General features: G+C 44.6%; 7 protein-coding genes and 1 long non-coding RNA gene across 31 annotated transcripts in view; 4 read left to right on the top strand and 4 right to left on the bottom strand.

Annotated features, from left to right (window-relative positions):
• Positions 1–50,567, bottom strand: part of myo6a (myosin VIa) — an 86,715-nt gene extending 36,148 nt beyond the window's left edge. For all 10 annotated transcript variants that reach the window (XM_047388849.1, XM_047388848.1, XM_047388847.1 and 7 more), the window contains exons 1-15: positions 50,375–50,567; positions 27,995–28,129; positions 22,881–22,950; positions 22,687–22,760; positions 22,134–22,263; positions 21,742–21,847; positions 21,380–21,435; positions 21,211–21,308; positions 20,004–20,168; positions 15,350–15,430; positions 11,411–11,591; positions 10,395–10,539; positions 2,881–3,038; positions 2,609–2,700; positions 1,629–1,701 (exon numbers count right to left, since the gene is read on the bottom strand). In XM_047388849.1, coding sequence (XP_047244805.1) covers positions 1,629–1,701; positions 2,609–2,700; positions 2,881–3,038; positions 10,395–10,539; positions 11,411–11,591; positions 15,350–15,430; positions 20,004–20,168; positions 21,211–21,308; positions 21,380–21,435; positions 21,742–21,847; positions 22,134–22,263; positions 22,687–22,760; positions 22,881–22,950; positions 27,995–28,111 — 1,546 coding nt within the window. In that variant the 5' untranslated portion in view covers positions 28,112–28,129; positions 50,375–50,567. The remainder of the gene's footprint in view (positions 1–1,628; positions 1,702–2,608; positions 2,701–2,880; positions 3,039–10,394; positions 10,540–11,410; positions 11,592–15,349; positions 15,431–20,003; positions 20,169–21,210; positions 21,309–21,379; positions 21,436–21,741; positions 21,848–22,133; positions 22,264–22,686; positions 22,761–22,880; positions 22,951–27,994; positions 28,130–50,374) is intronic.
• A 2,932-nt stretch (positions 50,568–53,499) lies between these two features.
• Positions 53,500–82,086, bottom strand: senp6a (SUMO specific peptidase 6a). Of its 5 annotated transcripts, none has more exons than XM_047388228.1 (23): positions 81,933–82,085; positions 77,437–77,530; positions 75,938–75,998; positions 75,617–75,723; positions 74,146–74,301; positions 73,819–73,889; positions 72,829–72,920; positions 72,223–72,601; positions 71,900–72,141; positions 71,681–71,824; positions 66,553–66,586; positions 66,061–66,249; positions 64,013–64,206; positions 58,392–58,555; positions 58,145–58,261; positions 57,920–58,042; positions 57,755–57,847; positions 56,223–56,542; positions 56,023–56,108; positions 55,851–55,939; positions 55,697–55,765; positions 55,228–55,378; positions 53,500–54,186 (listed from the first exon to the last, which is right to left on the bottom strand). In XM_047388228.1, the coding sequence occupies exons 1-23, from the start codon at positions 81,961–81,963 to the stop codon at positions 53,965–53,967; spliced, it is 3,228 nt and encodes a 1,075-aa protein (XP_047244184.1). In that variant the 5' UTR covers positions 81,964–82,085; the 3' UTR covers positions 53,500–53,964. The 5 variants fall into 5 exon arrangements, 4 of the variants coding, with proteins under 4 accessions (XP_047244184.1, XP_047244183.1, XP_047244186.1 ...); XM_047388227.1 differs by having other exon boundaries at positions 71,897–72,141; XM_047388230.1 differs by having other exon boundaries at positions 71,897–72,141; positions 77,437–77,549; positions 81,933–82,049.
• Positions 82,087–90,138: 8,052 nt separating this feature from the next.
• LOC124882241 (filamin-A-interacting protein 1) lies at positions 90,139–136,700 on the top strand. Of its 4 annotated transcripts, none has more exons than XM_047388497.1 (6): positions 90,139–90,378; positions 119,830–120,121; positions 125,030–125,203; positions 128,150–128,328; positions 132,105–134,871; positions 136,188–136,700. In XM_047388497.1, the coding sequence occupies exons 2-6, from the start codon at positions 119,837–119,839 to the stop codon at positions 136,386–136,388; spliced, it is 3,606 nt and encodes a 1,201-aa protein (XP_047244453.1). In that variant the 5' UTR covers positions 90,139–90,378; positions 119,830–119,836; the 3' UTR covers positions 136,389–136,700. The 4 variants fall into 4 exon arrangements, with proteins under 4 accessions (XP_047244453.1, XP_047244454.1, XP_047244455.1 ...); XM_047388498.1 differs by lacking the exon at positions 136,188–136,700 and adding an exon at positions 135,666–136,172; XM_047388499.1 differs by lacking the exon at positions 136,188–136,700 and adding an exon at positions 135,036–135,637.
• Positions 136,701–137,143: 443 nt separating this feature from the next.
• Positions 137,144–144,264, top strand: LOC124882297 (cell cycle control protein 50A-like). The gene is made up of 7 exons (XM_047388603.1): positions 137,144–137,552; positions 139,954–140,073; positions 140,151–140,258; positions 140,385–140,472; positions 140,642–140,788; positions 141,031–141,237; positions 141,455–144,264. Exons 1-7 carry the CDS (start codon positions 137,304–137,306, stop codon positions 141,646–141,648), a joined length of 1,113 nt encoding a protein of 370 aa, XP_047244559.1. The 5' UTR covers positions 137,144–137,303; the 3' UTR covers positions 141,649–144,264.
• A 1,464-nt stretch (positions 144,265–145,728) lies between these two features.
• Positions 145,729–151,447, top strand: LOC124882136 (cytochrome c oxidase subunit 7A2, mitochondrial). Of its 2 annotated transcripts, none has more exons than XM_047388336.1 (4): positions 145,729–145,886; positions 146,177–146,266; positions 151,002–151,086; positions 151,186–151,447. In XM_047388336.1, the coding sequence occupies exons 1-4, from the start codon at positions 145,869–145,871 to the stop codon at positions 151,242–151,244; spliced, it is 252 nt and encodes an 83-aa protein (XP_047244292.1). In that variant the 5' UTR covers positions 145,729–145,868; the 3' UTR covers positions 151,245–151,447. The 2 variants fall into 2 exon arrangements, with proteins under 2 accessions (XP_047244292.1, XP_047244291.1); XM_047388335.1 differs by lacking the exon at positions 145,729–145,886 and adding an exon at positions 146,039–146,095.
• Positions 151,448–152,972: 1,525 nt separating this feature from the next.
• On the top strand, positions 152,973–347,912 carry col12a1b (collagen, type XII, alpha 1b). Of its 6 annotated transcripts, none has more exons than XM_047387817.1 (76): positions 152,973–153,130; positions 153,610–153,733; positions 158,505–158,621; positions 159,777–159,920; positions 160,841–160,900; positions 162,197–162,460; positions 166,075–166,239; positions 168,759–168,932; positions 170,355–170,645; positions 170,751–171,353; positions 174,974–175,252; positions 182,419–182,688; positions 183,670–183,936; positions 215,256–215,448; positions 216,638–216,762; positions 220,174–220,323; positions 221,595–221,714; positions 222,625–222,789; positions 222,859–223,005; positions 227,158–227,306; positions 230,988–231,117; positions 232,677–232,822; positions 236,861–236,990; positions 238,111–238,247; positions 240,668–240,797; positions 244,080–244,219; positions 246,528–246,660; positions 246,759–246,776; positions 247,699–247,838; positions 268,298–268,427; positions 268,684–268,832; positions 270,424–270,553; positions 270,883–271,022; positions 271,112–271,241; positions 271,330–271,469; positions 273,616–273,745; positions 275,752–275,891; positions 277,122–277,251; positions 277,544–277,683; positions 277,774–277,903; positions 279,130–279,269; positions 280,213–280,342; positions 280,427–280,566; positions 280,853–280,982; positions 282,571–282,713; positions 289,338–289,467; positions 290,411–290,553; positions 297,351–297,480; positions 301,098–301,217; positions 301,300–301,446; positions 301,549–301,665; positions 304,530–304,682; positions 308,086–308,160; positions 309,664–309,803; positions 313,640–313,763; positions 313,848–313,991; positions 315,134–315,298; positions 315,383–315,421; positions 315,517–315,655; positions 322,204–322,346; positions 323,536–323,645; positions 327,844–328,002; positions 328,860–328,937; positions 331,509–331,595; positions 335,017–335,070; positions 335,184–335,279; positions 336,599–336,652; positions 337,594–337,647; positions 337,726–337,779; positions 337,865–337,936; positions 338,020–338,055; positions 338,600–338,666; positions 338,745–338,933; positions 339,065–339,133; positions 340,914–341,084; positions 345,085–347,912. In XM_047387817.1, exons 2-76 carry the CDS (start codon positions 153,643–153,645, stop codon positions 345,093–345,095), a joined length of 10,320 nt encoding a protein of 3,439 aa, XP_047243773.1. In that variant the 5' UTR covers positions 152,973–153,130; positions 153,610–153,642; the 3' UTR covers positions 345,096–347,912. The 6 variants fall into 6 exon arrangements, with proteins under 6 accessions (XP_047243773.1, XP_047243770.1, XP_047243771.1 ...); XM_047387814.1 differs by having other exon boundaries at positions 347,319–347,912; XM_047387815.1 differs by having other exon boundaries at positions 268,684–268,823; positions 347,319–347,912.
• LOC124881905 lies at positions 217,548–220,164 on the bottom strand. The gene is made up of 3 exons (XR_007041776.1): positions 219,013–220,164; positions 218,714–218,838; positions 217,548–218,342 (listed from the first exon to the last, which is right to left on the bottom strand). It is a non-coding gene; the product is annotated as an uncharacterized LOC124881905 (long non-coding RNA).
• Positions 347,913–386,646: 38,734 nt separating the features above from the next.
• cd109 (CD109 molecule) lies at positions 386,647–439,103 on the bottom strand. 2 transcript variants are annotated; one of them, XM_047387483.1, is made up of 33 exons: positions 438,557–439,103; positions 437,595–437,797; positions 437,488–437,516; positions 437,149–437,385; positions 435,694–435,819; positions 433,709–433,748; positions 433,545–433,626; positions 433,366–433,459; positions 433,104–433,230; positions 432,718–432,827; positions 432,380–432,643; positions 427,971–428,072; positions 427,286–427,348; positions 427,016–427,189; positions 426,771–426,923; positions 425,399–425,488; positions 425,211–425,277; positions 422,164–422,278; positions 421,519–421,636; positions 421,305–421,418; positions 415,155–415,373; positions 411,137–411,278; positions 407,333–407,509; positions 406,963–407,044; positions 406,660–406,888; positions 406,334–406,505; positions 406,046–406,236; positions 402,379–402,534; positions 393,390–393,455; positions 393,168–393,304; positions 392,310–392,466; positions 392,118–392,220; positions 386,647–386,954 (listed from the first exon to the last, which is right to left on the bottom strand). In XM_047387483.1, exons 1-33 carry the CDS (start codon positions 438,661–438,663, stop codon positions 386,758–386,760), a joined length of 4,443 nt encoding a protein of 1,480 aa, XP_047243439.1. In that variant the 5' UTR covers positions 438,664–439,103; the 3' UTR covers positions 386,647–386,757. The 2 variants fall into 2 exon arrangements, with proteins under 2 accessions (XP_047243439.1, XP_047243438.1); XM_047387482.1 differs by having other exon boundaries at positions 422,164–422,281.
• Positions 439,104–440,000: the final 897 nt, after the last annotated feature.

A 440,000-nucleotide genomic window follows, 5' to 3' on the forward strand; every position in this document is an offset into this window, starting at 1 on the left:
TGGATGATGGACGATGGATGGATGGATGGATGATGGATGGATGATGGATGGATGGATGGATGATGGATGGATGATGGATGGATGATGGATGGATGATGGATGGATGGATGGATGATGGATGGATGATGGATGGATGATGGATGGATGATGGATGGATGGATGGATGATGGATGGATGGATGATGGATGGATGGATGATGGATGGATGGATGATGGATGGATGATGGATGGATGGATGGATGATGGATGGATGATGGATGGATGATGGATGGATGATGGATGGATGATGGATGGATGGATGGATGATGGATGATGGATGGATGGATGATGGATGGATGGATGATGGATGGATGGATGATGGATGGATGGATGATGGATGGATGATGGATGGATGGATGATGGATGGATGGATGATGGATGGATGGATGGATGATGGATGATGGATGGATGGATGATGGATGGATGGATGATGGATGGATGGATGATGGATGGATGGATGATGGATGGATGATGGATGGATGGATGATGGATGGATGGATGATGGATGGATGATGGATGGATGGATGGATCATGGATGGATGATGGATGGATGGATGATGGATGGATGGATGATGGATGGATGGATGGATGGATGATGGATGGATGGATGGATGAAGGGACATCAGATGTACATGTATATCAGGATTTAAACAGACCACCTCTGATGATAAATAAACCATAAAAATATCAGAATAAAATAATTTGTGTGAAACTTTAATCTCAGATTTGACTCAACATCTGGATTATGTCTGATCTACAGAGTGTTTCCAGGAGCATCAGCTGAGATGTTTCTGCTCTGTGTGAACACAGGGACCAGCTGACTCTGCTCCACTCAAACATCTAACATTGATACAGTTTCAGAGTTGGACACGCTTTCCGTCAGAACATGGGCATCCAGGAGAGATTTTCACTGGATGTGTCCACACAAACATCTCAGAAGTTCAGACGAGGCTGTCGACGATAAAACCAGTAACCAACAGGAGGAAGAGCCAGCGTTCAGGCTTCCTGCTGCTAATGTGGGAACAGATCAGGAGCTCATGAAGGAGTATTTGGCTCACTTGGAGGAAAAAGAAATGTTTTTAGTGATATCAAGAATAAAATAGAAATAATATTTAAAGGGAATGAGGAAACTGCTGTGTTGTTTCTGAGCAGGTTAGCCTGCATGAGGCCTACAGAGAAGGTCCACAGGATGTTAATCTGCTGAAAGAGGAAGAATTGATTTATTTAGAAATCCTCTTCAATAGGAGCTCCTTTCAGCAAAGCTTGAGCTCCGCAGGTCTAGGTGGTGGTGTCATTCGGACCTTAGTCTTAGAAACAGTTCTTAGAAAGGTTCCTCCTCATTTTTCTTTCTCCAAGTGAGCTGAATTCTCCATCGTAGCAGTGAGATGGAAGCTGGGATCAAACATTTATACATCACATCACTAAAGTAATAAAAGCAGAATAATTAACTGTTCGGCAGTTTGGGTTTTTAACCACGTTGATGAGTCTCCAGCTCAAACATCAGCCTGGACTCATCCAGCAGGTAACATCAGTCCCTGCAGAGAACCAAACATGGAGAAAGTCCAGCTAGAGTGAACACAATGATCATACCTATGCAGTCCTGATTGTCGACGTAGTGGACCTCGTTGACTCCGAGCCCCTCCTTGTGGTACAGCTGTTGTTCCTGCAAAGCAACCGACACGTTCCTAATGAGACATTCACAGCATGTAGAGGAACCATCTAATGAGGACGGGGGTGTCCCCTGGAGGACAAACTGGCTCCCTGACTGAGCTGTTTGTCCAGATCTTTCCCTGTTAAATCACGAACTAAAGGTTCTGGCAGCTGGCAGCAGATGTTTGGTCATCAAGAGCTTTGAGCTCCAACACCTGATCAGGAAGACTGAATCAGTTTCCTTTCAGGAGACACATCTGACCCTGAAGTGTCCTCCACTTCATTATGAGAGGACCATCAGTGCCAGAGGTCACGCCCTGAACATCATTATGGCTTTAAAATGTGTGGACAGCATCAGTAACCGTGACAACAGCTCATACTGGATATCTTAGGGCTGACAAAGTTCATTTGTGTTGAAGCCCACGTCTAAACTCCTCCTACAGCCGGAGCGAAACCCACCAAGGGTAAACCTCTGGGTCGTGGCTCAAAGAAAGGCCCGGCTGCTAACACACTGGTACCACAGTAAAAACAGAGTAACCTTTCACCTTTAGGAGCGCTTTTCTCCTATGATCCTATCCAGTGGCTTTGCCGGACTAAGTGGGTCAAAGCAAACCATCATTCCCAGTGAGCTGGTTTCTATTACCTGAAGGATCTCAGGACCTGGCTCTTCTGTTAACTGGAAGCTAGCAGCAGATGCATGAGAGCCAGTCAAAGGTATTACTGGGTCACCAGTCTGATGCTGATTTAGTGCAGAAACCCAGAATGAACCAGAGGTTTTAATGGTGATGGTGTAAAAGCCAGATGGTGAGCATTTCTGATTCAGTGGAGGGTTAGGGAAACAGTAGTCGTGACGACAGATATGGACCGTCTAGAGAAGGTGTGGGAGGAACCACTGGCTGCCTCCTGGTGACCAGACTGACCTCCTTCAGGATGCGCTCATTGAAGAACTGCTGCAGCTTCTCGTTGCAATAGTTGATGCAAAACTGCTCGAAGCTGTTGTGTTCAAAGTATTCTGGAAAACAGAAGCAGCAGATGGTGAGAAGAACGATCCACACATAAAACCAAACCAGGTGAAACTTTAACATCAGCTCTGATTTCTGGAGCTTCAGGTCATAAATAAACTTGAGACTGAAGTGAAAACATGAAACTCCTCTTCTTCAGATGTTTCTTCAGTTTCCTGAATGTGACTGACCGAAGCCGGCGATGTCCAAGACGCCGATGAAGTTGGCCGACGAGTCGAAGGGGAAACACTGGTTGACCCGGGTCACCACATGGTCAAACAGGCGGCTGTAGGTGGCCTTCGCCAGTGCGTCCCGAGCGTTGTTGGCCTGCTCCACTTTCAAGGGCACTCTGGGACAAAACACACAAAAACAGTTGAAACAAGAACTTCAAGAGGTTGTGGACCAACCAAAGACCTTAAGCATCTGAGCAACCTCAACATCTTTACATCAGCAGTAGAAACATGAACTGCACAGGTGAACTGCATACCTGCGCATACGATCAGAAATTAGAGGGTAGCAGAGCTTGGAGACATTTCTAAATCCTAGACCCTATTTTTCTGGAGCTAATTGAACATTTTATGCTGAATGTCATTAGGGAATGTACTGTACAGTGGGGAATCTGTTCTCTGGTCTGAACACCATGAAACAAGTTGGTTTCTGCTGAAGATCGGGTCCATTTGGTAGAAAAAGCAGAGCTGTCTGCAGCAGGAGCTCGATGGTACGCAGAAGTTCTGCGGCAGAAGTTCAGACACATCCTTCAGACTGTTTTACAGCAGCTTCTCTCAGTCACATTATGTAAATAAAGGCGCTGCATGTGGAAACATCTCCTCCAAAAGCTCTGCCAACATCTTCCCATCATCTCATCCTCATTCAGCTCCCCCTGCTGGCTGACTCAGTTCAACCTGAACTGGGCCACCTGCCCCTCTGTGCTGACAGGCTGGCTGTGAGATGCTAGAAACCAGGAGGAGATGCAGATTTTAGAGAAGGAGAGATCCAGTCATGAAGAAAGGCCTCTGGACTCTGCTGCGGTTCACCAAACTGACCACGAGGTATAACTGGACCGGATGAGGACGAGTAGTTCTGCTGCAGGGGCTCTAGGTTTTTCCAGTCGCTGCTTCTGGATGTTTATAAGCTTCTTGTTCGATTCTGTGGAACAACCAACATCTAGAGTCGCCAAGATCTCCTTAAAATCGGAACTTGCTTTGAACGGCATGTTAGAACTGAGTTTGTTAACACACACGATCCCAGTGGACATAGCCAGGAGTCAAAGATCTCCATGGACTACCATCTCCAGAGAAGGGGGATAAATACAACGCCTGACCTGGAGCATGAACATCTTTGAGTTGCTGCAGAAGGCCCAGCAGAGATTGCAGCTCCTGAGGTTCTTAGGAGCAAGAAGATCCCACAGAGACTGCTGGTGTCCTTTTATCGCTGTTCTGTTGAAATGAGAATGACCTACTGGATCTGTGTGAGGTCCACCAGCTGTACAGTGGCTCAGAGGAAAGAGCTCCAGGGGACGTTAACGTGACCCAGAAGATACCCTCTTCCCATACTTGAACTTCACAGTTCCAGCTGTCTCCAAAAAGCCCAGAACATCATAGACACTTGTGACCGGGTCAGGCTATGTTAGAACTGTCAGGCAGACGCTACGGACCAGCAGGTCCAACAACAGTTTCTATCCAGCAGCTGCAGCTAACCTCAGTGATAAAACATCTGGTTTTATTTGACCAGGCAGCTTCTTCACTCACTTTCATTGTACTTGTGGTGATGACAGTCAAGGATGTTCTGGTTCTGAATATCTCTGCCTCCTGACATCAACATCTGAACTCCATTTCATGTCTCTCTTGTTGGAGAAAGAAGCCTTTTAAGACACACGTGTCAACTAGAGACATCTGATCCCTGCAGGTGCTCAGCAGCAATTTCCATCATCTAATCCAGTGATGAGACCACCAACTGTGTTGAGGGCAGACCTCCTGAAGCTCCAACCTGGAATTCATTCCAGCACCAGAACTATTTGCATTCCCATCAGAACAAATGCAGCGCAGCATCTTTGAGATCCATCAGGTCTAAATGTGCTCCGCAGGATGAGTCAGATCAGGAGAACGAGGCGCCCTGCAGCAGATGGACTGATTTAAACAACGCAACGTTCTACAAGATGCTCTGAACAATCTGCCCAGCAAGTGCACTGAAGCTAACAGCTGCTGTTTCAACCAGACGTAAAGAGGTGAGGAGCAAACAGAGGTTCCAGTTCAATGTGTGGTGGTCTGATTAATTCAACCTCCTGCTCCAACACTTGACATGTTCTCCATTAGAATGTCCACACGGCCATAAAGGTGTTGAGATACGATGAGGTCATCATCATCATCATCAACAACAGAGGAGCCTCATCTGCAGTAAAGACGTCTGTGGTGGTGAAGAACGAGAGGAACATTTCTGTTCCATCTTCCAACATCCATCGACTGAACGAACCAGAACCTAGACCCAAGCAGCTGAACTGGGCTCCTGGACCTGATGTCTCTATGACCCGATCTTGTAGACGTGGGAACATCATCCAGGTTCCTTCTTTAATAATGTTACCTTTAATAAAAGTGGGTCAAGCAGAGGTTCTTTCCAGTTCTGGATATTCTGAATCAGACAGAATCCACTGGGAGTTCCTACTGAGGTCAGGTCATAGAGCCTCCAGAAGTCGTTTTAGAGGCTCGGAGTTTCATTACTAACTTTGTTAATTAGTGACATTTATTAAAACTTCTAACCAATTACGTCTTCCAGATAGACAGCTCTCAGAATCATCGGAGCAGCTCCATCATGAGGAAAGACCTTGAAGGGGAGCTGCTGCTGCTCCACATCAACAAGAGTTAAAGGTCTAATTTACTTAATCTGATGACCTTCAGACCTAGTCACCCCCAGTGGGGTCCCACTGATTCCTACAGGTTCCTAGGAGAACAATTACCAACAGCCAAATAAACTAAAGTCTGTTGCTCTCAGTTTAACCAGAGCTTCTGGTCCATGAACGTTCCCTCAGCTCGTGACCTTCACCCCGGCCTCTCTGCACCACCTGCCATGTTGATTCCTGCCTCCGGCTGCGGTGAGCTGCGCGGACGCAGCAGAGGTTGTAATACAGGTGCTCTCATTTTAAATGCCGGCCTGTCTGGACACTCACATGAACTCCCTGTGAACCTCTGCAGCCACCATACTGGCCCACCTCTCAGCGATTACAGATACCAGCACCAGGAACCAGAAACACACCTTTGACCCAGAAAGTCTGGTTTCCAACACAGACACCTCAGTTGCACCTCATTATGTGCTGCTCCCAGTTATCACAACCAGTAGTTAGGCTCAGGGTGTATTTACTTTTCACACAGGAACATGTTGGTTTGGAAAGTTAGTCTCCCTGTACTGACTAAAAACAACTGAAACAACTCTTTTCATCTGATGCTAAACTCTGATCTGAAACATTTAAGCATTTAATATTTAACAAAACAGAAGAAATGAAACAGCTCTGGACATTAATCACTAATTATTTAATCGTTCATCACTCCTGCAGACGAAGGATTAGACTAAGACTAAGGTGTTCATCTTCTTCACTGGTTCTACAGGTGGAGGTTTTCACATTACTGGCAGACTCAGTGATGTTATTACCTACATCAGAAACCTTGAATAAAGCTCACACTAAGTATCCAGGAAACAGGGCCAGAGGTCCGGTTTCTGTTAGCTTTCAGACCACCACAGGTTCCGCTACGTGGAACCAAAGAACCGACCCTCCTCATTCAAATCAGGCTGGAATGTTTCCTGTTTTTGTAGCCGAAAGGTTTCTTTGGAAAACGAAGTCCATCCTTCCTGATTCACACACATGAAAGAGGATCTAAGTGGCTTCCAGGTGCTGCTGGTCAGATTATAATACCTGATGATCCAATCAAACAGCGCTTGGTTCAGAAGGCCACTTTACAATAATCTGCTGCAGCCGGAGCGTTCTGATCCAATCTGCAGAGGTCAGGGACAATATGAGCAGCCGGCCAGTCCTCCACCCGTTTCCAAATGAGCCTCGCTTCACGTCTCTAATGTCAGCTGGAGTCAGCTGCCTCTCTGGATGCTGATAACCACCACCATCTGCACCTGCGGCAGAACCTCAGTCAGCTCCAGCAGGCCCGGCTGAGCTTTAAACAGCTAATAGATCATTATGTTCTGGATGGCAGAGGTCCTCCGCTCACTGGCCAGGTGTTTGACCTCAGTGCTGCTTACCTTCTATTCATGACCTAAAATATGGTTTTAAATCACTTTCTGTTTATGTGAATTCTTTCCATGAGACCCAGCCGCCATCTGGTTCTGACCTGGTTTTACTTGTTAAGCTGCTTCTCCAACCTCCATGAGGAAGAACCAAAGGAACACAAACATCATTCTTCATCACTTGTCTCATTGCAGCCACCAACTCCAGTGTGTTTTACTGGGATCTACTGTGATGGACCAACACAAGGTTGACGGAAAATGATCCTTGGTGTTAAACATGTTTTAACAACTCAAATCTGAAAAGTGTGGAGTACATCTGTATTCATCCCTTTTGGGTCAGAACTTTGTAGAACCACCCCCGGCCTGCAGGTCTTTATGGTTTGTTTCTAACCGCTTTGAACATCTACAAACATTGGTTCCTATTCTTCTTTGTTAAGCAGCTCAACTCAGTCAGGTTGAATGGAGAACATCCGAGAACATCAGTGTCTTGCCACAGATTCTCAGACTGAGGCCAGGACTTTGACTAGGCCACTCTAACACATTAACTTACTTCGATCTAAACCATCTCGTTGTAGCTGCGGTTGTAAGTTTAGGATGATTGGCTGCTTCTCTGATTAATGTTCTCCATAATATCAGTCTAGGTGGACCTCCATGTCTTGGTAGCTCAACAGGTGGTCCATCCTCTCTCCATGTTGATGGATTGAACAGAACTCTAGGAGATGTTCAAAGCTTGGGATGTTTTTGTAGAACCTAACCCTGCTTCAAACTGAACCAGAACTTTGAATTGATGCTGGTTGTTCTCCAATGTTCTCTGAAGACCCTCTGAGGCCACAAACAGAACATCTGCAGTTTGACTCTGCTTCAGGTACACACAACTCAACAGTTTACAGATTTTTTTGATGGTCTGTCAGATAAAATCAGTGAAGTTGTAGATGGAAAACAGGTGTGAGCTGGAAATGCTCCAGCTGCTGAAAACTGGTCAAAAGATCCATCATTTCTCTCCAGCAATAAACAATGTCTCACATTTATTAAAAACTAATCTACAGGTCCTTCTCAAAATATTAGCATATTGTGATAAAGTTCATTATTTTCCATAATGTCATGATGAAAATGTAACATTCATATATTTTAGATTTATTGCACACTAACTGAAATATTTCAGGTCTTTTATTGTCTTAATACGGATGATTTTGGCATACAGCTCATGAAAACCCAAAATTCCTATCTCACAAAATTAGCATATCATTAAAAGGGTCTCTAAACGAGCTATGAACCTAATCATCTGAATCAACGAGTTAACTCTAAACACCTGAAAAAGATTCCTGAGGCCTTTAAAACTCCCAGCCTGGTTCATCACTCAAAACCCCAATCATGGGTAAGACTGCCGACCTGACTGCTGTCCAGAAGGCCACTATTGACACCCTCAAGCAAGAGGGTAAGACACAGAAAGACATTTCTGAACAAATAGGCTGTTCCCAGAGTGCTGTATCAAGGCACCTCAGTGGGAAGTCTGTGGGAAGGAAAAAGTGTGGCAGAAAACGCTGCACAACGAGAAGAGGTGACCGGACCCTGAGGAAGATTGTGGAGAAGGGCCGATTCCAGACCTTGGGGGACCTGCGGAAGCAGTGGACTGAGTCTGGAGTAGAAACATCCAGAGCCACCGTGCACAGGTGTGTGCAGGAAATGGGCTACAGGTGCCGCATTCCCCAGGTCAAGCCACTTTTGAACCAGAAACAGCGGCAGAAGCGCCTGATCTGGGCTACAGAGAAGCAGCACTGGACTGTTGCTCAGTTGTCCAAAGTACTTTTTTCGGATGAAAGCAAATTCTGCATGTCATTCGGAAATCAAGGTGCCAGAGTCTGGAGGAAGACTGGGGAGAAGGAAATGCCAAAATGCCAGAAGTCCAGTGTCAAGTACCCACAGTCAGTGATGGTCTGGGGTGCCGTGTCAGCTGCTGGTGTTGGTCCACTGTGTTTTATCAAGGGCAGGGTCAATGCAGCTAGCTATCAGGAGATTTTGGAGCACTTCATGCTTCCATCTGCTGAAAAGCTTTATGGAGATGAAGATTTCATTTTTCAGCACGACCTGGCACCTGCTCACAGTGCCAAAACCACTGGTAAATGGTTTACTGACCATGGTATCACTGTGCTCAATTGGCCTGCCAACTCTCCTGACCTGAACCCCATAGAGAATCTGTGGGATATTGTGAAGAGAACGTTGAGAGACTCAAGACCCAACACTCTGGATGAGCTAAAGGCCGCTATCGAAGCATCCTGGGCCTCCATAAGACCTCAGCAGTGCCACAGGCTGATTGCCTCCATGCCACGCCGCATTGAAGCAGTCATTTCTGCAAAAGGATTCCCGACCAAGTATTGAGTGCATAACTGTACATGATTATTTGAAGGTTGACGTTTTTTGTATTAAAGACACTTTTCTTTTATTGGTCGGATGAAATATGCTAATTTTGTGAGATAGGAATTTTGGGTTTTCATGAGCTGTATGCCAAAATCATCCGTATTAAGACAATAAAAGACCTGAAATATTTCAGTTAGTGTGCAATGAATCTAAAATATATGAATGTTAAATTTTCATCATGACATTATGGAAAATAATGAACTTTATCACAATATGCTAATATTTTGAGAAGGACCTGTAGTATCTGCACTCAGTACTTTGTAAGGACTCGATGAACAACTGCATCAATGCAGCATGGTATGGAGGACATCAGCCTGTAACTATGAAGTGGAGTCAGTGTCTGTCCAGGATACAGTTATGGTTCTGGAAGCTCTGACTCCAACTGCAGTCTGCGACTCTGCCCCAAACTCTTGATTGAACTTTGCTTCACAATCCGCTTGATGCTGCGGTTATCTTTGCTGTGTGTGCAGAATTTTCTACCACACGTTTTCCTTCCACTCAACTTTCCATTTATAATCTTGGATACAGCACTCTGTGAACAGCCAGCTTCTTTAGCAATGACCTTAAGCTGTTTTTACTTTTTAATTTATTGTTGCTGAGAAAATATATGTATCAGTGAAAATCAAGAAATTCAAAACTATTTATTAATAGTGGATTTTTAAAATGTTATCTGCAAATCTGTGACATATAACTGGAAAGAGTTTTTTTCATCATTACATTATGGAAAATAATGAACATTATCACAATATGCTAATAGTTTGAGAAGGACCTGTAATAATGCAATAAAATTCAGTTAAAATCATCCCAGATCAGAGCAGAAGGTAACTGCTGTCCCAGTTTGTTTTCTCCAGAGCAGGATCACAACCTGGAGTCTGGTTTGGTCCAGATCTTTCTGGCTCAGCATCAGAACCAACCAGCTGATCCTCTGCTATCAGTCTCTCAGTAACGTATTACTTTGACCAACAGCCCCCCTCATATCTGCATCCATCACCTTACTGTTTAGGCTGAACCGGGCTGGAGTCACTCATATCGTCTGTGTGTGTGTGTGTTACGTAGTGCCTCTTACTTGATGGCTGTCCCTTTGGCGCCCCCTGCTGATGTGTGCATGACCCTGGTGGTGAGGCTGACTCTCAGGTCGTCCTCCTCCAGGCCCAGCAGCTCAGCACAATATTCCAGCGTCTGACTCGACTGGTTTCTGATGGTGCAGCCGCCTGCAAGGCGAAGAGAAGGGCAAAACCATCAACACAGCCCAATGTGTATACTATATATATTATAATAAATGGTATATTTCAGTTATTTGTGTTTTTATCTGGTCTGAAGTTAAATCAAGTTTTAGATGCAAAGTGGTGCTAATCTCTGCAGTTCTGCTCTGACAATAATTTAAAAGTCATTTTCTACAGTGAAGGCATTTGGTTATACGGCTGCAATAAATACGTAAATAATATCTGCAGCAGGAGGCATTATTTTAGTTCGATTACGGGTCAGAATCTGTCAAATCTCATCAGCTCCATCGGTCCAAACTGGAATCAAATCAAATTAGAGTGAAACAGTTTACAGACAAACCATTAATATCAATTACACAGAAATGAGAGCATTTTATCACCATTTGAGTCAATAAGCATGAAAATAAAATTGTTCCACTGGTTCAGGTTCACTGGCCCGAAGCACAATGTTTCAGAAAGGTCACTCCTGTGATGCTGCAGCAAGGCTCTGGTTACTGCGCTGATGCTGCAGTTACCGTGGTGATTATGGGTTACCCCTCTGTCGGGATTCTGATTGGATAAAATTCAGAAAATGCTCTTCTGCTGCTGATAAGCTAATGAAACTGAAAGCTGAAACTGATGGTGGAAGCTCAGAAACCTCCCATATACGGGGAGAAACATCTCATTAGGACACGGATGAGAAACTAGGTGGTAATTATGCTGAACTAGTGTAATCTTTCAGCGTATGGCTGCATCACATCCAACTGGATTAAAAACTACAGGATGACAGATCAATACAACCAAGCTGCTCTTTCTGCAGCTCAGTTCAGTCCCACGTCTGGACCTGAGCTCAGACTCAGGTGTTTCCTCTGCAGCTCACCTGATGTGCTTCCAGCCTCCTCAAAATCAATGTTCCCCAGGTGTAGGACTCCAGCCACCACCCGGAACAAGTCCAGCTTCTCCGTGTCGCCCAGGCCGATCTTCTTCATGGCGACGCACATCCTGTTGAAGTCGCCGTGGTCGTCCAGCAGCGGGTCCTTCAATGGGCCGGACTTTGTGTGCTGAGGAACCAGAACAGAACATCTAAACTTGCCTGTCAAACAAACTGGTTAATTTGAACTAAATGAACAAAAGTCACACAGTAGTTCATCTGACTGACTTCAGTTTAATACCCAGATTATTTCCTAATCCCATTAACCTCAGACCTGAAGAGGGCGCTGTTCTGTTTTACCTTGGTCACTTCACTCCAAACAGCAAGAGAAGAAGAGTTAAAAGCAGAATGTGCAGCAGAGGGAGGCGCAGAAATGTAGTTAAATGTCTGTTGAAAACGTTTGTAATGTGTGGAAACAATACATCTGGGCGAGTCCTAACCCTGAGCTTCACACGCCAGGGAAACAACACACATGTAGCAGCCGTGCACGGAGCGTAGGGTGTACATGCTTAAAGCAGGGGTCATGAGAGGCATGCAGTGGCCTGGACCACGCTTGCCAACTACATCCGACACATTCGATTCGGGGGCAAACTCCTTTTGGAGCAGCCATGATGCTCCGCTCCAGTTCAAACATGGGGAAGCAGGACTACCTGGATAGACCCTGAACTGAAGCTGGAGCTTTTTATCTGCTGCTCTGCAGGTCATGTGTTCTGGTAACCTGAAATTACCCAACAGAGGTTCTGTATTTGTACTTGCTAACAACATTTAAACTCAGTCCCCAGGTGGCTATAGTATAAAATCCAACAACCCAAGAGCAAATATTTATTTAAAGGAGATGCAAACCTCTGCTTCCAGCATCTCCTCAAATTTGGAGCAAGAGAGATGCTGATTAATTTGATCACAGTTTTTCAGGATTATTGATTTTCCACAGATTAAGTTTGAATAAATCAGAAACACAGCAGAGCACTGTTAGGAAACATCTCTCAGGCTTTTATTCCTAAAGGTCTGTAGATCATTGTAAACTCCCTTTGAGTTAACTGCTACGAAAATGTGATGAATGATGTCTTCAGGTAGCAGATAGCAGTAATCCTGGTCAGAGCTCTGCTTTCTCTCTGGGAGTGTGGATTGGTGCTGTCCATTTAAATCCTCCCTACCTTCACCTTTGAATCCCTGACTGCTGCGTTCAGGACTTGCAGCCTCTGTACACAGTGCACCCGGTCTACCGCTACACCATGATCCACTTTAGGACACTAGCAGCAGGTTTGGCACATAAAACCGATCACTGGTTTTATGTGCCCCCTTTCCATCTGCAGTTCAATTCCCACACCTGTTGGTACGCTGGGCCTGTACACGCCATCTCATCAACTCAACATTTCTGCACCTAAATCTAACAGTTATATAAATCAGAATCAGTCAGACCATTTCCACATTTCCCACAGCTGGTTCTGGTTCAGCTCTTGGGATACTGAATTCAGATTAGGAAGGGGTTAACTTCATTCCTGCTATTGTCTGTGTTCCTTTTAGCAGCTTTGCTAATTAATAACAGTGAGCTGCAGGAAATGAACAAAGGCGCCGTATTAGAAGCATAATTAATCACAGTCCGAAAGCAGGAAAGTCCGCTTCACATGATGAGGTTTGCTTCTTTAAATGAAAGCGGAGCATTAACTGTACTGTGCAGCTATGAGTCGAGCTGCTAATTAAAATGTTTGATTGCAAACATCTAAATGAGGAGATTACATATGCAGATCTGCTCTGCAGACACCAACAACAAGGCTGGTAAAGTATCTGAGAGATGGAATCATGTTCAGCTGGTTCTAAGCTGCTAAATATTCCTGCTTTATTTTTTTGTCCCAGCTGATTAAACTACAAGCTACAAACACATCTGGATCAGTCGGGTAATCAATCCAATGATGTCCTGAGGAACACCGACTGGATGCTACCACAGGAGATGTTTCTGTGAAATCCTGCAGGCTGCAGTACCACCTGTGTGTTTTATTATCATCACAGAGACACACAGCTCTCTGAAGGACAATAAGAGCTCTGAACTGAACTGTCTTCACACAGGTTGTCCAGTTCAGATTAGTATAGATGCCAGCCTCAGCAGGCCTCCAGCAGCCATCAGACTAACAGCAGTCAGGATGAAGAGCGATAAGAGGGACAGGGTGTAAATCTGCACAGACCTGCTGACTCAGGTCAGACAGCAGGTCTGTGCCATAATGCAGTCTGCAGAGACGAGTCTTTCTTCTATCCAACAAGTCTATCATAGAGCGCATGTTACCCTCAGACTGGATGCAGAAAGAGGAACTCAGTGTAGACGCATGAAATTCAATTTAACAACTCGAATGCATCTGAAAAATCGCTACCTGTTTGAAAGGTTCCAATTAAATCACACAAATGGTTAAACTACTCCGCCTGCTGGCAGAAATTGGTAAGGCACATGCCTTTTATTAAGTTCTGATGACTGTATGCTTTCTAAAAGAAAAGATAACATCTAGCCCAATGGTTCTGGTTCAGTTCTCAGGTTACTGAAACAAGGAACAGCTGAACCCAAAGAATCCAATACTTTCTGTCAATAAGTCTCCCTCTTGGGTGGAAAAATCCAACATATGGGACTTGTTCCTGGAAAAAAACCTCAATTATTCCTTAAGATGAAAGAATTACTTTAGTCAAAGCCCCACCTCGATCGCTCTGGTGCTGATCATCAACCAAACACTGGAGCTGGTGCAACAACATATAGACCTGGGAGTACTTAGTGATAATAAACTGAGTGTATGCACTTTTTAACTGTCTGTCCTGTTTTTCCAAAGGTGTTTTCTTGTTTGATTGAGTCCTTTCCTACCTTTTATCTGTTGACCTGGGTCACTTTCAGACAGGAATAAGAACCGTTTGCCGGCGGTCGCTAAAGAAACCGCTGCATCCTTCTTGGCAATCTTATCGACCTCCATGATATCAGAAGAAAGCTAAGATTATCATGTCTGATCCTGACCAGCGACCGCGGGCTGAGTTCAACTTTAGAAGGTCAATCTGTGAACCGGACGGACTGAGGAGATCCTTCATCACTGCTGCTGTCAGACTGATCAAGTCCAGCATGCGAGGACTGTTGTTGATCAGGTTGTTGTATGGTTTTTATGTGTGTAACTGCTGACAACAAAGGTGAACTGAACTTCAAGCCATACACCTGCCTGATTGAAGGTAGTTCCAGCCAAGTAAAACATGGTGTCATCTGCATACAGGTGTACTTCTTCTTAGGTAATGTTAATTGAAATGGAAACTAAAACAAGTATGCTTTACTGGACTTGTTTTAAATTTTTCAGATTATTAGACTTGAATCCATCTGCAGAAAGGTAAAACGTTCTACCAGAAAGATAACTTCTGAACCAGCCATAAGGACCCAAACCACAAACTGCAGAGTCAGAATTAGCTGAAAGAACCTTTACATGTCCCAACGTTTAGTTATTAGTTGGTGTTTAACAAAAGTCAGGTTCCTCTAAGAGGAAGCACTTCAGCCAGGTGTTAACTGCTAGGCCAGATGTTCAAAACAAACGGTGAAGATTTAATCATCATGAAAACCCAGAGCATATCAGATCACGCTGGTTCTGACCCGAATATGAAAAGAGTCCTGCTGGACTTAGAGGAAACCCACACAGAACACAACATTGATGTGTTCTTGTGTTTGTGGAAATCCTGGTGGATATAGAAAGTATTAAACCTCAGAGTAATTATGCTACAAGGCCATGAGACATCAACACAAATATAAAATATAAAACAGAAATAAGTCATTTTTTTATGGTATACTGGTCTCGCTACTGGATGAGCCTCGGATTATTTCTGGTTTTAGAGAAGCAAACGGCTGATTTGATCCAATCAAACGCTTCAGTCCTCCGTTACCTCTGAGCTCTTCCGATTCTGCAGGATCTGCTTGTCCGTGTCTTTGGTTGCGAAGAAGCGCGTGCATCCTCTGTTCAGGTACTGCAGGATAAGCAGAGAAAAGAAACGTGAATCTAATTACTACGACTATATCATCTCATCACAAAGATTTCTCCAATGTGGCTGATTTACGTCACATCAAATCTAGAAACATTCCTATTGTTTTATTAATGAAAGAATTTAGTTTTTTCATTGCAGAAACATAACCCCACTGAAACATTTTAGAGAAGGCCCATCTTTAGTTTGAGGACATTTTTTCCAGCAGGGAAAAGTCTCACGTGTTGAAATTATTTTTAACAGTCAGTAGTGTTGTAAATTATTGGCACCCTTAAAATCTATAGAAAGAAATGTAACCGAAGCTTTTCAACTTGTTTTAAGTTGATCGGCTCAAACTGACCCGTATTCTCCAATCAATTAACCAGCTTCAACCAGCTGGAACTGAGACAATCAGGCTGGACCGGAACCTGAATTATCTTCCCCCACACAGTGAGGAGGATGGTGAGAGAGCTTAAACATCTCCAAGGATCACAGACCTGCAGCAAAGAGTGGCATCCTGGTGTCACCAGGTCTCCATGACCACCAGTAAACACAAACAGTTTGTTGATTGCTTGTCTGGGAGGCATGCTGGGAAGGGGTCCTACCATCACAAATGTAATCTCTCTTCTTGGACCTAGACTGGGGCCTTAGGACGGTTCAGCAACAAACACTCCGAGAGGGTCTGCTGAGAGACCAAGTATGAACATGTGGAACCTCATGCCCCCTGTTTATTATATTACCATTTATTATCTGGCCAAGGCTGACAGCAGCACACAGTTACATGACGCTAGGGAAAAACACCAACACCATCATCCAGCTAGCCACACCAGCCATTCCAACACCTGGATATATTTATTTGTGAACCATTTCATTGTAGATTTGGCTTCATGTTCTGGATCATTGTCTTGTTGGAAGATAAATCTCCGTCCCAGTCTCAGGTCTCTTGCAGACTCCAACAGATTTTCTTCCAGAATGGTCCTGTATTTGGACCCATCCATCTTCCCATCAATTTTGACCATCTTCCCTGTCCCTGCTGATGAAAAGCAGGCCCAAACCATGATGCTGCCACCACCATGTTTGACAGTGGGGATGGTGTGTTCAGGGTGATGAGCTGTGTTGCTTTTACACCAAACATATCATTTTGCATTGTGACCAAACAGTTGGATTTTGGTTTCATCTGACCAGAGCACCTTCTTCCACATGTTTGGTGTGTCTCCCAGGTGGCTTGTGGCAAACTTTAAACAAGACTTTTTATGGATATCTTTGAGAAATGGCTTTCTTCTTGCCACTCTTCCATAAAGGCCAGATTTGTGCAGTGTACGACTGATTGTTGTCCTATGGACAGACTCTGCCACCTCAGCTGTAGATCTCTGCAGTTCATCCAGAGTGATCATGGGCCTCTTGGCTGCGTCTCTGATCAGTCTTCTTCTTGTTCGAGATGAAAGTTTAGAGGGACGGCCGGGTCTTGGTAGATTTGCAGTGGTCTGATATTCCTTCCATTTCAGTATGATTGCTTGCACAGAGCTCCTTGGGATGTTTAAAGCTTGGGAAATCTTTTTATATCCAAATCCAGCTTTAAACTTCTCCACAACAGTATCTCGGACCTGCCTGGTGTGTTCCTTGGTCTTCATGATGCTCTCTGTGCTTTGAACAGAACCCTGAGACTATCACAGAGCAGGTGCATTTATACGGAGACTTGATTACACACAGGTGGATTCTATTTATCATCATCAGTCATTTGGGACAACATTGGATCATTCAGAGATCCTCACTGAACTTCTGGAGTGAGTTTGCTGCACTGAAAGTAAAGAGGCTGAATAATATTGAACGCCCCACTTTTCAGTTTTTTATTTGTTAAAACGTTTGACACAAAAATATGCAGTCAGAATGTTGCACACATTAGTTCCTCTGTGGACCTGACTCAGTTTAATGCAGCCTCTTCTGCAGAACTCATGTTTTGGATCCGAGGATGGTTTAAGGTGGTGCTGGTTTATTGGACACCCTCGGTCGGGTTATGGCCCAACAGACGGACATAAACAAGCAGCTGAAGCCTCAGAGAGTATTTCCTGCTCAATGAATCTGCTGAAGTGATGGATACATGCTTGATATTCCTCTTGCTTTGCTGCCAGAGATGCAGCAAACCTGTTCTTTGTTTCATTGCATTTCTGACCTTCTCCTTCAGATTCTCAGCATTTTTCCAAACTTCTCATGTGAAGCTGCTCCTCAGCTCTGTTCTCCTTCATGTGCTCCCATTTCAGCATTGAATTCTGCTTATGGTTCCATCTTACTTCTTATTTTAATTGTTTCCAATTTTATTTTTATTCGCCAATATTGTTCTTATTCCCCATTTTATTTCATCTCCAACTGGCCTCACTTTCTACTCTTTTAACCCATGATGTCTTTTTGTTTGTGGCCTACAGCCAGTCTCAGCACAAATGGTCCTAGAAGAACTGATGAGCTGGACCCTGTCCTTATCAGGTGAGCTGCGGCCATCACAGCATCACTGATAAAGGACTCAATAACTCTGTCCTTTGAAACAGCTGAAATCTCATCGGCTTGGAAAACACCTGTTGTATACATCGTCTTTAAGGGTAGAGATCAGTCTGACCCTAATTGTTATGGCCCATCTCAATTTTGCCATGTATGCAACAAATAATAGAAAAATACGTACATAAACAACTGGCAGATTTCCATTACCAGAATAAAATCGTCTGTGCTACTCAGTCTAGCTTCAGACCGGGTCATGGCTGTATGGGTCTTAAAGTCATAGCCTCTGCTTTGCAGCAATCAGACCGTGTCATTTTTCCGCCTCTCTCTGTCAGCTGTGGTGTGCCTCATGGATCCATCTTGGACCTATCCTATTTTCAGTTTATAGAAATCAGTTATCAACAGTGGCTCTAGGCTCATCCATTCACCTTTATGCAGTCAACCCAACGCTTTACATGTTCAGTTAATCCCCAGAGGCAGCAGCAGCATCACTTCAACAGAGTTTTAACAGTTTAATTTTATTCCATGTGTATGTCACAGTGTTTTATGATTTGCTGGTACATTGTTGTAATGATGTTCTGCTGGATTTAGCCTTGTGTTTCTCCCTTCCCGCCAGGTCGTTATTGTAAATAAGAATCTGTTCTTAATAATGTACCTGGTTTATTAAAGGTTAAATTAAAAATAAATATTCTGCTTCCTGTAGCTGATTCTGTCTGATCCTCCTTCTTCTTTCCTTTTCCAGCTCTTTATTTCACATTACCTCGTTCTTTATTCCTCATCAATCCAACCTTAATTTTGGTTCATAATCCATGACTGGTGTTCTCTTCCTAAGTCCTTCCTCTGGTCTTTGACTTGTCCTGCCTTCTTCACTCATGTCTACATGTTCTTCTTCCTCATTAAGTCAAGTTGCTTCCCTTCTTTTTTTGTCATCGTAATTTTATTTAAAGACGGTCCAGATCTTTCAGCCTTCAGATGTTCTTCCTAAAGACCGAGCCTTGAATTTAAAACCTTGAGCTTCTGCAGAGCTGAAGCTGACGTGATGACCACGTTCTGAAAGGAGTTCACTCCTGGCAACACTGATTACCTCATACTATCCTGACTCAGGAGCCATTTTCAGCAGAGAGATCATCAAATATCTCAGGCTTGTGATGCAGCAGGGTCCAAAGCTGCAAATTTATGAAGGTGTTGGAGGAACAATAAGCTGCAGAGGGACTCAGCGCCAGAACCTTCCTGCTCGGGACCCACTCAGGTGACAATAGGAGGCTGAAGCGAAGCTACTGCCTGTATAAAGAGCTGGAGATCTGATTAATAAAAACTAAACCTGGTTGTTTTATTTCTCTTGGACGTTTAGAACTCATCAGAATTCTTTTATTTCTGATCCCAACTCTGAATAAACAGATTAAATCTCCCTGGCTCCTCACATTCACTGGGAAAAACGGAAGATGGACAGGTGTACTGGACAAAGAGAGAACATCAAGCAGCTTCAGTCAGGATCTGGACCTCTGCTGCCCCCTGGTGTTCAGGAGAGACAGATGAGCTGCAGGCTGGTGCAGACACAGACCACTGAGCCGGAAACGAACTAATGTGCTGCTTCTGCAACGGCTGGGTGATTTTCTCTGATTTCCTCCTGAACAGAAAGTCTGAGATGTCCTCAACATCATAGTGGTTTTATGTGGACAGGCAGACTGAGGGTAGAACAGAAGAAGCTGACGAAAGACAGCATGGAGGGACATGGACTGCAGATTTCAGGGATGGACTATAATCTGGTCTCTGATGTCAACTAAAGCATTTTTTCCCTGTGGAGGTGTACCTGGGAACAGGTTCCTGCAGAAAGAGACCTCCTTTGTTATACTGCAGGCTTTCCTCAGCATCTCACAAGAAGGTGTTAGAGATCCATGTTAGAGATCATTTAAACCCAGAATGTTCTTCTGGATAAAATGTTTGGGTTTTCAACATACGTTAATGAGAAGAGTAGTCGTCTAGCAATTTGAAAGTTGTGGGTTACATGTCTATGTGCCCCTGGGCAAGGCACTTTAGTTTAGGTTCTCTACTGATCTACATATTGTGTATGAAGATATATAAATGTTCCTACCCTGAAGGTATCCGGAGACCTGAGGTGGAATTTCTGCCGGATGTCCTCTGGCGCTCCAGCACACAGGCGGTAGAAGATGTGGTAGTTCCTCTCCTCAGAGCCTTGTGTACAGATCCGTGATTTCTCTAAGAGGTAGTGGGACACAAATCCACCGACAACTGCATTCTGAGGAAAAATAAAAACAGGACAAACATGTTCATACCGTGCATCGAGTCAGAAAGTTCTGTCTGTCCGGCACCATGAATTAGGAAGAGTCAAATACAACCTGATTTTATGAATGTGGAACCAAAAGCAGCAGAGATGGTGGAGAACTGGCTGTATATTAAGACAATTCTTAGGAAGATAACAGTAAATCCTCCTAAAGATAGAAATTACTGAGACAAGATGAAACTTGAGAAAGTGTAGAGACCCAAGCGGTGAGCCCTGAGGCACGTCTTTGTCTGCATGTTTCACTGTAACTAAAGCAGTTCATTTCAATCCAATTAAAACTCATGCCTCATGTGTGCGTGTTGACGAGGTTATTTCGTCTTGAGGAACTGGGAACCCCAAGACACATGAGGTTTCATACTCCAATGTTTTAATGAAACCAATCCTCCTCATTGGAAATCAATGCATCATTCACTTAGATGAGGTGTGTTGATGATGTCATTTCATTACCTGGGAGGCCTGTTAGAAAATGGTTGAAACTTGAACCAAAACTGGAATCTTTCCATACAACACAGAGCCTTGGGGTATCCCAGAGTAAATTCAGTCAACTGTTTAGAAAACCTGTATCTTTGGTTCATAATGTGTTCATAGCTCTATAAAACTGCACCAACATTTCTTTGTTGATGGACTAAAACTCACCTTTAAGGGTTTTCATACTTGGTTGAAAGAGCCAATAATAACCACAAATAATGTCTGAATGAGTCTAAATATTAATGAAATGTTACAATAACAGATGAAGATAAAACTAAATACAGACAAACCAACTCATTTATAGGACACATGCTGAGGATGGCTGCAGGAAGCTTGGACTTGATGCTGCTGGTTTTGTCTTTCTCAGGTAAAACGGTGTATTAATGATCTCTTTTACTGCTAAAAGTTTGTATGACGACAGAAGAGAGTTGCACTAAATACCTGCATTTATTAGACCTCATCTTTAAATCATAAAATCCTCAGTGGAAAACTCTTTTGCAGTTTATTCTAATAAAACAGAGCAGATCACCTTCTCATTGAAGTGGATCTCCACAAACTTCCCAAAGCGACTGCTGTTGTTGTTCCGGACAGTTTTAGCATTTCCAAAAGCCTCCAGCAGGGGGTTAGCTGCAGAAATCAGACAGCTGAGTTAGGAACATTCATTTATTATACCAGCTAAGAGAAGTAATAATGATTACCTTCGACTATCCTCTCGTCTATGTCCTGCCCTGTCCCGTATGATGTTGTTAAGTATCTGAAATTGTGGCCCACAACACATAAAGGAGAAATTAAGCTGTTATAACCTGAACATCACACACTGTGCTGACAATATTAGAAACAACACCGAGTCCTGATTAATCAGGAAAAAATAAAGTTATCCGGGCCTCTGAAAAAGCCAGAGGTTTCTATGGAAGATGATTTCATAGAAACCTCAGAAATCTAGCTTCGTGGTACTACAGACCTGGCTAAAGAAACCCAGTTCTTCCAACTATGGATGTGTGCACATTCATCCCAAAATGTTGGAGGCAAACTGCAGATAGGAAGCTTCATCCACACCTACCTGAGCACAAACTTAGTGTTTTCGGTCTTCCCGGCCCCGGACTCTCCTGAGACAATAATGGACTGGCTCATCTTCAGGACCTTCATGTCCCTGTACGCCTTATCAGCTGCAGAGCAACACATGGACATGAAACTGGCAGATTAATCCTCTCCTCCCAGAAACACACATCAGTTAAATCTTCCAGGTTCTGCAGGGACATTCCCAGATCTTTATGGTCCCACCAGAGCGCTGTGGGCCTGCCCTGGGTCTCCTCCCAGTGGGAGGCATCCTAATCAGATGAACCCTTCTGGACATGCAGGAGCAGTAGGTCTACTCCAAACTCCCCCAGATTAAACCTGTCTCATCTTCCGAGGAAGCTGACTCCAAAATGTTTAAGAGTAAAAAGATCTCACCGATGGCATAGACATGCGGCGGCAGCGTCCCCAGTGACCGGCCCTGGTACTGCTTGATGGTCTCAGCTGAGTAAAGCTTTGGGATGTCATAGTACGGGTTGACTGCAATCAAGATGTTGGCAACATACGTCTGAAAAGAAGAGAAAAAGAAAACTCTTTAAACTAACAGTTCACTCTGTGATTTAAACCAAATCATCTGCTAGAAGCTGCTGGATATTAAAACTGGATCAGTTCATGCTGAAAGTATTGCACAATAAATAATGTGAGGAAAGCTAAATCTTCTATCAAACCTCCACAAAAACACCAAGAACTCCTCACTGAGCACAGTTCCACCCGGCACCACTAGATGGCGGGGTGCACCCAATCTGCAGCTCCTATTTCATGAGCTAACAAAGCAAAGTTCAACTGAGTCTTGTGTGGTCAGGTGTGAAATTTATGAGGAGCAGTTTAAAGTTCATTCATGCAGGCCTGAGGTCCAGAGAAAAATCCTGCTCTGCTTCACTGTCCTTCAGGCTTCCTGTGGCTGTGCAGCATGAAGGTCAGCTTTACTCACATAGATTTTGTCCTTGCTGTAGCGGACTCGAACATTGTTGAGCAGAGTAGCTTCATTTAGGTACATCAGAGAGCCTGAGAGGCAGAGACAGGGCAGAGTTACTGCAGAGCACCAGGATCAGAGCGCCACCTAAAGAATGGAAGGCAGAACAACATCAGCATCAATAACAGATGAAGGAGCAGACTGAAACCTACAGTTATCCTCCACATGTTTGGTGACGTCATCCTCAGCAGGGAAAACCTGGTTGATGGGAGCCAGAAACGTCTGCAAGAGGAGAAACAATAGAGAAGAAATATTTCATTAAACATATTTATTGAATGAATTAAATTATTTCATTCCAGATTCCACATAAAATGTCAGGAAAACAAAATATGAAAGATATAAAATATATTCATACAACAAATGTTTTAAATGGAAACAAAGAAGATATAATGTTCATGTTGAGTTCTGTACATGTACCTATGAAACATAAATGAATCCATTTATAAGACTGAAGATGCACTCACCGGCCACTTTATTAGGAACACCTGTCCAACTGCTCGTTAATTTCTAATCAGCCAATCACATGGCAGCAACTCAATACATTTAGGCCTGTAGACATGGTCAAGATGATCTGCTGCAGTTCAAACCGAGCATCAGAATAGAGAAGAAAGGTGATTTAAGTGACTTTGAACGTAGCATGGTTGTTGGTGCCAGACAGGCTGGTCTGAGTATTTCAGAAACTGATGATCTACTGGGATTTTAACGCACTACCATCTCTAGGGTTTACAGAGAATGGTCTGAAAAAGAGAAAATATCCAGTGAGCAGCAGTTCTGTGGGTGAAAATGCCTTGTTGATGCCAGAGGTGGTGGTGTAATGGTGTGGGGGATATTTTCTTGGCTCACTTTGGGCCCCTTGGTACCAATTGAGCATCGTTTCAACACCACAGCCTACCTGAGTATTGTTGCTGACCATGTCCATCCCTTTATGACCACAGTGGACCCATCTTCTGATGGTTACTTCCAGCAGGATAACGCGCCATGTCATAAAGCATGAATCATCTCAGACTGGTTTCTTGAACATGACAATGAGTTCACTGGACTCAAATGGTCTCCAGTCACCAGATCTCAGTCCAGTAGAGCACCTTTAGGATGTGGTGGAACGGGAGATTCTCATCATGGATGCAGCCGACAAATCTGCAGCATCTGTGTGATGCTATCATGTCAATATGGACCAAACTCTCTGAGGAATGTTTCCAGTACCTTGTTGAATCTATGCCACCAAGGATTAAGGCAGTTCTGAAGGAGGTCCAACCCGGTACTAGCAAGGTGTACCTAATAAAGTGACCGGTGAGTGTATGTGCTCAGTGTGGAAGCTCTGCCTTTGCTTCTGAGGGTGAAGTCTAACTGAACATTAGGTGGGACACCTTGGGATTCTCCAGGGGGAGCTGGACAGGGTAATGGGTTAGAGGGATGTTCTTCATACACATGTTAGATGACAGAAAGATACATTTGGTGATCTTCTACTCAGTCTTTCAGAACTAGTTATCAGGTGAAACAGGATGGAGAAGCTACAGATGGACATGACAGATAGACGCAGATCTGCAATGTTCTCCGTCCATCTCCTGACCTCAGAGCAGATTTGAGCTGTCCAACAGCTGCAGATACAAATCATCTGAAATTATCTGAACCTTGAGCAGCTTCTTCTGAGTTTCTGTAGCTGGGCTGGTAGAAACAGATGAGTTCCCTGGACCATGACAGAGAGAATGACCCACTCATTCAGAACCGCTTGTTTAAAGACGCACTGGTTCTGACTGGGTAAGAGCTGCTTCCCTGTTAGCATCCAGTGTTTGAGTGCTTCAAGCTGATCTTCATCTGGTTCTAGTGAACCCCTCAGAGCTTTGCTGTGTGGCTGCAGCTGAACTTCAAGTCCCACATTCCTGAAGCTGCCGTAGTACGAGGCTTTCTGAACATACACATGACTGAAGTTTCACAGAGCCCAGTCCAACTCCTGCAGAGTCCAATTGGATCTTCAGGAGTTAGTTTGGACCCTGAGGCGATCCATTCTTTCCAGTCCCCAGTCTGAGCCCCCAGCAGTTTATCAGAACCACAAACTACCTGAGAGGAGAATTCTGCCAGAACTAAAACTGATTTGATTTTGTCAAACAGAAACAAGATGAAAAACAGCCAAAGCCCAAAGAAAAACTCTTCTACAGAAAGCCCGGAGATCGTTGACCCAGATTCCAGGGAAGGTTTGGATATGAGGAGAGCACATTCCCAGCATTCCCACTAAGCTTCATCAGATAACCTGCGAGATGAAACAGCACAATGAAGAGAGGGGACACCCATCTGGACAAAGACCCGGTACAGCATGACACTGGACCATGGACACTTGGTCAGACCCTGGCGCACACTGGCCATTGTTCTGGGTAAACTGGGAGAGAGGTCGAACGGCAGAACTGCATATAATATTCAAATCTGCTCAAATGTGTTTTAACGTGTTTCTAACGTGCTGATAGAGTCTGGTTTTTAAAGCAAGAACGTTGTTTTAAAGGGAAAACTTCTGGAACATCTCCAACATGAAGACAGCAAACTCATACATAAAGGTGGAAACACTGAACATCTGAGCTGGTCGTTGACTTAGGAGTCCTGCACATTATTCATGTCAAAGTCTTTCCAGAGTTCTCCATCCTTTACGTTCCTTTTAGAAACTAAAACACTCAAGTTCTCCATGTATTCTGGCCAACTATTCATACAGCGAGCAGGATTTACATTTGGAACCTGGAAAAAACATGACATACATAAACTGATGCTGCTTGCTACATGGCTGCAGAACACGAATGCTTCAAAGTATCCTGCAGGTTTTAACTCCAACAACAGAACCACAGTAAACTCTGGCACGGCTCCTCCCAGCGTGTCTTCCTGCTGTTACTGACTTTTAAAACGTTTACACATTTGCTCCATTTTCAGCACATTGAAAACACTGATGAAATACCATCATTACCAGGACAGATGTATGACCCGGGAATTAGACAGCACCCGCTAGGCTGTGACATTTCTGTGTTTTATTGTCCAACAGTAAACAGTTCCTGGAGGCTTCAGGACGGGGAACGCCAAGGCCTCTCCAGGGAATCTAGCTGTGGGGGTTACCGTGGTGACAACCTATCAATGACATTAAAAGGTGAGAGACGGTGAGAGACGGGATGATGAGGCTTCTCATCCAGAGGAAAAGTGAATTATGGGGGAGGGGAACCTGTTTGAAAGCCACTTTAGATAACTTGTAGGGTCCACAGGTCCATAAGAAGGAAGTTACTTCTTCTTCAGCAGAAGGAGCAGACAGAGGCGCTGAGCAGGATTAACATCACGTTTTCAGTCATTTATAAGGATTTCACCCAAAATGAACCAAGAGAGAAATAAAAACCCTTTTAGGAGTTTGATACAACGTAAAATAAATTAAACTATAACTACCTTTGTCAGAATAATCAATATTAGGGTACAATTAATATTAAAAAATAGATTCTTTAAAAATATTCATTTGTGTCAAAAATCAATACAAACAGAACAGTTTTCATCTTCCAGAGATGATTCATCACTTCACACCGCAGGTATGCAGACACGCAGTCAGCCCCGCCCCTTCCTGCAGACACGCACTCAGCCACGCCCCTTCCTGCCGACACGCACTTAGCCACGCCCCTTCCTGCAGACACGCAGTCAGCCCCGCCCCTTCCTGCAGACACGCACTTAGCCGCGCCCCTTCCTGCAGACACGCAGTCAGCCCCGCCCCTCCCTGCAGACACGCACTCAGCCACGCCCCTTCCTGCAGACACGCAGTCAGCCCCGCCCCTCCCTGCAGACACGCACTCAGCCACGCCCCTTCCTGCAGACACGCACTCAGCCACGCCCCTTCCTGCCGACACGCACTTAGCCACGCCCCTTCCTGCCGACACGCAGTCAGCCCCGCCCCTTCCTGCAGACACGCACTTAGCCGCGCCCCTTCCTGCAGACACGCACTCAGCCGCGCCCCTTCCTGCCGACACGCACTTAGCCACGCCCCTTCCTGCAGACACACAGTCAGCCCCGCTCCTTCCTGCAGACACGCACTTAGCCGCGCCCCTTCCTGCAAACACGCACTCAGCCGCGCCCCTTCCTGCAGACATGCACTTAGCCACGCCCCTTCCTGCAGACACGCAGTCAGCCCCCATCCCAATAATTGCAGAAGGAATTCAACACTACAGAGCCACACTTCTTTAACTGTGGATAGATTTACCATGAATGGCTGCTGGCTTATTTAATGCTGCAGGTATGCAGTGTTTTTAATTTGATGGTTTGATTGAATTATGTTCCTGTGAGCTTGTAGTAATTTGTGTTTTTCCTACAGTTTAAGCACAGTTACCTGCAGTCATTTTAGAATTTTGATTCTGGTTACTCCGTTGTGCTTTTGGGTTGTGTTTATTTTTCTACGTATATGTCAGGACGGACTAACCATTCTTTACATTTTTTTGTTTGTACGTCTTCTCTCTTTCGTTTTTTTGGGTCACTTCCCTAGAAATGAATATCCCATGTCACCGCTAGTCTGAAACCCGATCCTGTCTGGAGTGTTATTTTTTTGTGGTGTTTACAAGATAGCAGTGAGAGTGGGTCATATGGGTTTGCAGTGAACAGTTGTAGTGTTTCCACGCGGGTCTGTCCGCGGGTTTACATGTTATTCGGATAACAGTGAATGGATAAAGTTTAATGGGCCAACTTTTTATCTATGTGGAAATAAATCTTGTTAATTGCTTTATTTCTGAGTTGTTGATTATTTGACCTCTGACAGACATTATAGATTAGATTTTCTGAACTTCATTAGAAAGAACCTGGGCCCTCTGAAACAGGATGGTGCGTTTTCAAACATGGTGTTGGGTAATTTCCTTAACATCGGTACCAGGATATTAAGGATCATGAAAGCCAACGTCTAGGTCACGTTTGTTCTATGATCTGAGATCTGGTTCAGTAAGGAGACCAACTGTTCAGCTGGAACATGTTGGTACCATGATCCTGGCTACACGTTGCTGGCGGGTCCGGCTCGAGGGTTTGACTAGTAAAAAGCTGAGCAGGCTTCCTGTGGGGCTCGTCTTTGAAGCCATATTGTAGAACTGTTTTTGTGAAAAGAGCACAGAGTTTGGATCCTCAGGACCAGCTCAACCATGGATCGGTACCAGCCTTCAGGTCTGATCTTAGAGCCTGTTGGTGTTGTTGCTGGGCTGTCAGCTGTCTGTATGCATGTTGCTCTGTCACAGTAATGTTAGTGATTCTTACAGCTATAACATAATAAGTGTCCTCATATCACCTTTCCCTTCTGCTTGAGAAGCTCTATGGTGAGGCTGTCTGCTCCGATGTCCACGATGGTTCCTAGCTGGAATCCATCGGTCGGATGAGGCGCCCAGACTGGCTTCCCATCCTCCATCGCAGCGCTGCGATGGCTCTGGAAAGAAGAAGCACAGCAGTTAGTTGACGTTTCTCTGGTTCTTCTACAGCTGATATTAAATACTAACTGAGACTAAACCAGCAGAGTTCTTGAAAAATGTTCTCAGAACCAATCAGTGTCCTGGAGAACCAAGCTTCACAAACACTTCCCAAAAACTTCAAAGATTAAAATGATTCTAACTGAAGCTTCTGCTGCTGAAACAGTAATCTGATCTGAATATGACCTTCTAGACCCCTATGAAGACAAGATGTTTGACATTCATCATTAGATGCATTTCAGGCTACAATAGCAGCTGGGTCAGAGGTCATATGGAGATAATGAGGTACCAGATGATATTTAAGCATGTAGCAGATATCTGAAGAGAAAAGTTCTGAGCATGTTTACTCCAGTGGGTTCAACCCAAAGCTCCTGACAGAAAGGCTGAAGGATGTGCAGATTGTTCTTTTGCAGATCAGAAGATCAGGGAATGTGGAGGAATTTCCACCTAAGCTGCACAGCCAGTGTTCTCCTCAGGACTGTATTGTTGGCTTTTCTACCTCTCTAGTTATGGTCCATGTAATCTGACCTGAACACCATCTGTGCTCTGAGCTCCGATGGTTTGTGGTGTGCAGAGAACCGGTTCTGCTGATACCACCTCTGCTCCTCTATGGTGGACTTGTCTAAAATCATCAAGGGTGTATCCTGATTGAATCCTGGTTTTATTTCTAGGATTTATCTTGGTTTGTCTGCTGATTAAAAACTGGTTTTGGTTTTGTTTCATTCTGAATGTTTTCTTATTAAATCCGGGTTTTGTTCTGATCATATCCCGTTTTAAACCGGACTTTAACCTGATTTGGTCCCTAGTAAAACACTGGATTCGCTCTAGCTTTATGTTTTTATGCTACTTGTTTTATTGCCTATGAACCATCTTTGAACCTGTCAGAGTGCTGAACAAAGCCTTTCCTTCACCAGGCTGGACAACCAGACGCATCAGGAGCATTTTCAGCTGAGATCCAATCAATATCTATCAGTTCTGGCCCGATAAGTCGGGAAGCTGATCGCAGCAGATTGCAGGTCCTCCTTCACACCAGGCTTCCTGCCAACCCAGTAACCGCTCACTATGGGAACCTTCTAACTGCTCCATTAAGATTATTAAACCTTCACTGTCTGTCAGGAAAAACTGCCTCTTTCATCAGCGCTGCCTGTAACCACCAGGACGGGTTCTAATCCCTGCAGGAGGTTCTGTTGCATGACTCGCAGAGATTCGGACAGAAGCCCATTCTGGGTTGAAGGTCCTTTTTATGGTGGTTCTTTAAAGGTGAACCAGGCTAGAAGCTGGGGTGACTCTACAAGCAACGACTGGGTTGGGTTCAAATTCTACATACAGACTCAAATATATTCATACACCCCCACAGATCTGTACTTGGTCACAGTAGGGTGATCTGTCAGGAAAATGATCGCAAACACATCCCAACTGGTTTTGGAGTAGATAAAATGAGCCTACAGGAAGCTTCTGGAATTCTGGACCCAAAGGTCCAACCTCAACATGGCTGGAAATTTAAGGGCCGTGTTCCACAGAACCAGGCCGTTTAAAGAACTCTTCTAAAAGGAGTGGTCCATCCTCCAGCCAGGAGGAAGCCAGAAGCCTGTTGATGGCTGAGTGAGGATCAGCTGAACATCATGTCGATGCCGTTCAGGAGAACAAACTTTCCAGGAAATACTTTTACTTCAGAGGGTTGGACCTACAGAACAAAGCATCTCCTCAGAGTCTGGTCTTTTGACACAAAAATAATCTGAAAATTGGATAACATATACATCTTCAATATGATGTCATCCAATCAGCTTATTTTCTTTCTGAAGATACCATTGATGTGTTTCTAAAGCCAAGGCATCTACATCCAGTCATGCCCTTGATGTTCTCTCTGTTGAAGAAGTCTCCAGGCTTTCTCAACATCTTTTCTCTGAAAGTGTTCAGGTTCTGGATGGAATCTGTGTTAAACAAGAGCAGCCAGAGTCCACCATTTCCTTCATGTCAGAGTTCACCGCAGCTGCAGCTAAGAAGAACCTGCACCAACAAACGGTTCACTGCTCACCAGGAAGTTCAAACCATACCTGTTTCTGCTCCTAAAACAACTTCTATTAATCACTCGTCAGTCTACCGACCGCCTCCTTCAAGTGAAGGTTTGAGGAAAATATTCTTCCTTCCCAGCTTCGGTTTCAGCATCAGAATCTGATCCTGAATCCTGGTCTTCTTCCAGCTAAGTGTCTGTAGGATGTGGCCCAAACCTTCAGAAACGTTAAGGTCTCCTGGACCAGGATTCTTCTTGAATGCTGTGTTTTTATTTCCCGTTCTGATGCGGACTACGAGGAGCACCACGGCTTCCTGCATGTTCCCAGTATTTAAGTGTTTCCTCAGCAGCCTGGACATGTTGCCTGATAAAAGTGTAACTGGTCCTGGAAACATGGAGCATGAAGGTTGAAACAGACCATCAGCTGGGGTCACCAGTTTATTAAGGAGTGGCAGCAGCAGGAGGGCAGAGCTGGTTGGAGAGGAGAGGTGAAGCAAATGTTCCTACTAGGACTGGAGCAACGTCACCATATTCTTCATCCGTTGTGGTTCTTGAACGTGAGGAAAAGCTCAGACTGAGACCAACTCGAAGCTTTCTGAAACCTTCTCCCGTTTCCAATATTGTCCAAACCTCATTACAGAGAGGTTCACTAGTTCTGCGCACGGCGGTACCGGTGGGTAAAGCACCCGACCCACGTACGGAAGCTACGGTCCTAGACCAAGTCATCACGGGTTCCAGTCCCGGCTCGTTGACCTTTGCTGCACGTCTTCCTCTCTCTCTCCACCCCATTTCCTGTCAGTCAACCTACAAAATAAAGGCCACTAGTGCCTAAAAGATGTTGACTAGTTCTTCTATGCAGGTCCACGTCTCTGAAGACTGACAGCAGCTTTATTTCATCAGCTGTACGTCAAGTAAGCCGCCTGTTCCACAGAACCAGTCCGACATCATATGAAGTATGCCTGAAGATCACATCACGCCCTGAAGTCCCAGAAGGTTCTGCACAGAACCTGATTTAGTCTGTAGCTTGGTCTGATGGAGCAGCTTGCTACAGCTTTACAAACACCTCCCACTGGGAAACGTTATTCATTAAAACCAGAGTTGCAGAGCTGCTCTCTGCCGTCAGCTTCTGGTTAAGCCACATCAGTCATGTTGACTGCTGCATTTCCTGAGAGAACAACAGGCTCTGATCCCTGCTTTCATTCATTAAAGTTCTGAGCGTCCAGAACAGAAAAACTAAAGCTCAGCACCACACAGGACCGGCACCGCTCCAGAACCTGAGAACCCACCAAGGAGGTCTGAATGGCTGCAATGAATGAATGAATGAAATATGTATGTCTATTTTAGAGCGAGATTCCAACTTTTCTTCATCAGGCTCGGATGTGTGCTCAGCACTTTCTTTAAGAACGCTGCCCTTCATATGCAACTCTGTTCTGGATTTAAAGTGGAGAACCACCAAGCTGTACGGAAGATTTGGACCAGAACTAAAAGCCTGCCAGTCAGCGACTTTCTGGCTGGAACAACAGCGGTTTGCTGAGATTTTGACATCAGCTGAGAGAAGAGAAGGGAAGGTGGTGCATGAACCTGAACTCAAGACTCGTCACCTCCAAAGACACTGCTCTTCTCACCTCAGGTGACCAGCTGGACCATGGAATTCAGATAAAATGAACTTTTACCAGAACAAGGTCTCCTTCTCCAAACATCAGCCAAGGACCAGTGGATAAGAAAACCAACTGATCCTTGAGATGAATTCAGATGGACTGGTTGGCTTTAAACATTAATGTTGTAGCTGCAGATGATTACTGTCAGGAAAACACAGAACGTTTAGACAGAGATGTTTAACATTTATTTAATAGGAACATCAGTCAGCTGATCATTTTTATACGTTTTATCAGAACTAAGCTTACATCTCGATCATGAAACAGGATTATTAATGAGAATCTCCGTTTTCTCCTTTAATTAGGAAAGCCTGATCTCTGCAAAAAGGACATTAATTTCAGTCTTTATCTCACTCTGTAACACGAACGCAGGTTCCCTCCGAAGTTCATCAGTAAAACACATCTCAGAGTTTACATATTCAAACCTTCTCAGGCTGAATGAGCTGCTGCTGTTTGCTCTGCAGCAGGATAAGAGATGATGTCAGCCCAACACATCTTCATGGTTGAAATGGACCGCTTGGTGCTGGATTCTGACCTCAATCAGAAACCTTCCTCCACCTTCAGTGAAAGGATGCAATGTCTCATTCAAAGGAACAATCCTATCGCACATTCACAGGGGGAACGATGCTACGCCACCTACAGGGACACACGATGCTGCGCCACCTACAGGGACACACGATGCTACGCCACCTATAGGGACACACGATGCTACGCCACCTACAGGGACACACGATGCTACGCCACCTACAGGGACACACGATGCTGCGCCACCTACAGGGACACACGATGCTACGCCACCTACAGGGACACACGATGCTGCGCCACCTACAGGGACACACGATGCTGCGCCACCTACAGGGACACACGATGCTGCGCCACCTACAGGGATATGTGACTACACTTGTTTGGTTAAAATCCTTTCTACTTATTAGAAATGTTCTTCTGTAATTTATCATTCCTAGTTAATCATTTAGTTTAGGTTCAGCACTTTGTTCTCCAGGGATGATTCAACGTCACTTTATTGCTGATCTTATTTGAGTTTGTTTTTTAAGGTGGGATAATATCCAACACTGAAAGAAATAACCAAAATAAATAAAATATTTGTACAAGAAGGTCTGAGGGAAAATGTCGCATTTAATGCTAATTACAATCGCTACTGCTTCCCTTTAAATAATAATAAAATTTATATATTTTTCAATAAATCGAGCAGCCCTGTAACTGGAGGCAGTTTCTCTCCACTGCTCCTCATCCAGACAGACTCCACAACAATACTGTGTACCATCCTGATTTTATCTTGGATTTATCCTGATTTTATCCTGGATTTATCCTGATTTTATCCTGGATTTATCCTGGATTTATCCTAATTTTATCCTGGATTGGGAGACCCTACCAGGGGGCAAACAGGCTCTAGGTGACAGGTCAGACAAAGAGCGGTTCAAGAATCCCTCATGAGGACGAAAATATCGAGGCACGTGACGTCGCCCGGTACGGCAGAGCCGGAGTCCCACCCTGGAGCCAGGCCTGGGGTCGGGACTCGCCGGAGAGCGCCTGGTGGCCGGGTTGCTCCTCGCGGGACCCGGCTGGGCCAAGCCCGAACGAGAGACGCAAGGCCATCCCCAAGTGGGCCACCACCTGCAGGGGGAACCGTGAGGGACCGGTGCAAAGAGGATTGGGTGGCGGACAAAGGTGGAGACCTCAGCGGCCCGATCCCCGGATGCTTGGGCTGGCTCTAGGGACGTGGAATGTCACCTCGCTGGGGGGGAAGGAGCCTGAGCTTGTGCGGGAGGTCGAGAGATATTGACTAGAAATAGTCGGGCTCGCCTCCACGCACAGCGTGGGCTCTGGAACCCATCTCCTTGAGAGGGGTTGAACTCTATTCTACTCTGGAGTGGCCCACGGGGAGAGGCGGCGGACTGGTGTGGGTTTGCTTGTTGCCCCCCAGCTCAGCCGTCTCGGGTTGGGGTTTACCCCAGTGGATGAGAGGGTCGTATCCCTGCGCCTTCGGGTTGGGGAGAGGACTCTGACTGTCGTCTCGGCCTGCGGGCCGAGCGGTAGTGCAGAGTACCCGGCCTTCTTGGTGTCCCTGTCGGGGGTGCTGGATAGTGCCCCTCCCGGGGACTCCATTATTCTGCTGGGGGACTTCAACGCCCACGTGGGAAACGACAGTGACACCTGGAGAGGCGTGATCGGGAGGAATGGCCTCCCCGATCTGAATCCGAGTGGTGTTTTGTTATTGGACTTCTGTGCTAGTCACGGATTGTCCATAATGAACACCATGTTCAAACATAAGGGTGTCCATCGGTGCACTTGGCACCAGGACACCCTAGGCAGGAGGTCGATGATCGACTTTGTTGTCGTATCATCAGACCTTCGGCCGCATGTTTTGGACACTCGGGTGAAGAGAGGGGCTGAGCTGTCCACTAATCATCACCTGGTGGTGAGTTGGATCCGCTGGAGGAGGAGAAAGCCGGACAGACTTGGCAGGCCCAAGCGCGTAGTGAGGGTCTGCTGGGAACGTCTGGCGGAGCCCTTGGCCAGGGATGTATTCAACTCCCACCTCCGGGAGAGCTTCGACCAGATCCTGGGGGATGTTGGAGACAGAGTCCGAGTGGACCTGTTCCCCGGTGCATGTTGGACTCCGGCAGGGCTGCCCTTTGTCACCGGTCCTGTTCATAACTTTTATGGACAGGATTTCTAGGCACAGCCAAGGGCTGGAGGGGGTCTGGTTTGGGGACCAGTGGATTTCGTCTCTTCTTTTTGCAGATGACGTGGTCCTGCTGGCCCCCTCTAGCCAAGACCTACAGCATGCGCTGTGGCAGTTCGCAGCCGAGTGTGAAGCGGCTGGGATGAAGATCAGCTCCTTCAAGTCTGAGGCCATGGTTCTCGACTGGAAACGGGTGGCTTGTCCTCTTCAGGTTTGGGGGAGGTCCTGGCTCAATTGGAGGAGTTTAAGTATCTCTGGGTCTTGTTCACGAGTGAATGAAGAATGGAGCGGGAGATCGACAGACGGATCGGTGCGGCTGCTGCAGTAATGGGGGCGCTGTTCCGGTCCGTTGTGGTGAAGACAGAGCTGAACCGAAAAGCGAAGCTCTCGATTTACCGGTCGGTCTACGTTCCTACCCTCACCTATGGCCATGAACTTTGGGTCATGACCGAAAGAACGAGATCCCGGATACAAGCGGCTGAAATGAGCTTCCTCCGTAGGGTGGCCGGGCACTCCCTTAGAGATAGGGTGAGGAGCTCGGCCATCCGGGAGGAGCTCGGAGTAGAGCTGCTGCTCCTCCACATCGAGAGGAGCCAGTTGAGGTGGCTCGGGCATCTATACCGGATGTCTCCTGGATGCCATCCTCGGAGGTGTTCCAGGCACGTCCCACCGGGAGGAGGCCCAGGGGACGGCCCAGGACACGCTGGAGGGACTATGTCTCTCGGCTGGCCTGGGAACGCCTCGGGGTCCACCCGGAGGAGCTGGAGGAGATTTCTGGAGAGAGGGACGTCTGGGCGTCTCTACTGCTGCCCCCGCGACCTGGTCTCGGATAAGCGGAAGACGACGAGTACGAGTTATCCTGGATTTATCCTGATTTTATCCTGGATTTAACCTGATTTTATCCTGGTTAAAACCTAATTTTATCCTGATTTTGACTTATTCAATTCAATTCAGTTTATTTCTATAGCACCAATTCACAACACATGTTGTCTCAAGGTTCTTCACAACAGTCAGGTTCATACATTCCAATTAATCCTAACAATTGAACAGTTCAGTCAGATTCAGTTATTTATTCAAATTGGATAAAAAGTTTTTCTATCTAAGGAAACCCAGCAGATTGCATCCAGTCAGTGACTTGCAGCATTCACTCCTCCTGGATGAGCATGTAGAGACAGTGGACAGTCACTGGCGTTGACTTTGCAGCAATCCCTCATACTGAGCATGCATGTAGCGACAGTGGAGAGGAAAAACTCCCTTTTAACAGGAAGAAACCTCCAGCAGAACCAGAACCAGGCTCAGTGTGAGCGGCCATCTGCCACGACCGGCTGGGGGTTTGAGAGAACAGAGCAGAGACACAAAGAGAACAAAGAAGCACTGATCCAGGAGTACTTTCTATGGGAAGGAAAAGTAAATGTTAATGGATGTAGCTCCTTTAGTCGTTTCATATAGAAAGAAAGAACAGATAAACTCTGATCCAGTTTTCAAGGTTAGAGTCTGAAAGAGAGAACATAGAGTTAGTTACAGTAGAAGCTCAGTCAGTAGCCATGTCTAGGAGAGAGAAAGGGTTAAACACTAAAAGACAGGGCTATGTGGATCATCTGTAGAAGGTGAGCATTAAGTTGTTGCCAGCAGAAGCTAGGACGATTCCTCTCTCCAGAAAGGTGTCACAGGTAGACACAGAGCCAGGCCAGGTGTAGCTTCTAGGAAGAGAAAAGAGAGAAAAAGTTAAAAGCTGAAATACCAGCAAATAATGCAGAATTGGAGAGTAGTATGAGAATGTAGCGAAGAGGGTGAAAGTGGTCATTATGTCCTCCAGCAGCCTAAGTCTATAGCAGCATAACTACACAGATAGTTTCAGTTCAGATTATTTAGTTAAACGGCGCTTATTTACAACAATGTCGTCTCAAGGAACCTCACAAAGGGTCCCACTGATGGTCATTGTTATACTAAAAACCACAAGGATTGGGATACCTCTCTCTGTCAGACTGATTATAACCATTGGAAAAGAGAAGGGGTCATACAGGTAGCAGAAATGGAGGGTGTGTTTTCACCTCAACCATAACTGAGCCGGTTTAGGCTAAACCTGACTCCCCCTTACTCCAACCAACAGGGAGGAAGGCTCCATCCTTGAAAAACTAAGCCACTCTAACTATAAGCTTAATCAAAAAGGAAAGTTTTAAGCCTAGCCTTAAAAGTAGACAGGGTGTCTGCCTCACGGACTAAAACTGGGAGCTGGTTCCACAGGAGAGGAGCCTGATAACTAAAGGATCTGCCTCCCATTCTACTTCTAGAGACTCTAGGAACCACCAGTAAACCTGCAGTCTGAGAACAAAGTGCTCTGTTAGGAACATATGGACCAATCAGATCTCTGATGTATGATGGAGCTAGATCATTAAGGGCTTTATATGTGAGGAGGAGAATTTTAAATTATATTCTGGATTTAACAGGGAGCCAATGAAGGGAAGCTAAAATAGGAGAAATATGATCTCTCTTTTTAATTTTCATCAGAACTCTTGCTGCAGCATTTTGAATCAGCTGAAGGCTTTTAACTACATTTTGTGGACATCCTGATAGTAAAGAATTACAATAGTCCAGCCTTGAAGTAACAAATGCATGGACTAGTTTTTCAGCGTCACTCCTAGACAGGATATTTCTAATTTTGGCAATGTTCTGGAGATGAAAGAAGGAAATCCTAGAAACCTGTTTAATATGGGATTTAAATGACATGTCCTAGTCAACGTTAACACCAAGGTTTTTTACTTTATCAGAGGTCAATTTAATGCCATCCAGGTTAAGTGATTGACTAAGCAGTTTCTTTTTTAAAGACTCCGGTCCAAAGACGATAACTTCTGTCTTGTCTGAATTTAGAAGCAGAAAATTTAAAGTCATCCAAGTTTTTATATCTTCAAGACATGCTTGTAGTCTATCTAACTGGTTGGGTTCATCAGGATTTATGGATAAGTAAAGCTGAGTATCATCAGCATAACAGTGAAAATTTATCCCATGCTGCCTAATAATTTGACCTATTGGAAGCATATATATAGTAAAGAGAATTGGGCCAAGTACTGAACCCTGTGGTACTCCACAATTAACCCTGGAGTTTAAAGATGATTTATTATTTACATGAACAAACTGGAATCTGTCAGACAGATAAGATTTAAACCAGCCTAGCGCTGTTCCCCTGATCCCTACAGCATTATCTGATTTATTACGGTTTGATCCAGGCTTTCTCCTGGGTTTGTCCACATTTTTTCCAGGCTTTAATCCTCATTTCAGTTCCAAAGTTTTCTTTCCAAACTGGAATTCCAGTTTCAGGATCGTTTCAGTACAGCTTCTATTTTCCCAGGGAGGGAGTTACCATGGCAACGTAGACTCAGCCACTTCCTCTTCTTTACATTAATCTAAATTCAGATCCAGATCATCTCCCTTCAGTCCAGGTTCTGAAGAATATTCCTCATGTTTGACATAACTGGGATCTGAATCATTCAGGCATGGAATCTCACAGGATCAACGAGTGCTGGGTCAACACGGAATGGCCCATTTATAAAGAAAGAAACAAGCTGGATCAGAACCACAGAGGTCCTGAGTTAAAGCGAGAGTCTGGACCTCGGGAGCAAACATTGAACGGGTCAGGCTGAGCTGACAGGAGCAGTTAGAGAATGGTAAAGTGCCTGGAGCAAGGATTGGAAACAGTTCATCTTTAACCTGCATTAACACACCCACCATTTCTGCTACCTGTGTGACCCCTTCTCTTTTCCAATGGTTATAATCAGTCTGACAGAGAGAGGTATCCCAATCCTTGTGGTTTTTAGTAGAACAATGACCATCAGTGGGACCCTTTGTGAGGTTCCTTGAGACGACATTGTTGTAAATAAGCGCCGTTTAACTAAATAATCTGAACTGAAACTATCTGTGTAGTTATGCTGCTATAGGCTTAGGCTGCTGGAGGACATAATGACCACTTTCACCCTCTTCGCTACATTCTCACACTACTCTCCAATTTTGTATTGTTTGCTGTTATTTCAGCTTTTAACCTTTTTCTCTCTTTTCTCTTCCTAGAAGCTACACCTGGCCTGGCTCTGTGTCTACCTGTGACACCTTTCTGGAGAGGGGAATCGTCTGAGCTTCTGCTGGCAACAACTTAATGCTCACCTTCTACAGATGATCCACATAGCCCTGTCTTTCAGTGTTTAACCCTTTCTCTCTCCTAGACATGGCTACTGACTGAGCTTCTACTGTAACTAACTCTATGTTCTCTCTTTCAGACTCTAACCTTGAAAACTGGATCAGAGTTTATCTGTTCTTTCTTTCTAGGTGAAACGACTAAAGGAGCTACATCCATTAACATTTACTTTTCCTTCCCATAGAAAGTACTCCTGGATCAGTGCTTCTTTGTTCTCTTTGTGTCTCTGCTCTGTTCTCTCTAACCTCCAGTCGGTCGTGGCAGATGGCCGCTCATGCTGAGCCTGGTTCTGGTTCTGCTGGAGGTTTCTTCCTGTTAAAAGGGAGTTTTTCCTCTCCACTGTCGCTACATGCATGCTCAGTATGAGGGATTGCTGCAAAGTCAACACCAGTGACTGTCCACTGTCTCTACATGTTCATCCAGGAGGAGTGAATGCTGCAAGTCACTGACTGGATGAAATCTGCTGGGTTTCCTTAGATAGAAAAACTTTTTATCCAATTTGAATAAATAACTGAATCTGACTGAACTGTTCAATGGTTACGATTAATTGGAATGAATGTACCTGACTGTTGTGAAGAACCTTGAGACAACATGTGTTGTGAATTGGAGCTATATAAATAAACTGAATTGAATTGAATTAACCCCCAAGACTGAATAAAAAGCGGTATCCAGCAGGATCTGGGAGCATAAGTCCGGTTCTGTAAGAACTAGTTGCAGCGTCTGCTGCTTTGTGCCTTCTGAGAGGACGACACATTTCACAGGAAGTGCCGTTTGGGTCGGCCCGACAGTCATCCGTGTCAACCCACGTCCCTGCTGACAAACAGCTGATTGTTGGAGCGCGCTCGCTCTGAGCTCAGCATGGCGATCGCTCGGCCGGGTAACGTGGAGAACCGACATGCTGCAGCTTCTCATCTGGGCCGGCTGGTTCTGCTCAGAGTAAATAAATGACCAGAAAAATGCAGTTGAACACCAGTGATATCTGAGACAACCTCATCAGATTTGTTAGAGTACTGGCTGAGCTGCAGATCCATCAGAACTCCTTGGATCTCAGTCAGACAGCTGGTACCAGAAACATTTAATCATTTCTGCCCCAGTTAACTGTAAAGCTCAGTCTTTACTGCTGAACAGAGTACCAATGATCTGGGCTTGCTTTGCTCCTTGCAGACATTGAGTGGACCATGATCTTCTCTGAATACCAGAGTAAAGTCAACGTGAGACCATCAGTCAGCGGAAGCTTGGACCAAACTGGGCCAGTTTCAGCGTGAAGAAGACCAGAATCTCGGGCCGGTTTGGACTTTCACTACCTGACCCGGCTCACACTGAGTGATGAGGACATCATGTTGATGGAGACTAAAGACAACAGGGAGCAAAATGACGATTAATCACGACTGCCAGTCATTTTAATATATAAATAATATTATTGTAATAATCAGGACAACAATCCCAAACAGAGCAGCTAAAGGTTCTGTTGGATCGTCACATTTAAAGCCTCAGAACCCTCCACCCCGGCTGTATTCTCCTTTCGTGCTCAGAGTGAAGCCATAAAAAGAAAGTAAAGGAGGTCACTGTGTTTTATGCAAGGGCCGCTCCACCCAAAGCTCCATTATCACTCCACCCTTCGAGGCTGATGGAACATATTTGTGGCTGCAGCTCCAAAGCTCCTAGAGAAGAACATCTGATTGTTTCACACAGACACCAGCAGCCTGCTGCAGCTGCACCCTAACCCTGGCAACCTGTCCAACCAACCATCTGACTGCAGCCCATAACGTGACGGGTTTATCAGTCAGCTCAGCCGACCTCTAATAAAATGTTACTGAATTATAGGAAGACCATAAACAGTTCGCTTTATCCTTCTTCCTTAGTTCTCCGCAGTAATCTCACAGGTGTTTCAATGTTCTCACATTTATTCTCTCTGTAATGTTGTCCTCAGGGAACACATTCTTCTCGCGACCCGATCCGGCCCAGAGCTTCTGATTCCAGCTGAGGGCTTTCTGAAGTGCTGATCTCTTCCAAACTGCCTGAGGTCCAGTTTAAAGATTGACAGGAACATCCCTGTTTGAGTCGAAGTCTAACTGATAAAATGTGTCACAAGCAGCTGAAAGTTGTTCATTACACAGACAGACAGCTGGTTCTGTCTCAGAGCTAAATTCTGCTTCTCTTCACATCCGTCCACCTCTGATAAACCTGGAAGATGTGCGGGCTGGGTCCTACTGGTACCAGTCCAGTAATCTAAACAGACATTTTCAAAGTGCTGACCTTTTCCTGCTTTAATACTCTGAGGCAGCGTGGATCGTCCTGCAGGAACCCACGTATCTTCTACGTCCTGATGTTCCATCGGTGTTGGTGCTCCTTCCAGGGAGGGTGGATAAGGCTCCATCCGTGAAGGTTTGCAGTGATGGATTCACAGCCAATAAATTAAAACAAATACTGTCACTAAAAGGGTCATCCCAATAAATACCTGACATATAGTCAGTCTGCTTCCAGGCAGTAAGGACCAGAGTTTGGAGGTGTCGGCCCGGTACCGTTCACCATCACAGACCCACTAATGCTGTCCACTACTCCTAGTTCTACAGGAGTCTGTCTCTACTAGCTGACATATGATCAAATCTATTTGATTGTGGTGAATTATTAGGATTGGGTTAGACCGTACCTGGAGTGGAACAGAACCATCAGTGATGGACCAGAGATCAGAGTCTCTTCATCTGCGCTACACCTACGGTCAGACACTGAGAAATCTGATTTTCTTTCTGTTCATTGAATGCAGCAATGTTTTCAACCTGTAGACCAACAGTGTGTTGAGTCAACGGACCTGGAACTACTCCGCCTTCTTCACTCAGCAACAACTTCCACACTGAAGACTGTTTAAAAAGGTATGGTGCGTTCATTGATCGAGATCAAATGACCAGATCAGCCATCAAACACGGTTCTAGTCAACTAATCCAAGCCGTTTTCATGCAGGCTAAATGTTTCCAGCTGCTTGACTTTTTCATTTCAGCTGAAAAAAGAGAGAAATTATCTATGAATGCACATGATGCTGTAGTCCATTTGGATCATTTTGGTTTGGTAAATGATTGAAGCCTGGTTAAGGTTTGTGATTTTGTTGTGTTTTTGTTTCAGAAGATCTAGCAATGAGAAAAAGCTAAAAAAAAAAAAGATATACTGAGCTTCATCTAAAGGCTGAAAAACTCTTGATTTCCTTCAACTTCCAGATCATTTAAAATCAAACAGTTCAAGTTTGTTCAAATAGGCTTGTTGCTGTCAGACACAAAACCTTGTTGATCTGTATTTTACTTCCCCACAGCCTCCCTGCAGCTCTGACAGAGCACAAAGTCATGCAGATACAGGAAGGAAGAGCTCAGCAGCAGGAACCAGAGACAGCAGGAACTGCATCAGGTTCGTGCTGCCGACGTCGTCCTAGAAGATCAACACAGCACTGTGCTTGCATGAAGATGGTGAACCTCGGAGCTGCTCTATACGGAGCACCTTCACCATGGATGCTGTGCTGTTGCATAACTGATCTCATAGCAACAGAGCGTGAAGGTCCGGGAGGCTGAGCAGAGGCCAGAAATAACCCAGAGGAAGCCAAACATGACCCATGTAAAAGGATGAATACTGCAGGAATGAGCATGAAAAGCTGGACTGGACCGAAGCTCCACATCCAAGAACGTGTCACAGTGTGGATCCAACAACAACGTTTAATCAGGAAACCTAGCAACCATCTGAACCTCTCAGGCTTCTTCTACAGCAGATTTCCAAGATAAGATCATCAAAAACAGGAACTGGCAGAAAAATGTCACCAGAATTAAAATGAACATTTGGATTAATACAAGCAGGTGGAGGAGAAACACAGAAAAATCCAGAAAACTCTTGAGTCATCAGCATCAAATGTTCATGTTTAGCACCAACCTGCAGCAGAGAACCACCTGAAGGAACATTAAAGGAACTCCTCTGGGACTTTAATCATGAAGAGCAATAGAAAGTCTTCAGTAGCTTTCCCACTATGGGTTCAGTTCACAACACGGTTCCTAAAAGTGCACGGTGGGTTACAGAGTTATGGAGAAGTTCAGATATGACTGCTCCACCAAAAGCTCCTTTAGAGAGGCACCAATCCTGCCAAGATGTATGATGGACACTAAGTCCCTACTGGACGACGTGGAAGAGGGAGCTGTGGTGAGATGTTACTAAAACTGAGCTGAAAGACCCAACAACTCTCATGCTGCAAAGACCATCCTCATGGTGAAGCATGGTGATGACAGCATTATGCTGAGGGACTGCTGTTCATCATCAGGAACTGGGAAAATGGTCAGAACTACAGGAATGTTTGATGGACCAAAACACAAAGAAAAACAGGAGAAGCCCGTTTGACTCTTCCAGAGGTTTGAGACTGGGATGGATGTCGATGTTCCTGCAAGACAATTATACCAAGAAGAGACCTTAAAAGTCCAACAGAACCTGCTCAGGTGAACCGCCCCATCCAACATCCAGTTTGATCCTTCCTCTGAGGAACTGTGTGTGGAGCAGCTCAAACAAACATTAAAGCAACGTTCAAGTATTTAATAGATGTTAGAGGTGGATTATCTGGGGTCAAAGTCCTGCTCCACTGCAGCCACACAAACCTAATGAGCCATGAGACAAAACCCAACAAGCCTGCGCCATCAGAAGGGAGGAGTCAACACCTGCGTGAGGCGACAGGAAGCAGGTCTGACTCCGCCTTCCTTAATCCAACGTGACATCCTGTCAGACCTGAAGACAACACCCTGCTGAAACAACAGATCTCCACCCAGGAACTCCCCGAGACCCTGCGGGTGAAGAACCACCTGCTCAGGCAGGGATCAGGTTTCAAAGCTCAGCAGCATGTGACCTGTACCAACACAGTATCGGGCTGGGCTGGACCAGGTGCGGATCAAAGAGGCTGAAACTGAGCAGAAGGAGGCAGGTCTGCAGCCAGGTGTGAGAACTCCACCCCTGAGGGTTAGGAATGTTCTCCTCCATGCATGGAAAGGCTGAATCTGTTAAATCATCAGCTTACATCACAGGAAATGTTATAGTTTGAGTGTACAGAGAAAATTAAGCAGACAAACTTTATGTTTTCCTAATTTATTTCATTAATAAATCAGTTTATTCCTGCATATCAGACTGCAGCATGACCTCAAAACACGCTGCAGAAGATCCAGATCACACCTGGACACCAAATGTTTCCTAAAATACCCGAAAAGAAAGGTTGCAATGGAGCTGCATGCGTTTCTCTCTACAGAACAGAAGACCATGAAACCGTCTGAGGAATCTGGAGGAACTTCAGGGAGCAGATGAAGCTGAACAGCAGTGATCTCTGATCCCTCAGACAGATGTCATTAAACAGCAGCTGACAGAACCAGAGATGAACCCATCAATTGGACAGAAACCTGAATCAGACAATGTTCAAGTTCAAGCAAACCTGAGAGTTTGGAGTGAAGGAGGTTTCAGGAGATAACGGGCAGATGTTGACCTGCTGCTGCTGATCAGGTGACCAGAGGAGCTTCTTTATTCTTCTACATTAATGCCTGAAAGCTTCTTCCTCACAGCTGATAGAAGCAGAACATGGAAATAAACCACAATATGTTTCAGCCCCTCAGAGAGCAGAACCCCCCGCAGTGAGGCGGTCCACCTCACAGACGGTCGTTAAACCAGCAGCCATCGCTCTGCTCAGCGGGCCGAGATTAATTCAGCTCGCTAATTACTGAAGGGGGGGTCCAAACAGCATGGACACAGATCTGCATGAAGCCCATCAGCAGACTGATCCTGCCGCTCCAGTCTAGTTGTTACTGGGCCAGTTAGGAGGCAGAACTGGGCCAGAACACTCTCTGGTACCAAACAAAGATTTTTTATGATTGGCATTCACACTGCAGTTCTGGTGCTGATGGAAAAGACGTGTGAAATAATCTGAACCAAAGTTATTACTGCAATCTCCATGTTGGAGGGAGATGGTTTCACCTTCAAGAAATCCAGAAACAAGAGAGCTCCCTGAACTGAGAACACGGTCCAGTAGCACCGCAGAACTTTGAGAACCTTTCATAGGAGCACAACCAACTACACAGCTGAAAACAATAAAGGGAACACTCAAATAACATCCTAGATCTGAATGAATGAAATATTCTCATTGAAAACTTTGTTCTGTATAAAGTTAAATGTTCTGACAACAAAATCACACAAAAATCATCAAAAATCAAATTTATTAACCAATGGAGGCCTGGATTTGGAGTCACACACAAATTTAAAGTGTAAAAACACACTAGAGGCTGATCCAACTTTGATGTAATGTCCTTAAAACAAGTCAAAATGAGGCTCAGTATTGTGTGTGGCCTCCACGTGTCTGTATGACCTCCCTACAACACCTGGAGATGCTCCTGATGAGACGGTGGATGGTCTCCTGAGGGATCTCCTCCCAGACCTGGACTAAAGCATCCACCAACTCCTGGACAGTCTGTGGTGCAACGTGACGTTGGTGGATGGAGCGAGACATGATGTTCCAGATGTGCTCAATCAGGTTCAGGTCTGGGGAACAGGCGGGCCAGTCCATAGCTTCAATGTCTTCATCTTGCAGGAACTGCTGACACACTCCAGCCACATGAGGTCTAGCATTGTCCTGCATTAAGAGGAACCCAGGACCAACTGCACCAGCATATGGTCTCACAAGGGGTCTGAGGCTCTCATCTCGGTACCTAATGGCAGTCAGGCTACCTCTGGTGAGCACATGGAAAGAAATGCCACCCCACACCATTACTGACCCACTGCCAAACCGGTCATGCTGAAGGATGTTGCAGGCAGCAGATCTCTCTCCACGGTGTCTCCAGACTCTGTCACGTCTGTCACATGTGCTCAGTGTGAACCTGCTTTCATCTGTGAAGAGCACAGGGCACCAGTGGTGAATTTGCCAATCCTGGTGTTCTCTGGCAAATGCCAAGCGTCCTGCACGGTGTTGGGCTGTGAGGACAACCCCCATTTGTGGACGTCGGGCCCTCATACCATCCTCATGGAGTCGGTTTCTAACCGTTTGTGCAGACACATGCACATTTGTGGCCTGCTGGAGGTCATTTTGCAGGGTTCTGGCAGTGCTCCTCCTGTTCCTCCTTGCACAAAGGTGGAGATAGTGGTCCTGCTGCTGGGTTGTTGCCCTCCTACGGCCTCCTCCACGTCTCCTGGTGTACTGGTCTGTCTCCTGGTAGCACCTCCAGGTTCTGGACACTACGCTGACAGACACAGCAAACCTTCTTGCCACAGCTCGCATTGATGTGCCATCCTGGATGAGCTGCACTACTTGAGCCACTTGTGTGGGTTGTAGAGTCTGTCTCATGCTACCACGAGTGTGAAAGCACCACCAACATTCAAAAGTGACCAAAACATCAGCCAGAAAGCATCAGTACTGAGAAGTGGTCTGTGGTCCCCACCTGCAGAACCACTCCTTTATTGAATGTCTTGCTAATCGCCAAAGATTTCCTCCTGTTGTCTTTTCCATTTGAACAACAAGATGTGAAATTAATTGTCAATCAGTGTTGCTTCCTAAGTGGACAGTTTGATTTCATAGAAGTTTGATTTACTTGGAGTTATATTGTGTTGTTTAAGTGATCCCTTTATTTTTTTAAGCTGTGTATGCAGTTTAACCATTTGTAAATACTTGACACCATTTTTATTACTGCTGGGACAAAAATAAGGATTTAGAAGATCTTCTAAGATGACAAAAGTCTATCCTAAAGCATCTATGAGGTTCCAAACATGGCTCCGTTTTAAATCCAAGTTCTGTATAGAAGACAACAGAAAAGGGATTGAGAAGGTTACTGTAGAAAGAACAGGGATATGTTGTTCTCCAGTGAAAGCTGGATGAAGTAGGTGGCATGGACCAATCATCTGATCTCTGATTGTCAATGAGGACTCATGAAGCCAAGCCTGTCTGAGTAGCTGGAGCCACATCGGGACTTCTCCAGGTAGCAGCAGGAAGGAAACAAGCATGATGGAGAACTTCCCCCGACCACCAGGCTGCTGGCCAGGTGGTCCGTTATACTGCAGAGTATTATATTAGTTAATATTATTATGTTCACATGTTCTTAGTCTGTGGAGCATTTTCAGCAGCGGCGGCATTAAACACATTAAAGCTGCTTATCTTGTGGACTGTTGTTTTCAGCTGTAATTAAATATATTGATTGAAAAACAGTATATTAAATATTAAGTATATTAAATACCATACTCTGACATTTTAAATCCTGCACCTAAAAATGTATGAATAAACTAAAAGTAATAAAAACTCAACTAAAACTAAACATTTATTAAAATAATAACTAGTAAAAACAAGCAAACCTACCCTACAAACTAATTCACACTAACTGAATTAGACAAGAAAAACTCAGAAGAAAATTAAACTATAATAAACTTTCTCATTTCAAAATCAGCAGCAGGAAACAAGTTGGATTAACATGAAGTTTTTAGCTAAATTCATCTGAATTTTAAACTAGAAAATAGATTTAAAGAAATTCCTCATAATTCAAACGTCCAGAAGCATCGGGTTTAATCTCCTCGTTGTTAATCTGAACTAGAGCCGTGCTCCGATGGCTCCCATTCAAATTCCTTCCAGGATATTTCAGGAAGTTCAACACATCTGGGAAGGTTGCCTGTTTCCTCCACAGAGTCTCAGTGGGAGGGAAACAGCCCAGCCCAGCATCCTCTGGTCAGACGGGCCTGCAGTCTATGGTTCTGGATCTTCTCATGTAATCTAAGTGGATAAAGACGCCATATAAACGGCTTATCCTCAGTAAGACACTTGGACACCATGTCTGGAGTGAGCCCTACATCCCTGCAGCTAGGAAACACACAGCTGGAAAAAAGTATTTACCCCCCTCAGAGATTTCTCCTGTTCCTGCTTCTCTTGTCTTGCTTTAATGTTTCAGGTCTGGAAAGGGTTCCAGGTCCATTTCTGAGGCTTTGGGACTCCAGAGAACCAGATTCAGAACCACGTGCAGAAAACATGGAACATTGCAGAACCTTCTTAGGAGAGGCATACCTACCAAAGTTACTCCAAGAGCTCATCAACGACTCCTTCAGGAGATCCCAGAGAACCCAGAACATCTAAGGCTCTGCAGTCCTCCCTGCCTCAGTTAAGGTCAGAGGTCATGACCAGAGAAACTGGGCAAAAATGGCCTCCATGGGAGAGTTCCAAGACCAGAACCACTTCTGACCTAAAAGAACACAAAGATTTGTCTCCCATTTACCAAGAACATCTGACGATTACCAAGACTTGTGGGAAAAATGTTCAACAAGGTGGTGGTGGTATGGTGGTACGGGTCTCTTTGCTGCTTCAGGACCTGGACAGCTTGCTGTAATTGATGGAACCATGAATTCTGGTCTTTAGCTGAAGATCCTGAAGGAGAATGTCATCCATCAGTTCACAACATCTCACTTGGGTTCTGCAGCAGAACAATGATCAAAACACACCATCAAGTCCACCTCTAATTGGCCCAGAAACAAAAGATAATCTGCAGAAGCTTTTCAATGTGGCAGAAACAAGCCGTTTCGATGCATTAATCTAGTTTCTAAAGAAGAACCCTCAGTTTGTTCAAAAGATTCTCCACATGAACTGACGCCAAACATTTGTAGGAGGACACAAGCTCCATATAAGAACATTCTCAGGATAAACTACAGCGTAGAGCAGCGGGCCAATAAATGTTTAAGATTGGCCTAGTCAAAGTCTGGTTGCTGTTTCATGCTTTTAAACAGGTCGTTCATGCTGGAAAACCCTCCAATGTGTCTGAGTCAAACCAATTCTGAAAAGCAGAGCAGGTCCAAAGTTCCTCCACCGTGATGCTAGAGATGAACCAAGGCAGGAACAGTCGTCTATGGTGGCATCCTTGATTTCTAACCAGAACAGTCACATTCTCATGGTCCGAAACCAAGTAGGAAGGCACAAACCTGCAACATAATGTTATTTGTTGCATGTTACCATGGCAACAAATAAACCAGAGTCCATCGTCGTGTTCCCATTAGGCAACCACCATCTTATTCTGACCCTGACCCAGTAGCACAGTCGGCCCATCTGTCTTCCAGGTCATAAATTAGGTCGATATTTGTGATTTTCTAAATAAATATCGGTGATTGGCTTCACCTGAGCATAAACCAGTTGTAGACAAATAGTTTTGCCCACATTGTGTCATTTTATATCCAACCCAGAACCAAATGAAGAGAAAAATGTCTTCATTTGTTGCTCTTCCTTCCCCCTCCCCTCCTGCAGTAGACTCTGGGTCTGCTTCAAGAAAACACTTGAAGACAACGTTGCCTACATCTAGAAATGCTCCGAGAAAAACACAGCTCTGTTTTATCTGATCATGTTCAGAATATTTATATTCATAATTCTGCTCTTCTTCATCCTGATTTTCCTCCGTTTTATTGCCTTGAACACAGATAAACTTGGTTAAAATGCTGGGAGCATCATGAAAGTCCTGAAGATGTTTAGAAGGTCCCAGTCAACCACTTCTGACATTCAACAACCCAATAAGCATGCTGTCAAGATCTGGAACATCCCCAAACTCAGGAAGGACAGCTTAAATACAACAAGAACCATTTCCTGTTGTGACATGGTGCCATTGAGCCGTTTTCTCATGTGAAGCTCCACACATCTGCATCCTGATACCTCCTCCTCTGTCATCCAGGTGATTTCAGGATTAAGACATCCTCTAAGATATGCTGACAAGGACAAGGAGGGATGGATAAGGAAAGAGGACACAAGGAAACACATTAACTTTATGGCATTCCAGCCATAAAACAAGAAGGAAGGAGACAAAAGTCAAAGTCCACCTCAGGTATGGAGAATCAGCGGTTGGAGAGGCCTCCACCCAACAGGAAATTGAGATCATTAAGGATAATAAGGTAATGTCCAAAGAGTTAGAAATGCCACAGATTAGGAGAACAAAACAAAAGGAGAGCAGCATGAGATAATGGCTCTGAACTGAGAGCAGCTCCAACCAGGCTCGGAACAAACACAATGAGAGCTCTTATATAATCCTGCAACACAGCTTTCTGCATCCACAATACTGATCATGCTTCAGTGGTGTATCACCACGGTTCATGCACTAATAACACAGCCCGACCCATCAGTCCCAGCCTGCTATTGTCATTCTGAGCATGTCCATCGGTTATGGTTCCCAGGCTGAGCACCAGCCTGCTGTTAGACCGCAGGCCGCAGCGGAGCTCCTGTCCCTGGGATCAGACTACAGCAACACAGCCTTCCGGGTCTCGGTGTTCCCACCGCGGACCAACAGTTCAGACCCACTTCCACCCGACTACAATGAAATACATCCTCCCACAGCCACTGGCTTTAGCGGGCTGCAGCTCGACTCTAAATTAACTCATTCTTACATGAAGTTTGGTGAAAACAGCTGAACAATCAGAACAGCAGTTATGGTTTTAGAAATGTCACATTTTAAATGTAAAACAACAAAGTGAAGGTGGTTATAATCAACTGCTTAAATTAGTCCCGGTAATGTCAGGTGTTCTGCTCTCAGTTCGGTGCCGACAGCCTCACACAGCTTCTGCCACTCGAACCGGGACGCCGAGCTCAGTAGCCCTTAGTCAGCTAGCTAACAGCTCGGTCTCACTAACCAGAACCTTCCCGGTGTTGAAGCCGGTTCTTACCTGGCTCTTCTGAGCGGAACTTCCCGAGCCTCAGTTTGTGTAAAAATAATTGTAGAAACCAACTTTTAAATCTAGAGAAAGAAGAGCACAGCTTCAGCCGTCAGTCCTCAAATAGACGGTGTCCCTCCACCGGTGGTTTGGTCCACACTCTTCCCGAGCAGCAGCCTCCCACTCCCGCAGCGATCCTGGGAAACAGCCCCGTGACGTCACACGCCGCCTTTATAGCCCCGGGTGGAGCGCGACTGCCAGCAGGGGGCGCCGTTTATGAATCCAGCTTTTTATTCAAACAAAAGAAACGCACAGAAGAGGGCATAAATAACTATGATTCATTATTTTTCTAAAAAGCGCGGCGTGCAATTGTACTGAACTGAACTTTGAGTTTTCATTACGTGTGAGTTAGAATCATCTTTAATGTCATGTATAGATCAGTTTCACGTTTTGAATTTTCAGTATTTCATTTAGTAACATCTACTTGTATTTCAAATCAAATTTAAGATCATTTCCTAATCTTGCACGTTTCCTCCTGTAAAACAAGCGTTTGCACAGTGACTGATGCTGAAACTAGATGCTTCTTTTCAAAATTCAGCCAGAAACTATTCTGTTGTCTTCCTTTCTTAGAAATCTGCAAGAACAAAAAGCTGCTTGTTTTCACCAGAGTGAAGACCACGGCCAAAGATAAAACAGAATCAGAGTTTGAATGTGGAGGAGAACCAATAATTCATATAAACAGCCTCCAAATTTTGATTATATTTCATGCACACAGGGCTGTATGATTTTCCAGTTCCTTTTTGGTTGAACTCAGTTTATACGCAAATGTCACACCAATAAAAGAAAGCAGTACACGCAATTATTCCTAAAAGATAGTTAATGTAAGATTAATTTTAGCAGGAACCGTCTCCTTGCCTTTATGGTTATTCATCTGTTTATTCCCATATTTATGAGTTATTCTGTTGTCACAAATTCACTTCTAAAATTGTTGTTGCCTTACGTGTTTCACTATGGGCACCATACAGGACTCATAGAAGCTCTCAGCCTTTCTTCTCCAGTTTTTCCAACATTCAGCAGGACTGATATGAGGACACTTTGCTCCTGTCTATCCCTATTTGTCCTGCAGAACTCCAGTCTGCCTTGATGGTTTTCTTGGACAGAAATTACCTCTTTGCTGACCTTTGTGTCCAATGAACCAGCTAACAGTGAATAAGCTCTCCACTGGTGGCAACATAATTTTGTAGAAATGTCCTGAAGCCTTCTTCGCTGCAGCTGAACCTCTCAGCTTGAAGTTCTTGATGAAGTTCTTTCAGCTGAATTTGCTCCGGTCACAGCTACCAGACTGCTGGTCTGATTGATGGAGTAAGCTCATCTGGACTGTTTCACAGCTTCAGCTGAGCTCATCATATGACGGAACTGAAATGAATCTAGCTGAACCTTCTCAGGGAAAACACAGTGAACATTTTAGGCTAATGAATCAGTCGGTAGTAAACGAATTTCCGCATGATTATTCAAAATGAGGTGATCTTTGGGCACAGAAGCTGTATATTTATGTCTCAACCCTGACTGGTCAAAGATAGTCTGTCTGAACACCAGCAGGAAGTTATTTGCTGTTTTTATTTGCTTCTGAAGCCAGCAGAGAAGAAACATTATTCTCTAAAGTTTTAGATGTGAGGACATAAAACTGATTCCTCTTGTTTCACGCTAACCTCAAGCAAACAACACACTGTCTTCATTAAAAAAAGATGAAACCAAAATGGAAAAGCTTTGTCTATCCTATGATCTATCATCCTGTAGAGCCTCCTTCAGCAGCAAGAACCAACAGTAGTGGTTTCTGTCTGACTTTATTGGTCCCTCATTCTGGAGTTCAGGTCCACTGTTGCTTTATTTCTTGGAGGTTTTTGCTGAGGCCTGTAGAGTCTGAGATGGAGCTCTTGGGTTTCTGGTTATTTCTCTGAGCTTCACGCTCTGACCTTGGGCTGAAGCTGCTGGGACGTCCACTCCTGGGAAGATTGGCAGCTGTCTGAGGTGTTTTCCTCTTGGGAATAATTTTTCTCTGCAGAATGATGACCTTCTGACCCTTCCCAGGTTGATAGGAAGCAACAGTTGCTGCTCTAAGGTCATTGCTGATGTCTTTCCTTTTTGGCATGGTGTTAAGACCACTGTGCTTACCATTTATATGTATGGGGGCGTTGTACGGTGTAGCGGTAGAGCAGGCGCCCCATATACAGAGGGTTACGATCACTTAAATATTAACACGTATATAAAATAAATAAGCTTAGTTAATGTAAAAATCAATTAAAACTTGAATTCTCTGTTAAGGAGCTAATTATTTCAATCATTCATTTTTCCTGCGGTACCATCCTTCTTCAAATAGTTTTCACCATCAGGACCAGTTAGCCCCACCCACTGACTGAATAGATTCAAGACATGCTGCAACACACAACTATGACATCTTCTCCAGAAGACCACCACCGTTGGTGAGGCTGGAGGGTTGCATCTCTAAACAGGTGGTTAGCAGCACAGGAGCTCCACAGGGCACTGTACTCTCACCATTCCTTTTCCCTCTGAACTCCACAGTCTTGAAGACAGGGATGCCCTCTACAGAACCGAACAGAGGCAACTGCACTTCTTCAGGAAGCTTAGGACCTTCAGTGTTTGCAGCAAGGTGCTGCAGATCTTCTATAAGTCTGTTGTGGAGAGTGTGATCTCTTCTCCATCATCTGCTGGGGAAGCATCATCAGAGACAGGGAATTAAAAAGCCAAACAAGCTGATAAATAAGGTTCTGTTCTGGGGACTCCTCTGGAGATCATTGTGCAAAGAAGGATGCTTCATGAAATGAAGAACATGATGGGGAACCCTGAGCTTCTTTAGAAATCTCTGCTTTAGGGAGAAGACCACAATGATGGCGTACTTACTTTTTCATGCACAGCATTTTTGTTTTGGCTTCATCTCCCTCCGATCAACAATGAATTTGACCCCTAACCCCCAAACATATTAGAACCGGCTCTAATCAGTTGTTTTTCCCAGGGCTGTATGAGTTTTTCATTGGGTCAGCACCTTCAGCACCAACAGGATCAATGACGTCTTACCTTCATCAGATGTGCCGCAGACAGAAAATTGGAGGCCTTGGAGATGCTCTTGCATCTAAGTTTGTTTTTAATGTTGAAAATTCACCCACTCCACATTGCAGAGACACAACAAGCACCTAACTACTGCTAACAGCTTGTTTTCCTCCATGTGGGCGGACTCTTAACTCACAATGATCTCACTTTATTACCATTACCTTCCTCTAAACAAGGTGAAAGCTTAAAAAATAATGATGCAAGATCAAAACAGTGACTTCTGCTCACACCCTCCTGGACAGAGGAGGAGAACATGTATGAAACCATAACTTACTGGGCCACTCCATGGATGAGTTCTAAAACAGGAAATTACAAAGGCAGCATATTTACAGGTGATGTCTCACTCAGTACAAACTTCAAGTCTAATGTGTGTGGTTAACAAACGGAGGCAGCTGAGCACCACTGGAGAAATGTTGATGAAAGCCAGCAGTGAAGAATCCAGGTCAGTCCCCGATGAGATGAGGTGGACGATTCTCTCAGGGGCTGATGGACAGATTTGATCCGTGAGTCTCTTCAATCTCCGGCTCCTCGGGCGAGCTGGGTGGAGCATCCACCTGGTCCGACTCCTTCTTGTCCTGTTCTTGTTGATCTTTGATCTTCAGGATCAGCTCCTTGATCTCCTGGCGCTTCGTCTTCATCCGCTGCTGAGGAAACCACTCTGACAGGTTCATGGGGAGGTGGAAACTGGGAATGGGATCCTGCAAAGAAAGAAAAGCAGAAGCATGAAAACCCAAACATTCATCTGAGAGCTGCACATGAAACCCAATATTAAGATCCAATGTCAACATCAAACAGACTGAATCAGGAAGGGTGTTGTCTCAAAAGTTTATTTATTTCCAGGAAATTATTTTTATACACAACTTAATAAAGTATGGAAACTCTGAAAACCCTGTTGCAGACGTCACTGCATACAGTTATAACCACATGAAGAGTTTCTTCTTAGGCCTCCATTTTCTTACGATTTCCTTCCCAACTCCAGCTTGAGTGTTGAGAAAACCCAAAACCACATCCCAGCATGCAGCTTGGTCGGGAATGAGGTCATGCTACCTATGGTGGCAAAGCATCACACCATATTCAACAATGACAACCGTAGTAGCAGCACTGAACCCAGTCCTGTTTGGACAGAACCATCATTCAAACCTTTCCTGACTCAGTTATTATTTTGATCCCGGTGTGTGTGTGTGTGTGTGTGTGTGTGTGTGTGTGTCTTGAGTAAACAAAGGCAATATAAGAGGGACCATTCTGGAGAAATGGGGGAAAACAGGACAGATTCTGGAAAACTCTCATTGTTGTCATGATTTACTGACGTCCTCTGGTTCCTTGGACTAGCAGCATTCAGTCCTGCTTACTCAACAGAACTGAACAAATGGATAATAGAACCTGAAGCAGTACCATCAGTACTACAGATGGACTGAAATAGAACTTCCTGCAAACCTTCACAATAAGAGCCTTATGCATAATTAATCTGCTCTGAACTTTAAAAACATGTTAAAGTCAATATGATTTCTTACAGCCTTGGATCACATTTCTTCTTCTAGGTTTAATAAAAGGTCAAATGTGCTAATATAGATATTATTACTACTAATGATTCTGTATGATTCCCAGGTCCAAGAAGAAAACAGCAGAGAGAATAAAAGGAAAAGTCCATTTCTGTAGTGTAGGAAAAGACCTAAACCTGGATGGTTTAGGAATGAGGGAGGAAGAGCATGAAGCTCACTGCAGAGTGAGAATGTTCTCACCTCAAAAAAGCTCTCCACATACTGCAGGATGTAAACTCCACAGTCGCTGAAGTTATCCTGCTGAGGCACACGTGGGCTGGAGCCCTTCATCACGTCCTTCCCAAAACTCCGCTGAGTCGCTTTCCGCACCTCCCACTCCACTTCCAGGTACCTACACACACACACAGCCCAACACCAAGATGATCAGCTACAAAGCAGGCAAAAGTTTTCCATCTAAGCTTCTAAACATCCTGAGGAGCAGATGAGCCACTAAACACCAACTGCGTAGTCATAAAACTGTTAAAGGCCTTCAGAACATCTGGAGAACTGTTGATGGAGACCACTTTAACAGATAACCAGAAGGTCTGGACCACAGAAAGATATGAGGCTTGGATCAGGAGCTTTTGTTCCAGGGACACTCCCTGTGGTATGAAGTTTGAAGGACCGTCCATCATCTTCACCAAACTAAACCTGAGCAGCAGTCACTCACTCTCTGAGAGTCTTCACCACGCTGGACCTGGCCGGACCTCGCAAAGAGTCCATGATGAGAATACAAGGCCTGGAAGAGCAACAGGGAAACATCAGCCATCATCAAACCCAACAGCACCCCCTGCAGGTCGTAATGCACAGCTGCACCCACTCACTGTTTGCAGATGATCGGTTTGGAAGCTAAACTGGAAACATCGGAGGTGCCGGCGTCTTCAGCCAGATTCCCATCGTCGCTGCACTCGTCCTGAACACACAGAGCCAGAAATCGTCAGCGACTGGAGCGATAACCGGGTCTAGTTACAATTAATATACAGATGGACCTGGTACCTGACAGGACCTTTGGTCATCAGAAAAGGTGTAGGTGTCATCTCCGTGTCCTGAACCGTAACACACACTGATACGGTGCAGCTCGCCTTCACAGACAGAAGTTAGACAAAGAAGAGCAGAACCTGAAATCTTTCTTCCTGGTTTAACATCCAACAGCAGAAGAACATTCCTATAAATCTTAGCCTTTAAAACCTACTTACTGCTGTACTGCCTCTGAGGTTCAGCCTGGCTGGTTCCCAGCGGTTCCTGACCTCCCTCTGAGAAGGAGCAGTCTTCATGGGCGGGGTCACCGTCAGCCTCCGCAGACTCCTCTGGGACATTGGGGGACGGCTCCTCCGACGAGCAGTCCAATCCGTCTCCGTCCGGAGACAGAGGGCGGCAGTGGTCCGGGATGTTCTCCTCTGACTGCAGCTCGGCAGGTGAGCTGGAGGCTGGAGGCAGGTCAAGATACATTGGGTTGTTCTCCAACACCGGACCCTCCAGGCCCGGGAAGCATATGACCGCCAGATACCAGTGAGCTCTGGCAAAAGAAAAACAGCTTAACTTCAACTTTATTCACAGAGAAATATTTCTTATCAGGGTAATAATTTACAGCAATCTGAGGAACTGCAGGTGGACAGACTTGGAGCTGGAGTGGTGTGGAAGCTGCACTCCTGTTGAGCAGTTCAACTCTCAGGGATAAAACACAGACTGATTACGTGGGAAAAAAGCGACTTTTAGCTGCTTCCATTCACTACTGCTGTGTTTGACACAATCGCCGGGGCTTAGAGTATTCTAGTGAGAGTTCTCATGCATCGGAGGTAAATTATTTATGACAGTTTCAGACTGAGCTCACTACACAGCTTTTTAAATCTCTGGGCTGGGTGCAGGGTTGTTAGGTCTCCAAGCTGCTGCTCTGGGACAAAATTTCTCCTGACCTCCTCTTCACTGTTGAAATCAGCAAAGAAATCTTCACAGCAACTCATATTGGAGACCTTGCTCTCACGGCCATTGTGTCCTTCATTGGTGTTGAGCTCAGCGCTGCACAACTCATTTTATCACTAATCAGCAACTTTCTGCTGCCTGGTCTCACCTGTTTCTTTCTGACATGAAAATGAACAAACCTTTCGTGAACCCAAACACGATGAAACACAGAAAAGGAGGAAATATTACAGATTATGCCTGTTTTATATAAACACCAGCACCAGATAATAATCAGAATATCTGAATGCTGTTTTGGTGAATTAAACCTCCTGGCAGAAAAGGTGCAGGACCCTCCGACAGAGATGTGGAAATCTGGACCAACAACAAAACTAGATCCCATCCATGGCTGGAAGGAAGCGAACAGGCAGCACAGGAAGCATCGGTACAAACTGATCATACATCACATGATTCATCCACAGACTTGTTCATATATGAGGACTTTTTGGTTTCCATTTCAGAAAGTTCATTTGTTTCCAGCTGGTGGAGAATCACCATAGAGCTGGGTGTCGCTCTATGTTGCTGAAGGATTACAGATCAGGATCAGGGTCAAAGGGTTAAATATGGAGGACCCACCTAACAGATCAAGTTATGATGCAGCAGGGACATCCTGAAGTTCAAGATGTGAGAGACAAAATTGGTAAGGAGTCCAGATCTTTGATTCTGAATCGAGGTCAAAGTTTGGACTCATTCATTTCTCTAATCTCCAAACGAAGCCCAACATTGTTCCCTAAATCCCAGTAAGAAGGCTGAGAAACTAAAATAGACTTACGACTCGTTGATGGGAAGAAAAATGAAGTCCTTCTGGAACAGATCTACGTGCCGGGTCCACGTCTTTACCCTGTTGTGCTTTCTCTTCTGGATTCTAAGAGGTCAGATGAAGTTCAGGTTAGTAGTAAAACAAAAGAAAATGTAAAACATCCAGACCGACACTTACGGCAGGTTCGTTGTGTCCGGTCCGGTCCGGCGCTCCCTCTGGTTCAGCCTTTTGTAGAAGAATGAGCTGAAGACGTGGATTCTTTGTGCATCTTCTTTTTTTAATTTTTCCAAAACTAAATATCTAAAGGCACCAAAAAGGACCAGAAGTTAAAAGACAACTGTTTTAAGGTCTCATTTGTTTGATTGATGTCATGAAAAGCAGCCAGAAATGATAAATACTCACTTTAAATAAAAGTCTATTATGACATCGTTCAGGAATTCTCCATCATTAAGGCAGTGCAGGTCTTCATTAGTGACCGATATCCCACCTTTGGCTGGAGGCGGAGGGTACACCATGAGCCTGGAGTCAAACATCAAGATGTTAGCAAAGCTAGTGGGTCCAGAAAGCTTCAGGATAATCAAGGATAACAGGAGGTGGAGGGACAGCAGCCAGTTTAGTTAGTCCAGAAGGTGGCAGCAGAGTCACTCACTTCATGACCGGTCCGGAGAAGGTAGGCTGTAGGTCGGTCATATCGTCCTCATCAAAGAATGAGCTGGTCTGCTGGCGTGTGGCCATCCGTGTGCGTGTGGACATACCGACAGCCGATACAGGGGACAACACTGGGGAGCTGGGAGACGTTTGCTCTGGCTTCACCTGCCAAGGGTCGGAGAAAATGAACAGTGACAAAACTCTGCAGCTTCAGGACCAGTTCAGAAGGACTGGACAGGACCAGCACCACATTAAATCAGCAGCACCCTGAACAGGTTCCAGTTGGTGCTCATAGTGGAAAAAAAACCTTTCCCCATTCCAGGTTTTCAAGAATGAGAGATAACCACAAAGGAAGAACTGAGAAGACTGTCCTCCACCCTCCCTTCAGGGATCAGGGTCCCCTAGCTAGTTTGGTGGCTTTTGGTGGTTTCCATAGAGTGGCTGCAGGTATTGCAATGAAAGGTCAGGACTTGACTCGACCCCTGGTACAGAACAAGGCTGAAACAGTTCCTTTAAATGCTGGTTCTATTGCCTCCTGTTTTTGCTGCATTTGCCAATACTTCTTCTGTCTGCCAATACTTCTTCTGTCTGCCAATACTTCTTCTGTCTGCCAATACTTCTTCTGTCAGCCAGTACTTCTCTTCTGTCAGCCAGTACTTCTCTTCTGTCAGCCAGTACTTCTCTTCTGTCAGCCAGTACTTCTCTTCTGTCAGCCAGTACTTCTCTTCTGTCAGCCAGTACTTCTCTTCTGTCAGCCAGTACTTCTCTTCTGTCAGCCAGTACTTCTTCTGTCAGCCAGTACTTCTTCTGTCTGCCAGTACTTCTTCTGTCAGCCAGTACTTCTTCTGTCAGCCAGTACTTCTTCTGTCTGCCAATACTTCTTCTGTCTGCCAATACTTCTTCTGTCTGCCAATACTTCTTCTGTCTGCCAATACTTCTTCTGTCTGCCAATACTTCTTCTGTCTGCCAATACTTCTTCTGTCTGCCAATACTTCTGTCTGCCAATACTTCTTCTGTCAGCCAGTACTTCTTCTGTCAGCCAGTACTTTTCTTCTGTCAGCCAGTACTTCTTCTGTCAGCCAGTACTTCTTCTGTCTGCCAATACTTCTTCTGTCTGCCAATACTTCTTCTGTCTGCCAATACTTCTTCTGTCTGCCAATACTTCTTCTGTCTGCCAATACTTCTTCTGTCAGCCAGTACTTCTTCTGTCAGCCAGTACTTCTTCTGTCTGCCAATACTTCTTCTGTCTGCCAGTACTTCTTCTGTCAGCCAGTACTTCTTCTGTCAGCCAGTACTTCTTCTGTCAGCCAGTACTTCTTCTGTCTGCCAGTACTTCTTCTGTCTGCCAATACTTCTTCTGTCAGCCAGTACTTCTTCTGTCAGCCAGTACTTCTTCTGTCAGCCAGTACTTCTTCTGTCTGCCAGTACTTCTTCTGTCTGCCAATACTTCTTCTGTCAGCCAGTACTTCTTCTGTCAGCCAGTACTTCTTCTGTCAGCCAGTACTTCTTCTGTCTGCCAGTACTTCTTCTGTCTGCCAATACTTCTTCTGTCAGCCAGTACTTCTTCTGTCAGCCAGTACTTCTTCTGTCAGCCAGTACTTCTTCTGTCTGCCAGTACTTCTTCTGTCTGCCAATACTTCTTCTGTCAGCCAGTACTTCTTCTGTTTGCCAATACTTCTTCTGTCAGCCAATACTTCATCTGTCTGCCAATACTTTATAAGATGAGATTAAACAATATATAACAACAAACAATATATAGGTAGTGGATGCCATGTGTAGCATTAATATATCCCCGTTTAATTGACTTGCTAGTGATGTTAGTATTGATGTGATCGAGTCACTGAAACCAACTGAAATTTCATTCATAACACACAACTTACAGGGGTTAGAAAATGAAAGTGAAACATCTGTCATTTTAGTGTGGGAGGTTTCATGGCTAAATTGGACCAGCCTGGTAACCAGTCTTCATTGATTGCACATTGCACCAGTAAGAGCAGAGTGTGAAGGTTCAATTAGCAGGGTAAGAGCACAGTTTTGCTCAAAATATTGAAATGCACACAACATTATGGGTGACATACCAGAGTTCAAAAGAGGACAAATTGTTGGTGCACGTCTTGCTGGCGCATCTGTGACCAAGACAGCAAGTCTTTGTGATGTATCAAGAGCCACGGTATCCAGGGTAATGTCAGCATACCACCAAGAAGGACGAACCACATCCAACAGGATTAACTGTGGACGCAAGAGGAAGCTGTCTGAAAGGGATGTTCAGGTGCTAACCTGGATTGTATCCAAAAAACATAAAACCACGGCAGCCCAAATCACGGCAGAATTAAATGTTCACCTCAACTCTCCTGTTTCCACCAGAACTGTCCGTCAGGAGCTCCACAGGGTCAATATACACGGCCGGGCTGCTATAGCCAAACCTTTGGTCACTCATGCCAATGCCAAACGTCGGTTTCAATGGTGCAAGGAGCGTAAATGTTGGGCTGTGGACAATGTGAAACATGTATTGTTCTCTGATGAGTCCACCTTTACTGTTTTCCCCACATCCAGGAGAGTTACGGTGTGGAGAAGCCCCAAAGAAGCATATCACCCAGACTGTTGCATGCCCAGAGTGAAGCATGGGGGTGGATCAGTGATGGTTTGGGCTGCCATATCATGGCATTCCCTTGACCCAATACTTGTGCTAGATGGGCGCGTCACTGCCAAGGACTACCGAACCATTCTTGAGGACCATGTGCATCCAATGGTTCAAACATTGTATCCTGAAGGCGGTGCCGTGTATCAGGATGACAATGCACCAATACACACAGCAAGACTGGTGAAAGATTGGTTTGATGAACATGAAAGTGAAGTTGAACATCTCCCATGGCCTGCACAGTCACCAGATCTAAATATTATTGAGCCACTTTGGGGTGTTTTGGAGGAGCGAGTCAGGAAACGTTTTCCTCCACCAGTATCACGTAGTGACCTGGCCACTATCCTGCAAGAAGAATGGCTTAAAATCCCTCTGACCACTGTGCAGGACTTGTAAATGTCATTCCCAAGATGAATTGATGCTGTATTGGCCACAAAAGGAGGTCCTACACCATACTAATAAATTATTGTGGTCTAAAACCAGGTGTTTCACTTTCATTGTCCAACCCCTGTATATCATTAATTAGAGTTGAGACTGTATTTAAAACAGATATTTCAAGTGTGTTATATTAGTCATTATTGGGACATTATAAACTAACAATAATAATACATTTTATTTGTAATGCACTTTTTATTCAAGGAATCCCAGAGTGCTACAAATAAAACAAGAATAAACACACTAGAGTATAAGAAATAGTTAGGAGTTCAAAGCTTTCCTAAACAGGAACAGAATCCAGACTCTGGACTTCTCTCGGGTCTGCAGGGAGGCTTTTCCAGAGCCTGGCTGCAGCAGGGCCAAAGGCTCCGTCCCCATGGTTCTGAGCCTGGTAGAGGGGACCTGGAGGAGCTGGCCGTGGATGACCTGAGTGTGCGCTGGAGGTTTGGAGTGGAATTAGTTCTTGAAGATAAGATGGACCACAGCCGCTGATGCATTTATGGGTGAGCAGGAGAATTTTATACTGGGTCTGAAAAGGGGCTGGGAGCCAGTGGAGAGAATAAGATGGGTGTGGTATGATTGCATTTGCATAAGGACTCTTGACGCTCTCTGTTCTGGATATACTGTAATTTTTGAATGCTTTTGGAGGAGGTCCCCGTAAAACGTCCACTGCAGTAATCCAGTCTGGAGGAAACAAAGGCATGGATATGTTTATCTGCGTCAGTGGGAAAGAAGTGGCCGGATCTTGGAGATGTTGTAAAGGTGGTGGAACGAGGTCTTTGATACATTCTTTATGTGGATGTTAAAGGAGAGTTGTTGGTCAAACCAGACACCTAGGTTAGTTACTGAGGGGGAGAGAGCAATGACCTCGCTTTCAAAGTAGAGCTTGGATACTGAGGAGTTGGTGATCTGGAGAGTTGTGCCAACAAGTAGTGTCTCAGTCTTGCTACTGTTGAGCTTAAGAAAGTTACTGTTCATCCAGGCCTTAATCTCCTCAAGACAGCAACACGTGACATGGCTATGGAGGGGTTGGAAGCAGTTCTGATGTATAGTTGTGTGTCATCAGCATACCAGTGGAATGACAAATTGTGTCTGCTGATGATACAACCGAGTGGAAGCATGTAGGTGAGCAAAGCAGGAGGCCCAGGACTGATCCCTGGGGGACACCACAAGTAACAGGGAGGGGTCTGGACTTACATGATTCCAACAAACCATATTCACTTCTGTCTGAGAGGTATGATTTGAACCACGCTAAGGTCCGGTTAGTGCCACGGAGGCAGTCCAGGAGGACAGCATGGTCCACTGTGACAAAAGCAGCCGACAGTCGAGGGGACTGAGGAGAGATGGTGATCCAACATCAGCTACCATCACCAAATCATTTGTCACCCTAAGCAAAGGGGTTTCTGTGCTATGTCCTTAATGAAAACCTGACTGGAACTTTCAAATAAGTTGTTGTTCTTCAGACGGAGTTGGAGCTGGGAGGAAACAACTTTCTCCAAGACCGTGGACAACAAAGCAAGGTTGGAAATAGGCCCATAGTTCACAAGGTCATCTGGATCCAGACTAGGTTTGTAGGGTACCAGGCGGATGACGGCAGCTTTCGGCACAGTTGGAACTTGCCCAGATTGAAGGGAGAGATCAACAAACTGGGTGATGATTGGACCAACAGTGGAATACAGTGTGTTCATAATATAAGTTAGATGTACAGTTTTTCACTTGCTTCCAGCAGATGTTTTGACATAGCCTTCATTTTACCACCTTTACATCCATATGGATCTGTGCACCCAGCTGCAGAATGATGAGTTAGCAAAATTTTCACAAAAAACAACTCAATGTGAGACAAGCTCAAGTAAAATGAGCTAAAGTGTGTCAAATTAGGTCATGTTGAGCATAAACACAATGTTAGAAAAGCTCAAATATACTAAAAAAGTTTGTTAATGTAAAATAAAATGAGCTAGAATGACCCAAGACAAACCATGATAAACCGAAATAGGAAAGGCTAAAGTGAGCTAAATAAATAAAGCTAGGATAAAATAAAATCTTTATCAATGTGGTAAAATGCAGCAAGATTAAAGAAAATAAAATGAGCTATAATTAGATGGGCTACTATAGAACAAGCTAAAGTAAGGTGTGCTACAATTATCCAAAAAGTTAACACAAAGTTAAAGTAGCTAAGCTTAGATGAGCCATGGCAGAATGAGTTAGCATGTGCTAATGTTAGCCAAAACAGGCCTGGCTAAAGTGTGCTAAGAGAGGCCGATATTAACCACGTTAAATACTTACATGTTGGCTTAATTTGAGCCGTCTGCTGTTCTAATGGAAATTCTTTTGTGTTAAATTATGATGCAGCTGGAAATTAAACTAACAAGCTGCGTTCAGTCAATCAGTGTTTGGCTCCCACTTTCTGCCTGACAACCAGTCTGAAGAATCACCCGCAGCTTCATGTGTGGGTTGGAAATGTCCACAAGTTCTGTTTTCATTTGATCAGATTACTTTTTATGTTTTTCCTTCCAGTACTTAGAGCCAAGAGCTATTCCCATTAAACCCACCTTCTCAATCTTCTGGCTGGAAGCCTTGTTGTAGTTGACCAGGCGGATGTTGGCCTCCTCAAAGGTCAGCTTGGTGGGGAAGCTGCTGAGGTTGTTGTTCCTGCCGATGATGGTCAGGATGTCCTCCAGGATCATCTGCTCCTTCATCACCAGGCCGTTCTCGAAGATCAGGACGATGTACTTCTCGTCTACCTCTGATGATAACAGAGAACAAAGCCTCAAAATTATTCTGGTGACACTTTAACCTTTCACATCCATCTTTTCCTGATGTATACCTTGATCCTTCCTCCAATTTGATTGATAAAGACCTAATTAAGACACAGCGTGAGCAGCTGTCCCACATTTAAGTATACTAGTTATATATTACTTTCATCTCAGCCACATGCAAGCTGTGGGCTTACCTGCAGACCCGTTGTTATCACATCTCAAATACTTCAACCAGCAGCCCTTCTCCTAACATTCACCAACACACTCACCAGCCACTTTATTAGGAACACCTGTCCAACTGCTTGTTAACGTAACTTTCTAATCAGCCAATCACATGGCAGCAACTCAATACATTTAGGCCTGTAGACATGGTCAAGATGATCTGCTGCAGTTCAAACCGAGCATCAGAATGGAGAAGAAAGGTGATTTAAGTGACTTTGAACGTAGCATGGTTGTTGGTGCCAGACAGGCTGGTCTGAGTATTTCAGAAACTGATGATCTACTGGGATTTTAACGCTCTACCATCTCTAGGGTTTACAGAGAATGGTCCGAAAAATAGAAAATATCCAGTGAGCAGCGGTTCTGTGGGTGAAAATGCCTTGTTGATGCCAGAGGTCAGAGGAGAATGGCCAGACTGGTTGGAGCTAATAGAAAGGCAACAGTAACTCAAATAACCACTCGTTACAACCAAGGCATGCAGAAGAGCATCTCTGAACACACAACACGTTGAACCTTTAGGTGGATGGGCTACAGCAGCAGAAGACCACACCGGGTGCCACTCCTGTCAGCTAAGAACAGGAAACTGAAGCTACAATTCACACAGGCTCACCAAAGTTGGACAATAGAAGATTAGAAAAACGTTGCCTGGTCTGATGAGTCTCGATTTCTGCTGCAACATTCGGATGGTCGGGTCAGAATTTGGCATCAACAACATGAAAGCATGGATCCATCCTGTCTTGTATCAACGGTTCAGGCTGGTGGTGGTGGTGTAATGATGTGGGGGATATTTTCTTGGCCCACTTTGGGCCCCTTGGTACCAATTGAGCATCGTGTCAACACCACAGCCTACCTGAGTATTGTTGCTGACCATGTCCATCCCTTTATGACCACAGTGGACCCATCTTCTGATGGTTACTTCCAGCAGGATAACGCGCCATGTCATAAAGCATGAATCATCTCAGACTGGTTTCTTGAACATGACAATGAGTTCACTGGACTCAAATGGTCTCCAGTCACCAGATCTCAGACCAATAGATCACCTTTGGGATGTGGTGGAACGGGAGATTCTCATCATGGATGTAGCCGACAAATCTGCAGCATCTGTGTGATGCTATCATGTCAATATGGACCAAACTCTCTGAGGAATGTTTCCAGTACCTTGTTGAATCTATGCCACCAAGGATTGACTCTGCAGAAATCCCTCCTGAGCAAGCAGGTGGCGACAGTGCAGAGCAACAACTCCTTCCAATCAGACCATGATGTCTGACCCAGTTCTAGTCCAGATCAGAGAACAGCGCCACAGAGACTGAAGCATTTCCACAGGAAACAGACTCTGGTTTTACACAGCATGAAAGTTCCTGTAGGCTCAGAATGAGCCAATGAGAGGCTGAAGATCCTGGATTCTGAAATTACCGGATCAGGAACTAGGCTGATAAGCCAGAACATGTGGAGGATTAGGAAAAGATGTCGGACAAATGCAGCAGCAAACCAACGGAAAGTCCTGAAGAAGAAACTTTGCTGGACGGTTAAGATTTTTGTTGATAAAATAATACAGATGAGTCGACTAGCAGGAGGACTTAAAGTTGAATTTGGTACTGACTGGACCTGCTGTGGACACTCACGGTCTGCGGAGCAGTCATACCACTGGCCTCCCTGTTCCTGGGACATGTTGAGCTGGGAGCGCAGACGGAGACACTCGTCCACTGTCGTCTGGAAAAACAGGACGGGAAGTTTCCGGACGCTGCACCACTCGCAGCTGATCAGCTCAGACGTTTTAAGGTAGACCTTCTCGATGGTCCCGGTCTCTGCACCTGATGAGACAAACCACAAGTTTGAAGAAGCAGTACCTTAACAAAAGCTGACCTGAGAAATTCTACATCAACCTAGGTTTTATCTGCATTTTCTGGTTAAGAATCTCTGATTTCATCTAGAAGCGCCCAGAAATGCACCAATGGGATGAGCTGGCTGCTCAGCAGCACATTTCTGGACCCATTCTGTGCATTTTCCAGGTTTCAGAGGAACCAAATGGATCTCTGCTGATGAGTCCCAATGATGAAGCCCTTACTGCTGCCATACATCCAACATTTAGAGAAACCATCTTGGTTGCTGCTTACCTTCAGCTTCCACCTGGATGCTGTCCACAGAAAACTGAAAAACAACAAAAAAGATTCAATTTATCTTTTCTATTCCAGTTTTATTGTAACTGCGCAAAATATCACAAGTGTATCGTTGTTGCAAATATTTCACTGCTCACAATATGCATAAAGAAGAACTGCCTGGACTGCAATAAACGTATCATTTAGGTACCCAGCTTTAGGCTCGCTGTGCCTGGGATTTACAGGTACATCGCAAACAATTAGAATATTGTAAAAGAACATTTCAGAAAGTGAAACTCATTTATTATATAGTTTCATCACACTGAGGGAAAGATTTAATGATTCTGGCTCAGAAAATTTGAATATTAGATCAATAAGGAGGAGATTTTAAACAGAAAAGGTTCATTTCCTCAGTGCTTGGTCTGGGCTCCTTTTGCATGAATCACTGCATCAATGCCATCTGGCATGGAGGCGACCGGTCTGCGGTTCTGCTGAGGTGTTCAGGAAGCCCAGGTTGTCCATTACCGTCTTGTGGACATTGGTCCAGTCAGCAGTCTTCTCTATGTTGGTGTCCTGTACCGACCCAGACTGAGAGAACCTGAGAGAACATCTGATTACCTGATTAGGGTGAGACACCATCAGGAATATTATAATTTCCTGAAACTGGATTTTCATTTTCTGTAAGCCATAATCAACTAAATGAAAAAGTAAATGGACTGAACTTATATAGAACTTTTCCAGTCATACAGACCGCTCAAAGCGCTTTACATTAGAGCCACATTCACCCAATCACACACCGATACGCAGATCAGTAGGCAACTTGAGGTTAAGTGCCTTGCCCAGGGGCACATTGACATACAGCAGAAGGAAGCTGGAATCGAACCCACAACCTTCTGATTGCAAGACGACTACGCTTCCTACTGAGCCACAGTTGCCACTGTCCACTCTGTGTGTGACGGACCTATATGATGAGTTTCACTTCCTGAAATGAAATATTGAACTTTTTTCCATTTCCCTAGACGTACCTGTGTTCTCGACACCTTTTCTTCTCCAGTATCTGGAGTCCATGTTTGCTATAAACACTTTAACTATTCTTTATTTGTCACAAGTCATGTTGAAATCAACAGTAACCCGTATTTTCCTTATGTCCTGCAGCTCTAGTTTTACTCCAGAAGGACCAGTTTGGAGCAGCAGAACCATTACTTCAAACATGGAAGCATGTAGGAAGGACTTCCAGAAGAAACTCAGCCATGTCAGGAAAGTCATAAGAAAAGAGAAGGTTTCTGAAATGCAGTAAATGTTGTTTTTGTAATTTATTAACTGTCAGAAGAGTTTGACCAACTTCACCGTGTTTGGATTCCTGACCCTTTTCCTTTGCATCCATCCTCGTTAAATCCCAGCAGCTCCAGGCTGATCTGGACTGCAGGTTGGACCAAAGTTATTTTAAACTTTGGATCTCATTTAAAGTACAGCAGCAATCTTAAAATTGTCTTTTCTCCCTACAACCTGTTTGGATCAGAACATTCCACTGGGACCTTTCCAGTAGAAGCACATTTTTCACTGGTTTCTACTCTGAGGTATCAGGAAGGTTCTAGGGAAGAAAGCCTCTCAGACCCGCTCCTTTGTGAGTCCTGATCAGACTAACAGCCTCCTTTACACCAGACCAGGACCGCATCAGAACCCGGATGGTACATGCCACGTTCTGGAGAGCTTTTTTGGAGAATATCAGAAGGTCTCACCAGTCAGAAGGAGCCTGTAGGATTCAGTTTATAGTTTGCAGGATTGAACTGGGTTTAAAACCAGCAGCGTCATCATGTTTCAGTTTCAAACTTTTAGTTTTACCCAGAAAAGATGCAAGTTGCCTGGAGAGCATCACAGATTTCCTTCACTTGGACCAGTTCCTCAATCTTTCCAATCAAAGTTTACTTTTCAAAAGCTGAAGAAAAAATCAAAGTTTTGCATCACATAAGTAAATAAAAAGCTCTTTGATGACGCAGATAAGGTAGGTGTCCCCCTGTGTGTCCTCTCTGTCCCCCTGTGTGTCCTCTCTGTCCCCCTGTGTGTCCTCTCTGTCCCCCTGTGTGTCCCCTCTGTCCCCCTGTGTGTCCTCTCTGTCTCCCTGTGTGTCCCCTCTGTCCCCCTGTGTGTCCTCTCTGTCTCCCTGTGTGTCCCCTCTGTCTCCCTGTGTGTCCTCTCTGTCCCCCTGTGTGTCCTCTCTGTCCCCCTGTGTGTCCTCTCTGTCCCCCTGTGTGTCCTCTCTGTCTCCCTGTGTGTCCCCTCTGTCCCCCTGTGTGTCCTCTCTGTCCCCCTGTGTGTCCTCTCTGTCCCCCTGTGTGTCCCCTCTGTCCCCTGTGTGTCCTCTCTGTCCCCCTGTGTGTCCTCTCTGTCCCCCTGTGTGTCCCCTCTGTCTCCCTGTGTGTCCCCTCTGTCCCCTGTGTGTCCTCTCTGTCTCCCTGTGTGTCCTCTCTGTCTCCCTGTGTGTCCTCTCTGTCCCCCTGTGTGTCCCCTCTGTCCCCTGTGTGTCCTCTCTGTCTCCCTGTGTGTCCTCTCTGTCCCCCTGTGTGTCCTCTCTGTCCCCCTGTGTGTCCCCTCTGTCCCCCTGTGTGTCCTCTCTGTCTCCCTGTGTGTCCTCTCTGTCCCCCTGTGTGTCCTCTCTGTCCCCCTGTGTGTCCCCTCTGTCTCCCTGTGTGTCCCCTCTGTCCCCCTGTGTGTCCTCTCCGTCTCCCTGTGTGTCCTCTCCGTCCCCCTGTGTGTCCCCTCTGTCCCCTGTGTGTCCTCTCTGTCTCCCTGTGTGTCCCCTCTGTCCCCCTGTGTGTCCTCTCTGTCTCCCTGTGTGTCCCCTCTGTCCCCTGTGTGTCCTCTCTGTCTCCCTGTGTGTCCCCTCTGTCCCCTGTGTGTCCTCTCTGTCTCCCTGTGTGTCCTCTCTGTCCCCCTGTGTGTCCTCTCCGTCTCCCTGTGTGTCCTCTCCGTCTCCCTGTGTGTCCCCTCTGTCCCCTGTGTGTCCTCTCTGTCTCCCTGTGTGTCCTCTCCGTCTCCCTGTGTGTCCCCTCTGTCCCCTGTGTGTCCTCTCTGTCTCCCTGTGTGTCCCCTCCGTCTCCCTGTGTGTCCTCTCCGTCTCCCTGTGTGTCCTCTCCGTCTCCCTGTGTGTCCTCTCCGTCTTCCTGTGTGTCCTCTCCGTCTCCCTGTGTGTCCCCTCTGTCCCCTGTGTGTCCTCTCTGTCTCCCTGTGTGTCCTCTCCGTCTCCCTGTGTGTCCTCTCCGTCTCCCTGTGTGTCCCCTCTGTCCCCCTGTGTGTCCTCTCTGTCCCCCTGTGTGTCCTCTCTGTCTCCCTGTGTGTCCCCTCTGTCCCCTGTGTGTCCTCTCTGTCTCCCTGTGTGTCCCCTCAGTCCCCTGTGTGTCCTCTCCGTCTCCCTGTGTGTCCTCTCCGTCCCCCTGTGTGTCCTCTCCGTCTCCCTGTGTGTCCTCTCCGTCTCCCTGTGTGTCCTCTCCGTCTCCCTGTGTGTCCTCTCCGTCTCCCTGTGTGTCCCCTCTGTCCCCTGTGTGTCCTCTCTGTCTCCCTGTGTGTCCTCTCCGTCTCCCTGTGTGTCCCCTCTGTCCCCTGTGTGTCCTCTCTGTCTCCCTGTGTGTCCCCTCCGTCTCCCTGTGTGTCCTCTCCGTCTCCCTGTGTGTCCTCTCCGTCTCCCTGTGTGTCCTCTCCGTCTCCCTGTGTGTCCTCTCCGTCTCCCTGTGTGTCCCCTCTGTCCCCTGTGTGTCCTCTCCGTCTCCCTGTGTGTCCCCTCCGTCTCCCTGTGTGTCCCCTCCGTCTCCCTGTGTGTCCTCTCCGTCTCCCTGTGTGTCCTCTCCGTCCCCCTGTGTGTCCTCTCCGTCTCCCTGTGTGTCCTCTCCGTCCCCCTGTGTGTCCTCTCTGTCCCCCTGTGTGTCCTCTCTGTCCCCCTGTGTGTCCTCTCTGTCCCCCTGTGTGTCCTCTCTGTCCCCCTGTGTGTCCTCTCTGTCCCCCTGTGTGTCCTCTCTGTCCCCCTGTGTGTCCTCTCTGTCCCCCTGTGTGTCCTCTCTGTCCCCCTGTGTGTCCCCTCCGTCTCCCTGTGTGTCCTCTCCGTCCCCCTGTGTGTCCTCTCTGTCCCCCTGTGTGTCCTCTCCGTCTCCCTGTGTGTCCTCTCTGTCCCCCTGTGTGTCCTCTCTGTCCCCCTGTGTGTCCTCTCCGTCTCCCTGTGTGTCCTCTCCGTCTCCCTGTGTGTCCTCTCTGTCCCCCTGTGTGTCCTCTCTGTCCCCCTGTGTGTCCTCTCTGTCCCCCTGTGTGTCCTCTCTGTCTCCCTGTGTGTCCTCTCCGTCTCCCTGTGTGTCCTCTCCGTCTCCCTGTGTGTCCTCTCCGTCTCCCTGTGTGTCCTCTCCGTCCCCCTGTGTGTCCTCTCTGTCCCCCTGTGTGTCCTCTCTGTCCCCCTGTGTGTCCCCTCCGTCTCCCTGTGTGTCCTCTCCGTCTCCCTGTGTGTCCTCTCTGTCCCCCTGTGTGTCCTCTCTGTCCCCCTGTGTGTCCTCTCTGTCCCCCTGTGTGTCCCCTCCGTCTCCCTGTGTGTCCTCTCTGTCCCCCTGTGTGTCCTCTCTGTCCCCCTGTGTGTCCTCTCTGTCTCCCTGTGTGTCCCCTCCGTCTCCCTGTGTGTCCCCTCCGTCTCCCTGTGTGTCCTCTCCGTCTCCCTGTGTGTCCTCTCTGTCCCCCTGTGTGTCCTCTCTGTCCCCCTGTGTGTCCTCTCTGTCTCCCTGTGTGTCCCCTCTGTCCCTTGTTTGTCCTCTCTCCACAGAAATCATCTGAACACTGACTCAGTTGCTCATGCTGGATTGTTCAATGTGTCTCTGCATCCATTTTTACGCGTTTCTAAATAAAATCCCTTTAATGGTGATGAACCTGAACCATGTCCATAGAAGCAGTTTCTGTTAAACCAAATGAATCCAATGAATGATTGATTTCAGGTTTTAGAGCAGCGTTTTTAAAGGTTTCTACATCTAAGACCAGTTTAAGGTTCTAAGATCATCTGAGTTCCTTTCAGGCAGTTTTGGATTAAATGGTTCTGCCTTTTAAACTCAAAGAGCTACAGAACTGGATAGAAATATGAATAAACTGAGTCATCAGAATGATGGAAACAGGAAGGACTCACGATGACGGGGTTCGTCACCATCCGCCTCAGAGTTCCTATCCGAACGCTCCGACACTCCAGGATGATGCTGTCACACTTGGTAGGCGTGACTTTGGCCTTCTTTCTCTTGGGTGGAAGCTGCTCAGCAGGAGGCTGATTCCCAAACTAGGAAATAGGAAAAGAGAAGGTTTTAATTCCCAGTTGGCTCCTTGGGTATTTCCTGTTTCCACTTCCTGCTACCTGATCTTTCATCCGCGCTCTCCGTGGGATCGTGATCTTTGTGCTGACGTCTTCAAAGAATTCAGTGTTCAGGTCCTCCAGCTCGTCAGCACTCTTCACCGCAGCCTCCACTCTGCCTCCTGAGGGCGCCGGAGAGGAGTGGGCGGAGTCGGCGGGTCGAGGGGAAACGTTGTCCCATCTGTTCACGCTTCCAGTACTGCCTGTTTCTGCCTCCTCTTCCTCATCGTCACTGGACAGGACAACTGAAGAGGAGGAAGAACACAGATTAACCCACCAGGTCCACATCACGAGTACCTTCCTCCATCGTTATTCCTTTCACTCACTGGGATCGTTGAGCTCAGGCTGCTGTCCTGCTGCCCTCGTCTTCCCTTTGGTCGGTGTCCCAGCCCTGCAGTAACTGGACGTCCCGGCTAACAGGGGGATTCTGCCGTTGCTCAAAGGCAGCGGCGTCGCCCTGCTGCCGGTGATCTGTACCGGCAGGGGTTCTTTCATGGTGGCTCCAGGTCTGTAGAAGTTCTGCTGGAGGCCGTTTGGTCCGGGGGAAGGCTGGGACCTGATGGAGGGTCTGGGGCTCGGGGAGGACGAGGCGGCCTGCGAGCCCACCAGAGACTCACTGCTTCCACAGCTCAGGCACCTACTGCTGTCCTCACTCGGCTTGTTGCACTTCAGGCACACCGTGTGGTAGATGGTGGTCCGAACGGGCTACCAAAGAAAAACAGGAGAAACAGTTTTCTACATGTTGTCTCATTCTGACCACAAACCTCAGGGGATCTTCTAAGACAGACCAGGAATACAGACGTTACAACACATCTTCAGCTGGGGTCCCTATCAGAGATCTAGACTACAGCTCACCTCATTCATCTGTATTTATTGAAGCCACTAACTATGAATTGTGGGTAATGAAGTTCCAACCTCTGGGCTCCTCTCACCTCTGTTACTTTGAGCTGAGGGGAAAAACAGACGTTCTCCAGCGGTTTCCTCTTCTGCTGTACACGGCGTTTTATGTTCAGCGTTTCTTCTTCTGCAAAGTTTAAAAATCAGACACAGCAACTGATTTATCGTCATGACGACCAACCCCTGCAGAAGCTCCATCTTTACTGTTGGCACACCTTTGGTTCCCTGAGAGCCCTTCTGACTCAGTAATCTGGAGGACCAACAGCTTCACCGTCCAATCAATAAATAGGTCATTACAGAAATATTGACTTTTTATAACATAAATAAATCCATATTTAAAGAAACGAACACATTAAGTAAATCAATTGTTTACTAGAATATTACTGCATTAACTGTGAAAACATTCTCCGTGCATCATGATCTACTTGGACTGCACCTGATCAAATGGACAACATTGATTGGTCAACCTGTGCCGCAGGTCCACCTCAGACCAATGACTTAAGCGGTGTTAGCCCCACCCACTGTCTGATCCTCAACACCCTGATAGGACAAGTATGCGGTGACTCAACAGATGAGTAAATCACTAAGAATTACTGCTTAAATGCGTCTGTAAAGTTAAAAAAGGTTCAATTAAAAATCTTTTATTTACAAAAACAAAATGATTTGAACATCAATGATAATAAATGTGTGACGTTGAGCACTTTGTGTTTTGCCGTTGCATGGCTCTCTGGGATATTTGAGTTACCTAGAGCAGCGGTGGCATTTCCAGCATGCTCCTGAACTCTGACCTTCATGGGTCCAGATCTAACAGCAGTGGGACAGAAGTGAAGATTGTCCTTCGCTGTTTACAGCAGGACTGAATGAAGCGACAGTAAACAAGCTTAACTGCTAACAGCTATTAGCAGCGAGTTAGCCTCGCTGCTCTGCCTCTTCCATCTTTATGCATCATGTTTGTCTGCTTAACATGGTTTTGTGGAGCAGGTCTGAGCCCACGCTGGTTGTGATGAGGAGGCTGTAGACTTTACCTGGAGGCTCTGGACAGGTGAGGACAATGCTGTCCACTTCCACGGCTTGTTGTGTGGATGAGCAGCTGTTTCTGCGGGAGGTGAGAGCATCACAAAGCCATTCAGGTTCATGTCAGTAAACCATAAACATTGACGTTTGGATAAAACTATATTTCCAATGTTTGTTGCAAAGAAAGTAGAACTACTCATTAAGGTTAAGTCGACTCTGAAGCACAAAGTTTTAAGCTCGTCTCCAGAGTCCTCCACAGGTCCTCAGTGTGCAGAAAACTGAAACGTTTCAGTCAAAAACACAACTGTGATGAAGACTGATGAAGAAGTGCTGCTGACCTTTGAACCGGTTTCCTGATTATCGACGGGACCTGAGCGTGCTGAAAGTGCCGACCCTGTAACATGATGCCTGGAGCAAGTGCCGAAGTGAGGATTAAGTTAAAGTTGGTTCTGGTGGCCGTGGAGGAGGGTGTTGGTAGTGGGAGCGGGACCTCGCTGCAGGACAGGAAACACAGAGTCAGAATCCATTGGAGACAAAACTGCAATGAAACCTTTCCAATAAGACCACAGACTGGTTTGACTGGTTTCCTGTTTGCCTTCAGTCAGTTCAATCAGAGTGGACATTAAAGCAACGAAGCCCTGTTTATTGCTGTTCTGTAGGTTTGTTCTGATTCTTCTCTGTCAGTCTGGACCAACAGCTCCAAAACAAGACATCCTGCAGATAATAATGGGATTCTAATGAAAACCCAGTTGTATTTGGACCTCCATAGTTCAGCCATCCTTGTCATCAGAACCATCAGTTGATGGGTCACAGGAAGTTGGGACTCTACCTGACCCGCTTTTCATTCTGAACCGTTTTTTCTACAAACACAGTTTAAGTTTGAGGGTTTTTCCAGATCTTCCCACAGAATGTTCAGCTTACAGTGTGATGGTGGTTCTGACCCGGAGAAATATTCCAAACCTTTTGGATCCAAGTTCCTTTCATCTCCACATATCCAGGTTCTCCACCCAACGAGATAAAAACAGGCTGCAGGCATTAAATCCCGGCTGCGTTAAACAGAATGTGTTCCAATGAGGATCGTTTCAGATTATTATTTTTGATTTTTGAGAATAACAACATTTAAGCATTTATAAACACATCTTTTAAAAGGCCCACATTTCTGTATTAAAAAAGTTTTTATTGGTCTGATGTAAATGTTGTTTTTTCATTGGCTGGAAGCAGAAAATCCTCATAATTACCAGAAATAAGGACTTGAAAACATCAGATAGTGTTCAGTTAATCTATATAACTCATTGAGCTACTGACATAAATGGACTTTTCAACAGTGTTTTCATTTTTTGAATGGGTCTGTAGATGCTGGTGCAGTCAGACATGAAGCAGCTACACGTCAAATCAAATTCGTTTAAATTCTTCTCCATAATCAGCTTTTATTGGCAGCGCAGCAATCGGTTATAACCTCAGATATGAACTCCATGTTGCTCAGGTTAAAGGATCAATCTAGAGCTAAATCTGCTGGCAGTATGAATAATTCTGGACCTTCTTTGATCTGAACCAGTTGGACTCATTATTAAAAAGCAAATCTGTAAAATCACAGACACTGCCTTCAAATATGCAAACCTAGTTTTTTATGACTACAGTCTTGAAAGTGGTCTTGTATCGGTTTGGACCTCGACTTGTCCCCCCGTCTAGGTTCTGGTATGCTGTGGTCTCGGTCTTGGGTCAGGGGGTCATGACTACAACACCAACTGAAACATGTTCACAGCTGAAAGAAACATTGTAAAAATAAAAATGAACAGAAATGTTTCCTACCCGGATCTTCTGGGGCCCAGTCTGTTCAGAGACCTGATGTGGGTGTTGGATCGGTTTCCATACGTCCTCAGCGGATCAGAAGAACTGTAGTGCCTTAAAGGAGGAGACTGGACCAGGAAAATAAACATGCAATTAACACACAAACTAACCACAACATCAGACTCCAACTATTTATTTCAGTTGCAGACGACTCCAAGCAGCAACTCAGATACCAACACACCACCACCGACTCCCACAGCACCCGGCAGTGTGGACCAGTACATCAACAGAACTACAACCATCTGAATGTTCTCCCACGTAAAGCAGGTGGCGGGGATTTACCTTCTCCTCCGGGGAGGTCATCTGCTGCCGCTCCATCTCCTCCACGCTCACCACGCTCGCTCTGAGGAGAAGAACAGCTCAGCAGGGTTAGCCCCACCCACTGACCGGGAACGCTTCCAGAGACCAATCATCATCAGTTAATATATTTCATTAGAAAATAACAACAATATTCTAAATGACACACGTGCTCGTTCATTAAATACACGTAGTACTAGTACTAGTAGTAGTACTAGTAGTAGTAGTACTACTAGTAGTAGTACTACTACTACTAGTAGTAGTACTACTACTACTAGTAGTAGCTCTCCACTAAGTCCAGCAGGTGTTTCTTCCATGCTGCTGTTTCAGTATCAAACTGGACCTCCTTACAACTTTGGACTCAAGAACAACAACTGCGCCTCATGGTTCTGGTTCTCTTCAGCTGAAAACATCATGTCTGTCAGTACCTGCCATCAACCCAGCTGTTCTCCAGAACCACAATATTATTATATCTGTAATAATATGGAGTATATTTCTGCAGCAGCAATCAAATCATTTTTTAGTCTAAATAGAAATTAGATCAAGTTATGCTTTAATTTAGGTTAATAAAGTAAAACAGGGATATTAGTGAGCATCATAGCAGACCAAACTGGGACCAATATGGTGCCTAATGGGCTGGACTTTAGATCCAACAGAACTGCTTTGGTAGGAACATAGCTCCAAGTTTCAGCAGAAGCTCTTCCAGGCTCTGGTTCCAGCGCTGGGGATAAACTGGACCCATCAGATCTATCAGATGCAGAGTGTTCCATTAGAAAACACTGATGGTAGACTTGTGTTTGTGAACCTGGTCATTACAGAACCTGTTCTACTGAAACCCAAACAGACCGCAGAGCTGAAACCTTTGGTCGCTTATTCAGGAGGAACATGGAGGTTCTCGCTTTTAAAGGGCTCTAAATTGACTGTAGAGCTCCACAGCATCCTGCTCCTATGAATCCAGCGATGATCATGGACCATCACCACCCTGCCTGAACTTCCAGGTCTTGGTCGGGTCTGGGTGGAAACGGCTCTGGAGGTCCATCAGAATATATTCAAAGAAGGTTTTTACAATAATTACTGAGAAGGCTAGAAACAATTGTAACATTTTTAATAAAAATCGGACTAAAACTATTTTATTTTCTGTATTGTTTTATGATCTTTTCAGAGCTGCTGTCTCGTTTCCTGTTAGGAACTTCTTGGTTAAATGAACATTATTTCCAATCCAGTGTCAGGGTATGATTACTTTTGGGCTTAGCTGTATATGTTGCCTGCATTACTGCCTCACTGACGTGACACCCAGAGCGGTTCTAGGAGGCAGAACCCAGACCAGGTTGCAGACTGAGTATTAGCAGAGTACTGCAGGCTGTTTGCACACGGAGTGATTTAAATGAGCTGCAGCTCGTGGAGAAAGCCTCAGCAGAGGGATGGTCCTGCATGTGTGGAGCTAATGTGATGCAGTGCTGAAAACAGGTGCAGAAGTTGCTTACTCTTGTCTCTTCTCCGTCTCACTGTCACCAGGAAGGGAAAAGCTCCAGCTGTGTTTGAACCCTCCATCTCTCCTGGTCTCAGATCTATCCAGGGCTTAAATAATAAACCAGACCTAGATCAGTGCAGGAACAACACCAACACACATGTAGCAGATGAGCTGAACAGAACAGAACCTGCTTTAGCTGCAGAAATACGCTCATGTCAATTCAGTGAAGTATGACCAGCTTCACATCCTTCATTTCATTCATGTTGAAATATTCCCAAACACCTGAAGATGTTTGCTGATGAATTTCCTTCTGCAAACTAAGCAGACAGCAGATGTGACATGAGAGTAGCTCCACGTGTTCTGAACCTGGAGGCTGCACACAGAACCAGTCAGTCTGGGACGCACTGCCAACATGTGGACCAACCTTTATTTGATTATTACATTGTGTTTATTTGGTGAAATTTCCCAATTTCACCAAATAAACTACAAAATCTTAGAAGAAATCGTACAGCAACTAAGCTCTTCTTCCTGCTGTCTCCATGTTTTACCCACAGCTTTACTTCAGAAAGTTTTGCCTGTAATAACATCTGATTTAACACAAATAATAAACACGTCCCTTTTATCAGGTGTTTTCCTCCAGGCCGTAAAAACAGCAATTATCAAACCTTTATTGAAAAAGAACAACTTGGACAAGCTGCTACTACAGAACTACAGGCCTATATCAAACCTCCTCTTCATCAGTAAGATTATTGAAAAATCTGTGTTTCAACAGTTAAACAACTTCCTAACAACGACCAACCGCTTCGATGTCTTCCAGTCAGGCTTCCTGCTCACCACAGTACAGAGACTGCTCTTGTCAAGGTGTTCAATGACATCCGTATAAATGCAGACTGTGGAAGAACCACGGTGCTGGTATTATTGGACCTTAGTGCAGCATTCGACACTGTTGATCACTCCATTTTATTAGAGCGCCTGGAAAACTGGGTCGGCCTTTCTGGTCCAGCACTCAACTGGTTTAAATCCTACTTGAAGGACAGGGACTTTTTTGTGTCAGTAGGTAACTTTACATCAGAGACCACAAAAATCACATGTGGCGTTCCCCAAGGATCCATCTTAGGGCCCCTCCTATTCAATATCTACATGCTCCACCTAACTCAGATTTTAATAAACAACAATGTAAGTTATCATAACTATGCAGACGACACACAGCTATACGTTACGATGTCACCAGGTGACTATGAAGCAATTCAAGCGCTGGGTAAATGCTTAGAAGAAATCAATGCATGGATGGGCCTAAATGTTCTTCAGCTGAATCAAAACAAAACTAAAGTAATAATCTTTGGATCAAAGGAAGAGCGTTTAAAAGTTAGCACACAGCTTCAGTTAATACAGCTAGAAACCAGCAGTCAGGCTGGAAACCTGGGTGTAGTGATGGACTCAGACCTGAACCTTCAGAGGAACATAAAGACAGTAACAAGGTAATCCTTCTATCACCTAAAGAACATCTCCAGGATTAAAGGACTAATGTCTCAGCAGGACCTTGAAAAACTAATTCATGCGTTCATCTTTAGTAGAATTGATTACTGCAACAGTGTCTTCACAGGTCTGCCTAAAAAGTGGATCAGACAGCTGCAGTTGATCCAGAACGCTGCTGCCCGCGTCCTCACTAGAACTAAGAAAGTGGAGCACATCGGCCCGGTTCTAAAGTCCCTACACTGGCTCCCTGTAGCTCAGAGAATAGACTTTAAAATACTTCTGTTAGTCTATAAATCACTGAATGGCTTAGCACCAAAATACATTACAGACTTGTTGTCAGTGGATCAACCACCCAGACCTCTCAGGTCTTCTGGCTCAAATCTACTCTGCAGAACCAGAACCAAACAAGGTATTGCACCGACTACGCCAAAACAAATTCCTTGTATGTCCAAAAACGTACTTGGCAATAAAGCTTTTCTGATTTCTGAGAAACAGCTTTTAGTTCTTATGCTCCACTAATCTGGAATATACTCCCAGCAAACTGGAAAAGCGCTGAAACCCTAAGTTGTTTTAAATAAATATTAAAAACCTATTTGTTTAGAGCGGCCTTTGACTGGGCCATCTAAACATTATTAGTTACGTTTTCAGTCCAATTTTCCTTTCATTTTCTTGTCCATTGTTCTATTCTCTATTTTCTGTATCATTGTAATGTTTTTCCTCGTGTACAGCGCCTTGAGTGCCTTGTTGCTGAAAAGCTCTATATAAATAAACGTGACCTGTGAGTTTATTATTATTATTTTTTATATGAACTGTTTTATGGCAGCATTTCGTTCATTTAGTTTTACTGCTATGTTCATTGGATTTGTATTTAATGTTTTATTGTTTCCTCTTGTTCTGTGCAGCTAAGAAGGAACCATTAAGACATGGAATAAGAGCTCCTTGTTGTGGAAGTAAACCAACATATGCAGGATGTCCAAACCGACCTGAACCATCGGCTGGCAGCTGTCGAGCATCATTAAAGTTTCCTACAATAATCTCACTTCCTGTTTCCTACCAGCACAAACTGGGTTTCTGCAGCAGCTTGAAAGCAGCTGTGAGAAGAAAAGCTCCAGCAGCTGATTGAAGGTTGCAGCTAAGCTTTGCTTCAGTCAAGCAGGTGAAGTACTGAGCTCTGCAGAACCTCAGCGACCTCACAGTCCTGATCATGTTGATGTATCCACCTGGCAGCAGGTCACCCCCCAAACATGTTATACTGAACCTATAACGGTGGACCAAGTCAAAGCCCGTGCCAGCCCAGTTGACCCGACTCGGATCAGCAGACTCGTCACCATAGTGACCAAGGGAAAGATGTCGGTGCAACCAACTGAAGACTGCCACAGAAAGCTGACAGCATAGAGTGGGAGAACATTTTTCTCTACATGCTGTCACCGTTCTGTGGCAGTCTTCTTCATCCAGGAACAACTCTGGTCAGCAGGCTCATTTAAACCATCTCAACATTTTTGATCCTGCCTCTACACACCCAGCAGCTAACAGACATACTTCATTCCCACAATAAGCCTCAACCCTACAGGTCCAGTGACAACCAACCAGTGGACCTCTGGTTCCTCAGGGCTTCATGGAGCAGCTTCTGTTGATCTGCAACCAGCTGCAACACACCTCCTTAAACCTGCTCCTCATCTTCCAGCGGTTCTTCATGTTCACCATCGAGGCATTTCATGTGTTATTTTGTTCCAGTCTGGTTCCAGCATGCAAGCAGACAAATCCATGCTCTTAATAGTTAAATAAGGAACGGAGAAGCTGGAAGTTTCGTCCTGGTCCAAATTATAAGGATCTCCATCCCATCAATCCTCTATCGGTTCTTCTGGCCCAACAAGTCAGACCCATGAAGGTTCTGCCTTCCCACTTCCAGGACCTGCTGATGTCGGCCCAGAGCTAGATACCACAACAGACCTTCACACGTGCACCAGAGTCCATGAGAAGATGGATCCCGGATGGTTTGATGGAAAACCCAGTTCTGATCAACATTACACAAATGGTTGTAATGTTCTGATTTACTCATGTTGACTAACCCATATCAAATGTTAACAGGTTAAGCTGTTAGAGACCAACGGAGTCCAACGTTGACACTGATTTAATTCATTGTGCAGGCCGATCCTACAAACCAAGAACCAACTGCTGCATTCAGTCAGAACATCATGTTCTGGACTCAGACCTGAAGTCCTGAAATATAATGGACCTCTCTCATTTATTCTGACTCACTCGTTTAGCTGCTCCTTTATTTGAGAGGATCTGGATCTCCATTTTAAATGCTACAAGTGTCTTTATTTTGACCATGATCTTGACCTTGTAATCATGTGTTTGGACCCTTTCAGAACTTTGATTCTCTCTTAAACATCCGGAACCTGATTTTAAAGCAAACACTGAATCTAGCTTCTGTTTGCACCTTAAGTGATTTTAGGGGGGTTAACCTAAATGTATTAATAATAATAATACTGTCTATGACCTCAGGTAACATCCCTATGAAGAACATATTTGATCTGAAGCTGAGAAGAAACAATGAATCCAGCTTTTGTTTACATGTTTCCTCTCAGATCTGTAGCTGGCCTGTTAGCATGTTAGTTAGCTCTGGTTATCGGTCTGGTTATAAACTCCGACCAATCCGTGGTTGTTTATCTGTTTGTTGTTTACTTGTTTGTGCCTCCATCTATGGTGTGCCACCATGCTGAGGTGCTACCAGCCTTTCAGCCACGGGAAGGCCCGTCTTTGCTGCAGCTACATCCAGCTAACATCAGCGCTAACGTGGCTAACTGCAGCTCCAAAAACAGCTCCGATCCCGGTCAGAAACAACCGAACCCCCCCTACAGGTCCGAACATACGGCACCGCCGCTGTCCAGGCAGCCCTCCCTGCTCCCCAGCTGGACGGAGGATGAGCAGGAGAAGCAACACAGAACCAGCCGGAGTCCGGTGGCTGTGTGCGGGTAAAGCAACTGCAGCGGGCCGGTCCAGGCTCCGGAGCGGAGTGTCACAGCTTACCTTCGAGGAAAAAGCTTCTTTTGTGGGCCATGTTTATGCCATGACCCGCTTCATGTTGTGGTGATGCACATTAACGGATGGAAACCGAAGATCGGCCTTTTAAAGCTGCTCGGAACCTCAAATACACACCATGCCGGAAGTTTCAACAGCAGGGCTTCAAAATAAAAGCTTTACATATTCTAAAATGGGCTGAACAGGACCAGACAGCCAGGTAATGTAATGGGTTTTCCCCAAAGTATGAACATATTCTGGTGCCTACAGTGAACCTCAGATACATAAAACCCCAGATTATCAACAACATCTGACTCATCAGTTATTTCTCAATAAATCTCCTACAAACATTTCTATAATCTTCTAACATGGTCTCCATCAGCGGTTCTCCTTTATTTTTCTTTGGATCTTGGCTGTTTCTTCACTCAGTCTTAGTCCAATAGGAAAATCTCACAGGTTGATTGTGTTGATTAAAATACAAAACTGTCATTACTATTTACATAAATTCATGACCAAAACTTATTTAAACCAGAGAAGCAACAATATTTCCAGAAGTTGGATGCAACCACTCTATCGAACACCTGGTTGGACCCCATTTTCCATCAGAACTCCCTTAATTCCTTGTGCTACAGAGCCATCAAGGTGCTGAAATCCTTCCTTTGAGCTGAAAGCTTCACAAAGTTGTTGCAGATTCGTCCACTTTATCATATTTATCATCTGGAACCAGTCAGCCCATTCTCCTCTGACCTCTGACCTCAACAAGACATTTTCCTTCACACAGTTGCTGCTATCTGGATGTTTCCTCTCTTTCAGACCATTCTCTGTTAACCTGAGAGATGGTTCTGGTTGAAAATCCCAGCAGATCAGCAGGTTCTGGGTCTGCTCTGGAGTTTCCTTACAGTGAGGTGGTCCTAAATACGTCCAAAGGGAGGTTTCCAGGTCCATCCTGATCAGATAGACCTTGTCAGTTGTCCCCTTTCAATGTGGAGGAGCTGCAGCTCTCACTGGGCTTCCCTTCGATGATGAAGCTCTTCTCCTCATCTTAAAGGCAGAGCTTGGCCACCCTACAGAAGAATTTCATTTCAGATGCTTGGATCCAGGTTCTGAGTCATCACCGGTGAAGGTTGGATCCAAACACCTTGATTACTTCAGACCAAGGCCCACTCCATTTTTTAAGTAAATATGTTTTAATGTATTTCATTGATTCTATTTTATTTGATTATGTTCTCATTTGTGGTCTTGAACATGTTTTATAAGGAATTATGAGAAATAATTAGCAGGTTGATTATGTTTGAAATATGTAAAACTGTTTTAATTCCAGGGTTATTGTCAAGGCAGCTGTTAGAACTGCTTTGAGTCTGAAATAAAATGACTCAGATGGAATGAAAGTAGATTAAATTGTATCAAATTAAATGCAGTGGTGTCCAACAGAGCCACTGCAATATGTTCCACCAGTTTGTATCAGATCGCTTCGTATCACATTTAGTCATATCTCACCATAGTGTATTAAATTATATCATATTGCATCATATTCTATTAAACCATGTTATATTGATGTTCTAGTTTGTTTTTTCCAAACTGTCTTTTATTGAATAAGATTGTATAAAGTTGTATTTTACCACATCATATAATTATATTTAGTTTTAATTCCTTAACTTTTCAAAACGTATTATTAGTCAAATTCATATTTATATTTAAACCAGAATAAATTGACATTGGGGTCAATAAAGTGTAATAAAGTGTGGAATCATGTTAGATCTCACTATATAACTGCTCAGTGAAGACAAATGAACCACTAAATTCAGCTGCAAGTATTGGTTCAGAATATTACTCATTTTTTATGTTTTGTCCCTGATGGAGTCGCACTGGACAGCTAATTCTAGCTGGTTAGTTAGTCAGGCTACCTGCTCAGGTAGCCAGTGTGTAGTCAGCTGCCTAACATACATGTTAACTGTAGTTTTTAAAACACTGTTAACTGAGAAGCTTCTTTAGTTTCCACATCATGGCTATTGATTGTTTTCAGGAAATCTTTCCAGACAGACTAATTAGTCTTTCTCCAGAGCACAGAGAAATTGTAGCAGCCTTCTTTCAGCCAACTAACTGGCAGTGCACAACAGTTGGGGAGGGGGTAAGGTAAGGTAAGTTTATTTATACAGAGCTCGCATCCTTTTAAATTAACCTTAAAGCCTAGGAACAGTATTATGGAAAAATGTAGATGTTATGGAACTAGAACCTTAGACTATATTGAAACCTTTAACTGGGCCGTGCCTTACCTGAGAGATCGTAAACTGGACCTAAAGGTTCTCTGTCAACAGCAGCCTGTCACAAACACACAATCTGTTCCCATTTCTTTAGATGAATATATGATCAGTCCCAATGATAGCACACTCTTCCAATCTGGAATTAGGATCATGGCTTCAGCAGCATGATTCCCAGACAGCCATAGTGGAAAATATGGAGGATGCCGCATCTTCATGATTCGGCTCAAGTTATTGTTGAAATGTCTTTTTTCTGTTTCTTAAGTGAAAATGAGTTTTTTCATCCTCTGCAAGTTCAGCTTCCTCAGATCAGGAGTCCACACCACACACCAGGTCGCCATGGCCATAAGTGGAAACGCCGCAAAAACCCAAAGAAAAACTTTCCCAGGATTTCACAAACCCAAGAAAACGTTCAGGACTGTAAATTGCTACTCGCTGCTAGGAAAGACTAGCAGCCAGTCATCGCTGGTGAGCTTGCAGAGTTTGTTAACCTAATGCCAGAGAAGACAAACATCAGCAATGAGCTAGGAAGTTGGAGCTCTTGTGTTTTTGGTGATTTCTCTGAGCTTCACGCTCTGACCTTGGAATGAATCTGCTGGACGTTCACTCCTGGGAAGATTGGCAGGTGTCTGAGATGTTTTCCTCTTGGGAAGAATGATGGACGTCAGGTAGTTTGGAGATTACCTTGTAACATTTCCCAGATTGATGGACAGCAACAGTTGTTTCTCTACAGACTCTAAACTCAGGGGAAAGTTTAATGGTTATGACAGAATAGGTAGAAAAGCATTGAACCAGTGTGGCTGTTTGGAAGAGTTAAAGGAGGAAACAATATTGCAGCAGGTCCTAAGTTTGAGGGCTGGATGGTGGAGTAGCTGGTTGCACTGTTGCCTTGCAGGAATAAGGTTCTGGGTTTGAATCCCGGCTGGGGTCTTTGTCTTTGTCCTGTGTGACTCTGTGTGGACTGGTGAACTGTCCAGGATGTGCCCTGCCTCTAGCCCAGTGACTGCTGGAGATAGGCACCAGCACCAGCACCAGCAACTTTGCAAGTACGAGCGGGTACACTCTCAGATTTGGAAAGCTACATCTGAATGAAGAACAAGACAGTGAGACCAAAGTAAGGTAAGTTTATTTATATAGCTCTTTTCAGCAACGAGACACTCAAAGCGCTGTACCTACAATTACAAAGCAAATAAACACAGATACAGACACAGAAAAACAAATGACAAAATCAAACAACAGAGGTAATTTAAAAAAGTAAAATAAAATAAAGACAATAGAATGATGAACAAGAAAATGAAAGGAAAATTGGACTGAAAACACAACTAATCATGCTTAGATGGCCCAGTCAAAGGCCACTCTAAACAAATACGTTTTTAATCTTGATTCAAAGCAACTTGGGGTTTCAGTGCTTTTCCAGTTTTCTGGGAGTTTATTCCAGATTAGTGGAGCATAAGAACTAAAAGCTGCTTCTCCATGTTTGGTTCTGGTTCTGGTTCTGGTTCTGCAGAGTAGATTTGAGCATGTAGATATTGAATAGGAGGGGCCCTAAGATGGATCCTTGGGGAACGCCACATGTGATTTTTGTGGTCTCTAATCTAAAGTTACCTACTGACACAAAAAAGTCCCTGTCCTTCAAGTAGGATTTAAACCAGTTGAGTGCTGGACCAGAAAGGCCGACCCAGTTTTCCAGGCGCTCTAATAAAATGGATCAACAGTGTCGAATGCTGCACTAAGGTCCAATAATACCAGCGCCGTGGTTCTTCCACAGTCTGCATTTATACGGATGTCATTGAACACCTTGATAAGAGCAGTCTCTGTACTGTGGTGAGCAGGAAGCCTGACAGGAAGACATCGAAGCGGTTGGTCGTTGTTAGGAAGTTGTTTAACTGTTGAAACACAGATTTTTCAATAATCTTACTGATGAAGGGGAGGTTTGATATAGGCCTGTAGTTCTGTAGTAGCAGCTTGTCCAAGTTGCTCTTTTTCAATAGAGGTTTGATAATTGCTGTTTTTAGGGCCTGGAGGAAAACACCTGATAAAAGGGACGTGTTTATTATTTGTGTTAAATCAGATGTTATTACAGGCAAAGCTTTCTGAAGTAAAGCTGTGGGTAAAACATGGAGACAGCAGGAAGAAGAGCTTAGTTGCTGTACGATTTCTTCTACGTTTTTGTAGTTTATTTGGTGAAACTGGGAAGTTTTGTCAAACTCAGTTCTAGTTGGAGACAACATTGGTCCTGGAGTTGATGTGGATGTTCTGACTGCCTCTCTGATCTTTTGGATTTTTTCAGTGAAGAAGTTAACAAATTCATTGCAGGTCCTGGTAGAGTGGAGTTCAGATGCTACAGTTACAGGAGGGTTTGTTTGTTCAGTTGTAGGTTATATCTGTATAGTCTCTCTTTATAGATAATATAGTGAACCTGGAGTCCAGTCTTTCTCCACCTGCCTTCAGCTTTTCAACACACCTTTTATTCACTTCTGACTGGTGGAGCACTTCTCCATGGAGACATTTTCTTCCCAGAAACGACTTTCACTTTAATTGGAGCAATTGAATCAATGATGTCTGAGATTTTAGAATGAAAGTTATCTACCAGCTCATCTACAGTGTTACAGGGCAAAGTGGAGGTAGAAGAGTAAATCTGGTTAAAGGTTTCAGCAGCACCGTCCTTAAAGATGCCTTTTCTTATCATGTCTCTTTGACAAACTGAGTCATTGCAGATGATGCTTTCAAAAATAACAGAATAGTGGTCAGATAGAGCAACATCAGTTACAGACACCTTGGAAATGTTTAGACCCTTAGTGATGATCAAGTCCAAAATATGTCCCTGTTTGTGCGTTTGCTGTTTAACATGTTGAGTCAAACCAACATTTCTAAGAGTGTCACATAGATCTATTGGACTTCTTTCTTCAGGATTGTCCATGTGAATGTTGAAGTCTCCCACAATAATTAAACAGTCATAATCAACACATATCACAGATAAAAGTTCATTAAAATCACTGATAAAGTTTGTTTTGGACTTAGGAGGCCTGTAAATATTCAAGAACATGGTTCGGACCGGGCTCTTTACCTGGAAAGCCAAATATTCAAAAGAGTCAAATTTGCCCAGAAATACTTTTATACACTCTAATAAATCTTTAAACAAAGTGGCCCCTCCACCTTTTCTTTGCTGTCTGCTCTCACAAAGAAAATTGGAGTTCGAAGTAGAGTAGAGATGTTTGACCATAATGAGGAGCTCCATGTATGGAGAAAACAAACCTCGCAGATCAGCACAAACACCTCATACCAGCTGCCAAGGACGGTAGTGGAGGGTTGATGGTTTGGTTTGTTAAAGAGCTGCAGGACCTGGGTACCTTGTAATCACTGACTGAACCTCAAACCTCCTCTGTAAACCAAAGGATTCTAGACTGTAATGTGTGTCCATCGGTCCAACAACTACAGCTTGGTTCAAACTGGGTCTTCAACAGAACAATGGTCCCAGCAGCTATTTTATAACAGAATGACTGAAAAGTCATCAAGGAGTTGCAATGGACTAGTCAAAGTCAGACCTCAGCCTGATTGAAATGTTGGACCTTCAGAGATCTGAGCAGAAACAACAATGAACTGAAGCAACGGTTGAAAGAAGAGTGGACCAGAACTTCTCCAGAATAATGTCAGACTGTTAAAGTCAGATAGAAACCACTACTGAGGGTTTTTACTGCTGAAGGAGGTTCTACAGGACAATGGATCGCAGGGCGGGCTCACAAAGCTTTTCCATTTTCATTTAAACTTCTTTAATAAATAAAGACAGTCCGTTATTTGTGTTCTTTTTTTCTTGAGGTTAGCTTGACGCTAACACCAACAGTGAAGCTGGGTGGCGGAGGTTGATGATATGGGCGTATTTTGCTCTGGTTGTTATCAATCTAGATAAAAACTCTAGTTTAGATCTTCAAACAGACCCTGACTATAATATCTGCAAAGTTACAGCAGAATGAGTTTTTTAAACTCCATAAGATTCATTTATTAACACACAGGAACCAAAATAACTGGACAAGTTCAAATGAAATTTTACCTTTGTGTACCAACAGGTGGCGCCAGTGTTAGAGATTCCTGACAGGATGTTTCCAACAATGTTTAAGCAACATGAGGTCATGCTTCAGTCCGGTCGGGAAAACAGAGGGGGAGCCTCAGAGCTCCTGTGAGGGCATTGAAATGTTCATTCAGAAACTTTAGGTTGAGGTTTTTATTAAACACTTTTCCTCTGTGGAGTTGTTTTATTAAGTGATGTTGTTGGTTTAAATGCTGCTGTGATTTATTGTGTTAATAGTTACAGGAATTTTACTGTGTAAAATAATAAAAATATGTTTATGTAATCTGAATAAATATGAAAATCTCTGCAGATGATGATCAGCACCAAACAAAGGTCAGCCAGTCTGTCGGGTTTCCAGAGGCGGTTCGTCAACACAAACTCCCATCCTTCATCTCATGAACAGATCTGACTCTCTCTCATCAGGATTCAATTCAGTTCAATTCAGTTTTATTTATAAAGCATCAATTCACAACAGACGCCGTCTGAAGGCTCTTCACAAAGACTTTGAATGGTGCAGGGTTGATGGGGAGGTTAGAATAAACTACTGAGTGTTAGAGTTTGGACATTTTAGAATGTGAAGGGGCACTAAGTATAATAATAAACTGATAAAGTTTCTCCATCTAGAGACCACTGATGGTCATTGTTATACTAAAAACCACAAGGATTGGGATACCTCCCTCTGTCAGACTGATTATAACCAATGGAAAAGAGAAGGAGTCATACGGGTAGCAGAAATGGAGGGTGTGTTTGGACCTCAACCATAACTGAGCCAGTTTAGGCTAAACCTGACTCCCTCTTACTCCAACCAACAGGGAGGAAGGCGGAGGTAAAAATAATTGGAGAGTGTTGTTTCCTGTTGCATTGTGTGAAAGGTGGGTAACTTTAAAATGGACTAAGTCAATACAATCAAATCATATAGATTTTAAGTCAAGTTCATACATTCCAGTTAATCCTAACTATCAAACAGTCAGATTCAGTTATTTATTCAAATTGGATAAAAAGTTTTTCTATCTAAGGAAACCCAGCAGATTGCATCCAGTCAGTGACTTGCAGCATTCACTCCTCCTGGATGAACATGTAGAGACAGTGGACAGTCACTGGTGTTGACTTTGCAGCAATCCCTCATACTGAGCATGCATGTAGCGACAGTGGAGAGGAAAAACTCCCTTTTAACAGGAAGAAACCTCCAGCAGAACCAGAACCAGGCTCAGTGTGAGCGGCCATCTGCCACGACCGACTGGAGGTTAGAGAGAACAGAGCAGAGACACAAAGAGAACAAAGAAATCAGAGCAGTAATTAAATTATTTTGTTTCACAAGACATCCCTCTTCCAAACAACACTTTCCAGCACCTTCTGGGGAATTTAAGGCTTTTCCAGGCCAGAAGTGACTGAATCAAGAGCATGTGAAAAATTATTCACTCCTTCCAGATGTCCTGACCCGAGAGAAGGTTGCAGTGTTGTGGAAAACATCCTGCGTTGTTCTGTACCAAAGAAAACTCACCCATCAGTCCTCAGTGCTATAGACCTGTTGCCCTGACATCCCACGTCATGAAGGTCCTGGAGAGACTCCTGTTGGTCCACCTGAGTAAGCAACCAATGATCAGGACTCCCTTCAGTTTGCTTGTCGCTGTGGAGTTGGAGCTTTTCAGACGTGTTGAGTTTTGTCAGATAATCACACCTGAAGTTTAATCTCATTCCATAGCAGAGAGTAGATTTAAAATTAAAGCTTACCAAATAAAAGTATGAAGAGAACCAGGCTTAGAACCGGGCTGTAAGCAGGAAGAAGGAGGAGGAGGAGGAGTGGACGTGTTCCTGATACTTCAGCTGTTTGTGAAAGCCTCAGTCAGTTGGACCGCTGGCAGGCTGAGAGAACAGGTTAAATATAGAGCATAGTGTCACCACTGATGACCTCAACCAACCGGTCTGAAACCAGCTGGACATCCTGAGGTTCAGGCTGCTTCTCCTCAGTAATGACCAGGCTGAACTTCATGTTGCTGTGGTGGTACGCACCTCTAACCGTGATTGTGAAGAAGAAGAAGGATCAAAGTTTGACTACAGACTAGAAGGTTTGTGATGTTGTGAGACGGGTCAGCAGAGGACTGAGGTTTGGAGCAGACAGCTGAGAAAACAGGTGAGTGATTCTGAGATCTTCACCTGCAGGTTGGTGATGGAAGCTGCTGATATGATTCATGATGAACACAATATAACAGAGAGTGGATGAAACCTCCGATCCATCCAACGTTCTTTCATGTTCTCCATTCTGAACCAGATCTGAACCAGATGTTCTGTTTAATTGTTCTTCATCAGCAATTCTCCACATCTTGTGTCTCTTTGGACTTTAGCTGCTTTTTCACTCAGCTTTGGTGTGATCCACGGTCTGGCTATATTCAGAAGACTCAGAAACTCTGAGCTTTGAACCAATCAGGAACAAACCGCTGTTTGTCAACTCATAAACATCTCAGCAAAGAATCATTTTAAACTGGCTCTTTGTTACCAGAATATTGTTCTAGAAACACAATTTATTCCAGTTTCTTTTGTTGAATCTGGAAAAATCCCAAATATGAAACAGGGAACATCAGAAATGGGATTTTATCTCCATCCAGAGCCTGGCATTGAGTAGATGATCAGATGAAGGTTATTGTCTTTGACATAATCTAATAAACTTAAGATGCTCTCAGTCAATGCCGGCAATATGGCTTTGCACCCAGGGTGCCCTTCCATCAGTGGGCGGTATGGGTTAGGTGAGCTGAGGCTCAAACTACCTTCTGTTCCTCGTCCACATGTCCAGCCACTGAGTCGTGGTCGTCTCAGTGCGATGCAGATTGGCAGTTGACAAGAAAACACGCTGATAAATGCAGCTGGATCATGATGCGTAGTTTGGTGTCTTATTCACAGCTTCCTATTCAGTTAAAGGTCTATTTCACAGTTTATTAAGGTCTCTGGACTGCATTTCATCTCCAGCTCAAACCTTAAAACACTTTGACTAATCAAACTGATGTTATTGTAGCTAGAGAGGAATGAACAGTTTGAAATGTACAAAACCTTTCATCTATTTGTGAAAATGGTGCCTTGTTGTTTAGGGTTGGCATTAACAATCTAACATATTACTGTGTCAGGTGTTTATTCAGATTACTATTATTATTTTTATTATTATTGGGCTGTTTATTATTATAATGCTGCTTATTTTGATTATTATGTTTTTTTATTATTATAGTTAAGGTGTTTATTTAGAGTTTTTCCTTATTAACTTCAAGAGTTTTCGGATTTGCTGCTAATATTTTTCACCACACTCTCTCTGATCTTCTGGTTTAACTAATCCTAGCGAACTGATCCAGGTTGGTTATGACGCTGTAGGTTATAATCAACTTTGAATCTGTGCCTGTTTGTGGAAACAATATGACCAGTGACATCATGCATCAAGCTGCGTTTAACATGAAAACAATGATTAGAAGATCTGGCCTAGCAGATTCGCCCAAAATGACAATCTGTTTGGTTTTCATTGAGTTTTAGAGAACTGAAGGACAACCACTGTTCAGAGCTGGGCTGGGACACAAAACTGGCCTGGGCATTTTGAACAGAGACTGGCCCACCAGGTATTGATGGAAAGACAATGAAGCCTATGAATGGAAAAAAAACCTTGTGGCACGCTGTCTTATTGGTGTATATGTAGTTGGGTTATGGTCATAATGTCATTAATGTACATTAACATTATCAAGAATCAAAATTGTTGAAACGTATACTGTTTGCAGATCACACAAATAGTTTTTGTTCTGGGAAATTATTCCAACATATCCTAGAAATGATTAAAACAGAAATAAACAAATTAAAAGTATGCTTTGACAGAAATGAACCCTCATTAAACCTGAGTAAAACAAGGATTATTCTTTTTGGATGGCATAAAACAAAGCCTAATGTGGAACTAAAAAATGAAAACACACAAATTGAACAAGTAAATAAAATACTATTTCTTGGTGTAATCAGGGATAACAAAATCTGCTGGAAACCTCATGTGAATTATTTAAGAGCAAAGTTGGCAAAATGCACAGCAATTCTTGGACATATAAGCTATAGTCTGGATTGCAAATCACTGTATATACTATACTCATCAAAGTTTTTACTGTACCTGTCCTATTGTGTAGAGGTCTGGGGAAATACTTACAGAAGTGCTCTCCAGCAGAAATGCACACTTCAGAAAAAAAGCAATAAGGGTAAAACACAAAGTAGGATCCACAGAACATAAAAACCTATTATTTTTAAAATCACGTACTTTGAAATTTCTGGACTTGGTTAAATATAAAACAGTACAGATAATGACAAAAATATTCAGGAAATGTTCACAGAAAGAGATGGAGGATACAATCTAAGGGGAGATTTGAATTTAAAAAACAGAAAACAACAACAGTGAAATGTATGTTCACATCAAGCTGTGGAGTGACTTTGTGGAACAGCTTGGATAGAGAGATGAAGCACAGTATAAACATGAATATAATCAGAAAAGGTCAAATAAAATCCTAATAAATAGGCAAATTGAAGTTGAAGGATATCTGTAAATACTATGGGGCATCGCAGGATGATCTAGGTATCTATGCTGCTTTAAATTGTGCTATCTATTCTTTAAACAAAATGGATGCAATATATGTTCATTGACAGGGATATGTATGTATTATCTGAACCTTGATAAAATATATAGTTCAGAATGTATCTCATAGATGTATATAGAGACCAAAGACATGAAGGGGTGGGGATATAAAAAGTGTGAACTTCTCACACCTTTTCAAACAAATGATTTTGATCCAATAATTCTTTTCAGTTTCTTTTATGTGTGTGGGTGTGTACGTGTAAATTGTAAATACATATATATATATATACATATATATATATATATATGTATATATATATGTATATATATATATACATATATATATACATATATATACATATATATGTATATATATATACATATATATATATATACATATATATATATACATATATATATGTATATATATATATACATATATATATATATACATATATATATGTATATATATATATGTATATATGTACATTTGTTCAAAAGAAATCATTATTATTTCCAAAAAATGCCAAGAAATCATCACACCTGAGTTATTGTTTCAGGATGTAAGAAGGTGCTAACATAGTAGATATTTGAGCTCTTCTGCTCTTCTCTTCTGGAGATGAGCTGCATTCTCTGATGAGCTCAGAAGAACCCAGAATGGGAAGAAGGTAAGCTGGCTGAGGTGGTGTGATGCTTTGGTCTCAGTTCTGCTGGGAAACCTTGGGTCCAGCAGTCATGTGGATCCAGCATCATCCTCCCTGAATCTCTGGGATGTTGTGAACAAACAATCCAATCCTTGGAAGCTACATTCCTACCTTCTAAGGTTAAAGGATCTGCTGCTGACCTTCAGAGGTCCTCAGGAGAACATGAGGTGACTGATTTGGAGAGCTCCTCAGCTTGGTCAGTGCAGATTTCATTTCTAAATGTCATTTTCAGCTGGAGAGCTGCTTTTCTGACAGCTTTCTAACTACGGCCATGTCTCCTATCTGTTCTCCTGTGAACTTTTGATCTTCTCGCCCGCAGTAGAACTGAGTCTCTGCAGCTTTTTGTGGCTGTTTCTCTGGAGTCTGCTATGTTGTTGCTGAGTCTTCCAGCCCAGAGCCAACTGATAAAGACCATGAGATCATTGCTCCATTTGGCAGCGTCCGCCCTCCTGTTTGGTTTCATAACAGATGCTGTTGCCATGACAGCATAACTCAGAGTGTGTTTGTCACACGGCTGATGATAACATCCAGAAGAATCACTCTGGGAATGTGTGAAGATGAAACTCAGAGCTCAGCTCTAAATCATTGGTGTAAAAATGTGGTTTTTTGAGCAAACAATTCATACGTTTAAAGAGTCAAAAGGTTAACATCAGTGTGCAGGCTAGCTGCTACTAGTAGCAGCACAAGACAATTTCTGTGGTGGTCTGGAGGATTGTGCCAGAGAGGTCTTAAGGTCCGGTGTCTTTTGTCTCCTTTGTTCTTTCCTTTTATAACTTTTATGGAGAGAATTTGAAGGCAGAGCCGCGGGGCAGAGGGCCTCCAGTTTTCACAGAGGATTTGGACTGCTGGCGTCATCGAGCTTGGACCTTCTACATTCCAACCTTTGCCCATGGTCATGGGCTCTGGGGGAAAAAGAATGAAATTGAAAATACAAGCTGCTGAGATCCGCTGGGTGGCTGGAACTGTGGAGAACACTGCTGCAGATCAAGCTTAATGTGGAGATATTTTAACTGATTGAAAAGCTCATATCCAGCTTTCCTCCAGGAGCTGGATGTGTTGCGGAAAAGGAAAAGAAGCGATCTATCCTTCTTTGACTCCCATGGCGTCCTCCTTGCCTCCTCCTCCTCTCTCACATGTTGTGAGGGAAATGACCTCATGCTCGGTGCATTTTGAAGGCATGTGAGTCGGCTGTGGCTCAGCTAGATGTTCAGAGTGACGTCAGCTGGCAGAGTGAGAACCTGCTGAGTCTCAGCCCAAAAAGCTTCATCCCCAATGAGTGACCAGGCCTGGGAAAGTTATTTTATATCCCTGAGGAGCAGTTTTGATTCTGAAGACAACTGAGATCATTGAGGTTGTTGGAACAGGACATATTTGTCTCATCAAAGAAGATAAATATTGAAATCCATATAAAATCAGCAGCTTACTCCAAGTCCAACAGCTGTAACCCTGTGAAGGATGTCTGCAGATGTCTGTGAGCTTTTCATCATCATCTTCTGCTAAACAAAAGGTCTAAATGTACAAACCTAACTCTAAGAAAGGAGGACGATTACTTCTTACTGTCAAAAAGAAACATGGAAATAATTGAAACTGGATTCAAAGAAAGTTCAAGCTTTAGAAGAAACCATCTCTGCAGATTTGTTCAGGAAGGATCGGGTTTCTCTCAGGTTCTCCTGCAGGAAGTTTACACAGTTCTCTGCAGCAACTGGTACTTCTGACCCGTTTTCCACACCTGGTTTCACCTGAAACTGGACAGCTTTTGTGGCTTTGTATTTTTGCAGAGCCTCTTGGCTTCCCTGCCCCTCACTCAGCTGATGAGCTTTAACTGTGCCCTGTACGGAAGAAGGTAACGAGGTCCAAAGGCAGGTTCTGTGAACCCAAGTCTGAGTGCAGACGGTCAAACCTGAGTTTTAGCTTCTCACTTATAATCTGGAAGCTGTGAATCTGTCATTCATGGTTTGGTTACCATCAACAGACTGGTGTTAACTCAGAACTCAGGAATCTCAACCAAACATCTGTTGGATCAAACAGAAATCTTTGGTAACACTTTGCTCTGAACGTGGAGGAACTCGACGTGGTTTTGTTGGACCTTGGGTGTCAAATACATCAGCTTAATTAACAGATGTCATACCTGGTGGATAATATAGAGTGCTGCACTAAAATGTCTGTCTGTTAACAGTTTCTGTGTTCAATTTCTCAGTATTCTTTTCTTCTGTGGTTTTATTTTTCTTGAAATGTGTAGACTTCAATAATCCACAAATGCAGCAAGCTAGACCCTCAGCATGATGCTGCCTCCACCATGCTTCTTGTCATTGTGGCCAAACAGTTACAGCTTTTCTTATCTAACCATCTAACTTCTCTCCAGAAGCGTTTGGCTTGTTCTTGCTGGCAGCTGCAGATTTTAGTCCAGCTTAAGGGTGTTGGTTTTGGGGCTTTCTTGGCCAGCTTCCTCTCAGTGCATGGGCGTCTCTGTGGACAATGATCAGGAGCTTTGGAGCAGACAACGTCACAGTTACGCTGTTTCTGTCATGACTGGCCGAAGGTGATGAAATTCTCCTGCATGAAGCTGAAATCCCGTCTGAACAAGCTGTTTGAAGCATTTGACCCAATTGAGATCAGTCATGTTGTGTTCTTTGACCTGTAATGTTGAGCAGTTTTTGCAGAGGTCAGAACATCCTAATGTGCATCTGGAACTTTCCATTTGTAGGTAATTTTTGAGGCTCAGCAGGTTAATGGAAGTTAAAGAAGTGCAGATATATCTCCATACCTGCATATGACTTCACTGTGATCTTTCTGCAGATCTCAGATATTACTGAGACATGTTGTGGTTTAGAGTATTTTGGCTTTATTTGATGCATATGAAAGATGATTTATTTACAATGTTTCAGCAAAGACAGTTTACCTGGAACAAGCCATTTCAGTGTCATTTTCTGAGCCATGGAGTCTTTACTACGGGTGTACCGATTGATCGGTGATGGGGTGATACTTACATATGCAACCAATCTTATTCACTGATCTAATCTACCTCTGCAAAGGTCTAAAAATCAGCCATTGTCCTTTTGCTCTGCCATGAGAGAGGGCTGACTGACTAACCCGCCCACCAGGATGTTTCTGCATGTGCCCGGTTAACAATAGTCTGACCTGACAGTGTCAGACTATTGATACAAAGAGTTGATATCAGCTGAAATTGAATCAGCAGATCAGACTTCTTAAAGATCGGTGATTGGCCAAAAAGAAAAATCCCTAGTTTTTAATGCTTCATTTACAACTCCCTATATTATTATATTATTATGCATTTCTGTCCTCTTCTCTTTGACTTCAATTCATACTTATTGTTGATTAATGGAAAAATGTTGTTTAACAGTTTAACAGGTCTGATGATAAAAGTTGAACAGTATTGGAATAGATTCGGATGCTCTGTTGCTCTGGGTAACGTCACTTCCTGTTTTTGCTGTTGGTGAATTGTTTGGTGTGTGAAGCTCTCTCGTTTGATCTGATTTCTCTCTACTGTGATATCTCTTACTTGTTCTAATACATAAGCACGTTAAAACACTTACTTTCTGTTGCTGCATTTAATGTTTGGGGACTCTCCGTGTCTTACATGGTTTTTCTAGTAGTGGTAAAGGGGTCAATAGCTTAGCTTTAGCTCCACCATGGCTACCCGTTCTGCTTTTTCTCTCTCTGAGTCTCCTCCTCTCTCCTGCTCTCTGTGTGTCAGATGTTCAGTTACTCCTCTGCCTCCTTTAGTGATAATGGGACGTGTAATAAATGTAGCATTTTTGTAGCTTTGGAGGTGAGGGTGTCGGAATTGGAGGCCCGGCTCCACGCTGTTGAAAAACCAGCAGATAGCCGAGGCCCCTTAGTCAGCGCGGAGCCACCGACGGTAGCTCCCCGTAGCAGTCCTCCAGCACAGCCAGGGCCTCAGGCCGGTTGGGTGACAGTACGTAGAAAGCATAGTCCTAGATCCCAGCCCATAGGTCACCACCAACCCGTCTGCGTTTCTAACAGATTTTCCCCGCTCAGCAACACACCCGCTGAGAAACCAACTCTGGTAATTGGCAGCTCCATAGTCAGAAACGTGGCACTAGAGACACCAACCACCATAGTCAAATGTCTGCCAGGGGCCAGAATGGGCGACATCAAATCCTACCTGAAACTGCTGGCTAAGGATCAGCTTAAATACAGTAAGATTGTTATTCACGCTGGTGGTAATGACACCCGGTTACGTCAATCGGAGGTCACCAAAGTTAATGTTGCTTCGGTGTGTAAGTTTGCCAAAACAATGTCAGATTCCGTAATTTTCTCTGGTCCCCTCCCTGATCTGACCAGTGACGACATGTTTAGCTGCATGCTGTCATTCAACCACTGGTTGTCTAGGTGGTGTCCAGAAAACGATGTGGGTTACATTGAAAACTGGTGAACATTTTGGGGAAAACCTGGTCTGATCTGGAGAGATGGCATCCATACCACTTTGGATGGAGCTGCTCTTCTTTCTAGGAATCTGACCGAATTTATTAGTTCTTGTTGAAGTACCCCTTTACTGGGGCCTTCTGCGCGTTCGTTTATTCACCGTAACCTGGAGGAATTCACAACACATTAGAACAAATCACACGGAGACAGCTGTATGTCGTTCAATTACCTGGGTCCAGGGGAAGAAGAGCTCATGTAGGTAGGATACACCGAGACTTCTTCTGCTCTCTCTCACTGGGCTCATTTCTTTTATTAAAACACACACGAAAATGGGCAGCGCCCTTGTTTACAATATTTTCTACGTACACATTTTTCCGGCTGACCATATTTAGACAGGTACTGTCCACCAGCTGCATCCTGTATCTACTGATATAAGCAGGGAGTAACTCAGTCAGTTGTACTATCTCTAATTTTCACACTCCTACAGTTCTCAGTAATTTTCCACTTCACCTCTCCTGTGAGAAATACTTGTGCAGACCACACAATGTCTTATACTAACACATGTTACACATTTTATTTCCCACACTGGTTATGAACATAGTAATAATAATGACGCACACACATAATATATCTCCACAATTTCCCCCTTTTGAAGTCTCCTAAGACTTCACCACTACTTGAAGATGCTTCATAAAATATTTGAACAGTCATTACAACCTGTGGAGCAGAAGGAAATGTTTGTCATCATGCTTTTTGACCTTGCCTCTAATGCCTTTGACCCTGCCTCCAATGCCATGCCATGTGCCCAGGGACTATTGTCTGTCCGGCCTTTGTAGTCCCAAGGATGCTTACAACCTTCTAAATCTTGACAGGGAGTATTGACCCCTCTAACTGGAGGGTGTCTATCCGTGCTTTATTCCATAGTATGTCCAAATATGCCAATATAATATTCTACCATCCTTCTGCTCCCTAGACAGTAATACATATCAGACGCCCTGTCAATTAGTCTTATGGGTTAATCTTCGTCCTCCTCCTCGTTAGCATCAACCGCAAGCAAAGGCATCATATGGGAAGGAGGAGGTGCGGTTTTCCCTTCAATGGTTGTAGTAATAAAGCGAACAATCAAAGATCTTATACATGGTACACAGCAACATCCACAGGTAACCATAATAGCTACAAAAACAGCAATCAACCCTTTCCAGTGTCCAAACATGCCCGTCATCCAGTCTTCTAACGGATTGTCTAATCCTGAGTGCTCATGCAAGGTGGCGGAAAGTGTTTTTAACCCTTCTAAAGCTTTTGAGACGGAACCATCAGGTGCAGTGTTGTTGGGAATAAAAGTGCAACACATATCCCCAAACATCGAACAGACGCCCCCTTTTTCTTCTAACAACATATCTAATGCCATTCGGTTTTGCACAGCCATGGGGGAGGTTGGTGACACTTGTTCAGACAGGCCTTCTACTGCATCCCTTGTTAAGTTAGCTAGACGTAAAACATTGTAATGGATGTAGTTGATGCGGTCTACGTTTTTATTTGGGGTCACCGGAAAAAATGCTGCAATTATTGGGATATTTTCAAAACTTGCTGAGATTTGATCCGCGATTTTATGTTCATTTGGCACTCCCCGTGGTACTCCTATTGCATCAGTGTAAGTGGGGGAGCCTTGACTCAGGTCAAAGGTTCCTGCGCTCCTTTTCATGACGTGCCTTCTTCTTCTACGTGTTAACGCCCTGGTCTTATCATGAGTGGTCGTGGCAGATGTTATATTAGGTCCTATCAGGACCAGTGGTGCCTGTAGCCTGACCATGGCACACAATCCTACAGTCTCTTGTGGGATATTAGTGAGCAGTCTATGGTCTCCGCAATAATAGTAGAGTCCTGATCTTGCCCAGGGACCTATCACTGAGCCTGGCACCGTGATGTTACACCAATCACGAGGAATTTGTCCTACATTTGCCTGTGGTGTTGTGGAAGTGAAGTTAAAGCAAGTGTATGTGCCATTTCTTCGTTGAGGGGTAAATGGTCCTGTTTTAGTGTTATTGGGGATGGGAGGAAAAATGCTGGCTAGTGTGGTGCAGTTAGCTGGTGTGGCCTCCTTAGTTAGTTGTATCATACAATTGTAACCCCACGTGTCCTCTGGATACAGAGGGGCGGGATCTGTGGTAAGATGTGGTCGGGCCGAGGCACAGGCCACACAATCAGCTTTGCTTTGTTCTTTTGCTGTTTGAGCGATCCATTTAAGCCATAAGTTATCATCTGAATATCTCGTAGCCATCTGAATAATGTCTAAAGGTTGTAGGGTGGAATAATCTCTTTTGATGGTTTTACCGTGGTCAGTGGTGGTGTTTTTATTGAAATTAACTTTAATCAGTCCCTGAGGGTCAAACCCCATATACCATCCTGTGTTGAAGTGAATACCTAGAGCCAGATACTAATTCGTTCCATTGATGGGATTCTTCCAACAAACCCCGTTGTAGACCCTTTATGGGCAGTAATAAGGGGATCTTAACGCCTTCGCCTTTCCCTGGGAGCACTCCACCGGTCAGAAAGAATTTTTCAGAGTGAGCTTTTTGTTGTGTGTTCAAGGAAGATTTGGTGGGGATCCAGGTGCGTCCGCTCCATGTTATAACCGCTCCCCACGTCCCTCCGCATAGAGGAGGATTACCAGACTTTGTTACCCTATTGGTGGTGTTATCCGCGCAATAAACTGAGGTTTGTTCGTTGGCGCATAAGTAAAAGTCTACTTTTGTGAAATGAGTGAACTCGTCGCCACAATTTATGACGTTGCAGAGGTCAGTTTGGAATGTGGTTGTCGATCCTAGGGTGTAATTTAACTGAATTCCACCAAAATCTCCAAGGCACTTGTCTGTGGGAGGAGGGGAGACGCTCCACCTGGATATTTTATTTTGATGATGACTGGTACATGTTTGGAAAAGCAGTTCACAATACAAACCTAGAATCAATGTGACAATGAAAAATGATAAAACACCTATACCTCCCGTGACCCAACCCTTAAAGGCCCTGGGTCGTAGATTTTTACCTCCCATTCTTTTCAAAGGTACCTGCAAAGGAAGATAAGGATTAACAATATGGTGAAACACAAAAGACCTCTTTTTGTTTTTTAAAGTTCAGAGTGTTCAGTTCAGTTCTCGGTGGGAGAGCAGCTACGACCACCAGTGAAAGAGAGGAAAGCTCGATCACATCCGCCTCTTCTGTGTGATGTTCTGGTCTTCACTCACAGGTGTAGACTGACCTGGAGCTAAGTGGTCTCACCAGGGGATTATTCTGCCCCTATTGGTGGGACCTCTGATCTGACGGTGCACCTAAGGTGTAGACTAACCTTTAGGTGTAAATGAATGCTTTCTCACCCTAGGGGATTATTCTGCCCCTTGAATTGGGTGAGAAGGGTCTTCTGGTGTGCTGATGTTGTCCCTCAGGTTCTGCTCTGGCAGCGATCTCTGTGGTGCCTCTGCTGCTGCACACTGGCTCCAATGATACCACGTGTCTCCTTTGCCCTTGAGCCTCACCGCATGTGAGGTTCTCTCTGTGACCTGGAATGGACCCGTCCACCTGGACTCTGACCACTTCCGTTTGATGACTTTCAGAAGGATCCACTCCGCGTCTGAGGTGGTGGCTCGAGCCTCGGATGGTTGGGCAGCCACCTGTTTTGAGAATGCTGCAACCAAGCTGTGGAGAGATCTATAGTAATCACGGTGAGACATAGATTCTTCACATTCAGTTAGAAATGGCAACCTGGTATGTGGGCCTGGAAAAGGTCTTCCAGTCTGCAGTTCATGGGGTGTCAACCCATGTCTCTGGCTCACTGAGCTTCTTACTGACATCAAAGCTAAAGGTTATGCTGTGACCCAATTCATTTTGGTCTGTGCACAAATTTTAGCCAATTTGGTTTTGATTGTCTGGTTCATCCTTTCCACCTTCCCTTGAGATTGGGGATGGTACACTGTTCCAAAGAAATGTCTCAGTCCCAGGAACTTTTCAACCTCTCTAAGTTCTTCCTTTTTGAAGTGTGTGCCGTTATCTGACCTGATTTTCGCAGGAAAACCGTGCCTGGGGATGTAGTGATTAATCAGACACTTCACCACTGTTTTGCTGTCTTCCTTTTTTGCTGGCCAGGCTTCTGGCCAACCGGTGAACGCATCCACACACACCAAAAGATATCTGAACCCATTCACTCTCTCAGTCATGTCTGTGTAGTCTATGATGATTTCCTTACCTGCTACTGGGTCCACAGAGAACTTACCTGGTGCAGGCTTCAGAGTGGGTCTCACATTGAATTTTTGGCAGGTGCTACACGAGCTTATCCAATGACCCACCATCTGTTTCAGGTATGGATGCCACCAGTGCTCAAGACTCTTCATCATTTGAGCAGTTCCTGCATGTCCCGGTCCATGTGCTTCTTCCAGCGCTGCTGTGGTCAACCCTGGGGGTAGGATGGGACGTCCGTCTGGACTTCTCCATAGTTCATCCTGGTCTTTTCTTCCCCCTCTAGCCTTCCAGACTGATTTCTCTTCCGGTGAGGCCCCCTTTTGCAGTCTACTCACCTCCTCCAGAGTCGGTTCTGGTGTCCATTCAACTTCAGAGTTCATCAAGATGTGTATGGGCAGATATCCAGCTTTGGTTTTGGCTGCTTGGTCTGCAGCTTGATTTCCTTAAGTCACCCTAGTGTAGCTGTTATCATGTCCTTTGCATTTTATGACCGCTACTTCTTGGGGAAGTAGTAGGGCCTCAGCTAATCTTCTCATTTCTTGCTCATGTTTAATGGGTTTCTGTCCTGCTGTTCTAAACCCTGTTCTCATCCATTGCTTTAGTTCCACGTGCGCTGCTCCCGTGACATAAGCTGAGTCTGTGTGTTTGTCCTTCCCCTAGTTCTAGGGCTGCTATTACTGCTAGCACCTCTGCTCTCTGTGCTGATTGGGTGTCTGTCAGCCCTTCTGCCTTAAGAGTCACAAAGTTTATCCCTGTGTCTTCCACCACTGCATAGGCTGCTTTCAGACCCTCTGTGTCATGTCTAAAACAACAGCCATCTGTGTACAGGTTTCTTGCTTCTGTTAGTGGTTCTCCTTGTAGGTCTGGTCTGATTTTCTCAATTACCGCAACTTTTTCGGCGCATACGTGGGGCTCTCCTTCAGTCATTCTGTCTGCCATGTTGATCCCTTCATGGCTGTAGATGATATTTGGCGCCTCCAGCACCTTACTCAATCTCTGTTGTCTCAATGGTGAGAGTGTGAAAGTTTTGGAATTGACAAATGCCACTACTCCATGTGATGTTAGAATATGTAGTGGATGTCCCATCACCACATGTGCTGTTTTTTGAATTATTTTTGTCAACCCTGCTGCATGTCTGGTACATTCATGGTGTCTTTGTTCCATGTTGTCAAGCATCACGCTAATGTACATTAGCAATGTTCTTACTCCCCCTTTTTTCTGGAACAGCACCCCGTTCGAAGTATGTGCTGTTACAGAAACATCCAAGTGAAAGGGCAATGTGTAGTCTGGATGTGCCAAGTGAGCAGCTTGGGAAAGGCTGGTTTTAAGAGCAATAAATTCTTCCTCTGCTTCTGTTGTCCATTTTAGAGGCACCGTCAAATGGCGCATGCCTTGTTTCTTCACTAAGTCGCGGAGTGGGGCAGTCAGGTCAGTGTATCCTGGAATGTAGGACCTACTGTATCCGGTGAGTCCCAAGAAGGAAAGCATGTCCTTCACCCGCACCGGTTTTGGATGAGAAAGGACAGCAGATTGATGTGAAGGGGACATTCGTGTCCCGGGCTGGGAGATCATCCTGCCCAAGAAATACACCTGTTTCCGGCAAATTTGTAGTTTGGCTTTGCTGACCTTGTACCCAGTTTTAGCTAGGTGTGAGAGCACCACAGCCGTGGCCTCCAAGCATTCAGAAACAGTTGGTGTCGCCAAAAGAATGTCATCCACATATTGAATCAATGTGGTGTTTGGTGGAAGGGGACAGTCTTGGAGGGATTCCTTAAGGACCTGATTAAATATTCCTGGTGACAGAGCAAAACCCTGCGGCAAACGAGTGTAGCGGTACCTGTTTGACTTCTATGGGAATGCAAAAATATCTCTGCACTCCTCAGCTAGAGGCAGGCAGAAGAAGGCATTGGCCAGACCGATGCAGGTGAACCATGCATGTTCGGGGTTTAGATTGGTAAGAGCAACATAAGGATTGGGCACTGGAACTGTAGGAGTGGAAAGTGCTGCATTTACAGCTCTCAAGTCGTGGGCCATTCTCCATTTCCCAGTGCCCTTCTTTTCTACTGGTAAGATGGGTGTGTTCCAAGAAGAGCCGTCAGCTGGTTCCAGCAACCCAGCGTTCCACAGGCCTTCTATGGTGTCAGAAATTCCACTTTCGGCTGCTGGTTTGTGAGGGATGGGATTTCCAAATGGGTCGGTCAGTGTTAAGCTGGAAAGTGATGGGAGAACACTGAATGAGTCCCACGTCCGTGGGGCCCTCAGCCCAAAGTGAAGATGGCATGCTCTGAACTACAGCTGCAGCCATTGGATGATCTGTTTTTTCTCTGCCATGATGTCTTTCAAGTTGCACATGTTCCAAGGTGCCAACGTCTGTGGACATGTTGGTGATGCGGTAGGTGTTACCTGAGGGGGAATAAGATAGATTGGGTGTGGATAAAGAATGCCAGTCAGTGAGAGCTAGGGAGCGTTTTAACACTCCTCCCAGTTCGCGGGCTTCGTGAGCAGGGTGGAGCGCTAGTGAAACATGGGGTACACCATCAGACCACATTTTAAACCAGTAGTCCTGTTCTGTAGACAGCTGCACGGAGGCTACGACACCTTCAGGGGCTACATAAATGTCTGCGGTGGCGATCTCCCAGGAAGTCCCCTCCAGCTCCTCAGCAAAGCTTTCCTGATAACACTCACAGTTATTCCTGTCATAGAAGAGGGTGACATGTGGCGGGTCAGAGGCAGGGACGTAGGGTGCCAGGGTCGAGATCCAGGATTTCCACCGAAGGAAGGACGAGAGGATGCCTCCGCCCGCTGTGGTTTCTGGATGCAGGAGGGCCCAGTATATGTCAGCCATAGGGTCAGCCAGGGGTTGTATGAGATACTGTCCATGAGAGAGGCGGGAATTGTTGCCACAGGCTAGTTGAGTCCCATTGGGCAGATGCACAGACAGTCCATCAGGTCCACATAAAATGGTGGCTCCCATTTTAATCAACATGTCTCTGCCCAATAAGTTGACAGGGTGTCCGCTGACACCAAATAGCTGTGGTTCAAAGTCTGTCCCCCTATCTCGGTTTTTAGGGGTTTGGTGTAAGGTAGGACCTGTTTAGCCCCAGAAAACCCCATGACAGTGGTAGTCCTTGTGGAGAGGGTGGTAGGAGGGGCTTGTTGAATAGTTGAACATGTGGCCCCAGTGTCCACCAAAAAAGGAAGAGTTTGTCCATACACTGTCACGGACAGTAAGGGGTCCTCAGTCCCTCTGTCCGGGGGGTTCTGTGGGGGCCCTCAGTAGTGGTCTGGCCCAAAGCTGGGTTCATCCCAGGCTGGCAGCTGAAGTGAAGGTTGCTGCTGTTGACTTCCACATGGTGGACCACCCCGTCCTCGATACGGGCGTCGCCCTGGGCCTCCTCTGGGTCCATACCCACGCCCGTATGCCTCAAGGTTGTACGGACATTCTCGGCTCCAATGACCCTGCTTCTCACAGTAGTAGCAAACGTCAGCACCCCCACATCACCTTGGTGATCCTCCACGGAATCCACGGCCCCTTGGCCCGCCCCTGCCCCTGAACCGGCCTGGTTGGGCCTGATAAGGACCAGAGGTTGCAGACCTCGGTGCAATCGTGTCCTGATGGCCAGGAAAGGGAGGAGTCTGGGGACCCTGAGAAACCGCACCTACATACATCTCGGTTCAGCATCTCTGAACCAGTTTCACTGTGCCCCCTCATTAGCTGGGTTAGTTCCTGTCTGAGTTTGCCACATGGATTTGCACTGGTCCAGGTTTAGCTGCTGCTTTGCGGGTTAAATGGATTCTGGACTGTACAACTGTCTGACTGCGTATTGGGGATCCGTCCTCAGGATGACTTTGCTGCGGATCTGCTCTGTCTTCTCCATCATCCTGTGGTGTGCTGTGGCTGTTTTTCTGCAGCTCTACAGCTGGGGTAGAGGTGTAACAAGGTGTGGGTGTGAGAAAAGGATTGGGACACAAATACCTTATCTGGCCTCCAGGATCCACTCAGCAGTAAACCCACTGATCCCACCGGATCAGTCCCTGCTACTTCTAAGCCAGAGCTTGGGCCGGGTGTCCCGGGTGGCCCCCGTGCCCCAGCCTCTGAAATTAGAGAAGCTGGTTGGAAGGATTGTTGTGGGGGTGAGCGAAAGGGATTTGTTAGACTGATGCCTCCTTGTTGTTGTTGTTCTTGTCTTTCTTTTACCTCTCTGTCCTGAAAGGCTGCTTTTTCCGCATCCAGAAATGATCCATCAGATGCTGACATAGATAATCCGGAGCTTCCACTGACAGATCCAGCCCCCCTTTCTGGAATGTCCAAGCCATGCACTACAAGTGTCCCATTCTCTACTTTCAATATGGGGTACAATCCACCAGGGGGCGGTGTGGGCGCACTAGTGAGTGAGCTGTACTTGGAGGAGGGTCTATATGGTGGAGGTCCGTCTGTGCTCGTCCCCTGAGCTGATTTTGACCCCTCCTTCTTGTCTCCTCCTCTGGGTTCCTTCTGCTTCATTGTGTGTTTTCCTCCTTGATGAGTTAAAAGTATGTCTCCCCAGAAGCGTTCCTGTTTTTCACATTTATCTTTGATTGTCCGGTACTTACCTTTGGACCAAACAGTAGTTTTATTCACCTTACTTTGTGCTTCCTGTCTGTTTTTCTTCGCTGTGTTCATTTTCTTTCTAAACCAATCACCTAAATTCCACTTGTCCGTCAAATTAAGTCCATTCTCCTTCATTGCTTGTCTTACCTGTTTTTCGATCTTCTTTTTCAGTTTATCACTTTCCTCCTTACCTCTCGTTTGGAGAACCAGTGCTTGTATGTTATTCAATTGTGTGTTTAGATCTAACCATGCTGGTGTTTCCGGAAATTCCCCTTCCATGTTGTTTAAAATCCTGTGAAATTAATGTTCAATTAACGCTTCACAATATGCATATAAAATCCACTTATCACTGTCTTGTCCTTGTCAACACCGCCAGGTTACCGGACAATATAGTGCATTTAATAAACAGACATGGCGAACCCGCTCTGTGCTGGCGTCACCCAGATACACACACACATACAGTTAGTCAGTCAGCGCTTGTCACAGTCACTCCCGTTTAATATCAGCAAAAACACTTAATATTCACAATCCGCACTGCAGATGCCTATACCTAGTACTTGTCTTTTATTTTACCCCAACTAATCATCCAGCTCAGTCGCACACACACACTCCAGCTCGTACTTCCTCAATTCAACACCACTGTCTGTGACAGACACTCGCACACAGGAAATGGACCAATATGCAGAAACAATCCACTACAAAACAACTTCACCCTATATTCAATAAATGCATTTTATTTTCCCTCAAATAACCAAAAATCCAACCGCATTTTTAATTCAGAATGATTGTCCAATGATTTAACATCGACTGCACTCTCAGTCGCTTGTGTAATTCCTCCGTGTGTCCACTAGATGGGCCTCTAACCCTTCGTGAGATTTCTGGATGAACCTGTCACCTGTTAAAAAAAAATATTAAAATGGACATCAATGGGGCCTTTAACCCGGTTTAATCCTTTGTGTTTTGCCAATTCACTGGACTTTAAGCCATCTATATTCTTTGTGGTATGCCAAGTCATGGGCCTTTAACCCAGCTATATCTTATTGATTCGTCAATCAATAAGTTGAGACGCCACTCACAGCAATACAACTTTTTTTCAGCTCTAAACCAGGACTTTAACGTTTGAAGCTTTCTTCTTTTGCCGACACTGTCAGCAATCTATTTCTGACTCCATTTTAACACGTCCAGTTAACGCACAGTCTTTTACAGTTTTGCAGAGTAAAATGACATTCAGAACCAACTGACACCTGGTTAATTTAGCCTATATATAAATTTAATCGGAGAGTTTAATAAAATAGGCTCTGCCTCACCTTTTGAAGATTTATGGGCGCCCCGGTTTCAGAAGGTTCCGTCTGTCACACTCTCTTTTTGTCCACGTCGGGGGTCACCAAATTGTTGAAGTACCCCTTTAAAGGGGACTTCTGCGCGTTCGTTTATTCACCGTAACCTGGAGGAATTCACAACACATTAGAATAAATCACACGGAGACAGCTGTATGTCGTTCAATTACCTGGGTCCAGGGGAAGAAGAGCTCATGTAGGTAGGATACACCGAGACTTCTTCTGCTCTCTCTCACTGGGCTCATTTCTTTTATTAAAACACACACGAAAATGGGCAGCGCCCTTGTTTACAATATTTTCTACACATAGTCACGTACACACTTTTCCGGCTGACCATATTTAGACAGGTATTGTCCACCAGCTGCATCCCGTATCTACTGATATAAGCAGGGAGTAACTCAGTCAGTTGTACTATCTCTAATTTTCACACTCCTACAGTTCTCAGTAATTTTTCACTTCACCTCTCCTGTGAGAAATACCTGTGCAGACCACACAATGTCTTATACTAACACATGTTACACATTTTATTTCCCACACTAGTTATGAACATAGTAATAATAATGACGCACACACATAATATATCTCCACAATCTCCAAACCTCTGACAACCCAGGGTTCAGACCAGGAAGCAAGGTCGTAGTTTAACACTCCTCTCTGCAGCTTCTGTACTGCTACCCACCCATTACCCTATTAAAACAGCGTCTCGCCCACGGCCAACATTTAATAGGTTAAAAAATAATCTAAAAAGGAGGAAATCAGGAAAATCTCATAAAAATAAACACAACTCAGACCGAAAAGAAAAAGAAAACAATTAAATGTTGCTTACTGAACATAAGATCTCTCTCTTCAAAGACTTTGCTAGTTAGTGACCTGATTTGTGACAATCAGGTTGATTTATTTTACCTCACAGAAACTTGGCTGCAGCAAGAGGATTATGTTACTATAAATGAGTCAACTCCTACTGATTATTTAAATTTTCATATTCCTCGAATTACTGGGCGAGGAGGAGGAGTAGCAACCATCTTTCAGTCTGATTTATTGATTAGTCCCAGAGCAATCAATAGCTACAACTCATTTGAATATTTAATCCTTAGTTTTCCTCATCCAAATTGCAAAGCACTAAAACCTCTTCTGTTTGTTGTTTTGTACCGTCCACCAGGCCCTTACACTCAATTTTTAGATCAGTTTTCAGACCTTTTATCTGATTTAGTGTTAAATACAGATAAAGTTATTATAGTGGGGGATTTTAACATTCATGTAGACACTGAAAGTGATAGCTTAAATATAGCCTTTAATGCTATCTTAGACTCAACTGACTTTGATCAAAACATTAACAAACCTACCCACCTTTGTCTTCATTCTCTGGACCTTGTGCTGACATATGGCACTGAGTGTAAAGACATAACAATATTTTCTCATAACCCTGTCCTGTCTGACCATTTCTTAATAACCTTTGAGTTTAATTTAACCGAGTACTCCACACCTGAAAGAAAATTTCATTATAGTAGATCATTATCAGGCGATGCTGTAACAACCTTTAAAGAATCTGTTCCTCTTTTAATTTCCTCATTATCACAGAAAAACACAGTGGAGGGCAATAATTTTATTTCTGCCCCTTCACAAATTGATTCTTTTGTTCATAGTGTTTCTTCATCATTGCGTGATGCATTAGACAATGCAGCCCCCTTGAAAAAGAAGGTAATCATTAATAGGAGGCAGGCTCCTTGGTTTAATTCAGAGCTGCGTACTTTAAAGCACAATGTTAGAAAATTGGAGAGAAAATGGTGCTCTACACACCTAGAGGATTCCTACTTAATCTGGAAAGATAGCCTACTGTTGTATAAAAAGACACTTCACCAAGCTAGAACAGCTTATTTCTCATCATTAATAGAAGAGAACAAGAATAATCCTAGGTTTCTCTTTAGTACAGTTGCTAAACTTACACAGAGTCATAGCTCTGTTGAGCCATCCATTCCCTTAGCTCTCAGCAGTCATGACTTTATGGGATTCTTCTTAAATAAAATTGATTCTATTAAAAAGAAAATCTTTGACATATTCCTGAAGATGATTACTTCATCCTCAGCAAGTGAGACAACATTGGAAATAACTGTAGAACCTGATCTGTGTTTGGACTGTTTTGATCCTGTGGAGCTTCCTGAGTTATCAGAAATATTAGCTTCATCTAAACCTTCAACTTGTATGTTAGACCCAATCCCAACCAAATTATTTAAGGAAGTGTTCCCTCTGATTACCAGCCCCATTTTAGATATGATTAATCTATCCTTAGGGAATGGATCAGAACCACTGGCTTTTAAGTTAGCTGTAATTAAACATTTACTTAAGAAACCTTCGCTTGATCGAGATGATTTAATAAATTACAGACCTATATCCAATCTTCCATTATTATCTAAAATTCTTGAGAAAATAGTTGCTAATCAAATGTGTGAACATTTATACAACAATGACCTGTTTGAAGAGTTTCAGTCAGGTTTCAGAGCTCATCATAGCACTGAAACAGCTCTGCTGAAAGTCACTAATGATATTCTTATGGCCTCAGATAATGGACTTGTGTCTGTTCTGGTTCTGTTAGATCTCAGTGGTGCATTTGATCCAGTCGACCATAATATTCTTTTAGAAAGGCTGGAATATGCTGTAGGGATCAGGGGAACAGCACTAGGCTGGTTTAAATCTTATCTGTCTGACAGATTCCAGTTTGTTCATGTAAATGATAAATCATCTTTAAACTCCAGGGTTAATTGTGGAGTACCACAGGGTTCAGTACTTGGGCCAATTCTCTTTACTATATATATGCTTCCAATAGGTCAAATTATCAGGCAGCATAGGATACATTTTCACTGTTACACTGATGATACTCAGCTTTACTTATCCATAAATCCTGATGAACCCAACCAGTTAGATAGACTACAAGCATGTCTTGAAGACATAAAAACTTGGATGACTTTAAATTTTTTGCTTCTAAATTCAGACAAGACAGAAGGTGTTGTCTTTGGACCGGAGTCTTTAAAAAAGAAACTGCTTAGTCAATCACTTAACCTGGATGGCATTAAATTGACCTCTGATAATAAAGTAAAAAACCTTGGTGTTATTTTTGACCAGGACATGTCATTTAAATCCCATATTAAACAGGTTTCTAGGATCTCCTTCTTTCATCTCCAGAACATTGCCAAAATTAGAAATATCCTGTCCAGGAGTGACGCTGAAAAACTAGTCCATGCATTTGTTACTTCAAGGCTGGACTATTGTAATTCTTTACTATCAGGATGTCCACAAAATGCAGTTAAAAGCCTTCAGCTGATTCAAAATGCTGCAGCAAGAGTTCTGATGAAAATTAAAAAGAGAGATCATATTTCTCCTATTTTAGCTTCCCTTCATTGGCTCCCTGTTAAATCCAGAATAGAATTTAAAATTCTCCTCCTCACATATAAAGCCCTTAATGATCTAGCTCCATCATACATCAGAGATCTGATTGGTCCATATGTTCCTAACAGAGCACTTTGTTCTCAGACTGCAGGTTTACTGGTGGTTCCTAGAGTCTCTAGAAGTAGAATGGGAGGCAGATCCTTTAGTTATCAGGCTCCTCTCCTGTGGAACCAGCTCCCAGTTTTAGTCCGTGAGGCAGACACCCTGTCTACTTTTAAGGCTAGGCTTAAAACTTTCCTTTTTGATAAAGCTTATAGTTAGAGTGGCTTAGGTTATCAGGGAGGGAGCCTTCCTTCCTCCCTGTTGGTTGGAGTAAGGGGGAGTCAGGTTTAGCCTAAACCGGCTCAGTTATGGTTGAGGTGCAAACACACCCTCCATTTCTGCTACCTGTATGACCCCTTCTCTTTTCCAATGGTTATAATCAGTCTGACAGAGAGAGGTATCCCAATCCTTGTGGTTTTTAGTATAACAATGACCATCAGTGGGACCCTTTGTGAGGTTCCTTGAGACGACATTGTTGTAAATAAGCGCCGTTTAACTAAATAATCTGAACTGAAACTATCTGTGTAGTTATGCTGCTATAGGCTTAGGCTGCTGGAGGACATAATGACCACTTTCACCCTCTTCGCTACATTCTCACACTACTCTCCAATTTTGCATTATTTGCTGTTATTTCAGTTTTTAACTTTATGTTCTCTCTTTTCTCTTCCTAGAAGCTACACCTGGCCTGACTCTGTGTCTACCTGTGACACCTTTCTGGAGAGGGGCATCGTCTGAGCTTCTGCTGGCAACAACTTAATGCTCACCTTCTACAGATGATCCACATAGCCCTGTCTTTTAGTGTTTAACCCTTTCTCTCTCCTAGACATGGCTACTGACTGAGCTTCTACTGTGACTAACTCTATCTGCTCTCTTTCAGACTCTAACCTTGAAAACTGGATCAGAGTTTATCTGTTCTTTCTTTCTAGATGAAACGACTAAAGGAGCTACATCCATTAACATTTACTTTTCCTTCCCATAGAAAGTACTCCTGGATCAGTGCTTCTTTGTTCTCTTTGTGTCTCTGCTCTGTTCTCTCTAACCTCCAGTCGGTCGTGGCAGATGGCCGCTCACACTGAGCCTGGTTCTGGTTCTGCTGGAGGTTTCTTCCTGTTAAAAGGGAGTTTTTCCTCTCCACTGTCGCTACATGCATGCTCAGTATGAGGGATTGCTGCAAAGTCAACGCTATTGACTGTCCACTGTCTCTACATGCTCATCCAGGAGGAGTGAATGCTGCAAGTCACTGACTGGATGCAATCTGCTGGGTTTCCTTAGATAGAAAAACTTTTTATCCAATTTGAATAAATAACTGAATCTGACTGAACTGTTCAATTGTTAGGATTAATTGGAATGAATGAACCTGACTGTTGTGAAGAACCTTGAGACGACATGTGTTGTGAATTGGTGCTATAGAAATAAACTGAATTGAATTGAATCCTTAAATTTAGATAAATTAGAAAATTAAATATTAAATATTATTTTTTTTTCTGATTCTTGGATCAGTCCCACATCAATGAGCTGCCAAACACATTTTCCAGAACTTTGTAGAACCACCTTAGGTTTCAGGTCTTTGGGGTTTGGTCTCTACCAGCATTGAACATCTACAATCTCATGTTTGTTGCCCTTCTACTTTGTAAAACATCGTAAACTCAGGCAGATTAGATTGAGAACATCTGTGGACCTTTGACTAGGCCTTTGATCTAAACCATCCATTGTATGTCTGGCTGTATTCAGGGTGGTTGTCCTGCTAGAAGCTGAACATCCACCTCAGCTTCAGGTCTTCTACAGCCTGTAACAGGTTTCCATCCAGGATTGTCATGGATTTAGCTAGATCCATCTTCCCATCACCTCAGACCAGCTCCCCAGTCCCACAGCATGATGCTGCCACCTCCATATTGTACAATAGTGATGGTGTGTTCACAGTGGTATGCAGTGTTACTTTTCCTCCTCGCATGGCGTTTTGCATGTAGACCAAACAGTTTAAAGTATTGGTCTCCTCTGATCATCATGTCTTGGTATGTCTGCAGTTGGTCAATCCTCTCTCCATGTTCAGATGATGGATTGATCAAAGGTCTGGGAGAACCTAACCCTGCTTTAAACCTTTCCAGAACCTTCTCCTTGACCTGTCTGCTGGGTGTGGGTTTAATCCTGAGCCCTTCAGCAGGCTGGGGTGTTCTCTGACCCTTTCAGCAGAAATCACTGCAGCTGTTATCGTCTGTCAGGTTTTTATCTGCTGGAATTAGTAGCTGCAAATCTTCTAGGCCTTTTCCCGCAGCTGCCTGTGTTTTCCAAGCTCAGCTGGAAAGGAGTAAACTTGGATCAGTAGGTGACTCCCTGCCAGCTGAGCTCCTGCAGCTTTGTCCATTAAAATGGTGCCCTCCTGCTGTGAGTGTGGCTCGGAAAATCATGGGAATGTTTCCCAACATTTTATTTTATTTGTTTTTGTTTTAACTGTCCTGTCCGGCAGAGTAGCTCAGAACTGTTGTCTGAGTGCCAAGAAGAAGCCCAACAGATTTACTTTCACAAGCAGAGCATCACAGCTATACGCCATAATGCTCTGCTTGATATTTATAAAGAAACTTTATTAGAAACTGCTTTGGGATTATTTCAATTGTTACAAACACGGAGACAGAAACGAAAAGGAATAAATAAGAAGCAAGAAATAGAGAGAGGAGGGGCAAAAAGGAAAAAAGGAGAGAAGGAGAAAAGAATGGAGGATAGTAAAAAGGATGAAGAGAATATCACCCTGCTTGCTTCTACACCTGCAGAAACATTCATATTAAAAGCATTGTTACCAAAATGTCCACAGTACTTATGAATGCAGGATGTATTCAGTTGTGAATGCGGGTCAATATAGAACATCGGTGTATCTGGTTGTCACGGAGTGGTTTTGGGTCGGACCAAAGTGCAGACAAGAGCTTGGCAGCCGCATCTTAGTTTATTCTCAAAAGGTCAAAAATGTAACAAAACACTGCAGGTATGAATCAGAGTCAACATCCAAAAACTTACAAAACACTGCAGGTACTCATGGCAAAACGTAGCATAGGTTTCCAAGCAAAGCATAAATAAAGCATAGTCATGGTAGGGAAAGGGGTAGTGACGAACACAAGGAACCAGCAACGAACAGAGACACCAAACCAACTAATATACGGGGAAAGACAAAGGCAGGTAATCAAGGGAACTGAGAACAGGTGCGACAAGGAGGCAGGGAAGCAGAAGGAACAGGTGAAACAAATACCAAACCATAACTAAACACAGAGATACGAAAAAGAAATAAGTTCAATGATGCCTTTGCCAGTAGTGCCACCGTGGCTGTTACCAGAAGCAGTGATGGATATGGTGTTGATGGAAAAGAAAAAGGATCCAAAATGTAGATTAGATTCAAGTATAATACAAGAATATATAAACAATTACTATCATTATGTCCAGATTTACACAGATGGATCAAAAACAGATGAAAAAATAGGAGTAGCATTTATAATACCAGAATTTAAAATAAAAGTAGGAAAAAGAATTACAGATGGATTATCAGTATATTCAGGAGAATTATTAGCAATATTATTAGCAGTGCAGTGGGTGGAGGATATAAAACCATTAAAAACAATCATTTGTTCAGACTCAAGTTCAGCATTATTAAGTTTAAAACATAATCATTCAGAGGGTAGACCAGACATTTTGTTGGAAATAAAACATACTTTATTTAGAATACAAAGAATGGGATTAATATTAGTGTTTTTATGGGTACCAGAACATGTAGGAGTTGGAGGGAATGAGATGGTGGACAGGATAGCAAAGAAGGCAACACAAAACAACATTAGTTTTATAATTAATATTAGTAGGTCAGAGGCAAGAAATATAATTAAACAGAGAATCAGGAAAGAGTGGCAAAAAAGGTGGGATGAAGAAAAGAAAGGAAGATGGTTTTACAGAATCAACAAGATAGTAGGAGAAGTAAGAACTGGAAGAAGGAGCAGAAAAGAGGAAAGATTAATTACAAGATTAAGAATAGGACATAAAGGACTTAATTCTACATTGTTTAAGATAAAGAAACATAATACAGGAAAATGTGATTATTGTGGAGAGGAGGAAACAATAGAACATGTAATATTGAAGTGTCAGAAATATGAACAAGAAAGAACAATTTTAAGGAGAGAATTTGAAGGTATTAAAGAAAATTTTATTTTGAGAGATACTTTGCAAAGAAGTTTAGGTAGCAAACATATTCAAATTATAATTAGATTTTTCAAGAGCACTAAATTAATAAATAGAATTTGATTGTTGTAATAGTAAATAAGATTTAAAACCATGAAGAACCACACTCCATACCAGTAGGTGGCGGTAATGCACATCATAACGTTATTTGCCAACTGCCAAAAAATAATACAAGAAGAAGAACACAGAGATACTAAATAAGAATCCAAGGGTGAATAATAATAATAATAATAATAATAATAAGAAGAAGAAGAAGAAGAAGAAGAAGAAAGCAACAACAAAAGGAACTAAGAGTCAGAGGAACACAATACACACTAGGAGAAGGTAGAGGGAGGAAAAGAAACTAATAAACATGATACCAAAAACAAACTAGAAAACAACTAAACAAAAGTAAAACACAAAACCACAAACTAAGTCTACAAATGTGAAACCTGACACTGGTGTTAGGTTTATAAAACTGAGAATATTATTGAATATTAATATTTTATCAAGTAATATTTGGGTCTGTTAAGGGTTGTCCTGTGAATACCAGCCCAGTAAGGCGATGGTATTAGAACAGAATAGAAAGGTGTGAGACGAGCTCTGACATTATTGAACAGCATAAACTCTGCACATATATGGAATAAATTCACACAATTTCTTAAAATACAAGATTTTATTAACAAAAATAAATCAACTCAAAGTCAAACATATTTCAATCAACAAACTCTTTAATATGCTAAAACAATCCAACTAAACTACCAATCAGAATGAAAGAATAATGAAGACTAACGGACTATGAACAATATAAACAAGTTGATTAAAGATGATTGATAATTATGACCAAAAGAGTGATGCAACATTACCATGCAATGTTTATGTTTGAGAACCAAGGATTATCTTGAAGAATCTGGAAATGAAGTTAAGTTAGTCTTAGAACCAACTTAGGAAATAATCAGCAAACATTTAGACAATCATTCACAATGTAAGATCAGATAAAATATTATTTTAATAAAATAATGTTTTAAATAATGATCTGCTGAATAAAACCAACCTTCTGGATGACTAATTCTCAACTGTGTTTAATTAGCTGCCTTTATTTATTAAAATAATATTTAAAGAAATATTATTAAGGGAATATTTTGGAAAAGAGCCAAATCTTTCTGGAGAAATGGGTCTTAATGGTGTTTACTTAGTTATCAAATTTAGTAAAATGATGTTTTACATGAAGTTTCTCTTTCTGAAGATCCTGCAACGTTACACACAATACACAATAATGCTGATTGAGCTGCAGAAACCGCTTTGTGATCCATGACTTCATCTAAATGCAGTTGAACAGCGCAACAGTTGGTCATCAGAGGTAGCTAAACATTTCAGTTTCACCGAAGGTCTTTGGTTGTTCAGTTCTTTATGAATGGACCACTGTGATCAGAATGAGCAGCAACTGAAGCTAATGTCCACTCTGTCTGTGGAGTTTTCAGCTCCTCTCTCTATACCATCCATCCTGGCAGCAGCTGTCTGTCCGTTTGGTGCAGCTCAGAGTATTTTTAGGGTCTCCCTGATCATTCCCAGAGTCCATCCTGAGGAAACCCCACACAGTCACTTCATAAACCATCCAACATCTCTCGCACGCCTGAAGGTCTTTTTACTACACAGCAACACTGGCTATAAACAATTAGTTCCTGCCGCTGTCTGAGGATGCAGTCCTTCTAAATAACGACTTTATATCAATGTGGTTTTGTATTTCATGCACCTGGTAAAATCCTAGAGATGTGTTCTCCACTCTGGGTTTTAGGGAACTGTCCAGCTTAGGTTCCTCTGAATAACAGACACATGATTAGGTCTGGTATACTGGTGATGGACGCAGAACAAGCTGAAAAGATCTCAAGATACATGAGATCAAAATGTTCACAGCAACTGGTGATCTGCAGCACTTGTCCTTACAGGGTCCAACACTAAAGAGACATCCATCATCCATCCATCCATCTATCTATCCATCCATCCATCCATCATCCATCCATCCATCTATCCATCATCCATCCATCCATCCATCCATCCATCATCCATCCATCATCATTCCATCATCCATCATCCATCCATCCATCCATCCATCATCCATCCATCCATCCATCCATCATCCATCCATCCATCTATCTATCCATCCATCCATCCATCATCCATCCATCCATCTATCCATCATCCATCCATCCATCCATCCATCATCCATCCATCATCATTCCATCATCCATCATCCATCCATCCATCCATCCATCATCCATCCATCATCCATCCATCCATCTATCTATCCATCCATCCATCATCCATCCATCATTCATCCATCCATCATCCATCATCCATCCATCCATCCATCATCCATCCATCCATCCATCATCCATCCATCCATCATCCATCCATCTATCTATCCATCATCCATCCATCCATCATCCATCCATCCATCATCCATCCATCCATCATCCATCCATCCATCATCCATCCATCTATCTATCCATCCATCCATCCATCCATCCATCCATCATCCATCCATCCATCATCCATCCATCTATCTATCCATCCATCATCCATCCATCCATCCATCCATCATCCATCCATCCATCATCCATCCATCCATCATCCATCCATCTATCTATCCATCCATCATCCATCCATCCATCCATCATCCATCCATCCATCATCCATCCATCTATCTATCCATCCATCATCCATCCATCCATCATCCATCCATCCATCATCCATCCATCCATCATCCATCCATCCATCATCCATCCATCTATCTATCCATCCATCCATCCATCCATCATCCATCCATCCAACCATCCATCCATCCATCATCCATCCATCTATCTATCCATCCATCCATCCATCCATCCATCATCCATCCATCCATCCATCCATCCATCCATCCATCTTTCCATTCAGAAATAGGCTGAATGCTTGGAATTGGAACCATTCAGACTAAGAGGAGCTGGTCTGGGAACTGGTCCCAGTATAAATCTAAGAATTAAAACATTTGCATTAAAAGTAATAAAGGATTAAAGGACAGCTGATGTAAAGCTGGTGTTCAGAGTGCATCCTGTGAGCCTAACTGAGGATAGAAAACATGCTGTGGCTCATATTTCTCTACATATTGTTGTTGTGATATTCAGAGTCATGTTCCAGAGTAAATATAGACGATGGCTACATTTCTTCATCTGCAGATGCCATTCCAGCTAAAAACAGCCAGATACCATCCATGTGGAGCGGTCTTCAGTTACATCTTTAGAGCAAAGATAATAACCATTCTCAGCATTAAGCCAATAATTATTCATACCCCTGGCAGATTTATGTTGAAAGTGGTCTTTTAATGTGTCCAGAATGTTCCTGGAAGTAATATTAACATTAATTTCTGACTATAATGTAAAGTAAAACTCCTAGATTAGTTATTTCATAACTGATCCTTTTTTATATTGTTTTATGATCTTTTCAGTCTCCCGTCTCATTTCCTGCCAGAAACAAACCTCTTGGTTGAATGGAAATCATTTCTAGTCTAATTCTGCCAGACGGATGACTCATTTTGGGCTTAACTGTACATAATACTGTGAACATCAGCAGGAAAGCATACGGCATGTTAGCTCAGGTCATACAGTACTTACTGATGCAGCTGTTTTCATGTTTCTGGCGGCACTCGTTACTTTCACATCTGAACGGATCAGAACCTGAGACTTTTAATCCTTCTAACATCTCATTGTCTCTCCTCAGGTGTTTCCTGTCATCAGGATCTGGTGTTAAAATCTCTCGCTTCATCAGCTTTAGATGGAAAATAAAGTTATCATCCAGATTTGATTGAGCTGAGGTTATGTGGAGAGGTGATGAATAGTTAGTGTCTGCAGCGGATAACTCTCTTAATGTTTTAAACCAACGTTAGTTGGCGTAAAACAGAAAAGAAAGACCTGCAGGAATAAATATTTACAGATAAACTGAGCGGAAGAGCACAGACACATCTTCACTCCTGATCTGCATATCTACTAAATAAATACAGTATGGTTTTGTCTTTTCTTCCTTATAGATGAAAAATGCGATCAAGGATCTGCACCACAGCGGGTCCAGATGAAGGAAGCATTCAGCAGCACATTAAAGGCTTCTCCAAGCAGGAACAGGTGGAGGAAGAGGAGAAAGAAGCACCAGACATGATGAAGAGCAGGATGAAAGCTCAAAGAAAAGAGAGGGAGGGGAGGACAGCCATGCCTAAATCATCAAAGAAAACTACAAAATCTGTAGAAAGTTGCCAAGCAAAGACAGCTGATCTATCAAAGATGGATCTGATTCACCTGCTGGGAGTCATGGAAGGAGAGGTTCAGGTAAAATACCAGACAATGTTTTAGGCTTTAATGACAAACTGAGCTGCTTTCATTGTAGGTCAAGACTCCTCAGTTAGGTTCAGGAACCTGTCTGAGATAATTGAAGCGTCCTCATGTTGTCATGATTTGTGGCAGAGATGGATCCAAAGAAGGCAGGATCATATTGAAGAAAGCAGTTTAATGAGACAAGATCTTGGATGGATGGACCACAAAGGGAACAGAAGGGAAACTGTGGAGAGACAGGAGGACATATAAAAGCAGGAACTGAAAAGTAGTGCAGGAAACTGGCTGACTTGTACCTGCTGAGGAGGTGATTAGTGACATTAGAAGCAGGTGAGACTAATCAGCAGAAAGCAGAACAGTTAGTTTGGACCTGAGTAGAGGAGCTGAGTCAGAAATGATACCTCAGGGATCTAACGGGCCACAAATGGATCTAACTGAAGATCCAGCTAAAGACTAACCCTGAAGTAAGAAACCAGACCAAGAAATGAAGAACAGAACACAATAAATCTAAGAGGATCTAATTCTGTTGCATCAGTTAGGAGGAATGCTCCTCTTCTTCTGTAGCACGTCTTTTTCTGGGGTTCCTCAGGGATCCACTTCAGGTCTATAATTAGGGTGGAGAATATTCCTTGTTTTATAGTCTTTTAATGTTCCACTGGAACAGAACCTGTAAATCCATCTGGTAGATTCAGATTCTCCATCCTGCTCTATCAACTCTGGATTAATGGGCCTTATGCAGCTTACTGCAGTTCTGGTTCTGCTCATATGCTGTTGAAGACCATCCCTGAACAATGTTGCACTGCAGATGTTAAGGAACAACACAGTAAAAGGTACAGAGAAGGTTACAAGGCTCTTCTGCTGCTGGGTGTCAGGAGGAGATGCTGAAGGTTCTGGATGTGGTTGGGCTGTCATGGTTGACCACCAAGGACCAGGACACCACCTGGGAAGCAGAGGAACGAGTCATGTTTCCAGGTCTTTGGAAAGATGGTGGGGTAGTGTTTCTTACTGTCCTGGTTCCCTGCATGAAAAGTTCTGGGGTTTTGACAGGGAAGCTCCAGCTGCATTGTGGACTCTGAGGGAACACCTCCAGGAGTTGCTGAAGCTATAACAAATGGGAGGCCTGGGTGTTATCCAGTTCACATAAGGTTTTCAGGACATTCCAGCTAAGACTTTTGGTATTTATACCTTTTACACTTTTTAAAAATATTCAGCTGTTTATGAATTTTTTGCTCCAATTGAAATGAATGGGAAACCTCAAAAATTCTGCTAAAACTTCACTGTTTTTACCATTTAACTCCTTCTGCATACTTTCATCTAGAAACACCATTCAACTTTTAAAATACTTTCACAACTTTCTGCTATTATTGTTTCATTCAACTTTTTGATATCTTTTACAGTTTTTCTACAATTTTGATTCAAACTTTATCAAAATTTTTTCAGATTTTTAACTCTCTTCACTCTAACTATACAAATTATACATCAAAACGTAGGAAGCTCCTCACTGATGTGGGACTAACCCATCAGAACCAGATCCAAACTCCATCAGAACCAGAACCAAACTCCATCAGAACCAGACCCAAACTCCATCAGAACCAGATCCAAACTCCATCAGAACCAGACCCAAACTCCATCAGAACCAGATCCAAACTCCATCAGAACCAGACCCAAACTCCATCAGAACCAGATCCAAACTCCATCAGAACCAGAACCAAACTCCATCAGAACCAGACCCAAACTCCATCAGAACCAGATCCAAACTCCATCAGAACCAGACCCAAACTCCATCAGAACCAGATCCAAACTCCATCAGAACCAGACCCAAACTCCATCAGAACCAGACCCAAACTCCATCAGAACCAGACCCAAACTCCATCAGAACCAGAACCAAACTCCATCAGAACCAGACCCAAACTCCATCAGAACCAGATCCAAACTCCATCAGAACCAGACCCAAACTCCATCAGAACCAGATCCAAACTCCATCAGAACCAGAACCAAACTCCATCAGAACCAGATCCAAACTCCATCAGAACCAGACCCAAACTCCATCAGAACCAGATCCAAACTCCATCAGAACCAGATCCAAACTCCATCAGAACCAGACCCAAACTCCATCAGAACCAGACCCAAACTCCATCAGAACCAGATCCAAACTCCATCAGAACCAGACCCAAACTCCATCAGAACCAGATCCAAACTCCATCAGAACCAGATCCAAACTCCATCAGAACCAGAACCAAACTCCATCAGAACCAGACCCAAACTCCATCAGAACCAGATCCAAACTCCATCAGAACCAGATCCAAACTCCATCAGAACCAGACCCAAACTCCATCAGAACCAGATCCAAACTCCATCAGAACCAGACCCAACCATCAACAATCCAACTACATCAGAACCAGACCCAAACTCCATCAGAACCAGATCCAAACTCCATCAGAACCAGACCCAAACTCCATCAGAACCAGATCCAAACTCCATCAGAACCAGACCCAAACTCCATCAGAACCAGATCCAAACTCCATCAGAACCAGATCCAAACTCCATCAGAACCAGACCCAAACTCCATCAGAACCAGATCCAAACTCCATCAGAACCAGACCCAAACTCCATCAGAACCAGACCCAAACTCCATCAGAACCAGATCCAAACTCCATCAGAACCAGACCCAAACTCCATCAGAACCAGACCCAAACTCCATCAGAACCAGATCCAAACTCCATCAGAACCAGATCCAAACTCCATCAGAACCAGATCCAAACTCCATCAGAACCAGACCCAAACTCCATCAGAACCAGACCCAAACTCCATCAGAACCAGATCCAAACTCCATCAGAACCAGACCCAAACTCCATCAGAACCAGATCCAAACTCCATCAGAACCAGACCCAAACTCCATCAGAACCAGATCCAAACTCCATCAGAACCAGACCCAAACTCCATCAGAACCAGATCCAAACTCCATCAGAACCAGACCCAAACTCCATCAGAACCAGATCCAAACTCCATCAGAACCAGACCCAAACTCCATCAGAACCAGACCCAAACTCCATCAGAACCAGATCCAAACTCCATCAGAACCAGATCCAAACTCCATCAGAACCAGATCCAAACTCCATCAGAACCAGACCCAAACTCCATCAGAACCAGACCCAAACTCCATCAGAACCAGATCCAAACTCCATCAGAACCAGATCCAAACTCCATCAGAACCAGACCCAAACTCCATCAGAACCAGATCCAAACTCCATCAGAACCAGACCCAAACTCCATCAGAACCAGATCCAAACTCCATCAGAACCAGACCCAAACTCCATCAGAACCAGATCCAAACTCCATCAGAACCAGACCCAAACTCCATCAGAACCAGATCCAAACTCCATCAGAACCAGACCCAAACTCCATCAGAACCAGATCCAAACTCCATCAGAACCAGATCCAAACTCCATCAGAACCAGACCCAAACTCCATCAGAACCAGATCCAAACTCCATCAGAACCAGACCCAAACTCCATCAGAACCAGATCCAAACTCCATCAGAACCAGACCCAAACTCCATCAGAACCAGGAACAAATCTCCATCAGAACCAGGAACAAATCTTCATCAGATCCAGGAGGAACCCTCTATCATAATCAGGAACCAAAGCCCAATCAGAATCTCAGAACCAGAATGAACCCACTACTCTGTGACTTATGATGATAAGACCATCTCCATAGGTCCCAGTGGAGCATCAAGCTACTTAAACAGCTTCTACTGAGGTTCCAACACCTGAACAAGAAGGAACCATTTTAAAGGGAAAGTTCATAGACTTTTGAATATATGCTGTAGTTAGCATTAGCATTTTAGCTCATTTCAGCTTATCCATTGTTTTTTGCATATTAGATGCAGTAAATTAATATCAGCTTTCATGCTAGTGATAGCCAATATGCTAATGTTAGCATTTTAGCTTCTCTTTATCCTCTCTTCTTTCTTAGCTGAAGAACACATTTGCCTTTTTAGGCAATTTCTTGTTTGTTTTTGTGTTTCTTCAGCGTATTTGTTGTTAGTCTATTCTTTTTCTGAATTTTCTGCTATTTCTTCTTATATATTTTAGCACTGAATTCAACTTCTTAGACTATGTTTTTGCTTCAGTCTATGCTTTTTCAGCTCATCTATGGGCAGCTCTTTCCTGCTCATGTTTTTGTCAGTTCTTGTATTTCAACAACTATTTCAAGTAGTTTTGAGGTAACTTCACTTTGTTACGCTGTTTTATAGCTAATAGTCTTCCTGCTTAAACAGATCAGATGACAGTTTTTCTTTGCTATTTCTGCTATTTCTACTAATTTATCAGATTTCAGCAGATATTCGCTGTCAACCTTAGCTGCTTTCTGCCAGCTTTCAACATGAGTTTAGCATTTCTGTTTTCTTCTAATTCATTAAATGTCAGCAGATTGTCTCCAGTCAATTTCAGTTTGTTTCTGCCAGCTTTCAACAAAAAAAAATCAGCTTACAGCATTCACACTGCATTTTCGCAGGAAATGCATTTTCGTTTTAGTTACAACATGGATTTCTTTCCACATTTAACAGCAGGCTCCTTTTTAAAGGACTGACTCCATATATGGTGTTTTAACTTTTTAAACAAAATATAACTTTCTTCGCTCACCTCCATCTTACATCTGCTCTTCAGCTCAGTTTATCTAGTTGATTTGCTGGCTGCGCCACCCCTTTTGTGGCTAGAAGAGGTATTGCAAAAATACACACTTAGAAATATGAGGACAGACATATTTTTCCACCTGCCGTTCAGGGCTTCCGTATAACGTCATCCAGCTGAACGTAGAGCAAACATTGAGATCCCGGGGTCAAGAAAATCTTTTACCAGCACTTCTGTTCAGATTCTGTTTTCTGTTTTGATCATTTCTCTTCAGGCCAGAGAGGACATCATCAGGTTGCTGAAGTCAGACAGAACGAGACCAGAGACCCTGGAGGCCCATTATGGCTCCGCCGCTCCTTCCAAACCCCTGCAGGCACTGCAGAGGGACACCACTCTTCTCCATGACAACCAGAGCACTGACGACGTGTATGAGAGGCCCATGGCTGAGGTCAGAAGGTCAAACAGTCCACCTCTCTGATCAAACTGGTTCTCAGTCTAATTATTTGTGTTCTTTTGTGAAAGTTAGTTGGAGTCTGTTGGGTGGTTTTAAGTATTGCAGTTTGTCTTCATGTCCTCATGTCTCACACATATTCTCATTGTCTTATTGTAAGGATGATTAGGGCTATACAATACATGGAAAAGTTCCTTTAAGGGTCCATATTTGTTGCTTAATATGTTGCGAGCGTCAGGACTTCATTACCACAGCGAGCCTGGTTGTCGGAGTCTCACTGGAGCAGAGGCTCACAGCTGAGACAGAAGATAATGTCCCAAAGCCAACACAAAAAGCTGGGGGCTCAGTCAGGCTGGGTGAGAGAGAAAATGTGGTTTTAGTGATAATAATCTCCTGATGGCAATGTTAGCAGTATTACCATTAACACCATGCAGGCTTGGTTAGTTGAGGCAATGGAGTCTCTGTGTTCAGAGTCATGATTGATTCAGGGAAGGTTGGACTGTCCTCGTATTTAGCATCAGTGTCCTTTCATGGCTTGGTGGTTCCTAATCTAATGTTAGAGGTGTCGAGTGTAGTTGATCAGGGTTTTTGTGATGGTTGAACAGGTAGAGTTCATTTAAATTGGCTGGTTTTAGGCTCAGGCCACAGATCTTTAACAGGGTTGTTGGAGAAACCAACAGTGTCTAAGGTTCAACCATCATTCAATTTATCTAGATAATTCATTTAGAGGTAGTCCACCTTTGTTATTATATGTTATTCCCCTCAGCATGGTGCTACCCCCACCATACTCAGCAGTTGGTATCGTCTTCTTAGGTTTAAATAGCCTCACCTTCTTGCGATTGTGTTCAAACTTTTGTCTCATTTGACCATCAAAGCAGAAGACATTTGGCTTTTTCATGTGGGAAGCTGCAGATTTCAGTCCAGCTGGTGTTGACTTTAGATCATCAGCTTTTTTTGTTGGTCAGCAGCTTTTTGGTCCACAGTGATGTTAAACTGGCTTCACTAGGATAGTTCTACCAGTTGCCTCTTCATGGCATGGTTCATGGTTCCTGGGTTGTTCCTGAAGAACCTGATCAATGTCCTTTCATCTGAGGGGGACAGTTTGGGTCAGATGGTTGAAGCTACTGTTGGGATTATGATTATTGATTAGTTAATATTTATCAAGAATTATAATTTAAAATCATAATTTGAGAAAATTAATTTCTTAACCAAAATCCTCATTTATGACTCGAGACCAGAGATGTCTTCTGGTGTTGTAATTGTGGCTCAAAGCCCTTGATAATTACAATCGTTAAATACTCAGTAATAATTGATAACTATTATTAGAGATGTCACTGTTTAATCGACCGTTTCTGCTGAAACGTGCGAAACTTTGACCTTATCTTGACTGACGAATCACTCTTGCACAAAATAAACACAAAGCCTTCTCTTTATCTCTGTGAATATTTATTAAATCAACAGCCCAGATACACCTCGCTTTTCTGATTCAATAATCTTCACCTCATCAAACATGCAAAGTTCTACACAAAAGGGTAAAATATCTAACTAAACAAATAAAACAAAACAGCAGTGGGTGTGTATGGAATCAAACCAGCAGTTATGGCAGTTATGAAAAAAAATACAAGAGAAATATGGTGTTGAATGAAGCTTTGGGAGCGCCACTCCCAAAGTGTAGCTTGGTTAATGTAAGTCATAAAACCTCCCCCACCGCTGGGGGTCTGTGCACACAAAGAGTTGTAAAACTTTTGGCGGCAACTAATAAAACATGAAGCTGAAGACAAAGAAAATGATTGATTTTCACCATGAAGTTATTATAGCAGCTCGATTTCACAGCGCACCTGAGCTTGCTCTCAAGCGTTAAAACAACACAGCAAAACACACACAGCTGGGAAGCACAGCGTCCTTCAGATATCCAACAGCAGTAAAAGTTTCAATAAAATGCTGCTTGCACATACAGTTTAGAACACATTAGACTATAAGTGGCGATTCTAAATCGCACTAAAATCTACTCTATCCTGCCCACGCTATTCCTAATAAAGAACTAAAAATAAAAGGATGGCTTTTACTTTGTTGTCTCCTCTGAGCGGAGGAAGAGAGAGAGAGAAGGGTTTGAAGAGTTCCACGCGTCCACGGATAACTCAGCAAAGCAGTCAGTTTTTCGTCCTTGGTGACCTCCTTGGCAGAAAGGTGAAAAATATGACGAACCGTCACTAGTCGACTGGAACAAAAAAAACAAGGAGGAAAAATTGCGTCTCCTTGAAAACTCCGTTGGTTTTTTGGTTACGTGTTAAACTCACGTCTTCGATCGGTAAAGTTGAAACTTACAAGCCTTCTTATTCCTGTAAGCTTAATTTGCTTAGTTTTCTCGTTGGCCAACTGGGAGAATGAATGGAATCCACATGGGACTTCTTCTCCAGAGTGATGCTCCAGTTGCGAGGTAACCGCGTCTCGTTTCCAAGCTGAAAAGCAATGGTGGGCTGTGTCATACTCTGTTATATAGTTGACTGTGGCATCAGAGCTGCGACGCCCCGTCCTATCAGCCGCGGTGGCTGCTGGGATTTGTAGTAGCAGACAGTCCTGGGATACAAAATGGCCGATGATGCCGGAAGTCATACTCGTGTCCAGCAACTTTGCTCATAAAGTCATCTGAATGTCAAAGTTCTGTAACAAGATTCATAAAATCAGAGTTGAAACAGTTGAAGCTCTTTAGTTTGCTGAATAGCAGCAGGTTTCCCATGCTCTCTGACACCTGTGGGGTCTTCCAAAGTAAAAAAGTTGAATGAATGTTCAGCTTGAAGATCTGGACTAGATAGAGGCAGTTTCCCTCAGCAAGTCAACATGAGTGTGACCACAGCTGAAGGTTTAGTGTGTAGTGTTTGCAGATGGGGATCTGCAGCGTGAAATGTTGATAATGAGTGTTTTAAAGGGTTCTCCTCCCTTCAGCTGGATCGTCTGGAAGACAAGCAGAAGGAGACGTACAGACGAATGCTGGAGCAGCTCCTGCTGGCAGAGAAATGCCACCGCAGGACTGTCATGGAGCTGGACAATGAGAAACGGAAACATGTGGACTTCATGAACAAGAGCGATGACTTCACCAACCTGCTGGAACAGGAGAGGGAAAGGTGAGGGGTCGGAACATTTCCTCACAGGGTAGGGTCTGATTGTGGTGTAAAATGCTCTGTTGGATTCTGGAGTCTGACAGAAAACAGATCCAAGAATAAAATGGAGTTAAATAAAATAAAATATTCATAATCTAATCTATTTAATCATTTGCGTAGGAAGTATAAAAAGCTCTCATTTAGTTCAGAGGGTCTCAGATGTTGCTAAACACCAGGTGGAAATGATCAGACCACACAGCCCATCATTTCCTCCTCACACTTGTGCTCATGTGTTAATCAGGAGGTAGATCAGAACTATTTAAGTGGAGGGATATAGTACATAGATTTACAGGCAGCACACCTCCACTACAGCCTAATGTACAGGCACATGTTTAGATGTTCTGACCTCCAGTGATCAGAGCCTTTCTAGATGCTGTTGGCAGCATTCAGTGTTGACTCCTGGGTCTGCTGTGTCATAAAAGACAGATTATTTGGACACATGGTTAATGGGTGAATTAAGCAGGAAATCAATCAGAATCAGATTTGGACAACCAAGCTATTAGACTTCGGTTTAATGTGCTCACGGACAAGAAATATTTAAGTATTCAAATTTCATATTAATACAAAAACAGAAAACAAAGAAGTTCATTAGTTCAGAAAATCTCTTCAATATTTTCATGGAAAGAAGGCATCTTTTCAAGAAAGATTGATTTTGTCTTAATAAGTCTGGAGTGCAACAAATCAAATCCCCCCAGATGTCAACAGGACAATAATTAGACCCCCATGAACGCAATTTGATTTGATTTTGCCCAACCAAAATGACTCAATTCTACCAATTCAACTAAAAAAACCTAGAAACCATAAATTATACATCAACTAAGCTCCTCCTGCTGCTGTCTCCATATTTTACCCACAGCTTTCTTTCAGAAACTTCTGCCTGTCATAGCATCTGATTTGATTCAAATAATAAACTCATCCATGTTGTCAGGAGTTTTCCTCCAGGTATTAAAAACAGCAACTATCAAAAACCACTGTTAAAAAAAGAATAATCTGGACAAGTTGCTATTGCAGAATTTCAGGCCCATCATGAATCTCCCATTTACCAGTAATTTATTGAAGGAGCTATTTCCATAGTTAGACCTTCTTAACCATGACCAGCTGCTTTGACGTCTTCCAGTCAGGTTTTCTGCTCATCACAGAACCCAGACTGCCCTCCAGAACCACATAAAGACAATCACTAAGTCAGCCTTCTATCACCTGAAGAACATCTCCAGGATTAAAGGACTAATGTCCAGCAGGATCTGGGGAAACACATCCTTGTGTTTATCTTTAGTGGAATTGATCACTGCAACAGGTTCTTCATAGGTCTGTCCATCAGACAGCTGCAACTGATCCAGAACGCTGCTGCCTGGTCCTCACTAGAACCTAGAAGGTATAGAACATCCGCCCAGTTCTAATGTCCTTCCACTGGCTCCCTGGATTCAGAGAATACACTTTAAAATCCTTACTTTAAAAATCTATACTTTACTTTTCATTATTATGTCACTGCTATGTATTTATTTTTGTGCTTTCTTATGTTTTCCTTATGTGTAGCGCTTTGAATTCTTATTACTAAAATGTTCTATACAAACAAACTCCCCTTGCCTTCATGGCTGAAAGAAGCAGATCCTGGATCCAAGCAGCTTCCTCCGTAGGGTGGCCAGGCTCTGCCTTATAGATGAGGAGAGGAGCTCCATCATCCCCTTCAGTTCAGAGAAGAGCTGAGACATGAAACTGAGTGAAGTCTGATTTAAACCTCCTGAAATTTTCTGTCATATATAAATATTTAGGAAACTTATTTCTCTGCCATTTTCCAAAGTCCGTGGCTGAAAGGACACACTTCAATGTATTTTTAAAATTGTGTTGAACATTAGGTATTTTGGCACCTTACAACCACAGATGTCTGTGTGTTTGTTGGCATAGAGCAACACAAAGTAGCGCAGAAATGTGAAGCAGAAGGAACGTTAAACATTTTAAAAAATAAAGATCTGAATAGTGTGGCATCCACAGCTCAGGTGGGACAATCTTTAATCCACAGCAGCCACAGATTCATGAACTCCACAAATCTGACCTTTAGGGGAGAGTGAGGAGAACAAGTCCTGTTTGCTGTTTGCAACACAGGAGGCATGGCAAAGAGGTGGAGGACAGTGATCTGTTCAAATGAGACCAGTACTTTTCTCCTGCAAGCAAAATAATGTATAGAGGAAAACAATCAGTCCACATTACCCCGAACACACATGCTACATCCTTACAGTGTAACATGGTGGTGGCAGCATCATGCTGCGGGACAGGAAACTGGTCAGGGTTGATGGGAAGATGGGTGGAGCTAAATCCAGGACAATCCTGGAAGAAAACCTGTTAGAGGCTTCAGAAGACCTGAGATTGGGGTGGAGGTTTAGCTTCCAGCAGGAGAACTGAACATACAGCCAGACATGAGAATGGCCTAGTCAAAGTCCAGACCCAAATCCAAATGAGAATCAGTAGCAAGACTTGAAAACTGATGTTCACGGATGTTCTCCATCAAACTTGACTGAACTTAAGCCAACACTTGAGTCTGTAGATGTTCAAAGCTGGTAGAGTCAGACCCAAAACCTGCAGCCAGAGGAGGTTCTACAAAGTTCTGACTCAGAAGGGATGAATATGAATGCCCACCACACTTCAGATTTTTTTTTGTAAAATGTTTAAAACCATGAATCATTTTAACTCCACTGTTCAGCACTACTTTGTGTTGTTCTGTGTTCAGTTTATGTTCTTCATCTTCATCACTGGTTCCTGCTGAATCTTGAGGCACCAGGTGGCAGAACGACAACCAGGTCCCTCTTTCTTAAACTGCAGAAACAGCATGCAGAAATTACCTGAACCTCTATGGTACACAGAGGAATTTAATCCTGTTAACCTCTGTCCTGCAACTTTAAGACATGTTCCTGGTCCAAAAGACCTGAATCAGATGGCTTAATGACTTCTTCAGTCAAGTCCTACAGAGCCCTACTAATGATCCAATTATTGCAGGCCACGTCCCTCGAGGACTGGAGTTCGACATCTTTGCTCTAAGACTTTAGACATAGTTTATGCTGGAAAACGTTGCTTTCAACATAAACCTTAAACATTCATTCATCTTTCATACCGCTTATTCCATAGTGAGTTACGAGGGAGCTGGTGCCTATCTCCAGCAGCCTACGGGCGAGAGGCAGGGTTCACCCTGGACAGGTCGACAGTCCATCGCAGGGCAACACAGACACACACAGGACAAACAACCATGCACACACTCATTCACAGCTAAGGGAAATGTAGGCTGGGAGTCAAACCCAGGACCTTCTTGCTGCAAGGCAACACTGATACCAACGGCGCCACCCTGCAGCCCAGATCATAAACATACAATTTAAAAGTGAAAAGCATGAAGGAGGTGAAACATTCTGCTTTCAGTGTAAATTCTGCTATGATGGATTGTGCATTGGACACATAGTGATCTTTGGGTGAGGGAACCAACACAAAAGTCAGTAGCTTGATGATGGAACCGGGCCTGGGAGGGTCCAATAACCAAGTGTGTACCACTGGAACTGGACTGATTAAATCGTAAAGAGAGGCAGGAGAAACTAGTCTTTTAGGCTGGAGCTTGATGAATGCTGTACATGCTGAGGGATTCCCTGTTTGATTGGTTCTACCAACCTTAGGTTCCCCTTTGGAGTTCCTCTTAGGTCTTTCAAAGCAACCATCTTCAGCTTAACATCCACTAACATCTTGCATTAATTCTGTGTCCTCAGACTGAAAAGGCTGTTGGAGCAGGAGAAGGCCTACCAGACCCGTAAGGACAAAGAGCACAGCAAGAGGCTGGAGAAGGTCCAAGATGAGCTGGTGAAGCTCAAGTCCTTTACGCTGATGTTGGTGGACGAGCGACAGCTTCATGTCGAGCAGATTGACCAGCAGACCCAGAAGATCCAGGACCTCGGTCAAAAGCTGCAAGAACAAGAGAAGTGGCTGGCAGCTTCAAGTGATGCTGCAAAGAAGGACGGACACAAGGTGCTGAAGCTGGAGGCTGAGTTGGAGGTCCAGCAAGCAAAGTTTAGTCAGGAGCACAAAGACATGACTGCCAAGCTGGCCAACCAAGTATCCCAGAACCAACAGCTGAGACTGAAGCTGAATGGGCTGATGCAGAAGACTGAGGAGCTGGAGGAGAGCAATAAAGTGCTGCAGAAATCGGAGGAAGACCTGCAAGAGCTCAGGGACAAGATAAGCAAAGGAGAGTGTGGAAACTCTTCCCTTACAGCTGAGCTGGAGAATCTGCGGAAGAAAGTCCTGGAGATGGAGGGAAAGGATGAGGAGATTACCAAGACTGAGACTCAGTGCAAGGAGCTGAAGAAAAGGCTGCAGGATGAGAAAAACCATAGCAAGGAGCTGAGGCTGGAAGTGGACAAACTCCAGAAGAGAATGGTGGAGCTGGAGAAGCTGGAGGGAGCATTTAGCAGAAGCAAAACAGAATACTTCCAACTTCATAAAAATCTGGAAAAAGAGGGGAAAGTAGTGAAGGATTTGGGCAGCGAGACGGAGAGACTAAGAACTCAGTTGAAGGAGATGGAGTCCTCAGAGTCGAAGCTGGAGAAGGCAGAAATGGTCCTCAAAGAAGAACTGATGAAACTGAAATCTTTCACTGTTATACTGGTGGATGAAAGGAAAATTGTGGCTGAGAGACTGAAGCAGGAAGAACAGAAAAATGAAGATTTGAGCAGGATGCTGAAAGCAGAGCAGGGTAAGGTTACAGAAGTTACAGAGAAGCTGATTGAGGAGAGCAAAAAACTTCTCAAATTCAAGTCAGAGATGGAAATTCAAGTGGAAGGTCTAACACAGGAGAAGGAAGAAATAAAATCTAAACTTAGACGCAAGGAGGAAACGTGTGATGAACTGAATGTTAAGCTGACAGAGATGAAGATGAGAGTAGATGGACTCGAGGAGATGGACAGGGAGATGCAGAGAAAGTTGGCCAGCAGGAACCAAAACAAAAATCCAGAAGAAGACAACAAAGTTAGGGAGCTAACCACAGAAATTGATAGACTTAAAGGCAGGCTTAAGCAGCTGGAGGTGGTGGAAGGAGATTTAATGAAATCTGAGGATGAGTATGATCTGCTGGAGAAGAAGTTCAGAAATGAGCAGGACAAATCAAACACGCTTTCTAAGCTGGTGGAGGACATGAAAAGTCAGATCGCCAGAAACAAAGCTGTGGAGAGAGGTGAAGTTAAGAGTCTGGAGGCCCAGCTGAGGATCCGTTGCAAGGTGGAGGAGGCAAAGACCAGAGAGCTTCGGGCCGAAGTTCTGGCCCTCAAGGAGAAAATCCATGAACTCATGAACAAGGAGGACCAGCTCTCCCAGCTGCAGGTGGACTTCTCTCTTCTCCAGCAGAGGTTTATGGAGGAAGAGGAGAGGAAGAGAAGAATGAGTTTAGATGTGGAGAACCTTACCAAAGAACTGGAAGCCTCAAAGCGCTACAGTCGAGCCTTGAGGCCCAGTTTGAATGGGAGGAGGATGGTTGATGTCCCAGTTACCTCCACTGCGGTCCAAACAGAGGTGATGACCAATGGGTCTGCTGAGGACGAGACTGCAGCAGGTTTCATCCGGAAATCAGTTCTGGAGGAGAACCACCTAATGAACAACCTCAGACAACATGGGCTGAAAAGGCCAGCAGTTCTTGATCGATACCCTCCAGCATCAGCAGAACATGGAGGGAGAAAATCCTCAATGCCCTGGATGAACAAGAAGGAGGCCATCACACTGACCCGGACCATTCCTGAGGAGACCAAGGCATCCTCCTCGCTGCATCCACCTCAAATGTCCCCAAATCTGGGACAACCTCTACACATCCGCGTGACACCAGATCATGAGACCAGCACAGCCACCTTAGAGATCACCAGTCCGCGGTCTGAAGACTTCTTCTCCACCACCGCCATCATCCCAACCCTTGGTCTTCAGAAGCCTCGTATCACAATTGTCCCCAAACCCACAACTGTGACCTCTAAGACTAAAGGATGGGAGGTAACTGGAGATCCTGATCGAGCCAAGTCCCCGGTCACGATAACCACCATCTCCAGGACAAAGAGTCCAGAAAAGCCCAGCAGCAGAAGCCCTGGGATCCTGCAGTCACCGGTGTCCATCATTACGGTCAGCACCACCCCTGTGGCTGAGGTGTGTGCTTCATCCGACCCTCATGAGAACACCACCAGACAAACGTTAATCAAGATGACCTCTGAGAAACCACCAGAGCCGGTGAGGAAATACAACAGCAACATCTTCACAACTGAGGACAATAAAATCCACATCCACCTGGGGTCACAGTTTCAGAGGACCTCTGAGGGCTGCAGTTGTCCTGTTTTAACCCTCAGACCAACAGGAAGTGGTTTTGAATGCCAGGAAACACCATCAGGAACTGTGCTCCGCTCCCCATGCAAAGCCCTGACTGGGAAGACATCCCAGAATAAAATGACCAGCAGTATAACAATCACCCCCATCACCTCTGCAGCATCCAGGCCAACACAGTCTGTGGTGAGTATCTTTCCTTCTAAAACATCATGAAAACCTCTTTCCAGTGGAAACTATCCAATGATGTCTGATCTTCTTACCTTCCGGCTTCTTCTGAAATGTTTCAGAATTAACACATAGGACTCTGCAGGTATTAGATAGTGTCACATCCTTCTTCTCACCTTCAGGTTAAAATCAGGCAGCCTATGAGCACTGCAGAGGTTTGACTCTGGAGCGCCTAAAACATCCATGCATCCATCCATTTTCTTCCATACTGGGTCATGGGGAGCTGGTGCCTATCTCCAGCAGTGTACGGGCGAAAGGCGGGGTCCACCCTGGACAGGTTGCCAGTCCATCGCAGGGCAGCACAGAGACACACAAGACAAACAACCAGGCACCCAGTCACACCAAGAGGCAGTTTAGAGAGACCAGTTAACCTAACAGTCATGTTTTTGGACTGTGGGAGGAAGCCGGAGTACCCAGCTCCGACTGGCTCCAGTAAGTAGGAGTTTGGTTGATGACAGGTATACACCAACCAGCCATAACATTATGACCCTTCAAGTACTCTTCTAGACCTTTGAAGACCTGCTGTGGAATCTGTCCTTAAGCTGTCAGCAGCAGATCCTATAAGTCCTAAAGGTTTGGACCCCTTTGGGGTGAGATGGAGCATCAGCCTGCTGGAAGAGACTAATGTCACCTATGAAGGGGTAGCCTTGGTTGGTGCTAGGTGTGTCAATGTAACATTCATGTCATTGTTGCTTTACTTTTCTATCAGGCACTTCCTCTGACCAGAAACGCTTTCCATGTTCTGTTCTCAGGAGGTGTTTCACAAGAACATCACTGATGATACAACATCCATCACCTCCAAACTCAGAAAGCAATGGTTTCAGTAAAATAATGTATAATGGAAATGTGACAATGGTTTTATAAAATGGAATAATCATCTGTGACGTTTTTGAGACTGTAGATGTTTCAAGATGGTAGAAGTCCATTTTTGTCTTCAAACAGAACCTTACTTCAAAAGTCCTGAACCTTCCCTTTAAAGTGGCTCAGATCCTGAAACTGAAGCTTCTGCTTCCAGCAGCTCTATATAACTCTTCCTCCTGAGAGGTCACAGACCAGATTCTCTGTGATTTTCACGTCAGCTGCCAGTGGTCATAATGTTAAGCTTAACATGCATCATGTTTCTGTGGATTCTGCTGATGGGACTTCTCCTCGGAGGATACTCCAGTAATAATAACTCACCAAAACATTCCAATAGATCCACAGCATCTTTAAGGTCTCTCCCATCCAGGTCCCGTTCTGTGTCTGATGTTCTTCACGGGTTTTTATTTTTTCAGCTCGGTTCGGATGTGCAGTCAGCTCGAAGCGCAGCCACACGGATCCCTGTGTCCACAGGTGTGAAACTGAATGGGAAGACGGTTCTGGGTGTGTCTGCTGTGACAAGGTTAGAGTCTCGGGCTGAAGGCCAGGCGATGAAGATCCAGCTGAGGAAGTCGACCGTGTGCAGCTCAACTTCTGCAGCAGGAGGAAAGATCTGAAGATCTCCTGCAGCAAGAGGAATCAGAGCAGCTGTTCACGCTTACTCTTTGGACTTCATGTTATGCTGCTTGGGTTTGCTTCTTGAAATGGTTGTAGATCATACAGGAGCCTGGTTCTGTTAGGTTCTGCTGGTTTCTGTTTGCATCCTGATTAACCATGTCATGCTGCTCTCTGTTCACTTCAGACTTTTAATGTCATTGTTCATGTTTGATGCCACACGTTAATTTCACTGCTGATCATGGAGGTTTGAACCTCCTGATGCACCGTGAAATCATTATGACCAGAACAAAAATAAAAACTATTTATCTAAAGTTTGGCTTCGCTTCATTGCTTCTTTCTGAGTTTTAGCTCTGAGTTTTAACGGCATTAATCCCAAATGCTTGAAGGATTTTAAAATGCTCACATTTCCAAATTTGGAGTTATGTCACCTTTTAAACTACATGTCTCAGGTAAACTGTCCAAAAACATGTATGTGTATGTTAATGAGTCTCTCTAAACAGCCCTCAGGTGTTAGGTGTGTGTGCATGGTTGTGTGTCCCCAAGCTCTCATCCAATGACTGCTGGATGTAGGCTCCTGCTCCCAGACAGTGGATGGATGAGCCTTAGAATGATCTGTTTGCCTTCTTGCTTGGAAGAAACTTACTTTATTCTATTTTATCATTCTATTTATTATAATTTTGTGTTATTTATTTTTTTTATTCTAAATTGATCGTCTCCCCAAGAACAGCCAGACAAAAACAAACACTACCTTTATGTGGACAGAAGGGGGCAGCACCAACCCTAAAGCGGAAGGAAGAGGACGCGGACAGCTGTTGTGATTTTTAGAAAAATGCTTTAAATCGGAACTAATGACAGTTTAACGGTCAGCGATTATTTTTAAAGCCGCTCACCGGAGGAAGATACCGGACCTGACAATGATGGCCTCCAGCTACAAAGACGAAGACGGACACATCAGCGTGTCGGGATCCGGAGCTGCGGCCGGCGGCGGCTCTCTGCGCTCCAAGAAGCCTGAAAACACCGCTTTCAAGCAGCAGAGACTCCCGGCTTGGCAGCCCATCCTGACCGCAGGGACAGTCCTGCCAGCCTTCTTCATCATCGGCCTCATCTTCATCCCCATCGGCATCGGCCTCTACGTGACGTCCAACAACATCAAGGAGTTCGAGGTAGCCATGTTTATTAGAGAAACACCAGTTAATCAGTCTAATGACACCATTCTAGTCCGCTGCGGCCTCTGGACTCTCCAACCAAACTCTATTGAGAAATCTGGTATTTTAGTCACATTTCTATCGGGCGTGTTAAAACAGCTCTTACTGCACTGACCTGAACATCTACTGTGAAGACTGGTTCCGTCTGGATGATTCGGCAAGAATAAAAATTAATAATTAACATCAAGCAGCCCAATTTTTTTAAATCCTTCAACCAAATTCTCATCAGAATCCATTTTAGGGACAATTCATTCTGGTTTTTTAAAGCACCACCTTATTACAATGATTTAAACATTTATTTCAAAACCTGCTCTTGCTTTTATGGCTTCAACAAGTTCCTATTATGCTGTGTTTTTATGGACGATTTGGCTAAATAGAAATAAAATAAAAACACACGCTAAACACTCCAACCTATGGAAGCAAATTGTTACCATATTTCAAATGAAAAAGTATTTTCAGAAATACTTTTTCATTTTAAGAATGTGGCTGCATTGTTTGACTCATAAATAAAATTAGTAATCAATCATCCTATTAGCATTTTCTTCTTCATGACTTCACATTTTATTCCATAATCAAAAAGAAAACAAAGCAGACATTGCTTTTTCATTTTCGTGGTCTGTCCGTAAAGTCCTGCCCAGAACTAGAAAACGAAAAAACATTCCGAGCTGCGGGCGCAGAAGAGTGACGTCAGCAGCTGCTCTTCCTCAGCTCCCCGCTGACCGAGCAGTTTGTGGCAGTTCCGCCACAGCCTGCCACCGGAGCTGCCACCGGAGCTGCCACCGGAGCTGCCACCGGAGCTGCCACCGGAACTGCCACCGGAACTACCACCGGAACTGCCACCGGAACTGCCACCGGAGCTGCCACCGGAACTGCCACCGGAACTGCCACCGGAACTACCAGTTCTTCCTGCCACCAGAACTACCAGTTCTTCCTGCCACCAGAACTACCAGTTCTTCCTGCCACCAGAACTACCAGTTCTTCCTGCCACCAGAACTACCAGTTCTTCCTGCCACCAGAACTACCAGTTCTTCCTGCCACCAGAACTACCAGTTCTTCCTGCCACCAGAACTACCAGTTCTTCCTACCACCAGAACTACCAGTTCTTCCTGCCACCAGAACTACCAGTTCTTCCTGCCACCAGAACTACCAGTTCTTCCTGCCACCAGAACTACCAGTTCTTCCTACCACCAGAACTACCAGTTCTTCCTACCACCAGAACTACCAGTTCTTCCTGCCACCAGAACTACCAGTTCTTCCTGCCACCAGAACTACCAGTTCTTCCTGCCACCAGAACTACCAGTTCTTCCTACCACCAGAACTACCAGTTCTTCCTGCCACCAGAACTACCAGTTCTTCCTGCCACCAGAACTACCAGTTCTTCCTGCCACCAGAACTACCAGTTCTTCCTGCCACCAGAACTACCAGTTCTTCCTGCCACCAGAACTACCAGTTCTTCCTGCCACCAGAACTACCAGTTCTTCCTGCCACCAGAACTACCAGTTCTTCCTGCCACCAGAACTACCAGTTCTTCCTGCCACCAGAACTACCAGTTCTTCCTGCCACCAGAACTACCAGTTCTTCCTGCCACCAGAACTACCAGTTCTTCCTGCCACTGCCACAAATTGAGCTCGGTCCTGCTGCAATTCAACCAATTTCTCGGCACGTTTGCAATGTAATGCACTGCAGACGTGCACAGCGCCCCCTAGCGAACAAGATGGGTAGTTCGGTCAGCAGGGAGCTGAGGAAGAGCGGCTGCTGACGTCACTCTTCTGCGCCCGCAGCTCGGAATGTTTTTTCGTTTTCTAGTTCTGGGCAGGACTTTACGGACAGACCACGAAAATGAAAAAGCAATGTCTGCTTTGTTTTCTTTTTGATTATGGAATAAAATGTGCAGTCATGAAGAAGAAAATGCTAATAGGATGATTGATTACTAATTTTATTTATGGGTCAAATAATGCAGCCACATTCTTAAAATGAAAAAGTATTTCTGGAAATGTTTTTTCATTTGAAATATGGTAACAATTTGCTTCCATAAGAACCTAACTCTATTTAGAAATAGTGACATTTTATTTTGGGTATTTAATACACCTGTTATTGTTCTGACACAAGTCATGTATTAACTCTTTCTTTAAAATAATGAAAATTAAGATATACATTAAAGCCCTTCTTTGGCTGAAAAGGAGATTTTATTTTCTATATTTTTTAGGCATGATGGTAATAAAGTTTCTTTCAATAACAACAGAAAATCATACCGGTTCCATGATGCAGAGTATCAAGACATCATCAGAAAATGAGGAGACTGTATGCATGTGTTCTCTGTAAGGCCAGGATTTGACGTGAGTTCATTTGTGCCGACCAGATTGATTACACAGGAGTTGACATGTCCAGTCCGTGCTTCAACTGCTCCAAGAGCTTCAGCTGGAACAGCACCAAGCCTTGCACCTGTTCCATTCCCTTCCAGCTGGACCAGTCGTATGAAGTAAGATCCATTCAAATTAAAGTATCCTGACTGCACCTGGGTAAGGAAACCATCAGGTTTCTCTCTTAAATACACAGAGCAACGTCTTCATGTATTATGGACTCTCCAACTTCTACCAGAACCACCGGCGGTACGTCAAGTCCAGAGATGACAGCCAGCTGAATGGAAATGAGAAGTCCCTAGAGGTAAGATTTGTTTGCAAGATTAGGATGCTGGAGATCGTGTTAACAGCTGCAAACAGCAAATATTGAGGTTGTTCATTTAACAGGTGGTGCTGTTTATCTCTCGGTTTTTATCCTCATCCATCACAGGAACCCAGTAAGGAGTGTGAGCCGTATGCGAAGCACGACAACAAGCCCATCGCACCCTGTGGAGCCATCGCAAACAGCATGTTTAACGGTGAGAAACTGACCAGCAGCTGAGATGTTTGCTGGAGGAACAGGACAGCAGCCCTGCTGGAGCTCTTCTTGGCTGGACTCCTCTAGGCCAGAACGGCTTGTGGTGTTCAGACAGGAACTGGAAACATCGAGTGGGAAAGACTACTGAATTAATTTCATCTTGTTTGCAGACACGCTGGAGCTGTTTTACAACGACCCAAACGGCACAAAGATCCAGATTCCACTGACGGCAACAGGAATCGCCTGGTGGACAGATAAGCATGTGAAGTTCAGGAATCCTGGAGTAGAGAACATGAACCTTACTGCTGTTTTTCAAGGTATCATTTGGTTCTCCAGGCTGGTTCCAAGTTTAAAGTCACATTTAAACAGACTGGAAACTGGTAGCCTTACATTAGACTGTTTGCATCCAAAACTAGAAGAGATTCCTAAAGTTTAGATGAAAACTGGAGGATGTAATAAAACCTTTTACATCTGAGACAGAAATGTAAAAAACTGGTCCTACACCAGTAAGAAACCTCAATAACTGTCCTCCGAATGGTGAAATTTCCTTCCCCTTCAGGGACAACAAAGCCCGTGAACTGGCGCCGGCCCGTGTATGAGCTGGACGCTGATCCGGACAACAATGGCTTCATCAACGAGGACTTCATCGTGTGGATGAGAACTGCCGCCCTGCCGACGTTCCGCAAGCTGTACCGGATCATCCAGCGGCGAAACAACATGCTTCCCACTCTGCCCCGAGGAAACTACACCCTGGAAGTGGTTTACAGTATCCTGAAAGGGAATGTGGGTCAGCTGGTGTCCAGCTTCTTCTCAGTTTTAAAGTTTTCCTGTTAATCTGGCACTTGCTTGGTTTTTATCAAATCAAATTCAGTGCAGCCAGGTGGAGGCGTCAGAATAAAAAGAAAAGCAAAGGTTGATGCTGATTTAAAGTCTGGAACTCTTAACCTCAAGAGCAGTTTTTGTCTTTAACGAGTCGATCCCAGATTATCCAGTCCGGAGCTTCGAGGGCAGGAAGCGGATGATCCTGAGTACCATCTCCTGGATGGGAGGCAAGAACCCATTCCTGGGCATCGCCTACATCACTGTGGGTTCTGTCTGCTTCCTGCTGGGCATCGTCCTCTTCATCATCCACCACAAATACGGCAACCGCAACAACGGCGCCGACATCTCTCACTGAAAGATGGACCAGACTCCAGGCTGGACTGCAGCTTCGCTCTGCTGCAGAGAGCAGCTGTGAAACACCTGTGAGGTTCAGAATCTGACCCGCTTTATAGGATTCCTAATGAGATGCCAAAGTGAGATGGAGCCAAAAATGAAAAATAACCTGATGAGATCTACAGTCTTAGAGCAAAACATCCAGTTGGGTCTCGGAAGTAAAGTTTCTGCTCTCCAAACCTTTGTAGTTTTCTGGGTGCTTCGCTTTGATTGCAGGAACCAGGTCCACATCAGATTACCAGAGCTGAGATGTAGCCCAGAAAACGACCCTGGTAGGGAGGCAGTGAATTACCCTAAACCTTCGGACTGGAGGCAGGCAGCATGTCTGATTGGCTAAATATTCCCAACTTTAGATTCCCGTTGCAGCTCAAAGTTTCTGTAACCTTTAGCTTGTAGAACGGGTCTAGCAGTCCAACCCAGTCATTTATGCAGAATCTCAGTTTGTTTTACAGCAGCTACCTTTTGACACCTCATTAAAATCCCTTCCAGTGTTATTTTAATGTCTGACTAACAGATTGAAATAAATCCTCAGTACACCTGCAGCTGTGTGTGGAGACGGCGCTAGTGAATGCTGTCTGGATGTGGTGTTCATGTGTCCTCTGAGTGAACCCGGACGTCTGTTTCAGAACAGTCAGTAAGTTACAGCCTTTCTTTCAGTCTGGAGTGATTTTGCTTGTTATAGAGGGTAACCGCTGTGACTGAATTAACGGTTTTATTGCTGAAAATCACAGGTTTTTATTTTTACTGCAGGTGAACCGGACATTTAAAATCTGTCACAGGGACACATTTGCTTCAAGTTAAACTGTTTTGGTGTTTCAGAGATTAAGTGCTGTGAAACAAACAGGATAAGGTTTGGTTGGGCTGATGTTTTCTGCCGTTCTGAAGCTTCCTCCCCTCCTGCTGAGAGAGGGAATCGGATCCGAATGTTGTTTGCAAACATGAACGCAGATTCCTGCTGTTGAGCTGGAAGTTTTTCAGGCCGAGTGGGACGTCTCCTAGTTTTATAACGATAAACTGAAGCAGCAACACCGAGGAGGAGCGACCTGTTCGTTTCCAGAAACCACACAGCTCCTTTCAGATCTCCATGGGACCTCCTGGTTAAATGAAGGAACAATAATAATCATCTCATGTGGACCTCCCCAATAGAGCTAGAGGAGAAAGCCAAGCAATCAGATGCATAGAAGTGAGATCTTCCATTGTTCTTCAGAGAAGCACAGAGGCCAGAAACATCATTTTCCCAGCGATTAGTTACAGGTTTGGTCAGGTTTAACGGTTCTGTTGGAAAATCCCGGTCCACTTCTCATCTCTCTACATTTTCCTTGGAATTCTGGTAGTTTTTCTTTCTATAGTTGTTTTTAAATTAATTTTGAATTAAAAAACAGGAAGTGATCGGAGAGAAGGATAGGGAGAAACATCTTCAGTCTTCATCAAATGATCTTCTAGACAGAGGAACCTCTACTGGACCTCAGGTTTGACCCAGTCAGCAACATCTGATCTCTTCAGGCTTCAGACAGTCACCTTTTTAACCTGGAGCAGCTGAATTAGAAGTATTTTTTCCAATCGGTACGTGGTCCATTTCTGGTTCGTGTGGTTTTCTTGCACCAGTACATCATCAAAGCTCCTTCCTGTAATCGTTTAAAATCAGCGGTTTTCCAGACTTTCTCAAGGTCTTTCAGAGGTTTTCTGTGGGCTTCAGTCTGGTACCTGTCCATGTTCACAGGAATTGTTTTTTAACAAGTGGTTATCCCAACCACTGAAGAATTTCTAGGAAGTCTGGATCACAGGAACGGACGTGGAAAGAAATTAAGACTGGATCAGGAGTGCAGAACCCTGACATATGAGTCAGAACATTGCTCATCTATTCCTTTCCTCTCAGCTGAAGAACAGTTGGTCCCAAAAAGAGGAGAACCCGGTGTGTTTAGGCTCAGTCCATGTGAGTAACTGCAGCTTTTACTGCATTACAGAGTTTGATTTTGGACCTGTTCTGCACCCGAGCAGCTCTCTACAGGAGGAAGACGAGTGGCTGAACATCAGAACCAACTCTGACAGTGCTAAAAACAACCCTAAGATTAGAAATCTAACAGTAATTATTAATATAGATTTATCCTCTCAGCCTCCAGAGAACGGTTCCAGTCAGTTTCAAAATGAAGCAACTAAACAGAGTGTGGGTTCTGGTTCTGGTTCCTGCAGTGGATCTGAGTGTTATGTTGCTGCATGTGATTGCGGAGCTGCTTGAACCGCTGGTCTTTGTGCCTCGTTTGGTCCCTAACGTTGTTTGCTGACAGTTTTAAAGCACTTTTGAAGCAACCTTTCACGGAGAGCTGAGCTGATTGTTTATTGCAGAGTTTATGGGATGTGCAGCCAGTATCTGGAGGTTCTGATAAAACACTGTTCTTGGTGTGAATGGAAATGACAGCATGACAGAACAGTGATGCACGTTTAATTGGACTCCTGCTGCATGTTGAACTAAAACGCTTCTTTTATTTCATTTGTGTAAAGACAAGAATCTGCACTGATGACATGTTTGTTTTTGATAATATTGTTGCTTTAAATGAATAAATTCTTCATTTTTACACAACTATGACTGCTCTTCACTTCCTGTTTGGAAAATATCCGTTATCCATGTTCCGTATCAGTAGAGCTTTATTATTGTCCCTGCAGGGAAATTATCCTTGCAGCCTGGTAACACAACCAGTCAAGAAAACTCCAGGAAATCCGTCCGTCCGTCTTATTGGTGGACTGGTGTGTTTAGAGGGTTGGTTTAAGGTGGACCCAGGGTTCCTGGTTAGGCTCAGAATTGACCTTCATCCAGCCCAGCAGATCCTGTTTTAACACCTTGTCTCTGCAGCTCAGACTGAATTCAGATGAACTCCTGAACTATCGGGTCTGGAACTGAAGTAAACCAGTTCATTCAAGCCCAAAGTCTATTGGTCTGAACTGGCTGCACTGAGGCTGGTTGGGAAACCTGAAATGTGACTAAAATTCTGTGCATTTAAATATCAAACAGCAAAAATAATTTACTGCGAAAATGTAAAGACGAAAGCTTTAAACCATCTAAATTGTTGAAGAAATTAATCAAAACCTGCTGGGGAATAACGGTGCAGGACTGCATGGACATCTGGGTAGGAAGAACATTTCAATTCAATTCAAAAATACTTTATTAATCCCAAAGGGAAATTAAATGTTGTTATAGCTCATATTATGAAGGTTTCTTCAAAGAGCCGTTGTAGATGCTGATGGCTGTGGGCAGGAAGGATCTCCTGTAGAGCTCCGTCTTACAGCAGATCTGAATAAGCCTCTGACTGAAGACACTCTGTTGTTGTAGGACAGTCTGATGAAGAGGATTCTCAGGGTTCTCCATAATGTTCTTCATTTTATGAAGAATCCTTCTTTCCACAATGATCTCCAGAGGTTCCAGAGGAGTCCCCAGAACAGAACCAGCCTTTTTTATCAGCTTATTGAGCTTTTTTAAGTCCCTGGTTATTCATGTTCAAGATAAGATGATTGTTTCCACACCATGACACAAAGCGGTCCACCACCTTCCTGTACTCAGCTTCTTGTCCATCTCTGATCCACCCCACGACTGCAGAATCATCTTCTACAAATCATTTTCCACAAATATCAACAGCCCATAGAAGAAAATGTATCCACCTTCTTTTTGCAGAAGTTTAGTTTTTCTTAATTTTGAAACCTAAAAGAAATAAAATGATGGTCTTAAAAAATGACTACGTGATGCCTATCTACTGTAGGAAATTTGTTGTCATTTTTCAAAAGTCTATGTAAGATTTGCAGCTTTTATCCTAATTTTTGGAGAAACTGAATCTTGACCAAAAATCGTCTAAATGATAAAAAAAAACACTTTTTAAAGATTATTCTAATTTATAGAGTTGCATCTGTGTATTCCCGGTGAACCTAAAAGCTTTGATTTAAAACTTAACATTTAAATAGCTATTAAATGCAAAAACATTCAGGTCACTTCATAAGCACACTTTTCAATAGTTAGAACATTAATACACAGGAATCCCTCATTTTGTGACTGAGATCAGAACAGAACGTGTAGTTTGCGGAATCTCCTGCAGGGGGCAGCAGAGTTCTCAGAGTACGGCAATTATCTGAGCGAAGAAGAAGCAGAGTTCCGGTGTCCTTGTGCTTAGAATCCCGCCGACAGACGGCTCCATAAAGATGTTCAGACACATGATTGTGAGTAGATTATCCAGATTATTAATGTTCTGACTGTTAATGCTGAAAGCTCGAATATGAATCTGATTAGTTCAGTTAAACCAGTTTAACTCAGCGACTGGTTTTATCTTCAGATAGTTAGCCGGGGTCATGGTGCTTCCGGACGGGGTTTCTCTTTAAACGAATCCGCTCTCAGCCCCCAGATGTTTCTGGTTCTGATCCTAAACTCGGTCTGAGTTAACTTTAGTCCCATTTTAATCAGTATGTAATTCTGTGAATGAGTTTGACCGGTTTCTGGCGCTGTTTCCCAGGCTGTCCAGCAGATGGCGCGGCGGGGCATCTGCAGCTCTGCCCGCAGGCAGGTGGACAACAAAGTTCCCCAGAAACAGAAGATGTTCCAGGTGAATAAAATGACACCGCACCACAGAAATAATCCAAAATCCACGTTAATACATTCAGATCCACCTTCATACACATGCGATGTCACGCTGGTTCTGAAGTCAGGAAGTTAGGGTCATTGGCTGAATAAAGGTCAAACTCCTATTTATCACAGGACATTCAACACCGTTCATATTGATCTAATCTTCATCAGTCCAGCAACTGTAATTGTTTTTTCTTGTAGAATCTTTTTAGGTGATGTCAACCATGTTTTTAAATCCTGATCCTGCTGTCTGTTCCCATCCAAACACTGTGATCTGTTAAGGTGTTGCTGATCAGCAGTTCTCCTGGTCTTTCAGAGGTTGTCTTTGGACTCTGATTGATTTCCTTTTTTGTTTGAGGATCATTTAGCCACCAGGACCAATCATGGAGCCTCTTTGTGTGAAGACAAGAAATATGAAAAGTGCTGCAGGTCTGTAACTGGAGCTTTTACCAAGCCACAGCCATATGATCTTGATGCTGTACATCCATGCAGCTACCTGCAGGTTGTGGATCATTAATTATAATAAAGGACTAAATTGTATTGGTTGTTTTTAGAACCTGAACCAGCTTAGGTCAAATCTATGTAGGAGGTCATTTCAAGTGTTAACTAAAGTTCTTCCAAGATGAGAAATGCAGAAATAATCAATAAAATAATATTAAAAACAAATAAAATACTGAATAAAAGGCAGAAGATAAATGTAACTGATCCTGGGTTTAAACAGCTGGACCTTCACATCAGGATTTCACCTGCAAATCCTGATATGAAGGTCCAATTCTTCTAGAATTTAGTGGTATGTATGGCCTGGTGTCCTCAGTGCTTCTGTCCGCTGCTCATACACTCAGGAGCTTCAGCTCAGTGAGACCTGAGAGGTCTGAAGGTCCTGAATCAATCTGATTAAACTGAGCTCTGAGCTGATTTGATAGCAGGAACCGATGGATGTTGGAATAAAGACTTGCATCAGTTGAGTCTCTGTGAAATGGAGACACTGAGCTCTGAATGTTTAAAGAAAAATCTTCCTTAACTCAGAAGATGATCCACTGTTGTCCAAACATTACCTGGAGAACTTTTCTTCTGGCACTTACAATGCATGTTCTGCTAAGATATCCCAGCAGGAACCGTGCTAATTTAAGGATCTTCCAGGTCTGGAAATATTAGTTTTCTCAGACTGTATCCCTTTATCTGCACAGGAGAAATATCTGATATTCATGGAAACTTTTGTATTTATACTTCTAACATTTGCTAAAAACGGACAGAAAGCACAAAGTCTGGCATTTAAAAAATGTTAAGGAACTCGATACCGGGTCCACAGGTAAGACACTGAGGTTCAGTGACATGCTGAAACTCCATTTGATGGAGTTGAAATCATCTGGTTTGAGTCGAGTATCAGCGTTGGTGCAGTAGGTTGGTGTGATTCTCGTACTCGTCGTCTTCCGCTTATCCGGGACCGGGTCGCGGGGGCAGCAGACTCAGCAGAGACGCCCAGACGTCCCTCTCTCCAGACACCTCCTCCAGTTCCTCCAGGGGGAGCCCAAGGCGTTCCCAGGCCAGCCGAGAGACATAGTCCCTCCAGCGTGTCCTGGGCCGTCCCCGGGGCCTCCTCCCGGTGGGACGTGCCTGGAACACCTCCCGAGGAAGGCGTCCAGGAGGCATCCGATATAGATGCCCGAACCACCTCAACTGGCTCCTCTCGATGTGGAGGATCAGCGGCTCTACTCCGAGCTCCTCCCGGATGGCCGAGCTCCTCACCCTATCTCTAAGGGAGTGCCCGGCCACCCTACGGAGGAAGCTCATTTCAGCCGCTTGTATCCGGGATCTCGTACTTTAGGTCATGACCCAAAGTTCATGGTCTTAGGTGAGGGTAGGAACGTAGACCAACCGGTAAATCGAGAGCTTTGCTTTTCGGCTCAGCTCTCTCTTCACCACAACGGACCGGCACAGCGCCCCCATTACTGTGGCAGCCGCACCGATCCGTCTGTCGATCTCCCGCTCCATTCTTCCTTCACTCGTGAACAAGACCCCGAGATACTTGAACTCCTCCACTTGAGGCAGGAACTCCCCTCCAACCTGAAGAGGACAAGCCACCCTTTTCCGGTCGAGTACCATGGCCTCGGACTTGGAGGAGCTGATCTTCATCCCAGCCGCTTCACACTCGGCTGCGAACCGCCACAGCGCATGCTGTAGGTCTAGGCTAGAGGGGGCCAGCAGGACCACGTCATCTGCAAAAAGAAGAGACAAAATCCTCTGGTCCCCAAACCAGACCCCCCCCGACCCTTGGCTGCGCCTAGAAATCCTGTCCATAAAAGTTATGAACAGGACCGGTGACAAAGGGCAGAACTGCCGGAGTCCAACATGCACTGGGAACAGGTCCGACTTAGTGCCGGCAATGCGGACCAAACTCCTGCTCCGCTCGTACAGAGACCGGATGGCCCCTAATAAAGGGCCCCCGATTCCATACTCCTGGAGCACCCCCCACAGGGCATCACGAGGGACACAGTCGAATGCCTTCTCCAGGTCCACAAAACACATGTGGACCGGTTGACAAACTCCCATGAACCCTCGAGAACCCTGTAGAGGGTATAGAGCTGGTCCAGTGTTCCACGGCCGGGACGAAAACCACACTGCTCCTCCTGAAGCCGAGGTTCGACTAACGGTCGGACTCTCCTCTCCAATACCCTGGCGTAGGCCTTACCACGGAGGCTGAGGAGTGTGATCCCCCTGTAGTTGGAACACACCCTCCGGTCACCCTTCTTATGAAGGGGGACCACCACCCCAGTCTGCCAGTCCAGAGGCACTGTCCCCGACCGCCACGCAATGTTGAAGAGGCGTGTCAACCATGACAGCCCTACAACATCCAGAGACTTGAGGTACTCAGGGTGGATCTCATCCACCCCCGAAGCCTTGCCACCACGGAGCTTTTTAACCACCTCGGTGACTTCAGCCTGGGTGATGAAAGAGTCCAACCCCAAGTCCCCAGCCTCTGTTTCCACCACGGAATGCGTGATGGCAGGATTGAGGAGATTCTCGAAGTACTCCTTCCACCGCCCGATAATGTCCTCAGTCGAGGTCAGCAGCTCCCTGCCCCCACTATAAACAGTGTTGGTGAAGCACTGCTTCCCCCTCCTGAGGCGCCGGACGGTTTGCCAGAATCGCTTCGAGGCCAACCGGTACTCATTCTCCATGGCCTCACCGAACTCCTCCCAGGTCCGAGTTTTTGCCTCTGCCACAGCCCGGGCCGCAGCACGCTTGGCCTCACGGTACCCGTCAGCCGCCTCAGGAGTCCCACAAGCCAACCACAGCCGATAGGACTCCTTCTTCAGCTTAACAGCATCCCTTACTGCCGGTGTCCACCACCGGGTTCTGGGATTGCCGCCACGACAGGCACCGCAGACCTTACGGCCGCAGCTACGGGCAGCAGCATCGACAATAGATGCAGAGAACATGGTCCACTCGGACTCTATGTCTCCAACATCCCCCGGGAGCTGGTCAAAGCTCTCCTGGAGGTGGGAGTTGAATACATCCCTGGCCAAGGGCTCCGCCAGACGTTCCCAGCGGGCCCTCATTATGCGCTTGGGCCTGCCAAGTCTGTCCGGCTTTCTCCTCTTCTAGCGGATCCAACTCACCACCAGGTGATGATCAGTGGACAGCTCAGCCCCTCTTTTCACCCGAGTGTCCAAAACATGCGGCCGAAGGTCTGATGATACGACAACAAAGTCGATCATCGACCTCCTGCCTAGGGTGTCCTGGTGCCAAGTGCACTGATGGGACACCCTTATGTTTGAACATGGTGTTCGTTATGGACAATCCGTGACTAGCACAGAAGTCCAATAACAAAACACCACTCGGATTCAGATCGGGGAGGCCATTCCTCCCGATCACGCCTCTCCAGGTGTTACTGTTGTTTCCCACGTGGGCGTTGAAGTCCCCCAGCAGGATAATGGAGTCCCAGGGAGGGGCACTATCCAGCACCCCCGACAGGGACGCCAAGAAGGCCGGGTACTCTGCACTACCACTCGGCCCGTTGGCTGAAATGATAGTCAGAGACCTCTCCCCAACCCGAAGGTGCAGGGATACAACCCTCTCATCCACTGGGGTAAACCCCAACACTAGACGGCTGAGCTGGGGGGCAACAAGCAAACCCACACCAGCCCGCCGCCTCTCCCCGTGGGCCACTCCAGAGTAGAAGAGAGTCCAACCCCTCTCAAGGAGATGGGTTCCAGAGCTGTGCGTGGAGGTGAGCCCGACTATTTCTAGTCGATATCTCTCGACCTCCCGCACAAGCTCAGGCTCCTTCCTCCCCAGCGAGGTGACATTCCACGTCCCTAGAGCCAGCCTAAGCATCCGGGGATCGGGCCGCCAAGGTCTCCACCTTTGTCCGGTTGGTGTGATTCTTTATTGGAATTACCGGCCTAGGAGGAAGGAAAAATGGGATGAACCTTTAGCTGTTTTTCAGTTTGGAAACAAGGGAAATGGGTTTGTGTCTGCACAAGTTTGTCCCTGTTCCATTTATGTTTTCTGGAGATCAATGGTTCACTTGTCCTGACTCCTGGAGATGATCTGAAACAGACATTAAGCTCCACTCTCCTGGTTTCTGAGGTAATGTTGGAATATATAACCTGATTATGATGAATATACTCAACGGGATGTTTCTTTTGGAACCTGTCATGTTGGGATTTGATCTGTTTTCCCGGTCCTGAAACTGTGTGCTCATGTTGTAGGAGGATAATGGGATGCCCGTTCACCTAAAGGGAGGCAGCACTGATGCCCTGCTGTACCGCGCCACCATGGCACTCACCGTCCTGGGTGAGAAAAATGCTCTGATCTCATCTGGCAGGAAGTTTAACCTCCTGATGTTCTGTTTTGCTGCATGACTGACGTTCCATCCTACTGATCTCTCTGCAGGAGTCGGATATACTCTGTACGAGCTGGGGAAGGCGTCATTCCCTCGGAAGAAGGACTAACTTTGGTCCGACTGTTTACTTCCATGGTCACAAGCGGACCAGTTGTCCCAGTTTGTATAAAGAGATGATATTCCAGAGTCCATACCGGGCTGCGTGTTTTCTCCTGATTCTGTGCCCTTGTTTCATGTTCATGGAGTGCTAACTTATTTCTTCTACAGTCTCTGTTCACCTGAGCATCAATAAACAGAATATGCCTCTCATGACCCAGAACTGCTCCTCGTCTTTTCTCACATGAACCGACTAAGATGGAAGTCGCTGTAGATCCAAAGATATGAATATATGTGGCCCTTTAATAAAATTGAAAATACATTTCTAATTATTTTAATATTTCAATAACTTATAAAATGCACCATTAAATGTGGAAGTCATTAATTGAAAACGGTTTAAAGTAAACCTAATTCAGTGTTAAGTTAGTCATTTTTAATATTTTTTGTAAAAGTGGGCGGGACTAACACTGTTATACACAAACTGGTTGGTCTGCAGACAAACCGTGGTGCTTGCTGACCAACCAGACGTCAGGGTTTATTCAACCATCATATGGCAGCTGAAGTTCTGCCAGACATGAAATTAAATATTCAAATAGTGAAATAATTATTTTAGTGAATAAATCAGACTCTTATAACAGCTGTCAGATCAATATCAGTGCTTCAAAAACAAAGTATAACAAAACATGCTTGAAAACAATTGAATGATACTGAAAATTAAAAACTATTTAAAACGTACTATACTTAGTATTTAAATTATTGACATGTATTTATATAAATAGTGATACATTTTACTTAAACAACATTTGAAGTATTATTTGTTTGACCCTTTTGAACCTTAATGCTGCAGCGCCCTCTTGTGGACAAACAGCAAATCATCAGGAGAATCGGAGGGAATTTTGTGACCAATCAGAGCGTCACACCAGAGCGGGATTCATGCAGAACTGAACATCTGCCAAGCTGCCACCAGGGGGAGCCAAAGTCCGTACAAATGTTTTGGCGTCATTTTGACGCCTAATTAAAATGTCACAGTGTGGTTAGACACCAACAATTACGTCATACGCCATTCCTTTCAATATAGTCTGCTGAATTTGATCAAACTTGCATAACAGCTGACATTAGAGTTCATTCATACCAGCTGATGTTGGGTTTTTCTTTGTTTTCACCAGTTTGGAAGCTGGAACTCATCTCATGCTGGGGTTCAGGAATGAAGGAAAGTTCAGTGGTTAGTTTATTACCCTGAAGAGTCATCCAGGTTTCCTGGGAGCTTTAACACAGGAACTCTCAGCTGGTTTATTATGCGCTTCAACACATTAATGCCATTCTTAATACTACTTTAATCACATCTGTAGCCATTTGACTATGAATTCTAGACATGTTTTAGAAAGATGGGCACCAACATCATCAGGAGGATTTTTCTCATTGATGCCTTAAAACTGGGAAAAGATTGACTCAGGCTTTAGTTTACTGTGCTGAGGAATATTTTCCAGCGATTCCCGGAATCAAACGGGAATAAACCCCTCTGACAGTGTTCCTGACCCACTTCCCGACATGCCGTGTCGCGCCGCTGTCTCCATCTGCAGCCGAGACGCACAGATCCTCCATCAGCGGAAAGGAATGCAGAAAACTATGGAAAAGTTTCCGTGAGTCTGCCAGCCCTCTCTCAGAGGTTACGCACCACTTTCTGGCCCGGCTGTGGGAGTGGGGAGCAGCCCCCTGTTAAGTAGCAGACTGCGTGGAAACTCTTCCCATTTGGAAGGAGGAACTCCGAGAACCTACGGAGATCTTGGACTTCAGCACTGGACCACCTCACGCTCAGTTCGTCTCAAGCCTAGGGTCCACAGAGGCTTTAACTGTTTTATTCTTATTTTCCTAAATAAATTCCAACAGTTTTCCCCACAGGTAAGTCTGGATTTCTACTTTATTAATAAAGGTTTATTTTGTCGTAGCCCAACAGACATTTAGAGGCGATTTTAAATGATGTTGTATTTGTTATGTTCACTTCTATAAAGGCGCGGATTATTCTCCACCTTTTCCTGAACATTTGATTCCTTTGCAGTGAATTTATCCCATTAAGGAGAACTTGAACTGGTTTCCTAACTGATGGTTCTGCAGCAGAAGAAGAGGAGTAGAGAGGCTTTTATTGCAGCTGGTTTCTCATTGGTTTAAACAGATATTTGATTGTTTAAAGATGATAAATTGTGAATTTGAGCTTCTAATATTTTATTAAACGTTCAAAAAGGCGTTTTCTGCTGTGGAACCAGGGCTAGTGGAAAGCTTAATGTCTGAAAAGCTGTTTTCTGGGAGACATTACTCAGCTGTGAGTTTTAGGAATGAGCCTCTAACCTCCTCTGTGCATCTTCTGCTGCTTCTTCTCGCAGCTTCTCGCATGCACAGCTGAGGCAGAGGGGTTGATGATGAAGAGCAGGCTGTCTCTGGCAGCTTCGGCCCTCCTGGCCCTCCTGGGTCTGGTGCTGCTGTCCTCCTCCCAGGCCCAGGACCAAGGTAAAGCTTCTTCCCTCTCCTTCTCCTCCTCCTCACATCTGATTTCCAGCTCATCTCATCTTCTCTCTGCCTCCAACAGTAAAGTTTGAATAAAGTATGCAAAAGAAAAAGCGCGTTTGTGACTTGATTTGTTGAATTATTTTCTCCCTGCAGCCGCAGTTTGTTTGTTTTTGCAGGAATTTGAAAAATGTCCTGAAATCTGACTCCGATTTATGGATGGCAGCTTTCAGACCAGATGTTGCCTCTAAATCATGACTTTAACTTCTGCACAGTGACGTTAGTGGCTCTAAAATATATATTTAAACCCATAAATTAGGAGAATATATTATCTACATAGACTTTACTTTTTTCTTGACCACTAAAGGACAGAGCACATTTTTTCTTGTTTTTGCAGCTCTTTCTGGGTTAGATGGAATTCATTCTTTTTACAGCAGGAGGCGCTCTTGCTCAAACTAGCTTGCAATACTTTTTAGAGAAGATTTCTCCAGTTTTATGAAGCCAGGGGAAGAAGGAGAAAAGGGACCTCTTGGATTTAGGTGGCCAAGGTTCCTCCCAACATCTCTTCTCCTGACTGAATGGAAAAAGAAAAAAAATATATTGATGTTATTTTCCAGAAGAGAAAAACTGGCAGATCTGCTCAGAGTGCAATAAGAAGAGGGAAGAGCAGGAGAGGTTCTGACCTCCTAGGACCACCTCCCTCTCATTTAGTGTCCCCTCAGGGGCCCTCGCTGCCTTCCAGGGGCCACGGCACCATACTGGTGTCACAAATAGCCTGGTATAATTGGATATGCTGAGTATAGAGTTAAAGTCCAGAACAAAGATGGAGCAGGAAGAGGCAAAAACCGAGAGAACGGTGGAACATCAGAGTCGAGTGTGAACTTTCAAGGGAAAAGATGGTTGTGAGTAAGAATGTGTGGATGTGAAAATGGATTTTTCCAGTAGTTTTGGATGCGTAGACCCGTTTGGAAGCAGAAGCAGCAGCTGCAGCCCTTCAGACGGACTCACCAGGTTGGTGGCTCCTCCATCTCTGATGTCCTGTGATCTTCTTGGTCAAGCCTAGACTGGCTCTTTGAGCCCAGAGTCTTGGCTTTACAACAATATTTCACGATGTTCTTCACAAACTCTGACTGGTTGGTGGTTTAGGGGTACAGGATCATTTTTGCTCAGTAGCTAGAATGAGAGCATGCTGCTCAGATCTTCTACCATGAGACCTTCATCCTGCTCAAGCTTAAAGAAAGAAACAGATCAGATATTTTTTGTCCAAAGAAGGGTTCTGTAAAAAGCTGCTCCCTCCCTAGGGTACCAGGTCCACATGTCAAACATTGAGGTTCTTGCTTCTGAGCGTTTTCCAGGATTTGTAGATTAATAGAAACCATTATTCCTGCTTAGGGAAGGTCCGCTTCTCATATTGATAGAACCATTATATTATGGAACATTATCTCTTGTCTGCATGGATTTAGAACCTTCATTCAGATGACATAAACCTTTCAGTGAATTTCTTTAGCGAGCTAGACGTCAGTAGTTCAGCTCTGAACACCCCAACCTGAAGATCATCAATGTGAAATATTGAAATGAATAACCTGTGGTCCTCTGTGTACACAGGAACCTTCTGCTTGTTGCTCCAAGTTGTTGTAAACAACTTTCCGTGTACACATGCATGATCGTCCCTGTCAGCCGTCCCAGTCCTGCTGTCCCTCTGGTTCCTCTGGGTCGGAACTTTGGTTCTTAAACTGGTTTTTACTGAATTTACAACAGAATCAGTGACGACACTCACCGGCCACTTTAATAGGTACGCCTGGTCATCTGCCAATCACACGGCAGCAGCTCAGTGCAGGTATTCATCTAGACGTGGTGAAGATGACTTTTTGACTTTCAAACTGAGCATCAGAACAGAGAAGAAAGGACATCTGAGTGACTTTGAATGTAGCAACATTGTTGGTACCAGACGGGCCGGTCTGAGTATTTCAGAACCTGTTGATCTGCTGGGAGTTTCAACCAGAATGATCTCTCAGGTTTACAGAGAATGGTCTGAAAACATCCAGAGAGCAGCAGCTGTGTGGAGGAAAATGTCTTGTTGAGGTCAGAGGTCAGAGGAGAATGGGCCGACTGGTTCCAGATGATAATAAGGCAGAAGTAGCTCTGGTTCCAACTAAGGTCTGTAGAAAAAAACCTTCTCTGAAAGTACAACATGTGGACCTGGATCAGAAGTTCTACAGCAGCAAAAGACCATACCAGGTACTACGCCTGTCAGCTAAGATCAGACTCACCAGAACTGGACCAGAACAAGTTAGTGGACAGTTTTCTGGTTCAATGAGCCTGGATTCCAGCTGCAACATTCAGATGGTCGGGTCAGAATTTGGTGCAAACAGCACGAAATCATGGATCCATTCTGCCCTGGATCAATGGTTCAGGTGGTGCTATCATTGTGTGGGGGATATGTTCTTGGCTTGTTCTGAACTCATTGGTACCACCTGAGCCTCTTTTAACCACCACAGGTTACCTGAGTATTGATGCTGAACATCTCCACATGACTACAGTGGACCCGTCTTCTGACGTCTGCTTCCAGCAGGATAATGCTCCATGTCACAAAGCTCAGATCATCAGAAACTGGGTTCTGCAACACGACAATGAGTTCTCTGACCTCCAGTGGTCTCCACAGTCACCATATCTTCATCCAACACAGAACCTTTGAGATGAGGTAGAACAGGAGATTCTCATCTTGGATGCTCCGCTGAGAAACCTGCAGTAACTGTGTGATACCTTCACGTCAAAATGGACCGAAACCTCTGAGGAACGTTTCTGACACCTTGTTGGATCTGTAAGAGTTCTGAAGGAAAAAGGGCTCCAACCAGGTACAAGCAAGATGGACCTAGTAAACTGGCTGGTGATTGTATGTTTCTAGATGTTTAAGAACCTGTGGAGCAGACTGTGAAGAAGCGACAGCACAAAAGATGCACACGGGTCTGTGAGGACTGTGTACTCTTTTAGAAGGTTTGCAATGGAGATGATGGAAGCAATCCTTCAGCTCAATGATCCATTGTATAATCAACCCTGAACTGTTTGTGTCGTCAATTCAACATCATGGGTTGGGTTGAGGTCATGGACCTTCTGCCAGGTGTTAGTCCATGTCGTGGTTCAGTAACAGGAAGGAAGCATTTTATATCAGTGACAGAAACTGTTCAGTTCCTGAAGGAATGGTCACATTCAGATGTTTCCTGGACCACATGCAGACCACTGATGGAGATGCACATGATCTGATTCATAAGGAGGTGCTACATCTAGATATGTGCTGACTTCAGGGGTTACCAGGCAGTAACCAAAGCATCTGACAGTCAGAACAGTGAGTGAAGGTCAGCAGACACAGGAGATGTCTCACAGACTCATCACACAGCATTAAAGCCCTGGTGGAGGTTGATGGGAGTCACATTGTGGGTTTGGACGGGTCGTAGAACTGTAAGGTGTATAATTGACCCAATAGCCAGCATGGAACCGCAGGAGCAAATTACTTCATCTCCTCCCAATGACCCTACAAAGCATAGTCTGTCTCTGCTGATCTTTACTGTTTCACTGTCAGATGCTTCGGTTGCTGCCTGATCAACTTATCCTGATCTCAGCACTTACGCCCCCTGGTGGCAGTTCTAGACAGTGCAGCTGCTTTGAAATCAGGTCATTTACGTCCGTCACTGGTCTGCATGTGGAGCACATAATCAGTTTTCTGTCTGGGAATCTGCAGTCAAAGAGGCCACAAGTAACATATTATTATAACCATTTATTTTCCAATTTGATGAAATGTATAAATGCTTCAATGAATAAACTTCTGGCTCTTAAATGTTTAACAGAGGAATGAAAGCTTCATCTGATCATTTTCAGTGTTCTTCAAAGACCTGATTTAAAAGTAGGATTCAAATTAAACACAAAATCGTAAATATTGTGTTTCGCTATTGGAGAACCGATGTCTATGTTTGGGTTCAGCTGACCGTTTGCAGATTCAGGAATGAAGTTCAGGACAATCTTAATAATAAATGAATGAAATAAATGAATCAAACTATACAATAGAATAAACTGAAAGACACCTAAAACCAGTGGATTTAAAGGTTCCTCTTGTTGCTTTAAACAAAACAATTCATTTTCCTCACAGACTTGATTATAGGATCAGTCCGACTTTTCTTCAGACTCTCCCATCAGATTTAACAGGCAGAACTCTGACTGGCTTATTTCAGTTGGAAATGACCAGTTTTACCTCAGTCCCAGTTTAAAAACCTTAGAACACCTGGTTCCGGTAAAACCACACAATTTAGACTGAAGGTAGAGCAACACCACAACTGGCTGCATCTGAACATCTCAGCATCTTCAGTTTCCGTGAAACTACAAAAATCCAAAAGAACAAAATCAACCACAAATCATTTTAACATATAAATGCATTTATTTATCTTAATCAACACCAACAACTGAGCTCAACTCTGATCACATTTAGGTTTTTGGCCTCTGCTTCCATCCTGATCAGTTCCTGACCTCTCCCAGTATTCCCACCTGTTACCTGGGATGTTCCTCAGGGCAGAACATCTCTCTGGGTTTTATTGTTCTGTCTGTCGCCTCGGTCTGAGTTCTGTCGTGTCTGTTCGTCCTGTGTTGTTTTGTTCCTCCAACAGTGAACTGATCTGACTTCATCCTGGAAGTGTTGACTGTTGGGAAAAGCTTCTGTGTTCAGCATCAGAATACCTGCATGTCTTAAAGCCAGAGGACTAACTGTGTGGACGTTTTGTCTCCACAGTGGACGCTCCGACTGATTTAAGGTTTAAAATTTTAAATGAAAATACGGTTCAGATGATCTGGAGCCGTCCACTGAGCAGGATACAGGGCTACACGATACAAGTGACCTCAGGCACAGGTAGGAGCTTGTTCTGACGCACGCATCACTCAGCTACGCTGCTAGTTGCATGAGCATTTAGCTTAGTTTAGATGAGACGTGTAGATCTAACATCTGTCAGGATCTTCATCACATCATGATATGGGAAAAAGTCATCGTTAACCCCCAAAATGTTTGCAAATTCATAAAATAAAAAACATGTTACTATGAAGCTCAGGTTCGTCTGGCTTCCACTGATCATTGGTGAGAACCTTTCTGCAGCTTAATTGGTCTCCACCTGTGGTAAGCTCAGTTGGATTGGACCTGGAGCTGAACACACCTGTCTGTCTAGAACTGGCTGCTGACAGAGGATATCGGAGCAGAAACCAACCAAAAAACATGTCTGCAGACTTCTGAGACCCGATCATGTCAAATATTTAAGCTTTTGCAAGCCTCTGTGGTCTCCATTAGTTGGAACCACCAGGTAGCTCCCAGGTTCTCACTGCCAGACAAAGCCCAAGGAGGGTCTTGGCAGGAGACCAATGGTCTCTAAGGCAGAGCTCCAGTGTTTTGTTGTAGATATACGTGAGACGTCCAGAAGGTCAACCATTCTGCTTGATTCCTTGCAAGCTTGCAAACTATTAAGCCATGGGTGTACATACTTTTTTACATGTGAATTTTCCTTTTTTTCTTTTAACTGATCTGCATAACGTCACAGTAACTGTTTCACTTTGTGCTGTGTGGAGAGCTCGAATCCATGATGATTGTTAAAGAAGTGAAGCACAGAACATTTTCTGGACAGACAAGAAAAGATGAAAACTACAAATAGTTGAAATAAAAAACGACATTTCTCAAAGTATTACTGAGTGTCTTCCATCCATTGCTCCACTAGCATACAGCTGGAAACACGCTGCTTAAACCAAGATTCATCTCTTCACCTGGTTGTAGAACTTACTCTTCTACCTTAAACTAGGACAGTGTTTCTGCTGTAGTTACCAACCATTTCATGCCAGAATTGCGAGTATTAAGGAGTTAAACCATGTGCTGAGCTTTAATGTGGAAAGTCTTTTTAACTGTTGTTTCCTCAGCTCTTCCTGTGCTGCAGGTCAGCCCTTGGAGTCAGATTTGACTCTTGGAGAGATGAAGTCATGTCATAGTTTCCTAATGGCTTCCTTCTGACTTTCTATATTCCTGCAGGGGAACAGACGAGACAGTTTTCTCTGCCTGCATCTGCGACTAAGACCTCCATCTCGGACCTGAGTCCAGATGTGGATTATGAGGTTACTATAGTTGCGTATGCTGGATCCGAGGAGAGTCTGCCCATCTCAGGCCAGATCACACGTGAGTCACCTGAATGCAAAGTTGAAAACCATCTAACCGAGTACTTCTGCAGCTGGTTGCTCCTCAGCTCTAACAAACCAGCAACAAACAGTAACTGGGACATAAAGCAACAACATGATTTTAGAAGAAGGTTAATTTATGATCCCATAAACAACCAGTTAAAAAGTCTTTTTCAGTCTTGCACATGTTCAAACTTCATGTAATAAATTTCATGCAATGTGGTCAAACATTCTGGATAATAGTTAATAAACTTTAATACTTAAATTTGGTTTTGGCAAAGAAAAAAACTAAGAGAAGACAAACATTTTGAACATAAAGTTAAACACAAAATCTGACTCAAGACACCGATAAAAGAAATCCAAACGCTTTTTGGGAAACAATGTTAGGAGCAAAATGTAGCCACTGAAAAATGTATGCAGAGATGTTGGACTGACCTAAAAGTTCTTCCTCCTGGTGGACCGCTTCATAATGATGGATCCAGATTTGTGATAAAGAGAAGCAGAAATATGTTCAAGTTTATGATAATGTGTTTGGCTAGTTGTCTTCTCGCCCATGTTTCCACTGGGTTGTGCTTTAAAAGGTGGTATTGCTCTGTTGACTTTACATCACTTGTGTGAAGTAATGCAGGACATAGTTAATGGCACTGGATAAGAGCCAGTTTCTTCCTCATGTTCCAGTATTACTGAGAACTTGGACTATCGGTGCTGGTGCCAGTTTGCTGCTGAAGCTTTTCCATCTTAATAAATGTTACATCAAAACTGGAAATGTTCTGATTTTAAAGCTGTGATTATTAAAGACTGATTATAGACTACGTTTGAAACATCTTGGAGATTGTTTCTGACATGGCTTCAGAAGACATTCTAGTACCAGATGATCTGAATGTTCTTACTTTTGTAATTATTGAACTTTTTCTCCTCCAGTCGAGTCCAGCAGTAGCTCCAGAGGAGGAACCAGGAAACCCGATTCCTCAGATTCAGTCAGTAAGTCCAGATCAGCTTCTTATAAAAAGGAAAACTTCCTATTTTCCAACAGAGACACTTTAACTATAAAGCTAATTAGATGCAGAATCTGCATTAGTTAACAATCGGAAGAATTTCATCACCAGGTTAGCAGTTTGTAGAATTAGCTAACTAGCTGAGTCATGCTGTTCTAGTTTAGTTGACTACCTAGCTAACCAGAAGAATAATCTTTTTTCAACATTTATCAATGCCAGCTGAAATCTGTTAGCAGCTAACTCAGACTACTATACAAATTTAGCTTTCAGCTGGAAGTGAAGCCGTTGTACTGGTTTAGCTGACTAACTTTACTAAGTTTACACATTTCAATTAAAGCGAGCCAGCAACGGGTTTACTTTTAGCTAACTAAGGGTAGCCGTTGATCTAACTAGCTTATTACCAGAACTTAGATGAGTTAATGATAGACATTTAAAGGTTGCCAGCTAGCTAAGCTAAGTGCCTATGCTGATGTTCTGGTTACTCTTTATTTTCAGTTTATTCAGTTTATGTAGCTGTACGATGAACCAGCTCTGCTGTAGAAGAAAATACTTTTGGTTTTCATCTCATCTTTAGACTGACTTATTAAAAGGCGGTTCCTAACAAACTGGACCCAACTGTACAGCTATAATCAGGATTGGACCCAATAAAACTCAGTCATTAGGGATTGTTTTCTGCCAACAAAAGCTGCCAGCTGCAGGTGGTCAATGCTGGGGTCAAAGGTGGGGACTGAAGCTGTTGCTTGAGCCCAGTCCAGATGCCCTGATGGAGATGGAAACCATTACAGATGCTGGTTTACAACACTGCTGCTGCCTCTGTAGACCCAGTTCTGCGGAGAATGATGAACTTGGGCAGAATTTTCCTTCTTTCTACTAGAGGAAAATCATAAGGAGACCTCCAGAAAGCAGGGCAGATGTTACATTGTCTTTACCTACAACAGTATGACCTAATGTAGAGTGCGAGCCAAGCCTTGTGAAAGCCCTGTTGATTACCCTGAAACACCACCAACGCTTCCTGCTGATTCTCCTTAGAAGACTCTACTTTCTCGGCTTTGTTAGGTTAGTGACTCACAGCTACTGAAGCATTATGTTTAAATAGCTGAAAGTTTTGGACCTAATTAAATTTTGGAAAATAAAATAACTGGAAGCCAGTAAACAATGTAATCAGTTTTTATTCCAATGGTGCTGTGAGGTAACGCCCAAGGAGAGTTTAGCAGGTTGACCAGCAGAAGATATTTTCACCTGCAGAGATGATCCAAACTGAGTGCTGATGGTTTGTTCCCAGGATGTCCAGCCACTGCTGTCGCAGACGTGCTCTTTCTGGTTGATGGTTCCTGGAGCGTCGGCAGACCAAACTTTAAATACATCCGCAACTTTATCTCAGCAACTGCCGGAGCCTTTCAGATCGGCGAAGATAGAACCCGTGTGGGGGTGGTCCAGTACGGTGACGATCCACAAACTGAGTTCAACCTGAACGAACACCTGACCCGACCAGTTCTGCTGAAGGCCATTGGTTCCCTGCCCTACAAAGGAGGCAACTCCAGGACAGGTGAGACTAGAAAACTATATCTATATACATAAATATATATATATAGATATATAGATATACACTACCGGTCAAAGGTTTTAGAACTACGTTCTCTTTCACTGGTTTTCTTTATGTTCATGACTACATTTTTTATAGATTCTCACAGAAGGCATCAAAACTCTGAATGAACTCATATGGAATTATGTAGCAAATAAAAGCTTGTAAAATAACTTTAAAAATGTTTTATATTTTAGAATCCTTAAAGTAGCCGCCCTTTGCTGTAATGACTGAAATATTAACCTTTGACCTTCTCTGAATGAACATCTGGGAAGTTCTTTCAAGACTCTTTGGAAACCATTTGATGTGACCACCTCATGAAGATCACGGAGAGAACGCCCAGAGAGCAAAGCAGTCATCAGAGCAAAGGGAAGAATCTAAAATATAAAGATGTTTAGAGTTATTTCACAGTTTCTGTTTACTACATAACTCCATGTGTTCATTCATAAAATTTAAATAGTCATAAAAATAAAGAGACCCATTAAGTGAGAAAGTGTAACTAGTAGTGTAGTGTGTATACTACATATTTATATATCTATATATCTATATATATATATATATATATAGTGTTTAATACTATCTCAGACTCAATTGGCTTTGCTCAAAACATTAACAAACCTACCCACCTTTGTCTTCATTCTCTGGACCTTGTGCTGACATATGGCATTGAGTGTTAAGACATAACAATATTCTCTCATAACCCTGTCCTGTCTGACCATTTCTTAATAACCTTTGAGTTTAATTTAACCGAGTACTCCACACCTGAAAGAAAATTTCATTATAGTAGATCATTATCAGACGATGCTGTAACAACCTTTAAAGAATCTGTTCCACTTTTAATTTCCTCATTATCACTGAAAAGCACAATGGAGAGCAATAATTCTGTTTCTGCCCCTTCACAAATTGATTCTTTTGTTCATAGTGTTTCTTCATCATTGCGTGATGCATTAGACAATGCAGCCCCCTTGAAAAAGAAGGTAATCATTAATAGGAGGCTAGCTCCTTGGTTTAATTCAGAGCTGCGTACTTTAAAGCACAATGTTAGAAAATTGGAGAGAAAATGGCGCTCTACACACCTAGAGGATTCCTACTTAATCTGGAAAGATAGCCTACTGTTGTATAAAAAGACACTTCGCCAAGCTAGAACAGCTTATTTCTCATCATTAATAGAAGAGAACAAGAATAATCCTAGGTTTCTCTTTAGTACAGTTGCTAAACTTACACAGAGTCATAGCTCTGTTGAGCCATCCATTCCCTTAGCTCTCAGCAGTCATGACTTTATGGGATTCTTCTTAAATAAAATTGATTCTATTAAAAATAAAATCTTTGACATACTCCCGAAGATGATTACTTCATCCTCAGCAAGTGAGACAACATTGGAAATAACTGTAGAACCTGATTTGTGTTTGGACTGTTTTGATCCTGTGGAGCTTCCTGAGTTATCAGAAATATTAGCTTCATCTAAACCTTCAACTTGTATGTTAGACCCAATCCCAACCAAATTATTTAAGGAAGTGTTCCCTCTGATTACCAGCCCCATTTTAGATATGATTAATCTATCTTTAGTAAATGGATCAGAATCACAGGCTTTTAAGGTAGCTGTAATTAAACCTTTACTTAAGAAACCTTCGCTTGATGATTTAATAAATTACAGACCTATATCCAATCTTCCATTCTTATCTAAAATTCTTGAGAAAATAGTTTCTAATCAAATGTGTGAACATTTATACAGCAATGACCTGTTTGAAGAGTTTCAGTCAGGTTTCAGAGCTCATCATAGCACTGAAACAGCTCTGCTGAAAGTCACTAATGATATTCTTATGGCCTCAGATAATGGACTTGTGTCTGTTCTGGTTCTGTTAGATCTCAGTGCTGCATTTGATACAGTCGACCATAACATTCTTTTAGAAAGGCTGGAATATGCTGTAGGGATCAGGGGAACAGCGCTAGGCTGGTTTAAATCTTATCTGTCTGACAGATTCCAGTTTGTTCATGTAAATGATAAATCATCTTTAAACTCCAGGGTTAATTGTGGAGTACCACAGGGTTCAGTACTTGGGCCAATCCTCTTTACTATATATGCTTCCAATAGGTCAAATTATCAGGCAGCATAGGATACATTTTCACTGTTACGCTGATGATACTCAGCTTTACTTATCCATAAATCCTGATGAACCCAACCAGTTAGATAGACTACAAGCATGTCTTGAAGATATAAAAACTTGGATGACTTTAAATTTTCTGCTTCTAAATTCAGACAAGACAGAAGTTGTTGTCTTTGGACCGGAGTCTTTAAAAAAGAAACTGCTTAGTCAATAACTTAACCTGGATGGCATTAAATTGACCTCTGATAATAAAGTAAAAAACCTTGGTGTTAACTTTGACTAGGACATGTCATTTAAATCCCATATTAAACAGGTTTCTAGGATTTCCTTCTTTCATCTTCGGAACATTGCTAAAATTAGAAATATCCTGTCCAGGAGTGACGCTGAAAAACTAGTCCATGCATTTGTTACTTCAAGGCTGGACTATTGTAATTCTTTACTATCAGGATGTCCACAAAATGCAGTTAAAAGCCTTCAGCTGATTCAAAATGCTGCAGCAAGAGTTCTGATGAAAATTAAAAAGAGAGATCATATTTCTCCTATTTTAGCTTCCCTTCATTGGCTCCCTGTTAAATCCAGAATATAATTTAAAATTAATATAGATAGATATAGATATATTACAGTCACTCTTTACAGTCAGTGCATTTTAGTAGAAATGTGATTTTTAATTCCTGTGTGAAGTTTTTTTTTAAATACTTCACCCTTTACTTGTTTTGGTCCTCTCTCTCCTTGTCAGGATGTCTCACTCCACCACAGATATTTTCTGACTTTAGGTGTTAGACGCTGAGTGTCTGTGGTAACAATCTTCTCTAAAAAGCAGAGTTCATTGTACTTTTACTGCTGTCATCTGGCTCTTTTGGATCACAGAACCCGGTCATTAAAGGTCAGGCTGCTGAACTCTGCTTTCAGGAAAACCCACGAGGAAGGGGGAGCGCTGCGTAGCTCGCAGATCACTTGCACTCGGACATCTGATATTTACTCATTTTCACACTAGTTCCCATGGCATATGGGTTGAAGATCCACAGTGAGATTAAACGTGTTTTCAGCATGTTTCTTTTGTCATAAAGTAATCGTAATTAAGGTGTACCCAGGCACCGTTGAGGCCACATTAAAGATGATGGAAGAATAACAAAGGAGGTAATAAGTGTCTCTGCGTCCAGATCACTGCTCTCCTTTCATGATTATAGCAAGCAGCAGGTATCTGTTTTTAAACACGTCGTTTCACATTTTCTTTTAGTGAACTATATCTGTAAAAATCTTGTTTTTTTTTATTAATCCATTCTTCCACGAGCAGAGCTCTAGTTAAAATGTGTAAATCTAGAAATGACTTTAATCTTGTGCCTTAGATAAACTAACACCCCTCGTTATGAACTGCTGGTTGCTTCCTGGATTTCCTGCATTTGATGAACAAAATGTTTTTTAGTACATTTTAATCCTTAATTAGAGTAAAACCTCTCTGTCTCATTGTTTCAGGCGATGCTCTAAACTACCTCTTGACAAACAGTTTCACTGAGGCAGCCGGGTCCAGGAGAGGTTTTCCCAAGGTGCTGGTGATCATCACAGATGGCAAATCCGACGATCCTGTGGAGAGTTATGCCAAGCAGCTCAGGAGCAGGGGCGTGGAGATCTTCGTTCTTGGTGAGCTGCCAGAACAAGCTTATAATCTTCCACATCCACGTTTTTCCATGCGTGTTTAATGGTTTTGACGGCTGTTTGTGATGACGTGGAGATGGAGCCTGGTGAAGTTCTGAACATTATAAGCGAGTGATAGCAAGTCTAATATGTGTTTACATTCTGGCTTCACTCAAACTTTCCATAAACTCAGACAGAACCATCAGCGGGCTGTTGCTATGGCTTTAAATAGAACCTCTGGATAAATTATACCAGCCCATCTTTTGGAAGGTAGTGATGGAAAATTCCTTATGAGATATTATATCAAATAATTTTCCAGGGTCTGCAGGAGAAGCTGATAACAGGCAATAAATCCAGACTTTGTTTCCAGCTGTCAGGATAAATTAGGACCGCAGTAAACTTTCCATGTGGATCAGTATAAAAACACAGTGGAAGAACAAAGAAAAGTAAGAAATACAAGGAGACAGGAAGAAAATATATGTGTTCAGTTTCAAAAGGCTTATGAATTATAACTAAACACAAAGCTCCACTTGTTGATCATCTGAGATCAGGTCTCAGAGGTAACAGATCCACAAGGACAACACTCTCCAGCTCCTTCAAAGGTTCCCGAGGTGTTTCCAGGCCAGAGGGGATAAATAGTTCCTCCAGCGAGTTCTGGCTCCGCCTTATGGGTCTACTCATGTAGTATCTGCCTGGAAACACTCAAAATGGAGGCAACCAGGAAGTAGATCCTGATCAGAAGAACCCCCTCAGCTGACTCCTTTTGACATGGAGGAGCAGCAGCTACTACCTGATGATGGAGCTCCTCTCCTTATCTGGAAGGCAGAGTCCATTCTACAGAGGAAGCTCGTTTCAGCTGCTTGGATCCAGAATCTGGTTCTTTCAGTCATGATCCATATCTCAGGACAATATATCAAAGTTGAAATGTAGATGGGGCAATAAACCGAGAGCTTCAGCTTTCAGCTCAGCTGCTTACAGTGAAGAAATAGAAGAAAACTAAAGTCTAAGCTGAAACTTAGAGTTTAAACTTGTCTAAGGTGTTATGATGACAGACTGGGTCCACATGCTGCACGCTGACACTTCAGGCAGAATTTCCTCGGTTATCTGATCATCACAGTTGGTGTTTGGAGACCAGAGTCCAGCCGGGGGCCTACTCACTCTGAACCTGTCTGCAGAGTTCAAAGGGGAAATCAGACCTAATGCTTTCTGTGCAGCAGGATCTGGATCAGCTGGTCTTTTAGCTGCAGTACTGCAATATTTCTTTATCATTTTAGTTGTTGCCTTGTAATCCAAAAGTTGCTGGTTCGATTCCATCTTCCTCCTGTTACATGTCAATGTACCCCTGGGCAAGGCACTTAACCCCAAGTTGCCCACTGATCTGCGTATCGTTTCTGAATGTGTGAGGGTTAGTGAGTGCTGTTGGAGCGCTTTGAGTGGTTGGTTTGACTGGATAGGCGCTATATGTAGTTACAGCTGTGTAGTTCAGTCCATTTATCATTTTGTCATTAGAGTTGTGGTTTCTGTTGTGGTTTATTATTGATCAGTATGGTAACTCCATTCACATCTCATGCTCTGGTGTTCTGCAGCGATGCTGGAAGCTCTCCTCCTGCATGCAGCTGCTGTTTGTTGAGGCCTGGACGGCTTTCTCTGTCAGGTCCCTCCAAACCTGGAGGACATCACTGTTTATGCTACTGTTAAAGTGAAGCTCTCAGATCTACATACTGTTTAAACAGCATCCACCCATAGCCACCCACTGCTGTTACTAGACAACTGAGAGTTTAAATTGGTTCTGTAAGGTTCTGGACATGTTCATATCTAAATATGTGTTAAAAAGAACTCAAATTCAATGACTTTATGACTTATCAGGACCAGGAGACACAGGAGATACTGTTTTATAAAGGTCCAGAGGGCTGAAAATGGGAATGGGATAGAGTGGAAATATATTGCTGGATATCTGGAATGAAACATTTAAACATCATATTTCCTTTAATTTGCTCCTCTAGGATTGAAGCCCACTTTTACTATTCCACAAAGTGAGTGTTTGTCTTAGGAATGTCAAATGTACAGTATTTTATCACTGTAATGTAGAGCAGTTGCAGTGCTGGAGTAGATATGAATACATAGAACTTTATTCAATGTTTTTAATGTTTAAGAAGTGTTTAGCTGCTGAAACAAGGCTGTTTTCCTCTCAGAAACACCTCAGAATTTAGGCTGCAGCTTGCATGACAATGTCAGTGTTACAGAGCATTATAGGACTGTTAACCTCCAAGCAGCTTCTTATTCACTGCTCTTATTGTCACACTTTCCTGCCAGAGTGGAACAAAATGTGTTCAGTCAGCAAACATGGAAAAAACTGGCTCATTTTAACCACTTTTTACAGGCTAGGAGCAAACGATAAATATCATTTTCTTTACTAGGATGGCCCCAAATCAGAAAAGGGTCGCCTTAAAGCTCACAACGTGTTTGGCGGATGCCGCATTTAAACTGCACAGCTCTGATGGGAGATTTCTCTTGGATCCTGTCAGGTGTTCATCTTGCTGATGAAGCAGAGATGATGGCCATGGCCTCCACACCGTACACCCACCACATCTACAGCGTGGCCAACTTTGACGTGATCAGGAACGTGCAGCGACATCTCATCACCCAGATCTGCTCCAGTGTGGAAGATCAGCTCAGCTCACTGGTCAGCGGAGAAGAAGGTGACCACCTTGTGATTCTGTCATTAGTTTGATGTGAAAGTCTTTTTTTACACAGGCCAGATCCACGCAGCCTGTTTTGGCGACTGTTTCCATTACTGGCTTCCTGGTACCGGCCTTTTTTGGTACCTGCTCAGCAGCGGGTACCGTTGGGGCTGAGCAGGGCCGAATGTGACCTGAATAGGCGGGGCTTCAGGCCACACCTCCAGCCATCAGCGATTCAATGGAAACGCATCGGGTTTCATGCTGAGTAGAGCGGGGTCAAGCGGAGTGAATCTGTGCGGTTCTGGAACCGTGAAGGGAAAAGTTTGAATTAAAACCATCGTGGTTATTGTTGTTTTAAAGGTTTATTCTGACTAATACACAGAATAAGTTACTAAGTGAGCTAAAACGTACATTTTTCCAACATTGGGTCACCTTTATTGTAGTCAAAATTGTCCTTTCCATGAGGATAAATCATCTGAGTTTAGAAGAATCTTCACATATAATCGTCTTTATTGACTTTTGTTCTAATTTCATTTTAATGGCATCAAACATAGATGACTTCTTTCTTCAGACTGTTTCATGTTCTTTCTCTTCAGACACAGATTAGGTTAAAACCAGGAAAAGCATCACCTTCTTCCCTCAATATGTTGATCTTCAAAGTCGTTTCTAATCACCACTTTATTTCAAAGAATATTTCTATGTTCCTTATTCCAGGAACAATAAAGCTTCTTTGTTTCTTACCATGTTTGCATAGTTTCTTCTAAAGAACTTCTACATGACTGGATTCTCTATAATTTATGAATTTATGACTCTAATCAGCCATAACAGAGCAGCTGAAAGGGACAAACACAGATTGTTCTGGCTCCCATGTTTCCCTGCTGTGGGTGGCTGGAACATACCTGAGGTACCTGAGGTTCTCACAGTATGATGACCTGGAGTAGAAATACATCAGCTTTAACATTTTAAACACAAATGTCTCACCGGGTTTCATTCCTATGGAGAGGAAAGTGACTGTTGTGGTTAAAATACTGTTAACAAGAGCATTCATTTATTATTTTGAATTGATACACCAATTTAAATTGAAATATTGAGTAAACTTCTACTAAATTTACAATAACACACTGATTTTAGCTTGATAATTATTTAGGCGTATAAATTCATGGCAGTAAATAAGTATTTATACCCCTAGATATTTCATATTTTTCCTTATTGTAATGTTTCAGATCATTGAATAAACTTTAATAGAATGTTAAATATTTTCCCTGAAATAAATTCAATGTCCCTTTGAAAAAAATGTATTAAAACAAAAAACAAAAATAAAATTATTCATTAATTAAAAAATCTAAACAAATTTCCAAAGTAAGTTTTATTAAAACTTTAAAACCAGGATTGCTAGTTGTTATATCGTTGAAGAAATATCCTGTTGTTTTGTCTTTGTAGTCGTAGATCCAGCCTCTAACCTCAGAGTCCTTGAGGTGGCCTCAAAGTCCATGAGGGTGACCTGGGCTGCCTCGATTGGTGACATTTCAGGCTACAGGGTGCAGATGATTCCCATGATGACTGGCAGCAAGCAGCAGGATCTGTACGTGGCCTCATCCCAGACCTCAGTGGTGGTCAGAGACCTTTCTCCTGACACAGAATACCAAGTCAATGTTTTCGCCTTGAAGGACCTGATGTCCAGTGAGCCCGTGATGCTTATGCAGAAGACAGAGCCGGTTAAAGTCTCACTGGGTGAGCACAAGAAAATGCTTGTTCAACTTTGACTCTTCCAAAGCAACAATTAGCTTATGCTGAAAAACGTATTTGTTGTATTTGTGTTGTTGGGTTTCTATTCAGAGTGCTCTCTTGGCATGGATGTGCAGGCCGATGTGGTGCTCCTGGTTGACGGATCTTACAGCATTGGAGTGACAAACTTTGCCAAAGTAAAAGCTTTCCTTGAAGTTCTGGTGAACACCTTTGACATTGGACCAAACAAGGTTCAGATCGCCTTAGTGCAGTACAGCAGGGATTCTTACACAGAGTTCTACCTGAGCACTCACCAAGATGTCAACGCCGTGGTCAAGGCTGTGAGGACTTTCCCGTATCGCGGTGGCTCTACCAACACTGGCAGGGCCATGACCTACGTCAGGGAGAAGATCTTCCAGACCAACAGGGGAGCACGAGCTAACGTTCCCCGTGTCACCATCCTCATCACTGATGGGAAGTCATCTGATGCTTTCAAAGATCCCGCAACCAAGTTAAGGAATGCTGATGTGGAGATCTTTGCTGTGGGCGTAAAAGAAGCTGTACGAAGTGAGCTCGAAGCTATCGCCAATGCGCCTGCAGAGACTCACGTGTACACCGTGGAGGACTTTGATGCCTTCCAGAGAATATCCAAGGAACTCACACAGTCTATCTGCCTGAGGATTGAGCAGGAACTCCTCAGCATCTACCAGAGACGTAAGTCATGTTTATCCTCTATGTAGATGATGCTGTGATGTGTTTGTCTTTCCAGCTTAATAAATATTTTATGGTTTCTACAACAGTATCATCTAGATCCATTCAGTCTTATTATTATGGGATTCCAATAGAGAAGCAGGCAGCAGAGTTGAACCTCAGCTGTAGTTTCATTTATGAAAATTATAGATTAGTTTATATTTTTTTCCATAGCCACAGAGGCCAGTTTACCCTCATGTCATTTAGAGACACGGTGCAATATTGTCTTCTGTTTTTGGTCTACAATGGTTGCTCCTGGTCTGAACTTTGGTTCTGTTGATCCAGCGTTTACTGGGTTAATATCTCCCACAGCTGACCTGTTATCACACAGAATCAGCAACTCATCACATCCTGTTTTCCATCTTTGGACCGCTTACATAAGGTATTTACCTGGAGGTTATCGTTTCAAAGTACCCAAACTGATGGTTATAGATCCACCTGAAATGGATGTTATTCATAGGTGAAAACAGATGTGTAGCGATTACAGCATCTGTTTTCTGGAGTTTTACAAGTGGAGCGTGCAACGTAAAAGCATCTCCATGTGTTCCTGGGATATGTGCGGCGGCTGTTTATTACCTACATTGAGGAATGCAGCTCAAAAAAGCCAGAACTATACGTTTACGATATTTGATCGTAGCAACCGCCTTTCCAGTACTTCAACCATGATAACTTCTATAGTTATTGTGTCTCCTCCTCAATTATTTAGACAGAATGTGTGAAATGATGTCAGAATACCAGTTGATTTTGGTGAAGTGGGTGCATTTAGAGGTCTGGAGCCAGTTGCACAGTTACGCATGAAGTATTGTAAGGAAAACCTAAATAGGTTTTTCTCCTTACATCAGTCAAATGCATTTCATTCAATGGTTAAATTGTTGCAGAAATATCCTACCAAGCACCTTAGAGTAAAGGATTTTAGACTTACTCCTACTTTATGTTAACCAGGGTGTTAGAAAGGTATAGCTATAGATCTGATCTGCTGTGATTTATCCAACGTCTGCTTTCTGCAGATCAGATGTTTGAGTCGTATTACTGAGCACTTCTACTGAATTCAGCAGCATAAGGAAACGGCAGGGAGGTGCTACTTCGTAACCAGAGTGGTCAGCATTTTGATTCGACTGCAGGTTGGCATGTTACCATGACAACTAGCAGACAACATGTCGAGATTATCAGGCTAGTTTCAGTATGGACCATTCATACACGACACAATTAATTGGATTACATTAAAAGACAAAATATACATTAAAGAGTTATATTAACATTTAGACATTTCTTATAAAGAAGCAATAAAATACAAATGTCAAATGACATGTAAAACTAATAAAAGACAGAATAACCTTTGCCTTTTGCATTAAACAGGGAGATCCAGTGATGTTTGCAGTTCTCAAAAAGAATCAACAATTTCTGAAACATGTCTGACTTTTAGAGAGTTGAGTCCAAAACTGAGGGGCATAAAAACTAAATATTTGGTTCTGGTCGTGGCAACACTTAGTTTTCTCAAAAGAGGTGAGAAGATGCTGAGCAATTGGTCCATTTCTGATTAGAAGGAAGAGTTTGCCCTGCATGTGGAGCACGAGCTGGCATCAATAAGAACATTTAATCATTTTAATTTAGCCGAGCAGCAGAAAGAAATTAGGCAGGACAGTCCAGGTCTTAATGTTCAGTGAGTGTTTTGTTCTGTTGCTGCTTGTCTTCACATCCATGTGTGCTTCATATTCAGTTGTTTTCTTCACTGGTAGGTTTTAATCTTGGTGGTGATGTTTTCTACTTACTGATTAGAAATAATTTATTTCAATCACTTATGCGTATGTGCATTTAATATTGTTTTGAAGTATGTGAAGTAATCTCAACAGTAATCTCTACCAGCCTTCAAAGCTCAGAAGAAGAGATCACCAGTGGTCCACATGCTCACTGTACCTTTCATCTTCACTTTCTGAGGGTCCTTTTTCAGCCAAACCCTCTGAATGTGTAACACATTTGTCCACCGTTTGATCTTAGGGGCCAGAGACAGTCCTGCATGTGGAAACGGTAAAAAGGGGTCAAATGGGTCCTGGCTGGAGCCGTTGCTGACTCAGTGTCACCCTGAGGATGGTCGCTCTGGTACAATACGCTGTTGGTCACGTATTTCTAAATGAAACGTGACTTTAAACCGCAATCTTTCTTCTGAAAGCATCTGGCACCATCAAACATGAGGCCCTCTCAGAAATACTCAGAGCAGCCAACATCTTCCAGGTCTGCCAGAGTTAAATGTGACTCACCGCCGCTTTGATTGCTAATTATATAATCCTTATATAATAATGGCTCCGTGTCAGCAGCGAGGAGCGCTGAATGCTTGGGCGTCATCCAGCATTGAGGCTCTCACAGTGGGGCGTTTCACAGCAGCCGCCCTCTTGATGTTTGAATGATGGGGCTGACACGGCTTGGAGGGTCTTCATCTCCATTAACTGACACCTGGGTCAGCCTCCTTACCTTCTGAACTACCGTTAGTCTCAGAGTTCCTGCTTGGAAGGGTTCTTTGCTGTGGGAAATAGCAGCTATTAGAATAAGCGACTTATAGAGCTTCGTTATGTTTTCCAGATGAAAGACGAAGGTGATTGATGAGGCTGGTTTTTAACCTTAGGTGTTTCCTGATGAATAGGGAACAGAAGGATTAACTGCAGCCTTCACTATTAGACCCTAACAGTTCCAACCGTTTAATCTGTAACAAGACTATGAAAGCATTTCCCTTTGATCGCTCTCTGAAGAAGATTTTGCTTTTGTTATATTTGAACTGCTTCAATCTAAAACAATCAACTCACCTATTACTTTTTATTAGATAAAGCATCTGTGGCCCACAGAGAAAACCACCAGTCAGACATCTTATTCAATGTCTTGACAAAACATGAAATGGCTGAAATTTATCCCCACATCCATGGGAAGATGGTGTCTACTTCAAAGGAGGTGGGAATCGTACCCAAGGCATGCGTAATGTCAAGTACAACATGAAGTCGTTTTTCTGATCCTAACCAGGTAGTTTTAATGTCTAAACCAGTAGCGTTATTACAGGATCAGTTAGGAGGCAACCATTCATCGTCAGAGATTTCAGGATGATCAACAAGCTGTAAACTGTATAGATTTAATCATAGACAACTTCCTGGGACTGGCTACTTCAAGTAAAGTATCTTGTAAAGTCCCAAAAGTAACCTGTAAGTTCTGTCGCAGTAACCTGTCTCTAATTCCAGGAAAGTAACCTCTAAGTTCCAGTAAATAAACTCTGATGTCTAGAAATTAACCTGTAAGTTCTGAAGTGTAACCTGCTCATTACCAAAAGTAACCTTCTAGTTAACTTGAAAATCACTTTTCTAGCTAAGTAACCTGTAAGTTCTGTGAAGTAAATCTGTTAGTTTCCAGGAGGTTACCTGTATGTTCCAGTAAAAGTAACGTCTGTGTTGTACTGGTACCATTTCTCATGTTTGTTGGGTGTTTTGTCTCGTTTTTATAGTGAGGATCACCGTTTTCTTGTTTTCTCTAAATGACCTCCCAGTAATTCAGCTTCACAATCAAACAGACACACTCACTGCTGTTTAATTATCGGTCCATCTTTCCAGAACTGATCCAACCAAGAACCCTGACCTTCTCGGATGTTGGGTCCAGGAGCTTCAGAACCTCCTGGGAAATAGACACAGACAACGTTGAGTTCTTTTTGATCCAGTTCAAGCCGGAAGAAGACGCTGACGGAAATTACGTGTCCATGTCCGTTCCTGGGAACACCCTCACTGCCCTCCTCCCCAACCTCACCCCTCTCACCCGATACGAAGTCAAGGTGTCTGCTCAGTATGCGAAGGGGGAAAGCTTACCTGTGACCGGCTACGAGACAACTGTAGAAGGTATGCACCTGTTTCATCCACTGAGGTTCTGGATCCAGAGTACAACATCATTCATGCAAATGAAGCGAAAATTGCAACACAGATGTTTGTTTGGTTTGACCCTGGATAGTTGGATAGTTTTTCTGCAAAAAAGTATTTACCCCCTCACAGATTTCTTCTGATTTTGTTTTTCTGTCCCACTTCAATGTTTCCGACCAAACTAACATCAATATCAGATAAAGATAACTTGGCAGCTTTCTAATGATGATTTCAATTATTAAGGGAAGAAATCTTTCCAAACCAACCTGACCCTGTGTGAAATGTATTTTTCCCCTAAACCTACCAACCTGTGTTCATGATAGCTGGGAATAAATCTTTAACGTCACTGTGGAGGAATTTGGACCCACTCTGCTTTGCAGAATTGATTTAATTCAGACACATTGGAGTGTTTTCCAGCAGGAACGACTTCTTGAAGGTCACGCTGCAGGACCTTAGTCATATTTAGGTCAGAGCTTTGACTAGGCCACTCTAATTTGTTTTGCTTCTGAGCCAATGAGAGGAGGACTTGTTGGTGTGCTTTGGATCTTTGCTTTGCTACAGAACCCAAATGTTCTTGAACTTAAGGTCACAAACTGATCCATCAACAACAGCAGGTTGTCCAGGTCCTGAAGCAGTGAAACAGCCCCAGACCATCACACCACCACCACCATGTTTGTCTGCAGGCGATAAGGTGTGTTTCTCAAATCCTTCCAGAAAGGTCTACTTCTATCTTGTTAGTCCACAGAATTTTCCCAGAAGTCTTGGAGATCTTTAAGATGTTTTTTGGTAAATGTGAGACGGGCCTTTGTGTTCTTTTGGGTCAGCAGTGGTCTCAGAAGTAGGCCTTCCTCCGTCGTTCTTCCATGGCTGGTTTGGTTCCAGAAATGGACTCCCTAACTAAAAGCCCAGTCTCTGGTTCTGATCTCCAGGTCTCTGCAGACTAACTATGCCTTTTAATCTTTGAAGCTGTTAAACCTTCCTGGCTTAAGTTGTCTTTGTCCTCATTGGTGGAGAAAGTTCCCTAGATGTTAAGGTCAGACTTTATTCTGACATCCATTCATCTTCGGCATTTGGTGTCTGCTTATCCTCCTGAGTGAGGCAGAGGTTCCCACATTTTTGACCCCAGTTGAAAGTGAACTCCTGACCCTGTGACGTTAGTCCGAGCTGCCACCCATGGAGCTCGTTGTCGATCCTCCCTTCCTTTTAGGGAAAGGAATGAGCAGCAGACAGAAGCGTGGAAAACTCGCAGATACAAGCAGGTCAGGATGTTCTCCAAGGTGATAAACGGTGAATTACAGATATTTTTCCTCTCTGTACTTCAGGGAGTGACTATGTGTGCTTCAAAGACGTTTACTTTCAGACAGCAGGAGCCAAAGAGCCTCGGTACTCCTCTGCAGCGCTGCTGCAGCCTTTCTGAGGGGTAATGGTGCAGTTCTCTCAGGTAGTTTCTGGGTTTTAAGGTTTCGTGAAATAAATTGGACTGATTCCAGTCTGACGCTTCCAGCTGCCTCTCAGATACATGGCTTCATTACACAGAGGTCTTTTCCATGAACTCTGAAGATGGGGCATAATGCGTGTTACCATGTTTATTCCAGTTTTCCTCTTGTGTACGCCACCTAAATGGAAGCTTCAGCTTTTCTGCCGGGGTTTTGGGTCCTGGTTCTGTAACCAACCTGCAGCAGAGGAAAAACACACACACATAAACAATAAGGCTGTAATCATCAGCAGTAAGTGTTAGCAGCAGGCAGTAAAAACCCAATGACTCATTGATTTATTTTAACTGTTCTTTTTTAACAAGGAATTGTTTCAACATAATTCACTTCTGGGGTCTCATCCAGTAGTCCACATCCTGATTGGTGCCCAGTATAAACACAGTTTTTCTACCATGCTGGTCCACAGGAGCAACTGGGAGTTGGGTTTTACATGCCAAGCCTTCTTGGACAGACGATCCGGCTGCTTCCCATCCAGTTTGTCTCCCAGTCAAGGACACAGTTGATGATTAACAGGAAAAACTTCCACTCTGATGCACTGAAGAGATTTTTTTCTAAGGCATCATCCTCTGAAGCTTCATTTTCTGCAGCTGATGTAATAAAGTCCCGCAGCCAGGCAGTCATAAATACTCCAACCAAAGGGTCCAAAATTGGCTTGAGTTTTAGATTTCCAGCTTCCTCTTGGACTTTGCAGAGAGTTTGCATCTATATCGCTTCTGTTAAACTCAAATTCTTTCACTTTTACACAGATTTGACATTTATTTTTATCACACAATGTATATATAAATATGTGCTGTTTGTTCCTAATTATGTAGTGAAAACCAGTTTGCGAGTTCATTTATAATATATTAAATATAAATATTAACCAACGTAAAATTGAACATATATATTTTAAAAGACATTCTGAAGCATCTAAATGCTGCTGTTTCCCAGAGCCTCCAGGGAACATCAACTTGGCTGAGGCCAATACATACTCAGGAGAAGACCCAAATAGGTTCTGTCTACCAGACTTACAAGAACGAAATCACATCATTCGGACATAAATTCTGGGCAGAACTTTTTTCTTAGGGGGTGTCTAACAAATATGAAGTGGGTCTCCTGCACTGAGGTCACTGTCGGAGGTCTGACAGGTTGCAGGGTCGGTGGGTGAGGTTGGTGCCTACCTAAAGCAGTCATTGGGCGAGAGGAGGGGACTCTCTGGAAAGGTTGTCTGTCCATCACGGGACCTCACAGAGACACACAGGACGGCCATGCTCACACTCATACCTGGGGTCTAATTAAAGAAACCAGTTAACCAACGGTCATGTCTTTTGGACTGTGGGAGGAGGCTGGAGAGAACTCACACATGCACAGAGGAGAACATGCAATCTCCTTGCAGATGGTTCCCAGGCCGGGATTCGAACCCAGGACTTCTTGCAAGGCAATGGTGTTTCTATAGAACCATCCAGAACTGAAGTCTACTGGTCGTGAATGAGAGTGAGCGTCTCTCTGCTCTCTGGGCTCTGATTGGTCAGAAAGTCCTACAGCAGTGGGAAACACACCAACTGGAACGGGACAGAAACACCTGGATGGAGAACCTGGACCTGTGGAGGTGAAACTGTGGCCTTGAAAGGAGGTTAAATCCAAAAGGTTCTTACTATTTCACCGCCTCAGAACCATCATCACACTCTAAGCTGAACATGAAAGCTTAAACTGTGATTGTGGAAAAACTAGAAAAGGGATCAGAATGATAACCGGGTCAGATAAAGTCCAACTTTGTATGACCTGGTTGAACTATAATGATGATTCTAATGAAACGGATGGCCAAGATATAGAGGTCCAGACAGAACTAGGATTGGACCCAGCAGCTGTTGCTATTATAATCACGTCATATAGGAACTGTAATATCTGTTAAAATGATTCTTGGTGTTTTATAGATCAAGCTAAAAATAAACAAATAATAATAATAATTGTTTATTGTTGACCTGCTGATCTGAAATGGATTCATTATGATGCATTTAATTGTGCTTAAACATTTAATGTAGACATGTCAGATAATTATTTGTCTTGAAATCATTTAACGAGCCACATTGCTTTTATAGATAGCTCTGACTTACTGATCTCCCAACATGAAGAACTTTTATGGCCCGAGAAGCTCACCTAATGGTCCAGCCAGGCTTTATTGTAATTGCTTTGAGTCTCTCTGGCAGATGACCAAATCCTAAATCAAACCAGTCCGTGTTTTAAGCTGCTTCCTTCTGTCCTTCAGAGGAAAAAGTCAGTGATCCCTCTTTAGAGAATAGGAGCGGCATCAACGGTCCCCCACCCCCCGTACAACTTTGTGGTACGGGGGGTCCAGCTGAGAGGAGGTTTACTGGGTTTGGTTCCCTGTGAGAAACTAGTAAACCCAGATCTTAACTTCAGGAGAAGTTCGAGAAACTTCAGACATTAGAGGGACATGCTTTAGGTTAACAGATGAAAAAGCTGGAAAGACCTGGATCATACCTGTCAGAGTGCTGAAACACTGAGCATGCTCAGTAGCCCCCATCATACACTTCATGATGATAACATGTGGTATGTTGTTGTTCATCTGAGGTGGGACTAGTGTAGACCTGCCGAGGACTCGCTGATTGGTCTTCATTATGTCTTCATCGTGTCATGATGGTATCCAGGCAGAGACGGACCAGGTGGCCTGTGCTCTGAAAGGGTAAGATGAGAACCAGCAAGACCAGACAGGAATGTAGCCCAGCTGGGAGGCGGGCTGGAAGGTTAGGACAAGCAGGGACAACCTATTCCTGTGTCAACTTTCCCAGTTCCTCTCACATTCCTGGTGCCCTCTCCATCTCCGGCTTTGTCTCCATGTCTTTGATGCTATTTTCCTGCTAGCAGTTCCTGCTTGGTCTCCAGACTTCTCCCTGATCCCTGTTCCTAACTAATACAAACATCTCAACCTGTTTTGGGGTTTATTCAGTGTCAGGTTGTCTCTCACCCCCAGCAGGGTGTATCTGTCCTACAGGACTGCTCTAGTCTGGAAGAGGCGTCCAGATACCACTGGATTTGGGCCACATCAGAGGCAGCTGGCAGGCGGTTTTGCTGCGGAGAACTCTGCTGTCCTGATTCTGTGCTCACATAAAAACCAGTAAGCTCAGTTTGTTTATTGTAGAGTCCGAACCTCTTCAGGGTTTCACCTGGGACTCATTTATGGAGGTTAAAGTGGAAAACTCAGCGATGAGCCAACTTCCCAGGGTTGCTGTGTTTTCTGTGGTGCATCAGATTCAGTGGTTGTACAGAGGGTTCGTTTTTAAGGTCAAGCTGTAAAACCAGCTCACTCAGCTTAACGCCCCGATCGGACTGTCTTGGAAACTCTGACGTTCTCCAGGACTGTCTGATTATGGGACTGGTCCAGTGTGTTGCTGCTGTGGAGTGGAAAACCATTCAGAGTCAGACTGATGTCTGGCATTCTGTGAAATGATGTAAGAAGAAGTTTCCAGAAAATCATGCTTTCTCCTTTAATGTTAAAGTCATCAGAACACCCAAAGACACACTCATGCTGCACTGGGTTATGATGCTTGTTCTTTGTCTCTGATTTCTCTGCAGACATCAGATTTGGGCACAGAACTTGTTCTGTTTAAATAGTTTTAGGTTTCAGCTGCTACAGAGCCTTGCAAAAGTATCTACACCCCCTGATCCATATTGTATCCCATTCCAACCTCAAACTCCAGACTATTTTGTTGGGATTATGGGGATTTTATGTGGTAGACCAACACAAAGAGCTCTTTGCACATCTGCCAATTCATCGTACCACTCATTCCCAGTAAGATTTAGGTCTGGACTTCGACTAGGCCATTCTAACACATGAATCTGCTTTGATTAACAAATGCTAATATAGGACGCACAGATGAGTAAAATATACAGAAAAAGATGATTTATGATCTCTAAGCTGTTTACAGCCTTTTCCCTTTGAATCCTGCATGAATCCAGCAGACTGAAGTTCTTCTGTTGTCCTCCATCTGGGCCACCCGTAAAATAACTGCAGGAAGTGTCTGCACATCAAGGAGTGCTCACCCTCTGATGGTTGATGGAACATATGAACTAACCGAGTTTATACAAGCTAATAATCCAGAGTCTTTCCACTGTCACTGGCAGACTTCAGCAGATCTTAAAGACATCTGCTTCCTCAGGAACCAGCAGATACAATCCTCCTGAGAGAATCAGAAACTGGACCTGAACAGAACCGCAGTCAGCTGCTCCTCAGGTGGAGAAGAATGCTGCCAATTAGAGGTACACTTCCTAAAAGGAAATAAAATCTCCGGGACTTGAGACGTATTCCTGAAGTGTTGTACAGTACAGATTAGAAGCTGGTACCTCCTCTCTTCAGACTGATGTCTACCGGTAAATTTTGGTACTGACCCAAACTGCTCGTCCCATTGCTCAGAATGTTTCCAGTGGTCTGCTCTTTTGGTTTCCGTGGATGAAAGGTGCGGTTATGAGTCTGGAAAGACTCAGACTTGACCTTCATGATGTAGCAGACCGATGTGCCACGTTGGTCTGTTTATTGCATGTCAACAATCAGTATCAGACCTACACCAGGATTCATGATCCTGGAGCTGCTGGACAGACATCAGAACCAACATTTATTCCATCCATCATCCATCCATCCATCATCCATCCATCCATCCATCCATCCATCCATCATCCATCCGTCCGTCCGTCCGTCCGTCCGCCCATCCATCCAGCGTCCGTCCAACGTACAAAATATTAAATTAAACTTTATTAAAGCAACAAAAACAATTTCAGTGAAATAGATCATTTAACATCAAATGTAACAATAGATCTGAACACATTAATCAATATTTAAGGTTAACTAGTTATGAAGAAAAAGCCTCTCTGAGTTTCTAGAAGAGTTCATTTGTTGTATATTTAGACTTACTTTGAGCCAAACACTTCAGACTCAAATGGACACGACTGTTCTCTGAAAGACTCATGGATCCCATTGGCTTGGCTCGTTTTGGCTGCTTGTAAGAGTCCAGCAAGGACATTTGTAGGGTACTTGGAGGAGAGCATTGGGGCTGTTGTCCCTCCAATGATATTTTAAATTAAAAAGGGACTACAAGCCCATTTCTCCTTCTAAGTTCTACCAGCATTCTGTGGACTGAAACCACTTTGGTTTAATTTTCGGCATCAGAGTCTGAGTTGCTTTGACTTGAAGGACTTTTATTCCCATCTGTCTTCATAGCTTTGTGCTCATGAATGCACCAGAAGTGTTGTAACAATAAAAAATCAAGATTCAGTTTTTCAGATGTGTTTATCCAGTTCTGTCTGTTCTTTTATAGCTCTGCTGTCCACTCTGTGACATAATACTTTCCATTTTAAAGATATTTTCATCTGCCAGTAAATCTAAATGGTTCCTTTGTTTTAAAGAGATGGTGGATTTTTTAAATGTTCTTGGCCAAAGCATGCCTAGAGCCACTGAGTAACTAAATTATTGTGACTGTAAGCTTAAAAAACATCTGGGATGTGGGAAGAGATTTTCACCCAAATCAAAAAAAGCTGAAAAAACATTCGGTTTAACAGATTACTATAAGATTTCTAAGGTGAATAATTTTCAATATAATAGTGAGCCCTAATGTTGTGTAGCTTTAGCACTGTAAATATATAAATGTTCCTTTTTGATTTCAGAGGCCGGCCCACCTAAGGACCTGGTCACTAGTGAAGTAACTAACACCAGTTTTAGGGCGTCTTGGACGCCGGCGCCTGGGAACGTGCAGGCTTATCAAGTTTACTGGAAGTCTTTGTTTTCTGAGGAGCACGGAGAGAAAACAGTGCCAGGAGATGCAACTTCCACCATCCTAGAAGGTCTAACTTCAGAGACGCGTTACCAAGTGACTGTGATCGCCACCTATAGTTACAAAGACAGTGACCCACTCACTGGACTGGAAACCACTGATGGTAAGAGGCTCTGCAAACTCTCAGTGGGCTGCTTTCCTTGGAAATATAAATATAGATATGATGTCGTGTTTGGTTTATTTCAAATATGCACAAACAAACAAGTATTACAGCTAAACATAGAAGACAGGACAACACAAGGACACACAGGACAACCGTGTAGGCACGTGGTCATACCTAAGGGCAATCCATGTTTGTTTCCATGTTTATAGTATCCATGTTTTACCTAAATGTGAAACATTTCATTCTGCCAACTAGGCTGAAAACATTTATTTATAAAACACTTATTTCTCATATCTTCCTACATTTAGGATCTAAGTAGTGGATAAAAAGTGCACTATTTGAACCAACATTTTATTTTTCACTCCTTTGAAAGTGAACTTCACAGCATATGTTGACACATAACAAAACTGAGATGCTCTCTAAAACATCAGCACATTTCTCTTTCTGTCCACAATCATGGGAAACCAAATCCACTCAGTTAGACCTCTAGAACCAAAGCAGCATCAAACCCAACAGATTCTCCTCATCCTTCAACAGAACGGTCTGATCTGTAGCTGAAAGACATTCTTCAGCCATACAATCAAAGGTTTACAGCCCTAATTATTTCCACCAATAAAATCCTTCCAGGGTGAAATTAGGTAGTAGGAAAAGTTTATCCTGGGACCATAAACTTTACATGCAGCGCACTTCCCCTGCAAAGCTGCTTAATCACCTTCAGATGCACCACTCTCAGTTATTTAGTTTCACAAAAAGGGGAATGTGTTTACCATTTCTTCTCAGGGATCTCCTCTGGACAGGTTGGGTTTGGCTTGAAGCTTCAACTAGGGCAGAGGGAGTAGGGGGGGTTACATGGAGATTCATATCAGATCAAGGAACAGAGGACACAGCAGTCTACCGCTACAGGTGGATATTGATATCTAAAAAGACAGACCATGATGAAAAAAACAGAGAAGAAATGATCTGTGATGTTTCTGTCTCCAGCTTCTCCAGCTGCCAAAAGTCTGACGGTGTCACATGAGACGGAGCAAACCATGAAAGTCACATGGATTCCAGCTCCAGGAAACGTGATCAACTACCGTCTGAAGTACGTTCCCACTGACGGAGGCAAAGAGGTTGTCCTGAAGATCCAAGGAACCACTACCTCCACCATCATGAAGCGTCTGCAGCCCATCACCACCTATAACATCAACGTGCTGCCCATTTACAAGCGTGGGGATGGAAAACCAAGGCAAGGAGTAGGAACGACACGTACGTTGGTCCATAATTCAGCCCACACACCACAGAGACACGTCCAGATACATCCATCTGACACACATCAGAGACACGTCCATCTGACACACATCAGAGACACGTCCATCTGACACACAGTAGAGACACGTCCATCTGACACACATCAGAGACACGTCCATCTGACACACAGTAGAGAAACGTCCATCTGACACACATCAGAGACACGTCCATCTGGCACACAGTAGAGACACGTCCATCTGGCACACATCAGAGACACGTCCATCTGGCACACAGTAGAGACACGTCCATCTGACACACATCAGAGTCACGTCCATCTGACACACAGTAGAGAAACGTCCATCTGACACACATCAGAGACACGTCCATCTGGCACACAGTAGAGACACGTCCATCTGGCACACATCAGAGACACGTCCATCTGGCACACAGTAGAGACACGTCCATCTGACACACAGTAGAGACACGTCCATCTGACACACATCAGAGTCACGTCCATCTGACACACAGTAGAGAAACGTCCATCTGACACACATCAGAGACACGTCCATCTGGCACACAGTAGAGACACGTCCATCTGGCACACATCAGAGACACGTCCATCTGGCACACAGTAGAGACACGTCCATCTGACACACAGTAGAGACACGTCCATCTGACACACAGCAGAGACACGTCCATCTGACACACAGTAGAGACACGTCCATCTGACACACATCAGAGACACGTCCATCTGGCACACATCAGAGACACGTCCATCTGACACACAGTAGAGACACGTCCATCTGGCACACAGTAGAGACACGTCCATCTGACACACAGCAGAGACACGTCCATCTGAACCACAGTAGAGACACGTCCATCTGACACACATCAGAGACACGTCCATCTGGCACACATCAGAGACACGTCCATCTGACACACAGTAGAGACACGTCCATCTGACACACATCAGAGACACGTCCATCTGGCACACAGTAGAGACACGTCCATCTGACACACATCAGAGACACGTCCATCTGACACACATCAGAGACACGTCCATCTGACACACAGCAGAGACACGTCCATCTGGCACACAGTAGAGACACGTCCATCTGACACACAGTAGAGACACGTCCATCTGACACACATCAGAGACACGTCCATCTGGCACACAGTAGAGACACGTCCATCTGGCACACATCAGAGACACGTCCATCTGACACACAGTAGAGACACGTCCATCTGACACACAGTAGAGACACGTCCATCTGACACACAGTAGAGACACGTCCATCTGGCACACATCAGAGACACGTCCATCTGGCACACAGTAGAGACACGTCCATCTGACACACAGTAGAGACACGTCCATCTGGCACACATCAGAGACACGTCCATCTGACACACAGTAGAGACACGTCCATCTGACACACAGTAGAGACACGTCCATCTGGCACACATCAGAGACACGTCCATCTGACACACATCAGAGACACGTCCATCTGGCACACAGTAGAGACACGTCCATCTGACACACATCAGAGACACGTCCATCTGACACACATCAGAGACACGTCCATCTGACACACAGCAGAGACACGTCCATCTGACACACAGTAGAGACACGTCCATCTGACACACATCAGAGACACGTCCATCTGACACACAGCAGAGACACGTCCATCTGACACACAGTAGAGACACGTCCATCTGACACACATCAGAGACACGTCCATCTGGCACACAGTAGAGACACGTCCATCTGACACACATCAGAGACACGTCCATCTGACACACATCAGAGACACGTCCATCTGGCACACATCAGAGTCACGTCCATCTGACACACAGCAGAGACACGTCCATCTGACACACATCAGAGACACGTCCATCTGACACACAGCAGAGACACGTCCATCTGACACACATCAGAGACACGTCCATCTGACACACAGTAGAGACACGTCCATCTGACACACATCAGAGACACGTCCATCTGACACACAGCAGAGACACGTCCATCTGACACACATCAGAGACACGTCCATCTGACACACAGTAGAGACACGTCCATCTGACACACATCAGAGACACGTCCATCTGACACACAGTAGAGACACGTCCATCTGGCACACATCAGAGTCACGTCCATCTGACACACAGTAGAGACACATCCATCTGACACACAGTAGAGACACGTCCATCTGACACACAGCAGAGACACGTCCATCTGACACACATCAGAGACACGTCCATCTGACACACAGCAGAGACACGTCCATCTGACACACAGTAGAGACACGTCCATCTGACACACAGCAGAGACACGTCCATCTGACACACAGTAGAGACACGTCCATCTGACACACAGCAGAGACACGTCCATCTGACACACAGTAGAGACACGTCCATCTGACACACATCAGAGACACGTCCATCTGACACACATCAGAGACACGTCCATCTGACACACATCAGAGACACGTCCATCTGACACACAGCAGAGTCACGTCCATCTGACACACATCAGAGACACGTCCATCTGACACACATCAGAGACACGTCCATCTGACACACAGCAGAGACACGTCCATCTGACACACAGCAGAGACACGTCCATCTGACACACAGCAGAGACACGTCAATCTGACACACAGCAGAGACACGTCCATCTGAGACACATCAGAGTCACGTCCATCTGACACACAGCAGAGACACGTCCATCTGGCACACAGTAGAGACACGTCCATCTGTGACACATCAGAGTCACGTCCATCTGACACACATCAGAGACACGTCCATCTGGCACACAGTAGAGACACGTCCATCTGACACACAGTAGAGACACGTCCATCTGACACACAGTAGAGACACGTCCATCTGGCACACATCAGAGACACGTCCATCTGACACACATCAGAGACACGTCCATCTGGCACACAGTAGAGACACGTCCATCTGGCACACATCAGAGACACGTCCATCTGACACACAGTAGAGACACGTCCATCTGACACACAGTAGAGACACGTCCATCTGACACACAGTAGAGACACGTCAATCTGGCACACATCAGAGACACGTCCATCTGGCACACAGTAGAGACACGTCCATCTGACACACAGTAGAGACACGTCCATCTGGCACACATCAGAGACACGTCCATCTGACACACAGTAGAGACACGTCCATCTGACACACAGTAGAGACACGTCCATCTGGCACACATCAGAGACACGTCCATCTGACACACATCAGAGACACGTCCATCTGGCACACAGTAGAGACACGTCCATCTGACACACATCAGAGACACGTCCATCTGACACACATCAGAGACACGTCCATCTGACACACAGCAGAGACACGTCCATCTGACACACAGTAGAGACACGTCCATCTGACACACATCAGAGACACGTCCATCTGACACACAGCAGAGACACGTCCATCTGACACACAGTAGAGACACGTCCATCTGACACACATCAGAGACACGTCCATCTGGCACACAGTAGAGACACGTCCATCTGACACACATCAGAGACACGTCCATCTGACACACATCAGAGACACGTCCATCTGGCACACATCAGAGTCACGTCCATCTGACACACAGTAGAGACACATCCATCTGACACACAGTAGAGACACGTCCATCTGACACACAGTAGAGACACGTCCATCTGACACACAGCAGAGACACGTCCATCTGACACACAGTAGAGACACGTCCATCTGACACACAGTAGAGACACGTCCATCTGACACACAGTAGAGACACGTCCATCTGACACACAGCAGAGACACGTCCATCTGACACACAGTAGAGACACGTCCATCTGACACACAGTAGAGACACGTCAATCTGGCACACAGTAGAGACACGTCCATCTGGCACACATCAAAGACACGTCCATCTGGCACACAGTAGAGACACGTCCATCTAACACACATCAGAGACACGTCCATCTGGCACACAGTAGAGACACGTCCATCTGGCACACATCAGAGTCACGTCCATCTGACACACAGTAGAGACACGTCCATCTGACACACAGTAGAGACACGTCCATCTGGCACACATCAGAGTCACGTCCATCTGACACACAGTAGAGACACGTCCATCTAACACACATCAGAGACACGTCCATCTGGCACACAGTAGAGACACGTCCATCTGGCACACATCAGAGTCACGTCCATCTGACACACAGTAGAGACACGTCCATCTGACACACAGTAGAGACACGTCCATCTGACACACATCAGAGACACGTCCATCTGACACACAGTAGAGACACGTCCATCTGACACACAGCAGAGACACGTCCATCTGACACACAGTAGAGACACGTCCATCTGACACACAGTAGAGACACGTCCATCTGGCACACATCAAAGACACGTCCATCTGACACACAGTAGAGACACGTCCATCTGACACACAGTAGAGACACGTCCATCTGACACACAGTAGAGACACGTCCATCTGACACACATCAAAGACACGTCCATCTGACACACAGTAGAGACACGTCCATCTGACACACATCAGAGACACGTCCATCTGACACACAGTAGAGACACGTCCATCTGACACACAGCAGAGACACGTCCATCTGACACACAGTAGAGACACGTCCATCTGACACACAGTAGAGACACGTCCATCTGGCACACATCAAAGACACGTCCATCTGACACACAGTAGAGACACGTCCATCTGACACACAGCAGAGACACGTCCATCTGACACACAGTAGAGACACGTCCATCTGACACACAGTAGAGACACGTCCATCTGACACACAGCAGAGACACGTCCATCTGAACCACAGTAGAGACACGTCCATCTGACACACAGCAGAGACACGTCCATCTGACACACATCAGAGACACGTCCATCTGACACACAGTAGAGACACGTCCATCTGACACACAGTAGAGTCACGTCCATCTGACACACAGTAGAGACACGTCCATCTGACACACAGTAGAGACACGTCCATCTGACACACAGTAGAGTCACGTCCATCTGACACACAGTAGAGTCACGTCCATCTGACACACAGTAGAGTCACGTCCATCTGACACACAGTAGAGACACGTCCATCTGACACACAGTAGAGACACGTCCATCTGACACACAGTAGAGACACGTCCATCTGACACACAGTAGAGTCACGTCCATCTGACACACAGTAGAGACACGTCCATCTGACACACAGCAGAGACACGTCCATCTGACACACATCAGAGACACGTCCATCTGACACACAGTAGAGACACGTCCATCTGACACACAGTAGAGTCACGTCCATCTGACACACAGTAGAGACACGTCCATCTGACACACAGTAGAGACACGTCCATCTGACACACAGCAGAGTCACGTCCATCTGACACACAGTAGAGACACGTCCATCTGACACACAGTAGAGACAAGTCCATCTGACACACAGTAGAGACACGTCCATCTGACACACATCAGAGACACGTCCATCTGGCACACAGTAGAGACACGTCCATCTGGCACACATCAGAGACACGTCCATCTGGCACACAGTAGAGACACGTCCATCTGACACACAGTAGAGACACGTCCATCTGGCACACATCAGAGACACGTCCATCTGGCACACATCAGAGACACGTCCATCTGGCACACAGTAGAGACACGTCCATCTGACACACAGTAGAGACACGTCCATCTGACACACATCAGAGACACGTCCATCTGGCACACAGTAGAGACACGTCCATCTGGCACACATCAGAGACACGTCCATCTGACACACAGTAGAGACACGTCCATCTGGCACACAGTAGAGACACGTCCATCTGACACACAGCAGAGACACGTCCATCTGAACCACAGTAGAGACACGTCCATCTGACACACATCAGAGACACGTCCATCTGGCACACATCAGAGACACGTCCATCTGACACACAGTAGAGACACGTCCATCTGACACACAGTAGAGACACGTCCATCTGACACACATCAGAGACACGTCCATCTGGCACACAGTAGAGACACGTCCATCTGACACACATCAGAGACACGTCCATCTGACACACAGCAGAGACACGTCCATCTGACACACAGTAGAGACACGTCCATCTGACACACATCAGAGACACGTCCATCTGACACACAGCAGAGACACGTCCATCTGACACACAGTAGAGACACGTCCATCTGACACACAGTAGAGACACGTCCATCTGACACACATCAGAGACACGTCCATCTGGCACACATCAGAGACACGTCCATCTGACACACAGTAGAGACACGTCCATCTGGCACACAGTAGAGACACGTCCATCTGACACACAGCAGAGACACGTCCATCTGAACCACAGTAGAGACACGTCCATCTGACACACATCAGAGACACGTCCATCTGGCACACATCAGAGACACGTCCATCTGACACACAGTAGAGACACGTCCATCTGACACACAGTAGAGACACGTCCATCTGACACACATCAGAGACACGTCCATCTGGCACACAGTAGAGACACGTCCATCTGACACACATCAGAGACACGTCCATCTGACACACATCAGAGACACGTCCATCTGACACACAGCAGAGACACGTCCATCTGACACACAGTAGAGACACGTCCATCTGACACACATCAGAGACACGTCCATCTGACACACAGCAGAGACACGTCCATCTGACACACAGTAGAGACACGTCCATCTGACACACATCAGAGACACGTCCATCTGGCACACAGTAGAGACACGTCCATCTGACACACATCAGAGACACGTCCATCTGACACACATCAGAGACACGTCCATCTGGCACACATCAGAGACACGTCCATCTGACACACAGCAGAGACACGTCCATCTGACACACAGTAGAGACACGTCCATCTGACACACAGCAGAGACACGTCCATCTGACACACAGTAGAGACACGTCCATCTGACACACAGCAGAGACACGTCCATCTGACACACAGTAGAGACACGTCCATCTGACACACATCAGAGACACGTCCATCTGACACACATCAGAGACACGTCCATCTGACACACATCAGAGACACGTCCATCTGACACACAGCAGAGACACGTCCATCTGACACACATCAGAGACACGTCCATCTGACACACATCAGAGACACGTCCATCTGACACACAGCAGAGACACGTCCATCTGACACACAGCAGAGACACGTCCATCTGACACACAGCAGAGACACGTCAATCTGACACACAGCAGAGACACGTCCATCTGAGACACATCAGAGTCACGTCCATCTGACACACAGCAGAGACACGTCCATCTGGCACACAGTAGAGACACGTCCATCTGTGACACATCAGAGTCACGTCCATCTGACACACAGTAGAGACACGTCCATCTGACACACAGCAGAGACACGTCCATCTGACACACAGCAGAGACACGTCCATCTGACACACAGTAGAGACACGTCCATCTGACACACATCAGAGACACATCCATCTGACACACATCAGAGACACGTCCATCTGACACACAGCAGAGACACGTCCATCTGACACACAGCAGAGACACGTCCATCTGACACACAGCAGAGACACGTCAATCTGACACACAGCAGAGACACGTCCATCTGACACACAGTAGAGACACGTCCATCTGGCACACAGTAGAGACACGTCCATCTGAGACACATCAGAGACACGTCCATCTGACACACAGTAGAGACACGTCCATCTGACACACAGTAGAGACACGTCCATCTGAGACACATCAGAGTCACGTCCATCTGACACACATCAGAGACACGTCCATCTGACACACATCAGAGACACGTCCATCTGACACACAGTAGAGACACGTCCATCTGACACACATCAGAGACACGTCAATCTGACACACATCAGAGTCACGTCCATCTGACACACAGCAGAGACACGTCCATCTGACACACATCAGAGTCACGTCCATCTGACACACAGTAGAGACACGTCCATCTGGCACACATCAGAGACACGCCCCTCTGACACACAGTAGAGACACGTCCATCTGGCACACATCAGAAACACGTCCATCTGACACACAGTAGAGACACGCCCATCTGACACACAGTAGAGACACGTCCATCTGGCACACATCAGAGTCACGTCCATCTGACACACAGTAGAGACACGTCCATCTGACACACAGTAGAGACACGTCCATCTGACACACATCAGAGACACGTCCATCTGGCACACAGTAGAGACACGTCCATCTGACACACATCAGAGCCACGTCCATCTGGCACACAGTAGAGACACGTCCATCTGACACACATCAGAGACACGTCCATCTGACACACAGTAGAGACACGTCCATCTGACACACAGTAGAGACACGTCCATCTGACACACATCAGAGACACGTCCATCTGACACACATCAGAGACACGTCCATCTGGCACACAGTAGAGACACGTCCATCTGACACACAGTAGAGACACGTCCATCTGGCACACAGTAGAGACACGTCCATCTGACACACATCAGAGACACGTCCATCTGACACACATCAGAGACACGTCCATCTGGCACACATCAGAGTCACGTCCATCTGACACACAGTAGAGACACATCCATCTGACACACAGTAGAGACACGTCCATCTGACACACATCAGAGACACGTCCATCTGACACACAGCAGAGACACGTCCATCTGACACACAGTAGAGACACGTCCATCTGACACACAGTAGAGACACGTCCATCTGACACACATCAGAGACACGTCCATCTGACACACATCAGAGTCACGTCCATCTGACACACAGTAGAGACACATCCATCTGACACACAGCAGAGACACGTCCATCTGACACACATCAGAGACACGTCCATCTGACACACAGCAGAGACACGTCCATCTGACACACAGTAGAGACACGTCCATCTGACACACAGTAGAGACACGTCCATCTGACACACATCAGAGACACGTCCATCTGACACACATCAGAGACACGTCCATCTGACACACATCAGAGACACGTCCATCTGACACACAGCAGAGACACGTCCATCTGACACACATCAGAGACACGTCCATCTGACACACATCAGAGACACGTCCATCTGACACACAGCAGAGACACGTCCATCTGACACACAGCAGAGACACGTCCATCTGACACACAGCAGAGACACGTCCATCTGACACACAGCAGAGACACGTCAATCTGACACACAGCAGAGACACGTCCATCTGAGACACATCAGAGTCACGTCCATCTGACACACAGCAGAGACACGTCCATCTGGCACACAGTAGAGACACGTCCATCTGTGACACATCAGAGTCACGTCCATCTGACACACAGCAGAGACACGTCCATCTGACACACAGCAGAGACACGTCCATCTGACACACAGTAGAGACACGTCCATCTGACACACATCAGAGACACGTCCATCTGACACACATCAGAGACACGTCCATCTGACACACAGTAGAGACACGTCCATCTGACACACATCAGAGACACGTCAATCTGACACACATCAGAGTCACGTCCATCTGACACACAGCAGAGACACGTCCATCTGACACACAGTAGAGACACGTCCATCTGGCACACATCAGAGACACGCCCATCTGACACACAGTAGAGACACGTCCATCTGGCACACATCAGAAACACGTCCATCTGACACACAGTAGAGACACGTCCATCTGACACACATCAGAGACACGTCCATCTGACACACATCAGAGACACGTCCATCTGACACACAGCAGAGACACGTCCATCTGACACACATCAGAGACACGTCCATCTGACACACAGTAGAGACACGTCCATCTGGCACACATCAGAGACACGCCCATCTGACACACAGTAGAGACACGTCCATCTGGCACACATCAGAAACACGTCCATCTGACACACAGTAGAGACACGCCCATCTGACACACAGTAGAGACACGTCCATCTGGCACACAGTAGAGACACGTCCATCTGACACACATCAGAGACACGTCCATCTGGCACACAGTAGAGCCACGTCCATCTGGCACACAGTAGAGACACGTCCATCTGACACACATCAGAGACACGTCCATCTGGCACACAGTAGAGACACGTCCATCTGACACACATCAGAGCCACGTCCATCTGGCACACAGTAGAGACACGTCCATCTGACACACATCAGAGACACGTCCATCTGGCACACAGTAGAGACACGTCCATCTGGCACACAGTAGAGACACGTCCATCTGGCACACAGTAGAGACACGTCCATCTGACACACAGTAGAGACACGTCCATCTGGCACACATCAGAGACACGTCCATCTGACACACATCAGAGACACGTCCATCTGGCACACATCAGAGACACGTCCATCTGGCACACATCAGAGACACGTCCATCTGGCACACATCAGAGTCACGTCCATCTGACATACAGTAGAGACACGTCCATCTGACACACATCAGAGTCACGTCCATCTGACACACAGTAGAGACACGTCCATCTGACACACATCAGAGACACGTCCATCTGGCACACAGTAGAGACACGTCCATCTGGCACACATCAGAGACACGTCCATCTGGCACACATCAGAGACACGCCCATCTGACACACAGTAGAGACACGTCCATCTGGCACACATCAGAGTCACGTCCATCTGACACACATCAGAGTCACGTCCATCTGACACACAGTAGAGACACGTCCATCTGACACACATCAGAGACACGTCCATCTGGCACACAGTAGAGACACGTCCATCTGGCACACAGTAGAGACACGTCCATCTGGCACACAGTAGAGACACGTCCATCTGACACACAGTAGAGACACGTCCATCTGACACACATCAGAGACACGTCCATCTGGCACACAGTAGAGACACGTCCATCTGACACACAGTAGAAACACGTCCATCTGACACACATCAGAGACACGTCCATCTGGCACACAGTAGAGACACGTCCATCTGACACACAGTAGAGACACGTCCATCTGGCACACAGCAGAGACACGTCCATCTGGCACACAGTAGAGACACGTCCATCTGGCACACATCAGAGTCACGTCCATCTGACAAACAGTAGAGACACGTCCATCTGACACACAGTAGAGACACGTCCATCTGGCACACATCAGAGTCACGTCCATCTGACAAACAGTAGAGACACGTCCATCTGACACACATCAGAGACACGTCCATCTGACACACATCAGAGACACGTCCATCTGACACACATCAGAGACACGTACATATGGCACACAGTAGAGACACGTCCATCTGGCACACATCAGAGTCACGTCCATCTGACACACAGTAGAGACACGTCCATCTGACACACATCGGAGACACGTCCATCTGACACACATCAGAGACACGTCCATCTGGCACACATCAGAGACACGTACATATGGCACACAGTAGAGACACGTCCATCTGGCACACATCAGAGACACGTCCATCTGGCACACAGTAGAGACACGTCCATCTGACACACATCAGAGACACGTCCATCTGACACACATCAGAGACACGTCCATCTGGCACACAGTAGAGACACGTCCATCTGACACACATCAGAGACACGTCCATCTGACACACATCAGAGACACGTCCATCTGGCACACAGTAGAGACACGTCCATCTGACACACATCAGAGACACGTCCATCTGACACACATCAGAGACACGTCCATCTGGCACACAGTAGAGACACGTCCATCTGGCACACATCAGAGACACGTCCATCTGGCACACATCAGAGACACGTCCATCTGACACACAGTAGAGACATGTCCATCTGACACACATCAGAGACACGTCCATCTGACACACATCAGAGACACGTCCATCTGACACACAGTAGAGACACGTCCATCTGACACACATCAGAGTCACGTCCATCTGGCACACATCAGAGACACGTCCATCTGACACACATCAGAGTCACGTCCATCTGGCACACATCAGAGACACGTCCATCTGACACACATCAGAGACACGTCCATCTGACACACAGTAGAGACACGTCCATCTGACACACATCAGAGTCACGTCCATCTGACACACAGTAGAGACATGTCCATCTGACACACATCAGAGACACGTCCATCTGGCACACATCAGAGACACGTCCATCTGACACACAGTAGAGACATGTCCATCTGACACACATCAGAGACACGTCCATCTGACACACATCAGAGACACGTCCATCTGACACACAGTAGAGACACGTCCATCTGACACACAGCAGAGACACGTCCATCTGACACACAGTAGAGCCACGTCCATCTGGCACACAGTAGAGACACGTCCATCTGACACACATCAGAGACACGTCCATCTGACACACATTAGAGACACGTCCATCTGGCACACATCAGAGACACGTACATATGGCACACAGTAGAGACACGTCCATCTGGCACACATCAGAGACACGTCCATCTGGCACACAGTAGAGACACGTCCATCTGAGACACATCAGAGACACGTCCATCTGACACACAGTAGAGACACGTCCATCTGACACACAGTAGAGACACGTCCATCTGAGACACATCAGAGACACGTCCATCTGACACACATCAGAGACACGTCCATCTGACACACAGTAGAGACACGTCCATCTGACACACAGTAGAGACACGTCCATCTGAGACACATCAGAGACACGTCCATCTGACACACATCAGAGACACGTCCATCTGGCACACAGTAGAGACACGTCCATCTGACACACAGTAGAGACACGTCCATCTGACACACAGTAGAGACACGTCCATCTGAGACACATCAGAGACACGTCCATCTGACACACATCAGAGACACGTCCATCTGACACACAGTAGAGACACGTCCATCTGACACACAGTAGAGACACGTCCATCTGGCACACATCAGAGACACGTCCATCTGGCACACAGTAGAGACACGTCCATCTGAGACACATCAGAGACACGTCCATCTGACACACAGTAGAGACACGTCCATCTGACACACAGTAGAGACACGTCCATCTGACACACATCAGAGACACGTCCATCTGACACACATCAGAGACACGTCCATCTGACACACAGTAGAGACACGTCCATCTGACACACATCAGAGACACGTCAATCTGACACACATCAGAGTCACGTCCATCTGACACACAGCAGAGACACGTCCATCTGACACACATCAGAGTCACGTCCATCTGACACACAGTAGAGACACGTCCATCTGACACACATCAGAGACACGTCCATCTGGCACACATCAGAGACACGCCCATCTGACACACAGTAGAGACACGTCCATCTGGCACACAGTAGAGACACGTCCATCTGGCACACATCAGAAACACGTCCATCTGACACACAGTAGAGACACGCCCATCTGACACACAGTAGAGACACGTCCATCTGGCACACATCAGAGACACGTCCATCTGGCACACAGTAGAGACACGTCCATCTGACACACATCAGAGACACGTCCATCTGGCACACAGTAGAGACACGTCCATCTGACACACATCAGAGCCACGTCCATCTGGCACACAGTAGAGACACGTCCATCTGACACACATCAGAGACACGTCCATCTGGCACACAGTAGAGACACGTCCATCTGGCACACAGTAGAGACACGTCCATCTGACACACAGTAGAGACACGTCCATCTGGCACACATCAGAGACACGTCCATCTGACACACATCAGAGACACGTCCATCTGGCACACATCAGAGACACGTCCATCTGGCACACATCAGAGACACGTCCATCTGGCACACATCAGAGTCACGTCCTTCTGACACACAGTAGAGACACGTCCATCTGACACACATCAGAGTCACGTCCATCTGACACACATCAGAGACACGTCCATCTGGCACACAGTAGAGACACGTCCATCTGGCACACATCAGAGACACGTCCATCTGGCACACATCAGAGACACGCCCATCTGACACACAGTAGAGACACGTCCATCTGGCACACATCAGAGTCACGTCCATCTGACACACATCAGAGTCACGTCCATCTGACACACAGTAGAGACACGTCCATCTGACACACATCAGAGACACGTCCATCTGGCACACATAAGAGACACGTCCATCTGGCACACAGTAGAGACACGTCCATCTGACACACATCAGAGACACGTCCATCTGGCACACAGTAGAGACACGTCCATCTGGCACACAGTAGAGACACGTCCATCTGGCACACATCAGAGTCACGTCCATCTGACAAACAGTAGAGACACGTCCATCTGACACACAGTAGAGACACGTCCATCTGGCACACATCAGAGTCACGTCCATCTGACAAACAGTAGAGACACGTCCATCTGACACACATCAGAGACACGTCCATCTGACACACATCAGAGACACGTACATATGGCACACAGTAGAGACACGTCCATCTGGCACACATCAGAGTCACGTCCATCTGACACACAGTAGAGACACGTCCATCTGACACACATCAGAGACACGTCCATCTGACACACATCAGAGACACGTCCATCTGGCACACATCAGAGACACGTACATATGGCACACAGTAGAGACACGTCCATCTGGCACACATCAGAGACACGTCCATCTGGCACACAGTAGAGACACGTCCATCTGACACACATCAGAGACACGTCCATCTGACACACATCAGAGACACGTCCATCTGGCACACAGTAGAGACACGTCCATCTGGCACACATCAGAGACACGTCCATCTGGCACACAGTAGAGACACGTCCATCTGGCACACATCAGAGACACGTCCATCTGGCACACAGTAGAGACACGTCCATCTGACACACATCAGAGTCACGTCCATCTGACACACAGTAGAGACACGTCCATCTGACACACATCAGAGACACGTCCATCTGGCACACAGTAGAGACACGTCCATCTGGCACACATCAGAGTCACGTCCATCTGACACACAGTAGAGACACGTCCATCTGACACACATCAGAGACACGTCCATCTGACACACAGTAGAGACACGTCCATCTGGCACACATCAGAGACACGCCCATCTGACACACAGTAGAGACACGTCCATCTGGCACACATCAGAAACACGTCCATCTGACACACAGTAGAGACACGCCCATCTGACACACAGTAGAGACACGTCCATCTGGCACACAGTAGAGACACGTCCATCTGACACACATCAGAGACACGTCCATCTGGCACACAGTAGAGCCACGTCCATCTGGCACACAGTAGAGACACGTCCATCTGACACACATCAGAGACACGTCCATCTGGCACACAGTAGAGACACGTCCATCTGACACACATCAGAGCCACGTCCATCTGGCACACAGTAGAGACACGTCCATCTGACACACATCAGAGACACGTCCATCTGGCACACAGTAGAGACACGTCCATCTGGCACACAGTAGAGACACGTCCATCTGGCACACAGTAGAGACACGTCCATCTGACACACAGTAGAGACACGTCCATCTGGCACACATCAGAGACACGTCCATCTGACACACATCAGAGACACGTCCATCTGGCACACATCAGAGACACGTCCATCTGACACACATCAGAGACACGTCCATCTGGCACACATCAGAGACACGTCCATCTGGCACACATCAGAGACACGTCCATCTGGCACACATCAGAGACACGTCCATCTGACACACATCAGAGTCACGTCCATCTGACACACAGTAGAGACACGTCCATCTGACACACATCAGAGACACGTCCATCTGGCACACAGTAGAGACACGTCCATCTGGCACACAGTAGAGACACGTCCATCTGGCACACAGTAGAAACACGTCCATCTGACACACATCAGAGACACGTCCATCTGGCACACAGTAGAGACACGTCCATCTGACACACAGTAGAGACACGTCCATCTGGCACACAGCAGAGACACGTCCATCTGGCACACAGTAGAGACACGTCCATCTGGCACACATCAGAGTCACGTCCATCTGACAAACAGTAGAGACACGTCCATCTGACACACAGTAGAGACACGTCCATCTGGCACACATCAGAGTCACGTCCATCTGACAAACAGTAGAGACACGTCCATCTGACACACATCAGAGACACGTCCATCTGACACACATCAGAGACACGTCCATCTGACACACATCAGAGACACGTACATATGGCACACAGTAGAGACACGTCCATCTGGCACACATCAGAGTCACGTCCATCTGACACACAGTAGAGACACGTCCATCTGACACACATCGGAGACACGTCCATCTGACACACATCAGAGACACGTCCATCTGGCACACATCAGAGACACGTACATATGGCACACAGTAGAGACACGTCCATCTGGCACACATCAGAGACACGTCCATCTGGCACACAGTAGAGACACGTCCATCTGACACACATCAGAGACACGTCCATCTGACACACATCAGAGACACGTCCATCTGGCACACAGTAGAGACACGTCCATCTGACACACATCAGAGACACGTCCATCTGACACACATCAGAGACACGTCCATCTGGCACACAGTAGAGACACGTCCATCTGACACACATCAGAGACACGTCCATCTGACACACATCAGAGACACGTCCATCTGGCACACAGTAGAGACACGTCCATCTGGCACACATCAGAGACACGTCCATCTGGCACACATCAGAGACACGTCCATCTGACACACAGTAGAGACATGTCCATCTGACACACATCAGAGACACGTCCATCTGACACACATCAGAGACACGTCCATCTGACACACAGTAGAGACACGTCCATCTGACACACATCAGAGACACGTCCATCTGGCACACATCAGAGACACGTCCATCTGACACACATCAGAGTCACGTCCATCTGGCACACATCAGAGACACGTCCATCTGACACACATCAGAGACACGTCCATCTGACACACAGTAGAGACACGTCCATCTGACACACATCAGAGTCACGTCCATCTGACACACAGTAGAGACATGTCCATCTGACACACATCAGAGACACGTCCATCTGGCACACATCAGAGACACGTCCATCTGACACACAGTAGAGACATGTCCATCTGACACACATCAGAGACACGTCCATCTGACACACATCAGAGACACGTCCATCTGACACACAGTAGAGACACGTCCATCTGACACACAGCAGAGACACGTCCATCTGACACACAGTAGAGCCACGTCCATCTGGCACACAGTAGAGACACGTCCATCTGACACACATCAGAGACACGTCCATCTGACACACATTAGAGACACGTCCATCTGGCACACATCAGAGACACGTACATATGGCACACAGTAGAGACACGTCCATCTGGCACACATCAGAGACACGTCCATCTGGCACACAGTAGAGACACGTCCATCTGAGACACATCAGAGACACGTCCATCTGACACACAGTAGAGACACGTCCATCTGACACACAGTAGAGACACGTCCATCTGAGACACATCAGAGACACGTCCATCTGACACACATCAGAGACACGTCCATCTGACACACAGTAGAGACACGTCCATCTGACACACAGTAGAGACACGTCCATCTGAGACACATCAGAGACACGTCCATCTGACACACATCAGAGACACGTCCATCTGGCACACAGTAGAGACACGTCCATCTGACACACAGTAGAGACACGTCCATCTGACACACAGTAGAGACACGTCCATCTGAGACACATCAGAGACACGTCCATCTGACACACATCAGAGACACGTCCATCTGACACACAGTAGAGACACGTCCATCTGACACACAGTAGAGACACGTCCATCTGGCACACATCAGAGACACGTCCATCTGGCACACAGTAGAGACACGTCCATCTGAGACACATCAGAGACACGTCCATCTGACACACAGTAGAGACACGTCCATCTGACACACAGTAGAGACACGTCCATCTGACACACATCAGAGACACGTCCATCTGACACACATCAGAGACACGTCCATCTGACACACAGTAGAGACACGTCCATCTGACACACATCAGAGACACGTCAATCTGACACACATCAGAGTCACGTCCATCTGACACACAGCAGAGACACGTCCATCTGACACACATCAGAGTCACGTCCATCTGACACACAGTAGAGACACGTCCATCTGACACACATCAGAGACACGTCCATCTGGCACACATCAGAGACACGCCCATCTGACACACAGTAGAGACACGTCCATCTGGCACACAGTAGAGACACGTCCATCTGGCACACATCAGAAACACGTCCATCTGACACACAGTAGAGACACGCCCATCTGACACACAGTAGAGACACGTCCATCTGGCACACATCAGAGTCACGTCCATCTGACACACAGTAGAGCCACGTCCATCTGGCACACAGTAGAGACACGTCCATCTGACACACATCAGAGACACGTCCATCTGGCACACAGTAGAGACACGTCCATCTGACACACATCAGAGCCACGTCCATCTGGCACACAGTAGAGACACGTCCATCTGACACACATCAGAGACACGTCCATCTGGCACACAGTAGAGACACGTCCATCTGGCACACAGTAGAGACACGTCCATCTGACACACAGTAGAGACACGTCCATCTGGCACACATCAGAGACACGTCCATCTGACACACATCAGAGACACGTCCATCTGGCACACATCAGAGACACGTCCATCTGGCACACATCAGAGACACGTCCATCTGGCACACATCAGAGTCACGTCCTTCTGACACACAGTAGAGACACGTCCATCTGACACACATCAGAGTCACGTCCATCTGACACACATCAGAGACACGTCCATCTGGCACACAGTAGAGACACGTCCATCTGGCACACATCAGAGACACGTCCATCTGGCACACATCAGAGACACGCCCATCTGACACACAGTAGAGACACGTCCATCTGGCACACATCAGAGTCACGTCCATCTGACACACATCAGAGTCACGTCCATCTGACACACAGTAGAGACACGTCCATCTGACACACATCAGAGACACGTCCATCTGGCACACAGTAGAGACACGTCCATCTGGCACACAGTAGAGACACGTCCATCTGACACACAGTAGAGACACGTCCATCTGGCACACAGCAGAGACACGTCCATCTGGCACACAGTAGAGACACGTCCATCTGGCACACATCAGAGTCACGTCCATCTGACAAACAGTAGAGACACGTCCATCTGACACACAGTAGAGACACGTCCATCTGGCACACATCAGAGTCACGTCCATCTGACAAACAGTAGAGACACGTCCATCTGACACACATCAGAGACACGTCCATCTGACACACATCAGAGACACGTACATATGGCACACAGTAGAGACACGTCCATCTGGCACACATCAGAGTCACGTCCATCTGACACACAGTAGAGACACGTCCATCTGACACACATCAGAGACACGTCCATCTGACACACATCAGAGACACGTCCATCTGGCACACATCAGAGACACGTACATATGGCACACAGTAGAGACACGTCCATCTGGCACACATCAGAGACACGTCCATCTGGCACACAGTAGAGACACGTCCATCTGACACACATCAGAGACACGTCCATCTGACACACATCAGAGACACGTCCATCTGGCACACAGTAGAGACACGTCCATCTGGCACACATCAGAGACACGTCCATCTGGCACACAGTAGAGACACGTCCATCTGGCACACATCAGAGACACGTCCATCTGGCACACAGTAGAGACACGTCCATCTGACACACATCAGAGACACGTCCATCTGACACACATCAGAGACACGTCCATCTGGCACACAGTAGACACGTCCATCTGGCACACATCAGAGACACGTCCATCTGGCACACATCAGAGACACGTCCATCTGACACACAGTAGAGACACGTCCATCTGACACACATCAGAGACACGTCCATCTGACACACATCAGAGACACGTCCATCTGACACACATCAGAGACACGTACATATGGCACACAGTAGAGACACGTCCATCTGGCACACATCAGAGACACGTCCATCTGGCACACAGTAGAGACACGTCCATCTGACACACATCAGAGACACGTCCATCTGACACACAGTAGAGACACGTCCATCTGGCACACAGTAGAGACATGTCCATCTGACACACATCAGAGACACGTCCATCTGGCACACAGTAGAGACACGTCCATCGGGCACACAGTAGAGACACGTCCATCCGACACACATCAGAGACACGTCCATCTGGCACACAGTAGAGACACGTCCATCTGACAAACATCAGAGACACGTCCATCTGACACACATCAGAGACACGTCCATCTGGCACACAGTCCAGACACGTCCATCTGGCACACATCAGAGACACGTCCATCTGGCCCACAGTAGAGACACGTCCATCTGACACACAGTAGAGACACGTCCATCTGGCACACATCAGAGTCACGTCCATCTGACACACAGTAGAGACACGTCCATCTGACACACATCAGAGACACGTCCATCTGGCACACATCAGAGTCACGTCCATCTGACACACAGTAGAGACACGTCCATCTGACACACATCAGAGACACGTCCATCTGACACACAGTAGAGACACGTCCATCTGACACACATCAGAGACACGTCCATCTGACACACATCAGAGACACGTCCATCTGGCACACATCAGAGACACGTCCATCTGACACACATCAGAGACACGTCCATCTGACACACATCAGAGACACGTCCATCTGACACACAGTAGAGACACGTCCATCTGACACACAGTAGAGACACGACCATCTGACACACAGTAGAGACACGTCCATCTGGCACACATCAGAGACACGTCCATCTGACACACAGTAGAGACACGTCCATCTGACACACAGTAGAGACACGACCATCTGACACACAGTAGAGACACGTCCATCTGACACACATCAGAGACACGTCCATCTGACACACATCAGAGACACGTCCATCTGGCACACATCAGAGACACGTCCATCTGACACACAGTAGAGACACGTCCATCTGGCACACATCAGAGACACGTCCATCTGACACACATCAGAGACACGTCCATCTGACACACAGTAGAGACACGTCCATCTGGCACACAGTAGAGACACGTCCATCTGGCACACATCAGAGACACGCCCATCTGACACACAGTAGAGACACGTCCATCTGGCACACATCAGAGACACGTCCATCTGGCACACAGTAGAGACACGTCCATCTGACACACAGTAGAGACACGTCCATCTGGCACACATCAGAGACACGCCCATCTGACACACAGTAGAGACACGTCCATCTGGCACACATCAGAGACACGTCCATCTGACACACATCAGAGACACGTCCATCTGGCACACATCAGAGACACGTCCATCTGGCACACATCAGAGACACGTCCATCTGGCACACATCAGAGTCACGTCCATCTGACACACAGTAGAGACACGTCCATCTGACACACATCAGAGTCACGTCCATCTGACACACAGTAGAGACACGTCCATCTGACACACATCAGAGACACATCCATCTGGCACACAGTAGAGACACGTCCATCTGGCACACATCAGAGACACGTCCATCTGGCACACATCAGAGACACGCCCATCTGACACACAGTAGAGACACGTCCATCTGACACACAGCAGAGACACGTCCATCTGGCACACATCAGAGTCACGTCCATCTGACACACAGTAGAGACACGTCCATCTGGCACACATCAGAGTCACGTCCATCTGACACACAGTAGAGACACGTTCATCTGACACACATCAGAGACACGTCCATCTGGCACACAGTAGAGACACGTCCATCTGGCACACAGTAGAGACACGTCCATCTGGCACACAGTAGAGACACGTCCATCTGGCACACAGTAGAGACACGTCCATCTGACACACATCAGAGACACGTCCATCTGGCACACAGTAGAGACACGTCCATCTGACACACAGTAGAGACACGTCCATCTGGCACACAGCAGAGACACGTCCATCTGGCACACAGTAGAGACACGTCCATCTGACACACAGTAGAGACACGTCCATCTGGCACACATCAGAGTCACGTCCATCTGACACACAGTAGAGACACGTCCATCTGGCACACATCAGAGTCACGTCCATCTGACACACAGTAGAGACACGTCCATCTGGCACACATCAGAGACACGTCCATCTGACACACAGTAGAGACACGTCCATCTGGCACACATCAGAGACACGTCCATCTGACACACATCAGAGACACGTCCATCTGGCACACAGTAGAGACACGTCCATCTGACACACAGTAGAGACACGTCCATCTGGCACACATCAGAGACACGCCCATCTGACACACAGTAGAGACACGTCCATCTGGCACACATCAGAGACACGTCCATCTGACACACATCAGAGACACGTCCATCTGGCACACAGTAGAGACACGTCCATCTGACACACAGTAGAGACACGTCCATCTGACACACATCAGAGACACGTCCATCTGGCACACAGTAGAGACACGTCCATCTGACACACAGTAGAGACACGTCCATCTGGCACACAGTAGAGACACGTCCATCTGGCACACATCAGAGACACGTCCATCTGGCACACAGTAGAGACACGTCCATCTGACACACATCAGAGACACGTCCATCTGACACACAGTAGAGACACGTCCTTCTGGCAAACATCAGAGACACGTCCATCTGACACACATCAGAGACACGTCCATCTGGCACACAGTAGAGACACGTCCATCTGACACACAGTAGAGACACGTCCATCTGGCACACATCAGAGACACGCCCATCTGACACACAGTAGAGACACGTCCATCTGGCACACATCAGAGACACGTCCATCTGACACACATCAGAGACACGTCCATCTGGCACACAGTAGAGACACGTCCATCTGACACACAGTAGAGACACGTCCATCTGACACACATCAGAGACACGTCCATCTGGCAGACAGTAGAGACACGTCCATCTGACACACAGTAGAGACACGTCCATCTGACACACATCAGAGACACGTCCATCTGACACACAGTAGAGACACGTCCATCTGACACACATCAGAGACACGTCCATCTGACACACAGTAGAGACACGTCCATCTGACACACATCAGAGACACGTCCATCTGACACACATCAGAGACACGTCCATCTGACACACAGTAGAGACACGTCCATCTGACACACATCAGAGACACGTCCATCTGACACACAGTAGAGACACGTCCATCTGACACACATCAGAGACACGTCCATCTGACACACAGTAGAGACACGTCCATCTGACACACATCAGAGACACGTCCATCTGACACACAGTAGAGACACGTCCATCTGACACACATCAGAGACACGTCCATCTGGCACACATCAGAGTCACGTCCGTCTGACACACAGTAGAGACACGTCCATCTGACACACATCAGAGACACGTCCATCTGACACACAGTAGAGACACGTCCATCTGACACACAGTAGAGACACGTCCATCTGACACACTTCAAAGACACGTCCATCTGGCACACATCAGAGACACGTCCATCTGACACACATCAGAGACACGTCCATCTGACACACAGTAGAGACACGTCCATCTGACACACAGTAGAGACACGTCCATCTGACACACAGTAGAGACACGACCATCTGACACACAGTAGAGACACGTCCATCTGACACACATCAGAGACACGTCCATCTGACACACATCAGAGACACGTCCATCTGGCACACATCAGAGACACGTCCATCTGACACACAGTAGAGACACGTCCATCTGGCACACATCAGAGACACGTCCATCTGACACACATCAGAGACACGTCCATCTGACACACAGTAGAGACACGTCCATCTGGCACACAGTAGAGACACGTCCATCTGGCACACATCAGAGACACGCCCATCTGACACACAGTAGAGACACGTCCATCTGGCACACATCAGAGACACGTCCATCTGGCACACAGTAGAGACACGTCCATCTGACACACAGTAGAGACACGTCCATCTGGCACACATCAGAGACACGCCCATCTGACACACAGTAGAGACACGTCCATCTGGCACACATCAGAGACACGTCCATCTGACACACATCAGAGACACGTCCATCTGGCACACATCAGAGACACGTCCATCTGGCACACATCAGAGTCACGTCCATCTGACACACAGTAGAGACACGTCCATCTGACACACATCAGAGTCACGTCCATCTGACACACAGTAGAGACACGTCCATCTGACACACATCAGAGACACGTCCATCTGGCACACAGTAGAGACACGTCCATCTGGCACACATCAGAGACACGTCCATCTGGCACACATCAGAGACACGCCCATCTGACACACAGTAGAGACACGTCCATCTGACACACAGCAGAGACACGTCCATCTGGCACACATCAGAGTCACGTCCATCTGACACACAGTAGAGACACGTCCATCTGGCACACATCAGAGTCACGTCCATCTGACACACAGTAGAGACACGTTCATCTGACACACATCAGAGACACGTCCATCTGGCACACAGTAGAGACACGTCCATCTGGCACACAGTAGAGACACGTCCATCTGGCACACAGTAGAGACACGTCCATCTGGCACACAGTAGAGACACGTCCATCTGACACACATCAGAGACACGTCCATCTGGCACACAGTAGAGACACGTCCATCTGACACACAGTAGAGACACGTCCATCTGGCACACAGCAGAGACACGTCCATCTGGCACACAGTAGAGACACGTCCATCTGACACACAGTAGAGACACGTCCATCTGGCACACATCAGAGTCACGTCCATCTGACACACAGTAGAGACACGTCCATCTGGCACACATCAGAGTCACGTCCATCTGACACACAGTAGAGACACGTCCATCTGGCACACATCAGAGACACGTCCATCTGACACACAGTAGAGACACGTCCATCTGGCACACAGTAGAGACACGTCCATCTGGCACACATCAGAGTCACGTCCATCTGACACACAGTAGAGACACGTCCATCTGGCACACATCAGAGACACGTCCATCTGACACACATCAGAGACACGTCCATCTGGCACACAGTAGAGACACGTCCATCTGACACACAGTAGAGACACGTCCATCTGGCACACATCAGAGACACGTCCATCTGACACACATCAGAGACACGTCCATCTGGCACACAGTAGAGACACGTCCATCTGACACACAGTAGAGACACGTCCATCTGACACACATCAGAGACACGTCCATCTGGCACACAGTAGAGACACGTCCATCTGACACACAGTAGAGACACGTCCATCTGGCACACATCAGAGACACGTCCATCTGACACACAGTAGAGACACGTCCTTCTGGCAAACATCAGAGACACGTCCATCTGACACACATCAGAGACACGTCCATCTGGCACACAGTAGAGACACGTCCATCTGACACACAGTAGAGACACGTCCATCTGGCACACATCAGAGACACGCCCATCTGACACACAGTAGAGACACGTCCATCTGGCACACATCAGAGACACGTCCATCTGACACACATCAGAGACACGTCCATCTGGCACACAGTAGAGACACGTCCATCTGACACACAGTAGAGACACGTCCATCTGACACACATCAGAGACACGTCCATCTGGCAGACAGTAGAGACACGTCCATCTGACACACAGTAGAGACACGTCCATCTGACACACATCAGAGACACGTCCATCTGACACACAGTAGAGACACGTCCATCTGACACACATCAGAGACACGTCCATCTGACACACAGTAGAGACACGTCCATCTGACACACATCAGAGACACGTCCATCTGACACACATCAGAGACACGTCCATCTGACACACAGTAGAGACACGTCCATCTGACACACATCAGAGACACGTCCATCTGACACACAGTAGAGACACGTCCATCTGACACACATCAGAGACACGTCCATCTGACACACAGTAGAGACACGTCCATCTGACACACATCAGAGACACGTCCATCTGACACACAGTAGAGACACGTCCATCTGACACACATCAGAGACACGTCCATCTGGCACACATCAGAGTCACGTCCGTCTGACACACAGTAGAGACACGTCCATCTGACACACATCAGAGACACGTCCATCTGACACACAGTAGAGACACGTCCATCTGACACACAGTAGAGACACGTCCATCTGACACACTTCAAAGACACGTCCATCTGGCACACATCAGAGACACGTCCATCTGACACACATCAGAGACACGTCCATCTGACACACAGTAGAGACACGTCCATCTGACACACATCAGAGACACGTCCATCTGACACACAGTAGAGACACGTCCATCTGAGACACAGTAGAGACACGTCCATCTGACACACATCAGAGACACGTCCATCTGACACACATCAGAGACACGTCCATCTGACACACAGTAGAGACACGTCCATCTGACACACATCAGAGACACGTCCATCTGACACACATCAGAGACACGTCCATCTGACACACAGTAGAGACACGTCCATCTGACACACATCAGAGACACGTCCATCTGACACACAGTAGAGACACGTCCATCTGACACACATCAGAGACACGTCCATCTGACACACAGTAGAGACACGTCCATCTGACACACATCAGAGACACGTCCATCTGGCACACATCAGAGTCACGTCCGTCTGACACACAGTAGAGACACGTCCATCTGACACACATCAGAGACACGTCCATCTGACACACAGTAGAGACACGTCCATCTGACACACAGTAGAGACACGTCCATCTGACACACATCAAAGACACGTCCATCTGGCACACATCAGAGACACGTCCATCTGACACACATCAGAGACACGTCCATCTGACACACAGTAGAGACACGTCCATCTGACACACATCAGAGACACGTCCATCTGACACACAGTAGAGACACGTCCATCTGAGACACAGTAGAGACACGTCCATCTGACACACATCAGAGACACGTCCATCTGACACACATCAGAGACACGTCCATCTGACACACAGTAGAGACACGTCCATCTGACACACATCAGAGACACGTCCATCTGACACACATCAGAGACACGTCCATCTGACACACAGTAGAGACACGTCCATCTGACACACATCAGAGACACGTCCATCTGGCACACATCAGAGTCACGTCCATCTGACACACAGTAGAGACACGTCCATCTGACACACATCAGAGACACGTCCATCTGACACACAGTAGAGACACGTCCATCTGACACACAGTAGAGACACGTCCATCTGACACACTTCAAAGACACGTCCATCTGGCACACATCAGAGACACGTCCATCTGACACACATCAGAGACACGTCCATCTGACACACAGTAGAGACACGTCCATCTGACACACATCAGAGACACGTCCATCTGACACACAGTAGAGACACGTCCATCTGACACACAGTAGAGACACGTCCATCTGACACACATCAGAGACACGTCCATCTGACACACATCAGAGACACGTCCATCTGACACACATCAGAGACACGTCCATCTGACACACATCAGAGACACGTCCATCTGACACACATCAGAGACACGTCCATCTGACACACATCAGAGACACGTCCATCTGACACACAGTAGAGACACGTCCATCTGACACACAGTAGAGACACGTCCATCTGACACACAGTAGAGACACGTCCATCTGACACACATCAGAGACACGTCCATCTGGCACACATCAGAGTCACGTCCATCTGACACACAGCAGAGACACGTCCATCTGACACACAGTAGAGACACGTCCATCTGACACACAGTAGAGACACGTCCATCTGGCACACATCAGAGACACGTCCATCTGACACACATCAGAGACACGTCCATCTGGCACACAGTAGAGACACGTCCATCTGACACACAGTAGAGACACGTCCATCTGACACACATCAGAGACACGTCCATCTGGCACACAGTAGAGACACGTCCATCTGACACACAGTAGAGACACGTCCATCTGACACACATCAGAGACACGTCCATCTGACACACAGTAGAGACACGTCCATCTGAGACACAGTAGAGACACGTCCATCTGACACACATCAGAGACACGTCCATCTGACACACATCAGAGACACGTCCATCTGACACACAGTAGAGACACGTCCATCTGACACACATCAGAGACACGTCCATCTGACACACATCAGAGACACGTCCATCTGACACACAGTAGAGACACGTCCATCTGACACACATCAGAGACACGTCCATCTGGCACACATCAGAGTCACGTCCGTCTGACACACAGTAGAGACACGTCCATCTGACACACATCAGAGACACGTCCATCTGACACACAGTAGAGACACGTCCATCTGACACACAGTAGAGACACGTCCATCTGACACACTTCAAAGACACGTCCATCTGGCACACATCAGAGACACGTCCATCTGACACACATCAGAGACACGTCCATCTGACACACAGTAGAGACACGTCCATCTGACACACATCAGAGACACGTCCATCTGACACACAGTAGAGACACGTCCATCTGACACACAGTAGAGACACGTCCATCTGACACACATCAGAGACACGTCCATCTGACACACATCAGAGACACGTCCATCTGACACACAGTAGAGACACGTCCATCTGACACACATCAGAGACACGTCCATCTGGCACACATCAGAGTCACGTCCATCTGACACACATCAGAGACACGTCCATCTGACACACAGTAGAGACACGTCCATCTGACACACAGTAGAGACACGTCCATCTGGCACACATCAGAGACACGTCCATCTGACACACATCAGAGACACGTCCATCTGGCACACAGTAGAGACACGTCCATCTGACACACAGTAGAGACACGTCCATCTGACACACATCAGAGACACGTCCATCTGGCACACAGTAGAGACACGTCCATCTGACACACAGTAGAGACACGTCCATCTGACACACATCAGAGACACGTCCATCTGACACACAGTAGAGACACGTCCATCTGACACACATCAGAGACACGTCCATCTGACACACAGTAGAGACACGTCCATCTGACACACATCAGAGACACGTCCATCTGGCACACATCAGAGTCACGTCCATCTGACACACAGTAGAGACACGTCCATCTGACACACAGTAGAGACACGTCCATCTGACACACATCAGAGACACGTCCATCTGACACACAGTAGAGACACGTCCATCTGACACACAGTAGAGACACGTCCATCTGACACACATCAGAGACACGTCCATCTGACACACATCAGAGACACGTCCATCTGACACACATCAGAGACACGTCCATCTGACACACATCAGAGACACGTCCATCTGACACACAGTAGAGACACGTCCATCTGGCACACATCAGAGTCACGTCCATCTGACACACAGTAGAGACACGTCCATCTGACACACATCAGAGACACGTCCATCTGACACACATCAGAGACACGTCCATCTGACACACAGTAGAGACACGTCCATCTGACACACATCAGAGACACGTCCATCTGGCACACAGTAGAGACACGTCCATCTGACACACAGTAGAGACACGTCCATCTGACACACAGTAGAGACACGTCCATCTGGCACACATCAGAGACACGTCCATCTGACACACATCAGAGACACGTCCATCTGACACACAGTAGAGACACGTCCATCTGACACACATCAGAGACACGTCCATCTGACACACATCAGAGACACGTCCATCTGACACACATCAGAGACACGTCCATCTGACACACAGCAGAGACAGGTCCATCTGACACACATCAGTGTCACGTCCATCTGACACACAGTAGAGACACGTCCATCTGACACACATCAGAGACACGTCCATCTGGCACACATCAGAGTCACGTCCATCTGACACACAGTAGAGACACGTCCATCTGACACACAGTAGAGACACGTCCATCTGACACACAGTAGAGACACGTCCATCTGACACACATCAGAGACACGTCCATCTGACACACATCAGAGACACGTCCATCTGACACACAGTAGAGACACGTCCATCTGACACACATCAGAGACACGTCCATCTGGCACACATCAGAGACACGTCCATCTGACACACAGTAGAGACACGTCCATCTGACACACATCAGAGACACGTCCATCTGACACACATCAGAGACACGTCCATATGACACACAGTAGAGACACGTCCATCTGACACACATCAGAGACACGTCCATCTGACACACATCAGAGACACGTCCATCTGACACACAGCAGAGACACGTCCATCTGACACACATCAGAGACACGTCCATCTGGCACACATCAGTGTCACGTCCATCTGACACACAGCAGAGACACGTCCATCTGACACACATCAGAGACACGTCCATCTGGCACACATCAGAGACACGTCCATCTGACACACAGTAGAGACACGTCCATCTGACACACATCAGAGACACGTCCATCTGACACACATCAGAGACACGTCCATCTGACACACAGCAGAGACACGTCCATCTGACACACATCAGAGACACGTCCATCTGGCACACATCAGAGTCACGTCCATCTGACACACAGTAGAGACACGTCCATCTGACACACAGTAGAGACACGTCCATCTGACACACAGTAGAGACACGTCCATCTGACACACATCAGAGACACGTCCATCTGACACACATCAGAGACACGTCCATCTGACACACAGTAGAGACACGTCCATCTGACACACATCAGAGACACGTCCATCTGGCACACATCAGAGTCACGTCCATCTGACACACAGTAGAGACACGTCCATCTGACACACATCAGAGACACGTCCATCTGGCACACAGTAGAGACACGTCCATCTGACACACAGTAGAGACACGTCCATCTGACACACATCAGAGACACGTCCATCTGACACACAGTAGAGACACGTCCATCTGACACACAGTAGAGACACGTCCATCTGACACACATCAGAGACACGTCCATCTGGCACACATCAGAGACAAGATGTTGGATGGATGGACGGATGAATCATCCATCCAACCAACCAACCAACCAACCAACCAACCAATACTAACCAACGTGACCCCAGGCTTTCTATTTAATTGAACTACACTGAGTTCAAGGAATTGTATTATGAAAAAGGAAAACTGGCTTGAATGTGTGGCTGATCCTTACACCTCCAATAGGACTTGGATTTGTATCGAATTTATCTCTTGACGAGTTTGTCCTCAAGTTTTGGCTCTTTTTTATTTCAGTTTCGCCTTACAAGGCTCCCAGGAATCTGCAGACCTCAGAGCCCACCAAGACCAGTTTCAGAGTCTCCTGGGATCCTGCTCCCGGAGATGTTACGGGCTACAAAGTGACCTTTCACCCCACAGAAAATTACGTGGTCCCAGGGGAACTCATGGTTGGCCCATATGATAACACAGTGGTTCTGGAGGAACTCAGGTAAGCTGCAGAATGGTTTTGTATTTAGGAGAAAAACTAAAGTTACAGGCTGTAGTTAGAAGCTTCCACCCATCACCAGCAGGAACATCAGGTACATTCTGGTTTTCTAATGGTTAAATATATCCATAAACGCCCACCAGTATTTATTTAAATGTCTCTTAGCAAGCACAACCTTTTCTGTTTCATCAACAAGCTTCTGGCCTTATTCAGATGTTTGACCGCTCTGCTCGTCATCAGTCAGAGTTCATTTAAACTTGATGGTTTCCTGAAAAAGACCCGGTTGTAGTCATGGTCCCACACAATTTATGTCAGAGCTTTTGGAAGACCAATCCTGAAGCTTAATGTCAGTTTCAATGAGTGTTTGGGATCAGTTCCTGTTGGAAAATCAATCTGTATCCAAGTTTTATCTCCAAGGCATGATGTTGCCTCCACCGTGCTTTACAGCTGGTACAGTGTTCTTAAGTTTAAAAGCTTCTTCCAAACATTTTTCTTGACATTACTTCCAACAGGTTGATCTTTGCCTTGGCCATCAAGGCTTTATCCAGAAGACACTTGGCTTGTCCATGTGGGCGCTGCAGATTTCAGTCAAACTTGAAGGCATTAATTGTGGAATAGGAGCTTCTCTCCTCGTCAGCACCCTCTCAGTCCTTGGTGATGTTAATCTGGCCTCACTGTGGACAGTGACACTGGGGTTCAAACAGTGGGGACAGGACAGTTTGAGTCAGATGGCTGAAAATGGGACACAGTTGGAGTTCTGTATGTTGCTGACATGAATAAAAGTTTGATGGTCAGATGAGACAAAGATTGTTGCACAACGGGGAGAAAGGAGTGCAGGTAAAGCTTTCAAACCTAAGAACTCTGTACCAACCGGAAGGCAAGGTGGTGGCAGCATTATGCTGTGGGGCTGTTGCACTGCATTGAAGAAAGTGGATGGAATACTGAAGAAAGAGGACTTCAATTTCACCTAAGATCAACAGTTAGATGGTTGAAACTTGGACATAATTGGGTTTCCAACAGGACAATAAACACTCATCCAAACTGGTTCTGGACCAGATAAAACAAGCTCATACTGAGCTTCTAGAATGCCTTCCTAAAGCTCAGCCCTCGACTCTTAGAAATGCATGAGCTCTTACTAAACAGCGCTTCTTTCTCTGAGGAACTCATGACGGTTTTCCTGGTTGTCCGGCAGGGCGGGAACAAAGTACTCTGTTGCTGTTTTTGGGATGTTTGATGGAGGTGTGAGTCTGCCTCTTGCTGGGGAGGAGAAGACAACACTAATGGATGATCCTGAGCCTCCACCTCTGGATCCATCTGGTAAAAACGGATCCATCTTACCTCACAATGCTTAGTGTTAGCAGACCTGCAGATCAGACGCTTTGTGCATCAGCTCGTTTCTGTGCACAGCTGCTGGGATTTCCAAGTTTTTCTCCGATCATTGCCAAAATGCTGAGTTATTCATTGTTGAGAGGAATTAATATCACTGTCATTTGGGGATTGCTGATTGAATCTTGGCACAGATGACTGTGATTAGTACAAATGATTCTGAGCTGCTTGGCCTACGCTTCTACACCTCCCTACTTTCTGGAGTTTACTGCTGAATAATCTCAAATGCTCTCTAACAGACTTCAATATTTAGAAGCACTGGGCTCTATATCTGCCAGCCAAATGTTTCTTTAGTCATGCAAAATGAGATAGTTCCAGATTTATGTTCCCTGAAGTGTGGAAAAAACAGTTTGGTTTTCATTTAGACTTTAATTTGATCCAGAAGGTGTAATGCTGCAGACGTGTACGCTGATCGGAAAATGTTCTGCTTCATAGTACGGTGTGAGGAGGTGCTGACTTTGGGCAGGAATTCCTGCTATAATGAGGATCAGTTGTGGTGACTGGCTGCAAACAGATCAAGGAACATGTTGAGATGTTCCACCTGCACACGTTCTTTCATAAAAGTATGCCCATATTATAGATGGAAATGTAAACTGCAGTTAGAACATCAGTCTGTAGATGTTCCAAGCTGATAGAGACAAACCCCAAAAGACCTGCAGCTAAAATGTGGTTCTACAAAGTACTGACTCAGGTGGGATGAATCTAAATGCAGGCCACACTTTTCAGATTTTTATTAGTAAAAACGTTGAAAATCATGAATCTTCATCCACTGCCGTCACAGTTCTGAACTACGTTGTGTTGATCTGTCACCGAAGGTCTCGATAAAAACCCTAACATTTTGTTTTTGGACAAAACTTAGAACATTTAAAGGCATGAAGACTTTTATGAGGCAGTGTGTTTACAAGCTTAGATTCAATAATGGAACTTTTTCCAGATTCTGGTCTAAAGCAACTGTTTTAACTGATCGAGATGTTAGGAACTGTTTGACAGAAATTCAAGTTTCCTGACTGCATCGGTGTTTACATGCATGAGATGATTCCTCCAGACTGACAGGTCTACACCAAGTTTCTGTCAGATGTTTCCAAGAACTTGGTGCTGTTTTGGTTTTAGGGTCTGAGGCTTCAGCAGCCTGTTGGCCCTGAGCAACAATACCAAGCAGAGCTGCTGATTTCTGCTGTGATTTATGTCCCACAGAGTCATACACAGCTGGATCCTCAGAAACCGAGTGCAGAAGAAAGCGTTCTGTTTGCATGTCGGCTGTTTTTATTCCAGCACCAGAATGTGGCTCACTTTTAGCTCCAAGCGTCTGTTTCTGCAGGATAGTAGGAAAGAAGTGAATTATACAGTTGTCTGCTTGTAATCACTGGGCATCCAGTGGGCGTGCCGTCCTGCAGACGAGGACGAGCAGATATTTTTCACCCTCACAGGTGCCTGGAGGAGCAATGAGCGTGCCCAGCTTTAGACTGCTGCTGCAGGAGAAGGCAGCTGAACCGAGCGACAGCCAGGATGTGCTGCAGCAAGAAGAGAAAACAAAGACAGCTATTATATGTCGTGTTGCTAATGATCTGTAAAATGATTTGTTGTGATTGGGAGCTTCTCTGTCTTTTCTCTTCATCTTTTCTGTCACTTTTCCACCACACGGACTGAGCCGATACCGTGGATCTCAACAGTGTACACACCAGAAAACGAGACCGTGATCATTCATTCATTTAATGGGACAAAATTCCCTTACAGCTCAGCTTGAAGTCTAACAAATCAGTCAGAGGGAAAAGTATAATAAATAGCTACAATAAGTGTTCACACCCTTGATGAATTACCTTTTGATTCACTCTGCATTCAGTTGGTTACATATCCAACTTTAATGAAAGTAAATCTAATTCACCTGGAATAAGGTTCAGCTCTGGACCAGCAGAAAGCTCGTGAATGACCTCATTGTATGAAGGTATCAATCAGGAGGAGGGTGTCATTTTGATCGAGATAGTTCTGACCCACAGGCAGATGAAAACACTAAGAAGAGACAGGTTTAAACAAGGATAAATGGGAAATGTGCAGGGACTGGTAAATCACCAACTGTACAAAGAAAGAGAAGAAGCAGGTAAATTGAACTGCTACAGTTTTCATGGGATAAATAAATCAGAACGCTACACTTGACATGACACAGAAATATGAGGAGAAGCTTACTACGTTGGAGTAGTCTAACCGCCAGGGGGGGGTTGAGGGATTCGGAGTCTGAGTGTTCAGCACAGAGGTTTTTCTGGTAAGGCTCGAGAGATCTGTGAGGAATGACGATGAGTTCAGGATGAAGGTACTTGCGATGGGGGGTGAACAGGTTATGCTTACGCCAAGCTTCAGATGATGGTGAAAAAGGAAGCTGCCAGCTGGTTGCTGTCCAGACGAAGTAAACAGGAATCTTGGATCTTAATCAGCAAAAATTGGAGACCTTTCTCCAGAAGTTGAAAATCCAAAACAGCAAAGCGATGCTGAGAGCGAAGTCAGAAATCAACAAGAGTTATCCGAAGATTCAGGTAAAACAACCTGCAAAGGAGCACAAACAAAGGTTACTAAGAGCCACGCAAAGATTAGTTGTGGCTTGAGCTTGTCTCACTGAAGGCAAACACTCTGGCGGTGAAGTGCTGGCAGCCTCCTGCTTAAGTACACCTCCAAACAATCAGCAGATTAGTCGCACCTGTCACCCAGCACACCTGAGAAGTGAACAAGGTAAATAAAAGAAAAACACATTCACACAAAAACTCCAGATCCTGACATCGGGTACATTATTTATATACTATGGGACAGTGAAGAAAATCTGGAAACCGGTCAGGAGAACAGATTCACAATAACACTCAAGGAGTTCTGGTCGTGTTCTACACATGACAGAAACCTCCTGGGTTCTCCACATGACTGGACTAAGGCTGGAAACCCGCAGACAAACCTTCCAGAAACAAGACATCTGTGCCTGGCTACAATCTCCTAAAACCAAAGTTAACCTTTGGGTCCACAACTGCAGAAACTGTTTTGGATACAAATGAGCTGAAGTCACCCTCAAGATCTGGAGAACTTGAACAGAAGTCACGATGTAAGATGCTGACAGACAAAGGGACTAAATGCTGGAGCTGGATCAGAAGTATTATTTTCAGGTTGTGGACACCATTGTCGCCTTTTTACTTTCCACATTTTCCCCTTTTATTTAAACAGGAGGAATTAAAATGATTTATCATGGCCTCATTTTTTCACCACAAAAACCTGACATTTTGCCAGGGTTGTAGACCTTTGAGATCCACTCTACCTGTTGTTATTTTTGGACGTCTCAGTAACTTCCAGCCTTCACGTCTGTCTCTGCAGACAATCAGTGCAGGACCTCAGCCAAGGCCGACATGGTGCTGCTGGTCGATGGCTCCTGGAGTATCGGCCGCATCAACTTCAAGACCATCCGCAACTTCATCGCTCGTATGGTCGGTGTGTTCAACATCGGCCCCAACAACGTGCAGATTGGTAATGTTTTCCACACCGACCATCACTGACCATCAGTGTTTTAAAGTGAGATTCAGTGAATGCATCTTGATTTGCAGTTGTTCTCCAGCACATAGACAGAGCCCCAGTGTTTCATTCGCTATAGTCGTGACAATAAATTGTAGTATAAAGCACCTCTCACAGGTCATCATCCACAGAGTGCTTCACAATAAATAAAAACACACAGAAGATAAGAAAAATAAAACAGCATTAATATAAAACTGGTTAAAAGCCAGTCTGAATAAATGAGTCTTCAGTTGCTCTAATCAGAAAGATGGAGGAAACACCTTCTACAATCTAGGGAGCACAACTCTGAAGGGTTGATCTCCTCTGGCCTTAAAATGTGTTCCTGGAGCCATGAACAGCCTCGGACTAGAAGATCTCAGACTGCAAGAAGAACTGTAGGGCTCCTGGAGGTCAGAGATAATGGGCAGATCTCGATCACACAGGGCTCTAAACATCAGGACTAAAAGTTTAAAATGAATGTTCGTACGTTCTAAAACGTCCGGGTAGCCGGTGTAAGGAGATTGAAAGTAAGGAGTAAGGTGCTCTCCATCTGTGGTGTGTTGGTTAAAAGCCTTGCTGCTGCATTCTGAACTGAATGAAGATGGACGAGATCTTTCTAATTCAAACACAAAAAGGGCTCTTAATAATAATAATCAAGATGACATGAAATAATAACATGAATAATCTTTTCTAATTCAGCTTTTGACACCAGAGTTCAAAGGTTAGAAATATTCTAACTAGGCGCAGAAATATTTATTATAAAAACGGATTCTGATTAATCTGATTAAAGGTTCCTGAGGTTTGGTTGGACAGAGGAGGCCAGTAGATCAAAGTGTTGCTTGATTTTAGCTACTCTGTTCTCAGAGGCAATAATTAGGGTCTTCCCCTCCTAGTAGTTGCCACAGAGCCGCTGTTTGATACTATTGATACAGTTTATCAAGGAGGGCAACTTTAAGTATTCAGCTGGCTTAAAAGAACAATAGAGGTGAATATCATCGGCATAGAAATGGTTAAAACATCAGACAAAATCTTCTGAGTCAGATGTTGCAGTTTGTTTCTGAGAGGAAGCTGAGTTAGAAACTTTCTTGTTCCTGCTGCTGGATGGAAAGATCTTAGTCAAAACACTGAGCATCATATTGCATCACGTAAGGAGCTCTCACAGGTTTCCTTTGCTCTTGACTTTATGCTGTTGAACAAATTGATCTGAGGTCAGAGTGTCTTCATTAAATGAGGATTTTTCCCTGCAGCTTTGGCTCAGTACAGTGGAGACCCGAGGACTGAATGGCACCTGAACACCCACTCCACCAGAGATTCGCTGCTGAAGGCCATCAACGACCTTCCGTATAAAGGAGGAAACACCATGACAGGTGAAGGAACTGCACAAGGTTACAGGAGGAGGACTCTTGTTCTTCTTGTGCTTGGTCTCAGGGCTGGACCATAAAACATAAGATCATGAAGGACTGATGATCTGCTGAAGCAGACATGTTATTACTGAACAGCAGAGCTCTGCACACATTTGGAATAAATTCACAACAAGAAATGCAATAATTTATTAACAAACCAACTTAAAATATTTCACTTAAAAAACAACTAAAACAACCCAGGGAAATGAAGGAACAAGGTAACCAATAAAAATGATGCAATGATATGACAGTTCAATGTAGAGATGTTTAAGAACCAGGGTTTATCTTGAGGAACCTGGAGATGAAGTCAGATTAGTTTTACAATTAATTAGTAACAAGTGGTATGTCTTCAAACAGCCAGTAACAATGAAAACTCCGAAGGTAGGTCAAACATTATTTTAACTAAATAAGATAAGATAAGATGGGGTGCAGAAAGTTATGAAAAAATGTGCAATATATAATATAAAATTAATTAATTAATTCACTCATTCATTCATCTTCTATAGCGCTTATTCCACAGTAGGTCACGGGGGAGCAGGGTTCACCCTGGACAAGTTGCCAGTCCATCACAGGGCAACACAGAAACACACAAGACAAACAACCAAGCACACACTCATTCACACCTAAGGGCAACGTAGCGAGACCAATTTACCTAACAGTCATGTCTTTGGACAGTGGGAGGAAGCCGGAGTACCCAGTGAGAACCCATGCATGTACGGGGAGAACATGCAAACTCCATGCAGAAAGACGCTTTCTTTGTTTATTTAAATTTAAATAGAATATTTCAGAAAAACAGATCTGTTTGTAAACTTTGCCCTTTTCTTCTTCTTCCAACAAGTTTTATTTATTTATTTCCTCCTCATTCCCTCGACAGGAATGGCTCTCAGGTACATCCTGCAGAACAACTTTCAGCCAGCTGTGGGGTTGCGCTCCGACTCCAGAAAGATTGGAGTCCTGATCACAGACGGAAAGTCGCAGGATGAAATCATCATGAAGTCTCAGAGCCTGAGGGACAGCGGCATCGAGCTCTACGCCATCGGTGAGGGGACGCCTCTTTGGTTTTCCCCTGGTTTTAAAGAACAGATCTGAATGAACGTCTTCCCCTCAGGTGTGAAGAATGCCGACGAGAACGAGCTGAGGTCCATCGCTTCGGAACCTGATGAGATCCACATGTACAACGTGGCGGACTTCAAGTTCCTGCTGGACATTGTGGATGACCTCTCTGGGAATTTGTGCAACAGCGTCAAGGGTTCAGGTAGGAGCGGGCAGAACAAGGCGGCTCCTCCCGACTAATCTGTTGTTAGATGAGGGCAGCCAGCAGGAGAAAATACAAACTAGAAGAAATTTACCATAAAACATTGAAGGAATTTATGTTGTTTTGTCAAATGTTAAAGTACATTTTACAGAAACTAAAACCCTGTTTGGGATTTAGTTGTGGAAGGTGAGCAAAGAATAGCCTTTACCTGCATAAAGTTGACATGATATTTTAGAGAAGAAAAGCAAACAATTATTAAAATATTTCAGTTCAGTTTTAAGCTTTTTACAGTAATCCTTATAAATATAGAACATGATCTGATCAATACTTTGGTTTCAAACCTTTGTTTTTCGGTTTATGCGTAAAACACAAACTAATAATTCAAGGATTCAAGGAGTTTGATTGTCATACCAGCTCACATTTACAGGTCCTTCTCAAAATATTAGCATATTGTGATAAAGTTCATTATTTTCCATAATGTCATGATGAAAATTTAACATTTATATATTTTAGATTCATTGCACACTAACTGAAATATTTCAGGTCTTTTATTGTCTTAATACGGATGATTTTGGCATACAGCTCATGAAAACCCCAAATTCCTATCTCACAAAATTAGCATATTTCATCCGACCAATAAAAGAAAAGTGTTTTTAATACAAAAAACGTCAACCTTCAAATAATCATGTACAGTTATGCACTCAATACTTGGTCGGGAATCCTTTGGCAGAAATGACTGCTTCAATGCGGCGTGGCATGGAGGCAATCAGCCTGTGGCACTGCTGAGGTCTTATGGAGGCCCAGGATGCTTCGATAGCGGCCTTTAGCTCATCCAGAGTGTTGGGTCTTGAGTCTCTCAACGTTCTCTTCACAATATCCCACAGATTCTCTATGGGGTTCAGGTCAGGAGAGTTGGCAGGCCAATTGAGCACAGTGATACCATGGTCAGTAAACCATTTACCAGTGGTTTTGGCACTGTGAGCAGGTGCCAGGTCGTGCTGAAAAATGAAATCTTCATCTCCATAAAGCTTTTCAGCAGATGGAAGCATGAAGTGCTCCAAAATCTCCTGATAGCTAGCTGCATTGACCCTGCCCTTGATAAAACACAGTGGACCAACACCAGCAGCTGACACGGCACCCCAGACCATCACTGACTGTGGGTACTTGGCACTGGACTTCTGGCATTTTGGCATTTCCTTCTCCCCAGTCTTCCTCCAGACTCTGGCACCTTGATTTCCGAATGACATGCAGAATTTGCTTTCATCCGAAAAAAGTACTTTGGACCACTGAGCCACAGTCCAGTGCCGCTTCTCTGTAGCCCAGGTCAGGCGCTTCTGCTGCTGTTTCTGGTTCAAAAGTGGCTTGACCTGGGGAATGCGGCACCTGTAGTCCATTTCCAGCACACGCCTGTGCACGGTGGCTCTGGATGTTTCTACTCCAGACTCAGTCCACTGCTTCCGCAGGTCCCCCAAGGTCTGGAATCGGCCCTTCTCCACAATCTTCCTCAGGGTCCGGTCACCTCTTCTCGTTGTGCAGCGTTTTCTGCCACACTTTTTCCTTCCCACAGACTTCCCACTGAGGTGCCTTGATACAGCACTCTGGGAACAGCCTATTCGTTCAGAAATTTCTTTCTGTGTCTTACCCTCTTGCTTGAGGGTGTCAATAGTGGCCTTCTGGACAGCAGTCAGGTCGGCAGTCTTACCCATGATTGGGGTTTTGAGTGATGAACCAGGCTGGGAGTTTTAAAGGCCTCAGGAATCTTTTGCAGGTGTTTAGAGTTAACTCGTTGATTCAGATGATTAGGTTCATAGCTCATTTAGAGACCCTTTTAATGATATGCTAATTTTGTGAGATAGGAATTTTGGGTTTTCATGAGCTGTATGCCAAAATCATCCGTATTAAGACAATAAAAGACCTGAAATATTTCAGTTAGTGTGCAATGAATCTAAAATATATGAATGTTAAATTTTCATCATGACATTATGGAAAATAACTAACTTTATCACAATATGCTAATATTTTGAGAAGGACCTGTACATGTTTAGGTATGAAATACAGACTCAGGTTCCGGTTTAGAAGCCTAATACTTAAGTAAAAAAAGGCTTTTTCTCTTTCTCTCGGTGGAAGACACACGAGTTTTCTCTCCCTCCCTCCCTGCTGATCCCTGCTTCTGCTTTAATCTGCATTTTTCTCAGAGCCTCGCTTTGCATATCCTCCAAACTTGTAAATTATGGATTCTTGGCAGCAGTGAAAAATGAAATCTTCATCTCCATAAAGCTTTTCAGCAGATGGAAGCATGAAGTGCTCCAAAATCTCCTGATAGCTAGCTGCATCAGTGAAAGATTGTGTTCCTGACTACGATGTCGGTCGAGGATGTAGAAGATGAGGACATATTTGGACTTTTGATAACAGGATTTCTGCTTTTTGGAGTTGGTGGTTACCTGGGTTATCGAGTGATTCGCAGAACGTGGGCGACTGTTCAAAGCGTCCCAAAGCTTGGATGGAGTCTGTAAAGCGATCAACACTCAGACTGAAATGTTAAGACAGCAGAATCACAAGCTGGACATGATTCTTGAACAGAATCGCCGCCTGGCAGCGGTTGGACTCAGAGGTTAAAGGATATAATCTTGAAGAAGTTGTTCGCTCCAGATCTGCAGAAAGTACCAGAAATTTGGCTATTTGGATTCGCAATTGAGACGTACCAGTAAAACTCTTAAGGTGGTTGGAAATTCACAACTACCTGAACCACAACATTTATTGTTTTTCTAAATCTGGCGCCCCAATGTGGCCTTGGCAACTTCTGCTAACTGGCTATCGATAAAATATCTCCTGGAAGTTATATAAACACGACGCTCTTCCCCAGCACTCCCCTACCAGCTGTGTGATGATAGGACTATGATTGATAAAACTTCCACCTCTCTTCTCAAGGACAATGGTGCTTCTATCAGTGTTGACAGTCTAATTCTTGCAAACACACTCAGACTTATATATATTCACACCCTCAAGTTTCCACCTTGATAAATCTTTACTTATGTGTGTTGCTTACCCCTGATGAGGGTTTTTGTACTATTTCAGACTCTATTCTGCTAAGAATAGAGTCTGAAATATGATTTTTTTCCTCCTATCTTACAATGTGTGATTTCATTACTTTTCATAAATTTCAGATTTCTCAGGATTACCACCAAAAGCCAAATATTATTAGTATTGGAAAATTTGGACTAAAGCTGTTTTTACACCAATGACCAGAGATTTTTAGATTTCTTAGAAGGATTGTATTACAACAATTTCATACCAATGAAAGCCAAACATTATTAGTATTAAAAGGTTTGGACTAAAACAGTTTTATACTGTTTTAGTCCAGCTTCTCTACTTAGTGACCCAGCTTCTCTACTTAGTGACCCAGCTTCTCTACTTAGTGACCCAGCTTCTCTACTTAGACTTCAGTGAGCGCCCATGACTGTTACCATTTGAATGATGGGACCACAGCTGCCTCATACCAGTGACCTCAAGGATTAATATTATCATTTTTCTTCTAGCACCAGATAAATTCTTTACCACAGAGAACTTAAAGATCTAATTACCTCTATTAGAAAGATTGGATCAGAACCAGCTCTTACCAGTAAACTCCCAAGGATTATTAATGTCATTTAATTTGTTTTTCTGTATCATTGTAATGTTTTTCCTCATGTGCAGCGCTTTGAGTGCCTTGTTGCTGAAAAGCGCTACATAAATAAATTTGACTTGACTTGACTTAAAAATAAAGCCAAGTAAAGCTAAATCTAACAATAAATAGCAATCAGTAAAAATATATACAGCGAAGAGCAAAAAAAAAAAGAAATATACACAGGTAGATAGTGAAGCTGAAATGAACTCTGTATTGAATGTTAAATGGACTGAACTTATATAGAACTTTTCCAGTCATACAGACCGCTCAAAGCGCTTTACACTAGAGCCACATTCACCCAATCACACTCACTAACGCTCACACATTCATACACCGATACGCAGATCGGTAGGCAACTTGAGGTTAAGTGCCTTGCCCAGGGGCACATCGGCATATGGCAGGAGGAAGCTGGAATCGAACCCACAACCTTCTGATTGCAAGACGACTACTCTTCCTACTGAACCACAGTCACATTTCATTGTGTTTAGCTTCAGATACTGAGCTGGGCCCGCCCACAAACCTGGTGACATCAGAGGTCACCCACCACTCCTTCAGAGCCACCTGGACCCCTCCAGAACTTCCTGTGGAACAGTACCGCGTCACTTATGGGATGTTGGCTGGAGGACCCACCCAGGAGGTGAGCTGAAGCTTGACCCATCAGTCTGTGTGGTGCTGATCCAGTTTGTAACCAGAACACTTGTCAGAATTAATAATCATCTCATTTAGGGTAATAAACAACAAAAATATTGTAAATCCAGTTCTGAAGAAGAACCTTTATTTGCACTATTTAGTGTCTCCTTCACATGTGATGCAGAACTGGAAGATTAGTAGAGAACATGAAGAGAAGTTCTAGCCTCCTAATGGCTCGGAAGGATGGATGAATGGATGGATGGATGGATGGATGGATGGATGGATGGATGGATGGATGGATGGATGGATGGATGGATGGATGGATGGATGGATGAATGGATGGATGGATGGATGGATGGATGGATGGATGGATGGATGAATGGATGGATGGATGGATGGATGGATGGATGGATGGATGGATGGATGGATGGATGGATGGATGGATGGATGGATGGATGGATGGATGGATGGATGGATGGATGGATGGATGGATGGATGGATGAATGGATGGATGGATGGATGGATGGATGGATGGATGGATGGATGGATGGATGGATGGATGGATGGATGGATGGATGGATGAATGGATGGATGGATGGATGGATGGATGGATGGATGGATGGATGGATGGATGGATGGATGGATAGATAGATATTGCTGTAATTAGACTGTATTAAAGGACGTGGACTGAATTAGATCATTACAAATAAACTAAAACTTATTTAGCACTAATTTATCTTAAATTGGCTGAACCGGAGTTAGATAAAGTGGAACGGCACCGATTTAACTCCGGAACCGAACAGGGCAGAGATCAACCTGAATGGCACTGATTGATTAGGTAATTGGACTGAATGATACTTAATGGGGTTAGAATTGGACGGGCTGAAACTCTGTTTAAAAGGTTACTTGAAGTGAATAATGTGTCATAGGTCATCTTCAGTCCCATTTAGAGACTTCTTCCCTCTCCTCCTTCATGAGTGGATGTCATAAACAGATGAGTAGCAGATGCATCAGAAGATATAAAGTCTGTTCTTATCTGTTCTACTACGAGTGCAACATGAGAGTAAATTCCTGGATTACGGCCCGGCTGGGAAGACCTTCTACCAAGAGATGATACACAGGGATCAGTGTGAGCAGAACCTTGGCGAGAAGCTACACTGAGTGGTTTGGTAGCGTTCATAACCGTGTTCTGGACTTTAGGGAGACTGTGTAACTAAAGCTTAAAGAGAAACATATGTGGTCTGCTTGATCCAGACAAAGATCAGATGTAAAACCCAACAGCTGGAGCCAGAACCGAAGCATTTATGATGACTGGATGAGTGAATCCACAGTGAACCAGTCTGTGTGGACCTTCACCTCACAAAGTACAGATGAACCCGTCCAGGTGGGTTCTCATGATTTACAGCATGTCCATCAGGATCACATAGGTTCCCTAAGAGCGTGTTCTGGTTAACTGGACCTACTGCGCCTAACAATGAAGGCGACATTAATGCTGGTTATTAACCATGTAAGTCGGGCTTCTAACTGGAGGCTTGTGTGAAAACCCGACTGCTGAGCTTTAAAGGAGGGTTCTGCTGGTTTTTATTCCTTCAGAAGCTTTTCGCCCCAAATCATGAAAAATGTCATTTAAAGCAATGAAAGGGTTAATTAAATATCTGGAATTTATCTTCTGGTGTGTACCCGTCTTCTTAAGTAGATGTTTTGGACACAGCATGCAGAGGTTCAGTTGAAGCAAACAGGAACGGAGATGTTGTTCCAACACGTTGATGAAAATGTTCAGATCCAGAAAGAGAATCACTGTCTACCTTTGGGAAGTCTTTTATTTCATTTGTAGTCTTTAAAGTGTTGCCTCTTTGGTCTGTTGTGCTCCAATAAAGTGACTCAAAATGACACTTTTTACAACTTCTGCTCCATCAAAACCAGGAAAATGCTGCTCCTTCCATCAGTCTTTCCTTTAGAGAAGATATGGGGTCTACAAAAAGAAAATATCTGTCATCTAGCTCTACCAAGGAGGTTTTAGTTACCAGATGGACAGAATCATTTCATAGCAATGTCCAATCCCAGAGATCCAGTCCTGGGGGTGATAAAATTACAGCAACTGTTATGTTGTTCTACTTGTTGGTCTACAAGGGGCTCTCCTCTTCATCAACAACTTCTGAATATTCCTAAAGTCATTTAATGAAGCTGGAAAAGATGGAACTAAAGCATGATGTAGGCCAAACCTTCATGGAAGTTACATTCTTTTCCAGAACTTACCGGCTACCTTTCTCAGAACCTACAGGTTTCTCATCCCAGGACATAAAGAACTTACTTGTAAGTGCTCTGAAAGTTCCCCAAAGTAACCTGCAAGTACTGGGAAGCTACCCTGTAGGCTCTAGACTTGTTGTAGAAAGTGTATCTTCTGTGAAAGTACCTTGAAAAATACAGGAATTACCTTCTTAGACCCAACACAGTTACTGGAAAGTTCCAGGAAGTACCTCCAAATTTCTGGAATTGAACACTGTAAATTCTACTCTCTTCTAGACCAGGAACTACTTCTGAAAGTTTCCGGATGTACCATCCAAGTTTCCAGAAAAGGCCCGTAAATTCTGAAAGGTTTTAGGAAAATTCCCTGAGAGCTTTAGACTGCAATCCTGCCCTGTAAGCTCTTGAAAGTTCCAGATATTGTGGGAAAATAGAAAAAGGCAAAACAAATGAACTGACCTCTAAGATCCTACACAGTGACCCGAAAGTTCTAGAAAGGACCTGTAGGAACGTGCGAGCTGTGTTATATTCGGAGAAGATTAATGTTGTCGTGTAGATCTGGAAGCAACATGTGTAAAATGAACTTTGTTTCGTTCTTTATTTTCCAGCAGCAAGTTGGAGCAACAGTGAAATGATCTAAAAGGCTGTTAGACCGGGTTTCTCTTCGTATGAAACATGAGTAAAAGATATGATGAACTAGAATCAGATTTGGATCAACCTTCATTACAAACAGGTGGAGCGGCACTGATTACAAACATAAAAAGTTTAGCGTTTGACTTTGGTTTCGCTGCGTTTGATGTTCCAGCAGCGCAGCACAGATGGAGTTCTCTTTATCCGCCAACTTGGACGGGTTTTCCCACCGCCTCATTAATGCAGTGAGAGGTTTGGGTCTCGCATGTTTTAATCGTCTGCTGATGAGAATGGACCAGCTGGAACATCATCAGATGATGCTGAGATCCTGGGAGATGGAGCTCCAGTCCTGTGTCTGTTTTTAGATGGCAAACTGTCAACTGGCAAACTGAGTTTTACTATTTTTTCAGTTTGTATTATTGGTCTATTTTGTGACTTGAATCACTTTTACCTTTTTAATATCTAACAAAGAATGTTTCAATAAGATTTAATAAGAAAGCTCATTAAATGCTTGTCAGAGAGATATTTCATTAGATGTAAATGACATCATTCCAGGGGTATTTGCAAGCTGATCTTGTTTCCAGTTGTTTATTTCTCTTCTGTTCATCATAGACAGACAAGTTCCCAATAAATCAGCTCGCATCCATGAGTCCTGTTTCATAGAAAGGCTGAGAAGACGCACTGAAGTTAACGTTCCTCAGCGCTCGTTTTACAGACAACATCTGTGCTGCTATTTATCTCTGAGATGATGTCTCTGATTTCCTCTGATCCTGTGAAAGTCCTCAGTATGCTAACCAGTCCTGCACCATTTCAGCTGCTGGTCGACGGGGAGGTCACCACCACTGTACTGAAAAAGCTGACCCCCCTGACGGAGTACGTGGTCAACGTTTACGCCGTGGTTCAAGAGGTCAGCAGCGAGCCTCTGAAGGGCACCGAGACCACCTGTGAGTGTTTCCTTCCTTTCTGCCAAACTCCCCTCTTCCTCCTCTGACAGGAACAAGAAATCAGCTGAAATGAGCAGACATCAGCAGAAGGTTCAACGGGAACTATGGCAGCAGGGACACCATCCCTCTGTGGGTTGATCATCAGGGCAACTCGTTTCATTTTGTCTAACACACTGACTGCTTTTATTTGCTCATTTCTCATTTAATGCAAACTTTATTGGATTCTGACTGTGTCCTCCACAGACTCCGTGTCTTACTGGGACCTTCTGTGACAGAACTGTGAAGCTGAAGGAAACAATTCATGGTTTTTAATCCGTTGTAGTCATTAAAATTGCAATGTTAAGCATGAATCAGAACTCTGTAGAACCTCATCTGGCTGCAGGTCCAGCAGCTTTGAACATCTGCAGACTGAAAGATGAACCTCCATCTCAGTCTCAGGTCTTCTGCAGCCTCTAACAGGGTTTCTTCCAGGATTGTCCAGGATTTAGCTCCATCTGTTCTCCCATCAACTCTGACCAGCTTCCCTTCCCCACATCATGATGCTGCCACCACCATGTATCGATGGGAGACTGGTGAGACTCACAGAGAGCTTTGGATGTAGGCCATAAAGTTCAGTGTTGCTCTCCTCTGATCAGAGCACCTTCTTCCACATGTTTGCTGTGACTCCTTCATGGCTTGTAGCAAACTGTTAGCAGGACTTCTAGCTTTCTTCTGGTCACTCTTCCATACATGTCCGGTTTATGGAGTCAGTTCAGGTGGACGTCTGTGTCTTGGTATCTTTGCATTTGTTCCACTGAGAACAAATCACACAGCTGGACTGTGTTTAGTAGTTAGTTGACTATTGAATCTAGTTTTATTTATGAGAAATAAACTTTATCAGAGTGAAGGGAGCTCAAAACAAATGCACTCCACACTTTTCAGGTTTGTTTTATTATATGAATAATAGTATATAATAATAATTTAGACTTTATTCTCACAAAGGAGAAATTATCCTGTGCATTTAACCCATCCCTCGGGGGGCAGTGGGCTGCCACTGTGCGGCTCCCAGGGAGCATCCAGGCTCTTGCTCATGGACCCACAGCGGCAGGCTGTGGGATTTGAACCAGGTGTAAGGGAGGTTAATACTTTCAGTGTTAATCAGTCCAGACATTCAACACATTCAGGTAAAGAAATCAGGTTATTCACTTGATTCTGTTCTGTCAGTTTTATCTGAAGCTCCCTTTAAATTGATAAACATCCAAAGATACGAAAATGATTCTGTTAACAGTTTTTTGGGAGGAATTGTAATTTCTTTAGGCTCAACTACGCTTATCCACCATTCAATTAAATCAATGTCAGCTCACACATTTATAATGAGATTTAATCAGTTCAATGCACCACTTCTTCTGCAGTTTTCTAGAATATTGTCCTGATTTGCTGCAGAAATTCCTCCAGAAATTAAAAGATTGTCTAAAATTGAAACGCTAAGTTGTGTTGCTCGGAATCCTCGCTTGAACATAGATTTAATTTTGGAATTTCTCTCGGTGATTCTCCTTCTTGACCGGTTTCTGTCCCCTCAGTGCCGCTGCCGGCTGTGCTGAACATGAACGTTTATGATGAGACCTCCAGCACCATGAGGGTGAGCTGGGAGGCAGCGGCTGGAGCTACGGGATACCTGCTGCTGTACAGATCCATCAACGCCTCTGAGCCCCAGCTGGAGCAGGAGGTAAGTTCCAGCTGAACCTGCACATGGACTGAAGCTTCAGATTCTGCAGTCTAAGATCCGGACATTATGAGTTAGCGCTGAATGTAAGTGAATCCTTACTGATGAGCATTAATGACGCATTTAGTCACTGAGTTCTAACTTCCCAAACTGCCTACAGCTTTGTGTCCGCAGTGTAATGCTCACATGCGGTTAGATTGAATCTGGGAATTCAATGTCAGCCAGAACTCATGAAACCCTACCAAGGTTTTCGTTTTCTTGGTCTAGACATCATACCTTTGACACCTTTAAGAGCTGCTAGAGACAATGAATCACAAGATGTGGTGCTTTTTCACACTTTGGTGTGGAGGGAGAACAACATTATCTTTAAAGAACATTCACACCAGATTTATACAAATGAAGCAAAGCGCCTGGTTCAGACACCAACATTTATTGCACCCAAATCTAGAGGGTGGTTGGGCCTGGTTCTGACCCATGAGTCTCAGAACCCCAACTGTTCACAGACAGCCTGATCTTCTTTCATGAGGTCCTGTTCAACCAGTCAGAGGACAATATGTCACGTTAGACAGCCAATCATAAATAGATTCTAATGTTATTTTTAAACCACAGAGTAATTGTGTCCATGAGCTGTCTCTAGAGAACATACATCATCAGCTGTCCACTGGTATGTACATACATTTGATGTACGTACCAGTGGACAGGCTTAAGTACGACTGTCAGTCCCTGGCATTAAAATGCATGCAGTCATGCAGATTACAATGTAACACAGAGCAACACCATCTCAGCAGCAACATGTTTCTGTAAAATTAGTAAAACATAAACACCGTCCATGAAGCCGGTCTCAACAACAGTGGATCTGACCTCTGAGACCTTTGTCTCTAACTACGCCTAATCCAAACCCTATTTACCCTGTCTTTTATAGCGCCTCCTGCAGGTGTCCTGCAAGTGTTGTGTAGTTTTTTTGTGTGAACAATGCATCGGGTTTTGCTTGGAATAATTTTCATTACTTCTGTCTTAACAATTATTTTCTGAGGCAGGTTCTAAGTTAATTTCTTCTTATACTTCTCTTGCCTATGGTGCACCACAAGGTTCTGTTTTGGAGTCCTTATTGTTTCTCTTACAGACTACCAGTCAAAAGTTTTAGAACCCCTTTCTCATTTAATGGTTTTCTTTATGTTTATGGCTATTTCCCATTTACACAGATTCTCACTTAAGGCATTAAAACTGTGAATGAACATGTATGCAATTATGTAGCAAACACAAAGTTCCTACACAGTCTGGAAAAGCCTGGAATTTAAGTATTTTCCAGGTCTGGATAGTGATGGAAAAAGAAAACAGGGTATGGAAAAATATTTGTATTTCTAGGCTTTATTCCAAATCCCAATCTAAAAGCCTATGGGGAATTTCAGTTTTCCAAGGAAAAGATCTGAAAATGATTCAAACCACCACGGATTCATCCTGAAGCTCTTTAAAAGAGAGATTTTGAATTGATTGAAGGGATAAAACAGAAGAGCCTTCGCATTCCCATATGAGATCAAGCTTCTGAGCTTCTCTAGCTGAGATCTTCAGGGTGTCCTGCAGAGCCACATCACGTCTAAAACAAGGTTGCTTCATCAGAACGGAGCCCCTGAGCTTCGCTCCGAGTCACAGAGATGAGGTGATCGTGTCCCTGTGACACGACCAGCTGCACTGAGTTACTGTGATGCTGACAGAGGATCCAAACACTCACACTCCGACCCACCCACAGCTCCCTGGATCACATCTGGAGCTGTACGTCCAGCGGCGCACTTCTTTAAAAAGGCCGGCCTCTGTGAGTCTGGTTACTGCTTCCAGATGGAGATGTGATGAACGCTCAGCAGAGGAGAAAGTTCAGCTGCAGCCCGAAAAAAAAGCCAGAATGTTTTTAAAAAAAGTATAAACGGGAGGGACGAGCTCATGGCCTGAAGTCACCAGGATGAAGAAAGAAGATGGATGGAGCAGAACACTTCTGTGAGCTTACATTGTAAACATGATTGGATCTTCCTGTTTCTCTGTGAAAACAGGAATTATTCTCCATGAAATATATAACGGATGGATTTCGCAGGGTTCCTCTGCTAAGTCGTTCCAGAATCTTCTCAGTTTTTCTTTAATGAGCTCAAATGTTTTCAGATTGATTGTAGATGGAGATGTTGCTTCAGGCTTGTTAGATGTTTTTCCAGATGTTTCTACAGTAAACCGAAGTTCAGTATTAAACATTTAGAAGTTTCAAAAGTAATAAATCAATTTCTCTCAATGGGATTTATGACTGTGGAGTTTCTGTGCCGTAGTCCCAAAATTGGCATGACACAGGATTCATGGGGGGGTTCACCTTCTATTCTCCAGAGAGGAAACACCTTTACCCCAGTCCTCTGTAGTCCAATCCAGGTTCTTCCTGCATTATTCCTGTCTGTTTTCTGGGAGAAAGGTAGCTTCTTTGCTGCCACTCTTGTCCAAAAGTCACCACGTTACCGAAAAAACACTCAACAGCTGGCTGCCATTTTTGAGCAAGCTCTGCACTGGCGGCAACCCAATACTGTTGTCTCTCCTTGAGACAACGGTATCTCCAATAAGTACTGGTGCCCCCCAGGGGTGTGTTCTATCTCCACTCCTCTTCTCTCTGTACACAAATGACTGCACCTCATCGGACTCGTCCATGAAACTCCTGAAGTTTGCAGACGACACCACTGTCATTGGACTGATCCAGGACGGTGATGAGTCTGCATACAGACAGCAGGTGGATCAGCTGGTCCACTGGTGCGGTCAGAACTACCTTGAACTGAACCCACTCAAGACTGTGGAAATGGTGGTGGACTTTTGGAGAACACCACCCCCATACACCCCCCTCACCATCCTCAACAACACTGTATCGGCTGTGGACCACTTCAGGTTCTTAGGAACCACCACCTGAGGACCTGAGATGGTCTTCACACATAGATACTGTTTGGAAGAAGGTCCAGCAGAGACTGTACTTCCTGAGGCAACTCAAGAAGTTCAACCTTCCACAGGAGCTGCTGGTCATCTTCTACACTGCCATCATTCAGTCTGTCCTGTCTTCATCCATCTCAGTGTGGTTTGGATCATCCACAAACCAGGACAGGTCCAGACTAACGAATAATCAGGACTGACCTTCCCTCCATCCAGGACTTATACAGGTCAAGGGTCAAGAAAAGAGCTGCTCAAATCTCTGCAGACCCCACACACCCTGCACATAAACTGTTTAGAGTTTTACCTTCAGGTGGCGCTACAGAGCACTGTTCACTAAAACCAGCCGCCATAGAGACAGTTTCTTCCTCCAGGCTGTTTCTCTGATGAACATTTAATAGAGTACAAAACAACAGCATACAGATGTTGCAAATGTACCTTTTTATTATATATGTGAATATTGTAAATATGTATATTCTGTAATACAAAAACAGAACAAAAGAGCAAAGTATACCGGAGTCAAATTCCTTGTTTGTATGTACGAACTTGGCAATAAAGCTGATTCTGATTCTGATCCTTGAGCCGTCTCTCCTTGAGCGTCTTGATGATCCTGTGGAGTGTTGATGGTTGCACGTTGACTAAAGTGTCCACCACCTCCCTCTGTTGGCTGCTCTGTGCTCATTAACACTTTTGTCTGAGCTCACCAGAAGGTCACTGAAATGCTGCTGGCTGCAACACAGGTGGTTTCAGGCTTTTGTCTTTTTAATTAGTATTCATTTCCCCATAGCTATCGTCATAGTAACCCAGACTCATTGCAGATTGCCACCGGAACAACTGAAACAGTGAAGTTAAAGGAATACAGGATTTCTGACCAAATGTTTAGTCATGACCGCTCCAAAGTCAAGGAGGTTCCTGGTCAGTTGGATTTGCACTGTTATTAAAACTTAGAGACTGAATGAATGAAAACAGGAAGAGTTGGACCTAAAACTGTGTCCTGCTCAGTCCTGGGAGGTTCTGCAGTCATGATGATCTGCAGAATTATCAATTGCATCTGTGTTGACTTCAGAGCATGGAACAGATCTTTGTGTTTTCTCTCTGCAGGTCCGTGTTGCAGGGGGCGTGACGAACACCCAGCTGGTGGAGCTCATACCCAACACAGAGTACTCCATCACACTCTTAGCTCTGCATGGAGAATCAACCAGCAACGCCCTGGAGGGCCGAGGAGTCACCTGTACGTAATCTGGTTTTTCTATCTCTGATATCATGTGGTCATTTACAACAGGTCCAATTTCCTGACCAAATCCTTCCAGCTTCATGATCCTGGTCTCTGTTGGTTGTTGACAAACTCTAGATTTTATGTCCTGAAAGAGCTGACCTCACGGTAAACTGCAGCTGTCAACGTAAACCTATGAGTCTCTCCCTCCAGGAGCACCACAGACTTATCCGTCCAGGATGTTCTTCAGGCTGAGGAACCAGAGTTGGCCCTTTAACCTTTGTTGAACTTTATGAACCTTCCTGCTGGACTTATTCTCTCAGCAGAACAACAGTTTGTTCTGGAGCTGATTTGTTTTATAAGTGTTAATGGTTGATGTTAGGTATTAATTAGTCAACTCAGAGGCAAGAACGATACAGAGTCAGATTTACGTGCAGCAAGGGTAGCTCTGCAGTACAGACTACAAAGTATTAGCACCCCTGTCTCTTTATTTATACATGCTGGTTCACACACAGTTCAACAAACATTCAGGGTGTGTGTGTGTGTGTGTGTGGTCAGAAAGGTTAGGGTTCATGTGTCTTGATTTTAAACACAGAGGGAGTGATGACTTGGTAATCATAACTCACTCGTCTTCCCCATCTCCCTTTTCTGTGGCATGTAGGAGGGAAAAGCACTTAGAGCAGACATGAGTGATGAACAATACAAAAGTTTTCAAACCCTAACAGTTGAAAAATGATCTGCTTCGCTGTCTGACTGCATCCAATAAGGAGTAAATCTCCACCTTACTTTCTCCGATGGTGGTGGACAAAGCTGCTCCAAGACCTGCTTCCATTCACCTTTAACCTTTCAGACTTGAAACAGTTAGAAATGGTCCCAGTTAAATATTTTCCAGGATGAATAGATTCAGGCTTGAAAGGAACTCTGATACATACATCTTTAGATCTTATTAGATGTTTCCTTTAGCTTCAGATTTCAAAGAGAAGAAATGACATCACTCAAATTTCACCAACAGCTGGCAGTTGTTCTTCATGTAGCTAATCTCCTGCAGGACCAATTCAGGGATCAGCAGCGTCTCCCTGGTTCTGATGCTTGGATCGGGAATGTTCTAACAGAAATGTGTCCCACTGTCTTCCCTCAGTACCCCTGGCCCCTGCTGGAGAGCTGAGAATTACCGATGTTACCCACAGCACCATGAGGGTCAACTGGGACGCTGCTCCTGGAGCCGTCCGCAAATATATGATCACCTACAAACCAGAGGAAGGAGAGCTGAAGGAGGTAAACATGGATCTGTATGGAAACCATTTGATGGTGTTAAGAAAGCTTGGGCTGGAATCAGGGACAGGATTTAAAGATTCGAGTTTGAGGCTTTTTTCAAAAAGACAAAATAAATAAATGAAGAGATAGAAAATGACAACGTCCTCCAGCCCCTTCTAACAGAACCTAAACTGGCCTTCAACGATCAGTGCAGAACCAGATTCCATGGCATCTTATGACAACACAAGATGTATTCTGTGGCTCTTGCCCCTGGCTGGGCGCAGGGCTACGGTTGGTGGTCGGGTGGGTGGGGCGTGTCTTGTGCCTGCATTTGGGCACAAGAAAGTACTGGCTGCAGTATGTAAAGCAGCCAGTGATGTAAAGTCAGTGAAAACCTGCTGAGACTCGGGGAGGAGAGGATCTGCAGGACTTGTCTCAAAGCGTTCCTTGTTATCCGAGTTGGTTTAGATCGTATAAAATAAGCTGAGAGAAAGCTTCACCAGGTCAAAGGTCCAGGCTGCACTCAGGAGCTTCTCTCCTTGTTTTCTGGCTCTTAAGAGAGAAGCAGTCTGCTGGACCAGGAGGTCTGGTTCAGGCTGATAGCCCGTCCTGACTGGATCTTTACAGATCCTCGCCGTCCTCGTCAATTTTCCTCTTGGACGTCAGCAGGGGACAAACATTCTGCGATGTCTCTGCAGCTGACGGCTCGGTGTGAAAGGAAGAAGGTGAGACGCTTCCAGAAAGGTCTGATAGATGACACGGATCAGCTCGGCATGTTTTCAGGATTACTGGAAGTGGGATTGGTATCAGCCTACTGCTGCTTATGAAATAAAACACTTTTCTACAGATTCATTATTTATCCGATTAGATGTTCTCTCAACCTATAGCTCACACTTGCTTCCTGCTTTTAAATCAGTTGGGTAATATTTCCCTCTGGATAAAGACTTCATAACTAATGTACAAACTAACTTTTAAGTGGTTTTCCATTAGTTGTTCTGGTCGAGAACCCTGAACCCAAATCTAGAACATACCAGCACTAATACAAGACTAAAGCCTTAGAAATGTGGTCCAACACTGATCTGGAGAACTTCAACAGTATTTTTCATTCCTCATCTCCTTTTATTTTCCATTCTGGACTCCAGATGTTCCTGAAATCTTTTCAAGCGGTTCGTTTCTGCAGTTGTCTGGGCTTTCTGGAGGATCTTCAGAGGGTTTCTTTGGACCTTGGCAGCTTTTTCTCTCAGTTAAACTAGATCTTTATTTGTTAGAGTTTCTTCTGCTCTGTGCTGCTTCTGCTGATGTTCTGAACCTGAATGACCACCACTTCCTGCTGTGTTCTGCAGAACAGTTATCATCATGGTTCTGAGATAGTTTTACTTCCTACAGGTCTCAGTTTGGAGCTTGGTTCTGTTAGTGTTCCCTGTCAGGATTTAAGGCTCTTTTGGATCATTCTGTGTCAGGAGAACACATCCGGCCTCATTTGGATTTTTGTTCTTCAGGTTCTCTTCTCTGACCCACTTTGTTCTTATTAAAGCTCTTTGGGTTTTCTTTGGGTTCTGCTTCAGTTTCTGGTGGTATTGAAGCCAGGTAACTTCATGCAGTCAGAACTTAAACATGAAAAGTCATGCAGTAGTGAACCTGATAACTAGTTATGTGAATGAGGACAGCTTCACACAGAAAGCTGCAGGTTTTGTTGAGAATTAAAATCATTTAGTTTCATACTATGTGTTCAGTTTGCATGTGTATGCATAAAACTGAAATATATCATATATTGTGGAGCGCAGGGAGAGAGAGGTCGCAGAAAGCTTCAGGCTGGAGGAAGGGTCAACCTCAGGTCAGGATGTTTGCCAGCAGCTGTAAGCAGTAAATGGGGGCTGTTCAGCATGATATGGGCAATAAAGTCCTTCCATAGGGGTTAACTAATTTACCGCGGCCACACAGGAATGTAGAAAACTCCATTAGGGACCTGTGACTTTGTAAATAATTATTTCAAAGGAAGTTTCAGCAGGCAGCTTTGAAGTTCGTTGAGGGTATAAAAACCTTTAATACTTATGGTGAGACAGACCACCCAACAAATACAGCCTAGCTTTGCTGACCCGGTTCTCTCCCTGAGGCCTTAGGTAATCTTTCTTCTTTTGTATTATTCTTTTGTATTCAAGTATGCATTGGAAATCATTGGACTTATATAGCAAATTAAACTTGTGTTAATCTTAATTTCCTGCTCTTCATCTGTTCTTTCTCATGACATCCGGACTGGGTGAGGTTGAGGTTGTTTGTTATTAGTGGTGAAATTATTTTACCTCAACAGTTTCCACTCAGAACCACTCTGTAGAGATGAATGGACCAGACGGTCCTTCTTCCTGTGTGTTTCTCCCATATAAAGACGGTGGAGATGCAGCTCATAGTTCGGAGAAACTGATCAATAACCGTGTCGCCTGCAGGTTGAAGTTAATGGAGACGTCACAACCCTGCAGCTGACCAGTCTCCTCTCCCAGACCGAGTACGATGTGGCCGTCACTCCGATGTATGACGAAGGACCTGCAGCCCCGATGCTCGGAACCGCCATCACAGGTCCGAATCTGATTTTCTTCACATCGCTGAGATATTCTGCAGTAAACAAAGTTTAGATGATTTCTAACTGTAGTCAACTTTCTAGGCTTCTGTCTGCAGCTTCCTTTAGGAAAATGTGTTCTCAATAATTCAGAGGAAAACATCCAGACAGTCTTCAGATCAACAAATATCTACTTGTCAGGACAACCTGGACCTGCTACTGGGCCAATTAAACATGTGTATCATGATTAAAGATGTGAACAAACAGACTGTTTGGTGTAAGTCAGAGCGTTGTTGGACCTTTCGTTGTCCAATGAGCTAACCCCTCCCTCCTACTTCCCCATGTCTAAAGGTTTGCTCAATCCAGCTCTCCATCTAACGGGTCCGGACTTCCCTAAACCTGAAAGGTCTTACTGAGCAGGTTTACTGAAAGTTCTGTTTAAGCTGGTATCGGGAAATGACTCGCCTAGCCTCTGACAGCCTTCATCCAAAAGTCTCGCCCTTCTTCAACTGGAGGTCTGGGCGACTGAGTAGCCTCTCACAGTCATCCACACCTTCGACAGTCACTTTTGTTCACGGCTGCTCGTTCCCTAATGTACAACTGGCTCTTGGTATATGGGCTAGGTTAATTTTAGTAGCTTGGCACGAGCCCCAAGGCGCTGTTTTAACAAACTTGACTAAGGCAACTTATAAAAACCTCCTAAAATATCTTAGAACCAGGCAACAAGACTTTTTACCACCAATAAAAAACCAACAATACGGTGACTCAAATAATTGAATGTCCACGATTTAACTAGAATTTTAGATTTCTTTAATTAGTAATGCTTATGCAGGGGTCAGTAACAGCTTCAATTCGGCAACACAAAATAATTTCAATAATAGAAACGAATCAATCAACTCAACCTGTCTTTCCCTGATGCTGAAACTAGTGGGTTTGGAGAAGCTTTGAAGATGGAGGCTCATCCATCCACCTGATGGAGAAGTTTCTTCTGGTAACAACGAGTGGTTTCTTGAAGGGAATACGACTTAATCTTCAGTTTTCTTCCTTTAAGTGGCAGGAACTGATGCTCCAGACTTTGATGGTTAAACAGGATCTTTGTTGTTATTTGTCTCTGAAGACAGTAGTTTCTAGAGGCTGAAGAGTTGAAGGAAACACAGAGACATAAATGAGGTTGATTCAGGACTTCCAGAAGCCTGAAACTTAGAGCAATCAGCTGTTCACCGATCAAGTTCACTTCTGTTGTCTGGATAAAAAGGCTTTAGATGAAATCAGATTCTTAATTTTGAGGTACAGTCCTTTCTGGGCTCACGGGTTGATCCTCTTTTTTAATGCAGTTGATCAGTGGGGCTGTGTCTCTGTTCCTTTCCCATCTAAGCTTATTTTCTCCATCAAAACTTGTTCGCTGGTCTTCTGCGAGGAAACAACCCCGTTTCTGCTCTCATTATTGTTTTTATAGCGCTTGATGCTTTCACCGGTCAACCCCTTATTAGGCTTCTTAGTTATTGCGCAACCTATTCAGCTCAGCTTCTTGATTATTGCTCAATACTTTAGTCATGGTCACTGTGACCTACTGATTCTGCTTCTCAGCCTTGGAGATGCCAATAATAGTCACGCTGGTCTGTAGTCACATCCTCCCGTCGCTGTCAGCATGCAGCTGGCTCTCGTCACTCCTAGTCATCCTCCAGTTCTCTCCCTAATCTGCTCAGTTTAAACTTTACACAGTATTACACATTTCATTCTTCAGCTTTCAGCATTCACTTTAAAACACAGTTACAAAACCATCACTTCATTCTTTTTATTCATGCTTTACAAATGATTAATGTTATATTTCTTTCATATATAGCTGATTGAGAATGTCAAACCTTAATGTTTTTCCTCTAATTCTCAGTTCTTAACCACATTTCAATCATACATCTTTTCACTTGTTAATCAAAGACTACTAATTTTATTTAATACATGTGAAAGAATATAAAAATCATCATACATCATTTCTTTGGATATACTTGTTTATATTTTTGCAACAGATAAGACAGATAACATGTGGCTCCACACAGGCCTCTCCAGTCTCTCAGCTCCAGAATATGAGAACATGTTTGTTTCACTCCTCACTGCTTCAACTGTGTGTTTTAATAATTATTGCATGGATTACACATAAGGATATAAGGATATTTATTGTAGCTTTTATGAAGTTAACTGTGAGCAGTTACTAAATGTTGCATGGATTACATGGAAAGATCTCACCTTATTTTGACAGACTGAAGGTTGATAGTCCCTGCATGGTTACATTCTGTGAGTCACAAGCGGCACCCTGATCACCTCCACAGAGACTGGAGCACAAACAGCAGCCTCAGACTCCCTGATGGGCTCAGGTTTAACCGGTCCCATCAGAACTGTGAATTGGCGCTATATAAATAAAACTGAATTGAATTGAATAGAACAACGCTGGGCTGTACTCCACCCACTGTTTAAGGAAGGTTTCCTTCAGCCAGTTGCTGTGTGACAGTTTTAAAACCTCTCTTGATGCTGGTTCTTTACCAGCTTGAACTAACACACCCACCTGTTCATCACCACCTAGAACCTATGCTATTTGGAACCTTTATGTTTTGCTAACTGTGGTTCTGAGGTTCTGCAGAAAGGAACCTCTACAAAGATGCTGTCATTTATTGATGCTCACTAGGTTTTTAAGCTATTTTTACAAAAGAAACTTTAATGTGACCAATGAGCTGCTGCTGAACGCCAAGAACCACCATAATTCCCAATCCCAGCGTCCTCCTGCAGGTCCAGTTAGGTAGGTTCTATTCGAGTTCTATTGAGGTGTTCCTCAGGGATCCATCTCCAGCCTCCTTCTCTGCCATCTATGGCATGATCATTCAACTAATCCAAAAGCATGGAGGACGGTTGATGAAGCCATAGATCCTAATAGCCTCCCCCCTCCTTCTGACATTAAATCCTGGACAGGCCAGAAGGTTTAAAATTCATTCTGGTTTTTCCTTCAGGTCTGTTGGTCTCAGCAGCTGCATTCACAGAATGCAGGAATGTTGGAGTAAATTCTGAATAGAATCCAGTTTTAAATGTCTTTAGTCCTTATGTGGTTTCTTCAGCCTTTCTGCCAACCTACAACAACCTCTGAACCCTACTGTCTGCTCTCTCTCTCCATCTCTCTCCATCTGCTGCCAGCAGTGTTGCAGATAGCATTATTATGAGGATTATGGTTTCTCTGCCTGATTCCAAACTGGAGAACTGTTTCAACAGATATATGACAACCTATCTGGTTACTGATCTCCTCCTGTCTGCATGAACAGATGTTGTTCCTGCTCCAAAGAACCTGCAGTTCTCTGAGGTGACCCAGACCTCGTTCAGAGCCACATGGGAACACGGAGCTCCAGATGTGGCCCTCTACCGGATCTCATGGACCAAGAAGGGGGAGAACAACTTTAAGAACGTAAGTTGAGAAGATGATGACGAGCTCCTGCAGGAGAAGCTTGACTGTTAAAGTTTTTATCCAAAGTGCTGAAATATATTATTTTGACCCCCCTCAGCAACAAGCAGCCCATGGTCGACGTGTTAATTGCTAACAGGACATTTCACCAGATGTTAGTGGGGTGTATGTATATATTTGAGCCTAACGAAATCAGACTTGTGACCAGCCGAGAGACATAGTCCCTCCAGCGTGTCCTGGGCCGTCCCCTGGGCCTCCTCCTTGTGGGACGTGCCTGGAACACCTCCCGAGGAAGGCGTCCAGGAGGCCTCCGGTATAGATGCCCGAGCCACCTCAACTGGCTCCTCTCGATGTGGAGGAGCAGCGGCTCTATTCCAAGCTCCTCCCGGATGGCCGAGCTCCTCACCCTATCTCTAAGGGAGTGCCCGGCCACCCTACGGAGGAAGCTCATTTTAGCCGCTTGTATCCGGGATCTCGTTCTTTCGGTCATGACCCAAAGTTCATGGCCATAGGTGAGGGTAGGAACGTAGACCGACCGGTAAATTGAGAGATTTGCTTTTCAGCTCAGCTCTCTCTTCACCACAACGGACCGGCACAGCGCCCCCACCGATCCGTTTGTCGATCTCCCTTTCCATTCTCCCCTCACTCGTGAACAAGACCCCGAGATACTTGAACCCCTCCAACCTGAGGAGGACAAGCCACCCTTTTCCGGTCGAGAACCATGGCCTCGGACTTGGAGGAGCTGATCTCCATCCCAGCCGCTTCACACTCGGCTGAGAACCGCCACAGCGCCTGCTGTAGGTCTTGGCTAGAGGGGGCCAGCAGGACCACGTCATTTGCAAAAAGAAGAGACAAAATCCACTGGTCCCCAAACCAGACCCCCTCCGGCCCTTGGCTGCGTCTAGAAATCCTGTCCATAAAAGTTATGAACAGGGCCGGTGTCAAAGGGCAGCCCTGCCGGAGTCCAACATGCACCAGGAACAGGTCCGACTTAGTGCCGGCAATGCGAACCAAACTCCTGCTCCGCTTGTACAGAGACCGGACGGCCCCAAATAAAAGGCCCCCGATTCCATACTCTTGGAGCACCCCCCACAGGGCATCACGAGGGACACAGTCGAATGCTTTCTCCAGGTCCACAAAACACATGTGGACCGGTTGGGCAAACTCCCATGAACCCTCAAGTACCCTGTAGAGGGTATAGAGCTGGTCCAGTGTTCCATGGCCGGGACGAAAACCACACTGCTCCTCCTGAAGCCTAGGTTCCACTATCGGCCGGACTCTCCTCTCCAATACCCTGGCGTAGGCCTTACCAGGGAGGCTGAGGAGTGTGATCCCCCTGTAGTTGGAACACACCCTCCAGTCACCCTTCTTATGAAGGGGGACCACCACCCCAGTCTGCCAATCCAGAGGCACTGTCCCCGACCGTCACACAATGATCAAGAGGTGTGTCAACCATGACAGCCCTACAACATCCAGAGACTTGTGGTACTCAGGGCGGATCTCATCCAACCCCGAAGCCTTGCCACCGCAGAGCTTTTTTAACCACCTCGGTGACTTCAGCCTGGGTGATGAAAGAGTCCAACCCCGAGTCCCCAGCCTCTGTTTCCACCACGGAATGCGTGATGTCAGTATTGAGGAGATCCTCAAAGTAGTCCTTCCACTGCCCGATAATGTCCTCAGTCGAGGTCAGCTTACTCCCACCCCCACTGTGAACAATGTTGGCGAAGCACTGCTTCCCCCTCCTGAGGCGCCAGACGGTTTGCCAGAATCATTTCGAGGCCAACCGGTAGTCCTTCTCCATGACCTCACCGAACTCCTCCCAGGCCCGAGTTTTTGCCTCTGCCACCTCCTGGGCCGTGGCACGCTTGGCCTCATGGTAACCGTCAGCTGCCTCAGGAGTCCCACAAGCCAACCACAGCCGATAGGACTCCTTCTTCAGCTTGACAGCGTGCCTTACTCCCGGTGTCCACCACCGGGTTCGGGGATTGCTGCCAAGACAGGCACCGCAGACCTCACGGCCGCAGCTACGGGCACCAGCATCGACAACAGATGCGGAGAACATGGTCCACTCGGACTCTATGTCTCCAACATCCCCCAGAATCTGGTCAAAGCTCTCCCGGAGGTGGGAGTTGAATACATCCCTGGCCGAGGGCTCTGCCAGACGTTCCCAGAAGCCTGGGCGCAGAGGTTTAAATGAGTTGTTTTCTCAACCAGATCAAGGAGGATTCATAGCTGCTAATTCAATTGATGTTCTTGTTAGAGGAGATCATTTCCACACTGATTCTCCTGGGTACTGTTCTGTTCTCAACAGGAAATCCTGAGCAGCGATGAGAACTCCTACGTTCTGGAGAACCTGGACCCGGACACAGACTATTTCGTGACTGTCACAGCCATTTATCCTGACGAGTCAGAAAGCGAGGACTTGATGGGAACCCAGCGGACCTGTAAGTGATTCTCTCGCCTCAAACCAGCAGGACTTTTCTTAATCTCCAACTCTCCATGACGTTGGAATAACTCTCTTCTTCTCAACGTCCCTTTCTAGTGCTGAAGGCTCCAGATGGTAGGTCACATGAGAAGGTCTGCTTCCTTTTCAGTTTTTATGTTCATGCTTTGTGCCAGATGGTCACATGGAACAACCAGACGTTATGTCTCAGCATGCTTGTGTGTTTCAGAGCTTCACTGTGCGTTCACATCACCTGCTGTCTTCCCACAGCTGCATGTTTACTTCAGACTGCAGCTCAGTGAGGAGCTCAGGAGCTCACTTAGCTGTCATTTGGACTTTGGGCTCCATTAGACCAGTATCAGACCAGTATCATGTCCAGGTTGCACCATAAAACCCAGTGATATCCTGATGGCAGACTGTGGTGTGAATGCAGACTGAGGAGCATCTTCTTCCATCATTGTTAATATTTACTCCCATCCATCAACTTTTATTGTGTGTCTTCACATCACTCCATCGTCACGTGGGTTCAGGCATCATGTTCATGTTGTCGCATGTTGTTCAGTCATCCCGCTGCAGCGATGGAGCTCAGTTTAACTGTGATTGCTTTTGCTTAAGGTCTGTCAGAGGTAAAAGGAAGTTTTGTTAGAGAGGTGGAGCTCAGATGGTTTGGTCGCGTGCACAGAAGTTATAGTGGACTAAACGTCTCCACAAGATTATCCTTGAGCTGTCCACTGTGTTCCTTGATCTTCATGATGCTGTTTATGAAGCCAAGTCAAATAATTAGTTCTGCACCAAACAGAACTGGCATGGGTTTAAAGGTATTGATTTAAAAGTCAGGTTTCTGTACTCCAGCTCTGCTCCAGCTTCACTCCTCATCTTCATTCTGCTGCTTCCATCCTAAATCTGATCCTTCCAGCTCCATGACACTCTGCAGAGGAACCACTGCCATCATCAGCACCATCATCCTCGTTGTCATCTTCACTCCCATCCCATTCCATCTTTCTGTTTCTTCTCATTGCATGCTTCTCTGTACTTCCAGTACGCCCTGAGCCGCCTCGGAACCTGAGGGTTTTCAACGCCACCGTCTCCACACTGACTGTGAAGTGGGATGCTGCTTCCGGTCCTGTAAAGAACTACAAAATCACGTACAAGCCTATCGCTGGAGGAGAGCCGCTGTCTGTAAGTGTCTCCTCAGTCCTGTTGGGGTTGGAGGGAAGTCTCTTGGTGGCAGAGGGACGGTACTAAAGATGCATCTCCAGTTCTGCTGCTTTAGACTGGAGCTTCTAGTGACAGCTGATGTTGTTGAGTCACTGCTTCAGTTTAAAGTATATTTTAGATCCGGATCTCTAATCGCTCTTCTTCACAAACATTCAGTCCCAGTACCTTGAGACCTGCCGAGATTAGATCTAGGAAACCAAACAGGCTTTGCGGAACATCATCTGTGGTGAAATGAGCCTTGACTGTGAAGCAGATCCGCCTGGTTTCAATGGTGACCCTAATGGTTCGTCCAGGGATCAGTACTGGGAATAACTTGAAGAAGGCTGGGATTGGAATGTAGGGAATATGAGTATCTCTGAGGTGTTTAGACAACATTCCTCCAAACAGCACGTCAGGATAAGATTGTGATGTTGGCATACTGATGGACCTCAGAACGCTGCATCAGAACTGAGACCCATTAGGATCATTTCCCTGTTGATGTCAGACAAGATGTTAGTTCTGTGCAAGATCTCCAGGCCCTGTGAAGCTGCTGTCTTCTCTAATTCTGGTCCCATACACTTCCTTCAGCAGCCTGTAGAACATCCTTCAGCAGTCTGTAGAACCTCATGCAGCAGCCTGTAGAACATCCTTTAGCAGCCTGTATTACCTTCTTCAGAAGCCTGTAGAACCTCATTCAGCAGCCTGTAGAACATCCTTTAGCAGCCTGTAGAACCTCCTTCAGCAGCCTGTAGAACCTCATTTAGCAGCCTGTATAACCTTCTTCAGAAGCCTGTAGAACCTCATGCAGCAGCCTGTAGAACATCCTTTAGCAGCCTGTAGAACCTCCTTCAGCAGCCTGTAGAACCTCATTTAGCAGCCTGTATAACCTTCTTCAGAAGCCTGTTGAACCTCATGCAGCAGCCTGTAGAACCTTCTTTAGCAGCCTGTAGAACATCCTTTAGCAGCCCGTAGAACATCCTTCAGCACCCTGTAGAACCTCCTTTAGTAGCCTGTAGAGCATCCTGTAGCAGCTTATAGAACCTCCTTCAGCAGCCTGTAGAACCTTCTTTGGCAGCTTGTAGAACATCCTTTAGTAGCCTGTAGAACATCCTTTAACGGCCTGTAGACCCTCATGCAGCAGCCCGTAGAACCTTCTTTAGCAGCTTATAGAACCTCCTTCAGCAGCCTGTAGAACCTTCTTTAGCAGCCTGTAGAACCTCCTTCAGCAGCCTGTAGAACCTCATTTAGCAGCCTGTATAACCTTCTTCAGAAGCCTGTAGAACATTCTTTAGCAGCATGTAGAACCTCATGCAGCAGCCTGTAGAACATCCTTTAGCAGCCTGTAGAACCTCCTTTAGCAGCCCGTAGAACCTTCTTTAGCAGCCTGTAGAACATCCTTTAGTAGCCTGGAGAACATCCTTTAGCAGCCTGTAGAACCTCATACAGCAGCCTGTAGAACATCCTTTAGCAGCCTGTAGAACCTCCTTTAGCAGCCCGTAGAACCTTCTTTAGCAGCCTGTAGAACATCCTTCAGCACCCTGTAGAACCTCCTTTAGTAGCCGGTAGAGCATCCTGTAGCAGCTTATAGAACCTCCTTCAGCAGCCTGTAGAACCTTCTTTAGCAGCCTGTAGAACCTCATGTAGCAGCCTGTAGAACCTTCTTTAGCAGCCTGTAGAACATCCTTTAGCAGCCTGTAGAGCATCCTTTAGCAGCTTATAGAACCTCCTTCAGCAGCCTGTAGAACCTTCTTTAGCAGCCTGTAGAACCTCATTTAGCAGCCTGTATAACCTTCTTCAGAAGCCTGTAGAACATTCTTTAGCAGCTTGTATAACCTCCTTTAGCAGCCTGTAGAACATCCTTTAGCAGCCTGTAGAGCATCCTTTAGCAGCTTATAGAACCTCCTTCAGCAGCCTGTATAACCTTCTTCAGAAGCCTGTAGAACATTCTTTAGCAGCATGTAGAACCTCCTTCAGCAGCCTCTAGAACCTTCTTTAGCAGCCTGTAGAACATCCTTTAGTAGCCTGTAGAACCTCATTTAGCAGCCTGTATAACCTTCTTCAGAAGCCTGTAGAACATTCTTTAGCAGCATGTAGAACCTCATGCAGCAGCCCGTAGAACCTTCTTTAGCAGCTTATAGAACCTCCTTCAGCAGCCTGTAGAACCTTCTTTAGCAGCCTGTAGAACCTCCTTCAGCAGCCTGTAGAACCTCATTTAGCAGCCTGTATAACCTTCTTCAGAAGCCTGTAGAACATTCTTTAGCAGCATGTAGAACCTCATGCAGCAGCCTGTAGAACATCCTTTAGCAGCCTGTAGAACCTCCTTTAGCAGCCCGTAGAACCTTCTTTAGCAGCCTGTAGAACATCCTTTAGTAGCCTGGAGAACATCCTTTAGCAGCCTGTAGAACCTCATACAGCAGCCTGTAGAACATCCTTTAGCAGCCCGTAGAACCTTCTTTAGCAGCCTGTAGAACATCCTTTAGTAGCCTGGAGAACATCCTTTAGCAGCCTGTAGAACCTCATACAGCAGCCTGTAGAACATCCTTTAGCAGCCCGTAGAACCTCCTTCAGCAGCCTGTAGAACCTCATGCAGCAGCCTGTAGAACATCCTTTAGTAGCCTGTAGAGCATCCTGTAGCAGCTTATAGAACCTCCTTCAGCAGCCTGTAGAACCTTCTTTAACAGTTTATAGAACCTCCTTCAGCAGCCTCTAGAACCTTCTTTAGCAGCCTGTAGAACATCCTTTAGTAGCCTGTAGAACATCCTTTAACAGCCTGTAGAACCTCATGCAGCAGCCTGTAGAACCTTCTTTAGCAGCCTGTAGAACATCCTTTAGCAGCTTGTAGAACCTCCTTTAGCAGCCTGTAGAACATCCTTTAGCAGCTTGTAGAACCTCCTTTAGCAGCCTGTAGAACATCCTTTAGCAGCCTGTAGAGCATCCTTTAGCAGCTTATAGAACCTCCTTCAGCAGCCTGTATAACCTTCTTCAGAAGCCTGTAGAACATTCTTTAGCAGCATGTAGAACCTCCTTCAGCAGCCTGTAGAACCTCATACAGCAGCCTGTAGAACCTCCTTTAGCAGCCTGTAGAACATCCTTTAGCAGCCTGTAGAACCTCATACAGCAGCCTGTAGAACATCCTTTAGCAGCCTGTAGAACCTCCTTTAGCAGCCTGTAGAACCTCATACAGCAGCCTGTAGAACCTCCTTTAGCAGCCTGTAGAACATCCTTTAGCAGCCTGTAGAACCTCATACAGCAGCCTGTAGAACATCCTTTAGCAGCCTGTATTACCTTCTTCAGAAGCCTGTAGAACCTCGTGCAGCAGCCTGTAGAACCTCCTTTAGCAGCCCGTAGAACCTTCTTTAGCAGCCTGTAGAACATCCTGTAGCAGCTTATATAACCTCCTTCAGCAGCCTGTAGAACCAGCCTGTAGAACCTCATGCAGCAGCCTGTAGAACATCCTTTAGCAGCCTGTAGGACCTCCTTCAGCAACTTGTAGAACCTCCTTTAGAAGCCCGTAGAACCTTCTTTAGCAGCCTGTAGAGCATCCTGTAGCAGCTTATAGAACCTCCTTCAGCAGCCTGTAGAACCTTCTTTAGCAGCGTGTAGAACATCCTTCAGCAGCCTGTAGAACCTCCTTTAGTAGCCTGTAGAGCATCCTGTAGCAGCTTATAGAACCTCCTTCAGCAGCCTGTAGAACCTTCTTTAGCAGCCTGTAGAACATCCTTTAGTAGCCTGTAGAACATCCTTTAGCAGCCTGTAGAACCTCATACAGCAGCCCGTAGAACCTTCTTTAGCAGCCTGTAGAACCTCCTTCAGCACCCTGTAGAACCTCCTTTAGCAGCCTGTAGAACCTCCTTTAGCAGCCCGTAGAACCTCCTTCAGCAGCCTGTAGAACCTTCTTTAGCAGCCTGTAGAACCTCCTTCAGCAGCCTGTAGAACCTCATTTAGCAGCCTGTATAACCTTCTTCAGAAGCCTGTAGAACATTCTTTAGCAGCATGTAGAACCTCATGCAGCAGCCTGTAGAACATCCTTTAGCAGCCTGTAGAACCTCCTTTAGCAGCCCGTAGAACCTTCTTTAGCAGCCTGTAGAACATCCTTTAGTAGCCTGGAGAACATCCTTTAGCAGCCTGTAGAACCTCATACAGCGGCCTGTAGAACATCCTTTAGCAGCCTGTAGAACCTCCTTTAGCAGCCCGTAGAACCTTCTTTAGCAGCCTGTAGAACATCCTTCAGCACCCTGTAGAACCTCCTTTAGTAGCCGGTAGAGCATCCTGTAGCAGCTTATAGAACCTCCTTCAGCAGCCTGTAGAACCTTCTTTAGCAGCCTGTAGAACCTCATGCAGCAGCCTGTAGAACCTTCTTTAGCAGCCTGTAGAACATCCTTTAGCAGCCTGTAGAGCATCCTTTAGCAGCTTATAGAACCTCCTTCAGCAGCCTGTAGAACCTTCTTTAGCAGCCTGTAGAACCTCATTTAGCAGCCTGTATAACCTTCTTCAGAAGCCTGTAGAACATTCTTTAGCAGCTTGTATAACCTCCTTTAGCAGCCTGTAGAACATCCTTTAGCAGCCTGTAGAGCATCCTTTAGCAGCTTATAGAACCTCCTTCAGCAGCCTGTATAACCTTCTTCAGAAGCCTGTAGAACATTCTTTAGCAGCATGTAGAACCTCCTTCAGCAGCCTCTAGAACCTTCTTTAGCAGCCTGTAGAACATCCTTTAGTAGCCTGTAGAACCTCATTTAGCAGCCTGTATAACCTTCTTCAGAAGCCTGTAGAACATTCTTTAGCAGCATGTAGAACCTCATGCAGCAGCCCGTAGAACCTTCTTTAGCAGCTTATAGAACCTCCTTCAGCAGCCTGTAGAACCTTCTTTAGCAGCCTGTAGAACCTCCTTCAGCAGCCTGTAGAACCTCATTTAGCAGCCTGTATAACCTTCTTCAGAAGCCTGTAGAACATTCTTTAGCAGCATGTAGAACCTCATGCAGCAGCCTGTAGAACCTTCTTTAGCAGCCTGTAGAACCTCCTTTAGCAGCCCGTAGAACCTTCTTTAGCAGCCTGTAGAACATCCTTTAGTAGCCTGGAGAACATCCTTTAGCAGCCTGTAGAACCTCATACAGCAGCCTGTAGAACATCCTTTAGCAGCCCGTAGAACCTTCTTTAGCAGCCTGTAGAACATCCTTTAGTAGCCTGGAGAACATCCTTTAGCAGCCTGTAGAACCTCATACAGCAGCCTGTAGAACATCCTTTAGCAGCCTGTAGAACATCCTTTAGCAGCCTGTAGAACCTCATTAAGCAGCCTGTAGAACATCCTTTAGTAGCCTGTAGAGCATCCTGTAGCAGCTTATAGAACCTCCTTCAGCAGCCTGTAGAACCTTCTTTAACAGTTTATAGAACCTCCTTCAGCAGCCTCTAGAACCTTCTTTAGCAGCCTGTAGAACATCCTTTAGTAGCCTGTAGAACATCCTTTAACAGCCTGTAGAACCTCATGCAGCAGCCTGTAGAACCTTCTTTAGCAGCCTGTAGAACATCCTTTAGCAGCTTGTAGAACCTCCTTTAGCAGCCTGTAGAACATCCTTTAGCAGCTTGTAGAACCTCCTTTAGCAGCCTGTAGAACATCCTTTAGCAGCCTGTAGAGCATCCTTTAGCAGCTTATAGAACCTCCTTCAGCAGCCTGTATAACCTTCTTCAGAAGCCTGTAGAACATTCTTTAGCAGCATGTAGAACCTCCTTCAGCAGCCTGTAGAACCTCATACAGCAGCCTGTAGAACCTCCTTTAGCAGCCTGTAGAACATCCTTTAGCAGCCTGTAGAACCTCATACAGCAGCCTGTAGAACATCCTTTAGCAGCCTGTAGAACCTCCTTTAGCAGCCTGTAGAACCTCATACAGCAGCCTGTAGAACCTCCTTTAGCAGCCTGTAGAACATCCTTTAGCAGCCTGTAGAACCTCATACAGCAGCCTGTAGAACATCCTTTAGCAGCCTGTATTACCTTCTTCAGAAGCCTGTAGAACCTCGTGCAGCAGCCTGTAGAACCTCCTTTAGCAGCCCGTAGAACCTTCTTTAGCAGCCTGTAGAACATCCTGTAGCAGCTTATATAACCTCCTTCAGCAGCCTGTAGAACCAGCCTGTAGAACCTCATGCAGCAGCCTGTAGAACATCCTTTAGCAGCCTGTAGGACCTCCTTCAGCAACTTGTAGAACCTCCTTTAGAAGCCCGTAGAACCTTCTTTAGCAGCCTGTAGAGCATCCTGTAGCAGCTTATAGAACCTCCTTCAGCAGCCTGTAGAACCTTCTTTAGCAGCGTGTAGAACATCCTTCAGCAGCCTGTAGAACCTCCTTTAGTAGCCTGTAGAGCATCCTGTAGCAGGTTATAGAACCTCCTTCAGCAGCCTGTAGAACCTTCTTTAGCAGCCTGTAGAACATCCTTTAGTAGCCTGTAGAACATCCTTTAGCAGCCTGTAGAACCTCATACAGCAGCCCGTAGAACCTTCTTTAGCAGCCTGTAGAACCTCCTTCAGCACCCTGTAGAACCTCCTTTAGCAGCCTGTAGAACCTCCTTTAGCAGCCCGTAGAACCTTCTTTAGCAGCCTGTAGAACATCCTTTAGTAGCCTGGAGAACATCCTTTAGCAGCCTGTAGAACCTCATACAGCAGCCCGTAGAACCTTCTTTAGCAGCTTGTAGAACATCCTTCAGCACCCTGTAGAACCTCCTTTAGTAGCCGGTAGAGCATCCTGTAGCAGCTTATAGAACCTCCTTCAGCAGCCAGTAGAACCTTCTTTAGCAGCCTGTAGAACCTCATGCAGCAGCCTGTAGAACCTTCTTTAGCAGCCTGTAGAACATCCTTTAGCAGCCTGTAGAGCATCCTTTAGCAGCTTATAGAACCTCCTTCAGCAGCCTGTATAACCTTCTTCAGAAGCCTGTAGAACATTCTTTAGCAGCATGTAGAACCTCCTTCAGCAGCCTCTAGAACCTTCTTTAGCAGCCTGTAGAACATCCTTTAGTAGCCTGTAGAACCTCATTTAGCAGCCTGTATAACCTTCTTCAGAAGCCTGTAGAACATTCTTTAGCAGCATGTAGAACCTCATGCAGCAGCCCGTAGAACCTTCTTTAGCAGCTTATAGAACCTCCTTCAGCAGCCTGTAGAACCTTCTTTAGCAGCCTGTAGAACCTCCTTCAGCAGCCTGTAGAACCTCATTTAGCAGCCTGTATAACCTTCTTCAGAAGCCTGTAGAACATTCTTTAGCAGCCTGTAGAACCTTCTTTAGCAGCCTGTAGAACATCCTTTAGCAGCCTGTAGAACCTCCTTTAGCAGCCCGTAGAACCTTCTTTAGCAGCCTGTAGAACATCCTTTAGTAGCCTGGAGAACATCCTTTAGCAGCCTGTAGAACCTCATACAGCAGCCTGTAGAACATCCTTTAGCAGCCCGTAGAACCTTCTTTAGCAGCCTGTAGAACATCCTTTAGTAGCCTGGAGAACATCCTTTAGCAGCCTGTAGAACCTCATACAGCAGCCTGTAGAACATCCTTTAGCAGCCCGTAGAACCTCCTTCAGCAGCCTGTAGAACCTCATGCAGCAGCCTGTAGAACATCCTTTAGTAGCCTGTAGAGCATCCTGTAGCAGCTTATAGAACCTCCTTCAGCAGCCTGTAGAACCTTCTTTAACAGTTTATAGAACCTCCTTCAGCAGCCTCTAGAACCTTCTTTAGCAGCCTGTAGAACATCCTTTAGTAGCCTGTAGAACATCCTTTAACAGCCTGTAGAACCTCATGCAGCAGCCTGTAGAACCTTCTTTAGCAGCCTGTAGAACATCCTTTAGCAGCTTGTAGAACCTCCTTTAGCAGCCTGTAGAACATCCTTTAGCAGCTTGTAGAACCTCCTTTAGCAGCCTGTAGAACATCCTTTAGCAGCCTGTAGAGCATCCTTTAGCAGCTTATAGAACCTCCTTCAGCAGCCTGTATAACCTTCTTCAGAAGCCTGTAGAACATTCTTTAGCAGCATGTAGAACCTCCTTCAGCAGCCTGTAGAACCTCATACAGCAGCCTGTAGAACCTCCTTTAGCAGCCTGTAGAACATTCTTTAGCAGCATGTAGAACCTCATGCAGCAGCCTGTAGAACATCCTTTAGCAGCCTGTAGAACCTCCTTTAGCAGCCCGTAGAACCTTCTTTAGCAGCCTGTAGAACATCCTTTAGTAGCCTGGAGAACATCCTTTAGCAGCCTGTAGAACCTCATACAGCAGCCTGTAGAACATCCTTTAGCAGCCCGTAGAACCTTCTTTAGCAGCCTGTAGAACATCCTTTAGTAGCCTGGAGAACATCCTTTAGCAGCCTGTAGAACCTCATACAGCAGCCTGTAGAACATCCTTTAGCAGCCCGTAGAACCTCCTTCAGCAGCCTGTAGAACCTCATGCAGCAGCCTGTAGAACATCCTTTAGTAGCCTGTAGAGCATCCTGTAGCAGCTTATAGAACCTCCTTCAGCAGCCTGTAGAACCTTCTTTAACAGTTTATAGAACCTCCTTCAGCAGCCTCTAGAACCTTCTTTAGCAGCCTGTAGAACATCCTTTAGTAGCCTGTAGAACATCCTTTAACAGCCTGTAGAACCTCATGCAGCAGCCTGTAGAACCTTCTTTAGCAGCCTGTAGAACATCCTTTAGCAGCTTGTAGAACCTCCTTTAGCAGCCTGTAGAACATCCTTTAGCAGCTTGTAGAACCTCCTTTAGCAGCCTGTAGAACATCCTTTAGCAGCCTGTAGAGCATCCTTTAGCAGCTTATAGAACCTCCTTCAGCAGCCTGTATAACCTTCTTCAGAAGCCTGTAGAACATTCTTTAGCAGCATGTAGAACCTCCTTCAGCAGCCTGTAGAACCTCATACAGCAGCCTGTAGAACATCCTTTAGCAGCCTGTAGAACATCCTTTAGCAGCCTGTAGAACCTCATACAGCAGCCTGTAGAACATCCTTTAGCAGCCTGTAGAACCTCCTTTAGCAGCCTGTAGAACCTCATACAGCAGCCTGTAGAACCTCCTTTAGCAGCCTGTAGAACATCCTTTAGCAGCCTGTAGAACCTCATACAGCAGCCTGTAGAACATCCTTTAGCAGCCTGTATTACCTTCTTCAGAAGCCTGTAGAACCTCGTGCAGCAGCCTGTAGAACCTCCTTTAGCAGCCCGTAGAACCTTCTTTAGCAGCCTGTAGAACATCCTTTAGCAGCTTATATAACCTCCTTCAGCAGCCTGTAGAACCAGCCTGTAGAACCTCATGCAGCAGCCTGTAGAACATCCTTTAGCAGCCTGTAGGACCTCCTTCAGCAACTTGTAGAACCTCCTTTAGAAGCCCGTAGAACCTTCTTTAGCAGCCTGTAGAGCATCCTGTAGCAGCTTATAGAACCTCCTTCAGCAGCCTGTAGAACCTTCTTTAGCAGCGTGTAGAACATCCTTCAGCAGCCTGTAGAACCTCCTTTAGTAGCCTGTAGAGCATCCTGTAGCAGCTTATAGAACCTCCTTCAGCAGCCTGTAGAACCTTCTTTAGCAGCCTGTAGAACATCCTTTAGTAGCCTGTAGAACATCCTTTAGCAGCCTGTAGAACCTCATACAGCAGCCCGTAGAACCTTCTTTAGCAGCCTGTAGAACCTCCTTCAGCACCCTGTAGAACCTCCTTTAGCAGCCTGTAGAACCTCCTTTAGCAGCCCGTAGAACCTCCTTCAGCAGCCTGTAGAACCTTCTTTAGCAGCCTGTAGAACCTCCTTCAGCAGCCTGTAGAACCTCATTTAGCAGCCTGTATAACCTTCTTCAGAAGCCTGTAGAACATTCTTTAGCAGCATGTAGAACCTCATGCAGCAGCCTGTAGAACATCCTTTAGCAGCCTGTAGAACCTCCTTTAGCAGCCCGTAGAACCTTCTTTAGCAGCCTGTAGAACATCCTTTAGTAGCCTGGAGAACATCCTTTAGCAGCCTGTAGAACCTCATACAGCAGCCTGTAGAACATCCTTTAGCAGCCTGTAGAACCTCCTTTAGCAGCCCGTAGAACCTTCTTTAGCAGCCTGTAGAACATCCTTCAGCACCCTGTAGAACCTCCTTTAGTAGCCGGTAGAGCATCCTGTAGCAGCTTATAGAACCTCCTTCAGCAGCCTGTAGAACCTTCTTTAGCAGCCTGTAGAACCTCATTTAGCAGCCTGTAGAACCTTCTTTAGCAGCCTGTAGAACATCCTTTAGCAGCCTGTAGAGCATCCTTTAGCAGCTTATAGAACCTCCTTCAGCAGCCTGTAGAACCTTCTTTAGCAGCCTGTAGAACCTCATTTAGCAGCCTGTATAACCTTCTTCAGAAGCCTGTAGAACATTCTTTAGCAGCTTGTATAACCTCCTTTAGCAGCCTGTAGAACATCCTTTAGCAGCCTGTAGAGCATCCTTTAGCAGCTTATAGAACCTCCTTCAGCAGCCTGTATAACCTTCTTCAGAAGCCTGTAGAACATTCTTTAGCAGCATGTAGAACCTCCTTCAGCAGCCTCTAGAACCTTCTTTAGCAGCCTGTAGAACATCCTTTAGCAGCCTGTAGAACCTCATTTAGCAGCCTGTATAACCTTCTTCAGAAGCCTGTAGAACATTCTTTAGCAGCATGTAGAACCTCATGCAGCAGCCCGTAGAACCTTCTTTAGCAGCTTATAGAACCTCCTTCAGCAGCCTGTAGAACCTTCTTTAGCAGCCTGTAGAACCTCATGCAGCAGCCTGTAGAACCTCCTTCAGCAGCCTGTAGAACCTTCTTCAGAAGCCTGTAGAACATTCTTTAGCAGCATGTAGAACCTCATGCAGCAGCCTGTAGAACATCCTTTAGCAGCCTGTAGAACCTCCTTTAGCAGCCCGTAGAACCTTCTTTAGCAGCCTGTAGAACATCCTTTAGTAGCCTGGAGAACATCCTTTAGCAGCCTGTAGAACCTCATACAGCAGCCTGTAGAACATCCTTTAGCAGCCCGTAGAACCTTCTTTAGCAGCCTGTAGAACATCCTTTAGTAGCCTGGAGAACATCCTTTAGCAGCCTGTAGAACCTCATAAAGCAGCCTGTAGAACATCCTTTAGCAGCCCGTAGAACCTCCTTCAGCAGCCTGTAGAACCTCATGCAGCAGCCTGTAGAACATCCTTTAGTAGCCTGTAGAGCATCCTGTAGCAGCTTATAGAACCTCCTTCAGCAGCCTGTAGAACCTTCTTTAACAGTTTATAGAACCTCCTTCAGCAGCCTCTAGAACCTTCTTTAGCAGCCTGTAGAACATCCTTTAGTAGCCTGTAGAACATCCTTTAACAGCCTGTAGAACCTCATGCAGCAGCCTGTAGAACCTTCTTTAGCAGCCTGTAGAACATCCTTTAGCAGCTTGTAGAACCTCCTTTAGCAGCCTGTAGAACATCCTTTAGCAGCTTGTAGAACCTCCTTTAGCAGCCTGTAGAACATCCTTTAGCAGCTTATAGAACCTCCTTCAGCAGCCTGTATAACCTTCTTCAGAAGCCTGTAGAACATTCTTTAGCAGCATGTAGAACCTCCTTCAGCAGCCTGTAGAACCTCATACAGCAGCCTGTAGAACCTCCTTTAGCAGCCTGTAGAACATCCTTTAGCAGCCTGTAGAACCTCATACAGCAGCCTGTAGAACATCCTTTAGCAGCCTGTAGAACATCCTTTAGCAGCCTGTAGAACCTCATACAGCAGCCTGTAGAACCTCCTTTAGCAGCCTGTAGAACATCCTTTAGCAGCCTGTAGAACCTCATACAGCAGCCTGTAGAACATCCTTTAGCAGCCTGTATTACCTTCTTCAGAAGCCTGTAGAACCTCGTGCAGCAGCCTGTAGAACCTCCTTTAGCAGCCCGTAGAACCTTCTTTAGCAGCCTGTAGAACATCCTGTAGCAGCTTATATAACCTCCTTCAGCAGCCTGTAGAACCAGCCTGTAGAACCTCATGCAGCAGCCTGTAGAACATCCTTTAGCAGCCTGTAGGACCTCCTTCAGCAACTTGTAGAACCTCCTTTAGAAGCCCGTAGAACCTTCTTTAGCAGCCTGTAGAGCATCCTTTAGCAGCTTATAGAACCTCCTTCAGCAGCCTGTAGAACCTTCTTTAGCAGCCTGTAGAACATCCTTCAGCAGCCTGTAGAACCTCCTTTAGTAGCCTGTAGAGCATCCTGTAGCAGCTTATAGAACCTCCTTCAGCAGCCTGTAGAACCTTCTTTAGCAGCCTGTAGAACATCCTTTAGTAGCCTGTAGAACATCCTTTAGCAGCCTGTAGAACCTCATACAGCAGCCCGTAGAACCTTCTTTAGCAGCCTGTAGAACCTCCTTCAGCACCCTGTAGAACCTCCTTTAGCAGCCTGTAGAACCTCCTTTAGCAGCCCGTAGAACCTTCTTTAGCAGCCTGTAGAACATCCTTTAGTAGCCTGGAGAACATCCTTTAGCAGCCTGTAGAACCTCATACAGCAGCCCGTAGAACCTTCTTTAGCAGCTTGTAGAACATCCTTCAGCACCCTGTAGAACCTCCTTTAGTAGCCGGTAGAGCATCCTGTAGCAGCTTATAGAACCTCCTTCAGCAGCCAGTAGAACCTTCTTTAGCAGCCTGTAGAACCTCATGCAGCAGCCTGTAGAACCTTCTTTAGCAGCCTGTAGAACATCCTTTAGCAGCCTGTAGAGCATCCTTTAGCAGCTTATAGAACCTCCTTCAGCAGCCTGTAGAACCTTCTTTAGCAGCTTATAGAACCTCCTTCAGCAGCCTGTAGAACCTTCTTTAGCAGACTGTAGAACATCCTTTAGCAGCCTGTAGAACCTCATACAGCAGCCTGTAGAACATCCTTTAGCAGCCTGTAGAACCTTCTTTAGTAGCGTGTAGAGCATCCTGTAGCAGCTTATAGAACCTCCTTCAGCAGCCCGTAGAACCTTCTTTAGCAGCCTGTAGAACCTCCTTCAGCAGCCTGTAGAACCTCCTTTAGTAGCCTGTTGAGCATTCTTTAGCAGCTTATAGAACCTCCTTCAGCAGCCTGTAGAACCTTCTTTAGCAGACTGTAGAACATCCTTTAGCAGCCTGTAGAACCTTCTTTAGCAGCCTGTAGAACATCCTTCAGCAGCCTGTAGAACATCTTTTAGTAACCTGTAGAACATCCTTTAGCAGCCTGTAGAACCTCATACAGCAGCCCATGGAACCTTCTTTAGCAGCCTGTAGAACCTCATACAGCAGCCTGTAGAACCTTCTTTAGCAGCCTGTAGAACATCCTTTAGCAGCCTGCAGAACCGTCTTTAGCAGCCTGTACAACATCCTTCAGCAGCAGAACATCCTTTAGCAGCCTGTAGAACCTCATACAGCAGCCTGTAGAACCTCCTTTAGCAGCCTGTAGAACATCCTTTAGCAGCCTGTAGAACCTCATACAGCAGCCTGTAGAACATCCTTTAGCAGCCTGTAGAACCTCCTTTAGCAGCCTGTAGAACCTCATACAGCAGCCTGTAGAACCTCCTTTAGCAGCCTGTAGAACATCCTTTAGCAGCCTGTAGAACCTCATACAGCAGCCTGTAGAACATCCTTTAGCAGCCTGTATTACCTTCTTCAGAAGCCTGTAGAACCTCGTGCAGCAGCCTGTAGAACATCCTTTAGCAGCCTGTAGAACCTCCTTCAGCAGCCTGTAGAACCTCATTTAGCAGCCTGTATAAAGTTCTTCAGAAGCCTGTAGAACCTCATGCAGCAGCCTGTAGAACATCCTTTAGCAGCCTGTAGAACCTCCTTCAGCAGCCTGTAGAACCTCATTTAGCAACCTGTAGAACATCCTTTAGCAGCCTGTAGAACCTCATTTAGCAGCCTGTATAACCTCATGCAGCAGCCTGTAGAACATCCTTTAGCAGCCTGTAGAACCTCCTTCAGCAGCCTGTAGAACCTCATACAGCAGCCTGTAGAACCTCCTTTAGCAGCCTGTAGAACATCCTTTAGCAGCCTGTAGAACCTCATACAGCAGCCTGTAGAACATCCTTTAGCAGCCTGTATTACCTTCTTCAGAAGCCTGTAGAACCTCGTGCAGCAGCCTGTAGAACATCCTTTAGCAGCCTGTAGAACCTCCTTCAGCAGCCTGTAGAACCTCATTTAGCAGCCTGTATAACCTTCTTCAGAAGCCTGTAGAACCTCATGCAGCAGCCTGTAGAACATCCTTTAGCAGCCTGTAGAACCTCCTTCAGCAGCCTGTAGAACCTCATTTAGCAACCTGTAGAACATCCTTTAGCAGCCTGTAGAACCTCATTTAGCAGCCTGTATAACCTTCTTCAGAAGCCTGTAGAACATTCTTTAGCAGCATGTAGAACCTCCTTCAGCAGCCTGTAGAACCTCATGCAGCAGCCTGTAGAACATCCTTTAGCAGCCTGTAGAACCTCCTTCAGCAACCTTTAGAACCTCCTTTAGCAGCCCGTAGAACCTTCTTTAGCAGCCTGTAGAGCATCCTGTAGCAGCTTATATAACCTCCTTCAGCAGCCTGTAGAACCAGCCTGTAGAACCTCATGCAGCAGCCTGTAGAACATCCTTTAGCAGCCTGTAGGACCTCCTTCAGCAACTTGTAGAACCTCCTTTAGCAGCCCGTAGAACCTTCTTTAGCAGCCTGTAGAGCATCCTGTAGCAGCTTATAGAACCTCCTTCAGCAGGCTGTAGAACCTTCTTTAGCAGCGTGTAGAACATCCTTCAGCAGCCTGTAGAACCTCCTTTAGTAGCCTGTAGAGCATCCTGTAGCAGCTTATAGAACCTCCTTCAGCAGCCTGTAGAACCTTCTTTAGCAGCCTGTAGAACATCCTTTAGTAGCCTGTAGAACATCCTTTAGCAGCCTGTAGAACCTCATACAGCAGCCTGTAGAACCTTCTTTAGCAGCCTGTTGAACCTCATGCAGCAGCCTGTAGAACCTTCTTTAGCAGCCTGTAGAACATCCTTTAGCAGCCCGTAGAACATCCTTCAGCACCCTGTAGAACCTCCTTTAGTAGCCTGTAGAGCATCTTGTAGCAGCTTATAGAACCTCCTTCAGCAGCCTGTAGAACCTTCTTTAGCAGCTTGTAGAACATCCTTTAGTAGCCTGTAGAACATTCTTTAACAGCCTGTAGAACCTCATGCAGCAGCCCGTAGAACCTTCTTTAGCAGCTTATAGAACCTCCTTCAGTAGCCTGTAGAACCTTCTTTAGCAGCCTGTAGAACATCCTTTAGTAGCCTGTAGAACCTCCTTCAGCAGCCTGTAGAACCTCATTTAGCAGCCTGTATAACCTTCTTCAGAAGCCTGTAGAACATTCTTTAGCAGCATGTAGAACCTCATGCAGCAGCCTGTAGAACATCCTTTAGCAGCCTGTAGAACCTCCTTTAGCAGCCCATAGAACCTTCTTTAGCAGCCTGTAGAACATCCTTTAGTAGCCTGGAGAACATCCTTTAGCAGCCTGTAGAACCTCATACAGCAGCCCGTAGAACCTTCTTTAGCAGCCTGTAGAACATCCTTCAGCACCCTGTAGAACCTCCTTTAGCAGCCTGTAGAACCTCCTTTAGCAGCCCGTAGAACCTTCTTTAGCAGCCTGTAGAACATCCTTTAGTAGCCTGGAGAACATCCTTTAGCAGCCTGTAGAACCTCATACAGCAGCCCGTAGAACCTTCTTTAGCAGCCTGTAGAACATCCTTCAGCACCCTGTAGAACCTCCTTTAGTAGCCGGTAGAGCATCCTGTAGCAGCTTATAGAACCTCCTTCAGCAGCCAGTAGAACCTTCTTTAGCAGCCTGTAGAACATCCTTTAGCAGCCTGTAGAGCATCCTTTAGCAGCTTATAGAACCTCCTTCAGCAGCCTGTAGAACCTTCTTTAGCAGCTTATAGAACCTCCTTCAGCAGCCTGTAGAACCTTCTTTTGCAGACTGTAGAACATCCTTTAGCAGCCTGTAGAACCTCATACAGCAGCCTGTAGAACATCCTTTAGCAGCCTGTAGAACCTTCTTTAGTAGCGTGTAGAGCATCCTGTAGCAGCTTATAAAACCTCCTTCAGCAGCCCGTAGAACCTTCTTTAGCAGCCTGTAGAACCTCCTTCAGCAGCCTGTAGAACCTCCTTTAGTAGCCTGTTGAGCATTCTTTAGCAGCTTATAGAACCTCCTTCAGCAGCCTGTAGAACCTTCTTTAGCAGACTGTAGAACATCCTTTAGCAGCCTGTAGAACCTTCTTTAGCAGCCTGTAGAACATCCTTCAGCAGCCTGTAGAACCTCCTTTAGTAGCCTGTAGAGCATCCTGTAGCAGCCTGTAGAACCTTTTTTAGGACCCTGTAGAACATCCTTTAGCAGCCTGTAGAACATCTTTTAGTAACCTGTAGAACATCCTTTAGCAGCCTGTAGAACCTCATACAGCAGCCCATGGAACCTTCTTTAGCAGCCTGTAGAACCTCATACAGCATCCCGTAGAACCTTCTTTAGCAGCCTGTAGAACATCCTTTAGCAGCCTGTAGAACCATCTTTAGCAGCCTGTACAACATCCTTCAGCAGCAGAACATCCTTTAGCAGCCTGTAGAACCTCATACAGCAGCCCGTAGAACCTTCTTTAGCAGCCTGTAGAACCTCATACAGCAGCCTGTAGAACCTTCTTTAGCAGCCTGTAGAACCGTCTTTAGCAGCCTGTACAACATCCTTCAGCAGCCTGTAGAACCTCCTTTAGTAGGCTGTAGAGCATCCTGTAGCAGCTTATAGAACCTCCTTCAGCAGGCTGTAGAACCTTCTTTAGCAGCCTGTAGAACATCCTTTAGTAGCCTGTAGAACATCCTTTAGCAGCCTGTAGAACCTCATGCAGCAGCCTGTAGAACCTCATACAGCAGCCCGTAGAACCTTCTTTAGCAGCCTGTATAACATCCTTCAGCACCCTGTAGAACCTCCTTTAGTAGCCTGTAGAGCATCCTGTAGCAGCTTATAGAACCTCCTTCAGCAGCCCGTAGAACCTTCTTTAGCAGCCTGTAGAACCTCCATCAGCATCCTGTAGAACCTTCTTTAGCAGCCTGTAGAACATCCTTTAGCAGCCTTTAGAACCTTCTTTAGCAGCCTGTAGAACATCCTTCAGCAGCCTGTAGAACCTCCTTTAGTAGCCTGTAGAGCATCCTGTAGCAGCCTGTAGAACCTTTTTTAGGACCCTGTAGAACATCCTTTAGCAGCCTGTAGAACCTCTTTTAGCAGCTTATAGAACCTCCTTCAGCAGGCTGTAGAACCTTCTTTAGCAGCCTGTAGAACATCCTTTAGTAGCCTGTAGAACATCCTTTAGCAGCCTGTAGAACCTCTTTTAGCAGCTTATAAATGGTCCTTCAGCAGCCTGTAGAACATTCTTTAGCAGCCTGTAGAACCTTCTTTAGCAGCCTGTAGAACCTCTTTTAGCAGCTTATAAACGGTCCTTCAGCAGCCTGTAGAGCATTCTTTAGCAGCCTGTAGAACCTTCTTTAGCAGCCTGTAGAACATCCTTTAGCAGCCTGTAGAACCTCTTTTAGCAGCTTATAAACGGTCCTTCAGCAGCCTGTAGAACATTCTTTAGCAGCCTGTAGAACCTTCTTTAGCAGCCTGTAGAACATCCTTTAGCAGCCTGTAGAACATCCTTTATCTGCGTATATCAGTTTCTCACACTGTTGTGGAGGGGTTCTGGTCCACTCATCTCTTCAACATTTCTTCAGTCCATTTATGTTTCTGCTCAGCTCTCTGAAGGTCCCACCACAGCATTTCAGGTGGGTGTTGGTCTGGACTTTGACCAGGCCATTGCAGTACCTTGATTCTTTTTCTGTTCCGGCATTCTGTTTGTGATTAGGTGTTGTGTTTCGGATCATGGTTCTGTTGATGACCCAGCTGTTAGACAGGTGGTCTCACATTTGACTCTAGAAGACTCTAGTCTACAGAAGAGATCAGTATCCAGTTAGGGACTTCAAGGTCCCCATGTCTTGTTAGTTAAAACACTCCCAGATTATCAATTGTCCACCACCGTGCCTGACAATAAAAAGCTAAACCTTTGCTGTACCTGCAGTTTAAAGTTCCAGATGTTTATCTCCTGGTTGTTCCCTCCCTGCCGGTGTTTCCTTCTCCTGATTGACGGCTGAGATGTTTGTTCAGGATTCTCTCCACACAGATAAGTCACTTGGTTATCTATAAGAATCACCACAAACTGAGAATAGTTTTACTTTTTGACTTCAGATATTTCAAGGGATGAGAGACTGCGTACTGTTTGGTCCATGTTGTGCCTCTCCTGCTTGGAAACAGAACCTCTGGTTTCAAACTTGATCCGTCTGTGAGCAGGCGCTGTGTTTGTTTCAGCTGCAGTAAGATGGTTTGCATGACACTGCATGCAGCCAGTAACCTGCAGCGCTCCATCACGTGGTGCCGAGCAGCCACTGAGGAGTCATTCTCTGACTGAACCAGCAAACAATCTGCCTGTGGTTCTGCTGAAAGATTAAAGCACAACGTTCCTGCTGACAGGGAGTTTTAATGGGAACCAGCTGCAGAAGAACGTTTATTGTCTCAGTTTATAAAACCTAATCTCTGTCATCATCGACTGATTCCTAAAATATTCCTAAAACGTTGTTCTAATTTAGACTGGAGATGGAACGCAGAGATGATTCCTGCATCTCCTCTCAGATGGTGGTTGGTCTCATTACCATCTCATCATTCATTAAATTCCATCCGTTCAGACTGCAGGACATTCCTGAATCCTTGGAATGAGGACAAATTAAGACGAGTAACTGAATGAAAATGTTCTTTTAAACTGCAGCGTGTAAAGCAACTCGCATATCATTCATTTGGTTGGTCGCACTTTGCATTGCTGAATTGTATCAAAGTTGTCTGTTTGTCATCCTGATTTGTTCCTGAAGCACTATCTATCAAGATCAAAGATGTTCAGAAGATCTCCAGTCTTAAAATCACTGAACTGATCAAAAACAAAGTTCCTCGCAGGAAGACTGGAACAGATCTGCATGTTCCTCCCTCTGCAGAGCAGAACATCATGAAGTCAGTGAAGGAATCTGGAGGAGTTTTAGGGAGCAGCTTCAGTTGGACTGCAGTTATCTCTCATCCTTCAGACAGTTTTGGACCAAGTAAATGTTAAATGGACTGAACTTATATAGAACGTTTCCAGTCATACAGATCGCTCAAAGCGCTTTACACTAGAGCCACATTCACCCAATCGCACTCACTAACGCTCACACATTCATACACCGATATGTAGATCGGTAGGCAACTTGAGGTTAAGTGCCTTGCCCAGGGGCACATCGACATACAGCAAGAGGAAGCTGGAATTGAACCTTCCGATTGCAAGACGACTACTCTTCCTACTGAGCCACAGTCGCCTCATAATGATAGGACCACATGGATTAGGGATTGCTTTGGAGAACCTTTGTCCTGCTTTACTCCACAGAGTTACATTCAAAAGACACCTGATGTTAACTTCAGAGGAGTAGTCAGCTTCTCTGGGCTCAGAGGCTTCTGGGATGGACCATCACACAGTGGGAACATGGGTCAGATAGATCAGTTCTCCAGATATTTGTTGGAAGAGGAGCTTCCAGCCTGCTGTCAGCATCCAGTCTCTGTGATGTTGAAGCGGTACAACGTCTTCCCTGTCAGATATCTGAATATATTTTCTGGGCTGCAGAAAAATCTTTCAAATATTACAGAGAAAATCTCAAACCTGAATAAAAGTCAAAGAAAAGCAAAAGACTCAGATGGCAAAGCAGAACTTGATGCAATGTCACTTCCTAATGAGAGGCAAAACCCAATAGGTTCCTCTGGAAAACAGAATATTCCCACAGATCCATTTATCTGCAACAGAACCACCCCCAGCATCCAGTGACCGTCCTAAACCTGTACATGAAAAATACTTCTTAGATTAGTCCAGTACCAACGTTATGTTCCCACTGTTGTTGGAGACGTGGTGGTACGGGGTAGGATCATGGTATAGGCCTGCTGGACCATATCTTCTCCAGGGACATCCAGCATGTTCCACCACGATGACGGAGAAGCACATTCAAAAACGTGGCTGAGGAAGATGAGGGTACAGCTGCTGGACTGACCGGCCTTTGGTCCTGGCCTGTCTCAAACAGACAATCCCTGGAATGTTAGAGAGCAGAAACGGGACAAAGACAGCCCCATACTGTTGGACTCCTCAAGATGAATGGGGTCAGAATAGCATGTTGAATTCCTCCTGGCTTGGAATCCTAAATTAGACTGGGAATGGGAACAATATAAATCAGGAAAATCTTTGCTGAAACAAGTTTTTGGAAACTTGCAGCAGCCTTAAATTCAGGAATGGATGGATAATAACATGTTTGACATGACGTCCCTGGAACTCTTAATGTTTACTCTGAGATGAGCTGCTTTTTACTTGTCCTGATCCCAACCTAAACTGGGTCTTCAGCAGAAATTTAAAGGTCTACTTTCTTACAACATGAACTAATGTTTGTTGGTCCTGACTCATATCTGACTCTGTGCCCTGTGAACAGCTGCAGGTCGGAGGGAAGAAGACGAACATCATCTTGCAGCAGCTGCAGCCGGATACGCCGTACTCCGTCACCGTGGCCGCCGTTTATCCCTCTGGCGTCAGCAGGGACATCTCCGGAGAGGGAAAAACTAGTAAGCATCTGCAGCAAGCAGGACAGCTTCTGCTGTCAGGAATGTTCATAGAGCGTCAAACTGGAACAATGCTGATGGTTCCTTTGGGATAAATTATGGGTTAAGGAAATCAGAGGGAAAACAGCGAGTGATAAATACGTTGTGCAGTTGATTTCATCTATATTTTCATAGAAATACATGTTAAGTTTCTCATTGGGATTTGACAGAGCAGGGAGAATTTGGGGAGAAAGTGACCTTTCTGTTGCTGTCTGTACAGAGCCTCTGGGCGGCGTGAGGAACCTCCAGGTGCTGAACCCGACCATGACCACCCTGAACGTGCGCTGGGAGCCGGCTGAGGGCCGAATCACAGAGTACAAAGTGATTTATGCTCCGGCTGCTGGAGGAGCGGAGAGCATGGTAGGACTGGTAGGAACACCGTCAGCTTCCTGTCAGGCAGAACAGCTGGATCTGAAACAACATCCCACTGTTTTTATTTGTCAGAGGTTCAGTGAAGAAAACACTGACTCCTGTCTCCAAGTCCATGAGTTTCTCCTGCATGAAGCTGAACACCTATTCTGTTCACAGATGAATCTTCTGGAGCTTGGAGAACTGGGATTAATTTCATTCTTGTATGAGAGGAAAAAAGCTGTGGAGTCATGGGAGAAAATGCTTAGTCAGGGGTTTCCATGGAGGTCCGGTGGTTTTCTGTGGAGCAGGGAAGAACACGACAGCACAGCCGGACAGACAGTAACACGACCAGGAAGTTTAAGGTTTAATTGTCTGCTGAATCAGGAATTACCATTCCACATCACATATGATCACTGGGATCCCTCCTTCTCTGTTTTACAGTGAGCAGATAACATCATGGTCTGCAAAAATGTAAATATCTGAGGCTCAGAGTCCTGTTGGACACCATTTAGTTCATAATAAGACAATTTGAGAGTGAAATAACTGGACTTTATGAAGTTACCAACTTAATGGGAATGGTGAGACAGTCGTTTTTAGCTCTGTCATATTTTGAGCTAATAATCAGAATCAGAATCAGAATCAGAATCAGAATCAGAAAAGCTTTATTGCCAAGTACGTTTTTGGACATACAAGGAATTTGTTTTGGCGTAGTCGGTGCAATACAATACAAATTAAACAGTATAAACATATCTACAATATAATATAAATATAAGTGCACAGTTTTAAGTGAGTGAGAGTAAATATAGAGCAGTATAAGATGCAAGAGCAATACAACAGTGCAGGTGATCATTGTGCAAGTAAAGCAGGAGTCCAAGCTGAGCGTTAATGTAACTCATAGAGTTACAGGTTACAGGTGTCCTGTCAGCAAAAAAAGGGGGGTGTGGGTGAAAGGGAGAGTGTCAGGGTGGTTTCTGGGCTTTGTTAACCAGGCTGGTGGCAGATGGGAAAAAACTGTTCTTGTGGCGTGAGGTTTTGGTCCGGATGGACCACAGCCTCCTGCCAGAGGGGAGAGTCTCAAAGAGTCTGTGACCGGGGTGGGAGGGATCAGCCAGAATCTTCCCGGCCCGCTTCAGGGTCCTGGAGGTGTACAGTTCCTGGAGCGACAGTAGACTGCAGCCAATCACCTTCTCAGCAGACCGAATGACACGCTGCAGCCTGCCCTTATCCTTGGCTGTAGCAGCGGCGTACCAGATGGTGATGGAGGAGGTGAGGATGGACTCAATGATGGCTGTGTAGAAGTGCACCATCATAGTCTTTGGCAGGTTGAATTTCTTCAGCTGCCGCAGGAAGAACATCCTCTGCTGGGCTTTCTTGATGAGGGAGCTGATGTTTGGCTCCCACTTGAGATCCTGGGAGATGATGGTTCCCAGGAAGCGGAAGGATTCCACAGTGTCAATTGTGGAGTCACAGAGGGTGATGGGGGCAGGTGGGGCTGGGTTCTGCCTGAAGTTCACAACCATCTCCAATGAAAGCCATCTTACCTTTGCTCATGTTTATTTCTGAGTTGTCACCAAAAAGCTGATCTGTACGATTTGTTGTTGGAAACCAGGAAACCGTGTCAGCAGGAACAACCACCACCATCCTGCGGGGCCTGCAGCCTGATACCTTCTACACCGTGTCACTGGTTCCAGTTTACGCTGAAGGAGACGGAAAGAAGCTGTCTGAAAATGGAAAAACGAGTAAGGCTGAAGCCCAAAATGACTCAAACGTCTATTAGATCTAAACTCCAGCATAGCGTGTGCTTCTTCTGCTGATCTGTCAATGAATCCTAACATACTGGATCAAATTTCACTTTGACTAAATGAAGTTGGATGTTTTGGTGCTCATTGTGGAGCTGATCACCAGGCTTATAGCTCCCTAAATGTTTACAGCTGAAGTATTTCTGCAGGATTCATCTTCTGTGTTTGTAAATCTGACAAGTGAAACGGTTTGAATCTGAGGGCAAAGAGCCTGAAAGGACAACCTGCTCCACGAGACAAACATACACAAACTTCACTCACTTGTTTAGGGCCTTTAGGGGGAGTGAAGAACCTGAAGGTGACCGACCCCACCATGACGTCCCTGAACGTTAACTGGGACCCCGCTGATGGAGCTGTTCGTCTCTACAAGGTCTTCTACGTACCTTCTTCTGGTGGACGAGAGGAGATGGTGAGAAGCTCTTACTCTGAAGCTGTCATATCTCAAACAGACAAGAAGAAATGTTTTTGATCTGTTTTTCTTCTGAATGCGCCACACAGGAACAGGTTCCTGCAGGGACCTCCTCCATTGTTCTGAGGAATCTGCTGCCTGATACGCAGTACACTGTGTCCGTGGTGCCGGTGTATCCCGCCCGGGAAGGAAGACGGCAGTCTGAGGATGGAAAGACGTGTAAGCTGCTGAATGACTCAAACTTTTCCATTTTTTATTTGGCAGAAACACTTTCTGACCAAACATCTCCTGATCTTTCTGCTCCCAGTGCCTCTGAGTGGTGTCAGCGGGATGAGGGTGACCAACCCGACCATCACCACGCTCACTGTGAACTGGGATGCTGCCGACGGCAACGTTCAGGGCTACAGAGTCATTTATGTCCCTGTAGATGGAGGCCTGGAGATTGTGGTAAGATCATCGAACATCAGAGGAGGGAATCAGCTCGGGTTTTAGGTTCAGCTTCCTGAAAACAGCCAGATAATCTGGATTAGCTGATGACCACGTCAGAAGGACGTAGAGGAGAAATTATGTAATAAATTCCTGTTTTAAGGAGGTTTTGTGCTGTTGTCTCATCCTAATTTGAGATCAGCTTTAGTAGGTTAAAGGTCATTTAAGGATGAATGTCAGCAGATTAGTGAATTCAAACATATTACATGTTAATTTTACACAAAGTCACAGTTTTTTCTATTAATGTTGATGATTCTGTTACATTTCATGAAAACCAAACATTCAGTTTTCTCAGAAAATAAGATTTTTGCTACTTGAGACCATGGACTTGATGACCCAGTCAAAGGGACGGAGTAGGCCCACACCCAACTGAGCAGTTTGTCTGCAGGGCATACTATACAGTATATGTATTCAGTACCTGTCCAGGGCTCTTTTTGCATGAATTACTGTCAATGCATCACTCTTGCTTGTGCACCTTTTCCTTCCACTTAACTTTCTACCATTATACCTGAGAACAGCTCTCTGTGAACAGCCAGTTTATCTGCCATTACAGAACGTTTCTGGATTAAAACTACTTTTATTATTGGTCTGATGTAATATTGTAATTTAGTCTGAGAAATGTCATTTTGGGTTGGCTACGACAGAATCATCAACATTAACAGAAATAAACATTTAAATATATGACTGTGTGTGCAGTGGATCCATATAATTACCTTCCCATGATACTCTAATTTACTGGGATTCACCTGGAAGTCCAGCTCCAAGTTAACTTGTTTAAAGAAATAAAATGAGCTACAAAGACTCGTGCCTTTACTAGAAGGACACATTGTCCAGTCTGAACTACTTTCTTGAGGAAGGGAGGAGGGGGCAGTAACCAATCAGATCTGTGGATATTTGAACTGTTTTTATACCCAGACATAAAAACAGGCTCTTCAGGTATAAACTACACATTTAAAGTTTATTTAGAAGCATTCAATGAGCAGGAGGAAGGTCAAAGCTTAGAGAATGAACAAACTGGATCCCAGTCTGCCTGTAATCCACTACAGTGGATTGCGGCTGAAGCTGGAGGAAAAACAACATAGAGAGACATAAATTAGTTCATTTCACGTTAACTTCATTCTCACAGATAAAACCGTGTGGTCTGCCAGTTGACTCCCTGCTCAGCTTTCTGTAATATCTACAGCTTGATCTATGCTGTTTCTGCATCCTTCAGACTCGCAGCCAAACATCCACTGAACATATTTCATTAATCAGGAAACCACAGAGAGTGAAAGGCTTTGATATGGTGCCTTCATGGATGCAACATCATCATTCAAATATAGCAGGAACTTCCTGTTTTTAGTGGGCGTGACTCAGAAGGCTGTTTCTGGGTCAGAATACTGTTTAAAAGGGCTTCTACATTTAATAGCTTCAATATATTATGTATGCTCTTTAAGAACATTTTGTTTGCTATGTGCAACAATAACAAACATGAGAAATGATCAGTTGTGTCTGATGGTTTTGACTCCCACCTAAATAACTTGGTAAGTTTGGTGGATGGAAAACAATCCTGTTTAATAAGTTTGGTTCTTTGTGGCGGGATAATCCCACCGCATCGCTGCCAGGCAGCAGCACCGACACCTTCCTGGCAACGACAATCTCTGATTGTTGTGAGGATTTTTTTAGGGTTTAAGTTTCTGGATCTACTGGGTTTAAATCCTGCAGATCACACGGCTGGCATCAGGAGCAGACAAGAGCATCTAAAGTGATTTGTCTGCCTGTGTTGTTGAAACATCTCAACCTCTGTAGGAATCTGCCTCTTCAAAAGCTCCTATTTGTTCCATGAAAGACTTTGTATCACATGAAATCCAAATAAAAATAGGATTTTATGCTAAAATGTTCATTTAAATTTGACCAAATCAAACTCAAATTTCTTTATCTTTTTCCCCCAAAAAGCCAGAGCTTTTCTGCAGATGATTACCTAAAATGTGAGGTCTTTCAGCATCATTTCCTGGATTTCAGATCAAACACTTTTCTTTGGTTCTCTCCTTCCTTACTGGAAGCAATGTCAAGAAAAAGGATTTAATTGTTTCTGTATTTCTGGTTTCACCTCGTGTGTCTTCTTCAGGAACAACTGTCTGAGAGCACCACCTCAACCGTCCTGCAGAAACTGCTGCCGGACACCAGATACACCATCACTGTGGTCCCCATGTATGCAGAGGGAGACGGGCCGAGCCTTACCGACACCGGCAAAACCAGTGAGTATCCTGGTCCGGTAGGTCAAAAGCCTCCAATGAGACCTCCAGGAATCGTTGGACAGAGACGTTCCTCACAGAGTGAAAAAACTGAAGAGTTACTTTGAAACTCTGAGAAGAACACAAGTTATACCTCCTATAAAAGTTTGCTGTGATTGGTCAGCTCCAGGGGTCTGAGGAGTCACCGCTTATTTTCCTGTTTCATCGAACCAGGAAGTTAAAATAGAAAACTTGGTTGTGCAAGTTGAATTTAAAGCAAAAACAATCAACTGAAAAATATTAAAACTTCATATTTTTCTTAAAATTGTGGATCTTTCAGGCTCATTTACAGGGGACTTTCCAGGAACTAACAGAGTTGCTTTTCTAGAACTAAAATCAGGATTCTAAAGACCAGTCCACAAAGGCTGGTGTCCCGAAGCTTTTATTTGCTCCCCTGGTCCAACACACCTGAATCAAATCGCTGAATTACCTAAGACTCAGGTTTACTGAAGCAGAGACACATCTGAAGGTTAAAGGATACTGACCCTCCTGAATTAAACATTAGTTTTCAGAGACCAAGCTTACTCTGAAAGTTCCAGAAGATATTTTGTAAGCACCCTGAAAGCCATTCCCAAGTTTCCCGAAACAAATCCCAGAAGTTCTTAAAGTTGCTGTCCAACTCCAGTCCTAGAGAGCTAGCGTCCTGAATGTTTTAGATGTGTCTTTGCTCCAGCATGAAGGTCAGCTCCTCTAATGAAGCATTCAGTTGATTCAGAATCAGCTTTACTGACTCCGCTCCACTTTGCTCTCAATATTAAAGAATATCTTTTAAATGTACATATAAACATAATTGAGTTTAAGATAGAATATAATGTGAGATCAGTCCAGTCATGCCTGGTGTTGTTCTGGATCTCTGACTGTCAAGAGTCCATCAGAGAAACATCCTGGAGGAAGAAAGTGTCTCTGTGGAGGCTGGTTTTAGCAGACAGCGCTCTGTAGCGCCACCTGAATGTAGAAGCCTAAACAGTTTATGTGCAGGATGTGTGGGGTCTGCAGAGATGTTAGCTGCCCTTTTCCTGACCCTTGACCTGTATAAGTCCTGGATGGAGGGAAGGTCAGTCCTGATTATTCGTTGCAGTCTGGACCTGTCCTGTTTTGTGGATGATCCAAACCACAACATGGAGATGAGATAATGAAGACAGGACAGACTGAATGATGGCAGTGTAGAAGATGACCAGCAGCTCCTGTGGAAGGTTGAACTTCTTGAATTGCCTCAGGAAGTTCAGTCTCTGCTGGACCTTCTTCTGAACCTATGTGTGAGGACCATCTCAGGTCCAGAGAAATGGTGCTTCCTAAGAACCTGAAGCGGTCCACAGCTGACAGTGTTGTTGAGGATGGTGATGGGGGTATGTGGGGGTGGTGTTCTCCAAAGGTCATCATCATTCAGGGGAACATCTAGAACATGCAGGAGACCAGCTTTGGAGGACTGGAGCAGGACAGCTATCCTAAGCTAAGAAAAAACCTACATCTGGGACACTATATAATATATTTCTATGATTGTATGAATATTGTTAAATGTGACTGTTTGATTTTAGTGGCACAAATTTATATCTGTAAGAGTTTTTTAATAATTAGTTTACAAGAAGAAATGAAAATTTAAAAGTCAGATAAAATAAATCTAATGGCTTCTAATGTAAAAAGTCTCAATAAAAGAACATAAAAACTATTTCTATAATCAGTTTTTTTCAGTGTCTTATATGAAACTGTAACCTAATGCTGATGTTAAAACCTGATATTATCTCACATACTCCACATGAAGGATCAGAGCAGTTTAAATACAAACATGGTTTTAATATTTTTTGCCTAGTCTGTGGACATATTTAACAACTGCTTTGTTTGCAAACCCCTAAAATTCCTCTTTAAACCAGAGTCTTTGTGATTCTAGTGAAAACATGAAATCATTCATTCATTGGTCGACTGCAGCTGTCCGTAACTGGAGTTCTGACGTCCTGTTTGGTGTTTCCATGCAGGACCTCTGGGATATGTGAGAAACCTGCAGGTTACCGATCCCACCACCAGCACCTTGAACGTCCGCTGGGAGCCTCCTGAGGGAAGTGTACGTGAATACATCGTGATCTGGGAGCCAACTGCTGGAGGAGAGCAGGATGTGGTAAGAAGCTCTGTCCAGATGTTCATTCCTGACCGACATGTTTAACAAAATAAACTCACTGTCAGATTTAAATGAGAAAATCAGCTGTTTTCCTTTTTCACTGCTCCTCTGCTCTTCGTTTGTCATTGAGGGAAAGGTTGTCTTCTCTGCTGTTTGACCCAGTTTATTCAGTTCAGTAAAAATCTGAAGTTTTTTTCCTTTAATCAGTTCAAGTGTTTATATCTGATCTGGTAAATAGTCGCTTGTTGCAGGTCTTCCTAAAAAAGCAGTGGTCCTGAGCAGCTTCCATGTGGTATCCCACATTCAGTGACATAGTCAGTGTCCGAAAATCTGACTGCACCCAAATCTTCCCATTTCTGTCTAAAAGAACTTTATCAGAACCAACCCATCAAAAGAGAACTTTGCATGCTGAGATGTTATTGAGCTTGCCTCACCCTGTTGGAGGAACCAACCTGTCCAAAAAGGACTGATAGATCAGTGGAGATACAGAGTCTGCTTGAAGAATCGGATTCATCTGGAATATTGTTGACCTTGCAGATTTTTATCCCTTGTATTGTTTAACAGAAACTAAAGACATGCAGTGGGAAGTCATCTGGGTTTTAAAGTGACTGAAGTTCTGATTCTGTGCGGTCTGAGCAAATCCAGTGGAGGCGTACCAGTAAAGTGTGACATGTGTTCCTCTTTCCAAGCATGTGTCATGGAAAACATCCTTCTCTCTGCCTAAGACCGAAGAAATGACCATGAGATCTCAGTCTGCGTTTTGTGTGAATGAACACATAATTTGGTTGAATTTTGAAAGAACGGGAATTTTGTCAGGCAGTTGGGGGGATTAATGAGACAAACAGATTAACTGGATAAAGTAGCATAGCTTCTTTTCTATCTGAGATCAGAACCTGTCAACCTATTTCCTTTCCAGACACACTCAGGACCAAAGGTCCGACACATCGCTAATGTCCAAATTCCAGAGTTTGGCAAAGTTTAAAGGATGATTACAACATTTTACTGTGAATTTACTCAGATATTTCCATCAAAACCCACAGGGAGGAAGGAAGGGAAGAATAGATGGAAAAAACATTTAGACAACGAGACAAAGAATAAAGTCTTGAAATTCGAATGTCTTTCCATACTCCATACTTATAAAGACCTGGAAAATACTGAACTGAAATTCCAAACTGTGTCTATAATGCAGTTGATCCAGTACTCAGATGGTTCCCTTTTTTCTGAAACTAGGACCAGATCCCTGGAACCATCACCAGCACCATCCTGAAGAACCTGGAAGCAAACACAGAGTACACCGTCACTGTGGTTCCTGTCTACCCAGAGATGGAGGGAAAATCCATGTCTGAGAAGGGGAAGACTAGTGAGTGTGATTAGGGCTGGATTGTTTCACACAGGAAAACCCGGATGTATCAATAAATACAAACCAATACTCAATAACTAGAAACGCATAGCTGTGAGGCAAACCTGGCAGTCAACTTAAAAATTATCTGTGTCTTCTGGCCTGGAGGTCCTAAGTGTCTCCAGAGAGAAGCACCACCACCACCATCCAGAAGCTCAGGAGAGGAACATCCCGGATAAACATTTCCTCTGTTTAGTTAAAGAAGCCAGTTTAAAATCCTGAAGTCTAATTAAAATCCAGTGTCATTCCTCAGATCCGTTGGGTGGAGTAAAGAACCTGAAGGTGATTGATCCCACCATCAGCACCCTGACCGTTCGCTGGGACCCAGCGGTGGGAAACGTCCAGACTTACAAGGTCTTTTATGCAGCCAAGCCAAGAGGAGAAGAGAAAGTGGTAAAAATAGTTGTTTTTGTTTCCAAAGAGTGTCTTTTTCCTCCAATCAAATCCAGCGTTATTGTACTTCTGCTGAACGATGTTCCACAGGAAGAGGTTTCAGGCGGCACCACCACCACCATCCTGAGAAATCTGGATCCCGACACGCTCTACAACGTGGCCGTGGTTCCAATCTACCCCGACATTCAGGGAATACGACAGGAAGACAAGGGAAAGACAAGTAGGTAGACCGGAACTTTTCTGCTGTTTGAAGTGGGATGGTGGCTTCATTTGCTGGACCAGTGTGTTTACCAACCAGGAGACCGGTCCGATCTGTTGTCCTATCACGTGTCTGCAGCAAAGAGTTGTCTGTTACCAGGCTCCACTGACCCAGCTTGACTCCAAGGCCCAGTTCAGACCTGTCCTGTGTGACTGGGTCTGAGGTACCAGACTGACATACAGTTGTCGGCTGAGAGGCCAACAGAACATCAACATGATTCAGATACATGATGTTACTTGAACAAGGCCAGACATCAACATTGCTGAGAGTCATCTTAGAGGCTTAATAGACACAATATGAAAGAGTTGGTAGACAGACGTTAAACATTTTAACCCATAAAACAGCTGACGGGTCACTTGCACCTCCATTAGTTTATGCACATTGCTGATAGTGTGGTGACTGCAGCAGGTTTACATTAGCAGCGCTGGCTTTAGTACTGCTCGTTTAAAACCAAGAGCTGACAAGGTGAGGACGCTGCTTGAGAGGAGCTCATGTCGTCTCAAGACTAGTCAGCTCAGCCTCTGTTGGTGATCAGAGGGTCCTCTAACGTTTGCATTTATCTGCAAACGTCTTCATTTCCAACACGTTTTCTATCCCAGCAGCTTTTTCTCAGCCTCAGCAGCCTGATTCAACAGCAGGCCTGCTTGTTGTTGGCTTCAGGGATCTCTCTGAGCGTTCCTTCCCTGCTGTATCTTCTCACTCATTGCTGCAAACTGAGATAAACCTCTGTTTGCAGTCTGAAGTTTGCAGCATCACTTAAATCAACACCTTTAAAACAGGATGGGATAATGCTTTTTTGTTGCCAGGAATCTTGACAGATTTATTCCCAACGGAAGAGCTTGTGCTGGTTTGAGACTCTTGAGGCACTTCAGATGTTTGGATTGGTTTTACTGTGAAATATCATGAGTGGAGACGTATGATGGCTCCAGATTCTGTCTGCACAAAACTCTTAGTCTGTTTATCAACATGAACTGAAAGTTTATGGGGAGCACAAAGTTGTCCTGGAGAAGATTTCCATGATGGAAAGAACCCACGCTCCAGCACCCAGTGATCTTTCTGATGCTGATGTGGACTGGTCTTCTCAACACCTCCAGAGTTTGTGAATAATGAGGCCGACCCCACCCGTCCGGTGCGCGCCCTACACTATACATCAAACAGCTCAGAGTGATGTGTCTTCTTTCTTTCAGAGCCTCTGGGTGGAGTGAGGAATCTCCAGGTGACAGACCCCACAATCAGCTCCCTCAGGGTCCGCTGGGAGCCGGCCGAGGGCAACGTCCAGCAGTACAAAATCCTCTATGTCCCTGCAGCCGGAGGAGCCGAGAGCATGGTTGGTTCCTGTAATGATTTTATCTAAATTAAAGGAGAATTTTAAAATGAGTATATATGAGTATGATGGGGGTGATGGTGGCAGCAGTGGTCTGGTTTCGTCCTGTAACTGGTGGGTTGCCGGTTTGAACCCCAAATCTATCCGTCTCAGTCGTTGTGTCCTTGGGCAAGACACTTCACCCGACTTGCCTGCTGATGCTGGTCTGAGGGTCCGGTGGCTCCGATTGTATGGCAGCCTCACTTCAGTCAGTCTGCCCCAGAGCAGCTGTGGCTACAATGTAGCTCACCGCTGTCAGTGTGTGAATGGGTGGATGAATGGGTGGATGACTGGTTGTAGTGTGAAGAGTTTTGGGGTCCTATTCAAGTAAATGGCCTGCACTTGTATAGTGCTTTATGAAGTCACCAGAGACCCCAAAGTCTCAAAGTCGCTTTACAGTACATTTAGTCATCCACCCATTCATCCACTGACAGCGGTGAGCTACATTGTAGCCACAGCTGCTCTGGGGCAGACTGACAGAAGTGAGGCTGCCATACAATCGGCACCACCGGGCCCTCTGGCCACCAAACGGTGAGTGAGGTATTCTGCCCAACTAATTTAAAGCATTTATCTTCAAAAGAACTAAAGCTGCCAAAAATATTTAAGTAAAAGCTGTTAAGTTTTAGTGAGAAGCTGATGGTCAGTCTGACATTAAACAGATGATGATAATGGCAAAAACTGCAACTAAACTGAAGAGTCTTTAGAAGTAAAACGTCTGAACTTCCCTCCAAAGAAAACGGGTTTTATCAGAAAAAGTCCAGAATATTTATTAATAATACTTATTCCATTTGTTGGAACTAAATATTTGTTGTTCTGTTGGAATACTGAGCAGCTCAGGAATATTATCAGACAGTTGGACCTTTGTTTGAAAATGAAAGCAGAAGCTGATGTTGTGTTTCTCCTGAAGACTTCAGTTACTGGGCTGACCACCTACACGGTGCTGAGAGAACTTAGCCCAGACACCGAGTACAGAGTGACGGTGATCCCCGTCTACGCAGACGTGGAGGGAAAACTCATGTCGGAGAACGGAAAAACAAGTGAGTTTGGCCCAAGTTTGGAGACGGAACCTCTGCAGTAACTGAAGCAGGGAATGATCTAACTGCTCTGTGTGGTGTCCTCAGAGGCTCTGGGTGGAGTGAAGAACCTCCAGGTCACCGATCCCACCACCAGCTCCCTGAAGGTGCACTGGGAGGCAGCAGAGGGCAACGTCCGGCAGTACCGCATCTTGTATGTTCCTGCATCTGGAGGAGCTGAGGACATGGTGAGATATGCCACTGACTCTAAGGTTCCTTGTTTCAAAGGAGATGGGTCCATATCACCAGTGGACCAAACAGGTTCTGTTCTCGTTTTAAATCCTCATGTTCCTCCCTAGAAAGGAAGGAACGCTCAACAGACTTCTGCAAGAAGCTTGTTGTGATTCTGGAGCAGGTTCCAGATTTTATTATTAATTAACTGATTAAGTTTATATTTCTCTGGAGTCCAACCAAACCACACAGAACCATTCCTCTGTCCTACTGAACACACTCTGTTTGTCTGTGGGGTAACAGGAGCAGGTTTCGGGCGGAACCACCAGCACAGTCCTCAGGAACCTGCTGTCAGACACTCCCTACACTGTGGCTGTGGTTCCAGTTTACCCAGAAGGAGAAGGTCTGCGTCAGTCCGACAGGGGAAAGACCCGTAAGTACCGTCCCGGTTCTCATTCAGGGTTTGGTTGTAAATCAGTGCAGCTGCAGGCAGAATAAAGCTGGATCTCTGGTGATCCCGATGAGTCCTGGCCTCTTTTCTACTGAAAACTCGACCTTTGACCTTCCACTGAAACTATTCACTCTCAACTTTCCGCTGGTTTCTGCACTAATACAACCAACACTCAGATTTGGTCCATTTGCGGAGTTTTAACAAATGTTACCTCCAAGACTAAACCTTCATGGGAGGACTGCTATAATCTGCAGACTGGACCGGAACCGCTCCTTTAAACACAACGTAGTGGGACAGAAGACACGTTAAAGAGCTCTCAAAGCAGCTTAGGATAAATTTGATAATCTGAATGTGAAAAAACATCCTCTTAGTGGTGGTGTTCTGGTGTTTGGTGTCTCTGTAGTTAAGAACCATTTAGAGCCAAAGCTGGAGTCTGGTTTTCTTTACAGAACCAATAATAAGGATGTCCCCGTCAAGTTAAATAAAGTCTCTCAGTTGTAACGTTAGATTTATCAGTTCATCGTCATCAGCAGTGCGAGCATCTCTATAAATGCTGCGAAACACAATGCCAAGAAGGGAAGACATCAGCAATGATCACAGAGACCTGGGAAGGGTCATAAGGTCATCTCCAAACTATCTGAAGTCCATCATTCCACAGGGAGGACAGTTATTCCCAAGAGGAAAATATCTCAGACAGCTGCTAATCTCCCCAGGAGATTCAGCCCAACGTCAGAGCGTGAAGCTCAAAGAAATTATCAGAAACCCAAGAGCTGTAAAACTGCATCAGAGAGCTTTGCAGCAACCCAGAAGCTTGTGTCAGTGTGTTAAAATGTTTGGCCACCTCAACACCTCCAGCAGCAGCGACCCAGTCGTTCTCAGTGGAACCGGACCATCTCATATGCAGTGATGTTTTATCACCAGTAACTCTGTCCAGTTTCACTTCTTCAGTCCCAGGGGTTCCGTCACATTTTGTTTGGACAAAATAGGAATTCAGTCCAACACAGATGAAAGTCAGCATTACCTCCTCTGAGGGACAGATGATCATTTGGTCTCTGTCTGAAGGTATTATTGTGTTCTCCAAACTTCACCCTGGAGGTTTGTTCTGAAACATGCTGCATCTAATTTCCCTTTATTGGGAAAAGCTGCAGATACCAGGAGATCTGCACATCTGCTTCCATTTAAAATGCAACTAAAGGCTTTTTACATAAACCCAGAAGAATGCTGCTGCTCCCTCCTCACAGACAGCGTGAATTAAGCAGGAGACTTCTGCTGCCCTCAGCGTTTCCCCTTCACCTCTAATTTAACTGTTTCTGAAACCTGGTTTTATGCTGATAGTTAGTTGTGCAGCTTTTAGAGAATCAGCTGCAATCTGCTGAAAGAGGAAGAAGGTTAAACCAAGCCTAACTGTAGTTGGCAGTCTGCAGACATTGTCAGGAATTCAGTGAATCCTCCAGGGTGATCCATCAGCACTGAAGGATTGTTCTCTGCTAGTTTTCATGTGTTGTTGTTAAGTGGAGAAACATCAACTTCTCTTCGCTTCACCTTCTTTTCACCTCTTTGGCCTCTGCAGTTCCCCGAACGCCACCCAGGAACATCCAAGTGTACAACCCCACCCCCAACAGCCTGAATGTGCGCTGGGAGCCCGCCTCGGGCCTGGTGCAGCAGTACCGGGTAGCATACGCCCCCCTGACAGGAGTCAAACCCACAGAGTCGGTGAGTTTTTCACAGCAGGAGCATTAGCATTACTAGCATAGTCTTTAGCAGCAGCTTGACCTGTGGGCAGGAGGGGCTTCTCTGTGAAGAGCTGAAAATAACTTCAGCTGGGAGGTCACAACTAGGTCAGTCATTATGAACAGACCTGGAAATCAGATATATATGTGATCCAGTCTAGTTTAATCAGCTGCATCTTGTTCTTTCTGATGGATTTGTCTGTAAAGGCCAGCCCACAGGAGGAAACCTTCATATCTTGTTTTTCCAAATGTCTGAAGCATAAAACTGGAACAGAGCCACAGACCCGATCCTTTCAGAGATATTTTACTCTTTCTCTTATTCTTTAATTTCATTACATCAAAAGCTGAAGAACACTAAAGAGATACAGTACTGTGCAAATGTTTTAGGCAGGTGAGAAAAATGCTATAAACAAAGAAAGCTTTCAGAAATGGAAGTGGTAATCATTTATTTTCATCAATCAACAAAATTTAGTGAATAAACAAAAGAGAAATCTAAATCAAATCAATAATTGGTGTGACCACCCTTTGCCTTCAAAACAGCATCAATTCTTCTAGATAGATTTGCACACAGTTTTTGAAGGCACTCTGCTGGTAGGTTGTTCCAAACATCTTGGAGAACTAACCACAGATCTTCTGTGGATGGAGGCTTTCTCACATCCTTCTATCTCTTCATGTAATCCCAGAAACACTCCATGATGTTGAAATCAGGGCTCTGTGGGGCCAGACCATCATTTCCAGTGAGTCTTGTTTTTCTTTACACTGAAGATAGTTCTTCATGACTCTAGCTGTATGTTTGGGTTTGTTCACTTAGCATTTTATTAATTGGTGAAAATAAACAATCATCATGTATTATATTTCTGAAACATTCTTTGTTTTGGTTTTTTCACACCTGCCTAAAAGGTTTGCACAGTACCGTACACGTTCACTGTCTGAAACAGGTTTAAACTAGAAAAAGGCTGTAGTGTGGGTGGACATTGGTGAACAGTGGTGGACATCAGTGGACATTGGTGAACAGTGGAGGACATTGGTAGACAGTGGTGGACTTTAGTGAACAATGGTGGACATCGGTGGGCAGTGGTGGACATCGTTGAAAAATGGTGGACATTGGTAGACAGTGGTGGACATTAGCGAACAGTGGTGGACATTGGTGGACAGTGGTGGACTTTAGTGAACAGTGGTGGACAATGGTGGACATTGGTGGACAGTGGTGGACATTGGTAGACAGTAGTGGACATTGGTGGACAGTGGTGGACATTGGTGGACATTGTGGTGGACATTGGTAGACAGTAGTGGACATTGGTGGACATTGGTGAACAGTGGTGGACATCAGTCAAAAGTGGTGGACATCGGTGAACAGTGGTGGACATTGTTGAAAAGTGGTGGACATTGGTGGACATTGGTAGACAGTAGTGGACATTGGTAGACAGTAGTGGACATTGGTGGAATGTGGTGAACAGTGGTGGACATTGGTGGACAGTGGTGAACAGTGGTGGACATTGGTGGACAGTGGTGGACATCAGTCAAAAGTGGTGGACATCGGTGAACAGTGGTGGACATTGGTGGACAGTGGTGAACAGTGGTGGACATTGGTGGACATTGGTGGACATCAGTTAAAAGTGGTGGACAGTGGTGAACAGTGGTGGACAGTGGTGGACATTGGTAGACAGTAGTGGACAGTGGTGAACATTGGTGGACAGTGGTGGACATCAGTTAAAAGTGGTGGACATTGGTGGACTGTGGTGAACAGTGGTGGACATTGGTCAACAGTGGTTCACATTAGTGAACAGTATTGGACAGTGGTGGACATTGGTGGACAGTGCTGCACATCGGTGAACAGTGGTGGACATCAGTCAAAAGTGGTGGACATCGGTGAACAGTGGTGGACATTGATGAACAGTGGTGGACATTAGCGAACAGTGGTGGACATTGGTGGACAGTGGTGGACTTTAGTGAACAGTGGTGGACAATGGTGGACATTGGTGGACAGTGGTGGACATTGGTAGACAGTAGTGGACATTGGTGGACAGTGGTGAACAGTGGTGGACATTGGTGGACATTGTGGTGGACATTGGTAGACAGTAGTGGACATTGGTGGACATTGGTGAACAGTGGTGGACATCAGTCAAAAGTGGTGGAGAGTGGAAGGACTGGATTCAGTCCAGCCGAAGGCTCTGAAGCTTGTTTTGGAGGGGCTACATCAGGACTTACGGGACGGAATATTTCGGTGTGTGTAATTTATTCTATAAGGAACCATTCTTGAGGACCATGTGCATCCAATGGTTCAAGCATTGTATCCTGATGGCGGTGCCGTGTATCAGGATGACAATGCACCAATACACACAGTAAGACTGGTGAAAGATTGGTTTGAGGAACATGAAAGTGAAGTTGAACATCTCCCATGGCCTGCACAGTCACCAGATCTAAATATTATTGAGCCACTTTGGGGTGTTTTGGAGGAGCGAGTCAGGAAACGTTTTCCTCCACCAGTATCACATAGTGACCTGGTCACTATCCTGCAAGAAGAATGGCTTAAAATCCCTCTGACCACTGTGCAGGACTTGTATATGTCATTCCCAAGACGAATTGATGCTGTATTGGCCGCAAAAGGAGGCCCTACACCATACTAATAAATTATTGTGGTCTAAAACCAGGTGTTTCAGTTTCATTGTCCAACCCCTGTATGTTCAGGGTTGTTGTTCTTCTGGAAGGTGAACCTTCACCCTAGCCTGAGGTCCTCCGCAGCCTCTAACAGGTTTTCTTCCAGGATTGTTCTGGATTTAGCTCCATCCGTCTTCGAATCAACTCTGATTCGAAGACGGATGAAGCATGATGCTGTCACCACCATGTGTCACTGTGGAGATGGTGTGATCATGGTGATGTGCAGATATGTTTTTGGTTTCATCTCATCAGAGCACCTTCTCCCACATGGCTTTCTTCATGTCACTCTTCCATGTAGGTCAGATTTGTGGGGTGACTAACAGCTGTTCTGTGGGCAGATTCTACCACCTGATCTGTGGATCTGTAGCTCCTCCATATATACCATCTCCATGGTGCTGTTTGTGCTCTAAGGTTCTCCAACAAGCCTCTGATGCCTTCACAGAACATCTGCATGCAGACATGATGTAATGACACACATCTGGACTTGTTACTAATAATAAAGACAAATGTATTTAGGGGTATTTGAGTGAAGGGAGCTGGGTGATAACCACCTCACATAGATGTTCATTAATGAAAATGTTAAACTATCCTCTCCAGTTATTCTCTACTGGAGAAGGTGTGAAAAAGTTCAGGGGGTGGAAATACTTTTTCTCAGCTCTTTAACTTTAAACTTTCAAATACTGTTTGATTGTTGATCTGGGAGGAAACTAGTAATACCAGAGCTGGGTTGTTGTGATTCTCTGGTTTTTGTGCCAAGCCTGTTTGTTTCAGTGCTGATGTTCCTCAGCTCTCTGGCTGTAGATCATGGCTCCATCAATGCTGACATAAGGCAGAAATCCAGATGTGAGTTCTGTTTAAAGTTCGGACCCATCAGTGACATTGGTGATGACTCTGTTATGATCTGCCCTGGTGGTTCTGTGGATGGTTTAGGATCCCTGAAAGCCACAGGTTCCTCTAACTCAGCTGGTTTCATTCAGGCTGAATGAAACCAGACTCATGTTTTCAGAACCATTTAATGAAGTCAGACACGAATCCGGCTGCAGCTGACCGTCCTTCACTGATGCACTGATTCAGGAGACCAGAGTAAATCCCCACCTGCAGGTTTTCATCGGTCAGTATTCCTAAAGGACAATGTTCCTGATTGGACCCGAGTATCCCACATAGACAGGATTTGTTATTGTCACTGGTCAAAATGTTTGTCCTGCAGATGAGACTCACTGACCTGCAGGACCATTAATTCAATTCAATTCAGTTTATTTATATAGCACCAATTCACAACACATGTCGTCTCAAGGTTCTTCACAACAGTCAGGTTCATACATTCCAATTAATCCTAATCATTGAACAGTTCAGTCAGATTCAGTTATTTATTCAAATTGGATAAAAAGTTTTTCTATCTAAGGAAACCCAGCAGATTACATCCAGTCAGTGACTTGCAGCATTCACTCCTCCTGGATGAGCATGTAGAGACAGTGGACAGTCACTGGTGTTGACTTTGCAGCAATCCCTCATACTGAGCATGCATGTAGCGACAGTGGAGAGGAAAAACTCCCTTTTAACAGGAAGAAACCTCCAGCAGAACCAGAACCAGGCTCAGTGTGAGCGGCCATCTGCCACGACCGACTGGAGGTTTGAGAGAACAGAGCAGAGACACAAAGGGAACAAAGAAGCACTGATCCAGGAGTACTTTCTATGGGAAGGAAAAGTAAATGTTAATGGATGTAGCTCCTTTAGTCGTTTCATCTAGAAAGAAAGAACAGATAAACTCTGATCCAGTTTTCAAGGTTAGAGTCTGAAAGAGAGCACATAGAGTTAGTTACAGTAGAAGTTCAGTCAGTATCCATGTCTAGGAGAGAGAAAGGGTTAAACACTAAAAGACAGGGTCATGTGGATCATCTGTAGAAGGTGAGCATTAAGTTGTTGCCAGCAGAAGCTTGGACGATGCCCCTCTCCAGAAAGGTGTCACAGGTAGACACAGAGCCAGGCCAGGTGTAGCTTCTAGGAAGAGAAAAGAGAGAGAACATAAAGTTAAAAACTTAAATAACAGCAAATAATGCAAAATTGGAGAGTAGTATGAGAATGTAGCGAAGAGGATGAAAGTGGTCATTATGTCCTCCAGCAGCCTAAGCCTATAGGAGCATAACTACAGAGATAGTTCAGGATAAACTAAGCCACTCTAACTATAAGCTTTATCAAAAAGGAAAGTTTTAAGCCTAGCCTTAAAAGTAGACAGGGTGTCTGCCTCATGGACTAAAACTGGGAGCTGGTTCCACAGGAGAGGAGCCTGATAACTAAAGGATCTGCCTCCCATTCTACTTCTAGAGACTCTAGGAACCACCAGTAAACCTGCAGTCTGAAAACAAAGTGCTCTGTTAGGAACATATGGACCAATCAGATCTCTGATGTATGATGGAGCTAGATCATTAAGGGCTTTATATGTGAGGAGGAGAATTTTAAATTCTATTCTGGATTTAACAAGGAGCCAATGAAGGGAAGCTAAAATAGGAGAAATATGATCTCTCTTTTTAATTTTCATCAGAACTCTTGCTGCAGCATTTTGAATCAGCTGAAGGCTTACTGGACTGATGAGATCCCATTTAGTCCAGAATCCTCTGTGAAGGTTAGGGTCCCACAGCTGACTGGGATTCCTGTCTTCTTGGTTCATATCTTCTGTTTTTTGGAGTTTAATTGTCTGAGGTCAGTAAGATTCAGATTCTTTCTGCAGAACAATGTCCATGCTGCTTCAGACCATGATGTAGAACTGCTAAAAGCCATTTGGAACCTCAGGGTTCCCATATTTGTGTGGATTTGTTCTCTTGACAAATGATAAGGAATCATCAGCCTGTTCTTACGCAGCAGGATAAGCTTTACTGTGTAGAAAATTACTTTGTTCATGAAGGTTTCATGCCTGTACTGAAGCTGCATCAAGTTGGTTCCTGCTCCAAGCTGACGGATCAGGAAGGGACAAGCTTTACTGCAGCCAGATCTTAACAGATCTAAAAAAGCTCAGAACTAATTCAGAAAATGAGATAAAACTCATTATCGGTGCAATAAAGAAAAAATTATCCTGATCAACTGAATGTGCATCAGCTCATTTTATGACAACAAAGCTCATAAAGGTTATTTAATTTGTTCTTGAGCCATTTGATGCACGTTCCTGAAACATCAGCAGGAACATCTTTGTGTTCAGTCTCACGTTCCTCATTCTGTCTTCAAATTTCATGTCATCTAGTCCACGGGCCTTAGAGTTGGCCAAATTAGGATTCAACCCCAGCCCAGTGGGCCTGTATGAGCTTCCCGTTGTGGGATCTGAATCACTGACTGTGTCCCAGTCTGGCGTTCCAAAACCTTTTGATTCGGAACTCATTGAGATATTTTCCTGATTCAAAAAAAGCAGCAGATGAGGGTGGGGTGCGCTTCAGGCAGCAGATCTGGTTCCCATGACGTCAGTGCTCTGCTTTCTATGGCCCATAACCCATGTGCAGGGCTGCACTGAGGATCCATGTTGTTAGAAAACATGTTGGGCTGCGGTTCCTGGCAGGAAGAGCAGAACCCACACTCCGCTTCCTGATGATTTGTTTGGTGTCCGACCTCCTGGGTCTTTGTTAGCGTTGGGCTGCAGAACGTTGGGAGGAGTACTGGATGTTGGACTTGGAGCAGTGAAGTTATTCCTGTCAGATGTAGGTGATGCATGAAGAGGCCTAGATGTTTTTATTATTGCCCTAATTTGACAGTGATTGATGCAATCAGCTGGGTTACCAGTTGGAATAAACTCAACTGGTGTGTGAGTGAGTCTGAATCTGTCTCTATGATTAGATTTAGTTGATTAAATACTTCTGGATAAAACTGGATCCATCTGTTTTTAAGTGCCTTGAGGTGACATTTGATGCTTTACAAATAAACAAAATTCAATAAAATTTCCTTTTCCTTGGCTTTCTTTTCCTTAAAGGTCCTGGTTCCAGGAACCATCACCAACGCCTACCTGGACAACCTGATCCCAGATACTCCCTACTCCATCACAGTCTCAGCTCTGTACGCCGACGCTGAGGGATCGCCAGTGAAGGGTGACGGCAAAACATGTAAGAATGCAACCTAAGGCTGAGGCAGCCGAGTCCTCTGAGTGGAGTCTGAATGCAGCACCCCCCGGGGTAGAGCTTCACATAATTCCAGATGTAAACAGGTCACACCGTAGGAAGTAGATATGGTCGCTGATACCTCCGCTACAGACAGATCCAGATGGTTTTAATCAATGTTTCTGTTTTCTGCAGCAAAACTTTCAAATTCCCAAAAATAACATCACTTGAGAGTAAAAGCAAACTAGACAGCATTTAGGGTGTTAACTAATGGATTAATTAATCTGATCAGGATACCTGCAGTTTGTGGAATGATGGATTTGCTTTACGTCATTATTGTATAAGCATGGAAAACATTTGCATCATTTATTCTGGATTCTGTTATCTGGAAGATCATAAATCTGAATGACATTATCAACCAAGAAAAATGGAAAGTTGAAAAATTAAGAATTTAGTTCCTTTTTACACTGATTTCTATTAACATCTTTTATCTATGTTTCACCGCAAGACAACCTTAGTTATCACAAGCAACCTTTAAAGATCAAAGGTCACAAGTTGAACTTTAAAACAATTTGAACTTAGTGTAAGAAAATTCAGTCCAGATCTGACAAATCTAAGTGGTATAGATCTATTATTTTGGAATAAATCTTACCTGATTTTAGTTTATACGTCTGTGGGCAATTAACATTTAATTTACTGGGATTTTCATAAAGACGTGTGTAGAAGGAACTATTTAAGGTTCTCAGTTTGTTCACAATGAACAAAATGTTTAATAACATAAAACTGAGTATCATCAGCAAAATGTGCAGATTAAAGATAAGGGGACTGAAACAACATTCCTGTGGAACTCTGGACAGAATTGTTCTTCCTGCAGGTTTAAATATTAGAAACTGAAACTTGTCAAATGAGGCACGCTGAAAGCTCGGCATCAGTCATGTTTGTGTTTCAGTGCCTCGTGCTGGCCCCAGGAACATGCGGGTGTTTGACGCCACCACCAGCACCCTGACTATCGGCTGGGACCACGCCGAAGGACCCGTCAGGCAGTACAGGATCGGCTACGCTCCCATGACCGGAGACCCCATCACTGAGTTTGTGAGTGCATCTTTAAGATATTTTCCCACATCCACCTAAACCTGGAAGCAGAAACTGTGAAACAGCATTCCTGGACTTTTTATCAGAACCTGTGATGTGAAATTTAAGTGTCAAACCAGTTTGATGAACTCAGAACTTTCAGAACGTGATGGTTAAACAAAGAAAACGGGTCATCTGTCTTTACAGCAGAGAGACGTGTTTTTTATTTTGGATAAATGATTTGGATAAACTTTCCTGACGTTCCAGTTAAACTATGCGATGAAGTCACATTTTAGGACTCCCTCACCTCCTTCAGCGTATGAATCACCGTTTAGCAAAGCTAATTACAGAGTCTGTTAGACAAACACTGTAACAAGGTTTTTAATAGATCTGCATGATGATTCGAAGCAGCAGTGGTGGAAAGGATCAACCCAGCTGTGCCTGTCGGGGAGGTGCTGGTTCAGTGGGAGTCACCAGACTGAGGAGGACCTCTGAAGTCCAGGACTCAGCTGAACTTCTAACCTTTTGTACAGCAACTCACAGCATGTAATCCCAATCTGTAACTGAGGAATCTAAGCTGTAAACTGCCAGTTTTCTTCATAAAAACTGAGTTCAATTTAATGATGGAAATAAAAAGGCTGGGTACCATAAGGTGAGAAGCTGCCCCTGCCTTAAAACTGAGACCAAGTGAACGTTATAAAAAAAGCAGCACTCAATGAAACTGTTCATATTCACTGAGAAACTTTAGGTTAAGGATTTAACCCCGGTTCTCTGAAACATGAGTGAGGTATCTCACTATGGGACACGCCTCCAGCGCCTGTCCCCCAGAAGCTCTATTACATTACGCCAGTCTTGACTGGCAGGCGGAAGTGACGTCCGCTCCCATGGGAGGACTTCCTCCCAGTATAAAAGTCGACGTCACGTAGGTGATCTTCAGTTTAATAAGCACACCTCTTCCTCGCTCCCTGCAAGGAGGGTGATCTGGTGAGATACCTCACTCATGTTTCAGAGAACCGGGGTTAAATCCTTAACCTAAAGTTCTCTTTCAACATTCGTTTCGGTATCTCACTATGGGATATTTCTGCTCCCGTATTACCAGATAAGCTCACTCGAAGACCAACAGATTGCATCTTGCATTCATGGCAATGTGGAACCCACACCCAGAACTGTGTGAGCCAGTGTGGGCCTGGTGACATCCAGTTTATAGAACCTAGTGAAGGTGTGAGGGGTCGCCCAGTTGGCAGCCTCACATATGTCCTCCACGGGTATACCCGCAGACCTGCAGAGGGTGCAAGGCCTCTGCTCTCATAAGCCATAATAATAGCCCCCACTACCCAATGCGAAAGACGTTGCTTTGTGAGAGGCTTTCCTTTATGTGGTGAAGCCCATGACACAAACAGCTGCTCTGATTTACGAAAATCTGCTGTTTTTTTCACATATAACCGCAGAGCTCGTACTGGGCAGAGCGTATGCAGTCGTTCACGCTCCTGAGAGGAGAATGGTGGTGGGTAGAAAGCCATTAATTCAAGGGCACGGCATGGCAGAGCCGTAGCAACCTTAGGTATAAAGGCAGGATTAGGTTTCAGTAAAACCCTTGACTCACCCAGAAACTGCATGCAGGACGGGTTAACTGAGAGCGCTTGAATGTCACTCACACGCTTAACAGAGACCAGAGCAATTAATAAGGCCGTTTTAAAGGAAAGCAGTTTGAGCTCAACCTGCTGCAACGGTTCGAACGGTGCACGTGACAACGCATCGAGTACCATAGGTAAATCCCATGAAGGAGTGAGGCTCCTCGACACTGGACGGAGCCGTCGTGCACCTTTCATGAATTGACACACCAGGGGGTGCTGCCCCACTGTTTTGTCACCAAAGCCAACGTGACAGGCTGAAATAGCAGCCAGGTACACCTTCACAGTGGAAAAAGCCAAGCCTTTATCCAACAGTGAAAGCAGAAAAGTTAAAACGTCCGACACAGGGCTTTGCATTACGCTCACCATAGGTTTTGCGCACCAACCCACGAATGCCTGCCATTTACCCTCATACACGTTACGCGTGGAAACGGCCCTTGCATTTTGAATTGTGTCAATAACGCTCTGGAGAAGCCCACTGGCAGCCAGATTTAACCCCTCACAGGCCAGGCCCATAGGGCCATGCGCTCTGGATGTGGATGAAATATTTCTCCGCGTGCCTGCGTCAGGAGATCTCTGCGGAGGGGAAGCCGCCATGGCTCGCCGTGTAGCATCTGAAAAATCTCCGCTAGCCAATGTTTCCCTGGCCAGCGGGGAGCTATCAGAATGAGTGAGTGTTTTCCCTCTCGCACCCTGGCGAGAGTAGGAATGATCAGTTCCAGCGGGGGAAAGGCGTACAGTAGGGCCGGCGGCCATTTGTGCGCTAGAGCATCCAGCCCAAGCGGAGCTTGTTGCTCTGTCAGTGAGAAAAACATCGGACACTGAGCATTTTCCCCTGATGCGAAGAGGTCGACCTTCGCTCGGCCGTACCTCTTCCATATCTGGGTCATCACCTCGCTGTGGAGTTTCCACTCTTTGTAGCGGGGATTGCCCCTTGACAGCAGATCCGCGCCTCTGTTCATTACCCCTGGCACGTGAGTCGCTCTTAGCGACAGCAAGTGTGAGCTGGTCCAAATTATCAGTCTGTATGCCAGCTCGTGTAAATGACGTGAGCGCAGACCCCCCTGTCTGTTGATGTAAGCAACCACTGTTGTGTTGTCCGTTCTGACCAAAACATGGTGCCCTTTGATAAAGGGCAGAAAGTGTCTCAGTGCCAGCATCACGGCCAGGAGTTCCAGACAATTTATGTGAGTTGTCTGTGTTTGTCGCCAGACGCATCCCCCTTTCCCTCAGAGGCGCGATGGCTGCCTCGGTGCATTTCACGAACACACGTGGGCTCAGTGAGAGGCCAAGGTACTCGTATATCTCTCCCTGAAACACAAATCTGAGGTATTTTCTGTGAGGGGGGTATATAGGGATATGGAAATATGCGTCATTCAAGTCTATGGAGACAAACCAGTCTCCTTGACGCGCAAACTTTATCAGAGCTGCGTGTGTTAGCATCCTGAACGAATACCGTCTCAGATATGTGTTCAGAGCCCGCAGATCCAATATCGGTCGCAGACCCCCGCCCCTTTTCGGCACAAGAAAGTATCTGGAGTAAAACCCGTCTCTGCTTTGCTCCTGCGGTACCAGCCGGACAGCTCTTTTGTGCTGCAGGGAAATTATTTCCTCTTGCAGGATGCGAGCGGACTCTCCCCGGGCGTATGACTGTACTATGCCCTTGAAACGGGTTGGGGCTGTCACAAATTGGAGCCTGTTTATCACCCAATCTTACGCTCCACACGCTCGCAACAGCTGAGTGTTGTTTGCCAGTGGACCTAAAGGTGCTTCTGTGTAAACACTGCGCAACACCGGCTGAGGGATCTGCTGTTCCGCTACAACTGCAGGCTTCGCTCGTCCCAGGTCTGCTTCTTCCACAAAAAAAACAGCCTGCTGTGTTAGAGGTAGGGTGAGAGCTCCCCCTCGTGGCCTCATGTGCAGCTGCACGGCCATGTCCTGTCCTTGTGTTATTTTTAACATATTTTTTATGTTTTTTTGTTGTGGCTGCGCCCTCGGCTCCAGGCCTGGATGCGTGCCAGAAAACAACTTTATTGAACATGTTGTGAAGGGGGAAGGTCGTGTTTTTAGACACTGGCATGTGTTTGTGCACTGGTGTGTGCTTTCTGGCCACAGCTGCGGCTCCACTGAGCTCTCGGTGGCTTTGATCCTCCTCCGCTTCGATCGGCTCTGAACGATGAGCTCCAACATCGGCTCTGCAGGCCGTTTGAGTTGCCTTGAACGTGGCGTTCTGAACTCGAACTGGGACAGGACGCGTCCTGGTAGGGGGGGTGCAGGTGTCTGGCAGATCCTGCTCTCCCACCCCGAAGACGGCTCCCTAGGTAGCGCGCCTCTTTTTCTTTGCGCTCACAGTAGCGGAAGGGGTTGCTTGGTTCCCCGGCGTTGTCGGGGGAGCGAATGGCTTCCTTCCCCAAGCACCTTTGAGCTCGGTTTGTTTCCCACGGTCCGCTGACTGCGGCTGACGTTTGGGGATGCGGTGGGCCGGTCGAGCCGCCACTTGAGCGAACGGCACGCGGGGTGCTGGAGAGGGAGGAGGCTGCGCTTTCCTGGGCAGTCACAGCTTTAGCGCTTCACCTTCCCTCTTCTTTTCCTCACAGCGTTTTTGCATGGCTGCCACAGTGGGTCCGAATAAGCTCTTCGGGTCCACGGGGTTGTCGAGGAGCTGGTTCTTTTCCATCTGAGACAGGCGAGAGAGGTTCAGCCATCTAGCTCTCTCCTGAGTGACCATCAGGGCCATGGCTCTCCCGGATGCTTGGACAGCACTTCTGTGGAGACGCAGGCATAGGTCTGTCACCACGCACAACTCGTCCCACAAATCGGCCATCGGTGTGCCAGTCATCTGCTCCTGTAATTCCGCTTGGTAAGCGAGGAGAAGAGACGAAGCGTTTAAGGCTTTAACAGATGCAGCCACCGCCTTGTAGCTTTTCTCATTCAGAGTGGACTGAAAAGAGTCAGCTTTGAAGGAAAGGGTGGGTCCTGCCGCTGTCATGGCTGACTTCTGCGATGGGTGAAGGTGAGATGCCAGCAGAGGTTCTACGGGAGGCAGATGTGAAAAACCGCCGGCCTCCATGCCCGTCCAGTCCAGTGCCGACCCTCCCAGGGCGGGGTTCTTGGCGGTGAGAGGATTGCTCCAAGACCGGGTCGCTTCCTCGAGGCACTCGGGAAAGACCGGCAACAGCTGTCTGCCGGAGGATTTGGTTCTCGGAAGCCGCTTCCCCTCATATCGAGATGTGGTAGTTTCGGTGAGGGTTTCCGGCCACTCGATGCCCAGCTTCTTTGCTGCCCTTCTGCAGACATCATGCAGGTCCGTTGCCGTCGGGTTTGGGGAACCGCAGCGGCTGGTGTCATCCGTCACCGAGGGCTTTGCAACCGACTGGATGGCATAAGGCCCGCAGTCCAGCTCGTCGTCATCAGACCCGAGACTGATGGACTCCATTTCAGATTCGGACTCGGCATTAGCAAGAGTACTGAAACCTGGAAATGCGGCCTCGTCTTCCTCTGGGTCAGTCAGTGGCGCGACAGCGTCGAGCTGATCACCCCAACTGGCTCCAGCCAAAGTGGGCTCTCTCTCATCAGTACCAGGAAGCTCCGGTGCCGGGGGATTGGCTACCCCCATCATAGGATCAACCTCCGACAGGCTAGCTTGGCGTGCTAGCCTGCGCCGACGAGACTTAAGGGAGAGCCGTGCACAGTGCTCGCAGCTCGCCGGTGACGCCAACGCGTCCTGGGCATGTTGCAGCCCCAGACACGAAGCGCAGACAGAGTGGGTATCTGCCCCAGCTATGAGATTGCCACATGTGCAGGTTCTAGATGGTGGCTTGACTCTGTTCATGGTGAGAACGAGTGCAAGTTACACAACTTCGTAAGCTCCGTTAAGGTTGCAGCTAGTTTGGTGACCAGTTGCAGCGCTGCTGTTTGGTGACAGACCAGCGTTGAAAGGGACTCAGAACAGTCGAGCACAGTTATTGAGAAGCGCTCGGCGACCGAGTTGTTAGCTTCTCTCCGTCTGAGAGGTGCTTCTGGGAGCGAGAAGAGGTGTTAGACTGAAGATCACCTACGTGACGTCGACTTTTATACTGGGAGGAAGTCCTCCCATGGGAGCGGACGTCACTTCCACCTGCCAGTCAAGACTGGCGTAATGTAATAGAGCTTCTGGGGGACAGGCGCTGGAGGCGTGTCCCATAGTGAGATACCGAAACGAATGTTGAAAGAGAACCGCAACTCAATGAAATCCATGCAAACAATCCTTCAGTGTCTCAGGTAGACTCCGTGTGTTGGTTTCCAAGAAGGAAGCAGCACAAAAAACTACAGGAACTTTTTAGAGCTGCAGATAAACTGAGATGCAATCAGCAGCATGCAGGTGAAATCCGCATAAGGTCCAAGAAGACCTTGACCATCCATTGTCCTGAAGCAGACCTGATATCTGGTCTATCTAAAAGAACCTCTCAAAGTGTCCAGTTCCTCAGCAAACAGAAAACTGGAGGGCAGCTGTCCTCATGTGTGTTCCCCGTTCACACCTTCTACTACTGCTCCAAAACTTACAGCAGAACAAGGTCAGAACTTTGAGTCTAAACATGAAATAAATCCCTCAGACTGTCGGTACCTATGATCATTATTATTCTGGATGTTTGTGCTGAAACAGATCAGATGGTGCTGCTGGGGGAGTCATTTTTCTGTTTGTGGAAATGAAAGAATCAGAGCAGTTTCCTGTTGAAAGTGTTCTGAGTCAACAGTTCTGCAGGCTTTCTGAACCTGAAAATAGCTAAAGTCCAGTTTCATCGGGAAGTGTAATCACTCAGACAGAGAAAGTTCCTAAACAAAGGATGATTCCTGACACCGAAGATGATCCCTGACTCAAATTAGCTTTCTGATTGTGAACAGGTTTTCCACTCAGTCTGGGTCCAGTCCTGAATATGTGTTCTGTGCTGACCGAACTCCGGTTCATTCCTTAGGTTTAGGACTTTTTTCTGCCTGAAACATTAAACCTTCTGATAAAAGTGGCGTAAAAGCAGCCAGTCCAAAGAAAACTTCCAGAGGGCTTCAGAAGGCCAGAAGAAGTGTAGATCCAAACCACTACAGCTGATTACTGACAGTCTGGCTTTCACTCAAACAGCCAAAAGTGAATCAGTAAAGCATGACAACTGAATCCGAAGGTTTGACCCAATGTTTTTCTCCTGATGTTTCCAGACTATGGTTTCAGGGAACAGGAACAATGCCATGCTGCAGAATCTCTTCCCGGACACTCCGTACAACATCACCGTGGAGGCCATCTATGCCGAAGGGCCCGGAGGATCCCTCAATGGGAACGGACGGACAGGTGAGGCAGCTGAGGTTGGATCAGCACATGAACCGTTGACTAAGCTGCAGCAGCGCTCTCAGCAGAGAAAGGGACGAGTGTGTTGTTCTGGTCAGGTTCGGCAGCTTGGAGACATTTGAACCAAATGCTGAGTTCTCTGGTGCGAAACAGGTCCTGAGACATTCTCTCCAAGGAAGAACAGACTTCCACATAGTTACTTCATTCATCTTCAGAGAATCTGGTTTTGTGTTTTCTGATTTGAGTCAGTGACAAACATTCCTGATTTCAGATGTTTTAGGAATGATCTGATGGGATTCAGAGTGAATGAGTCAAATTTAGAACTTCTTCCATCAAAGCTGCTCCACCCAGAACCCCAGTGAGTTAAAAGCAGCAGGATTATTTCCACAAACTGATCGAATAGGATTTTTTAAATCTCCAACATGGACACCGTGGATCAGAAAGCTGCTGGTTGTATGCTCAAACATCTTGATTCTTCTTCTTCAGACAGCCTCCTGCAGGCACAGTTTGTCAGCTTTTGTCCAGGTCTAGATTATTTATTTGGAGGAAATCTTTCTGTCTTCATTCCTTCTCCTGGGTCCAGTCTTCGGAAGAACAGAACTTGTTGGACAGTTTTACAGGTCTCTCAGTGTCTCTGTCTGGACCTTGGTAGTAGTGGTGGGCGGATCGATCCAAAATATGGCTAATATTGATACCAAGTTGGTATAGGTCTTGGATCAGCACTACTGTGGTGAGATCAATCCTTTACTTTCAGACTCTCTTCTACAGGTCCTTCTCAAAATATTAGCATATTGTGATAAAGTTCATTATTTTCCATAATGTCATGATGAAAATTTAACATTCATATATTTTAGATTCATTGCACACTAACTGAAATATTTCAGGTCTTTTATTGTCTTAATACGGATGATTTTGGCATACAGCTCATGAAAACCCAAAATTCCTATCTCACAAAATTAGCATATTTCATCCGACCAATAAAAGAAAAGTGTTTTTAATACAAAAAACGTCAACCTTCAAATAATCATGTACAGTTATGCACTCAATACTTGATCGGGAATCCTTTTGCAGAAATGACTGCTTCAATGCGGCGTGGCATGGAGGCAATCAGCCTGTGGCACTGCTGAGGTCTTATGGAGGCCCAGGATGCTTCGATAGCGGCCTTTAGCTCATCCAGAGTGATGGGTCTTGAGTCTCTCAACGTTCTCTTCACAATATCCCACAGATTCTCTATGGGGTTCAGGTCAGGAGAGTTGGCAGGCCAATTGAGCACAGTGATACCATGGTCAGTAAACCATTTACCAGTGGTTTTGGCACTGTGAGCAGGTGCCAGGTCGTGCTGAAAAATGAAATCTTCATCTCCATAAAGCTTTTCAGCAGATGGAAGCATGAAGTGCTCCAAAATCTCCTGATAGCTAGCTGCATTGACCCTGCCCTTGATAAAACACAGTGGACCAACACCAGCAGCTGACACGGCACCCCAGACCATCACTGACTGTGGGTACTTGACACTGGACTTATGGCATTTTGGCATTTCCTTCTCCCCAGTCTTCCTCCAGACTCTGGCACCTTGATTTCCGAATGACATGCAGAATTTGCTTTCATCCTGAAAAAAGTACTTTGGACCACTGAGCAACAGTCCAGTGCTGCTTCTCTGTAGCCCAGGTCAGGCGCTTCTGCTGCTGTTTCTGGTTCAAAAGTGGCTTGACCTGGGGAATGCGGTACCTGTAGCCCATTTCCTGCACACGCCTGTGCACGGTGGCTCTGGATGTTTCTACTCCAGACTCAGTCCACTGCTTCCGCAGGTCCCCCAAGGTCTGGAATCGGCTCTTCTCCACAATCTTCCTCAGGGTCCGGTCACCTCTTCTCGTTGTGCAGCGTTTTCTGCCACATTTTTTCCTTCCCACGGACTTCCCACTGAGGTGCCTTGATACAGCACTCTGGGAACAGCCTATTTGTTCAGAAAGTTCTTTCTGTGTCTTACCCTCTTGCTTGAGGGTGTCAATAGTGGCCTTCTGGACAGCAGTCAGGTCGGCAGTCTTACCCATGATTGGGGTTTTGAGTGATGAACCAGGCTGGGAGTTTTAAAGGCCTCAGGAATCTTTTGCAGGTGTTTAGAGTTAACTCGTTGATTCAGATGATTAGGTTCATAGCTCGTTTAGAGACCCTTTTAATAATATGCTAATTTTGTGAGATAGAAATTTTGGGTTTTCATGAGCTGTATGCCAAAATCATCCGTATTAAGACAATAAAAGACCTGAAATATTTCAGTTAGTGTGCAATGAATCTAAAATATATGAATGTTAAATTTTCATTATTACATTATGGAAAATAATGAACTTTATCACAATATGCTAATATTTTGAGAAGGACCTGTATACGTCCACCGTAGTTCTCAGCCGAGCGCAGCTTCTCTCCCTCTGTCCAAATATCTCCTCCTCCTCCTCGTGGAGAACGCTGAGAGCACGTGATCAGTGCAGAGAAGTCATTCGCTGCTGTGGGACACCATCAGTTCACAGAAACATATAAAGGCAGTCCACCCTCCAGAGATGTCCGAGCTGCAAAAACAGCTGAAGAAGGAGGAGGATGAGGAGACCCCCGACTCAGAAACAGAGCTCTCTGGCTTTTCAGGCAAAAATCTGGAATATCCAGGTAATCTCCAGCTGAAGGAAGTGTTTTCCACTGGTGATCAGAAATGCAGTTTTAGCAGACTGTTATCAACTATTAGATATTGAATATATATTCTTTTCTGGAAATCAATAATATCAAACTCATATAAAGATATTCACCTCAAAGCTGAAATATGAATATGACTGAATTTAATAACTGTGGAAGGAAAAGTAGCATTCCTAATTAGGCTATATGCAGATTACAGTCATAGACTAATTATTATGTTATTTGAGCTAATAATTCACAAAGATCCATGGATCAGAGAATTATTTTAGTATTTCTATACTCTTACATTTTTTTATATTCAGAATCAGCTTTATTACAAAGTTCGTACATACAAACAAGGAATTTGACTCCGGTACACTTGTACAATTGTTGTAGTTAAAACATGTTTATTTGCCTAAAATCGTTGTCCGATATCGATATCAATACCAATATCGGTTTTTGGAGAGTCTCTGTTGTTGCTCCACTTGTTGATGATTGTCTCCTCCGTGCCACACTAGACCCCATTAAGGCCATAAATATTCATACCCCTGGCAGATTTAGGTATTAAATAATTTTTCATTTGACCAAGCTGTTTTTTCTGTCCGGAAGTAATATTAATGTTCTGAAGCGGCCCAACCACAGTCCTGACTGGGATCTGACAGGGAACTTTTGGAGGCAGCTAAAGATTAGGGTGATTGCAAGACCTTCCCACCTCATTAAAATACCAGAGGAGACCTGGGAAATGCTGCTCAGCGATTAGAAGAAGAGTTTGTCAGATATAATGCCAAAAAAGATTGTTTAAAATAATTAGCAATGAAAAAGGAAATATATATAATACATATTCTGCTAAATGTTTTTTCCTCTTTTCTCCTGACTGATACCTTGTGTTTAATGAGATACTCTGGCAGCTAGACTCTTTTTCAACTACATTCACAGTAACTGATGGTGTCTCTTCTCTGTCCCAGTTGGCATGTTGAGTCCCAGAAACCTGCGAATCTCAGATGAGTGGTACACCAGATTCCGGGTGTCCTGGGAGCCAGTTTCTGCTCCGGTTCAGGGATACAGACTCGTCTACACCCCTAAGGGTGAGAGCTGCTCCCACCACTCCCACTCAGACTCTGTTACTGGGGGATCGGTGGGATCTAGCAGCTTCTGTTGTGTTTCCAGGTAAAGACCAGCCTGTGGACTTCTTTGTGGGTGACGTCACCTCGTTCACTGTGACCAACCTGGAGCCCGGAACCACCTATGATGTTAAAGTTCTGGCTCAGTACGCCACCGGCATGAGTGCACCGCTCATTGGAGAGGGAACAACACGTAGGCCCCACACAACTGCTTCCCCTGCAGGATGACATCAGATACCAACATGAAGCCTGCTTTCATGACACCATGTTGTTCTAATGTGTATGCTTGGTGCAGTTTACCTGAACGTGACCAACATCGAGACCTACGACGTCGGCCACGACAGCTTCTGCATCAAATGGAGTCCTCACAGAGCGGCCACGTCATACCGCATCAAGCTGAACCCTGTGGACCGTAAGTTTCCTCAGTGTTTAATCCACACAGGTCCAGGAACACCTGGGGACAACTGAGAACATCCAGCAGCAGCAGCAGCAGGACGACCCAGTGTGGCCGTTTCTCTGACCTGTTGGACTGCACTGTGAGGAGACTCAGAGGCTGAGCAGATGCGTGAAGGTGTGTCTCGACCTGATATGATCTCAGCAGTTGGTTCTGACCGCGCAGCTGTAACTGGGTTTGTGTTTGAAAGGAATATGTCGCCTTCCATTACCTCCAGCTCTTTGAAGTCCATCTGGTTCATATTGGTGCACAGACACAGGTTTGAAGCACCGGTGTCCCAGCATGGATGTGTTAGTCATTGGCCATATGAGCCGCAGTAACGAGCTGCCAGAACTAATCTGATTCTGTTCGCGTCAGACAGATGGTCGGATAACTGCACGCAGACGAAGGCTTGGCTGGAAGTCTGTCCCAGTGAAACCAGTTTGTCCTCCAAGCAGAAACACAAAGGAAGGCCCCATGTGAAGAAGAAGCTGGAAGGTTTCAGATATCCTCTGTGCAGCTCTGTTGCCAGTCTATACTAAGTGTGAGCTTTCTGAGCTTAGTCAGAAGGTTCTGGATCCGTCTGTGTTACAGTGGAGGCGCTGGTTGTCCCTGTTAGCTGCCTCTGAGATGATCACTTTTAAACTCATTCAGACCTGAAAACCCATTTCTCAAACTGCTTCCAGGACATGAAACCACTGGATCAGGTCCTAACAGGTCAAACTTCCACAGGAGAAACACGGTTACTGTTAGAAAACATTACATCATGAATATTACTTTATCCACAAGGTCTGGTTCAGTTCTGGGTGAACATACCTTCTAGCCCAGTCAACTCAGAGCGGAAAAGCCCGAGTTCCTAATACAGGTCCTTCTCAAAATATTAGCATATTGTGATAAAGTTCATTATTTTCCATAATGTCATGATGAAAATGTAACATTCATATATTTTAGATTCATTGCACACTAACTGAAATATTTCAGGTCTTTTATTGTCTTAATACGGATGATTTTGGCATACAGCTCATGAAAACCCAAAATTCCTATCTCACAAAATTAGCATATTTCATCCGACCAATAAAAGAAAAGTGTTTTTTATACAAAACACATCAACCTTCAAATAATCATGTACAGTTATGCACTCAATACTTGGTCGGGAATCCTTTGGCAGAAATGACTGCTTCAATGCGGCGTGGCATGGAGGCAATCAGCCTGTGGCACTGCTGAGGTCTTATGGAGGCCCAGGATGCTTCGATAGCGGCCTTTAGCTCATCCAGAGTGTTGGGTCTTGAGTCTCTCAACGTTCTCTTCACAATATCCCACAGATTCTCTATGGGGTTCAGGTCAGGAGAGTTGGCAGGCCAATTGAGCACAGTGATACCATGGTCAGTAAACCATTTACCAGTGGTTTTGGCACTGTGAGCAGGTGCCAGGTCGTGCTGAAAAATGAAATCTTCATCTCCATAAAGCTTTTCAACAGATGGAAGCATGAAGTGCTCCAAAATCTCCTGATAGCTAGCTGCATTGACCCTGCCCTTGATAAAACACAGTGGACCAACACCAGCAGCTGACACGGCACCCCAGACCATCACTGACTGTGGGTACTTGACACTGGACTTCTGGCATTTTGGCATTTCCTTCTCCCCAGTCTTCCTCCAGACTCTGGCACCTTGATTTCCGAATGACATGCAGAATTTGCTTTCATCCGAAAAAAGTACTTTGGACCACTGAGCAACAGTCCAGTGCTGCTTCTCTGTAGCCCAGGTCAGGCGCTTCTGCTGCTGTTTCTGGTTCAAAAGTGGCTTGACCTGGGGAATGCGGCACCTGTAGCCCATTTCCTGCACACGCCTGTGCACGGTGGTTCTGGATGTTTCTACTCCAGACTCAGTCCACTGCTTCCGCAGGTCCCCCAAGGTCTAGAATCGGCCCTTCTCCACAATCTTCCTCAGGGTCCGGTCACCTCTTCTCGTTGTGCAGCGTTTTCTGCCACACTTTTTCCTTCCCACAGACTTCCCACTGAGGTGCCTTGATACAGCACTCTGGGAACAGCCTATTCGTTCAGAAATTTCTTTCTGTGTCTTACCCTCTTGCTTGAGGGTGTCAATAGTGGCCTTCTGGACAGCAGTCAGGTCGGCAGTCTTACCCATGATTGGGGTTTTGAGTGATGAACCAGGCTGGGAGTTTTAAAGGCCTCAGGAATCTTTTGCAGGTGTTTAGAGTTAACTCGTTGATTCAGATGATTAGGTTCATAGCTCATTTAGAGACCCTTTTAATGATATGCTAATTTTGTGAGATAGGAATTTTGGGTTTTCATGAGCTGTATGCCAAAATCATCCGTATTAAGACAATAAAAGACCTGAAATATTTCAGTTAGTGTGCAATGAATCTAAAATATATGAATGTTAAATTTTCATCATGACATTATGGAAAATAATGAACTTTATCACAATATGCTAATATTTTGAGAAGGACCTGTATAACAGGCTGCGACTTTACAAAGTAAGTGACGGTCGAGTTCACCTCAGTCTTTTTACCCAACAGAAAAGAACAGCAGCCCCTGATCCACTAAAGAATCGTGAACAGAACCATGCAGATTGTCACTGCATCCTGGCTCCTCAGTAACATCATGACCTCAGAAAGATTTCACAGCACAACACCTTATGCCAGCTATCAAGCACGGTGGTGGAGTGCTGACGGTGTGGGCTTGTTCTGCTCCTTGCAGTCACTGAGTACACCAGGAACTCCTCTGTATACCAATGCATTCTGTTCTTGGTCCCAACATGACATCTGAAACACAACAGCAGATCCAGCTGTCACTGACATATTCCCGTGTTTCTCCTCCTCAGCCTCCAGCAAAGGACAGCAGGAGGTCACCATCCCCGCTGGCCTGCCTCAGTACTGCTTCGATGGACTTTCTCAGGATGCTCTGTACGAGGCCACAGTCTTTGTTCAGACTCCCAACCTGGAAGGTCCGGGAGTCGGCATCACTGAGAAGACGTGTAAGTGCTGAATGTTTCTAACCTGAGCTGAGATCAAGCTGGAAGCAGGCTAGAGAAGGAGGGATGGAGTTTATTGGGTCAGGCCAGAAAACTGTTGGTGGATCTGCTTGATTCTGCAAGTCATGAAGACCAGGTAGCATTAATTCAATTCAATTCAATTCAGTTTTATTTATATAGCACCAATTCACAACACATGTTGTCTCAAGGTTCTTCACAACAGTCAGGTTCATACATTCCTATTAATCGTAACTATTGAACAGTTCAGTCAGATTCAGTTATTTATTCAAATTGGATTAAAAGTTTTTCTATCTAAGGAAACCCAGCAGATTGCATCCAGTCAGTGACTTGCAGCATTCACTCCTCCTGGATGAGCATGTAGAGACAGTGGACAGTCACTGGTGTTGACTTTGCAGCAATCCCTCATACTGAGCATGCATGTAGCGACAGTGGAGAGGAAAAACTCCCTTTTAACAGGAAGAAACCTCCAGCAGAACCAGAACCAGGCTCAGTGTGAGTGGCCATCTGCCACGACCGACTGGAGGTTTGAGAGAACAGAGCAGAGACACAAAGAGAACAAAGAATCACTGATCCAGAAGTACTTTCTATGGGAAGGAAAAGTAAATGTTAATGGATGTAGCTCCTTTAGTCGTTTCATCTAGAAAGAAAGAACAGATAAACTCTGAGCCAGTTTTCAAGGTTAGAGTCTGAAAGAGAGCAGATAGAGTTAGTTACAGTAGAAGTTCAGTCAGTAGCCATGTCTAGGAGAGAGAAAGGGTTAAACACTGAAAGACAGGGCCATGTGGATCATCTGTAGAAGGTGAGCATTAAGTTGTTGCCAGCAGAAGCTTGGACGATGCCCCTCTCCAGAAAGGTGTCACAGGTAGACACAGAGCCAGGCCAGGTGTAGCTTCTAGGAAGAGAAAAGAGAGAACAAAGTTAAAAGCTGAAATAACAGCAAATAATGCAGAATTGGAGAGTAGTATGAGAATGTAGCAGAGAGAATGAAAGTGGCCATTATGTCCTCCAGCAGCCTAAGCCTATAGCAGCATAACTACACAGATAGTTCAGGATAAACTAAGCCACTCTAACTATAAGGTTTATCAAAAAGGAAAGTTTTAAGCCTAGCCTTAAAAGTAGACAGGGTGTCTGCCTCATGGACTAAAACTGGGAGCTGGTTCCACAGGAGAGGAGCCTGATAACTAAAGGATCTGCCTCCCATTCTACTTCTAGAGACTCTAGGAACCACCAGTAAACCTGCAGTCTGAGAACAAAGTGCTCTGTTAGGAACATATGGACCAATCAGATCTCTGATGTATGATGGAGCTAGATCATTAAGGGCTTTATATGTGAGGAGGAGAATTTTAAATTCTATTCTGGATTTAACAGGGAGCCAATGAAGGGAAGCTAAAATAGGAGAAATATGATCTCTCTTTTTAATTTTCATCAGAACTCTTGCTGCAGCATTTTGAATCAGCTGAAGGCTTTTAACTGCATTTTGTGGACATCCTGATAGTAAAGAATTACAATAGTCCAGCCTTGAAGTAACAAATGCATGGACTAGTTTTTCAGCATCACTCCTGGACAGGATATTTCTAATTTTGGCAATGTTCTGGAGATGAAAGAAGGAAATCCTAGAAACCTGTTTAATATGGGATTTAAATGACATGTCCTAGTCAAAGTTAACACCAAGGTTTTTTACTTTATTATCAGAGGTCAATTTAATACCATCCAGGTTAAGTGATTGACTAAGCAGTTTCTTTTTTAAAGACTCCGGTCCAAAGACGACAACTTCTGTCTTGTCTGAATTTAGAAGCAGAAAATTTAAAGTCATCCAAGTTTTTATATCTTCAAGACATGCTTGTAGTCTATCTAACTGGTTGTGCTCATCAGGATTTATGGATAAGTAAAGCTGAGTATCATCAGCGTAACAGTGAAAATGTATCCTATGCTGCCTGATAATTTGACCTATTGGAAGCATATATATAGTAAAGAGAATTGGCCCAAGTACTGAACCCTGTGGTACTCCACAATTAACCCTGGAGTTTAAAGATGATTTATCATTTACATGAACAAACTGGAATCTGTCAGACAGATAAGATTTAAACCAGCCTAGCGCTGTCCCCCTGATCCCTACAGCATATTCTAGCCTTTCTAAGAGAATATTATGGTCGACTGGATCAAATGCAGCACTGAGATCTAACAGAACCAGAACAGACACAAGTCCATTATCTGAGGCCATAAGAATATCATTAGTGACTTTCAGCAGAGCTGTTTCAGTGCTATGATGAGCTCTGAAACCTGACTGAAACTCTTCAAACAGGTCATTGCTGTATAAATGTTCACACATTTGATTAGCAACTATTTTCTCAAGAATTTTAGATAAGAATGGAAGATTGGATATAGGTCTGTAATTTATTAAATCTCGATCAAGCAAAGGTTTCTTAAGTAAAGGTTTAATTACTGCTAACTTAAAAGCCTGTGGTTCTGATCCATTTACTAAAAATAGATTAATCATATCTAAAATGGGGCTGGTAATCAGAGGGAACACTTCCTTAAATAATTTGGTTGGGATTGGGTCTAACATACAAGCTGAAGGTTTAGATGAAGCTAATATTTCTGATAACTCAGGAAGCTCCACAGGATCAAAACAGTCCAAACACAAATCAGGTTCTACAGTTATTTCCAATGTTGTCTTAATGGCGGTTTATATAGCTGTAGGCCGGTGAATGTCCAGCAGCAGAGACTGGTTAAACTGGGCTGAAGGACTGGTTGGTTAGAGACCTGTTATAGAGCCGTGTAGGATCCCAGATTTCAGCAGCATCACCACCTGATTCTGTTCTTCATCATGGCCCAAACATGTTTTTTTCTCACCTTTTCATTCGGACCGAAGATGTTTTAGGTGGACGCCACATAAATGTGTTCAACCACAGATGAAAAGACAGAAAAACCTAAATATTACAACGAGATACATTTTCATTAAGTTCTGATTGGTATAAATGGGCTGCTGCTAATCCATCTGATGTAGTTTAAAGTTCGATCAGAGCTTTCCTTTTTGCTGCCAACAGGATGATCCAGAAGTATTCAGAACCACCTTTATTTTCGGCGGGACCAAGGTCTGGATAACCCACTAATGTGTGCATGTTCTATGCAGCATTTCATTTTATTTGAGCAATCCTGAAACACCTTATTGCTGATGCAGAACTGAGCCTTCCACATAATCTGTTCCAATGCAAACAGAGGTCACTCTGGAAGAAGTAGTCCAGTCTAGTATGTTGAAATGTCAAACTGGGTTCCTTCATGTGACACAATGTTTCCAAACAATGACCTCATCAAATGTTCACACTGATTCGGTGTTGATTACAGAAACGCTGAGGACATGTCGCTAACTCTTGTTTCCTAACAGTGGTGAAGCCGACTCCAGTTCCAACACTGCCACCCACCCCAACACCTCCACCCACCATCCCCCCTGCATGGGCAGGTGAGTCCTAAACTTTCAGGCCCAGTGTTTACCTGCCTCAGAGATAGATTTCATGTCCTGCAGAGAGAATGATTTTTCCCAAGTGGAAAACATCTCAGACAGCTGCCGATCTTCCCAGGAGTGGACGTCCCAGCAAACCCAAGATAAACACAGGATGAACAGGAAAACCCAAGAGCTCCGTGTCAGACTCTACAGACCTCTGTTAGCAGGTTATGGTTATCATACAGCTTATCAGCTCAAACATCTCATCCCATCTACCAAGCACGTTGGTGGAGAAATGGTGATTTGGGCTTGTTTTAGTAAGTAAGTAGTGCTAAGTAACTAAGATTGTTAAGACAACAACAGTTCATTCGACAGTGGAGGTCCAGCAGTCTGCTCCAGTTTTATATCTGGTATCTCAGACTATGAGTAGATATTGGTTTGAGGACATGAGGAATTTAACTCTTCGACAATATAGGATGGAGCTGGACCATGCAGGAAGGTAATGTCTGGATTTTAAAATGGATTCTATAATGAAGATGTAACTAGTAGTGAACAGATTACCAGTGATGAACAGGTGTGTGAAGGTGGTGGCCTAGTGGTTAGAGAGCAGGGCTTCTGCGTCCTGGAGAGGCCACAAGTAGCCTGGTTTGAATCCCACAGTCTGCCACTATGGGTCCCTGAGCAAGACCCTTATTCCCTGAATGCTCACCTGGCACTGCATAATGGCAGCCCACTGCTCTAAGGGATGGGTTGAATGCAGAGGATCATTTCACCATTATGAGATCAATAAAGTCTATATTAATATTACCATTATTATTATTGTGACCAGGAGTAAACAGGTAACCAATAAGGAACAGATAACCAGTAATGAGACCAGTAGTGATGAACAGGTAACCAGTAGTAAACAGGTAACTGTACAAAGAGATTGAAAAAGGAGTGATGGGAGCTCCTCCGTTGGTTCCAGTAGAAGCAGTTTTGGACCAGCTGAAGGTGATCGGGGCTTCATGGTTAATACGTGTAAAACGTGTTACAACATTCTAGACAAGGGGAATTAAAATCATCGAGAAACATCTCTACTTCCGGTTTTGACATCAGTCTTAGTTTGGAAAAATTTCACCAATAAAACAGTTTAGGACAAGTTGTTCAGAGTAACATTCAGAATACTCGGATTGGTGGAGAATTCACTCATAAAGTTTAAGTTTGGCCTGAAGCTAAGTTCAAGAGTCCGATCAGAAAACCAAGCTCTCTGGAGCTATTATCAGGCACTCAGGCTTCTCAGAGTTCAGTTAGGTCCAGTGTGAGACCATCTGTCCAAAGCTGAAGCATGGTTCAACCTGGGTCAGCAACAAGACAATGATCCCAAACACAGAAGCAGATCTACCACAGAATGACTGAGAAAGAGGTGGTCCAGTCAAAGTCCGGACCTCAGTCTAAATCAAAAACTGTGATGGGACTTCTTGTTTTCAAAGCTTCAAACGTCCAAGCTGATGATGAGATCTTGGTCATGTTTTCTGTCCTCAGTCTGTAAAGGAGCCAAAGCAGATCTGGTGTTCGTCATTGACGGCTCGTGGAGCATCGGTGAGCAGAGCTTCACTAAAGTCGTTCACTTTGTTTCCAGCGTCATTGCTACCTTCGACATCATTGGACCGTCAGGGATACAGGTCAGTGGTCATTTGGCTTTTTACACATAAATTAATTTTAACCCGGTACAAAAGATGTTATTGCTTATTAGTAATAACAGTTATTACTGTATTAATTAGAAGAATAAGTAATACATTGAAATTTAAAACCTTGACATATACACTGCTGAAAAAAATAAAGGGAAGACTTAAACAACACAATATAACTCCAAGTAAATCAATCTTCTATGAAATCAAACTGTCCACTTAGGAAGCAACACTGATTGACAATTAATTTCACATCTTGTTGTTCAAATGAAAAAGACAACAGGGGGAAATCTTTAGTGATTAGCAAGACACTCAATAAAGGAGTGGTTCTGCAGGTGGGGACCACAGACCACTTCTCAGTACCGATGCTTTCTGGCTGATGTTTTGGTCACTTTTGAATGTTGGTGGTGCTTTCACACTCGTGGTAACATGAGACGGACTCTACAACCCACACAAGTGGCTCAGGTAGTGCAGCTCATCCAGGATGGCACATCAATGCCAGCTGTGGCAAGAAGGTTTGCTGTATCTGTCAACGTAGTGTCCAGAACCTGGAGGCGCTACCAGGAGACAGGCCAGTACACCAGGAGACGTGGAGGAGGCCGTAGGAGGACAACAACCCAGCAGCAGGACCGCTACCTCCGCCTTTGTGCAAGGAGGAACAGGAGGAGCACTGCCAGAGCCCTGCAAAATGACCTCCAGCAGACCACAAATGTGCATGTGTCTGCACAAACGGTTAGAAACCGACTCCATGAGGATGGTATGAGGGCCTGACGTCCACAAATGGGGGTTGTGCTCACAGCCCAACACCGTGCAGGACGCTTGGCATTTGCCAGAGAACACCAGGATTGGCAAATTCGCCACTGGCACCCTGTGGTCTTCACAGATGAAAGCAGGTTCACACTGAGCACATGTGACAGACGTGACAGAGTCTGGAGACACCGTGGAGAGAGATCTGCTGCCTACAACATCCTTCAGCAAGACCAGTTTGGCAGTGGGTCAGTAATGGTGTGGGGTGGCATTTCTTTCCATGTGCTCACCAGAGGTAGCCTGACTGCCATTAGGTACCAAGATGAGATCCTCAGACCCCTTGTGAGACCATATGCTGGTGCGGTTGGCCCTGGGTTCCTCCTAATGCAGGACAATGCTAGACCTCATGTGGCTGGAGTGTGTCAGCAGTTCCTGCAAGATGAAGACATTGAAGCTATGGACTGGCCCGCCCGTTCCCCAGACCTGAATCTGATTGAGCACATCTGGAACATCATGTCTCGCTCCATCCACCAACGTCACGTTGCTCCACAGACTGTCCAGGAGTTGGTGGATGCTTTAGTCCAGGTCTGGGAGGAGATCCCTCAGGAGACCATCCACCATCTCATGTAGGGAGGTCATACAGGTCCTTCTCAAAATATTAGCATATTGTGATAAAGTTCATTATTTTCCATAATGTCATGATGAAAATTTAACATTCATATATTTTAGATTCATTGCACACTAACTGAAATATTTCAGGTCTTTTATTGTCTTAATACGGATGATTTTGGCATACAGCTCATGAAAACCCAAAATTCCTATCTCACAAAATTAGCATATCATTAAAAGGGTCTCTAAACGAGCTATGAACCTAATCATCTGAATCAACGAGTTAACTCTAAACACCTGCAAAAGATTCCTGAGGCCTTTAAAACTCCCAGCCTGGTTCATCACTCAAAACCTCAATCATGGGTAAGACTGCCGACCTGACTGCTGTCCAGAAGGCCACTATTGACATCCTCAAGCAAGAGGGTAAGACACAGAAAGACATTTCTGAACGAATAGGCTGTTCCCAGAGTGCTGTATCAAGGCACCTCAGTGGGAAGTCTGTGGGAAGGAAAAAGTGTGGCAGAAAACGCTGCACAACGAGAAGAGGTGACCGGACCCTGAGGAAGATTGTGGAGAAGGGCTGATTCCAGACCTTGGAGGACCTGCGGAAGCAGTGGACTGAGTCTGGAGTAGAAACATCCAGAGCCACCGTGCACAGGCGTGTGCAGGAAATGGGCTACAGGTACCGCATTCCCCAGGTCAAGCCACTTTTGAACCAGAAACAGCAGCAGAAGCGCCTGACCTGGGCTACAGAGAAGCAGCACTGGACTGTTGCTCAGTGGTCCAAAGTACTTTTTTCGGATGAAAGTAAATTCTGCATTTCATTCAGAAATCAAGGTGCCAGAGTCTGGAGGAAGACTGGGGAGAAGGAAATGCCAAAATGCCAGAAGTCCAGTGTCAAGTACCCACAGTCAGTGATGGTCTGGGGTGCCGTGTCAGCTGCTGGTGTTGGTCCACTGTGTTTTATCAAGGGCAGGGTCAATGCAGCTAGCTATCAGGAGATTTTGGAGCACTTCATGCTTCCATCTGCTGAAAAGCTTTATGGAGATGAAGATTTCATTTTTCAGCACGACCTGGCACCTGCTCACAGTGCCAAAACCACTGGTAAATGGTTTACTGACCATGGTATCACTGTGCTCAATTGGCCTGCCAACTCTCCTGACCTGAACCCCATAGAGAATCTGTGGGATATTGTGAAGAGAACGTTGAGAGACTCAAGACCCAACACTCTGGATGAGCTAAAGGCTGCTATCGAAGCATCCTGGGCCTCCATAAGACCTCAGCAGTGCCACAGGCTGATTGCCTCCATGCCACGCCGCATTGAAGCAGTCATTTCTGCCAAAGGATTCCCGACCAAGTATTGAGTGCATAACTGTACATGATTATTTGAAGGTTGACGTTTTTTGTATTAAAAACACTTTTCTTTTATTGGTCGGATGAAATATGCTAATTTTGTGAGATAGGAATTTTGGGTTTTCATGAGCTGTATGCCAAAATCATCCGTATTAAGACAATAAAAGACCTGAAATATTTCAGTTAGTGTGCAATGAATCTAAAATATATGAATGTTAAATTTTCATTATTACATTATGGAAAATAATGAACTTTATCACAATATGCTAATATTTTGAGAAGGACCTGTACAGGAACGTGGAGGTCACACACAATACTGAGCCTCATTTTGACTTGTTTTAAGGACATTACATCAAAGTTGGATCAGCCTCTAATGTGTTTTTCCACTTTAATTTTGTGTGTGACTCCAAATCCAGGCCTCCATTGGTTAATAAATTTGATTTTCATCGATGATTTTTGTGTGATTTTGTTGTCAGCACATTAAACTTTGTACAGAACAAAGTTTTCAATGAGAATATTTCATTCATTCAGATCTAGGATGTGTTATTTGAGTGTTCCCTTTATTTTTTTAAGCAGTGTATTTTATTTATATCTAATCATCATAATATGGTTACATTTAAAGTCTGGACACTGATCAAATTTCTCCAGGATCCCTAGTATTGACTGAACTTTGGGGAAAAGGAAGTCAGGGGATTATGATACCACACTTTATCCTTCCACTCAACTTTCCATTTTAATATGCTTGAGCAGCCGGCCTCTTTCGTAGCTTACCCTACTTGCGGATGGAGTCAGTGACCACCTGCTGTACAACAGACAGTCAGCAGACTCCCCCATGATTGTTGGAGACCATGCCATGTTCATCACATTATTTCTGTTAAAATCATTTCTATTATAGTTGTGATATAATCTTCTGAGAAACTGAATGTTTTGTCTTCATTCGTAGGAAGCCAGAATCATCAACATTTACAGAAATAAACACTTGAAGTCTGTTGAATGAATCTTTATAATACAACGTTCACTTTTTGAACTAATTTACTGAAATAAATGAACTTTTTGGTGCTATCCTGATTCACCTAGCTGTTCTTGTGAAGTCCTCTCACCTGTCTGCTTTTCCCACTCAGGTGTCATTTGTGCAGTACAGCGACGGTGCAAAGACCGAGTTCAAGCTCAACGCATACACGGACAAAGGCATCGCCATGGCAGCAGTGCATCACATCCGCTACCGAGGAGGAAACACCAAGACAGGTTTGGTTTGACAGACCTTTGGTGATGAAGTTGGTCCAGTTGTGTCCTGGCTGACGCTTCAACATCTGTCATCCTGCTGGACAGGGGAGGCTCTGAAACACACGTATGAGAAGGCCTTCTCTATAGAAAACGGGATGAGGAGGAACGTCCCAAAGGTGGTGGTGACCATCACTGATGGACGCTCTCAGGACGATGTGAAGAAGAATGCTGCCAAGCTGCAGCATGCAGGTAACAGATGTCTTAACATCATTGAAACAGCTGCAACAAGCTCTGAAAATTATCTTCATGATAATCTGAACTCATCTTTTTAACTGCAAATATTTCTGATGATGCCTTGTTCTGTTAAAGGAGGTCCTCCTGCAGAAATTAACATCTGAAGGTCCATCTCCAACACAGCTTCTGTTGTTAGTCTCATAAGAAATCCTAAAATTAAAACATTTGTTAAAATCAATAAAGAGTTTTTAACAGTGCTGGTACTGAATTTAACAACATACTGCAGGAGGATCTTCACCTTGTCAGCAGGTTGTATGGAACTACAGTATATTTCACTTTATGCTGATGATGCACTGGTTTACTGCCCTGCATCTCCTCCATGGTCCAAGTCAAAGCGGTAACGGATCCTATCAGAGTTCCGTCAGAGATAATCAGCACATCTACAGGTCTTCTAGAACATCCCTCATTTCTTCATATCTTTCTTCTGTGGTCCAGACTTTCCTGTAATTTGTTAAAGTTGTCCCAAACAACAGTCTTCCAGACTTTCTGCAAGTCCTTTCAAACTGAAGCTTTGGACTTTGGTTGTTTTCTTAATTCAATTCCAGTTCGGGTACCAAACCCTGACTCTAAACAGATTGCCTATTTTGACGTTTCGGTAACTTGCGATGAAAACCATTTACCCTGGTGTCATTTTTTTAAAATGTTCCAATTTATGCTGATGACGCAGTGACTTACTGCTCTAGATCTCCTGATCAGGCTCCTGTTGAGTTACAGAAAGGTTAAGTTTGTTTTCCTCCTATCGGTTCTCTTCAGGATCCTGAGGAGTCAGGAACCCAGTATAGACGGCCAGGAATCCAGAATGATGGATCTCTTGATCTGATGCTGTTTTTATGTCCAGAGTTGGTTTTTTTGTGCCTTCCTGAAGACTTAAACATTTGAGTGTCCACTCACTGGAAAAAATGGATCAGAACATTTCTCCAAATTTATATTCCTTTATTCGTTTTATCCATCTCCAGTGCTTATCCTGAATAGATAAAAGGTTGCTTCAGATCTTTCACATTTCAGATTTTAAAGTTGCGGTTCTGACCCGTGATTCTGCTTCTGATTGGTTTCTGATTAAATATTTTAAGGTTTTTGAATGGTTTTGTGGTCCTTAGGTTACAGCGTTTTTGCCATCGGTGTGGCTGATGTGGACTTCGTCGAGCTGCAGCAGATTGGCAGCAAGCCCAGCGACAGACATGTCTTTGTTGTGGACGACTTTGACGCCTTCGAAACCATCAAAGAAAATCTGATTACCTTCATCTGTGAAACTTCAACTTCATGTCAGTTTAAACTTTATTTTCTTTCACAGAAACCCAAAAACACCTAAAAATGGTTCCTCATTGAATCTCCTGTTTCCCCCACAGCCTGTCCTTTGATTTACCTCAATGGATTTACATCACCTGGTAAATAGAACCTCACTATCATGTAAAAACACTAAATGCTTTAGGATTTGGTACGGCGTAAGGAGACCTTGTCTTCATCGGTTTTATTCTCCCAGGATTCAGGATGCTGGAGGCCTTCAACCTGACAGAGAAGACCTACAGTTACGTTCCAGGAGTCTCCATGGAGCCTGGATCCTTCAACAGCTACACGGCATACAGACTTCATAAGAATGCCTTCCTGAACCAGCCCAGCACGTAAGTCCCACACCGCCCCAGTTGGGTTAATGGTGCCAGAGCAGAGGCATCATCATTGCTGGGAGTGCTTCTTCTTTTAGTTTTCTGTTACGATCACTCTTTTTGGTTCTTACTCCATCCGCCGAGCCTAGAAAAGTATTTACCCCCTTAGAGATTTATTCTGCTTCTTCTAACTAAACACAAAAAACTGATGATTTCATTTACTAAGGAAGAAGTTCTTCAAACCTGTGGAAAACATCCTCCCCGACTATTAAATCATGACTTAATTGTGATTAACAACATTTCTGTGGTTTAGTTTCACTAGCCAGACCTGTAAATCTGAGGTATCATTTAAACTGCAGCTTTCTGACTACATGAGTATAAGATCTCAGAAAGCAGCAGCTCATGCTCCAATCTAAAGAAATTCAAGAACAGATGAGGAACAAAGTTCCTGACTTCTACCAGTCTACAAGGTGTTAGAAAGCCTTTTCTAAGGCTTTGGGACTCCATAGAACCACAGTGAGAACCATTATCCACATTGAACAGTGGAGAACCTTCCCAGAAATGGCTGACCTACCAATATTACTCCAAGAGCTCATTGATACCTTATCCAGGAGCTCCCAACTGAACCTAGAACAACATCTAACGCTGCAGGCCTCACTGAGGCAGAGCTTTCAAAGGCCTGCAGGGACCAGAGTCTTCAGAGATGTCCGTTCCCGCTGCGCTGACAGCTGATCGGGCCAAAGCTCGTTCTACCTGGACATAACACCTGGATCCTGACACATCGAGTTCAAACTCCTGTTGGCTTCACTACTGAGTGGAAGTTAAACACAGATATAATTCAGTCAGATGAAATCTACCAGTCAATGTTTGGTTTAGTTCAGTCATTCAGCAAACCACTGCGTACCTGAAGAAGTTGCTTTACAAATAAATTGATTTAAACTTTGTTCTGAAAGTTCTCTTAGTGTTTGAGTTGATATAAGTTTGAATAATTAATGAAACAAATGGTATTTGTCATCATCGTATTTTATTTACAGCGTTATGTTTTATATATATAATTCGTTTGTTCGTCATCTTCTGCTTCATCTGGGACCGGGTCGCAGGGGCAGCAAACTCAGTAGAGACACCCAGGCGTCCCTCTCCCTAGACACCTTCTCCAGCTCCTCCGGGGGAAGCCCATGGCGTTCCCAGGCCAGCCGAGAGACATAGTCCCTCCAGCGTGTCCTGGGCCATCCCCTGGGCCTCCTACCGGTGGAACGTGCCTGGAACACCTCCCGAGGAAGGCGTCCGGGAGGCATCCGGTATAGATGCCCGAGCCACCTCAACTGGCTCCTCTCAATGTGGAGGAGCAGCGGCTCTACTCTGAGCCCCTCCCAAATGGCCGAGCTCCTCACCCTATCTCTAAGGGAGTGCCCGGCCACCCTATGGAGGAAGCTCATGTCAGCCGCTTGTATCCGGGATTTTGTTCCTACGGTCATGACCCAAAGTTCATGGCCATACGTGAAGGTAAGAACGTAGACCGACCGATAAATCGAGAGCTTTGCTTTTCGGCTCAGCTCTCTCTTCACCACAATGGACCAGCACAGCGCCCCCATTACTGCGGCAGCCGCACCGATCCGTCTGTCGATCTTCCAATCCCTTCTTCCCTCACTCATGAACAAGACCCCACCTGAGGCAGGAACTCCCTCTGACCTAAAGAGGACAAGCCACCCTTTTCCGGTCAAGTACCATGGCCTCGGACTCGGAGGTGCTGATCTTCATTCCAGATGCTTCACACTGTGAACCACCCCAGCGCATGCTGTAGGTCTTGGCTAGAGGGGGAGACGAAATTCACTGGTCACCAAACCAGACCCCCTTCGGCCCTTGGCTGCGCCTAGAAATCCTGTCCATAAAAGTTATGAACAGTTGTAACAAAGGGCAGCCCTGCCGGAGTCCAACATGCACCGGGAACAGGTGCCGAAAAATGCGGAACAAACTCCTGCTCCCCTTGTACAGAGATCGGATGGCCCCTAATAAATGGCCCCCTATTCCATACTCCTGGAGCACCCCCCACAGGGCATCACGAGGGACACAGTCGAATGCTTTCTCCAGGTCCACAAAACACATGTGGACCGGTTGGGCAAACTCCCATGAACCCTCGAGTACCCTGTAGAGGGTATAGAGCTGGTCCAGTGTTCCACGGCCGGGACGAAAACCACACTGCTCCTCCTGAAGCCGAGGTTCGACTAACGGTCGGACTCTCCTCTCCAATACCCTGGCGTAGGCCTTACCAGGGAGGCTGAGGAGTGTGATCCCCCCGTAGTTGAAACACACCCTCCGGTCCCCCTTCTTATGAACGGGGACCACCACCCCAGTCTGCTGGTCCAGAGGCACTATCCCGACCGCCACACAATGTTGAAGAGGTGTGTCAACCATGACAGCCACACAGCATCGAGAGACTTGAGGTACTCAGGGCGGATCTCATTCACCCCCGAAGCCTTGCCACCGCGGAGCTTTTTAACCGCCTCAGTGACTTCAGCCTGGATGATGAAAGAGTCCAACCCTGAGTCCCCAGCCTCTGCTTCCAACCAGGGAATGCGTGATGGCAGGATTGAGGATCCTCGAAGTACTCCTTCCACCGCCCGATAATGACCCCAGACGAGGTAGCAGCCTCCCACTCCCACTGGAAACAGTGTTGGCAAAGCACTGCTTCCCCCTCCTGTGGCACCGAACGGTTTGCCAGAATCGCTTCGAGGCCAACCGGTAGTCCTTCTCCATGACCTCATCGAACTCCTCCCATTCCCAAGTTTTTGCCTCTGCCAAAGCCCGGGCTGCGGCACACTTGACCTCACAGTACCCGTCAGCTGCCTCAGGAGTCCCACAAGCCAACCACAGCCGATACGACTCCTTCTTCAGCTTGACAGCGTGCCTTTCTGCTGGTGTCCATCACCGGGTTCGGGGATTGCTGCCAGGACAGGCACCGCAGACCTTTCGGCTGCAGCTACGGGCAGCAGCATCAACAATAGATGCGGAGAACATGGTCCACTTTATATATACACAAACCTAAAAATTATATGGAACATTTAAACGCTATCGAATGAACGAGAATAAAATGAAAAGATAATAAAACAAGAACATTTTAAACATAAGATTATAAGACGGTACGGCTGCTGCCGTTCCTCCACGATTAGTCAGTCAGTCAGTCATTTTCTACCGCTTATTCCATAGTGGGTCGCGGGGGAGCTGGTGCCTATCTTCAGCAGTCTATGGGCAAGAGGCAGGGTACACCCTGGACAGGTCGCCAGTCCATCGCAGGGCAACACACAAACAACCATGCACACACTCATTCATACACCTATGGGCAATTTAGAGCTACCAATTAACCTAACAGGCATGTCTTTGGACTGTGGGAGGAAGCCGGAGTACCCGGTGAGAACCCACGCTTGCACGGGGAGAACATGCAAACTCCATGCAGAAAGACCCCAGGCCAGGAATTGAACCCAGGACCTTCTTGCTGCAAGGCAACAGTGCTACCAACTGCGCCACCGTGCAGCCTCCACGATTAATTAAACAAAAATGTTTTCGGGCTCCATCTTTACAGCTACACAGCCCTGTGCTTCACGCTGTCACGGTTGCTAGGCGACAGGCGTTATGCTGAGGTAAGGGCGGGAAAAGGTGGTGGAGGCTAGCGCGTCACAGCCGATCACTTCCAGTCTCCGAAGGATGCAGTCCCTGAATCCGGACACAGCTGGGGAGACCGGACAAAAATGGCCTCCGTGGATATTTACCAGGCCAGAACCACTGCTGACCCAACAGAACACAAAGGTTCGTCACACATTTACCAGAAACATCTTGATGATCCCCAAGACTTCTGGTAGAATGTTCTGTGGACTGAAGAGACTAAACCGGACCTTTCTGAAAGGTGTGTGTCCCGTCCCGTCTGGCGTTTTTTATTCATACAGGAAAATCTCATTGAGACATGAGGTCTCATTTGTTATAATTGCTTTAAATACAAAACAATATAGTCAGCACAAGCCGTGCAACTAATTAACTGAAAAATACAACACAAAAGAAAGACAGCAGCAATAAAACCTGTAGACAGGAACAATCGTCCAATGATCCGTAGAACCTGCTTCAAACTCTTCAGTTAAGGGGACATCTGATGCCTTTAAATCCTTCATTTTACCATTTAAATCATCCAGCTGTGGTCTACATAAATTGGAACCTCGACCCTTTTGATAAGAAGCCTTCACAGGCTTCTTATCAAAACATTTCTCCTGGATGTTCTGTAAACACGACGCTCTGCCCCAGCAACCCCCCTCATCTGTGAACTGAACTGTATGGACGTTTGATAAAACTTCCATCTCTTTTTCAAGGACAATGGCACCTTCGTCGGTGTTGACCGTCTAATTCTTTGATCATACTTAAATATTGGCACCCTCACGAGTCCACCATGCCCCTGCCAAATCTTTGCTTATGTGTGTTGCTTTCCCATGCTCCTTATTTTTACCTAAATGTGGATTTCATTTCTTAATTTCTTCTCCTTTTCATAGATTTTTAGATTTACCAGTGAAAGGAAAATAATACTAGTCTCTTAAAAAATTTGAACAAAAGCTGTTTTTACACCAGTGACTCAGTTTCCTTAGTCAGAACTCAGTGATTGCTTAGTTAAATTTCAATGGATGCAAAGGACTGTTATTATGGGACTACAACTGCATTATACCAGCGAACCCAAGGATCATTCTCTCTTAGCACAAGATGCTTTCCCTACATAGAGGACTTTATGATATTATTACCTCTTTAGAAAGATTGGTTTAGAACCAGCTCTTACCAGTAAACCCAAAGGATAATTAGTGTTATCTGTATCATTGTAATGCTGGCCAGAGATTTTTAGATTTTTCAGAAGGATTGTAGTATCATTTGATTAGTTTATTTTCTTTGTGATTGTATTGTAATTGTATGTACAGCGCTTTGAGTGTTTCGTTACTGAAAAGAGCTATATTAATAAACTTACCATATCTTACCTTAACAATACTCAGGTAGGCTGTGGTGTTGACATGATGCTCAGTTGGTGCTAAGGGGCCCAAAGTGTGCCAAGAAAATATCCCCCACACCATTACACCACCACCTCTGGCATCAACAACGCATCAACAAGGGACAGAACTGCTGCTCACTGGATATTTTCTCTTTTTCAGACCATTCTCTGTAAACCCTAGAGATGGTAGTGCGTGAAAATCCCAGTAGATCAGCAGTTTCTGAAATACTCAGACCAGCCTGTCTGGCACCAACAACCATGCCACATTCAAAGTCACTTAAATCACCTTTCTTCTCCATTCTGATGCTCGGTTTGAACTGCAGCAGATCATCTTGACCATGTCTACATGCCTAAATGTATTGAGTTGCTGCCATGTGATTGGCTGATTAGAAATTTGCATTAACGAGCAGGGTGTACCTAATAAAGTGGCCGGTGAGTGTATTTACCGTCTGATATTAACTCTAGTTTCATGATGTTGACATTAAGGTGAGACAGAGAAGCAAATCCAGAAGAAGTCTGGAACCATCATTCAAAGTTCAAGCAGAACCATCATTCAAAGTTCAAGCGGGCCACGGAAAGAGTATAAGTTTGAGTTTTGTTCAGATTTACCCCAGAATGTTCAGCTTATAGTGTGGTAATGTTTCTGACCCAGTAAAATATTCAGAACCTTTTAGATTTAAACACTCTCCCCATCCAGTGTTTCTGTCTCCATCTAGCCAGTGTCTCCACTGTTGGAGGACTACAGTTTTCTGACCAATCAGACTGCAGAGAGACACTCTCTTTCACTACCAGTAGATTTCAGCTCAGGGTGGTTCCATAGAAACTGGAGCTGAAGGTTCAATTAAACCTGTTGGGTCTCCTACAGGAAACCCTGCAAACCATTAAAGATGGAACTGTGAGACCACCAGAAGGTTCTGATGGTCAAGCTTCAGCATTTTCTCTAGTATGACTTCTAGTTTTCAAATGGTGACAACTTGTTTGAGGCTCCTCCTACTCCTCAGAAAAGGAGGTAATCACCATAGCAACAAGCTAGGTTATTCCATCATGGCTGCCCCCTGTGGAGCCTGCAACCGTTGTGTGGTTTCAATTCAAAATGTATAATTATGAGAAATAACCACGAATCTGCTGAATTCAGGATGTGAGGTCATGAAAACTAAACAGCAGGAAGACGTTTTACTTGTTTTAAACCAAACTTTCTATATAAAAGGTTGTAAATGCTCTGCATAAGAAAAGTGTAGCTTTGTCATAACCTGAAATATTAGAAATGTAGGTTGTAGGTTGTAGGGCGCAGGGAACGGCGCTGGTGGTGTAGAGGTAAAGCAAGCGACCACGTGTAGAAGCTATAGTCCTCGGTGCGACTGTTCAGGTTTGAGTCCTGGACCTGGCGATCTTTGCTGAATCTCTTTGCCTCTCTTTCCTGCCTACCTACTATCAAAAAATGAAAAATAGAGACCTCTAGTGCTGCAAAAAAAAAAAAAAAAAAAAAGAAATGTTGGTTCTAGTTTGGACACTTCTACCCAGTACCATCTGGATGTTTTATGTGTTTCCTGAACAGAGATATCCACCCAGACGGTCTTCCTCACACCTTCACCGTCATCCTGATGTTCCGCCTGCTGCCCGACTCGCCTTCAGGGCCGTTCGACATCTGGCAGGTGTCCACCAAAGACCACAAGCCGGAGACCGGCGTCACCGTGGACGGTAAATATCCTGTGATCTTTTAGCTCTACAGCTGAGTGAGGATCATGAAGCGTGCCGGACATAGATTTTTATAATGAATTCAATTACATTTATAGAAATTCATACTGAAATGAACAGTTGTTGAGATATATGGTCATAAACTTCACTAAAAAAGGCACTTCCAGACTCATCTTTTATGACGTGAAAGGAGAACCCGGCAGTAACCTGACAGTAGAGAAGAATCTGATGTTTCTTCAGATATATTTCAGTCATTATCAGAGAGAGACGCAGAGGCAGAAGAACGAAGTCAACTGTCATTGGCAGAGCAAAGGTTATTGGAGCTGCTAGCAGAGCTGACAGCGCCACCTGGCAGGGAAACCAGGGCATTACAGTATTTACAGCACTGAGTGAAACAACCAGAGGAGAAACTGAGCAGCATGGATTTCTTCAAAATGAAGATGTTTTCTTTCAATTTCTGCATTTGTAGTAAAAACCAAGGCTGTTTAAAACAAGCCACCTGTGCCAACTCAGCTGATAACAGAGTGGACCTCTGGAGGCTGATGTTATGGAGGTGCTCAGCTGGCTCTCATAAAGCTAAAATTTCCATCATCAAAAATCCTCCATGCTCAGAGATCAGATCCTTTACAGGGAGAGTACAACTGTGAAAGGTTTAAAGGTCAGATGGAGGAGAGAAGATCTTCTCTCAGAGAGAATCAGCAGACCTACAGCTCTTTAAAACCTCCTGATCCAGACCACACTCAGTTGTCCTTCCTGTGGTCTGGATTTAGCTGTAATCAACAGTTCTCCGGGCTTCTCTCAGAGGTCTCTCAGATGTCCGAATCGGAACAGATTCCTGAATCAAAGCAGATCCTCAATACTAAATAAAAATATTAAATAATTATAATAATTATTCTGAACAGATTCTTGACTTAGTTCTGATTAGGATTTAGGCAGGCAGAGGTTCCTGATCATTTCCAGAGGAACGTCTTTGTTTGTTCCGCCACCTGAGCAATGAATTATAATCACTTTGAAGGATTCCAGGAAAATGAAAACAGGAAGAGTTTATTTATTTTCAGACATTTAAATCAGATTAAATAAATAATGAAAGATCATTCTCAGAACCGGGTTTTTTCATGTTCACCTGACAGACCAGTTCTTTCCTGATTCAGGACTGAGAACGGATCTGAACTGTTCTGCTGTCTCCTCTCAGGCTCCGCTCAGACCATCTCGTTCTACAACAAAGATGAAACCGGGGAGACCCAGAGAGTCACGTTTGACGGCGGGATGGTGAAGAAGATCTTCCATGGAAGCTTCCACAAGGTAAACACAGTTCAGGTTCTGCCTTCATCTCAACTGGATTCACTCCAGTCTAACCAAACACTGCAGCAGGTCCAGCTGTGCATGCTTCAGTCAGACTGAAGTGAGGGAGCATCAGACTGGACCTCAGATCTGGCTGAATTGTTTAACATCTTCTGCTCTGAGGAAAACAACTTCAATAAAAGCGACTCTTTGTTCTCCCTGGATGTCAGGAGATCCTGGAGATCCTGGACATTCCTCACATTCCAAATGTGTTGCACTTTACAGGCAGAACAGCTCACATGGAAAGAAAGCATGTGCTCCTGACGCAGACAGTGCCACCTGTAGGTTGCAAAAGGATTGCAACTGCTGCTTTAATTGATCCAATTCACTCCTGGGCTCAGGGAGGGACCAGATGAGGGTGTTTGATCAACGTTTGGATCGATGGACCTTTTGATTGCAGATCAGCAGGTTTCCTTTGGAAGTTCGGCAGAACTTCATCCAAATGTTCTCAGTACAAAGATTTATTCATAGATGTGTTCAAGTTCCAGGAGCTAAACTTACAACTTAAACACCCAAAATCATTCAGACCATTGGCCTCTGGACCAGTCCTGAACCAGTTAACACCCCTGTGAATGTTGGACCTGACGTTTCCCCACCAAACACTGTCCAAAACATAACACCATGGTCCAGTTCTGATGGTGTCCATTGTAGGAGGTTTTGGTGAGGTAAGTAGCACTCTGCTGCTACAACTAACTAGAATCTTCTGCATCTTCTGACACATTTCTATCAGAACCATTTTGGGCTCCAGTAGCTGTTCTGTTCAACCAGGACAGGATAGCCTCAGTAGTCCTTCCTCAAACTACCTCTAGTCAGACCAGGATCATCCCACAGAGCTGCAGCTGTAGAAATGTTCCGACCCAGATTATAGGATTTTTGTGCCATCACGTTTGAATAACCAGTTTCATTAAAACAAAGATCACAGATTCAACATATTTATATGTTACGAAGCAGAAAGATCAACATTAGAGACCCAAACTGATGTTTCTTCACAGCTGACTTTAACTGGTCATCTTGTTGTTCTGAGAGAGGTTCTGTTTCTGGATGTGTTGGGCCATATGAGGCAGAGTCCTCTCAGAGGAGTATTAAACCCCCTCTCAGAGTTTAATGGACCGCCTGGGAGGATGGAGGTGCTCTGCTGCACAACCCCCGCCTGGAAAATATTCTGCCACTGCTTCTGCTGCTAGACAATGACATCAGTGCAGCTACAGCAGGGAGGAAGACATGTCTGCAGCCTCTGCATGCAGCTCCCGGGTCAACCTCTGCATGCAGCTCCCGGGTCAACCTCTGCATGCAGCTCCCGGGTCAACCTCTGCATGCAGCTCCCGGGTCAACCTCTGCATGCAGCTCCCGGGTCAACCTCTGCATGCAGCTCCCGGGTCAACCTCTGCATGCAGCTCCCGGGTCAACCCCTGCATGCAGCTCCCGGGTCAACCTCTGCATGCAGCTCCCGGGTCAACCCCTGCATGCAGCTCCCGGGTCAACCCCTGCATGCAGCTCCCGGGTCCACCCCTGCATGCAGCTCCCGGGTCAACCCCTGCATGCAGCTCCCGGGTCAACCTCTGCATGCAGCTCCCGGGTCAACCTCTAGTTCTAGAGAGGAGGAGGAGAGACGGGAGGATGCCCGACCACCCTACACAGGGAGTCTGATTCTGCTGGGTGTATCCCGGATCCGGCTCTTTCAGCCATGATCCACATCTCAGGATCACAGGTGAGGGTTGAAGCTTAGATGGAGCAGTGACGGCTCACCATCACAGAGCGAAGCTATGTGGAAAGATCATTCCATGACATCAAACTGAGGAGCTAACTGGTCCCAGCAGTTCCAGTTCAGTCTGAAGGTCAGGGTTAAAATATTCCAAAAGTAAAGATGAGAGGTTCTGAAGCATCTTCTCCAGGACTACACCTGTGATATTTTCCATCAACACCTCAAACAGGACCAGACCTGCACCGGGACTATACTGGACTCTAGATGATCATACAGCTTTCTTTAGTGGTACTGAAGCTAATAGCATGCAAAAACAAACCACAGCAGATAAACGTCAGGTCAGCGTTCACCTGAGATCATTTTACACAAATCAGCATCAAGCCAACAGTATGAAACATGAACAAAGTTCTGGACTCTGTTCCCTCTTTGTTCTGGTTCCAGGAGCTGTTTTCCAGGAATTATATCCATGTTTCCTGTAAATCCGTTTGATCCTATCTGTGGTCTCCTGATGAACTGTACCTGCTGAGCTCCAGCTTCAACACCTCCTCCTTGGAGTCTTTGTGGTCCGGTAAACATACTGACTGTCAGTGATCTGGAACTCTCAGATGTTTCGGACCGGTTCCTCCCCTCACAGCTGCACCAGGGCTGGAGACCACCTGAAGATAGGCAAATCTTTACTAGACTAGGACAATTCAACTAAAACTACAAAAGCAAAATGAAGAAAAACTAATGAAGTTTGTTCAAATGAAGGAACAAGAGCACCAATGAAAATGATGCAATATAACAGTTCAATGTGGATAATTATGTTTAAGAACCAAGGTAACAGTAATTGGCATGTCTTTAAACAACCAATCACAATGCAGAATCAGCAGAGCAGATAAAACATGATTTTAATAAAATAATATTTTAAAGAATGATTTGCTGAAATAGAAATCAGCCTTTTTGGAGAATTGATTCTTAATGTTTAATTTGTCATCCTTATTTTAGTAAAATAATATTTGGATTAGAAACCAATAACCTTTTGGATATCTGATCTCATGTAATGGACAGGAACATCTATGGACTCTCATAAGATGGTGGCCAGTTGTATGTAAATATATGACCTACCTGGCGCTAGTATTAGCCGTTAGTGGTTTCAGCTAACAAAGGAAAGATTACAGCTTGTTCACCACTTCTTTAAAGTCAAACATGTACCTTTACCATCATTAATATACATATTAATGTGCATTATGGCCGATCTGTGTTTAAAACCACCCATTAAATAAAGTTTATCATAACTTTAAACGGAACAAATAACGAGCCTCAAAGCTAAAAGACCCGCTAGCTGCTAGCACTCAAAATAGTTCAACCGTTAGAACCATACCGAGCAAAACATCATGAAATGAACAATATTTAGATTGTTTCATCCTTAACTAATTTTTTTTGCCCAAACACCACGTCTTACATGAACCGTTGTAAGTAAGTAAGTAACATTTTATTTATATAGCACCTCTCAAGACACAGATCACAAAGTGCTTCACAACACTATTACAAGGCACAGAAGAAGGAGGAGGGGAGGTCCAATGGGCGCTAGTTTGGGTGGCTTGGCCCGGCCACGTGGTGGACACAAACACAGAAGCTGTGGTGGCTGCTCAGTAGCCACTATGTGGGGTAGCTTATGCTGGGTCGGCACGCATCAAGCAAGCAGAACTGTGGTTCCAATGCCTTCTTCTCCAAGAACCGCTTCGATTAGAGACACCTTTGGGGCTTATCTGGCTCCTCTGGTTGCTTTTCTGGTTGCTCAGAAAGAAAGCTTAAAGACAAATTGTCTTAATTCCCCTTTTTGCGTGAACATTGTTATTCGGACAGCAAATCAAGCTTAACTTTAGTTGTTCTCAATCAACGGATACGCTAACATCAGATCTTAGACAACTCTGGATCCAAGTTTGAAGAATTAGTCCAGCTTCCCAGGACATCAGACATGCACACGCATCCCTCCCAGTCCGCCTCTCTGGGAGAGTTGCTGATCTGAACTTTAATATGTAGTTAGGTTCTGATCCTGCAGCTGATGTTTCTGAGTTTACGGTGTCCCGGGTTTTAAATCTGGGACAGATATCATCATCCGGATTCAGCTTCTCTTGTGTTGGAGCTTTGAACCCATTTGGCCCATTGTCCCTGGATGGAAAAGATCTCAGATTTCCAGATGTTTACAATAAAAAAAGCAGTTCAGGAATGTTCGTGCGGTCCATCATTTGATGCAGAGTGGTGCCCTGATGCTTCTTCTGCTGAATGATCAGAGGAAAAGCTCTACTTCCTCTGACTAAGCTCTCTTGTTTCAATAAACTGAACCAGAGCCTGTGCAGCTTCACCCAAATGAAACTGGGCGCTCAGACTGTGAGGACAGGAACCAGAACAAATATTTCACTCAGAACAGAGAAGGTGCCAATAACATCTCCTCTTCTTCTCTTCTCTCTGCAGCTCCACATCCTGGTTTCATCCACCAGTGTCAAACTCAACGTAGACTGCCAGGAGGTGGCTGAGAAAAAGATCAAGGCTGCTGGGAACACATCCAGAGATGGCTACCAGGTTTTGGGAAAGATGTCCAAGTCCATTGGATCTAAGGGCGAGTCTGCAACAGTGAGTCAGTGTTCACAGAACCAGGAGCAGTGACTGCATTCACTCTGTGAATTCTGTTATTTATGTCTTAAATTATTTAACAAACATTGAAATCATTTCTTCTTTATCTGTTGGTCACATTAAAAACAGCAGTGGTTCCTGCAGCAGCAGCAAGGAGCCACAGAAAACCCAGATCAGACGGGCCAATAAAAGCTCAGTCATATCACCTTATGTTGTGTCAGAAGCCAGAGATGCTTAAAGATATTTCAAACTTCAGGACATAAATGCAGATTCATCTGCAAACATGTTGATCAACTTTAAAATTTGAGATAAAACAAGATATGATTTGATTAAAGTAAAAAATAGCTTTGGTCCCAGTACTGATCTCTGTGGAACACCACGTTATTGTCCCAAACTGAATCCCATTATTACTTTAAATTTTACCTTCAATTTATTAAAAGTTATATTTATAAAACACATGTTCAACGATTAATTTGACCTCTGAAGCATTTCCTTACATGAACACACAGATGATGTTTCCTGTTAATTTCATCACTAAGAATTCCTTTAATTCCTCCCAAAATCAAACCTTTAAAAAGTGACTTTAAGGCTGGAATATCAAAGATAGAACAAAGAATTTAATCCAAAACAGGTTCTAGTCAGACGGAACTGGTTCTGATGGATTAAAGTAACTTTGTATTTTAGCCTTTACCAGGTGCTGCTGTTGTAATCAGAACTCGGTCCATGTTGGTAGAATCAGCAGTAAATCTGGATCACAGGTTCCTCAGTAAGATGAGCCTGCGGCTGTTTTTCCTGTTTGTCCTGCTGGGATCGGATGAGACGCATGTCCCATGTTCTCCTGTTCCCCTCCTCCACAGTTCCAGATCCAGATGTTCGACATTGTCTGCAGCTTGGCCTGGAACAGCCGGGACAGATGCTGTGACTTGCCGTCGATGGTAAGAGAACCTTCCACATCCTCTGAACAGCTGATGGCTGCAGGTTTAAAGACTCGGGACTTGGTTTAAAGACTCGAGTAAAGGGAAAGTTTTGCAGCTGCATTTACTGTGCATCTGCTGGGAACAGAACTGAATACAGAACACAGTTTCCCAGAACTTCTGTGTTTTATATACAATATGTAACTGTATATAGTAACTTACTGGTTACATTTTGGACCTTATGGGACTTTTTTCAGATACGTTCTGGAAAACGTATCTGAAAAAATAAAAATAAAGTTACAGGGGAACTTGGAGGTTATGTTTCTGAACTCAAACATCATTTTCTCTGAGCAAACAGATTTCTTTGTTGCACCCTATAGTTTCTGGTACAGTATGAGTTGTTTATCATCATCATCATCTTTATTGGTCATTGCACATGTACATTACAACGAAATGTGTCCTCTGCATTTAACCCATCCCTTACAGGGAGCAGTGGGCTGCCATTGTGCGGCGCCCGGGGAGCATTCTGGGGCTAAGGGTCTTGCTCAGGGACCCTGAGTGGTAATCTGTAGGATACCTGGCACCTTGTGTTCCCTCTGGAACACAAACCTCCTGTTCTAACCACTAGGCCACCACTCCCCACCACTTATGTCTGGCTGCTTTAGGTGATGCAGAAAAGGCCTGCAGAAGTTCTGGTCACTGAATCTGAACAACATTTTAGGCACTGAGACCCGTGACAGTCCACTGAGGTCAGTGTGACTCGGAGGAAACATGAGCTGTAATTTTGGGATTATTTTAGAGAACAATCTTGAAACCTGTCATCTGCTTCTACTCTGTAAGCTCCTCTCTGCATGTTTTCCAGCTGCTGTTTGTTTGTGTTTTTACATTTTTGGAGAGAGAGAAAGAAAGTGATTTCAGCTGGTTGAAAAAATGCAAGAAAAGCTCCAGATTGCAGGACAATAGTAGGAAATTATTGGTGACATGTTTAGTTTGAGTCTCCTGAGCTTCTGAGAGTTTCTGAGAAAAACAGTGAGGAAGGAGAAACTGCTGCAGATGCAGCTCATGTTATGGATTTATGAAAAAAGCAGATAACTGTTAAAGCAGCAAAGGTATGAAGCAAACAGCTCATTTCTGCCCAGATTCAAAGAGCTTTTCACTGTACATCATCAAAAGAGCTGATTTATTCTTATTAAGTCCGCCTGTTCTTCTGGTCTGAATCCAAAATCTGGGCTGCTGATGAAATCCTGACTTTCTAAACTGATTCAGACTGAAGATTCCTCCTCATCAGTTCATCTGTGCAATGATGTCAGCTCCATGTGAATACGTGAACATTAAAAGGTCCAAATCTTCTGGAGTGGCCATGAAGCCATCTCTCCCATGCAGTAGGAGGTTCGTCAGGTGTTTGACGGCTAAAACCCAGTTCCAGGACGGATCTGTTGTGAGGCTGGTGTCTGTGTTCACCTGTACCATCAGCAGTACTGACTTCGGATCAGATGCTTATGTCCCCCATTCATCTCTTTGTCTTTGCAGACCTTTGACCCTCATGATTCTGGTCCAGTTCAGAGTTTGACTGGTTTTCCCTGAAACCAGTATGTAATCCAGCGGGCTGACTGGAGGCAATAGTGGTTTGGTTTCTTTAGAATATGATCCAAAAGTTCATTTATTTCAGTGGTTCTGGTCCGAAAGATAAAGTCATATGTTTTATAACTTCATTACAGGCAGTGATTCACTTCAAGTGTTTCTTTCTGCTGATTCTGGCGAACCCAACAAGAAAACCCAACATTCAGTTTCTCTGATTATTTTAATTGGAATACAACATCACCTCGGCCCAATAAACACTAGTTTAACCCAGAAAACCAGAATTTCTGTTCTTTTCTAGCCACATCTTTCCTGTCATGTACTCTGAAGCTCCGGATGTCCGCAGCCCAGTCATGCAACAGAAACCAGAACCACTAACAGAATGAATCATAAATTGTGGTGCTGAACTGGGTCTCTGGGGATGAAAAGCAGCTCGGCTCCAGCTGACTCGGGTTTCTCGCTGCTGATTAACCCCAAACCTTCAGAGGTCAGAACAAATGAAGCTCTGTTCCAGTCTGCAGTTGAAGCTCAGAAGCATTCAGATCCAGAGGATCATTATTTGAATCAGTGCAGAGGAGAAACAGCTGCCTGATTTGCCTGGTGCTGATCCGACTCAGAGGGGAAATCCCTCCCTGACAGCAGGAAGTTTCACATCCAGGTGGAGAGAATATAGGACGCTGCAGAGGGTTCCACGGCTTTTCTGCTCAAACAAAGTGAGATCAGCAGCTGAGGACAAAAATAAAATCCAGGTCCATTCCACCAGCGATTAAAATCTAACAGAACCAAAACATTAACAACTTTGGTACCGCAGCAATCATGTTGTTCAACCATCTTCCTCTGTCTGAAGCTGAAGACTCAATGCTGTCACTCAGAGACCTCACTGCCTCACTTTTCCGTCTTTAGATCTTCAGGTGGTTCTGGTTCGAGTTCTGCTCACTGATGGTATGTTCCTCCATCTGGGTTTCATGCTTGATGATTCATCATTAACCTTTGAAACGTTTGTTTCCCCTGCAGAGAGACGAGCTGAAGTGCCCCGCCCTTCCCAACGCCTGCACCTGCACCTCAGAGGCCACTGGGCAGCCGGGCCCCCAGGGGCCAGTGGTGAGAATGACCTTCTATCTTCCAGGAGTTTAGAAGATTTCTTTGGAGTTAAAAGCTTCTCAGATAGCAGCCAAACGCTGAAAGACCTTCAGAAACGCCAGAGAACTTCTGATCTGGACCATTTTGTGGTGGTCCTGTCAGAGATCTGTTAAAAAGGTGGAATTTAGGAAGACTCAGGAATTTGCTCAAGGACAGGTATTGGTTCAGAATCTGTTCAGTCAGGAACATATCCAGCATGTGTGAAGGTTCTTCTGTTGATCCAGGAAAGTCTGGATCACAGGGAGGGAAATGGAAAAATCTCAGGACTGGATCAGGGGCTCTGTTTACTGTAACCTTCACCAGTCCTGTTCCCAGAAGTGCTGGACCTTCAGCACGTGCAATGTGGTATATGAAGGGGGATCTTCACCTTGGAGGAGTTTTAGGGATTCAAAAAATCCCAGAATCAGGCAGTACCATGCACTCAGGTAAATACTGGGTGATGCTGCTACAAAAAAAGTTGTAGAAAACTACAAATATGGCCACGGTGTGGAGCAGTGGGTGCTTCATGTGCAGATGCTGCTGGTCCTCAAAGCATCTGGAGATCCCGTTCTTAACCTCCTCTCTGCTGGTTTCCTAAAACCCAGTTGATAAAGTTTAGTTTGATTCCGATAGCTCACCATCTGCACACACAAGAAAATGAATCATCTTTAGTTGAATCATATCATCATGGTAACGTTCTCCATCATTAACGTGTTTTCCTGCAGCTCTGATAGTTAGAGTTCTGAATGTTGCTTTTCGCAGAAGAAAATCGATTTGGAGGCTGGTTCTGTGAGTTCTGATATCTCCTTCCTCATGGTTGGAGCCAGAACTGAACGTCTTCTGGGTCTACTACATAATTTCTAATGTTCAAAAAGTTCTGCTGGGGTGGAGATGGTGCAGCCAGTCCGTTTCTCTGCAGAGCTGATGATCTTCTGAAGGGATTTCCTCTCCGAGGCTGAGCAGTGGGTCAGTGCACTCTCCATGAAGCCTAGGTAGAACCCTCACAGGAGCTTCTGGTGGAGACCGTTTCCCCGAGCAAGTGTTATAGTGGTTTATTACTGTGGTGGGGCATGGTGGAGGTGTGTTCATGATGCACCAGCAGGACTTGGTGGTTGACCTTCTGAAGCAGAACCGTTCAGGCTGACGTCATGCTTGGGCTGCGATCCGATTAACGTAGGTTATGACCCATGGTGTGGTGCGGTTCTATATGGTGTTTCCATAGGAACATGTTGATGCTATAGAGTGTGATGAGATGTGATGTTGATCACTAGGTTGGAGCAGCATCATGGCTGTCTTCTCACTGAAGGTTTTCCAAACTTGTTCTGATGGGTCATGGAGAAGTTGATCCAGTCTGAAGGGACCTTAGCTTTTATCAGGATGTTCTGGTCTTAAGACACGGGACCTGATGGTGCAGGCAGGAAGGAGTTGAGGGCCAGATCGTTTGGATGATTAGATGATTGTTCTTTAGATCAAATGTGAGGATGAATGCCACATGAAGGTGATTCCATCATTTCTACTAGAAGGTTTCTAACTCAGTCCTATGCTCTTCAGATGTTCCTTCCTGTGACCCAAACCTTCCTGGTTCTGACCCTTCTCCAGGATTTCTGAAGGTCTTTCAGAGTTCTTCTTTGGACTGAAAAGATGAACACAGTTTGACAGAAAATGATTGAACTGAAGAATGACATGTCATTCAGCTCCTGTTTCAGGGCTGTGCTGGATGATTTTCTTCTGAGCTTCAACTTCAGCATGCTTCATTGTCCAGTTTCCTCAGATTATCTGAGGATCCTCTTCACAAGTTGCTGAGATACAATGCCAGGCCAACAAAAAGTTGCCAGCAAAAAAAAAAGGTCACACTCTAATATTTGGTTGGACCGCCTTTAGCTTTGATTACGGCCCCATTCGCTGTGGCTTTGTTTCGATAAGCTTCTGCAACGTCACAAGATTTATTTCCACCCAGTGTTGCATCAATTTTCACCAAGATGTTGCATTGATGATGGTAGAGTCAAAGCTCCAGCACATCCCAAACTTTCTCCATGGGGTTAAGGTCTGGACTCTGTGGTGGTCAATCCATGTGTGAAAATGATGTCTCATGCTCCCTGAACCACTTTTTCACAATTGGAGCCTGATGAATCCTGGCATTGTCATCTTGGAATATGCCCGTACCATCATGGAAGAAAAGATCCATTGATGGAATAATCTGGTCATTCAGTATATTCAGGTAGTCAGCTGACCTCATTCTTTGAATACATACTGTTGCTGAACCCAGACCTGACCACCTGCAGCAACCCCAGATCATAATAATAATCATCTTTATTGGTCATTGCACATATACATTACAACGAAATTTGTCCTCTGCATTTAACCCATCCCTTATAGGGAGCAGTGGGCTGCCATTGTGCGGCGCCCGGGGAGCATTCTGGGGCTAAGGGTCTTGCTCAGGGACCCAGAGTGGTAATCTGTAGGATATGAACCTGGCCCCTCTGGAACGTAAACCTCCTGTTCTAACCACTAGGCCACCACTCCCCCATAGCACTGACCCTACAGGCTTGAACAGTAGGCACTAGGCATGATGGGTGCATCACTTCACTTGCCTCTCTTCTTACCCTGATGCCCCCATCACTCTGGAACCGGGTCAATCTGAACTCATCACAGCACATGACCTTCTTCCATTGTTCCAGAGTCCAATCTTTATGCTCCCTAGCAAATTGAAGCCTTTTATCCAGTTAGCCTCACTGATTAGTGGTTTTCTTAAGGCTACACAGCTGTTCAGTCCCAATCCCTTGAGTTCCCTTCGCATTGTGCCTGAGGAAATGCTCTTACTTTCACTATTAAACATAGCCGGAGTTCTACTGTTGTTTTTCTTCGATTTGATTTCACCAAATGTTTAAGTGATCGTCGATCACGATCATTCAGGATTTTTTTCTGGCCACATTTCTTCCTCAAAGACGATGGATCCCCACTATGCTTCCAGCTTTTAATAATGCATTGGACAGTTCTTAACCCAGTTTTGGTAGTTTCTACAATCTCATTAGATGTTTTGTCTGCTTGATGCACGCCAATGATTTGACCCGTCTGAAACAGACTGACATCTTTTCCACGACCACAGGATGTGTCTTTAGACATGGTTGTTTAAGAAATGAGAAGCAACTCATTGCACCAGTTGGGGTTAAATAACTTGCTGCCAGCTGAAACATAATCGCCCATGTAGTAATTATCCAATGGGAGGCTCGTACCTAGTTGCTTAGTTAAATCCAGGTGGAGACCTTTTTTTGGCCAGAGTGAGAAGGAGGGGAGGTCTTTATCTGGTGCAGGAAGCATCCCTGAGCTGCTTCGTAAACACACTGGAATAAGGATATGAACATGTTCTGGATCTGTTCCATCACTAACCTTCCTACCTCTGCAGGGCGCTCCCGGCAGCAAAGGCCCACGAGGGGAAAGAGGAGAGCCTGGTTCTCCTGTGAGTACTGTGATGAAGCCTTCTTGCATCCCACTATGTGTTCCCCCCTCTTGACAGCTCGGGACTCAACTGTTTAAATATTTCTTATTTAAACTGCTCTCTGTGTGTCTCAGGGGCCGCTGGGTCCACCGGGAAGCATCGGACCACCCGGGCCCATGGGTCTGCCCGGACCCCAGGGTCCCAGCGGGATGTCGATCCCAGGAGAGGCTGTAAGTCTGCACTCACACACCTGACAGGAGATTATTAACAGATTCAGCAGTTTTCTATAAAGCTGGGGAGTAAAGACATTCTTTAATGTCACAGAGGGGGTGCCATAAATCCCTCAGACGGGTTCTGGCCCAGTCAGGTTGTTCTGCTTCCAGACAGGAATTACTGCAGGTTCCCAGAAAAGAGAATTCTTTTTATTTTGACCGACATCTGTTTGCTTCTCTGATTGTCCTGCTTTAGTGTGTTCATCTTATTTAGGATCAACTGGATCCTCTCGCTGCAGACGGAGATTTTCCTCCACTGCAAAATATCTGAGAAGTTCTCTGATTTCAAACAGACCGGGAGTCTGACTCCATGAAAGTGAAGTAATTATTATCAACTGCATGAGAACAGATCTCCTTGGCTGAGCTTTAACACAATTAAGGATCGGTGAGTGAAAAGATGAGCAGCATCAGAGACAGTGGCTTGCTCAATTATTCACAACCCCTAAATGTTTCACGTCGTCCCGTTTCAACCAAACACTTCTGTTCATTTTATTGGGATCTTCTGTGCCAGACCAGGTCTATCTGTAGGTCTTCTGGGGATTGTCTCTACCAGGTTTGAATTTACAGACATTTCTGCTCCTTCTTCTTTGTAAAAGCTCAGTCAGGTTGGATGGAGAACATCTGAGAACTTCAGTTTTCAAGTCTTCCCACAGATTCTCAGTTGTAGGCCTGGACTTTGACTAGGCCATTCTAACACCTGAATCTGCTTAGATCTAAACCATCCATTGTATCTCTGGCTGTTTGTTCAGGGTGGTTTTCCTGCTGGAAGGTGGACCTTCACCCCAGTCTAAGGTCTTCTCCAGCCTCCAACAGGTTTTTTCTAAGGATTTTCCTGAATTTAGCTCCATCCATCTTCCCACCAACTCTGACCAGCTTCCCACAGCATGATGCTGCCACCACCATGTTTCACTGTAGGGATGCAGTGTGTTTGCTGTGTCTCCTACACGGCTTGTAGTAAACTGCAAGCATAACTTTATTTATTTTGTTTTGTTAAAAGTGTCTGAAGTCAGCAGCTGCTCCAGAGTTTCCACGGTCCTCATGGCTGCTTCTCTGATTAATGCTCTCCTTGTCAGTTCAGGTGGACCTCCATGTCCTTGTCGGTGTCTCCCAGCTGAACGTTTGGGATAAGTTGAATTGGATCTCTGGGATCAGAGAGTAAATATTAAAAATTAAAGTTGAGGATAAGAACCAGGACTTGCTACTTAGCTGTCACAGGAACCCTGTTGGCTCCTCTGGAAGTTCTGATCCAGCTTACACTCTGGTTTTCTTTTCCTCAGGGTCGTCCTGGACCGAAGGGGGACCCCGGTGACTCTGGCCTGCCAGGACAGAAGGTAAGTCAGGTTCTGCTCCCGTTATGGACTGGAAACAGACATAATTCATGTTTTGTCTACTGGGCTGGCTCCCAACCCCGCTGCTGCACGCAGATGGTTCTCCAGATGAGGAGGATTCAGGGGAGCCAAAACCGGGTCAGCCCGATTAACAGAGCTGCAGTTTTATCTGGGAATAAATGAGGATTTGGATGAAAGATGAACTCTGTTGGTACGAGACAAACTGAGATAGGAATGTTCTTTTTCTGAAGGAGGTCCAAACTGTTACTGAACACTTTTTCCTGCTGCTTCAGTGATGGAGAAAACATCTCTGATGCCTCAGGGAATCTCTGAGGAATAAAAGGAGGCATCAGCTTCCAATGGACAGAACCAGGACTTTATCTAGAAAGGAGTCTTCAAGAATATTTAGGAATATAAAAAGAAAACCAAGCAGACATGTAGTTCCAGAAGCTGATCTGAGCTTCAGCTCCAGGTCTGACAGGGTCAGCACCATCCAATGATGTGCAGCCAGGATGTTTTTAAGAGGAGTTCAGATGTCAGAACCAGACATTTGCTGCACGTGGTTCTGGATCCGGACTCAGCAGAGTTTTTAATTATTTTGAAATTAAAAATGATCCAACACTGTCCAAGCAGAACCACTAAATGTTGTAGTTTAGCAGGAAAAACAGAACAGAATCAACTGGATCTGCTTTGACTGAAGCTCCTCCTCCTGGTCGAGCTGCAGGTGAGCCCGCTTTGACAGCAACATGCAGTTAATCAGTTCCAGAACTGCCCGGCCCGGCCTATAAAACAGATCTGGAATACGTTACGTTGCCTGTGAATCTGAGGCATCTGAGATATCCGATGATGAAGGAACAGCAGTTCTGAGAAGAAAACCCAGATTTACCTTCCAACCCCCGCAGAGCAGGACAGCTGAAGTTCAACATGTTTTTTGGTGTTTGCAGGGTTCTCCAGGTGCTCCTGGTCCCGTTGGACCCATGGGACCAGGTGGAGTGAGGGTAAGTATAGACCGGCTGTATTCTGTCACAGTGAACACGTTAACTTCTGGTTTTTAAGCCACGTTTTCCTGTTTACAGGGACCTTCAGGAAAGGAAGGACCAGCCGGACCCAGAGGACCACCAGGACCCATGGTGAGACTCACTGAAACCTCAGCATCTTGCCCGGGGCCTCGCCATACCTCATGGAGCTCATTTTTGCCTTTTTGTTTCCCTGCAGGGAGCTCCAGGATCTCCAGGAATACCAGGACCTACAGGAAAACCCGGACATCCTGGAGACTTGGGTCCTCCTGTGAGTCTTCTGGCAGCACGGTGTATTTATAGAGCAACATGTTCAGAGTGCTGCTTTTAAAGGTTAATCTGTTCTGCTTTCAGGGAACTGTCGGTCTCAAAGGAGACAAAGGAGAGAGGGTGAGTAAACTGGAGTCACCTGGGAACAGTTTATTCCTGCCTCAGATCATCTCCTCAGCTGGATGGACACATGAAGACCATTGAGACCCACTGGGAACTGAAGTCCCTGTGAGACCTGAAGACCCACTGAGATCTGAAGACCCCCTGGAACCTGAAGACTCTGTGAGACCTGAAGACCCACTGGGACCTGAAGAACCTGTGAGACCTGAAGACCCACTGGGACCTGAAGAACCTGTGAGACCTGAGGGAAAGGTTTAAGCTGAGAAAATGTGGAAACAAACACCTGATTGGTTCCCACTCAGCAACATGTGGTCGGGTCCACAGTGACCTAAAATCCCAACCTGTCTGCATCCCGCCTCATCGGGTCGATGATGGCAGGAAGGAATTCAGACAGAATAAGTTTCAAATCAGGATCTAATGTCTTCTATTCTCAGACCTGTCCTTTAACACTGGAACCTCCAGGGGGCGTCTGATTTAAAAGGGTTCAACTATCTTCAGTTCCTTCAGAGAGACGGTTCTATTGATGAATTCTCTGTGTTCGCAGGGCGACTTCGCTCCTCAGAACATGATGCGATCCATCGCCAGACAAGTCTGCTCGCAGCTTGTCAGCGGTACGTGGCCCAGTTGCTCAGAATCTGTCTGCTGCTTTTATTTTTGGTGGAATGCTCCTTTATTCCCTGTAATTTCAGATCAAATGAGTCATGTCAACACGCTGCTGAATCAGATCCCCAACGGGAACTACCGAAGCAGCAACAACCCAGGTCCCCCGGGGCCTCCAGGGTCTCCCGGCATGCAGGGACCACGTGGAGAACCGGGCCCCGGAGGAAGGAATGGATTCCCTGGAAATCCTGGTTTACCTGGCCAGCAGGGAGAGACAGGTAGGATCTTATAGCTGTGTTAAAACCCACAGAGCCAGAACACAAACCTACCAGAACGTCTGGAAGAACGACCTTTTGGAGGCTGAATCTGAACAGCTAAAACTTAACATTTGACTCCATGGTGTGTTCAGGTCCTTCAGGAGAAAAAGGCGAGCGAGGAGTCCCAGGAGTCGGCCAGAAAGGACCCAGAGGGCCTCCAGGTACCTCCTCTCCTTCAGGGGTTTTCTAAACTAAACAGGTCATACTGGGAGGGTGAAACATTTCCAGTTCAGGACAACGTTCCTGTCCTTTCTTTCTTCTGTTCCTCTCAGTCTCAGGAACATTCAGAGGAATTTTTAGACAACGTCCAGAAGAATTAGAAGCAGAATCACAGTTCCTCCTGATCCAGATTAACCCACTAGGATCCCTTCGATGCTGTCTTAAACATTGCCAGAGAAAAATTATGGATCAGCATATTTTTTGTAAAACAATGATTTCTCCATAAATAATATTCATAACTGTCTTTCACCCTTTAAATGCCAGTCTTAGTGGGTAAAGTCAGATGTTTTCTGTCCATTCAATAAAAACATCCCACTGAACTGCTTTCCAGAACATTTTACATCAGAGAGATGCAAAAATCGAAGAATCCTGACTGCTGACATGAAAAAGTGACTCCTGTCCAAGCTGTGAGGATCTGAAAAGGACAGAGACGGAGATTCTCCAAACCATCCATATCCAAGTCTAGACACATCACGACGACAGGAAAGATCAACAGATCCAGTTCAGTTTTCCATATCTGGACTGTGTTCCTCAGACTGGCAGCAGCAGCTGAGGAGGATTTATTAAATTTATGATGTTTCTATCTGGAGATGATGATGACCCGGCCATAATTATCTGTTAGCTTCTAACATCATGAAACACTTTTTACTCCAGACACTCTGACAGGAGGAGAAATCTCCCTTATTTTTTCAAACAGTTTTCCAAAGCTCCAGATGGAGGACAGCAGCACAGTCTTTATTCTGGGCTTTTGTTTAGGGTCCAGATTGAAATAGGAGCAGTCTCTCCTGAGGTAGAAGCGGTCCTTGCGGCTTCGTGGGGCCCGTCCTGGCCCCAGACCCAGCACAGGTTTACAAACGCAGCAGTTGTTCACATAGAGAACTTTCATAGTTTACATCTTAAAGTCCTAATTCATTTAAAACTGATTTCATCATTTCTGCTGCTGGACAAACATAAAATGTCTGACATTATTGTTGATAAATGGATAATAATACAGATGAACTCGTCTATTATCCAGCAGATGATGCTGAAACAACAACTAGAACCATTCCAGAAGAAACTCTGATGCAGCCATACTAAAATAATTTGTGTTCTGGTTTAGGCCCGACATCCGTCAGTTTGCTGTTTAAAGCCCGGTGGGAATGTGGAGCCTTTGTAATAACTGAGCCATAAAAAGCAAATATTTTATTTTGAAAAGAACTTGAACCTTTTTTTCATCTTATTTTTTCAACATCCTTTTTTTTTTATTTGAGATTCTGTCAAAACTTCACACTTTTATTTTGAAAGGCTAACAATCCCTTTTGCATCACTAGCTGATTCAATTATTTACAATTTAACAACAATTTCAAAAATGAAGTTTAGGCTTTTATTCCAATGGATCTTAAAGCTTTATTTTGAAAGGGTCACATAATCCCTTCTAGTAGGTACATGGACCCTACTTTAGTAAACGATGGTGAAATATTTACTCTTATTTTGAAGGAGGGTACGCTTTATTTTAAAAGGCCAATATGATCACTGACTAGTGGCTTTTATTGTCTGTAATCACACCCGAAACTGGTGGAGACATGGGTGGGACATGCAGAAAGGTCCCGATGTCGGGACTCTAACCACGGACGGCTGCGTCCAGGACCCATAGCTACCGTATATGGGGCGCCAGCTCTGTTCCTGAGTGAAACCATCTGGAACCGGGAACTGTTGACCTGAAGCCTCTGATTCCTCCCCTAGGTCCTCCAGGAGAGAGCAGGACCGGATCCCCAGGCCCGTCAGGCTCTTCTGGACCTCGTGGTCCTCCTGGACGTCCTGGATATGCCGGAGTCCGCGGTCCTCCGGGACCTCCTGGATACTGCGATTCCTCTCAGTGTGTCGGTATTCCTTACAACGGCCAGGGATACATAGGTACGTATGAGGACGAGGAATAATGTGGGATCTTTCCTCTGGTGTGGAGTCTGGGTCCAGGAGCAGATCAGCTCGGTACTGATCCAGTCTGATTAAACTGATTAGATGTGTGGAGTGAAAACTCTGAACTAATGTGGGACTTTTTTGTTTATTGAACAGTGATTTCAGATAATTTCCTAAACTCTGATGTTTCTTTTTCATATTCAGCTGCAGAACGGTTCCACTGAACTTTATTTACACTCACAGAACCTGGTTAAAAAAACCCATTTCAGGTGCTGAGAATGGCTGCCCTTGCTATAAATCATCTTCATGTTGTTTCATTTAAAATCATTTTTCTTCTCATCAGAAGAAAGTCAACCTGGTTACCATGGTAACATGATATGTGCTTGTTTTTTACCTCATGGGATAATTCTGGTCCATAGGGGGAAATCCTGGGGGGGGACGGAGGGGATGTATCTCCTCCTGTCATAAAGATGTCCTCCCCAATAATCATTGTAAATACAAAAACACTTTTTAAATTATAACATCGTAATATTTAATAAAAGCACAGCTAAAGTGATCCAAGTTAGATAGTGCGTAAAAAAAGTTTCCTAATTATTAAATGTTCAGGACACCCCCATCCCACAAAGTGGTTTGGTCCACATGCTGTTTCCAAAGGGAGGGGCTACTGCCTGCTACTCTCAGCAGGTCCGTTTTCAGAGCGGGTCAGATGATGAGGAAACTGAACCAATATGTTAAAGCCAGTTAGTCATTTATCACATCACTTGTTCAAAGAGTGCAAAGTTATAACATAAAAAGTGATATTTCTCCCGCTTTGTCCAAAACCAGCCTCTCCTATCAGCTGCTAGCTAAGCTAACAGCCTAGCCTACTTGCAAAGGACCAGGAAAGAGAGAGGGAGGAAATTAGCTTTTTTTTTTTCATGTCCCCCCCAAGAATTACTCTCTGAAATGTTTCTGCTTAGTGTCCCCCCCAAAAATAAAATGGGATTTTTGCCCCTGTTCTGGTCCAAGAACCAGTCAAATCTTTTGTTTCCATGTCTCAGACGGGTCAGTCAGTGGTGGTGCATTCAGTACCGTTTGTAAACGACACGATCCATATTTGCCCTAAAAGACTAATTTCTCATCATTAGGAACAAACTGCACTGCGGTCCTAAAGAACATTTCAAGGAATGAAGGACTATAACGTCCTTTTCCCAGACAAAGCGCTGTGCTAGATCTAATATCTGAATGATAAAATACCAGAACAAATAGATAGAAAAGAACATGCATAAGATCACAGACAGAAAACGCTAGAAGGCAAATTCTGACTGTTTAGATGTGTTTTTAGTGTTGCTCACCAACCAGGAAGAGCAGCAAGGTATCGTGTGAAAGCCAGTCTGTCTTTATAGCTTATGAACGATTTGATATTAACTCAAAGGGAATGAGAAAAATTTGCATTTCCTGCAAAAATACAATTCATGAATGCATGAATGCTGAATGGTTGAGCTGCAAAATGAAAGAATGTTGAAGTTAGCAAAAGAAAACTTGCTGAAACATAATATATCACCAGAAGCATCAGAGAACCCAAACTTTAAACTGATCTGCTTGAATAACAAGATTGTCAGCTGAAAACAAGCTGAAGTGACTGTAAACGTACTTGTTTCTGTGTGTGTGTGTCTGGCTGTTCTAGCCTGTGACCCGTTTAAATTTTGAACGGAGTTTCTACCGTAACATCGATAGAAGTAGTTCACTGTCAAAGAGCGCAAACATTTTGCTGAATTTTTGAGATTTTCCACTAATTGCAACGGGCCAAAAATTGGCAGAAAATTTTGAATATTTTAAAAGTATAAAAAGTATTAATACCATAGTCATATATGGAATAATAAAGAGAAACAGGAACACTATGGTGTGAATGCTTTAGGTATTAAAATAATGGTTAAAATGTGACAGGGGCAAACCTTGTAGCTTCTTCTGCTACTAGCTGTTGACTCCAGGCAGATTTGTTCTGGAGTGCCCTCTAATGTTTAACATAAGAAGTGCAGCACCTAGAGTGAAGATATAGATAAAAAGAAAGGGGTGTTCATCACAGCTGCTGAGCAAAGATGTTTCGTTTCACTCTGAAACAGAACAGATCTTTATATCTGTACATTATAACTAAATGCTGTTTCTCATTATGCCAGCAGGTGGCGCAGCCTGCCGTAGAAAACAAAAATAAATGACTTATTACACTAAAATGAATGTATTAAACCATACAATCTTCTCTATGTAAACAGCTCTAAAATATTGGCTGAGGATTACTACTTTATATCAAACTGGATTTCACTCCAGAAATCAATCTTCTGCAAATATCTGTTATTTGTTCTGCTATTGTCCTCATGGTGACGGAATTGTGGCTGAAAAATCAATCTGCGCTCATCCATCTTGAGACATTTTCTCACCAGAAACGATGCTACATTACAAACACAGAAGAAGAGCAGGTAGGGGAGCTGGAAATAAGTGCCGTTTGTGCTCCTGAAGCGAACGGGTTCATAATGGATCGCTGGGCACCGAGCCTCAGGGCGTCTGCTGCCATCCGCTGCAGCCTTCTGTGGGAGTTTGAAACATACAGCAATCTGAATATGAAGTAACCAAACATGTCAGGTAACCACCCCGTGTAAATAGGACACTATGATAATAAACAATCCTTGAATCTTTGAATTTTCCAATCCAATTTCTACATAAACGATATACAATAACTGTGTTTCTGCTAAAACTGGGGGCTGAATCTGTTTTAGCCAAGTTAGAATGGATTATGTTGTTTACAGATGGTACTTAAATGCATCATCCATCCATCAGTGCAGCCACTTTGAGCTCTGAAACATGGAGACACTGAATTATCTTAATTATCTAAATAATCAGAAATGTTCACTGTTTCTGTGGAAAATGTCATAATTAATAATAATGGAGCAGCGACATCTGATCTGGGCCTGATGCTCAGTACTGCAGCAGTGACTGGTTCTGATTACCAGAGGGGTTGTAAAAAGGAACAACTTTGATTTTTCAGGTGGGGTTTTGTACAATAGTCCTCTATAGTCAGTATCTTACCTGATTTTACAGGATTTCAACCTGTTGAAACAACTCAAACTGAAAAAGACCATTAGGTTCTGCACTTTAACATGGAAAAGCGTTTTTTGGGCTGCATGTTAACGAGTGAACTACCTGTTATCCTCAGGCTGCATCAGCTGAGATGATATCAGTTTAAAATAAACTGACTTCTGCGTGAGCTGCAGTATAAAGACAAGCTACTGTTGGCTAGAGAATCACCACCTACTGATGCTGATGGGATGCAGAGCTGGAAAGGTTGGCTTTTCATCAATTAATGAAGGAATCATTCGTTTTTAATCTGGTTGACTTTAACTGATATTAAACTTCAATGATCTGAAATATTTCATTGAAACAAAAAAACAAAAACAGAAGAGGGGAAATAATATTTCTGTGTATAGTTTATCATCTGCTCACATCAGGATGACTTGTTTGAATCAATCAGGGACCAGTCTAACTGGTCCGCTGCTGGTAACAGTCCAGGTTCTAGAACTGCTTCACAGTTCCACTTAGTGGAGCGGTGTGGTTCTGAGCAGTCAGAGCGATGTCTCAGGTTTGGATCTGATCAGTGATCAGTATTTCCCTGCAGCAAACGGGTCAGTGGGAGAATCAGGCAGAAATTATTCTCATTTCCAACATCTAAAACAAAATGTCCAAACATTCCTGAACGGTTCCTGCTCCGAGAAGCTGTTGGACCACCTCAGTAAAAACTCCGGCATGAATCTCCAAACTGAGATCAGTCTAGCCCGCCTGCTGCAGGAGAAACACTAAATGATGATCAGATCCGAACCTGCTGCAGATCCCTGTGATGAGCTGAGATCCACCTCCACACATTATTGTGCAGTTTAAAGCTCCCCGGTCAGAACCTGGACCCAGACTCTGAGGAATTACGCATGTGTTGACCTGACTGACCCCTTCCATCCTGTCTGGCCCATTTCAGGTTCTCCATAATTAGACTTTTATTGGCGCCTGTGCTGCTTTCACTGACTTCCTGAACAAAGCAAATACTTATAGACAGAATAGAGGCGCTTAAAGGAAAAACCCGCCACCAGAAACACTTAACAAGCACCGGGGGAGCCGTACTAACAGCAGCGGCGCTGACGGCACCGACCTGCCGAACTCAGCGGAGGAGCATGAGCCAAACGGCAGCCCATACTAACAGAGACGGGACGTGGGGAAACTCCTGAACCCGTCTTTAACCTGTGTAACCTGCCACCGCTCCTCTGTGACCCTGGAGGGTCCGATTCCTGTCTTCATCCTCAGAACTGCTCCTCTTTATTCCCGTTTCTATCCTAAACTCTGGGTTTCTGTTAATAACCAACTCTGCTTCCTGCTTTAATCTGTGTGATCAGGTCACCTGACTAACACCTGGAGGGGGCGTGTCCTCTGCATCTCACAGCTGATTGGCTCCTTACTGGATTATGACGGCTCAGCAAACCTTATTCCAGATCAAATTCGTTAGTTGAGTCCGCGTAAAACGGACCTGCTCAGATTGTCCTGTTAGTCTGAAGCATGGAGGTGGTCATCAGAACCCAATGGATCTCACTCTGCTTCCAAACCATTTTTATTAAACCTGAAACCATCAACCAGAACCAGACTCTTGATTCCTGTTTTATGTCTCAGACTGTAGCAGTTTCAGCACAACCATCAGAATCAGGTTCTGATTCCGTTCTGGTTCCTTTTATCCACTTCAGAATCTCTAAATAAAAATTCTGCTAGAAGAACAAAAATTATGAATTTATTCATTTTCCAAACTTTTAGCATCATTTGTAGGATTAATCTATAGGGCCAATCAGACTATTGGACTGGACAGAACCACTCTGATTTCCCTCTGATCAGCTTCTGTTTAGGTTAATAAGAACAAGGAGGAACCACATCATGAAAGACCCGAAGGTTCTGAGCTCCGATTAAAAGGCTGAACAGGCTCTGCAGCTTCAACATCAAGCAGCAGGTCGGTCCAGAGTTCCCAGCAGAACCTCCTGGTCCTCCAGTTCAGGTAATGGCTGCACTGAGAGCTTCTGGTTGGAGGGTGTCAGGCTTCTGTCCCAGTTTGGTTGAATGTCCGGGTTCCAAACCAGTGCAAACGTACAAGAATCTGAGAACCAGTGTTAAAACAGGCAGAACCGAGTTGCTGCAGCATTTGGGACAATCTGCCAGCGACAAACAGATTGTTTAAGGCCAATTTAGGAGAATGCAGATGTGATGAAGGCATCAATACAGCTGAAGTTATCCAGAGTTCACAGAGAGACATGATGATGATGGTTATGGTTTAGTGACCATCACTAGCAGAACCTGCTTGTAATCTGGTCCACATTCAGACCAGTGATGGAAGGGATTTGTTGGGTGGAAGAGCAGCGTTATCAGGCAGTTACCAAAGCAGCCTACAGTCAGTCAGAACAGTGAGTGAGTCCAGTCAGTACTGGGTTCTGATGAGGCCGGGTGGACGGATGGTGGAACTACCCAACATATGGAGCTGCCCTGTGAGAAGTTGTCACCTCCAACATTAGGCTGCAGTAACCTCTGTATGCCGAACATGTTGGATAAATACACAATCTGACCACTGTGTGGCCCGTATCAGCCTCCATCGGTTCTGGCAGGAATGTTGTCTGTGTTGGATGATTTGGTTACTGCCAGATGAAACCATCCCGCCTCTCCTTGTAAATCAGATGGTTTCCCTCCCCATCTCTGGTCTCCATGTGGACCAGGTTTCATCCAGCTTGGATCCTGCTGGGATCAGAACCCTGTTCCTGTCGGTGAGTTCAGTTTTAGCAGAATCTTAAAGTGAGACGCATTTTTGTTGGCATGTTAACAGAATTTAGTTGGAAGCTGCTCAGGATTCAAACTGAACCACAGGATAGATGTTTATGACTCATAAGCAGAACCTGAGCTGAGACTGGAGGTTGGACAGAAACTGAACAGAACATCAGAGATGTTGGACCTTTACCCTGAACCTGTAGTTGCTGGCTTATAGTTACCTGAGCACTCATATCGTCCAGTTAGCAGTCAGACAGCAGCCATCAGATGCAGTGGCCACGCCCCCTCCCTACATGTGGCCACGCCCCCTGCTGTTGACAACACCTGTGCCCGTCACACTAACGTCAGCTCTGTGTGTGTGCATGCTCAGATGGTCTGAATGTTTGTCCTCGTTAAACTCAAACAAGCGTCTCCGAGCAGGAACCCAGGTCGTCCCCGCCCCCCAGGAGAACCAGCTGCTGCAGAACCAGCGCCGGAAGAGGTCGCTGCCCAGAAAGTCGTCTGACAGGCTGACATCATAAGAGTAACTGTTTGTTTCTGGAGGGTTTGAAACCTTGAAATGCCTGAAATTGTTTGTGAATATTATTTTGTTTGGTGGGTGATGTATGGGACTGGAAGAACCGAGTGTTTGGCCCAATTCTTAAAAATATGGAAGATAATCTGCTATGGACCAGTAAAAACCTGTGAGCTTCTTGTTTTCCTGCCTGTAACATATTTACATTGAGTTTGTGTTAAAAGGCGCAGCAGAGAAATTATTACACAGCTTTCATGCGTATCTTAGTGTTTATCCGTTTGCCTTTATTCTGTCACAGATCCTGTTAGCAGCAGTGGATTCACATGTCTACACTTTAAGTTCTTGTTGTTCTAACGTTTCATTAGGTTTAATCAGAACATTTGAGATGCAGCATCACTTTTCGTTGTTTTAACTGCAGATTGTGAATTCCACAGCCGGATTTTCTTATTTATTTCTGAAAACAGAAGAGGCATTTTTCAATAAAACTACTGAAAATCTCATCCTGTTTGTGTGGCGTTTGTGATTCCTGAGACCATTCACGACCTGAGAAGGTCCAGGAGCTCCATCGATGGAGATGGAGAACTTCAATCTGAGCAGAACATCTGAAGAGGAAAGAGCTGGTTTGATGCAAAATCCGGGAATAAATCCCGTCTTTGTGCTAATTTTGTGCAACAAACATTTCGTTTGTGCAGACATCATTTTTAAGATACACTGGTTTCTTTTTGTTTCTTTTAACAACCAATCACAACTCTTAGAAGACAGCATCACCCCTAGCAACAGGGTCAACCAGACCTCCTCACTGAGAGGAGTTTCTGTCGTCTCCTCCTCAGAGTCTCAGCAGAGAACTGAACCACTGAAGCTGGGAGTCCTTGGCAGGAATGTTGAGGATAAGTTAGGAGCTCTGAGAGACTCTGAGGACCTTCAAGAATACGGCCCTGGGGGTTTTATTCTCTTCTGCTCACTTTAACCCTTCAAGATCTCTATGTTATGGACCAGTTGGTTCTTGTTTGTGCTCCTACAGAACCTTCTAAGGATTTGCTACAGACATGGTGTGTTTAATTACCACTCATAAACTACACAATTTATACTAAAGTGCTTACAACAGACTTGTCACAGCAGATTTAAGGGTTTTCTTGGTGCATCTGTGATTTCATGGTTCTCTTTCTGGCTTTTAGGTTTAATAAATGAACAAATCTGTAAAAAACAGCAGACAGTTTTATTCTAAAAAGGTTTATACGATTAATTATCACATCAGCACACTTCACTGCAGTCTTCTCCAGCAGCTCCTAAATGTTGGGAGAAGCCCGATCCTCTACATTAAGCACAGATGTTATCCTAAAGGTCAAATTTGTGCTCCGATAGGAAACTTCTGCTTCTGCTATGAAACTACTTGGACTTCTGATTTTTCTACCCACAGTGCCTCCTGCTGGTGTCTTCCTGTCATTAGATTATTTAAATTAATCAGTCAATTAATGAACGTTTCACACTGTCAGACACACAAATGCAGGTAACATGCAGGGACTGTTGCAGCCCTCACAGCAGAAGGTCAGTGGTTTGATTCCCTGAGACAACAGAGGTGCAAAGAAAATGATTTGATGTATAAATAAAGTAGAATCCAGATACAGAAGGAAACATCTATCTGCATCTTTGCATCTGTTAGTTCAGTAGTATCTCAGGAGTATTTTAGATAACTGTTGCAGGTGAATAGTCCTCTCCTGTGGAACCAACTCCCAGTTTTAGTAGTGAGGCAGACAACCTTTCTACTTTTAACTCTATTTTTAACTCTACTTTTACTTCTTTTTGATAAAGCTTATAGTTAGAGCCTGATAACTAAAGGATCTGCCTCCCATTCTACTTCTAGAGACTCTAGGAACCACCAGTAAACCTGCAGTCTGAGAACAAAGTGCTCTGTTAGGAACATATGGACCAATCAGATCTCTGATGTATGATGGAGCTAGATCATTAAGGGCTTTATATGTGAGGAGGAGAATTTTAAATTATATTCTGGATTTAACAGGGAGCCAATGAAGGGAAGCTAAAATAGGAGAAATATGATCTCTCTTTTTAATTTTCATCAGAACTCTTGCTGCAGCATTTTGAATCAGCTGAAGGCTTTTAACTGCATTTTGTGGACATCCTGATAGTAAAGAATTACAATAGTCCAGCCTTGAAGTAACAAATGCATGGACTAGTTTTTCAGCGTCACTCCTGGACAGGATATTTCTAATTTTGGCAATGTTCTGGAGATGAAAGAAGGAAATCCTAGAAACCTGTTTAATATGGGATTTAAATGACATGTCCTAGTCAAAGTTAACACCAAGGTTTTTTACTTTATTACTGGAGGTCAATTTAATGCCATCCAGGTTAAGTGATTGACTAAGCAGTTTCTTTTTTAAAGAAAAAAAGTGAAAATGTTAATAAAGATGTCATCGCCCACCTCCTCCCCTGAATATATCTACAGAATAATTAAGTCTGCACTTCAATGCTCTCTCACAACCAAACACGTGTTAGACATGCACATCCAACATGTCTACATGGAAGCAGATGCTTTCACATAACTACAAGCAAGACACCCAAAACAGTCCTTGGTGACTGTACTGCTGGATGTGCTGGTAGTGCCATAATTATTTTGATTCAATATATTTTGCAGCTGAACTTCTCAACAATTTTATAAAGCAGACACAGAAAAGCTCTGGTGAACCTTTTGTGCAGAAAAATTCAGAAAAGAATAAAAACTGATTTCTGTCCTGCTTTGATCTCTAATGTTAAACAATGAAGGCACGTAGATCCTGGTGTTTACTGCAGAATGCAGTCATCTGCATGTCTCTAGAAGCAAATCCCAACAATGCTGTCAAAGTTGCGACAGATTCTTTCTTCCTATCACTTAAGAATGTGAACATCTGGAACAGAGAAGGAATCTGTGGCCTGCAGGATAAGAAAATATCTCTGACTTTCAAAGAAACATTTAATGAGGCTGTAAATGGTTTAAATTCTGAGAAGGTCTCGGTATCAAACCTGCGTCCTGCTGAGAGAAAACAACAATCTGAGTTAGTTTTACTCCAAACAAGCTCTGAAGAACATCTGGAACCAACAAATGTAAGTCCCACAACATTTACAAGATAACTGGATGTGTGACTAAATGTTTGCACCAGACAATACTAAATATATACAACATGTATTTCTGCAGAATATTTCCACTACATCCCTTTTGGTCCAGCATTCTTGCTCACTGAACAAACACCAAAACACGTGAGCAACATTCTATTATTATATATATTTTTTGGATCAGTGACACTTATTTTATATATAAACATTGCAATAAAGCAAAATGAGCATTATTGTCACCATATATAATGAGTTGCTATTTAAAATTGATTAACAAAAGTTGTTTCAAATAAAGAGAAATGAAGAGATCTTACCATTATTGCTAGTTTTCTACGATGGATCAGGGCCCGGTTCTCTAAACATATTTTCATTCATTTTGAACTAGAAAACTCAACTTTTGTAAAGGTTGCTTTAGCTTGTTAGCTTGTAATTGGGCATGACCTTTAGCTCAGAACAAACAAATCAAAGTTATCAAAATTGTTTCATAAATAAATTCCTACATTTTCAGGATTGAAATCATGATTGGGTTCAACTCCTCTTACTAGATTTGGTTTAGGTCTGGACTTAGATCTGGACTTTGACTAGGCCATTGTAACGTGAACATGCTTTGATCTAAACCATCCATTGTATCTCTGTCTGCATGTTCAGGGTGGTTCTCCTGCTGGGAGGTGAACCTCCTCTGATCAGATCAACTTCTTCCTTCTGCTGGCTGTATCTTCTTCCTGGCTTGTAGCAAACTGCAAACAGGACTTCTTCTGGCCACTCCGCCATAAAGGCCAGATATGTGAAGTGCACGACTACCTATTTGACAGATGCTCCCACCTGAGCTGTGGATCCCCACAGCTCCTCCAGAGTTACCATGGACCTCCTGGCTGATTCTTTGATAACTGATCTCCTTGCTGTCAGTTTAGGTGGACCTCCATGTCCTGGTAGGTCTACAGCTGGTCTCTCCATGTTCAGATGGTGGACTGAACATAGCTCTGGGAGATGTTTAAAGCTTGGTAGAACCCAAACCTGCTCTAAACTGAACCAGAACTTTCTCCCTGATCTGTCTGCTGTGGTCCTTGGTCTTCCTGATGCTGGTTGTTCTCTGATGGTCTCTAAAGAACCTCTGAGGCCAGAAACAGAACAGCTGCAGTTAGACTCTGGTTACTGATTAGGTAACGTTTATTTTGGGCTATCAGAGTAAAGGGAAATATAAATGCACCTCTTCAGATTTGTTTTAGTGAAAAATGTTGAACGATCTTCTGGATTACTTTGTGCTGGCCTGAACTACGCTGAGGGGTTTAATGTTAAAGTGACAACATGTGCCAAGGTCAACAGCTTTGACCTCAGAATGCATCATAAAAACAATGCTGGTCAGAACTGGAGAAGAAATCTACCTGAATTCTGCCAGATCGTTAGTTGTATGGATTTTGGTTTAGTCACCTATGACCATTCAACACAGATTTATTACAGGCAGACAAAGAGAGCTTTTAAATCTCTGGGTAGGATGTCGGTCCATTAGGTTTCATGCACATTTCTCCTGACTTCCTGGTCCTCACTGGATAAAACACTCTTATTCTCTTTCAAATGAATGGCAGGCAGACTCACTCTCTGTTTTTATCACACATTTTTTCTCCTTGGCTTTTGACTCAGTTTGAGATGTTGGATCTTATTTTTATGCATTTACTTTTATTAATTTAACTAATTCTAGTTTATTAGGTGATTCTAGAGTTATTGTATTTATGCTTATTTTATTCGTTTTATCAGTGTACAGCACTTTGGTCAACGGTGTTGTTTTTAAAGTGCTTTATAAATAAAGTTGTATTGTATATGAATTTACATTGGAGCTGTGGACTTTATGATCACCATCTTCTCCTTTTGTGACCACTGTGTTTACCTAAGTTTGTGTTCCTCATCATGCCATCTTCACTTTTTGACACTTTTTTAGGTTTTTGTTGTGTTATTTTTAACAGGTTTTGCTTTTTGTAAATAAAAATAACTCATTATCTATCCTGAAAAGCCTCCAAATGTAAAATAAATTAAACAGGAAGTGATTATTTTTGTACATATCTTCACATTTGAGAACATATGGACTTTGTGGCTGTTTTTTTAATGAAGTTTTCAGACCAAACTTATTTAGTCAGTTTATTTCCCTAAATCAGAATTAGTTCTGGAACATGTAGAGACATCTGCACAGAATGAGCTATTTTAAATCTAAATGAATGAATTTTATATGTAAGGTTTGATTTGGAAGAGAAAATTATAGTGTTTTGCTTTGACCAACATTAGTTTATCTGAGGTATTAACAGATGGTCATCAGGTGGATCCACAGCGGAGCATCATGGAGGTCCTGTTTGTTTGTCTGATAGTTGAAGTGAACCCCCCGGGGGAAGGAGGGTTGGCACCGGCCTGCTGCACAGCTGCAGCAACGACACAAACGAGGGAGGAGCTGACATCTTTCACTGATTTTAGACTGAACAGGACATCTGGTTGTGTCTGCAGGAACCTTCAGCTTACACATGATCTCAGGACTGATTAACGAAGGAAGCTGTCTCCTCCAATCCACACATGATGCCCTCTGGAAAAGAACAACTTTCAGAAGAGATGAAGATGTTTTAAACAAAAAAGTCTGCTTTAAGAGGATGTTTGGAGGATTATGACCCATTGTCCTGCTATTCATTTCAAACTGATTAACAGTTTTTATCATGTTGAAATGTTACCAGCAAGAACAATAAAGACTAAGCAAGAAGCAGCTCCTTGAGGTTCAGTGGAAGTTAACCAGAGGAGTAAATGAAGAAAATAGATGGATGAAGCTTGTCCAGTCTGATGGATCCTTGTTCTATCACCATCATTTTAGCTGTGAAATTATTCTTTATGACAGAAAAACAGAAGTAAAGTTAAATCTGTTTTTATTTATTTTCAGACTAATTTTCTTTGTATTTTACATACCAACGTCTGGAATCTTTTTGATCGGTGATGACGTCTACATTCAGACACTCAGGTGAAAACATGACCTGGGGTGTTCCTGTCTGTGCCAGGTCTGCGGGTATCTGTCAGTCACAGAACCGTCTGAGGAAACAGGGATAATAAATGTCAGACAGTCGCTCATCTTTTCAGGCTCTCAGTGTCAGAATGATCTCATCAAACAGCAGGAAAACTGTCCTGAAGTGGGTTCAGGAACCAGGATAAGAATAAAGCTCAGTTAGAGATTAAATGTGTTATTTTATCTCCAGTAGTTTCTCGTGATGAAGGTCGCTGGGTTTTTTCATCATATTTAAGCATTTTTTTAAAGTTGTTCTAGGCACAATGGTGGCATTTCTTTTTCTCCAGTTTTTTGAGACGACAGGAAATGGGATGTAGAGAGGAGGTAGACATGCGGCAAACATCAACGGGCCGGAGCTTGAACCAATGACAGGAGTCGAGGTCAAGGCCTTCATACATGGGTCACACGCTTCACTCCAGCACCACCGCTGTGCCCCAAATTCATATAACAGTGGGCATGAGGCGTTTCACCACACATCCACGTTTGCTCCTGAAAAGCTCTACTTGAGTTCTGCAATAAACACACACATACAGGTCCTTCTCAAAATATTAGCATATTGTGATAAAGTTCATTATTTTCCATAATGTAATGATGAAAATTTTATATTCATATATTTTAGATTCATTGCACACTAACTGAAATATTTCAGGTCTTTTATTGTCTTAATACGGATGATTTTGGCATACAGCTCATGAAAACCCAAAATTTCTATCTCACAAAATTAGCATATTTCATCCGACCAATAAAAGAAAAGTGTTTTTAATACAAAAAACGTCAACCTTCAAATAATCATGTACAGTTATGCACTCAATACTTGGTCGGGAATCCTTTTGCAGAAATGACTGCTTCAATGCGGCGTGGCATGGAGGCAATCAGCCTGTGGCACTGCTGAGGTCTTATGGAGGCCCAGGATGCTTCGATAGCGGCCTTTAGCTCATCCAGAGTGTTGGGTCTTGAGTCTCTCAACGTTCTCTTCACAATATCCCACAGATTCTCTATGGGGTTCAGGTCAGGAGAGTTGGCAGGCCAATTGAGCACAGTGATACCATGGTCAGTAAACCATTTACCAGTGGTTTTGGCACTGTGAGCAGGTGCCAGGTCATGCTGAAAAATGAAATCTTCATCTCCATAAAGCTTTTCAACAGATGGAAGCATGAAGTGCTCCAAAATCTCCTGATAGCTAGCTGCATTGACCCTGCCCTTGATAAAACACAGTGGACCAACACCAGCAGCTGACACGGCACCCCAGACCATCACTGACTGTGGGTACTTGACACTGGACTTCTGGCATTTTAGCATTTCCTTCTCCCCAGTCTTCCTCCAGACTCTGGCACCTTGATTTCTGAATGACATGCAGAATTTGCTTTCATCCGAAAAAAGTACTTTGGACCACTGAGCAACAGTCCAGTGCTGCTTCTCTGTAGCCCAGGTCTGGGGAATGCGGCACCTGTAGCCCATTTCCTGCACACGCCTGTGCGCGGTGGCTCTGGATGTTTCTACTCCAGACTCAGTCCACTGCTTCCGCAGGTCCCCCAAGGTCTGGAATCGGCCCTTCTCCACAATCTTCCTCAGGGTCCGGTCACCTCTTCTCGTTGTGCAGCGTTTTCTGCCACACTTTTTCCTTCCCACAGACTTCCCACTGAGGTGCCTTGATACAGCACTCTGGGAACAGCCTATTCGTTCAGAATGTCTTTCTGTGTCTTACCCTCTTGCTTGAGGGTGTCAATAGTGGCCTTCTGGACAGCAGTCAGGTCGGCAGTCTTACCCATGATTGGGGTTTTGAGTGATGAACCAGGCTGGGAGTTTTAAAGGCCTCAGGAATCTTTTGCAGGTGTTTAGAGTTAACTCGTTGATTCAGATGATTAGGTTCATAGCTCGTTTAGAGACCCTTTTAATGATATGCTAATTTTGTGAGATAGAAATTTTGGGTTTTCATGAGCTGTATGCCAAAATCATCCGTATTAAGACAATAAAAGACCTGAAATATTTCAGTTAGTGTGCAATGAATCTAAAATATATGAATGTTAAATTTTCATCATGACATTATGGAAAATAATGAACTTTATCACAATATGCTAATATTTTGAGAAGGACCTGTATATACAGTATATGCCCACATGTGGAGAACTGAACTCTGCTCTCAGTCTCCCTCTGGTGGCCACCCTCCAGAGTGGTCTTCATGATTAAAATCCAATGTTTCATAACATCTGTTTTCCTCAGCAGAACAGGATTTATTCACATGCAACACATACCAAACATCATTCCACCACAGCTGGACTAAAACCAAATGTCCTCATGATGTATTCAATAATTCTGTCAGAAAGAACCAACATTCAATTTTGTGACTGTGTAATAGTGTCTCTGGGGTGCAGACTGATTTAAAGGCGTCCTCTGAGCGCTCGTGTCCCGGGACTCTCAAAGCTTCTCATCATTTGTTCTGAATTAACTGAACAAAAGCAGTTTAATGTCACCAGAGACAGCAGAACCACAGAGCAGACAGCTCTGTAGGCTGAGATGATTGGAGGTTTTCATGTTTGTCATTTATGAAACAAACAGCTTCAATATGCCCACTGAAGACAGCTTGTCCACCTTCCACCAAACTGCTTCCAGCTCTGCTGCAGACATCAGAAGGTCTTCAGTCAGAAACAGAAACTTTCACTATCATCTCTGCATTATTGCAACAACTCTGGTCAGGCATAACATTATGACTAGGTAATAACACTGTCTCAGAGAGACTGTGCCAGAGAATCCCCAGAACTTCAGCTCTGAGGGCTGTTCCTGGTCTGTAGTGTTCAGGATCTATCATCAAATCATGGACAGCCAAAGCTCACTGAAGGCTGGTATGTGTGGTCCGATCCAACAGCTCCTGTAGCTCAAACTACCGAAGAAGGTGACAATGGTTCTCATCAAAAGGTGTCGGAACACACAGAGTATCACAGTTGTTTGTGTACTGGGCTGCAGACCAGTCAAGGTTTCCATAATGAGTTCTGTCCATCACCAAGAAATCCAACAGGTTTGTGATCATCAGAACTGGGCCACAGAGCAATGGAACAAGGTGGCCTGTTCTCATAAGTCATGTTCTCTGTGACATTATATGACTGGCCAGGTGGGTGTAAAAGGTTACCTGGGCAACACACGGCACCTGGATACACTGTGGGAAGAGGGCAACATGGTGGAGGTTTCAAACCTTCAATGTGAAGCTTTCAAACATTTGATGGGTGCTACACCAAGTCGGTCTGTGATTGGTTGAGCCGTCCTGCATGACGACTCCTCTCCTGAAAGCGTATGCTTCTAAACAGGAGTGATTTGCAGACTCAGACCAGACTATAAGGCTTTGCCCAACCTGGTCAGAAAACACTGACAAACCTTTCACATTCACATGTGATAAATATTTTTATTTCAATCATGTGCAACGGTATTCCAGGTTGATGTACATTTTGGGTGAGGTTTACTTTCTCCTCACCTGGTAAACATGGCTGATCAAGGAACCAAGGAGACGTTACAAGCAACAATAGAGCCTGATGGGAGCGACAGTAAAAGTCCTCATTCCTGCAGATGAAGCTCTGATCCATCTACTGACCTGCTCCATTTTGCCATCGCTGAGCAACACCAGGATACTGGACCTCCTCTGATTTGGGCAGAGACTAAAGCCTCAGTCACACTGTTGCCATGTTAGATTGGTGCAGATAAAAGTCTGTTTAATTTGGGTTTAAACGTGAAGAAAGGAAACATTTTGTGAGACAGCTGTGAAATACATCTGCTCCAATGTTGCTGTGGTTTCCAGCATGAAGAACCAGAGTAAGAACATGCACACTGGGGTTCTATGTTATTGCTTCTAATAATGTCTAGCTTCAGAACATGTGTATACATTGCATATGGAGTTTTTTAAAAATCTCCACCGTTTTGTTTTCATCAACAAGTAACTTTGCATGCAGACAGAAGACAGAAAAAACATCCACATTAGTGTGGACAGGCCCTCAGTGTGCTACTGCATCACAGCATGGTCCTTTACTTAGGCTATTATAGTTTATTTATTGTTTTACATACTTAGCTAGAAAAGCCCTCATAAAGCCAAATCTCCACTAAGGCAATAGAGGCATTGGCACATACTGTTGAGCTATATTGTGGATGACCTCTGACCTCTGCATGTCCGCTGCATGTTTGCTGCTGACAGGGGGAGGAACCATGTGAGAACTCAAAGTTGTTGCACCATAGTCGGGCAATGATGAAGAATGCTTCAAGAAATTCTGGATCCAGATGGTGCTGTACATTATCACCAAAATCTAATCATCTGTTTCTAGTCCTAAAACGTTCTATTTTGTCGGAAAATGTCATCAAAATCCATTCAGAACTTTTAACCTCCTAGGCAGACGTAAAAATCTCAAGGGGAAATTTTATTGCTCTCTACACAGTCTATGGGCGCCCCCAAGTGGTCAAATAACCATTGCCTTAATAAATTCTAAAATAGTTCAGGCTGCTGTTGGTTGGAGCTGCTCCAACGTGTTCAGATGATTTAAAATCTTGAGTGCAGACAGAGCTTCTGCACAGAATAGCATTACAGTTATTGATTCAATTCAATTCAAAAATACTTTATTAATCCCAAAGGGAAATTAAATGTTGTTGTAGCTCATATTATGAAGGTTTCTTCAAAGAGTCGTTGTAGATGCTGATGGCTGTGGGCAGGAAGGATCTCCTGTAGTGCTCCGTCTTACAGCAGATCTGAAGAAGCCTCTGACTGAAGACAATCTGTTGTTGTAGGACAGTCTCATGAAGAAGATGCTCAGGGTTCTCCATAATGTTCTTCATTTTATGAAGAATCCTTCTTTCCACAATGATCTCCAGAGGTTCCAGAGGAGTCCCCAGAACAGAACCAGCCTTCTTTATCAGCTTGTTGAGCTTTTTTAAGTCCCTGGTTCTGATGCTGCTTCCCCACCAGATGATGGTAGAAGAGATCAGACTTTCCACAACAGACTTATAGAAGATATGCAGCATCTTGCTGCAAACACCAAAGGACCTAAGCTTCCTCAAGAAGTACAGTCTGCTCTGTCCCTTCTTGTAGATGGCTTGATGTTGTAATGTGTACATTGCTGCAGCATTGAGTCATGCTTGAGTCGATCCTGCAGCATCTGTCGTGTGTTTGGTGTCTCAGAGCTGGTCGTATCATGGACAATTTAGACATGTCCAAAGAGTTGGAGGCAGTCCGGCTTTGCTGGGGATACGATTCTAAGGTAGGAAAGCGATAATGGAGCTAAACATATTCCTACACACCTGAAACTCGCAGGCAGAAATGGATCACTGTGATCTGGTGTAACGACCCACATGAAGGAGCTTTCTAAAAAGAAGGAAGACATAAGTCTATTTTTTATAGATAACTGGGGTCATAATTCCTGTCCGATCCCACCAAATGCAGATTAAAATCCTAACTGTTAAATTATATAAAACTCCAACAAGATAACTAAAAACATCACAACAAAGGACAAGTCTAAATTCCACAGGACCAGTATCTACATGAGCATGTTCTGCTTGCAGTCTTTTAAACCCTGAACATGCACCGGTCCAGAGCTCAGGATCAAACAGAACTGACTCCATGCAGCAGCTTTAGGGTGTGTGTCCCAACAGAGGATGGGAGTACTGGGACACCTGTCCTGCAGACCACTGATGCGTTTACATTTTAATCCTAACAGCTGAGAGGAACGTATAAAAGGGCAAGAAGATGAACGTTTTATGGTTTGTTCAGACGTCCTGCTGCAGAGAGCTTCAGATTGGAAGTTCTTATTGTGGTCGTGTGGTCTCGGTCCAAGAACACAAACAGCTCCCTCCCTGCAGCTTGTTGGAAGCTGCTCTCAGACAGGAATCACAGGCACCCTGTCGCTGGACTGAAAGCTCTCCTCTCGGAAAATCACCACTTTCTCTGGAGATAATGTCTTTCCAGACCCGGTCGCCTGGAGGTGAAATGTGGTAGTGGAAAAAATCTCCTCCTCCTCCATACTCCAGTTCCTGCGTGCAGTGAGGAGGTGGAGGAGCTCATGGAAAATGATTTCACCATTAACAATATTCCAGAATGCTCTGCTGCTCCCTGATGGCAGCAGGATGAACAGCTGTCATCTTTTCTGAAGAACTATGGCCTCCAAGAACTTCCTCACTGCTCTGAAGAACCAACCATCACATGGTTATCATGGTACCTGGCACTGATTGGGATCCATCAGATCCATTAGCAGGTTCTTTTTGGCCTAGATGTGTTAAAACATGAAAACCTTGACTTATTTATCATTTTTAAATGAATTATTTATCAACTATTCACTAAACAGCAAAAACACGTTTCTATATTCTGTTCCATTAGAACCACAAACTTCAGTTTATTTTATTGGGATTTTCTGTGACAAACCAGAACTGTGAAAGGGAGGATAAACATCATCTGAAGACCCTGGAGACGCTCTTCATCCTGTCCTATCATAAATGACTTATGGTTTTCAATGTTTTTAACAAAACAAAAAAAACTGCTGCATTTGTTTTCAGATGTTTTAATTTGTATTAGCCCCATCTACTCACTACCCTGAAATGAAATCCAGAGCAACTTGCTGCCTTTAGAAATCCGGCTGTTCTTCATTTTCAGTCTACCGGCAGATGTTCTCCATCTGGCCTTAGAGACTCTTTAGAGAACAACCAGCATCATGAAGGCCAAAGAACACAGGAGACAGGTCAGGGGGAATGTTGTAGAGAAGTTTAAAGCCGGGTTAGGTTCTACAACAATATCCCAAGCTTCGAACATCCCACAGACCCATCAAGACATGGACGTCCACCTAAACTGATCAAGGAGAGCATTAATCAGAGAAGCAGCAGAAATCCACAGCTCAGGTGGGAGAATCTATCCAGAACTATTAGTGGTGCCCTTAATAAATCTGACCTTTATGGATTAGTAGCAAGAAGAAAGCCAGAAGAAGTCCTGTTTGCAGTTTGCTACAAGCCATGTACAGTGATTGGACAATGAAACTGAAACACCTGTCATTTTAGTGTGGGAGGTTTCATGGCTAAATTGGACCAGCCTGGTAGCCAGTCTTCATTGATTGCACATTGCACCAGTAAGAGCAGAGTGTGAAGGTTCAATTATCAGGGTAGAGCACAATTTTGCTCAAAATATTGAAATGCACACAACATTATGGGTGACATACCAGAGTTCAAAAGAGGACAAATTGTTGGTGCACGTCTTGCTGGCGCATCTGTGACCAAGACAGCAAGTCTTTGTGATGTATCAAGAGCCACGGTATCCAGGGTAATGTCAGCATACCACCAAGAAGGACGAACCACATCCAACAGGATTAACTGTGGACGCAAGAGGAAGCTGTCTGAAAGGGATGTTCGGGTGCTAACCTGGATTGTATCCAAAAAACATAAAACCACGGCTGCCCAAATCATGGCAGAATTAAATGTTCACCTCAACTCTCCTGTTTCCACCAGAACTGTCCGTCAGGAGCTCCACAGGGTCAATATACACGGCCGGGCTGCTATAGCCAAACCTTTGGTCACTCATGCCAATGACAAACGTTGGTTTCAATGGTGCAAGGAGCGCAAATCTTGGGCTGTGGACAATGTGAAACATGTATTGTTCTCTGATGAGTCCACCTTTACTGTTTTCCCCACATCCAGGAGAGTTACGGTGTGGAGAAGCCCCAAAGAAGCGTACCACCCAGACTGTTGCATGCCCAGAGTGAAGCATGGGGGTGGATCAGTGATGGTTTGGGCTGCCATATCATGGCATTCCCTTGGCCCAATACTTGTGCTAGATGGGCGCGTCACTGCCAAGGACTACCGAACCATTCTTGAGGACCATGTGCATCCAATGATTCAAACATTGTATCCTGAAGGCGGTGCCGTGTATCAGGATGACAATGCACCAATACACACAGCAAGACTGGTGAAAGATTGGTTTGATGAACATGAAAGTGAAGTTGAACATCTCCCATGGCCTGCACAGTCACCAGATCTAAATATTATTGAGCCACTTTGGGGTGTTTTGGAGGAGCGAGTCAGGAAACGTTTTCCTCCACCAGTATCACGTAGTGACCTGGCCACTATCCTGCAAGAAGAATGGCTTAAAATCCCTCTGACCACTGTGCAGGACTTGTAAATGTCATTCCCAAGATGAATTGATGCTGTATTGGCCGCAAAAGAAGGCCCTACACCATACTAATAAATTATTGTGGTCCAATCATTGTCCAACCCCTGTAGGAGACACAGAAAACATGTGGAAGAAGGTGACCTGATCAGAGGAGACCAGAGCCTAGCTTTACAGCCGACATGCAAAACACCAGGCATGGAGGAATACTAACATCACCATGAGCACACCATCCCCACAATGAAACATGGTGGTGGCAGCATCATGCTGTGGGAAAGGGAAGCTGGTCCTGCAATAAAACTTGTTAGAGGCTTCAGAAGATTAAAGCTCTTTTACACAGAAGAATTGGCAAAAGATTCAGTTTCTAGATGTTTTCAAACCTGGAGGAGACATAAACTCTGTATTAGTTGCATAAAATCCCAGTAAAATACATGTTGGTTGGAATCAGGTTCAGTGGCATTAAAATACACCCAGCATGCTTTTCTCCAGCAGGAGCCCCTTAATGATGACTGAGATCATTGTCTGCATTAAGTCTCTGCACGTTTTCTTGGAAAATTCAGTGTCTGCCTCCAGGGGTTAAAACCTATGGAGAGTTTAAGGAGACGTTAGACTGACAACATGTCCACCAGTCTCAGTTTAACTCTGACACAAAACAAATGAAAAAATGAGAAAATCCTCACCCTGCAGAGTCAAACAGAAATGATACAGAAGATTTCAGAAACTTCACATTATGTTGTATAAATGGGGAGATGCTGATGATGACGGCTTCAATAACCAACTGCTGACTTAAAACATAAAATGACCCGCAAAGCATCCAGTTATCTCCATTTCCTCTAGAAACCCTGGACCTCAAGGATCACTTTTAACTACATTTTGTCCTCGAGGTTTTTATTTTGTCTGGTAGTTATTGAGGAGATAAATGATCCATCAAAGCTCCTTTCTTTGCAGAAAGATTGTTCCAGAACCTTTGATCCGAGGAGGAACCTTCCGGGACAGTTTGACCACATCTCATGGCTCAAAATTATTTTCTGTGACCTTTGATCCCTTAGCCAAGGCTTTGGTGGATGAATTACAGAAGCTGTCTTAAGACTACCTCCTGTGTTTCCCTCAAAGAATATCTGAAATATTGCTGAAACATTTGTCCTGAATATTTGGAAACATAAAACTGATTGACTGGACCAGCTCTATACCCTCTACAGGGTACTCGAGGGTTCATGGGAGTTTGCCCAACCGGTCCACATGTGTTTTGTGGACCTGGAGAAGGCATTCGACTGTGTCCCTCGTGATGCCCTGTGGGGGGTGCTCCAGGAGTATGGAATCGGGGGCCCTTTATTAGGGGCCATCCGGTCCCTGTACGAGCGGAGCAGGAGTTTGGTTCGCATTGCCGGCACTAAGTCGGACCTGTTCCCAGTGCATGTTGGACTCCGGCAGGGCTGCCCTTTGTCACCGGTCCTGTTCATAACTTTTATGGACAGGATTTCTAGATGCAGCCAAGGGCCGGAGGGGGTCTGGTTTGGGGACCAGAGGATTTCGTCTCTTCTTTTTGCAGATGACGTGGTCCTGCTGGCTCTCTCTAGCCAAGACCTACAGCATGCGCTGTGGCGGTTCGCAGCCGAGTGTGAAGCGGCTGGGTTGAGGATCAGCTCCTCCAAGTCCGAGGCCATGGTTCTCGACCGGAAAAGGGTGGCTTGTCCTCTTCAGGTTGGAGGGGAGTTCCTGCCTCAAGTGGAAGAGTTTAAGTATCTCGGGGTCTTGTTCACGAGTGAGAGAAGAATGGAGCGGGAGATCGACAGACGGATCGGTGCGGTTGCCACAGTAATGGGGGCGCTGTGCCGGTCCATTGTGGTGAAGAGAGAGCTGAGCCGAAAAGCGAAGCTCTCAATTTACCGGTCGGTCTTCTTTCCTACCCTCACCTATGGCCATGAACTTTGGGTCATGACCGAAAGAATGAGATCCTGGATACAAGCGGCTGAAATGAGCTTCCTCCGTAGGGTGGCTGGGCACTCCCTTAGAGATAGGGTGAGGAGCTCGGCCATCCGGGAGGAGCTCGGAGTAGAGCCGCTGCTCCTCCACATCGAGAGGAGCCAGTTGAGGTGGCTCGGGCATCTATACCGGATGCCTCCTGGACGCCTTCCTCGGGAGGTGTTCCAGGCACGTCCCACCGGGAGGAGGCCCAGGGGACGGCCCAGGACACGCTGGAGGGACTATGTCTCTCGGCTGGCCTGGGAACGCCTTGGGGTCCCCCTGGAGGAGCTGGAGGAGGTGTCTGGAGAGAGGGACGTCTGGGTGTCTCTACTGCTGCCCCCGCGACCCGGTCCCGGATAAAGCGGAAGACAACGAGTACGAGTATGAGTAAAACTGATTGATGCACCAATCAGAGCACATTTTATTTCACCTTTAAAAACTAATTTTATAAATATGTTTCTGTTTATTTCTGATCATTTTCTCTGAGATACCACAAACTGCAGATCTACTAAGGGTTTACGCCATCAACTCGGTGGCGGCTTACACAATGAAACAGTCCTGGAAACCTGGAAGAATATAATTAGAGCTTGTTGTCCTGCTATGAGACAAACACTGCTGCTTACACAACAAACATTACTCAATATGAAGCATTTCAGCTCATAAAGCATCAGAGCATTCCTGCAGGACATCTTCTGCCCTCCTCTCCAACATTTGGAGATGATGTAACTCAGGCGTTCATCTTCCTTCATAAACCAATGAAAAGAAACGACTTGCTGTGATGGATCGTTGCTGCAAATGTCCAACTGAAGTCTGTTCACCATCCATCCGTCCGTCCCTCCCTCCCTGGCCTGACTCTGTGTCTACCTGTGACACCTTTCTGGAGGAGGGCATCGTCCAAGCTTCTGCTGGCAACAACTTAATGCTCACCTTCTACAGATGATCCACATGACCCTGTCTTTCAGTGTTTAACCCTTTCTCTCTCCTAGACATGGCTACTGACTGAGCTTCTACTGTGACTAACTCTATGTGCTCTCTTTCAGACTCTAACCTTGAAAACTGGTTCAGAGTTTATCTGTTCTTTCTTTCTAGATGAAACGACTAAACTGCATCTCTGCAGTTAAACTCCAAGAAGAGCGGTCAATCTTCGTCCTCTGGCCTTCTTTGACGAAAGGGGAAAATATAATCTGACCGTCAGCAGTTGACTGGAACAAAAACAAGGGTGGCCATACATCTCCTTGAAACTCCGTGGTTTTTTGATTACGTGTTAAACTCGTGTCTTCAATCGGCAAAGTGAAAACTTACAAGCCTTCTTATTCTTGTAAGCTTAATTCGCTCAGTTTTCTCATTGGCCAACGAGGAGAATGAATGGAATCCACGTGGGATCTCCAGAATGCTGCTTCAGTTGCGTGGTAACCGCGTCTAGGTCCCAAGCTGAAAGCACCTCCTTAAAGGGGCCACCTTCCTAAATAGTCTCCTGTGATGTCAGACTTGGGACGCCCCGTCCTATCGGCCGCGGTGCCCGCTGGGATTTGTAGAAGCGGACTAAATGACCGATGACGTTGGAAAGGCATAGTGTCGTCCAGCAACGCGCAAATGGTCCAATATTCAGCAAACAAGTGGTCCAACAACACCCTAACAGATCACAGAGCGTTTACCATATTTATACAGAAGTTCAACACCACCCAGATCCAGCCCTTCACACAGGATGAAGAGCTGGACCCTCTGCACCTCCTCTTGGACTTCAGAACGAGAGGACGATACATTTCCTCAGAGTGAAAGGAAGGTCCCACCTTCATACCCATCATAATTCACCACCATAATTTACTGTATATTAGGAAAACATCAGAACAATTAGGCAACTACATGCAGCACAGTAGATCTAGTCAAAGTAAATATGAGAAGCGTAGGATGTTTTTGTACGAGCTGTTTATCTGAACCGCACAGGTCAAATTTTCTGTAATATGAATCTGAATAAAGAGTTTAATTAAGATTGACCATCTTATTTAGTTTAATTCAGAAATCCAAGAAGCGTTGAAAAGATTCATAACCATAACTGTACATTAAAATATGGATTAGCAATTTTGTCAAACTGTGAATGTGGAAGCTGTGTTATTTTAAGCTGAGATCTGATTCTAAGACAAAGACTGAATGTGATCTAGTTACCAAGTCTCCCTCTCTTTGACGCCTGCAGGAAACATCTTTGATGGGTTCCCCAAGTCCGCATCTGATTGGTCAATCAACTCCCGACTGAGTAGTCCACCCCAGAAGTGGACTGTGGCACTGAGTTGGGGTTAGTGGACTCCAGACACCGCGGAGCAGAAATGTGTTGTTTGATCTGTTTTATGTAAAATTGGTTTCCTCCACCAATATGGAGGCACACTCAGTTAAACCCAGTCAGTTGTTTTAAATGACCTTACCTTTCATATTGGTGACCCGGTTCTGTCATGATCTGAGAGTTGGGACCATCCAGATATCAGCTCAATGCCCGTGTGAGAAGGAACACCCCCACCTTCCATCCTTAGAGCGACCTTCAGGCCAATCAGATAGCTACTTGTGCAAAGATTGAACCGTGAGCTGAGCTGAGAGACGGGTCGTAGAACTATGCCTCCACAGAGATCCCGCTCAGTTCTGAGAGGTCATCCAGCAAAGAATCTGACCTCAAGTAAGGCATTCTGTTCTTTCCACTATGGTGGTGTTCTGGTGCTGGCTAAGTGCAGGCTAAGATCATTAAAGTGGATTTAGAACTTTTTTGATTCCAGCTAAGGAAACTTCCAGCTTAATTTTTCCATCCATCTGGAGGATCGGAGCATAAGAGGTTAAACTAGGAGGACACAGATGTTTGATTTCTTACTAAATTAATATGAAACTTATTTTTTGCATCTCATCCAAAGCAGACAACATTCCTCGTTTGGAAAATCAGGGAAAAACATCAGAAAACCTCATTAGTCAGTGTCCATGTCAGCTGATCATGGGAAAAGTCTCTGCACGTTTTGGAAAACTAAACTACAAAAACATATTTCTGTCAAACTGACAGATGCTTTTTGTAAAGCGTAGTGATGAACCCAATAACTTAGTGGTCCCTGACATGTTGCTGTACTTTCCCAGAATCCAGCTGTAGTCAAATCCCATAATAAGATTTAAAGCTCGGTTAAAGGGACAGACCAACAGCAAATCAAGCCTGAAGCCACGGGCAACAATAACGCTGCATTTCAACATACAAAAGCCAAATTAATGAGTTTGTTTGAATGTTGGGACTTACTGAAGATTCTTCGCTACTAAATCCAACACAGAGATTTCAGATGCAGAAATATCTGAGTTTTTAATCTTTAGTCTTCTAGAAGCCTTCAGATGGCCTGCAGGTTGAGACATTCCTGCTCTGTGGCACGGCGTCAGCAGAGCTTTAAATATCATCTGAAAGTACAGTACCACCTCCCCACTGACAGTGAGGGACGGTTTCCTGATTGACCCTAATTAAAATCATTTATTTAGACATCGCTGCTTGTTTGGACTCGCAGCAGAAACAGAGACAGAACAGCTCTCACTACTGAGCAGCCCTGTGCAGAGCACTGTCTAATTCTGACACGAGCTGAAGTGGTTAAGGTTAAACAGAAGAAATAAAACCAAAACGATCCAGGGTCACCAGCAGAACTTAGAGGTCACATTACAGAGGAGCAACCCTGGAGCCAAAGAGATTAAAATCGGTTTTAATCCCACAAAAAAACACAGCAGATCAGCACAAACACCTCATACTGGCTGTGAAGCACGGTGGGGGAGGGCTGATGATCTGGGCTTGTTTTGGAGCTGAGGGACCTGGGCATGAGGACAGAATGGCTGAAAAAATGGAATAAAGGGTTTGCAGTGGCCTAGTTAAAGTTCAGATCTCAGTCTGATTAAAGCAATGTGGTGGGACCTTCAAACATCCGTCTTAGGAGTTCCTCATCTGTATTTGCAAATAATTCCTCTATTCTCTTGTCTGCATTGGGCCCATTACTAGTACCTTCATCCCTTCTTCACTCTGAGCTCCTCTTGCTGATGCATACGTGGTTGGATTCCTCCCTGACAGCAGGGTGGTCCTCGAAACATGTCACATAAACGCTCATAAATCTGTGTTTTCACAACATGGTTGGGAGTTAAAGGCTTGCCCAACCCAGAACATAAGTTATACATGTTTAGACTGAACCCTTCATCAGTAGAACTTTGACTTATTTTAGTCAAAGTTCTACAACATTTCCTGTTGTACCTCCATGTTTTCTGTGCCTTTAACAGTAAAAGAGACAGTAAAACATGACACATAACGTTTCTGCAGCAGAAAATGACTTTGGCTACAAGTTTGTTTTTTAGAGTTATGATGCTTTAAGAATTAAAGTTTTCACTTTTATTTCACAGCAAAATCTTAAAATAATGTCCATCCCAGAGATTCCTCTAAACAGCCAGTTTTTCCTACATCTAAACCCCAAAGGCAGACTATCAGGTGGGATTTCCATTTATAATACACGACCACATCAGTTGTTTTAACACATGCGTGCATTTATTTTTTTGGAGTTTTAAAGAGGAACAGACCTGAGCTCATGTAGCGAAGTTGGAAAATATTCCAACACCTCAGGCGACTGGAAAAAGCCCCAGTTCATAAAAAGAGTTGACATCACTGAGCAAAGGAAAATGTTCTCCTCGCTTCTGTGAGTGAACATGCACGGCAGTCTGCTGATCACAGAGATGTGCATGTTGGACACGTTTCTAGATATACAACTTCTCACAGCATCTCAGGGTCCATAACACATAAAACCAGCTCCAGGAGGGGTTTATCACCTGGCGCTGAAACATTCCTGGACTCGGTGCTGGACGGCAGGAAGAAAAACTGTTCCTGCAAACAACTGTGCTCAGAGATGCTTCTGGATGTGAAAGCTGAGGGGAACTATTGGCCTGTGGCCCTGAGTGTTAAATCAGACAAAGGTTGCTCAGTTTCCCAGGCTGACAGGAGGCTCAAGCTGTCTGTGACTGGATGGCAACTGCTTATATTATAATATAGCCTGGCTTAGAAGCTACTTTCTTAGCTGCTGCTTTTGGAGATGCAGAGAGATGATCCACTTCACTCCACTTCCCACAAATGGGAATGTGGAGACTTGCAGAAGTCTCCACATTTTATCCTGTTCCAACCTTTAGTGCATTTTGTTGGGATTTTATGTGACAGACCAAGACAAAGTAGTGCAGAATCTGAAAAGTATGGAGTGCTATTCAGCCGCCCAGTGTCAGAACTCAGCAGAACCTCCTTGGGCTGCAGGTCTTTTGGGGTCTGTTTCTACCAGCTTTGAGCGCCTACAGACTGAAGTTTGTGCCAAGGTTGATGTACGCATGGATAAACCTTGTTACTGTCTGAAAGACTCCTGCTTACTTCTTGTGCAGTTTGGCCACATCTTGTTGGTACTGATCCATGTTTTAGGCACCATCTAAGCATGAGTTTAATTGACCCAGCTCATAAAACTTGTGCTGAGTAATAGCAGTCAACCAGTTAACAAACGGCTCACACTGACGTAATTCCTGTCAAAATCTGCTGGTTCAGGTTTCTGCAAACTAACACCAAGAGCTGCTGCTTCTAACGTTCTACTTCAAAATATTCAGGCCTCAACAGTTTCAGGTTCAACCAGAGAAGGGGAAGACATGGAACAGAAGGTTGAGCTTCAGCCTGCCAGTCTTATGATGAGTGGTGAGGAAGCAAGATTCTGGGCCAGAAGGCAATGGTTCTGAAACCAAAAATGTTTCAAGTTGATAAATCAGACTGAAACATAAGTCAGATTTGGATTAAGAGGAAGGACTGATGTGAATCGGTGTCAGATGAGTAAACTGGATCTGAACTGCATGGAAGAGAGTAAATGTCACCTTAAAACTGCAGCAGAATACATACAGAATTGACTAAACATATGCTAGGTTACCTGGACTGGGTCAGCATCAGTTCAGGACATATTTAGGAAAAACATTTCTTTATGGCACTGCTAACTTGGCCCCAGATCTGTGTTTCCTTCCAGCATCTGGTTCTGATCCAGACCAGGAGTCACAGCTGTGTTTGTCAGAAGAACTGCTGGTCTATGAAATGAATGACTTCATGTCAGTTTGGTAACAGTTCATATTTAAGCTCCGTCAGATTGGATCCAGAGCCTTAATAATGTTGATCTAAAGGGAAAAAATCTACAGTAAAATGATGATCCGTTTGAAATGTGCTGCAGTGTTTTTGTGTTTAAACAGCAGCTGAGCTACACCCTGACCACATTTAATCTTTCTAACAGACAGAAACATGAAGTCACCTCTGCTGCTTGGCTGGAAACTGATGATTATCTCATGCCTTGTAGAAATGTGGAGCCATGCAGGCAAACAGAAACACCTGAAGAACCTCTTTAAATGTGGCCGTCAAATGCTGGCGGGTCTTGAATGTTTTATCAGGGGTTTTCTGCTTTACTCTGAACTCACACAGCTCATGTCATTGTTTGGTGAAACTGCAAAATATCATCAGGAGGATTTTCTGTCAGGGCTGAACTGCTTCACTGAGAACCTCAAAATCATGATGCAAAAATGCCGATGCTGACTTTATTCCACACACACCTCCATACTGCACAGTTCAGAGTCTGTTCACCTTTATCTGTTTCTAAAGTTTCTAAATTTGTTTTAATGTTGAATCATGCATTAAACACGGATGAAGCTAAAATGGAAAGGTAAAAACGAATCCTTACCGCTTCCACTGGATTTCAGAGTTTCAGTATCAGGAGCTGATGACTGGATGAGCTGATCATCTGTGTTAGCACCTCTATAATTGAACCAGTATGGATACTTGGAAGGGTTAAGGGAGAGGGAGAGAAGGAGAGGGAGGTTAGGTTAGCAAAGTTGCATCTGAATGAAGGAGAAGACCATTGGGACAATGTCCTCTGGACAGATGAGACCAAAGTATGGATGTTGAACCATAATGGAAAGAACTGTAGTTGGAGAAACTCAAGCAGATCATCACAAACACCTGATACGAACTGTTAAGCACGGTGGTGGAGGGCTGATTATGTGGAATCAGCCCTCCACTCTACCCTAACCCTAATGCCATGTGTCAGCACAAGGTCAAGAGAATGAAGACAAAGGTGGGTAGGTTTGTTGATGTTTTGAGCAAAGCCAATTGAGTCCAAGATAGCATTAAAGGCTATATTTAGGCTATCACTTTAAGTGTCAACATGAATGTTAAAATCCCCCACTATAATAACTTTATCTGTATTTAACACTAAATCAGATAAAAGGTCTGAAAACTGATCTAAAAATTGAGAGTAAGGACCTGGTGGACGGTACAAAACAACAAACAGAAGTGGTTTTAATGCTTTGCAATTTGGATGAGGAAAACTAAGGATTAAATATTCAAAAGAGTTGTAGCTATTGATTGGTCTGGGACTAATCAATAAATCAGACTGAAAGATGGTTGCTACTCCTCCTCCTCGCCCAGTATTTCGAGGAATGTGAAAATTTAAACAATTAGTAGGAGTTGACTCATTTATAGTAACATAATCCTCTTGCTGCAGCCAGGTTTCTGTGAGGCAAAATAAATCAATCTGATTGTCACAAATCAGGTCACTAACTAGCAAAGTCTTTGAAGAGAGAGATCTTATGTTCAGTAAGCCACATTTAATTGTTTTATTTTTCTTTTTAGTCTGAGTTGTGTTTATTTTTATGAGATTTTCCTGATTTCCTCCTTTTTAGATTATTTTTTAACATATTCAATTTTGGCTGTGGGCGACACTGACTTAATAGGGTAATGGGTGGGTAGCAGTACAGAAGCTGCAGAGAGGAGTGTTAAACTACAACCCTGCTTCCTGGTCTGAACCCTGGGTTGTCAGAGTTTTGGAGAACTAATAAATTTGGCCAGATTCCTAGAAAGAAGAGCTACTCCATCCAAAGTGGGATGGATGCCGTCTCTCCGGATCAGACCAGGTTTTCCCCAAAATGTTCGCAAATTATCAATGTAGCCCACATTGTTTACAAGCAACGAAGCTGAACAGGAACTACACAGGCTGGAACTCAGGAACATAGAAGGTCTCTGGCTGAAGCATGACAGGTGGGAAGAAAGAAAGATGCAGCGACCTGAAACAAGGAAACTGGTAAGCTTAGATAAAGGGAAGCAAATGGTGAAATAAAGAGAATGAGAGAGGCAGGTAATCAGATAATAGCTAGCAGGTGTGAAGACCAGGTGCAGGGAACTGAGGGGATAGGTTTCTATGGCTACGGGAGCTAGGAAACGCAGAGACAGGAGGGGAAACTAAACTACAGACACTCTAAGGGAAACAAAAACCAAACTAACTGGGAGGAGCAGTGATAAGAAACCTAAACATAAGCTAACATAAAACAGAAACTCTTGAAGGAAATAAATCTAAGGACATGGAAAGAACTAAGTAAATGAACAGAAATACCTAATAACAGAATATAACTGACTGACAGATAGGAACTGAAACATGAGCGACTAACCAGAAAACTATACTATAATAATTAACCTGGGAGAAAATAAGTGACACTAAGCATGAGAGAAAAGGAACTAATACAACTAAGGAGAACAGATCTAATGGGAACCCAATACAAGAACCTAGCCAGAGAATAAACATAAATGCACATAACTACTAACCAGAAAGCACATGAGAATGACCTAAGTAAACAAACACAAAACCCAAAATGGCAGATCCTGACAACAGACTCTGTTGAACCTGGTGACCTTCATGTTGTCCACCTGAAATCTGTGCTTTTTGGCCGCCTTCTTGAACTCTGTTTTTGGACATGCATTCTGGTCCATTTCACAATATGTTTTCTCTGAAAAGGTCCGTTACTGAACTGAGGCTGAGAGAAAAAGGACCCAAAGTCTGAAAATCTTCAGAACCTTCAGAACCCTGGGGAACTATTGATCAAGTTCCCTTCAAAAAGTTAAAGGAAAGTCTGGATCCAAGGAAGAAAAAGGGGAAGAAATGTTGGAATGGACAGGACCATGTTGTGGTTTGTGAGAAGAGGTGTCCCACTTCTGATTTATAACAGTTTCTGTTATAAGAAGGAAAACCAACCTGGAGAACTTAGATCTGTAATGAAATGAGAGAAGATGCCTTTAACCCCTTTAGACTGAGTCTAACAGCTGAGACCCTGGTCATAATGAAGTGCTTTGAAAGGATCATCCTGACATACATCAAGGACGCTATCCCTGCTGGTCTGGACAGTCTGCAGTTTGCCTACAAGAAGAATCGCTCCACAGAGGATACTGTCTCGTTAGCACTTTACCCGGCCCAGACTCATCCGCAGCAGCCTACCACCTATGTTGGGATGCTATTTGTGGACTTCAGCGCAGCCTTCAACACTGTCCTTCATGACATTCTGGCCATGAAGCTCCTCCCGGATGAGCATGTAGAGACAGTGGACAGTCACTGGCATTGACTTTGCAGCAATCCCTCATACTGAGCATGCATGTAGCGACAGTGGAGAGGAAAAACTCCCTTTTAACAGGAAGAAACCTCCAGCAGAACCAGAACCAGGCTCAGTGTGAGCGGCCATCTGCCACGACCGACTGGAGGTTAGAGAGAACAGAGCAGAGACACAAAGAGAACAAAGAAGCACTGATCCAGGAGTACTTTCTATGGGAAGGAAAAGTAAATGTTAATGGATGTAGCTCCTTTAGTCGTTTCATCTAGAAAGAAAGAACAGATAAACTCTGAGCCAGTTTTCAAGGTTAGAGTCTGAAAGAGAGCACATACAGGTCCTTCTCAAAATATTAGCATATTGTGATAAAGTTCATTATTTTCCATAATGTCATGATGAAAATTTAACATTCATATATTTTAGATTCATTGCACACTAACTGAAATATTTCAGGTCTTTTATTGTCTTAATACGGATGATTTTGGCATACAGCTCATGAAAACCCAAAATTCCTATCTCACAAAATCAGCATATTTCATCCGACCAACAAAAGAAAAGTGTTTTTAATACAAAAAACGTCAACCTTCAAATAATCATGTAACGTTATGCACTCAATACTTGGTCGGGAATCCTTTTGCAGAAATGACTGCTTCAATGCGGCGTGGCATGGAGGCAATCAGCCTGTGGCACTGCTGAGGTCTTATGGAGGCCCAGGATGCTTCGATAGCGGCCTTTAGCTCATCCAGAGTGTTGGGTCTTGAGTCTCTCAACGTTCTCTTCACAATATCCCACAGATTCTCTATGGGGTTCAGGTCAGGAGAGTTGGCAGGCCAATTGAGCACAGTGATACCATGGTCAGTAAACCATTTACCAGTGGTTTTGGCACTGTGAGCAGGTGCCAGGTCGTGCTGAAAAATGAAATCTTCATCTCCATAAAGCTTTTCAGCAGATGGAAGCATGAAGTGCTCCAAAATCTCCTGATAGCTAGCTGCATTGACCCTGCCCTTGATAAAACACAGTGGACCAACACCAGCAGCTGACACGGCACCCCAGACCATCACTGACTGTGGGTACTTGACACTGGACTTCTGGCATTTTGGCATTTCCTTCTCCCCAGTCTTCCTCCAGACTCTGGCACCTTGATTTCCGAATGACATGCAGAATTTGCTTTCATCTGAAAAAAGTACTTTGGACCACTGAGCCACAGTCCAGTGCTGCTTCTCTGTAGCCCAGGTCAGGCGCTTCTGCTGCTGTTTCTGGTTCAAAAGTGGCTTGACCTGGGGAATGCGGCACCTGTAGCCCATTTCCTGCACACGCCTGTGCACGGTGGCTCTGGATGTTTCTACTCCAGACTCAGTCCACTGCTTCCGCAGGTCCCCCAAGGTCTGGAATCGGCCCTTCTCCACAATCTTCCTCAGGGTCCGGTCACCTCTTCTCGTTGTGCAGCGTTTTCTGCCACACTTTTTCCTTCCCACAGACTTCCCACTGAGGTGCCTTGATACAGCACTCTGGGAACAGCCTATTCGTTCAGAAATGTCTTTCTGTGTCTTACCCTCTTGCTTGAGGGTGTCAATAGTGGCCTTCTGGACAGCAGTCAGGTCGGCAGTCTTACCCATGATTGGGGTTTTGAGTGATGAACCAGGCTGGGAGTTTTAAAGGCCTCAGGAATCTTTTGCAGGTGTTTAGAGTTAACTCGTTGATTCAGATGATTAGGTTCATAGCTCGTTTAGAGACCCTTTTAATGATATGCTAATTTTGTGAGATAGGAATTTTGGGTTTTCATGAGCTGTATGCCAAAATCATCCATATTAAGACAATAAAATACCTGAAATATTTCAGTTAGTGTGCAATGAATCTAAAATATATGAATGTTAAATTTTCATTATTACATTATGGAAAATAATGAACTTTATCACAATATGCTAATATTTTGAGAAGGACCTATACCCCACAAAGGGTCCCACTGATGGTCATTGTTATACTAAAAACCACAAGGATTGGGATACCTCCCTCTGACAGACTGATTATAATCATTGGAAAAGAGAAGGGGTCATACAGGTAGCAGAAATGGAGGGTGTGTTTTCACCTCAACCATAACTGAGCCGGTTTAGGCTAAACCTGACTCCCCCTTACTCCAACCAACAGGGAGGAGGGCTCCATCCTTGAAAAACTAAGCCACTCTAACTATAAGCTTAATCAAAAAGGAAAGTTTTAAGCCTAGCCTTAAAAGTAGACAGGGTGTCTGCCTCACGGACTAAAACTGGGAGCTGGTTCCACAGGAGAGGAGCCTGATAACTAAAGGATCTGCCTCCCATTCTACTTCTAGAGACTCTAGGAACCACCAGTAAACCTGCAGTCTGAGAACAAAGTGCTCTGTTAGGAACATATGGACCAATCAGATCTCTGATGTATGATGGAGCTAGATCATTAAGGGCTTTATATGTGAGGAGGAGAATTTTAAATTCTATTCTGGATTTAACAGGGAGCCAATGAAGGGAAGCTAAAATAGGAGAAATATGATCTCTCTTTTTAATTTTCATCAGAACTCTTGCTGCAGCATTTTGAATCAGCTGAAGGCTTTTAACTGCATTTTGTGGACATCCTGATAGTAAAGAATTACAATAGTCCAGTCTTGAAGTAACAAATGCATGGACTAGTTTTTCAGCGTCACTCCTGGACAGGATATTTCTAATTTTGGCAATGTTCTGGAGATGAAAGAAGGAAATCCTAGAAACCTGTTTAATATGGGATTTAAATGACATGTCCAAGTCAAAGTTAACACCAAGGTTTTTTACTTTATTATCAGAGGTCAATTTAATGCCATCCAGGTTAAGTGATTGACTAAGCAGTTTCTTTTTTAAAGACTCCGGTCCAAAGACAACACCTTCTGTCTTGTCTGAATTTAGAAGCAGAAAATTTAAAGTCATCCAAGTTTTTATATCTTCAAGACATGCTTGTAGTCTATCTAACTGGTTGGGCTCATCAGGATTTATGGATAAGTAAAGCTGAGTATCATCAGCGTAACAGTGAAAATGTATTCTATGCTGCCTGATAATTTGACCTATTGGAAGCATATATATAGTAAAGAGAATTGGCCCAAGTACTGAACCCTGTGGTACTCCACAATTAACCCTGGAGTTTAAAGATGATTTATCATTTACATGAACAAACTGGAATCTGTCAGACAGATAAGATTTAAACCAGCCTAGCTCCTATCTCCATGTACATAATTCATACTTCTCTTTAGAGATGTTTTCAGCTGCTATAAGTGCCCCAATTCTCCACCTGACCAGCCTATAATATTTATTTGTGTTTTTGTTTTATATATCGGCATTCTGAGTCGAATGTCTCCACAAGAACTTTCATTATGGGTCTTCTTGATTGTGATGTGTGGGTCCTGCAGCTTAATTTCTGACAGCATCCTTGATGTCCAGCTTTCCTGCTCACCATCTCCTGGTTTCCCATTCCCACACCTGTGCTCCCTTCTGCTTTTCCTTTGTTTCATATCTACTGCCTGGACCATGTCTGTCCTCATCACTCCTACCTTCTGATTTTAGATTTATGGGAAAGGTCAAAGGTATTCATACCCGGTAGATTAAGATCTAAAAGTGTTTTCATTCAACCAAAAGGTTTATTTCTAACAGGAAATGAGACAGACATCCCTCCACAGATCACAAAACAATGAAAAACAAGAATCAGTTTTAAAATTTTATTTAAAAATTTTCATGTTTAAAATTTTTTATTTTTTTCTCAATAGTCAGTTGAAAAATATTTATTTGCCTCTCAGCAATCAGACCTTCTTCTAACAGCTTCTTCCATGTTTCCTGGTCTTTAGATGATTTATCTTAGCTGTTGAGCTCCAACACATTGAGGTTGGAAGGCCTCCTTACCATCAACATCAACATCGTCAGAAGAAACATTTTGGTGATAATTTAATCCTAAATCTACCAGGGGTATGAATATTTATGGACTTAACTCTGTTTCTGAGCTTCCTGAATTACCGATTTATTTTGTTTTATTTAAACTTCTCAGCTGATCTCAGTGAGCTCAGGTTTGGACCCGCAGGTCCAGACTTGAATCACAACAAACTTCAGCTTCTGATCAGCAGAAAATCAAAAGCCTCTCAGTTCACTTCTGTTGCTGTTTGAAGACATCTTCTGCTCATCTTCTCTCCATCTCCTTCATGTTGTCTCTGATGTTTAGGCTTTCTGTCTCTGTTTGGTTTATTGTCTCCACTGTTGGAGGACAAACAGCTCCCAGCCTTTTTCACTGCCTCATTAATGTTTTTCAGATGACTGATGGTGGTACCAAGGAATTATTTTGATGATCAGGACTGAGATCTGAGCTCCTCTTCTATTCTGAAGAACAAACAACCATCTGTGGGTTTATTGCCTTTAAAAGGTCACACACAGCCAATGAAAGCTAATCTTTCTGAGGCCATGTCGGTTCAAATGTGTCTTTATTCAGAGAACAATATTTGCCTGAGGTTCTTCACCCGAAGCCTGTGTTGATGTTACGTTCATCTCCATCACATGTGTTCAACACCTCTGATGGAGATCTTGTTTCCAACAGTCTGAACTTTAATCTGAGTTGGGCGCTCTAATTGTTCTAACATGCAACCAGGAAAGAGTCTAAAATAAGATCCTAAACTATGAACCATGCGGGGTTAGTCTACTTCTCACCACACAGTTTTTACTTTTAGCCATCCATCTGTCGTCTACGCCCGTTTATCTTTGCAGGGTTCTCCAGTCCATCACAGGGCAACACAGAGACACGCACTCATACCTAGGGACAATTAAGGGAGACCAAAATAACCTGACAGCCACCTGGAGGAAACCCACGCATGTGCAGGGACAACATGCAAGCCTCATGCAGAAAGACCCCAGGCTGGGATTCAAACCCAGGACCTTCTTGCTGCAAGGCAACAATGCTACCAACTGCTCCAACGTGTAGCCCCAGCTTTTACTTTATAAACCAAAATGATCTATTTTTTCAGGGACTAAATCAGAAAAAAGTGGGTTTTGATTATTAAACTTAAAGTTTTAGTGTTAATAGCATTAACATGTTCCTAAAGAACTGGATTTTAATCACCGAAACCAGCTGATTTTCAATCAAACATGACTGAGTAAAGCTAACCATGTGACATCACCAGCTAAACCTACATCTGATGCTAAAAACTAGCTTCATCACAGAAAAGTTTCAAAAACTACACACAGCAGATTATTTTCAGTTACTAAACCAAACTTCAGTCTAATCAGAAGCAACTGGACTTAACCCACACCATGCAGTTGGGATTTGAATGATTAAACCTGGACACATATTCCCAAAGATCCTGTTGGAAAATATTCATGCTATGCTTATAGGATCTGTATTGCTATGCTCAAGTATGTTTAATAATGTGTGAAATAAAATGTATTGTGTAACTTAGAGGCCTGCTAACAGGCTTCTCTGTGTATATGTCTGCAAGATTTCTGCCTTACAACAAGAAGATATTTGTGTATATGTCTGTAGATAAAGGTCAAAAGTGGAAAAACAGGAAGTGCTGAAAAGGCAGCTGAATGTCAGAGTGCCAGACAGCTCCGGATAGGAAATCAGACATACATTTGTATGTTTTTTCTTTTTAATGTACACGCCTAGCTTTTGAATAAAACTGCTGTTCTGGGTAAAAGTTTCAGAAGTATTCGGACAAGCTTCTCCCTGTACAGGCATCTAAAAGCTGCGCCGCCTCCGTGTTCTTTTTATTACTTTGTTTTTATTAGTAACAGTATGGATGTCTTAGCTTTACCAAACAAACGAGCACGCAGGAGTTTAGGGAACAACTCCATCAATCCTCAGAGTCTCTCAAAGAGCTCCAACCTTATCCTAAACATCCCTGCCAAAGACTCCCAGCTTCAGAGTGTGGACAGAGATTCCTCTTAGTGAGGAGGTGTGGTTGGCCCCGTTGGTAGGTGTGACGCTGTCTTCTAGGAGCTGTGATTGGTTGTTAAAAGAAACAAAAAAACAAACCAATGTGCTCCTAATAATCAGTGGAGTGAAATTAACCGATGGTGGAATCAACATGTTTGAACGTAGCTTATTTATATGATCATCATTATTCTGATTTGCTTATTAATAGATTTATTCTCCATGCAGCTCGTTTTCATTCTGCATCTATTTCATATGAATTAATTTCATATTTATATTAAATTCAGCATTTTACTGCGATCTCCTCCTTGTTTAATGAGGTTTAGTTTGGTTAAATGATAGTTTGGAGAAAAGCGAAGTGAACAGAGGAGCAGAGCCTGCTGGTGGAGGAGAAGAGAGGAGTGTTAAAGGTAGATTTGGTTCTGGGATCATGGTGGGAACCAACAGACATTCCCAGTAGATCAATGCGTTGTTCCCTCTGCTTTCAGCACCAGCCTGGAATGTGAGCAGCTCTGGTTCCTGCTGCATTCAGAAGTTAGAGAGGAGATAGCAGCACCAGAGAACTTCTCCACAGATGTTGGAGATGATCATTTAGACTGAGGCTGCTGACATCATCATGAACAATACAGCAGATACTGATTCACCTCATTTATATCTTCCTGCTCTGGATATAGAGCTCAGATTATTGGACTGTTGGAGACACTTTCTATTTATGTAGATCTATATTTTTTCTACATTTATTTTTTAAATCATTTTACAGTCTGTAAATATTTAAATCATTCTACCTTCTCGCTGCAGGGCAACAGTGCTACCAATTGCACCACTGAGCCATCATTCATTGATCCTTCCTAATATCACCTTCCTAGAGGTTGACCTTTAACCTGTCCTGCTGCTGAAACCATTTAATTTCCTCCTAGAGGGATGATAAAGTTAATCTTATCTCTATATTAATAATTATATGATTGTTCTAGAAGTTTCTGTTCTCATTGACTCGACTGTTTAGGAGGTGGATCTCTGCACCATGGAGCTGGTAGCGTTTTATTCATTTACTGTTGTTCATTGGAGGAGAAGATCTCTCCTTTCTCTCTGTCTTTCCTCCATCTTCTCTGCTTCAGACACTCTTAGGATCACTAAAGGTCCTCCTCACTGCTCTGAACATCTCCTCACGTTAGGAGCTCTCTGAAGACCTCAGATGCTTCCTGAATAACTTTTATCTTACAGAGGAAAATTATAAGAAATATTGGAGAATTTAAATTCAAAGAACTTTAGTCCAGTTAACTGGATCTGGACTCCTAAACAGGAAGCAGGAAGTGATTCGAATTCATCTTTACTGGCTCCTCCCACCATCCTTGTGGGACTTTTAACACCTTTAAAGTGGGACTTGCTGTTTTTGTGACACTTCCATAAATTTCTTGAGGTTCAGGATTAAATTCAAATCATACATTTATTTAAATACTGTTTGATTCTTGGGTTCTACTCTAATTAAGGTCAGAAAATATGTGTTTTATCAGTTTGGATGCTTCATATTTAACTTTAGACACTGATGTCTGTGGAAAAAAAAAACTAATTTCGGTTTTTGTTTACCACAAGTGACCAAATTTGACTTAAATTTAGTATCAAATCAAATTAAAATAAACAAGTTTGCTGGTTGAATGAATCTTAGCAAGTTTAGTGTCTGATCTGAGTCCTTCTAGTGCAATAAATGTGATTATAATTCAGCTTGTTGTCCTGCAGCTTTAAACTAACATCTGCAGATGGACTCACACAGCTGGACAAATTGGGTGACTTTTAGAAGTTCATTTTATTGAGGGCTATTAGCATAAAGGGGGCTAAAGAATGCGTACCACACATTTTAGATCGTCTGAAAAAAATATTTTTGAAAACTTTGAAGCATTTTTCTTTCACTTCACTCAACTTCAAGTTGTTCTGTCACAGAAAATCCGAATAAGATGGTTGAGGCTGAACAAAATAAGGAAAAGTTCAAGAGGTGTGAAAACCTTTCAAGGCTGTACATCTCCTGCAGAGCTCCTTCTACTGTTGCTGCAGTCAGTTCTACACAGCTAAGGTTCTGTGAGAAATGAAGGCTGAGGAACCTGTGTCTGCAGAGGTTCTGTCCTGCTAAAGTTTATGACAAAGACAACCGTTGTATCCTGTGCATATGTATCAATGATATTGTGTTGATGTGAGACAGTTGGGTGTGTTTGGAAACCTTTACCAGGATGTTGTTTATGGTCCATCTGTGAAGCATGGCTGCCACCTACTGGTGTAGCTAAGAACTTCATATGTGGGGTTCATTATATATAAATGATCAGCTCTCATAGAGGTTGTTCCTCCCATTTATTTGATAAAATCAAATAAATGAAGACAGTTGTGAGAACAGTGACAAGTTCTAAAGTATCTGATAACCAACTGTGATTCCTGGGTTCCTGTTGGATCATCGTATTTATGCAGGGATGAAACATGGCAGCAGAGGAGGCACCTGGGCCGAACAAACCTCATCTCAATTTTACAAGACAAACAGATTTAATTTATAGTGGCATGAAAAGTATTTACCCCCTCACAGATTACTTTTTACTGTCCGACTTAAAAGTTTCAGATCGAACAAATGTTTATTAAGAGAGGAAATCTCTCCAAACCAACCTGACCCTGTATGAAAAGTATTTACCCCCCAAACCTACCAACCTGTCCTCCCTTGGCAGCAGCTGCCATCAAGTGTTAATGATAGCTGGGAATAAATCTTTAACGTCACTGTGGAGGAATTTGGACCCACTGTGCTTAGCAGAATTTATTTAATTCGGACACATTGGAGAGTTTTCCAGCAGGAACAACCTGTTGAAGGTCATGCTGCAGGATCTTAATCAGATGTAAGTCCAAACTTTGGCTAGCCCACTCAAAACATTTATTTTAGTTGTTTTAGCCAATCAGAAGGGAACTTGCTGGTATGCTTTGGATCATTGTCCTGCTGCTGAACTAACACGTGTTTGGGTTTAAGGTCCTGTACTGATGGTCACACATTCTCCTTCAGGATTGTCTGCTAGAGAGCAGAATTCATGGTTCTATCAACAAGAGCAGGTCTTCCAGGCCCTGAAGCAGCAAAGCAGCCACAGACCATCACACCACCACCACGTTTGACTGTAGGTATGATCTGGGACAGGCCTTTGTGTTCTTTTGGGTTAGCAGTGGTTCTGGTCTCGGAACTCTCCCATGGAGGCCATTTTTGCCCAGTCTCCGCTTCTTATTGTTGAATCATGACCTCTGAACTTAGTTGAGGCAGTGAGACCAGCAGAGCTTAAGATGTTGTTCTGGGTTCTTCTGGGACCACCTTGATGAGTCATTGATGCTCTTGCAGTAATTTTGGTAGGTTGGCCTCTTCTGGGAAGGTTCTCCACTGTTTAATGTTTTCTCAATGTGAGGATGATGGTTCTCAGTATGGTTCTGGAGTCCCAAAGCCTTTATTTGGACCAGTCCAAAGATTATCTGTGTGAAAGCAAACTGGGCCAACTGAAGATGTGGATTTTCTTACTTTTACTGACCCATGGACCGGACCAGTAGTGTGAATGCGCCTTTAGGAATGGATCTATAACCCTTTCCAGACTGATAGATGTCACTGACATTGTTTCTCATCGGTTTTTGAATTTGATTAGATCGGTGCAAGAGGTGCCGTCCCCTGGGCCTCCTCTCGGTGGGACGTGCTTGGAACACCTCCCGAGGAAGGCGTCCAGGAGGCATCCGGTATAGATGCCCGAGCCACCTCAACTGGCTCCTCTCGATGTGGAGGAGTATGGGGACAAAAACTTTTCCACACCACTGTATTTACAGAAATAGTCAGTAGGCCTACTTACAGGGGTTGGACAATGAAACTGAAACACCTGTCATTTTAGTGTGGGAGGTTTCATGGCTAAACTGGACCAGCCTGGTAGCCAGTCTTCATTGATTGCACATTGCACCAGTAAGAGCAGAGTGTGAAGGTTCAATTAGCAGGGTAAGAGCACAGTTTTGCTCAAAATATTGAAATGCACACAACATTATGGGTGACATACCAGAGTTCAAAAGAGGACAAATTGTTGGTGCACATCTTGCTGGAGCATCTGTGACCAAGACAGCAAGTCTTTGTGATGTATCAAGAGCCACGGTATCCAGGGTAATGTCAGCATACCACCAAGAAGGACGAACCACATCCAACAGGATTAACTGTGGACGCAAGAGGAAGCTGTCTGAAAGGGATGTTTGGGTGCTAACCCGGATTGTATCCAAAAAACATAAAACCATGGCTGCCCAAATCACGGCAGAATTAAATGTGCACCTCAACTCTTCTGTTTCCACCAGAACTGTCCGTCAGGAGCTCCACAGGGTCAATATACACGGCCGGGCTGCTATAGCCAAACCTTTGGTCACTCATGCCAATGCCAAACGTCGGTTTCAATGGTGCAAGGAGCGCAAATCTTGGGCTGTGGACAATGTGAAACATGTATTGTTCTCTGATGAGTCCATCTTTACTGTTTTCCCCACATCCGGGAGAGTTACGGTGTGGAGAAGCCCCAAAGAAGCGTACCACCCAGACTGTTGCTTGCCCAGAATGAAGCATGGGGGTGGATCAGTGATGGTTTGGGCTGCCATATCATGGCATTCCCTTGGCCCAATACTTGTGCTAGATGGGCGCGTCACTGCCAAGGACTACCAAACCATTCTTGAGGACCATGTGCATCCAATGGTTCAAACATTGTATCCTGAAGGCGGTGCCGTGTATCAGGATGACAATGCACCAATACACACAGCAAGACTGGTGAAAGATTGGTTTGATGAACATGAAAGTGAAGTTGAACATCTCCCATGGCCTGCACAGTCACCAGATCTAAATATTATTGAGCCACTTTGGGGTGTTTTGGAGGAGCGAGTCAGGAAACGTTTTCCTCCACCAGTATCACGTAGTGACCTGGCCACTATCCTGCAAGAAGAATGGCTTAAAATCCCTCTGACCACTGTGCAGGACTTGTATATGTCATTCCCAAGATGAATTGACGCTGTATTGGCCGCAAAAGGAGGCCCTACATCATACTAATAAATTATTGTGGTCTAAAACCAGGTGTTTCACTTTCATTGTCCAACCCCTGTATATATATATATATTTATATATATATATTGAACCTTCATTTGGCTCTGGCCAGATATCTGTAACTAAATTGCTAAAGAAATGTGGACAGTGGAACCCCCTTTGTTCATTCCTCTTAAAATCTTTGTTCTCTGACAGCAACAGTTTAGTTCCCAGAATCAAAGATGTCAGATGGAACCGTGTCATCATTAAACTAAGAAGGTGGAGCACATCAGCCTGGTTCTAAAGTCCTTACACTGGTTCCCTACCGCCCCAGGTTGAGCACCAGTGCAGGTACAAGACGTGCTCCACCGCCCCACCCGACCACGACCGCAGTTCAGCAACAGGCCGAGCGCCAGAGCCACAGTACGAAACACTGGAGAAAGGCCACTACAGCAAGACAAAGACCGGGCACACCGTCAACCCCACACCCCAACTCTGCAGGCGGACAGTCCCTCCACCAAAGCAAAGCCACATCCCAGTCTCCGCCGTTCATTGTCCGGCCAAGACTCCCCCACCAGAACCCCCCACCCCCTCCCCCCAGCCGACGGACCAGGCAGTGAAGCCTGGGATCGAGATCCAAAAAAATCCAAAGTATACTGAGAGAGCCGAAACACCAGCCCTGGCACCAATCGACCCCCCAAGACCTGACTCCCAACCCCAGCCAAGACCCCAACCCAGGTCCAGCTCCTTCTCCTGGCCTCCAACCCAAGACAGCAAACAGCGAATGGGGGGTTGAAAAGACCCCATGCCTACCTCCTCCCGCTCAAATGGATTTACCTGCGAGGGCTTTACAGGTTATTTTGAGATCAATGTTAATGAGGGATATGCGGACGGTAGCTGGTAGAAAATACTGGGTCTTTTACTGGTTTTAACAGGAGAGTAATGTTGGCAAAATTCCTTCTGGGCCTGAACCCTTTTTATTGGGCATGCATTTGAGTGCTTCCTGGATTTCAGCTGATGTCAGTGGTACATCCAAGGCCATCGCTTCACGATCTCATAATGTAGAACATGTTACTTTATCCAGAAATTGATGAATGTCGCTATCTGACGGGTCTATCTGTGGTGAGTATAAAGCTTTGTTGAAATCTCTGAAAGTGTTATTTATTCTTTCAGGATTACTTGTTGAGTCTTTAACAGCAATAATAGTTGTCTTTTCTTCATTTATTGTTAGCTGGTTAGCTAAAAAGCTAAACAGCTCCCTGATTTATTGTCGTGTTCAACGTTTTCTATTCGAGGTCTTTGTACTAAGAATTGGGTTATTTTGTCATTGGTTTTATTTAATTTTAGTTTGGCTTACCTGCCTTCTGGAGACTCGCTGTTCATGCAAGTAAATTACCTTCCAGAATAATCTGAACGCTCTAGATGGACCACCTGAGTCTGACCCTGCTCATTCCTCCCTGGCGGATCACCAACATCTACCCAGTAAGACTCGTATACTCTTTTCTCTGCCACATTCTGAATTACCCAACACTAAACCATCTTCTTCCCCTCAGAGAGTTCCTGAATCCGTTCCTGGTTCCAGTCCCTGGTTTCCTGGTCACTTTTCAACATTTGTACAATAAACCTTTATAAGGGTTCTCTGCATTGGGCCAAATCTCTACCTAAAACCATGACAAGTTTGCTCAGTATTTCCTCTTCCTGGGAAGCAGGTTGAATGGTTTCTTCTAATTCCTGAATACGTTTGTTTTCTATTTTCTTCTTATGTGATGAAAATGACATTATTTTACCTCTCATCACTGCTTTCCCTGTCTCCCAGAGAACAGATGTTGATGTGCCCAGGAGTACTTTATACTCCAATTATGAGGTCCACTCCTCTTTAAAATATTTGATCAAATATTCATCTTTAAGCAATGATGTATTAAACCTCCAGCTTTTATTTTGTGGGTCCTGGGTTTGAATCCCGCCCCGGGTTCTTTCTGCATGGAGTTTGCATGTTCTCCTAATCCATGGCAGGGTTCTCACCAGGTACTCCAGCTTCCTCCCACAGTCCAAAAGCAGGACTACTAGCATTTTCACAGTTTACCTCATGATTTAGTGCATTATTTGAGCCTGTCTGCTCTGACTCAGTGTCTTATTCACAAAGCAAACAGCAGCTTGCACTCTATTTTCATTAGATTCACTCTGTGTCCCAAACAGCAGTGGTCTGTTAGAATAGACCTTGTTGTAATTTCCATGAATATGCACATGAATACGGGCAGTTTATCCCAAAGCAAACAAAGAGAGAGATGTTATTTATTGAGAAAATGTCCATTCCCTCCGGTTCTGCATCTGCTGCTGTTTGCTCTCTGTTATTTTTTCGTTTTTGTTATTTATCTTTTTCTGTATTGACTGTATGAACTTAACTGAGCTGAAGCCAATCAATCTGAGCTTGGTTTCACGATGATTATAGAAGGAACCAGCAATGAACCTGGATGTTTTCAAACCTGAAACAAGGAATGTCGTGTTTCTACTGATCTGGGTCATATTCCTCAGACTTCATACTACAGACTTTTACAGCTTCACACTGAACATAAACTTGATTGCATTGGTTTTTCTGAAACTAAACTCCAAGTTTGTGTTGAGTTCCTGAAACATCAAACCCGCCTGAAGAAGACAGAGGAAGAAATTCAGACTCAGAACTCAGAAAGATCTCACATTTATTTTTTCCTCTAACTCTACTATATGTTTATTATAACAGCTGAACCTCTCCCAGCTGCAAGAACTAAACCCAAACTAACATTCTGACAATATTTACATGCTGAAGATGATGAAGAGGAGGAGCAGTGTGGGCAGGAAGACGCTCAGCAGGATGGAGCGGCCGTGGTGTGATGCAATGTTTAGATCGTAGTCGTTGTTCGCTCGGCATTGACTGCAGCCAGCTCCGCAGAAGGAGCAGATGGAAACATCGCTCCTCCAAGACGATTTATATGACCTCGTTGTCCTCCGTCCTGCAGGAGGCACCAAAGAGTCCAATATCAGTACGATTTACAAAAGTTCTGCTTGTTCACTTTATAAAATAAATAAAACATTTGTTTTCAAATAGGATCACAGGTTTGTCATTTAAATAATTATTCAGATTTTAAAGTGAAGTTTGTAGATGTTCAGTATTTAGTATGATATTTTAAAACTTACATGTATTTCTGCATAAATATTAACATTTCTACATATTGAGTTTGACGTCACCAAATCGGCAAAAAAGGATGAAAAGGAAAACCACTGATTGTTTCATCGCTGGGTCAGGGATTTAAAGAGGTCCCAGAAGGATCTGAAATCACATGTGATTTTTGTGTCTCTGATGTAAAGTTACCTACTGACACAAAAAAGTCCCTGTCCTTCAAGTAGGGTTTAAACCAGTTGAGTGCTGTACCAGAAAGGCCGACCCAGTTTTCCAGGCGCTCTAATAAAATGGAGTGATCAACAGTGTCGAATGCTGCACTAAGGTCCAATAATACCAGCACTGTGGTTCTTCCACAGTCTGCATTTATACGGATGTCATTGAACACCTTGACAAGAGCAGTCTCTGTACTGTGGTGAACAGGAAGCCTGACTGGAAGACATCGAAGCAGTTGGTCATTGTTAGGAAGTTGTTTAACTGTTGAAATACAGCTTTTTCAATAATCTTACTGATGAAGAGGAGGTTTGATATAGGCCTGTAGTTCTGCAGTAGCAGCTTGTCCAAGTTGTTCTTTTTCAGTAGAGGTTTGATAATTGCTGTTTTTAGGGCCTGGAGGAAAACAACTGACAAAAGGGACGTGTTTATTATTTGTGTTAAATCAGATGTTATTACAGGCAAAACTTTCTTAAGGAAAGCTGTGGGTAAAAGATCGAGACAGCAGGAAGAAGAGCTTAGTTGCTGTACGATTTCTTCTAAGTTTTTGTAGTTTATTTGGTGAAACTGGGAAGTTTTGTCAAAATCAGTTCTAGTTGGAGACAACTTTGGTACTGGAGTTGATGCGGATGTAGGCCTTCATTTAGACTGGAAAGGCATACTCCCATGACCCTATCAGGATGGCAAAGAGTTTTCTCAGAGAGCTCCTATCTTAGCCTACAAATTCATAGCAAAGAGTCTCAGCTTCAGTGATTCTATTCTCTGATAAAAGAACCAATGATAGAATTTAACTAGATTAAATGAACCGCCACCTTAACGTGGTGGAGGGGATGGAGTGCTCGAATGATCCTAGAGGCTATGTTGTCTGGGCTTAAATGCCCCTGGTAGGGTCTCTCATGGCAAACAGGCTCTAGGTGATGGGTCAGACAAAGAGCGGCTCAAGAACCCCTCATGACAACTACGAAATCGAGGCACGTAACGTCGCCCGGTACGACGGAGCCGGGGTCCCACCCTGGAGCCAGGCCTGGGGTCGGGACTCGTTGGAGAGCGCCTGGTGGCCGGGTTGCTCCTCGCGGGACCCGGCCAGGCCAAGCCCGAACGAGAGACGAGAGACCATCCCCAGTGGGCCCACCACCTGCAGGGGGAACCGTGAGGGACCGGTGCAAAGAGGATTGGGTGGCGGACAAAGGTGGAGACCTCGGCGGCCCAATCCCCGGATGCTTAGGCTGGCTCTAGGGACGTGGAATGTCACCTCGCTGGGGGGGAAGGAGCCTGAGCTTGTGCGGGAGGTCGAGAGATATCGACTAGAAATAGTTGGGGTCGCCTCCACGCACAGCATGGGCTCTGGAACCCATCTCCTTGAGAGGGGTTGGACTCTCTTCTACTCTGGAGTGGCCCATGGGGAGAGGCGGTGGGCTGGTGTGGGTTTGCTTGTTGCCCCCCAGCTCAGCCGTCTAGTGTTGGGGTTTACCCCAGTGGATGAGAGGGTCGCAACCCTGCACCTTCTGGTTGGGGAGAGGTCTCTGACTATCATTTCACCCTACGGGCCGAGTGGTAGTGCAGAGTACCCTGCCTTCTTGGTGTCCCTGTCGGGGGTGCTGGATAGTGCCCCTCCCGTGGACTCCATTATTCTGCTGGGGAACTTCAATGCCCATGTGGGAAACGACAGTGACACTTGGAGAGGCGTGATCGGGAGGAATGGCCTCCCCGATCTGAATCCGAGTGGTGTTTTGTTATTGGACTTCTGTGCTAGTCACGGATTGGCCATAATGAACACCATGTTCAAACATAAGGGTGTCCCATCAGTGCACTTGGCACCAGGACACCCTAGGCAGGAGGTCAATGATCGACTTTGTTGTCGTATCATCAGACCTTCGGCACTGATCATCACCTTGTGGTGAGTTGGATCCACTGGAGGAGGAGAAAGCCGGACAGACTTGGCAGGCCCAAGCACATAGTGAGGGTCTGCTGGGAACGCCTGGCAGACCCCTTGGCCAGGGATGTATTCAACTCTCACCTCCAGGAGAGCTTTGACCAGCTCCCGGGGGATGTTGGACACATAGAGTCCAAATGGACCATGTTCTCCACATCTATTGTCGATGCTGCTGCCCGTAGCTGCGGCCGTAAGGTCTGCGGTGCCTGTCGCGGCGGCAATCCCCGAACCCGGTGGTGGACACCGGCAGTAAGGGACGCTGTCAAGCTGAAGAAGGAGTCCTATCGGCTGTGGTTGGCTTGTGGGACTCCTGATGCGGCTGACGGGTACCGTGGGGCCAAGCGTGCCACGGCCCGGGCGATGGCAGAGGCAAAAACTCTGACCTGGGAGGAGTTCGGTGAGGCCATGGCGGACTACCGGTTGGCCCCGAAGCGATTCTGGCAAACCGTCCAGCGCCTCAGGAGGGGGAAGCAGTGCTTCGCCAACACTGTTTATAGTGGGGGCAGGGAGCTGCTGACCTTGACTGGGGACATTATCGGGCGGTGGAAGGAGTACTTCGAGGATCTCCTCAATCCTGCCATCATACATTCCCTGGTGGAAACAGAGGCTGGGGACTCGGGGTTGGACTCTTTCATCACCCAGGCTGAAGTCACCGAGGTGGTTAAAAAGCTCCACGGTGGCAAGGCTTCAGGGTTGGATGAGATCCGCCCTGAGTACCTCAAGTCTTTGGATGTCGTGGGGCTGTCATGGTTGACACGCCTCTTCAACATTGTGTGGCGGTCGGGGACAGTGCCTCTGGACTGGCAGACTGGGGTGGTGGTCCCCCTTCATAAGAAGGATGACCGGAGGGTGTGTTCCAACTACAGGGGGATCACACTCCTCAGCCTCCCTGGTAAGGCCTACGCCAGGGTATTGGAGAGGAGAGTCCGACCGTTAGTTGAACCTCGGCTTCAGGGAGGGACACGCTGGAGGGACTATGTCTCTCGGCTGGCCTGGGAAGCGGAAGATGACGAGAGAGAGACGAGAGACAGAAATGTTTAAATCATGATGCTAAAACTTAGTAAAATTAAATGAATTGTCCCACAGCATCAACATGTTTGAACGTAGCTTATTTACATGATCATCATTATTCTGATTTGCTTATTAATAGATTTACTCTCCATGCAGCTCGTTTTCATTCTGCATCTATTTCATATGAATTAATTTCATATTAATATTAAATTCAGCATTTTACTGCGATCTCCTCCTTGTTTAATGAGGTTTAGTTTGGTAAAACGACCAAAACAAAATGGAGAACAAAAGGTGGAGAAAAGCGAAGTGAACAGAGGAGCAGAGCCTGCTGGTGGAGGAGAAGAGAGGAGTGTTAAAGGTAGATTTGGTTCTGGGATCATGGTGGGAACCAACAGACATTCCCAGTAGATCAATGCGTCGTTCCCTCTGCTTTCAGCACCAGCCTGGAATGTGAGCAGCTCTGGTTCCTGCTGCATTCAGAAGTTAGAGAGGAGATAGCAGCACCAGAGAACTTCTCCACAGATGTTGGAGATGATCATTTAGACTGCTGACATCATCATGAACATTACAGCAGATACAGATTCACATATATTAACATTTTTCCAATTCTTTCCAAATGTATTTTTTTTAAAACTCCTTACTTGGAGAAGGAGTAGGAGAATATCTCTCCTTTCTCTCTGTCTTTCCTAAGAAAGAAATATCCTTAGAATTCAAAATATTTTTCTTAGAATGATGTCACTTTGAGCTACTTTTAGTCTCAGGATTCTTTGGGAATATGGGACCTGAACTTCTGGAATAATGTTCTTTGGGCAGAGGAGCCTAAAACTGAATTATCTAGACACCAGAACAGAGGACATGTTTGGGGATACAGCCTGCCAGGAAAACAACAACATACCAATTGTGAAACGTGGAGGTGGAAGTGTCATGGTCTGGGGTTGCTTTGTTGCAGCAGGAACTGGTCAGCTCACAATCATAGGTTTAGCGTATCTCTACTGTACAGTGTATCAGAAGCTGTTTGGGGAATATGTGAGGGCAAGCTGTGGGGTGACTTGGAACAGGCTGAAACATGTCAGAAACCCCTCAAACATCTCACAGCTGAGGGGAAGGTGGATCGACCTTTGCTCAGACTGATGTCAGTGATGGTTATCCAGACACGAAGCTCCTCAATGAAGGTGTTTTTAGCTTGGTTCTGTTGTTATAAAGAGGTCCAACTGAAATTACTCTGTCAGCTCCATCAGCAGACTGGTTGAAAGAAGGAGCTGAGAGCTGCCAGGGGTCCTTTGTGGTGACAACAGTGAAGCTTCCTGATCCAATCTGACTACGAAGGTACTTCTCTTCAAAAGCAGTGGGCTTCCTCTCGGTTGTGCCCAAAAACTCTGCCATGGATAAGAGCAGGATCAAAATGTCCTCCAGGGGGAACAGCTTCCATCATCCAGGAACAGTTTGGTAATGATCTGTGGATTTTCCAGCATTAAGGAGCACCGGGGTCACAGGGTTAAAGGGAGACCAAAGTGCCTCATACCTTATCAGAACCTTATTCCATCCACCCCACAGCATGTTGAGGCCAACCTCCCAGTTCCCAGTCCCAAGCAGGTGGAGAAACAGAAGCCAAAAAACTGGGATGAAATTCAAGATCCAAGATGATAAGAATTGGTCACCATGAGTCAGGATCTGGTCCATAAGTTGACACGATGCTGGGAATGTTCCCTCTGAGCAGAAATGATGATGGAAAGCTTGAAAACCTATTAAACTGCATCTGCCTGAGTAAAACACCTGAAGCAAAGTCATCAATGTCTCCAACCGTGTCTCCACGAATCACCAGAACGAGCAGAAACTTACTTGGTTCATAATAATCGTAGATGGTAACAGTGGCTGCCTGGACTTTGGCCACTTTAAACTCCATGAGCAGAGGGATGAACAGACACGTCTCCTGAGTCGTGACCTGCAGACATATCCGAAGACCTGCTGTTGGTTTTTCAGCTCAGACAGAACCACCAACCACTGAGACAGACGGTTTGGGTTTCAGCTCACAGAGTCCAGGTACAGGATCACTTTCCCCGGCTGCGTCTCAACTTTTTTCACAACGCCGTCCTGTATGATGAGGTCCGGACGCAGACTGAAGCCGCTCAGCAGACTCGCCTCCATCAGGACCATTCCCGTCATGTTCAGGCCCAAATGCCAGGACAGACTGAAGGGACAACAGATCCAGATCATTTACATCCTAAAACTGGGATAAGACAGGAATCTGGAGATACATTTGGTAAAATTGTTTCTTTTGTTTTCACTTTATGCAAAAAAATCTGAACCCAAATTGCTGTTTTACATTTAAAAAGCATAATTTAGCTCTTTTTATAGAAAATAAATCTGATGTTATTATAAATAAAAAAGCTTAGTAAATAATACATTCATAACATTTTTATTTATTTATATTTACCTTATTTTCTAAATTTTTCAGAATAAAGAGAAATGTAAGAAATCAAGAAATATTAAAGGAAGTTTAACTCTGGTGGGCTTTTTAATTTAGTTTTTTCAATATTTCGTTGTTTTCAGGAAATGAAAAATCTATCTTCAGAATTTGAACTCATCCTGTTTGGTCTGAGTCAGATGATGATTTTCATGCTTTCCAAATTATATTTATGAGTGAAACCACAGACAGCAACCATACACAGTTGGGATACACTATAAATACTAATTCAAAAATAAAATGAATCAGGAGAATTTTTACAGTAAAAAACCACTTATTTTTAAACTGTGTTCAGTTTATTTTTGAAGCTAATTTGAAAATTTTTGTTCTTCTGACTGACTGATCTTCTGAGCTCATCTTATCTGACTGTTTTGTACTCCTGAAGTAGATGTTTGACAGACATTTGCATCATGTGACCTACTCACCTGGTGCAGACGTACAGGTGGGCGTCATTCACCTCAAGGTCAAACAGCTTCACATACAGGTTAAATGCTTCATTATTATCTGCATCTCGTCTCCTCCTCATCAGCTCCTCGGTCCTGATGTTGTAAAACACGTTGAGCTGCACAAGAGAGGGGTTAGATGAGACAGAGAGAGACTAACACTGAACGGCAGGGGGCGCTGTTGCGGGACTGACACAATGGTACCTGAAAGAGAGCGAGTCCACGACCTTCTGCAGTCACCTGGAGATCCAGCTCAGGTTCTGGATCAATCTGAAAGAATCGAACAGATGTCAGATGCAGGAAGAAAATTCAGATCCCAAGATCTTCAGCTCTGCTGCTGATCCCTTTCAGTCAGGAAGGACTGGGATAAAGATGGAAAGGTTGGGATATCATGGAGAAATGATGGATCAGATCAGAGTTGAAGAGAAAATAATGACAACTTAATGAATGTTGACCAATAAAGTCACAACTTAAAGATTATCTCCCGCTGAACTAAATCCTCCTAAAGAATCTGAGTTTTGGATTTTGGATCCAGTTAAATTAAAAACTTCCCACCATCATCATTCTCAACATCTGCTTCAGTTTCAGGAAACATCTGTCCTGTGATTGGACAGTTTGATCTGTGGCTGAGTCCAGTCAGACTGAAGTAAAAAGATTACAGGTGAAACTGGGACTAAAACGTCTCTAAATTGCCCTTAGGTAACACAAGTGGGGGCTCATCCGGGGTCATGAATAATTCCCGAGCTGAGGACAACCATAGTAATTGTCAGGTTTTTGTGATTGTTTGAAAATGAGCTTTGACTTAAAGAAGTTCATTCAGGCTCCTTGCCATGAGAAGGTTGAGTTATGTCGTAAGAATGACTTGTTGGCCATTGCAGACTATTTTGATATTTCTCTGAAGAAGCATGTTGTTAAACAGGAAATTAAGAATATTGTTTTGCAAAAACTGGTTGAGCTGAAAATCCTAGGGGACTCCAGTGAAACTGTTCTGGATGTTTGTAATCGTGTTTCTTCTGGTGAATTAGGAGTCTCCCCATCGGAAACAGGAGCTGCTGCCATGATAACTCCCCCAAAGCTGTTGGAGGAACATCAGGTGCCTCCTGGGACTTTACCTCGCTTCGATCCTGGGTTACCAGACCTTGGTAGTTCCAGTGGTAATGTCAGACTTAAGGTTCGGCTGGCTCGCCTTCAGTTGGAAACGCATGAAAGAGAGATGGTACGTAAAGCTGAGTTTGATCTCAGACTTGAGATTCGGAAGCTGGAAATTGAAACTGAGAAGGAGATCAAATTAAAACAGCTCGAAGTGGAAGCCATGAGGCTTTTGCAAAGTAAGTCAGTGCTAGGTTCATCTGTTCCATCTGATTCTGTGGAGTTCTTGCAAAATAAAAACAAGTTTGATGTTAGCAGAAATATTGCTTTGGTGCCACCATTTAGGGTGATTCCTACTTCAATGCCTTTGAAAGGATTGCAACAGCACTAGAGTGGCCAAAGGAGATGTGGGCTGTGCTGCTGCAATGTAAGCTAATGGGTAAAGCACAAGAAGTTGCATCATCACTGTCAACTGAGGATGGCATGAATTATGATGTACTGAAACAGTCTATCTTGCGAGCTTGTGCCAGAGGCTTACAGGCACAAATTTAGGAATCATAAGCAGTCTAGTAGTCAAACTTACGTGGAGTTCGCACAAGAAAAAGCTGTCTTATTTGATAAATGGTGTGTAGCTAATGAAGTCAAGGGAAGCTTTGAATCTCTTCATCAGCTAATCTTGCTGGAAGATTTCAAGACTACATTACCTGAGCAAATGGTGGTTTACTTAAATTAGCAAAAAGTGGCTTCATTATCAAAAGCTGCAGTTTTAGCTGATGAGTTCATGTTGACACACAAAAATGTGTTTGTAGCTGCACCTCGTACAGGTAGGGTTTCAACCGACCGTCCCCCAAAACCTGAAACAAGTCAGTCAGAAGCCAAGCCCAAGCAGCCACTTTTTCCTTCACGGGAGGTACGGGAGTGCTTTTACTGTCATAAAAAAAGGTCATGTCATTGCTGACTGCCTTTTGTTAAAGAATAAAGCTTCGTTAACCCCAACAAAAGGCATGGGTTTGCTTAAAAATGTATCTCAACCCAGTACCCAGATGTCTAAAACTGAGAATGATCTAGATCCCTGTTTCAAACCCTTTGTTACTCAGGGTTTTGTTTCTCTAACAGGGGATCCAAAGGATAACCTGCCAGTCACAATACTGAGGGACACAGGTGGTTCCGAGTCTGTTATCCGAGAGGGCATTTTGTCTTTTTCTGCCATGTCATCTTGTCTGTCAAGTGTGGTCATCCAAGGTATTGGAATGTCTTTTGTTTCTACTCCATTGCATAATATTCACATTAGCTCACATCTTGTGAGTGATTTTTGCAGAGTTGCCATTCTTCCCACTTTGCCCATAAGAGGGATTGACCTCATTCTGGGGAACGACTTAGCTGGTGGAAAGGTGTTGCCTGTGCCTGAGGTTTTGGACGCTCCTGACACAAGCCTGGAGGTTGAACAATCAATGTCTCCTAACATTTTCCCTGCTTGCGTGGTAACAAGAGCCCAGTCCATGAAATATGGCCTTGATTTGTCTGACTCTTTTCTTGCCACAGAAACCCCTCCTGAAGCTGCTAGTTCTGGGGGTAATCCTAACAAAGCTGGAAATGTGCTCTCTCTTCCAGAACCAGACATAACAAAGTTACCCGCTTCCAGGGAGGAGTTTATTGCTGCACAGAAACAGGACATGACCCTGGTGAAGTGTTGTGGTTCTGTTCTTAACCAGGAGGAATCCCAAAAAGAGAAGCTGGCGTATGTGGTTGAGAAGGGTCTCCTAATGCGTCGCTGGACTGGTGACAACCTAGAAGATTGGGATGCTGTGTATCAGGTGGTGGTGCCAACAGTGTACCAGATGCAGGTGATAGCTTTAGCACATGACCATCCACTGTCGGGGCATTTGGGAATAAATAAAACCTATAACAAAGTTCTCAAACACTACTTTTGGCCAGGACTCAAGTCTGATGTTTCACGCTTTTGTCGTACCTGCCATGTTTGCCAAGTTGCTGGCAAACCAAATCAGGTCATTCCTCCTGCTCTTTTGTCCCCAATTCCAGTAATGGGTAAACCATTTGGAAGGGTGATAGTTGGTTGTGTAGGTCCCTTGCCAATGTCTAAGGGTGGAAACCAGTTCATATTAACCATAATGTGTACTTCCACCAGGTTTCCTGAGGCCGTGCCTTTGAGGAGGATCACCGCTCCTGTCATAAGAAAAGCACTGGTAAAGTTCCTTTCAGTGTTTGGTCTTCCTAGGATTGTCCAGACTGACCAGGGCACCAACTTTAAATCTAGGACCTTTGCTCACGCACTGAAGGAGTTAGGTGTAGAGCATGTCACGTCAAGCTCTTACCATCCTGAAAGTCAGGGTGCACTTGAAAGATTTCACCAAACTTTAAAATCCATGTTACGCAAATACTGTATGGATACAGGGAGAGACTGGGATGAAGGTATCCCGCTTCTGTTATTTGCGGTACGGGAGGCAGTGCAAGAATCTTTAGGTTTTAGTCCTGCTGAGCTTGTGTTTGGACATGAAGTTAGAGGGCCTTTAAATGTACTTAAAGACAAGCTGGTTGTCCCCTCTAAAATAATTAGGAGTATCCCAGAGTATGTGGCAAAAATGAGGGAGCGCCTTCAGAAAGTTTGCTCTCTTGCTCGAGAGGCTTTAACGTTGAAACAGAGTAGAATGAAAAAGCACTATGATCAGAAAGCTGTGGCTCATGAATTTCATCCAGGTGATAAGGTTTTGGTCTTGCTGCCCATCCTCGGTTTTTCTCTGGAGACAACATTTTCTGGACCATATGTGGTAGAGAAGAAGCTTAGTGAGACAAATTATGTTGTCCAGACTCCTGACCGACACCGCAAAACTAGACTGTGTCATATCAACATGATGAAACTGTATCACTCAAGAGAAAATGATCAAGTTTCTGAAAGTCAGGTTGACTCGGTTTCACCTATAGCCTGTATGGCTTCAAATCCTACTGATGAGGAGTGGGTCATGAAAAGGTGCTTCCCAGCTTGCAAGGCTTAATAACAGTGAGGTTTTGTCTAACCTACCCCACTATTTGTCACATTTACCAGCTGACCAGGCTCAAGACATTGAGAAACTCATGCTGGACTTCTGATGTCTATTCAGTGATGTTCCTACCCAAACAAATGTGCAGTCTCATGTGTCAAAATAAGGTGAGATCTTTCCATGTAATCCATGCAACATTTAGTAACTGCTCACAGTTAACTTCATAAAAGTTACAATAAATATCCTTATATCCTTATGTGTAATCCATGCAATAATTATTAAAACACACAGTTGAAGCAGTGAGGAGTGAAACAAACATGTTCTCATATTCTGGAGCTGAGAGACTGGAGAGGCCTGTGTGGAGCCACATATTATCTGTCTTATCTTTTGTAAAAATATAAACAAGTATATCCAAAGAAATGATGTATGATGATTTTATATTCTTTCACATGTGCTGAATAAAATTAGTAATCTTTGATTAACAAGTGAAAAGATGTATGATTGAAATGTGGTTAAGAACTGAGAATTAGAGGAAAAACATTAAGGTTTGACATTCTCAATCAGCTATATATGAAAGAAATATAACATTAATCATTTGTAAAGCATGAATAAAAAGAATGAAGTGATGGTTTTGTAACTGTGTTTTAAAGTGAATGCTGAAAGCTGAAGAATGAAATGTGTAATACTGTGTAAAGTTTAAACTGAGCAGATTAGGGAGAGAACTGGAGGATGACTAGGAGTGACGAGAGCCAGCTGCATGCTGACAGCGATGGGAGGATGCGACTACAGACCAGCGTATTATTGGCATCTCCAAGGCTGAGAAGCAGAATCAGTAGGTCACAGTGACCATGACTAAAGTATTGAGCAATAATCAAGAAGCTGAGCTGAATAGGTTGCGCAATAACTAAGAAGCCTAATAAGGGCCTGACTGGTGAAGGCATCAAGCGCTATAAAAACAATAATGAGAGCAGAAACGGGGTTGTTTCCTCGCAGAAGACCAGCGAACAAGTTTTGATGGAGAAAATAAGCTTAGATGGGAAAGGAACAGAGACACAGCCCAACTGATCGACTGCATTAAAAAAGAGGATCAACCCGTGAGCCCAGAAAGGACTGTACCTCAAAATTAAGAATCTGATTTCATCTAAAGCCTTTTTATCCAGACAACAGAAGTGAACTTGATCGGTGAACAGCTGATTGCTCTAAGTCAACGAAAGCCATAAACTGTCAGGTACAACCAGACACAGAGTGAATATCAGCAACTAAGTCATATAAACTGGCTTTATTGATCTCTGTCAGGAAAATCATTTTTAATCAATGACTTCATTACTGACCACGATCTTGATGTTCTGTTTTTAACAGAAACATGGTTACATGAATTTAATGAAGCTCCCATTCTGATAGAGGCGATGCCTCCAAACTACAATTTTCTTTGTGAGAGCAGACAGCAAAGAAAAGGTGGAGGGGCCACTTTGTTTAAAGATTTATTAGAGTGTAAAAAAGTATTTCTGGGCAAATTTGACTCTTTTGAATATTTGGCTCTCCAGGTAAAGAGCCCGGTCCGAACCATGTTCTTGAATATTTCCAGGCCTCCTAAGTCCAAAACAAACTTTATCAGTGATTTTAATGAACTTTTATCTGTGATATGTGTTGATTATGACTGTTTAATTATTGTGGGAGACTTCAACATTCACATGGACAATCCTGAAGAAAGAAGTCCAATAGATCTATGTGACACTCTTAGAAATGTTGGTTTGACTCAACATGTTAAACAGCAAACGCACAAACAGGGACATATTTTGGACTTGATCATCACTAAGGGTCTAAACATTTCCAAGGTGTCTGTAACTGATGTTGTTCTATCTGACCACTATTCTGTTATTTTTGAAAGCATCATCTGCAATGACTCAGTTTACCAAAGAGACATGATAAGAAAACGCATCTTTAAGGACGGTGCTGCTGAAACCTTTAACTAGATTTACTCTTCTACCTCTACTTTGCCCTGTAACACTGTAGATGAGCTGGTAGATAACTTTCATTCTAAAATCTCAGACATCATTGATTCAATTGCTCCAATTAAAGTGAAAGTCGTTTCTGGGAAGAAAATGTCTCCATGGAGAAGTGCTCCACCAGTCAGAAGTGAATAAAAGGAGTGTTGAAAAGCTGAAGGCAGGTGGAGAAAGACTGGAATCCAGGTTCACTATATTATCTATAAAGAGAGACTCTACAGATATAACCTACAACTGAAAAATGCAAGAGAATCTTTCTTTTCTGAGATCATCAGTAAAAACATTAACAATGCTGGTCCATTATTTGCCACGATCGACAGGTTAACAAACCCTCCTGTAACTGTAGCATCTGAACTCCACTCTACCAGGACCTGCAATGAATTTGTTAACTTCTTCACTGAAAAAACCCAAAAGATCAGAGAGGCAGTCAGAACATCCACATCAACTCCAGGACCAAAGTTGTCTCCAACTAGAACTGAGTTTGACAAAACTTCCCAATTTCACCAAATAAACTACAAAAACGTAGAAGAAATCGTACAGCAACTAAGCTCTTCTTCCTGCTGTCTCGATCTTTTACCCACAGCTTTACTTCAGAAAGTTTTGCCTGTAATAACATCTGATTTAACACAAATAATAAACACGTCCCTTTTATCAGGTGTTTTCCTCCAGGCCCTGAAAACAGCAATTATCAAACCTCTATTGAAAAAGAGCAACTTGGACAAGCTGCTACTACAGAACTACAGGCCTATATCAAACCTCCTCTTCATCAGTAAGATTATTGAAAAATCTGTGTTTCAACAGTTAAACAACTTCCTAACAACGACCAACCGCTTCGATGTCTTCCAGTCAGGCTTCCTGTTCACCACAGTACAGAGACTGCTCTTGTCAAGGTGTTCAATGACATCCGTATAAATGCAGACTGTGGAAGAACCACGGTGCTGGTATTATTGGACCTTAGTGCAGCATTCGACATTGTTGATCACTCCATTTTATTAGAGCGCCTGGAAAACTGGGTCGGCCTTTCTGGTACAGCACTCAACTGGTTTAAATCCTACTTGAAGGACAGGGACTTTTTTGTGTCAGTAGGTAACTTTACATCAGAGAGCACAAAAATCACATGTGGCGTTCCCCAAGGATCCATCTTAGGGCCCCTCCTATTCAATATCTACATGCTCCCCCTAACTCAGATTTTAATAAACAACAACGTAAGTTATCATAACTATGCAGACGACACACAGCTATACGTTACGATGTCACCAGGTGACCATGAACTGGGTAAATGCTTAGAAGAAATCAATGCATGGATGGGCCAAAGTTTTCTTCAGCTGAATCAAAAAAAACTGAAGTAATAATCTTTGGATCAAAGGAAGAGCGTTTAAAAGTTAGCACACAGCTTCAGTTAATACAGCTAGAAACCACCAGTCAGGCTGGAAACCTGGGTGTAGTGATGGACTCAGACTGAACTTATATAGCGCTTTTCCAGTCATACAGACCGCTTAAAGCGCTTTACACTAGAGCCACATTCACCCAATCACACTCACTAACACTCACACATTCATACACTGATATGCAGATCGGTAGGCAACTTGAGGTTAAGTGCCTTGCCCAGGGGCACATCGACATATGGCAGGAGGAAGCTGGAATCGAACCCACAACCTTCTGATTGCAAGACGACTAATGAGGTTTATCTTGGCTTGAGTGTGGAGCCCATAACAGTCTTCACAGACCATAACCCACTTGTCTTCCTTTCTAGGATGTACAATCAAAATCAGCGACTTATGCGGTGGGCTTTAATCATTCAGGAGTACAACCTGAAGATCTGCCATAAAAAAGGGTCGGAAACTGTTTTGGCAGATGCTTTGTCACGTATGTTTTGACCTTGCGTTTTAATTTTAGGCATACCAAACATTTTGTGTGGACTTGTAAGAAGGGTGGGGGTGTTACATGTCTGCTGGACTGTGTCCCCCCCCCCCCCCCCTTTCCATCACGTAGTTTTTTTACCCATGTAATGTTCTGAGCTTGTTTTGTTAGACTAGAATAGCAGAGCTTTCTTTTCCTTTATTTCCTTTATTTTTTTTTTATTTCTTTGATTTGGCACAAACTAACCGCCCCTTTCCCCCCCACAGGTTGTTCAACCCTTTTGGGGTCTTTTTTTTTTAAAAGAGGAAAATAAATCCCATTGTACCACACTTATAAAGACCCCAACATTTTGTCCTGTGTGTTCTCCCTCCTTCAACTTGAGGGTGGGGGGGGGGCTGTAACATGAACCGTTGATAACTTCCTGGATCTTTCTCTTTTTTCAAGCTGAACATTTAGTTTGGACCCATCTGACCTGGCTTACTGAGAACATGTGCTGATTTACCTTCTTGAAGAAGTTCAATTCAATTCCATTCAAAGATACTTTATTGATCCCCGAGGGGAAATTAGAATTCCAGTACAACCCATCCAAAAGGGGGGACGGGTCACCGAGGCTTTTCTGCCCACTCACAGGCGCTGCCCTTAAAGTTGACAAACAGTTGAAGAACTGTTTTTCACAGTTCCAGCTGAAAGTCTCTGGTTGGGGCCATGTTTCCTGTCAGCGGCAGCGGCTCGTTAAGGTGTGATAGTTCTCTATGGTAACCGAAAACTCATTAGCAGATTTCAACTAGTGCAGGTATTTGTTTTAATAATGCTGAGGCTGACTCCGTCATTCTTTCCTCTCCATTAACTGATAAAAATACTTGCTACAACAATATTTTCTGCTACCTCTATTTTCTGACGTATGTTTAAGAAAGCCAGAATGTTCAGCTGCTAAATTAAAAAGTTTGGTGTGAAATCTGTGGTTTGTCCTTCCTGTAACAACTGACTCCCAGTGTTGTGATTCCAGTTTTTTTGCATGAGATTTTATAAAATGGCTGAACTACTAGATTTTGTTCCTCACAAACTTGGAGGAAGCCTGAAAACAATCCCCTGACTGTTTCCTGTCAGGCATTTCTGGGATGGATGTGGTCAGTTGGTCCTTACATGTTGGTTAAAAGCCCTCCCTGCCTCTCTGCTCTGTGGCATTAAAGTTTTGAATCAAACTTTTTCTCTGCAATGCTGGTGGACCTGCTCCCTGGTTACCTGCTGACTCTGAAGGAGCAGGTAGTTGTCCTGGTCGATGTAGAACGAGGCGACGGTGTCTGACTCTGTGTTGGTTACTCTGATGTTTATATCAGAGTTCTGTGATTCTCCCAGAGCGGCGAATGTAGACAGGGCCTGCAGAGCCACCACTGTGTCCTGAGAAAGAAACAGAGAATGAGTGAAGGTTTCTCCAAGTTGGCCACAGCTGAGGCCCAGATGACGGACGGACGGACGGACGGACGGACGGACGGATGGATCAGAATCAGAATCAGCTTTATTGCCAAGTTTGTACATACAAACAAGGAATTTGCCTCCGGTACACTTTGCTCTTTTGTTCTGTTTTTATATTACAGAATAAACATATTTACAATGTACAATATACACATATATAATAGAAAAGGTTCATTTGCAACATCTGTATGCTGTTGTTTTGTACTCTATTAAATGTTCATCAGAGAAACAGCCTGGGGGAAGAAACTGTCTCTATGGCGGCTGGTTTTAGTGAACAGTGCTCTGTAGCGCCACCTGAAGGTAAAACTCTGAACAGTTTATGTGCAGGGTGTGTGGGGTCTGCAGAGATTTTAGCAGCTCTTTTCTTGACCCTTGACCTGTATAAGTCCTGGATGGAGGGAAGGTCAGCTCTGATTATTCTCTCTGCAGACCTGATTATTCGTTGCAGTCTGGACCTGTCCTGTTTGGTGGATGATCCAAACCACACTGAGATGGATGAAGACAGGACAGACTGAATGATGGCAGTGTAGAAGATGACCAACAGCTCCTGTGGAAGGTTGAACTTCTTGAGTTGCCTCAGGAAGTACAGTCTCTGCTGGACCTTCTTCTGAACAGTGTCTATGTGTGAAGACCATCTCAGGTCCTCAGAGATGGTGGTTCCTAAGAACCTGAAGTGGTCCACGGCTGATACAGTGTTGTTGAGGATGGTGAGGGGGGTGTATGGGGGTGGTGTTCTCTGAAAGTCCACCACCATTTCCACAGTCTTGAATGGGTTCAGTTCAAGGTAGTTCTGACCGCACCAGTGGATCAGCTGATCCACCTGCTGTCTGTATGCAGACTCATCACCGTCCTGGATCAGTCCAATGACAGTGGTGTCATCTGCAAACTTAAGGAGTTTCACGGACGAGTCCGATGAGGTGCAGTCATTTGTGTACAGAGAGAAGAGGAGTGGGGATAGAACACACCCCTGGGGGGCACCAGTACTTATTGATCTGGATCGGGAGAAGATGCTCCCCAGTCTCACCTGCTGCTGTCGGTCCGTCAAGAAGCTGTTGATCCACTGACAGGTGGAGGCTGGGACGTTGAGCTGGGTGAGCTTCTGGTGGAGGATGTCTGGTATGATGGTGTTGAAGGTGGAGCTGAAGTCTACAAACAGGATCCTGGCGTACGTCCCTGGGTGGTTGAGATGTTGCAGGATGAAGTGTAGACCTAAGTTAACAACATCATCTGCCGACCTGTTTGCTCGGTAAGCAAACTGCAGGAGGTCCAGCAGGGGGCCTGTGATGTCTTTCAGGTGCTTCAACACCAGCCGCTCAAAGGATTTCATGACCACAGACGTCAGGACTACAGGCCTGTAGTCATTTAATCCTAGGATGGTGGGTTTCTTGGGAACCGGGATGATGGTGGATCGTTTGAGGCAGGAGGGGACCTCACATTTCTCCAGTGATTTGTTGAAGATCCTTGTGAAGATCGGAGCAAGTTGATGTGCGCAGGCTTTCAGGCATGATGGGGAGACGTTATCAGGTCCTCCAGCTTTCTTTGTTTTCATGCGCTGAAAGAGCCTGTTTACATCTTCCTCAGAGATCTTTAGTGCAGGTAGAGGATCTGAAGGTGGGGGGTTGGTAGCTTTGTGGGAAGAACTTGTTCCTGAATGGGATGTAGAGGAGATGATTTGAGGTGTGAATGGCTTCTTGTCATGTCTGCAGTAGAAGCCATTCAGACGGTTGGCCAGGAGACGACTCTGTTCAGGATGGGTGGAGGGGCTCTTGTAGGCAGTCAGGTTTCTCAGACCAGTCCATACAGCTGAAGTGTCACCAGTAGAAAGGAAGTTCTTCAGCTTCTCACTGTAGCTTCTCTTAGATGCTTTGATCTCCTTTATTAGTTTGTTCCTGGCCTGCCTGTACCGCGCCCAATCTCCACTGCTGTGAGCTTCTTCCTTTTCCCTGCGCAGATTCCTGAGGTGTGGAGTAAACCATGGCTTGTTATTCCCAAAGGTGCAGAAGATCTTGGTCTGGACACACATGTCCTCACAGAAACTGATGTATGATGTCACCACATCAGTTAGTTGGTTTAAGTCAGTGGCTGAAGTTTCAAAAACAGTCCAGTCTGTGCATTCAAAGCAGGCCTGTAGCATCTGCTTTGATTCCTCAGTCCACTTCTTAACAGTGTGAACCTTGGGTTTGGAAGCTCTTAGTCTCTGTCTGTAGGTTGGGATGAGGTGGATTAGATAATGATCTGAAAAACCCAGAGCAGCCCTGGTACCAGCATGATATGAGTCCTTTAAAGCTGTGTAACAATGGTCCAGTGTGTTTTTGTCTCTGGTGGGACACTTAATATGCTGTCTGTATTTGGGGAGTTCATTTGAGAAGTTTGCTCTGTTAAAATCTCCCAGTATTATGATGAAAGAGTCCGTGTATTTTTTCTCCAGGTCTGTAATCAGCTCAGCAAGATGTTTTTCAGCAGCAGAAGTTCAGCCATGAGGTGGAAAATATGAACCAATTATTATAAACGAGGAAAACTCTCTCGGTGAATAAAACGGTTTACAGATTATGGAAAATGACTCCAGATCAGGACTACATGTTTTTCCAGCACTTTTACGTCTCTGCACCAACCTTCATTTATATAAAAGCAGATTCTGCCTCTTCCCCGATAGCTCCACGCTGCGATCCGCTCTGAGCAGCTGGAAGTCCGGCATCAGCAGTGCTCGGTCCGGGATGTTTTCACTCAGCCATGTCTCGGTGAAGCAGAGAACCGCTGATCCGTGGAGGTCTGAGTTTTTACAGGTGAGAAGAAGCAGCTCGTCCATCTTGTTGTTTAGAGAGCAGACATTTTCCAGGTGGATTGAAGGCAGTGGTGTTCATAGTCCTCTTTTGTGGAGCTTTACCAGCGCGCTTTCCCCTCCGCCGTTTTTGGCGCAGGATCCCATATAGAGCCGCAGCTCCGCTTGCCAGGAGCTCAGTGAACCTCGGATCAATGAAAGATGGTGAAAAAAACCCAAGAGAGGACTCTCTGATGTTGAGAAGTTCCTCTCTACTGAATGAGACCAGAGAACTGTGGCTCAAAAAACATAAAAAACACACAAAATACAAAAACAAAGAGAGAGCGAAGCTCCTAGGCTGCCATCGTCGGCGCCATCTTGGTTCTCGACGATGGACGGACGGACGGATGGATGGACTGACTTCAAATTATCTGTTTTTATTTTACAACTGATACCAACTGAACAAAACAAATAAAAACAACATTTTACAGAAAGGAAACAGCTTTCTCCTTAGCTGTATTTGACAGAAACTGGACTGAAATTAGACTGAACCAGTCAGAAACAGGACGAATTGAAATAGACTAAAAGTGGACTGCAACTAGACTGAAAAATAAATTAACGTAAAACCAAATCTATACTGAAACTGGACTAAATCCAGACTGAAACTGTGATCCTGACCTGAGTGCTCCCATATCCCCCAAGGTGGTTCCTCTGCTGGCTGAGCCATCTCATGAGACTGAGACCATCGGCGACCCGATTCAGCTTGTGGAGAGAAAGCAGCACATAGGACGCCATCTCGATGTCTGCAGATCGAGGCTGCCATGACGACGACAGGCCACCATAAGGGGACGACCACATCAGCACGCCGTCTGCTCACAGAGGGAACACAAGAAGGAAAGAGCAGGATTGGGCTGCACTGACGTAGGGTTGTGTAAACAGACTTGAATTATGAGCCAGAGAACGTACCTCTCATGTCAGCTCGCTTAATCAGAAGGTTCAGTGCTGTCTGGGAGGAGGAGCTACCTGCCAGAGCCAGAGCATAGGTGAGCAGGCTGAGGCTGTAGTTACTAGAAACACCGTGAGCCAAACGGGTCTCCAGGTAGGTTACGGCTGCAGACACCTGTGTGGCATACTGAGCCTGACAGACAGAGAACAGGGCAGCAGCTCAGTTATCTGACTGTACCAGTTGTAGCTTTATGAGACCTCCATCAGATCTGGACCAGGACTGGGTCAGATTAACTGGGTTCTCTAAGTCTGGAACATTTAGAATTAAATATTTTTCTGCTTCTCACCTTGATGACAACATCCTCCAACAGAGCAATGAGGACAAAGGATGTGAGGGAAACGGGCCCATCCAGACCTCCTTGGAGCTCAGTATGAATCACTCTGCCGGGCTCCACCATCTGGCCGTCAGCCCCACGCTGTGCAGTGATCCAAGCCGCTGTGTTCTGCAGAACCCGGTCGCCAATGCTGATGAATGGTCTGGCCTGTAGGAAACAACGCAGCACAAACGCAGACAGCCTGCGTAGAGAGAGGTGTTTCAGAGGGGGTTCTGTGCAGGTTCTGAGCCTCAGCTCTGTGTGTCTGTTACGTACCAGGTGCTTCCAGAGGAATCCTGCTTGCCAAAAGCACTGAATGAGCCATCAGCTCTCTGATAGGACAGTTCCTGCTCGTAACCTGGAGGGGTTCAGATGGACAACAGGTTCACAGAGAGACCTGATTTACATAAGCTTTTGCCGGAGACTGAGAACTAACATCAAGATGGATCTTCTGATCAGATCATGAATCATCCATGCCTTAATAACCTTACAGATGGTGTGGATCACAGAAAGGAAACAGGAAGAAAGTCGAGAGTTCAGAGAAATGTGGAATATATTCTGGTATATTAAGATGTTCTGATCCCTTATTTTCCAGCAGAAACAGTAAGGTGGGTGTTGTCAGGAATGATGTGAGGAGCTGTTTTACCTTTCATCATGTAGTCTGTGGCTCGCTCCGTGACCTCTGGGACTACCTGTCCCCTGGCACTCAGGTACTGCAGGACATAGATGTTTGGGGCAAAGTGGATCATGTTCTGCTCCCCGCAACCATATGGCATCTGGATCAGCGAGTCCAGACCACTGATGGAGGGTCCCAGGATGTCACCTTCACAATATCAGCAATCACACTAATGAGACTTTAATAAAAGGGAACCCTTGATGTTATGAATATAAACCAGGTTCTCTGGTTAGCATGAGTGTCTCATTATGGGGAACGTCTCCTGCGTGACCTCACCAGAATGTTAACTGTCATTCAAGTGACATCTATGTCAGAAGGGGCCCGGACCCCGCCCTATAAAAGGGCTGATATAACGTCAGTCGTCATTCAAAAATAAACTCACCTCTTCCTCGCTTCGCAGCAAGGAGGGTGGTCTGGTGAGACCCTCACTCATGCTAATCATTGAACCGGGATTATGTTCATAACCTTAGGTTCTCTTTCATGGCATTTGTTTCGTGTCTCACTATTGGGAGAAATACTGACTCCAGGATTCCCAGACATGCCTGTTAAATGACAACTGTTCCCAGTGGCCAGTCAGTAAGGAGCCACACCATGAGAGCCGGCACTTAAGACTGAATGTACCAAAACAGGAGTAGTCTCATCAAGTTTGTAAAATCTAGCACATGCACCTCCTGAATAGAGACCCCTTTAAAAAGGGCCCATGAGGATGCAAGCCCCCCTGGTGGAATGTGCACGAACACCAGGCAGGGGCTGGAGGTCTGTCCAGATAAAACCACAGTGCACGCACTGGGCACAGATTATGCAGATGCCTTTGCTCCTCTGAAGCAAAGGGCAGTCAGCGCAGTCGGAGAGCAAGAACTGCCCACATTTGGAACAAACGCTGGGTTAGGTTGCAGGATGACCTTTGATTCATCAGGGAAAAAATAATACAGACTTGATGCACCGAAAGGGCATGAATTTTATCAACCCACTTAGCTGAGGCCAGAGCAAGCAGTAAAGATGTTTTGAGTGATAGAAACCTAGCACAACATCTTCCAGTGGCTCGAAAGGAAAACAAGACAGAGCTTTTTAACAGTGGGAATGTCCTACCTCGGGCCAAAGACCTCAATGTAGGCAATTTATGGTGTGCCCTCTTCATAAAATGACACACTAATGGATGTGGGCAGACTGGTAAAACAGCAGCCAAATATAACTTTATGGTTGAAATGGCTTTGCCTTTATCAATAAGCCTCCATAAAAATGACAACATCACTACCACTGAGCACTGATAGGAGATGCTTTCAAACACCTTGCACTTCTGCTCATTCAGGGACCTGGTTGACGGTGCTCTGGCACACTGAATGGTGTCACTAACACCAACAGGGAGTCCATCTGCATTTAAATTCAACCACACAGGGTCCAAACTCAAAGGGTCACCCTTTCTGGATAAGGGTGAAATATCTCCCCGTAAGCCTGGGATAGCAGATCCCTGTGGAGTGCTAGTTTCCACAGTGAGCTGCACAGGAGTTAAAAAAGCTCTACCAACCAGTGCTTTCCCGGCCACTGTGGTGCTTTAGGATCATGGACAGACCCTCCTCCCTCACCGTGGCCAGAGTGGGAGGAATGAGACCTTCAGGTGGAAAGGCATAGAGCAGAGACCCCGGCCACCTGTGTGCCAGAGCATCCACTCCCAATGGAGCTTCCTGGTCCCGCAGAGAAAAGTAAAGTGGACACTGAGCATTCCCTCTCGACACAAACATGTCTACAATTGTCTGACCTAACCTCACTCAGATCTAGTTCACCACCTCGGGACAAAGTTTCCAATCTGCATCAAGTGGGTTGCCTCTGGATAAGAGGTCTGAACCATAATTCAGGTCTCCTGCAATATGAATTGCTTTCCGGCATGTGCAAGCTGGGGTACCTCAGTTCCCTTTGTCTGTTGATGTAGGCCACCACTGTAGAATTGTCTGTTCTCATCAAAACATCCTCCTCTTAATCAAGGGAAAAAATATTTTAGAGTTGATGATCAGCCATTAGTTCTAGACAATTAATGTGAGTCAAGTACATGTAAGCTCCCCATTTCCCATTCATGGATCCACATCATGAGTGGCACCCCAGCCTATCAGAGAGGCATCTGTGGTGACCACTTTTCAGGCAGAGATGGTGCCCATAGCGATGCCCTGAGTCAGGAAGCTCGGGCTCTCCCAGCTAGTGAACAGACTGTAAAGACCTTACCTTTACTCCGCGGTGGCCATCTTGATGTGAATCTAAGTTCAGAGGTGACACCCATGACTGGATCCCCCTCATATAAAGGCAACCGAGTGGTACTGCTACCACAGAGGAGGCCATCAGGCCCAACAGCCACTGGCATTGTTTCAGCGTGACCAAGGTAACCCCTGTGAAGCGGAGCCAGACTAGACGACATGGCCTCCAATCTCTCTCTTTGAACTGGAGAGAGTCCTGAAACAGCCCTATGAAGGTGATGCATTGAGAGGGCCTTGCATCACTCTTTTCCCAGTTCATCTGGAAACCTAGATGTTCTAGGTGTTGCACCACCTCATCAGAGAACGTGATCTGCTATGCAGATTTCTTTCCACAGGGCATTATCTGGTTTAGAACAGAATAGTCTTTATTGTCAATGTACTGGGGTTTACAACGAAATTGAGGGTTTAGCAGTCATATGGTCTTCTAACTGTGCCTGGTATGCAGTCAGAACAGATGAAGCGTTCAGAGCTCTTACAGACAGGGTCACCACCTTATAGAACTTGATGGTGAGGCTAGACTGAAAGTGGTCCATCTTGAAAGGGTGGCATTTGGCATAAGCTGTAAGCCTCCATCCTCTCATAAGTCCATCCGATCACTGGAAGCTCTCAGAGAACTTCCAGTGATCGGATGGTCCTCAGTGTAAGTCTCTCAACGTCACCACAATTTCATCCAGGAGCTCTGGAAATACAGGCAGCACATGCTCTCCAGCCTTCCTATCCTTTGGTAGCCTTTTCCCATGAAACCGAGATTTTATGACATCTGTCTGAACAGCCATCCAAGGAATGCTCAGCCTCACGCTGGCACTATTGTTTTGCATATTCTGGTCCAGGGACAGTGCCACAGGCCTGAGGTATGACATGTCCTGGTCAAAAATAACACCAAGGTTTTTTACTTTATTATCGGAGGTCAATTTAATGCCATCCAGGTTAAGTGATTGACTAAGCAGCTTCTTTTTTAAAGACTCCGGTCCAAAGGCGACAACTTCTGTCTTGTCTGAATTTAGAAGCAGAAAATTTAAAGTCATCCAAGTTTTTATGTCTTCAAGAAATGCTTGTAGTCTATCTAACTGGTTGGGTTCATCAGGATTTATGGATAAGTAAAGCTGAGTATCATCAGCGTAACAGTGAAAATTTATCCCATGCTGCCTGATAATTTGACCTATTGGAAGCATATATATAGTAAAGAGAATTGGGCCAAGTACTGAACCCTGTGGTACTCCACAATTAACCCTGGAGTTTAAAGATGATTTATCATTTACATGAACAAACTGGAATCTGTCAGACAGATAAGATTTAAACCAGCCTAGCGCTGTTCCCCTGATCCCTACAGCATATTCCAGCCTTTTTAAGAGAATATTATGATCGACTGGATCAAATGCAGCACTGAGATCTAACAGAACCAGAACAGACACAAGTCCATTATCTGAGGCCATAAGAATATCATTAGTGACTTTCAGCAGAGCAACAACAGATCCATCTCACTAGACCTGGGTCCTAACAGAACGATCACATAAATGATGGGATGACGTACCGATAGCTGTCACTGAAACACTCTCGCTGCCCTCCACCACACCTAGTGGAAAGGTGAACATGATGTCCCTGGAGAGGCTGGTCTGTGTTGCAGAAAGGTCAAGCAGCAGCGAGGAGGAGAACGTCTGCTGGAGTCCTTCAGCCTGCAGTATCCGCAGCCGAGAAGGAAGACACACAAACAGAAGTATAGTAAAAAACCTTCGGGATTAAGAGGGGGCAGAAACAGGAACCGGGACAGATGGGAGATAGTTTGGATTCTTCACTGTCAAGGACTACATGAAATCAACATCCTCTGAGGAGAGATGAATGTTTTCCAGTCTGGATCATCCTTCTGGATGGATATCTGCAGCTTCCCTGACCAACTTCCACATTTCAAACTAAGCCTTTAACTAAAAGGATATCATTTTCTACCGCTTATTCCATAGTGGGTTGCGGGGAGCTGGTGCCTATCTCCAGCAGTCTATGGGTGAGAGTCCATCGCAGGGCAACACACAAACAACCATGCACACACTCACTCATACACCTAAGGGCAATTTAGAGTGACCAATTAACTTAACAGGCATGTCTCTGGACTGTGAGAGGAAGCTGGAGTACCCGGTGAGAACCCAAGCATGTATGCAGAGAACATGCAAACTCCATGCAGAAAGACCCCCGGCCGGGAATTGAACCCAGGACCTTCTTGCTGCAAGGCAAATTCGTAACAGATCTGTTTACGAATTGAAAGATTTCCTTTAAGAGATTTTGTCTTTGTTCCGGTTCCTGATGCCGGTTCTGATTCTGTCTGGGTGAGAGAGGTCGGAGGGGTCTGCATGGTTTGGGCTAGTAGGCTGCCCGGGTTGATCTCGGGTTGGACTGGTCCTGGCTTCTCTGTGGGTCTTAGCTTTGGCTCTTAGGGCTCTCTGCCTTTTGTGGGTTTCGGTGTGGGTTTTCTCGCGGGGCGACCGGGGTTGCCTATTGGGGTCAGCCGGGGAGCTGGCTCCCTGGGAAAGCAAGAGGTGGGGACCCTCTTCCCCACCTGTTTTTGTTTTTAAATGCACACTATGACAACACGCATCAACACCACATTTGAGCGGGCAGAGGTAGAATTCTTGATAAACAATTCTTGATAATTCTTTATCAAGAATTAATTATAATTCTTGGTAAATATTAATTAATCAATAATCATAATTCCAACATAAAGCTTATAGTTAGAGTGGCTTAGGTTATCCTGAGCTATCTGTGTAGTTATGCTGCTATAGGCTTAGGCTGCTGGAGGACATAATGACCACTTTCACCATCTTCGCTACATTCTCATACTACTCTCCAATTTTGCATTGTTTGCTGTTATTTCAGCTTTTAACTTTATGTTCTCTCTCTATTCCCTTCCTAGAAGCTACACCTGGCCTGACTCTGTGTCTACCTGTGACACCTTTCTGGAGAGGGGCATTGTCCAAGCTTCTGCTGGCAACAACTTAATGCTCACCTTCTACCGATGATACACATAGCCCTGTCTTTCAGTGTTTAACCCTTTCTCTCTCCTAGACATGGATACTGACTGAGCTTCTACTGTAACTAACTCTATGTTCTCTCTTTCAGACTCTAACCTTGAAAACTGGCTCAGAGTTTATCTGTTCTTTCTTTCTAGATGAAACGACTAAAGGAGCTACATCCATTAACATTTACTTTTCCTTCCCATAGAAAGTACTCCTGGATCAGTGCTTCTTTGTTCTCTTTGTGTCTCTGCTCTGTTCTCTCAAACCTCCAGTCAGTCGTGGCAGATGGCCGCTCACACTGAGCCTGGTTCTGGTTCTGCTGGAGGTTTCTTCCTATTAAAAGGGAGTTTTTCCTCTCCACTGTCGCTACATGCATGCTCAGTATGAGGGATTGCTGCAAAGTCAACACCAGTGACTGTCCACTGTCTCTACATGCTCATCCAGGAGGAGTGAATGCTGCAAGTCACTGACTGGATGCAATCTGCTGGGTTTCCTTAGATAGAAAAACTTTTTATCCAATTTGAATAAATAACTGAATCTGACTGAACTGTTTAATGGTTACGATTAATTAGAATGTATGAACCTGACTGTTGTGAAGAACCTTGAGACAACATGTGTTGTGAATTGGAGCTATATAAATAAACTGAATCTAACTGAATTGGATTCATGGCGGGGGGTCGGGGTCTGGGCTGGGGTCCAGACCCCACCAACCCAAACAATGGTGCTGACACCCGTCTGGGCTAGTACTGGGGCGTTGTGCCTGTCTGCTCCCCTGGAGGGAAGGGACTGCCTCCTGGGTCCGGGGCTGGTTGCCCCATGGGGTATCGGCACCTGGACCTGGGAGTATACAGTATGTATAGTGAGTGTATACAATATAGGACATCCATTGTTATTTGTCTTTACGTTGGGTGCGTGGTTTAAGTGTTTTTATGTGTACGCATGAGGGTGGGAATGTGTGATTGTGACTATTTGCGCTTCTTTTTTGTGTCAGGTTGGGTCTTGGGCTGCTCCCTCTCCTGGATCAGTTTAGGCCCCCCATCAAATGTGGGGCCTATTTCCTCCCCGCCACACTACCTGCCGGTGGTTGGTGTCTCTGCCTGCCGGTGTACTTGTGGTTCTCAGTGTCTGGGGCTGGGTGCTTTGGTGTGTGCCGGCTCACTCCCGGTGGCTGCTTGCCTGGGCCTGGACCCCTGGGCTCTGTCAGGCCTCTGCTTGGGGAGTGTTATGTCCCACTGTCTCAGGTCTCTGGGTCCATGACTGGATCTGCTCTGGCATAGAGGGCTGCTGTCGGGGCCTGTGGGCTCATCGCTGCAGCTCCCTGGGGCTTCTGTACTATGGCTCCTGAGTGGTTCCCCTGGGACTCTCCCCTGCTCTTCTCTGGGAGGGTCTCGCTATTGCATATTTTTATGGAGACACCTTGTATACACAAGCGCGCTCACACTCAGACCCACAGGTGTTTAGATTCAGGTGTTAACAGATACAAGAATGTTATATATTAAGCCGCATTTACCACTAATTATATCTTGCATTCATAAGTACTGTGCACTTTTCGGTAAAGAAGCTGTTAATATGAATGTTTCTGCAGGTGTAGAAGCAAGCAGGGTGTTGTCTTGTATTCTCTTCATCCTTTTTTCTATCCTCCATTCTTTTCTCCTTCTCTCCCTTTTCCCTTTTGCCCCTCTTTCTCTCTTTCGTGTTTCGTGTTCTGTCTCCATGTCGGTAACTGAAATAATCCCAAAGCAGTTTCTAATAAAGTTTCTTTATAAATATCAAGCAGAGCATTATGGCGTATAGCTGCAATGCTTCACTTGTGAAAGTAAATCTGTTGGGCTTTTTCTTGGCACTCAGACAACAGTTCTGAGCTACTCTGGACAGGATATGGTAAACAAAAAATGAAAAACATTTTCTTTAACTGCTGGTATTATAGACCATTCTAACACCTGAATCTGCTCTGATCTAAAGCATCCCTTATATCTCAGGCTGTATGTTCAGGGTGGTTGTCCTGCTGGAAGGAGAACCTTCACCCCAGTCTCAGGTCTTCTGCTGCTTCTAACAGGTTTTCTTTCAGGATTGTCTTGGATTTAGCTCCATCCATCTTCCCAATGTTCTTCCTGACCTGTCTGCTGTGGTTCTTGTTCTCCACAATGCTGGTTGTCCTCTAATGTTCTCTAAAGAACCTCTGAGGCCAGAAACAGAACAGCTGCAGTTAGACTCTGGTTAGTGATTAGGTGCCTTCTGAAGGATATCATATTTAGGGCTGTCAAAGTAAAAGAGGGATGAATAGAAATGCACACCACACCTTTAAGATTTTCACAGTTGTGCACCACTTTGTGTTGGTCTGTCACATAAAATCCACTGAAGTTTGTGGTTTGACAAGGAGACCGTGGAAACGTTAAAGATGCGTGAATACTTGTGCAAGTTGCTGCATATTTCACATCTGCTGCATCAGTGTGAGCATCTAAATCTGGTATTTTTAAATGAAACTCTTTATTTTCAGTTTCATTTAATGTGTTTTCCTCCAGGTAATAACTGATTGTCTGCCAGCACCTTAACAAGGACGGTTGTATGGATGAAGTCAGATGCTGCAAAGGACATGGCTTTCACAGAGATGGGGATCTCTCCAAGGACCAGAGGCCGGATGGGAATCAAGATGGTTGCCCCACCCTCACTCTCTATGTAGACGTGACGGATGCTGGCCATGGAGACGGCCTGGTTGTCCGGGAAGACGAACTCAAAGCTGTCGCTCTCTGCGACAACCACGGCAACCTGAAGACAGAGACGCACCCAGATTAGATTCAACCCAACACAAAGCCGAGAGGTGGGTTTCATAAAGGAGATGTGTTTCTGGGTCAGGTCTCCACAGCAGAGATGTTACTGAGAAGCTGGGAAGCATAGCAAGCTAACGCCCAGAATGACAACAGGGAGAATAGTGGGAAGCTTATTCAAAGCTGAAATCAGACACAATCAGTGTTCCTGATGGCACAGTGAAATATAATATAGTAGAAGAAGAAATTATGTTCCTCCATGTAATCTGTGCTCACACCGTCCTGCAGCTAAAATCACCACAGAGAATATTTAACACCGATTAAAGATTCACTTTGATTTTTCTGGTTTATTATTACATTGTTCTTGTGTCGCCTCATCAATAAAGTGTGAAAATCAATAAATTAATAACAACCTGATTACTTGCTGCAGGTGGATGCATACAAAGTGGTGAAAAGTATTTATCCCCTGACAGATTTCTTCTGTTATTAAACATCAAAATAATGTTAATGTAGGATTATCTGAATAAATACAAAAAGCAGTTTTTAAATGTTGGTTTCATTCATTAAGGGAAAAAAGCTCCAAACCAACCTGGATCTACATGAAAAAGGTTATCTCCCCTCCACTCCTTCAGTTTCAGCAGCCAAACACACCAGATTACTGCTAAACCTGTAGAATCAAAAAAGCCCTATCTGACAACATGAAGTAGGCTGAAAGATCTCAGAGAGCAACACATCAAGTTCCAGTCGGAGGAAATTCAAGAACATCTGATAAACAAAGTCTCTGACATCTATCAGTCTGGAAAGGGTTTCCTGACACTTTGGGACTCCAGAGAACCTCAGTGAGAACCATTTTCCAAACACGGAGTAAATATGGAACAGTGGAGAACCTTCCCAGGAGAAGCTCTGCATGCCTCATTGCCTCAGCTGAGGTCAGAGGTCATAATTCAACAATAAGGAGAGACTCGGCAGAAATGGCCTCCATGGGAGAGTTCCAAGACCAGAACCGCTGCTGACCCAAAAGAAAACAAGAGCCGTCTTACATTTAACTAAAATATCTTGATGATCCCCAAGACTAGAAGGAAATGTTCTGTGGACTGAATAGACCAAAGTGGAATATCTCAGTGTGGGCCTAAATCCAATTGTGTGGCTTTACTATCCAATTAAGCAAGACCTCCCATCTACTGTATGCCAGATTATTACCTGAGCCCAGTGAAACCAGTGAAACCAGTGAAACCAGTGAAGCCTGATCCCAGTGAAACCAGTGAAACCTGGGCCCAGTGAAACCAGTGAAACCAGTGAAACCTGAGCCCAGTGAAACCAGTGAAGCCTGAGCCCAGTGAAACCAGTGAAACCTGGGCCCAGTGAAACCAGTGAAACCAGTGAAGCCTGATCCCAGTGAAACCAGTGAAACCTGGGCCCAGTGAAACCAGTGAAACCAGTGAAACCTGAGCCCAGTGAAACCAGTGAAGCCTGAGCCCAGTGAAACCAGTGAAACCTGGGCCCAGTGAAACCAGTGAAACCTGAGCCCAGTGAAACCAGTGAAACCTGAGCCCAGTGAAACCAGTGAAACCAGTGAAACCTGAGTCCAGTGAAACCAGTGAAACCAGTGAAGCCTGAGCCCAGTGAAACCAGTGAAACCTGAGCCCATTGAAACCAGTGAAACCTGAGCCCAGTGAAACCAGTGAAACCAGTTAAAACAGTGAAGCCTGAGCCCAGTGAAACCAGTGAAACCTGGACCCAGTGAAACCAGTGAAACCTGAGCACAGTGAAACCAGTGAAACCAGTGAAACCAGTGAAGCCTGAACCCAGTGAAACCAGTGAAACCAGTGAAACCAGTGAAACCAGTGAAACCTGAGCCCAGTGAAACCAGTGAAACCGCTTTGGAAATAAACCTTTTATTTTGTCTTTGTCAATGCTACATGTTTGTCCAAGTTTCCAAAACCATAAGATGAGAATTTGTTGTTTCTGCATTCTTAAGATTATGCCAGAAACAAGTCTTCCTATTGGCTGGTTGCTCTAACACTGGGGTGTTCTTAGGGTCTTGTATCATTTGGGGCCTTAGCCCAGGTCAGCAACTCCTCAACCTGAATGACGTTATGATTCTGTAGGTGTAAAACTCGGGTTAGTACGCGGCACAGCTGAGCTACCATCACACCATATCCTGAAACTGGACGGAGCAACAGGAAGCAGATGTCAGAGCTAACAGCAGAGCAGTTTTAAATGACAGGAATTGAAGCGGACCCTGAACCAAGGGCCTAAATGGAGCTTTAATCAGTGCGCGCAGAACAAGCGCTAAATCCCATTGAGGAACCAGTGACACCGGTCTGTGTCTACGTACAAGGCCAAAGAGATGCTGACCTATCTCTGGGTAACTCCAAGGATGGCCTGATTCCAACTGATGCAGGTTTGGGACCATGACACACCTGTGTGCTCTGAGACTGTGACAACTGACAGCTGTTCTTTCAGGAGCCACAGGATCAGCTGAACTGAAGGAAAACAGCATCTTCGGCCAGTGACTGTGAGCAAACTCGTAACGGTGGATTCTCCCGTGGCCGCTGAAGGAGTGAGAACCCCAGTGAGAACTTCGGGTTCTCCCGTGTAGCCAACAGATTCACTGCTACTCTGCTAAATCTGCTCCAGGTCTGAGAGAGCAGGTCGGGATGGAGGTTCCGGTCCCCATGTCAAGGACCACTCCTCTGTTCAGGATGCCGGTGATGTACCCTGCTCTGATGGAGAGCAGATCTGTAGGTACCCAGCACAGCAGAATAAATATATAAAAAAATAAATACATGAATATAAAAAATTAAGCACACACAAAAAAATCAGCGGGGATGGATAATATGCACACCTGGGATACATAATTATCACAATTATCACTCCAGGATAAATTCAGCTTGCCTCTGACTTTAAAAATTTATATTTTGATTCGTGGCTGTAGACAAAACATCCCGCAGTTGGGCCCCGGAGGGCCAGGTCTAACAATAAGCCTCCTCTAACAGATGACCCGGTGCAACCTGAATTCTGTAACACCTGTGCAAGGACAGTGTTCCTGTTTCCAGACAGAAAGAAACTTCTGTTTTGCCAGCAGGGGAACAAGCGAGGAATAATTGAAATTCAATTAAAAAATGCTTCATTCTGTCAGGGTTTTGGGTTGTGTTTTGTGTATATTGTGCTCCCAACATTGTGTTCAGTTTCCCAGAAGGTGCTGCAGTTCTCAGGTACTCTGGGGGACAGGTGCGTCTTCTTCTGCTGATTGCATGGAGGAGTATTTAAGCAGGAGGCTGCCAGCACTTCGACATGAGACTGCCTGCAGTGGTAACGAACTCAGCCACCTCTAGTCGAAGCTTCGTTTTCGTGCTCTAAGTAACTTTGTTTATGCTCCTTCGCAGGATGAACCCTGATTCTTGGATTTAACTCGCTGAACACAGACTTCAGGCTCAGAGGTTCTGTGGGTTAAGACTTCCTACGTTTTTGAGGACTTCGTTTTCTGAACTACTGACTTCAACTGGACTCTGCTCTAGCTGGCAGCCTTCCTGATTCCTTTGTTTCTTGGATCAAGACATTAAGCGTACCCTGTCCACCCTCCAACGTCAGCATCTGCATCTTGGATAACTACATGCTCCATAAACCAAGATCCCGAATCCCTCAACCCCTGGCGACCCGACTGCATCTCCTTAGTAAGCCGTTCACTTATTCAACTTAGTTATTTATCATTAGCTCTGCCTCATTTTAGTTCCTTGCCTCACCAGATCTCTTCCCCTTCCTTCCATACAGTTGGAGATTCACTCGTTCATGTTCCTGATTACTTGTTGCACAATAAAACATTATTTTACTGATTTTCGTTCTCTGGAGTGTACTTCTGTATGTGGGTCAGAACTATTCTGAAAACAATGACACATTAATCCCAAAGGGAAATTAAATGTTGTCGTAGCTCATATTATGAAGGTTTCTTCAAAGAGTCGTTGTAGATGCTGATGGCTGTGGGCAGGAAGGATCTCCTGTAGAGCTCCGTCTTACAGCAGATCTGAAGAAGCCTCTGACTGAAGACACTGTTGTTGTAGGACAGTCTGATGAAGAGGATGCTCAGGGTTCTCCATAATGTTCTTCATTTTATGAAGAATCCTTCTTTCCACAATGATCTCCAGAGGTTCCAGAGGAGTCCCCAGAACAGAACCAGCCTTCTTTATCAGCTTGTTGAGCTTTTTAAAGTCCCTGGTTCTGATGCTGCTTCCCGTAGCAGATGATGGTAGAAGAGATCAGACTTTCCACAACAGACTTATAGAAGATATGCAGCATCTTGCTGCAAACACCAAAGGACCTAAGCTTCTTCAAGAAGTACAGTCTGCTCTGTCCCTTCTTGTAGATGGCTTCACAGTTGCATCTCCACTCTAGTCTGTTGTCCAGATGAACATCGAGGTATTTATACTCCTCCACCACCTCCACTTCTTCTCCCATGATAGAAATAGTTTTTGACTTATTCCTGTTTCTCTTCAAATCTACAATCATCTCCTTTGTTTTATTCACGTTCAAGATGAGATGATTGTTTCCACACCATGCCACAAAGCGGTCCACCACCTTCCTGTACTCAGCTTCTTGTCCATCTCTGATCTAAGGGACGTGTCTGATCAGAAGCCATTGAAAGATTAAAATAAACTTCCATTTCCCGAAGAGTTCCTACTACATTTGAGCAAAGTAGAATTCGGATTAAGTTGGAGATCTTTCACACAAGGTTTCTGAGAATCTGATGAGTTCAAAACAATGGTTTCTGCCCGAGCATACCGGTACTGGTGTAGGCTGTGTGGTGTGTTTGATTTATTGCTTAATAAAAAATAAATCATACATAGTAACAGTGACATTAGTGCTTTCACTTGAAAAATACTCTTTTATGTCTCACCTTTACACCGGTACCAACAGTTTGCATGCAGACCTTATACCTGTGGAGCTATGCTTGATTTATCTCAGGTATGTAATTTCAGGCGGAAATTGCTTCTAAAACCCTTAGGGCTTAAAAGGTTAATCTGTTAAATAATAAGACGGCTGCATGTTCACTCATTATTTCAGATGTTTAACCTTTAGTTTACATTATTAGAAGCAGCTGTTCTTGATTTGTTACTGTTTTTATTCATTTGTTATTCACTTTATCACATTAATAGTAAGTGCATGTAGATATAAACATTAGGTTGAAAAATAGTAGCATTAAACTTTGACTCCATTAATAGTTGCTGGTCATTTTTTCTTTAAGCTTTAGATGATGTGTTCTTGTCTCTTATTTTCTCTATGTTGAACTGCAACTCTGAGAAGAAACCTCCTTCGATCAAAGGAAGGTAAACGGTCCAGCTGATAAATAGATGAAGAGACCGCGTGACTATTTAATAGATAAAGGAGACCAATCCTTGATATACAATTATAATTTATAATGCGCTACAATTCACTACACCCACGGTTGTAGCTTTTTGGTCTTCACATTACAAATATGCTGCCACCGTTCTTCCCCACGCTCCGGTCAGGACACCAACAAGTTGCCACCAACACTACAAACTAGCGCAACTTTTCCCGGTCCACTATATGGAAGGGAGTTTGCTGTGTTCTGGATGTGCACCTGAAGGCCTCCCTAAGGGCCTGCAAAAAGCATCCAGGTTCAGATTGATGTTCTACATCTCAGCAGGGTTTAATTCAAAGTCAACTCAGATTATTTGCTTTTGTTCACCAAAGTAAAGATTGGACGATAAACTGGTGAAATCCAACAACACATAAATTGAATGAAATAACAAAGAATCACTTAAAACAACTTGCTAAGAGAAAAACGTTTTAATATTTTTTTAATTTCATATTCATGAGGGAAAATGTTTTCCAGATTTCTAAAAACAAAAAACATTAATGTGATGAAATGAAAAAGTGATGAAAAGCGATTTCTTTGGTGATACAGACTTACCTCCAGTGCCTCTTGGAGGTAGTTAAACAGAATCACCTCCAGCACCAGCTCCTCTCCTCGGATTATGGACGTAGGAAGGTTCAGGGACAGGAAGAAGTCCTGAAACACTGTGAGCTGCAGGTGAAGTCACAGAGAAGATCAGAACAACAGAAAACAGGCTCCAAAGAGCTCCATCAGGGCAATCAATCAGCTGCAGGGAGGACTCTAGAAATACCTCTGCTGGTTCCTCTGTGATTCCTAGACCCAGTTTCTCTGACATGACGAAAGCAGAGGCTATCCAAGTTGTGATGCTATCAGGGACGGTCAGAGGTATGTCCTTTCTGTCTGAATTACTACAGAAACACTTCAAATTAGACTGGTAAATAAAAACATGTCCGAAAGGTTTTACTTTAATTCCACCATGAAGTACACAAACTGTACAAAATCTGAAGCTTCAGCACAATATTCTCCAACTTTGGATGTTTGTTGCCTGTTTGATATGTTTATCTGCTTCAGCACACCTGGATTAAATGAAAGATTAACTGGGTTCTCCAGAACCTGAGGACATTCTTTGGAGGCAATTTAACCATCAGATGCTCTGCAGCCAAAGAAATCTGAAACTTGGTCAGGACTCCAGCCTTTAAGGACTGAGTCACCTTCACCATTACAAACAAAGCTACCAAACTCAGCAGCACAGAAGAGAATAAATGACAAACCTGTTTTCCATACAATGCATAAAATAACTGAGGAGAATCTAAAGAAACGTCTGCATCATCTGTAGATAATGATGAGTCTGCTGTTACCACACGGCTCCTTTATTGTTTGATGACATGAAAAGTAGAGATCTAGGTGAGGTACAAGAGAAACTGTGATGCATTACCCTGTTTCGATGTCCATCCAGACCCACGTCTCGGGAAAGTTCTGACGCTTGTGTAGCTCTGGATGTTTCTGAAAATGTTCTCCGTTCATTTGGAGAAAGTAAACCAGTTCCTTTTCTACTGTTCAGAAGATGAATGTTAGTCACAGGCAGGGAGAAAAGAACATCCAACAAATTGTTTAAAAAAATCATTTGATTCTCAACATGTCTCAAAAATCTGTAAATCTGAGGGGTCACTGTGGATCAGTGGTACAGCAGGAACGCCAGGTTCGATTCCCATGTACTGCATGTCTTCCCGTTCTCTCCCTGCCCTTTGCCCTCTAGAGCTAGAATACAGGCCCACCAGTGCCTCAAAACCTTAACAATATTTCTAACCTTGGAGCAAGAACCACAGCTGACATATGGAACCAGAACACGTAGTGACTGGAATACCAAGTCCACCCTATGATCCAGCAGCCCACAAAACCTCTCTTAGCAACTTTTAGAACCTCTTCCTGCAGCCAGGAAAACCTCCTCCAGCAGCCTGTAGAACCTCCTCTAGCAGTCTGTAGAACCTCCTCTAAAAGCCAGTAGAACCTCCTCTAAAAGCCAGTAGAACCTCCTCTAGCAGTCTGTAGAACCTCTTCTAAAAGCCGGTAGAACCTCCTCTAAAAGCCAGTAGAACCTCCTCTAGCAGTCTGTAGAACCTCTTCTAAAAGCCGGTAGAACCTCCTCTAAAAGCCAGTAGAACCTCCTATAAAAGCCAGTAGAACCTCCTCTAGCAGTCTGTAGAACCTCTCCTAAAAGCCAGTAGAACCTCCTCTAGCAGTCTGTAGAACCTCCTCTAAAAGCCAGTAGAATCTCCTCTAAAAGCCAGTAGAACCTCCTCTAGCAGTCTGTAGAACCTCTTCTAAAAGCCGGTAGAACCTCCTCTAAAAGCCAGTAGAACCTCCTCTAAAAGCCAGTAGAACCTCCTCTAGCAGTCTGTAGAACCTCTTCTAAAAGCCGGTAGAACCTCCTCTAAAAGCCAGTAGAACCTCCTCTAGCAGTCTGTAGAACCTCTTCTAAAAGCCGGTAGAACCTCCTCTAAAAGCCAGTAGAACCTCCTATAAAAGCCAGTAGAACCTCCTCTAGCAGTCTGTAGAACCTCTCCTAAAAGCCAGTAGAACCTCCTCTAGCAGTCTGTAGAACCTCCTCTAAAAGCCAGTAGAATCTCCTCTAAAAGCCAGTAGAACCTCCTCTAGCAGTCTGTAGAACCTCTTCTAAAAGCCGGTAGAACCTCCTCTAAAAGCCAGTAGAACCTCCTCTAAAAGCCAGTAGAACCTCCTCTAGCAGTCTGTAGAACCTCCTCTAAAAGCCAGTAGAACCTCCTCTAGCAGTCTGTAGAACCTCCTCTAAAAGCCGGTAGAACCTCCTCTAGCAGTCTGTAGAACCTCTTCTAAAAGCCGGTAGAACCTCCTCTAGCAGTCTGTAGAACATCCTCTAAAAGCCGGTAGAACCTCCTCTAAAAGCCAGTAGAACCTCCACTAGCAGTCTGTAGAACCTCCTCTAAAAGCTGGTAGAACCTCCTCTAGCAGTCTGTAGAACCTCCTCTAAAAGCTGGTAGAACCTCCTCTAGCAGTCTGTAGAACCTCCTCTAAAAGCCAGTAGAACCTCCACTAACAGCCAGTAGAACCTCCTCCAGCAGCAAGTAGAACCTCCTCCAGCAGCCAGTAGAACCTCCTCCAGCAGCCAGTAGAACCTCCTCCAGCAGCCAGTAGAACCTCCACTAACAGCCAGTAGAACATCCTCCAGCAGCAAGTAGAACCTCCTCCAGCAGCCAGTAGAACCTCCTCCAGCAGCCAGTAGAACCTCCTCCAGCAGCCAGTAGAACCTCCTCCAGCAGCCAGTAGAACCTCCACTACATCCTCCAGCAGCAAGTAGAACATCCTCCAGCAGCAAGTAGAACCTCCTCCAGCAGCCAGTAGAACCTCCTCCAGCAGCCAGTAGAACCTCCTCCAGCAGCCAGTAGAACCTCCTCCAGCAGCCAGTAGAACCTCCACTAACAGCCAGTAGAACCTCCTCCAGCAGCAAGTAGAACCTCCTCCAGCAGCCAGTAGAACCTCCTCCAGCAGCCAGTAGAACCTCAGCCAGTAGAACCTCCTCCAGCAGCCAGTAGAACCTCCTCCAGCAGCAGTACCTCTCAGCACATTTTCTGTCTGACTTACATTGTTGTGGAGGAGTTCTGCTCCTCTTTGAAACGTTCCTTCAGTTCTTGAAGGTTTCCACTCAGCTCTTTGAAGATTCTTCCACATTTGAGTTGAATTAAATGTCTTCATTGTCTGACATGCTAATCAGGCTGAGATCTGGACTTTGACTTGGCCATTACAGTACCTTGATTTATTTTTTTCAGCCATGCTGTTATAGATTTTCTTTTGATGACCCAGTTTGGACCAAGCTTCAGCTTTTGGACAGATGGACTCACGTTAGAATACTTTGGATTGCAGAGGAGATCATGGTCCACTCAGAGGCTGCAAGGTGCACAGCACAACCCCCAATCATAATTCCTCCACCACCATGCTTTACAGTTGATACCAGTGTTTTCCAATTATCCTGTCATGACCTTTAACCTTTAACCTGCTGACTGAGGCCTGTAGAGTCTGAGATGGAGCTCTTTGGCTTCTGGTCATTTCCCTGAGCTTCACACTGACATTGGGGTGAATCTGCTGGGAGGTCTACTCCTGGGATGATTTGCAGCTGTCTGAGATGTTTTCCTCTTGGGAATAATACTTCTCTCTGCAGAATGATGGACTGAAGATGGCCTGAAAATGTCCTTCTAATCCTTCCCAGCTTGATAGACCTGAACAGTTGCTTTAATATGCACCATAACCAGCATAAAATCAGGACCAAAGCAGGAAAATAATGTAATCCTGTAATATACTGTGTTGGATCTGTAAAGTTTTAAGACTTGCTGAGAATCAGATGGTTCTTTATCTAGTCATACCATCTAAAAACTGGACTTCAGAGTCTGGGTTCAGTTTTTAGCATGATCATCTGACTGACTGTGGGAAAACAACCTTCTTCAGACTTACTGAACTCCAGCCCTGTTGAATTTGCTTTGTGTAAACTGGCGTCAGTTATCACTGCAAGATCACATGTCTGCAAAATTAAAGTTCACAGCTCATTAGTTCTGATGTCCCTTTAAATGCTGAAACTGGATCAGCTTGTTCTGGATGAATAAAAGTAGAAGCTAATCAGGCCAGGTGTCAGGGAGGTTTACCTGGAAAATGGTGTACGGATCTCCCATTGTCATCTTGGCGCTAAGGGCGTCGTTCATGGGAGCGTCAGACTCCTTCATCTCCTCCAGCAACTGTGAAAACAATACCAGAGAACTCAGAGCGGCTGCAGCTGGTCCAGTTAGATCCAGTTTCCCGTTAACAGACACTGGGGAAACAAGAGAGCTCAGATTTCACAGAAGGGTCTGCAGGGACAGAAAACAGTTGTATTAAACTGGAGAGGACCCTACAGATTTCTGGGATTCACAGTCTTCAGGGTGGCGGGTGAAGAACAAATCAGATTATATGACCAAGAACAAAGAGGGACTTTCAGATTCCCACTTCATTAGCACAATTTGAAGTCTGTTTAGAGTTTTCCCAGCTTATTTTTAGATCTATACATCAATCTCCCCATATTCCCCAGAGTCTTCAGATTCAGGAGTATTTTGATTAAAAAACAATTGTCTTGTCTCGTCTTGTCGTCTTCCGCTTCATCCGCGGGGGCAGCAGACTCAGCAGAGACGCCCAGACGTCCCTCTCCCCAGACACCTCCTCCAGCTCCTCCGGGTGGAGTCCAAGGCGTTCCCAGGCCAGCCGAGAGACATAGTCCCTCCAGCGTGTCCTGGGCCGTCCCCTGGGCCTCCTCCCGGTGGGACGTGCCTGGAACACCTCCCGAGGAAGGCGCCCAGGAGGCATCCGGTATAGATGCCCGAGCCACCTCAACTGGCTCCTCTCGATGTGGAGGAGCAGCGGCTCTACTCCGAGCTCCTCACCCTATCTCTAAGGGAGTGCCCGGCCACCCTACGGAGGAAGCTCATTTCAGCTGCTTGTATCCGGGATCTTGTTCTTTCGGTCATGACCCAAAGTTCATGGCCATAGGTGAGGGTAGGAACGTAGACCGACTGGTAAATCGAGAGATTTGCTTTTCGGCTCAGCTCTCTCTTCACCACAACGGACCGGCACAGCGCCCCCATTACTGTGGCAGCCGCACCGATCAGTCAGTAGATCTCCCGCTCCATTCTTCCCTCACTCGTGAACAAGACCCTGAGATACTTGAACTCCTCCACTTGAGGCAGGAAAAAAACTCTTTATATTAATATTAAGAACATTGTTTATGAACATGAAGCAATCTTGGAGCGATCCCATAAATCTGGAAGACATTTAAGGGGTAAATGAAAGAGGTGGTGTGGAGGAGGTTTAAACTCTGAACATAATGAAAAGCTGTTGATGGACTTCCCTTTCAGATCCGAGGAAACATGCAGAGCTGTAGGTCCCGAGGACTTGGAGTGGGAATCACATGCTTAGACCAGGACCAGAGTGGGTGTTCTTACAAGTAAAGAAGAAAGCTCTGACAAACATTCTGGTAGTGGTTCTGACCGTCTCCATGGTGATGTCATTTTGTGATCCCGCCCAACGCGTCGCTTTGTCGACCACCAGGATCCCGACCAGCGAGCCGGGTTCAGCCACCGACACTTGCAGGGTGACGTCCTCGGCAGGTTTCAGAGTGTCGCTGCTCCAGCTCAGAGATACCTGTCGACCACAGTTTGATCAATCAATCACTGATTAATGCAGGAACACAATGTTGCATCATGAAGTCAGAAAGAAGGTGAGTATAGAGTCACCTTGTTCTGTAGAAACTGGGCAATGGGTAGATGGATCACATCATTGACAACCTCTCCATTAGGAAGAACGCAGTAGACGATGATGGAGGCCAGAGGAGCCCAGGAGACCTCAGGGACCAAATTCAGATCACCTGAGCTTCTCCCAGCAAAAACCACCTGTCCTCTGGACTTCACCTGGACACAACCACAGAACTTCCATGAGGTCTCACGGAAGGAAATGCTTTGGGGGAAAAGGTTAGCAAACTGCCATTTTCAGGAGATTTTCCTTACCAAGTAATGAACATCAGTGATCGCAAAGCTCCCCTCAATCTTCAGTCGAAGGCGTGAACCAACCTAGAGAAGGTGGAGAAGATGCTGATACTCATATCCATAGATGTATGGATGTATGGATGGATGGACAGACAGGCCAACAGAAAATATGAAGATAACTTTGAAGTTCTGGTTTTGAATCCAAGTAAAACGGAAACAGGCTTAGATCTAGGAACCATGGGTTTGGGTTCCAGTACTACTGTACATTGTGCTCCTTTTTGACCCTTAACTTGCTATATATCCAGGAAGTCCTTTCTTCACATATCACCAAATATAAGTACATACCCCAAAAGGTGATACAGAAAAGCTTCCAGTTATGACCTTTAATCTGAACTGCTGTAAAATCTGATAGTCTAGAAACAAAATGCTGAAAGAGTTTTAATTCATGTTTTTATTACAGCACATCTGATGTGTTTTTTTTTTTTTTGTTGGGAAATGACCGGAATTAAATAAAATCTGACATGAAGACAACCTTGTTGAATTTAGGAAACACTTCAGAGTTTGCAGTGGGAAGAGACTCTGGTTTGGGTTTTAAACCCAGTTTTCTGCATTGTTGGATGAAGACCTGCAAACACAATGTTTGCCTGCACTGATTTTTAAAATACTGGGGGGACACTGGTGTGTATCACTGCTGGGACTGTTTTACCTTTGCAGGTCTGGAGGGTCTCTGAACCTGAAGGTAGGCATGACTTGGGGAGGTGTAGCTTCTGCCCAGGGAAAGAGTCTTCTCACAATCCTCAAAGGAAACCTGAAAATATTAAATAAATAGGAGTAGAAAATTCCTGAAGAAACACTGAAAGGGGCCTCTTGGTGTATAATACCCAACACCATAATCCTGTCATCATGGCTGGTTTAGGCCTTTCCCTCAAAGTAATCCAACCTTATATAGAACCAACACCTGTCCTGTAAAGAACCTGGAATGCAGCATCACCTCTATGTCTGTCACTGTGAACGGAAGAAAGGCTGAAATCTCAGCCTCAGACAGTCAGTATTAGAGGTATTGAGGAAGTACTGTAAGTACTTGTAAGTAGTAACTGTAAGTAGTAGGCGATTAGACCAAAAAATTTTTTTTCCATGTCCATTGAAAGAATCTGTTTGGAAATGTTTTGGAAACATGAAATTTGGTTCCCAACTGGAATGGGAAGCCGCCCCTAGCAACCATAGCAACATCTACAGAGCCGCCCCTAGCAACCATAGCAACGGCTACAGAGCCACCCCTAGCAACTATAGATAGCAACATCTCCAGAATCACCCCTAGTAACCATAGCAATGTCTACAGAACCGCCCCTAGCAACCATAGCATTGTCTACAGAATCGTCCCTAGCAACCATAGCAATGTCTACAAAACCACCCTTAGCAACCATAGCAATGTCTACAGAGCCGACCCTAGCAACCATAGCAACGTCAACAGAGCAGCCCCTAGCAACCATAGCCACGTCAACAGAGCTGCCCCTAGCAACTATAGCAACATCTACAGAATCACCCGTAGCAACCATAGCAATGTCTACATTTCTAGAATTGCGCCGCTCAAGGTGGCAGCAGGTTGGAGTAGCTCTGTTACTTTTGATTCTGATTTATTCTTTTTTGGGAACTATTTCTCTTGTGGTGGACAGTTGATTTTTTTTTTTGGATGACTGTCCATTCCAGTGTCGGATGCTGTGCAGCTTGGTGGATTTTTCTTAATACTTTCTATTTTTGGACATTTGTTATGATGCATTGCCATGGCAACGAGGTTGTTTCTTACAACCGGGAGCAACTGATTAATATCTCAAAAGCTCAAATAATACTTCAACTACAACCCCAAATCCCTGATGAGTGGAAAAGGAGACGCCGTGGATGCAGAGCAGGAGCTAAGAGAAGAGAGAGGAAGAAGTTCAAACCATCTCTTCCGTCAATTATGATGGGCAATGTGAGATCGTTGGGAAACAAGTTGGATGAACTCCAAGCCCTACAAAGGACCCAGCCAGAGTACCGGGCATGCAGTATCATGTGTTTTACTGAGACGTGGCTGCAGGATCATATCCCCGACTCCAGCGTCTCTCTGCCGGGCTTTTTAACCATACGAGCACAGAGATTTAAAGAGGAGCGGCAAATGTAAAGGAGGTGGACTAGCAGTACTTGTGAACAACAGATGGTGTAATCCAGGACATGTAACTCTGAAGTGTCATCTCTGCAGTCCAGATATTGAACTGTTGGCAGTAAGTTTTCGTCCATATTATTTACCCAGAGAGTTCACCAGTGTTATTTTGGCAACAGTTTACGTTCCACCTTCCGCTGTTGCTGACACTGCATGTGATGCCATCAGCTCAGTTGTTGCTAAGCTACAGACACAAAACCCCAATGCTTTTGTGGTAATATCTGGTGATTTTAACCATGCTTCACTCTCTGCTACACTTCCAACGTTTCAACAATTTGTCAGCTGCTCTACCAGAGAAAACAAAACATTGGATTTGTTTTATGCAAATGTCAAGGACTCATAAATCTCTATAGCAAGACCTCCGCTAGGCAAATCAGATCACAATCTTGTTTTTCTCTGCTCGAAATATAAGCCCCTTGTTCAGAGGCAACCTGTAATAAAGAGGACTGTGAGAAAATGGTCACAGGAAGCTGAAGAAGCTCTGCAAGGTTACTTTGAGGCTACAGACTGGGACGCACTGTGCCAGGCACATGGAGAGGACATCAATGCCATGACTGAGTGTGTAATCGACTATATAAACTTCTGTGTGGATAACATCAACCCCACCAGAACCGTGAGATGCTTCCCCAATAACAAACCTTGGATCACCAGTGACCTGAAGGACCTGCTTAACAAGAAAAAAAGAGCCTTCAGAGAGGGAGACAGAGAATTATTGAGGAGTTTACAGAAGCAACTTAAAGTCAAGATAAGAGACAGCAAGGAGGTGTACAAGAAGAAGCTGGAGAGCAAGCTCCAGCAAAACAATATCAGAGATGTGTGGACAGGAATGAAGAAGATCACAGGCTTCAAGCAGAAGGATGATCAGACCGATGGAGGTCTGGACAGAGCCGATGAACTGAACACATTCTTCAATAGGTTCAGTTCAGAAACAAGCTTCACATCCTCCTCTCCTGCTCACAGACAGACATTCCACCTTCCTTTGACCCACAGGACCCACAGCTGTCCAGTAACACCTGAGATGTTTTATCTTCCACCTCAGCCCTAGACCCTTCTGCTTCTACATGTTTGCCTTCAACCATATCAGAAGATGCTGATGCTTCCTTTGCTTCCCCCTTCCACCTGTGTATCTCAAGAAGTCAGGTGAAGAGACAACTGGAGAGACTGAATCGGAATAAGGCTGCAGGTCCAGATCATGTCAGCCCTAGAGTCCTGAAGGCCTGTGCAGAGCAGCTCTGTGGGATTCTGCAGCACCTCTTCAACCTTAGCCTGGCCCAGAAGAAGGTTCCGGTGTTGTGGAAGACCTCCTGTCTTGTTCTGGTACCAAAGAAAACTCACCCATCAGTCCTCAATGACTATAAACCTGTTGCCCTGACATCCCACATCATGAAGGTCCTAGAGAGACTCCTGTTGGCCCACCTGAGTAAGCAAACAGTAAACTATCAAGATCTCCTTCAGTTTGCTTATCGCTGTGGAGTTGGAGTTGAAGATGCCATCATACACCTGCTTCAACAAACCCACTGTCATCTGGACAAAGCCAGCAGCACTGTGAGGATCATGTTCTTTGATTTCTCCAGAACATTTAATACAATCCAACCTGATTTGCTTTGTCAGAAACTCCAGAAGACTCAGGTGGAGGCCTCAACAATCTCCTGGATCAAAGACTACCTGACAAACAGGCCACAGTTTGTGAGACTGAAGGGTTGTGAGTCTAACCAGGTAGTCAGCAGCACAGGAGCACCAAAGGGGACGGTACTCTCACCATTCCTTTTCACTCTGTACACCTCAGACCTCCAGTACAAGACAGACTCCTGTCATCTGCAGAAATACTCAGATGATTCTGCAGTTGTTGGTGGATCAGAGATGGACAAGAAGCTGAGTACAGGAAGGTGGTGGACCGCTTTGTGTCATGGTGTGGAAACAATCATCTTATCTTGAACGTGAATAACCAGGGACTTAAAAAAGCTCAACAAGCTGATAAAGGCTAGTTCCGTTCTGGGGACTCCTCTGGTACCTCTGGAGATCATTGTGGAAAGACAAATTCTTCATAAAATGAAGAACATTATGGAGAACTCTAAGCATCCTCTTCATGAGACTGTCCTACAACAACAGAGTGTCTTCAGTCAGAGGCTTCTTCAGATCTGCTGTAAGACGGAGCGCTACAGGAGATCCTTCCTGCCCACAGCCATCAGCATCTACAACGACTCTTTGAAGAAACCTTCATAATATGATCTACAACAACATTTAATTTTCCTTTGGGATTAATAAAGTATTTTTGAATTGAATTGAATTGAATAACCACCCCTAGCAACCATAGCATTGTCTACAGAATCGCCCCTAGCAACCATAGCTATGGCTACAAAACCGCCCTTAGCAACCATAGCGACGTCAACAGAGCCGCCCCAGCAACCATAGCAATGTCTACAGGGCCGCCCCTAGCAACCATAGCAATGTTTACAGAGCCGACCCTAGCAACCATAGCATTGTCTACACAGCCGACCCTAGCAACCATAGCATTGTCTACACAGCCAACCCTAGCAACCATAGCGACCTCAACAGAGCCGCCCCTAGCGACCATAGCGACGTCTGTACTGTATTTTATTTCAGAAAACTTCCAAAAGGTACAAATGGTGTAATCAGATCTAAAGCTTAATAACAGATGCTGGGCACGGCGCTGGTGATGTAGGGGTTAAGCTCGCGACCATGTGCAGAGGCTATAGTCCTCGGTGTGGGTGTCCCAGGTTTGAGTCCTGGACCTGGCAACCTTTGCCGAATGTCTCTCCCTCTCTTTGCCCCTCTTTCCTGTCTACCTACTATCAAAAAATGAAAAATAAAGGCTAGTGCCGCAAAAAATAAAAACAACTGAAGCTGATGTTTCAAAGGGTACTGTCATCATCTCAGGATAACGTATTGTAACTTACTTCAACAGTGAGGTGTTGTGTGTCATTCAGGACCTTGATGTGCAGAGGAATGACTCCGTCTGCTGGGACAGGAAACTCCATGTCTTCTGAGGACATCTCGTCAGAGTTCATCCATGAAGAATCTGAATCATTTGTTCTAAAAAGCATCCCCTCCTTCACCATCTGATCCCCAAGCTCTTTCCTTTCTTGCTTCACTGAAACTTTCACCATTCTTCTCTGATCCGTTGCTGTCAGCGGCTCACCGTTGTACGTTGATATTTTCAGCTACACAGATAAGAGAGCAAAGGTTCTTCATTGACTGGGCGGAGCAGGGATAAAATAAAACGATGGTTTCTCACCATGCCGCTGAAGCTTAAAGATGGTCTCAGGACTGTAGGAAAGTCTTCAAAGGAAATATCATATCTGTTTTTAGCCAAAACAACCCTGACTGTGTCTTGATATGCGAGACCTGAAAGAAGAGAAACATTCAGCACAGCTACAAACAACAGGGTTAATGGTCAGCATCCTGACCAGGTAATCGTCTCCCACTTCTTCTCTTTTCTAATCTGTTTCTGTAATTTTCTGTTTGATGAAAAATCCGATTTTTCGGATCAGTTCACCGTAAGCAGGTCTGAAATGATATTAGCAAAGTATACAAATAAGTATGAAATATCATCTAATCTCATGCTGAGGAATTCCAGGAAATATTCTGACAGGTTCGGCTGTAACATCCAGATGGAGTTACCTGTCAGGTGTTCCGTCACAGAAACCTCAATGGTTAGGTAGTCCATGCGTTCATCGTGGAGCATCATTCTGCCCGGGCTTTGATGAAACGTGGAAACATCAAACATGAACCTTTCAGAGCCGTCGATCTAAAGAACATTTTCATTACAGACATTTAACATTTTGCATTTAATCTGTTACTAAAATATGATTTAAATCAAACGTTTTACAACAGATCAGGTTTGTTAGCTGACAGGTTGGACTCTGCCTCTTTGTTTCCTGACCTCCTCATCCTCGCTGTGAGTCTGGACGTTGCCGTGAAAATGATGACTGAGCGTGATGTTCATGTGTCCGTGGACGGGTTTACCGTACGAGTACCTGAGAACAATTAACAGAACACATGAGATCCGATTTCGTAACAAACATGACGGTTAAAACACAAAAGGTGGAGGAAATGTTTCACTTTGCAGAGACGAAGCCTTTCAGGACGTCCTCCTGGTGGATGACCTCTGGAGCTTTAATCACAACCTCAAACTTTGGCAGAACTGGAACCAGACAGACAGACTGGGTCAGAGTTTCTGGTGTTCTTTCTGAGACATAGTCAGGTAAACGTGAGGAGAAACATACCATAATGAGCCACGTTGAAATGCTTCACGCTGGGAATGCCCTGTAAAGAAAGACATGACCTATTTATCCTCACCACTTCCAGCAAGAAAATTATTAGAGTAATTACTGGTATGTGACTGGTTTATAAACTGGTTTTGAGCCTCTAACTGCCGTTTGGTTTAGAACCAGGTCCATAAAACGTTCTGCCTCTACAAGTACTGATTAAGCTACAAAGAAATGCCTTAAAAATCCTGCTAATGGTCCTTGGAGCCGGACCCACTCACTGTTGAAGGTGTTGAACCCACAGAGGTGTCCACTGATAAAGGCAGAACCTTTTAACCGAAGAAGATCAGATCGGGGCAGAACACTTAACCCAGAACAATGTGGACCAGACCACACCTGATCTGCTGCTGCCATGACCATCTGCCTTCCACCTACACTAATGCCGGTCCCTTATAGGACTCACCCAAATCTGCTCACACCACGGACAGAATCCAGACCCAAGAAACAACAATCAGTCTTTAATAAAGGTCCAACAAGAAACTCTGCATGGCCCGGATAAACCAAGTTGGTTAAAAATGACCCAAATCACAGGAGAAAACCTCAATGAACACCAGAGACTGTTGCTGCAACACACCTGGACAGGTGAGAGACAGAAAACAGGATCAGAACATTTCATCATCCTTGTTCCGTCCAAAACCAGCCATCAGATGACGCTGTGGTGCCCTAGGCACAGCTGTACTCTGGACTGTAAATGTTGTATTATTATTAACAACATATACAATAAATATGGCATGAATATCAATCTTTTCAACTTGAAAAACGTGGGAGCGGCTGCTTCCGAACTGAGATGTAAAATAATCAAAATACAGAAAAGAAATGAGATAAAACATAAAGAAACCAGCAATAATAAGCAGACCAGTAACTACAATAGACAGGAAAATGAACGATAAACTAGGGCTTTTATGGTGCAGCTCCACATTTTGTTATCCGTATGTCCATCCAGAGAAGAAGTAGAGTTGAGGAAAACATGGTTTTGTTTTTAAAAAATTATTTGTGAAGGAAATATTTACCCATAACAATTATTACCTTCAATATACCTCCAGGTTTTTTTTCTCTTCTGAGGGTCCCAAAAATAATTTCATTCTTGAAAAATTCAAGTGAGTTTGGAGTTTTGGGAAATAGCCGGTAGTTCATCCCATCATCCCACCAAGCTTGACAATACAGATATTCATAAAACAGATGTTTTCTCGACTCAGCATCCCATCACAGAATGAAGACTCGTCTTCAGCAAATCTGAGTCTGAGAAATTCTTTCCAAAGCTCTGTGGATGTTTTAAAGTGGATTTCCTTAGATTGTGGAGAAATGGGACGTTTTTAATCATTTATACTTATTTTGTCCTTTGATTGTCTGATAATAATTGTGAGATATAATTTGGATTTGATACAAAAGGAAACAATGTACTAGTAAAGAATTCCCTAATTTTTGAATTTCGGGGTTTCGTTTTTGTTGAGCCCATTATTGCAGAATTCCAGGAAGAACAAGGTTCTATAATCAGGGTTCTGAATATTAATACCCATAGAGATTGATTTGTTTCTCACTTTTATGTAATTGTGTGGGCAATAGTTATGTTTGTAGATTAAAATCTAGTATAATAAAAACTTGCTGGTGAAACAAGTATGGGCAGGTTTTTCATGTCAAAGTCACATTTAAGAAGGAAGCTACCTCCAGGAGCAGAACCTGACGTGTTGTTGGAAAGTCAGAAAATCCAGACATAAGCCGCACCAGGAAAGGAAATGGCAATAACAAAGGAAATAGTCCCTGATTAAAAGGAGAGCGAATTTACGTATTCCCTCAAAATATTCACTTTAAACTCTTCTTAAATAAATCCTTAAAAGTAACATCCCTTCTGGTAAAATGTTCTCCTGAGATGATTTACGTTATTTAATGGGCTTTTCTGTTCTGAGTTAGGGTGAGAAGATCCTCGGTCCTTGAATCAGACTTACTTTGATGGTGGCCACGATGCTCCACTCACCCAGAGGAGGGTTTTCAGACAGCTGGAACTCTATGGACACAACACCAAGGACGCTATCTTCTTCCAGCCACTGTCTGAGAAGGTTTCCTCTCGGATCCTGGATCAGGAAACATAAATATGAAAACCCTCTAAACTGATCCTTGCTAAGTATTCACACCCCTTTCTACACGTTGTCCTGTTTCTACCACAAGCTTTAATGAGGTTTTATCTACAGACCAACACAGGGTAGAACATCTATGAAGCCGATGGAAAATGATTTGCTTACTAATAAAAACTGTGTGTTGCATATTCAGCTCTCTTTACGCTGACAACCTCAGGTAAAATCCAACTAGTTGCCCTCAGAAGACACCTCATACATGTAGAACACCATGTGTGGAGGAAAACTACCACTACACATCCACCTGAAAGCACCATCTCCACAGTGACACATGGTGGTGGTAGCACCATGCTGCGGGACAGGAAGCTGGTCAGAGTTCATGGGAAGATGGGTGGAGCTAAATCCAGGACAATCCTGGAAGAAAACCTGTTAGAGGCTTCAGAAGACCTGAGGCTGAGGTGGAGGTTCACCTTCCAGCAGGAGGACTGAACATACAGTCAGAGATAATATGGATGGTTTAGATAAGGGCAGATTAATGTGTTAGAATGGCCTAGTCAAAGTCTAGTCCAGGTTAAAGTCAAGGTCCAGCCCAACTGAGAATGTCACTCTGTAGATGTTCAAAGCTGGTGGAGACCTGCAGTTGGACCTTCTGCCAGAGGTGGTTCTACAAGGTTCTGATTAATACTAACCCTTTGTATTATTTTACTTCTATTTCACAGTTCTTGGTCCGTTATAGAAAAAAAATCATAATTACCAAAGACGGAGATGGACGATCATCACCCAATCAGCTTTATTAATTTAGCCTCATAAGGGAGACAGTTTCCAGCATCAGCCATGTGTTACTAAGCTGAGCTGGACTGTTCTGACCAGCACAAAGATCGACACTTCCTTATGTCAGCATAGCAAACACCCCATGTGGCCTGGCACCACCCCCTAGGAAGTGCAGAAGGTGAGAATTAACTTGATTCTCACCCAGACATCTCGACTCCTCTGCAACTAATGTTCTTGTATTTAAACAGAGGAGGTTCTTGGGGCAGGAAGGGAAGTGAAACACCTTTCTGTTTAGGCCAGGCAGGGTGTCACCTCAATTAGCAAAAAAGGCACTTTATAAAATTTCCATCACAGGTCTTTCACATAAAATCCGATAAAATACATAGATGTTCGTTTTTGGAACGGGACAACAAGGGAAAGTTTAGGGGGTGTGAATACTTTAGCAGGGAACTGTAATTGTTCTATGATGTTGTTCAGTTAAATTAAAGCAACGGTTCCTGGTTCTGCTGATCAGAATAACAGAAACCGGAGTTTTTAGTCTACAGACTAATTTCCCACTTGGATCAGGATGTCTGCCGGGCTGACACAGGGCTTCCCGTCAGAGAAAACGGACACGGCTCGGATCTTCACCACCTGACCCGGAAGGTAGTTCAGTTTGTCAGTCTGGATGAAAGTGGAGACGCCTCTGAGGTTGACTTGTAGCTCCGTGGAGTTGGAAAAGACTTGGACCGAACCTCTGTGGCCTCTGACCTTCAGGATGTAGGGCCGCTCGGGGCTGGACTTGTCTTCATGGATCTGTCAACACAAAGAACGGACCAGAGGATGATCTGGTGAACTGAACATCTGTTGGAGCTTCACCGATCAGGTTCATCTTCAAGGTTCTACTGAGATGCTTACAGCAGGCAGAATCAGCAGGCTGGTGGTTCCTGCAGAGAAAACAGGCGGTTAAAGTTCTGATCCAAAAACAATCAAAGATCCATAACGGTACTGAACTCATCACACACCTCCTGTCACCGTGGTGGAGTTCGAGGACAGCGTCTTGTCGTCATAAATGATGTCAGCAGAGACGGTGACTGAGGAGGAGCTCAGGATGCTCACTGACACCGTGGTGGGAAGTCCAGATCGGAACGCCGTGGGAGCCAGCAGCAGGTAGGAAGGCTGGGAGTCGGGTCGGGAGACGGGCCTGGTGTTTGTTCTAGCATCAGGCCTGGAAAACCAAAGGAAGAAAGGACATCAGAGACCTGGAAAATAATTCCACTCCAGGTTTTTACTTCTGTTCACTTCATTAGACAGCTCACAGTCTTCTGCTGAACAACCAGAATTACCAGTCCATTTAAAACACAGTTACTGGTCCAAATTATTGCATCTAAAAATTGACAAATTATTCTAGAAAATTATTTATGGAACATTCAAAATAATTTAGTGATCAAATCAATATTACAAGTTATTTAAGTGATTGATTTCAAAGAAATTAGTTGAGAATAAACTAGTAATGTTTTTTTTTTTAATAGTTCATTTATCATTCTTCTTCAAAACCAGATATTACTGGATAAAATTTAGATTTTGTAATTATCAGGAATTTATTATTGATGCATAAAATAATCATAAAAATCTCAAAAATCTCAATTAAAGATAATGACAAAGACAAAATGTGTTTAAAGTTTTAAGACTAAATTAATTAGCTTAGCAGAAATCTTGAATAATTAGTGTTTGAGTTTATTTCAGCTGTCAAACCTCTGCAGAAATCACAAGATTTATATGAATTATTGAAGGTTGACAGTAGCTTACTTTGTGTTGTCCAAACAATAGAAACGTAATAAAAAAATTCATTTTCAACATAAATTCCTGTAGAGAAAAGAAAAGCAACAAATATTAAATGTCATAGATTTATTCACCCAAGTGTCTGGGCTCCTGAAAGAGGGACTCAGACTCACTACAGGTGAAATATGTGTCCAGGTGAGGTTACCTGCGGGTGATGTTCTGAGCTGTGGTTAGAACGAAGAAGAGGAAGACTCCCCTCAGCTGGAGAAGATCCATCATCATGACTGAACCTTGCTTCTGGAAGCAGCTCATGTCAGCAGCTGCCTTTTTACCTGCAGACGGTGGCCACGCCCCCTCCACCTCCAGGTGTCAGTTTACCTGAAGGCTGCTGCTCTGATTCAGGATGAAGGAAAAAGTCAGGAGGACTCTCTGCTCAGACAGCTGCAGCTCGGTTATACCTGCTGTGCAACACGCTCTAGGAGGCGCTATAGAGCTTTGAAACCATCATATCTGTCTGAACTGTTGCATCCAGAACTTTAAGCTCCACAAACTGACTGTTGTTAGAGTCTTCCAGATCAAACGTAGAGCTTACCAAGCTTCCTCAGTCAAACCTGTGGAAGAACCTGCCTTTGAACATCCGAGTTACACAGATGGCTGATTAGTTTAATGCTATTTTAGCAATCATCTTCTACACTTTGGCTTCAAGTTCTAGTTGAAAAGGTTATTTTAGCTTTTATGAATGCTTTCCTAAATGTCACGCTGATTTGGTGTATTTTAATGCTGATTTTACTTTAATGTGTTTAATTGTTCTTCACTGATGATTTACACCTGCTGCAGCACTTTGGTCAACTATCGTTGTTTAAGTGTGCTATAGTAATAAACTCTGACTTGACTTTTGTATTTATTTAATTTATACATAGTTACTTAAGTTATTCTTTAGGCATGTACAGTATTTATGGCGGTCAGAGGTCCAGTGGCACCGATTGGATGGCAGCCCCACTTCTGCCACAAAGTAGCACTGTCAGAGTGTGAATGGGTGGATGAATGGGTGGATGAATGGGTGGATGACTGATTGTAGGTTAAAGTGCTTTGGAATCCTCAGACTTGATAAAAGCACTATTCAAATGCAGGGAATTTACTGTTTATTCATTCCTTTATTATTGTTGCATTCAAATGTGTTTATGTTTTTAGTCGTTGTTTTTGCCTTGATTTATTCTTTTACATGGATCTGTCTATCTATAAAAAGAATACTGAATGACACCCTAATCAACTGATTGGTTTAAGCTGGGGAATGTTTGGAAAACTCAAGTAGTTTAGATGTTCAACCATCAGTTGGCTAATCTGGAACCTAGAACTTGTCACCACTGACCTCCAGGCACTGAATCAGAACAAGGTAAGCAGAAACTCTGAAGGAACAACTAAACGACTCTTAGTTTAAACACTGACCTTCTTATGGTGTCTGCTTGGTTTGGTCAACTTTAGGTGTGCCTGATTCCTCCATATTTAAATACTGTTCACAGTAAAATGTTGGGTTAGGTTCATTAGGAAAAGTCACAATCCAATCTGTGATTCTTCCTTCCTTTGGAGAGTAGTTCCACTCTGACCCAGCAGGGGGCAGAGATGGTCCTTACAGCAGGAGACGTTGTAGT

Source organism: Girardinichthys multiradiatus, chromosome 15, assembly GCF_021462225.1.
Source record: "Girardinichthys multiradiatus isolate DD_20200921_A chromosome 15, DD_fGirMul_XY1, whole genome shotgun sequence".
NCBI lineage: Eukaryota > Metazoa > Chordata > Actinopteri > Cyprinodontiformes > Goodeidae > Girardinichthys > Girardinichthys multiradiatus.

Coding starts and splice junctions, on each gene's coding strand:
- LOC124882297 (XM_047388603.1), top strand. CDS start 137,304: ATGATGGCCTCCAGCTACAAAGACGAAGACGGACACATCAGCGTGTCG. Junction 140,074..140,150: donor AGCTGGACCAGTCGTATGAA/GTAAGATCCATT, acceptor TTAAATACACAG/AGCAACGTCTTCATGTATTA. Junction 140,789..141,030: donor CCTTACTGCTGTTTTTCAAG/GTATCATTTGGT, acceptor CTTCCCCTTCAG/GGACAACAAAGCCCGTGAAC.
- col12a1b (XM_047387814.1), top strand. CDS start 153,643: ATGATGAAGAGCAGGCTGTCTCTGGCAGCTTCGGCCCTCCTGGCCCTC. Junction 309,804..313,639: donor TTGGACCGTCAGGGATACAG/GTCAGTGGTCAT, acceptor TTTCCCACTCAG/GTGTCATTTGTGCAGTACAG. Junction 335,280..336,598: donor TGTCGATCCCAGGAGAGGCT/GTAAGTCTGCAC, acceptor TCTTTTCCTCAG/GGTCGTCCTGGACCGAAGGG.
- senp6a (XM_047388227.1), bottom strand. CDS start 81,963: ATGGCCCACAAAAGAAGCTTTTTCCTCGAAG. Junction 56,543..57,754: donor TTTCTTCCCATCAACGAGTC/GTAAGTCTATTT, acceptor TTCTTTTGCCAG/AGCTCACTGGTATCTGGCGG. Junction 56,109..56,222: donor ACCTCAGAGGCAGTACAGCA/GTAAGTAGGTTT, acceptor CTGTCTGTGAAG/GCGAGCTGCACCGTATCAGT.
- cd109 (XM_047387482.1), bottom strand. CDS start 438,663: ATGAGCTGCTTCCAGAAGCAAGGTTCAGTCATGATGATGGATCTTCTC. Junction 437,517..437,594: donor CTCCACCACGGTGACAGGAG/GTGTGTGATGAG, acceptor TTTTCTCTGCAG/GAACCACCAGCCTGCTGATT. Junction 421,637..422,163: donor TGGATGGACATCGAAACAGG/GTAATGCATCAC, acceptor GTGTTTCTGTAG/TAATTCAGACAGAAAGGACA.
- LOC124882241 (XM_047388497.1), top strand. CDS start 119,837: ATGCGATCAAGGATCTGCACCACAGCGGGTCCAGATGAAGGAAGCATT. Junction 125,204..128,149: donor ATGAGAGGCCCATGGCTGAG/GTCAGAAGGTCA, acceptor TCCTCCCTTCAG/CTGGATCGTCTGGAAGACAA. Junction 134,872..136,187: donor CCAGGCCAACACAGTCTGTG/GTGAGTATCTTT, acceptor TTATTTTTTCAG/CTCGGTTCGGATGTGCAGTC.
- LOC124882136 (XM_047388335.1), top strand. CDS start 146,069: ATGTTTCTGGTTCTGATCCTAAACTCG. Junction 146,096..146,176: donor TGGTTCTGATCCTAAACTCG/GTCTGAGTTAAC, acceptor GCTGTTTCCCAG/GCTGTCCAGCAGATGGCGCG. Junction 146,267..151,001: donor AGAAACAGAAGATGTTCCAG/GTGAATAAAATG, acceptor CTCATGTTGTAG/GAGGATAATGGGATGCCCGT.